This window comes from Pholcus phalangioides, unplaced genomic scaffold (genome assembly GCF_987345545.1).
Source record: "Pholcus phalangioides strain wild (caught in Gottingen) unplaced genomic scaffold, Ppha-v1.0 ptg000024l_1, whole genome shotgun sequence".
In the NCBI taxonomy this organism is placed as follows: Eukaryota; Metazoa; Arthropoda; class Arachnida; order Araneae; family Pholcidae; genus Pholcus; species Pholcus phalangioides.
In genome coordinates this window covers 29179142-29661700 of record NW_028301616.1, presented here as the reverse complement: position 1 = coordinate 29661700, position 482559 = coordinate 29179142, and the positions used below count along the sequence as shown (strand labels likewise).

General features: G+C 36.8%; 9 protein-coding genes and 1 non-coding gene across 16 annotated transcripts; 6 read left to right on the top strand and 4 right to left on the bottom strand.

Moving 5' to 3' along the window:
* Positions 1–20563: 20563 nt before the first annotated feature.
* LOC149069180 (uncharacterized) lies at positions 20564–37045 on the bottom strand. 3 transcript variants are annotated; one of them, XM_089250998.1, is made up of 4 exons: positions 36832–37045; positions 25211–26207; positions 21964–22112; positions 20564–20919 (listed from the first exon to the last, which is right to left on the bottom strand). In XM_089250998.1, exons 2-4 carry the CDS (start codon positions 26185–26187, stop codon positions 20753–20755), a joined length of 1293 nt encoding a protein of 430 aa, XP_089107124.1. In that variant the 5' UTR covers positions 26188–26207; positions 36832–37045; the 3' UTR covers positions 20564–20752. The 3 variants fall into 3 exon arrangements, with proteins under 3 accessions (XP_089107124.1, XP_089107123.1, XP_089107125.1); XM_089250997.1 differs by lacking the exon at positions 36832–37045 and adding an exon at positions 31425–31510; XM_089250999.1 differs by lacking the exon at positions 36832–37045 and adding an exon at positions 31365–31473.
* An 11105-nt stretch (positions 37046–48150) lies between these two features.
* LOC149069179 (ras-related protein Rab-32B-like) lies at positions 48151–63649 on the top strand. Its single transcript, XM_089250762.1, has 9 exons — positions 48151–48294; positions 52151–52277; positions 53120–53152; positions 56070–56166; positions 56472–56528; positions 56673–56705; positions 58126–58228; positions 58326–58434; positions 58538–63649. Exons 2-9 carry the CDS (start codon positions 52166–52168, stop codon positions 58669–58671), a joined length of 678 nt encoding a protein of 225 aa, XP_089106888.1. The 5' UTR covers positions 48151–48294; positions 52151–52165; the 3' UTR covers positions 58672–63649.
* Positions 63650–65212: 1563 nt separating this feature from the next.
* Positions 65213–174497, bottom strand: LRP1 (LDL receptor protein 1). Of its 3 annotated transcripts, none has more exons than XM_089250733.1 (90): positions 174237–174497; positions 169324–169461; positions 167918–168046; positions 163100–163213; positions 157546–157668; positions 157193–157347; positions 156111–156210; positions 153470–153632; positions 152920–153145; positions 146752–146932; positions 145005–145136; positions 144656–144895; positions 142477–142651; positions 142004–142232; positions 139929–140118; positions 139533–139655; positions 138235–138387; positions 137214–137342; positions 136970–137095; positions 136477–136713; positions 133912–134040; positions 132622–132741; positions 131502–131630; positions 130128–130244; positions 128813–128938; positions 127155–127355; positions 126621–126825; positions 126329–126499; positions 125958–126105; positions 124713–124809; positions 124351–124482; positions 123541–123641; positions 123298–123424; positions 122683–122860; positions 122387–122508; positions 120494–120790; positions 119582–119713; positions 119214–119348; positions 118763–118894; positions 118536–118665; positions 116910–117188; positions 113012–113136; positions 112715–112840; positions 112250–112483; positions 111902–112082; positions 110918–111122; positions 109470–109656; positions 109029–109157; positions 108748–108873; positions 108345–108569; positions 107566–107718; positions 107277–107420; positions 106574–106690; positions 105826–105960; positions 104442–104561; positions 103270–103392; positions 101949–102077; positions 101403–101522; positions 101113–101241; positions 100093–100298; positions 99623–99810; positions 98470–98687; positions 97268–97456; positions 96576–96717; positions 95414–95634; positions 93567–93698; positions 93281–93400; positions 92596–92835; positions 92270–92386; positions 91877–91993; positions 91276–91395; positions 90506–90625; positions 89627–89749; positions 89151–89279; positions 86369–86643; positions 85244–85422; positions 83920–84143; positions 81996–82172; positions 81012–81185; positions 80649–80718; positions 79698–79829; positions 79212–79373; positions 78731–78948; positions 78178–78442; positions 77270–77398; positions 76052–76165; positions 75439–75524; positions 75253–75352; positions 74617–74746; positions 65213–73263 (listed from the first exon to the last, which is right to left on the bottom strand). In XM_089250733.1, exons 1-90 carry the CDS (start codon positions 174325–174327, stop codon positions 73093–73095), a joined length of 14058 nt encoding a protein of 4685 aa, XP_089106859.1. In that variant the 5' UTR covers positions 174328–174497; the 3' UTR covers positions 65213–73092. The 3 variants fall into 3 exon arrangements, with proteins under 3 accessions (XP_089106859.1, XP_089106861.1, XP_089106860.1); XM_089250735.1 differs by having other exon boundaries at positions 75253–75340; XM_089250734.1 differs by having other exon boundaries at positions 131502–131627.
* Positions 174498–183719: 9222 nt separating this feature from the next.
* On the bottom strand, positions 183720–201091 carry eEF5 (eukaryotic translation elongation factor 5). Its single transcript, XM_089251377.1, has 5 exons — positions 200940–201091; positions 191024–191208; positions 188703–188807; positions 187364–187501; positions 183720–185123 (listed from the first exon to the last, which is right to left on the bottom strand). The coding sequence occupies exons 2-5, from the start codon at positions 191186–191188 to the stop codon at positions 185064–185066; spliced, it is 468 nt and encodes a 155-aa protein (XP_089107503.1). The 5' UTR covers positions 191189–191208; positions 200940–201091; the 3' UTR covers positions 183720–185063.
* Positions 201092–213118: 12027 nt separating this feature from the next.
* LOC149069175 (uncharacterized) lies at positions 213119–243026 on the top strand. Its single transcript, XM_089251336.1, has 8 exons — positions 213119–213395; positions 220314–220377; positions 222914–222947; positions 224757–224978; positions 233207–233365; positions 234581–234748; positions 236843–237241; positions 242228–243026. Exons 1-8 carry the CDS (start codon positions 213332–213334, stop codon positions 242300–242302), a joined length of 1185 nt encoding a protein of 394 aa, XP_089107462.1. The 5' UTR covers positions 213119–213331; the 3' UTR covers positions 242303–243026.
* On the top strand, positions 227528–228876 carry LOC149069176 (uncharacterized). Its single transcript, XM_089251337.1, has one exon. The coding sequence runs from the start codon at positions 227648–227650 to the stop codon at positions 228809–228811; it is 1164 nt and encodes a 387-aa protein (XP_089107463.1). The 5' UTR covers positions 227528–227647; the 3' UTR covers positions 228812–228876.
* Positions 243027–258002: 14976 nt separating the features above from the next.
* spen (spen family transcriptional repressor split ends) lies at positions 258003–428151 on the top strand. Its single transcript, XM_089251300.1, has 16 exons — positions 258003–258245; positions 322545–322850; positions 384121–384303; positions 384421–384801; positions 386833–387098; positions 387879–387990; positions 388770–389007; positions 390767–391120; positions 392018–392157; positions 395161–395337; positions 397815–408456; positions 411756–412163; positions 415698–417101; positions 417498–417698; positions 419774–419932; positions 421619–428151. Exons 1-16 carry the CDS (start codon positions 258163–258165, stop codon positions 421748–421750), a joined length of 15186 nt encoding a protein of 5061 aa, XP_089107426.1. The 5' UTR covers positions 258003–258162; the 3' UTR covers positions 421751–428151.
* TRNAA-GGC (transfer RNA alanine (anticodon GGC)) lies at positions 332822–332893 on the bottom strand. The gene has a single exon. It is a non-coding gene; the product is annotated as a tRNA-Ala (tRNA).
* Positions 428152–431808: 3657 nt separating the features above from the next.
* LOC149069172 (transducin beta-like protein 2) lies at positions 431809–461779 on the top strand. 3 transcript variants are annotated; one of them, XR_016195106.1, is made up of 11 exons: positions 431872–432083; positions 446680–446889; positions 449441–449492; positions 450432–450703; positions 452787–452873; positions 454299–454434; positions 454859–454908; positions 456543–456734; positions 457417–457603; positions 458169–458563; positions 461667–461779. XR_016195106.1 is itself a non-coding variant. In XM_089250451.1 (10 exons), the coding sequence occupies exons 1-10, from the start codon at positions 431960–431962 to the stop codon at positions 461704–461706; spliced, it is 1350 nt and encodes a 449-aa protein (XP_089106577.1). In that variant the 5' UTR covers positions 431809–431959; the 3' UTR covers positions 461707–461779. The 3 variants fall into 3 exon arrangements, 2 of the variants coding, with proteins under 2 accessions (XP_089106577.1, XP_089106576.1); XM_089250451.1 differs by lacking the exon at positions 458169–458563 and having other exon boundaries at positions 431809–432083; XM_089250450.1 differs by lacking the exons at positions 446680–446889; positions 449441–449492; positions 450432–450703; ... (5 more) ...; positions 458169–458563; positions 461667–461779 and adding an exon at positions 436779–441240 and having other exon boundaries at positions 431917–432083.
* A 4364-nt stretch (positions 461780–466143) lies between these two features.
* sea (mitochondrial citrate transporter scheggia) lies at positions 466144–481909 on the top strand. The gene is made up of 6 exons (XM_089250587.1): positions 466144–466524; positions 474457–474664; positions 474761–474984; positions 475089–475309; positions 476955–477028; positions 480999–481909. The coding sequence occupies exons 1-6, from the start codon at positions 466410–466412 to the stop codon at positions 481111–481113; spliced, it is 957 nt and encodes a 318-aa protein (XP_089106713.1). The 5' UTR covers positions 466144–466409; the 3' UTR covers positions 481114–481909.
* The last annotated feature ends 650 nt before the right edge of the window (positions 481910–482559 follow it).

The window sequence follows — 482559 nt, the reverse complement described above, 5'->3', positions numbered from 1 at the left end:
CCGTGTTGTGACTGTTCGACCAATGTGTGGCCAGACGGATCGGGAGATAGCGAAGAAAGGCGGCTTTTTTTAACCTAAAGTAGGGTCCTGCTCATGTCCGGTCTGGCAAAATAAGTTCCAAGGTTGGTCATGGGAGAGTGATTTGGCAACTCCACCGTTAGCAATGACCTTGTAACAGAAAACATTGAAAAATAAGTAACAACACGGGACTGATGGTCACGCGTGTTCCAACTCCCCCCCGTTGGGTTAACAGAAAAATGTAATGGCGCCAAATCGGCGATTAATTTCAGTGTACCTTATTCTGCACTCGAACCATCGGCTCCCACACACAGTAGAACCAAAACGCTATTATTTATTCTATTCTCCCGTTCGAAGCTAGACCTGCTCTACATACCGAAACCATTCTCCTGCACTGACGTATAAATCACGTCTTCGGATGATTGCGTCACTAATAATTAATACATATTTAGAAGAAAGGGATTTTAAAAATGGCAACATTCGGCGATTCTCGGTTACGATATCGAACATATGTTGAGGTTGAAAACAAAAGACTTGACAGAGGTTCTGTGCGAGGGGGCCCTTGTACTGTATACACACCATCGATCGCGATGTCAGTCACTCTGATGACGTGACTTTTTAATAATTATAATAGTGAATTTCTGCGTGCGTGATTTACAATGTCGTATCGCGCGGAGAGATAATATACAAAAGAAGAAGGTAATTATATACCCCATTTATTTGTTTATAATTTTTTAAATATCTGAATAGTCAATACCATATACTTTGCGGGACATGGAAGATTGAAAAAGCCGCCAATTTTATCAATTTAACCGGGCATTCTTAATGTGTCATTAATGGTTTTTTTATGAAGTATGTGTGTTACGCCGCCTGTGTGTGTGTGACTAGCGAACCAACCTACTGTTCGAAGGATCTTGGCTAGGGTCATGGTGACCAGTCGTTCGGAATGAGGGGTCATTATGGAGGGTCCTGGTCAAAATAGGTGACGACCTGATCGAATGCCAGTCATGGTGAGCAGTCATCGCAGCGTGGCCCAACCCTTTGGGTGTACAGCACTCACATCCCCCCCCCCCAAGGGACAGAGCAGGGGCCATGCATAGTTTTATAGTCGTTCGGAATAAATTATACATTGAAGGAGGGTACGGGTCAAAATAGGTGATGACGTGATCCAATGAGATCGTCCTCCTTGTGAATTCCAGTGCGTTTGTGGGGAGCCAGTGGTTCACGGATAAGATGCTCGTCTTCCACCATGAAGATTATCAGCCGGGTCCTCGGGTTCGATCCGAGAGGGAAGAGAGCATAAAAATCAAGTTCTATACCCACCGAGCCTGGGGTGAACACCGATATATGGCTCCTTCATATATTCACTCAACACCATCGATAAGAAATTGGCGTGTGACGATATGGCCGGAGTTTGTGTGCTGTAGTGTGTTAGCATGATCGTAATATTCTAATGGCATCCATGTCTAGGTTAGACACGTTCAGCTTGTTGCTCGCGAATACCAGCACCCAGTAGCGTTACCCCTCGCGAGGATCTAGATTCGAACCTTACTGGCGGCATAGTGATAGTCGGCTGAAGTTGGTTTTCTGTAGCTTCAAAGCCCGAATACAGGCCGATCTTCCACTTAAAAAAAGATTCTCTACACTGAGAGGAATCACGCCCACAACATAAAAAATTCAAGCATGAGCAACATAGCAGGGAAATAACCTGCCGAGTTGTTAGCTTCCGAATTTGGAAGACAGGTGGCGGTGTTTCTTAAAGAATTCCAAAGAAACAAAATTCCCATAACTACTCCATACATAACACAGCACATTCCGACATGCACGGGTTCGTTAGGGTTTCCTCAGGGGAATGGTTTATGAGGTGCCTGTATCAGTTTAGCAGTAGTAACGTATAAGCTTGTTGCTCGCGAGCTCCAGCTCCCAGTATTGAAATTGCCCAATTTTTGTCACTCGATGCACAACCCAATATTTTGAATACCTTTCGAGATTTGCTTTTGAGCACATGTCAGAGTTGCGAGATTGGTGCTCCCATCCTGATGAAGATGAGCGTGGACGGTGCTCACGCCACCAGGGAGGGAACAAATTTATTGCCCTCCTGCCTGCTTAGTACCCCCCCCCCCTTTTGTTTTAAATACACGGACCCTCATAAGATATTGGCTTGGCTGACGCACGTCGCTTGTTTCGAGAATTGATGGCCATCCATCTTCTGTGATCCTTTCTCATTACTTACCAATTCGCCAAGTCCCTAGACTCTGGTTAAAAGAGGCTGATGGATGGCTCTAGGCCCTGAGGGGCCCGATATTAATTTTTTTTGCGCCATAAAACATTTTTTGGGCCCCCCCCCCCCACAATCCAGTCTGGGGATCAAGACCACCTTTAAACTGAAATTATTCTCATTCGTGAGAAAAGTGGGACAAAAGGAAACTAGGGCTTGGAGAAGAACCGCGAGGCTTTTTGAAATTCCAGCACCTTTTGGATTATCTGGAATCTCGAAGTTTCAACTCCACTGTACATAATTTCGTCACGTTTTCGAACACGTGTAACACGCTTCCAGGCATATCTACAAAAACCGATTTCATATCATCCATGTACCATCATATTTTCATCGAAGTAGGTAATTAGGTAGGGACCCACTATCCTTTACTCGTGTGACTTTGGCAGTTGCGTAATGAATTAACCGCCGTTGAGTTAAGGGCATAATAGGTAGAAATAAGACCCCTATTTCCACCCCGCCGCCGTGGCCCCTGGAAATATGTTTTCCTGTTGCTTTTCTCATAATCCGAGTTGGTCTCGGTCCCGTTCACTTCGGATTATCGAAACCACTGTAAGAGCCGTACCGAGAGCACGAACCACAGCAAACATTTCGCATGTTCCAGTTGTTCCCGACCTTTCATGCGTTAAGTAACCCCCGGAAATGTCTAGAATGTGTTCGCACTCCCTTAAAATAACTTTTAAAGCCGGGTTTTCCTGGGGAAAGGTTTTCTTATGTACGGTGCGTGCAGCGTGAAATCCCTGATTGGTTGAAAACTTGAAATTCACGTTTTTTAACCAATCAGCGTTTTTCACGCTGCACACGGTGCAGGTAACCTGCTCCTAGGAAAACCCGGCTTTAACGTTTGGTATTCCCTAGAAATACATAGAATGCTTGCATATCCCCTAGGCATGCAAATGAGGCTTACGTAACCCCCAGAAATACGTTGAAGACAAACCTACCTTTTGTATTCCTCCTAGGCCAGTGCTTATAAACCTTTGGAAGCGCGCGGCCCGGTTCCATTTATTTTTGGAGGTGGAAGGCCCGGTAAAACACAAGACAAGGAAAATGAATGGCGAAAAAGGAAACGAGGTGTGTGTATATATATATATATATATATATGTGTGTGTGTGTGTGTGTGTGTGTGTGTACGAGACAGATGGTTGAGAAACCACTGTTCTAGGCCGTAACTAGGCAGGTGCGACAGGTGCACCCACACAGAGTCCACTTGGAAGGGGGGCCTAAATTCGAATTCTTGCACAGGGCACGGGAATGGCTATCTACGGCCGTGCCTAGGCGGCTTGCAGGCCATCATGGTCGTGCGCGCGCGTGTGTGTGTATGAACTGTGGACCTTCATTGTTTATTTCGTGTAATTAACGTTTTGCACTTTTTTTTTTTTAATTGTTTCATTCGTATTTTAGGCCAGTGTTTCTCATCCTCTTTCAGCCAACGCCCCGCCCCCTTTGGACAATATTTTCCTCTCATGCTCCCTCCCCGCTGCTTTATCCAAGGCCTCCCTACCCTCATTCCGGATCGAGACCATCTCTACTTATAGGATTGAATTTAATCAAAACTAAATTTATAATGAACAAAAGTTTTATAAATATGATCGATCTCGAGAGTCCTGGGCCAAGCACCGAAAATGAATGGGGAGCCCATGATACGTAACCCTGAGTCCGTGCCTACCTTGGGCTAGAGTTTACTCAGCTTCCTTTTTGCGAGGGCTTTATGCATAGCCGTCTTAACATAATAGATCATGGTGAAATGATGTTCTGATGTTCTATACTTAGCTCTCCAATACGTTAGAGGTTCTCACGAATATTAACGTGGAGGCGCGTCTGGTCTTTCTGTTCTATACTTAGCTGTAAGCGAAAGCTTACATATATTTACACACTTCATTCGAAAATCACAATACCAATCACATCATGTAGGCACCCTATGGATATGAGCCCACGGGCCAGTGGGTTAAGATGATCCTAGTGGAGATGCTCTGCTCAATTCTGAAAGTAGTAACATTATCTTCCACCATATTTCACTTGAAAGATCTAATTCCACAGTTCACTGTGGGACCCCTCTATTCACCACCTGTCGTAGTGGCGGCTGCCCTTTCATCTGATTTTCACCTGTGGCTCCCTTATAAAGGCCACAAGGGGGTGGCAATGGTCTCAGGTTTGAGAACCACTGTTTTACGTCATTGATGATTGCTATCGTATCCCTGAGCACCCCGTCATTCACCCCGTACTCGAACCGTGCTACTGCTGAAAAACACATGTACCTCGTAAACATTTCTCTGGTGGTTGCGCGAACCACATGTTGGGAACCGGTGACACATTCCATCCTCATTTATCCACATATGGTGCTCAATGGTCCTCGCGGTTGCTCTATTTTTCGTTCTTTAGTTTGAAAACTGTGTGAGTTTTTATCATTCATGCAATGAATACTTACATAGTATATACGCGATTCGTTTCAGGTAAACTATTCGGGCCAGGGGCCTACAGTTTTCTAGGTGGAGTAAAGAAGAGACAAGAGCTATGGATTTGTAAGTCCTGGTCGTGACAATCTGATTTCATCTTATCTAGAGATCAATCTGTTTTGTTGGTTATTGACTATGTTTACGCAATCAACTATTTTAAATTAAAGCCGCACAACTAACTCAATGCAATGTTTTTCGTTCAAAATGTAGTCACGACGCCTCCGCTTCAGGAAGCAACAACATGAACTGCGTGATCGAACTGGAGAATCGGAATTTTTTGAACTTCAGCGATTTCACGCAGTATACCCTGGCGTCGCCGGACATCAACGTGCTAGAACTCGGGGACCTTAGTTCCCATCACCTGAGTGGAAACAATAACAACGGACACGCCGAAATGTGAGTACCCATTCATTTTTTTCTCTGTGTATGCACAGTAGGATATGAATCTTCCGAGTAATTTCTGATGCTTCTTTATTGGTGTAAGAACTACAACCCCCCCCCCCACAACAAGAATTGATTTGTGTACAACATGTCACGTGACCGCGGACGTTTCTATTTGTTATAAATAGAGCTAGAGCTACATGAAAACCCCTTGAAAAAAAGGCACCTCAGCAGTCCTGAGAATCACTCAGCAACCGCGCTCAAATATTTATCGTTTTTAGCGCCTTCGTTGTTATTTCAGCACCCTATAAAATTGGCTTGTCCAAGGCCGAACGAAACTGAACGGCATAAACGGTTTGGCGACCAATAACCAATATAGCGCCAATATCAGCATACCAGCGACCAGTATTACACAAGAACATAATTTAGGAGAGTAATTTCACACTCTACCCCAAAATTTTAAAGGGCAATTTTTTTAAAAACTAAGGGTTTTTTTTTCCATGAGTGAGAAATTACTATTAAATAAAATTACCTAAAATTTGAAGGAATATTTTCACTTTTCAACAAAATTCGCAGAAGTAAAGTTGAATTTCGATGCGTATTGGCGGAAAAATGCCAGCTCAACGTCTTTCCCACAACAAAATAGACGCAGTGTGCTCCGAAGCCCAATCGTGTGTGTGTGTTGTTGAAGTAGGGTCTTTTTAACGCACGGGCAGAGGCATACGCGGGGGAGGGGCACTTAGGGGTCCCACCCCTCCTCCCAAGGCGACCAAAAATGTAAAAAGTTCAATATTTCGGTAAAAAAAATTAAAATACATCGAAAGAAAATACCCTTTATATGCTATTTTAACGAATTTCTGTTGATTCAAACGCTTGTTGAAGGGTGGAAACAAAATTTCTTCGGAAGAAAATTATTGTAACCCCCCCCCCCTCTCCCACACACTTCTAAAGGTCGATCCTGCGCACATCTCTGCGCTTGGTCCCTTTCCGGCGCGGCCCGGGGGCCTCCTCATGGATTTAGGTTTGGTTGAAATTTTCGAGAGTAGGCATGTAAACTGGTAGGCAGGCATTTTTCATCACGTTGAGGGGGCCTCAGCAGAATTCTTCCGTCCGGGGTCCCATGACGCTTTTAAGACGGTCCTTTGTGTTGGAGAAATTTTTTTTAAAATGCACTATATCAGAGTATAATAGCGGTGTCGATTATAGTTCGGAATAGCTTGATCCCATAGCTTGAGTATGTATGTATGTATATCATAGTTAAAAGTAAGAATTATTTGGTAGAAAAAACAAGTTTGTGCCAAAACATTCGACTTTGTTTTATTTCAGGTCCTGGATGAACCAGACCGATGTAACGTCACCTCTCCAAGTGCCAGGCGGTGACTTTACCGCCAGTGACATGAGTATAATTAAGGTATTTTACGTTGTTGTTTTTTTTTTTATGGCTCCCTTCCAATGATAGTCGTCATGTACACTACAAAACATAGAGACTAATTTTACTACTGTAATTACAGTTGAGTCCCGATTTAACGCCAACGTGTATTTTTCTGAATTGTGGCACTAGAGCGTTACATTAAATAACGGTTGAACCCAAAGCCGTTGAAACCCTTGATGCTGCTTTGGTTGAACCCGTGTAAACCCCCCCCCCCTATGCAGGCTGTCCCAAATTCTTTACGTAACGGCTATCTCTGGAACCCCCCTTTAATTTTAAGAACCTACTTTTGATTGCAAAAAGTTTTCAAATGCTCGTGCAGTTGCTTAAAATACATAAAAGAATTAATTAATTAACATTTTATACAGTCCCCATGTGCTAAAACTTCCAACTATTGAACTGTAGATCCCGCTCTAAAAAATAGGTAATTTTTAGGTACTGTACAATTCAGGGTTGGACAAATCACAAACAACTAGGTGCCAGAGCAAATTTTTAGGTGCAGGAAACGTTTTTTACCCAAAGAAAAATGTCTAAAATAATGGTTCTTTCGACTTTTTCGGGGCATGGTGACCCTCTTTCATGTTGGCGGATTTGCTGCTATAAATTCCACAACATTTTGTACTGCTGTCAGCCTGCAAATTAGTAAATACACAAAGAAAATTTTAGGCGCCAATATCACTTTTTTAGTCGTCATGGCGACCTGGTGCCCGGGATTTGTCCCGCTTGGCTGCACATAAATAGAATGAACTCAATCATTTCATTTATTTTTATTTCACAATAAATGACAATTACATTTTTTCGACAATTACAGAGCTTTTTACAACTTCGAATTTAATTTACATTTAAGAGTCATAAAAGTTCAAATAACAGTTTTCAAACTTGGAAAGTGCAATATTCACAGAGATATCTAAATTCAAAAATTGGAGGAAAGTTGGGAGAGAACAAGAAAAACTAACGGACAACGCTTCTTTTTTTCTCCAACTTTTCTGCGATTCAGATATCTCCTCAAATATTGCACTTTTCAAGTTGATTTTCTTTTTTTTTTGGCAAACTCCGTCGATACTGCATTTAAAAATACGCAATTTCTTGTAAATGACTTCTCAAAGCCTCATTTACATTTCACTAATTGGGTCTAATTCACTAATTTAGCGCATAGGGTCTACATAAAAAGTTAATTTTTCTATATATACGATCCCTTCGGAAAATTTAAGACATTCTGAATAATTACACGCCAATCGGAAAATTTTTGCAATTGAAAGTATGTCTCTGAAGTCAATAGTTGCAGATATATCGGCTGTGTAAAGAATTTGAGACAGCCTGTGCATAACCCAAGTCACTCCGTCCCCATCCCTAGGGATATGCGGGTTCATCTGTAATCCAGACGTCGCGAGTGCAATCCAGCCCAGCACAAAAATAATTGGGGTGAAGCAACTCGCTTAGTAATTTAACTCAAAATAAAATAGAATAATTAATAATTTATAATAATAATTATAATAATAGATTAATAGAATAATTATAATAATAATTAATAATTTCTTGCTTAGCCCCTAAATGTTTTGTAACTGTGTGTAAAAATCTTAAATAAAGGAAATTTGAAATTAAGTTTAAAATTTGTCTCAATTTAGTTATCCCTGTCCAAGATTCCCACTCGCTCCCGTGACTGGAACAATTATCAATTCATAAATTGAAATAAAATACAATTTATTCTTAAAATATACTTTGGTCCATTATTTACATATCTACAATATACATTTCAACAATACGATAAATATTACATCGTTAAATTATTTACTTTCTACATTGAATTCATAAATCAACAATATAGAGGGTATAACATTATATAAGTACAGGGTGATTATAAAAAAACTATCCCGACATATGGGCCCCTAACTATCATACCATTCACAGAAACTGAATGAAATTTTGGCATAAGGTATTTTGATGTATGCGCTCAAGAATGATATAAAGAACAACAGTGTCACTCTAACAGTTACGGTGAGAAAATTTCGAAAATATCGAATGGCAACACCAAGTTTTTTGTATTGGAATGTGATCTCCATTGTGAAAAACCCTAAATAGCGTTCGAACGGCAACTGTAGCATGAAAATCACCGGCGGTAGATAGGCTAAAAGTGAGGACAACCAATAAGGACAGAGAAGCAGCATAAAATAAAGCATTTTATTGTGTTTTCCACATGACCTTGTGGAGGACTAATCAGGCTGGGATCTCAGCCGAAGAAACGGTGTGACGAATGAAACGAACATTAATGCTCTGGTGCACGGCAAAGTCCTTTTTCCTTGCCTAGCTCCGGGAATTTTCGTGCTACAGGTGGCATTCCAACGCTATTTAGTGTTTTTCAGTATGGAGATCGCATTCCAATACAAAAAACTTGGTGCTGCCATTTGATATTTTCGAAATTTTCTCACTGTAACCGTGACTGTTAGAGTGACACTGTTGTTTTCCATATCATTCTTGAGCGCATACCTCAAAATACCTTATGCCAAAATTTCATTCAGTTTCTGTGAATGGTATAATAGTTAGGGGCCCATATGTCGGGATAGTTTTTTTATAATCACCCCGTATATATCAATTATTGTTTCTTTCCCACAGGAATTATTACACTTTAATAATTCGTTCCTTTTCTAAGTTTTTCAATTTCTCTCTGATATAATTTACAGTTCACCGCGGCACTGAAGTGCATAATGTCCCATTTAGTATTTTTCCTTTTATTAAACTCCACGCAGTTACCACATTTTACATTTTTATCACAGTCACTCTTTAGATGTCCCACTTCACCACAATTTTTACATACACTGTCACTCTTACACGTCTTAGCCATATGTCCAAACTTCCAACAGTTGAAGCACTGTGGAGGCTTAAGATATTCTAAGCCTCTGCAGTGCTATTCTTAGCCTGTGTATAAGAAAGATTTCTTCACTCAACAGTACTGACGCTACATCGGGGTTTGACTGCATGTTTGCGTAATCCCGTATCATTCGGTTTTCGTCGATACTTCTCAAAATTGACTATGAAGTGAAGGGAACAAATCTTATAAATTTAAAAATGCAATGGTCCATTTTATTCCCCTCAGGCGATAGAGTCCATCGCCAATCAGAAGACGAGCACTCCCTGCAGGGGCCAGGGCGATGGCACCGACAGTCCTTTGCTGGAAGTTCTCGAGCAGATGACCTCCAGCGTCAAGCAAGGGAGCGTCAAAATGAACGCCGGTCACCATCATCATCACCACGGCCAGTGCAGGTGCTGCGACAACGGCGACAGTAATAACAATAACAATAATAACAGCGCGCAAGCCAACGCGACGTTCGTCAGGACTTCGAAGATGTCTCTGGACGACAACTGTATGGTTTACGCTGCTTTGGAATCGGTGTCGAATAACGCGGTATGATTTTTTTTTTCATTCGTAATTATAACGTTCCGATTCAATCCTATTTATTTTGGCGAATTTGACTGAACTTGATATGTTAACTTTACGTACAGGCTTTTGGCAACAAATTTGAAGGATGTGTGGTTCAAGCACGAGCGATAAATCTCTTCAGATGGTATCTTTGTTAGCATTTAGGAAATGAGGTGAAAAAGATCACTGGAGCAGGTTTCCCAATTTTATTGTCCCCCCCCCCCAAACCATATTATTTTAACTTGTCAAACAATATGGGGGGGAGGAGTAATTAGGGTCGGAAGCCACGCGAGGGGGGGTGGGGTTTAGGAGGCCCTTGTTCCCCCTCCCCGGCTGACAAAAAAAATGTAATACGGAAAGAAACCTTTTATATGCTTTATTAACTAACCAATTTCTGTTAATTTGCATGCTTTTGAAGCTCAAAATTTCTCAGGAAAAAATTTTTGTGCGCCCCCCCCCCCCAAACCTTTTGTGCCCCTTCCAAAGTTCTATCCTGCATACGCCCCGCTGAGGGTAAAAGGAATAAAACATCTCGATTCCCTCTCACACACTTAAGGTTAAGCCGAGGCCACACTCGTGTCCAGCCTCGATCAATACGTTCCAATGTTGGTCATGGGCGTGTAGTGTGGCCGATCCACCATTGGCAATGATCATCAAATGCTGGAGGTTGGAAGGTATCTGAAGGCCGATCGAAAAAAACAACCGAGACTTTCCAGGCCCCCGTCTCCAGAGTCAAATGAGCCGCTTTCCTTCCCAATCCGTCTGACCGCACATTGCTCGAAGAACGCTAACAGTCACAACATACGTTGACCTATTGCATTGTTATGAAAGCAAATATTCGCCAAGGAAAATTAAGCCAAGCTCGGCCAATGTGTAGCCAGCCTATGCTGCTGCTTGATTTGCTTCGAGAACAATATAATACGCCATCGCATGTTGTGATCGTTGGCGTTCTTCGACCAATGTGTGGCCAGGCGCATTGGATTAACGGAAGGATGGCGGCAACTTGTACTGGAAGGTCCTAGTCGTTATCTTCGACCAGTCTTCCTATATACGTCTAGCCTCCAACATTTGACGATCATTGCCAATGGTAGAGTAGTAGTTGCCACCAGGGCCTCAACTATAGGGAGCAGACGAGTCTGGTGCCGCGGGTGTAGGACCAGAGGGAGCGTAAATTTCACCCTTTCACCTATCCTTCCACATTATAAGGGTTGTTAAAATTCGTTCTTGCACCAACTGTGGTCTTGGTTGTTCCCTGTGGTTGTCACTACTTACCCATAACCAAACTTGGAATGTATTGGGCCAGGCTGGACATGAGTGTGGCCTTGGCTGAAGAGGACCTCCTGGACCTTCTATTCCTTCTCCATCCCTCAAGCCAAAAGAGCCGCCTTTCTTCCCGAACTTCCAATCCGTCTGGCCACATATTTGTCGTAGAACACCAACAGTCACCATACGCATTTGCGTATTAAATTGTTCTGGAAATAAATATTCTCCAAAGAAACATCGGGTCAATGTTCCTTGGTAGCGTGTGTGGTCAGTCTGTGTCGCTGGTACTTCATTGCAACAGGTAAAAGCAAACATTCGAAGCAAATATTTGCGAATGAATAGAGAACCAGGTTGAGAACATGAGTGTGGCTCTAACCTTGCCAATAAAGCATCTCGATGAGGGAAAGAACAGAAATAGAGGGAACTCGAATGTATTTGTTCAGTCTACTCTAGACCGAGGTATCCCGCCCCCGTACGGGAAGATATGATGTCATGGGATGTAACTAATTTCTGTATTTTCGTTTTGGCGTACTTACTCACTCAAATAAACTTTGATGTCCTTTCAGAGTTGCGTGAACTTTGATACTCCTCGGCTGATGTACGGTCAGACACTAGCGCCAACGCCCCCAGCTTCGTCCCACCAACAGCAGCAGCAACAACAACAACAACAGCCGTCCACAGGACCTCGTTTTGCTGCTTACCATCCGAGAACGTTGTACACCAAAGACAACAACAACAGCAGTAGCAGCAACGGGTCGAACACGTTGATCTCCAACAGCAGGAGCCATTATCCGACCAATCGCGGGCCAAAGAAGATATGGAAGCAGTCGGTTAGTTCAGCCATCTTTCATTCGATTTCTTAGTCCCGTTTTTGTCTTGTGCAGGCGCGGATCGTCAGAAAAGTATAATTTGTTGACACATCCGGCGATGTGTCGGGAGCAGGGGATCCGGAAATTTCGCCTCTAACACTTCGTCCTTGTTAAGTTTCGTTCCCGGTACATTTCGCCCCCTGAAATTTGGTCCGCTGACCTGGTCCTTCGATCTATACGTCACTTATTTTGTCATTCTTTGACCTCTGGGTCCTACCTAGAGAGCGAAGAACTAGATTAGTGAGTGACTAGTTGGTGTGGTACTCCCATGTTTATACACTCTCAACCTCCGGGCCCTGATATCAGTCAAACCGGGCAGTGAGTAAGGTTTACAGTTTAATTTTTTTATCCATATATTGCCTATTAGTCGTAAGTATGACCGCGTCTTCTACTCACAACAAGGAAATCAACCGGTCCGCTGGCTCCCAAAGGTTGAGAACCACTACTCTAGGCCACTCACTAACCTAGTCCCTCGCTCTCTAGGAAGAGGCGGATCGCCTGTATTAGTAACACAAATGTTTTTGCCCTTTCACCAGTTTACTAATTTTTTGACCACTCATTCCTCAAATTTGCCACCCTTCCGAACTCGCCACATTGGGCAAGTATAGCCCGCGGAGCACCCCTTTCAAATATGCCTCCAGAGGGGAGAACCCCCCCCCCCAAAAAAAAAAAGTTACACGATTTCTTGCAGCTGTCGCAAGCGGCTCTTCACAATAGCTATTCCAGATTTTCCTGTTTGTTTTATTACAGCAGCGTTTCCTCAACCTATGGTCCGCGGACCATAGGTGACCCGCGACGATGGCATAGGTAGTCGATAAAATATGCAGGCAGAGTTGATAAAATTATTCACTCGTTGCAATTAATGTCAGTAAATATCTACATTTGGATTTAAATGAAATTACACCTTCATACTTAGGTTCACCGTATACATGATCGAGGAGAATGCGATCTTAAATATGGGATATCACAAATTTTGCCAAAAATCGCAATTTATTCATTTAAATGCAATTCGCTAATTACTGCTGAAATTGCTGACGAGAGTGAAAATAAAAGGCTGCTATATACAAATTACAATTAACAAAAATGTATAGTATTTCAGACAAAAAATTCAAATGATCCTATGACCGTATTTCGTTGAGAAAAATACGGTAAACTGGGGTCTTTTTTTAAATAATAATCCGTAAAATACGGGATATCGCCAGTTGTCATCAAAAAACATTACCAAAAGTAAGCACAATCACACCGATCGTAATTAAAGTTGCAGAAAAGTTGCATAAAAAACGTTAAACCTGACATGTGTGAGATTAATTTTTGTAATTTTTTCCATATAATTATCATAATATAATTTATATTATGAAAACTCTGGGGCGGGGGGGGGGAGTGTATTACGACTTTGGTAATTATTACAAATTCAAATATAAGTATCGTTGAAAAAACGGGACAAATGTATAAAGAATATCGGAACAATGAAAATTACAAGTATGTCCCGTACGTAATACAGGGCAAACAAGTGGCTGCAGTATAAATCCTACAAGTGGTCTGTCAAATTGTTTCAGGCATTTTACTGGTCCTTCTTTTCAGAAAGGTTAAGAAACCCTGTATTATAGAGGATATAATGATCCCTTCCCCCCCATGCGAGGGTGACAATAATTTTCTTCTCCGTTGTCATTTGTTTGCTTATAATAGTCTGGACGTTCTTCGTTCCTGGGTTCGTCGTCTTCCTCATCGCCGGCCACACCGGACAGTTGCAGCCCCGGCGTGTTGGACTTCCCGTCGTCCTTCCCTAGCGGTACGCCAGCGTCTTGTTCGTCGTCCTCCGCCATATCCATGGAAAGTGCCGGCAGCGCGACGGAGGGTGGCATCGCCAGCAGCAGCAGCTTCTGCAGTGACTCGTCGCTCGAAATCCCCAAGTAAGTAGAGAGATGGAGTATCGATCGAAAACTAACAAGGGGAAGAATGTGTCCCAAGGTGACGTCTTCAAAAAGGTTTTGAAGAAATTGCCACTGTTTCTACTCATGGAGCCCAGCAAGCTATCTCTGTAAGGCAGGCATTATTCGCAAACATGTTTTGCACCCCCCCCCCCTCTCAACCTGTCAGTTTTCCCTTGCCTCAATGCACTGGTCCTGAGGTTTTTGTTCTCACCCCCGATCATGCACTTCGTAAACATTCCTCTGAGGCAGAGGTTCTCAAACTCAGCGCCCTGACGAAGGTTCTTCGAAGCGACAAGTCAGACTTGTTTTGGGGAGCCGTGGATAAGCGTGGTTTAGGTAAAAGGGCACTGCGGATGAAAAGAGTTTCAGAACCCCTGCCGTGAGAAATTTCTAATGATTCGGTGCATGTCAGAGCATACTTCGTGCGCGCGCAGTATGTTCATACACACACTTGGATATCCTAGGTGGTTCTTCTTGCCGGACATGATATACCCTGTGTTCGCTATAACTGACAATAACACAAGAAATGCATGCACGTGCGCGTGCGTGTGTTCAACTAGTACTGATATCTGGCTTCCATATTTTGAAGTGGAAAATTACAAATTTCTGAATTTTTCGTGTTATGTATGTATCGTGTTGAAGGTTTACTACTACAACAACCACTACTTAACCACGGATGCACCTCGTGAAGATTCCTCTGCCTAGCAACTTGGTGAATGTTGAAATATGCCGTGAAACTGTACCTAACGTGAAGTTTGTTACTGTGTATAAGAAGTGCTGCCATCTGGCTTCAGAGTTTGGAAGCAAACAACTCGGCAGGTCACTTTTCCTGGTGTATTATACAAGAATTTTTTTTTTCAATATTGTAGGCCTGATTGCTCTCTGTGGAGGAGACTTTTCAAAATGGGGGACCAACACGAACCCGAGTGTCGAAATAGGGAAAATGCAGGAAAGATTCTGTCAGATAGATTCGTTTCCGATTGGATAGATAATTTGTCTAAACTGTGAGATACAGCCATATGAGAGTCTCCATGGCCCCCACATCCTGTAGCGGGGCCGCCAGGCTGGGATCCTTTGCGGGCCCCTCGGTCAGACTTTTAACGGGTCCCTTCTGTAGTTAATTTATAGCATGAAAAAGCAAAAAAATTATGATAACCATCCTGGGCCCCAGGGCTAGAGCCCTATCATCCCCCCCCCCTATGTGGGGGTCCATGAGAGAGTCTCAGAGCCATGTTCCTCTTCTTTTTAAACACATCTATCTATACTATCTCTACAATGAATGTGACTTATGTCATCATCCTTGTAACCAAATTTACCGTTCGTTTCGCAGGCCTCCTTGTAATACTCCCAACTCGGAGGATACATCTTTGGGCAGTTGCGCGACGACGACGACGACGATAGCTGTGCGACACGCCACCAACACTAGATCTTCGCAGGCGCAACTGGCGGCCAAACTGGAAAGACTCACGAGAAATCCGCCGCTGGATCCGAGGGAGAGCCATAATGCCAAAGAACGTAAACGAAGGTAAGCCCAATCCGATGACTTTTAGTACCGCGAGAGTACAAGTCGAGATAGTAGCATGGTAGTTAGCTAATACGCGATCACCAACGTCGAAACTACGAGATCATACATGCTCATCCCATGACTCGAGGGTCAAATGTGGCCCTCTGAGTCATCTAGTGTGACTCGCGGAAGCAAACCTAATTTTGTGAAAAGGAACTAAGTGGAAACATCCGCAGATCACTTAGGTATGTGACCCGCGATACATATCTAGGTCACTTAATGAACCTGCGGCATATTTACAAACTACTTGAGTAACCAAACTACTACTGACGTTTACAGATCCCTTAAGTGGCCCGCAACACATTCCCAGATCTTCAAGTGATCCGCGGAATATTTACAGAACCTTCAAGTAACCCACGCCACAGTTCCAGACGACTCAAGTGGCCCGCGGGGTTTTTTTTTTTTTTTTTTTTTTTTGCCATCATCTGTCAATGAACGTGTTTTTTTCATGCCCATCTTATAATTTCTATAATTTTTGTTTCAGGAGCCGCATAAGAGATGCGTGTAACGCCATGCGCAGGCTGATACCGTCGGTGAACGACCGGACCGACAACGCTACAGTTTTCGAACACTTGGCTTACTTCATCGACTTCCTGCAGAAAAAGAGTCAGAACAAGTTCGATTACGTAAGAATCGCACACCTTCTCTTCTTCTTCTTCTTCAAAATCCGTTGAAATCGCATGAAAATTAACAATTCATTACTCCCCATATTATATGTATTCAGAAATAATATATGCGTGTCGAACATTTTCCAAAGGTGAAAGCATGAGTGTAATAATAGGCTGATCATATTCTATTGAGAGAAAAATTCGGGAAAGAGTATGTTTTTGCGGGACACATCACCGTACTTCCCACGTATTTTTCCGGCCGTCCCGACTTTTTTCTGAAAACATCCGTTTCTTTTACGAATCTTACACATGGGCGGAGATACGTGGGGGCGTCAAGGGTGGAGTCGACTGATCTAATGTATATATGTACATATGAATTGACATCATCATCATCATCGTGCCCCCCCCCCCCCGAGACTTCCAGGTCTATCTCAGCCTCTCTCTATGATCTTACTTGATTACAAAAATGAAACTTCATTGAAATCACGGATGTGAAGATGATTTTCATTACTTACAAATTATATTGTGATATAATTATCACTGCATAAATATCCATCTCGTTTTCATATCGATTCATCGTGCTCAATGACTTGTAAGTGAAATACAATTTGATGCACCTTGATTTGCAGGAGCCTTTTATATTTGTCGCCATTGGAAATATTTTAGTGGTAATTGGCAAATTTTTTGGCGACAGTTGTTAACGTCCCGTATGTGTGTGTGTGTGTGTGTGTGTGTGTGTGTGTGTGTGTGTGTGTGTGTGTGTGTGTGTGTGTGTGTGTTGTTTCTTTTTCGATAATATATGCTCAAGCTAAGAAATACAAGTCCAAAATCCCAAAAATCCTCACAGAAAAAGGGGCCAAACGTAGGGAAAATCGCCAATCCATGGTTGAAATTGGCTTTAAAACTGTGGATTGGGGTGGAGGCGGAATATGTATAGAGAATGGAATTTTTTTTTAATTTAAGATTGAAATAGTAACGATTTTTGTTGCCACGTGATTTAGGTGACGGTAAATCAGGGGTCTTCAACCCATGGCAAGCGGGCCAATTACAGAATTGCTAAAATAACACCAGAATGAAAAAAATAATTTTAGAATTATTGAAAAAAATAATTTGATAATTGATGAAAATCTATAATTGATTAGAAAAATGATTGCAGAACAAGTGATGGAAATAATTTCAGAATTATTGAGAGTAATTTCGGAATTGTTTAATAGCTATTTAACAATAATTACCACCAATTAATAACTTTCAGAATTTTTAAAAGTAATAATTTTCTTATATGAAAAAAAAAAATTAAGAATATTTGAAAGGAATAATTTTATAATTAATGAAAAATTGAAATTAACGAAAAAATAATTTCAAAATTATCGGGCAAATTTCAGATTTAATAAAAGAAATAATAGATCACAAAATAATTAATGAATTGATCAATTAATAAAAGGAAGTTATTTTTGAAAATAAGAACTCAAATGGAAGAAATAAATTCGAAGTAAATTAAAGTGTTAAGTCCAATTATTTCGGGAACCCTGTTTAATAACCGAGAATACCGCGGTATGACTTGGTGGCCCGCGGGCTTCGTGGAAAGTTTAATTTGGCCCGCATTTCTCTGTTATAAATCCCGCAAAGACCGCCGCCATAAACCGTATGAGTGGAAACGGATGTCCTGAACGTTTCTTTTCGTGAAGTATATTTCAATGCACGACGCATTACAAGTAGCTCTCAGTTTCTTTCCCGCCCACTGACAATTTTTTAGCTGTTTCAACCATAATTGGCAAGTTATCGATGATTTCTGGGGTATTTGGGATCTTTTTTTTTCCCGTATTTTTCTTAATGCAATATGGCTAGCCTACGTATGATATACAGGGTGACCTGTAAGTCCTAAATGCGGTCTTTATTTCATCAACCGTTCGTCGTAGAGGAATGGGATCCAATTTAGAAAATGCTCGAAATGCGTTCAGAAATTATCTCGTATAGTTTTTGAAGTGAAAAGTTTTTGAAGTGAAAATAAAATGTGTCACAAGATTATCGGTATCATCTAAATTTTTATAAGCCCCCTGCAAATGTGGCCAAGCGGGCTATACTGGAGATCCCTGCTCTACAATAATGAACGGCTCATAAGAGGCCATTCAAGTACTACGTCAGCAAATTTTTAGCCATTTTTGACCCCCTCAGCAAAACATTGACCCCCCTCCCCCTTGTCAGCAAAATTTCGTCAGCAGCTTAGAATATTTCATATCTGCAAAAAAAAGTTGTTGATGACGTAAGCAAACTTCAAACAACCCCCCCCCCCACTTGTCATCAAAAGTCAGCAAATCAGGAAACCCCCTCGATACTGACGTAACAGGGCCGTCATTCCAACTTTTTCTGGGGGGAGAGCATAGAACATGTACTCAATGTATACATATATATATATATATATATATTTGTATGTATGTATATATATATATATACTATTTTTAGTGTATTTTCAAAAGCCAGGGGGCCGTTGTTCCCCCCCTGACCCCCCCTCCAAATGACGGGCCTGTGACGTAATACATGAATGACCCCCCCCCCCCCCTAAGATAGATGAAGGCCGCATTAGGACTTACAGGACACCCTGTACACGGTGCATAGCAAACAGGGAGTATGGCATTTTACTGGTGAACCGTTGATCCCAGTTTGCTATGCACCCTGTACATAAAACAAGACAGGGATTAAGATATAAGATACACATCTTCATTAATCGGCATTTATCCACAAAAATATGTGTGATTCCTCTTCTATCCTTCTCACTATAGGAATTCATCCAGCAGGGCCAACAGCAGCGAGAAAGCTACCGGAAGAACCTCTGACAGTGGATCGGTTCCCAATCGAGTGTCCAAAGACGGTCCTGTCACAATCACTGATGGATTATTATTATTATTTTTTTTTTTTTTTTGAAGATGGATGGGATTCCAATCCATGTTTTTATTTTTGTAGCCGTTGAATCGAATGTTGTCGATCCCTTCCCGAAAGGGATTCCGATTATTATTATTATTATTATTTTCTCTATTTGCGTTATTTTGATATTTTTTTTCGTGTTTTATTAAATATATTTCGCGCAGCTTTTTTATTAGCAAATTAAAAATATTATTATTTTAGCGCTGAAATTGCTTGGAAAAAAATTTATTGATATTAAGAAAAAGGTTAAAAAAAGTCTATAGTGGTCTACAGTAGTGGTTCTCCACCCAAGGGAGCTTATGGCTTCCCCTTGCGATCCTGAGAAATTCTAAGGGAGACCCAAGGTTGTTTGCAAATGTTGAAGAAGAGCCGTGACAGGTGGTTAGGGAGAGCCACGGAAAGCTGTGGAGAAATAAATACATTGGGAAAAGTTATATATATGTGTAATTTTAGAATGCAGAAAAACTGCATATAAAAGTAGAGTTATCTAGCTGTATCTAAGAGATTCTACTACCTTCACCACACACCAACCCCGTCCATATCGGTACACTACTTCACCAAACGCCAACTCTGGCCATATCGCTATGTTGCAATTTACTGCCATTAGTGAGATGGGTTGGAAGTGAAGGCGCTGTCTATCGGTGGTCGCCTCGAGTTCGTTAGGGAAAATATCTTATCTATATCCTCCCTTGGGTTCGAACCCGGAGCCCTGACAACAACCTTCACGATGGTAGACGAGCATCTTACCACCATGCCACTCGGGCGATATCGGTGCACTGCCGTTAACGAGTTTGGGTTGAAATGAAGGCGCCATCTATCAGTGGTCACCTCAGACTAGTTAGGAAAAACATCTTGTTGCCTATATTTTTTTTTCCCGGTTCGAACCTGGGACCTGACTGCAACTTTCACGATAATAAACGAGCATCTCGGTAAAAAAAAAACACACGCCACTCGGAAGTCCCCCCTCCCAGCTAAGTACTGAGCTCCGCATTATCGATTCGGGGTGGGGAGAGTCAATGATTTCGAGACACCCCAATTAAGACATTGAATCTTCGCCCCCCACTCCCCCTCCACACCGAGCTCAGAGTGCAGAGATAAATCTTACTCATAAAATTTTTGTTCGCTATAAATTTGTTCAAAAGATACATCCAATTAGTATAAAGGGTATTATCGCCCCCCAGGTGAGAGGGAAGGATGGATAAGTTTGGGGGAAGGCACGAGAAGAAAATATGGTCCAAAAGGGGAGCATGGGTGTAAAAAGTTTCACATTGTAACAGTGTGTAGAAGTTTTAGATGAAACACTTCTCTAGACTTGGGGGTTTCCAGAAGGTGATCCGAGGATCTTCGGGGATCGGCAAGCTAGACCTACGCGCATTTGAGGTCATACTTGATCAAAGGTACGAAAAAAAAAGTATTGGCATGATAATAGAGAGTAGAGTGATTTTTCAAAATCGTTTTAATGCATCCAATACACCCTCCAACTCCGTCCGGATCACAAAACAAAAGAATTGTTCCGATTTTAATTTCAAAACCATTCATAAAGTCCCAATGAGTCGAACCAAATCAGAAAACACGTTCCGTTAAATCGAGATTATCCATCTACCCGTCGTCTATGAATGGATAGTGTTTACGTGCAATTGAGGTCCTTCGGCAAGGTGTCGTTGAAGAAACTGTAGCCGTTGAGACGTCTCGGCGAATGGCACACAGCTGCTGCCAAACCGTAAGTGTTCACTCCGCATAGATGAGCAGGCTCTTTCATCCACCTGGCTCTGCAGTCACAGTTCAACGGCAAGGCTGTATAAGAAATAACCACCGATTATTCATACCGAGAAACATTTGTGAATAGCGCAGTATTTACTGGTAATAATGCCGGTTCTGCTTGTAAATTATGAAAATAGCGTTTGTTCTATGCAAAAAATTTTAATTTGGCGAGAAATTGATTATTTCCTGTAAATCGCGCTAAATTGGCGATGAGCTTGGCGGGTTTGGCGATAACGTAAGCGAGTGTAAAAAATTCTAGAACTCCCGTTTTTTCTCAAATCATCGAGCACCGTTAGTCTACTGCATAGTTTCCCAACCTTTTTTTTGTCCTATCGCCCCCTTCTTCAGAAATGTTCTTCTCCCATCGCCCCCCAACGCAATCAAACCCATAGAATACTGTTATACCCGTAGCTTTTACCGCCCCGCTGGAACATTCCATCGCCTCCCGGGGGGTGTTAACGACCACGTTCGAAATCACTGGTCTACTGGCTTTTACGTCATCAAACTCGCCAAGCTTCACACCAACTTGGTGCAATTTACGGGAAATTCGCGATTTCACCCCGAATTTTCACGTTTTTCAACTCCCCTTCACTATCACGGATGTAATATTGCGAGAGTGGAATAAATTCAAACAAGTTCTGCGTGTTTTCTTTCCCACTTATCTACCTTATCCATTATACTATTTTTCCTTTTCTATTTCTCCTCCTATTCCTTTTCCTAACATGCGGTTAGGTTCAGGACGAGGTTACCAGATTTATCGCCGTTTCAACACTTTCAGATTACCTGAGTGGCTTGAAGTACATTTCCAGATAACTAAAGTGACCGGCGCACCTTTCCAAACCAATGAAGTGGCCCCGCACTCTCCAAAAGCCAATTGAGCACCCTTAGTTTACAGGGTTACCAATGAATGATCTCGAAAGGAAGAAAGAGAGCTTCAATACATTTCTTCCATCTACAAAGGGACGAGATATCTCGACCCTTTAAATGTACGTTAAGGGTTTTTGTTCCTTACTAAGCTGAATAGAAATGGAAATTTTAGTTTTTTCGAATATAAAATAGAAAAACTCGGCAACTCACTCTCTATGCCGACAATTTGAACGCTCCGGAAGATTGGCCTGAAGGTTCCTTCTTCGAGGGTCGTGAGTGGATTACCTCTCAGGTCTACTCTATTCAGTGACGGCATCCCTGTGAACATGTTCCTCGGTAGAGTATGTATGTCGTTATACCTGGAAATAAAAATTAACTATTAAATAAATACCATTTTGTGGTTTGCACCGAAATACTTATCATGCTCGGTTGGCCTATAGTGGCGGAATTTCCCAACCTTAGCTTTCTCGCGGAACCCTTGATGGTAATGAGGCTGTCCTACGGAACTCGGGCAAATTTTTGAATATTTATCCAAAAGGAAGTGTGTACCTACTGCCATCATCATAGTCCCATGTCAAAATGAAAAGAGGACTTAGGCTGCGGTTATAGTGGAGCGAAGAGGTAAGCGGTACGGGAAAATCGTGACCAGGAAGAAAAAAATGCATGCGGACTAGACGCGCATAGTGAAAGGGGAGGAGGATAGAGGAAAATGACCGGGAGGTAGGGCTCTAACATGGGGATCCGGGACAGATCTCATTGTTTTTGTTTTTGCACTAAAAATTCAGTATACAGCACCCCATCACAGATCTCAGTCTTGGGGGAGGGAGAGGTGCTGGGTCAAAGGTGAAGAGGGAGCATGACGAGCACCGAGATGCTCGCTGGGAAAGGAAAAAAGTTATTCCTACACATAGAATATGTCCTCTAACTTTTTATTTTCTTAGACGGAAGCATATTGTCTTTTATTTTACCAGCGCAGTCTTGTTTTTCTGTTCACAGAATTTCGATATGTGGGCGAAATGGCAAAATGACATGCTACCTCATACAATATGGGGATTTTATTTTCTGCGCAGCAAAAAAGCTGGAAGCATTTCACACGAAAAGCTGGAAGCACACGGAAGCATTCTCAGTCATTCTCAGACTCTAAACGTCCATATTTTGTAAACCTATTCACCATGAACGAATGGTGCCTTTCTTTTGTCCATAACCAATAAACGGGCAAAAATATGCCTTCTGGAAAATGTTGAAAATACAGTACAGCAGCGGTTCTCAACCTGGGGCCTCCTTGCGGTTCTGGCATATTCTAAGGGGGCCCATGGGTGAAAATCAGATGAAAGAATTAGGGGGTAGGCCCATAGAGAGTTGTCAAAAAATAACGTTCTCAAGTGAAATATGTTGCAAACAATGTGACCTCTCCTTCAGAATCCAGCTGAGCTTTCTGTGGAACCAACAGGGTCATCTTAACTCATGTCCCCGTGAAGCCATGACTCGTAGTGTCCACGTGCCTATGGGGGAACGGACCCACATAAGGGCACCCACATACATCCTACAGGATAAGATTTGGTTCTATGATTTCTGAGTATATGTAAATATGTTAATTGAGTAATATATACATAGTTCCGGCTAAGTATGAGGCCCCATAACATCGCTTCGCCCAGGAACCCGGAGGATGGACATGGGTGAAACTCCAGTAACAATGAAGATCACTAAGTCTAGCCTAGGGTAAGAATGAGCCCATGATGATGAATAGGGAGGAGCAATTTATTATGTAGGTCCGTTGGATCGTCTTGTATTTTACACTACCTATTTTTCCCATACAATTCGGCACTTGGGAAGGATGACCTATCCCCGTCCTTCTGGTTCCGTGCCTAGCCCACGGTTCCAAAGATACATCTTATTCATAAAATTATTGTTCGTTACAATTCTGCCACCTTCACCCATTCCAGTCTAGTTTTCTTAACTACCCATTTCTCCAAAATGAATTGACTATAGCCCGCTTCGCCTTCCCCACACCGTATATATACGTATAAGCTTCTTTGTCAGTCACTCTGTCGGTCGTTCACGTGCTTTCACACCCTCTGGGTTACTGTTTTCGTCCCTGGTCATTCTTTTGGTCACTCACATAATTGCGCACTTTCTAGATTAGTCATCCGAGTGGTCTGGACTTTTTTTTTTGTACGACACTATCGTGTTGAAATTCAAAACAAAGGACAGTTTTGCGAGTGTCAGTAAGAAGAAAGTGTTCTCTTCTTTGAAAGCTCTCCGGGTTTCGGTATTAAGACTTCCGTGGTATTTGATCATGCGAAAACCTCTAAAAAAGCTGTCACGGGTTTTGCGAAACACCAGTTCAAAATCCATGGCCTAGAGTTTTTTTGATAAATTATTTAAAAAAAAAAATTCCCCCGCAGGTGACGCTGTAAAACGAAAAATTCGACATAACACATAAAATGCAACTCGAGCAGCGCATAATTAATGTTTATGACAATTTGCGTTACATAAAATTGTTTTACGGAAATTTCGCCTGCCCTGACCGCGTGAGTGATGAAGTGAGTGATCAAGTGAACACATGAGTAACCGTATGAGTGAGTGACAGTGTGTAACGGACCGTATTAAAGATTAAGTGACTGGGTCTATCATATGGTCACTAACTTGATTAGTAATATGGTTACAGACTTGATCACTCATAGTCACTCACTTGATTAGTAATATGGTTACAGATCACTCATAGTCACTCACTTGATTAGTAATATGGTTACAGATCACTCATAGTCACTCACTTGATTAGTAATATGGTTACAGACTTGATCACTCATAGTCACTCACTTGATCACTCATACAGTCACTCACTTGATCACTCATAGTCACTCACTTGATCACTCATACAGTCACTCACTTGATCACTCATGCAGTCACTCACTTGATCATTTGTATGGTCATTCACTCAACCATAGTCACTCACTTGATCATTTGTATGGTCATTCACTCAACCATAGTCACTCACTTGATCATTTGTATGGTCATTCACTCAACCATAGTTACTCACTTGATCATTTGTATGGTCATTCACTCAACTATAGTTACTCACTTGATCATTCATATGGCCATTCACTCAACCATAGCCACTCACTTGATCATTCATATCGTCATTCACTCAACCATAGTCACTCACACTTACTCATGCTGTCACTCATGAAATCACTCACTCCAACTTGCCCAACGAGGTGGCGGAAAGAAATTTAATGCACAGAGATTTTACCTAGTCGAGGGCCGCACGAAATCACCTCACGGGCCTCCCCCGTCGGCCAGCTGTTGGCCTTTTTATATAGTGCATTTGATCGTGTAAAAATGACTTTCTTGGTCCTACCACCGCCACAACGTTGGGCCTACATCTTTTTAGACACCCGGTATTAATTAATTATGCTGTGTTAATTGATACCAAGCTACTCATTGCATTACTCACGCCAGAGAAATCGATTCCAACTCGTTGGCTGGCTGCGAGAAGTAACTCCTCAGCATGACCCTGAGCCGGTTGCTGGACAGGTCGACGTCGTTGAGCTTGTAGAAAGGAACAAACACCCGGTTTTCCAGGGCCATCATCCCGCAAGAGTTGATGGTGACCGCCGTCACCGCTCCCTGACAGACGGTCCCGAAGTCAGTCGATAGAATCGGGACCGTACTGTCGACAATTTGGATCTCACAATAAGCGAGCATCGTGGACGGCGCCAAGTCGTAGAACCCGGACCAGTTCCAGTCGCGGTTGACGGCCACCTGATGGATCCTGATGAAGGCGCTGGTGTCGAAGGTCACCCTGTTGAATGCGGACGTATCGCCGGTGGGATCCAATAAGTACTCGAACTCTATCCTGCTGACGTCTAGGACGAACTCCCGGACGTCACCGGCCCTGTAAAAGTAATCGGCGGGGAACGAGTGGAATACGCCACCACGCAGTGCCAGGGTGAATCCCGGGCAGGACCTGAAGTGCTGAGGAAGCATCTGGAAATCCTCCCAGGATATGGGTTCCCGGCAAACGCAACCGCAGGAATCCTGGTAGTAGCAAGTGCACGGAGCCGACTGCGGCGGGTACTGGCGAGTCGAAAGGTCTTGTTCGTTGTTATCCGCGCCGAAGTCGGAATTAGGATGAGTCGGAGAAAGGCTCTTGTTGACCTGCGGGTCCGCCTGCAACGGTAACGGGAATGCCGGGAACTGGAACTCGGCGTCTTCTTCAGTCGCTGGTGTGACGTCGCTACCATCCGTGACAGCGGTCCACTGGGTCACGGGCTCTTCTACCACGGGTGTGTCCCACGGCCTTCTTATTCTCGCGCCCGAATCACCGGCAGATGACGGCAAGTCCGCTGCACCTTTCGACGCGGGTACCGCGGCAACGCGATGCAGCCCCGATGAAGTGATCAGGATGGTGGCGAAGACAACTCGATGCATCTTCGATAAGCTCAATGGACCTAAAGAGAAAAAGAAATCCAATGAAGTTCAAAGGATAAACGTAACATATACACAAACTAAATGGTCTTTCAGAAAGGAACCCCCCCCACCCCAACGATGAAGTTTATGGAAATTACGCCACCAACATGTCACCCCTGGCACGTTTCGCTCCCCGACATTTCACCCCTGGCACGTTTCGCTCCCCGACATTTCACCCCTAACACGTTTCGTCCCTGGTACATTTCACACCCCGACATTCCCCCATGGCACGGGAAGCAAAATTCACCCCGCCCTGATCGTGTAAGTGACCAAGTGCGTGACTGTATGAGTGTCCAAGTGGGTGAATGAGTGACTGTATGAGTGTCCAAGTGGGTGAATGAGTGACTGTATGAGTGTCCAAATGGGTGAATGAGTGACTGTCCAAGTGGGTGAATGAGTGACTGTATGAGTGTCCAAATGGGGGAATGAGTGACTGTATAAGTCAATGACCATATCAGTTAATGACCGTATGAGTGACCATTTTCACGATCAAGTTAGCGACCGTATGATGAGTGACCAAGACAGTGACCGTGGAAGTGACACCCCCCCCCCACCTCCGCTCTGTCCCCATAAGGGATAAATGGACAGGGCTCAGTTCAGTTTGACACCTTAGTTTCAACCCAGTATTTATTCATTTAAAGACGACTGTGATTCTTAGACAGAAAAAAAAGCACTGAGTGGAATCACTCCCACCATTTATTGGCAAGGAAAAAAATTAAAATGGCGAATTTTCCTTACCAACCGACCGACGTCAATGGGTTAAGCATAATTGTGCTGCATAATTATGTAAAAGTGAAAAAGATCACAACTCACTTGATCCTTCATGCAGTGACATGCTGTCACTCACTCATACGGTCACCCAGTCACTCGTTCACTCATACAGTCATTCACCCCCTGAATTGGTCACTCATTCAGTCACTCGTACGATTGGGGCTGGGGAAATTTCCGGGGACGAAACGTCAGAGGCGAAATTCCCGGATCCCAGCGTTGAAGCGACATAACTTGGAAACAGTAATGGGTAGAAAAATGAAATAAATAGTTAGTTTTTAATAGGCGGGACTGCAATTTCAAAAATATCCGGTTTGTTAAATTAGTTACAACTTTGGCTAATAGATGGGTAAGCCTTTTAAGTGCTTTAAGATATTGCCTTTTAAGATATTGTCCTTCGCAAACGTTGGTCAGATCACATTGTGATGAACGCGAAATGGTCGTCTTGCCTAGCAATGACATCACAAGTGAAAAGTGGAGTCTAAGGCCACTGTCTTGCAATGTCTCTACTGCAATAGAGATGAATGAGCATGCCTCTCACACACACATGTACTACTACTTAGCCGCGCATGCACCTCGTAAACATCCTTCTGGGAATTCTAAACAAATTGGTACATGCAGGAACATATTGTGTGTGTTTTTTTGTGTATTCCTAGCGTATTTATGTTGTCGGAGTTACGCTTGTTTCACGTCATACAGTAAACGTCCGTAATAACGACCGTTCACAATCAGAGGGGAAATTGTCGTTATTTCGGGCTTCTCGTTATAAACGAATTTTAGTTTTTTTACGCTGTAGAAACATATAAATGGAAAACAAATCGAACTACAGAGGATACCACTTAGAACGTTTTCCCGCTTGGAACGACTTATACTTGTGGTCTCATTCTTGCCTAATTCGTGGTTCATCCACTGCTCCCCAGAATAGTTTAGTAGATATTTTCACTTGTAGAAAAGAACCACTTCAAAGCAATCAATACCTCCAGCTCACCGCGACGCCCCTGGCAAAGGTTGGCGATGCCCCTAGGAGCCGCGGCGCAAACTTTGAGACACTGCCTTAGAAACATATAAGAGGTTTGCGTGCCTATAGATATATACACAGGCCTTTTACACCTGTGTACGCTCAAATATGAGTTGGGGTGCTTGTTATCCCTATAGTGTCCGTACCCTTAAAATACTCGTGCGTAAGTATGCTAACTCTCAGTAATGTGCAGAAAGTTTGTCTACTCCCTTGTATGCTGTGTTATCACAAAATCGCTCTTTAATTGCTTTACACGTTTTTTTCTGCCACTGCTGATTGTTTTTCGCGTACCCTTGAATAACCCACATCACGTGTACTCGGGAGTACGCATACCTCAAATTGGAAATCATTGGACTAGACACTAGAGATTTAAAATGGCTGCCTTTTTTTTCCCTAAAGAAAGAATACCATTCGGTGGCATATACGTCGAGAACGCAATTTTTTTTTTATCGTTCCGTCATTTGCGAACAGCTAAAATTGGTACAGCGTACTCATACATACAGTGTGGCACAGATGCGTAGTGGCCTATGTGTCTGTTTATTTTGTCATGCCTTGGTCAATTTTGACAGCAGTCACGCGTTATAATCAAAACGGGGAAACTCAATCACATCCATACCGGCAGAAGCTTATTCGCATGGACTAAACGGGCCAAGGGTGGAAAGTTCGAATGGCCGGAAAATTTGGGGACTTGAATGTCAAGAAAATTAGACAAGAACGGGATGAGGAAAAAGGTGGCAAAACCACAACTCTTTTCAGAACCCGCGTCCAACAAATGTGGTATAGCTGCTTTTTCCTCACGGTAGAATTTTTTTATTTTGACCGCAGGGAGTTAAGCCCTGACTTGAAGGATTGTGTAAGTTTTTTGAGTTAAAAATAGTAAATATGAACTTTTTAGGGGGCTTTCGGTTTTCTGTGGTTGCCAGCTTCGAGACGCAAATGCGAGCCGATCCCCCCCCCCCACCCTTTAAAAGAATCTCGACAGGCCTACATCGGTACAAATATTCACTCATTACGTTTCACTGACTTCAAAAAATAAATGGCAGCAATATAACACAAGCATTAACACAGGAATAAAACTTCACGTCACAACATGTACACGCACATTTCCAACATGTACCAGTTCGTTAGAGGTTCCGCATAAGAATATGGACGAGGTGCATGTGTGGTTTAGTAGTAGTAGAACTTGAAGTTGAACTTTCGGGGGTTTTTTTAAGATGGCTTCCAGGAGAAAGTACCTCCAGAAAAAATGTGATTTATTACATAAAATTTAGCAATAAAATTCTGGAAAAAATTTGTGTGTGTACATGAATAATACCTTGCATCATATCTCGGCTGAAAAACTTTGAACGAAGTGAATTATCTCTTCACAAACAAAAAATTGCAAATTTGAAAAAATAAAGATCCGCTGACATTTTCAATGCATTTTTTTAGTATCAAAAATGCAAAAAACATCTTAAAAATTCCAAAAAATGAATGTTCGGGTGTGAGAGGGATAAATCTCTCCCCCCCCCCTACTTCCGTCATTCAATAAATTCACTTTTCTGCCTCGTTTAGTACGAATGTGTATGCGTATGTTGCGTGAATTATCCAGGGGCGTAGCCAGAAATTTCGTTCGGGGGGGGGGACCAAAGTGACAGAACAATGGATTTGGCCATCTTTTTCCCTTTTTTCGGTCATTTTCTCACATTTTGGGGGGGGGGGGCAGACCCCCAAGTCCCCCCCCCCCCCTCGCTACGCCCTTGGAATTATCCATTTCACATATTCGTTATCTCTACCGATAAACCCGAACTGTAAACGAACGTCATATCGAATGAGGAAAATCATATGTCGCCTTTTTGAGGATAGTGCGTTTTTATTACTTCCTTCATTAGTTTAATTAGTTGCAGATCACTAAAGTAATCTGCAGCGCAGTTCCAGATTACTCTGAAGTTGCCCGTGACCTCAAGTCAATAATGAAGTGGTCCGCACTCTTCTAAGGGTTAAGCTCTCCTGGACTAAAGAAGGCAATTGGCAAAATGTTGATAAAGAGTGAAAAGATCCTTAATGAAAAAAAGGAGAAGCAACCAAATTTTTTTTTCTGACATCAGCTTCTCTAGAGACAGGCGCCATTTTTTTAAAAGTGTGAGAAAGGGGAGTGTGTGTTGACATGAATTAAGCATCGATTAGCATTTCAACATTGAAAAGCATTGCATTTACCTGCGCTTATTTATCCACTCATATACTTTCCCTTCAAAATTATTTCGATATGTAAAAATTTGTTAGAGTGAAAACACCGTTATAATAAGTGCGTCATAAAAAATGCCGCCCTTGTAATCATGCCGCCCTAGGCGGCCACCTCATGCCTGGCGCCGGCCCTGATAAATGGAATAGCTCAACTCCGGTGGTCGTGAATTCCAACACAATTGGCACGTTCAAAAAAAAAGACACGGTAAACATATTGGGGAAAATCCAGAAGCTATCCATACTTAGATAAGACAACCATAATTTTAATGGACAGTGTATTTCATTTTATCATATGTATTTCTTTGTATAAGGCCGGTATTGCACTATAAAAGTTTGGTAAAAGTCCTTGTATAAAACTTGAAAAATGCAGCCAGTAAGATCACCGGTTGCATTTTCTAGAATGTAACCAATAACCTTATTGGTTAGATTTTTGAAGTTTTATAAAAGGGATTTTATCAAAATTTTACAGTGTAATACCGGCCTTAGTGTTATTTTAGTGTGTATTTGTTTTCCCGTAATAATTGCTATTATTTTTAGTTTTGTATATTTTAGTGTTATTTGACACACGTTTTTTTATGGGCATCTCTTTTCGGCCGCCTCGTTGCATTTTTTGCCTGTTCTGGCCTTTGTATTTGTAGCAAATTACATTTATACACGGATAAATAAAATTTTACAAATTACATTTAACAAATTTTACATTTTACACTGATACTATTCAAAAATCTACTTAAATCATATAAATACCATTCCCTGAAGTACAACAAACCATTTTTTTTTTCAATATTGACAATAAATTTTTTTGCCATGTACTAATACAGTTGAATCCCGTAATAACGAACTCCAAGAGACCGGAGAAATCACTTCGTTATAAAGGAATTCCAGGTTTTTGGCGTTGTTCCCATGGAAACTTATCTGGGAGATTAGAAAAGTGTTCGTTAAAACGAGATTTTCGCTATAACGGTATTCCTTAAAACGGGATTCAACTGTAACATTAAGGGTACCCTTCATTTGCTTAATTTTACTCCTCAAAATTTTTCTCTTCTGGATGTCTAAACGCTTGCCAATTAAAGGGCTAAATTTGTCACAACCTATCAATCTCATCATATAATTATGGTATATGCATACATACCACGACAGTAAGTACAGGCTCCGCTGGTAGAAATTAGAAGGAGAATTTTTGGTCACTTACCAGCTGTAAATGGGCTTGACCGATTGTCACCGAAACGACAAGACCTTTCCAACGAGCATCACTTGTCGCGCTGCCTACAAAAAAAAAAAAATTGCCCAAACTCGTAATGGAGAGGGATTTGACCTGTAGGAGACCCCCTTCACTCTCAATTTGGGATTTTCCCCTTGACCTTGAGTCACAACAGGTTCTAAACTATTGATCAACTTCACTTTTCATTGAAAAAGAAAGACAAAAAACTTGTCACGCGAGGTCATAATGTATAACTCGGCAAGACAGGGTCGTTAATTATCGGGCGGGTTCATCATCCATGGCTCATCCCGGGTTTGTTCTTTCGCTAGAGACGATGATCGCCACCTTATCTTTCCTTCAAATCTTGTCAAAAGGACTCGATCAATCTCTCTCTCTTTTGTTTTTCCTCTCGGCGGCGGTCTCTTATATCTCGTGACCGAGAAACGCTGGGGTCCCTCGGGTGTTTCTGGTTGCAAAACTTCAAATGATAATTGACAGATACGCAATGCGGATCAGTCCCGTGTCTTCCAGCGGCTCCGATGTTTCACCTTTTTCTTTTTTTACAGTCAGGGTTGAAAAATCTTTGTGATTCGTTCCCATTGAGGTGGTCCCAAACCTTGGGAAACCCTGGAGTTGGGGATTCACCGGGATATTTTTCCGAAATTAACCAAAAGAAAAGAAAAGTTGCATGTGGAAAAGTCTCTCCGCGAAGAGCGGGCAGATCATCAACATGACACTTTCATAACACGAAAAAATTCAAGCATTTACCATCTTTACTTGAAAACGTCTAAGACAAATGGCTGCACCAATAAGAACATGAAACAAGCACAACCCTATCGGCATAAATACGTTAGGGCCCATGCATACACAAACACTCGCACAATACGTTCCGACATGTACCGATTCGTTAGAAATTCCGCAGAGGAATGTGTACGAGGTGAATGTGCGGTTGAGTAGTTGTAGTAGTATCACTGCTTGTCCTTACCAGAGTTAGAATTGAAAAATAAAAGTCACTGGTCCACAGCGAACGCGAGAACCTACTGGTCCGCAGACATCATGACTACTTTACCGCACACCAACTCCGGTCATATATCGCCATACGTCAATTTCCAACCGGTGGAGTTGGGTTGGAAATGAAGGGGCTATCTATATGTGGTCGCTCACAGGATCGGTAGGTAAAGACATCATGACTGGTTCGCGCGTTAAACTGTTCCAAATAATAATAATTAATTTTCCCAAATATATTAGCATTTAGAAGAGTGATGTACCACGGGGTGGAGGATGCAAAAAGCCATAAAGAATCCACTGCGGATCAATGATTCTCCCATAAGAGAATCTTCCCCGATATATCACTCGTGGGGAGGTGGGCACTTGTCGTTACTGGTCCCGCGGACCACCACAATTTTCTTTTTTCGGTGGTCCGATTGTTTAATCAGTGGTCTCGGACCAGAGAACCAACAATTATTTCGAACGCAGCTTAACCTGGAAAATACTGCAATTTAGATATACGGGTACCTGCAGAAAAAATTGTGCAAAACGCTTGGAGCATATTTTTTTTAATCCCCCTGTGCTCTGCTCCTAAATCATGGAAAGAACCTTTATCCCTGAGGCTACTCAAATAGTAGGAGCAAACGAGAAAAATAATTTCCCCTTTTTTCCAGTTTTCTTCTGTGAAAGATAGATGGCAGTCAAATTCACATAGACATTTCATAGACTCAATAAAATCGGTAAAGAAGAGTCCAACCTTCCCGTAAGCCGATGACGTCCTCATTTTTTAGGACGTGTGCTCATTTTATGTGTCATTTTAAGCGTCCTTATAGTTTGTTTGTTTTTTTAAGTCGTCATTTTTGTCCTCGTTTCCAGAATTTTTCCCCTTTTATTCTTTCCAGGAAAAAAAATTGCACTCTCTGTGGGGAAAAAAATCTGTCCATCAGAGTGGGTGTTTGTTTGGTGTGTTTTTATTCCCCACACGTTTACACTCTTGGAGGTAACCCAGGGTAATTACATACCCTTCATTGAAAAGTGATCCTCCCCCTCCAAAAAAAAATACACACACTATACATACTTTTCTTTTTCTCAAACAGAGCACAACTCGGGTCTATCACCATCTGTCGGCGATTTACTACCTAGTGAGTTGTGCCGGAAGTGTAACTGTGTGTGTGTATCTAACAGTGTTGAGTGCATATGTATTGTTGTATTTGATTGTTCAATGCCGCCATCTATATTTCAGACGTGAGTGATGTGTTATGATTGAATTTGTAGGTCTGTTGCTCTCTGTGGCGAGACTTTTTAAGGGGAAGATCGGCTCGCATTCGCGCCTTGAAGTTGGAAACACAGAAAACCAACTTCCGCTGACCACCACTATGGTGACACGGTGGGGTATACACACTGTACACATACTGTGAACGCGTCTCTATTTGAAAACAATTATTCTTTGTTTGTACAGAGGAATCATCTGTTGTGAAAACATATGAGGTTGCCAAGAGTGCGTGTGCCATATGTCCTTATTCATAAGTTTTGGAATCCATCGGTAGTCCCAAAAGTTAAAAGAAAAACCTCACCACAGAGAGCAACAGGCCTGCAACGATACAATTATACCATCGTTGCTCTTCACTCGTAGTGAAAAGTTGATGGCAGATGGCAGCACTATACATAACAAGCATTACGAAATCATTACGAGTCTGGTAATTATGTCGGCGGCGGTGGTGGTGTCGATGATGCGGAAGACCTCGAGTACGTGCTAACATTTTTTCATACTCAATTACAGTATTAGGGGTCATTCAAGTATTACGTCAGCATCAAGGGAGGGAGGGGGTTTCAGATTTGCTGACTTTTGATGACAAGTGGGGGGATTGAAGGTTGCATATGTCATCAACCACCCTTTTTTGAAAATATGAAATATTCTAAGCTGCTGACGAAATTTTGCTGGTGGGGGGAGGGCAGTGTTTTGCTGACGTTTGCTGACAGGGGGAGTCAAAAAGGGCTAAAAATCTTCTTACGCAATACTTGAATGGCCCCTAACAAACTTCACGTTATTTTCACAACACGTACACGAACATTCCGATGATTCATGTTCGTGTACATTCCGTACACGGAAATGTACCGATTCGTTAGATATTCCGCAGAGGAATGTGGGTAAGGTGCATGTGTGTGGTTTAGTAATAGCCCCAGATCAAAGGCCAGAAAAGTTCTGTTAGGATTTTACAACTATTAGTCTTTTTCATGCAGTGGCGCCATCTATTTTGATCAGATATAAATGAGGCGTTATTAAGGAAACAAGCGTGCATCCTCTTTTTTTGGAGTTTCCGAATCTGGTAACCCTTGTTGAACACAGTATCTCTCAGAAAATGGGGAAATAATTTTCAAAAAAAACTAGAACATATATTGGTACGCCATCTATACGTGAATTTCGAAGAATTTCATCACAAGTAAGCTAATTAAATCATCTCTTGATGACTGAGCATTCCACCAAAGCCATCATATAAAAGCGGTGGAGCAAATTAAAGGTCAAAAAGGAAGTTAATTGGTAGGTTATTGATATCTTCGAGAAGATTCTCAAAAATTACGAAAAACTTTGAACATTGGCAGCTATTAAGTTTATGGCGACATCAGGCGGTCGGAATTATCTAGCACCGCCAGAACAAATAAGTTATAAGGGGGAGGGGCTTCGGGAGTGTTTAAGACCTGTGTGAGTGCTTGGCTTCAGCTTTTTAGTTTTTGAACTAATTCTGGGAATGTGTTCACCCACAGCTCTCGCCCCAATTCACGCAAAACCGTTTTGTGGTAAACATAAAGCATAGTAACCGATATAAAAGTGAATAAAACTCGCACCAATATGCGGCAGGAAAATATAAAATGCATAGTTTCTCATGATAATGTACTATTTCATTATCTTATTTTCATGCTGCACACCGGTTTAGGATTAACAATCGCTTTTACTTGAAGAGTTATAGCAATTAGTTTGTTTCTAATTTGATAAGTGGCAGCAGGGGCCCCAGCGCAATCTTTTTTTTTTCGTTATGTGTAAAAAATGTCTGCGTAAAAGCGTAGTAACCGGTAATTTTTTTTTTTATTTTTTTTTACGCAGAAATTTTACACCGGTGTGCAAAAAAAAAATAAAATTATTGTATCCTACCACTTAGCTGTTCAAAATCAACAACCAGTTTTACTTGAACAATTATGACAAATAGTTTTGTTTTTATTTGATAGATGGCAGCAGTGGTCCCAGCTCAGCGATGTTTCTCACATGATAAAATATAATAAGCGGAGGAAATTATATAGGAAATAAATTAGGGAAAAAAAGTTACGAAATTTTCCCTCGTATTATGTTGCTGTTTTTTTACGCCAGTTCACAAATCATTTATCCCGTTTAAGCCGATCAGAAATCTCACCGAAAGGGGTCATTCAAGTATTACGTAAGCAAATTTTCAGCCATTATTTTACCCCCACCCCCTGTCAGCAAAAGTCAGTAAAACACTGACCCCCCCCCCTCCCCTCCTTGTCATCAAAAGTCAGCAAATCCGAACCCCTCTCGCCACGATGCTGAAGTAATACTTGAATGACCCCAAACTCAAGTAGAAAAAAGGTTTAAGAACACTGTTCTGCACAATATAGCTAGTTACGAGTAAAACTATTCGTTCCATGAAGGCCCCCCCCCTCCGCCCAAAAAGAATGTTTTCACACTCTGGGTCTCGTGTCTGCCATAAGGCCGAACATTATGGTCGGGGAATGTTTACTGTGTATCCAATCCCCCCCCTCTCGGACAGGGGTGCCGATAGGCGTTGAGACGGCAGGTAGTATTAGTACATTATACTGTATCATACATTAATATGATGAATGTACTGGGTAATACATTAGTATAAATCATACTGATTTACTATTTATTTTCATGAAATATTTTAGTCTGGGGGTCCTGTCAAAAATCAAGGCCCCATTCAAGTATGAGGAGGAGGGGCACGGATTCATTGTTATAGCCTATGTGTGTCTGTTAGTAGGCATTATCAACATATTTTTCACCAATAGATCAACAGAACTTTAGGCTTTTTAAAACAGTTATAGTTTTAAACCAGTGATTCCCAACGTAGGCATTAACGCCCCCTTGGGGGGCCATGGAATGTTTCAGGGAGGGCGGTAGAAGCTACGCTTATAACATAGGATCCTATGGGTTAGATTGCGTTGGGGGCGATGGAAGAAGAAAAGTTCTGAAGAAGGGAGCAATGAGAGACAAAACAGGTTGGGAAACTATGTTTTAAACAGTTCAGTTTTTCACGGCCCTTAACATTTTACGGCCCGGTGCAATCGCACCCTTCTTACCTGGCTCAAGTCCGGCACTGCCGGCTGCGACGCAACTGAGTATAAATAAATTTAGTACGACTGATATTGAACTGGTATCACTTACCCTCTCGTCAGTTTGACCGTGATGGATCAGGTATGTAAATCAGTTTTGCAGTAGCGTTAACTAGAAGGGTGTCTTCTTATGACACGAGCGGGAAAAGTTGAATGACGTCAGAGTAGAAAAATGCATATTTTGGACATAAATTTTGAACATCTGGTCTTACGAATGGGAGCGTCTCGTAATTTTTTGCTGACGCCATCAAAATCCGACCTTTTGTGAGGAAAAGCTGAATCCGATTGTTTGCCACCTGCAAATGAGTGGCCCATAGACAATCGTTTCACTAGATTATTTTTCTTTTTTGTTGTTTAATTGTTGTTGTTTTTTAAATGCACATGCAAGAAATGGTAATGATTTCCTCCTATCTAGAATAATACAAAATGTCATCTGCGATAGTCATCCCAATTCGATCACTACTACTACATCTCGACCGCCACATGCACCCACAAACATACATTCCACTGAGAAATTTCAATGCCCCCCGCCCCAAGAGTAAGGATGACGGGTCTCCAGCCTTTAACCGCTTCACCTACAAGCGATTGGCAAGAAATTATGTTTGACGAATCGGTAAAAAATATGTTAACCTTGTACTAACCTAACAGCACGTTACAAAAAGAAAGGAAAGAAAAAGTAAAAAATTAAGAAAAAAAGCAAATGAAAGGAAAACAGTGCAATACATAAGTATAAGAGATATATATAATCCCTTATTTGTAATACTTACAGATAATAGAATAGGTACGCGAAGTAGAGAGATTTCTCTTTTCACCCTCACCTATACCTTTCGCTCTTAGAAGAATATAGTAGAAGTAGTGGCTAAGAAGTGGCTAACTAGATCATGGCCCGCCGCTCTGTGTCAATGAAGAGATTTTAGCAAGTAATCGATGAAGACCTGTGCTCAGTGCCGTCTTAACGCATGGGCGTACCTGGGCCGTGGCCCGAGGGCTTCAAGAGAAAAATTGGCCTCAGCAAAATGAGAAGTAGGTGAATTTTTTGAGAATTGCGAGGTCTCAACAAAATCACTTGATCCGTGGGCCCATGATACTCTTAAGACGGCCCTGCCTGCGCGTGTATGTATGTGTTAGGGCCATTCAAGTATTAGCAGATTTTTGCCATTTTTGACCTTCCCCTATTGTCAGCAAAATTTTTTCAGCTCTGAAGGGGCTGATATAAGCATTAGGGGGCATCTAATATGCATTAGGGGGGGCCCCCCTCCCCTCCTAATGCATATTGGGATTATAGACGTACGAGGGAAGGGAGGTTCTCCATTTAGGTTATTATTGTTTTTTCACTCTGAAACATACAGCATACCTGTTGTTTACTTCAACCATCCATTTTTACAGTCTTTGACTAATCACCTTCAAATTTCCCAGAATAGAAGAACCCAAGTTTCCCACTAAGCAGGGTAGATAATGCTATTTAACCATTGCTCAGCATGCTCTAGGACAGTGGTTCTCAACCGGTGCCCCGTGTGCACCGGGCAGTTGTTATATCTAACCAGGTGGAAGTCTTAAAAAAATCACTTTGCCTGACGCCCATGTTGCTCTTAAGACGGCCTGGGCTGTAGAGCTCTCAATATTTGATGCCACAATCTCCAAAACACGTGCATTACTTGTAAGTGTGAGCGAATAATATTTTAGGTGGTCAAAATCACCCTAAAAAGTCGCCTCCCATCAGCCCCCCCCCCCTAAGTTGGCACCTTCTGTGGCTGCGTAGTTCACAGGATTCAAGGTCCAGCTCTGATTGCTACCCTATACAATATGAGGAACTTTTTTCTTGCGCAACGAAAAATTCTGTGTACACGGCTAAGCATTCTCAGTCATTCTCAGAATCTGAACGTCCATATTTTGTAAATTTATTCAAAATGAAAAAGAAAAAATGATGTTTTCTTAGTTATTAAGTCCATAACCAATAATGAAATTTTGCTGCATCAACAAAAATATGCCTTGTGGAAAATATTGAAATAACGTATAGAGAAATTTACACGCATCATTGAACTGTAATATCTGCTGCTACCTATCAAATAAAAACTATTATAATTCTTCGATTGAAATTCGTGACCGGTACTTGAGTAATGTAGCGAATGAAAAAAAAAACGATGCGGCATGATTTAGCAGGGCCGCAACTAGGAAGGGGGGAGCAGGCGAGTCTGGTGCCCCGGGCGCTGGACCAGAAGGGGCACCGAATTCACCCTTTAACTGCATCTTCTACATGGAAAGGGGCACCAAAATTCCGGTCTGCCCCGGGTGACAAAGTATCTAGTTGCGGCCCTGTGATTTAGTTTATATTTTAAGGGCAATAATATTAATTACACTATTAAGTTTGACTTAGAATTTTAACAATTGATATTTGAATGTGGTAAAATAATGTTAGTATAAGACTTAGAAAGTATAACCTCTCCTGCATGAGTTTCCTGTGATTGTAATCGAAAAAGGAGTTAAACTAAAATCAAACTATTTCTGCGGTTTCCAAGAATTTCGATTACAATCACAGAAAGCTAGAGAAGGCTACACTTATACCAGGGCCGTCTTAAGAGCATCATGAGCCCCCGAGCCAACTGATTTTGCTGAGGCCCTACCAAACAAATTCTCGAAAATTTCAACCAGGTCCCATTTTTGTGAGGGCCCCTCTTCGCTTGAGGCCCCCGGGCCGTGCCCGGGTAGGCCCATGCCTTAAGACGGCACTGTCTTATACTAACATTATTTTATTATTACTCTTAAAATTTTAAGTCAAACTTAATAGTTTAATTAATATACAAATACAACGCCACAACAGGCAAATTGCCCAACGAGGTGGCTGACTTAAGAACATCATGGATCCCCGAGCCATTTTTTGGAGGCCCTACCTACTACTGCTACACCACCCACCACCCCGCGGAACCCCCAACGAATCGGTACATGCGGTAATGTGCGTGTACGTGTAGTGAAACCTGACGTGAAGTTTTTTTTTGTCAATCTGTAATGCTTGTTATGTGTAGTGCTGCCATCTGCAACCAGTTTTTCTAACTATGAGTGAAGTGTTATGATTGAATGATTTATCGTTGTAGGACTGTTGCTCTCCGTGGCGAGACTTTTTAACGGGGAGATCGGCTCGCATTTGCGCCTTGAAGTTGGGAACCACAGAAAACCAACTTCAGCCGACCACCACTGTGGGGTTCGAACCCGGATCCTCGCATCGCGAGTCCGTCTCTATAACCACTCGACCACCACAGCGGCAAAATATATACATGATTGCTTTTAAAATATTAATTAAATCATGCGGCATTGTTTTTTTTTTTTTTTCAAGCGCCATATTATTCAAGAACCGGTCAGGAATTTCACAATCAAAGAGTTATAACAGTTTTTATCTGTGTGTGGGAGAGGTAGCAGCAGTTATTCCAGTTCAGTGATATGTAACCGTATGAGTGATTATGATACCGTACTCCAGCGGTTCTCAACCTTTTTTGACTCGCGGAGCCCCTCTTTAGTAAAAACATTCTATGGCGGAGCCCCGTGTGTGGGAAAATTTTTTAACTACTGATTTATTTTTACTATTTACAAATATTTATAACCATTTTTTTTTTTAATTTTGCTGTTTTTTATTATTTTCCTCGAGCAGCCGTGGAGCCCTTGGGGAGTGCGCAAGGAGCCCCAAGGGCTCCGCGGAGCACCGGTTGAGAACCGCTGCCGTACTCTGTCCAGTTATTTTCAATATTTTTTACAAGGCACATATTTCTGCTGATAAAATTTTATTTTTATCCGTTTATTGTTAAGCAGGAAAAAAATTTTAATATTGTGCATACGGTAGCATGTTATTTTGTCATTACGCACAGATATTGAAATTCTGTGCACAGAGACACAACAGGTCTGTGCAAGTGAAATAAAAGGCAATAGATACCCCCTATTCTGGGGGCGAGGGATGCTACCGAAATAAGAAATTTTATAATTATTTACGTTCTTAGTATGCGAAGAAATGATTGAAGCAGCGCCAGAAATTCCTTGAACTCGACGCATGCGCATGTATCTTTCACTACTTTCCTTACATATGTTTACAACAGATGGCGCCACTACACCAACAATGAACAACAAGTTTCTTTATTTTTGTTTTCCCAATAAAAACCGGACCGCTTTTAATATGAAAACACTTTTTTTAAGGTGCTTTTCATTATCAGGCATTGACTGTTATTTCGCCGCTTTTTTTTTTAAATTGACGAAGGAACCGATTGCCTGATTTTTTTAATAAACCATCCAATGGGCCCATAAGTACGGCCCGGATGGCAGTGCCGTATTAAGGCATGGGCCCACCCGGGCACGGCCTGGGGGCCTCAAGAGAATAGGGGCCTCACAAAAATGAGATACGGTTGAAATTTACGAGAATTTGACTGGTAGGGCCTCAGAAAGGTCACTTGGCCCGGATGCTATTAAGAACCCCCGATATAGGAACCGATCTGAACCATATTGTTATACATCGAAATGTCATAGGAATATCAGATGTCATAACTATGATATACAACGATCTTCTCCTATATGGTGTAAATTATTTATGATATTAATCGATCAAGTCTTTAATTTTTCAGTCGAATATGTATTTGATTCCATGTGAATAATCTCTACTTTGAAGTACAACTTGGGACAATAAATTATTTTAATATAGTTTGAAAAACATAGATCTATATCGTGCACCTGACAAAGATCTATATCAGATTCTCGATATAGACCTGATATAGATCTATCAAAGAAGGCATAGCTCTATATCCTGAACATGACATACATCTATATCGTGAACCTGACAAAGATATATATCTATGGTGACCATATTTCCCGGGACAGTCCCGGTATTTTCTGTATTTTTGGTCGTCCCGACTTTTTCGCAAAAGTGCCCCGGTTTTTGCCGTATTTTACACGACGCTTACTTGAATTTTTATTCTTTATTGAAGTCAAAGATTGAAATTATTTTTCAACTAATAAACTATATTATGATAATTACAACTATAAATGAGAATATTTATCTCCCACATTTGTCTTGGTGAACGTTTTTTTCGTGAAATTCATTTTAATCTACTGCGATTTGCAGTAACGTTTTACCCGCCATTGTGATTTTACCGTAATTTTAACAATATTTGGCAACTTTACTCGGTTTTAGCGTCATTTTTGGCGATAATTGGTGATGCCCCGTATTTTCCCGTATTTGGAATCTCAATGTCCCGTATTTCTCTCGAGGAAATATGGTCAGTGTATCTGATATATTATATATCAGATACACAATATGCTGATATATCAACATACGTGTGCATTTAAATAAAAATATTGCCTTCAAATAAAAATTTGGAGAAAATTTAAAGTCGGTACAATTTTTTGTTTGAATGGAAATTAAAAACGTTTGAATGAATAATTTTTCATATGAAATTTTGATTTTAATAGGATTAATTATGTTGATATATCAAATCATTTCATCAGTTATAATTGAATCCTTGCTGTGTATGTTTTACATCGTAGATGTTGGTATTTTGGTTGGTATTTTACTCCCATTTTCTAAGAGATGCTGTGTTCAACAAGAGTTACCAGATTCGGAAACTCCAAAAAAAGAGGATGCACGCTTGTGTTTCCTTAATAACGACTCATTTATATCTGATCAAAATAGATGGCGCCACTGCATGAAAAAGACTTATAGCTGTAAAATCCTAACAGAACTTTTCTGGCCTTTGATCTGGGGCTATTACTAAACCACACACACACATGCACCTCACCCACATTCCTCTGCGGAATATCTACCGAATCGGTACATTTTCGTGTACGGAATGTACACGAACATGAATCATCGGAATGTTCGTGTTGTGAAAATAACGTGAAGTTTGTTAGGGGCCATTCAAGTATTGCGTAAGCAGATTTTTAGCCCTTTTTGACCCCCCCTTGTCAGCAAACGTTAGCAAAACACTTGTCCACTACTTGTAGGAGCAGCAAGAACTTGTCCACCGTAACTGTAATTGCCACTTTATAATTGCACATATTTCTTTTTTAATTTAGAAAAACTTGCTCTTGTTTTTGTTGTATATGTGTTTTTCTTTAAATTATTTATTTTTTTCCTTTGATGATTTCATTTTTTACCATACTTTGAGAATTTTAACTTTTTTGTGCTGCACATTTTTATTCTGTATTTTTTGTTTTATTAACATAAATTAATAATTTTAAATAATTAATATACTACACAATTAGGCTGACCATATTTCCTCGAGAGAAATACGAGACACATCGGATTCCAAATACGGGACATCGCTAATTATCGCCAAAAATGACGCCAAAACCAAAGTTGCCAAATATTGTTGAAATTACGGAAAATCACAATGGCAGGAAATGATGCATTACTACAAATAGCAATGGATTAAAATGTATTCCACGAAAAAAAAACGTTCACCATGGCTAATGTGGGACATTAATATTCTCATATATAGTTGTAATTATCATAAAATAATTTCTGAGTTGAAAAATAATGTAAATCTTTGACTTCAATAAAGAATAAAAATTCAAGTAGGCTTCGTGTAAAATACGGGAAAAACCGGGACACTTTTGCCAAAAAGTCGGGACGGCCAAAAAAAACAGAAAATACCGGGACTGTCCCGGGAAATACGGGACGTATGGTCACTCTATACACAATACATTAATTTGTTTCTTGTGTATTTGTACTATACATAATTCCCTTAATTATCTGCCTCAAAATGATAAGTATGTCGCACAATTTCTATTTAGTAATTTTTGTGCATACATGAAAATGAATAAATTTGATTGAAAATACAAGTAAAAAAAAAACATTACTTGTAAATTAATGTTATAATAACAACCAATAACCAGTGCTGTAGTGGTGGGTTGGTAAGATACCGAGTAAGAGATGGGAAGTGTTCAGGGTACATGAATTCAAGCCCACCCACCTCCAGAGCGTTACATTTTTTTTATTTCTTTTGAAAAAGCGCCATCTATCGTCCAAAATTTAAAATATTTGAATATATCACATTCACGATATAGATCTATTTATCTCTGACTATGCCTTTTTTAGCCAGAACGATATCGTGGCCTGATATAGATCTATATTGGAAACTGAAATTTTACGATATAGATCTATACCTTTGTGCTACTTGGGTAAGACAGCCCTGCCGGATGGCCTTCCAGGGGGTGCATAGGGGCACTCCACGATAACGGAATCAGGTACTATGATAAATAGCAGGTGCCGCTTTGACAAAAGCCTCATTTTCCCCCATGGAAGTTCGAGCAATTGGCAAGGGCCTCATAATTCTACGGTCCTCCAATGAAGGCTTTGACCGGAAAGAGGCCCCCCCCCCCTCTGGAGGATGATTTCTATTTTTGCCGCCAGTGGGCTATGCAAATTTTGGCGCCCTTCCCCTTTCTAGAGTCTGGTTTTGTGACTAACCATTCCTCCAAATTGGCCGCAATGGACTTATAGTTATAGGCGTGCGCAGAGGAGGGCCCGTGCTCTTCCCCCGCCCAAGCAGTCTCTAAAAAATTAGGAAAAAAGTTTTAATACGTAATTTCGATTTTAAAATAACAAACTAATATATCGAAAGAAAATACATTGCATATGCCATTTCATCCAATTTCTGTTAATTTAAATGCTTTTTAAAGGGCATTAACTCATAATTTCTCGGGAAGAAAATTTTCGTGCCTCCTCCAAAGGTCGATCTTGCGTACACCCCTTACTATAGCCCGCTTACATCTCTCCCTTGACCGTAAATATGCCTCTTTCGGTCGTGGTCATTCACATGCTCACACCCTCTACATCACTGTTTGCGCCCCTTGCTCACCGGGTCTTTTTTCTTCTTTTCTTTTTTTGATCACTCATATGCTTTGAAAGTTCTCCGGGTTCATAGACGGAGATAGACTTGGAAGTCTGGGGGGCACTATGATGATGATGTCAATTCATATATAAATATATACATTAGATCAGACGACTCCACCTTTGACGCTGGGGGGGGGGCACAATTACACCCCCCCCCCCCCCCGTATATCGTTCCGGGATTTCTTTGAGGGTTCCGTGGCGTCTGATCCTGTGGAACCCCGAAAAAAGCTGTCGCAGAACCAGAGTTGGGAAACCCGTGGAGCATGTATGTGAAAAGCATATGAATGATTATACCTCACCTAGAGGTGTAGGCAGTGCCGTCTTAACGCATGTGCCTACATAGGCGAGACCCGGGGGCCAAAAGAAAAGAGGATAGCCTGAAAAAAATTCGATCATGCTGAAATTTTCGAGAATTCGCGGGGTAAAGGGCCTGAGAAAAATCAGTTTGCCCGGGTGGGGGGGGGACCCATGTTGCTTTGAAGACGGCATTGGGTGTAGGCATGAGATTAACTTAAAGAGTAGGTATGTAAGCACGGAAACGACCGAAAGAGTGACCTAGACTAGAATAAGAGAAGGGCGGCAAAATTTGTGCAGCCAACGGGTGCCAAAACCCATAAATCCACTTGTGGCCCTGGCAAGGCCATAGCGAGAAGGAGGGAACCAAGTTCCACTGAAATTTTGGAAAAGGGTTTATATATATAACAGCGGGGCCATAATTAATATTTTTATGGGGCATAATTCCCCCCACCGCTGTAAAATTCGATGATTTTATAACGGTGTTGTTCCGTTTTGAAATTTGCCGCCCTCTAACGTTTGTTGTAAGGGCCAGTTGTCTCCTGTGCCCCCCCCCCCAGTTAAGGCTCTATTTTTGGGGGAAAGAGCATGCTTAGGTTCTATTACTTTTGAATCTCTTCCCCCACAAATACATTTCTGGCAACGGGCCTGGGCTAGTACCTCCTACAGATACCTGTATCTAGGAGGCATTGCCTGCGCCCCAGACACTTTGAATCAAGGGTGCTCAACCTTTCGGAGAGTTCGGACCGCTTCATTCATGCCACGGGAAGTTTAAGTGATCTGGAAATGTGCCGTGGACCACTTAATTGAAGTGAGAATGTGCCACGAGTCACTTATATAATCACTAAATGTGCCGCGGGTCACTTATATAATCACTAAATGTGCCGCGGGTCACTTAAACGGTCACTAAATGTGCCGCGGGTCACTTAAACGGTCACTAAATGTGCCGCGAGTCACTTAAGCTATCTGGAAATGTGCCGCGAGTCACTTAGGCTATCTGGAAATGTGCCGCGAGTCACTTAAGCTATCCGGAAATGTGCCGCGAGTCACTTAAGCTATCTGGAAATGTGCCGGAGCCCACTTAAGTGATCTGGAAGTCACTTAATTGAACTGAGAATGTGCCACAATCCACTTAAGTTGTTTGTAAATGTGCTACGGGTCACTTATGTGATCCGAGAATGTGCCACGGGTCACTTATGTGATCCGAGAATGTGCCACGGGTCACTCAAGTGATCACTGGAAATATGCCCTATGATGAGGACATTTAATTGATCTGGAACAGCGCCCACATTTCATTTAAGTGATCAGTAAATGTGCCCCAGGTCACTTAAGTCATCTGGATATGTTTTGAAGGACGCTTAATTTTTCAAGTGCCACCAAGGCCACCCTTAGCAGACGTGGGGCCCGGTGCTAAAATAATTTCAGATCTCCTTAGCCTCAATTTTTTTTTTTTTTTTTTGTTGGGGGGGAATCGGCATCCAAAGATTCATGCATTACCACAAAATATACAGGAATGCTGAAAAATGCTATTCACCTATGATAATTCAGAATCGGTCAAAGAAAAAAATTCCGGAATTGATAAAGATTCGGAATTAATGAGAGAAAAAAATCGTAGAATTGATCAAAATTTAGAAATAATGAGAGAAAAAATCTTAGAATGGATGAAAATTCAGAATTAATGAAAGAAAATATCCCAGAACTTTGAGAGGAAAAATCCCAGAACTGAAAATATGTTTGTGATATACGTACATGTATGTATATATTTTTTCACTTCTATTACGATAAGTGTGGGGCTACCCGGGACCGCGGGGTCCGGTGCGACCACCCCTGTCGCACACCCACTAAGGGCAGCTCTGAGTGCCAATTAGAAATCACTAAACCTCCCTTCAAAATGTCATATCTTTTTTTAATAACGTGTAGCCTTTTTCCGATTTTCAGCAGGTGCAAACTAAGGGATATAGGAAAAAGTTTTCCATGAATTCTACATTTATGAATTTTACAAAACAACCTGGGATTCTCAGTGATAAAACAAGAAGCTTTTATGAAAAGACGAGACATCTCGTCAATGTCAGATAGAGGGTTAACGGAGGTTGGTGCACGCAAATTTTCCAAAAAAAACACATTTTCCAGTTCTTCAATTTTTAAATACTATGATATTTTCTGAGTCTGTGTTGAAGTTTTTGTTCTACCTGTACTAAAAATATTTTTAAAATATTTTAATATAAACTGCTGGCAGGCATTACATATTCTATAATGTTTTCCTGTACAATGCTCTTTTCCTCAAAACTAAGTTTTTTGTTAAATAAGGAACATTTTTTCGAACGCCACTCATTCATATGTCTTGAAACTTTGTGTCTCTCAACACTATGGTGTTACATACTTTATAACACGAGAATTTTTCATTAAAATTATTTTTAAAAAATTTATGGCACAAAATATGGTTAAATTTTGGTGGTTTTTGAAAAAGTTGCATGTTGTTAAAGTTAAAATTCAATAAAAAATAACCAACAATTAGAATCCTAAAAGCTCGTGTTAATGTATGTAACAATATAGTGTTAAGAGACACACAAAGTTTCAAGACATTTAAATGAGTGGTGTTCAAATGCTCCTCATCCAAAAAAAACTTAGTTTGAGAAAGAAGAATTTTAGAGAAAAACATTAATATGTGTAATGCCTGCTCTCTCTCTCTCTCTCTAGCGATTTATATTAAAATATTTTAAAAATATTCATATAGCGCAAGTAGAAGTTAGACGCAAAATATTTCATAGCATTTAAAAATTAGAAAAAAATGTGTGTGTGTTTTTGAAAATTTGCGTACACCAACCCCCTTAAGTCAACTCGGAACGTACCGGGACCGCTCAAGTTATCTGAAAGTTTGCCGCGGGACACTTCACGTGATTTTGATAATGTGCCACTTAATTAATTTTTACCAAATAAGGTTCGGGGTCGCGGGCCACATTATGACTGCGACGCCCATATTTGGCCCGCGGGTTAAGCCCGTATCCTACGAATTTGCTTTATTGATTTTTGCTGGAAATTTTTCGCGCGTCGACGTTCGTTTTTTCGAGGAAACGATGACGTAATGGTAGTAGTGTGTGGATGACTCATCAATGAAACACGCCGCCTTGAAAAGCGGGTTTATGGGGAAAAGAAACAGGTAAATAAGAAAAAGAAAGGAAGAAAGAACAGGTTTTCTTTCTTTCTTTCTTTGTGTGTATAACGCGGATGTTCTTCTTCTCACCTTTTGTTGATCAACATTTCGCTGCGTTGAGCTCTTAAAAACATTTCATATACCACACTTTTATATTTTCTTCATCATTTCCTTTTTTACGGAAAAGAAGAAAAAAGATCCACGTGAGTGTAAAAACTTCTCAAGGATTTTTGTAACATTTTTATAAATTGTTAAGTATAAATATTGTTTTATAAATAATACGTGTCGCAGTTTGAACAATAATAATTCATGTGAAGCTATCTAATCTCCGACATGAATAAGATATATTTCAAGTTCTTCCAGTAGTTTTTTTTATTAATATTTCGTAAGGATAATTCTTATATCATAATAATTGTCATTTATATTATGAAAAACTAGTTATAAAAAATATTTCTCATAATGTATAATAACTGCTATTGAGAACTTATTAGTCGAACTGACCGAAAAAATATCAATTGTTACATTAATTATTTTTTGTGATATTATAATGAAACCATATAAATATTGTTTATTATTAATAAAACAATATAAATAATAAGTTATCTAATCTCTGGCATAAATGTGTTCTTTCAAAAAAAAAAATTTCAATTTTTCAAGTTCTTTCAACGATTTTTTTTTATTAGTGTTTCCAACGGAATATAATTCTTATAATATAATAATTCTTATTTAGTGTTATTTATGATGCAGCTGTAAAAAATATTTCTTATAACATATAATTCATGTGTGTAACTGGGGTTCCATGCTTTGTTTGTGATAATTCTTTATGCATGAAAATTACGAGTATAAATATTGTTTCATTGATATTTTTTTGTGTGTCAGCTTCACATGAATTCTTATTATTCAAACTATCTAATAGCGGACACAAATAAGATTTCAAGTTCTTTCAACAATTTTTTCAATTAATAGTATTGTTTTCTAAGGAATATATAATTCGTATTTTATAAATCCCATTTAATATTATGATAGTTATATAAAAAATATTTCTCATAATGTAAATCAACTGCTACTGAACTATTATTATTCTAACTGAACGAAATAATATCAATAGCTATATTAATTATTTTTGTGATACGCCTCTAAGTATAAATATTGTTTCATTGATGATAATTTTTTTTTGTGTCAGTTTGAATAATAATAATTCATGCGAAGCTATCTTGCAGACACTATCTATGCAGACACTAATAAAATTTAAAGTTATTTCAAAAATTGTTTAAATTAATTTTCTTTCTGGTGAATACATAATTCTTGTGATATAATAATTGCTATATTAATTTTTTTGTGATATATACCTCTATGATAATTTTATGTACTAAAATCACATCTAATGTTAATTATAAATTATTTTATTTCTATACTTTTTCATGATTTTGTCTTTTTATTTTGAACAATACAAGTAGTGAAGTATATGTAATATCTCTGACATAAATAAGATATTTCAAGTTCTTTCAATAATTTTTTTTTATCAATATTAATATTTCCTAAGGAATATATAATTCTTATGAAATAATATTACATTCTTCCATACTTTTATTGTACATTAGAAGAGCACAGATGTCGAGGGGGGGATATGATTGAAGTGTTAAAAATTTTCAGCGGGATACATAAAATGGAACACGAGTTATTAATACATCGTCAGTCAACTGCTTCAACAAGAGGACACCAGTATCGATTGGTAAGGGACAATTCTAGGTTATAGTGTTGCAGGGAGTTTTATCTCTAATAGGACTACAAATAAATGGAATAGCTTACCTCCGGGAGTCGTAAATTCTAACACTATTGACAGGATTAAAAAGAAATATGATAAACATATTGGAATAAATCAAAAAGCTTAGATGAGACAACCGTAATCTTTTATGGGTAGTATATTTATATTTTATCATAATTATTGGTTTTTGTATTGCCCTAATTGGTTTGCTGTATTTTTGATATAGTTTAGATATACGTATATTTGACATCCATGTTTTTCATGAGCCCCTTTTTTCAGCCACCTCATTGGATTTTCTGACTGTTGTGGCGTTTATAATTTGTATTATATATTCATTTATAGTATAGACACATCCAAACAAGACTTGAAAAATATTGTTATACCATATCAAAGTTTAACTGTGTTAATTATCTATTATTATTTTATTTCTATACTTTGTGTTGGAAAGGTTTCCTTCTTTTTCTTGTTCTTTGAACAATTTTCTAAAATATATCAATAACACAGATCTACAAAAGAATACTTTATGAAAGCTTTTTAGTTTTGATATATAACTGATTTTTATATAATTTGCAGTGCTGATTCAAAAAATTCAATCCTTTTTTTTTTTCTATCACGTAAGGTTTTTTTTTTTACAAAACGATTTGATATTTTGGGGGAAATAAAATAAAAATTCCAAAACACATTTGGATTTAAGTTATCACCTCATAAAATATACATACTCCACATTCAGCTATATAGGTCCTAAAATCAATGAAATATCTTTGTCACACACAATGATTTACTATATTTATTCATAACGCACAGTTTCAATGCAATTTGTATACTACTTAAGTACTATACCAATGGTTCTCAACCTTTTTGACTAGCTGAGCCCTTTCTGGTACACAATGTGTATGGCGGAACCAGTAAGCCTACGTTTTATTTATTCATCAATGTTACTGGTTTATTTTTATTATTCAAAATTATTAGTATATATATTTTTTAATTTACTTTTTTTTAAATATTTTCCTTGAGTGGCAGTGGAATCCCTGGAGAGTTCACGCAGAGCCCCAAGTGCTCCACGGAGCACTGGTTGAGAACCGTTGCACTATACCATTGAAATTTGACTTTTACTTTATTTCAAAAACTAGACCCGATGGAATTTTTCAATTATTTTCCCAGTAATTAGCATCCAAAAACTATAAAAAAAAACAATCATTATTTTTAAGGAAACTTTTCCATCACAGACCTGTGTAATTTTTTATATACATATTCATCTTAAAAAAGCATCATTCCTATGACATAATTAATTGCTATATCCCATTCAGACCCTGGTGCCACAAATGTGTGCCTTGTTTTTTCTTACTGTAGAATTTTTTCTTTTGTCCTCAAGAAGTTAAGCCCCGATTTTTAAAAGATTGTGTGGGTTTAAGATGCCTTAAAGAAGAAAGTTCCTCCGGGAGAAGTGCGATTCGTGCAATTACACGAAATTCAGCAATAAAATTCTGTAAAAATTGTATGTGATGATGAATATACCCTGCATCATCTTGGCTAAAAAAATGAATTAAATGAATTATTTCTTCACACAAAGAATAAACTGAAAATTTGCAAAAATAATAAAGAGATTTGCTGACATTTATGTCATTTTTTAATGTCTTATTTGAATATCAAAAATGCAAAAACACACATTTTGAAATTTCGAAAAATGAATGCTCTGGGTCTGAAAGGGGTATAACATAATTATATGTGCACAGTATTCTTATAATATATTATAATTGCTAATGAACTATTGTTGTTATTCTAACTAAAACAATATTGATCGCTGATAATTCTTTTTTTGTGTGATAGGTTTTTTCTCCTGTTCTTTTCAAATTTTTCCAAAAATATTTTCCATTAATATATACTGTGTCAAGAGCAAAGGCATCATAAATTTACAAATAATTGCATAAAAGAATGAAAATAATTGCATAAAAGCCCCAAAACAGTATATGCCAGAATCTATGACGTACGTTGCAGAACAATTAGTGTTAATGCAGAACAATCTGGAAGAATTTTTAGAAAAAGTGCAAAAAACACTATGGGGATTTTACCCGCAGAACATTTCCAGTCAGCCAAGGGTTTGTTGCAGAACAATGCGAAACATTCTGCTTTGGGGCATAAAAGAATGAAAATAATTAATGGCAGATCAAGTTTGACGAGATATCTCAGGATTGCCTCTGTAAGGGTTAACAATAAAGCATGATTAATGTTCAAAATTACTTCAAACATCCATTGTGTTATTTGCTTTATATTCACACAAACCTGTTATTTCTCAGGAATTTGAAAGAATCATGAATTCTAAAGATGTCGATCAACAAAGTGAAGGAGGGTCGAGCATGAGTAGTAGATATGATACAAATGAATTATTGTTCAAAATTCTCGTCATCGGAGACTATGGTGTGGGTGAGTACTCGTTAAATTACTCACTTCAATTGAGTTTTTTTTTTGTATGTATAAAGGAAACAATTCATAACTTAAACCTTTTCTTTGATACACAACAATGCATTTTATCGCAAATATTTTTCTTTTAAATAATTTTTTTAATGTTAATTAAACTCTGGGTAAAGAAAGAAGTAGGGTCCTCCAGGGCCTGACTTTGATACGGGGGTCTCTTGTGATTTTGGTCCAGATATTTTTTAGTCAGTGAATATATGTTTAAGTTTTTGGGTCCTAAAAAATCGTGGAGGCCCTGGGTAAATCTACTGCACAGTCCCACTCAGCTTAAGAACATATTTTTCTAAGGTTAGAAAATGTCTGTCTTCTGTAGCCTATAGTGAGAGGTTGGTGGTTTGATTCCTCACACAGAAATGTGACTTTTCTTTCCAAAATTATCTTCGCTTGGAATCCATTCAATTGCACTTCATACGGGCAAAGGTGTTTGGTGACGTACATTGTTTTCATGGGAGTGCCACAAATGACCCACTTCCTCACCAGGAAATCAAGCCCTGGTTAGTAATGTAATTAATTGCCTTCTATAATATTGTATTAAAAAACAGTCATATATTTGAGCATCCTTTACATACTGTGCAAATTACATAATGTCAAAATTTTTTGAAATGGATGTGTAGTTTAGTTCACAAATCTAAGTTTATACATTTACTTGTTAAGTGAACTTGGGCTCTTGAAAAATCTCCATTCCAGGGACCTAAAATAGAGTGACATCATTGAACACCTTCTTATAAAAACATGAATTTGCAGCTTTTCCTATTAATAATTAATTGAACTATTATTTTCCAATATTCCAGGTAAAACTGCTATCATAAGAAGATATACCGAAGGTAAGCTGACAATATTATGGTTTTTATTTTCAAAGATGAATACAGTCAAGTTCCCATACTTGGGACAATTTTGAACTTTGCACTGAAAAATCAACCCCTCAAAGAAACATTTAATTTTTTTTCAAATTATCCACATTCTGAAGGGTGTCTAAGCCTTTTGTACTGATAATTTGAAATTTTTAGGTGTACATTTAGTACTTGAAAAAACACAACATGTTTGTCCCAAACAGGGTTGGCAGGTTTTTGATGGTTTAAACTGTCACATCAAAAACCCCTTGTCAAAAACCTTAAATATTGCTTTTGAATATGAAAATTCTCGTTGAAAATACACATACTTATTGCTTGTAATGTTTAAAGTCACTATGTTATACAAAGAATAAATACTTAATATGATTGTAAAATAATTTTCTGCTCCCTACAGAATTATTTTGGACAATATATGTGTATTTTTTCATGTAAAATATGAGATTTGAATTGGGCATAACATAAAAGCTGAAGAAAAACTATGGAACTATTTGATATTCTTCAATTCAAGATGAGATTCTCGATCTTCAAAAATTTCTTCAACTGCTTCTATATGTATATTGATATAAACCATCTGCTGTATAGATGTTTGAAAAGTTCTTTTATTTCAAAAATGTACTGTTGATTTCTGTTATTATTAATTATCTAGATAATCACTACACATAAAACAATAACCTTATTATGCTTATTATAAGTATTATGCTTATACCCTTATTATAACTTATTCTAAGTGAAAAAATAAGAATGACAACATTGAGATAATAAGTTTTACTTGACTGTGTCGCCAACAAAGTTCAAACCTGGATCCTTAAAAGGAGTCCAGCAGGATGCCCACACCAAGAGTGAAGACACTCATTGTGCCAACGCCCCCCCCCCCTCCAGAACTGCAAGTCTATTTCTGCTTATATACAGTAAATTCTAGTTTATCCAAGGGTATAAAATCTGTGTATATAACTTCAAAACTTCAGTGGAAAAGCAATTTTCATTATACCCTAACCAAAATTGTCTTGTGGATTGATCAACTTGACACTGCTGACTACCAGTAGTCTGCTCGTTAAGTAGTACTGGTATGATTGTAGTATTGAGTGTAACAGAACAAGCCTGCATAGTTGGCTTAACCCATGCCTTCCCCCACATCCTGATGCAAAGTGCTAGACCGGGTAATTTGGTGGGGGCACGAAGCCAAAAAAGCCAGAAAAATCTGGAAGAATTTTAAGAAAAGTGTAGAAAACACTTTTATGTGAATTTTTACTCATGGGAAACATTTCCAGTCAGCCAAGGACGCTTTGCAGAACAATGCAAAACATCCTGCTTTGGGGCAGAGTTGGATTTTTACTGGTAAAAACTAGGTATTTACCGGTAAATACTATGGTAAAAACCTTGTACGTACAATCAGCTTCTTAGTACTGATAACTAATATGCAGAATAGTGGTTTTTTTGTTAACTAATGATTAATAGTTGTTTAAATAATAATTATCATAAAAAATTCAAACAAACTTAATTAAAAAAGAAAGAAAAGAATTGTAGAAACAGAAACTGTTGTAACACGACCGGTCATCATCACCAGCACTCTTTGAATTAGGTTGATGTAAAAACCTATTTTTTTCTTTGCTCTATTTTCGTATGTATAAATTTTAATAACCTATATTTTGTACAATTTATAACTTAAACGTACTACATTAGCCTATACAATGATATTCAAAGAGACCAGAGAGAGAGAGAGAAACATATCGTTATAAGGAAGTTCTCACCATAAATAGAGTATTAACACCATGAATAAGGACCAGAGAGCAATATCGATACAGAGGAGATTGTTATACAAGATTATTGTACAGGGAGAAACCTCAATACAATGCTACTCGATATATAATGATAAATTCCTCTGTAACAATATTTTTCCTTGGTCTGCAGAGTATTGCTATATTGAGGTTTCATTGCCTACCACTTGTATACTATAAAAAGTATTATTGATTAATACTTGTGTCGCTTGATTTTTTTACAAGCCGATTTTAATTATAATTAATGATGTAATCAATATTTTGGTTCTTTCCTCCCCTTTTATTATCACCAAGAGTTCATAGAATTATTCTTTAAATGACTATTTATCAGAGGCGTTATTTAATGGAGGACGGGGCCTCTAAGTGATCTGTAGTACAGGGTGGTAAATTTAAGTAATTTGTGGTCAAAAACATAGAATTGAAACAGGAGAAGGGCAACAAAGTCATAAATCTCTGCTATTTATAAACAGATACTTTGACTAGAATTTATAGAGTGAAAATTATAATATGCTGATAATATTTAATTCATCAGCATAAGATAGCAATATGAGACTATATTTATGGCAGGGCTTGACGAATCAAAAAAATATTTGTGCACTAGCCAAATTGCTTAAGAGCCAAGCATAATTTTTTGCTCAAGCGAAGTGATCCTAAATAGTGTTTTTTTTTCAACTTTTACATATACTGTAATGGTACCTTTCCTTTGCTAAAAGGCACACTTTGATTGAACAACTACAAAAAAAAAAAAAAAGTTTAGGTGCCGCTGGAGATTTTCTAGTCACCATGGCGACCTGGTGCAAACCAAGAATATAATAATTATAGTGTTCTGTATTCGCACAACACACATTGTATCAGAAAGAATTATGAATTTTTTTAGGGGAAAAAATATATAATTCTTTTCCCTGAAGGTGGTAAAAACTGTGGAAAAAACATGTTTTTACCAAGATGGTAAAAATCATCAACGGTAAATACCATGCCAACCCTGTTTGGGGGGGGGGGGGTAAACATTATGAAATATATCACCAGTTGGTGACTTTTTCTTGAACAATACCTATAATAAGATTGTGAATATTATTAGGCTTACATTATTTATTTCTTGTTTTATAATATTTCAGGAGTATTTTCTCAAAACTATAAAATAACCATCGGTGTGGATTTCGCCATCAAATCTCTGAATTGGGACGAAAAAACATCCATCACTTTGCAACTGTGGTAAGTAATTTATTGGAATCCATATAGGAAGTGAAAGTGGTAGATATTTATAACTAAGAGGTTGGGGGGTGAACTTGTCAATGGGGGGGGGGCATTTTACCATTTCCTCCGCTGTGAAAAAGTCTATGACTTCGCATCAATGTTTTTCCTTTCCCATAAAATTTCCCAGCCCCCACCATAGTTTTCTATTCTACCTGTTTTGACATTTTTTAAATTGTCATTCGTGGCAGACTTACTGACTCTCCTTCATGTACATTAAATTCATTAGGTTATAAGGTTTTTATATTGTTTTGAATAACTTTCAGGGATATTGCTGGTCATGAAAGATTTGGGCATATGACAAGAGTCTACTACCGTTATGCGTAAGTAGACACATGTAATGTTTCATAAAGATATTCTTGATTTAACTAAGTTTCTTATTATATCATTGTTTTAATTTCATTGATTTTTCTGCCTTTGAGGAATCCGAATAACTTAGATTTTGTTTTCTTTTCTCTTTTCTGTAGCACAGCTGCTATTATAGTATTTGACTTAACAAGGTAAATATAATAGCATTCAAATTTCTAACATATATTTTATCTACTACTATACTACTAAATCGTACATGTACCTCGTAAACATTCCTCGGGGGCAATTTATAATGAATTATGAATTTAAAAAAAAATCCCATGCTGATTGATAGCAAATAAGCTGTAAACAGCCATAAAGCTCAAGAAAAGAACATGTGTACTCTTTTTGGCACAAATGTAATGTGTGTGTACGATAGCTTCTTCATTGATAATCTTTTTAGACTCGCCTTTTGGGAGAAAAAAAAATGATGTATAGAAATTTTTTCAGATTTCTAAAGATTTCTTCACAAAATGAGTCACATAAATGAAAAAGTTCTATAAATAGAAGTTGTATAAATGAAAAAGAAATAACATTTTCCTATATCTATGGCTCAAATCGTCTCAAAACTGAGAGGAACATATAAAAGAGAGGGCATATAAGTAAGAGACCACAGTATACTTTCTTTCTTTCAAACTGAGCACAACTCAGGTCTATCGCCATCTATGGGAAATTTACTGCTTAGTGAGTTGTGCCAGAAAAGTGCCTAAAGTGTGTACCTAACAGTCTGAGTGCGTATCTAGTGTTGTGTCTTATTTTTCAGTGCTGCTATCTATATTTCAGAAGTGAAGTGTAATAATTGAATTACATTTGTACCGTTTGTAGATCTGTTGCTCTCTGTGGTGAGACTTTTCAAAGGGGAGATCGGCTCGCGTTCATGCCTCGAAGTTGGGAACCACAGAAAACCAACTTCAGCAGACCGCCACTGCGACCACGGTGGGGTTTGAACCTCGCGAGGCGAGTCCGTCACTATGACCACTCGACCACTGCAGCGGGAATCACTGCAAACTGGAAATACTCTTTAAAAACTGACATTATAAATGTTATACTTAAGGTTGTACATTATACTTTACGAGTTCTTACTGTATTTGTATTGAAATCTGATAAATAAATACTCATATTGCAAGAAATCTCTAGTTTATAGAGTCAAAATCAGTTGAAACTTTCAAAATTTGCAACACATATTAATGTATGCTAGTATTGTGAAATATTGCTTGTTTATCAAGTCAAAATTTGTTAAACATTTTTTGCTCGTCTTGCAAAACGCTTGTAAACAGAATATTTACTCGTATAATCCAAGGTTTTACTGCATCGCACAATACAATAAATACATCAAATGAATATGGCATGAAATTAGATTGAGAAAAGTACTTACTTTGTTTACAGTTTACATTTCTCAGATTACTGTATGATAATTTCTCATTTTTATGAATTTTATTACATATAGACTAATTTTTAAAGGAATGTATGGACTTTATAAATATATATGCCAATCTATAGCCATACAACTGTGGTAGGGGATGTTGTTTGAGAGTTGCTAAATAAAGAATGTTTCTTTTTGATGTCATTCAGGATAGCAACTATGGATTCCATAGAGAAATGGCAAAAAGACTTAAACGAGAAAGTATCCATGAAGAATGGACAACCAATACCAGTGTTACTTGTGGCGAATAAGGTGACATATTTTCAACATTATTTATTCCATAACATGTTATCATTACGATAAAAGCATGTGGAATTTGTAATTTTATGTTTTGTGATTTTCATTTCAGTGCGACATCAATGGTGTAACTATACAATGTGATGTGCTGAACAAATTCTGCAAGTCACATAACTTCCTCGCGTGGTTTTTCACTTCTGCTAAAGAGAACGTTAACATCAGTGAGTAACACTTTTTTTTCTTTGCCCTTCTATCTTTAAGAGCTTGATGATTATTTTGTGTGCTCAGGGTTACTTACATGTATTTTTTTTTATACATTCACAGATGATGCTATAGAATACCTAGTAGACAGAATCATTCATCTCAACAAAGAAAATCAGAATGGTTATGATTTGACGCCCGATTCTTCAATACTTTTGACTCCAGATAAAATAACCAAAGGTAAGAAATGCTGCTGAGCAACATGTTGCCTAATCGCCATGATCAACCAAATCATTTCCATCGAAAATGTATTATGAGATATGCATCCCATTACACACAGAGAATTTTTATGAAGTTCACAGATGTTTGCATTCCCTCGTTTTAGCCACTGTTCCAAAGTGGCTCGTTGATATTACGAAAACATATCAAACATTTTATATTTCATATGTGTTGTTTGAATGTTTATTATTTTTTTATTCCTAATTTAAATATATTTCTGTAAACATTTCACTTTTTTTCACTCTGTGATGAGTTAGAAGGTTATATTCCCATCGTGATATTATTATTATTATGGTTGTTATTCTTTTTTGTTGATTATTTTTTTAATCATGATTTTGGCACAAGTTTTATCGAGATTTTACACTCTACTTAATCACAATTATATATATTATTGTGCCATTGTAGTCATTCCTTGTGCTCATTTTTCATTGTGTATTTATTTACATTCCCCATTAGATCTTGTAATTACTTTCGGTCCCAGTATAGAAATAGTTGCAAAGTTACTGCATGGTAGAAAGAAAGGTCTGAATCAATTGAAGTGTTATTCCAGTGTGATCGCTAATTGGTAGATATGATTTACAAATCAGTGGGTGAAAATGTAAGATATAAATTTATAGATACGTACAATGCTGAGGTCTCTTATGTTTCGATTCGGAATGCGATTGATGGTTACAAGACTGTTTCATGGAACCCAACAGTATAGATAGTATAAATTCTGCAGAGGAGTGTGTACAAGGTGCATGCATGGTTTAGTAGTAGTAGTATGCGATAGTAAGTGATGAAAAATTTTACAGCTTTTAATATTGCAAAACACCAGCTCAAAACCTCTCTGGTTTGAACCTTACTGACAGCATAGTGCTGGTCAGCTGAAGGGTGTTACGTGTGGTTTTCTAACTTTGAAACACAAATGTGGGTGGATCTCACATTTAAAAAAACACAAAGAACAGTCAGGCCAGCAAAATTTGAAACATTCACACATAATACAACACACAAAATAATGTGCATAATTGTTTGCTTTCGAATTTGGAAGACAGATGGCAGCACTTCTTAAACTCACATAACCAGGCATTTCACAGAAACAAACCTCATATTAGGTGCATGGCCTTAGGCTGGGATCTTTTGCAGGGCCCATAGGCTTTTACGGGCTCCTTTATGATGAATTTTATAGCACGAAAAAACAAAAAAATTATACCAGCCCAGGCCATGGTTAGGTACACAACACATACACAGCATATCCCACATGCACCAATTCAATACAAGTTCCTCAAAAGAATGTTTGTGAGGCACATGCATGGTAGTAATTGGCCCCAAAGCAGAATGTATCGCATTGTTCTGCAACACGCCCTCAGCTGACAAAATGTTCTGCTGCAAAAAAATTCCCATAATAGAGTTTTCTACACTTTTCCTCAAAATTCTTTTAGAGAGTATTACACCTGCAAGATACATCAGCCAATCAAGCACTCCATTCAAAGACTAACATTATTAGACTGTCCAGAATAAGAACATACAGGTGCTCTTCTTCAGGTGTCAAGCTTAAACTATACTCGAAACTTGATTAAAGTTGAACTCCTGCACTAGATGCATCATATACAACATTTTCTATGATTATGATCCGATAACTTCATTCATTCCATCGCTTGTTTTCTTAGCTGAGAAACAATTTTATAAACGTAATTCTACACTGAAATATTTATTTTGTATATAGAAAAATGCACCTATTGATGAATTTTTCGACATCTTTACATTATTCATTGTTGGTAAAAATGTAGAAATAGTTGTTGTAAATCAATAAATGTGTGCACTGCTATTATCGCTGTTTAAAGAAAATGACTTTTTAGGTGCCGCATTTGTTTAACATTTGAAATTCTTCAGTGCTAGCCAAGATTGGCAACTGCCTTGTGTGTGTATTACTTGTTAATGTGTAAGGATAATTATATTTTGGTAGTTTAAATGAGTTATGGATATAGCTGGCTATATCACAAAATTTTAAAAATATGTAATAGAAAGCTAGTATAGAGCAGGGGTGGTCAACCTATGGCACGCTTTTCAAAAATTAAAGAAACTCTCTATTCCATTTTTCAAACTCATAGGAATTCTCTCCAACTTTTTTAAACAATTCTTCATTCATTTCCATGAATGTCTTGTAGGCTGTCAAACCTATATTCAGTATGGTAGGCACTCTTGTAATAATTATGTAATGACTTTCTATTTAATGTGTCTCTGTTTGGCTTCCCATCTTTAAACATAGTTGCTGGATGTCCCATGTGAATGAGATTCAGGATCATCTGCATGGAAGACATGCATTGTATAATATAATTATATTGTATATCCATGAATTTTCTTGGGGAAGGGGGGGGCGCGCTAAGCCTTCTTATGGAGTCTATTGGAAGGGGGCCCGAAGCATCCTCAGGTTCCGGCATCTATGTACAACATGTGGTGTAGATAAGATGAACTTCTACCAATATACATACATAATCTGCTTTGCGACAATCAAATTTGACTCACAAATAAAAGCAATTTAGAACTCAGAGTGGCAAACTGAAAACTTTTGCAAAAATCAGAGGACAGCCGAACAATATTTTGCAGGAATGGAGAGAATGCTTGTGCCCCATAAAAACAGAATGTATGGTCTGCGTGCTGAAATTCATCAAGTGGCATTCAAAAATAATCTTGATCTTAGCTTGGAAAAATACTGGCCACCTCTGGTGTAGAGCACAAGACTCAAGAAATCACACACACACAAAAAAAAAAAAATAATAATGCAGGTGCTGGCTAAATTTCTGAAGCATTAAAAATTATGACATGTTACTTAACATGGGAAAAAAGAGCTTCAGATATTGATGTTATACCGCATTCATCATAAAGGGGCTCTTAATCCAGTTTTATATCATGAACACTTGTTTAGAACTTAATCATCACGTGAATGTGCTTTTGAAATTTTTCTGTGATAAATATATGAGCTAATGTTTGTATTACGCAGAAATGGAAACAATTTTTTTCCATGTAGAAAACTAATAGACATTGTTATGTTGTTTCAATGATAAGAGTATTTATGAACATGCTTTTTTTTGTAGTTTTTGTTTGAAGACTGTGATAGCATGTGCATATCTATCTGTTTGTTACTGTATTAGCCTTAGTATGTATCATCGAGAACTGATCTCATGCCTTGAATTGTACTCAAAAATAGGAGAATATAATCATTCATCCAATGCGATATTGCACAATATGGTATAAACTAAAATAATTCCTCACTTGTGTTCAGTTATTGCCGTGCCTTTAAGCTGAAATGTGTCAAGTGAAATATTTTTCAGTGTATTTTCATCATAAGAAAAATCTATGTACAGTAGAACTTTGGTTACTGAGCATAATTTGTTCTGGGAATGTGCTCATTATCCGAATCACTTGTGTATCAAATCTGACATTCTGATAGAAAATAATGTAAACTCAGATGATTCATTCCACTATTAGTCAAATACATAAAAAAATGACATTCATTCAATAATTACTCACTGTTCACGGCAACACTTTTTTTTGTGTTGACTTTATAAAAAAAAATCTCCAATGACACTTGCTTTTGAGGATTTCATGGAAATGGGAAATTGCATTATCTTTAAACAGATTCATTGTTTGCACTGCTACAGTTTGGTTCTTTTCTACAAAACTTTAGACAGCTTCGAATATTTTATGCATCTCTCTAATCTCATTTGAAATGAGATATTCCTCCTCATTTCTCTATTCCTCAGACAAAATCCCATCCACAAGCTTTTGGTGTGGAGCTGCTGGTCTATGGTCAACTCCTGGCTATGTTCCTCCACTAGTTCTTAAATGCAGTCCTCATTCAACTTCAGTCTCATGGGGTTTTTTTTTCAAAATACACAATTTCTATGACAACTGGTAGCTATTGTCCATGAGATAAACCCTCAAAATCACGTTCAATAATGCAATCAGCACAGTTTTCTTCAAGTAAAACTGAGGGTTCTCTTGGTGTCATCCATTCCAGGCTTTATCGATAATCTTATGCCAGTGTTCAATATGGAAATATTTTTCTAAAAACTCTAAGAGGGTTTGTTGCATTTGCATGATGGCTGGAGACTGCACGGGAGAAGATTATCTACAATCCCACAGTAGGTGTGTTAGCAAAAGCAAAGAACCATCGGTTTAATTGTGATCAAGTGCAAATAAGTAAAGAAAGCACAAAATTTTGCTCGTAATGTGAATCATCGCTCTTTATGCAAATTGCTCATCAACCAAAGTTGCAATATAGTGTACTACATGACCTAGGTAGACAGATATAAATACATATTTAGGTTCTCATAGAAATAAGCTATTAAGAGATTTTCCAAAATAACCACAGCCAACAAAACTTCATGTGCCAGTATGCATGGTTACATCGTAAATATTACTTGCATGTGTGTTAATTTTCCGAGTGAGGCACGCTTACCGGAGACTTTATGGAAGAATATTATCCAAAACTCTATAACATGTGTGAGTGAAAGCTAAAAACCATCAGTTCAGATGTGATAATGTGAAAATAAATAAACAAAGCGCAAAATTTTTGCTTGTAATGTGAATCATCGCTCATCTACCAAATCTAAATTTCTTCAAAAGTTTTGCTCATTATGCGAATTGCTTGTTAACCAAAGTTCCACTGTACTATGTCTATGGACAAATAGAAATGCGGAAGAAATATCATATTAGGAATTTTCAAGATGTTTTATATTAAATAATTTAATATGACAGATGTTTCAAATGTCATTTTGATTACTGTTCAAACTTTTCATGTTTTTATTCTATCTTTTGACAATTTTTTTTTTTTCAATGTGAATACTTGTGCTTGCTTAATCATATCCACGCACAATGTCCTGATAAGAGAATTTTACCAATATCCGTCCATAAAAATGTTGAAATCAGCAGATCTATTCTTTTAGCAATAAACTGTTTTGATTCACACTGAAACATGTCTGTCTTTTACTTTTTTGAGTAACAAATGTACCTTTTGAAGTACCATAATTCGAGTAAATGGGCAGCTAGAACACCAAGGGTCTTCAATACGTGTCCTGATGTGGTCTTAGATTGCAAATTTGGTATAGCTTAGTGACCCACTGGATTCATTGAAATTTCCACTGCGAAAAGGTTGAAAACATCTGCTCTACATCATTATTCCCTCTAGAGCAGGGGTCTTCAACCCTTTTAGACATGGAAGACCAAATTGAAACTTCTTATGAATCCTGCAAGCCACCAGCTTAAGTTATATAGTGACACCTTAACAGAAGGAACCAATGGGGTCCCAAGTTAATCAGGGACAAAAATAAAAAAAATTGATGACTTTCATTTATTCTCAATCCCGATTAGTTCTGAAATAATTTTTCCACTAATTCTGAAAAAGTTTGAATGTTTAATTAATTACTGAATTAAGTTACTAAATACTGATTAAATTAATTCTGAAATTAATTTTAATCTGGAATCAGTTTAAATGATTCTGTAGTTATGCTTTTCAGTAATTCAAAAAAATTATTTTCCTTCTCAATATATCTAGTGAAAAGCTATTTAATTCTTGGTCGGGAGAGTACCTAGTGCACCTTAGTTACAAAATGTTTGTTCGCAATAAACTTACTCAAAGAATCAATTCAATAAGTAAAAAGGGTCTCGCTCCTAGATGAGGGGTGAAGGGAACAGGATGCTCCATATGAATTCATCATAGCTGCCACCTGCAGGGAATGGGAATTAGGGCAATTTTTGCACAAATCCAAATTCCGTGTGAAAATAAATGTATAAAAGGGATATTTTTATAGCCAAAAGTAAAACTGTATGGGGGTTTTTCCCCTTGTAAAAACGTCACATTCAAGCTATTGCAGATTAGCGCCAAGTCACCCCCCAGAAGGTTATATTACCTGTCAACATTTTTTAATCAAATCATGCAACAAAAAATAATTGCCATCAGACTCTAAATGGGACATATTGGTCAAAGAATTTTTTTTTTTTTTTTTTTTTTTTGTGATTTGATGCAATGTGGTGATAATTTACTATTTACATCATTGCAGGGATTAAAAATGAAGTAAACTGAATTTTCCCCAGTAAATTCTTTGGGAATATTTTTTTTCTCTCCAAAAGTAGGGATTTTTTACAATCACAGATGAAATCCAGGAGATATAAATTTTCGGGAGTCCTGGAGATGCCATAAATCTTTGGGGCCTCCCGTAAAATCCGGGAGACCTGGTAGCATTGGATCATGGGAAGAAAATATGGTCCTAAAGAGACCATGGCAAAAAAGGTTAAGGAACACTGCTGTACACTGCAAAAAATCTTTGAGGATTTAAAAAACGTTTCTCGTTTCCCCTACAATTACACTACTAACTGCACAAACTCCAGAATAACTGCACTCAAGCCGAGTCATAAACAAAATATAGCATAATTATACATGACATAGATATTTGAATTTTTCTCTGGGAGTAATCGGGGCTGGCATCCTCGAATGATTCTCACAAACAAATCAAACAACAGATAACAATGCAAACCATCTATCATGCAAAACTTTTATATATATATTCTTTCAAGTGAACTTACACACGCATATACTTTGTACATATCAAGATTCTATACATTTGTAGAGCGAGGACGACGTGGGATATCTATTAAATATACACATACATACAAAATTTATAAACAAAATGACTCGCAGCAGTTCACAGCAGCTGCTAACATAAAAATGTTTTTCTTGGAAGTTGAAACAAGACAAAATATGGGAGAAATATGTAAAGTGCTTGGCACATTGCTTTATCTACAATTTGACATTTTCCACAAAAAATTCAGTTTTTCAATGTTATTTTGAAACAAAAAACAAAAGTTTCATTAACTAGAATTGACACAAATATACATAAAAAAAATTGTCAGAATCTTGACAACCTCTAATTAAGTTTGTAAAAAAAATTAATTGCTAAAATTATTCGTACAAATAACTTTAATGAAATAAACATAGGGCGAATCATGCCTCAAACATATTCGTCTCTTGTGCTTGAGAAATGAAAAATGATGTATCTCCACCATCTCCCGTCATCACCATGTGGCAAATGAAAACCCTTTCCCTGTCGACAACATATTAAGTTATTGTGTTATTAGAGAGTGCAAGAACAATGAAAAAAAATAAGTATTCCCTATTCGGAAGGCTTTGGAGAAAATTGCAGCATTGAAAAAAAAAGAATAAAATTTGTACTTATGGCTTGCTCGTTATATCCACAAAATGTAGCTGTATCGATAGGTTATATTCTGAGGTTGGGAATGCTGTTTCGCAAATGAAAATAGTTGTTGATCATAATGAATGACATGCACTGAAAAAGATTATTATGCATATAATTTTAAGAGCATATAATCAATTGAGACTGCTTCTAGTTAACTGAATGGCAAAGGATGGCATGTGTGATGAATAGTGGCGTGTATATACAATCCCCTACAATATTATATCAATGCATTGGACGGTAGATAGTGGGATACCACCATGGGTAAGGTTTTCTAACACAGATGAATTGTCATAAATCTCAAGACTGGATCTTCAATCTTGACGAATGCCAAAAACACCTTTAAAAAATTTCACAAAGAATGTAGCGAAGAGACTACACTGAATCCTGTAAAAGCCATGCCATTTAAAACAACTCTGAATATGCTAGAGGTGAGCAAAGGTTCCATACTATAATATCGTGGAGACGAAACTGCCTCAGGGATGTATGATCACAAAATACAGGATAACTCATAAAGAATAATGCAGTCTCTAGATGCTGTAAAACAGTAATAATTGAAGACTTGGGCCATAGCTGCAATCCGTTGGGAAGATTCATTCATAAAGTTGTCCCAATACTGAGGGAAGTGAGAGAGATGTAGGCTAGTGTTTCTCAACCTGGGACCATATGACACCTGCAGTCCAGAGACATTCCAAGAAACCCATGGATGGAAAATCAAGTTAGGGGGAGGGCACAAAGAGCGGTGAAAAAAGTTCAGATGTAAAGAAATGAGGCTGCTGGGTGAAATATGGCAGGAAAAATTGAGTGCATAGGAAGCCTATTGATAATAGCATCTGATATTTAGTATGTAAATTGATATATGGGTATACTTTTAGCCAGGTAGACTACCTGGCTTATGTACAAACTTATGTACAAAGACCACTTACTAAAATATAGCTGGTGTTACTTGCATGAAAGTTTGAGCCCAAGCCCAACATGCCATGGTATGTTGGGAATGAATGTATATGACAATTCGTTCTTTCTCAGTGTATATTGGACAACAAATTCTAATTATATTCATAAGGTATAAAATATTGCTAAAACGCTCATCTCTGGTGAATAATTTTCAAATATTTTTCATATAAACGATAAATACATTCTTTTGAGCTCCTACATACTATTTGTATGAACAAATTTTGAAAATTTATCACAAGATGGACGATTTTTGTAACTCACTCACTCTATGAGTATCTTCTAACTATTCTGGATTTTCTGAACATTGTTGCAGTGATCAAAAAAACAAATAGAATGCTCGCATTAATTCTGGAAAAGTTATCTTTGCATTCTCCCAGAGTCATCCTCTCGCATTTTCAAGATGTGATTTATTCTGGCCTACAGTATGCCATACGGTTTTAAAAATCCTATCTTCAGAGGGATATAAACTTGGTTGAAGGGATGCAAGGAAGATCCACTAGAACAATAGTGGGTATGTACACGCTTGATCTCTGAAGAAAGACTTGATTCATTGTATATGTTTTCTTTGAAACAATGTAAACGTTGTGGAAATATGATAAAAGCATTCAAGATTTTCAAAAAGATCGATATGATGGATCATGAAAAATTTTTATGCATCATTCAACTGCTTTGAACAGGGAACCCCACTTTTGGTTAGTTACGGACAATTCCAAGTAGTTGTATCTCAAGGAATTTTTTCTAATAGGGTTGTAAATGCATGGAATAACTTACTTCATTGCGAATTCTCCCCCCCCCCCCCGATAAAAACTTTTAAAAGGAAATATGATAAACGGGCGGGAGTAATTGAGAAGCTATCCATACTTGAAAGGAATTGTGGGGAAAAGGATTTTCCCCAATATTTTTTTCTTAATTCTATCTTCATTATTTTTTTCCCAGCCACCGGTTGGGCGATTTGCCTGTTGTGGCTTCCGATTTTGTAGTTGTATAATTAGAACTTATTGTCTGATACACTGAACAAACAAACCATTATGTACATTCTTTTCACACTAGTACTTTCCAGCTCCCGCTAAGCCTTACAACTTGCTCTAAGGCCAATGAATAGAATACTTATTTTTTAACCCTTGCCCCCTATAAGTGGAAAAGAAATATTCTGTTTATATGTTAATGAGATTTTGAATGCACCAAGTTCAAAATTCATGAAATTCCTCATTCTAAAACTGATTTAAAGGAATCAACAGCCATCATAATCAGTAGAAGACAATATGGAAGGTATGATGCTGTTTGCGCACTCCTTGTACACTAACGAACTGTTCAAAATTCTTGAAATTCTTAATTTTAAAACTGATTCACAGGAATCAACAGCCATCACAATCGATTGAAAACAATATGGAAGCTATGATGCTGTTCACCCACTCCTTGTACACTTCAAAAATCGTGATTCTGTTTATATTAAAATTTTCCACAATTATTTTTGTCAAAAAACAATTCGATGGGAATCAACAGCCATCATTACCAATACAACACATTATGGAAGCTAGGTTTATGACACTCAAAAAGCTAACAAATAATGGTAAAATGTTTAAAAATATATCTAAAAAGTATTTACTGTAGAAAATGGCACAATCTAAATGGTAAATCCTGGAAATTTAAATATTACCATTTTCAAGGAAATGTAGGATTATCATAGTTAGGAACATTCAAAGTAATGGACCAATCATAACATTGATTAAAAATGGAAGCTATATAATTCAACTTTTTCCCCCTCCATAAACATAAGAAGCAAAAATTCTTACAATCAGCTATTTACTTTTATATATATTTTGTTTCATATTCATGAATAAATAATTAGAGAGAGAATATGTATAGAAGATTTCAAGAGATTTACAGGAGGAAATAGATCAGGACAACCTCTATAATAAATATTCGATAAAATAAGGTAACTACAACCTCATATGATTCGTTTCTGATGCATTAAATGCAATAATGCATTTTAATATATTTATGCAAGATAATTGATATCACTTTGGATTTCAAGGGAAGAGAAGCTGCCACACACATATGTATATCATCACAAATGAAAGACTAACATTTGAAACATATTCTTTTTGTTTTGACACAAAGTATTAAATAAGCAAAAGTAACTGGATCTAAAAGTAAAATAACAAGTGAACAACCTACATTGAAAATAACCAATTAAGCTAGTTCAAACGGTCTTTCAAATTTTTTAAGCAAAAAAACCATGGCCAACTCTAACTCATGCACCAAAACTAACTACACATGGGTCAAACTCCTTGAAATACCAGGCTGAACCTATGGCATATAGAACTATGTAACATAGGTATTACCATTATGGCTAACCGCTGTTCTCTATCCTGCTTTTTATGGTTTCTTAGATATTGCTTGGACAGTAAACCTGTTATCAACCTGCTCATAGACGGATGACAAGCATGCTTTCCTTTATAGGAATCTTACATGTGGCTAGTTATAGCAAGAATAATCACTGGCAGTCGCCAGTATAATAAATAAATAAAGCTCCAAAACAATGAAACTGAAAAATGATTCACTTATTAATCGTAATTTCCGAACCATTCGCTTCAAACTATAATGATGTATTTCATTAAAAAAACAACTGGTAACCCTCTTTTCAATCAACATTCACATAATTATACAACCCCAGTGGCTATATCACATGCACAATAGCTGCCATGTATTGGATGAGCCTATGACAGGGCCCCGATTTCTGAATGGGCAAGTGGGGCATTTGCCCAAGATTTCGATTTTGGGGCAACAAAATTTAAACACTATGTATTCATTAACTAACTAAACTGACCTAACTGACTAACTCTTTGACCTTAGTCTCAGCCCCCTCCAATATCAAAGTCAGACCCTGGCCTACCATTGTTCCACATTTATATAAACCGTTATATATACTTTACACTTTTTTTTTCCAAAGTTTTCACAATTCATAAATAATGCATTTTCCTACAAGAAATTTATCTAAAAAAAACAATGCCAAGAGCTTGTCACTATTAATGCATTTTAAAAACTGGCTGCCTTACATTATTATTTTTTTATGATGCTTCATTATCTGCAATTAGAACTCTCTCAACTGTGTTAGAAATTTACTCAGTGCACAACATATATTTGTGAGCAACTTGGTATAATATTCTTTATGACACATCCTAGTCATATGTGAAACATATATCAAAAACAAATAATTATATAAATGGAAGAAATCGATACCTGTTATAAAAAAATTATTGCACTTAAACAATTGAAATTTTTATCTGTCCAGAAAACTTTGATCAATGTCTTCTTGTGGCTATTATGCACAAAAAAAAAAAAAAAAATTAAGGCACTAAAACTGGGATGGCAAGAAAACTGGTTTTTTTTGTAAGAGGACCATGGGAGAGTGAACAAAGTACACACAAAGAAAAATGGGCTTTAACACAACAAAAAAATAAGATTCAAGATCCATAAAACTCAACTTGTTAATATGTATATGGCACTGTTATTCAGAGATCAAAAGCTTCACCATGTACAAAGAATAACTACCTTCTAATTTGACTCAAATGAATAAATATAGTAAAACAAAATTATAAATTGTATGGGAAAAAAAAAGTTTGATCATTACAAATTACAAATAACTTTTGATGGCATGAACACAATTATTATCCGTACATAAAAAAATTAAATTATGAAAATCAGATGCTGAAGATATCACTGAATTAATCAAGATCAATAAAAAATGTAACCACTACTTTAAGTAGACTGTCAGCATAATGATTATAATAAAAAAAGAATATGTTCATGTAATTATTCCAAATAACTAACTCACACTTCAATTAGCTAGTGGGTTACAAAATAGGAAGACTGTTTGAATACACAGCATTAAAACATTACAATACAAAACATATATGTAAAATCTTTGAAGAAACATTTAATCATTAAATTTACATATCTAAAATGCAAAAAATTCATAAATCAGAGGTAAAAAAAAATTTTATATCACAACAATAACACAGTTCATATTTTGAGAGAGAGAGAGCATTGAAAAAAACTAGTTTATGCAGCATGTGATCAGTTTTCATATGAAGTGGAACAACAAATTGATTCTCAATTTATATTTCTCTAGATATTCCATAATGTCCAGATAGATTTTCAAGAAATATGTAAAGTTCAACTATTGTTCAACAAAAGAATCTACTAATACCAATATTCAATGTTTTTTCTCTTCTGAAGATGAAAAATCTAAAAAAGATAATGGAATATTAGACATATAAAATCTAAGAAAAATTTGCTACCAGTAATAAATCTGCAGACGTTTGATTGAACACACACAATTGGGAAAAAACGCCAATCTAAACATTTTGGTTCTAATTTTTCCTAATAAAAACATTGTTTTATTTAAATACTTTGTAATAAATGATATTATTTCATATTTAGTACAATAAGTTCCACTTCATATACAATAGATCATTTATAAGCATGGATGATTTTTTGATTGATCTGTCAGAAACAAAAAAAATCCCCTTTCTGTCTTCAAATAAAGTGTTTTGGAGAGAGAACAGTCAGTATATTTAGATCTACCACATTAAAAAAATATATACCATATTTCTCAAAATAAAAGCATGAAAAAAAAATATTTGCGAGATTATCGCCAACATTTATGTATGCACTGCATCTTATATGGCAAAATTTAACTTTCACACAATATCTGTGTTCTCTCACAAATTATTTGTTTAGAAATGCTTTCCAAATGTTGATTTGATTCTGGATACTTGAAATGCATTGAAATTAATGCATTATTACTGCATTAATGTAGACTTTGTAATTGAAAGCAATAATATAATAGTTGTTAATATTTTTGACTTTTCCTTTGTTAAATTTTGAAATAAAATCTGTGTATTTGCGTGCTGTGTCAGTGTCAACACTACAAGCCTTTAAAATTATGCTTTTAAAAATGTAAGCTCTCAAAATGCAAATCAACAACACTTATTCCAAGAATTACTGTAATAGATTAATAGATATACATATATGTAGTCAAACCTATATAACGAAGAACCTGTTTCAGTTCAGTAAGTTTGGCCTTTAAAAAATCACATATAGTATACACCTGAAGGTAAAAAAAAAAATTGTAACACAATTTTGAGATTTCAAATTAGCATCAACACGAAAAAATAAATACACATTTTGATTACAAAATAAGAAAAAATTACTTAAAATTGAGAATCAAATTTTAAACAAATTTTTCTGGTCAAGTGAATCTGGTAAAAACATGTAATTGCACAAAATCTTGCACTATTGTTGTTCATGACCACATCTCCTTGTTTTTGTATTGTACCTTTTGCAAAACATATTTTTGTACTTAAATTTCTTAACAGATGGCATCCCAAAACTGACTTTGTTTTTTCTTTTTTTTTTAATAAACAGTTCGCAACCAAAATTATCTATTAGAGGTCAGATATTCACATGATTCTGAGATGATAATGTGGCACTGGCGAAGTATTATAATTACAATATTACACGCATTGAAATGCACGTATTTTGCACATGTACATCACACAAAACTATACAGACACGACTTGCACACAATAAATGTTAACATGAATTCTAAAAATTACAACTACTTAAAGACAATACCACAGATCGGGAGATGTCTTTGAATTTCATTTTGTATAAACATTACGCTTGTCTTGAAAAAAAGTGTTATTCATGGACAACATTTTGAACAGTAATGTTCTGAACAAAACTGGCAAACAAAGGCAAACACACACACATAAAATAAGGAAAAAATAAAATAAAAATTCTAAAAACAAAATCATAATAACAAATAGCAAATCATGCTTCAAAAAAAAAAATCAAGCAGTGACATTATTAAAAAAAAAAACTTATATCACTAAGCTCTTGGCAACGCACATTTCAGCCAGTGCTCTCATCTTGAGCAACCACAACAAGCTCAAATTTTCCAAACATAAAAAAAAAAAGCCATGGAAAACATTGAGATTCGCGTAACATAATAACTGTAAAAACAAAAACCAATCTCTCTATACAATGTTCTACGAAAAAGGGGGAGAAAACGCATAAGAGACTAAGCCTCTGAATGAGACTAGTTATTTGTACATAAAAAAATCATCTTTGTGATTGTAAAAAAAGAGGGGGGGGGGAAATGAAATATGGACAACAGTGACTTTTCACACAATATACAGATGCTCAAACTAGTGGATGGATCTTGTCGCTCACGACAGCATCAGAAACATTTCCTTGGCCATCGTTATATTCTACCTGTAAGTTCTCGCTATGCAATAAACCAGCTTTTTCCTCTCCAGATGGACTACCCAGAGGATATAAGGAATCATAAACTGGATTTGTGAAATTTGTAGCCTAAAAAATAGAGCACAAAATCAATTTATAAAAATAATTATTACTTGTATTGCTGACAAGTAATAACACAACTATATATAATTATTGGTAAATTATATTTTCTCATCAGGGTTTAAACTTTGTGTACGTATTATTCTGTACTAACTTTACAAAGGCTTGGTTAACAATACAGTGGAACTTTGGTTTATGTGCATAATTTGTTCCGTGAATGTGCTCGTAATCCAAAACATTTGTATATTGAATCTAGCTTTCCCATAGGAAATAATGGAAACTCAAATGAGATTCGCTTCATGATCTTCTCCCTCACACTGGCCATGATACTTTTCAAAAATATAGTGCAGGTTGATTTATTTTGAATTACTATATTTTTACTTATATTGAAGGCTTGAGTATTTTCAGAACAATATAAAAGAGCAAGAGGCTTCACTTTGGAATCTCTGCTTGCATTAACACCCAATAAGATGGTCAGCAGTCTTTCATGGGCTTGTGCTATGAATACCACTGCTGTAGTAAGTGATGCCTTAATGAATGGGCCCAAATCAAACATGGGGCCTTTAAACTATTGAAGAGTTTATTAATTAACACCTATGCAAAAAATAAATTATTTTTCAATTTGGTCTTTCATCAAAATAAAAAAAAACTCCGAAAAATGCTTGAACCCAGTCCCTCAACTCATTAAGACGACTTTGTCTGCAGCGAAGGAAAGCAAACTGTGTCTGCTTTATAGTTACAAGACGCTTGACAAACGAGGTGAATGTGCAAAGTTATAGTGCACATCTAGGAGTCTTTTGCATAGGTAGTATTCGTATTACGAGAAATATCTTGCTCATCAAGTGAAAATCTGTTTAAAAATTCTAAAATTTTTGCTCGTCTCGCTAGACATTGCTCATTAATTGAATCAAAATTTGAAATTTTTACTCATCCTTACAAAACACTCATTAACTGAATTACTTGTAAACTGAAGGTCCACCACATACAAAATCAAGCATTCCTTATATAACTATTTTATCGCCAATGATCAGATTTGGAAATCTTTGAGAGATGGAGAAACTCATAAATTTTTTTCTCCTTTTTGAAGCTGCTAGCTCTTCCATAGACTAATACCACACTAAGTCCTTTAATTGAATTTTGAATTTTAATTGCATTTTTAATTGGGTTATGCTGTATTTTAGTAATATATGACATCCATATTTGTTATGGCAGTTTTTTCTCAGCCACCTCATTGGGCATTTTGCCTGTTGTGGCCTTGTATTTGTATATTAACTCGATTTGAAAAAGATAATTGGAAGGAGGGTGAGTTAAATTAAATGACACACAAGTATCTAACCTCAAAACATACTAGGAATAACTTACTTTATCTTGCTCTCCATTGAGTGATGGAGTGAGAGCTTCACTAGCATCATATTCATCTTTGAGATACATTGGATTATTTATTTCGACATTAGCAGAATCTTGCATTCTCACATGCATGAAAGCTTGTCCCCTGAAAATTTTGTTAGTATTAGAAAAGACCACAGCTTTGAATTAAATTTTGAGCAACCAATTGACACACAAAACAAATGTATATAAAATTGATAAGGAGTTTGAGAAATAATTAAGACTAGTCTTCCAATAAGATACAGATGGCAAAAAATTAATTTTTGGTGATCCTTAAGTGTAGTTGTACAGTGAAACCTGTGAAATGGAGCGTCGAGACTAAAATAATCGAATAATTTCCATTTTATAAATGAGCAAAACAAAGTATAAATCATCAAACAGGCTATCTTTCGATTCCATTCAAGACAGGTTTTCGTCTCATATAGTGTCCATCTTAGACAGGTTTCACTGTATGTGAATATTCTATTTTATTCTATATTGAATTATTTGTTAGACAGAGTGCTTGAAATCTTTTTTTTCTTCATTTTATTTAGGCTCATTTTTTTTCCTATCTAAAAATGTATGTTTAAGTTTGTTACACAATAATGAAAAAATACAAAAACATAATCTAACCTTTTCTTCCGACAATACACAAATGTGAAGAAACCAGCTGAAGCAATCAGAATAAAAACACAAACAGATATTGCCACTGCACCAACCCCTAAAAATAAAACTGCTTGATCATCAAAATAACCAAGTCTGAATTCACATGATTTTCAAAGCAAAAAACAAAAATAAATTATAGTAATGAACCACTACCTGAAGTGAAACCTGAATCTTCTCTAGAGTTCCGCCTGAGATCAATATTATGTTCGCACTGCAGCCCACCGAAGCCTTCGGGACAACTAGGAAGAAAAGGCATTAAAATCATTATAAATAAAAAATTTAGAGATATTAAAATCAAAATTTGGCAAAAAAAATACAGTAACATAAACTGCATCTTAAAAATAGTGTATTTTGGTAAGTAATAATAAAGCCCAAGCAGGCACACAAAAAGATACTAAACTTTGGATATTAACCATTAACACATATACAGTTAAACCAGGATATAGTGCCTGCCCCGCTTGCTTAACACCAGAAATTTTCAATAAAAAGAATCTTCTAGATACATAAGGATTCGTGTGATTCTATACAACACCAAACTTGTTATGGGGCCAGATTTCTGCAAAATAAATGGTGACATTAAATCAGGGTTTGACTGTATTTTAAAACTAAGAAACCGTTTTTCCACTGTTTTTAAATAGGTTTATTTTATAAATAAAATGCATACTTAACTTGACATTCAATTTTCATGAACATATATAGTATATGCTCATGAATTGTCACTAAAAGAACATTTATAATATCATTTATATCTGAATTTAATACTCACAGACATGTGGGCTTTTCATCATTCAATTGTGGAACACAAGTTGCATGATTATAACAGAAGTTGTTACAGCTTGTACTTATTTCACATCTTCTACCAGTAGTCCCCTTTGGACAGCTAAAATATACGAGTTTAAAAAAGCAACGTATTATAACATATGCTGGAACTACAACCAATAAGAGTGTAGTGCGAGTACTAAATGTTGAGCGTGTACATTTACAGCAAACGTCTGAAACAATTTCAAACATTAAATGCAATTTGCTTAATTTGCAAAAAAAAAAATCATACAAAAAGAAAAACAAAAAATAGTTTACATTGTTATTTCCAGTGTATTTCAGATAATACAGATGTATTCTGATTTGTCAATATCATTAACAATATGAATTAATTCAATTGGTTAAGATACAGTGTGTGTGTGTGTGTGTGTGTGTGTGTGTGTGTGTGTGTGTGTGTGTGTGTGTGTGTGTGTGTGTATGCGTGTGTACCACTTAATGTAATCACATGGGGACTCGGGGTTTCTGATAATAATAACTGTACCCAAAAAACCTGGTAGTAAGTATGATGGCCATAAGTCCTGTTTGGTCAAACAGGATATATGAAAAAGGGACATCATTTTTCAGTCCCACATAACTAGTTTCAAAATGTTGAATCACACTGTTTTTCTTTCTTTTTTAAATATTGTTCTAAACAATGATTTTTTCCCCTACATTTTTTTTATTTAAAAATTGTGAGGATTTAGAATGGAACTGCCTAACATGTATTTCACGAATTACAATATGTCTTACTATATATGGGGTACGTTCCATAGATCCCTTATGAAAGTTTTCTGACAAAGGAACTGTGAATGCGGTCAGTTGAAAGAAACTAACCAAGAACTGAAAAGAAAGGGACTTCTTTTTCACCTTACACATGGTCTTCACTATGAGCCTTCTGACATCCTACATAGTGTTGCAGGTTTATAAAAATAACTTATAAGGAGAAAATGAACGTCACTCAACTTCAGCATCAAAATATGCGAAAAGAAAAAAACTTCAGACCTGATTTATTCGAAATTCTAATACACTGTGTCTACTGTATTTTGTTTTGTGAGAATAAGATTATTTCAAAGTAATCATAATCAGCTACATATTATACAGTGTTTTACCTGATTTTAAAAAAAATTAGAGAAAAACTCTATTTAAGAAAATAATTAAGATACAATTTTAATAATAAAGAACTTACATGCACTGAGCAGTATAGCGATGTCTAGATGGATGGGTACACACTCCACCATGAAGACAATAACCAGAGCAAGGATTCCATGTTTCTGACTTGACATCACAAAACTGACCTGTCCACATTGGCGGGCATCTATTTCATGTGAAGAAAAATATAAATATACACATAATTTATATATCATAACATTTTTTATTAACCCTAGAATACTAACTCGTAGCAGAGACATAGAGGTATAAGCAGTTAACATGCAGTTTTTATCAGATTTTTTTTTTTTTTAGTTAGTATTCTAGGGTTAAAATGAAATCAAATCTACATATATAAAATTGATTTTTTGTCTATGTTTTTCTCTATACAAATCTACAATTTTAGACAGATCGTCGCCAAATTCTGCATATATACCAAACGGGGCCCAGATTGAACAATAGGCTGCTTTAAAAGTTTCTCAGGGCAGGGCAAATGCCAGAAATAAGTGAAAAACCATAGGGCAACAATAGTTTCTGGGTCTCAACACTCACTTTTGAATATTTACTTTGGTTACCGTGGTTCCCTAGCAATGCATTTCAGACATGCATATACTTTTACAATGGTTTGTCACTTTAATGGTTTATAATGATTTGTCATTTTTTTCAATTCTCCCAGTAATTGAAGAAAACCTGGGCAGCGGCGGGTGTTACAGCTAGTAGTAATATAAAAATGCTTCACACACCTAGTAGACAACTGACAAAGTGCGGGAGTTTATAAGGTGTATTTTAACCATGGGTAATCTTATGTCTTTATACTCTACTCTTCAATTCAAAAATAAATCTTTATTTACAGTTGGCAGGTTTTTCTAAAACTGCATTAAAACTGAAAACAAGATAAAAATAGACATAGCATGCTTAAAGTTATGCTTACAGAAAGACAGCACTCACCTGCATGTCGGAATTCCTTTGATTTCTTCACAGGTTCCCCCATTTTTACAAGGTAAGTCCCTGCATGATTGAGGGAGGTATGTGGTACAATGAGTTCCAACATATTTCGGTGCACATTGACAAATGTAATCCATGCCGCTTTCAGTCTTGGTAGACCTACATGTTGCACCATTATGACATCCGCAGGGATCTCGCTCACAACGTCGTCCTTGATAACCCGGAGGGCACTGGCAATACACTCTTTTGTTACCTCTTATACAAGAACCTGGGAGAAAAATATGATCACTATAATCTCTGTTCATAGATTATAATTGTTTATGAAATTATACAAATTCATTCTGTACCACCTGAGTACTACCAATTCAGGATCACTCACAAATATGCTCTCTATTACAGCATTTTTTTGAAGGAAACATTGTGTTTTTGGTGTAAAGCTTCTTTAATGGTGACGAATGCAAACATATTTAAATACTTAAATAACATTCCCATTTTAAAAGTTAGAATATACTTCTCAGAATTATTATTAAAAAATTTAAAGCAATTGATGCCTCACCTCCATTCATGCAAGTTATCTCACATTGCTCACAGTGTTTTCCAGCATAGCCAGCTGGACAATGACAAACAGGCTTCCCATTGCTAATAGTGCAGTTACCAACTTCACAATAATCCTCACATGCCGAATGTTCACATTGTTCCCCAGAATATCCAGTCATGCACATACATGCATATTCTGCTGAAGATATCTTCCTGCATATTCCATCATTCAGACACCTAGAACAAACGTTTGGTATATTGGAAAACTAAATACAGGTATTCAAACACATTTTGAAATGTTTAATCCAGTTATAATGAACTTCAAGAGACCAAACATTTGGTTTGCTATCAGGAGGATCAAGAAATATGGATCATATCGTATATTACAACAAATAAGTTGACTACTGGTATATTGTTAGTTTTTCCCCTCATTTTCATTATTTTTCTGTTGAAAAATATATTTAAAAATCAATTTTAAAAGAAACAGAACAGCTACATACTGTAAATCTTTACACTTTTCGCATCGCTTTCCAGTAAAGTCTTCAGGACAAAAACAATGACGTATGCCAAGCTGGATCTGGCAGGTTCCACCATTATAACAGAAATCATCACAACTCTGAGAGGGTGTCTCACATTGTTCACCAGTCCAATGAGGGGGACAGCTATAAATCCCAAAACAAACGATATAATAAAAAAAACATGAAAAAATGAATAGTACATATAAACTAAAAAAAGGAAAAATTTGAACATCAATAGAAACATTGTCATTTTAAAATAAAGATTTTGCGTAAAAAAATAAAAGAGAGTTTCACATACTGTACATAAAACTTATATTTAAAAAAAAATTCTTGTCAGAATGGGGGGGGGGAGGGGACGATATTTCTGTGTGACAACACTAAAAATTAAGATCATCAAACTTTGGTAAGAGGGAAGGATGTTGTGGATAAAAACGGTGAAAAATTGCAAACACAATGAGGCATACTTACTTGCATTTGAGAATTGGTTTCTCGTAGTTGGCACTATTTTTGGAAGAAACAGTATAGCAGAAACCACGGTTTTTGCAATAGCTGGAACAACGGTATATTTCACATTGGGAACCTTCATATTCTGGAGGACATCTGTAGTGAGATGTTAAAATAAAAATGGAGTATAATTATAATACAAATAACATAAATAAAAGAAAAACAGATTATTAATCATTGATAATTCATGCAAGTACAAATGAATTTATAATTTAAATTTCACAGTAGCCATCTCTAGTTTGATAGCATAGTGTAAATATTAATGATCAGAAAAACTATCTATTCTAAAAGAACCTCAACAGTAACTAAAAGTCTTGATTGATATGCCTATTTTAATTATTTTAAATGAGTCAAACTTTAACCCTTTATCTACCACATTACGAAAAAATGAAATAGTTATAGTGTAAATTTTTTTGTAGGTCATTTTCATTTCTAACTAAAGCTTAAAAACTAAAAAATAATATATTTTTAAAAAGTTTACACTATGAATTAATTAACCTGGTACTTTAAAGTCTCATCCGCATTGTAAGCTTACAATAAAAATAAAAAATATTAACTCAAATAAGTGGAATCGTTTTTTTGCATGAATATTTGTTTATTTCACCACAAAGAAAACCATAATTTGTTTTATCATTTTGTTAGGGAACATTTTGGGGGAAGCAGTGTTTTACTGCATTGCATGAAAATGCAATGAAGTAAACACTTTTACAGGGGCGAAACATCTAACTGAATTTTATTAATTAACCTATTTGAAAAACGAGTAGTCCCACACTTGTGCTGTCATCTGATAAGTGTGAATACAGCCTTTATACTTCATGATACCAACACCCAACAACACATATAAGGGTTATGATAGGGTTAAAAAATTGGTGGTACTTTAAAGTTCTGTGAGTAGTAGTCGAAAGGTTAACTCACTTGCAATATCTTTGGTCATTCTGATCCCACAAACACGTGCCACCATTGAGACATTTCATTCCACATGCAGCTGAGCAAAAAAAAAATTAAGGCAATTTAAAAACATAATTTAAAATGAGAATTACTTTAAGTTATCTAAGCACTATAATTTCTTGCAAATTATAAATTGCAAAAGAACATCTGGATTCCTTTCTTCTGTACTGTGTAGGATCTTAACAAAAATCTTTGAAACAGGAGGTAGGGCAAACATGATTTTGCCTCTCCTGTCCACTGCAAAAGTCAATTTTATGTAACTGAATAACAACATTTCACAGCATATTCTAAGTATTTGTAACTTGAGAAAACAGCATATTGTAAACTTACATGAAGAAGGCGTAGGAGTAGGCACAATTATAGTACAAGCAGTTTTGTGATCACTGGTCTTCGTTTCTACCATTCCATCAGGACAGATACATACAGGGTAAGTACGATTACGAGCAACACACAAAGCGTCTCTGCCACATGGATTCTGCTCCAAAGAGTTGCAGGCACTGCTCACTAATAAAGATGAGAATTTTTATTAATTTTCTTTTACACGAAGCGAGTAATGAAAGAAATTCATCACAAGTGGTAAGAAAAGCATAGGAGATAAGCAAGTTAATTACATTAATTCAATCCTCCAAACAAAAAAGTGTTTCTTTTTCATATTCTAGTTTTAAAAAAATAGTGTTTTCCCCCTTTAAAATATGACTTTGGAAAATAAAAAATTTTGCACCATTCATTATGCCTAAAGTAGTGTTACCTAACTTATACCAATTCTGTTATCTCTACTGGTTGGATACAAGATAATTAAAATTCAAATTGATTTCTTTTTTCATTGAGTCAATGCCCTTTGGTGTGCTGAATGATTGAATGCTGAAACAGAAAAAGTAGACAAGATAGATAATTTTATCAGCAACATTAGGTGGGCTATTACAAGATATACAGAAAAACTGGATACTTTTGTAGGGATAGATTTTCTATCTCTACAAAATTATCCAGTTTTTTCCTGTGTATCTTGTATTAACAAGTGGAGAGTACATCTTACTCTAACTATTAGGTGTGCTGTTGGATAAAAAAATTTTTAAAAATCACTGCTTCGTACCAAAGACTATAATAACATTATTATATTATTTGTAGAATCACATTTAAAAAAATTTACATTACTTATATGCAATGAACAAAATAGAAAAAGATTTACTGTCAATAAATCATCTAATGTTAATCAAATACAAGTAATATGGATATAAAAAATAATAACAGTATATATATATACATATAATTAATGTAATATTATCTACATATATGTGTGTATTATACATGACTTACTGTTAGTCTGCTTGTGTTCTTGCACTACAATGATATCACTTGCTTTATTCAGACCTCGTATGAGATATGTTAGATTTCCATAACCAAACTTATTCATGCGAATGATGGCATTGTTGGGGAAAGTAGTTACATATAGGTAGTGTTCGAAGACATCAATCTTGAATGGCTTTTCTTCATCTGCAAATACCAATAAAGGAGTATAAAAGTAATTTACATCTAGATCACTCATGATGCATACTAAACAAGAAACAAAATATGTCATCTAAATTGCTATACAACTAATCCACGGAAAAGAGCCTGACATATGTTTCAGCATACAATGGGGACTGTTTTTCAGATGAACCATATAAATAATAAGCAACCATATAATTTCTATGATCTGGGTTCTCCCATCAGGACTAGTCCAACACTTCTGTACTGGTGTGTGAAAGACACAAAGACAGACATGACCACTGACCGCCCAGAGAGACCATCTTGGGATGGTTTGCGCTCTTTCCCAAAGAGATGGACAGTCTCGGAGAGTGAGTAAAAGACAGAATAATTTCCTGAATACTGGTTGCTGTAAAATTTGTATTAAAGAAACTTATGGCCTTCATTGATTAAAATAATATCTTGAGATATTTATAAACTATTTCATTTTCTTTATTTTACATACATGGTGGGCAAAGAGTCCGTAGAAACTTTAAAAATGAATAAAAACTGGGGAAATAACTGAAATAAAAAAACGCATCGCTAGGTCACAGGAATTTTTTTAAGACAGGAAAAAATATCTAACTCAGAAAACAACTGATAGGTGGCACTGGTACGAGCGACTTCGGTGGAAATATGCAAATGCGACGGTTATAAGAATTTGCGCTCCTAATCCACAATCAGTTCACCATTGTAAATCGTAAATATGGACCTGCTGCACTCTGCCGTTGTTAGATTTGTGACTCGCCTGCAATGTGTTATCCCCTGTGATGGTGGTGGTCATGTGGAACGCATATATATACTGCTGTAATGAATGATTTTGAGGCATTCTGTTCTTCATTTGCGTATATTTTCTTTAACTTGTGTAACCTATCAGCTTTTTCTGTCTTAAAAAAATTTCTGTGACATAGCGATGCTAACCCTGCAAACCGTTTTTTATTTCGGTTATTTTTACAGTTTTTATGAATTTTTCAAGTTTCTACAGACTTTTTGCCCACCCTGTATATATCTGTATCACTTCAAATTAAATCAAAATTTAAACATGGATTGAGGGTTTCTAATCGGAAATTAACTACAGCAGACTCTTGCTAATCTGGCACATATCGGACCAAGATATGCCCAATTATCGAAACCGTCAGATTACTTTGTCAATTGAAAAAAAGCCTATTTAAATAATAAACTTCTATGCACAGACATACAGTGACATGAAATCAATAGGCTTTCTGGATATTATGCCGAGGTGAACAGGGAAAGTGTTGTTTTTCTCCACTGGGAATCAAACCCAGAACCTCTTGCATACCGGGCAAGCACACTTAGCATTATACTGCAGAGAGAGAATCTTTTTTTCCTCAAAACACGCATAGTAACGTGACTTGCTAAGTAGAGACATTGTAGCCTCTTTTTAACTTCAGCTAATGGCCTCCAGGTGTCAATTGTTATAGACAGGTTATCATTGTAGACAGTTTGAGCATTTGCACTATTTCTTATTGAATAGGAATTTCACCGGAACCAAAGAAAATATTGTTATAGGCAGGTTTATATCATTACCAATAGTATCGTTATACACATACTTCACTGTAGTTACATTTTTTTTTCCCCATTAACCAAAGAGTACATTCTATGCTTATCGCTACAGTCAATAACTTTCAAAAGTACAAAAATTAAATTATCATACTTCTTTTCAAAGTACATGCAGTAAGTAAAAATTATTTCTAAGAATGAAAAATATGATTACTTAAACCGAATGATTTGACTGTGTGTCTCTGATGGCCATCCATTGTTACTGACTCAATACGAGATGCTTTTGGATCTGCCCAATATAGCCTACGTACAGGATAATCTATGGCTATGCCAGTTGGCCAATAAAGATCACTATCCACAATGACTTGACGATCGCTTCCATCCAGGCGAGCTCTTTCAATTTTGGCCGAGCCACCCCAGTCAGTCCAATAGATATATCTATGGATTTTTTAAAAAAAGGTAAAATTATGATTAAGAAAAAAAAATTGATACACGTATTAAAAAGCGTTTTTGAGAAAATTAAAATCAGAACCAAATAAAGGTTTTGGATTTTATGTAAAGATTTAGTTTTGCAGTGAAACATAAATGCTCATGCTTCTTTTCCTGTGTCTGCACTCATGGGAACAAATTTAGAGGGATGGTAAAGCTCACTGAAAAACACACATTTTTTCTCTTTCTCGTTTGTCAAAAAATTTACAGTGTGCTTGTAATTGAAGTGTTAAGGTGCCTTGTTCGAATTAATATAGCATACACTTAAATAAAGTTTTTTTGTTCTTGTCAACATCTTTTACACATGAAAACATCCTTAATATGCACACCGTGATGTGGACGTATGTTTCTCAGTGAATGACTCTAATAGAAGATTGTTTTTGTCATGCATGGAACCACAGAATGTGCAGAGTGCAACAAGCCCAAACATAAGCATTCTACTTATTGTTAACCTTTAAGTTATATTACGCAGAAAGAAAACTAATTGTGTGTTTCAGTATGCCCTGTTTAACAAGGTGCACTTCTGCACCTTCATGCTTCTTCAGCTAGAGACATGCATTTCTCTGACAAAAATGTTTAGTCTAATGAGCTTTATCACCCTTCACAGTTTGTCATATCAGTGAGAGCCCCCCTATAAATAAATGTACATATGACTTGGCTTGGATTTTTATGACCGAAAGATGAAAAGTCGTTGCTGATCAGTTAAAAAACTTGAGAAATTCAGGTTTTTTTACCCTATCAGCAACGACGTTTCATCTTTAGGTCATAAAAATTTAAGCCCTACTTATGACAGTAATAAAACCTAAGATTTAATTGTGATTTAAAAGTACTTTTTCATGCATAACAAAATATAGCTGAATATGAAATTATATCAGCATATTCTTTATTTACGTTCATTGAAATAATCAGATGAGTAGAAACAGGTAAACAAAAATGGGTTTTTTTTTTCGTAGTTTTCAACATTAATTTCACCAATTTTTGAGAGAGAGAGAGAAAGCAAACATAATTTTTAAATAATACTTGTTTTTATGTTTTCAAACAACACATACCCTCCTTGAGGATCCACGACGATATCATGTGGCTGATCCAAATCTTCAGATATCAGAGTATGTTGCAACTTTCCATCAAGTGAGGCAATAGATATAGTATCCTTCCCAGCATCAACCCAATAAAAATGTTGACCCACCCAATTAACAGCTATCCCTCGAGGTTCACTCAGGCCAGTAACCTGAAAGAAAAAAAATTTACAATATCTTTTCACTGCATTAGAATCTTTAATTATTTTTTGCCATGATCAAATCAAATATATCTCCTTAAAAATGATTACCAATAAATAAGAAGGCTTTGAAACTTATGATAATATGTATAATAGGTATATGTATGAGGAAAAATATTCATAAATATGGCAATTCGTTATAAGTGATATTTTTAACATTAGTTTATTACTGCATGTTCACACATGGAAGGAAAAAAATTCATTATATCATTATAACAGATACCTTGTAATATCTGATTTTGTTATAAGTGGACTCAACTGTACCTTCAACAAAACAACAATTATTGGCTGCTACATGCATAAAATAAATGTTTTTAGAGCAAAATTAAATAAATAAGCAACAGTCATTTTTCTTGTTTTATCTCATTCATAAAGACAAATTGAGTAAAAGAACCAAGGCACTTTTTTTTGCAAATGATCACAAGAATCTGGAGTCTCGATTTTCACAGGTAGATCACAAAACTTTAGAGATACACTGGAACCTCACTAATCTGAACTAATTGGGGTCGAGACCTGTTCGGATTAACAAAAAGGTAGGATTACAGAGTATCGTTTTTAAACATAGCTTTGAAACTGTAATCATAGTGTGTATCCCTATAGGTGGAACAGGAACAAAACTCGAGGAGCAGCAAAGAGAACAACTGCCCTAGGTGACAAATTATTGGGCAAAAAATTTCAGGAAAGTATTATTATAAAATTATCAAATTTCAGTGGTAGAAATGTCAAAATCAAATTTTCACGGATGTAGCAATTGTCTTTGGAGTTTCAACTGACAATGACGTGCCACCACCAAAGACTAACTTTTTTTAAGAACTGTTTGAATTAAGTGGGTTTTCAGATTAGTAGAGTTCTAGTGTAGTAGTTAGAAAATGTAAAAGAGGATAGAATGGTCACTTACAATTGTTTCAAATTTTGTTTCTCTTTTGCTACGGCTACCATTCACCATATCATCTTTGGCTTGTGTGAAGGAATATCTATAAATGGATTTTGTATGGAAGTTCGTCCAAAATACTAATACTTCATCATCTTTGTAAAGGACATCAATAGAATCAATACGACTTTTATTCAAAGCAGGATTGAGTAGAACATCATTTATATCCTGAAGTGATGGCTTATAAGGGCTAATCTGGCGTAATTCATTTTCACTAGCCACAAATATTATGGCTTCTTTACCTGTAAAATAGATAAAAATCCTCCAAATTATAGTAGAGAAGTATCTCAAAAGTATTTTTGGTACTTTTTAATTAAATCAGGTTGAAAAAAAATATACTTCAACAATGAAATTCCTCCACATCACTGGAATCTTAATTTTCAATTACATTCAGAAATATAAATTATTTCTTAACTTGTTAAAATGTCTTACAAAGAATGCATTAGAATGATAAATATTTGCCTCCTGTAATGATGTTAAAAATTTAACTATTATTGACAGTGTAATAATGAATGAAAAATTTAAACAAGAAATGGCAAAGAAAGTTAACCTAAACATTAAAAAATAAAAACACTTCAATGAATTTACTTCTTTTCATCATATATAATAATAATAAATTTCACTAAATGCAACCCCATCCCTGCACAATAATTGGAATCTGAATTTTTTAATGCATTCAAAGATGTTATTTCTTAGCATGTTTAAAAACTTCTTACAAGATAACAATTCAAATGATGAATTTTTGCCTTCTGTAAATGATGTTAAAAAATTTAACTACAGTGATAACTTAGCTAATGAACACTTTTTTCATGATTTTTCTGCCTCGGCTAACAAACATTTTTGTTGACATTGATGCTAACATAAAACAGCTGTGTTGTGAGCTAAATATTAGCATTAATTATCATCAAAATGACCAACATTTGAGCCCGATTAACTCATGTCTCTCCCCCACCCCACCCCCCAGAATCTTTTTCAGATGTATCTACTACACTTCTCTTTCTGAAAGTTTTGGAATAATTTCATGTAAAATGAAAGATTCAGCAAATGGAAAATACATTGAAATAAGAAGCCTATATTTTCAAAGCACGCGTTCTTTGGGTGCAAGACTCACAGCATCAAACTGAATGGTCCAGAACTTATCTTTTCCATCTGCATGTACGAGACACTGAAATGAGCTGACCAAATCACAAATGAATAGGGACCCCTACAAACTCAATTGTAGGTTGTCTCAACACCGGCTTTAGTAGATTTAAGCTGGTGTTGCGTGTATACATGGTGTGAAATAAAAAGATTTGCAGGACTTCATCTTCTTGAAAATTCTCCTTTATCCCATTTTGAGAAGCTGCCTCATTAAGTTTTGTCTCTTTTATGGCACTTCTAGGTGTTTTGAAAACTTATCTTTAAATTTTGTGCAGACCTGTAACGAATGAAACTATTTTCCATAGCAACCTATGGAAAATCACATTTCGGCTAATGAGCGTGATTCTGGAACAATTAATAAATTATCTTTGTTAGCCGATGTATCACTGTACTATCAACCATAATAAAATATGAAAGTTTTAACCAAAAATGGCAAAGTTAATTAAAAATAAAGACACTTCAATTAGTTACTTTTTTCATAATATTGTTACTGCATGACAATAAACTTCTGATCAATTAAATAAGAAAACGTGTTTCTTCAACATGTTATTTTAAAAAGTTTGTGACAATATTGAAAGTTTTCAACATTTAAAGCAAAGATTGTAACATTCAGGATCAATTCTGTATAAAAAATTTAAAAAAGTTCAGAAATTTAATGTTTTGCATTATTTAACCAGTTATAGAAAATATATTTACATAACTATATACTGAGATATAACAATAAAATAAATTTCTTTTTAAAATAAAGTTTCTTATAGAGCAGTGGTTCCATACTGTGGGGCAAGACCCTCTGGGGGGGACAGCAAAAATGAGCTATTAGGGTAGCGAGCGATTTTCCAGAATTTAAACATCTCAAAATAATTTATTTCATTCTTTCACAATGTAAATAAGTAAAGTCGAACCTAACACACCTTAACTCTGGTTTGAAAACATGCCTCAAGCCACTTAAGTGCTCTGGAGCTGTGTCACAGGTCACTTAAGTGATCTGTTAATATACTGCGGGTCGCTTGAGTTATCGGTAAATGTGCCATGGGATACTTAAGTCATGTGGAAATGTGTCAAAGGCCACTTATCATTCATGTATGCATTTACTTGTCAAAAGTAAAGTGCACAACTAATGAATTATTAATTACAGGGTGTCTGGAAAAAGAAACTCCCTCATTAAAATTGAAAATCTTAAAAAAATTAAATGGAAGAAAAATATCCTTTTGCATGCTTACAGTACCAGCCCTATAAGATTTTAATTATCAGGTTTGACAAAATCATGTAGTTGCAGATTTTGATGATAGGAAGCCCAACAATGGTGTAACTTTCATCAGTTGTCAAACGCAGGTTGATGTATCTGCTACATACAGATGCACAAGCACTGGCGCATCTCGATCAGAATGTCAGTTATTCAAAAAATTTGAAAGCAGAGTTGATTATGGTCATAATCAATGAATATGGTGAATAGTATTGATGCAGCACCATCTATCAATAAAATTTACACTGAAGTTAAAAAGTGGGGATCGCCAATAAAATTCTTGTGAAAAGGGGGTGACGTCTCAAAAAGTTTGGGAACCACTGATATAGAGGAAGAATTTTAGCAAAAAATACAGAAATATGTTACCTTCTGCTTTACAAGTACCATTGTCACCAGGAACAAGGTGATATCCAGGTGCACAGGCACATGCATAAGTGTCAGATTTCTTGGCAAGACACCTCTGAGAACATGTACCAAACTGACAAGGGCCATACACTGTAGGAAAATAAATTCACATACAAAATTTTCAGTCAATGATAAAACATAAGAAAACCTGTAATGAAAAAATATACACATATATTAATCTTTGAAGTCTAGCATCTTCCTGAAGTGATCAGTATTTGAAGTATATAAAGTAGAATGCGCAATACACATGGTCATTTTTTTTCTTTCTCAATTCTATATTTTGCTGTTAATTGAATGAAATTACCATAATTTCATTTCTTAAATGACCATAAAATAATTATCTTAAGAATTATGGTCATTTCAAAGCAGTGCTTTGCATGTTTTAATGTGATTTTAGGAAATTTCTGGTAAAAAGAAAATTCTCTGCTATAACTCACCACAATCAGCTTCATCCGAATTATCACCACAATCATCCATTTGATCACAAACAAAAGACATACGAATGCAATGATGGTTTGAGCACTGAAACTCATTCACACCGCAATGATGTGCAGAAGAACCTAAAAAATATGGATGAATATATTTAAAAAATAAGCGATTCTTGATAAAACTTGATTTATTTTGAAAAAAAAAAAGGTAAAAATATGAAATTTAGCAGAAACATCAATCAAAAATTGAGAACTCAAATAAGAACTGCAATGAATATATTTGCATTCTTAAAAAAAATCTATGCACCGTAATTTTCTACGCATATATATTGCAGATTATAAACAGTTTAGTTGAAGTCTGCATGTAATTCATTTGAAAATGATTTAAATTTCTTTGATTGTATACAACTGCATATTAATCAGCACCTTTTTTTGAAAGAAGTTGGAATGAAAATGAATATTTAAAAAATTATTCATATTTTTAATAAATCATTTTATTTAAATATATACAAACCATTTATGAATATTTATATTTTTCCTACAAAACATCATTATTGGTGTATTATATTTTTACAAAAAATTCATAAATTCATCTTTCATTGGTGAATGAATGAAATTTGCACGTGCAGATTATAGGATGACATTTTTTCTCAAAGTATCAAATTTATGCATGTGGATCATGTCTAAAAAAGTGTCATGAAATGAAAATTGAACAAAATAGCTTGAATAAAACTACACAAAAATGTTCATTTGATCACAGATAAAACGCATGTCGATACATACAATGATAATTTGAAAGTAGGAACTCATTTACACTACGACAATGTGCAGCAGAGCTCAAAATATTGAGAAAATAAAATGTATGTGCGTTCTACATTTTTCACTTACAAAACCTATTGCTTTCATCAGAGTTGTCACCACAATTATCTTGACCATCACACATCTTAGACTGTGGAATGCACAAATTATTTGCACAACGGAAGCGACCAGGAGGACAAGCTATTTTACCTTTAGCAAACAAAAAATGTTTTTGTAAGTTTCAAATTACATTTCAAACACAAACCAAAATATTGCTGCAAATTTATTTATATCAGGGGGGGGGGGGAAATGAAGGCAGTACCAACTTCAGTAAGCATATATACATATCGTTGAACACCAATTAAATAAGGAAAATGTGGATGGATTCAAAATTTTCATCATGCGATAAAAATTTCATTGAAAGAAATACACATAATTTTGTAAAAATCAAAGATTTTATTAAGGGCTTCACAGTGATTTTGTGTTTTGTATAGATAGTAAATATAACATTTATTTTAGTTTTTTTAATCAAAAATTTTCACTGTTTTGATCTGTTTTTTAAAGGTAAAAAGAATATATATTTTTTCCAAAAATTCCCTATCTTGGATTTTTTTATTTTTTGCTCTCTTTAGTTTCTGGGTAAGGAATTTCTACTGTATATTAAAAAAGTTTTAAATAGCTTGAAATGTACTTTACAAGAATTTTTTGCCAATCACTGCTCCTTAAAACAATTGCACTTGTGATTTGTTATACTCAACTTACTTTACTCTTACGCCACCACACTGGTCTATCAGTCTACTGAAGTTATACTAATGCAAGCATGTTTAACAAGTAACAGTATGATAGCTAAAAAAACTCACTGCAAAGAGAGAATTCCTCATCAGAATTATCACCACAATCATTTTCCCCATCACACTGCCAAACAGCTGATATGCACTGCCCATTTTTACATGTGAACTCTCCACGCTGACAGGTACGACCTAAAGAATAAATGTGCAAAAGAAAATACTCATTCTCAATTTTACATAGACGTTTTTCACTTTCATTTAAGCTCATAGCAACTGCATTAGACTTAGAATGCTGTCACTTGTATAGTTTGATATCTCAACATTTAAAAAAAATTACTTCACTCAACATCATTAATCAACAATTAAACACGCTGTACGATTTAGAGATACAGGTGAGTGTTACTTAGTGATAATAATTTAATTTCAACATCTGATTATCATTCTTGCAAAGTCTTATATAGCTTGATTTATTTATCTTAAAATTTCCTTTAGAGATATGTTCTGTCATTTCAACCGAATTATAAAAAATATATTTTTCAAATTCCAATTAAAACAATTCTTAAAATTCTAATAAATTAAATTCGTAATAAATTATTTCAATATTTTAAATAACTGGAAATACATATGTAACGACAGAATCAATTACCCTTGATTCATTATGAATTAAACATACCGCAATTCTCTTCATCAGAACCATCCGCACAGTCTGTATCACCATCGCAGCGCCATTCTTGCAAAATGCAGAAGTTTGTCGAAACACAGAGGAACTCATCATTTTTGCAAGTAACATCTGATATAAGGAATAACATTTGCATATTTGAATCAGATTTATAAAAAAAAATCATTTTGCTATTGGTAAGATAGAAGTTAGTTAGGATGGGATGTTTAAATATAGGTGGTAATAAATTGTCAATATGTCATGATTATCTTTAACTTTAATATTGGATATAATAATTAGGGTTATAAATTATCTCAGCTTGAAACACTGACACAGCAGACAGAAAACAATAGCAAAAGTCATGAGAAGAAAATTCAACAAAATTTATACTTGAAAAATGGGACTTACTGCAATTGAGTTCATCACTATGATCTTCACAATTGAAATCTCCATTGCAACGCCAAGATGAGCGAATACAACGACCATTATCACAACGGAAATCAGTTTCTGAGCAATTTCTGGGAGCTAAATGTAAAAACACAATGAATAATTTAATAATAATATTTAAAAAAAGTAACTCATAAATAAATAATTTAGTTTAAAATATTACATTGTATTTACATTTAATCAAGTTCTATCACAACAAACATGGAGGAAAAAATAAATGGATTTTTCCTTAAGTGACTATTTCATTTATGGCAATGAAGTAAAAATTATAATATTGACTAACTTACCACAATTTTCTTCGTCCGAATTGTCACCACAATCATTGTCAAAGTCGCATTGCCACCTTCCTGGAATGCATCTATTATTTTTGCACTTGAAATAAGTTGGATGGCATGTTGTAGAATCATCACAAGAGTCTGGTTCATCTTCTTTCTCACTACAATCATTGTCTCCATCACATTTCCAAGACATGGGAATACAACGTCCAGAATTGCAGCGGAAATAATTTTCTGGACAGACTCTACCGGCTGTAAGAAAAAAAAAAAATTTCGTGTGCATTTCTTCTATATTTGGAGTCATTCAGTTCACCAAACTTCTGAAAGTATTATGGCATCCTGTTTTGAAATATTTACATTTTCTAATATCTTTAACTGAAGAGTATCTACAGTACGAAAGGAAAGCACTTCATTGAATGCACTAAAACTTAATATAAGAGACTTCTGTACAACCATCACCCTTGGGAACAAATAAATATGATTTCATAAACTGCATGACTTAATAACCAGTAAGCCCAATTCACAAATTATGTTGGCAGGAGAAACCGCCATTATAGGCAAGGGACGTTTAAAGTGATGGATGTTACACTGAAAGATAGAGAGAGAGAGATCTAACTGTACTTTACACACCACTTGCTTTTGATTAGTGATTTAAAAAAATTATCTATCATTAAGAGATAAGAGAAACACAGCTTACCACAACTTTCTGGTTCATCAGAATTATCTTGGCAATCATCATCTCCATCACACTGCCACACCTGAGGTATGCATTTTGAATTTTGGCACAAAAATTGATTGGAAAAACAAGATCTTGGTGCTATAAAATAAGAATTGCATAACAAGCAATGACTGAGATCACTTATTAATCTTAATTTTTTTTTAAAAAGATGTAAAGGAAAACATAAGAATTTAACATTTACATTGTTCAATGTTCATAAAAGTTTGTTATCTCAATATTGTAATTTATACAAGAATTCACTCACAGCAGTCCATCTCATCTTCACCACCTCTGCAATCTTTGGTTCCATCACAACGACCAGCAGAACTTATACAGTGAGCTTGCATTGTTCCGTTCCTTGGGCACTTGAACTGACTCATGAGACATGTATGCTTATCTAAACAAAATTTATTTAAAATTCAAAATTTTTCTTAAAATTAAACATTTTAATTTAATTTTTAAAGTTGTTACATGTATGTTATATTAAGAAGACACATATTTCCAATTTGACTATATATTCGAATGAAGAAGCTTTTTTCATTGTTAAACAATTATACTTGATCATAAATGAAGCATCTAAAATAAATGAAGTTATGTAATTATAAAAAGGGGATATATATGAGTATATAATTAAAAGAATATCTTGAGATATAGGGAAAACATATATCAATAACTACAATTAGCCTCGGCTAATGAACGCCTCAGCTTAAAAATTTATTGGCTAAAAAGATTTTTTGCATGACCTTTCAGCCTTGGCTAATAAATACAGATAAGGCTAATGATTATTTCTTTCATGTGCACGCACAGACTAACATAGCAAATGAAAAGCTGAAATTTTGTGCCAATCTTCATCACAATTAATATCATCTAAACCAAATTAATTAATGTCTGCCTCCAAATCTTTTCTTAATTACACATCCACTTCTCTTTCAGTAATTTTCACAAACCATTTCATGTAAAATAAATAATTGGGAAGAGAGGAAAATACATAAAAGAACAACTCAGAATTTAATGTTTCCAGCGCATATGTTTTTTTGGTACAAGACTTTCTTTCTTTAGTGTCAAGCTGAATGATCCAGATGTACTAAGAACTTATCTTCTCCATCTATGTGTATCGAGACAAAGAAATGAGCTGACCACATCACATAGGAAAAACATATGAACCTGGCTGGGATGTGTACACAGTTTAAAAGAATAAAAAGATCTTTAGTTTCTGAATTTCATGGAAATTCTCATTTATCTAATAGCAAAAATGTTTGTTTCAGCCTTTAGTCAGTTTTCATTGTTTTCTATAATTCTCTTTCTTCTCTGAGTTTTATAAATCGTATCTTTAAATTTTAGGCCATACCTGGAACGACTTTCCATAGAAACCTATGTGAAATCGTGTTTTGGCTAAGGAGAATGCAAGTCTAAAACAAATTATCTCCATTAGCCAAGGTATCATTATACACGATTATCACTTCACAACAATGAAAATACCATACAGTAATACCATCTACACTTGATGCTCAATTTTATAAATGATTCTTCTCTTGCAAATCAGTTCACTATTCCCAAAATGCTTCTTTTTTAAAGTCTATTTAAAAAGAGCTTTTGATTTTACAAACTAATTGTTCAAATATTTTTTGAGTTCATAAATATGAGTGTCTACTGTATGTAAGGATAATCTTGTATATAATGACATTCTATCTCTGGTCAGAAAAATTATTCATAATGATATATAATGATGAATCTTTCTATAACAATAATTTTCTCTCATACTTTGAAAACTGTTTTGCAATGACAATTAGGCAATCATAAAAAATGCATATTCATTTGTTTAAAATTGTCCAAAATAATTGCCAAACTCACTGACATTTCAGCCTAAAACATAATAATTTTGGATAATAAATCAAAACTTCCCACTGTCTGAAAATTGAATTGAAATATGATTGAAATTCAAATAACAGTACGAGTTCTACAACCACTTTAAACACACACTTGGCAATCAATTTCGTTGTGAAACAAATTTTTCCTTTTTCTCTCTCAATTTCTAAAACAATGTTTTTTTTTTAATTTGATTGGTATTTTTTTGTGAGCAATACACAAAGCAAAACAAAGATAAACAATTACCACAGTCCTTTTCATCAGACCTGTCTCCACACTGAGATACTCCATCGCACAATTGATTTGGTTGGATGCAGTTTCCATTTTCGCACTGGAACTGTCCAGGACTACAGTGAAATGGTGGACAGAAAGATGGTTCATCTGAATTATCTCCACAATCATCTTGTGTGTCACAAAACCACCAACTAGGAATGCATTTGTAGGTTGATGAACAAACAAACTGTGAACTAAAAATGATATAATCCATTTGAGAATTATAAAAAATTTACAAGGCATGAATAAAAAAAAACCTTACAGCAATGCCAAATTTATAAATCCAGATGGAATTACATGCTTTCATAAAAGAATGAAATGTAATTCATATACAAATTCTTCATGTAGATCATGGTAAAACTTTATCAGTTCAAAACAACATATCATTCTACAGTGGAACCTCTTGATAATGGATGTGCATGGGCCCCAAACATTTAGTCCACTAACTGGAAGTGTCTGGTAATAAATAGCGAAATACATTGAAGCCTTATCCCACAGAATTTAAAAAGTATTTCTTAATGAAAGGTGTGCCCTAATGGGGAACGTGTGGTGTTGTATTAATTATGATCATACTGAATGTGCTTTTTAAGGATTGTTTATAAAGACAACCGTCTTAAAAAAAGCGTTAGGAAAATACAAAACAAACAAGTTTAACTCAGCAGATGAATTTATGATAAAGTTTTTTCAACTCTTCTCATTTATCAGTCTTATGTCTTAACAGGCAGCTGCAGATTTATTCATTGCCGAAAAATTGGTTCCCAGCATCATAGAATCTTTTCACCCAAACATTTACAGTAAAATCCCTCTTAATGGACGACACCTCTTTTATGGCTAAATAATAATTTCCCCTCATATAATAAAAGTATATATTTCAAACCCATGATTTACCGTCGCCCCTCTTTTACAAATTTTTTTGTCCCACCGGTGACTGCAAAAAGAGAGATTTTACTGTATTTTACTTATAAATGCAATGAAATGATTAATTATGCTGGAAGATATTTTGCATTAAAAAAAAAGTGAAACTATGTTCTAATATGATCAAAAATTTGAATTTCACTACTTATATTATTATTGAATTTTAAAATAAGATTTTCCAGCTCTTTTTTATGAAACATTCATATATCATTATATTCACCTTGTGCAGTTATTCTCACATGATACTCCATCAGATTTCAGAACATAATTTTCAGGGCAAGCACATGTTGATCCTCCACCAGGTTTTAGTAAGCATAAAGTGGTACATGGATGTGTTGAGTTGCATGGATTTATTTTTTTCACTAGATAAATATAAAACAACGCATCAATCATCAAATAACTTAAGACGTGAACATCAGAATATAAATTATATCTAAACTGGTTCGCTTCATTTCTCAGGCAAAGAGATTACACTACATATGATTAAAAAATTCCTCTTCTATAAAACTTGAAAAATGCAATTAATAAGGGGATTGGTTACATTCGAGCAAATGTAACCAATAGACTTATTGGTTGTTTTTTTTCAAGTTTTATAAAAGAACTTTGACCAAACCTTTATAGTGTAATCTCGGCTTCAGTCATATAACTACTGCATTACTGATATTATTTAAACTTCATAAAAATCAAAGGCTATCTGATCTATATATTTTTATCACAAGTCTTTGTAGTATAACTTATGTATTTTTCTTAATTTGGTTTATAAATTATAAAAAATATTTTAATTAAGACATGGTATTATGATCTATCAAAAGTTAAATTTCTCACATTAAAATTGCAAAATGATTGAAATTTGAATATGTGAAGATAACTGATCATTATGAATGAAAAAAGCATCAGGGTGAAGAAACTTACAGGGCATCTGACGGAAAGGATGAAATACTTGTATATCCATTGGACGATGAGTAGTTGTAGCTATAGTTGTGTAATTTTCACAATGATATTTATGGCATCGCTCTATACTCTTCGTGATCCAATCAGTCCAATATATCTGGTCTTCAAACACAGTCAAAGCAAAGATGTGATGGATAGCATCAAATGGACCTATGCAAAAATGAAGTGTGAAAATTATTGATCCATTGAAAAAAAAATTCAAATTGTGCAATGCAAATAAAAGCCTATGTAAATTTACATTTCTTTTATTATGCATGACATCAAAAACATTTGCAAACTGTTTCTACTTCCTCCAAGTAATTGTGGCTATAAAAAATCTATGTGTGACTCCCATCATCATCTACGGCTCATTAAATAATCATGATTTGATTAATTTTTTTGTCTTCAGAACATGAAAACAGCACATATGCGTGTTAACAAGATTTTGGTTTTGAAAATTTGCATGATATAATGCACAGTAGTTTTTCTGTTATTTTTCTTTTTATGATGAAGTTACTATCTATAAGCTTCACGATTTGATGCTGCTTCAATCAAGGGCAAAAATAGTCAGATAGTAGCTTTAGCTTCTTTTAATGCCCAATGCATAGCTTACGTCTTAGGAAGCAGTTCCACCACATCTAACACAACAGAAAAAGAGAAAAAATATTCAATTGTGTGACTGCTGTAACAAGCTTCTCTGCAAACTTATAAAATATAGTCAAGAATATTCTTATCTATGTTAAACTACCCCAGTTTCTTTTTTTTTTGGAGATATAGACCCAATCTATAGATCATTTTTTAAAACGATTTACAGTCAATTCGCGATAAATTGAATTACAGTGAGTTAAATACCAGTATAAAATACTAGTAAGTTATCATGAGGCCACCTTAAATATTATAAGGTGGTTTGGGTAAGGTTGATTCAATGAATCAAACTACGGTGTAACCAAAAGGAAACAAAATATGTTAAACTTTAATAATATTTAACTTCAGACAAATTTCTGCTTTATAAATGTGCATATTAAAGCACTTATCATCGATCAGACTATCTTTTGATTTGGTTCAAGACAGTGTCTGTCTTTGACAGGTTTCACTGTATAACACCATCAGCTGTTACACATTTGACTAATCAAGATTTGTTTGTAATTAATTACTAGAGGAAAAGTTTAAATATTTTTTTTTACCTCTGGCTACTACAGTTCTTCTGTTTAGGCCATCTAAATCAGCTACTGCGATGTAATCTTCTTTAGCATCTGCCCAAAACAACTCACGAGTCACATAGTCGATGGTTAGAGCATTTGGCCAGCCTAAACTTTCGTTGATCAATTTGATAAACCGACTTCCATCCATACCAGCTTTGCCAATATATGGCCTATCACCCCAATCTGTCCAATACATGTAACTAAAATAATAAATAAAATTCATTTCACTAAAAACAATGAAAGTACTCCAAGCACTTTGGATTCATATCTAAACTATTACAAGCAGAAAAATAATTCCAAAATTATTATAATTTCTTGTGACCAGTTAGGCATTTTACCTAAGGGCAACCTAACTTACAATAAATCGAAGAGCTATTGAAATTTCTGTACAATGTGTTTTGATGAACTCAACGTTACATAAAAATTATCATAAACTCTAATATGAAATACAGTTTAAAAATTAATATAGGGAAATTGTGATGAATCATGGTTATAATCTATGATATGATTATATGCCCAAATTAACGGAAGTGGTTTATGTCATATAATAACTAAACTGTTATTGTGAGTTGACTTTTTTTCTTTGAGTTTGGAAATAAAATAAACTTCAGAGGTTCCAGTAAGATAATAAGAGTGCCTGAGTTGTAAAATGCTTGTCTTCCACTATGAAGGTTACTGTCAGGGTTCACTGGATTCGAATCTGGGGGGAAAACATACAAAAATCAAGTTCTTTACTACCAAGCCTGGGGCGACCACCAATAGATGGAGCCTTGATTTCTCACCCAACTCCACTGATTGGACATTGCCTTTTAGAAATATGACAGGGGTAGGTGTGTGGTAAAGTAATAAGATAATAAGAGAGAAATGCAACTGACTCCAAATTTTCCACACTTTCTAATTTAAAAGAACCAATTTTAAAGAAACATATTTCATTCGGAAATTAAAATAAAAAGTTACAAAACCATAATACACTCTCTGAAAAATTCGTTAAATTAATTATATGAAAATTAACTGTATTTTTCCAAACATTTTTTGAGAATTTTTTCTTCACAAAATGCTCAATACGAATTAAGGAACATTGATAAATCCTCACTTTTTAATCCATCAAAGGAAAGTGATAAAAATACATATTTACCCTTGAAATGGGTCTAAAACTATTGCACGAGGTTCTTGTAGACCTTCTCTGATTAAAACTTTACGAAAACGACCATCAAGAGTAGAAACTTCTATTGTGTCCTTGCCTTTGTCACACCAATAAAGATTTCTTCCTATCCAATCCACAGCAAGACCATCTGGACTCTGTACTGAACCAGCATGAAGAAGCTAGGAATATCAAAGAAAGTGGAAATATAAAATGATAAATCTGCTCAAGAAATATATTCATCTCATCAAAAACAATGCAAAAAATTGAAATGAAACTGTTCATCAATGTAAATAAAATTGACTCTCCAATCTAACAATACATTTTGATTTTAAAAAACGTTATTTTCACTTCAAAATAATTTTAAAAAAATTCTGATCAAATTTCCATTGATGCATTTCACAGTCAACTATATTTAACAAGGAATTATTTTGTTCTGTTTAGTGCAGCAAAAAGTGCATTACCTGGTGTCCAGGACTTCCAAGGCACATTCTTTTTATGCTGCTTCCAAGAGCGGTAACATCAGACCAATACAAACATTTTTCTTTCCAGTCAAAATCTAAGGCCACTGAATTTGTAAGGTTGCGAGCAAGTAGTTCTGTATCATGACCATGGAGGTCTATTTGTCTAATATAGTACCGGTTAGAAAATATCAAAGCTGGTTTTTCAGCTGAAATAAATGAATCTGTGATCAACATCTAAAACCTTAAGAGAGGTCAAATTTTTACCTTTATAAGTGCTAAATTGTATGATGGAAATAAACATTTATAACCAGAATACTTACTCTTATTTTTCCATGGAAAAACAGAATGCAGATAAATTTTTATGAATTTGGAGAAACATTGTTCAATATTAGAACTACCGAACCAGCATTTGTGATGCATGGAAAATGTCAAATTATATTTGTGTCAGGGCTGGACAAATCGAAAAATTATCTAAGCACCAGAACAATTTTTTAGGTGCCAAAAAAAATTTTACCCGAAGGAAAAGGTCCAAAATAATGTGTTTCATTGACTTTTTCAGGGCATAATGACCCTCTTTCATATTGGCAGATGCACTGCTATAAATTCTAAACATATTTTGGTGCTCTCAGCCTGCGATTCAGTAACTACACAAAGAATATTTTAGTCACCATGGCGATTTGGCTCCTGAGAATTGTTCCCCCCAGCCCTGACTTATGTTATAAAATGTTTAATGTTTCATGTTGGGAAAATTACTCAAGTATCAGATAGAAAAAATCGTAATTGAATGGTTGCAATTCACAAAAAAAGTCTGAAGTAAATTTGAGGCTGCAAAAAAATGATAAAAAATAGAACGAAATCAGCATAATGCATGCAAATGTTCTTTAAAAAGATGTAATTGCTTATCACCCAGCATTTGATGATCCAGCCCAGGGTAAGAACATTGTATTTACACCCGTATCAATTCCCAAAAACTTGGCCTTAATGCAAAAAATGAATGTTACCATAATATTTATTACTTACTGCTGTTTGCTTTGCAGGTAATGCCACCATCCAAAGACAAATAACCAGGATCACAAAAGCATTTGTATGAACCTTGGGTATTAATACAATGCTGGCTACAAGGATATTCTTCTTTACATTCATCAATGTCTGAAATAATATAAAATAGCTCTTTCAACAATAAATTATAAATTTATTTGTTAATTAAGCTGCAATTTTATATTTTTACATGCATGTATACATCAAATCGAGTTTTAACCAAGTTTTTAACCAATCAATGGCAAACATTATAGCAAAAAAAAAATTTTAACCTTCACATATTCTTCCATTTTCTATGGGTTTGTAACCAGGGTTGCAACTGCATTTGTAACCAATAGGTAAATCTACACATATCTGTGCACAAGAGTATTCAGAGTCACACTCGTTTATATCTGTGAATAAATAAAAATACAGATAAATACATTCTAGATATATACTCTGTTTTTATCTAATAAGCAACTAGAAAGGTTGCTTTATTAGTCAACTTTAATAAAATATAAAAGTACAAAATATGATTTCTCGCATGTCTTATAACAGATTAAGAATCTTAACTTATTTGAGGGGAGAAAACACACTGAAAACATGAGAAAGTATTGATAATCTGTTGTATTCGTATGGTATAACATTTTGTATTATTTCAACAAATGGTTCATATAGTACACAGGCTTAAAAAAAAATTCTCAAAAAAGTATAACAACAAAATAATGTTACGATTTCTTTAATTTTTCATCTCAAACTAATACAGGTGGCCAAAAATTTTCTTAAATTTCTGAAATTTTATATATAAGTGTTTATTAAAGAATTCAACCACCACTTACTGCATTTATTTTCATCAGAATAATCACCACAGTTATTTTCTCCATCACAGAGAACACTCTCATTCACACAGCCTCCATTGTCACATCTGAATTCTCCTTCAGGACAATAAACTACCGTTGAATTATTGACTGCATGAGGGGAGAAAAAGAAATGGGTAATTGAAAAATGAGGAAAGAATGAAAGAATCGCTAAATTAAAAAATTTTTCCCTCGAAACACTAAGAAATAAATAATGCAATATGATTTATACACAGTACGGTCATAAAAAAGCTTTCCACCATAAGCATACCCCTTAAAAGCAGCGGTGTTTCGGGTATAAACTGACCTGAACTACTTTTTTATGTTACCTTCAATACACTTACACACACACATTCCAACTACTACATCTAATTCATTAGAAATCCTGCAGAGGAATATGGATAAGGTGCATGTGTGGTTTAGAAGTAATGTTTCAGGTATGCAAATCAAATTTATCTTTAACAATGATATTAATCTCCAGTCCGTACTCTTTAGTTTTACATAGAGGTATGCATGTGCCATAGAGGTATGGCACATGCATCTTTAAAGATGTCCACAATATCTAGCTTTCGATATGTCATCACCAGTAAAGATGTTCACACAGAGTATTCCTCCATAAAGTCTTTATTTTTCAGTTTTTTGCTGTTCCCTTACATGCTCTGTTGTCCAACTGGCATTTTTTATTGTGCTGCAGCACAATTGTATTTACAAGCTTAAAAAATTCCAACTTTTTTAAAGGCTTTTAATTGTGCTAAAAACATTATCAAAAGCAATGTAATATTTAAAATAGTGTTGCCATTACAGTTTTTTCAATTCAACTTCATTACGACTTTAATGAGCATTTTCTTAATGCCATCAACATAATCTTGAAGCACATGCTTCTAAATAGATAGAGATAAAATTTCATTGGCATACCTCAAATATTCAAGTATTGCACCCCCCCCCCCCCCCAAGGGCTTAGTTATAAGAGAAGGTATTTTACAACCATCCTGCACATTCCTGCACACATAATGGGGTTCATGCCCAAACAAGCAACAAATTTATTTATTGATGGCATAGGGTTCAAAACTAGATTTTTTTTCTTTTTTTGCCATTACTAAAAATAGTAATTTTCTATAATCTCAATTTCTACCTCATAGTTCTGACATGAATGTGAAACAATATAAAAAATTTGCTATTCAAAGAAGTTTTGCTAAACTATAGCCAAAAAAGTATAAGTTTGAACCTTGTTCAATAAGATTATTTGAAAGATAAAACAACCTTATAATATTTTGCACTATACAAAAGCACTGTGCTAACTCACTGCAAGCTTCATTATCTTCATCTGTGTTATCACCACAATTGTCTACTCCATTGCACACCCAACTTCTCAAGATGCATTGGCCATTGCCACATTCAAATTCATCTGAACGGCATCTCCGATTAGCTGAAGAAGAAAAACAAGCATCTAATGATATTTGTACACTGTCACATAAGACTGTATCAAATATTGTATGTAAATTTTTATAGATATAAAAAGATTAGCCATGTGTGATTGATGATTCAGAGTATTGCAAATAGGTGATTGTCTTCACATACTTATCTTTACCTTAACTGTAAACTGTTAATCACTCTCTGTTGTGTATCCATTAAACACCTTGAATTATATATAATCTGTAGTTTGACCTAGTCACAAAAATGGGCTTGCAAATTACAGGTATGGCATAATTAAAATGACAAAATCTGTTGGATTTATTGATGTAGATGAGACATTTATGGATGAAACGCTCAAATTAATCTCGCCAGATTTCATTAATGAGTATCTTTTGGTAACACATCGACAATGCCATCAGACTTTTAATTGAAATTAACGTTCCTAATGAATCTATAATTGTTATATTTGTGAGGGACATTCTCAGAATTCTCTAACTTTGCTCCTAAAGTTTTTATAAAGAGATGAAGAATGCTGCTTGTCAGCTGAATCTACTGTTTTCATTAAAAAAGTTATCAGTCCCACACACACACACACAAACAATCATACCAGGCTTTCAAGGAAAGAAAACATCCACATTTGCTAGAATCGATCAGAAGTAAAAACACAGTGTTAATTATATAAATTCATTAACTTCACCTAAATTTACTAGATTTATTTATAAGTTTAAATAGCTAATTTATTTAAAAAAAAAATATTTTTCTGCTAGAAATTGGGTATACTTTTTCTTATTCTCCTGAAGAAACCCTACCCCCCCCCCACACCCAATCCCTATCTTACCCATGTTAAATTCTACTCACTTTATGTGATTTCATCTCACGTAATCATTTCATGGAACCAATTAATCGCATAAAACGAGGGATGCCTATAACTTAATTCAAGGTAATTAAATACCACGAATTGTATATTATTTTATTTTAATCAGATAATTAAATTTTTATTCAGAGGGATGACGCTCACAGTTGTAAATCATACAGAATGCTATATGATTGTGTGTCACTTACGGCAAACTGAAGGCTCATCCGAGTCATCACCACAATCATTGTCTCCATCACAATAGAAGCTCTTTACAATACACACAAAGTTCAGACATTGAAACTCATTCGGTTTGCAAATATTTTCAACTATGAAGAAAGAAAAAAAATCCATAAAAATGATGAGCATATATTATTAAATATGAATTCAAAATTGTGAATTTAACTGACTGTTACACATTTAATGAAATGAGTAATTTAGAATAAGCTTTAGATTTTATCATCAAAATATATTAAAAATTTCATAATTACTGGATACATATACAGCGAAACCTCAATATAATGCTACTCTGCAGATCAAGAAAAAATATTTCTATAGAGGAATTATTGTTATATCGAGAGGCAGCAGTTTAACATTTGAGCATGGTTTCTTAACTGGGGGTCTGTGAGAGCATTTTAAGGGGGTCCGTGAGTGTGGTGAAAAAAAAAGCTCCTCAAGTCATTGTGACTTATTACATTCTGCATGGATATGCACTGACAACAAAGACTCTTCTACCTCAGAGCTGGTAGAGAGAAAATTTTGTAAATAGCCATAAAAGTTGTTAACTTTATCAGAAGCAGGTCTTTGAATCATCAAAATTTAAAAAAAAAAAATGATGTAAAAAAAATAAATAAAAAAGGTATATAGCGAAAGTGTTAAAAATACGCATATATCTTGGATTTAATTTTATCACTTGCACACAACACACACATTTTTTGTTCTTCCAGAAGCATCTGATGTCTTTACGAATTTTAATCCAAGAACTTTCGCCACTGATTTTGATTCATAATCAAATTTTGATAATGCAGAAACATGTCCAACTTTGAAAATATACCTGACCCCTTGCAATTCTGCTTTGGGTCAGCATTGTACAATAAAAGTTTTGTAAAAGATCTTTCATCAAACTTTATAGTGTAATGCCGACCTCAAACAGGTTTCACGGTATATTTCAAAGGTGTCAAAAAAAGAAACACATACTGGGTACTACTGTTCCGTAGTTTTTATTTTATTATATTTTATGTGTGTTTAAAAGTGCTTTTCACAGAGGGGATCCATGATCTTCACTCTACAAACACAAGGGGTGGATAGAACTAAAAAGGTTAAGAACCCCTGCATTAGAGTATAAATATTTCCGAAAACGACGTGCAAAAATATCGTTTAAAAGGATTTATCTTTATATATATATCGGACATCATTGAAACAAGGTTTCACTGCATATAACTTTAAAATAAATGCATTTAGAGTATTTGTATGTAATTTGATTGAAAGGCAATGGTAATGAAAATTTTGATGAATAGATTTCAAAATTAGTTGATGGAGAAATATTTTATTACATTTCATATGAACTAGTTTAACTAGCGCTTCAAAACTCACCACAGCCTTGATCAGCATGTTCATCTGAGGCCTCTTTGTCACCACAATCATTTTCACCATCACAAATCCAATTCAAAGGAATACACTGACCAGTGTTATTACATCGGAACTCATTGGGCTCACATTGGCGTGTACCTGAGAAAGAGAGAGATAAATCAATAACAGTTACAATAAGTGAAATTTTGAAAGAGTATACAAATACAAAAAATTATACAGGGCGTTGATGCTGTTTGTATTTCACTTGAGCTTTCTCCTCCACTTCTTTTTTTTTCTCATAAGCGGAATAATGTTCATAACAAGTTAGTTGGAGTAGTGATAGTCCATTGACGCATTGACTACTTTAGCAAAATTCAATCAAGATTTTTCATGTAATGTTTGATAATAATCATTCAATATTTTTCCATATAAATTACATCACCTGTATTTGAAACATACAACATAAATAAAAAGGTTGTGATCAAGAATAGCCTAAATATATGTTATGATCAAACTCCAAAATATGGAATACTGTGAAGTGTCCAGGCACTTCCCACATTCCCAAGACTTCGGCAAGAAATTTTGCAAAGTGACTGAACAGTTGCCGACATTTCAAGATGAATCTAGACTTTAGACAGTGATCATAACATTCTTCTTTTTTTCAAAAGAATTTAATTTCAAAACGTCTGAAATGCATTCTTAGACACACTAATGAAATACAGTATTGGTTCTTATTATACTGAAAATACAATGGAAAAATTAATACACATACTACAGTGTTCAGTCTCATCAGACTTATCCAGACAATCTGGATGACCATCACATCTCCAAATTCCAGGAATGCAATCTTGGTTATTACACTGGAACTGGTCTTGCCTGCAGCCATATTCTATAACAGTTGTAATGGGAAATATCAATCAATAACATGATTAATTTTTGAAATTATTGATAAAAACTGCATTCAATCTAAATTTGCACTGCTTTGAGTATTTTTTCCTTTCAAGTTTCACTATCATTGTAATAAATTAATTGATGTAAGGGGGAATGACTATAAATACCCAAATGCTCTAAACTAAATTAAAATAAAAAGATATAATGGGTTCCACATTCATGTACAGTCAAACCTCGTTAGTGTGTCACCCGGTTAACACGTCACTCCGCTTACAGAGTGACTCTAACTGTTTGGAAGTCCCAATTGTCCTCAAGCAGGGATTGGCACAGCTGTGGCTTACTCCGTTTAATGAGTCACTCCGCTTACTAAGTCATATTTTTGCTCTCCCAAGAGTGACTCATTAACGAGGTTTGACTGTATACAAAAAAAATTAGCGCGAAGCCTTTACTATCCATAATTAAACTGCTACTGTGCAACTAGAAATCATGTCATAATGGTGACAAAATGCTGTAATGAGGAAACACTCTGAATTATGTATTTAAATTCACTTAATCCTTAAAATGAGACAACAAAAAAAGCTTACGACAATCTCTTTCATCAGAACTAACAGTTTCATTTTCTCCATCATTACAGTCATCATCTCTATCACAGCGCCATGTCTTTGGAATGCATAGCTTTGTCCCTTCACATTGGAATGAGTTGGGTGGACAAGTTGCTTCTGTCACAACTGTATTAAACAAGATAATAATAAAAAATATATTAATTTTCAAAAATTGCATTGTATTTTATTAATGTGACATTATGCCAATCAATATTTTTCTTGCATAAACACTGTTTGATTTAAATAATATTAAAGAGCAAGAGTGGCTTACCAACAGGACAATCTTTCTCATCAGACATGTCCCAGCAGTCATTTTGGCCATCACAAATCCATGCTGGGTGAATACAAGCAGTAGTGTGTTCACAGTTTATAAGGTTTTGAAGTGGATCCCAGAAAAGGGGATGCAATGCACAGTCAGGTCTCTCTAGAATATGATTTCAAAATGTATATTCAGGAGTTTTATAAGTATTGAGATTAGATCAAATGTTTTAAACGATCTTTCATAAAGCATTAACTCATTTGCATCCACAAGTTGAATATTTCACCAATTTTATTGTTCCCTATCACCAAAAGAGAAATTTTCTGCTCCCACTAATGGTTGCCTGCCTTGCATCAAATGTAAAGCACTCTGTGATGGTTTCAGTAGGTATAAATAAATCTTTTGAATTATATAATTAGACTAGGTTCAACTAATTCAAATACTATAGTTTCACCCTCTTCACCAAATGTCATCAAGGTCGTATGATACTTGTATGTAAAAACTAGTTTTTTTTATTGATGAATGGTGATACTGACTGAATACAACTTAAGGGCATCAAATTTATAAGGTGAGTAATGATTAATTTAGAACTAATTCAAATGGGTAAAAAATTGTGAATCTATGATATGAATGTCTTTTCTAGAAATAGAAACTAAGCAATAAGCATACTAAATATAGGAAAGTACACTTGTGAGAAATGTTTGAGTTTTTCTAAAAAGTATGGTTTTCTTTGAAAAACATATTGTCTTATTTTAATGGCAGTTGCAAATAGTTTCAAAAATTTAACTCACTGCAATCCATTTCATCACTCATGTCAGGACAGTCAGGATCCCCATCACATTTATAGGTTTTACTAATGCAAGGTCCTAAATGGCAACGAAATTGATCTTCACCACATGTACAGTTCATTTCATCACTGTAATCCCCACAACTGTTCTGTCCATCACATACTCTAGAGTGAGGAATGCATCTATTGTTTGAACAATGGAAAAAGCCTGGGACGCAAGCTCTGTTTCCTGAAATAAAAAGTTAGCACATGTAAGTATAAATTACATATTCGTTGCACCACTAACTATGTTTAAATAAAACAAATATACATATATTTAAAATTATATTTGATATTGTTTTAAATATAAATTTTTGATGCCATACAGACATAATGCTTAACACATCTCCCCATAACACAAAACTTACTGCAAAAGCGTTCATTTTCATCAGATCCGTCCTGACAGGCAACAACACCATCACATGTCAATTCATAAGGTATGCATATACCATTACCACATTCAAATTCGTCCTTAGAGCAATTGGCTTCCTTCACTAAAATGAAAAAGGTTTTATATACCAATTTAAAATGACTTCCAATCATCAATGCACCAGAATCCTGAATCATACAACACTATTTTTTAAACAAAACTTTCTACTGCTCAGAAGGCCACCCAAAATGTGACTGGAAAACGTAGAAACCCTTTTACCTATGCAACGTAAGCCATCAGGTGCAAGAATTCTACTAGAGGCACAGGAGCATTCAACTTGTGCATCAACAGCAACGCTACATTTTTCTTCACACCCTCCGTTAGAGAAATGACAAGGATTCAATGTGCCTTCAAAAGAAAAGCATTACAAACAATTACAATGTGTGACTTTTGAAATAAGTTTTTGACTACATTGCATTCTTTTTAATAATTTTCATAAATAATTATGGCTGTATACAAAATCTCTCAAAATTTTCAAATTAGTTGCTGTGTCAAGTTTTATTTAGTTAATAAATTTAATTTGTTAAAACAAAAAATATATTTCTAAAAATAGACTTTTATTTCTTTACATGTATTATTATTTTTTATCAATGCATTTGCCTCCTGTATGCACAACACATTTCAAAAAATAATATGGTGTCTTTGCACTAAAACACTTACAGTCAGTGTCATTAGCAATAGCAATTATTCCCATGGGCCGAGCGATGTTCTTTCTCAAAGTCACAACGTCACTGCCGGTGTACTTATTCGCCCGCATAACAGAATGTGACACCCAGTCTGTCCAAAATACATAGTCACCGTAGACAGCTAAGTCAAAGGGATGCTGAGGGTGTTCATTAAGTAGAATCTAAAGATACAAAATGATAAAAAATTATAATGTAAGAATTGAAAAAATATATATACACATACACTAGAACACAACTAATCCAAACTAATTGGGACCGGGACCTGTTCAGATTACCTGGGTTTTTCTTTTAAACATGGTTTTTTTAGAACTGTAATAATAGTGAGTATCCCTATGGGTGGGATAAGAATTACAGACCAGATAATTCTGTTTAACAATGACTGGAACAATTGCTGGGAAACTAAAGTGGTTTTTTTACCTTCCAATATTATGTCCTTCCTTGAGCCAATAGATGTTACAAAACATCAAAACAGGTGTAAAAAAATGTTGCTTCCATATTTCATTAAAGATGAGAATCAGTCCCTTTTTCATTCTCATTCATTCTCAAAAAATGATAAAAAATTCGGTGAAAAATGTCATTTACTGGCCTGTAGAAGCATGGGAAAATTTGACGGAAATCTTGCTAAAGAAAATCTGGGAAAAATTATGGCCAAGACTTGCGTCAATGATAATCAACAAACAACAAAGGCATCCAACAAAATCCACCATCTTTTGAAAGAAATTCCTGGTTGCGAGGAAGCAGAGGAAAAATATATGGTCAAAATATTATCATTAGACTGTGACAGCCCACCAAATTTTCAAGGATGCAGAAATCATCTCCGAAGTTCAAACTGGCAATGACTCGTCATCAAGTGATGAGTCAGATCAGTGGTTTTCAAAATGTCTCATTTTTCCTTGAGATTTTGCCAAATTTTGTCAAGGGCGTTGCTGCGAGCTGTAAACATTGATGATTGTCTATTCAGTGCTTTGGAGTGGTTCTTTATTAGACTATTTTGGGTTAGATTATGACATTTAGCCACCAACGACTCGTTCAGAAGCTATAGTTGCCTTTGAAACTGATACATGGAGTAGCATGATAATGCAACCCCTGCAGACATCATGTTTCTGAGACGATGGCTACGAACTGCATATGCTAGGTATATGTTGCTTCTTCAAATGAAAACAGATTTCTTTCAAGACAACCATGTAATTTATCATTATAAGATATGATCATGTATTCATTGTCCATATATAAAATGTAACTTGTTACAATGCAGAATTTATGAACATTTGTTTTTTCAGTTGTTGATTCAAGTCTAAAATTTTTCATGCACATCGTCTTTTTTTTATTTTTAAGAGCCATTTGGATTATTGGATTTTTAGATTAACGGGTTCATATTAGTGGGGTTCTAGTATACTAAACGTATGTATATGAATTACTTACGAATCTCTCTGTCCCATCTAAATTGCATCTTTCAATTTTGTCTAACCTTGCATCAGACCAGTAAAGTTTCTGTGATTTATGGTCAAGAGCCAAGGCATTTGGCATTCTGATATTTGTTGTTACAATGGAGTGCATGTCATACCCACTGAGATAAGCTCGCTGAATACTGGGACTACCAGGATTCCAATTTGTCCAATATATACGCCTGAAATCAATCAAGATCCAGTAAACTTTATTTACCTCTCAGTTTTTGAAGCAGCACACACATTACATAATCATATCACTTTCATGATCCATATTGAACAAAAAACAAAAATGAAATAACATGATATGAACTCTAATAATCTTTTATCCTACATCCTAAATAATTTCATAATTTAGGAAAAATGTTATAAAATTTAGCATAAAATGATTTTAAATTTTTCTACATCCTTTCACAGAATGACATGAGTTTCAAAGAACAAAACAACCGAGGTTTTATGAGGTAAAACACTTAAGAAACTTAAACACTTGGAAACGTAAAACATAAAATTATATCTGTAAAATTGCGTTACATTTTTTTGTTCAATCAAATCACTATATGGCTTTCTAATTTTCATAAAGTATATTTAATAGCTTTAGAATAGACAATTTCTACTTAAATTTTAACCATTTGAAATAACAAAAAATTTATAGAACTTCCATAATTTTTCTTTCTTTGCTTTTCTGAAAGGTATAAACTTTTAGCTTCAAAATCATCTTTCATTACAATCTACTACTGCACAGCACAATCAATAGAGCTTCAAAAAATCATAAGCATTGCTAGCCAACCATTGCAGTGTATGATTTAAACCATTTTGATGCTATTAGAGAAGTTTAATAAATGAAAAATCACACAGTACCAAATTAAATTTTTTCCGCATTAATTTTCTTTTTTAAAAAATTTAAAAAAATATTCTAATTTTAAATACTAAAGATTTAAATAACAAAAAAAAAATTACTTACGACGCGCAGCTGTCAACATCAATACCTCTAGGCATATCATCTGGGCCCAAATTAATTATAACCTCTGGTCGTGCTTCTTCTCCACTGAGACTAATTCGACTGATAGAGCTATCACTATGGCTGGTCCAATACAATTCCCTATGAACAGGATCATATGCTAATCCTTCAACAGAACCTTGCTCTAAAATTAAAAATTTATATAATTATAATGGCCAATATCTAAACCATTCTAATAGTGAAATTAATTTTACCAATGTATTGACAATAGTAAAGGAGAAATTACTTTTCATACACTGTATAATTTTTTTCTAAGTAATGAAATCGATCAATGTTTTCCCTCAAACTCACTTTCTACGATGACGCTGTGATCTGATCCATTGAAATACACACTGTTGATTGTTCCCCTTTGAATGTCCGAGTAAAATATGCGTTGGGTGAAATAATCATATGACAATCCAATGACATTTCTCATATGGACTTTGTCAGATATACTTGGATATGGAGCATTTGGATTATTTTCATCAAACATGTGTATGCTTTCGATTTTCAAAACCTTTGAAAACATCAAAAACGCTTCATAGGCTGCAAAGTAAAAAAAAAAAGGTATAAATTGGCATTAATTCAGCCATCAAAATATAAAAATTTTTCAAGTTGATTGAAATGTTTGAATATTATGAAGAAATATTCAAAACTCGTACAATTCAAAACTTGAACTCTTAATTTCACCTCAGAATCCAAATAAAACTCATTCTTTTCATGACATGGATATAAAAAAATTGTGTATCACAAGAGAAATTAATGTGCTTGACTTACGCTCACAAGAGTGGCCATCTTCAGCAAGTTTACCGTGAGAACATGCACATTTGTAGTTTCCACTGCCTTTGTAAAGGCATAAATTATTTCCACAGCCACCATTGTTTTCAGCACATGGACTGTCCACTATAGCCAAATATATATATATATGAATGATGTATGAATAAATCAGTCTTAACAATGCGTGTATGAATCAAAAATTTGTTCACCTTTATAGAAATTCAATTTCCAACACCAATGCTTCATAAAATAGTTATATAATGTACAATAGAGTATGAAAATAGTAAATGAATATACCTGCAGAGTCTCTCTTGTAATATACAACCAGATCCTTCAAAGAATCACCTAAATCTCTCTGCAACTTCTCGCAATCCTCAATTTTGTTCTTATTTGCCTTGCATATGGATCCTTCACTATTATGTCTTATGAAAAATACAAAAAAATATATATATTACAATGGATCATGACTTATTTTGAAATCAAAAGGCAGTAAATATTATAACAATGAGAATATATCTCCAGGTAAGTACTAAAAATAGGTATGGTCTATATTCAAGTATAAGCCGAACCTACCACCAAACATAGGAACAAAGTTTTGAACAAAAAAACTCGGCTTATACAAGAGTACGCACAGAAATGCAATTTTAGACAAGTTTTGAGAAAAATGTGTTTTAACTGTACACTGTATTTAGGGTTATCTACTACTGAATGAAAAAAACAAACTCTGGTTGACCTTTTGTTATAGATTGCCAAGTTGTAACATGTTAAAGCATATGCCAAGAAGCTTAATCTCCTGTACTCATTTACAAATCACCAATTTTTGAATCACCATGTATTAGTAGTAGTATTAATTGGAAGTTTTACAGAGTTCCAAAATTTGTAGCAATATTTATGTATACAGTCAAACTCTATATAAAATGGTTATTACAAGCATTTATAGAAACTTCTTTGGTTAAGTATTAAATTGCGTTATAAATCTCATGCTTTTACGAGAGAGAGCTCAAATTAAACATGAAAATTGTTTTTTTAATTTTATGTAAGTGAATGTGTGTGTTTCTGCTTATAAGTTTATATGATGCCAAAAGAGCAGTTCAAAACCTGTGCTTGATTTTCCAAATTGGTGCGCAAACCCCTACACTCAGGCAAATGATTGATTGTTAAGAGTCCAAATGGAATTTTAAACTTGATAAAACAAAAAATATCACCGTTAATGCATGTTATGCTATATAAAAGTTTGTCCGGCTGTAAATAACTTCAGAGGTTAATATTTCTCTGTTAAAGTGAGAAACTTTTTTACAAGGGACTACCCTATTTCATGGAGAAACATCTTTTAAAGACACAGACTCACATGGTACATTAATTCGTGATCCATACAGTGTATCACTAAAAGGTGTATGCAGGCATGCATGCCTTCAGCATCCTTCAGCATACATTAGTTAAAAAGCATATTATACTGTATTACAATTTATAAGAATTATGTAAGTTATGTTTTTATTACGGTTACTGTTTTTTTTTTTAATTTGGATGACACTACTTAATAATTCCTGCATTTTTATAATCTCACTAGCTATTACCCGCGACTTTGCTCGCATGGATTTGGTAATTTGAAAACTACTCATGATGATTCCTCCATATAACATTTAAATGCCTTGGGGGATTGAATTTTTAGAAATCCTGCCTTAGTAGGTGCTTACATTATAAGAATACTACATTGTAAGATGACGCTGACCAAATTTCATATTTATAGCTTCAGTGGTTTCAACTCAGCAGTGATTACCCCATATAACATTTGAATGGCCTTATGGTTCAGCAGTTTTGGCTTGGCATGATTTCTCTATGTAAATTTTGAATCCCCCCTTAAGGGTCCCTTAGAAGTTGAACTTCAAACTACCCATTTTGTTAGTAAGTTTTTAAGCAATGAAATAAAAAACTGACAAAATTTCATAGCTATAGCTTCAACGATTTCTGTGCTCAGCTGGATTTCTCTATGTAACCTATGAATCTCCTTAGGGATTGAATTGAATTTCGTAAACCCCCTCTTAATTAGTCTTTAAGTCATAAAATAAAATTGTTTACCAAAATTCATAATTATAGATAAAGCGGTTTCGGCTCAGCATGATTTCTCTGTTACCTTTTGACCCCCCCCCCCCGACCCTTGGGGTCGAATTGGGAAAAACTTATACAAATACAAATACAACGCCACAACAGGCAAAATGCCCAACGAGGTGGCTGATAAAAAGATGCCCATAAAAATATGGTTGTCATATGTTTCAAAAATACAGCAACCCAATTAAAAATGCAATTAACACAAATTACAAACAATATATACACATGATAAAATATTATACAATGCCCATAAAGAATACTTATGGTTGTCTTATTCTAAGAATGGATAGCTTCTCGATTTACCCCAACATGTTTATCGTATTTCTTTTTAAACGTGTCAATTGTGTTACAGTTTACTACCTCCGGGGGTAAGCTATTCCATTTATTAACAACCCTATTGGAGAAAAACTCCCTGCGACACCATAACCTTGCATTGTCCCTCACCAATCGATACTGGTGTCCCCTTGTAAAAGCAGTCGATTGGCGGTGTACTAAAAGTTCATGGTCCATCCTATCCATCCCATTGAAAATTTTGAACACTTCGATCATATCTCCTCGACACCTGCGTTCATCCAATGTAAACATATTCAAAAATGCCAATAAGGACACGCGTAGCTCTTCTCTGCACCCCTTCAACCAAGTCTATGTCCCTCTGTAGGTATGGTCTCCAAAACCTTACAGCATACTCCAGTCCAGGACGAACTAATCCTCGAAAAAGCGGAAGAATGACTTTAGGAGAACGCGAAGAGACCTTTTTGAAAATGAGACCAAGCATTCTATTCGCTTTTTTGACAACCGCTGAACAATGTTCAGAAAACTTAAGTCGCTCGTCAATGAGAATTCCCAAATCGGTGACTCTAGTCTACAAAATTTAAATTTTTATACGGTCCCCTCTGGTCCCCCAATTTCCAGTTAGAACCAGAGGGGACCGTATAAAAATTTAAATTTTGTAGACTAGAGTCACCGATTTGGGAATTCTCATTGAACTTGTTCTTAGTGAGTCTTTACATCATGAAATGAAACTACTGACAAAATTTCATTTTTGTAGCTTGAGCAGTTTCAGCTCAGCTATGATGAATCAGAGTCAATCAGGACATGTTTTATATATATATATATATAGATAGATGAGTTATGGTCAACACATGAATTTTTGACTTCTTGTATTAAGTTTAACTGTTTCCTTACTTCTGCCTGTTTATGCTGCTCTCTAAATTTTTAATCCATATAATTAGGAACCCATCCAGGACAACAAGTGGGCCGAGACCTCGGTGAGACATCGTGCCCTACAGCATCACTGATCCCCCTCCATGCTTAACAGTAGGAAGAAGACAATCAACGTCATAGGCTTGTGCTGACATTCTCCCAAACATAAACACATCCGTTAGTCTGGAATAATGTGAACGACGATTCGTCTGACCAGATGACATTCTCCCATTGTTGTTGTGTCCAATTCTTATGTTCGTGACACCATGTCCGTTGTTTCAAGGCATTGCATGGTGTCACCAATGATTTTGGAATGGTCGCTCTACCTTGTATGTTTGCTGCATGCAGTTCACGGTGGACAGTTTTTGTCAATACACCTTCCTGTAGATGTGTGTTCATCTCAGACATTATCTGGGATGCTGTTATCTTATGCTTTCTGGCCACAATCCGCTTCAAAACCCTTCTGGGTCTATCAGCCATCTTTGACTTTCGGCCACTGTTGGGCTTGGTAGATGATGTCTTACCCTGTTTGCAATAGGCTGTCATTACCATAGACACAGTACTTCTCCCGACACCAACAAGGGTGGCCGTTTCCCGGCAAGACCGGCTCCAACAATCATGCCTCTTTCAAAATCTGTGTGGTCAGCCATAACGAATTTTTAACGCCCCAATATATATAGCATCCAAACGCTATCACTGCTACGACTAGACTGATGTGTGCACATTATCGCCAACTAAGTGGAACTCTCACACATTAGAGGACGGTCTTATACGACAAGTTCCCTCGAGTGTTGTTTTTTGCACAGTTGTTCACATTATTTTGTCCAACCCCTGTATATGTATTTACTCATTCCTAGTTTAAGCAAATGAAAACCAAAATACTTACATATCTGCCCAATATATGTTCTCTTTAAACACTATTATGGACACAGGATTATCAAGAATATCACTAGCAGCAATAACTTCCCGTCTACTACCATCAATGTTTATACGTTCGATAGTGTGAGCACGAATGTCAGTCCAATATAATTTATCATCATCGTAATCAAGAGCCATATCATGAACTAGTTGCAAAGAGGTGTTCACAAATATCTGACGGTTACTGCCATCAAGAGATGCACGCTCAATCCTAGGTGGTAAATCCCAATCACACCAGAACATCAATCTGTAAAATAACAATCAAAATTAAATAAACTTTTTTTAAATTGAAAATTAATATTTATAGTTCTTTTTTTTCTTACGATTCCAAAGTTTACAAAATTATTAGTAAAGAAATAAAGCACTTAGAAACAATAAAAAATAATCATCAATTTTATTTTGAGAACATGATACAGTGAAACCTGTGTATAATGATACTGTCTGTAACAATATTTTTTTTGGTCCTAGCAGAATTCCTATTCAATAGGAAATAGCACAAATGCTCAAACTGTCTACAACAATAACCTGTCTATAACAATATTTTTTTCTAGGTCCCTACCGTATTGTTATAGATAGGTTTTACTGTATTCTGAACTGTTGCTAAATGTTTTCCACATTCATGCAACTATTGTTGAATCTTAAATTCATTGAAAGAACTATTATCATCAAAATTTTGTAATAATAGTTCCCATCCTTTTTTTTCACTGCATTGTGAGAGTCACCATTTATGCATTATGCAAATTTGACCAGCCTGCATATAAGAATTGAATCTGATTTCTCACAGCTATGTACATTCATTTCACACCTTCACCAAGTTATAAATTTCGCAGCCAGGATTTTATGTGTTAATTGCCTGGTAAGACATCCCCCTAACAATATGATACATGCATCACATATCATAATTCCATAAATTTGACCTGCTCTGATTGACAAAGAGTCATCTTCTTTAATGAATTTCGTTTGCACTTCATTATAGGTACTGCCCAAACTGTATGAGGCCGTTATTCTGTGCATTGACAGATGGTTCTAAAGATACGACTCAGCTAGATACATATTGACATACTTCTGAGAATTTTTTACACGCTTTTCAAAAATTTCATGTGAAAATATAAGTGGCATGTAAGCTACTTCAATTGTACTTGAAGTGAAAACTCTTCCAAATTTTCCACATGATTTAAAGCAGGGAAGCACAACCATTGGACAACCAATCAAGCTCAACCAACTGTGGGAATTGATACTATTTTTGTCTTTTGCAGACAGTACAAAAATAGTATCAATTCCCACAGCAAAATCAGTATGAGCTCTCATGGGATAATCATCCCATGAGAGGTAGTCATCTCACATATTTGGCCTGTAGACTGAAAAAGGTTATGTGCACCCTTGATTTGAGGGACAACCAGACAATAGATAATGGTTCTATGTCTATCAGTCTAGTTTGTTTCCATTTCATAACTTAATTCTTATAAAATCTGGTTTAAGTTACTACAGTATTCCTCTACCTGACACTGATAACATGGGAAAATAAACATTAGATTAAACATTCCAATCAAGTGAGATACTTTGACTGATAGTAAGATATGCAATGGCCACTTACCCTTTATATGGATGTACCAAAACATTTTTAGGCTTTGTCATATTACCAGATACAACTACATAACGACTGCTTCCATTCAAATGAGCTACCTCAATCGCAGCAAATGATGCATCAATCCAATAAATGTTTCCTAAAATATATATTTCAAAAAATATAGTTATTTCATTACTGATTCACAGAAAAAATTACATAGATTGATTAACAAATGAAATTAACTGAAATTATACCTGCAACCCAATCAATAGCTATTCCTTCGATAAGATCAAGCCCTTGAACAACCACTTCTCGTCCTGTCATATCTCTCTTGATCCTGGTTATTTTACCAGCTTCACTATCAGCCCAGTAGATATAATCTTCAGCTGTGTTGAGAAAACCAGTTTTGATTACAAAATTTTTAATTGAAGAATTATGGATTTCAAATTTTTCTGAAGTTCATAATCTTAATGTAAAAGGAAGGGTCTTTTTTTCTTAACTCATTCACATCATGTGATAAGCTGTACTCACATAAGGCAACTATGATAACTGAGATGCAATTAAATACAATGCAAATGGATTAGTATTGGTTAAAAACATTCTTTTCAATCACTACACACAATACGACTGCTACGAAAACAATTAAATTATTTATTAAAAATACCAATCTACAACTGAAGTTTGAACTATCACAAGTAAACTTACCATCATAGAAATCAATAGCTGATGCCATCGAAATACGAGACATAGGGGCAATGACATCAGTATCAGTAGAATTAGCTTCGAGAGGAAGACCACGGATTTCCCAATTGAGTGAAAACAGCAGGAACTCAGACTTCCCTAGTTTTCAGAAAAGGAAAAAAAAAATATATATATATATATAAGTATACTTGAATCAAGAAAACTGAATGAAAAAATCTAGTTATTTTTTCTAAGCTTCTAAAAGCTCTCGTTTTTTCTCATTCGCATCAATCTCACTCAACTGGCAAATTTATATTCTAATACGTACATTACAAAAATCAAGGATACATAGAATGTAAATATGAATATAATAATCACAAATGAAAAGATACCAATGCAATGAGTTTCATTGGAAGGATCCACTTGATAGCCCAAGGTGCATTTGCAGACACGGGTCAAATGACCAGTTGGAAGACACAGATGTGAGCAATTTCCATTGTTTACTGAGCAACTGTTGTTTCCAGCTAAATAAGAAATACATCGATATGAATAAGGAAATAAAATAAATTAGTATTTAAAGCAATATGGAAATACTTTTTTAAGAAATTACTTAAGTTTTAAAACAATAAATTTTACTGTATTATTACAAAAAAATTATGTCCACAACCACAGAGGGTTTATCCATCCCTCCCCAAAAAAGGCTTTCTAGCCAAGTAAATAAGACATACCACGTACACATATGGAATATGAATAATAGCATTGTTATACCGAGTATCAAGAATAATAAAAACACATTTACTTCAAAATAATGGCTCAAATCATAGCTCAAGTTCATGTTTCTGACTAAATTGACTAAAATAGTAGTATTTCAAATTAATTTACCGACATCTTCATACAAGCAACAGAAAAGTTAAAAAAAAAAAACACTGTTCAACATATTCTTTTCAACATCAACTCTTATGAATACAGTGGGGCTTCGGTTAACAAAGGATTCCATTAATGTGTTTATCATGTCATTTGAACAACGATTCACATTAGGAGCAAAAATTTTGCACTTTTTACAACTGAAACAATGTTTCATTGCTTTCACTCATACACATGCTATGGAATTATGTGTAATTCCTTCAGCAAACAGAAGAAATATTACCATCTGAGAGTTTTGGAAAAGAGAGTTTTTACAATATTGATCTCTAAAATAATACAGAAATAGAACTTGGATATTATGTGTGATTTTGTAAACAAAATGAGAAGTGTAATATAAGATAAATAACAATTTTTTTCAATGTAATTAGTTATAAAATTACCTTTTTGTAAACCAACATCATAAACCTTCAATGCATATATGCCTTCAGTGTTGTTTCTAAGAACGACATAATTTTGCCCAGTATTTTTATCCACCGAAGCTATGCTTCCATTAACTCGAGATGCAAAAATCAGCTTGTCATGGTAAACTGTTACAGCATATGGCTCTTGGAGATAATCTTGTAATATTGGAATAGTTGTCACATTGCGTGTGTCCAGGTCAAACTTCTGTATAGTATAGCTTCCACTGTTAAGCCAATACAAAGCACTTGGCTTGGACTCAAAATCTATTGAAAGACCTAAAAGAGTGATTGTAAATTATATTCAATGCATATACTATATACCTTATGTATTAGACATTTGTTTCTGTTATGCTGGCAAAGTATAAAAATAGTTTTAGGCAAAGTAAAAGATTAGAGAATTTGCAATTACACGAAACACAATAGGTTATATACATGCTACAAACTTTAGGGAAATTAACATACAGAAAAAATAATTTTTACAAAACAGATTATCTACATATATATATGTTAATTATATATATATAATTTACATATATATATGTTAATTATATATATATAATTTACATATATATATGTTAATTATATATATATAATTAATATTAGGAACAAGTATTTCACATGCTGCCTGAAATCAGGTACTTGGTATAAAGAAGGAATTTTTTCTATTCTTTGCAGTAACACATGCACTCATTTATTTGAAACTGTAACATGATGAAGGAATCATACAAAAAAACATTAAACTTGCAAGAAATAAAAGGCAAAGTGTGGTATGCAAAAAATAAAAATTAGATAGTGATAGTACGTCTTGGCTCTGCAACATTCTCTGATATATAGTATATGGGCATGCAAGTGAAGGGATATTGAAGAACCAGGCATATGTAGTTGATTTTCTCCAGCCAGCTCTAAATATTTCTACAGAGTTTGAAGCACATAGAAGCACTGTTTGCAATCTTGTTCAAAGTTCACTATTTCTAATTTTTGACCTTTCATGTTTACGAAATCATGTCATTCAATCTAGCCTTTCATGTATTCGTCTTGTGAACTTGTATCATTTATTTACATTACTATTAGTAATATATATATACAGTGGAACCTCTCGATGATGGACACCCATGAGACTGAAAATTTTTCGTCAGCTAATCAGGAGTGTTCATTATGGGAGATTCTATACAGTGCCTAAAAATTATCTTTTGATTTTAATAAGACCTTTCTGTTATTGCAAAGTCACATCACTTGAGTGAATACGTAAATCTAACTGCAAAAATTTGTTACTCTAGTTTCTAATATGCATGTGTTCATTTATTTTACTGGTAACAATACACAAACATCAAAAGAGTTTGAAAGATTTATCTTTATAATTTCTTTAAGAATTTTCAAAAAAACAAAACTACAGCCACGAAACTTACAAATTACTGAACTTGACCCTTACAGTGGCAATCCCAAAATATCTAGTCAAACTTGATATACTTTATTTCAGTTAACATGAAATATCTCAGGTTCTTAACACATTTTTTTATTCCAATGTGACAGTTATAATGCGGATCAGGCAAATTTTAAAAACAGCTAAAAATGTTAAGAACAAAAATGCTATAAGAGATTCAGAGAATCTTAAATTAATCTGAAATGTTTAGCAAAAAATTGTTTGACTTTGTCTGATGAGATGTGGTTGAGATAAAACTGTTGTCATTGCCTCTTAAAATTTATTATCAGCTTAATTTATGAGTATTATCAAGATAAAACAATTATGGCAAAGGGTGGATCTAACTCAAACTACTATGGTTCACAACCAATTTGGTTCATATATAAGTGTTTGGAAGTCAAGGAGCAGCTGTATTACCAATGATTAAATGGTGAATGATAATACATAGTTACTTATTGGAGCAGAAAGTTCAACATTGTCAGCTTCAGAAGTAAGAACTTGTCGATTGCTTCCATCCATATAGGACATGCCAATATAATGTCCATTCTTACTATGGTCAGCAAAGAAAAGCAGTCTAAAAAAAATGCATCAGAAACAGTCATAAGAGTTGCAAGGTAAGCATTTTTTGTTAAAATAATTTTCACAGAGGGTGTTTGCATCCGAAAAAAAAACCGAAGACTTCTCGGAGCTATGGCAGGATATTAAAAAAAACGCTATATTATTTATTTAGATTAAAAAGAAAAAGTACCCTTCAAAAGGATGAACAGCTAAGGAATGTGGTAAATCAAGACCTTCAGTGATAATGTTAGTCATAAACTCTCCATTCAAATTACTGGCAATAATACGCTGGCCATTTTCTCCAGATGATGTAACAAACATATTTTTTGACACCCAGTCCACAGTGAAGCCATATGGACTCTCTAAAACTTTACAAAAAAAAATTCATAATATATGTAGTCAAAATTATACCACTTCAACATGCATGATCATCTTAAACAGAATCATTAGAACTGCATGAACATTTTTTTGTAAAACTAACATGGGAATATTTATGATTGAACAGATTGATTTAATTTTAGCTTTTTGAGAAGAAATCTTGTATACCTATACAGTCAGTAGAACTTAATTATGATGCACACAACAGTTCTATAGTGAAATCTACATAATGCCAAGCATTAATCTTTTATTTCTAGCCAAAAGTGAATTTCATGAAAACACTGCTCATCTCCACTGAAGATGTTTAAAACAGATATAAACAAAGCATTCATAAAAAGTATATAATTTTTTTTAAAGAAACAATTATATAACCAATAACTTTATTGTATTCCTTTCGTGAAAATAACTGCTTTGCTAAATGCCATACCAGTATCAATCAGAACTTCAATTGAAGATCCAACCAGATTAGCTCTTTTAACTTCCTTCAACTCGGTATCAGCCCAATATATGCGGTGCTCTGATGCAACAAAATCAACTTGATCAACTTTCATCACCTAAAAAAATTAATATAAACAATAATGAGCTTACACATGAATCATAAGTGCAATCCTAATTGAAATGGCTGAAATATTAGTGCAACACAAAAGTGGAAAAATAATTTTTTTCAAACCTTAGGAAGACTGAAGGGTGGAATGATATGGTAATATGGCATAGTCAAATCGACACCTCTGATTTCATTTCTTCTTGAAAACAGAAGAACTCTTTCATTTGCTGCGAAAGATTAAAAATAAAATTTAAAAAAGTGTTTCATACTACTACATATACTTCAAGTACGCATACGTCACCTAAGGCATTTCTTAAGGGAAAAATAAATTTTAAATATTCAAGCAATCTGAAAACAATTTCCATTCCACTAATCAACATATAGCCCTGATGAAGGGGAAAATTACACTATCTTCAAATACTAGTATTTTTCTGCCATCATTGAGCAATGATTAACTGGTAGAGTTCTAGTCTCGCATTAATAACAGGACAGCCTAGAACACTTGATTATTGACTATTTTTTAAATAATGCTCTTTGTTATAAAAAAGTCAAATAATATGGTTACAATAATATGTCCAAAATGTCTCTTTCTAGAGAAAACAAAAACTATCATTCAAGGAAAGAGACTTTCTTTGGATATTATGGCAAGATCGTAAACTTTTCTGTCTGAGTTCACCTCAGCATAATATCCAAAAAAAAGTACCTTTCCTCAATCTATTGGGCTGAATAAAAAATGAAAAATATCATTTTTCTCAAGAGAAAAAAAGAGAAAGAGAGTTAACTCTTGCTGTACAGTAAACTCAAAGGTCTTTAATTAGCAGTAAACACATTGGTTCCTTTTGTGTTTAGCTCTGATAATAAGCGATGGTCTATTTACATAAGCATACAAAACTGTGATTTGAAAGCGAAAAAAAAGATGACATTATTCAAACTTACTATAGCATGTCTTTTTATCAGAGGCCAAGCTCATTACATGAGGACAGTGACAACTATGACTGTTGTTGAAATTTAATAAACACAAATGAGAGCAACCACCATTATTCACAGCACATGGACTAGTTAGGTTACCTGAAGAGAAAAAAATTAGTGTAAATTATCACTCAAAAATCTGATACATAGGTGCCTTTTTTAGAGGGCACATGTGTTAGATATTGGAGGAACAAATGCTAGTGGATTGTACTACATGAAATAACAAAAGTAATCATAACAAATTCAGTGACCTAAAAGCAAATTAATGAAAAGTATTATTGTAAATTATTCACCATATGCATTGCATACATAAACAACTGAAAACTTACTTCTTGGCTGCCTACTAGGATGGTAGACTTGAATGTCAAAAGGTTGAGTGATAGCTCTTTGCACAACTTTCAAGTCAGTTCCATTCCATTTATTTGCCTATTACAAAAAAATTATTTTGTGACTGATGTTACACTAACCATCAAAGGAAAATGTAACCATATAATGACACTAAAAATAAAACTAAAGAAAAATTGAACCAGTGTGAGTTACCGGCACTGACTCATGGAACTGAAACATGGATATTCGCAAGTAATGTTAGTCATTGCAAAAAGTAGAAAAATTTAACACTTAAATAAGAAGCAAAAAAATGGTAAATGAAGTTGAAATAATAAAATTTTTGAAATGGAAATAAGCTGGACACATCAGGCGGGACAAAAAATGGACACAAATATTTGTAATTGCATCCCCTGAACATAAACTCTTCAAATGGAGAGGGGATGTATAGTAAATGGGAGGGGGAGCGAATCTCCACCTTTCTGTCCTCATTATTTTACCCCACCCCTGTATCTGACTATGCTCCCAAAATGTTTTAAAAATCAAAGAAGGTACCCTGCAAAACAAGATGAAGCAATGAAATCTGAAAGATAGTTGGAGTTAGCTGGATGACAAAGGCATGTGACAGAGAAAAATAGAAAATTTTAAAGGAGACCTATACCTACCAGTGGATTAAAATGATTTACGTTACAGTAGAACAATCAATTCAATATAAATGAACAAAAATGTAAAAAAAAGATAGTGAAAAATAATACTTATAAATGAATATAACTAATATATTTAATGATATTCATTGAATTCTGCCTTCATCTTGATTAGAACGTGAAAATTTAAAGTTCTTTACTATATCGTTGTATCAATACAACTAGATAGCTCGATTTTAGGTGTTTTGAGAAAAACATGTTTAAATACTGAATGAAGCATATATTTAACATTATAATACATAGAAATAAACAATAATAACTTCTCTCAAACTTGTGTTACAGATTTCTTAGTTGTAACATATCAAAGTGCATGCTAAGACAAGTCACTTTTTGAACCTACCTAAAAACCATAAATTTTCAAGTTATCAAGTTGTAGTATTGAGGTGACAATATGAATAAGAAAACTTATTTTGTTAAACATTTTTCTATGTGGTTTCAGTTCAACTGATTGTGTAATATCATTAGTTGAAATTGTTATAACTCTATGTAAAATAAAATTTTCACTTTATTTTCATACCCATAATCAAAAATATATTAAAAACTCACCCTGAGTACGGAATTAGTTTTCCAGTCTGTCCAATAAACATAGTTTTCAAACAACGATATACTGAAAGGATGTGAGATACTTTCCAGGCTTTTAAGAACTTCCTGCTGATCACTGCCTGAATAGGTGATCGAATGGATTGTATTTGTCCTGATGATTACAAAAAAAATAATTTTAAAGTTTGTTACAAATAGCATTCAGTTACAGGGAAATAATGTTCAGGCATTAAAATTTAAGTCGTCTAACAAATTGCTCTTTGAGATCTGTGTATTCATGTTTATTTTTTTTACGTGGTTCATTTTAGATATTATTTAGCCATTTTATTTGAACCTTGTCAAACCATGCCATCTGAAAATAAAATTATTTTACACACCTTGCATCAATCCAATAAACACGCATTGCTACATAATCCAGAGTTAATCCATTGGGCCATGCACCATCTGTAATTTCATCCACTTTGCAAATAATGATTCTGTTGTCTCCACTCATCGAGGCTCTTTCAATTCTGGGTGCAGATGTATCCCAATCTGTCCAAAACAGCATTCTGAAGAATAAAAAGTAAAACCTGAGGACACATATACCTAATTTGAATTGAATTTTACAGCAATATTTACCTGTGCACAAATACTTTTTTTTAAAGAGACAAACACAATTTCACAACTCACCCAAACCGTGGGTCTAATGCAATTGCTCTTGGATTTTCCATATTACTAGCAATCAGAGTCCTTCTGTAACTACCGTTCAACTTAGCAACTTCAATCTGATCAAGATTACTTTCTACCCAATACAAATTCTCACCAATCCAATCCACTGCAATTCCTTCAGCTGTTGCCAAGCCATTTTGCACTACGACTTCAATATTTGTGAGAGCTTAAAACAAAATAAATTTAGATTAAGAACCAATTTTTCAACTGAGCATGGCATAATTTTTTTTTTCAATTTAATGAGTTTTTTTTATTTTACAATGATTTTTCTTTTGGTAATAACTCATTATAATAATGCAATTATTATTGACATTTCGTTCTGCTAGTATATCAACATTGAGTTTTGATGGATCTGCCTAGATTTCAAATCAAGTCATGACCAAATCAAATCCTTAAAAGAATTTAATTTTAGAACTATGCAAATAATGGAAGGAAAATTATAATACATACAGACACATTAAAAGGGTCAAATAGCATTTTTTTATGAATACTCACAGCCTGAAACAACAGATCCTCTATATATTTTATCTTCAACCACATCAGTCCAAAATATCATATCACCTTTGGTCGAGTGAAAGAAATCCAGAGCTATGGTATTCTGCAAACCGGATATTAGAGCTTTCACAGACATAGTGTGCAAATCAACACTTCTCAGTTCATGTCGATTTGAGAAGATCAAATAAGGTACAGCAGAATCTAAAAGAATGTTTAGAATAATAAATAATAATAAATGGAATAAATAAAATGCAAAGCAAACCAAACAGTCTTTGCATATAAAAAAAAAAAAAAAAAAAAAGAGTTCAGGACTTGACAGTTGATTTTGATGAATACATATTTCAAATCATGCGAAGCAGCTTTAGGTGTATCAAGAAAGTTTTTATTCCAAGAAAAAGCAATATTAAGAAATCGCTAAATAATAAAATTCACAAAGTCCAACAATTCATTTTGACATAAATAAATTATGTGATTGAAAATTTCATTTTATTAAACTATCTTCTCCCACAATGTAAAAAAATTTTTTAATGGAAATGTTGATGTCATTGAAATTGCAAGAAATAAAAATATATCCACACTACTATTACTTCTACTTAATCATACATGCACATCATAGGAATTTTTCAGGGGAATTTAAACAAACAAAAAAATATTCCACTGCATGACACCACATCACAAAAAAGCAAACATTTGCAACTGTGTCCCAGCAGAGATGTGTGGAATGGAAGTGTTGAGCCACACAAATCTCGCTTCTGGCTCACAAATGATGATTAGTGTATGAGGTTGCGAGAGCTACTACCTTACTACCAGGCAGAAGCCTGTTCATCAGAGATGGAACAAAGGATCAAAGTGATAGAATAGATTCTGCCATCTTTTCCTCTTTTTCAGTCATTTTCTCACATTCCAGGGGAGGGGGGCGGACCAGACCCCTTACGACTTTGCACAGCACATCAATAATTTTAGGGTGCCAATTAGAGCTAATAGCCGTTCAGCTCTAGTGTGTATTACGTTAATAGCATGCTGCCACGTTATTAAATTGCTGTGGCTCCATTTTCTTCCACATGTACAGAGTATCACACAAACTCCATTTTTCAACAAGACAACCCTTGGCCACTTACTGCTCTGCTCATTCTGAATGCATTGTAAAGCATGTAAGTGCTTCCTTGATCCACAACCCTGATTCACTGTTCATCAAAGTGATAGAACAATAGATTCTGACATCTTTTCCTCTTTTTCAGTCATTTTCTCACATTTTGGGAGGGGGGGGGTGGACCAGACTTCCAATAGAACATTTTTGGGACATGAGTGGGCATTCGTAGAATATATGCCCCTCAACAAAAATTTACCTTGGAGTCACATCAACAATGTGTGGAGCTTGATACCACAGAACATGATTTTGACCCTCATTGGTTCAACAAAACATGTTCAAGAATATATTTCCTGAAATATTGTATATTTGAAAACTAAAATAACTTAAGCACATTAAAAAAGTTACTTAAAGTGTTTTTTATCAAATGTTTGATTATCTATCTATGAACAAAGTTTGGTCTGTTTCAAATCATTTTTCATCATTTGGCATTTTTATCAATCAGTGTACTTAAACGACAAACAAATTTTGTGCAATGCCCTTTTTAAAAATAAATGAAGCAATTCTGTACCTGTGCTTTTGCATGTATAATGGTCAGGCTCTATTTCATATCCCTCTTCACAAAAACACTTGTGACCTTTCTTCAATGGCATGCACCTCTGGCTACATATGCCCCACTGTTCACAAGGTGGTATTGCTGTAACCGAAGATAATAATCATAGTTATATATCAATTAAAACTCAAGAACAATATTGGTGTGAAATAAAAAAAAATGTATGTATACATTAATATAAAGTATCGCTAATATAGGCTAAAAAATACAAAAAAAAATCCAATCCATCCAAATCCACTAAAATGGTGACTTCATATCATAAGTATTAATTTTCATATTTAATATGCTAGAATATGCATATACAATCGAACCCCTAGTTAATGAGTCAGATAAAACTGACATTTTTATTTGTTAAATCGAATACATTGTTATATCAAGGTTGAGTCAATACAAATATACATACAAAGACTTCTGAAAAAATTCGTAAAAGCGAAGTTCATTATATCGGGATCCAACTGTAGTGATATATACTTTGGTGATTAACATAAGCCCTTTCATGATGTAAATAAACTCCACACAACAGCGAAACTTAAAAAATAGACACTATGGGTTTTGAGTTACGCGTAATGAACAAATGGCACTACCAACTGGTGACCAATTAAGGAAAACTGTGATTCTTCCAGTCACTATCATTTCAAGCATAGACAGCAAAGATGGATGGCAATTATTACGGCCAGTGATGGACATTATGGTTTTGGTGGAAAGAAGGGGTTTTAGGAGGTAATATCCATCTTTGGTATGTAGAGACAAAGTTCTGTCGAGATGAACTGTGTTCAGCTGGTTGGCCAATTTCAACAGTGGACAGGAAAGTGCAGCCAAAAATATGAGCACACAAGACAACCTTCAACATTGTGCACAGCAGCAAACATCAAACCGTGTCGAGTATGATTATGGCAAACCGGAGCATAATACTTGATGAGCTGCAGAACGAAAAAAGACTTGCTCGAGAAATATTGCAGGCGATTATTCACAACAATTTGTGCGAGGTTAATGACTGCAACATGATAGAGAATTGCAGGCTGTTTTCCACAGATGGTATGACAACATCCCCCCTCCCTTCCTAGAATAGTTCATCACAGCCATTCGGAAACTCTCAGCCAAACGGCAGAAGTGCACAGACTTGAATGGGGAGCTTATCTAATTGATGTAATATTCAGTATAAATAAACTATTTCCAACCCTGTGACTGCATTTGAGTCAATCATTTCTGTGCAACCTAAATGCAGATAATTTAAATTCAAAAATTAAACAAAATTAAAATATAATTTGTGTACCTGTACATGAAAACCCATCAACGGTCCTGACTAATCCAGGTGGACAATAACAAAGATACCCATCTGGAGTATTCTGACAGGAGTGCTCACAAGATGTCATCAAACATTCATTGAAATCTATAAAATTCAAGAAAGTAATCAGGTGGGATTTAGTGAATTAATAGAGATGGTTTTTAATATGGTATTTTTCCAAATATCAACCATTTTATTGTAAGGTCAGGATTACAATATAAAAGTTTGATGAAAAATCTTTTACAAAACACAAAACATGAATAAAAAAAACAATAAGCCTAGGTCACATTTTTCCAGTTTTATAAAAGAGCTTTCATGAAACTTTTACAATGTAATACCAGCCAAACACTATTTCTAGAGGTTTATGTTAAAAGTATTTAATTTTTTTTAGAAATAGTCAAAATTCTTCTTTTACTGGCTCAGTGAAACCTCAATATAATGATACTCTGCAAACCACGAACAAATATTGCTGTACAGGGATTATCGATTTAACGAGAGGCAGAAGTTTAACACTAGAATGTAGACATATCTAAACAAGACTTGAAAAAATATTGTTGTAAAGACATTTATTGTTATATTGAGCATCGTTGTAACGAGATTTCACTGTATTTCATTACTGAGCAGCTACAATGAACTACAAATTAAAAATGACTAAACATAAAATATATAGAAATTATTTGCGTATGCAGTAGGCCTATATATATGTGTGGGGATATTTTTGTAAATGAATATACACCAAGAAATAGAAAATGTGTATTTTAATAATGTATATGCTTTTTTTTTTTTTTTGCATGGTGATTTTTTAATGTACATTTTCTCATTTTTGGTACATATTTTGGAATTTAACTTTTTCAAGATTTTTAGTGCATATTTTAATGCACATTTCAGCATTTTTAAGTGCATATTCGCATATTTTTAGAGGAGCATATTTTGCCTCCTTTTTAGTGCATATAATTCGGGCTCTAGATATACATTTGGCACGTAGTTAAAAGATGTACAAAAAAATTTCATCACCTATAACCTTTTTTTTACTCGATTTTTTGTATAAAATATTTTAATAACAGAAAAATCAATTCAAATTAAAATGCATTTCTCTGGATAGCTACTAACAATTAATTGGTGCTTATGGGAAAAAAAATGGTGTTCATACAAATATACTGAATTTTAACATCAGTCAAGAGGCAATTAAAAAAATACTGAACATTCTATATCCTTATACTACAGAGAAATTGTGCGTAACCATTGCCAATCAACAACTGCATAATTTTATAAATTTTAAATCAGACCAAAAATTTAGAACTTTCAATTATGACGGTTTTGTAATTAATAACCGAGAAAAGAGACATCATTGCGTAGACTGACCACAAGTTCCTCCTTCATCAGATCCATCAGCACAATCATTATTGCCATCACAGAATAAGGTGACATTTATGCATCGAGTTCCATTATCACATGAATGGCTTGGAAAAATGCACGCTGGTTCTTTTTCTTCTGAAAAAAATGTGAGAATATCATCAGTTTGGATTAAGATAAAATAAAGACTTGTTGAAAGAGCTTTTCTCCTATGTTTCAAGCTCATAAGTTGACATTTGCTTGCAAATTGAAGCATTTTTAATGAATTCTTTCTGCTCATATAGCTTGAATTACTCACAATCTGAGAAAGTCATCTGAGTCGAGATACCACTGTACTTAAAAAAACCGAGACTGTATTGCAAAAAATACTTATAAACATGGATGCTGTAAGCATGAGGAAAGATTTGAAAAAAAAAATTCTCATTTTTTGAAATAAATAGCACAAAACTGGGTTTTTTTTTCACACCTTCGACATTGATCCTCCCAGTTTTGTTCATTATCAGGGCTAACTAGCCTGCAATAATTTGAATTCATGGAAAAATTAAATAAGTCATGTTTTTGAAAAAAAAGGAGGGGGAATGTTCTTGAAAAGAAAATTTTCTGTACCTTGGATTATCTTGAATCCCAAACTTTCAAGACTAAAAATTTCTATAGACTACACTTTTTTACTGTAAAACGCCTATGGATGCCTATCAATCTAAAGGATAAGGGTTTTTTAATGTGACGACAGAAAAAGTGTTCATGACAATATTTCATCTTTCATTGGTAGAAGGGTTAAATAAATGAATGCCTGATAAAAATCAAAATAAATGGGAACACAGTATAATTTAACTTGAGAAAACTACTGAAGCAAATTAGTGGACATATCTTAAAAATATGCACGGGAAAGCATCATGCCAAAGCATAAATTTTGATGTTGGTGTTATCCAACATGCGAGAGGGGGGGGGGGGGACATTTTTTTATCATGATAATGAAAACAAAATAAAAAGCAGAGGTTAAACCTCAAAGAAAAATCAAGTCACACATGATGACCATTAAAATTCAAGTCTCTTGTAAAAGCGTATAAAACCTATTCCCCACAAAAAAATAAAATAAACAGCAAACTCTAAATTTATCGAATAAACCTACCACAGCTCTTTTCATCTGAATAATCTTCACAATCCATGTGCCCATCACAAATAAAAGACTTTGGTATGCACTGGGCATGGTCAGCACATGAAAATTCATCATCTGTACAAGTAACATTATCTGAAAGAAAAATAATGAATACATGCACTGAAGAATAACAAAAAATGAAAACAAGAAGTCATGCATTCATGCAGCCAAATAAAATGCAACAGAAAAATGCAGCATTCCATTGCCAAAGAAGGGGAAAAAATAGCCTGGCACCAGTAAAATAAATAAATAAAATAAATATAAAGGAATGTATAGAAACTTGATTGGTAATTTTTACTTTGAAACTGGAATCAAATCAAATATGGATGCCAAAATAAACAAGAAAACAATTTTCAAATAATTAATAATGCCCCAAAAGGAGATAATTTGTGAATCTGAATTTTCAGGTGGAAGGGATTAATGAATCTGGAAATGCATTCACACTAAAATGCAACAAAAAAAAATTTGTCCAACCTTAACCATGTAATTTCAAAATATATAAAAATTGTTGAAAGATGTCAATGTAAATAGCATTATGCACAAGAGCTTTGAAATTCAGTAGGGACTTGCGATATACAGTGAAATGCCCACATAACAAAACTCAAAGGAATACATTTTGTTATAAAGGAGTTATTGTTATAGATGAAATATACTATAACAAAATTTAAAATGTGTTGAGAACAGAGTTTAATATCATTATACAGGCAATTATCATTGCAGAGGACATTGCCTGTACACGATGTTCACTACATTACAGAAACACAAAAATTTAGATTTGCATGTAGAGTAATATTTTTTAAGAGACAGAAAGCTGAAAAATTTCATTCTAAGAGTGCAAGTATTTTTCACATACTTTGAGTCAGTAAAAATTCATTCAAAACCTTTAGATAATTCCTTCCACAGCTTTTGAATTGTTTCAGTTTAAGAATATTTGTTATGCTCACATTGTAACCAATTTTTACATAATAAATAACTTCTAATTTCTTCAAAACAGTAACATCAGTGTCTATCATATATTCTATATGACAACAATTAAAATTAATGAACTTTATTTTATCATCTTAGAATGACATCAGAGCATAGTCAAAAATGTGGGGGGGGGGGGGGAGATACAAGAAAAACATCGGAATCTAATAATATTTTTTTCAGTAAATAAAATATAAACAGTATTTGTTGCAAAATCAGAAACAAAAACAAACTTACAGTAACAATGTTACTTAAATTTGAGGAATCTACTTTAAACATTCACAAAACTTCTCTTACCACAATTCAATTCATCACTCCTATCAATGCAATCCCATTTAGAATCACATTTCCATGACTTGGGAATGCACATACCATCTTTACAATGGAATTCATCTTTGTGACATATGTTCTTTACAGGATGATAATCTGTGAATGTAATTTAATTCAATGAAATTCCAGATAAAGAAAATGCCAACAAAATATGTATGCAGTGCAATATGTAATGCCCTTGTGGGTCACAATGTGTATCAAACAACAAAGATTAAGTATTTTTTAATTATTTGATTTGATAATAAAATATGTGTTTTGAAGGATCATCAAAAAAAATGAAATCAGCTTCTTTTTTTTTTCGTTCCAAAGCAGAAAAAACAAAATTAGTTTTTGTAATGCAAAATGAAGGTGGTGAGACTACTACACTGGTGTAAGAAATTAAGAGAATTTGCAAACTTGGTCGATTATCTCCAGAACTACTGTACCGATTTTAATGAAATTTGATACGTACATACATTGATACAATACAAAACAAACAACCATTCAATAATTGTAATACATGTGCATGATCGTGTGTAACACTCGTTGGAGTCGGAAGGTATGAAACAGCGGTTGCAGAATAAACAAAAAAATGGGTTAATAGATGGGTTAATAGGGGGTATGGTCCCCTCTTACAGATATACAGGTATATAATAAGGCAGTTTATCATTTCCTGTGGCAATTGGTCCCACTCGTTCAGCAATGCTGTTTTCATTCCCTGGATAGTTCCCAGAGGAGGGTTGCGAGTTGCAATTGCCCTCCCCAGAGTGTCCCAGACATGCTCTATAGGGTTAAGGTCTGGAGATCTGGCTGGCCAATCCATCCGGCGAATATCCTCGCTCTCTAGAAAATCGTCGAGAAGAGCTCTATGTGGCCTCGCGTTATCGTCCATTAAAATGAACTCAGGGCCAACTGCACCCCTGAAAAGGCAAACAAATGGTCGATTTCGCGGGCATTGGAGGGTAGGTAGCGGGTCCCTGGTTCTCTCCATATGAACGTACGGCGAGAATCGGTGCTTAGGCTGAACTGGGACTCATCAGTGAAGAGAATGGTCGCCCATTGATCCATACTCCAATCTCTATGCACCCTGATAAACGGATTCTCCTGTCCGTAGAAGTGAGCGGGACGCAAACAGCAGGTCTTCTTGCAAACAACCCTCTCTCATGAAATCTTTTGGAAGCAGTCACGCTTGATACACGGGTTCCTGTGGCTGCATACAAGTCACGAGAGAGCTGAGAAGCTGTAGCACTCCTGTTACGCCTCGCTATAATCGACAAATGGCGATCTTCTCTGGTCGTCGTGGCTCTTGGACGACCTTGCCCAGGTTTTCTCTCGATGGATCCGGTATCCTGGAACTGTTTCCATAAGTTACACACGACGCTGGGCGTTAAATTGAACTCTCTACAAATCTGGACTTGAGATTGGCCTGCTTCTAGCCTCCCCACAATTCGCCACCTCATTTCATCCTCTAAACGTTGGTGGTTACTCATTTTTACTGTTACAATTTGAAATTAACCGATTGCTGCAAAATAACACCAAGAAATTTGCTGAGGTGTGCTAGCGAACGAAATGCGTCTTAACTTACGCGCGCTTATAAAGCCTGTTTCTCTACTGGCTCCGCCTACACACACGTGTAAGCTTATGTATTTGACGTACAAGATTTGCATTTTTGTCTAGAAGCAGTGGTTTTACATTCAGTTCAGTTCTTTTCATGAAATTCGATAAAATATGAAAATTCTCTTAATTTATTTCACCAGTGTAGAAACATGTTATATTTTGTGCTTGGTATGTATGTTCAGGGAATTCCACAAACTTTGTTTATAAGTGAGAACTAGAAAAATTTTAACGTTTGATTTATGATTCTTTTGTATATCAAACATTATTATCTATGTACATATTATCTAATGTATATCTACATTATTATGTAGCCACATTTTTAAGTGAAAATTTTTTAGCAAGATAGTGAAATTTCAGATCCACATCAAAAAAAGCAAAATGGAGGAACGGAAATGACATAGCCCTTCCTTTCCCTCAATAACAAAAGTGAAACTGAGGGATGGAAATAAAATGTAAGAGTTTCTTTCCCGGTTTCCTGAACCATTTTGCGGTCGGTGTCAGAAAAAGACAGTTTATTACCTTTCCTTACCCCCGTGATGCCACTGGAATCATAGAAGGGAAGGAGTGTGTGTTGCCATGCTTCAATATCTTGCAACCAGTGAAAGATGTGAGGCGAGGTAAATCTAGTCATGTCAAATCAGACTTACCTAGTTCTCTACTCCCCCTCACAACCATAATATAAATAAAGTAAAAATAAATAATAAAGTAAAAGTGAAAATCATTGTGAAAGTAAGGTGCATATTGGAATTGCCATGAAGAAAGAATAAAAGTTTGACATCAAAATAAAAAATAAATTACTAATTACTAAATAAATTACTAATAATTGAATGTGAAGTCAAGACGCAGCATTAAAGTTGTATTTTTTTTTTTCTTTTATTAGGACAATTGCAATTATCAAACATTATAAGTGTTGTGTTTGATCTCAACAAAACTTACCACAGTGCTCTTCATCAAATCCATCAGCACAATCCTTCACGCCATTACATTTGAGTTCTTTGCTCAAACACCTGACATTCCCATCACAGGCAAATTTGCCAGAAGATTCACAAGGAAGGTCACAAGACCTTTCATCGGAGCCATCTCTACAGTCATCATCGCCATCACAAACGTATTCCAGTGGCACACATCTTTGATTGTCGCAACGGAATTCCACAACCTCACATTCTGGATAGACTGGAATGAAAAACCAGAATATGAATCAAATACAAGGGGACACAGAATGTTGATATAAATACATAGGAATAATGAAGGAAATACAAGAGCATATGAAACATTGTAAGAATTTTTTTCTCACCAAATAAAGTGCACATCAAAGAGAGAAAAGAGAAAATTCATAGTTATGGAGAATAAATTTAATTCCTTGCTTTATAACATTCCATGCAGCCAAAAATGAATCTGCTTATGAAAAACTAAAAGATTTTTCACTCACCACAATCAGAATGTTCATCAGAAGAATCTCCGTCACCACAGTCAAGGTCAGAATCACAGGTCCAGCTGTATGGTATACAGCGGCCGCTTTCTTTGCAAGTGAACTTGATTGGACTGCAAGTGGCATCTAATATAAATATATGTATGCATAAAGGATATTAGAGAAACTTAACCACTTAAAAACGGGAGCAAGCTTTCGATTCCTTGAAGGAAAAAAACTTATTAGAAGTAAAAAAATAACTCACTTCTGCACTTCAAATTTGGTTCTTCATCAGACCCATCATTACAATCTCTTTCACCATCACATACCCAGTGAATTGAAATGCAACGATTGTTGTCACACTGGAATTGGTCATCCCTGCAGGTAAATTTTTCTGAAAATAAAATATTAAGAATTTAGAACTCACAAAATCAGAAACTCCAAATATCATATAAATATTAAATATGGAGCATATATTCTGGAATAGATTGTTACATGATTCATTTTTCAGAATTTTCTGCATATTTTTTTTAATACATTTTTCTGTTTCTCTGCCTTGGATTATTATTATTTTTTGTTTTTGAATTTCTCGCCATTTTCTCGCAGTGGGAGATCGAGAGGAATATTTAGACTGTTAAGACTTGCCTCCTATCAGAAACACCTCCATTTTGTTACCAAACACATATGTGGGGGGGGGGGCGCTTTCCAGATGAAGACCCAAGCATTGGTAGCCCAAGTCAATATGATACTCCCCTAAAGTACCAAAGGATGTTTAGAGGTGCCACGAGTTCGATACCCGGTTCGTCCTTGTCAGAAAATTTCCTGACACGGGTACAACAGAAACACCAACATAATCACAAAAAAGACTGCTACTGCAGAGAATCCCACATTGAGGGGGTTAGCGCACCAACTAAGTATTTTAAAAAAAGCTGGTGGTTGGAATAAGCAATAAATTGTAGGTCCCAGTCTAATTAGCCCTTGTGTGCAAAAAATAACAGTGGTGCGACAACAATGATCAAATGATTGGTTGTCTTCACAAGTGTGCCAATATCATGAGAATTGTTTTTTTAATCAAATTTAGTTTTTTTGTTTCATTTTTATTGTATACATGAGTAACTGAAACTCCTTTATCCTTCAAAAAGTGCATTTAAATTCTTACTTTGCCACCCCCCCCCCCCCTATAATTATGGCTAACATTTTGTGTAATTTATACATACACAAATATTTTTATAATTTTGAATATGGTAATTAAAAAAGCAACCAATGCAAACAGAGTGGATACTGACCACATTTCCCACCCTCAGTTGAATCTTCGTCTGAACCATCTCCACAATCATTGTCCCCATCACAAAGGTACCTCTCATCTATACACCTCAAATTCTTAACACATTCAAACTCTTCTTCACGACACCTTGAAGGCTCAGTATAGTTTTCAGCAGCTAAAAATATTTTCAAAAAAATGTTCAAGTAAAACATCTAAATGCAAGAATGAAGACATATCAAAAAATGCATTAAAACAGCTTCCACTCAAGTAATACAATTATTGAACAATATTAATCTTTAAAACAGGAAGCGCAAATTTTTGTTTACGCCATCAATTTTTTTTATTCTACTTCTAATTTTAACTGTCACATAAAATAGTATTGTTGTTTAATAAAACTTTCATATATCTTTCAAGAATGCTATATTACTGTCAGCTTCAGAGGCAGATTTTTCGTCCACTCCTACGATAAACATCTTCAGTGCAGGTGATGGCAAAGAAGGAGACAAATCTATCCCTTCAGAGAACTAAGAATAACTACTGAGTCATTGTTTTTTAAGAGAGAAAAAGAACAGAAAGCATATTTGACAAGTACTGTAGAGCCAGTGCGAATGTGAGCCAATCTCCCTGTAAAAAAGTCTATCCACAGAGAGTAACAGGCTTACAATGCTACAAATATTCAATCATTACACTTCACTCACAATTTGAAGTATAGATAGCAGCACTGAAAAATTAGACACAACATTAGATACGCACTTAGACTGTTAGGTACACACACACACTCCCGACACAACTTACACAGTCATTGCCCATGCGATAGGACCCGAGTTATGCTCAGTTTGGAAGAAAGTACAGTATAGCCTCCATTATCTCATGTAATTGGGATGAGCCAAAGTTGGCAAATCAAAATTTCCTATAACTAAATATGATTCTATTCGAAAGTCCAGTATCATATATGCCAATCATAATCAAATGTACAATCGACCATAGATAATCTTTGCTTTGCTTCAAAGTTTTTTAGAAACATTATTTCTGACGAGCCGCAATGTTATTTTTAATTCATTTGAGCAGTTATTTAAATGCACCACCTCTAAGGCACCATTGTTGGTTAATTGCACTCGTGAAGTCTTTTTACCTCCATTTATATCAATAAGAGATTCTCAGACTTCTGTGATAATTTTCTTACCACTACAGAAAAAAAATTATCACTGAGGAAATCAATATTGTTCAACAGAGAGTTTTGTGGGATAAACAAGGGTTGAATAATAAAGGTTTCATTGTACAAATATAATAGAAGCATATCTTGTTATGTAAGAAACTAACCTTGGCAAGAAGTTCTGTCATTTGCCAAAACAAAACCATCTCTACAAGAACATTTCCGACCAGCGGGTGTAGATAAGCAGAGTTCTGAGCATCCACCATTATTTTCTGTACAGTCATTTGCACCTTAAAGAAAAACAGATTCAAATAATTTTAAGAAAAAAAGACTAAGAGAAATAATAAATAAAGTTTCTTTCAAATTGAATTTTTTTTACGGTATTTTCACATTAGCTTCACAAAGGAAAGTAACTTGAGCCATGCAATGAAAATTTTGGAAGAAATCACGATACACGGCTTCTCCCAAATTTTATCTCTTTTATATTCACATATGAAAAATGAAAATGCTTTTTAAAGTTCATAATGGACAGAAAGTTGTGAAAATTCTTTCCCTGATTTTACCTGATTGAGATATGACATCAAAAATCCTAATCTCAAACAGAGGAGCATTTTCCTTGAGTAGCGTGGATATGGTTTTGTTAGGAAAACTCAATCTCTGAACCAAGCCCTGTTGAAATTCCGTCCAGAAAATGTAGTTGCCATAATGTGCCAAACCATATGGGTGGCCCAGACTCTCGCCTTCAAACAATGTCTATAAAATATGCACAGAACAATGTTTTTAAAATCTCAGAGGGAAGAAAACGAAAAAAAATAGTAATTTACTGTTGAATTTGATGCAGTGGTGTCTTGATCTACAAGTGTCTCTCCTTATGGATAATCAAAGTTGTAAGATAAAAATATTCACTATAATGCAGCATATTAGAAGGAAATGCTCAGTTAATGAGTACAAAATGTGTTTGAAAAAGTCATAGAAAATTCATTCTACATCAGAGGCTTTGAACAATTTGAAACCAGTAACATTGTGAAACTGCGATGGATGCCCTATTTATCTTATATATGAATATAATCATTTTTATTCTACTTGTACATGAAAGATACCACATACTACCAAGCTTCATTTTTTAATACTTCCAGGAGAGTGGAATGAATCAACTGGCTCTTAATTATTCTATATACAGAGGATTCTAAAATAATTTTTATAAAATATATAATTTAGGTAATACAAAATTTTCATAATGCAATTAAATTTTAGGAATAAATTAGTTTTTCACAAAAGTCAATATACTACTCTATAATTTGTCTCATTTATCTTCATTAGTAATCAAATCAACTAATATAAAATATGTAATATGCATTAGCTGCAAATTTAAAGAACATCATGATGAATAAATGTTCTCCTCATGCAAATTACTTTGTGAATTTTACTTTCACTTTCATTTTTTTCCCCTGATTAGATTCGTTGTCTTTTTTTTTAATTGTGACAAAAATATCAATTGAGTGAGCTTCTTAAACTTTTACAAAAATAAGTAAATAAAATAACTGAAAATATAGCGCTAGCTTTGGAAACAATTTCACAGATATCTCATATTTTTCCCCTACAAATATGACTTAATTCAACTGCTGAAAAAAATATCTTTGTTTTTGTCTTATTTTATAGATTGTGTTTTCAGGAAAAAGTTTAAAATATATATGTGTTGAGAAATCTCATGAAAAGTTGAATTACATAAATCAAGCATCAAATATTTTTTTTTTTGGAAAAGTTAATTTTCAGCGATATTTAATCATATGGATCGATTGATGACTGAATGGGTTAAGGTTTTCAATTACTTTCAAAGCAAAAAAATACTTATACCGTAAACAGGGATCACTTTGAGTTTAAAGTTTCCTTGCTGTTAAGCAATCATTTTCATTACCCTCCCCTTAATAGTTACCTGTCGAACGATATTCTCTTCTGTGTTTAGCTACACAATTCAAACTTTACAGTGGATACAAAAGCACCAACTAACTATAACATCAAAACACACCCTTGATAATGCCACTATCAAAGCATGGAGAGTTCGCCGGGGCTGGCTGGTAGGTGACAGCACATATGGCACCAGCCTATCATGTTGCCCGTTTTCTGTTTGATCACGGCACGAGATTCAAAATAAGAAAAATTTATATATATCTTTTTACAAAGTCACCCCGTTAGTCACAAAGTGACCCCGGTTTACTGTGCTCTTAATAAATTTGTCAACTCGTGCAAATGAGAATAATCCTCAATTTATGATCCTACATCACAGTTTATTTTGAATTCAATGACATTACTAAATAATTTTAAGACAAAAGCACACATTCAAAAAACTGTCTGAATTTTGAATTAACAATACAGTCGAATCCTGTTTTAACGAATACTGTTATAGAGAAAATCTTGTTTTAACAAACACTTTTCTAATCCCCCAGATAAGTTTACATAGGAACAATGAAAATGCTTGGAATTCCCTTGTAACAAAATTTCATTATAACTAAGTGATTTCTTTGGCCTCTTGGAGTTTGTTATAATGGGATTTGACTGTATATGAGCTAAAATGAATAAGTGTCCATAAACTTCAACCAAATTCCATGAATTGACAGGAATATTTTGATTCTCAACATACCTCTCTTCCAGTGCCATCTAAAGAGATTCTCTCTATTCTGTGAAGATATGCATCACACCAATATAGTTTTCTCTCTGCATAATCTAAGCTCAGCCCATTTGGCCATTGCAAGTTCTCACTTATGAAGACCTCCCGTTTTTCGCCATCCATATTCGCTCGTTCAATTTTTCCACCAAGTTGATTGCCTGTAGAATGAGGCTCAGTTGACCAGTCGGACCAATACATCAACCTTGAAAGATTTTTTCAAATAAAAACAATTAGAAAATATAAAATCAGTTTTTCAAACACATTCAAGTTTTTTTCACAGTTGAATGTCATAAAATCTTATTTATTTTGGTGTAAAATAGGTTACTCAAATAGTTGGTTACTAAATTAGAGTATAATGTTTGAAAAACAATTAAATACTTGAAATCATGTATTACAAAGAAATTATAAGCATAAATTTACACTATTTTTTTCATATATCAACATACCCTCTTTTAGGATCTACAACTATTGCACGTGGGTGAGACATGTTACCATGAGCCAATCGTTTTTTCACTGAAGAATCGTCAAGTCTTGCAACGTAGACTGCAAGAAGCCCTTCATCTGTCCAATAAAGATTCCTTCCCATCCAATCAACAGCTAATCCTTCACAGTTGTTAAGGCCTGTGAGAGGGTAAAAAAATTCCTAATCTAATTTGCTGTTATTACTGTTCAAAAGCAAAACAAATCCTATCCTATCAAATGAATATTTAGCTACAAAAATAGATTTGATATGATTTTAGGATAAGAACTTCCTGGAGAAGATTTATTTTTTGATCTCTATAATCTTAGCCTATGAAACTAAAAATGAGGCAAAATAGAAGCTTTAAAAAATATTATGGTCAAGCATGATTTATTTTTCTGTTATTTAAAAAAAAATCAAAGCTTGAGGAAATATAATTATGCAAGAATGCTCATACAATAAGAAATGTAATAACTATATGAATATAGTGGCAACATTAATTCGCATATTTTTTCAGTAGCATACCGACATGCTGTATGATAACATTTTCTTTTAGAAGCCAAATAAATGCAACAAAAAGTTGAAAGACCCCCGTCAGGTAGCTAGAGAAAAATCTCCATACGCTTCTGAACAAGAAAAGCAGATGAGTAAATGACCACGATCCCAGCTCATATGCAGATGCAGACAACTTGCCACCACATATGCAATTCTGAGCATCTCAATGCCATCTGAGGTGATTCTCACGTCCCCGTCCAGGATATGGCCAAGATCTAGAATACTACAAACATGTATTGGAGTGAATAGGAAAAGCTAATGGCATCACAAGTGGGGGGCAAAGAAATGTAGATCTTCTCAGTAATTAAGGCCTGCTGATCCAGCCTGGGACTATCATATACAGGAAATTTGCATCCTAATGATGATTCCTGACTGTTTTCAACTATCAAACAATAACTGACAATTCGTACAAATGATTTCTAATTAGATTTTAAAAAATTAGCAATCAACAAACTAGAAACTTAATCATTAGGATAGGATGCTCAACTACCAAGCAACATGATTTTAATAAATCATTACACAAGTGTTAATGTTTTGATAGATTATCATCCCAAGTAATTTTGAGGATTTATTTGTTATACAAATACAAATACAAATACAACGCCACAACAGGCAAATTGCCCAACGAGGTGGCTGACTTAAGAACATCATGGATCCCCGAGCCCCTACCTACTACTGCTACACCACATCCCCCCCCCCCCGCGGAACCCCCCAACAAATCGGTACATGCGGGAATGTGCGTGTACGTGTAGTGCAACCTGACGTAAAGTTTGTTTCTGTGTAATGCTTGTTATGTGTAGTGCTGTCATCTGCCCCCAGTTTTTACTAACTATGAGTGAAGTGTTATGGTTGAATGATTTACCGTTGTAGGACTGTTGCTCTCTGTGGCGAGACTTTTTAACGGGGAGATCGGCTCGCATTTGCGCCTTGAAGTTGGGAACCACAGAAAACCAACTTCAGCCGACCACCACTGTGGGGTTCGAACCCGGATTCTCGCATCACGAGTCCGGCACTATAACCACTCGACCACCACAGCGGCCATTGAATACTTCTTGAATAGAAGGTGTTCAAGAGGTACCCATGTCCATAAGGGCCTATAATGACCTATATCGCCAGAAGGCGATGCGGTCTGGGTGCTTCCTCCCTCCAAAGTACGTATGATAGCAGTCAGGCATATATAACTCAGACAAACCCACAACAGAATACAAATACAAGGCCACAGCAGGCAATGTGCCCAACAAGGTGGCTGAGAAAAAGACTGACATGAAAATTCATGTTAAACTCATAAAGCATTCATGAAAATTCATGTTAAACTCATAAAGCATTCATGAAAATTCATGTCAAACTCATAAAGCATTCATGAAAATTCATGTCAAACTCATAAAGCATTCATGAAAATTCATGTTAAACTCATAAAGCATTCATGAAAATTCATGTTAAACTCATAAAGCATTCATGAAAATTCATGTTAAACTCATAAAGCATTCATGAAAATTCATGTTAAACTCATAAAGCATTCATGAAAATTCATAAAGAATTTATCATTATTCACAATATCAGTGCTAAGAAATTACTGCACATTTCCGTTTAGAACTATTTTTAGCTGTTACCTTTCTCTAAGAAAATTGATCTGCCTGTTCCATCAATTTTTTGTTTCTCAATGACAAATCTCTGTACATCAGAATAGTAAATATATTGTGATCTGGAATCATAGTCTATTGCAGTGGGTCTGTTCAAGCCAAGAATAGGAACCATGACATCCTCATGCTTTCCACTTGCTTCCATGGAAATACCCTTGATTGCGCCAGGTCTGCCACGTCCATAAAGGAGAAAATGTCCCTGCTTTGCAGCTAAAAGTAATATACAAATAAGTAAATTGAAAATTCAGAGAGCATGCCAGATTAAACAGCAATGAATTATGGGGGAGGAAACTACAATATGTTTTTCTTAGTTCCTTACCAACACATTTCTTTTCCCGTGTGAGTTTGTAACCAGATTTGCATCTGCATTTTACAAATGGCACTCCACCCTTGTAGAGAGGAATACAGATGTGTTCACATTGACCATTTTGGATTCCACATGGATGCTTCACTGTAATTGAATTAATAATACATATAAAAAGGAATAAAAATTACAGCATATATGAGAAAATGAAAATTATGATACAGTTGACGCTTGCTTATATGAACACATAATAAACTGCACGTTTTAATGAACTAATCTTCTGATCCCAAACAATATACTATTTCTTTATGTCTTTCCCATTCATGAATGTTCAATTTTATAAACTATTTTTCATGTCCCTGTGAATTCGTAAAAATGAGCATCGACTGTATTTCATGGTCAATGTCTGATTGCAGGACAATGTTTACTGCATAAATCTATCAAACAGTTTCATGTATATGCACACATTCACTCTAAAGAAATTCAAACTTGGAAATACAGGGCACCACTGTACCGTAAAAGGTTGTCAATATCACTGTGCACATAATCACTTTATCACATCCAGTTTCTGTTTTGAAACCAAATTTATTAGAAATTAAATCAAATTTTAATTTATTTAAAAAAAGATACTGTCATTAGAATGTATATAAAAGCAATCATCAATATCATGAATAAGTTTGAGCATCATTATCAAATACCGCTTTAACATATTATACAAACAAACAGAAAAAAAATCTTCACAATTAAACTATTGATTTATTGACTCATTCTTGAGTCAAATTTCAACCTGTATTTCAGAGGAGTGGGATTACGTTTTGTACTGAAAATATTATGCTGATCCAATGAGGAGAATAAAGTCTGATAATTAACAAACCTTTAAGCATACTATCTCCATACCCTTCAACATCAAGCGACATAGTCACTACATTGCAGCGCCCAACTGCATATCTTAATTTTTCAATCTATTATATTATTTCATGATCTCTGCATGTTTGGTATCAGTCAAAAGAGGAATAATGTGGCTTTTTACAATCATAACTACATAATATTATTTTCATTTTTTATATTTTATTGTGAGTGATGAACATTTGCTGCTTAGCATGAGGGAATCTGAGATATTATTGTAAAGAGCACATTTCAGCCTGTTTAGCAAAAATGTCCAGTGTAATTATTATTGTAAGGAGCATGTGTTTTAGCCTGTCAAGCTATAACACCCGGTATAATCAAGTTAGAAGTGTTACAGCCACTAGGCTGAGTTATAAATCCGATTTTCGACAATGATAGAAGAGAAAAAAACAATTTCACCAAAGAAAATATCATATAAATTCTTAGGTAATACAAAAGATACTGCATACTATTATAGATCAGACATTATTTTATAAACATAAATACTTTCAAATTAATTCAATGATTAGTTTAAAGGTTATAATTTTTTTACTAAACATCCGTGTGGAAACTGGCGATTCCATTTAAATCTCCTCTAGGCTTGAGGGGTTAAACAATAGCTTTTGCACATTGTGATCTAAACTGTGATTTCACCAAATTAAACCTTTATGTGATAATTACACTACAAAAACTAATCAGAAAGTTTTTTAGTTAGATATTGTTATTAACAAAAAACTATTAGACATATAATTTGCAATATAAATGATACCAATTTTCTTTAAACTTGATATGTTTCAGTTAAATACGAAATATACTCTTTTGCATACATTTATATGAAATAGTTTTTTTTTTGAAGGTTTCAATGTAAAATACAAACCATCAGGTTGACGTTGTCTGTGATAAACATGAAGTGAATATGGATGGGTCATGTTCGATTTGATGGAGCTCAAGTTGGTATGGTTATACTTGTGAATACCAAGGATATTATTTCCATCCAGACTGGTAACATACAGATAATCTTCAAATACTGATATGTCATACAGGGTTTTCATCTGAAACTAAAACATTTTTTTGCTTATTCATTTAAAGCTGCCCGTGCGTAACTGCGATTTCAAGTAAATATCATAAAAAAAAACTGACAATAAAATAGAAGTACAATAGTTGCCAATAAATATTTCCTTCACATACAACAAACCTTTTTTATGGGAATAAAGATTATAGCCCGTTATGCACATGAGGAAGAATTATAAGTAAAAGAATTCAATGAAACTCATACTACTAAACCCCACATGCACCTCGTCCATATTCCTGAACTTCTAATGAACTGGTACATGTTGGAATGTGTGTGTATGTGTTGTGAACCTAATGTGAAGTTTGTTTGTGTTGTTGGGCCTGTTGCTCTCTGTGGCGAGACTTTTCAATGGGGCGATCAGATCACATTCAATCCTCAAAGTTGGGAACCACAGAAAACCAACTTCAGCCGACCGCCACTGTGGTGTCAGTGGGGTTCAAACACTGGTCCTTGCTATGCGAATCCATCACTATGATCACTCAACCACCACAGTGGCAATAAAACTTATAGCAGTTTTTTAAAGAAACAAAATTAAGAAATTAGATATTTTGGTTTTATTATAAACTAGCTGATACCCGGCAACGTTGCCCGCCCCGTAAAAATGTATATACAAATACAAATACAAATACAAATACAACGCCACAACAGGCAAAATGCCCAACGAGGTGGCTGATAAAAAGATGCCCATAAAAATATGGTTGTCATATGTTTCAAAAATACAGCAACCCAATTAAAAATGCAATTAACACAAATTACAAACAATATATACACAATATACGTATAGCTATGTATACGTATAGCATATACGTATAGCTTATTAATTATTTCTTAATCAAAAAAATTTCTTCATCAAGTGAGAAAAAATTACTTTTATTTTTAAATGTTTTAATTAAAAACTTCAGGCAATTGCTTGTGGATACACAATATTTTTTTGTTTTTCCATCTGGTGTGTAGATGTACAAATTTTTGGGATTACCAACACGCGAACAGGTGGCGAAAAGCTGTCCGTGAGAAATACAGGGCGCTCAAGTAGGTTGATACCTGCGACTGCTAACGACTGGCCTTGCGCTTTGGCAAAAGCTAAACGAATCGGCAACTGTAATAGCTTGAAAGTGAATGGCATTTCTTCAGTGATAATTGGGATACGTGGAATGAAGACGTCTTCTCCTCCGGCACATCCAGTTAGAATCGTTGCTTCAATGATGTAATTGTGCCATTTCTTCGCGCAGTCTGGTGCCATTGCAGAGTATCGGTGTCTCCAAATTTCTTAAAAGCATTATAGGTGCTCCGACTTTGAGGGTCAAATTGTGTGGTGGCACACCCGGAATATCCAAAGGAGTTCAGAAATTCTGCAGACAGAATTAAATGTCTGTGTCGTGTCTGTGACAGTGTCAACCGATTTGTAAGATGTGGAGTCTCCTGGAATAATTTTAGGATTTTTTTCGGTGCCAGAATCGCTCTCAGAAAGCCACTCATGGTTTTGGTCATTTTGCTGAATGCTTGGGAAGACTTTGTCTGCAAGTTCTTGAACTGAGTTTAACAACTGGCAAAATCCATTTGGGAACTTAATCGGTCCAGTGCTTGGGTCTACTGGTTGGTCAACTGATGTGAAATGACAGCAGTGCTGAGTCATTTTGCAGTTGAACTCGCATGTTGGTGGATAGTGATAATTTTTTAACTTCGTGCCAGATTGTTGATGATTTGAGGCAGGCATTGAGTTCATCAACTGACGTTGAACATTTTTATTCCCAGTTTTGTCAGCGTAGTTATTGTTATCTGTTGTTAGCGACGCCATATGTCCAGCTTCTGCAGCGAATATTATTCAAACTCCTTTTAAGCACTTTTTAAATTGAAACTATACCTCAACGATGGGTGGTTGATGAGATAAAGGCCACATTAGCACTTACAGGACACCCTGTATACACGCAAGCAGAAATATCTGGTGCTTCCCGGGTTTTTTTTAATTACTGGGAGGATTGGAAAAGAGTAACAAACCGTTATAAAGGAGTAAACTGTTATACTGGCAGCATTAAAGATGTGACTAACCATTGTATAGGCATTATACACGTCTGAAACGCATTGTTGGGAACCAAAGTAAACAAAGTAAACGTTCCGAAAGTGATTGTTGAGGCCCCCAAAACCATTGTTGCCCGACAGTTTTTTGCCCATTTCGGGCATATGCCCACCTCTGACGCAATTTTAAAGTAGCCTACGATTCAATCCCGGACCTGTTTGGTATATATGCAAAATCTGGCAACGATCGGTCTAAAACTGTAGATTTGTATAAAGAGCATACATACATACATACATACTTTCACATTTATATATAAGACTAGCTGATACCCGGCGACGTTGCCCGCCCCGTAAAAAATTTATATATGAATAGCTTATTAATTACTTCTTAATCAAAAAAATTTCTGCATCAAGTAAGAGAAAATTACTTTTATATTTAAATATTTTAATTAAAATCTTCAGGCAATCGCTTGTGGATACACAATATTTTTTCTTTTTCCATCTGGTGTGTAGATGTAGAAATTTTTGCTATTACCAACACACGAACAGGTGACGAAAAGGTGTCCATGAGAAATACAGGGCTCAAGTAGGTTGATACCTGCCACTGCTAACAACTGGCCTTGCACTTTGTTGATTGTCATGGCAAAAGCTAAACGAATCGGGAACTGTAATCGCTTGAAAGTGAATGGCATTTCTTCGGTGATGATTGGGGTACGTGGAATGAAGACTTCTTTTTCTTTGTAACATCCAGTTAGAATCGTTGCTTCAATGATGCAATTGTGCAATTTCTTCACGCAGAGTCTGTTGCCATAGCAGAGTATCGGTTTCTCCAAGTTTCTTAAAAGCATTATACGTGATCCGACTTTGAGGGTCAAATTGTGTGGTGGCACACCCGGAATATCCAAAGAGTTCAGAAATTCTGCAGGATACAGAGCTGTCTGCGCTGTGTCTGTGACAGTGTCAACCGATTTGTAAGATGTGGAGTCTCCCGGAATAATTTTTAGGATTTTTCCGTTGATCTTGTACACACTCATTTTTCGGTGCCAGAATCGCACTCTCACAAAGCCACTCATGCTATCGGTGATTTTGTTGAATGTTTGGGAAGACTTTGTCTGCAAGTTCTTGAACTGAGTTTATATATATAATAACTGGCAAAATCCATTTGGGAACGTTATCAGTCCAGTGCTTGGGTCTACGGGAATTCTTCCATTGCCAAGTTTGATCAACTGATGTGAAAATGATAGCAGTGCTGAGTCATTTTGCAGTTGAACTCGCATGGTGGTGGATAATGATAATTTTTTAGCTTCGTGCCAGAGTGTCGATGTCCTAACAAACTCGAGGCGACCACCGATAGACAGAACCTTCACTTCCAGAACCATCTCACTAATGGCAGTAAATTGCAATGTAGCGATATGGCCAGAGTTGGTGTTTGGTGAAGTAGAGTGCTGATGATTTGAGGCAAGCATTGAGTTCATCAGCTGGCGTTGAACATTTTTATTCCCAGTTTTATCGCCGTAGTTGTTGTTCTCTGTTGTTAGTGACGCCATATGTCCAGCTTCTACAGCGAATATTATTCAAACTCCTTTTAAGCACTTTTTAAATTGAAACTATACCTCAACGATGGGTGGTTGATGAGATAAAGGCCACATTAGCACTTACAGGACACCCTGTATACATGCAAGCAAAAATATCTGGCGCTTCCAGGGTTTTTTTTTAATTACTGGGAGTATTGGAAAAGAGCCAAACCATTATAAAGGAATAAACTGTAATGATGGCAGTGTTAAAGATGTGACAAACCATTGTAAAGACATATACACGTCTGAAACGCATTGTTGGGAACCACGGTAACCAAAGTAAACGTTCCGAAAGTGATTGTTGAGGCCCCCAAAACCATTGTTGCCCGACAGTTTTTCGCCCATTTGGGGCATTTGCCCAGCTCTGACGAACTTTTAAAGTAGCCTACGGCTCAATCCCGGTCCTGTTTGGTATATATGCAAAATCTGGCGACGATCGGTCTAAAACTGTAGATTTGTATAAAGAGCATACATACATACATACATACATACATACATACATACATACATACTTTCACATTTATATATAAGATGTGCAGGCAATCGCTTGTGGATACACAATACTTTTTCTTTTTCCATCTGGTGTGTAGATGTACAAATTTTTGCTATTACCAACACGCGAACAGGCGACGAAAAGGTGTCCGTGTGAAAAACAGGGCTCAAGTAAGTTGATACCTGCCACTGGCCTAACGACTGGCCTTGCGCTTTGTTGATTGTCATGGCAAAAGCTAAACGAATCGGGAACTGTAATCGCTTGAAAGTGAATGACATTTCTCCAGTGATAATTGGGGTACGTGGAATGAAGACGTCTTCTTTTGGCACATCCAGTTAGAATCGTTGCTTCGATGATGTAATTGTGCAATTTCTTCACGCAGAGTCTGTTGCTATTGCAGAGCATTGGTGTTTCCAAATTTCTCAAAATCATTATAGGTGCTCCGACTTTGAGGGTCAAGTTGTGTGGTGGCACACCCGGAATATCCAAAGAGTTCAGAAATTCTGCAGGATACAGAACTGTCTGCGCTGTGTCTGTGACAGTGTCAACCGATTTGTAAGATGTGGAGTCTCCCGAAATAATTTTTAGGATTTTTCCGTTGATCTTGTTCACACTGCCATTTTTCGGTGCCAGAATCGCACTCTCACAAAGCCACTCATGGTTTCGGTGATTTTGTTGAATGTTTGGGAAAACGTGGTCTGCAAGTTCTTGAACTGAGTTTATATATATAATAACTGGCAAAATCCAGTTGGGAACGTTATCAGTCTAGTGCTTGGGTCTACGGGAATTCTTCCATTGCCAAGTTTGATCAACTGATGTGAAAATGATAGCAGTGCTGAGTCATTTTGCAGTTGAGCTCGCATGTTGGTGGATAATGATAATTTTTTAGCTTCATGCCAGAGTGTTGATGTCCTAACAAACTCGAGGCGACCACCGATAGACAGAACCTTCACTTCCAACCCATCTCACTAATGGCAGTAAATTGCAATGTAGCGATATGGCTAGAGTTGGTGTTTGGTGAAGTAGAGTGCTGATGATTTGAGGCAAGCATTGAGTTCATCAGCTGGCGTTTAACATTTTTATTCCCAGTTTTATCGCCGTAGTTGTTGTTTTCTGTTGTTAGTGACGCCATATGTCCAGCTTCTACAGCGAATATTATTCAAACTCCTTTTAAGCACTTTTTAAATTGAAACTATACCTCAACGATGGGTGGTTGATGAGATAAAGGCCACATTAGCACTTACAGGACACCCTGTATACATGCAAGCAAAAATATCTGGCGCTTCCAGGGTTTTTTTTTAATTACTGGGAGTATTGGAAAAGAGCCAAACCATTATAAAGGAATAAACTGTAATGATGGCAGTGTTAAAGATGTGACAAACCATTGTAAAGACATATACACGTCTGAAACGCATTGTTGGGAACCACGGTAACCAAAGTAAACGTTCCGAAAGTGATTGTTGAGGCCCCCAAAACCATTGTTGCCCGACAGTTTTTCGCCCATTTCGGGCATTTGCCCAGCTCTGACGAACTTTTAAAGTAGCCTACGGCTCAATCCCGGTCCTGTTTGGTATATATGCAAAATCTGGCGACGATCGGTCTAAAACTGTAGATTTGTATAAAGAGCATACATACATACATACTTTCACATTTATATATAAGATAATATTTTTTAAAAAATCTGCATTTTATTTCAGAACAAGACAGCTTTTTTTTGTGTGTGTGTGTGTGTCAAGAAAATTAAAAACTTTGACAATGGAGCCAAAAAAAATTATTCAGTTTGATATACCACAGATAATAGGGGAAAAAAAATCAAAATTAGAGGAAACACATTTTCAACAATTTGAAGAAACAAAGTGAAATTGGCCACCCTAAAAATCAAAAATTCATTACCTGTGAATTTCGCACTATTGTTTTTCTATTAGATCCATCATAATTTACATTTTCAATGGTACCAAGGTATGTGTCGACCCAATAAACTTTTTGACTAGGTAAATCAACAGCAACTCCTGCAGGGAATACTATCTTTTCAACCACCAACTTCACACGATCTGAACCGTCCATCAGTACTCGTTCAAGTAATGGGGTTGTATTACCCCATGAAGTGAAAAAGACCACCCTAAAAAAAAAGAAACATATGCTAAATAGCCCCACATTCATATGAACTAAAAATTAAGAAATGCATATTTGTTCGAAAAAAAATATTCACCTAACATAATCAGATACTTTTAGGGTTTTTTTTAAATGTGCTTCAGTGTAGTTTTTCATATCAGTGTTGAACAAGCGAAAAAAAGGATAACAAAACTTTAATAATAAAAAATTAATGTATGCAGATTGCTACAATTAAAACAACATTGCAGCATTTGTAAAAACATTATTTCTGACTTATTTCTTATTGAAGACTGAGTAGTCTTTTTTTCTTCTCAAATAAAAATATCATTACCCTCTGGAAGGATCAAGTGCAAGATCCTTAGGTTTGCTAAGAGATATGTCAATCAAGGTTACACAAACTGCCAAGGTATGGTTACAAACAAACATCATCTCTTGTTCATCATCTAAAAAGTACCAGTTCCTAGTCACCCAATCAAATGCAATCTGATTAATAGCTGTAAAATAAAAAAAAATCCCCTATTTATATTATACATACAATCGTCTACGTGCAATACATTAAAAAAAGATAAGAATGGTTTGCTGCTTAATAATATAAAACATTATGAGAACATGGGAAAAAGTGTAAATTCAATACGAATGAAACAATGTAAAACCTGAAATGAGAACTCACTCCCTAACATCCAAAACAGTGTCTCCCAAAGTGGGCAATATTGTTCCCTGGTGGACAATGAAATGGTGTCCAGGAGGGTGTAGAGCAGTGATTCCCAACCGGTGTGCCCTGGTAACCTAGGGTGCCATGATATCGGCTAAGGGGTGTCGCGAGATATTATGGAGATAAATAATATAAAACATTATGAGAACATGGGAAAAAGTGTAAATTCAATACGAATGAAACAATGTAAAACCTGAAATGAGAACTCACTCCCTAACATCCAAAACAGTGTCTCCCAAAGTGGGCAATATTGTTCCCTGGTGGACAATGAAATGGTGTCCAGGAGGGTGTAGAGCAGTGATTCCCAACCGGTGTGCCCTGGTAACCTAGGGTGCCATGATATCGGCTAAGGGGTGTCGCGAGATATTATGGAGATAAATAATATAAAACATTATGAGAACATGGGAAAAAGTGTAAATTCAATACGAATGAAACAATGTAAAACCTGAAATGAGAACTCACTCCCTAACATCCAAAACAGTGTCTCCCAAAGTGGGCAATATTGTTCCCTGGTGGACAATGAAATGGTGTCCAGGAGGGTGTAGAGCAGTGATTCCCAACCGGTGTGCCCTGGTAACCTAGGGTGCCATGATATCTGCTAAGGGGTGTCGCGAGATATTATGGAGATAAATAATATAAAACATTATGAGAACATGGGAAAAAGTGTAAATTCAATACGAATGAAACAATGTAAAACCTGAAATGAGAACTCACTCCCTAACATCCAAAACAGTGTCTCCCAAAGTGGGCAATATTGTTCCCTGGTGGACAATGAAATGGTGTCCAGGAGGGTGTAGAGCAGTGATTCCCAACCGGTGTGCCCTGGTAACCTAGGGTGCCATGATATCGGCTAAGGGGTGTCGCGAGATATTATGGAGATAAATCAAAAAAATATTACGTCCACTTGAGGTCTTAAAATAAGTTAAGTCAAATTAATTACTTTCATGCATCACAGACTTATCGGATAAGTCGCCATCTGGTGGCAATGTCAGCAATATGAACTTTGACCTGAGTTAGGTCTAGCTGTCTATGTACGTTCTCGTTCAGCGCAAACGAGCTCTAACGAAAGAGGAGTCGTTGGCTTTGTAGTTTAGTGGTCTAGGGAACTCACCTGGCATATGAGAGGACATAGGTTCAATTCCCCGCAAGACCAGTTAAATTTTCTTTCTTGAATTTATCTTTGCATCAGCCAACTGCTGAAACCTTTGTAGTAATAGCAGAGAGTGACATCACCTTCAGATAAGCTGAAAGACCTTATTTGTCACCTCTCATCGACATTGCAAGATGCAATAGATATGTACTTTCTATTTCTTTCCACTGAGAATTTCGACTATGTTGTCTGACTATTTGATTTCGCAGACAGTGCTGAGGAAATAGATTTCACTGCTCGCAAACAAGATTAATTTATTGATCTATGCGCCGATTCTACACTCAAAGGTAAGTTCACCACGAGTGAGGCGTCGGTGACTGCTTTTTTGGCTTGGACTGGGAGAGCCTAATCTAATGAAAAAAGCAATTAACAAACTTATTCTCTTTCCAGAATAATATCTATGCAAGCAAGCCTTCTCTGTTGTGGCGAAAATTAAATACAAAGCAAGAAACTGGAGACTGCAAGACCTTGAGGACAATTTACGTGATTCATTGCCAACTGTAAGGAATGATTTCAAGTATCTGTGCTCCAAGCATCAATCACAAGTTCCGCATTAACGGTTAATCAAACAAAACTCTATTGATGTATTTTACTGTGATTTTTGTTATAGTAAACGGTATTCTGTATTCGAGGAAGGGTGCTCCAAGTTTTTAATATTATTCCCAAGGTGTCGTGAACTTCAAAAGGTTGGGAAATGCTGGTGTAGAGGCTATGGGTATAACATAATTATGAGTTTGCTTGAGTTGGGGGGGGGGGGGGATGAGAGACGAAAAAAAATTTCTGAAGAAAGGGAAGCGATAAAACAAGAAGTTTGGGTAACTATGATCTAAAAACTTTAAATGGCACATACTTGATAGAATTTTGATTCAATTTGTTGAATTCAATATTGTTTCTTACATGCAATTCTGATAATTCCTTATTTTATAAAATCAAAAATTAACTTCTTTAAAATTTCCTATTTCAAATGCTAAAAAGTATTCGGGTGTTGTACCAGCTTCCAATCGCTTATAAAGAATAATTATTAGACTTTATAGCATTTGGAAGCTGGTACACCCCCTGATTACAAGCTTACATGCCAAAAAAAACATTAAAGTATAAAAAATAACTTACTACACATAGAGTAAATATCTGGGAGCAAATATTCCCATTGTACAGTGAAGTCAAATGCTTGAGCACATCTCAATCCTGCTTTTGTTCGTTTTGGCTTTGCCTAATTGAAGAATTCATTGAATTATTGTTTTTGATATAAAATAAATGATAAAGCTAATGCAAAAATGTTTTCGACCCAAACATATAAAACTTTGCTTGAATTTCACAGTGTAGTGTTGCACCTGGGTTTGAACCCAAGGGAGGATATAGATAAACTATTTTTCCTAGCAAACTTGAGGCAAGCAGAGATAGACAGCACCTGCATTTCCAACCCATCTCATTAATGCCAGTAAATTGCATTATAGCAATATGGCTAGAGTTGGTGTTTGGTGAAGTCGTATAGTATTACAAAGAAATTTTTTTACTTAAATTTAATCTATAATTATATGCTCAAAATACTTATATATATATATAAATTCTACACCAAACAAAACTTGCAGATGAGTTTGAGATCACCTGATTCAGTTTTAATAAATATAAGCTTAACTCATTGAGACCTGAGTATTTATTTTTTGGAATTTTCAAAATTTTTTTGCATTTTTGGTACTCAAAAAATGCATTTTAAACATATATGTCAGCAAATCTTTATTTGTTTAATTTCTTTTTTTGCAAATCTCTGTTTATTTATTATTTTGTTTTTTGTGAAGTAAGAAATAATTCATTTTGTGCAAATTTTTTCAGTCAAGGTGATGCAGGGTATATTCATCTTCACATACAATTTTTTCCAGAATTTTATTGCAAAATTTTATGTAATAAATCACACTTTCTTCCTGATCTTTAAAAAAACCCTGAAAGAGTTGAACTTTAAGTACTGCCCTCTGATGAAAGCCCCCAAAGTTCATTCACCATATCTCTAACTCAACACTTACACAATCCTTTAATTCAGGGCTTAACTCCCTGAAGTCAAAGGAAGAAATTCTACAGTGAGAAAGAGCAACCTACAACATTTGAGACATTGGGGTCTGAAAGGGTTATAATAAGCAAATATTGGTTGAACTTATGAATTTGGTACTTAAAAAATGAAAAATTGACATAAAACATACCCAGCACACAGTTTGATTTCTATGATCGAAGTCCATGGCAGATTTTTCCCTGACTTTTGTTATTGTACTTGGTTGCACTAGAGATCCATTCATGTAAATGTGCTGAAGATTTGCTGAGTTTGTAAACAGGAGCGTAGGAGGATCTTGAAAGGGAACTAAGAAAATAAAAGTCATTTCCCATTTTTAATGAAAAGAAACAAGAAAAATTTAAAACTAATCATGCACCTACCCAAATGAAAATTAATTTGTTGTTAATTCATTATTTAGGCACAAATTAATGAAATTTAATACATCAATCCTTTTTCACCTAAAATTCTCCAAAATAAATTGATAAAGATCTGAGAAAATAGTACCATTTATTCCTATGCATTTTCGTCCTTTAGCTTTATACCCTTCCACACAGCTGCATTCATAATAACTGGCTGTCTTTGTGCATATTTGATCGCAAAGCCCACCGTGAGTGCATTCATTAATCTCTGAAATGGATTTAAAGTACATAAATAACACTGCTCAACAAAAACAAAATTAATATTCTTAACCCTTTATATCCTGACTGTACTTGAAAGTACCGCTTTAATCAAATGCTTATATCTTTGTAATATGACCACTTTTACTGAAAGTATCTACAAGAACACGATGAGTGTAGTTCTGACAGCAGACAGCGGATGGCAGAAATCCTTTTTGTTTTTGCTGTGGGCATTTTATTTTTGCCACGTAGCATTCGGAAGAAGTTTTGCAGTAGAGTTGATTTGTGTGTTGTTTATTTAAGAGAATTTAGTGACTAATTAGCAGTTTATATTGGTGCTATTATTTTTTATTCTCTTCTATACTGTACAGGTAAGCATTCCCTATATTTTATTTGAAAATTATTATTTTATTTTCTGTCATGGAGTCAAAAATGTATGCCGTTATTCCAAAGTACAGCCAGGAAATGAAAGTAGTTTTTTTTTTCCCCTATAATAAAAATATAATAAAAATTACTTTAATGTGGAAAACACAATAATGGGGGTGATTTTTTCCTGAGGCAACTGCATTGAATCTTCAAGATTGAGATGGGACAAAAAAAGACATAGCACCTATGATATTCATCATTGGGTGAAGTGTACAAGTCAGATATGCTGCGCTCACTATATGACAGGAATAGGAAGTCAAAGAAATAGGGTCACAGACTGTTTTTCACGATGCTTGAAATGGCATATGTCAATGCCTATGCCATTTATAAAGAAATACGTGGAGAAATTTCACTATTGGAGTTTCAAAGAAACTTGGCAATGGGACTCATAGCCCAAAGAAGTAGCCGAGTGAAGAAAATAGGTCGTCCTGCTGTAAGCACCACACTAGAACAGCCAAAGAAGAGAAGGAATAGTAACTATTCTGTCCTCTAAAGACATCAGGAAACAGAATCTGGGAGCTCATTAGCTTACATTTGTTTTCGGAAGTATCAGCTCGAGTAGTGAAAATAAAAATGTGAGTTTGCATTTTTTTCCCTCTTACATATTACCCATATTCCTGTAGGTACTTCTAACTACCAGCTGCATAATTAATCACTAAAACACTGTAAAAAATATTTTACTCTTTCTTGGGATTATTCTGCACCAAAATTTATCTAATGACACAAAACTATTTTCAAAACTATTTTAATGATTTTAGGGTATATTGGGACTACTGATTTCAAAACTCCATTGGCTTTTGCAGAATCGGCACTAGTCTTTGAGATGATGCATACTCTCAACAATGTGATTTTGATGCTGCTTATTTATTACCATTGAAATTTAATTTTCACTTCATCTCTAAACTAGAGCCTATCTGATAAATCCAATACCAAATTTGGAATTAGTACCCCCAAAATCACTGAGATATTTTTGCCAATGATTTACTGTATTTATTTATAACACACAGTTCTGATGTGAATTGTATGCTGCTTATGTATCTATCACCAGTAAAAATTTAGTATTCACTTTATCTCAAAAACTAGAGCCACACACAATCTGATAAAACCAATGCCAGATTTGAAATCAGCAACCCAAGATTATACTAGAATATCTTCGAGAACAAAATCAGTGTTGAGCAATGTAATCATTAAGCACATTTAAAGAATAATTCCAAAAATGGCACGACAAAATTATTCTCATATGCAAATTTACTATATAGAATGTAACACATTTTTTAATAGGTATAAAAACTTTTGAGTAAATTAAAGCAATTAGTATTCAATGATTGATCATTGTCTTAAATCATTAGTACAAAATATATTGAATGTACTTCAATCTTTTTTTTTAAATATCAATTAAAGGTCTGTTTCTTTTGAACTATTGAAACTAATGGAAAGAAAGACACACAGTAGATTGTTAATGGTATTAACTAAAGCTTGTGTCAAATCATGTTTTGCATTTTGATTGTATGTTTATCTTTTTTCTCTCTCTCTCTCATATTTTCCCACCAATCAAATGCAGGAGAGAAAAAGTTCACTCTCAGATTAAAAAGATTATTAAATTAGTTCCCATTTTATTTCTCTCTTTTTTTTTCTTGCAGAAACTCATGAGCATTGATTTCCTTGTTTCATGAATCATGGTGAAAACAAAAGAAGAAAAAGGTCAATAGGTCATTTTTTTTCATACCTCTTTCTCCCCTTTTATGGGTGAAATAAAATAAAGGGAAAAAAAAGAGTTGGATGATTGCCAAACTGGACCTACAAAGCTCAAGCCTCAAGTGCTTGGATAACAGTGCTTGGCATTAGCTACTTCCTTCTTGAGAATTTTATGAAGTAACCATGAAGTCTTATGACAGACTGAAGAGCCTCTTTCGACACTCTTTCAAGGAAAGACCTTAATTCCATCAACAGAATATGTGTTTCTGTGACATATTGACCGCCATAAAATTATGCCATTAAAAAGAAATGATTCACCAGAAATGTGTAAGCGGATTAGAAGGAGCAAAAAAAATTGTTATTGAAACGAAATTTTTAAACTTACGTGGCATATACTACAAGCTGAAAAAAAATTATTTATTTTTCAATTTAAATAAATCCCGTAGTTATTTATTGTTTTTTTTTTCAATTTTTTTCTTCAAATATATCAATTGATGATTATGGATAGCTGTAAACCTCAATACAAATCACATCCTAAGGAAACTATAAAAAAATAATAGCGTTTTTGCAGTTTAATTTAAAAAGAATAGATAATTATAATTTTTATTTTTATTTATTTATTTTTTTTGTATGTGCACTAAACATAATGCAAGATAGTACAACTAAAGTCACATGTAAATGAAACAATCTTTCTAAAATCCAGAAACTAATACAGTGAAGTCTAAGATGAATACTATGAGACAGATACTTATCTTGAAAGAAATCAAAAGAAAGTCTGTCTAATGATAATTAGGGCTGGTCTAATTAATCGGGTTGTTTAATTGATCAACTGTTAATCGCAGTTAAAAATTTTAGTTGAGTTGATCAGCTCAATCAAAATTTGATTACAATTTTTTTAAAAACTTTATAATTTAACTTGATTTATTTGACTAAACAGATTGTCTTAAATAATGCCCTATACATAATATTTCAGATAAGTGACTATATATAAAGATATTTCAATCAATATTTTTTGATCGAATTGTTAGACTTTGAGGAAACTCAAGAGTCAATTCAATAAAACTAGTGATGATTTCTAAATTTACCAATTATAAAAAGCGACAAGATCCAAGTTAAGAAATTCCAGGATATGGCAAGCATGTTCGGCATATCATTTCCCTTATGCCAGAGACATGAATGTGCAAATTTTCACTTTTGAGTTTATAAGCTGGTTAGATCACTTATTTTGCTATCTAAGTTTTTTCAGAAACGCAAATGTATATCCTCTATTGAAAAACATTTTACAAAACATTTTAGAACAACTTTTATAGAGTAACATTAGTCGTTTTCCAAGTTCTAGAAATTTTCACATTCATGTTTCTGGTAAAGGGGGATGATATTGAAGTAGCTTCAAGCGGGTGGCCTTTATTTCTTATTTGTTTACATTCATTCAGGGGATGGATGTGTGAAATGAATAGAATATATTTTTAAAGCATAAATTAATATTATATAGCTACCAACACTACGTTTGCTATGAATGAATAGCAGTTGAAAATATTCTAATAAAATTTGATTAATTGGTCGATTAATCGATTAAAATGTTCTGATTAACCAGTTAAAAATTTTCATCGATTTCCAGCCCTAGTGTATAGGCATATGCATAATGTCCCACAATCGACTGATGGTTTTCAAAAAATGGGGTGACAAAAAAATTCATTTCATTCAAAGTCATTCTAGTGAAATATAAACTTGGGAAGTCAGGTATTTCAGCTATGTCATTCATGTTGCAAGAGGTTTTATAATTATTAAAATGAAATAAAAACTTTTTATATATGGACACCCTGTGCCTAAAAATCTGATTAGAAAGTTGTTGTCCTGTATATTTCCCCATTTCTAAGTGAAGTATTCACAGAGATATCTGAATTAAAAAATCAGAGAAAAGTTGGGAAAGAAGTGTTGCCTGTTAGTTTTTTGTTGCTTTTCCCCAACTTTCTTTCAATTTTTGAATTCAAATATTTCAGCAGATATTGCACTTAGAAACATTAAATTTTTGTTGGCATCAAGAGAGACGGGGCAACAACTTTCTAATTGGGTTTTTGGGCACAGGGTATCCATATAAAAAGTAAATTTTTTCCTTTTAATAACTATACAAATCCTTGCAACACGAATGACATAGCTGGAATTCCTGACTTCGCAAATTTATATTCCGTAAGAATGGCTTTAATATCTGTCACCGTTTTCTTGATATCCCATTTTGAAAACCATCAGTCGATTGTGGGACACTGTATATACATGTGTGTATAAGCATACAGGATAACTGGGGGGAAAAAGACAATAATGTTCTGGTTCATACTACATGTCATAATTCTATAATCTATCAGCAGTTACTACACAGAACTTTTTTGCTAGAAATTTGTATATATTTTGGGAATTCTTATATTCATCTTTAACTGACCAATGTTCACAATTGTGAACTTTGATTTTATAATCGGATAAAACTATTTTTCTGAATGCACTTGATTTTTTCTCCTGAACGTGGAGATTCTAAACTTAGTTTACAAAACAGAAATTTAATTTATTTCAGTATTTCTGCTATAAATGAAATTTTTTAAATCACCTATATTAACATTATTTTTATTATTTAAACATTTATTATTTTAACTCAACATTTATTATTTTAATGTTGTTTCTATGGACATGGGTAAGTGCAGAAAACATACAGGATTTTTTTTTATGCGTTGTATGGTGGATATCTCAAAACTAAAGGATCAAAAGGAGGTAAATAACAAGAAAAATTTAAGAAAATTAATCCAAATCTTAATGAGGCAGGTAAAAGGTTAATATTGTCTTAACTAAGATATAATCAACAATTATTTCAGAAAAAATATCTATAAGCTTCATAGCAGGGCCCAATACTAAATAGGTATAAAATTCAAGGTCTAGATAATTCTATTGATATAATAGAAATTTTTGAATGCACAGATGATAAGTACACATTCTATTTCTTTCTTATAAAAAGTATGCTAAGATTGTTTTTCTTTCACTTTTGCATTTTTCAAAACAAATACCACATTTCTTGGCCTGTCCAATGCAGACATGTTTTTTAGATCTTGTTTTTGAAAACAACTTTGGAGGCCTAAATTGATTTTGGTTCAAAAAATCATAGCCTTAAAGAGAACCAAAGGAACTTTATAACAAAGTAACTAAAAAGAAAGTCTCAGTTGTAATTACAACGATTTTCATTTAAAATAAACTTAAACTCTACAGGAAAATATTGTGATATGTGCACAGAAAAGCACTGCATCTAAACACATAGTATAGGAAAGAAAATAACCACTTACCGATACATTCTGTACCATTTGGCTCTTTGCCCTCACCACAGAAGCAAAGCGGACCTTTTGGACTAGGTTTGCAGCCATATCGACAACTACTACTAGCACATACACTTTTGTTCGCTTTCATGAAAGAAAACAAATAAACATGGAATCAGAAAGTCATTTTGAATATAGATTCAGTTAATGTATTTAATTTCTCTCACAATGAAAACTAAAATTGACTCCACTCATCCTATGCATGTATTACAAAATAACCTTATAACCTTATATTTTCTATTAATTACTAGATGATTGAATTTTTGTTTTCTTCTTATCTCACTAATGGTAACAACAGTGAAACTTCTCTAAGACGGCTACTCTGCTCTCTGTAGAAAGTTTCTGTCTGAAGAGGAATAGTAGTTGTGCAACGATAGACAGGAAAAAATATTTCGGGAGAGTGCATCAAAGTAATAGTTTTCAATGTTAAAAAAAAAATCTCATGTTAAATTTATTTACAATACCCAAAAACAGATACATATACAGTGAAACCTCACCACACAATGATACTTTTTCATTCTGTAAAAGAGTTACATTGCACATATATCCATGAATTCTTGGGGAGGTGTCTAAGCCCTGTTACAAAGTCTATTGGGGAAGGGAGGCCAAGCACCCAGAGTCTCAGGTTCCAGTGCCTATACCCAACATGGTGTAGTTGAGATCAATTTTTCTACCAATATAACCTAGGTATATTGGTAGAACAATTGTCCGTATTTTTATATATCCACACTCTGCATCAAATTTATGACTTGAAAATAAAAGAAAAAATTTAGAACTCATAAGGGTGACAAATTGAAGATTTTACAAAAATAAGAGCACAGTCGAACAATATTTTGTAGAAACAGAGGGAATGCTAGAGTCCCGCAAAACAGGACATATGATTTGAGCATTAAAATTGATAGAGTGGCGTGCACATCGAAAATAATCGTGATATTTACATGGCTTAGAACAGGTATCTTAAACCTGTTGCTTGCGAGCACCACAGTGCTCTCTGAAGTATCCAGGGTGCTCTACGCTCATATTCGATTTCGTGCTCGCGAGCACTTGATCAATGTCCCAAATTACCACTTTGTACAAATTGCATTGAAGCATTGAAATTATCCTAATTTCATGCATGGGTATGACAAACTTGCTATAAGGGTGCTTTTCTTTTGATGATGGGAACAGGCAGTGCTTGCAACTAGAGAAAAGTTTAAGAACTCTGACTTAGAAGAAGTTTGGCTACCCCTGCTTTATACAGAACTTGAAATGCTAGATCATACGATCGATCCCTTAATCTCTATCCCTAAGATATATGTTCTTTCCTTGCATATATTCTGCTACTCTCTCACTATTATTCTACTGTATCTGTGTGCTAAAAAGTGAAAAAGTTTCCACGAAGCCAAAATTTCCACATCCTTTACATATTCAGAAAAGATCATAGGTTATTTGTCTTGTTTTTCTGGCCTCAAACAGAAGCAATTTTTAACTCTCTTATCAGCTAGGATCAACTGTGTAACATTAGCATATGTCATCCTATTTATAAATGGTTCCAACCTGATAGTATCATACATGAACAGAAAATCTGATTGATCCAAAAAGATATTTATCCTGATGTGTAAAGATTATACAAAGAGAAATCAGCTCTTGATGCATTTGAAAAAAAAAAACACGTTAAAAACTTTTTTGAATTCAGTTATAAGTAGAGCCTGGATAATATGCAATTTGCATATTTTGGCTTTTTCCAGCATTAATGCATATAAATGAATAAAATCAAAGAATTTTCAGAATAAGTGCATATTTGTGAAGGTTTATTGAAGCTCAATCACTTTTTCATAGTTTTTCAAATGAATATATATGCTCATAATATTTTCATAACATCTGGTTTTTTTCCCGCAGGTAGGATTTTTTTTTTCAAATATCAACTGTTTCAGCATTAGCGTCAAAAATTTTCAGTTCTTTTAGAAATAGTCTCAAAATTATTTTTTACTGTTATTTTCGTTACTGAACAGCCATGACTAACTAGAAATTGAAAATGCTTAAATAAAAATATTTAGAAGTTATATGCATATGTGAGGAGGTAAATGAATATGCACTAACAAATAGAAAATATTCATTTTAAAAACATATCTGGTTTTTTTTTTTTGCAGTGATTTTTTCAACGCATATTTTCTCATTTTTGGTGTATATTTTTGAATTTTTAACTTTTTTCAGGATTTTTCAAATACAAACAAAGGACACAACAGGCAAATTGCCTAAACGAGGTGGCAGAAAAAAGATACCCATAAAAGATATGTGTGTGTGTAAAGATAGTATATATTTTGGCATTTTTAAATGCATATTTCGGCTTTTTAAATGCATGTTTTAGCCTTTTTAAGTGCATGTTTTAGCCTTTTTAAGTGCATATTTGCATATTTTGCCACTTTTTAAGTGCATATAATCCGGATAGTTATAAGGAAGTGGCTACAGACAGGTTGGCAGCTGACTTCATGCAGAGGTGGCTGGGAAAGGCAGGAGGTGGTTTTCGTATTATGTCTATGGAGCCTAAATTGTCTGCTCCAAGAAAAACTGGCTGTGGAATAGAGGTGGCCATCTCACTATATTCATCAATTATGGTTTTTTATAATTTACTCTCTAAATTTTTAGATAACTAGAACGTAGTGAATAAAGTGCCGCTGTGGTGGTCGAGTGGTTATAGTGACGGACTCGCGATGCGAGGATCTGGGTTCGAACCCCACAGTGGTGGTCGGCTGAAGTTGGTTTTCTGTGGTTCCCAACTTCAAGGCGCAAATGTGAGCCGATCTCCCCGTTAAAAAGTCTCGCCACAGAGAGCAACAGTCCTGCAACGATAAATCATTCAATCATAACACTTCACTCATAGTTAGAAAAACTGGTGGCAGATGGCAGCACTACACATAACAAGCATTACAGAGAAACAAAAAAACTTCACGTCAGGTTTCACTACACGTACACGCACATTCCCGCATCTACCGATTCGTTGGGGGTTCCGCGGGGGGGGGGGGTTGTGGGCAGGGTGCATGAGTGGTGTAGCAGTAGTAGGTAGGGCCTCCACAAAATGGCTCGGGGATCCATGATGTTCTTAGGTCAGCCACCTCGTCGGGCAGTTTGCCTGTTGTGGCGTGGTATTTGTATTTGTATATAAAAATGAATGAAAAAAACAGTCGTCAATGATTGATGGTTTATTTATGGATTTTTTTTTTTCCTTTTCCTCTACAATAGATGTAGGCTTATTGTAGTGTTGTGCATGTAAGCAGTAGTGTTATTGTGTTGTTCATATAAAACAACTCCTCAACTGTTATAAATTCAATTGTGTGCATGTGTTCCCTTTGGGAAAGAGCGCAAACCATCCCAAGATGGTCTCTCTGGACGGTCAGCGGTCATGTCTGTCTGTCTGCGTGCGTGCGTGTGTTGCAAAAATATGTGTATTTCAAATAGTCTTCCATTTAAGAAATATTTCAAGTTTAAAAGAATTTTTCAATATGAACAATCGGATATATCCAATTCGATATGAATCAACCGGATATTGAACGAAAACTTAAGGAAGTACTTTACATAATTCTAAATTGTTTTACACTTGAACCAGCTCATACTCCAATGTTCAATGCCAGCTGAATAATCCATCAAAAAACAACTTTTTTTTTTTAATATAGGTACCGCAATATATTCTTTTGCACTATGCATACATTTATTTCTACTAAGAAGAAGACTTCTTACTTATTTTCTAGTAAAAGAATAAATTCGAATAGAGTGGCCCAAAATTTTTGATGCGACATCAATAGATATGCATATCTACATGTGCATTTGACATTGCATCATCAAGTAAATAAAATAAATGGAGTATGATTTGATTAATAAAGCTTAAGAGAAAAATATAAAATGTTGTGGATCATTTAGAGATTTATGTCGAATTGCAAAAAACATGGTTGAATATGTGTGAAAAACAAAAAAGATGCCCAAAGAAACAACTGCCCCATTATGTTTTCACAACAGAGTGTCATGTGCAGAGATACGAGGGGAGGGGACAAGCTTCAATGGCTGAGCCAACTGATGTAATGTATTTGCATGCATATACAGTGAAACCTCACTACAATAACGATAAATACCTCGACAACTATGTTTTCAAATCTTGTTTATAATTGCCAATAGTCTATTGTTAAACACTTCTTGATAAAACAATAGCCTGTACTATGATAAATCTCTCTATATAATGACATATTTTAAGAGAATTTGAAAACTACAAATATTTTTTTTTATACTTCACTTAAAATCGTCTTGAATTTAATTTTAACTCCGACACTTGTTTTCATTCTTCCAAGAGCGTCTAATAACATCTGTGTGTTTTGAACATGATCACCAAAAATGTTGATAAAACTGTTAATAATGCCACTTTCTCTGTAGAACACATAAGTGCAATATGGTAAACTTCTATACAGGAACAATGCATTTGGAATGAATTTCAGTAATCAACTAATTAAAATTTTTCATGACAAATAAATACTTTAAAGCACATTTTCTAATGGTACTAACAATACAGATTTAGAAATTATACCACCAACATCATAAATTTGATGGCAAGTGATGACAATGTTGCCTCTCTGTAAATGATAATCCCTCTACAATGATATTTTTTCATGACTGGCAGAATATTGTTATATCAAGGTTTCACTGTATATGAACTGGCATTATCTTATCATCCTCCCCCCCCCCCCCAGTCTTTAATCTATCTCCGCCTATGCAGAGTGTATATACATTGATTCAAAACCAAGCATCTGAAACAGATTTACTCACAACAAAAGGGACCTTCGTCAGAAAAATCTGGACAGTCATGGACCCCGTCACATAGCTTCAAAATCCTCTTGCAGGTTATCCCATCACTGCACCGGAAATAATTTTTTGGACAAGTATGATCACCTTGACCTATAAAAAAAATTGTAAAATAACTAATTTGATTTTTTAGTTATGAAGTGCAATTAGAAAATTTTACCTATGTATGATAATTTTGAAACTAGATAATAATAAATAATATTGGCTAAAATATCTTCAGTTATTTAAAAAAAGAAAACCACTGATACAGACACACCCTGATTTAAAAGAATTGGATAAGACAAACATTTATCTTTGGTAAATTGAGGAAAATGGTTAAATCAGGGTGAAGATGAAGAAAAATATACACACAAGGACTTCAAAAAAGTTGTTGAATCAGGAATTGGCTGTATATTAAAAGAAAAAATGTTTTCAAAAGAGTGATAATAACTCTGTACCTCAGAACCATATTATCTAATGTCTATTTGAGTGATTTTACAGCATGAAGGGAAAACAATAATTGTTATTGTTTTCTCTTCATATACTACTACTACTCAACCTTACATGCACCTGGTACATATTCGTCTGCAGAATTTCTAACAAATTGGTATATGCCTGAATGTGCGTGTACATGTAGTGAACCTAACATGAAATTATTTGTTTCTGTGTAATGCTTGTTATGTGTAGCGCTGCCACCTACCATCAATTTTTCTAACTATGAGTGAAGTATAATGATTGAATAATTGTACTGTTGCAGACCTGTTGCTCTCTATGGCGAGACTTTTTAAATTTAAAGGGGAGATTGGCTCACATTTGCGCCTCAAAGTTGGGAACCGCAACTTTCTCTTTATGCTGTAAAATTACTCAAATGGACATACGATAGTATGATTCTAAAGAACAGATTTTAACTAAAATACAATACTATGGCCCTAAAACTGCAGAATGAGAACTACAAGGATACAGTAATATCTCAAAATTGACAAAAATGGATGTACGGTTAGTATGGTTCTGAGGTACAGAACTGTAACCAAAATTTAATATAATTATTCATATTGAGATACTTCAGAAAAAATTGATTCAAGTTATTTTTCCTTGAAATGCACAGATTGATCATTATGATAATAAATACAACTTAACATAATTATGGTATCTATGGTCACCTGTTTAATACCTTTGATGTATAAGAGAGAAAAGGAAGTAGAACCAAAAATTTTAAGTATTCTTTCATACTACTAAATAACTTCATTCCTTTGCTGAACAAAAATGGCAACTTATTTATTTTTCCACTATAAATTCATTTTTTAATTATCTTTTATCTAGAGAAATTTTCATTTACGCATTATAAAAACATATTTTCAGAATTTTAAATGACAAAAGAAAACTGGGCTTACAGACTGAAGCTTCTTCATCTGTGTTATCACTGTGACCATCGATTGAACAATCTACATCACCATCACATACCCAGCCTATAGGAATGCATTGTCCACTTTTCCGGCACTGAAACTGGCCTTGAGTACAGGTTTGTATTTCTATGCAATTTGGAAGCAAGAAAAAAAATAGGGAGTCTCAGTTTATTAAAGTAACTCTTTGAATGAATGCAAAAAAACAATGTTATGAACATTCCTCTCTTAGAAAATTTGACAAAAATTATTTCCAAATTATATTTTATAGCAAGTAATAAAGGGTGGAACCAGTGTGAAAAGGAAAATCAAGAGATTGATATAATATTCCATTTTAAAGACAGGGTCTTCTGTGTTACAAAGATACACATCAAACCACTAATAATCGATAAAACTAGTGATAACTACTCAGCTAATGAAGATAATTTGTTCCAGAATCACATTCCTAAGCCAAAATTTTAGCCAAAACGGGATTTCCTATAATTTTCTACAAAAAATTGTTTAATGTGTCTCGGGTACAGACTGAAATTCATAGATGAGTCAGGGGTCAGACATATAACAAAGAGAATCAGATTACACAACGAGTTCAGGGGCTCCAATTTTAAGGTACCTAGAGGGCTCTCTTATACACAATATGCATTAAAATATGAGATTCAAAGTAACATGTACAAGTATAAATATAGTCTATACACAGTTTTCAATGTACAGAAGAGTCTCATTAACCTGAGGTGAATAGGGGGACCAAGACCATCTCGGATTACTGAAAGCTCTGATTATCCAGAATCACGTAATAGAAAATTACTCTTAAAAGTGTGGAGAGGGAGATTTCCTACTCCTGTTGTGCCCTTAATTTAATTCATTATACAGCTGCAATATGTATGGACTCTTCGCATAAGGGAGGCTAACAGAGGCTTCAACCCTGGGGGACCCGGTATGAACGGTTTTTTTTGTAAGTTTAAAAGAAATGTGTGGTTTTCATAACACCTAAAAAGTTACATTATCCCCTGACGAATAACTCATGAATCTACTGACATTGTCAGACAGATAATTAAGACAGGGCTTGTTTAAATCTCTGGGAAACAGCCATAGTAAAATTTTTTTTTTGAGGGCTACTCTTCTTTTTCAGCTAATTTTTTGTTTCCGCTGGGATTATTCGTGTCACTATTTAATTTTGTTCTGGGATGATACCATTTTCTTGTGAAGTGTGAAGATTATTCCTTTTCATTTTACTTGTTATTTTCCTCTTACATCATGCATTCTATTCTGAGTATCGTTGAGATGTGTTCTCAAGAGAAACACTATTTTTTTCTAAACGTCAAGCCAACATTAAGTCATGAAGAAGTTAAAAACATTGTTACATTGTTCTTTACATGTGTTATTCGTGCCATGATAAATGACAGTTTCTAGAATCTGTAAGTGAAATATGGGGACGCTGTGCAGTTGTGTGGGAATTGCAATGGACTCATGAGGACCAGGGGTTTAACGTCTGCTAGCAGCACAGTGCTCTTTTGGTTACTATTTTTACCTGCTACTAGACATGACAGTCCCATTTGAAAAAGTGTCTCTGCAGAGGACAGGCAGACCTACAACATGATACTTGCATAATATGGAAATTAAATCTCATATACCATCTTCACTTCAAAATATGAAAGACAGATTGCAGCACAGCAGGAACATGAAACAAGCACAACTCTGAAAACATAAATATGTTAAGGCCTTGCATGTACACACACATGCACATGTTTTTGCATGTACCCAGAGGTGGATTTATGGTTTTGCCATGAGTGAGCTACATGAATTTTCTGCCCTTCTCTCATTCTAGTCTGGTTTCCTTGACCGCTCATTCTTAGAATTTACCTCTCTGTGTTATGTGTTATAACCTCACACCAGATATATATTTGGAGGGGAGGGAGCTATAGCCCAGGGCGGCACATTTATTTAATTGGTGGCCAAGAATATTAAATTACAAGAGGGGAAAAAGTTACAAAATTTGAATAGCCCGCAGGAACAACGTCATAAATCCATTTTACCCCCCCCCCCCCACCACCACTCCCTCCTGCAGATATGCTCGTGTCTCTAAGCCATGGCCACTCTTTTGATCACCCATATGCTTGTGTACTTTTTTGGTTACTCCTATGCTCACACACTCTCTATGTCAGCGGTCACCATAGCGACTATAAATCGGTATTTGCATGTAAAATTTTACCGGAAAAGTTAAAAAAACTATTATTTAGGATCGTTTTCTCAAGATTGAAGTAATTTTTGGCTCTTAAGAGATTTTGCTGGCCCCTAAAGATTTTTTAAGATTTGTCAAGCTCTGCTCTACATAACTTTGTCATTCATATGCTTGCACACACTGTTGTTATGCTCTCACACATCTGAGTTATTCTTTTGCTTCCCTCACTATCTAGGTCACTCATATGCTAGCACATTTTTTTTTCACTCACATGCTTGCAAACTATCTAGATCACTCGTTTGGTTACTCACTGATCTTGTCCTAGGTCCTACAGTAACTATTATTTAAGGTTTTATCATCTGTGGGTTATACAAATTTCTAGCTCATCTCCCTTGACCACTCATTCCTCAAATTTGCCACACCTGGGACTGAATTTGAGACCTTGAGATATAGCCTGTAAATCCCCCCCCCCCCCATAAATATGCCACTGCACATACCGATTAAACGTATGGTTAAGTGATAGGCATGCAAATATGAATTCTGAAAAAAAAATTTTGTTATATTTAAGAATAACACATACCAGGTCTTGACAAATCCCAAGGATAGGTAACCATGATGACTAGAAAATTGATATTGGTACCCAAAATTTTCTGATTTCATGACAGTGTGTCTGTTTCTCAATGCAGGATGGGGATATAAAGTCCCGGAAAATTCGAAACATTATTTAGGATAGTGAGACGGCTTTTCCTCAGCCTAATATATCAAGGAAGTAGACATTTTCCTGGATATTTTGCTGAGAACTCAGAAAGAAAAGTCATCTTGTCTCCACTGGTAATCAAACCCAGGTCCACTTGCAAATCGGATAAGTGTGCTACCATATACATCACTGGAGACACAATCATTTTTCTTTTTTTTTTCCGGAGTTCACTCTGCATAATACCCAGAAAATGTTTATTTCCTCGATGTACTGGGCTGAGAAAAAGCTGGCCCCTTCTCTCTACCATCCCACATGAAAGGGAAGGGGCATTTGCTGAAGTTAAGGACGGCTGTTAATTGCTTCTATTTCAGCACCTAACTCCACAGTGCATGAAATAATGAAGGCAGGGTTGTGTCTCCAGTAGTGTAGCAGCGCACTTGCCCAGTTTGCAAGAGGACCTGCATTTAATTTCCAGAGGAAACCAGGTGACTTTTCTTTCAGGTTTCAACTCTGCGTAATATCCATGAAAAGTCTAGTTCCTTGATGTATTACAGGGGTTCTAAAAATTCAAACCGTGAACTGCAGCACCCTGGTATGGTGTGACTCCAACTTTTTCAGGAGCAGCGGCGGGGGGCACTGACAAAGGTTTTTAGAAGAGATTCTTTGTTAAACTGCCTCAGATAGACCACTGGAGTCACGACCTACCTTCCTATTTTCATGCACTGTGGCATGGGGGCTGAAGTAGAGGCATTAATGTCTTCCCGTAACTTCAGCAAATGTCCCTTCCCTCGGGTGGGACAGTAGATAGAGAAAGGTGGAAATGAGGAAACTTTTTTCCTAGCCCAATACATCATGTATTAGGTGTTTAATGCATGCATCTTGATATGAAAAAACCTGTCTCACTCTATCATCCTGCCTAGGGAGCCATTTGCTGAAGTTGAGAAAGTGTATTAATGCCTCTACTTTAGTGTGAAGCCACAGTGCATAAAATACTACAAAATGCACAGTCATGTCTCCAGTGGTGTATATGGTAGTGCACTTGCCCTGTTTCAAGAGAACCTGGGTTTGATTCCCGATAGAAACTAGTAGACTTTTCCTTCAGAGAGTTCACCTAATAGGCGGAGATAGACTTGGAAGTCTGGGGGGGAGGGCATGGTCATTATCACTGAGGGGCATGATGATGATGATGATATCAATTCATATATACGTGACAATGCCCCTGTATCTCCGCCAATGGTTCACCTTGACATATTATCCTCCTAACCAGATCGTGGCCTATCGCCCTATCTCAATGAAGTAAGCAGGTGGTCGAAGAAGACCTGGGGCAGATTAGAAGCTGCAAACACGTGTAGTGAACCCGATGTATTGGATTGGAACGAATTTAGTCAAACTGCGCCACGAACCTAATGCAAAGTTTGTTTCTGTGTAATACTTTAGTCTGGGGGCTGCGAGTGGTTCTATTTATCTGTGTAATGCTTGTTATATTGCAGTCATCTACATTTCAAACTATGAGTGAAGTACAGTGATTGAATACTTGTATCATTGCAGGCCTGCTGCTGTGTGGTGAAGCTTTTTAATGGGGAGATCAGCTCGCATTCTGGTCTCGCAGAATAATATATGGGAAATGTCTATTTCCTTGATTATCTTGAACCGTTTTTTATAAAACCAAATCATGGAGCCTTAGAAATTTGGCTGGTGCTTAATTTTCTTTTGTTTCTTTTTTTTGTCAAGCCCTGCAGGTACAAAACTTTAGGCGCCAATTTAAAATTTCCAGTCACCACGGCGAGCAGGATTCATCAAACCCTGTTGCATAGGAAATGATAAATACATTTCATATTCAACTTTTAATTTCATTTCTTCTAGAAGTACGTGTTAGCACATGTTCATGTTTCTAGCTAATTATATTTACTTAATTAGCAATAAAAGAGGATATGATGGGGGGGAAAACGACAAACTACGGAATAACTTTCTTGTAAGTAAATAACGTGCGCGACAAGATAAGAAAAGATCGTGGGGAGCGATTGCACTTACCGCTCTCACTCGAGGCTGGGATATATACAACTTGTCCGATGAGCAGATATACAAACACAAAATACAATGGAGAAAAACTTTGGAAAGACATCTCCGTTTTGTGCTGCTGGACAAATACACAAATGTTGTGTGTTCGCCTACATAATAATTACTCTAATGCAGATTGCGAAAGGAGCACAAGCACGTTAAATACACACACACGCTCGCTCCTTCTTTATTTATCGCGCAGCAGCAGCAGCTCAATCACAACAAGATGCAGCAGCTCCATCACATAAACAACATAAGCTCTGGAGGACGAGAGGATGGAGAAAAGAGAGAAAGAGAGAGGAAGGAGTACGGCGGTTATGACCTCGAATCGATCCATATTATAACGGTACGCGAAATATTATCATCAGCGATCCAAAAGTTGGAGCATTTTCACTTTGTTGCGATTTAAATCAAATTAATTTTGAAATGAAATCACTAAATCTAGTCGAGAATCAATATATAAATGAATGTTGTTGCCGGAGGAGTTTTCGTTACCGCGTACGACTTCGAATCTGTTGGGGCCGATTCCTGCGTGGGCAGTGGCGGATTAAAGTCGGTCGAGGGCCCAAAAAGAAAATATTGGGCCCCTTAAATTAGGAAAAAGTGTGAAAGGAGTGCGTGGCCGGTTCACCTGCCGTTAAATCCACCTCTGTGCGTGGACCAAATACATCAGAGCCGCCTTTAGAGCATCATGGGCCCCCGAGCCGAGTGATTTTTCTGCGGCCCAACCAGGTGAATTTACATGATTGTTCTCGAATATTTCAACCAGATATGATTTTTGTGAGGCTCCTCTTCAGGGCCGCAACTACGGGGGAGCAAGCGGGTCTGGTGCCCCGTGCACCGGACCGGAGAGGGCTCAAATTTCATCCTCTAACGTCCTCTTCAACATTACAGAGGGGCGCCAAAATGCGTGCTTGTCCCAGCTAACCAAGCATCTACCTGCTCCTCTTCTCTTGAGGCTCCGGGCCATGCTGTGTTGGCCGTGCCCACGCATGACCATGAGTTAAGACGGCACTTCAGCACGGTCAATAACTGAATTCAAATTGTGTTGAGTCCCCCACTACGACATGCGCTCCCCCTCAAATATAGGTATGATATAACTCCACCCAGAGGTCCGGGATGATTCTTACATTGTTTCCTCACTACATAAATTCGCTATAGAGACAGGGCCTAGGATTTGAGGAACTTATGAGGAACGGCTCGGCCCTAGGGAAATCCGACTTTTTTTGAGGCCCCCCCCTGTATGTAGGGTGCTTAACCTTTGGTGCTCCCAAAGGTGCTTAAACCTTTGGGAGAGTGCGAGGTACTTCACTGGTTTGAAAACATGTCGCGGGCACATAAGTAATCTATGAATGTGGCACGGACCACTTAATTGAAATAACAATGTGCCGCGGGCAACTTCATAATGATTTGGAGCAGTGCCCCAGATCAATTATGTGATTTGTGAATGTGCCGCGGGGATCACTTAAGTGAGGTGGGAATGTGCCGCGGGTCACTTGAGTGATTTCTAACTGCAATATGGGGCTTGAGTGATATGCAAGTGTGCGTGAACCGTCTACGACGAATGTGCTACCGTCTGCTGTAAATGTGCAGCGGGTCCCTTATTGAGTGATCCGAAAATGTGTCGTGGTCAGCTGAAATTCTCTGGAACTGCACCGTGAATCCCTCAGGTAAAATGGAACTGCACCACGAGTCTGTGGGAAGTTCCGCTTAGTTGATCTCTACAAAATCATGTGTGAGGTTACGGACCACATCAGATGACTCTGAGAGCCACATTTGGTCGGCGGGGCAAAGGTTGAGCATATACCTATGGGCAAAAAGCATTCTTTGAGGCAGAGACGTACACACAGGAGTAGAGGGACATGGGGAGCCCGTGACTCCACCCCCCCCCCCCACACACACACACACCTCCAACACGATAGAAAATTAAAAACTTCTGTTAAAGTTCTTCTAGATGAAAATTAATATGTCGTTAGAAAATGTTGATTTTGGTATCCGAATAGTCCCCGAGAATTTGTGGGGGGGGCTTCGCACGTGCCCCGTTTACCCATGCGAGAAGCCCTTTCAACTGGACTTGGCACCCCTACTAGAGCGGCGCCCAATGGGCCGAAGAACCACTCTTGATAGTGGACCCTGCCAAAAATCTCAGCTACGGCCGTATCTCAGACTAGAGGTCCTGCTACTATCAGGGCCGTCTTAAGAGCATCATAGGCCCCTGGGCGAAGTGATTTTCCTGAGGCCCTATAAGGCAAATTTACGCATTCACTCTCGGGAATTGTGACCCGAATCTAATCTGTTCGGGGCTCCCGGACTGTGCTGAATTGGCCCATGCGTTGAGATGACACTGCCTGCCACGGGATATGAAGTCAATGCTGGGTCGAAACTAGAATGCGGAGAAGCGAAGAACATTTGCCCAGAGGCCCGATAGTTTTGAGTGCCTGAATTCAAACAACGCTGGGCTCTAATGACCGCTTTCACAGGCGACACAGTGGTGATCGTTTTCTGTGATTTTCCAACTTTGGGCCGATCTCACCATTAAAATGTTTCACTGCAGAGAGCGCCAGACCCTACAACGGTACACTTCACTCACAATTCGAAACATAGACAGCAGCCCTGTGTATAACTACATTCTTTTCTATATTTCGAACCGAGCACAACTCCGGTCTATCGCCATGAGCAATTGATTTCTGATTGAGGGGTTTGAGTGTGTTGTGTGTGCCTAACAGTCTGAGTGAGTGCGTGTCTAGTGTCGTCTGATTTTCAGTGTTGCCATCTATATGCTTCCAATTGTGAGTGAATTCTAATGATTAGAGCAGAGGTTCTTTACCTATTTTGGTGGCAACCCAAAGGTGATCTTGTTGCTGATATTGGGTCGTGGCAGAAAAATGTTAAGAAACCCCTAGATTAGAGCCCGGAAGTTCAGACAAAATGCCATAACTGCCTTTTTTTGCCTATTCTCAAACTTTTTTTTGCAAAAATGTCTTTTTTGAGTTTTTTAAGTTTCAGATCCTTAGAATAAGAGGATCGATTGCCATCCAGATGGATGGAGCTTGAATTTTAAACGTGTTCCCGTAACAAGTCGATTGTCCTCGTCTGATTTTCTTCATTGTAGTAGATGGAATGGTAAGGGAAGGGGAAAAATTTGAAGTTTCTCAAACATGTTAAATAGCCAGTAAATCATACGTAAAAATTATGTGCAATTTCGTTGAGAAATTGAAAGAGTGTTGATGTTAAAAATTGATGTGTTGATCCGTCTGCCAGGAAATGAATGTTTTTACTAGCGCCCTCTGCTGTTTAATTGAAACACTAATTTCTGAATGACTATTATGGGAATATGTTCACCTCTTTTTTTGGAAAGATTTATGTTAAAAATTATTATTGTGATAAAATATATTTACACTGAGAAATCTGATGCAATGAAATATCGGTTGACATAGTTTTTACTTTTTATTTTGGTTGGTAAACAAGTTTTGTTTCGTTTCGAGTCAGTTTAGGTTTCGATTTTGTGCGCGCCTGAAAAAATTAGTTTTGTTTTTTAGCGTCATCTATTTGTGACTTTTGAATATTATTCTAATTTCACACATATGAATTTTTTGGTCCTACTTTTTCATATTCTATTTCTTTTTTACACGAGAAATCACTTTCTCAACAATTTACAAAATAATTAATTATTTTGATAAGTTCTGCCCTCTCATAAAATAATCGGGTGCAGTCAAATATCGGTTAATACGTTTCTGCTGCATTAGAAAGCCTCAACCATTCAAGTAACACTTAAGTGATCTGTGGCGCATTTTCAGATCATTTAGGGCCGTATTCACAGTGCAGTTTAAGTGACCCGAGACACAGTTCCAGTTTCTGAATTGGCGTTGTTAGTAGCACATCATAAATTGCATTTCTAAGTATTTATTCGGCAGCAGAAAAATTCTAATTGATTGGTTGACGAATAAAATTGAGTTGTTTGTTACACCCTGTAAAGTAGTTTACCGTATATCATTTGTGTGTACTACACAGAAAGTAGCTTCACGGCAATTTCATTAACACTTTCGGAGGTGCAGATGGTGCAAAACAATCATCGTCATCCTCGAAAGAACAAAAACTAGTGAGGAGTTTAAAAACATATTGAAGGTGATTTTGAGTGAAATATAAAAAATATCGTTGTAGCAGAGAGAGAGAGAGAGAGTTTTGCAATCTCCTCAAAAAATATCGATATAGAGGGATTTATTGTACTAAAGAATACCGTTGTATTCAGTAGGAGTTTAACATTTTAGACTGCATAGGCAATCCCAAGCAAGATTCGCTTGAAATATCGTTGAAGAGGGATTTATCGTTATATCGAGTGTCGTTGTAGCCAAGTTTCACTGTATATAATGTATATTTCCAATCTTTAACACTGATATTTTCGAAATGATGAGACGTCTTTGTATAGAGTGGATCCCCGCTTAAAGTTCCCATTGTACGTTTTCCCGCTTAGTACGACTTATTTTCCAACTTTCACTAATACTCATCAAAATTTCTCGCTTACAACGTTTTTCATGATGATTTTTTGAAAAATGTTATAAGGGGGTGTACTGTATATTATTTGTCTCACGATTATCTTCCGGCTCGTGATTATGAACTAATTCCGAATTGTAAATTTCTTGTACCATTTTCATCGGCATGGACTTTCTTTTATTCGTAGTCTTTCTTTCTATATTTCCACGCCAAATATTACGATCCATCATTGAAACGGTAGATTCAGCGATGTAGAAAATTTTTCCCCAGTTTTCGGACCCTTACGCCTTTAGTGAGAAATTGAATTTTCTGGAATAGCCGAAACTAATATATGGAAATAAAAGTTATTTTTTCTTCTCCGGGAATCGAACCCGGGTGCCGTTACACGTTGGACAAGTGCGCTAACCAATACACCGGAGACACACTTTGGAATTCCTTATAACACGCATTAGAAACATGAAGCACTGAGTGGAGACAGCAGCCTCCCTTAACAGCATTTTTCGCCCCAGTTGGCGTTTTTGTATTAATATAATTTGTTTTATATTTCGGGCCGAAAAATAACTTGCTGTAGTTAAGGGAGGCTGCTGTCTCCACTCTCAGCGCTTCACGCTACTAATGCGTGTTATAAGGAGTTGAAAAGTGTGTCTGTGGTGTATTGGTTAGCGCACTTGCCCGGTATGCAAGGGGATCCGGGTTCGATTACCGTATGAGACAAATCACTTCTCTTTTTGAATATTAGTTTCGGCATAACATCCAGAAAATTCAATTTCTCAGTATATTTCGAGCCGAAAAATACCATCCCTTACGCTTCAGTTATTTTTCCTTTTTTTCAATGCCTATTTTAGACATTTTTACCTCCCTATTTTGACCGTTTTTAGTGCCTAAACTTCCAGGCTCTCTCTAGTAATGATTGAATATTTGTACCGTTGTAGGTCTGGTGCTCTTTGTGGTTGGACTTTTTAACGGGGAGCCTGCCTCGAAGTAGGGATTCGCAGAAAATCAACTTCAGCTGACCACCACTGGGTCCTCACGATGCGAGTCTGTCACTCTGAACACCCCAGCGAAAGAAAAATGAGCACCTCAGCTGATAGAAAAGAAAGCACCACCCGCACATAGATTGGAGTGGGCATAGTCCCCACCCTTTTGCCAAATTAGGCCGGATAGTCAAAAGAGTATATGTATATTTTTTTTCTTGAATATTTATTCCATGACTTCAGATTTCAAGTGGCTAATATTCATGGGCGATTTTTACAGCCCCGAAATTGGCTGCTTTTTGTATTTTACGCAAGGCCCATATGCATTGACATAAGATTAACTTATTATATTAACTGGTTATATTATATCAATGCATATGCCCACATGCTCCCCCCTTCCTCAAAAAACACTACAGTAGAACCTCTCGATAATGGATAACAATAGGACCAAAACTCCCGCTATTTGGGAGGTACAATATACAATAGAACCTCGTTTATACGACTTTCGCATCGTCCTCGTTAATATGACATTTGACTTCGGTCGCAATTGGTTCCTATATGTTAGTGTGTAGAAGTGATACACCAGTAGTTATGCATAATCATCAATGGTCCCGATAAAGAAAGTGAGTAAATTTCACTACATTTATCACTTTTACCGTTTTACCAGCGATTATACATACTTTCCCAGAAAGAAAAATCGGGAAGTTGGAGAAAGGCTGATATAAATATGCCGGGACTGATAGGGTTAGCTATAATTCTTATCATTTTTTTGTTTTCAAGCAATTAATTCAATATAGAAGGGCCCGGATCTAGTATGTGGGGGCATGACCAAGTCCAGACATGGTCCACGCTCTGTCCCAAGAGGGATGTAAGCGTCTTACCTCGAGGGGTTGGACCACGCTGGGGAGAGGGGGCCATGACTAACCCCCCCCCCCCTTAAAAAAAAATATGTCTGCGCATTCACCTCTGTCCAGGGCCGTATCAATTACTTTGGGTCCCTTGAGCCCATTCAGAAAAGCGGCGGAACAGCGTTATCCAAAAATATATATTTTTTTTTATGAGTAATTCTGTGGTGTTTGATCAGAACATGATATCTCCAAAAAATGGTTTTTTGATCTAGTAGCAAGTCTTGCCAATTATAACTAATTAGAAGTAAGATAAATGCACTAATGCATGCATACGGCTAAACAACATGCTGATGTATGATATTTTCATTTGCGTGTATGCTTTATTTTTGATTTTTAAATGCAATGAAAATGCTTATATCTCACAAGTGGGGTTTTGGAGTTATGTTCTGACCAAACACCACAGAATTTCGTCGTCTCCGTTTTATGGGGGGAATTTTTTTTGTTGAGCAATAGCTATTAAAAATACTAAAATTTGGAGTAAAATTTAATTTTGATGCGTGAACCGTATGTATACTGAGTGACAAATGCTAAGGAAGTGTTATTTTTCGTCATACCTCACGATAGACATCCTGAAGTAACTTTACTATCATGCAAAACGGGAAAGATCACCACGCGGCGAAAAAAAAGATGCTTCTTATAGCAATTGTAAACAGTTACGAGAGAAAAGTGCTCGTTCTGCTGCAAATAAGGGTAAGGTAAGAGTTCTTCAGTATGAAATGTAACCTCCTCGAACACTGATGCACAGTTGGCATCTGCTGTGCATACTGTCCATAAAAAACTAGAGAGGAGCTAGATATTTTTTTCTCATTCGTACTTCAAGGCGATTTTGCGTTACTATTTGCGTGAACAAATGATTCTGCCACCCACCCCCCACTGCAAAATGTTTTGCAGATTTTTCAACAGTTTTGGTTGCGTTCCCGGAAATACTTCACCTTGGCCCACCTCATATTAGCCACCATATCTATAGCAATATTGGATATGCAGGCCCATATCAAAAAGTTTCGTTCGGAGGAGAGAAAGTGATAGAATAGATATTGCCACCTTTTTCCAGTCGTTCCCATTTCGGGGGGGCAGACCCCCCCCCCCCCACACTGCGGTCTTCTTGTTATATCTACGTTTTAGAAAATTCACCCTTTTCAGGGGTTTCCGAAATTTTATTTTTCCCACTCTGCGAAACATCTCTTCATTGATACGAATATTTCTTTTCCCACGCACCAGCACCCAAATTGCCTCCAAGCAGGGCAGATGCTTCAGGATAATACAAAAAAGGCAGTCCGAAGAAAAATTCCGGAAAGAAACTGCAACATCCATTTTGAAAATACCATTGTTTGCTCACATCTGTTATATACGGTTTTCGAATCTGGTAACCCAATATCTTTTAGAGAAGCGTCTCAACTTGTGGTCCGTAGAGAAACAGACTTGATAATTCAATAGTAACTTGAAAACTTATTCAGTTGTAATGGATATAGCAATTACTATCCATACTAAGTTCACCATACCTCAAGGAAAATACGGGATATCACTAATTATCGCCAAAAATTTTTTTTACAAATTCACTAATTACTGCTAAAATTGTGTGAAACGCATTTGACGAAAAATATTCAAATGGCATTTCATTGAGATATTAAATACGATAAAACACGGGATGTTACCAATTGTCAAAAAATGTAGGCGTAAGTCAGCAAAATTCCCAATTGCGGTAATCGCTAGAAATTGAGAAAACGTTAAACCTGAAAAATATGCGAGTTGAGAATATTGTCGTAGAAAAAACGGGATAAATGAATGAAAAATACAGGACCCATCTGGTCCGTCGAATCGTTTCAGACAATTTACTGGTCCTTGGGTTCAGAAACGCCAAGGTAATTTTATTGTCCGAGGCGTATACTTTGCCTTTATTTCGAAAAACAGTTCTAAAGAGAGTAACATGTTTTTCGAACTTGTGTTAATAGATTCATTGCGAATAACGAGTCCGTTCAAGGCCGTAGCCAAAAATCTCTTTCGGAAGCGGAACTTTAAGGAATAGACCTATCCCATGTATATCGAACATTTGGGGGTAGGACTAGCCACCTACTTTCCATCAGCCTTACATTCGCTGTCCCGGTATTACAAGCTCGACAATTGACCTCGAAATCGGCAGCATCTTGTGCGAGCCATATTTTATTGCAAAATAAAATTTACAATTGTATAAGCAACAAAAATTCATCGGGTGGTGATCTGAACGATGAAAGCCTATAAGGAGAGCAGACTCGTAACCTTTGAGCGAACAGGTTTTCCGCCCCCAAGTGATTTCTTGAAAATCGTTCAACAACAATGGGCAAAGCCATAATACTGACGTCACACTTTTGTTTAAAGTTAGCGAATGAGTCAGCCTGGTATTTCAAGTAGTTGAATTTGATGTCACCTTTCATCCCCACTTCAAGTCTACCTTTGCTTATGACCCCCGCCAAAGAATATGCCGAAATCTGGAAGAATTCTAAGCTATAGAAAATAGGAATTTTTACCACAAAACATTTACCTGTAATAACTATGCAAAACATTCTGCTTTGGGGCTTATGGCTAATTCATTGACTTTGGAAAATAAATTCACCTTCTGTGTCAAAATAAATAAGTCTTGCACCACACTTCGAATACATACACTAACTAGTACACCTAATGTTCAGTGGTAAAAGATGATTGAATATATCTTAAAATAAAATGTAAAATGTTAGAAATGGTTTGTTCTGCCACCTCGAGAAATGGGTTGAACAACCTTGCACAAATTATACTTGAAAATTTAAGGGAAGAGTTTCAAACTAAATTTCATAAAACAATTTAAGTGACGACAGTAGACAGTAAAAGAAAACTTTCTAGAGTCCATTTTTTAAAATTTTCTTAGAAATATTCTCATAAATTGAATTCAAACAATGATTCGAATAATTAAAGCACATCATACTTTGCTCATCAAAACAAAAAAAAAATATTTCACGTTGATGCGAATCTTCTGGTCAACACATGCATCACTTCATATATAATCCTTGAAATTTAATTTAGCATAACGGATCAGCAAGGAAAATGAGATGCAGGGAAATAAAAAAACCAGCAAATTAAAAATTGACATTAGTTTATTACAACGCCATTTACCCACCAACATACACTGATACTCAGAATTTTTTTTTCCTTGAAAAACTTCCCAAATATATAAGTTTTATGATACATCATCCTTCATGACGGTAAAGCTGAAGAACAAAGCCTGTACATGTTACAACAGTATGCATAACGGAATGATGTTTGAAAAAACCATGAAATTAAATCGAAAAACTGCATACTATATAGCAACAATGCCATGTATAATTGCTTTTAAAAAATGCCATAAGCCAAAACAAAAATCATTCGCATAATTTAATGTTTGTGAATCTGTCCGTTTCTTAAACTATAAAGTGACAACCAGTGCGGCAAAATAGACTCAAATGTCCAATATAGGATGCAATTCCCTAACACGTCACATCAAAAGGATCCGAGGAGAAAACACGTTACACAAAATTAATTTTTTCAATCAATACAATCTTATATTAAAAAAGAAAAATTTAAGAATGCCAAGTCAGATTCCTCAAAACATGACCGACATCTCACACAGCAACACAAGTACTTTACATATGTGCAATATTACAACTAGCACACTTTAAACATCACGTGTAACATCAATGAATATTCAGCCCCACACAACGGCGACTTTTTTTATGGGAGGGTTTTTCTTAAAAAAAACAATTATAAAAACAGGGATAACTTAAAATATTGCGTTGTCAAGATCTAACAACGTGTGCAGCCCATCCCACAAATTCAAAATAATCACAGAAAGAAAAAAAAAAGCCCCTTTATGAATAATTGCAATCAAATCGTAAGCAATGTATCTTGAAAAAAAGACAATCACAAAGACGAGTGTTTAATGTCGTAGCATTTAGATGCACAAGAACACCAATTCAGAGAGCCTGATAAAGTCACATGATATTGGTAGCAGAAAAACGTCTGCAAATTCACAAGAAATATTGTATAATTAATGGTTACGCATTTAGCACCAGATTAACAATTCAAAATATGCAGATTTTTTTTTTTTTTTTCGTGTACCTGGATATGATTTTCTTTTAATTTCTTACATCCATTCAAAAACATCAGTATCAATAATTCAGATTTTTAATAATTTTGCAAGTAAAAGCATCACGTTTGGCTTTTAATCTTGTAATTAAAAGCTTTTTATTTTTTGGCTTTACGCAGTTACTCAACTATTCAAGAAGGGCCTAGAAAATAGAATTCATTTTTTCTTCAAACTAGTTTTTAGATTTTTTTTCGTTACAAAAAGAATAAATGAATACACTCTTTAGATATTTTTTTATAGCGCAGCTTTAATGAAAAAATTTAGATGCTTCATCCCCTAATTTCCAACAGCAGGGAAATTAACTGGCATTCTTGCATGCAACTATAGCTTCTTCACCAACAGCAGACAAAACAGTCACCTAAAAATGAGACAAAGTATAATTAATGAATTCTTTCAATTGGTTATTACCTAATGACAAAATAAATCAGAGCTTGACAAATCGAAAATATATTTAGAAGCTAGCCAAATTAATTATAAGTCCTAAATAATGTTTACTTTTACTTTGCTCAGGTTAAAAGACAAATCAGAAAATTTTATGTAATCCTTAGACTAATTTAGCAACAGCATTTAGAAAATTATACACGCCAATATAGATTTTCTAGTCATCATGGCAACATAGTGTTTAGGATTTGTCAGGCCATGAAGAAAATCAAACAAATATTAAAAATCTCTCTGATAAATATTCAAAATATCCTGAAAAATCGAAATGGCTTGACGATTTAGACTTTCCCATTAACTATGGAATATATTTCTGAAAAAAAAAAACCACAAACAAATTTTTCTGCCTGGTTAATTACATGCACCATTTCAAAAAAGATGAGCTCAATTTGGCCTCCCAGAAAATAAACACCAATTCTCACTAAAAAAAAACCAGTCTTATCACAAATATTGTGCTTTTCAGTTCGCCGAACTTACGGCAATACAGGTAAGGGAACCTATCAACCTGAACTAGTATTCCACAGATCATGAATTTTAAAACAATTATGCAATGAACAAAATTACAAAACGGCATTGGAACAGCATTTCTCAACCTATGGTCTGCAGAATGCAGGTGGTTCGTGATGGCATGGGTGGTCAGCAGTCAAATCAATTTAATTCTCACTGAATGATAAACTATTCAACCATTGTAATTAATATTAGTACATCAATATCGGTTCAATTAAAAATGTACCTTCATACTTAGGTCCACTATACATCAAGCCACTACAGAGCCACTTTAGTGATGTCTTAAATTTTTTGCGGATCCACATGATCTGGAAATGTATCTAGACCGCTCTGGTGCGCTAAGTGCTCTGGAACTGTGTCATGCATCACTTAAATAATCTGAGAATGTGACGCGGGTAACATGAGTGATGTAGAATCGTACTGGTGGCCACTTAAGTGCTCTAAAACTACATCACATAGCCCTCAAGGGATCTCTAAATGTGTCACGGATTGCTTAATTGTTCTGGAACTGTGTCCCGGGTCATTTAAGTGATCTGAAAATGGGCTATGGGCCGCTTAAATGTTCTGGAATTGTACTAGGGACACTTAGGCGATCTGTAGATTTGCTGCTTAGTTAATTTTTTTTTTTACAAAATTAGGTTTGAAGAGGGCAAGCCACATCAGATAACCCCAAGGGGCCATATTGAGCTAAGGGCCTTCATGCAATTTATCATTACATGGCTTAGAGGGTGAGTAGCAATGAATTTATTAAAAATAAATTTTACGTTCATAGCCTTCAAATAACATTGAAATTAACAGAAATTGATAACAAAGGAATTTTCTTCTGAAATTTCAGTTAAAAAAATTTTGATCGTGGGAGGGGGCCACAAGCCCTGCCACGATCCTCCCACAATATAATGGTAATTAAAAACATTTTTTTAATTACCATTATATTTTGGGGGCGCCCCCTATGTACATCTCTGATCCCACCAATATGTGTTTGGGGGGGGGGGGGGGAAGAGCCAAAATGGCTTAAAATGTGCTTACATAATACTTGAATGGCCCCTAAGGATGTGACGTTACAAAATTTTTGCCAAAAAATGTAATTTATTGCCTACATGTAATTTCTTAATTGCTTCAAAAATCGCCGGCGTGGGGGGGGGGGGGGGAATGACAGGCTGCTACAAATTAACAGTAAACTAAATGTATTACCCAAAAAATACTCGAATGACCAAATGACTATATTTTGAGAAAAATACGGTTAACTGGAATCTTTAAATAAGATAAAATATGGGACAACCAACTACCAAAAATGTTGCCGGAAATTTACACAAACATAAATCTTCATTAAAACTGCTGGGAAAAACTGAAATCTGACAAATGTGAAATTAGTATATTTTCCGCCATAATTATAATATAATTTATATACTGCACTATGAAAATGCTGTGAATCCACAACTTTAATAAGTATTACAAATTCAAATAAAAGCATCATTGAAAAAATGGGACAAATGTAAAATAACGTCAGAACCGAAATTAAAAGGGATGTCCTGTAATATGGGACACACACAAGCAGTCCGCGAAATCATTTCAGACATTTTACTGGTCCTCGGGTTCAGGAAGATTTAGAAATGCTTCATTAAAAAATATGTTAATTTTAATTCATGTACTTACTATGACAGTTATGTCTTCTTTGCCAAACTCATCACGGATCTTCTGTCCGAGTTCTCCTTCTGGAAGTCGGAGATCATCCCTGGTCTCTCCTTTATCATTCATTAGAGTAACAAATCCATCATCACTTATATCAATTAACTGCAAAAAAAGGGAAAAATGAATGAGGCTTATAAATAATCCAATCAATTCACATTTCAGATCACAAAAGAATGGCTGTTCAATCACCCTATATGGATAAGTTCCGGAAAAATAAAGGTTTGACAGTTTTTTAAACAAGGGCTTTCAAGAAGTTTGGCTCTGGTGCCTATATTTTCCCCCTTTAATTTATGCAACTCTACCATTTGACTGTCAGATACGACATCATCTGTACTAATTACAGTACACTCTACAACGATACTCAATATAAAGAGATAAATCCCTATACAACAATATTTTTTCAAGCGTTGTTTGGAAATGCCTAATGTTAAACTCTGCTACCCTATTGATAAAAGATAAAAGGATAAATCCTTTACAACAATATTTTTTGGTCCACAGCATATTGCTATATCGAGATTTGACGAGATAAATATTTTTCAGATGAACAACAATTAGATCCTCCTTCGCTTTGCAGATACAGTAAAACGTCCTCCAACATCCACATTTTGTTGGAACTGAATGTGTCCCTTAGACAGCATAACAGGTAACCTCCGAACAACGACCACTTTGGACATGGAAAAAATATGCATACCGATATGAGAAAAATAATTTTCAAGCCGACTTTCAAGGGAGCTTTTCTTCCCAACTCTATGGGGAAAAAAATTTATGTGCTTTCTTTTCCTAAGTACAAATGCTAGATGGGTATATTAAAGGTAATGGAGGAAAAAAAAAAGGCCAGTGAAGTGATTCGCATATGTGCTACCCTTGACTGATCTGAAAATATGCTGGGAACCCCTTAACGAAGTGGGAATATGCAGCGGTGATCTGGAACAGCACTCTAGATCACTAGTGGCCTAGTGATATAATAGAAATGGTGGTCTAGAAATTAAAATTAGTATTTTGTTTTATTTTATTAAATCAATGTTTAAAAATAAAATGTAATATGTAAAAAAGTGAGTTTCTCATGTTACATATACCTATTGTGTTCAAAACATCCAGAAGCATTCGTTTAGGTTTTTGACATCAAAACCCAATCCTGTTCGACACATAAAAATGATTTTAGTATCACAAATAAGGGATTTTTTTTTATTCTTTAAGATATTGATTGCCTATACAGAGAACCTTCATCTCAAAAGCTCAATAGGTACTTCTACTAGCACATAATAACCGAAGTTATGTGACAGACACTTGAAAAAAAACTTACTTGAAAATCACAACGATTTACATTAGGTACATCTATATTATGAGTAGAAGGGCACAAATCTTCATACTTCTTATTAGTGAAAATATCAAGGCCTACAAGATGAACCTAGAGATCAGAGTCAAAACAAAGATAAACCAGATATAAACAAGAAAACAGAAAACCTATATTGAAGTAACAGTTGATATCACAAACATTATTTTGCGCTCCCTACTTTAAGAGATAATTTAAATAACAGTTCTTTTAAAATGTTTAAAATCTGAATTTTTTGAAAGCATCCTTATTTTTTAAATATTAAATTAAATGGAAATGGCCTAAATTATATTGAATTTTTTTTTATAAATTTTAACTAATTTCTGGTTAAAAAAAAGTTTGTTCCTAATCTTATCTTTTTATTCACAATCTTCTCATGCATAAACGGTCAATATATTTAAATGCATGCACAAAATCTTCCACTAAGTCCACATTTCTAAAAATTTATCCAGACCAGCTACAAAGATTCTTACAAAAATCCAGCAAATGTACCCTTCAATATTTAAATTTTTTTCACATGGGCATAATAAGAATCAAAATAAGTATTAACACATAACGTGACCATATTACCCATGGTTGATGAAACAGCCATATTTTTCATCATTTAGTGTCCAACTATTATAGAGAAATATCTAGTTTTTTCAATGATGAATTTCGATGAATGTCCATGAATTACCGATAACTGGTCATTTTTACATGTTACATTGACCAAGATTTATAAGAGCCCCCCCCCCCTCAATTTCCTGCAACAAATCAAAGAATTTTCCCACAACTGACTATGCCTCAAATTTTCTGGAATATAGATCCCAATTTTTAAATTTCCGCTATGAAATATAGTCAGCCTAGTATTACAAAGAAAATATGGCGAATGAATCATCTACCAGCCGTTATAAGATTAAACATGTTTATAAAAAAATTTTTATCAACGTGAACGAACTGCCACGTTTGTTTACATTCACAGATTTAGAGGACTTTAACCACTTTTCATGCAGGCTACTGCATAGTCTAGGGGGTATGATGTCACTACCAGACATGCCAACTTTTGAAATTCAGAAATTCTCCCGAGGGGGGTAACACCCCCCCCCCCGACACTCATAGACTCGATCAAAAAAAAATTCATAAAAAAAAATTTCGAAAACAATTTTTTTTTTTTTTTAGTAAATTAAGAAAAAGTTACATTCTTCCCCCCCAAGGCAGGTTCTGCATTGCCCCTGAGAAGAATATAATTCCATGTCAGTCTTTCCATGCGGAATAGAGAATCTACATACTGTTAATAAATTATAAGTGTTTCCTTTCGTGGATGCTATCAGTGATTGATAATCTTGGGTATATGAATTCTTGAAAGCTTTATATATTTAGCTGTATATAGCTTAAAGTTTTATATTTCTTTCCGAAGATGTTTAATCAGAAGAAACGATTAAAAAAATTCAAATATTACAAAGCTGCGGACAAAAAAAACGTGTTTACTGCACGGGTGTTAATGGAATACAATAACGATTATACAGGAACTTCGGCAACCAAGGTCATGTCCCTGATAAATGATTGCCGATAAACGCTACGAAAACGAAATCGCGTCTTTGCCAGTTGCTTAAATGCAGTCAGACTTTTTTCACGGCTGCTCGATGGAAATGACTACGGCTGTCATCTATGGATGTTTTTCCTAACGACAATGGTAATCATTGACGCCACGACAACGTGAAAGCTCGCGTAAAATCTAATTTTCTGCCAAAATCAGGAGAAATTTTTAACAAATCCGGAGAGTTGGCAGGTCTGCACTAGGGTATAGAACAATAACAATTTTTTAAGGTTTTATTCTTTAAAGTTGATAGCAATAATTGAAAACAATATGAATTCATAATCTAAAAGTCCCGAAAATATGAAATCTGGCATTGCTGGGCTAAATCAGGAAAGTTGGCAGCCTTGTATATACCTCATAATTTTATGAACATACAAAAAACGATACCTGAAATTTTTCATGCAGTAAGTATAGAAATTCTATAAAGTGCCAAAAACATCTTACTCCACCATTGCAAAAGCTCTTACCTTGTTGCACAATGACGTTACTCTTTAATTGTAATTATATTACTGATTCCAGGCCATTAACAAATAATATCTGAATAAGTTATAAAATATTTCACATAAGCACTTTAAAAAAAAAGAAAAACATTCACAAACTCATGAACAGAAATATATGGATTCATTCGAGGATTGTTACAATTTTCATCAAAGGAATAAACAAACTACGAATCATTGAACTGAAAAATTAAATTTGCAAATGTGACAGCATTTACTTTAGCATGTCCATGTTTTCCAGTTTTGGAGGTGCTCATTTCCATAATCTTGCATGGACGTGCCTTCAACATTACAAATCCATTTTTACGCAGTGAGGAACACTGAACTGGGTAAGTAGCTGAAGCACCAGCGTTAGCTGCAGTATAATCTTCATCTCCTTCCATTGTGATACAGTTCTGGATAGCTGCATGAAATATTCAAAATCATTTTTATTACAGAAACATGTAGAGAGGGAATTCACATTTAAAAAAAAAAAAAAAAAAAAAAAAAAAAAAAAAAGACTCCGCTTTTCATCAAATGCACAAAATATAAAATTAAACAAAAATTACTGCTATTGCTAAATTTTACTTCCAATAAAAATTGGATACGATACAACAGTAATTTTCTAAAACACAGACATCGGCAACATGTTATGAATATAAAGTACACGGCGATTCAGAAAGAATCATCTATTCCACGATAAACAGTAGTACAAAAAGTCACCATGTGCAAATTCATTGGGCTGGTTGTATAATAATCACTATTATTTTACATTGTTTTTAATAAAAAAAAAAAATACAATTTTGAAATCAAACGATTCTTTCTGAATCCCCCAATATTAGGTAGAAGAATCGGTACAGGGTTAAACGCCAGGTCGCCAAGGCAACAGAAAAATTGGTATAGGCACCTAAATTTTTCCATGTGTGATTACTAAATTGAGTCAGCGCAAAAGTTTCATAATTTCATCAGCATATTTACCAACATAAAGGATCAATTATTTCCAGGGAAAAACATTTTTGAAGCTCTTTTTCTTACAAGGAAAAATTTACGCTCTTAAAAAAATCGTTTTGGTGCGTAGATATTTGTGATTTGTCAAGCTCTTTTGTCCTAAACCTCACCAAGGAGGATTTTTTTTTGTAATAAGTGTGGTTTGGTGCACATATATACCCGACCCTCACATTCTTGAATTTTTGCTACCTGCAAAAGCTACCCATTGCCAGCGGCAGACCACCTATGAATGAGGAAATGTGAGCGGCCATTGCATTTTCATTTTTGACAAAATGGCAAGAAAAACTTTCCTACTGCATTAAATTTTGTGTGAAGCTTGGTGATTTAAGCGTGGAAACAATCCACAAGATTCAACCGACCTTCAAAGATGAAGAAATGGACGCCACACAAAGGAGTGGTATAACCGCTTCAAAAATGGTCACACATTGATAAAAGATGAAGCACGTTCTGGTAGGCCCTCAACATCCAGAAATTACACACAATCATTATTGACCAAGTGGGAACTACAGTAATGTAAGATCATCAAATTATGATCAGAGAAATTGATGAAAACCAGCATCAACATTGGATCCGTTCATTCCATTTTGATTGACAATTTTGTCTTCAGATGATATTTCCAACATAGCCCGGTCTTCGATCACATGCTTATTCATTCACCGCTCTTCATTGAGACAAGTCACGGGCCGCGATCTGATTAGAAAGAGGTCTTGAGGAGATGCAATGTCAGTCATGCTGATTGTCTTCTATGACTTCAGTGGCTTGGTTAATCACAAGTAGGCAACGTAGTGTACAACCAACACCCAGGGATAAAACCAAAATACTCTGAGTTGTAATTGGCAGGATTATATATATAGTATGCGATTAATGCGTTCAAGTTTTTCCTACCATTGTCAAAAACAAAAATGTGACTCACCTTAATCAAGAAATCAAGCACGTGCACTAAGATCACATATATAAATGTATGTATATATATGTGCACACCATGCACTTCGTTTGTTCATGCACGAAAAATTATAGTCCGACACTTTTGGAACAAGCTATGTATGTACAAGCACTTGTCACAAGATGTCAACTCATTTACAGAATTAAAAAATCTTGGTTGATCTTACAAAACACTCGTAAACCAAGTTACTTGTTTCTCATATTACATTAGTGTACATTTCTACCAGAGCTTAAATTGGAAAAAAAATATTTAAGTACCAGCGAAATTTCAGGTATTAAAATAATACAGTTTTTGAACAAATTTTGTTAATCAAAAATGTCAATGTATTTCTCGACTCGTGCAGGACTTACTTAGGGAACCCCTTTCTATACTTGCAGACAGATATAATTTCAGATAATTTTGTGCTGTCATAAGACTTCAATTCTGCTATAGGACCTCAAAAAACTAAACGCAAATGTCAATTTTTCTACTTGCCTGATGGGTTGCAGGCAAGTCAATTTCAAGAAGTGGATGCCCGTGTCTAATACAAGCAAGTGATCTGGCAATCTATATTTTTCAATTGATTTCTACAATACTAGAATTGAACCTTTATACCGATTCAAAGATTCCTTTGAATTATTGTCATAAAGATGTCCCAATTTTAATTTTAATTGAATAAAACTGCCTTTTCCCACAAATATACAGTGAAATGTTTTCTTGACAGTCATCCCATCATATATGACAATAATAATTTTTATTTTACAGTCTTTAATAACTCCCCCCTACAAGTCACCTCTGAGTTTTTTCTTATCTTACTGGTTTCTACAAAAGACTAGTTGTACTTAGCGGAGGATTTTTAGCTATATAATATTGTTTTTATTCTTACTTTTAAAAGCAACACTGGCATAATATTAAACCCCTAAGGACAAGATAATCCTAATATACTTACACATCCTTCATCACTTTTTACTCCCCCCCCCCCATTACAAAATTTTTCGCCAACTTAAATTAGACGAGAAGAAAAGATTGGAACACCAATTTTTTTTCCTCTGTTTTACAAATCTAACAAAGGATACTACACACTCTCACACACTTTTTTTACCCAAAGCAGAATATGCTGTAAAGAACAACCAGTGCTACTGCAGAACATTTCCAGTCAGCTGAGGGCTCGTTGCAGAACAATGCAAAGTATTCCGCTTTGGGACTTCTTTGTAATGGAAGTTCAAGGAGTTTTTAATTTCAGTCAGACAAGGTTGGACTGAAATCTCTGCCCCAAAACAATGTTTTATTGTTCTACAATGCGCCCCTAGCTAACTGGAAATGTTCTACGGTAAAATTCCAGTGTTTCCTACACTTTTCCTAAAATTCTTGCCGATTATGCTGAAGCAGCACTGATTATTGTGACATGCAATGCTGTTTTCAGAATGTTCTGCTTTGGGGCAATCTCAGTACTACCACTCGCAACATATTAAGCAATTAAGATCAAGGTTTGACAAATCTTATAGTGCATAGCATATAAGACAGATTAGGCATGTATTTTAGGTCAGGCATGAAAACTTAGCTAAAATGGCTCTGTATCAAATACGCGCAATAAAAGTTATAGCATCACACAGAACACCCCTTTCTTCCTTCCTGCTGTTTTGCTTATCTCTTCCCAACCCTTTTCTTAGAATGAATTTTATCACTGCATCAAATATAGAACCCCCATAAGCATCTTTAGCATAATAGCATTTCTCAGAAAAAATTTGTTCTGAAATAGAAAGACTTCTGAATGATGGTTTTTTTCACTTGTGATAAAGATTTACACCGTTGATGTGAAAATGTCTAAAATTGATGCCGAGTGGGGGAGGCAATCACATTGAAAGGAGTGATAGTTTTTGTCAAAGTAATTTCAAACTTAAATAACTCCTTTCTGAAATAGAGATGATGCAATCTTGGTCCCATTTTAGAGGAAAGATGAAAGTTTGTGCTAGAACAATTTTTGTATTTGTGGCAGCCTGACCTCACACATGCGCAAAATGAACCAACAATTTGAGTTTTTGGATTCTGCGCACATGTCTATAAACAGGATCATATCTCAGAAACTACTTATCCAATTTTCAGTGAACTAAACATGTGCTGTCATTTTAAAAATGGAGTCTATCTTAAATGTTTAAAAAGATACAAGGCTGTAAAATTAAAAAAAAAATTAACAATTCCCAATTTTTTCAAAACGTTGAGATATTTGAGTGCAAAATTCAACCAAAATAAGAAAAACCAAGAACGAATGTGTAGACTACTAAATAACGAAGAGAATGACACCAAAAACACCAGGCCCAAACCCGAAATCAACACTCAGTACTGCCACAAATATAGGCAATGCAGCCATGCTTGGGTAACTCTGGTAGCATCTAATGGGACTGAATCAAATATAGCAGAGGATTTCATTGCTGATGAAATGAATAGTTCAATGGACCAATTGGCATTTCCAATTCAACGGCAGGGACCTGAAATTAGGCTTGCACTGCGACCGAAAAATAACCACAATGGTGTCAGACACTGCCATGGTTCTTTTGCCTATTCTTGTTTAGTTAATGGTTTAGGAAAAGAATATTAAAACATAAAATATGCAGCTGTTCGTTATGGAGGAAAAATAAGTAAATCAGGGCATAGCAAATCGAGAAATATTTGGACATTAACCCAATTACTTAGAAGCCAAACATGGTATTTTACACAAGAAAATCAGTTTTAAACAATGTTTTCCCACGTTAAAAGATGCAGGGTAATAAAATCAGAAAATTATGTCCCAAGACTTCAATTTAGAAATTTATTCCAATTTAGCAACCACCTTTAGAAAATTTCAAGGTGCTAGTGTCAATTTTCTAATCGGCATGGCGACCTAGAATTTTTCCAACCATGAGCTAGATAGATCTCTTAACAAGAGTCCTATACTGGAGGATTTCTACTGAAATGCATGGGTGCCGATTCCCAGAAGTAAAATGTGCAGTTTAGCTCATGATGAAATGCTTTGAAACAAAGAAAATGGGAATGAAAACTGGAGGATTCGCGATTACATGACCAAGTTTTCACAGGACGTTCCAGTATTTTTTGGTGCCCAGATTTTTATAAAACTGTCCCATTTTTTATACTTGCAATGAACTTATTTGAATAAACACATAAAACTGGTGAATTTTTTATTTAAATACAGATAATGCACACAAATTAAAAGCAATTCTGCAGGGCTCAACAATTTTGAGCACTACACAAAAATTTTAGGCACCAACACCAATTTTTAGGCACCATGAGGACCTGGCACCCAGAATTTGTCTGGTCCTGCTCCACAAGGTTATTAAATAAAAGCCCGAGGTTAACACAAAATGTTTTAGAATTCATATCAGCATGTCTGCCGATATGGAAAGGGGGGGGGGCAAGGCACATCAAGTCCTGGAAAATATCTAAAGGAATTCTGACGTGCATAAATTTAACAACTGAAGAGTTCTATCAAATAATGGTCCGAGTGGTTATTTCTATACTTTCAAAGGGGCACAATTCAATGCTGAACTTGAAAAGCTTTTTGCCTGGAAATGAAATAGTTATTCCGTCAAACACCCATGGCGGCAGAGGTGATTTATGTTTTTGCCATCCGTGAGCTACATAAGTTTTGCCGTACTTCTCACATGTTGGTCTAATTTCTTCATTCAGATTTGCCATGCCCTTGTAAATTGATCTGTCACTCTTTTTGTCACCCATTGCTTGTGTACACCTTTGGTCACTTGTTCCCCCAATGCTCACACACTCCCAAGATCATTCAATCGGTCCATTCAAATATTTGTATACTGTTTCAGGCACTTGCTCACTCTTTCTAAGTCACATTTTATAACACACCCCACAAATACTTTTAAGTCAGTGATTCTCAACCTTTAGAAGCTCGCAGCCCAGTAAATCTCTTTTGCGTAAATGAAAGGCCCAGTCATACACACAACTAGAGATGCGAGGTAAAAATATTCTTGGAGAACTAGAATATTTTGAGAATTTTCCTGGATTTAAAAATTGGAGAATGATCAAGAATATTAATTTTTCTTTTAAGTAATTTAAATTGTTTTACTAATTTTGTTTATATTGTGAAATATAAATCAGTTTTTCATTGCCTGAAACATTTACAACAAAACCTTTTAGTTCGAGAATATTCTCCAAGTCATGATAAGAGGTTTTAAAAGTTTGGTTATAAATATTTTAGTGTTTGGTTAATTATATTTCGTTTTTTTTATAACTTCAGATAAATTCTGTGTATCACACATTTCTTTAAAAAAGTAGTGCAATTCAGCCATGTTGGTTTCATTTTCTTACTTTCAAACTTCAATATTGTAGTCTACAAACTTCAATATTCATTGTCTTCTTGACGGGAAAAAAGACGGAACAGAATATTCTCTCAAAGGACTATTATAAATTACTAGAGAATATTCTTATCAAAAATAACTATTCTGAAGTTATTTATCGAGATTATTTATTCTAATACATATTATTACATATATTCTTGATAATACCGTCTGGAAAGATTTCAGTATATATAACTGAAGAATATTCTCTACAAGAATATTCTCTGGAAGGACTTATTAACTTCAGAATTCTTATTTTCTATAAGAATATTCCCAGTAAGTTATGAAAGTAGTTTTTCCAGAGAATATTCTCAAGGTAGGTGTGTGTGTGTATATATGTGTATGTGTATATATATATATATATTATATAACTATTACAAATAAAAGAATATTTTCATCAAGAACTTATAATATTCTGAAGTTATTTATAATAGTAGTCCCAGAGAATAGTCTCCGAAAGATTATTTCAGAATTTTACATCTCTACACACAACCAACGAGAAATAATTGGGAAAATGAAACAGAGAATCACTCGTGCCCTGGTGCAACTAAAGTTAGGGCCCAGTACTGGGCCGCAGCCAGCAGTTGAGAAACACTGCTCTAGGTAACTTTTTTTGGTCATTCCCATGCTCCCACTCTCCAGGTCACTGCTTTCATCACTCATGCTCCCACGTTCGATGCCACTCATTGACCTGATCCCTTGCTCACACTATAGGTCACTTATTACCTATGTGCCTGCACACCCTTTGGTCCACTCGCTTGCTTACAAATTGTCTAGGTCACTCATTTGGTCACTGACATAGTTCCTCGCTGTATAGGCAGAGGCGGATCTGCTCTGTGCTGTTTTAACACATATGTGGGAAGCTATAAAAATTTTGAGATCACTCATTCCCCATATAACTCTAAACTTGCCGCCCTTAGTGAATGCGTCACTATATGTGAGAAACATACACATACCTTTCCAAAGGTATCTGAAGAAAACAATGGCCCACTGTTCTAATTATAGGACATAGGACCGCAACTTGGCAAAGTGGCATAACATTTTTCAGTTTCTGCAGGAACTCACTAAAAGAACATTGTAACGGAAGTTACAATGTTATTCAGTGAAAAACATTTTGCGAAAAAGTTGACTCAGATAGTTTCTATATCAACCCCTTCAATTTAATAAGCCTGCGTCAGTTCCCAAACCACCGTGCGATCAGCTACAGAGGACCCAACAACAAAAACTCAATTCATTAGAAATTCATCGATACATTTTCTACATTGTACGAAAGTTAAGAACATTATACAATTCATAGTTTTCAGGTGTTTAGGTCAATGTGGCAGAAAGTTTTTGTTCACTACTACATGGGATTCGATATATTACAGCTTTAAAACGTCACACCGATCCTTACCAGAGACAGTTTCTTGATTGGCTTAAAGATGTGGAACTGATGTGGTTCTGAGATGTCTGATTCTGTCAGTGATTCGTAAAATGTGAAGCAGAAATTCTTTTCCAGTCTAGGATTCTAGTTTCCAGGAGGGAGGAGGGTCTTTGGATACACACACATTGCCTTTCATTATATCCACGTACCCAAAATCCTCGAACTCATAGATTTTTCTTGCTCTTTCTACTTGAACTTTAATTATCCCTTGCTTCTCAGCGAGATGGTGATTAGACTCAAGTCAGGGTTTAAGCTACGCTCGCATTTTTTGCCAAATACGAAAGAAAATCGTAGAAAGCGAAAAAGTAGCAGCCACTTTTGCAAAAATACGTAAAGGAGGTATGCAACGAGACGCCCACCCATCAATCATTACATTAGCATTGCAGCATTTTGCTAAACTTTTTCCCATTTTCGCAAAAGGAATTTTTTTATCCAGCTTAAACCCTGCTTCAAGTGTGGAAGTGTTTAATAGACCTATCTACTGCCTTTAATAAAACTGAGAAGTTGATATATATAAGGGTGGATCAAATACAAACAGAAAAGGAGTCACTTCATCAAATGACACGATTTATTTCACATGTAATCAAATCGTTAAAGCTACATAAACACTTGTCTCACTGTTTCGCCAAACGGTGAATACCCTGCTCCTTGGCTGAGATCAGAAACAGTGTTGAACATTAACCATGACTTTGCTGTCCGAGTAAGAATGGGAAAATTATCACCATTCACTTTCAAATTTTTAGTCCACTTAAATAAAAAGACATTCAAAAGTCACAGCTTTTACTCGTACAGCAAAATCATGTACAATTTCCAAAGTAGTTCCAATCTCAGCAAAAGAACTTCAAAGAGCAGGGTATTCACTGTTTGGTGAAACAGTAGGACAAATGCTTGTGTATAGCTCTGGATATTAAGGTTTGAAATAAACTTGCATCACTCAGTGGATCCTTTTTTGTTTTCATTTCATCTACCCCTATACACAGGGGAAAAGGGAAATAGTACATTACCGAAAGTCAAATCAGTTAGTCTACCTCTATGTGGTACCCTTGGCAACTTTACCCCCCCCCCCCATTAGTCTGGGTTAGAATATGCGAGGATGTTCTGCTTGAATGATGAGGTGGAATTGAACAGCACCTCTTAGAAATAGACCTCTACAGTGTTTGTCATAAAATCATTCAGAGTACCTAACAAGTTTGCCACATTTTGAAACAGCATCCTATTTCTTTTCTTATTTTGGCGTAGAATCTTCCTGATTGGCTCACAAATGCCGCAAAGCGATTGGATGTGGGACATAGAAATCACCAATTCCGAGCAAAATCATTTCTTTTCCGCACGACAATGATACTGGAATGAGCAGGGAATTTTTTTTTTCTTCATGCTTCCTCCAACCTGGATCCGCTAGCACTCGATTAAAACAACTTCAGTCTTGCCCCGCCAGTTTTTACAGATCGGAATAGTGGTGCCGGATCTACAAATTGCCTGTATGCTCATGACTTATACACACAGCATACAAAGGACAGAAAAAAAGAAAGTTAATCACTTGCAATTAACAGATGGCAGTGTGCTACACAACATACACTGAAACATAAACCGTTCATTTAAACACTAATTTCTTGAATCTCTTCACATTCCGCATGCCTTAATAAACATTTATATTTAAAATATAAAAAAATCCCCCCCCCTAATTATTTCCGCCATCCAAAGTCAGTCACCTCTAAGTAGTATAGTACACTGATCTTAACAAACATACATATATTTTCAATAAAAACCGACTTTTCTTAGGGGATTTCCGGCACAAATTATACTTCATCTAAGCTCCGATTTCCCTATGTTGGGGAAAACTAAAACATCAGCGGCACTTCCAACATGAACGCTACCGGGGAAAAAAAATAAAATCAACCATACCCAAATTCCCACACCGCCAAATACATTACTAAACAATATTACTCACGAACATTCAATACATTAACCGAAATATAAACTTCGAACATTCAATCTAATAACCACACATAGCAAAAAAACCACGCACAGATGCGAAAAATCAAAAATCCTGCCCCCACATAGGAGATCAAGTTCCACGTGTCGCCGATGGAAGTCCACGGGGAAAACTCCAACGTAAAGTATATTAATCCGGTAAATGCACGTGTTATCCCCCTAACGCACAGTTATGGGACGAATCTAGAACAGTTAATAAATGAGCCCAGAACGGCATCAATTACACGAGCAGCAGCTGACGCCTAGTTATTCCCCCACGAACGTGATAAGCACTAGGCTTAACGCGAGTGCGGCCATGTTGACATGGCAAGTTGCCTGTGAAGCCGGACCCCCACGGAATTCGACACATGAGGCGGTGCGAACGGAAGCTCGCCTTCATGTACATGTTCATGTTAAAACCGTGAATTTTAACGACACTGAAACAAAAAAAATAAATAGGAATCGGTTTTACCTACCGTTGAACAAAAAAACAAAGATACGAATAATAAGACAACAGATTTATGTTGTTTTCATATGACCCACCAATGCACAGGAGAGAATGGATGGAAAAAGAGAGGCTGGTACGCACGCGGTGCTGTGAACGTTGCACCACCGCACGCACTCACTCAAGACCTGCCCCGAGAGAAAAAAATAAATAAATAAAATTAATTAAATTTTATGAAAAAAAATATATTATCGTGAGAAATTAAGGTCTCTCTCTCTCTTACGAGAGTAAAACTATTTAAATTTATTCGACAAACTTCATTTTTTTTAAAATTTTGAAGGTTTCGTATATTTCGTTTCCATATACGTTTGAATATGATTTTCGATCTTGAGACTTGCTGAGCTGAGCTGACTACTACAACTACTTGAAAGTCCACGCGCCTCGTACACATTCCGCTATGGGATATCTAATGAATTGGGACAGGCCGGAATGTGTGTGTGTGTACGTGTCGTGAGCCTAACGCGAAGTTTTTTTCTGTGCACGGTGATTGTTTTGTATAGTGCTAACATCTGCCGTCAGTTTCTTCAACCATGCGTGCAGGTGTGATGATTGATTTATCACTTTAGGATCAAAGGACGTAATATTGCGTCCAAACACCAGTGGAATGAAATTCAAACGAATTCATTCTGTTTTCTTTTCTCTCACCTGATCATCCCGAAGCTTTGTTGTAATTTTACAATTTTTTTTCTTGTGGTTTTTTTTGTATAACTTGATAGTGATTTTTTTCCCTCACATATGATGTATCTTTCTTACAAGAGTGAAAGAGAACAGCCCAAGTTGTCGCCCGACGTCAATAAAAACGTTTTCGGAAGTCATAAAATGTATCAAACATGACGTGATAAAATTGTCATTTCGTCCATTTTGGAAACGACAAAAAATGACCATTTGCAAACAGAACATAGATGGCGCTATTCGAAGAGACGGAAGGGGAAAACATAATAATCATTATGGCACAGGTCGGATTCGAACCCAGTCCGCTCGAAGATTGTCGCTACGTATATCACGCCATGCCTCTAGCGATCACGCTATCGTAGCAGCGCCCATCGGTTGTTATTTTATGAAGAGTTCACAATTATTGATTAGTTATGTTACAATTTCCGTTAATCTGAGTTTAACCGATGGCAGTCATTTTCTCGTTTTCTTTTATTTTTTTATCCTTGAAAAATGTAATAATTATGAATATAATTATTTGTGTTATTTATAATTATCGAAAACAAAATGATTTTAAAATTCATTTTTTTAGTTCAATGAACATCAAAGAATCCGTTGCATCTTTTCCAATTGTTGACAGATTTCATAGATCCTCTGCTCTTCCGTAAAAAACATGATTTGGATGCAATTATAATTTATATAAAGTGTTGATAAATTTATATGTACAATTACTCATTGAAAAGTTTTAAATTTCCATTCAAACAAAATTTCAATTAAAATCAACACCGTCTGAAGTTTAATTAACAAACAGTTTGGATAATTTTGATATTTTCATCGGGAACAGAATTTTTCGGTTCGAAAGAAATTCGTGATTTTTATGACGTAAAATCATTTATCCCATTTAATATCACGTCATTTCATTTAAGGTCATCAAGTATCACGTTATTTTCTGACATTTATTGTTCGTGGTCATTAAATGACTTTGAAATGACGTGATTTTTTTTGACTGACGTCATTCAGAGAAAATGACCAAATTTTTACGTCATATTTGACGTCAGGCGACTACTTGGGAGGTAGGGTGAGGGTGAAAAGAAATCTACTGAAAAGAATTATCAAACTGAAAAATTCTGTTCCGGATGAAAATATCAAAGTTATCCAAAAGTTTTGTTAATGAACGTTCAGACCGAAAGTCCAACTATTTGCAAGTGGTCATTTTATTGACGTCATTTTTGACGTTTCCAAAATAGACATAATGACCATTTTATCACGTCATGTTTGAGACATTTTATTTCTTCGATAAAAATGTTTTTTTGAAGTCATAAAATGTCTCAAACATGACGTGGTAAATGGTCATTATGTCCATTTTGGAAACGTCGAAAATGACGTCAAAAAAATTACAATTTCAAAATGGTTCGACTTTCAGAAGATAGATGGCGCTATTCGAAAATTCGAGGGGGTGGAAGCACGCCTTCCTACCGCAGATCAGATTAGAACCCAAGTCGATTCTAGAATTGCCCCTATGTATCTCACGCCATATGCCTCTACCGATCGCGCTATCGCAGCAATACCCATCGGGTGTTATTTTATGAAGACTTTAAAAGTATTGATTAGATATATTACAATTTCCGTTTAATCTCTTGCTAGTTTAAGTGATGACAGTTATTTTTTCGTTTTCTTTTATTTTTTTTTAAATATACCGTATAGTAACGCATATATAGTTTTATCCTTGAAAAAATATAGTAACGCAAGTAATTATATTTATAATTATATTATTCATAATTATCGAAAAAAAAAAGATTTTAAAAAATTCATTTGTTTAGTTCAATGTACACGTCTTTTTTGCAGATTTCACAGATCCTCTGATCTTCCGTAAAAAGACTGATATGGATGCAATTACAGTTTATATTACGTGTTGATAAATTTATATAAACAATTACTCATCGAAATGTTTTACATTTCCATTCAAATAAAATCACAATTAAAAGAACTTCATTTATCTTGTGACAACCAGTAACGAATAGGCCTAGGCTAATTCTGAAACACCCTCTGAAGGTTCCTTAACAAACATTTTGGATAATTTCGCTATTTTCATCCGGAACAGAATTTTTCAGTTCGAAAGAAATTCATGATTTTTATGACGCAAAGTCATTTACGCCATTTAATATCACGCGTTTAATATCTCATGACCTTCATTAGCCATGAAGGTCATGAAATGACCTGATATTTCATTAAGGTCATCAAGTATTACGTTATTTCCTGACCTTTATTGTTCGTGGTCATTAAATGGCTTTGAAATGACGTGATTTTGTTTTGACTGGCGTCATTCAGAGAAAATGACCAAATTTTCACGTCATATTTGACGTCAGGCGACTACTTGGGTGGGTGTAACTTTGTGTAGCTATATACATTCTTACCACCTTAACTATATTATACTTGTCTTACTCTTTCGCTAAAGGTATTTTCCTTCGAGATTTTAACTTTTTACGAAAATATTTGAGAATATTTCTAATTTTTGATCGTGTTGGGAAGGGCACGCCTTCCTCCATGTTCTCTCCTGCGTACGTCTGTGGCACAAACGCATGAACTGAGGAATGTCACTTCGTTAGGAAATTTTGCAGCAACGTATAAATAGAAAAATAGGAAAACGACAACGTATAAGCAACATAACACGGAGAATCACGATTTTATAAACTAAGAAATGAGGAGAGCGATTCTTGAATTTTCAATAAATAAATTTTGTCTTTGGATTCAGAATAAATATTAATTTATTCATTTTCATTTTTTCTCATAAAAGTTCGCAAAAGATTTTTTCAATTATTTTTACTAAATCGGCAGACATTTTTCCGAAACCCGTACGAAAAAATTTAAACAAGTGCGCAACTATGGGAACCCCCACCCTCAAAGAATAGATTTGATATATTTACTCTCATCAGGACGTTTTATTTAGGAAATTCTCTCGCGACGTCTTAAGTCATCAACGTTCTATCCTCCTCTCGCACGCACACACAAGGGGATCATGACTAACACTTCGGGAACTACTGCATCAAGGTAATAGAGGTGAAGAAAGAAAACTCTTTTCAGATAGCCTTGTTTTATAAGGGCGGCAAAATATTATTTGTCTCTGGCGGCAGAATTTCTAGGACCGGCTGTGTGTGTGTACGTAATGTGAACCTAACGTGATGTTTGTTTCCGAATAATAATTGCTATAGCGCTGCCATCTGCCAACCATGACTATGTCGACGGCGGGGTTCAAAACCGGGTCCTCGGCGAGTCCGCCACTACGACCGATCAATCACTACAGCGGAAAGATAAATTGCTGCCATAGGTAAGAAAATTTGCCAAAAGTCTCCAAAATCCTTTTTATTGCGCTTAATTATCACTTTATTAGCTCCAACATTTTTACTGACGATCAGGAGATGTTTAACAATTGATATATTTAATTACAAATAAAATCACCTTCGCAGTTGTTGTAATGAGCACCGGTCGGGACTCCTGTGACATGCGTTGAAGTGGAGATTTCCGCTTGGACTTCTCAGAATTTTTCCCTCCCTCCCATCTTCTTTCTTGTGAGTGAGTGTGTGCGATGGGATAGTACATTTATTTTTCTTCATCGTAATTTCTTTTTGAACCGTTACGCAAGTTAAATGCGGTTTATTCTTAATGCTGGCACGTAGCCAGAGGAGCATTTATGGTTTTACCCATAACCAGCACCTCCTATAGATAGAAGGCCTCCACAGTCTGCTGGTGACGTCAGTAAGTAGTCCATTTTCCCTCAGAATATTCAGGAGAAAAAATTCCCTGCTCGCGCCAGTATCATCGTTGTGAGGGAAAAAAAATGATCAGGCTCAGAATTGGCGATTTCTATGCCCCACATCCAATCGCTACGTGGTATTTGTGAGCCAATCAAGAATATTCTACGCCAAAATAAGAAGAAATAAAATAGGATGCTGTGTTTCAAAATGTGGCAAACTTGCTAGGTAGTCTGAATGACGTTTATGACAAACAGTGCAGAGGCCTTCTATCTCTAAGAGGTGCTGCCATAACCCCCCAAAAGGGCACGGCTGACAGGGCTGTAGCCACGGTTCCCGGGATGATTCTTCTTATTTCATTTATTTATTTTTTATTTTTTTGTCTTTTCAAGCTATAAATTCACTACTGAGGGGCCCGTCAGAGTTCCCAGACTAGGAACCAGGCTGCTGGATGTGGGGGGCGGTGGTTTTGTCCCAGGGGCGTAGCCAGAAATTTCGTTCGGGGGGGGACCACTTTCATTTCGGGGGGGGACCAAAGTGACAGAACAATGGATTTGGCCATCTTTTTCCCTTTTTTCGGTCATTTTCTCACATTTCGGGGGGGGGGGACCAGACCCCCAAGTCCCCCCCCCGGCTACGCCCTTGTTTTGTCCCCTTTGGGCAACACGAATTTTGCCACCCTTATCCTATTTTAGTCTAATTTTCTTGACTACTTTTTCATCGAATTCATCACCTTGTGCTATAACCCGGTTGGCCCACTCTTTAAAGCACACTGTCTCTAAAGTCACACTTTCAGTGACTACACTGCATATAGAAATGTCCTCTCCACTTGTCAATACAAGATTCATTGAGGGACTGGTTATATGTGGAGATGAAGATTAGAATGAAGAAAATTCATCACTGCCCGCACGGGAACTCGAACCCCGGTCTCTCCGGCAAGCGAGAGACCGGGGTTCGAGTTCGGGACCGGGGGCAGTGATGAATTTTCTTTATTCTAATCTTTATCTCCACAAATAACCAGTCTCTCAATGAATCTTGTAGTGACTACACTGTTTTAGTCACTCACATGCTTGCATACGCTCTAAGGTCACTCACTGACCTGGTCCCTCACGCTGTAGATCATTCGTTAGGTCACTCACATGCTTGTTCACACTCTGTCACCCTTTTGCTCACTTACGTGCTTGCACACTGTTTTTTGGTCAATTCACATACACTCTAGGTTAGTGTTTCTCAACCGCCCCCGTTTCTTTTTCCCCATTCATATTCCGTTAATCACGTGTTTGACACCAGGCCTTCCACTTACAAAAATAAATGAAACCGGGCCGCGGGCTTCCAAAGGTTAGGTAACTGACTAACCTGGTCCATCGCTCTGTAGGACAATTAACGTTGAATGTACCGCAATGCAATTAAACAATGCCTATGGGGTCATTCTAGTATTACGTCAGCATCGATTGGGGGAGACATTGTTTCCGATTTGCTGACTTTTGAATGTGAAAGGGATCTTTGAAGCCTACTTCAGTGATCTGAAAATGTGCCACGGGCCACTCAAATGCTCTGGAATTGTGCCATGGGTCATTTAAGCGATCTATAAATGTGCCGCTTAGTTCATTTTTACAAAATTAGGTTTGAGGGGGAGCAAGCCACATCAGATAAATTTCGGGGCCACATTTGGTCCGCGGGTCAAGGGTTTACCATTTATGGCTTAAAGGGTCGGTCCGCAATGAATTTCTTAAAGAGAAATTTTGAGTTTTCACCCTTCAAATAGCATTGAAATTAACAGAAATCGTTATAATAAATCGTTATAAACGATTATAATAACATATAAAGGTATTTTCTTTCAAAAATTTTAATTAAAAAAAAAGTTTTTTATATTAAGGAAATATTTTTCTTTCCTCTGGGGGGGGGGGAGGTGCACGAGCCCCCTATGCCCCCCCTCCCACGTGCGTTTCTGATCCCACCCTTATGCGTTAGGAGATAGGGGGGCAGTGCTGACGAAATTTTTCTGACAAGGGGTAAAGGGATTTCAGAGTTTTGCTGACTTTTGCTGATAAGTGAGGGGAAAGGGTCAAAAATGGCTAAAAATGTGCTGACGTAATACTTGAACGGCCCCTTTATGAGTGAACGCTCTCAAATTTGGTAACGTATCAGCGTTAAGAATGAACCGCATTTAACTCGTTTAAAAAAATCACAGTCAAGCATAGGCGGAGATTGACTTGGAAGTCTGGGAGGGCAAGGTCATTATTGCTGGGGGGGGGGGGCACGATGATGATGATGTCAGCTCATATATACATTAGATCAGTCGACTCCACCTTTGACGCCCCCCCCCCCCCGTATCTCCGCCCATGCAGTCAAGTAAAATAAAAAAATGATCGTCGAAAAATCGAAGGTAAGAAAAAAATAGATACGTCATTCTCAAGTTTAGGTTTGAACCAGTGACCTTTGGAACGCTAGTCCCTTATCCTACCGCTTGAGTTATCTGAGGATACCGTTCCCTGATCTAATGCGTGATTAGTGATTTATTGTTTATTTATTATATTTGTTTTAGATTGTTATTGGTGGCATATTGGTGATTTTTCACTAGATACGTTGGGGAGAAAAATGAGTCTTTGTAATCTTTAGCGAGATTGATGATTTAATGAGATGTTTTGCTTATGGGCCATTCAAGTATTACGTCAGCATTGATGGAGGAGGTGTTGGATTTGCTGAGTTTTGATGACGGGGGGGGGGGGAGGGTTCACTGATACTTACTTCATCAACCCCTCCCCTTTATAAAAATATTGAAATACAGTCGAATCCCGTTTTAACGAATACCGTTATAGTGAAATTCTCGTTTTAACACGAACACTTTTCTAATCCTTCAGATAAGTTTACATGAGAACAATGCAAAAACGTGGAATTCCTTTACAACGAAATTTCAGTTTAACGAAGTAATTTCTCCGGTCTCTTGGAGTTCGCTATAACGGGATTCGACTGTATTCTTAAATGGCGTCTTTGGACCGTTCAAGTATTACGTCAGCAGATTTTTAGCCCCCCCCCCCCCCCTTGTCAGCAAAATTCCGTCAGTTCTGCCCCTTACGTCCTAACGCATATTGACAGATCAGAGGCGTAATCGTGAGGGGGAATAGGGGGCTCATGCCCCCATCCCAGACTATCAGAAATTTATTTTTTCGATGCAAAATATATTTTTTAAAAAATTTAAAATTTCGAAGAAGAAAATATTTTTATACGTGATTATAATCGATTTCTGTTAATTTCAATGCTATTTGAAGGGTAAGAACTCAAAATTTCTCTTTAAAAAATTCATTGCGACCCACCCTTTAAGCCATGTATGCTAAACCCATGGCTCGCGGACCAAATGTGGCCCTTGGAATTATCTGATATGGCTCACCACCTAAAACACCTAATTTTGTAAGAATGAACTAAGCGGCACATTTACAGATCGTATAAGTGACCCGTGGCACAATTCCAGAATACTTAGAGATCACTTAAGTGGCATGTGCCCACAATTTAAGAGCACTTAAGCGGCTCCCCGGTGCAGTTTCTTTATCACTCAAGTTACCCAAGGCATATTTCTAGATTACTTAAGTGATCCGCAGCATAATTACAGATCACTTAAGTAACGCGCTGCACAGTTTCAGAGCACTTAACCACCCGCGACGCATTTCTAGAGCATTTGAGCGTCCCGTACACATTTCTAGAGCACTGGAAGGATCCGCGGAACATTTAGAAATCAATAACGTGGCTCTATAGAGGACTTATCAATAGGGAGAATGTTAGTTCAGACGCCCACAAACTAGCGAAAACCTTTTTCCCGTTTTTGGCACCACGAGTAAGAGTGCCATTAAAAATAAAGTACAGTTGATTTCCGTTTTAACGAATATCGTTATAGCGAGAAAAGCTCGTTTTAACGAAAACTTTTTTAATCTCCCAGATAAGTTTACATAGGAACAGTGTAAAAACCTGGATTTCCTGGAAAAATTATAACGAAATTTCATAATAACGAAGCAAATTCTCCGGTTTCTTTTAATTCGTTATAACAGGATTCGACTGTATTTCATACTTTCATAAAGGGTTGTTGATGACGTAAGTTTCATTCAAAACCCCTCCTCCCCAATTGTCATCAAAAGTCAATAAACTCGGACCCCCCCCCCCCCACCCTATCGATACTGACTAATGCTTGAATGACCCACCCCTTTACTAGGAATGCGAAAAACGGGGAAAAACCTTGATCTCAATATGTGTTAGAAGAAGTTAGGGGCATAGCTGTCAGATTTTGCTAACAGGGGGGGGGGGGGGCAGAGTTTTGCTAACTTTGGCTGACAAGGCGGGGGGGGGGGGTGTAAAAAAAAACCTAAAAATTTGCTGACGTAATACTTTAATGGCCCTTATAAAATAAAAATATTGTAGAAATCAGCCATGTATTTATTATTTTTTTAAATTTAATTATCAATTTGTTTATTTTATTTCATTGATTATTAATTTATTAATCATCAATTTATCTTTTTTTTTCATTTTGCCATTTGTTAATCACTATAGTGAGAGATATGGCCATGTTCGTGGTTGGGGGGGTAATGACCCCTCTTCCCCAACGTAGTTCAGTATAGTACACGTCTTAAAAGAACAAAACAAAAGAATTAATATTGAAACGTGATAATATACGATGAAATCATTAAGCTAGGTTTCCCTAGGGGCAATTTTTTTGGGTCGCGTTTAAGGATGCGATTATAGTGCAAGCGGGTTTCCAGAATCGGAAACACGAGTGCACCATAATTGCACTCTAACGTGAATCTCCCCGTGCGACAGGCTAGAACCAATAGAAAAAACCCATTATATCTGTTTTCCAACAGAGCGCAATACGCCTCAAGCCGGCGCTTTACGTCGAGCGTGATTGTCCGACTGTTTCCTGAGAAGTCAAATGCGTCGTGCGCCGCGCGTTTCGCCGATTTTCTCTTCATTTTTGTGTTGTGTTATCTGACGACAGAACAGCTGATGCACAACGTTGGGAAACCACAAACGAGTAGCGTGTGATAAAGTTACACATTTCTGCTGACATGAGGGGGGTTCTATCATCACCTCCTAGAGATAGAAGGCCTCCGCACTCCGCTTGTGACGTCAGTAAGTAGTCCATTTTCCCTCAGAATATTCAGGGAAAATAAATTCCCTGCTCGTGCCAGTATCATCGTTGTGAGGAAAAGAAATGATTAGGCTCAGAATTGGCGATTTCTATGCCCCACATCCAATCACTATGCGGTATTTGCGAGCCAATCGGGAAGATTCTACGCCAACATAAGAAGAAACGAAATAGGATGCTGTGTCTCAAAATCTGACGAACTTGCTAGGTAGTCTGAATTACGTTCATGGCAAACAGTGCAGAGGCCTTCTATCTCTAGGAGGTGCTGGTTCTATTCGGTTCCCGCGATGCAAAAAAAAAAAAAAAACCTTCTCCTAGGAAAACTCGGCTATACGCAGATGAGAGAGGAAAAAAAGCGTAAATGTCACGAACTGGGATCGAACCAGCAGGTTAAACAAATCCCAGGCACTAGGTTATCATGGTGACTAAAAAATTGGTATTGGCACCTAAAATTTCCTTCGTGTAGTTAACCAAGTTGCAGGCTGAAAGCAGCACAAAATGATTGGAATTTATAGCAGCATATTTGCCAACGTAGAAAATGTTCTGAAAAAGTCAAAAGAAAAGGACTTTTATTTTGGACCTTTTCTTTCAAGTAAAATTTTTTTGGCACCTAAAAGTTTTTTCCGGCTCCTATTTTTTTTCACGATTTTTACCAGTCTGATGTGGGGCGCGGTAGCCCAGGTCGATAAGATAATCGCCTAAAGTACCAAAGGATGTCTAGAGGTGTCACGAGTTCGATACCCGGTTCGTCTTTGTCAGAAAAACTTTCCTGACGCAGGGGTACAATAAAAACGACGACATGACACAGAAAAAGATTGTTACCGCAGGGAGTCCCCCCCCCATCGAGGGGTTAGCGCACCAACCTTTCGATGAGTATAAAAAACAAGCCTGCCGTTCGGAATCGGCAATAAATTGTATGTCCCGGTCTAACTAGCCCTCGGGTGGAGAAAATGACCGTGGTGCGACAAAAATGATCAAATGACCAGTCTGATGTAGTGTTTACTGTTTCGGAACAGATGCCAGTTCCGATTCTCCCTTACTCAGTGAAACTTCGCTACAACGATAAATCCCTCTACAACCAGGGATACTCACACCCGCAGTGCCCCTTAACCGAATCAACGTTTATCCGCGGCTTCCCAGAGCAATTGAACAAAGTTCTTCGAAAAAGCTTTGTCGGGCTGCCACTGTGCGACGCGCTTTTTCAGAACTCCTGCTCTACACAACGGTATTTTTTTACCATTATTTTGAAAATGTCTGAACTCTAATGTTAAACTGCTGCCTCTCGATGTAGCAATAATCTCCGCACAGCGATATTTTTACTTGGTCCGCAGAGTATCGTTATATTGAGGTTTCACTGTATATTTAATTCCAGAGCGATAGGAGGATGGTAGCCTATCTCTAGCAATGTTACCATAAATAACGCTCAGAAAGGGGAAATCCACTGAAACGATAGGAAGACTCATTTTTCGCCAACTATCATTTTTGACGACAACTGGCAATTTTTCTTATTCGGAATCTCAGTCAGCCCATATTTTTTTACTACAAAATATGGCAGAGCATAGCATCTTAGTAACAATTGGCAACTTTGATTAGCTTCAACACAAGGGCGTAGCGAGGGGGGGGGGGACTTGGCGGTCTGGTCCCCCCCCCCCCCGAAATGTGAGAAAATGACCGAAAAAGGGAAAAAGATGGCCAAATCCATTGTTCTGTCACTTTGGTCCCCCCCCCCAAAATGAAAGTGGTCCCCCCCCCGAACGAAATTTCTGGCTACGCCCCTGCTTCAACATAATTTTTGGCGACAACTGGCAATTTTTCTCAGTTTGAAAGCTCAGTGGTTTGAACCAACACCTCCTACAGATAGAAGGCCTCCGCGTGACGTCAGTAAGTAGTCCATTTTCCTCAGAATATTCAGGGGGGAAAAAAAAGCTCATCATCAACGTTGTACGGAAAAGAAATGATCGGGCTCAGAATTGGCGATATCTATGGCTCCCGCACATCCAATCACCATGCGGTATTAATGAGCCAATCAAGGAGATTCCAAGCCAAAATAATACGGAAATAGGATGCTGCGTTTCAAAATATGGCAAACCTGCTGCGTAGTCTGAATGACGTTTGTGGCAACCCGTGTGGAGGCCTTCTATCTCTAGAACAGCGGTTCTCAACCTTTCTTTACTCGCGCGGAGCCCTTTTAAGTAAAAAAATTCTATGGCGGAGCCCCGCAGGCCAATTTTTTAATTATTCATCAAAGCTACTGATTTATTTTTTTTACTATTTAAAAATATTTATAATTATTATTTTTTTATTTTCCTTTTTTTTTTAATTTTCCTGCTGTTTGAACAGGATCTCAAGTTTCCCCCATATTTTGTTTTTTTAAACTAGAAAATATGGTCAGACCAGTGAGAACAGACGAGATTTTTACGTCGCACTTCATCCCCGGAAAGAACTCTTCCATTGGAGATGTTTACAAAACAAACTAAAATTTCGATTTTGCTTTAAAATTTTTTTTAATCTGAACTATATCAATTTATCTGAATCATGAAATTTCCCCCCCCCCCGTCCCCTTAGAGATAGAGAGAGAAAGAGAAAAGGTGAGGCGCGTATGGACACAGCGAGTGAGATAGCCGGCGTTGGAAGCGCAGCGGTTATTGTACGCAAACTACAACAGCGGGGAGAGAGAGTAAAAGCGGAGAAGAGAGTAGTAGAGAGAAGAGAAGAGAGAGAGAAAAAAAGAAGAAAATAATAAAAAAAAGATCAAGAACAAAGTTTTATGTGGAAAGTGTTTCGAGAAACACTGGGCGAGCGATTTTACCATCAACACCTGGTACAACAGTCATGTCGGATACTAAGGAAGGCGAAACAACAAATAACAACGCCGCCTCTTCCAAAAAAGTTATCGGTAAGCAGCACCAAAAAAGCCCGCAGTTAAACCTTATTACCAACAACCCGCAAAAAAAATTTTTTTCTTCTTTTTGTTATTATTACTATTATTATTATTTTTGTTATTCGAATGGGGGCTTTTTTAGGCCTAAATATCTTCACGCTTGTTGATAAGAGTTCCTTCGCACGCCTTCAGCCATCAAACAACGCGCCGCTCCCGCACCTTTCCCGCGAATTAATAAATTATTGTGTACTCGATAATTTTGTACCGATTAATAAATTATAACACTACACACTGCTTTCCGACAGCACGTCGGATTTTACACTCGTAGTCGCTTATCTGAACACATACCAAGGGGTGGATTTATTATTATTATTATTATTACTATTATTATTTTCTTTGGAGAAATATCTAACTAACTAACTATGGGAATGGATGTTGATGCAACTGTTTATATAAACGGGGTTTTTTTTAATAGTTTGTGTGCGTTTTATCATGTGGCTTGTAAGATGATATCTCTTTCCCCCCCCATCTTTTATACATGGTTGTTAAACTCTTGGCTAAAGCCCGTTTTGAGTGGAATTTATGAATTTCTCTGTCTAGTAAATGCAACAGGGATTACTGATATATTTTCAAGTACATGGGGGGTGAATTGAATTGATGCTTGGAGATATGTTTTTAAACCCTCTAGGAATTCAGGTGTTTTTCTGTGAGGGGTGTGAAGCGTAGGCCCCTAGAATTTCGGGGGGGGGGGTGAAACTGCTTCAGCTCGTCCCCGATAAATTTTTATGAGGAGGAGGCTGAGCGTGTGCCCTCTTCCCCCGACAATTAATGAATATACGATGCAATGCCTCTTTCTCCTAGGCAAGGCCGGATTCATGCACAATCGACTGTTTTAATTAATACCGTTATAGTGAAAATCTCGTTTTAATGAACGCTATTCTAATCCCCTCCCCCCAGATAAGTTTACATAGGAACGATGCAAAAACGGGGAATCATTTTATAACGGAATTTTGTTATGACGAAGCGATTTCTCCGGTCTCTTGGAGTTTATTATAGCAGGATTAGACTGTATATGTTACTGGCGAAGCCCGAAATCAGCCAGTTTTGTTGTAAATTGACTCGTCCATCGCTGCTCGGGCATGGATGTCTACTAATGCTAACAAAGTCCCTGGGTGGATCATACAGATCTCTGGGGAATGAGTGAGGATCACATAAAAAAAAGTGTATTTCGATCTTTGGCCAGCCAGTTCGCAAAGGGTTGATCCCTGGCCAATGTCCGATAACAAAAGACATCATTCAGGGGTTCGCATGTTTTTTTGCGATAATTATGGCTACATTAGTATGGCAACCCATACTATCTGGTCATGTGGTAATTTGAAAAAATTTGACAAAAAATTATGCTTATATTATTATTTGTCGTTTTTTTCTCAAATTTCTTTTACTGTTATCACATGGAGCTAATCCAGTACAACTACTACATACATAGCCATGTATCACACATTGGCTATAAAAAAAAATGGATTTGCCTTATACTGGACAGTCTTGTATCAGAATCAAACATGTATCACATCGAACTCTGCCACTTTGCGAATTGGCGGGCCAAAGCTTGAATCATTTGTGAAAATCATATATTTTAGCCAAAACTCTCGCCAATTCACAGTGTCTGGCTACTATGGGGATTGGCTGCACTTTGGGTTTTGGCAGTAACATATATAAGTATATGGTACTCTTTCCCCTCAATGTTGCTGCTGTTGTGGTTGAGTGGTCATCATAACGGACTCGCATCCAGAGGGTCCCGGGTTTCTAATCACTGGCGCTACAGTGGTGGTCAGCTGAATGTGTTTTTCTGTGGTTCCCAACTTCGAATTGCAAATGCAAGGTCATCTCGCAGTTGAAAAGTCTCGCCATAGAGACAACAAGCCCACAATGGTACAAATATTCAATCATTGCACTTCACTCACAATTTGAAATATAGAGGGCAACACTGAAAAATCAGACTTAACACTAGATGCACACTCAGACTTGGTTACGCATGCTTTATGTAGGCTGACTGTCGTGAAGCTGGGATAGAAGAGATCTCTGCAACAGGATAAGTCAAGTAGAAAGTCCTGCCCCTCCAATGTTTTCGTGTCTGCGCCTCTGGCGCTGGGGAGGGCTACGCTGGTTGTAGCCTAAATCGGTGTGACAAATCAAAAAAATAATTCATGTTTAGATGCCAGTAAAATATAGGAGGAGGAGCATGGTTAGATGCCGAGTATGATTTTGTTTTAAAAAAACACCTCGAAATTATCAAGGAAATAGAGCTTTGCGGGATATTGTGCCGAGGTGAACTCTGAAAGAAAAGTCATCTGGTCTCTGCCAGGAATCAAACCCACATCCCATTGCAAACCGTGTAAGTGCACTACAATATCCACCACTGGGGACACGACCCTGCTATCTTACTTTCATGCACCGTGGCATGAGGTGCGTGAAAGCAGGGAAAGCCGTGGCACGAAGCCCTTATGTAATTAATATCCTCCATTAATTTCCTCAAATGTCTCTTCCCCCCTCAGAGTGAGAGCTTTTTTCGCTAGCCGAATAAATATATAGTGTTCGATATTGTATCCTGATATATTGGGTTGGGAAAAGAAAAGCTGTCTTACTCTTTCTACAATCCCACCCAGAGGGGCATTTGCTGAAATTAAAGGTGGGCACTAACGCCTCTACTTCAGTGCACCATGGTTCAGTGCATAAAATACTAAGAAAATCATGATCATATCTCCAGTGGTGTATATGGTGATGCACCTGGGTTCGATTCCTGGTGAAGACTAGTAGTCTTCTTTTCGAGTTCTTCTCTGTGTAATATTCATCAAAGGTCTATTTCCTTGATGTATTGAACTGAGTAAAAATTAATACAATGTTATTGGTCTTAAATGATGAGGTCTTTTTTTCGACTTCATATTTTATAGTACTTTATATTCCTTTCCTATGTTGTGATAGGAGCTGAAACACCCCCGAATTATTTTGAAGCTAATTATAATGTGAAATTTCAAATATTTTGCCATACAAAGAATCTTAAACATATAATATATAATTTTATGAAAGGATGACGTCACTCTCCGCTTATCCATACGAAGGTTTTAACAACTGGCTGTTGCGAAGATGAATCTTTTGGAAAGGGAGAAAATTTAACTGCCTTTGCGGGGAAAAGGGAAAAGAAAGCCACCCCTGGAAAGTGAAAGGATGTGGTTTCAATGTCCCGCAAAGGCAGTTGAATTTTCTCTTTTTCTAAAAATTCATCTTTGCAATAGCCAATTGTTAAAAACCTTTGTATAATTTTATGGTTAATTTTATCTGAACTACTGATTACCTGTGTTCAATTTGCTAAAGGGACGTATTCACCTACATGGTTTAAACTGCAGTCACAATTTTTGGATAAGAGATCAACATAGATTGGTTAAAAACCTGAACTTAACCAATCCGTGTCGATCTCTTATCAAAAAATTGTGACTATAGTTTAAACCATGTCGTGAATACCGCCCTAAGCGAAATGGAGCTGTTTATTCAAAATATGTGTGTTAGGAGAACAAGATCAGGTTTTTATTTCGGAAGCTTTCTGAGTATTAAAGCAGCCAAAAAATTATTGTCTATGTCGTCGAATAGTTTTTTAAACCTGATCAGGGTTTAAGCTACGGTCGTATTTTCCGCAAAATGCGAAAGAAAATCGTAGAATGCGGAAAAAGTAGTAGCCACTTTTGCAAAAATGCATACAGGAGGTACGCAACGAGTACACATCCAACCATTAATCATTACATTAGGGGTCATTCAAGTATTACGTCATCATCGGGGGGGGGGGGGTTCGGATTTGCTGACTTTTAATGACAAGGGGGGGGGGGGTTTGAAGGTTGCTTACGTCATCAACCACCCTTTTTGAAGATATGAAATATTCTAAGCTGCTGACGGTGGGGGGGGGGGGGTCAAAAATGGCTAAAAATCTGTCGACTTGAATGGCCCTTTAGCATTTTGCTAAAGCTTTTCCCCCCCATTTTCGCTTTTTTGCGAAAGGAAGTTTTTATCCAGCTTAAACCCTGAACCTGATGAATATGTTAAATAACGAAAAACCTACATAAAGTGTTTTATGTTTTGAATTGTTATACACTGAGAAATATCTACAATTATTTTGAGTCGAAGCAGAGTTGGCAAGACCCAAAGCATTGTTTTGCACGTTTAGATACAGCTCCAACTGGGAAGCCATCACATTATATAAATGCTAATATATCTACCATATCATAGTCAAACTTGGTCATTCTTACTTTCCCATTACAAATAAGTTGCAGGAGTTTCTTAAGCATCATATACAATCAGCACCGCAAAATTAAAAGCATTTTAGTCGTACAATTTTTAGTATTTTGAGATTGCCAGATATATTCTAATGCTATGCACAATAAAGGATTGTTTTAGGTATCAGTGATGATATCTAGTTTCAGTATTCTCAATAGTTTGGTTTATACGCAGTATGGACCATGGGGGGGAAAAGGAAAATACATTTAAAAGCAGCACTTTTTCACCTGGTGCTAAAAATTTTAATTTTTTTATTGCATAAATCTATTTTTCCATAATCTCATTAAGATATCCTGAAAATTTGGATGTATTCGATAGAGAAGTTTTTGTGGAAAAACTACTCAGAGTATGGGAACTTTAATTTCAACCCCCTTGTTAGGCATTTTGTCTATTGTGGCCTTGTATTTGTATTTTTATAATCACCCTGTATATAAGCACTTGAAGAAATTTTGGGAGGTTGAGAATCATCTTGAAGAATATTAAATCATTTCATACTTTTTCCTTCAGCTTTCATGCTATACACTATTCAGATTGTGTAAGTTACTGCCAAAGCCCAAAGTTGGCCAATTCTCAAAGTAGCCAGCCCAGTTGACCCAGCCAATGTCCGAAATTCAGGCTTTTGCCAACCTCTATGTGTTGATCCCTATATATGTATCACTAAGATACTGATATTCAGATTCCTTTGATCGTTTGGGTTGCCATAGCTAACCAAAATTATGGTTATCTATGGCTAAGTATAAATAGGCATATAATTATCACACAAAAAAATATGTCAACATGCGATAACCCAGAATCATAGGGATCGATATACAGTGGCGACTACAGCCTGACGAAAGATTGAATTCCTGACATTGGCCGAGCCAACTGGGCTGGCCAACTTCCAGCTTTCGCAGTAATATATATATTATCCAAAATATTTTTTTTCTGTAGAGTATAAAGTTATTTTATACACTTATATTACATATTTGTTCTCTTTATATAACAGTCACTTTAAACATTACATGCAATCAGTATATGTATTTTCAACAGGAATTTTTATATTGAAAAGTCAATGTTTGAGGTTTTTTGACAGTTTTTGACATGACAGTTTAAACCATAGTTTCTCAATATTTTTTGTCCTATCGCCTCCTTCTTCACAAATTTTTTTTTCCATTGCCCCCAACGCAATCTAACCCATAGGATCCTATGTTATACCCGTAACTTCTTCCCCTCCCCCCCCCCCCGGTACATTCCATCGCCCCCCAGGGGGCATTAGCGCCCACATTGGGAATCACTGGTTTAAACCGTCAATTATCAAAAACCTGCCTACCCATCAACTTCCATCACTGTCAGACCAGACAAGGCCCAGGCTGTAACTTTCGTGATATTAGCCCTTTACCCATGTGGGTTGGGCCATTCTGGGGAGAATTCTGCTCCATCATTGTAGGCTTGAAAAAAATTTATGTACATGAGCAGGTGCATTAATGCACATCGCCAAAAATAAGTGTAAAAGCTACAGAAGATTCTGTTTATAGCGTTTTTGCAAAACACCATTGTGAAAAAAATGAGAAAACGCTTTAGGGGACACCTTAAAAATAGACTTTTGCCACACATGAACTAAACAGGAGAACGTTATAAGCCCCAAAGCAGAATGTTTTGCATTGTTCTGCATTAAGCTCTCGGCTGTCTGGAAATGTTCTGCAGCACAAATTCCCATAATAGTGTTTTCTAAATTTTTCTGAAAATTCTTCCAGATTGTTCTGCGATGTCAAAGATTTCTACATATTTTGCTTTGGGGGGTTATAAGCGGGATCAACTTTCTAATCACAAAAAATTATGATAGAGGTAATAGTAAATCACACTAAAATCTTTATATGGTCAATTTCCAAAGGTTTTCCCACAAAATCATTCGAAATAATTGTGGTATATAATATTACTAGCTATAATCCCCAAAGCAGAACGTGCCGAAATGTGCAACGTTTCGGTAATGTTGCAGAACAATCTGGAAGAATTTTAATGAAAGTGTAGAAAAACACTATTATGGGAATTTTTACAGCAGAAAATATTTTCAGTCAGCTAAGAAATTGTTGCAGAACAATGCAAAACACACTGCTGTGGGGGGTGGGGGTTATAATACCTGGCGCTGTCTGGGTTTTCTTCAATTACTGGAAGTATTGAAAAACTGACAAACCATTATAAAAACATAAATTATTATTCATAATACTTTGTTGCAGCATTGAAGAAGAAACAAACCATTGTGTGTGTAAAGGCATATGCAAGTCTGAAACGTATTGCTAGGGAACCACGGTAACCAAAGTAAACATTCTAAAAGTCATTGTTGAGGCTCGAAACCATTATTGCCCGACAGTTTTTTTGCCTACTTTGGGCCCAGCTCTGACAAACTTTTAAAGTAGTCTATCGTTCAATCTGGGCCCCTGTTTGTTATACCTGCATGCAAAATTCGGCAACGATAGATCCAAAATAGTGGATTTGTATAGAGAACATACACACAGAAAATCAATTTTATATATGTAGATATATATATTATATTTTCGGCATATATATAATATTATATATAATAATTATTCTATAAATGATTTTAAGCTTTTCATGTAATATGATCTTTTCTTTTAGCTACGCGAGTACAAGGAACAGTTAAATGGTTTAATGTAAAGAATGGATATGGATTTATAAACAGGTAAAATCAAGATTAGTGTTTTACGTTTATAATGTATGTTTTCATTCATTTATTATACTCGCATTTAAGAAAATGTAGTTGTGTTGGTTTTCAGCTTCACATTTACTAGTATTGGATAGAATTTCCCCCTTGTGTGAGAACATTCTCACTGAAAAATAGCTATAGTTTCTACTGCTGTGCATAAGGGGGGGGGGGGGGGGGTTTGGCAGATTACTCTTTCGTTTTCCCGGTTTTGGAACCCACACATTTTAAATATCAAATCAGCACATTTTAGCTTGTTTCTTTCCGTATGTGCCTTATTTTAAAAAAATAATTTTTTTTATTGACACACATTACAATAAAGAATATTTGACAATGAGCTCTCTCTCTGGAGGCATATAAATTCAAAGATTTTCCAAGACAAAAAAGGCTACAAGCAGTATAGTTATAACAGAAACGCCCATGGCAGACACCCAGATTTCTTGGAGTGTCCATTACTGAAAGTATTTGGAAACCGCTGCTCTACTCGGTAAAGTTCAATACTTTTACGCTTGTTTCCCTCTCTTAAAATTTGCTGCCTGGTGCTGTTGCACAGGGCTGGACAAATCCCGAGTGGTAGGTCACCATGGCGACTATAAAATCTGTATTGGCACCTAAAATTTCCTGTTTGTGATTGCTAAATTGGAGTCTATGAATGATGGAAAATTTTCTGATTTCATGACAGTGTGTGCCGTTTAGCATAGGAAAAGGATATATAGTCGGAACACCCTCTTCCCCATTATTTTAGGGCTGTTTTTCTTGAGATTAAAATTATTCTTGGCTCCTAAGAAACTTAGCTGGCACCTAAAATTTTCTTTGATTTGTCAATCCCTGCTGTTGCCCTCTTTGGTGATTCCTAACTTCAAGCCGATCTCCCTGTTACATACCTGCCAACCATTACGATTTTATCGTATTTAGTATGATTTTTAAAAACTTATACGATTATACAATTTTTGCTTTTGAAAATAAGATTTCTTACCGAATCTCTCTTATATTGACGTTTTTCTGCCTATGTCGCAAACTGGTCGGTGTTAAAAACCGATGGTCCGTTGCTCTACATCAATCTGCGGAATCTGTAGCTGTAAATTCTCCCATGCCCTGTGGCGAGGAAAACTGGAACACTGCTTAGAATTTTTGTGATAGTTTTACTGATGTGACTTATGTGCCAAAACAATGTCTCAAGCCACCTGTATTTTGCAGTATACTGAGAGGTGCCTCAATCCTTTAGCATCCGTGTGATAGATCAAGATTTTCCTAAAATTTGCATGCCATCCTAATCCTTTATGCTTTCATGAATTATATAGCATTTTATTTTTTTTTAATTCATGTCGAATTTTCTAAATGAACTGGCCCAAAAAATTGAGTTCATAATTCATGAATTTTTGATAGATTTGCAATTACAATATATAAACCATTATTTTCTCAATATTTGAGTATCGTCAAATTCAAATTTTTTCTGAAATTTATAAAATTCCTTTTGTATTGTTCGCCGTCAGGAATTTTTAGGATTTTTTGAAATTTTCAACGGAAAAAAAATATTGCACTTGATATAGTTCTATTAATATTGATCTTGCAGGCGACTAGAATGTATGATTTTGAGTTATGAATAGTAGGTGATTTTTAACCCTTTAGCATCCATCTAAGGAATCTTTTTGATGTTTTCATGTGATCGGGGGGGGGGGGGGGACTCTCAGTGAGTGAAATCGTATTTCATTTCCCATAATACATTACAGTAACACAAAAATGTCAAGATAAGCACAAGCAAATTATTTTTTCGTTACTGTGTGCATGAGCTGTTCTCTACCTGAGAATGTTTTTTTTTTTTTTAAATTAAACTGTACCTTCTTTTCTAATGTTGTGATTATTTTTTCTGATTGTAATTTTATAACTTCCTAATCAATTTGTAGTATGAAGTCTCTCCCCCTCCCCAGCCCACCTCTTTTTCTCGTGAACTGGAAAACGGCTGTATGCTTTTCATGGATAGAGTAGGATTATTTTTTTCTTCAGAGGTTGGCAGGTCTGCCATAAAGTCTCGCCACAGAAGGGAAACAGGTCTACAGCGGTACAAAGATTCAATCATTACATTTCACTCCTAGATAGTAGCACTGTAAATTCAAATGTGACACAAGATACACGCTCGGACTGCTAGGAACTAACACACACTCTCTTCTGGCACAACTAAATCAGTAGTAAATTGCCCATGGCAATAGACCAGAGTTGTGCTCGTTATGAATGAAACCCTCTTTGCCCCCCCCCCCCCCCCCCAGTTCCAACCCTAGTGCGGCCATGTGCTGTGCTATTTAAAAAAAATTTCTTGGCTATTTTTGTGTTTACTATGAGTGAACATGTTTCGAGATGCATAAAGAAGATATTCAGAAAAATAGCTTATTAAGGGGAAAAAACGGGGGAGGGGATGTTAATGGATCAACTGTATTGGAAATAATTTCAAATGCATAAAAAATACATCTGTCATTTTGGGTTTGAAATTTACTATAAATGTATGTGTTTCTCATTTCAGACATGACACAAAGGAAGATATCTTTGTGCATCAAGTAAGTGCATTGATCTAACCTCTTTTTTATTATGCTCTGGGAATAATATTGATCATTTCATGATTAGATGTAAACACCATGTACGAAGCGTTTTGAAACTAATAATATAACATTTAAGGAGAGGCATAACACATCTAAACAAATGTTTTCTCATTTTAGAATTCATGGTCAATTCGCAAAAGCAAAGACAGTAGAGGGGTGCTTTAAGCAAATATGTAACAGCATTTTGGTCATTTGCTGCAGGATGTGCCATCCACAATTTTTTATGGGCTCTTTTGGTTACAGAAGGATAAAGCCAGTCCCGTTTTTGCCATGAAATTCAGAATTGCTGCCTCACGACATTTCTGCTTTAATGTATTGTACACAATAGGCTTCCCAACATGAAAGCTTGAATGCGAGACAATCTCTCCATTATAAAGTCTCGCCATAGAGACCAATAGGCCTACAATGATGCAAATATTTAATCATAACACGCCACTCGTAGTTAGAAAAATTGATGGCAGATGGCAGCACTATAACAAGCATTACACAGAAACATTTCACGTTAGGCTCACGATGCGCAGAAGTTTACTTTCCAGCATGGCCCAAGTCTTCCTCAACCACCTGCTATCTTTTTGTTGAGACAGAGTGGCGGGCCATGATCTGGTTTGGAGGAGGAGGACACGATAGGATGCCACTCTCTACCATCCATACAAATGTTTTAACAGCTGGCTGATGTAAAGATGAATTTAGGAAAGCAAAAATTCAACTGCCTTTTTGCAGGGAATCAAGCCCACTTCCTCTCATTTGCCAGGTGAACACACTAGACTACAAAGGCAATGAATCTCAATCTCTCCTCTTTTCTTCAAGCTCATTTGCTCTGAATGGGACAGTACATGGATGGTCAGATGTGACTCAGGCCAAAACTCATAATTGCTGACACTGCCACCAGATGGCAACTTATCCAAGGATGATTTCACTCTCCACTATTTATATGAAGGTTTTTAACAGCCAACTGTGTGTGATACAAAGATGAATTTAGGAAAGAAATAAAATCATCCTGCAAGTGAGAAGATGCAAATTCGATTCCCTTCCCTGCAAAAGCAGTTGAATTTTTTACGTCTCCCTGATCAGGGCCCTTTGAATGAGTTGCCATCTGGTGGCAGTGTCAGCAATTAGGAACTTCATCTTGAGTTATGTCTGACCATCCATGTATAGTCCTGTTCGGTGCACACGAGCTCTAAGGAAAGATTGAGATTCATTGCCTTTGTATTCTAGTGGTCTAGGGGCACTCACCTGGCAAGTGAGAGAACAGATTCAATTCCACACAGAGGCAGTTGAACTTTTTGTTTTCTAAATTCATTTTTGCATCAGCCAGCTGTTAAAAACCTTCATAAAGACAACAGTAGGCTCGTCTCATGGTATAGCCACTATTCTGTTTGTTTGTTTTTTTTGGGGGGGGGGACATCTCTATGGCATTGTGTATGGTACTGCTGTTGAAACTCCTAAGGATTTCATTTTATAATTAGTGTTCATGCCTGAACACTTCACATTTTTAATCGTTTAATCAATCTATGACTAAAAGTACTTGTGCAGGTGTTTTTTTTATTTTGCCTCAATCTGTAATGTCAGTTTTGAAACACCCTGTACATAAAAAAAATTAAATAACTTTTTGAACTCTATTTTTTTTATTTTTTTTAAATCTAACATTAATTTATTCCCATTGTAATTTTTATTCCAGTCATCAATGAAATATTTCTTTAAAATGATTCTTTAAAACTTCTTCAAATTTGATGAATTCTATCTCCTTGTTCGCCTCTTGATTTACAGACAGCAATAACAAAGAACAATCCAAAGAAGTTTTCCCGAAGTGTTGGGGATGGTGAAACGGTAGAGTTTGATGTCGTCGTTGGTGAGAAGGGGAACGAAGCAGCAAATGTGACTGGGCCAGATGGCACTTTTGTCAAAGGAAGTCCCTATGCAGCCGATCGCAGTCGTTACCATCGTGGCAGATGGTTCCCCAGACGCCGTTTCACAAGACCGCCACCCAGAGTATGTGTACTTTTATTTTATTTTCATTTAAAGGATTGTTTCAAAAGGCATATGATAACATTGGGGGGCTGGAAATGTCAGTCAGGTGAATAGAGGCTACACATACTGTATGGGATTTTATGGATGCTCAAGAAGAGGTTGGTAGGACAAATATAGTGAAAACTTGATACTTGTATTTATTATAGCTGGTACATTGTAAAATATAACAAAGTTCTCTAGTTCCACTAATTTTGGACACACTCCTCTTGTTCACAAATAACAAATCTTTCTGCAACAAATTGTTTCCTACAACCTATCTAAACTTCAATTCCATAACCATTAGATCAGTGGGCTCTTGACCAAGGGTCCACACAGGGCCAGACCTTGAATCCTGCAAACTATGTGGCTGCAGAGGGCATCAACTGAAGGGGGGGGGAAGCAATTTTTTTAGGTTTTGTTTTAAGGGCAAATATTTATTGTAGAAAATTTTGCTTTTTCAATTACACTTGAAGAATGTCAAGAACTGGCCCTGGGTGCATAGACCTTTTGGCTCCTTGGAGAGGGTTCAAGAGTTCTGTGAGCTTGGAGGAGAAAATTAATCCTCAAACTTCTGACACATCTTTCTCTCTTGCCCTATTCAGGATTCATCTGCAGCTCCCTAAAATAGTAGATATTGTACATTTATAAAAGAACCACTTCAAAGCATAAATAAGATACACATAAATATTTTCAGCTCATCGCAACACCCCTGATAAAAGTTGGTGATACCTCTAGGAGCAGAGCAAGGCACACTTTGAGAAACACTGCCTTAGATGTTTTTCCCAGCCCACAACAGATCGGGGGGGGGGGCGATATTCTAGATTTTATATCAAGTGAACTTCAGCAAGAAAAGATGCCAGTCTCTGCTGTGAATTAAACCTGGGTACTCTTGCAATCTGTGCAAGCTCACTGACCGTTACACCAGAGACACAACTTTCCCTTCCTTATAAAGTGCAACAATATCTCTACTGTTGCCACCTGGGATGGGTCAGTTGCTGAGGTCAAGAAAGGCTGCAATATGTCTACTCTGCACATCATGCTATGTTTGTCTCAATGTTTGCCTCTCTTTGTTTGAATCAACTAATTTTCACATTGCTATAGGCCTAATGAATATTGTTTTGTAAGGGGAGTCAGTAGAACACAAAAGGTCAAGAATCCCTGCTTGAGATGGAAGGATTGTTTTCCATATGGAAATATATCGTACAATATTGCAGTTCCAAAAGTGTTAAAAAATTCTATTACATCATCATGAGAAATAGAATTTTTTAAATTATACTGCTAAATATGTCATCCAGTGTTATACTTCCTGCTGATGTATTACTATGTTCACAAAAGTTCTCAGAGACCTATTTTATTACAAAAGAATGAATACAGATAAAACCTGTATATTTAGTGTTTCCTTTGAAGTATCTATCCTGTAAGTAAGTACTCTTCTTCAGAACCTGAGAATCATTGAACTTTAAGTGAACTCTTTAACCCAGAAAAAGGTCAAAGTGCAAAAATGAATCGGGCAGTCACAGATCAGGGGAATAGCTGGTTGTGAAAGTATCAGGATGCTATGTTTTCACAGATAAAAAATCTGACACCAGGAGAGACCTGTGAGTTGGCGATTTGTTGTGATGAAACACCCACCACTTTTCCTTCTAAAGATCTGACTCACGGGTCCTTCCTGGTGTCAGATTACCTATCGAAACATCACATTCCCAATACCTTCACAACTAGCTTATTCCCCTGATCTTGCTCCATATGACCTTTCTCCTCAAAGTAGACTTTTCTAAGTTTTGACTACTTTTTTTCTTTTCTTTTCCCATTTTACTCTTTTTCTCCTCGCCTTTCTATGGGACTTAGACTTGTTTTTTAGGTTTCTGCCTCTGAGACGAGATCCTTCATTTTCTTCCTCACCCTTTGCATATCCAAAACATATCTGTACTCCCTATCTGGGCCGTTTTTGACTTTGAAGAGTTAAAGAGCAGTGATTCTCAGGTTTTGAAGAAGTGCAGCGACAAATGCAGTGGAGGATGTGACAAAAAAAAACCCTGCGACCTGCATTTGCATCTTTGTATGAACAATGGCAGAAATGTGTAATTACACAGGGTAGTTGCTACGAAGGAAACACCGAAAACACAGGTTCTATCTGTATTCATTCTTCCATAATAAAATAAGTCCCAGAACTTTTTAAAATTTATATGTGCATAACATGCACAAATGATCTTTAAAAAATTGATAAGGGTAAAAACAGGCTGCACCATGGACTGCAAAGCATTGAGCAGTTAATAATGCAACGTATGAGGGCTACAAGCCTTTACAAAGGACTGTCTTCTCCATCTCATTTCTTTGAACTATTGGTTGCTATGGCGACTTAAGTTAATTCTTTTTGATTATTTTGTTTTTTGGGCAGTTTGATCTGCGTATTCGTTGTGTTCGGTCACGCTATTCCTTTCGTCCCTGTATTGTGCTTAGCCTAATAAAATAATTCACCGTGTTTGATCCGTTTGTAATAAACGTGACATTTTTGGTGGAGGCGCCGGGTAACGACAGTTGTGATCAGCCTGGCTTCTAACGACGATTCTCGGCAGAGTAATCGATTACAGAATCTTCCTCCTGAATACGGACTGTACGTGACATCTACAAGGACTATTCGTTCTCGAGCCATGACGACTAGAGGAGAAGAAGAACGTTCTACAATACGCACTCCAGCTCTTATGGAGGAGACCCGGAAGCCGAATATTTTCAGAGGTGATCCTGACCAAGATCCGACGAGGTGGCTGAAGGAGTATCAGAGAGTGTCGAACTTCAACCGGTGGGATGACAGTCATCGCTTGGCCAATGCGTACTTTTCCCTCGAAGGTACTGCGAGGCAGTGGTTCGAAAACAACGAGGACACACTCACTTCGTGGTCAACGTTCGAAGCTGAACTGAAGAAAACCTTTGGTGACACCGAGCTGTACGTTCGAAGAGCCAAAGAACGGCTGAAGAGTCGAGCGCAAAGGAGTGGCGAACCAAGTCCATCATACATCCAGGACGTATTGGGACTTTGTCATCTAGTAGACCCGGCCATGTCAGAAGAGGACAAGGTATCTCACCTCATGAAAGGAGTGGCCGAGGACGTATACCAGGCGCTGCTGATGAGAGAAGTCACCACCACTGCTGAATTCGTCAAGTGGTGCCATTACATAGAAGAAATGCAGCAGAAAAGGATCGGACGAAACAAGTTTGCCAGACTCCCAAACGTTGTTCCTATAGCTGCTATCGAGGAACAAGAGGATTTGCCATCTCTTATCCGTCAAATTGTGCGTGAGGAGATCCAGCGCTTAACCATGCCACCGGCAGAGACGCACCAACCAGGACAGCAAGCGATCGAGGCTGTCATAAGGGATGAAGTGGGAAAGTCGCTCGCTTCTCTGTCTGGAGAACGTCAATGGCCGATTTCTCCTGGATCAAGACGACAGCGCCAGTTGACGCATACCCGTAGGACGGCAAGATTGGAACCAACATTGGAACAACTTCCGAGGAAAACTGATGTGTGGCGTACACAGGACAACAGTCCCGTTTGTTTCCACTGTGGACGTCCCGGACACGTCGTACGCTATTGTCGAGAGCGAAGGGCCATCTTTGACACCTACCGCAACAGCCAAGGCCGTCATGCTTCGTCATACCCCAGTAACAGCTGCATAACCGACGAGACCAGCATACCAGCCACCAGGACCCCTCCATCCAGCCCGTTTCGTGGACGATCGCCGACACGCCGCTACAGATCCCCGTCGCCGTATAGACGTTCTAGTCAGTCGCCGAATCGACGAAATGAGGAAAACTAAGCCGCGCGACCTTTGTTGGAGGTGAGGCCGCTATTTTTCAAAATCCTCCCAATGTCGCTAAGATGCTCGGAAATCATGTTGATGTTATCCTCGACGACCATCCCATACGTGCACTAGTAGACTCTGGAGCTTCTTTCTCTGTGATCTCAGAAGATTTTCGACGTCATTTACGCAAAATTATGTTTGTAAATAGTGAAAAATGTTCCTCACAAGATGTTATCTTAAAAGTCGCTAATGGCAGTTATGTAAAACCTCTTGGAACCTGTACTCTTCGTCTCACCGTCAATGGTCACAGTCAACCAGTGGAATTCACAATTATGCCGAAATGTAGCCATGATGTCATCCTCGGTTGGGATTTTCTAGAAGCGTCTCAAGCAATCATAGACTGTGGCAAGTTAGAATTTACGTTTGAAGAGATCTTACATGATCATCGGTCAACGCAGAAAGGGGGGTTGTACGCTGTAGAGGATTATACCATACCAGCACGCTCAGTAACTAAGATACAAGTATCTGCTCCTATGTTGGATAATGACATTGACGTTATCGTAGAAAATAATAGGTTTTTATTGATGAACCAAGAAGTTGCCATCCCATCAACCATCATGAGCCTCGCTAATAACAAAGGGGAACTGTGGGTCGCTAATGGGCTAGCCCAACCTCGACGTATCTTGAAGAACATGTGCGTTGGCCACGCCGAACAACTTGACTGTAACTATGTGAATGCTTTATCGGAAGTGCTGTCGTACGAGAATGTTAGCAAGAGTAATGAGAGTCCAGTCGATTATTCGCAAATGTTGTCAACGGATCTTGATAGTGAACATCAAAAGAAATTGCTTCTATTGCTAGAACAGTTTCCGGAAGCTTTTGGTGATGGAGGTAAGGTGGGGAGTTACAAACTCAACGCGAAGCACAAAATCAACACTGGAGACCATTCTCCCATCAACCAAAGACCTTATAGGGTATCACCTGCCGAACGTCGAATAATTCAAGAGGAAGTTGAAAAGATGCTGAAAAAAGAAGTCGTTCAGCCATCTGAAAGCCCCTGGTCCTCTCCTGTAGTTCTTGTCAAGAAAAAAGATGGCACTTGGCGATTTTGTGTCGATTACCGCAGATTAAACAGAATTACCAAAAGAGACGTCTACCCACTACCTCGTATAGACGATACTTTGGATTCTCTAAAGGGCGCAAAGTATTTCTCCACCATGGATTTATACAGTGGCTATTGGCAGATTGAGGTTGATGAAGCTGACCGTGAAAAGACTGCTTTCGTAACACCAAAAGGACTATACGAATTTAAGGTGATGCCATTTGGACTTTGTAATGCTCCAGCAACTTTTGAGCGCATGATGGACAACCTCCTTCGTCACCTTAAGTGGAATATGTGCTTATGCTACCTCGACGACATCGTCGTCTTTTCCGAGACATTCGATGAACATCTTAACCGTTTAACAGCTGTTTTTCAATGCATTCAAGACGCAGGTCTTCACTTGAACCCAAAGAAATGTTTGTTTGCAGCACCGGAAATTAAAATTCTTGGCCACGTTGTGAATGCCGAGGGAATTAGACCAGATCCAGATAAAGTAAGAGCCATTACAAATTTTCCTGTTCCACAAAACATCCGAGATGTGAGGAGTTTCTTAGGGCTCAGCTCTTACTACCGAAGGTTTATAAAGGATTTCTGTCTGAAAGCTGCTCCATTGCAAAATTTATTGAAAAATGACGTAAAATTTCGTTGGGAAAAAGATGAAGAAGAAGCTTTTAAAGTTCTAAAGAAAGCCCTAACTTCCGACCCAGTATTAGGGCTATTTAATGAGAAGGCTGAAACAGAGTTACATACCGATGCCAGTGGTTACGGAATAGGAGCAGTGCTAGTCCAACATCAGAACGGGAAAGAGAAAGTTATAGCATACGCGTCCAGAACTCTATCAAAAGCCGAGAAAAACTACTCCACCACGGAGAGAGAATGTCTTGCGGTCATATGGGCCATTACAAAATTTCGACCCTATATTTTCGGAAAGCCTTTCAAGATTGTTACCGACCATCATGCCTTGTGCTGGCTAGCCAGCCTGAGAGATCCTTCCGGACGGTTAGCACGATGGGCGCTGAGACTGCAAGAGTACGAGGTCTCAATAGTATACAGAAGCGGAAGAAAACATAATGATGCCGACAGCCTTTCAAGGTACCCCGTTGACGAAAGCTCCGTGCCAGAGGACATTAGTGTCATAACTTCAGTCCTCGACCTAGCAAGTGAACAACTCAAGGATCCCGATGTAGCTAATAAGATCCATGCTTATGAAGGGTCAAGCGGCTCTCTTAAGACCGACTTTGAGGTTATCGACGGCGTTTTGTGCAAGAAGAATTTTGATCCGGCGGAAAAAAAGTGGCTACCTGTTATTCCGAAACATCTACGGTTGGACATCCTCAGACATTTCCATGATTCCTTAACAGCAGGCCATTTGGGATTTGCGAAAACTTACGACCGAATACGAAAGCGATTCTCCTGGCCCGGTCTATATCGAAGCGTACGTCGCTATGTATTGCATTGCAAGGAATGTCAGCGAAGGAAAAACGTAGCTCAAAAACCACCGGGCCGTTTGATTCCCATTCCTCCAGCAGAAGCACCCTTCTGTCGTATTGGTATGGATCTGCTTGGACGGTTTCCAAAGTCTCGAGCAGGAAATAAATGGATCATTGTGAGTACTGACTATTTTACCCGGTATGCTATAACAAAAGCACTGCCTTCAGCAGATGCACCAGAGGTAGCCAAGTTTTTTGTCGAAGAAATTATGCTAAAACATGGAGCTCCGAGAACTCTTATAACCGATCGGGGACAGGTTTTTCAGTCAAGACTCGTTGCTGAACTCAACAGGCTTTGTAATGTGACCCACAGATTGACCACGGCGTATCATCCTCAGACGAATGGCCTCACTGAACGTTTTAACAAAACGCTAGCAGATATGTTGTCCATGTATGTGGATGTCGAGCAGAAAAACTGGGATGAAATCCTACCATTCGTCACGTTTGCCTATAACACTGCTCGACAAGAAACTACTGGATTTACACCTTTTTATTTATTACATGGACGCGAAGCTGAAACTACCCTAGACACTATGTTCCCATACAGTTCGGGTGAACCGGAATCTGATCATCTTGGCCAATTAATTGCACAAGCAGAAGAGTCAAGGCAGATAGCACGGCTGCGAACTTTACAGGCTCAACAATATGACAGCCAACGTTATGATTCTCAACACCGAATGGTAGACTACAAGCCTGGAGATCTAGTGTGGATTTTCACACCTGTAAGAAAAGTCGGGCTGTCGGAAAAATTGATGAAGAGGTACTTTGGCCCGTATAAAGTTTTGAGAAAATTATCAGATGTGAATTATGCGGTAGAAGATTTTGATCCTGCTTCACGACGGCGGAAATCAAGAGATGTTGTTCATGTGCTCCGTATGAAACCGTACAATGACCCGGACGCTCAGGACAGTTCCTGTTCCAACGACGACAATACTAAGGAGGAACAAGGAGAGGAACAAGGCTGACAACAAGTCTCATGAGCCGTCGTACAAACAGCGGGACGCTGTTTCTGTGAAGAGGGAGCAATGCAACGTATGAGGGCTACAAGCCTTTACAAAGGACTGTCTTCTCCATCTCATTTCTTTGAACTATTGGTTGCTATGGCGACTTAAGTTAATTCTTTTTGATTATTTTGTTTTTTGGGCAGTTTGATCTGCGTATTCGTTGTGTTCGGTCACGCTATTCCTTTCGTCCCTGTATTGTGCTTAGCCTAATAAAATAATTCACCGTGTTTGATCCGTTTGTAATAAACGTGACAATATCTTCAACCTGGATGTTAATTTTTTTAATTTTTTTTTTGCATGTAAATAGCTATCCAAGGGCAAACCAAAACAACTTTTTTCATTCCTATTAGCAATTTTCTTGGAATTCGGGTCTAAGTCAGTGGTTCTCAAACGCTCTGCTGCTCTTCAGAATAGTCTTAACAAAGAACTACTGCAAAGTACCAAGAAACTTGGTACCGCCAAGTTGCCGCCTGGCAGTCGAGTGGTTAGGGAACTAGCTTCTCACTGTGCAGGTCTGGGTTCGAATCCCGGTTCGGGCATGGATGTTTACTAACACTGACAAATTCCCTGGACGGATCATGCTGATCCCTTGGGAATACGTGAGAATCACGTTATTTAAAAAAATAATAATAAATAAAATAAAAAAATAATAAGAATTGCCCCACATTGGGTCAATTAGAAGAAACTTGACTCTAATGGAATCAAGTTTTCCAACTAAATAGTAAACATGTATTGGTTGTTTATTCGCTTGTTGCTTTGATAATCTTCCAGCCAGAAAATCTTGTATTTGTAAAACTTCAAATATTTATTTCAGCAACAAACCAGTGGAGGCGAGGACAGTCAAAGTCAAGACATTGATGACGATCAACGGCAGAGGCCTCAACGCAGACCTATGAGACGCCCTTTTTACAGAAGATTCTTCCCTGGACCAGCAAGAGGCGTTCCTAGAAATATGGATATGGATAGCAATGATGTAAAAACATTGTTTACAAGGATTTCATTGAGTTACATTAACTTGTTCCCCCCCCCCTTTTATTATTTCTGTATTAATGAAAAGTTATGAATTTTATTGAACAAACGATCTTTTGTGTGTTTTGTAGAAGTCCTTCCCTTCACAAATAAAAGTAAAACCTTACATAGCCAAAAATTAAAACCAAAAAAAGAAAAGGGCATGGACATTTGTATAGGTAAAGACCATGCAATGACATATTAGATTTTAACCACTTCACGACAAGCTTTAGGCAAGAAATTTTATCTCTATTTGATGAATCAGTGATAAATCTGGTATCCATGTGTTAACCTAATGGCACGGCACATTGTTAAAAGAAGGGGGGAACAAAAAAAAGTATGATAGATAAAAGGTAGATAAGTTTTTTTAGTCCTCTTTTCTTCTTCACCCTATGTGTTCTCTTTTGCTCTTACACATATATGGAAAGGTACATTATGTGTGTGGGAAAAGAATCATTAACAGGAGTGTAGACAAAAAGGAGGGAAAGAAAAGGCAACTTCCGTTAGGCTTACTATAAAGCTTCATGATGTTGAAGAGAAGGGAAAGAAATTGTTCTGAAACGGAACTGGCAGATGCCTGAATTTTTGTTACATAAGTACCTTGTTTAAGGTCTGCCTGCTCTCTGCGGAGAAACTTTCCATATGAGAGACCAGCTGAAATTCATGCCTCAAAGTTGGAAAACTTACTTTAGCCAACCACCACTGTGCTGAAACAGGGATAGAACCTGGATCCTTGCAAAGTGAGTCCAGCATATTGACTGTGACCTCATAGTAACGACACTAGATATTAAGAAATGTCATGAGCATTATCATTCTCTCTCCCCCCCCCCCCCCCGCCTTTCAATATTTGTATTATGTATGTATTCCCTGTATAGTGAATTATTAAGCTATTGTTCTTACATTGTCACTTTTTCAAAACAAGGGTAGTAGGGAGTATGGCAGCACTATAACAAACAATACACAGAAACAAACTTCATATTAGGTTCACAACACGTATCAATTCATTTGAAGTTCTGCTAAAGAATGTGGACAAGGTCTATGTGGGGTTTAGTAGTAGTAGCCTACACATTTACCAGGTGGGGGGGGGGGGGGCATGGAAAGTTGGGACCATTGAGATGTATAATATATATATATATATATATATGTTCCAACGAACAATGACTGAAAAAAATGCTTGCAGATGGAGGGTCCGGATGGAGATGGCAAGAATGGTATGCCTCGTGGAGGCGGTGGAAATAGAAGAGGTCAAAGACCAAGATATTTCCGCAGATACTTCAGACGCAGGCCAGGTCGCCCAAGGAGTGACACTGAAGGAAGTCAGAGTGGAGCAGATAATGATGGAGGGAAGGTAAGACATTGTGGGCTTTTTTAAAAAAAAAATAGGAACATTTGAAATTGTGAAACAATTCTTGTCATAGATTTTAATGATTGCGGGTCGCGGGAAGGAAATGTGATCAGAAAAGAATACCATTGAATAAAAAAGGTATGTGATGGGAGTAAAAGCTGTCAGTCAACTTCGAACTGTAATTCTTGTGAAATCCCCTCATGTGTATATACAGTAAACGATACTGGTAAAATCTGTGTGGTTGTAATTTTGGCCAGTCAAACGTGCAATCATGTATTTTTGTCATTGTTCATACAAAGATGTAAGTGTAGATTACAAGATTTTTTTTTTGCCACATTCTCCAGTACCTCTGTAGCTGCTCTTCTTCGGAACCTGGGAATCATTGCCCCCCTTAAGCAAATTTTTTATCTGAAAATAAAGGAAAATGTCACATGGTGTAAGATCGGGAGAATAAGCTGGTCATGGAAGTATTGGAATGTGATGTTTTGACAGGTAATCTGACACCAAGAGGTACCTGTGAGTCCTTAGATTAGGCAGGATTTAAGCTACCACAATTTTGGAAGGCAAAGTTGTGGGTACTCCATCACAATGCGCTGGTTCATAGGTTCATCCTGGTGTCAGGTCACCTGTGAAAACATCATATTCCAATTTTGCTACACAAGCTTATTTCCCTGATCTTGCCCCATGTGCCTTTTTCCTCAATGAAGAATTTGCTTGAGGAGCAATGATTCTCAGCTTCCAAAGAAGTGCAGCAAGCAGCAACAAAGGCACTGGAAGGTGTGACAAAAAAAAACTTGATATCCGCATTTACATTTTTGTATGAACAATGGTAAAAATGCTTAATTGCACAGGGTAGTTACTTGGAAGACAACACCAAATAAACAGGTTCTGTCTATACTAAGTCATTGTTCCATAATAAAATAAGTCTCTGAACTTTGTGAACATTGTAGTACATCAACAGAAAGGATGACACTGGATGACGAAAGCTGAAGTGAAACGAAATTGAATTGTATTTGATTATTTCAATTACAGTTTAATGAATAACTATCACAAAAGAATCACCCGCATGAAAATAATTATATAATGCTAATAATATAAGATGGGAAAGCGAAAGTGCCCACTGAGATAGTAAAATGCGTGAACTTCTCAAGAGTTCATTTCTAAACCAAAATGGCTTCTCAAATTTTTTTCAATGCCAATCGCAGAGTAGGATTGTCATCTACATGTGCTAAAATATGAAACATCTATCTGCAAGGCTGAAATATTATACGAAAGTCAAATCCTCGCTGCCCTCAAATGAGAACACTGTGCGGAAATCAATTAAGGCAGCCTCCCCATGTAATTACTTTCTAAGAATTAATGATAAAAAAATTGATGTATCAGTTTCGGCCATTTAAAATAGTCAAAACTGATATGGATCATGCTAGTTAGACCTGGTTTTATTTAACAGTGGTTGAGTGCACCTTTTAGCAAGGGTAAGAGTTATAAAATCCCAGAAAATGGTTTAGGACTGTTTTTCTTGAGCAAAAGTACCTAAATATTTCTTTCGATTTGTCATGATTTGATAATTTTTTTTTTTAATTTGTTCTGGACTTGGCTAAGTGTGGTAAATGTTATACATCATCTGGCCAATTAATTTCTCTCTATGCTACTATGACAGAATAACACATCATGGCCAGATAACTACTACTTCATCACAACCAACTCCGGCCATATCACTATACTGCAATTTACTGCCGTCAATGAATTGGGTTGGAAATGGAGGTGCCATCTCTTGGTTGCCTCAACCTTGTTGGGAAAAATATTTTATCTATATTCTTCCCCTAGTTAAAACCTGGGACGGGACTGCAACCTGAATGGCCAGATGACTGGTTAATATCATCCCACTCATAATATAATTATAATTAGGAAACACTTTATTAAGTGAACACCTTGACTTAATTCTGAGATCTTAATCTTACTTTTCATTAAAAAAAGTAATAAGTGTGTAAATACTTGCAAGTGCTTTTGTTGCATGTTGAAAGTTTTGTATCGAGACTGAACTGAAGGCAACTATTTGTAATTTTAATTGAGAGTTCTGTCTGTGAATTTTTTTAGAATGAAGAGAATGGTATGGATGAAAGGCCTCCAAGAGGTCGTGGAAGGAGACCGAGACCCCCATTTCGACCTCGGGCGAATAACAGTCGCCCGAGACCGAGGCGTGGTGTACCCCGTCCAAGAGCTCGCTCATCAGAGAAAGCATCGTCACCTGGACGTGCTGGTGGCGGAGACGATATGAATGAAAGGGGAGCATTAGATGCAGGAGACGCTGCTTGGTCTGACGCGCATGATGGTCAGCCCCAGAATGGTGAGGTTGCTGCAGAAGCTGCGGCCTGCCCGGTCACAAATGATAACTTGCCTTCTATTTCACAGCAATCTGCTGCCGGGGGTGAACCGAATCCAAGTTCACCAAAAGCTGCTGATGAGTATCCTAATGAGAAGCCTTCAACAGACCAGGTAAGTGTTTCAAAAAAAATTATTTCCCCGTCATTGAGTACATTAGTCATTGTACAAGTGTAAAATATTACACTTGTACAATGACAGTACAAGTGTAAAATATTACACTTGCAGTGGAAGACACAAATGTGAGCTCCATGGCACTATAAAATGTTTTGCTTTGGAGTTTGAATCTTGAATTTGCATGATATTTTTAATTATTATTATTAATAATAAAACAATACTTTTGTGACCATTATGTAATGTAAAATTCATAATTTTCAGGTTTTTAGGCCGACGTGACAAAGTTTTTACCTTTTGACATTTCAGTTATAACAGTGGGAAAAGGGCCAATATTTAGGTCTCCCTGCTTGAGTTGTGCCACTTCATTGGGATTGATCAATCAAGTAAGATTTTTCCCATTTGGCTGAAGTTTTTTTAGGGTTCGGATAGTGCATGGGTGTCAATTTCATCATCTTGGGTGGCAGGAAACCAAGCACTGTTGATCGCTCTTCATCTTCTCTTCCTTTCTATTGAAACAGCTAAGGTGTGTGTATTGTATCCCATGGAGTTGTGGAGAAGTGTATATAGGCAAACTATATAATACAGAAAGATTGATATCGACCAGATTGTGTGGTCGAGCACAAATGAAATTGTAGATTGGGGCAGGTTGCCAAGTCAGTCGTAGCTGAGCATGCCCTGGCCAATGATCATGAAATTCCCTTTGCGAACATCGAAGTGTTATCCAGCGACATAAAATACTTTCCACACATTTTCAGAGAAGCAATATAGATTCAAAAGCACAAGCAAGAACTCCTTCAATTGAAAGGAAGAAAGAGAATGAAGATCAACAGTACTTGTTTTCCCGTGTTAAAGATGATGAAATTGACATCCATGCACTATCCAGAACCCTAGGAAACAACTTCAGCTAGTGGAAAAATCTTGCTCAACTGACCAATCCCAAAGAAGCTGTGTGACTCAAGCGGGAAGACATAAATAATAGCATGCTCTCATAACAAAATACATTATTTTGGCTGTATTTTGGTTATTTGGTTTACAAAAACTTTAAAAAAAAAAAAATAGACTCTATTTCATAGGATCAACATTCTGATGCTATAAAATCATACATGATGCGTTAAAGCCAATACATTTTCGTGATTAAAGAGCTTTTTTGTGGCAGTGGGTCTTTGAACAGACACATTATAATGCTGAAACATCGAGTTTGGTCCTCCTAAATCTTCTCCATTCAGTAGCAAATTGTTCTCAAAGATCTCCTTTAAGCATCTGAGTTTTGACGACCAGGTTAAGGAAGCAAAGGCTGCCCATACCATTATCGAAGATCCACCTCACAATCTTCTGAAAACATTCATCTAATGTGTATTCTGGATTTTTTTTTGGACTACTAAATATGATACCAAGTTATTTGTCTCCATAAAACACATGATTTTGTCCCCATTTCAGTTTTTTTCTTCTCCACCTCTCTTTGATGCTTCCTTGAGAAGCGATTTCCTGACCATTCTTTTACAAATCAAATACAAGCTTCTCTGACCTATTTATCAACTGTATCTGTTGAAATTTTCACTCCCGGATCTTTTATAATTTCATGCAAAGTAATTTTTTTGCAAGCCGATTTTCCAACAGATATGTTTTCTCATAAACTTGTACTGCGTTGCCTACCACATCCAGGTTTTGGCTTATCGGACTCACGTTGGGTCAATACACATCAGGCACTTCATTTCGACCTGCTTAAAGTAATGGCAATGCCTTTTACAGCCATTAATTTTGCTTTCAAATGAAGCACTCAAAGGATTTCATTGTACAAAATATGAGACAACTTCAGTATTTTTTTTTTAGTGAAAAGCAATCCAATAGCTTTCCACTTTTATACTACCACATCTCTGATACACCATATAGACTCAATCTTCAAAATTTGAATATAATCAGTTTTTCTCAACTTTAGAGACTATTTTTTCAAAATTTTGAGTTTTAAAAACCCAAAACTTATTTTCCTTGACAATGACAGAAGTTTAAGGTAGGTTTTTTTGCATTCTGATCACAAGCAAAAATAACAAAATTTGAAACGGTATCGATGGTGCAGTTAAAAATTTATCAGTGTCTAAACTTTTGAGACGGACTGTATCAACTAACGACCTTTTAAAAATTGCGGCCAAATAAAAAATTATGTGAAGCCCAATGGCCAAGTCATTGTTGGACCTATTTTCCATCTTAAATCCTGATTGCTTTCATTAAAAATCAAATTGCCCCTTCTCCTGAAATTCATATTGTCCCATCCTCCTCCTGTGTGGCTTGGGACCATGAGAATACACAAGGAAGACACTTTTTTGGGAAAATCAATGTCATTCCTGGAAAAAATACAGGACCAGAGACACTTCGTTGGGCACTTTCTTGTTATTCCCAAAAAAAAGTAGGTACATGCTCAAAATTGGAAGAAATCTTTCTTAAAAAAAAGATTGGATGTGCTTCTAATGGAGAGGGGGGAAATGAATTATATTCCAGCAATGTAGGGTTAAATTATTTCATTTTATTTCGGTATGTGTGTACTGAGCATGAGAAAGATCAATTAAACGTATCATAATAAATATGTAAATGCAAGTCCTGTTATTTAAATTGACTTACATCCTTATGATTGGTGGTATTTAGTATCTAAATATATTTTAAGTACTGTATAAATTTTGAGTATCGTTATTTCCTGCTTATAATCTGCGGTGGCATATAATCCAGTCATGCAAATTTTGTTACTTTGAGAAAAAATTTCACATTGTGTAGTGTGTACAGTCAATTTGCGATAAGTTCAACTCTGATAACTCGAATATCTGTTTAAGTCATAGTTTTCTTTCCACCCCAGAACTTTTTCTGTATTCTAGTATTAAAATTTTATCTTAACTCAAAAGTTTTCAGGAATGAGAGAAATTTAAAAAATAGCATTTAGTAATGTATTTAGCAATAGAATAAGTGTTTAACAATAGAATTCAGCATTTAACAACAGAATTCACAGCAGATTCATATAGCAGATTCATTTGTCTTGTAAAAAGTTGATGACTTTCTCAGGAGAGAAGGACAATCAAAAATCGCTACATTTTTTGACAGGAAAATAATCTTATATACACTTTATTTTATTTATATGGGTATCGTCTATGGAAACATAAGTCAAAACTACTGATAACTCAAAGGTTTCTGTAGGTTGCTGCGCATTCGACTTTTCGAGATTGATTTGATGGTGTAATGATTATACACAGCTGCAGACTACACAATTAAATCACTGCGATTTAATTGTGTAGACACAGATAAAATCATTTAATCCACATTATGATTTTGGAAAAGATATGTAGATTTCTGTACTCTTACACAGGGTGGATACAATCAACTTCCCAAAAACTACACCACATAATTCCTTGTCAAACACTATCGGCTAATAATTCTGTGGTCAGATAACAAAATGTCACTTTCCCAAAAAATTGGGTTGTTCGTATTCTGGAGTCTCGTGCGTCAAAATTTTGGGAGGTGACAAGATTTCATTCATCTCTTTCGGTATATGAGGAACTAACAGCGGCAAATTGCAATAAGTCAAAAAGGCACTGTCATATTTTTGCAAAATATTGTTTACAAATTTGTCCTTGTGAAATTTTGAAAAAGTGACATTACATTTTGCCATTTGAGCACAGAATTCTTGAGTTATAATGCTCTTAGAAACAAATTATATGATTTTGGAATCCGGTCAAATTACCTCACCGTACACCCAACATATAACTTGGCATTTTTTAGGGTGATAATGACACTTACTCTCAGAGATATTGAGACAGCTTAAGATGTCCAAATCAGTTTCTTTCCTCCTCCCCCTACACTTTTCAAGAAAAATAGAAGTGATTCGACTTGATAGTCAGAAGAAGAGGAAAATTTCCACATTATGGCAATGAAAGTGTTGATTTTGGTTTAAAAAATTTTCGAATAGATCTCATTTGGCTAATGGTTTGCAAAGTTGATAAATTTGCTGATATGGTGCGTGAAAGGTAGCAAGATTATAACATCACTCTATAAAAAAAGAAAAAGCACCAATTGTGAAAGAAGACCTAATTTGTTTTATAACGTTATTAAATATTTCAGTTCGTTTTCAGTAACAAATTTACTTTCATTGGGTGTTTGGTGCATTACTGACTGGCAACATGTCACAAAACTTCAAAACTCTCAAAATATTCATCTGATCCTAAAATGTAAACTACATTCCCATATTCGTTTTTGACTCAGGATCATGTGGTCTAATTTTTGCACGGTCGATTGTATCCACCCTGTATGTATGCTATCTATAAATCTTTAAAAATATATATTTATATTTCGACCTCTCTGAAAAAAATATATTTGCAGATAAGACACAGTGACATAATCTGTGCTGAGAAAGTCTAATGTGCTCTTTTTGACACACAGTCCATGGCACTTAATGTGATCAAATGGGGACTCTGGATTTCTAATAACAGTAACTGAATACTATAGCCCGATTACCACTTTAAGGTATAGAAGTGTTTATCAATAACATGGGAGAGAGGACACCTTCTGACCTCCTGCATAGTCTTGCAGCCCGATAATGATAACGTAAGGGTGAAAAATAATTTGTTAAATCTTAGCTTCAAAATGCAGGGAGGGGGAATTTATATTACCAATAGTTTTGACAACTATAAACAGATTTTTCCCCCCCTGTGATATTGGCCTGTTCCGTTCTTTGTAAGTGGTAACAGTTCCGGAATGATTTAATATTCAACAATATAATTGAACAATATTTATGATTTTAATAAGCGACATTAACTGTATAAACTGTGGATTTATGTGCTTGAAAATACAGTATGACAACTATTTTGTTATGGTGGGAAGATCTTGAGCAATTTGTGAATAAGTGATTTCTACATCAAACAAATGGCTTGAAATCTTTCCATTATAGCACCATCAATGTATTACTTTATTTGAAAATTAACATTATTCAAAATCTGTGTCTTGCAGACAGCTATAAAATGTGAAAGGAGCTCGTCTCCTCCAGTAGATCAAGCCCCAAACGAAGCAACCGTATCTGCCTGATAGAGGGATTGCGGAAGACTGCAGTGTCTGCGACTTCTGTTCTTTACAACTAGTGTTCAGCATAGACAACCTGCTTGTCTCATCAGTTTAAAAAAAAAAGAAAAAAAAATGGTGAAAAAAAGTATATTAAAAATAAAATCATTTAAAAAATAAGAGAAGGATAAATAATAACATTTTTTTTTTTGAGTGACGCCTGTGATCCACGCGTGTTTTTTCAAAGCCAAGTGCATAAGCTTTAACAACCAGGTAAAACAACAGGTTTGTTTTTTGATTGCTTCTATATAAAAAAAAAAACGCAGTCAGTCGGGAAAGGAGTAAGATCTGTTTTTCGCAGACAACTAGCTCTTTAAAAAAAAAGCATATACATATTTGGATGTGGATGTCTCTTCCACGTTCCAACCGATCGATAAGTATCCATTATAAAGACTCATTTAAAAAAAAAAAAAAAACCGAAAGGATGTTTTTTTTTTTCCTCCCTCCACTTTTTTTTTGTAATTGACTTTTTTTTTTGTTTGTGGTTTCAATTATTTTTCAGACTAATTTATTTCTGAAACATCATTACACACATAAGATAAAAAAAAGAAATAAGATGCATTGTAATTACATTACATAGTGTTTTTCTCTCAAGCTTATTTTGTCAGACGGCAACTTTGTATACTGAAGAAAAAAAAAAAAAACAGAGTTTGTAAAGATGCATTTGGAATAAAACTTTCATTCAGTAAAACTAGAGAAATTCATTTCTTTCTTTTTTTCTGTGTGTGGAAAAAATAAAATAAATTATATTAATGCCTTCTCTCCACACTGGAAAAGGTTGAAGAACTTTATTATTTTTAGTGCGTTATATATTATGTGAACTGTGTTATTTTTAGAATTTTCTAGCGGTGTTAATAACCCATCCAGTATGAGGAGGAGAGATGTGCCAGGAGTTTGTTTTTTTCATTCGCATGGAAACATCTCTTCATTTTCTTTCATCTGAGTTTTGTTCAAAAGAGTTTTGATGGTGTTTTTTTTTTTATTACCCTTTTAACCCCTAGGCTGCGGGAATAGTCGCAAAAATGCTGCTCTTTAAATGGCTGAGTAAAAAAATTTCCTTTTTTTTTTCATTTGCGTGAAAGATAGAGGGTACATAAACTTACACATGCGTTGAAAATACAGCGATACCTCGGCTAACGAAGATAAATTCGTTTTGGAATCCGAGGTACCACTGTGCAGTGAAACCCGAGACGGAAACCTGTCTCCGATGGAATCAAAAACAGCCCCCCCCCCCTTCATAGATTAATGCTTTTGTGTGTGTGTACACCTTTATGAAATGGATTATTATTGCAGTCTTTTGACGTTCCGTTTCTTACAGGTTTCATTGTATGATAAAATCGAGACAAGGGTGAAATGCAAACATAGAATCTGAGTTTGAACCCACTATCACCAACAAAAGAGTGATCGGGGAAGGCACTGTGCCACCACTCAACAATGTGCAGTCATCCTATATAGTACAAGCAATCTGTTAAGAAAAGCGAGAAATAATAAAAAGTATGCGTACGCCACCTATAGGTCATTTTAAGAATCCATTTCAATAAATTCCTTTGAAAAAAGAATCGAGATCATCCTGAGCATACGGGGAGATAGACTTAGAAGTCGGGGGGGGGGGGGGGGCACGATGATATCAATTCATATATGCATATATACATCGGATCAGTCGACTTCACCGTATCTTCCTGATGATGATGGAGCACGCTGAGGTTAGTGGATTAGAACACGGGTACGCAACATTTCCACCGTGGAGCGGAGATATAGGGCGTCAAAGGTAAAGCCGACTGATTTATTTGCATATATATGAAGTGACTTCATCATGCCCCAGACTTTCAGGTCTATCCCCGCCTATGCTTTCCACGCGCTAGATATGCGGTAATTCCGCTCGTGGGCCAGAAATTTCTATGAATAGGGTAACCATATGACCAGCACCACCTAGAGATAGGCCTCTGCAGTGTTTGCCATAAACGTCATTCAGACTACCTAGCAAGTTTGCCACATTTTGAAACACATCCTATTTCGTTTCTTATTTTGGCGTAGAATCTTCCTGATTGACTCACAAATACCGCATAGTGATTGAATGTGGGTCATATAAATCGCCAATTCTGAGCCCGATCATTTCTTTTCCTCACAACGATGATACTGGCACGAGCAGGGAATGTTTTTTCCCTGAATATTCCGAGGGAAAATGGACTACTTACTAACGTCACAAGCAGAGTGCGGAGGCCTATCTCTTGGAGGTGCTGATATGACCCGTATCTTAAGGGAAATTCCAGTAGTTTTAGTCGTCTCAACTTTCGCATAAAAGCCCGGTTTACATATGTAATATTGCGGTAGCATTGGAAGTTCTGGCACCCGCTTGACTTTTTTTCCCCCCTTCGTAGGGGAAAAATAAGCAAGCCTCTCTTTTTTTGCAGATCTTTGAGGGTTGCAGCCGCTTTTCCCATAATACTGCGCGCGAACCTCTGACGACTTAATAAAGTGTGGTTGAAATGTCAATCGAAATCCTGTAAACGCGCCAAAAATGTTCCATTTTTCCTCTATTTTCACCTAGGCTCAGCTGCTATTTTCACCAGGCTGGATTTTTGAAATCAAAAGTTGAGATTATCTCCTCGGGACGTATATTAAAATCTTTGAAAATTATTTTTGGCTGTAATTGATAACTACTTGAATTTGACAATTTTTTTTCCCATAATTGCGATGTCCCGTATATAGTTACCGTATTTTTATGAAGGAAATACACTCCCAACCCAGGTTTTTATCGTGTGTGTATTGAAACATTCCTACCAGAACACCTTTCGCGGACAGTGTCGTAGGGCCCTCACGAAAATGATATTTGGTTGAGATTTTCTAGAGTGAGCATGGAAACTCGCCTGATAGGGCCTCAGAAAATCATTTCTCCCGAGGTCCCATGATCCTCTTAAGACGGCCCTGTTCGCGGGCCGCATTTGGGCACTACCTCCTATATACTGTATATAGGAGGTAGTGATTTGGGCCGGAGGTTGTGCACCACTGGATTATAATGCAGCAAATCAAAGTTCAAGAAGCAAAAAGTTTTCAATGAATTTTTTTGTATGAATACCGATTATGTAAATCAGCGGTTCTCAACCAGTGCTCCGTGTGAACTCCCCAGGGGCTCCGCGGCAGCTCGAGAACAATACAAAAAAACAGTAAATTTGGAAAAAAATAATGAGTATTTTTGAATAATAATAAATCGTAACTTTTATGAATGAATAAAAAATAGGCCTACGGGGCTCCTCCATAGAAATTATATACCAGAAAGGGCTCCGCGAGGTAAAAAAGGTTGAGAACCGCTGGTGTAAATTGTCATTTTCCACCTGTAAATGATCAATAGCTCATTTTGTTGAGAGCCCCTCAAAATTTACAAACTTGGCACGTTTTGTCATTGATCATTTTTGTACGCACCACGGTCATTTTTTGCACACGAGGGCTAATTAGACCGGGACCTACAATTTATTGCCGATTCCGAACTGCAGGCTTGTTATTTATACTCGTCGAGGGGTTGGTACGCTAACCCCTGGATGGGGACTCCTTGCGGTAGCAATTTTTTCCTGCGGTCTTGTCGCCGTTTTTGTTGTACCCCTGTGTCAGGAAAGTTTTTCTGACAAGGGCGAACCGGGTATCGAACTCGTGACACCTCTAAACATCCTTTCGTACTTTAGGCGAGTATCTTTTCGACCTGGGCTACCGCGCCTGGCATGTTTTGCCCTGCTGCCAAAGTAGAAATGTGAAGGTGCAACGCGAAACAACCAGATTCTTCTAGAAGGTTAATTTTCTGCCCGCGCCACCGAAGTGGCGCCACTAATTTATACTATGAAATAGAATTCTCTCGAATCTTCTTTTCCTCGAAGCTTCTCCCGTACCTATAAAAAGTGATGCAATCACAAGATAGGGGTCAGTTGTTGAACTTTATCCTCAATGCGAGAACCTTATTTGTTGTTCGCTATATCTGGTTAGCGTGTTTTATCAAAATTGCTGCTTGTGAATAAATCTGTGACGTCCTGTAAATTGTTTCATCCTCTGCGCATGTCAAGGACTTGAGACATTATCCGGAATAAAACAATACACACGTTTGTGCTCTTTAATAATTCTCGAATCACCACAAACGAAACTTATTCTGAAAATCTTTTCAAGCTTCCGGAATCGAAAACAGCTAACTGTAGTACTTTAAGACGGATTTTTTCCTCGGAGCTAATTTCCTGCGCCGCGTACAAATCGCACAGCGCGACACGCCACCCACCCACTACTAAGAAAAGGAGTATGACTGTTTTTCTCCTGCAGATCGCAATACGCCTTACAACAGCGCTTCACGTCGGGCGTGATTGGCCGACTGCTTCTGGAGGAGTCAAATGCGCCGCGCGTTTCGCCGATCTTTTTATATTTGTCTCGTGTTTTCTTTCCTTCTTTTCTGTCGCTTTCTTATTGTGCAAAATGGCCAAAATACTTTTCTATGCAGGCCAATGTGCCACTTTGGCGGTCGAGTGGTCATAGTGATGGACTTCATAGTGATGATGAACCCGAGGACCCGGGTTCGAGTCTCATCAGTGGTGGTCGGTTGAATTTGGCTTTCTGTGGTTCCCAATTTCGAGGCGTGAATATGAACTGATCTCCCCGTTAAAAAAATCTCGCTACAGAGACCAACAGGTCTACAACGATACAAACATGCAATCATTACACTTCACTTCTGTAAAGATAGATGGCTGCACTGAGAAAAATCAGACAACACTAGATACGCACTCAGACTGTTAGGTATGGGGCCATTCGAGTATTACGTAAGCAGATTTTCAGCCATTTTTGACCCCCCCCCCCTTGTCAGCAAGTCGGCAAAACACACCCCCCTTCCCCGTCAGCAAAATTTCGTCACAGCTTGGAATATTTCATATCTTCAAAAAGGGGTGGTTGATGATGAAATCAACTTTCAAACCCCCTCCCCCTTCCTCTCCATGCCGACGTAATACTTGAATGACCCCTATACACCCGCACAACTCACTAGGTAGTGAATTGCCCATGGTGATAGACCTGAGTTGTTTTCGGTTTGGAAAAAAGACGACACAACAGATTATGCACCACGCTAGGAAAACACAAACGCTACGTCATAAAGTTACACGTATCCACCGACGCGAAATAGTCCTATTCGGTTAACGCGGCGCACCAAAACCTGCTCCTAGGAAGACCCGGCCTTAGACCGTTTTGGTTACTTTTGTGCGCCATAATAAGCAATTTCGCCGTAATTTGGCAATTGTTTAAGCGACTTCCCGTATATTTCTTCGAGGAAATATGGTCAGAATCCTTTCATCGTAACATTACGTGTATTTTCGGTAGGCATTGCATGACGCATTACGGAAAAAAAGTCGTGATTGCTCAAGCTGTCAGTACCAGACTTCTTTCTCCCTCTCTCCCACCCTCTTCATTAATGCGACCGACCAGTCGCACGTGCGTTACCAGAAATAGAACCGCATGTAGAAGAATTTGTTGTGGTCATGACGCAATAAACGCTTCTTCTTGAAAGACGTCCCGCATATAACGGTAATTATATAATTATCTCATTTAATTTAAAACTTTTTCCCCTGTTTGTCGTTTTTGATATCAATGACTTAGTGCTGGTCCTCTTACGGTTAAATTTTAATTTCCCACGCGCGGGCCATACTTTTCTTTTACGTAAAGGGGTGTTGGCCCTTCGCCGTTATAATTATTTCTACTTCTCATAGAAATTCGATTGGGATTTAAACGTTTTCATATCGTAACGATTTACTAAAACGATTCATTATTAATTAATATCAAATTAATTTTGAAGTCGAATTTCACTATGAGGTGCTCTTTTTCTGGAGTCTGGGGCGGTACCGCCCTAGGAGGGGCGCTAAATTCGAGTTGAAGGTGAAAAAAAAGCTTAGTCTACAAAAAAAACGTAATTAAGGGCGCCAAAAATAAGTCCCACACGAGTCGAAATTTTTTCTGGAGGGGCGCCAAAGATAGGTCCCGCTAATTTTGATAACGAATTTCACTATGAAGAGTTCCCATACGGGGCGCCGCTCTAGGAAAAGTTCCAAATACGAGTTGAAAGTGCAAAAAAAGCTTTGTCGACTCAAAAAAAAAAACGTAGTCGGGGTGATAAAAATAAGTCCCGCTCTGGTAGTTTTTTTTTACCCATGGGCGCTCATAAGAGTTCCCGCACGGGTAGGTTTTTTTTCTCGAGGGGTGCCAAAGATGATTCCCGCTAATTTTAATACCGAATTTCACTATGAAGAGCTCTTTCTGGAGTCGGGGCGTACAGTTCGCCACTTTAGGAGTGGGGGGGGGGGGGGTTCCAAGCCTGAGTTGAAAGAACAAAAAAGAGAAACGGTCGGGGGAGCCAAAAATAGGTCCCGGATGGGTAGAGATTTTTTTCTTGAGCGGGGGTGGTTATATAAAAATTGAATTTTCAAATTCACAGAAAAATTGTAGTTTTAATTTAATTCGAAAATTAATTGGAAATGAATGATGTGGCGCGTGATTTTTAGTAGAGAGAGAGAGAATCTTCGGCCACAACCTTTGTTTTTCAAAAAGAAGACCCCCCCCCCTTCCGCCTCCCTAAGATAGGTGGCCTTGTGATTGGAGTGAAATTTCTTCGGGTGGGTGGGGGGGGAGGGAGAGAAATTCTGGACCATGTGGTTATTCGCAAAGATTTTTACTGAGCAATTTTTGAAATTTTCTTAAATTTTTAGAAAAGTTCTGAACTTTCATGAAGAAGGAAAACAAGATTTTATTATCAGACTGGGAATAAAGCCAGTCCTATTAAAGAAGAGGGGTGGAGCAGGGTGGCAACTAAAACTTTTTTGAGAGGGTGGGGTGGCGAACATGATTTTTTTTCCGCCCCCACACTGAAAAATTCAATGATTTCATAACGGTATGTTTGTTCTTTCCCAAAATTCCCCACTCCATAAAATTCGCCGCCCGTGGCAGTTTCTCTCTCTCCCCTTCCCGTGGCCCACCTATAGTTCAGGGGGGGGGGGGGGTGGGGGTTATAATTTTTGGTCCCACTTTTCAATTTCTGAAAAGAAAATGTCTCTCAGCGATACATCGCTCATGTTTTTGGGGCACCTGTTTTAATAGAGGGATCCCGTCTGTACAACCGTTAAATCCTTGTTTAATATAGCAGCAGGGCTTTTTTTTTTCTCGCGCCGCGTACAACGTGAATAGCTCAGCGCGACACGCAGCTCACTCACCAATAGGAAAAAAAAGCGCTTCATTCCCCGCTATTAGCGGTCTTTTAGTGGTAAGGGGCCGTTCAAGTAGTATTACGTAAGCAAATTTTTAGCCATTTTTGACCCCCTTGTCAGCAAAATTTCGTCATCAGCTCTGCCCCTCTGAATCCTAACTCATATTTTCATAAAGGGTGGTTGATGACGTAAGCATTATTCAAACCCCCCCCCCTCCCCCTTGTCATGAAAAGTCAGCAGTGGTGGTCGCTGTGGCCGCTGTGGTGGTCGAGTGGTTATAGTGACGGACTCGCGATGCGAGGATCCGGGTTCGAACAGGGCCGTCTCTATTCTACCTGAATAGAGACGGCCCTGGTTCGAACCCCACAGTTGGTTTTCTGTGGTTTCGAACTTCAAGGCGCAAATGCGAGCCGATCTCCCCGTTAAAAAGTCTCGCCACAGAGAGCAACAGTCCTACAACGATAAATCATTCAATCATAACACTTCACTCATAGTTAGAAAAACTTGTGGCAGATGGCAGCACTACACATAACAAGCATTACAGCGAAACAACAAAACTTCACGTCAGGTTTCACTACACGTACACGCACATTCCCGCATGTACCGGTTCGTTGGGGGATTCCGCGGGGGGGGGGGGGGGTGTAGTAGTAGTAGGTAGGGCCTCCAAGCAAATGGCTCAGGGATCCATGGTGTTCTTAAGTCAGCCACCTCGTTGGGCAATTTGCCTGTTGTGGCGTTGTATTTGTATTGGCGTACGCAAAGGGGAAGTTTGGGTTTTAGGGTTTTAACCCCCCCCCCCGCTCCCCCAAGCCGAGATCACAGTGTTATTTTGCAGGAAAAAACGTAACCCCTCCCCCCCGAGAAGAAAAAAAAAACTGGACCCCCTCCCCGAGAAAATTCTGAGTACGCCTATGCATGGAGGAAGGAATGTTCCATGGAGAATGAAGGGGATCATAACCTCCTTTTGGTCCGGTTCAGTGCTCATCAGTTCTAAGGGGTCATTCAAGTATTATGTCAGCATCGAGGGGGGGGGGGGAGAGGGGTTTCGGATTTGCTGACTTTTGATGACAAGAGGAAGGGGAGGGGGGTTTGAAGGTTGCTTACGTCATCAACCACCCCCCTTTTGAAGATATGAAATATTCTAAGCTGCTGACGAAATTTTGCTGAAAGGGTGGGGGGGGGGGGGGGGTCAGTGTTTTGCTGACTTTTTCTGACAAGGGGGGAGGGGGTCAAAAATGGCTGAAAATCTGCTTACGTAATACTTGAATGGCCCCCATACCTAACAGTCTGAGTGCGTATCTAGTGTTGTCTGATTTTTCTAAGTAAAGCCATCTATCTTTCAGAAGTGAAGTGTAATGATTGCATGTTTGTATCGTTGTAGACCTCTTGCTCTCTGTAGCGAGATTTTTTTAACGGGGAGATCAGTTCATATTCACGCCTCGAAATTGGGAACCACAGAAGATTGAGATATTCGTTGCCTTTTTGTAGCAGTTGAATTTTCTCTCTTTCTTAAAATTCATCTTCGTATCAGCCAGTTGTGAGAAACCTTCGTGTGGATAGCGAAGAGTCGACATCATCCCCGGATCCGGTGCCGTCTTAAAGCATGGGCCCACCCGGGGGGCTTCAAGAGAAGAGGGGACCTCACAAAAATGAGATCCGGTTGAAATTTTCTAGAATTTCCCAGGTAAGGCCTCAGAAAAACCACTTGACCCGGGGGCCCACGATGATCTTAAGACGGCCCTGCTCGGACCTTGTTTTCCATCTAATTTCAGCCATCCCGACCTTTTTGTAAAAAAATGTCCCGTTTTTTCCCGTCTTTTCAACGATGCCAACTTGAACTTTAATTCTTTTTTGAAATCAAGAGTTAGAATTATCTTCAAAACTCACACGTTATATTATGATAATTACGACTATAAATACATATGAATATTCATTTGACAAATAATTGTCATGATTCTTAAACGTTCGTCTATTTCGTAGAATTAATTCATTTCAATCTACAGGAATTGGCAGTACACAGTTCATTTCCCACCATCATTGGCGATTTTTCATGGCAAGTTCTGGCAACTTTTTTTAACGTTATTTTTAGCAATAATTGACATTTCCCCCGTCTTTTGGGTCGCAATATCCCGCGTTTTTCTCGAGGAAATGTGGTCATAGCAACGATAACGTCGTTAATGATTCCAATTTAGGTCACTAGATGGCGTTACGTACCCACGCGAGACGGCGTATTTTCAACACAGATGAATCCTTTATCTAATAAAATTATTATATATTTTATCGTTTATATATATAACAGTTGAATCCAGTTTTAACGAATACCGTTATAGCGAAAATCTTGTTTTAACTAACACTTTTCAAATTCTTCAGATAAACTTACGTAGGAACAATAGAAAAATCTGGAATTCCTTTATAACGAAATTTTTGTTATAACGGGATTTGACTGTATATATATTGACTGCCACACACAGGGATTATTTAAGGGGCAAAATTTTGGTTATCTATAAAAATTTTCGCTTATCATTAAAAATAAATTATGAATGAAAAATGAAATATATATATACAGTCGAATCCCGTTATAACGAACTCCAACAGACCGGCGAAATCACATCGTTATAGCGAAATTTCGTAATAAAGGAATTCCAGGTTTTTCCTATATTCGTATACGTAAACTTATCTGGGGGGGGGGGGAAGGAATGAGAAAAATGTTCGTTAAAACTTTGATTTTCGCTACAACGGTATTCGTTAAAATGGGATTCGACTGTAATACAGTAATGTTTAATAATGAAACGTGATTAGAGATTGAAATATTGTTTTATATACGGAGCCATCATTGCTTATCACATATCATTGCTTTGCGTTGTTTAGATACGTGATGTGACACGTGATGAAAAATGTTGTTGGTCTCAGAGGAACCTCCCACGTGAGAGAGATTTTAATTTCTTTGGTGGCAATTTTTGGCAATTTTGTCATTGGTTTTTTTTTGTTAATTTTGATCCAAGACAATTCCGATATTTTAATCATGTTTTGCTTTTTTTCATATCCTGGTAGTTTGATGAACAACATGATTGAACAGGGCCGCAACTATAGATGCTTGGTCACCCCGGGTAAGCGCGCATTTTGACGCCCCCCTTGTAATGTGAAGGAGAGGTTTCAGAATGAAATTTGCGTCCCCTCTCGGGTCTAGCGCCCGGGGCACAAGACCCGCCAGCTCCCAGGGCTGTTTTAAGAGCATCATGGGCCCCCAGGTCAAGTGGTTTTTCTGAGGCCCTACCAGGTAAATTCTAGAAAATTACAACCAAATCTCATTTTTGTCAGGTCCCTCTTCTCTTGAGGACCACGGGCCGTGCCCGGGTGGGCCCATGCATTAAGACGACACTGCCTACTCCCCATGGCCCCCACATCCTAGAGCAGGGCCCCTAGGCTGGGATCTTTTGCGGCCCCCCCCCCGACCACATTTTCACGGGCCACTTTAAGATGAATTTATAGCGTGAAAAAGCAAAAAAAATGGTGGTAATCGTCCCGGGCCCCAGGGCTGGAGCCTTGTCAGCCCACCCCCTTGTGGGGGGCCATGCTGCTCCCCCTCTAGTTGCGGCCTTGCGATTGAAATATGAGAATTTTCTCAAATCGCAAATCAGATTCATTCATTTTCAACGTACACACACAGATTTAACATTAATTTTGTAAAACATTATCATAAAAACATTTTTATTATCCAAAGGTTACGATGCCTGTTGGGGGGGGGGGCACGCTCCGTTAAATCGGCCTCTGCAAGCATGTGAATGGCCAAAAGAATGAGCCAGGGGAGGGGGGGCCAGGTTGTGACCAAAAGAGTGACCGAGAGAGCAAGGAATCAGGTCAGTGAGGAACCAAAGAGGGACCGAGTGTGTGTGTGTACAAGCATGTGAGTGACCAAAATAGTGTGCAAAGTATGTGAGTGACCAAAATAGTGTGACCAAAATAGTGTGCAAAGTATGTGAGTGACGAAAATAGTGTGCAAAGTATGTGAGTGACCAAAATAGTGTGCAAAGTATGTGAATGACCAAAATAGTGTGCAAAGTATGTGAGTGACCAAAATAGTGTGCAAAGTATGTGAGTGACCAAAACAGTGTATGGGCATGTGAGTGACCAAAACAGTGTGCAAGTATGTGAGTGACCAAAACAGTGTATGAGCACGTATGTGAGTGACCAAAACAGTGTATGAGCACGTATGTGAGTGACCAAAACAGTGTATGAGCACGTATGTGAGTGACCAAAACAGTGTATGAGCACGTATGTGAGTGAAAAAACAGTGGGCAAGCTTATAACCAAGAGAGTGATCTAGAACAGTGTTTCTCAACCGCCGGGCCGCGGCCCGGTTGATCTGCCGTTTCCTTTTCCCCCTATTCATGTTCCGTTAATCATGTGTTTGACCGGGCCTTCCACTTAAAAAAATAAATGAAACCGGGCCGCGGGCTTACAAAGGTTGACAACCACTGATCTAGAAGGTGTGTGATCATGTGAGCGCGACCAAAACAGTGACTTAGAGACATTGATGTTTTTGGGGGTGCGAGTGGTTTATGCACAGGGTGGTGACTTCGAGGAATGAGTGGTCAGGGAAATTCAACTCAAATGTTAGAAGGGCGGCAAAACTCGTGTAGCCGACAAGGCGGAAAAATCTTGAATCCGCCTCTGATCTGCAGGCTGAAGAGGCCACGCACCCGGCACCCCATGTGATCGATAACTTCATAAGAATTCTCTTCGCGAAAGTTCACTTTCATAAAAACTCTAATTTTTGTATATGAATATGTAAATATGTATTTTGGAGAATATCCACAAACAAGTCCATGAAGAAAAACTAAAAATGCGAAAAAGAAAACTACGAGGCATTCAAGAAAGGGAGGAAAAAAGAAGCCATGGCTTTTTTCTCCAACGAAGTGAATGGAGCGTTTGGTGTACATTAATGGCGCTTCCTCTCCTTTTCTTCATTCATCTTGGCTCGCTATGCGGTGTGGCGAAAGTTTGGCGACAGAAAATGTCCCTTTTCTTTCCCCCCCTCCCTTTTTTGTTATCGATTTTTTTTTCATAGCTGTGGGGATGGATCTCTTTGAAGATCTTGTTGCCGAGGTGCTTTTTGTTTGACTCGAAAACGCGGAGCTCGAAGCAGCCAATGTAAAATAAATTTTAAATTTTAAACATGAAAATTAATTTAATTAGTTAATTAACTAAGCAAATTAACATACTTATCCACTGAAAATGGATTTTGCAATGAAAACGCAACACTATTTTGAAATGCGCCTATCGCCATTAATATTAACTGGAATTCTAGAACATGGTTTCAACAAATAAATCAATGTTATGTCTAAGGCCGGTATTACACTGTTAAAGTTTGATAAAATTCCTTTTATAAAACTTGCAAAATCTAACCAATAAGGTTATTGGTTACATTCTAGAAAATGCAACCGGTGACCTTGTTGGCTGCATTTTTCAAGTTTTATAAAAGGACTTTTACAAAACTTTTATAAAACTCAAAAAATCCAGTAAATATAGCTCATAGGTTACATTCGAGCAAATCAACCAATACGCTTATTGGTTGGATTTTTCAAGTTTTATAAAAAGACTTTTATCGAACTTTTACAGTGTAATATCGGCCTTTTACACTATAAAAGTTTTATAAAAGTGCTTGTATAAAACTTGAAAAATACAACGAATTTTTGGCCAATTGGAACACATTCAAGCCAATCCAAACGATCAGTTTATTGGTTGTATTTTTCAAGTTTTATCAAAGCACTTTTACAAAACTTTTACAGTGTAATACCACTCTAAGGCCGGGATTACACTATAAAAGTTTGATAAAAGTAATTTTATAAAACTTGAAAAATGCCACCAATAAGATTATCAGTCTCACTTGCTCGAATGTAGCCTATGAACTTTATTGGTTGAATTTTTTGAGTTTTATACAAGGGATTTTATCAAACTTTTATAGTGTAATACTGGCCTGATATAGAGTATGAAAATTTTGTTGCGCGCGCACAAATCAGCGAACTTATGAATACGTTATTTGATTGATTTACACGTTTGAACCTCGTATACCAGAGACCAGGGCCGCAACTGGGGGGGGGGGGGGGGAGCAGGCAAGTCTGGTGCCCCGGGCGCTCGATCAGAAAGGGGGCCGCATTTCCGCATGGGGTGGGGTGCCAAAATGCCTGTTTGCCCCGGGTGACAAAGTATCTAGTTGCTGCCCTGCCAGGGATAAGCGACCCTTTTCGAATCTAATGTCTCTTATCGGAATAAGAGTACCTACATGAGTCATATATAGGTGTCATATTTATACTCTTACGCCAAATGCTAAAACTCGATTCGTGGGCCAAATGTGGCCCGACTAAGATCTCGAAACAAATTTTGTGAAAATGAACTGAGCGGTGCATTTTGCATTTGCAGATCTTTTAAGTTAACCGTCTCGCGCCCGCGATCAGAGCTGGATTAAGGAGAGTCGAGGCCCCCGGGCGCAGAAGAAAATATTGGGCCCCTTATATAAATTAGAAAAAAGTGCGAAGGAGTCGTTCAGAAATCGGGGGCCCAGTGCGAGCGCCCGATGCTTCCACCTTTAAATCCGCCTCTGTCTGCGACATATTTACAGATTACTTAAAAGACCAGTGGCGCAGTCCAAGGTCACTGAAGCTGCCCAAGAAAAATTTTCAAATCTCGTTACTTGCGGCTTTGTTGCCAATTTTTTTTTTGTAAACGGGAACTTTTGTATGATATCAGGGCCGTGTAACTAAACTGGGGCAACCAGGGCACTGCCCCAAAAAAAATTTACACTCATTTCACATAATAATAATTACCCTTTCTAAAGAACAGCCCTGAAGGAAAAGTCTGCCCGAAAAGGCACGCTACGGCCCTGTATGTTTTTCCCTTTACCAAAAAATTATTGTTTCAGATTTTTCTAATAAATAGGCCATTTCATTTCTCGTCCCCTGCGACTTTCGGGCTTTTGGGAAACTGATTGCAACTGTGTGAAGGGCCGCAACCAGATACTTTGTCACCCAGGGGCAAACTGGAGGAGGTCCAACTGTATTTTCATTAGATATTTAAAATTGTTTACAGGAAATATATTAATTTTTTTCTAGATTTTTGGTAGACTTGGTAGAGGGGCACGAACCCCCCCTTTACCCCCTTCCCTTGCGTACAATTCTGTTCAAAAGTGGGGGGTGAACATATTCGGAACGGTCCCCCCCTCTCCTGATGCTTGTATCGATCGGGGCAGTGTTGCCAACAGTCAGAAAATTTTTCATCTAGATTCTTCAGCAAAGACAACTAGAAACTGGGCTTTAAACAAACCAGAATTATATTCAATCATTATTTAGATGACCTTACGTCCCGTATTTTAACACGTATTTACGTATTTTAACAATAGACTGCTAGTAACACAGGAAAATTTTTTGAAAAAAAGACTAGGAAAAAAACAATTAGCAAGACAACTATATAGATGGGGATTTCTTTTTAAATGGCCGGAAAAAAAAAGACCAGATCTAGTTAGAAAATAACTAAATTGGCAACATGGATCGGGAAGGGGGGGGGCCTTCAAATCGAAGTTTCCGTGAAACTAAAGGTGCTTTTCAAAATTTCAAGCCGCTTTGGTGCGAAATATCGTTTATTTTGGTGAATCTTGGCGATCATATTTCCCTTGGCGACAACAACGGCTTCTTTCGCGTTCGATCAGTCGCCAATATTTCCCGGCAACCCGATTCCCCCCCCCCCCCCCGTCCTCTCTATTCCCCCCTTTCCCTTCACCGTACCTCGAGCAGGCAAGCAAGCCAGCCAGCCAAGGAAGCCAACGCGTCGCTCGTTTTCGGCGCGGATTTGACGACGCCGCGTTTTCACAGAGTTGTGCGTGTATGTGCGCGTGGTGTATAAAATTTTTTTTCCCCCTCTCTCTCTCTCTCTTTCCCTCCCCCTTCTCTTTCTTCCCATCTTTTTCCTCCTGATGGAAGCCCGCGCGAATGGAGAAAATTTCGCTTCCACGTAAATGACGTCATAGTGTTTTGTGCTGTGAGTCGAGCAAGAGGCACCCCGTAAAAGTTTTTCGCTCCGTTCGTGGTGTGTGGTGTTGTTTCAGTGAGTGAAAAAGTGTGGTGTGTGGGGAAACAAAAAAAAAAACAACAACAACAGAAAAAAATATTATTTTTTTGGAAACAACAAGGAATTCATATTTATACCCTTCCTCCCCTTCTCTAAATTGTTATTAACGCGTTGTTTAAATTTTTCAAAATTTCAAAAGAAAAAAAGTTCAAATTCTCTCGGAATTGGTGCAACATTTGGAGAAAAAACCATCAATGTTATTTTCCCCACTCACGTCTTGGAAAGAGTTAAAGATTGTTATTCGTCGTCGCCGTTGAAAAGAAATTTGTTGTTATTATTTTTTTTTTTAAGTTTTTTTTTTTTTTTTAAATTTTGGGTTTTTGGGTAAATTTTGATTTAAAAAAAAAAAATTTACTTGGTGGACATTATATTTAATATTTTCCGTAAGAAGAAATTCAGCAAAAGAATCCGAAATATAAATTCCAAGGATAATGTTTCATGCGATCATTTGGAAGAAGAGGAAAAATGAATTACTAATGTGGACGCCTTTGCAACATGGTTAGAGAGACCAGGCACCTCTGGGTCGGAAATTTACCGCATGCTATTCGAGAGGAAAGGATATTGGACCATTTCAAACGGTATGTGGATTACAAAAAAGTGTTTATCAGTGCCTTTTATTGGATTACTACTTCAGCATGAAAAAAAAAAAAAAAATGGAATATATTTAATTTTTTTTTAATTTTCTCCCATTTTTTTTTGCTGAACGGAATAGTGTTTTTTTTATGTTTTTTTACAATATTTATTTTTTGCTCGATTTTTTTTGCATTTTTTTTTGCATTTTTATGCAAGTAAAAATTTATTTTTTTTTAAAAATTACGTGATGGATTACCAAAATTTTTTTTACAAAATACCAACTTCTCTCTCTCCTAATAATTGGATTATTATAATGTGTGGTGAGTTTTATTTTTTTAAAAAAGTGTGTGAAATGTCTTTTTTTTATTATTTTAAAAATTTATTCTTTATTTTAGTTAGAGGTGATTTTGTGTTTTTTTTTTTTTTTTTGTTTGTAGTCTTTTTAGCTGTTATTTTTGTGTTTATTATTGCTTTATTTATTTTTGTTTTATAAATTATTTTCGTGCTTTATTTTATCGAAGAGACGATTTTATAACGTGAAGGGAAAAAGTTAATATTTAGGATTGCAATTGGATGGTTGTGTTGGTAGGTAAAACGTGGCGTTATATAAAAATGGCCGACACAGGTACTTTTTTTTTTTTTTTGTTGTTGTTGCTTTTCTTTCTTCTAGGTATGAGCTTTTCGGTTATGTTGATTAATTATTATTAATATAGTTAGATTATTAATGTTATTTAATTATAGAATGATAATTTAGGAGGTTAGGATGTGCTTGTATTTTTTTTTGTTTAGCGTCAGGATAGGATATTGGTGGATATCAGATGTTGATCGCTTTGTTTGGTGTTTCCCGTAAAATGAGTGTGTGAATCCAGTGTTTCCCGGGGTGATATCGCTCCAGGGAGGCGATAGAATAGTCCAGGGGATGGGTTGTGTAAGTAAGCAAGGGTGTGGGCAGACAGGGCTGGGGGCCCGGTATTTTTTGTTTTTCATGCTATAAATTTACTATAGAAAGGCTCGTGGAAAGTCTGGCTTGGGGAGACTTAGTTGCCCTTCTCTTGGGTGTGGGGGGCCATGGGTAGAAGTTATTTGTTTAGTATGGGATCCATGAAGTAAAAATAAGAATACATACTATTCTACGCGATACAATATTAATTTGTACAGGGCCATTTGGCACATACTATTCTATATCTATGATAAGATCTCATGGGTTTGTTTAAGTTGGGGGGGGGGCGATGGAGCAAAAATTTTAAGAAACTGACTCAACGACATTATATTGATGAATTGTTTGAAGATCTTGGAGTATTTTATTAATTCACGTGTTGCATCTCTTGCCCTTTTTATTATTGAAAATTAATCCTCAAATGCTCATTTTTTTTTTCTCGAGCTTATAATTATTTTCATAGTTGATGATGTACATTTTTTTTAAAATTATTTTTCACGATTTCTATCTCTCGAATTGCTTATATACAGAGCTTTGAAGAGACCGTGTAGAGCCTGAAAAATCGCCCATAGAATGAATTGTATTGAAGTAATATTTGCATTTTCAAAATATATAACTACAGTAACCTTCTTTGTGATTCACCTTTAAAGGGGGAAAAAATTCGGGTTATTAACTTCAAGGTAATGCAAACAAAACATTTCAACAATGTTTTGTTTGCACTTAAAAAAAAATTTAGCGAAATCACAGCCACACAACAAAGAGTTTTTGTTAATTGGGACACCTACCAGCAATTTCATAATATAAAATGAAAAGAATATGACCTCAGCTTATATGTGCAAAGCTAAGCATTTAAGGGTTTATAGCCATTTTTGGACTTGCGTGGATATTTAGGACATCTATCCCGAGATTGAAGAATATAAATCCAGGGCCGTCTAAAGAGTATCACGGGCTTCCGGGCAAAGGGACCTGGCTAGAAATGCCTGCCTACCAATTTGCAAGCATTTCTCTGGAAAATTCTAACCTAATCTCATTTCCGCGAGGCCTCTGCTCCACTTGACTCCCGGGCCGTGCACGGGTGGGCTCGTGCGTTGAGACGGCACTGATATACCGTATTTTAACGTCCTAAAGAACCCCCTCCTGATTTTTTGGACTTGAAATTTGAAATAAAAATTAGAGCTATATCTAAAATACTATCTATCTGTGTATAAGAACCCCCCCCCCATTTTTGGCAAAAGAAGGGGTTCCGTATATACGTTGAAACAGGCCTCGTAGCCAGAAAGTTCGTTCGAGGGGAGGCACCAAAGTGATAGAACAATACATTTTGCCATCTTTTCCCCTTTTTTTCGGTAAATTTCTCACATTTCGGGTAGAGGGACCCCCCTCCTCGCGTTAAAATACGGTAATCGTCGATAAAACCATTATAAGTTAACATTTGGAATGCAGTATGCGTTTTGCATATTGGTATTGTGATGAGAGTTAGCGAAATGCAGTAAATGCGAGTCATTGTTTGCGTTGCTGCTTCACAAAAACGTCAATTTCAGCGTTTTGAATGTGTTTGCTAATCGAATCGAAAAATACGTATCAATGTCGGGAAATAATCTTTCATTTCTAGAATCTCGAATTTAGGGGCTGGTCTCGTGCCCCGGGCGCTACACCTGAGGGGGCGCAAATTTCATTCTCAAACCTCTCCTTCAACATTACAAGGGGGCGTCAAAACGCGCGCTTGCCCCGGGTGACCAAGCATCTAGTTGCGGCCCTGGGAAGAGGAAAATGGTTGTAGTGATTGTAGGTGAATTTCATCGAACGTATCGCACTGTCCACGGCGGCAGCTCTCCAAACATGTCCGTTGTGCTGAGTCGGCCTCCGATTGCTAGGATAGTGACGAGCTGCTGCTACGAACGCGAGCGGATCATGGGAATTTATTTCTGTCCGAAGCATTTCCTCCTAAAAATTGATGTTGGGGTTGATGATTGGGTTTGAATTGCAGTAGTTGAATATATTTCTACCTTGTAACTTTCAAATGTTAAATGTTGACATTTGAAAAACAATATTTTGCGTTTAGTTTATAGTGGGATGGAGGTATGTATACGGAGAGAATCCCGAAAACTGACCGGTCGATCGCCCGCGGAACTATTGAGTCAATCACTAGAAAACTGCTGATTAAGGGCTATTCAAGTATTACGTAAGCAGATTTTTAGCCATTTTTGACCCCCTGCCCCCCCCCCTTCCGTCAGCAAAACACTGCCCCCTCCCCCACTTGTCAGCAAAATTTCGTCAGCAACTTAGAATATTTCATATCTTCAAAAAGAGGTGGTTGATGACGTGTATCAACGCCTCCTTGCCATCAAAAGTCAGCAAATCCGAACCCCCCCCCCCTCGATGCTGACATAATACTTGAATGACCTCTTAGTGGGGTTCTTTAGAATCGCTAAGTATTTGCACGTAATTTTTTGCAAATTAAAAATCGGAATTTCGCGAAAAAGTTTCAAAAAGGGTAAATTATCAAGATTTCGCTGAAAAGTGGTAACGGTTAAACTTTCGCATTTATTCATCAAAAAAGGGCAAATTTCGCATTTATCGCATCTATTTCGTAAATACGAAAATTACCGATATTTGCTATACATACATAATTACCATGTATACGTTGGAGGGCGTCCATTCCGTACTCAAGAAAATAATAATTGGAAATGCAATTTGATGTGTAATTGCTGTAATGGAGCGAAGTGACTGGACTTTGAATTTCGATAATGTTTATAAAATAATGTCCGGGCAGTGGCGGATTAAAGTCGGTCGAGGCCCCGGGCGCGCCCGTCGTTAAATCCGCCTCTGTGTCGTTGCTTGACAAATCAGAAAAGAAATTTAGGCGCCAGACCAATTTTGTAGGAGCCAAGGATGGTTGTTTCGCAAGTAAAAGTGTCTTGAATAATGTTTTTCTCCCCGACCATTTTGGGACCGCTTGCCAAGTGTAAAGACAATTAATTATGAAATCAGAAAATTTTGAACCATCACTAGACTGATTTGCTAATAGCATATACAAAATTTTAGGCTTCAATGCCGATTTTCTAGTCGCCTACTGCTACTAAACCACACATGCACCTCGTCCACATTCCTCTGCGGAATTTCTAACGAATTGGTACATGTTGGAGTGTACGTGGTGTGAATCTTGAGTGAAGTTTGTTGCTGTATAATGTTTGTGTTATATGTTCTGACATCATTTTTTCCATCTATGGGTTATGTGTAATGATTGAATATTTGTACCGTTGTAGGCCTGTTGCTCTCTTTGGCGAGACTTTTTAAAGGGGATATCGGCTCGCATTCGCGCCTTAGGAACGATAGAAAACCCAACTTCAGCTGACCACCGCTGTGGCGACGGTCAGGGTTCGAACTCGGTTCCTCGCGATGAGAGTCCGTCACTACGACCACCACATTGGCGACCACCATGGTCATTGCGCTTGCCCGGTATACAAGAGGTCCTTGGTTTAATTCCCGGTGGGGGAGAACGACACTTTTTGTTCACGAATTTCACCTCGGCATAATATCCAGGTAGCCTATTGATTTCATTTATCTTGATCGATCTAAAACAGTTTCCCAACCTTTTTTGTCCCATCGTCCCCCAACGCAATCTAACCCATAGGATACTATGTTATACTCGTAGCTTCTACCGTCCCCCTGGAACATTCCATCGCCCACGTTGGGTATCACTGATCTAAAAGATTGTCATCCCGACTCGAATTATTATTTTTTCGAATTTTCTGAGCGTTAAATAACTTCTTCCCATGTTGTAAAACGTACTGTGATGAAATCGAGGTTTTGTGTCCATTAAACTGATCTAGCAATTATGGAAAATTTTAGGTGCCAATACACACCAAGTTTCTAGTCGCTTGGCGATCTGGCTCCCGTGATTTGTTTTGCCCTGGCTAATACGAAGTGTGAAAAAAAAAAAAAAGTTTCCCTCAAAACCCAATTTTATCACCCTTGTATGGAAAATTTGAGTCGCCAACAACATCGATTTGTTTTAGTCGCCATGGTGACCTAGCGCCTGAGATTTGTCACGCCCTGGTGTAATGCCCAAAAAAAATTAGTTGGGTTATTATAGATTGGGGCTATTGGTTTTGTTTCAGTGTGAAGCGCAGCTGAAACTTCTTTGATGCGTTGGAGATACTACGCACCTTCAGCTGTATTTATTTATTAATCACTTTCGGTGATCTGCAATTTTTAAAATCACGTCTTTTCCTACCTTTTTTGAAGTTTTGGAACTTGAATTTTGTTCAATACACTATTGCTCGTTTACCGTATTCCCTCGAAATTTGCCGGCATGCCGCCAAAAACTCGACGAACATCAATTTTTCGAACGTTGAAGTGTCTGGTCCCGTTCGCGGCAGCCGTGAAACGGGAGGTTTATTAAAAAGGATCACGGTATAAGGATTCAGCCAAAACTTAGCTGGATTTTCAGAATGCTAATATTCAAGAATTGTCCAGGATCTGTCTCTCGAATTTCCAGGCATGCCGGAATACACGGGTATTACCGGTATGCCAGCTTTTTGCTAGGGAATTCGGTAATTGTATTTTTTTCAAGCAGATATTGAACAACACATAGGGTAAAGGTCTTCCGACCTTTATCTAGGGGGGGGGGGGGGTCATTCAAGTATTACGTCAGCATCGGGGGGGGGGTTCGGATTTGCTGACTTTTGATAAGGGGGGGGGTGGTTGAAGGTTACTTACGGCATCAACCACCCCTTTTTAAAGATATGAAGTATTCTAAGCTACTGACGAAATTTTGGGTCAAAAATGACAATCTGCTTACGTAATACCTGAATGGCCCCTAGACGCGATCACTGCCTGTATCCATAATCAAAAGAAGAGCATACGAATGCGTGAAACTCAATTTGTACAAGGTATTTGATTGGAACGTTGATGAAGTGCTCGCGAGCACGAAATCGGTTATTTCCGAGCATCGAGCACTCCAGGGATCATCGTTGTGTGCTCGCGAGCAACGGGTCTAACATGCCTGATTATAGGGGATTGTGATTTAAAAGCTTCGAGCCACACCATAGCAAGCGAAACTGATGATTCGTTAGCTAGTGTGTATGTAAGATCATCTAAGACATACATGCTCTACCCATGGCAAAATGTGGCCCTCGAAGTCATCTGACGTGGCCCGTGAACCCAATTTTATAAAAATGAATGATTAAGCTGCACAGTTCCAGGCCACTTAAGCGGCCCATGGCACGTTAACAGGTCATTCAAGTGGTAGGATGCAGATTTTTAGATCGCTTTAGTGACTCGCGGCACATTCACAGATCACTTAAGTCAGGGAGAGGTTTTTAACCTAATTATCGCACAGGCTTCCAAGATGGGTCGCTCAAATCCACTAACAACGGGGGGGGGGGGAAAGAGCCCCTCCTATTTTTCCCGACACAAGCCTGATTCTCAGGGCGGCTTCCGAAATGGGTAGTAGAAATCCCTTAACAGCCAGAGTGTCTCTTGACGTATGGATCACCGTAAACTTGATTCGTAGGGAGCTTCCTAAATGGGTCGTACGAAACCATGCACGGATTCTTGAACAACATGGGTTGTGACCCAAACCTGATTCGTGGTGTCTTTCTAGACGAGTCGTGCGAATCCCTGTAGTCCTGTTATAAATGCACCTATTGCGTCACTAGATTCTCTAATTTCAAAAAACAAAGTCCCGTGGGTGGCGAAGCCAATCTTGCTAATTCTGTGTCGCGGCTGGAAAAAGTCCTCTGGAACCGCGCCCCAGGTCACTAAAGTCGCACATTTCTCACTTCGCGGTACATTTTCGACCAAATGAAGTGGCCCGCACTCTTGAAAAGAAAAGGTTCAGCACCCTTGATGTAAGATCATCTCGGTACCTATGGGCCTTTTTTTTGCAAATAGCAAGATAGTCCGCGGAAATGTGATGGAGGCGGTTCCGATAGTCGCTACATGGCATTAAGTTCGGTCGCGACATGGTGGTAGGGCAAAGATAATAACACAGTAGTCTATGTGCCCCGTTTTATTTTATTTTTTTGTAGTTGGAGATCTGGTTCTATTTTTTTTTTCCTTTATCATCCCCCCTCCCCCCCGCGCTCAATTGCAGCTGCCATTTGAGTGACTCATCCAGCAGCGGTCCTCCCTTCCATCACTGCACTTGCATTTTTTTTTTCTTCTTTGCCATCCTCCCTCAATACATACAATGTTGGTTGAATAAAAAAAAAAAATTGCGCTCTCTCTCTCTCTCTCCAAGGTCACGTGCACTTCTTTTTTGCCCGATCGTGAAATACAATGCAACGCCCCCGCCTGGCTTCTATCATCATCAATGTTATTTTGGAGAAGGGGGGGGGTAATTTTTATCATGTGTGTGTTCTCCCCCTCCCCCCAATCTCGAAATTGCTGGAAATAATAGGCTGTATCGTTCCGACTCGACAGAAAAACAAAAAAAAAAAAATGTCTGATGTGGGCTTCCATTGTGTTTTGGGTCTGGTTTTTTTTTGCTTCCCAAATCCTCTTTGTTTCAGGCCTTGTGCATATAATTGAAGCAACTGGATGTGCTTCTAGTCTTTTATCTGATTTTGTGTTGGCGATTCTTCTCTGAGTTTTCAGAGAAGCGATTGACACCTACCTTTATTTTCCTATGCTCACTCAGTGTGATGACCATACGTCCTCTATTTGCCGGGGCAGTCCCGGTTTTTTCTGGCTGTCCCGACATTTTGTTTAGTAAAATTGTCTCCCGGTTTTTCACGTATTTTCAACAAAGTTAACTTGACTTTTTATTCGTCAAATCAACGATTAATATTCTTCCCGACTCAGAAATTACATTATAGTAATTACGACCACAAATAAGAATGTTTTATTTCACGTACAGTCGAATCCCGTTTTAACGAATATCGTTATAGTGAAAAAAAAATATCGTTTTAACGAACACTTTCCTGATTCCCCCAGATACGTTTTCATAGAAATAAATGCAAAAACCTGTAATTTCGTTATAGCGAAGTGATTTCTCCGGTCTCTTGGAGTTCGTTATAACGGGATACGACTGTATTTGTCGGTTTTTTTTTTAATTCACTGCAATTTGAAGCCACTTAATTTCATGTGATTGGTGACTTTTCTGTGTTTTTAGTATGAGTTTGGCAACTTTGCTTAATTTTGGCCTCGATAGGCGTATAGGCCCCCGTATTTCGAAGCCCAATTTTCCCCAAGCAAACATGGTCAGCCTATGTCTCAGCTTCTGGAATAGTCGCTCGACCCTCAGATCAGGATTTCTCTAGATGCGGCTCCATATATCCCTTTCAGACTAAAGCATTTATTTTTTGGAATTTTCAAATTTCTTTTCGTATTTTTGATACAAAAAATTCACTTCGTTTAAATTATTTCAGCCAAGATGATGGCTGGTCATAGTCGCGGACTCACATCCGGGTTCGAACCCCACCGTCACTACAGTGGTGGTATTTCTATGGTTCCTAACTTCGAGCCGATCTCCTCGTTGAAAAGTCTCGCCACCTAGAGCAACAGGCCTACAAACAGTACAATTGTCCAATCATTACACTTCACTCGCAGGTAGAAAGATCTATGGCTGCAATGCACATAACAAGTATTACACTGAAAACAAAATTTACGTTACCTTCACAACACGTACGTTCCGGCAAGTACCAATTCGTTAGAAATTCCTTAGAGAAATGTGTACCAGGTGCATGTGCAGTTAAGTAGTTGTAGCCAAGATATGATGCAGGAGTATGTTAATCTTCACATGCAATTTTGTTCCAGAATTTTATTGCCGAATTTCATGTTATACATCACACTTTCTCCGGAGGCACTTTCTCTGAAGTCTCCTGCATTTTCAGGGAGGCTCCCGAATTTCTACTCCATCGCCCAGACTCCCGAAAAATTCTTATATTTCCCGAATTTCGTTCGTGGTAGTAAAAAAATCCTTACTTTTTGGGAGAAAAGTGTTCCCGAAGACTTCATCCAGAAAAAAAGACCGCCGCTTTCGTTTTTAATCACTAAAATGTCGTCACAAGCGCAATATAAATTGTCGCCATTGGGGTCTAATCACAAAAAAAAGTTTCATTTTCGAAAGGGGGGGGGGAAAGCCAAAATTTGCCAAACAGCTTCATCAATTCGACCTTTTCACATCCTAAATTGGTGACATGACTTGCATATGCTTTGACCATATGTAGGACCGCAACTTGATACTTTGTCAACCGGGGCAAGCATCATTTTGGCACCCTCGCGTAATGTAGAACAAGCCGTTTATAAAGGGTGAATTCGGCACCCTGTATAATCCGGGGCGCAGGACCAGCCTGCTGCTCCCTAGTTACGGCCCTGGCCGTATGTTCTGTTGAGTCTATGCCAGGTGGCAATTTTTTTTGCTGGCGTGATTTGATTTGAGAGTAGTAATGGCAGGTACAATAATTTAACCTGCTGGTTGGCGATGATTGGCGACTTGGCTCTGGCCGACAATGGTTTGCGCGATGTCACGTTTTTGTAAAGAGGGAAACATCCCTACAACTTTAATTTTATCAGTGAAAAATTCATTTTATATGTATTTTTGTACGAAATTCGGATCCTCACAAAAACCTCTCATTCTCCAAATTTGGCAGCTTTGTTCTGGAAGCTATCTTAATCCCCCCTCCCCGAAAGTTCAACTGTAAGTGCTGCCCTGTGATGAAAGCCGTCAACCGTCAAAGTTCATATTCACCATATTTCCAACTCAAAACTTGCACAATCCTTCAAGTCTAGACTCAACTCCCTGAAAAAAAAATTCTACAGCGAATGAATGGATGGCAATGAATTTCACATGTACTGTATATAGATCGAAATTTTCTACTGTTTTAAGCCACGTAAAAGCCTACTTTACGCTTAGTGATTCTCATTGTTGGAATTTTCTTCTACCTTATGCGGCATCTTCATGTCCAAAAGGGAAGTTATCCATTAAAACTTCGCATTATCGTTATTTATAGAAGGGCTTGACAAATCGGGAGAAAGATTTGAGCCAAGAATTCCCCCCCCCCTCCTTACCCGAGAAAAAAGAAAACCAAATCAGTTTTGTCAACTTGTATACGAACGTGTAAAAGTCATGAAAAAAAGATTGGATTCCTATGGGGGGGGGCGGGAATTCCCTAAGAAAATTTAGTTTTTGTGTACATTTTGTTTAGATTTTATCATCAATCCGTGTCTTAAATATTTGGGGGGGGGGTGTGGCGGGTCGGCTGGGCAAATGCTGCTCCAACCAGAAATCAGGTACAAACAAAACCTCGTCTGATGATGGAATACAAAAACGATGGTTTTCTATACCTTAAGAAAAAAATCGTTGCAGGTGATCAGTATTATCTGACGACATGTGGTCCAATAGAGGGAGGGAGAAGTAAATTTTAATTAAAAAGTTCCTCGTAAATCCAGGGGCTGCGGAACGCATGGGCTTTAAAAAAATGCCAAAGAAAAGGCTTAATATCTGTAGAAAGAGCGCCCTCTCTCTGACTGCCACGTGTGAAATCTGCCTTTTTAGGACTTTGCTCTGGATGTTCTTTCTTTTTTTTGAAATTCTAAATCTGCTTTGCTGTCGCAGAGTGAGTGTATTTGATGCTATTCTGCGCAGAGATAACAAAAAAAAAAAAAAAAAAATCTCTTAATCAGCGAATTCTTTCCTCTTTTTTTTTTCCGTACGGTCGACCTTTGCGCGAATGAGTGAGCCAGATAACAGCATCATTATTGGAACTTATCTACTATAGAGTCGATGCTTCGACCTAAACTCTTGCCGCCTAGAAGCCGGGTATTTTATCACACTCTCACCGAATAGGCCCGAGTAGGAGTCTCGGCTGGGCTGTTGGATGCTTTTGCTGTCTTTCGGCTATTAGGCTCAGGATGGTAAAGATGGCCGTTGTGTTAATGTACATAGATCAGTAGCTCTTAAAGTGCGCGTCGCGGTTCCTAGGATCGTCGCGGTGAGCTGCCGAAATTGGCGTGTGTTCCGTACTTGGTGCTTTGAAGCGTGTATCAACTCCCTCACGTACAGGCTTTTAGCAACTAACTTGGATGATCTGTATTTGAGGGACGAGGGAGGGAAGTAAAGGTGGTAAAACTGGTTTCTTTGTTCGCATGTTGGAAACAGAAGAGGGGAAAATGAGATTATGATGTGCAGTAGGTTTCACTTTCGCCCTCACCTCTTTCTACCCTCGCCTATTTATTCTTTCTCTCGCATTTCATTAAGAAAAGTGCGGTAACTGGAATGCTAAATAGGATAAAATACGGGACATCGCCAGTTGTGATCAAATACATTGCCAGAAGTAAGAGCAATCATCAATTCTTAAAATTGTGGAAAGAAAGGTTGAGCCTGACAAAATATCTGAAATTGAATATTTGTTTTTTGCCATAATTATCATATGATCACGACCAATTATAAAGTCCAAATGAAACAACCAAATTAAAAGAATGTCCTGTAATACGGGACACAAGTGGTCCGTAAATTTTTCCGACATCTTTCTGGTGCTTTTGCTCAAAGTTTGAGAAACGCTGCATCAAATGATGTGTGCATTATCAACGTGTATGCAGGGTTGGAGTAGGGGGAGGCAAGGGCGGCAGTTTTAGATGGGAACAAATAGCAAGCACTGTTATAAAAATGATCGAATTTTAAGGTTGTAGGTTCGGGAAAATACATAATGTTTGACTCTTGCGCAAAAATCGTGTTTACGGCTCTGCTCGTATGTTAAGTAGCTGTTCAGCCTGAGTCGAGGCATTTCGGGGTTCTAGAACCACTGAACTAACGTATCCTTGGTGTCAGAGTTGTATTTTCCCAATTGAAAGTGGCCGATGCCTTAATTTTCGTGAAAACTCGAGTATAGTGTTGAAAATCTGCCTTTTTTTTGTTGTTGGTTGAATGAGAAGCCTCGAAGTTCTGAGTCGACTTTCCTACGAAATTCAGTTAAAGGTAACGTTTAATAGGTAAGGAAAAAAAAACAACAAGGGGCGATTGTCCTATCCAGACTCATGCTACCAAGCTATTAGAATTCAAGGTTCAGCCATTTTGCGACTTTTGCATTTTATTTCTTTTTTGGCATTCGAGCACACAGACTGGGCCTTTTTTATATACGTATATATATATATATATATTCTACCCGTGAACAAAAAGCTGCGAAAAATAAAAACGCGGGGGCCTGTTTTTTTGTTGTTGTTGTTGCTAGGAAAAAAGCAGCGAACTGTGTTCAATTGTGTGTGTATGCAACGAAGAATGGCAGCCACAGCTAAAAAAACTTATTTTTTTTTTTTCAACCCAGGTTTTTTTGTGTGTGTGTGCTTGTCTATAATAAGTTGAGAGCTATAAAGTAGTAGCTTATCGCTTGGTCGTTCCTGGCAGCCAGGCTTTTGATGCAGCTTCTTTTGTAGCCGGTCGTTTCGATCGCTTGTTCTTTCCAGGAGAGGCGGGAATTCATTTTGTGTGTTGTGTGTAAGAGAGGTGGTGGTGGTGATGACGGGGTTGGAGGGGGGTGAGTCGTTTCTCGGTCGTGCTGCCTCGCTCTGGTCGTTCAGCCTGGCTACCTCTCTCGCTGTGTGTGTGTGTGTGTGTGTATGTATGGTATGTGCGCGAGGGACGCCCACATTTTCTCGACGTGTAGTCAGTCTATCCACTACGTGTACTTGGTTATCGATCTGGTGTGAGGCTTCCATGAGTGAGAGCCGCGTTCTTTTTTCGTTGCTTTTAGCCTCGTTTTTTTTTTTTTTTCCGAGGGAATAGTACAATGTTGCAAGTTTTCGAGAGCGTTGACTGTTTCTCTCTCTCTCTCTCTCTCTTTTTTGTATTTCCCGAGCGAGGCATTTAAAAGTTCAAACCTCCGTTCGATATCGATCGATTTGTCCGCTCTATCCCCCCCCCCCCCGCGCCACGAAAAATGCTCGATGGGATTCCGTCTGATATTAAAACTTGCCGCCGTGTAAATATGGGTCTGGAAAATTTTGAATATCCGCGAGAGGTGTTGTTGGCGTTATAGTTGCTGCTGGGATTGACGTGTTCTCCGGATTGTTTCCGATGAGTGATTGGATTGGTTTGTGTTCTCCTCTAGTCGATATTACACGTTATTATTACTTCTTTTTTGTGATACTGGTCTTGTTGATGTGATTTGATGGATGCTGAAAGATAATGATATTTCTAATAAGGAATGAGGCAAAGGTGATGTGTAAAGTGCATTTGATGAAGCTTGGAACACTAATGTCCAGTCTGATCCAATATTCATATCCAAGTATATGCTTCTAATAGTAATGGATGATTTTTTGCACGGCTAAAGACACATGAAATCAATAGGTTATCAGGATATTATACCGAGGTGAACTGGGGGAAAGAAGTGTTCACTGCACTGGGAATCGAACCCAGTACCTCTTGCATACAGGGAAAGTGCACTGACAATTATACCACAGAGAGATGATCGCTACTCAGCAAGTCATGCTACTGTGCGCGTTTTATCCACTTAAAAGCGCTTTAGGCAACAAATTTGAATTTTTTGTACTTGAATCGGCGATAAATCTGGTAACCTTGTCCTAACCACGCGTTAGAAAAAAGGAAAATTGGGAAAGAAGAAAAATATAAAGGAAAAATTATAATAAAATAGTTTTTTTTTTACCCTCTTTTCACCCTCACCCTACGTGTTCTTTCGTTCACTCGCGCATGTATATTATAGAAAGATACATTATATGTGTAGGAAAAAATCATTTACAGGAGTATAGATAGGGAAAGGAAAAGCAACTTCAGTTCATATGGTTACTATAAAGCTTTACGGTGGTGAACAGAGAGGAAGAAAGCGCAGAGAAATTGTTCGAATTCATTTCATTGGCGTTTGGACGTAATATTGCGCCCGTGATCGTAAAAGGGGTTATGGAAAAAGGATAGTCTAATGTGGTATAATGGTCAGTGCGTTTGTTCCGTATGCAAGAGGTCCTGGGTACGATTCTCGGTGGAGATGACACTTTTTTTTACCGAGTTCATTTCAGTATAATATTCAGGTTTCCTATTGATTTCATTTGCTTCCAATATTTGACTTCCTCCCACTGCTGCAATAAAGCACCAGTAGCACAATAGGCCAGCCTGGCCCAGAACACAAGGATACTCCCGTGTTATGACTGTTGACGTGGCCAAGAGGAGTGCAAGATCGGGAAGGTGGCTCTTTTGACTTGAAGTGGGGGCTGGAAATTCCTGGTCGTTCTCTCCGGCCAGCGATCTAATATCTTCCAGCCTCCAACATTTAGTGAAAATTGCGAATGGCCACATATTAAAACTGTCAATAATCGTGTTTAACGTTTGTCCAAAACTTATGTTAGGAGCAAAATAACATGAAAACCCATGGATTTATCCTTTACAATACTAACGCACCATAAAAACTGCGTCAAAGAGTTCAGAAATTGTCCAAAATCTCGAAGTGCCAAGATTATGATACGAAAAGCAAAAACTGTACTGAAAAAGATTACTTAACAGATAAGACTGTTAAGCTTACACTTTGAAATTTTTTAGCCATTGTGGAAAGTTGGTAATTTCAAACTAACTAAAAAACCCTGTGTAATAAACTAATATCAGTGGTGTATAATAAACACTTTTTTTTCGACTTGAAAATCTTTTATTTGATAATATGTTTTCCTTTAGATTTCATTTTTTATGTTTGGTTTTGAGGAGGGGGTTTTTAGTCCCATTTGTGAAAAAAATGTGATATTTGACATTGTTATGGTCAGGGCTTGACAAATCCCAAGCCCCATGGCGACTAGAAAATTGGTATTGGAGCCTAAAATTTTTTTAGTGTTTGCTAAATTGGAGTAAATTTCCGAATTCGAATCTAAGGGTGGCAAAAAAGTTTCCGATTTCATTACGCTACATCTTTTAACATGAGAAAAGTAAAATAATACATTATTTAGGACTTTTTCTTGAGCAAAATACCATGCTTGGCTCCTAAGGATAAATTTGTCTGGCGCCTAAATAGTTTTCGATTTGTCAACCCCTGGTTATGGTTAGAACTGCCCATTTCATCACCCCACATCCGTATTTGACTACTACTACTACTACTCTTCCAGTTTCATGTTAGAAAATAATTGTATACAAAATGTGTCTTAAGAAATATCTTCCAGTTAAGAAATTTATAAATGCGGTAATTAAATAATATACATATTAAATTAATAATTTATTTTTTCATTTCAATGGTCAACTCGACTAATTTTCGTTTAGTCATAATACAAAGTTAAAATTTAATTTCACGCTTGCGGGAAGTATAAAATGATACTTCACACGTAGACCACTATTCAGAACTGAATGGAAATTTGAAATGAAGGGATTTACAGGTGCAAGAAAAACACCATAATCTGACTGTTAAACCTATTTTGTAGATTAACACATTGATAAATCTGTTTTTTAAATCTGCCTAAGAGGTGGGGAAACCCTCCCAACAACAGCCTCATATACATGCACCGTCACGTAAACTCAACAACGTTCTCAACACTTATTTCCGTATTCACCGACAGAGTTTAAACTACAATCGCAGGTTAAAGAATTAAAAATCGACGGCAGATTGGTTAAAATCCTGAATTTAACCAATCTGTTCCGATCTCCAATCCTTTCACATGCGATTACAGTTTTAAACTCTGTCGGTGATTACGGCCGTTAAGCAGATAATCAGCAGACAATGAGCTGTCCAAGATAAAAACCCAGAGGGGGTTGGCCCAAGGTAAACAGGTGCCCAAGAGATAAACAGATATAGGACAATCTTCGATATAGAATTATAGCCGGTTCCATTCAAAACTGTCCAAATATAGGGAGGTGTCCAAAATGAGAGTTTACCTTCTCCTCTGTATAATACAGATACTGTATTTGCATATTTCCTTGAATTTTGCCAGATATTATACGTTCTCATTGACCGTTTTTCACTGATTTTTCCTTGTCACTAGGAACCCAGTGTCGCCTCAAATTATCATGTGGAAATAACATCGTGTGTTACCTTTGGTTTCTCGTCCCATTTTTGTTCGAGCGATTCCTCGATTCAATGCATAGCTAGGCTTGACAAACGTTTAAAAATAAAATTAAGAGCTAACTAGAATTTTTTGGGGCCGAGCATATTTTCTTTTGAGGAAAAACGGTCTTAAATGATTTTGTATCTTTTCCGGGACGTTATGGACCCCTTTCCCTGGTGCAAGACGTGCCAGTCATAAATTCTGCGGTCCCCAGCTCTCGAACATGGGAAAATTTTAGGCTCCAATACCAATTTTTTCCCGGTTGGGATTTCGCAATCCCCTGGCGTATACACACTTTTTCTTGTATCTCGATAAAACGAATGATGCGCGTGCGTATGTGTGCTTGGTATACACCTTTTTACCAACCTTCTTTGAATTTAGGCCTTTCTTTTCTTCCCGTATTTCTTTTGCAACATGTGTAACATATGGATTAATAATTGATCTGGTTTTGTTACTTTGTCTTGATTCAGGGATAATTTTTTTTTTTGAACGTGTGAGTGTGTGCGCACGTATTTTCTCTGTATTTTTCTATCTACTTGTAACCACACAGATTCGGAACAATTGCGTTCGTGTTATGCCGAAATTTTCTTGCTCTATTAATCATTCAAAAGCTTTTCCAACGTGTTTGTTGTGTTTCAGTTCGCAATTTTCGTAAGTGACGCATTTTTCGCTCGTGCAGCCGTGACCGGTTCGCGGGAAAATTACTCCTACACTTATAAATTGGGTATATATAAAAAAAAAAGAAAACGTACAGCACCGATTTTTTTTATCCAATGTGGTACTTGCTGTACATTTTCCTGAGGTGCTTTTTTCCCTTCTGTTTTCATTAATTTTTTATTAAAGAAAAAAAGGGGTTCATCAAAGAAACGAACTCCCGTAGGATACAGTATTTCTCATGATTGCACCTTTGTTTTTTTGGGAGCTCAGCCCGAGGATGTTGTTCGTATACGGGTGCCAAACGCACTTTTATTTCTTTCTATCGTCGGTGTAGTATGGCCTCTGCTGTATGACATATACGAAGGAATACGCCGGAGACTGCCGCGACGTACGTCGCTGCAGAACAATTCAAAACATTTTGTTTTAAAGCTTCCGTTTAACCTAACAATTATCGAAGTAGTTATACGTATACGGCGGCCTCTTAACAAGTGGACCAACGTGGAGGGAGGGGCACCAAATTGCTCGCGATTATCATTCATTCTGAAATTATTTCATTAATTCTGAAAATGATTTTCTTGCATTAATTGTGAAAATGATTTTCTTGCATTAATTGTGAAAATGATTTTCTTGCATTAATTGTGAAAATGATTTTCTTGCATTAATTGTGAAAATGATTTTCTTGCATTAATTGTGAAAATGATTTTCTTGCATTAATTCTGAAAATGATTTTCTTGCATTAATTCTGAAAATGATTTTCTCTTATCAATTCTAAAATTATTTCTCTTATTAATTCTGAAATAATTTCTGAAGTATTCATTCATTCTGAAATAATTTCTGAAGTATTCCATTCATTCTGAAATCATTTCTGAAGTATTCCATTCATTCTGAAATCTGAAGTATTCTATTCATTCTGAAATCTGAAGTATTCCATTCATTCTGAAATCTGAAGTATTCCATTCATTCTGAAATCTGAAGTATTCCATTCATTCTGAAATCTGAAGTATTCCATTCATTCTGAAATCTGAAGTATTCCATTCATTCTGAAATCTGAAGTATTCCATTCATTCTGAAATCTGAAGTATTCCATTCATTCTGAAATCTGAAGTATTCCATTCATTCTGAAATCTGAAGTATTCCATTCATTCTGAAATCTGAAGTATTCCATTCATTCTGAAATCTGAAGTATTCCATTCATTCTGAAATCTGAAGTATTCCATTCATTCTGAAATCATTTCTGAAGTATTCCATTCATTCTGAAATCATTTCTGAAGTATTCCATTCATTCTGAAATCATTTCTGAAGTATTCCATTCATTCTGAAATCATTTCTGAAGTATTCCATTCATTCTGAAATCATTTCTGAAGTATTCCATTCATTCTGAAATCATTTCTGAAGTATTCCATTCATTCTGAAATCATTTCTGAAGTATTCCATTCATTCTGAAATCTGAAGTATTCCATTCATTCTGAAATCTGAAGTATTCCATTCATTCTGAAATCATTTCTGAAGTATTCCATTCATTCTGAAATCTGAAGTATTCCATTCATTCTGAAATCATTTCTGAAGTATTCCATTCATTCTGAAATCATTTCTGAAGTATTCCATTCATTCTGAAATCTGAAGTATTCCATTCATTCTGAAATCTGAAGTATTCCATTCATTCTGAAATCATTTCTGAAGTATTCCATTCATTCTGAAATCTGAAGTATTCCATTCATTCTGAAATCTGAAGTATTCCATTCATTCTGAAATCTGAAGTATTCCATTCATTCTGAAATCTGAAGTATTCCATTCATTCTGAAATCTGAAGTATTCCATTCATTCTGAAATCTGAAGTATTCCATTCATTCTGAAATCTGAAGTATTCCATTCATTCTGAAATCTGAAGTATTCCATTCATTCTGAAATCTGAAGTATTCCATTCATTCTGAAATCATTTCTGAAGTATTCCATTCATTCTGAAATCATTTCTGAAGTATTCCATTCATTCTGAAATCATTTCTGAAGTATTCCATTCATTCTGAAATCATTTCTGAAGTATTCCATTCATTCTGAAATCATTTCTGAAGTATTCCATTCATTCTGAAAATTATTTCTTGCATTAATTCTGAAAATTTTTTCATAATTCTGAAATTATTTCTATGGATTTTGAAATTATGTACATTATGTGTCTGATCGAATTCCTGCAAAAGTCTAGGGGCCCTACTCCTGGATGTGGGGGCCATGGCTACGCCATTGTGAAGTTAAAAATATTTTACGCCCTCGTGCTTAACTCACAATTTTGCGGAGGTTCAGGTTATAGTATTGTACATGTGGAGTTTTTCTGAATGTCGTGCCCAACAAATTTTGCCTCTTAGTCTAGATATGCTTAAATACGGCCGTGATCAACACAGTGAACGTTATGAACCCTGCGTTGTCTGACATTTTTCGACTCTTTTAATTTGAAAATTATCTTCATTGGACCGATTTCGTCAGTGCAACTTTCCATACTTTTTTTCCAAATCAAGTTTGGGAAATTATCTCTTATGCAACTTATCTCTGATGATTAATCCATATATACTGTCTTTTTAACCTACAATAACATTCATGCCGGTTCCTTTAATTAGCTATGGAAGGGGCGGAGGAGGGGAAGGAAAACTCCATTAAGAAACTTTGCATTGATTGAATGTAGTAATAATCTTTCGATTCTTTCTTCCTTCTGACTGACCTATGGCCGAAGAAATACGGATTTGGTAATTAATCGGATTTCTATGCAGATTTCGGTATTTATCTTATGGGAAATTGATTTCTTGTCCTGGTAAAGAAAAGTCACGTGTTTCTTTCTCCACGGCTCTTTTGTGTCGCCACTTTTCCACATCGACGGATTTCCGCGTATGAGTCGTGTTCGAAGCCTACGCAGTTTTTTTTTTACTTTTATGAAAATCGTTTCTATGACGGAAATGACGTAATGATCGTGGTTAAATCGGATCGAGTGAGAGTTACAGTGGAACCTCGTTTATACGACGTTAGACAGGCCGGTTCAAAACGTCGTATAAATGAGTAAGTCGCATAATTGAGACTCGTTTGAAGAAAAAGCGCCCCCCCCCCCTCCTCCCATCAGACATATCCACATTGAATTAATTTGAAAATATATTCAAATATATCAAATACGTTAAGTTGCATCTTGCGATGCTCGATCCATGGTCCGCAGAACTATGCAATGTGGCCCGCTATCTCAGAAAGTAGTATTACTGAGTGACGTATAAACGAGGTTCCACTGTAGTTACTTTTCATACTGTTTCTTGTATTGCGACTGGTAGTGTGTGTGTGTTCAATTTATTGAGTATTTCGGTGCTTAAGCTTAAGTAAATGTTTGAAGTTTTCCGTTGACTTATTATTAGTCCATAAAATATCTGAAATTTTTAGATTCTCAATTCACGAGAATCTTAAGAAAATTTAGCGCACGTGTTTCTTGACCGGAAGACTTGGAACAACACCATGTACTAAGACAGCCTTAATTTTTCTAACTTATGGTCCGCGGGCCAGACGTGGTCCTCGACCATGACAAAGGTGAGACTTGATGATAATTTACTTCCAAATATAATATCAAATATCAATCGTAAAATTGTTCAATTGTTATTAGTAACATCTTTCCGAGTTCAAATAGAAAATATCAGCTTCATACTTGGCGTCACCATAATTACCTCGTCGAGGAAAATGCAGAAAATTGCTACCCTTCCCCCAAATACAGAGTATCACTAATTGTAGCCAAAAAGTACAAATTCGCTAATTTCAAAAATTGCTGAAATAAATAGGCTGTTGCAAATCGCAGTTAAAAAAATTAGTTTGGACTTGACAATATGGGAAGCAAGGATCCTCTTAAATACGGTGAAATATTGGGACATCGTCAGTTGTCACCCAAAAACGTTGCCATAACTCGGCAAAATCAACAATTGTTGCCAAAACTGCCGAAAATTTAAATGATTAGTAAATGAAGGACTGTTAAAAATCGCCGTGAAATGAAATGTAGTTCCTCATTCATTATTATCAGAATATGATTCTATAAGCCATATATAAAAATTAACTTCGTTCACGAGGTTTAGAAAGCATTACAAATTCAAATAAGCTTCGTTGAAAACAAACGGGACAACTGTATAAAATCTGACAGTCCCGTAAAATACGGAAAACCATCATGTTGTAAGGTTTGCGGTCCGTCGAATTGTTTAAGACATTTCCTTGGATTCAGAAAGGTTGGGAAACGCTGTACTAAAAGGGCAGTTATATTGTTTATAAGTGATTGCAATTTTCTCTCCAGATTCAGCCTCAGAATTCTGTTTCTGGTGATTTGGGTAACTGGACATTGGTCACTAACCTGTGCGCACATTATATTCGCTTTCTCTGAAAAATGTCGGAATTAGAAAATCTTGTTCGCTTACGGTCTCGTATCTTCGTCAACCCCCCTTCAAATATCTCGGCGAATATTGCACGTGGGTGGGTGGCTCAGGAGGGACAGGGTAGCAATTTTCCAACCGGGGTTTTGAAGACGGTGACCAAATGAAAACTTTTTTTAAAAAATTACTGTACAACCCTTTACAGTATGAATGACGTATCTGAGGTCTACACGTTATTTGGATACTTTTTCTAATTGGAAATGAGCCTCTAGTATCAACGATTCGCGACTTATTCCAGGAGAAAGGGACTTTCTAATGCACCCGGTACAAGGGTTGCACACCACTGGATGTGGTATAAGCTTTGGGCCACTTTTCAAATTCGCGAAACGTTCCAGATTTACACGAAGTTCATGCCACGGTCATGAATGTGTTTGCAATCACTACTATAATTATGTCTTTGTGAGTTGTTGGGACTACGAAGCTGAGTTGGAAGAGATCTCGGTAACGGGGATAAGTCCCGGCGTTCGTGAGGTGTTGGGAAGCGCTGTATGTCTGTTATATCCAGCAGTGGCCTTCGGATAGATGTGCGTTTTGATTTATTCGTGTTTGTTTTGGTCGACGTGGGCAATGAAGCCGGGGCCTGCGTACTTTTGCTTAATTATTTGTCATTAGCTGGGAATGGATGTGGCTTCTGGCGCGAGTGTCTGCATTTCTGGCACCGGAGTTAATGTGTAGGACGTCTGTGTGTACATTCTTTTGCATGCATTGTCAGTTCATTCATTCAAGAAAAATCGTTCTCCACTGACGAAAATCATAAGACAACCTAATCTAAATCAAGCCTCAGCAAGTAAACAATTGGTCCCACGAGGGAGAGACACGTGTAGGGCTGCCGTAATTTCAAAAAAAAGAAAATGAATATAGTCATTTTTGAAGAGATGCGTTGGAGTTTAGGGTCACTTCAAGTAGTCATTTGGATCTGCATCCTCGAGTTATTTGGAAGCCTCGATCGAGAATTATCTTATAATATTAATGCTTTTCAGAAATTTCATTTGTGTTGCCCTACCTACATAAAGGGGCGAAGAGGCTATAATTACTATTTCTTTTGGTTTGTAATGGTTGTGCATTTACTAGAGGGAAATCCAAGCCCCCCCCCTCCCCCCTCCAAGCTCAAGGATGATGGAGGGGGGTCGTGCAATCGATTTATGAAAATGTTTGAATCGATTCGATTGTTCGTGTACGCGTATAACTTCGTTTCTTTCGGCACAGATAACCCGTTTCTCACAATGATAGTACATACATTCAATTTTGCGCTGTGTCGGAAGGGGGTGGGGTGGGTACCGAATGGGTTCGTTTGCTAACTTTGCCAGAGGGCGCCCGGGATGTACGATTTCGATTTGCGCAGCGGCATCGTCGACCAATGAAAATTCCGGAATACGTGGCAGCCGGTCGGCGATTGGCTGTTACGTGACCGAATCTGGCTGTCGCAGCGTCATTGTTTTTCCAAAAGCAATTTTTCCTATTCCCTCTATATTCACCCCCCCCCCCAACCCCCTCCAGAGTGCCCTCCATCCTTCCTTCGTGAAGGATTATGCTAGAAAATTCTTTCCCATTGTAATTTCCTCGACGGGAAGCCCCTGCCTTTTATTAAATTTGCATGCACGCTGCTGCTTTCGCAACGAGAATAGCGATGATATTTGAATCCATTTCTCTCTATTTTTCTTTTTATGTGAATATTTTAAAGAACAGAAGAAGCGGGGGGGGGGGGAACATTCTCCTTTCGTATTCCTTGTAATTTTCCTTCTGTGTTGGAAGAATGAAATTGGTTTTTTAAGCATATTTATTCGGTGCACATATCATTGGTTCGTACGTAATGCACGACGAGTGATCATACCGTCACCTTTTATAATTCTTTAGGCCATTTAAGTTGAAAATGAGGCTTCCTGCCGCCTTCATATCCGATAATAATATATTATGCAATTTAGTTTTGTCCAACTTGTTTCATTTTCATCGCCCGATCCCTGGATCTCTCGTGATGGATTTCAATCCAGGGATCTCTCAATGAAATGTTCGATTTCCAGGAATCGTTTTTTCCCCCTTTTTGGCCCTTTGAGCGGCGGCATAGCAGAAATCATAAAAACTCCGTATAAAATGCCATGTCTCTTTTCAATTAAGTAGGCTTTCTTCCGAGTCTCTCAGCAGGTGCAAAGTCAGGGGATGTAGGGGAAAAGTGTTTCGTTGAGAGATCAGCTTTACAAACTATCTGGGCTTGTCACACAATGATAAAATAAGAGGCCTTTTGAGGAGGTGAGATATATCTTTAAATGCCGCTTAAAGGGTTAAAATCTGATTTCGATTTTCAACTGATCAGATCAGGGGATTCTTGGAAAGTGAAGCGCCCCCTCACGGTGGGTCCGATTTACGCATGATCTAGCGGAGCCCGAGATTTAATCATGAATCCGCGTACGAACCAGATATCTTTAACCCATGTGTCTAATCTATGGCCTGCGGGCTAGATGTGGTCCTCGGAGTCTTCTGACGTGGCCCGCGACTTAAAACTTAATTTCCATACAAATGAACTGTCCTATCGTTGACACTAGTATCTTATGGTTTTTTTCCAAATACAGTATATGCTGGTGATTAAGTGCCCTTCCTCTGCAACTTCCAGTTTTGAATGGGCCTATGATTTAAAATTGCACCACCATCTAGCGTAGACAGGTGATCCCAAAATTAAGTAGTTGTGTGTTCCACAATTAATGAAATATTTTATTTGATTGCAGCCCGTGACCGTTTATGAAACCAAGGAAGTGACCCCGCGGCGGGTTCCTAAATCACTGAAATTGTCCCGCACTCCAAAAGGTTGAGTACTCCTTTAATCCTTCGGGTTTTGTTGATGCTTACTTAGATCAGGACCCTTTCCAGTCAAAGCCAGTCCGCTGCACTCATCTCAATGAAATAATTTCTCCAATATCGTGCGGTGCCCTTGCGACGCCCCTCGACGCTTCAGTGATGATTTTAAGTGAATTGTTGAATGGAAATTTATATATATATGCTTGTTATTTTCAATGCATGTGTAGTTTTACCTTTGTGTATGTATATATATGTATACATCCATGCCAGTGGATTACACGGAGCCTTAACCCTTACGGCGGCTATCGTGAGATATCTCGTCTAACTTGATCAACTTTATTTCGGTCGCCCCCCGAAATATCTCGAGTTCTTAACACGCTTTTATTTACGATGTGGCAGTTATAATCCAGATCAGGGAGATTTTAAAAGCCTTTTAAGTAAAGGGTCAAGACGCAGCGATTTGGAGTGGGGACGGGGGTGGTTGCTATTCGGTGGCCGGAAGAGGGGTTCATATGAAGAAAACTTTTTCCAGAGAAATATGGAGTTCTTAACCGTCCAAAAGTGGGATTGCGAATTCATAGAAGTTAAATATAAATAAGTGTATGAATATATATATATTATTTTATTCTAATATTTTAATTTTTTAATATCCTTGGGGGGGGGGGGCGGTATGTGCTTCTTATGCTCCATCTGTGGACGCAACTGTTATAGTGCCGTGCGGGTAGCTCACAGAGCCCTATAATTTTATAGAAGCCACCAAACAAATATTCTTTGACTAACCAAATATCGTCCACCGCACTCGTAGAGGCCATCCCAATTACCATTGTAACGCAGTGGTAATTTTAATTAGAACCGATGACCCCCTTGGTCAAACACCGTATAAACTACGGACCCCTCCCCCCCCGCCCCAATAAAGATATGTGTATTGGAGAAAGTCTGTTTTTTTTTTGTTTGGGCTTCTTCGAAGAGTCTCGAAATTTCCAAGGGTGGACTGAAACTTCTGGGTACGTTTGACCCAGGGAACTTGACGTTAAATTTGGTTCCTGGTCCGTGACACTCTTAGGAATGAAATTAGAATAAAATATCCCGTTTCTTTTTTACCAGACTTCGAGATAAATTAGTGGCAATTCAAAATGCTGCGACATACATCCGTTATGACTTCCAATGTAATCTCCAAATATTTACTGTCTGGGCCCTTGTTGATCTTCTGGCGCACAGTTTGGGAATCACTGTTACGCAGGAAAATAACACTACTCGAAAACAGGTGATTTTCCGTCTTTACTGTCTAGAATTCTAATGAAACAAACCACTTTTGTTTCCTCATTGCAAAAATGGTAGCATCGTTCGTATATAGTAAGAGTTCGTCATTCAAGTAGCACGTGCTGCTTTTTTTCTTCTTCTTCTAAATACTTATAATGGAATTTTTCCCGTTTGTGTAAAACTATTCCATTTACATTTTTTTTTTTCTTCTCCCTCTTGTTTTACCGCCGAGTTTTCCTCGAGAACCGAATCGAAATTATTTGTTTTTTTTCGAAATACAGATTGATATAGAAATTCAGTGAGACCGTGTGTGTGTGCAAATATATATATATTTTTCACCTGCCACTCATGTTTTCCGTTGGCGTGGCGTTTTTACGGTCCGAAATGAATAATAAATACACACACCATAATACTATCTATGTATATTGTTAAATGAATGGCGTTTTTTTCTTTCGTTTTGGTGTTACGCGAAGGCGGAAATTATTGGATTCTCGTCACGTTTTATTGTTATTTCAACCGGTAACGTGTGCCGTTTCCATTTAAGAAGAAAAAGAAAAAAAAAAAACTTTCCTGATGGGCGCTGGGGCTTGGATTTATTATTTCATTTCGTTAACGCCGTTGAGTCATGACCATATGTACATTGTATGTCTTTTTTTTTTTTCTTTTCTACATGACCATTTCGCAATTATGTTTTTTTCTGTTATAATAGAAACCCGAATTGTTGAATGGGATAAAGGGTGGATTCGTTTTAGACTTTTATTTGTGGAGGGAATGAGAAAAGTTATTTACAGTGTGTACTCTGATCAATGATATCATTGTTTATGTGAACTCGGATTCGTTTATTTAGTACGTTATTTATTCTACGCAATATAATGCGTTTGATAGGTTGAGTGGATTTATTTCAGTTAAAGATCAGTGGTTATAGACCTTGCGTGCTTCAAGTGTCCCTCTGGAAATGCGTAGGTGGCTTGAGTACTTACATCCTCTAGAAATGTGTAGTTCTTCTAAATATAAGTATATCTAACCCCCCTTGAATTGCCTAGTACGCGCGTTCCTACTACCTTACACCTTTATTAATTGCATGGGACGTGTTTGTCCACTGGAAGCGATAACTTGCGGCAACAGTCGACGTCGTGTCCGAAGATTGAAGGGTGTCTGACGTTGTTCATTGAAAGCGACTGCTTCCCATGCGGACGAGTGTATTCGTTAAATAATATTGAGGAAAAACTAAAATTTTTGAGAAAATTCATTAATTGGTTTATTACATATATACTTAATGAGACATCTGACGTAAACTCAGAGAAAGCGTTCTTGTCAATAAATAACTATATTTAATCGATTTTTCTTACCGCCACAACCCATGAATGGCAATTATCAAATTCAGCTTCCATATTTATCCGGGAAGGGGGACGGGCGGAGTAAATGGCGCGAAAAAAAGTAAACAACCCTATTTCCTGACGTACGACAAAAGCCGCTTGATCCCATATGAATCGGAAATTTTTCTCGTGTGTGTGTGCGTGTGTGTTGTAGCCGGAAACCACTGGCTGAAGATCGCTGCTAATGGGCGAAGTTCTTGTACTTTCTGTGAAATGGAATCAGTCTCTTGCGAATGCAGGCAATTGCGCCTGACTTGCTTATCGCTTCAAGTCTACGACCAGCCTTATCCCTTTGAATTGCTTAGGAGGCTTGCGTATTCATAGAAACGCGAAGGAAGCTCCCATAACCCCTTTGTCAAAAATACGCCAAAGCTAATGTTATACACTTTTTTTTCCCCGCCGTTAATGATTATTTTGAGCCTATACCCGAATAGTCCGTCACTTACCTTCAGAGGTTCGCGTAGTCAGGTTGGGAAGTACTAGATAATATTTATGCATGATACAATATGTTTTGAATTCGGTCGTTTTCAAGGTTTTTTTTTTTACGCAGGGCCTAACAAATCGTCGTGACGACTATGGAAATCGGTATTTGGTGCGCGAAATTTTCTGAGTGTACTCGTAGAAACGTGCTTTTGTTAAATTAGAGTCTGAGGATTACACAGAATTTTCTCATTTCACAATATCCAACATCGGAAGAGGTCATTAAACCACGGAAAAGTCGAAAAAACATTATTTAGGAGACGAATTTTCCCTTAGGGAAAAAACCATGTTTGAATCTAATGAAATTTGGGTGGCGTTTACTTTTTTTTCCGATTTGTCATTCCCCGGCAATATTTGCATATTGTGCTATTTTTGAGACGTAATTGCTGTTCGATCCGTGTACATCAGGGATTTTTTTATCCCACGTTCGTAGGGAATTCGTGAGAATTGGAATTTCGCTTTGGTGAATCTGAGTGCTTTCTGAATCGGGGGCAACCTAAAGTGCCATGGCATATCGGTTGGGTCCGTTTTTTTTCCCTTCCAAATTTATCTTCAAAAGATGTCATGGTCTCATCAAAACGTGACAGTTTGGGAATCACTGGTTTGTGTGAATGTAATGTAAATTTACGTTAGAGTAAATGGACCTTAGAGTAAATAATATTTTACATTGTGTTTGATATACAAACCAGTGTTTCTGGCTTGTGGGCTTCATTGAAACCTCAAATGTGACCCGCAGTGTGTCAACGGTTGAAGATATTTGGTGTAGGGTGACCATATCCAAAAGACACGAGATATTACATTACGTAATTCATTTGCAGATAATGAATTCGAAATTTGAAAATAATAGAAAATTGACAATCTGTGGAAGAAGAAAAAATAAAAATTGATAATTTGAAAACATGAAAAATTGATAATTTGAAAACATGAAAAATTGATAATTTGAAAACATGAAAAATTGATAATTTGAACACATGAAAAATTGATAATTTGAAAACATGAAAAATTGATAATTTGAAAACATGAAAAATTGATAATTTGAAAACATGAAAAATTGATAATTTGAAAACATGAAAAATTGATAATTTGAAAACGAAAAATTGATAATTTGAAAATATTAATTGAAAATTGATAATTCGAAAATATTAATTGAAAATTGATAATTCGAAAATATTAATTGAAAATTGATAATTCGAAAATATTAATTGAAAATTGATAATTCGAAAATATTAATTGAAAATTGATAATTCGAAAATATTAATTGAAAATTGATAATTCGAAAATATTAATTGAAAATTGATAATTCGAAAATATTAATTGAAAATTGATAATTCGAAAATATTAATTGAAAATTGATAATTCGAAAATACATGTAAAAAAAATATTAAAAAAAACAATAATACAGCCGAATAATTAATTCTGTCCCGTAAAATGCACACCATATGGTCTTCCGAAGTAGGTATTTGATAAAATACCAAATTTCTATAGCAGACGACAAAATAGGTTTTAACAACTCTAATAATCTGGCAACAGTAAAACGTCGTCTGCGATTTCGAAAGTGATGCGTTGACGACCTCCATTAGCGCTTGAAAAGGGGTTCCCCCTCCCTCCCGCTACAGTTGCGGATGATCGTAATTTTAAACGTTTTGGCCAATCAAAACGTGTGAGAATGTGTGCGTAAATTGCGGGCACAGTTCGGAAAAAATAACGCGAAGTCGAAAAGAATGCAAATGGCATCGAATCGCTCAGCCCGTTAGAAAGAGTAACTTCAGGTTGCTGAAAGCGTGGCGTTCCGCGCCACAATGTGCTCCTTCTATAGGAAAGACGTTACAGAAACTGCCCGGATGATGATAATGAATTAGAACATTCCTACCTCACGGTCTTGGTTACTAATTTATTTGGCCCGTTTTCGAAGGATTAGGAGAAAGATGTTTTACAGTGATGTGTGAAGAGGTAAGCATTTTATGCGCAGTTGGCTCCGTTTCATGTAAGGGGGGGGAGGGAAAGCAGTGCTGGAAGTAAGAAGTTGATCTGATGTCATTAATTATTAATTATCAAATCAAGCCGTATAAGTCATTTGGTGTTAACAATACTTCAATTTTTTATTGAATGTACTGGTCGGTTGCCAATTGGCGACGAAACCCCCCCCCCCCAGCCAATTGGGTTCTTTTTTGATGGTGTTGATACCTTTAGGAGAGTGCGGCACACTTCATGGATTTTGAAAGCATGTCGCGGGCCACTTAAGTGATCTGTAAGTGTGCCGCGGGCCGCTTGACTGATCTGGAACTGTGCCGCGAGTCACTGGGGTGATTCGTAAATGTTCCGCGGGTTGCTTGACACGGTCACTTGGGCCTCGGGCAACTCAAGTGGTGTGTGAATAAGCAATGCTATCAATTCTCCCCCATGAAGAAATGGGGGTCGTGGTCCGCACGGTGGACGACAATGGAAAAACGTGGTCAGCCCTGGTGCGTATTTATGAAATGCATCAAAACTTCTTTTAATCGGACCACTCGATAAAGTTGTATGGAAGGAGAATTTTCCAGACCTCATAGTGAGGGGGCCTGTTTGAGAGAGGTTTTGCAGATCCATTTCAACTTTTTCCGGGGGGCAAAGCACATGTACTCAATGTATGCATATATATATCCCATTTTTAGTGTATTTTCAAAAGCCGGGGGGGGGGGGCCTGCCCCCTCCCCTAAATGACGGGCCCGGGTTTTGCTGTGCATAAAGTTTATAAAGTGTATTTGGCCCTTTAGGGCGAATTTTTCCTGATCCCGGACTTTCTCCACGTGTCTATTTCACCTCTATTAAAAAGCCATAGCTTCGAAGAGTCGTTTTTTTTTTTTTTTTAATAAGGAAGGATGTTGTCCATTTAGAGAATTTTTCTGTGTCATGGAATTCATTGAGCGATTTTCGTTTGAATAAACCGCTGTTTAATAAGGGAGCTCAGAATACCGATCTTTCGGGCCCTTCAGAGAGGTTTGTTCTCTGGATTCTGGAGACGTTGAAACGATATCCTTTTCATGAAAATTTTCTTGCTGTGTTTTTTGGAAATGGTTTCATAATATCTCAGGGCCGTCATTTCAACTTTTTCGGGGGGGGGGGGGGGTAAAGAACATGTACTCAATTACTCAATATATATATAGGCCTATACACCATTTTTATAGTGTGTTTTGCCTGCCTTCCCCCCCCCCCCCGATCCAAAATGACGGGCCTGCATAATATATTTCTGTTAGAAGTATTCGATTTTTTCCTCTCTCAATTTCGTCCTACAGCCCAGAACTCATTTAATAGTGCAGAATCTAGGTGTGGAGACCCCCCGTGATGCTCAGCTGGGAGCAACAGATTTATAGCCTTACCCGCGGCTGAGAGAGAGAGAGGACTGAAGTTGATTTCGCTGAAGTCTCTTTGGCGTGATGCTGTTAGTTACGTCGCTATTTTTATATGTACCATATGGAAAAGAAAAAAAAAAAACATCTTCATTACGGGGCATTACATTATAATGCCACCGCGGGTGTTTCGACATATTTCTGTCCTATAACGTCTCAACTTGTGTTGAATGTTATTCAGAAAAATATAGATGACGGAGGGAAAGCGTGTCGTAATCACTTCCTTCATTATCCAAATGTCATTCATCTCCTTATAATTAATGATGAGTCTCCTCCTTTCACCATCTGCTTCTTTCGTGGATCATCATCGGAACCAGATCTCAATCGGTATCATATAAATTGGATTAAAATGGTTCATTCACTTAGGATCATCGTTTGCAGTTCCGAAAACTCAAGATATAAAAAAGTATATTGATTCTGGGGGAAAGATTCAATCCTCCAGAAGCTTGTTTTTTCACGTGGAATCCCTTCCTTATGGATTTTTATCATGAAAATTATTTTTCCTCCCTATCAAACAAGCGATCGGTAGAAAAAAAAGATAAGACAGAGAGAGAGGAGGAGAGGTAGATTAGATCCATCAGTACGTACGCGCATGCCTTGATAACATCAGCCACAGATACTATTTCCTTAAAACAGCTTGAATGCCGGACGTAAATCAAAATAAAGGTTTTTTTTATTTAAAAAAGAAAAATTGTTTGTCCTCCGATGACATAGGTACAGGGGTAAACGGACAAAGCAAGCTTCCATGCCCCCCCCCCCCCGTGCCTATTTTTTTTCCTTTAATTTTGTACAGCAGGTCTGAAAAACAGGTTGTTTTACACCTCGTGTTATGGACAGAATGATGCCCCTTTTCAATGGAAAGAATCCTAATAAAAATTCCGAATGCAACACCATATGCTTCTTGAGGAGAAAGAGAAGGAAAGAACCGCATATATATGAGAGAATTTTTCTGCTTCTGTATGCCATTGTTTGCTTGGTGATGGATGCCGCTTATTTTTCAACGCGAGAAATTATTTTGTTTTTATTTTCTGGGCGTTACCTGCAGAATTGAAGATAAAAAATAATGTTTTTCCCCCCTTTTTTTTTTCCTGATATTTCATGTGTTTTGAGGATATAGATTTTTTGGAGTTTCTCTCGCTCGTTGCCGTATCTCTCTCCCCCCCCCCCCTCCGTATTAACCGGCATGCCGTAAAAATCGAGACAACCAGCTTTTTTTGAATGTGGGCATGACCGGCAAAGCGGGGTTCAATACAGATCACATGATACATTTAGAAGAATATCAAAAGACACGAATTGAAATAAAACCACTTTTTTTAACTGTAGCAAACATGTTTTGTCTAAAAATTTAATAACATTGATAAAACTAAGCTTTTACTTTAAACTTTCCCTTTGACCTAATTATCGCAAACCTTGTATAAAATATAGATATTGTGTTTCGCATGGGTTTTTTTTTTATTGCAATTTCGGAAATTGATGTACTAAGTAATATGCTTTCGCTTAGAACATTATTTTGCAGTGAAGTTCTTAAATTTTATTGCTCTGCTTATTCCAATCTTAAAGACTTGACCAAATAGTATAAAAATGCTTCGTGGTTTAACTCATCTAATCTACAAAAAAAAAAAAATATCACAGTAGCCAACATTTGCGATAAACCAAGGTTAATGAGATAGCTCGAATTTCTCCTTTGCATTTGCTGCATCCAACGTAGTTCGTAAAACATGAAGAATCCCGAAATGAAGAGCACAGGCATTCAAATCAATCGATTTTTAGTCTAGTTGAGAATTTTTTGGCGTGCTTGGAAAATATGGGTATTGCTGTGGCATGCTGGTCTCCCTCGATGTTACCCGGCAGGGCAGCTAAAGGCGGCATAGATAGCTGATGAAAAAAAAGTAAAAATTCGCACATTCGTGCTTCTGACATTGAGGGGGGGTGGTAAGATGTGTTTAAATTTCAGTCGTTTGCACATAGGTGTAGAGAAAGAAGAGCGCATGAATATGATGTATGGAATTTAAAACATCGTTAATGATAGGATATGAAAACTGAATTGGTCTTTTTTTCCCTTAAATTGCGTTAAAATAAATCTTTTTTCTATATTACTAAAAAAGGGAACTATTTTATAGGGTTTTCCCCTATAACATTGGTTCTCAAACATTTGTCGCAAGTGCCTCCCTGGAAATAGTCTCGAATTCTCCGCGACACACACTTTGTGGAGACACTGCCGTGTGCCGTATTTTGGAGCATTAAGAACAGAGGCAGATTTAACGGCAGTTGTGCACTGAACCCCCAGATTTCTGAAGGGTGCCGCGAAACCGCAACTTAACACTTTTTCCCAATTTAAGGGGCCCGATATTTTCTTTTATCGAGCCTAAATGAAATTTTAAAATGAATAATGAAGTCCGATCCTGTTCAGAATTATCATTTATGAGGAATTTGAATATCAGTCAAAGATTGTAAATCTATCTTGGAAAAAGACAGGCCTATCGTGGTTTTGGATAACTGTTTTTCACCGAATCGATGAATAAAATAACATGACTTTCAAAGAATGGTCGTCTTCAACAGTGGATGCAGACAATGATGGTGTTATGCAATGTAAACCTCGGGTATATCATTGAACTTTGCATTCGTATAAATGGTATTCATTCAAGATAGGGCTTTTACTCGCATTACTTTAATTGAAAAGAAGAGAAAAACAGCTCTTATGTGTGCTCCATTAAGCGGAATTATGCGAGAGAGAGGGAGAAGCAGCAGCTTTTGAAAGAAACACTTTTTTTATTTCTTGGCCGGGGTTCAAGTGTTTTAAGTGAATAAGTAGTTGCTCACGTGATGCGTTGTTGTGTTAGAGGGGCCTCATGCCTAGGCCATACTTGATGGAAGTTCTTTGAATTATTACTTCTGTCTTCTATTTCAGCGTCACATCCTTGACTTTTCTTTCCCCTCCCTCTCAATTCAGGCATGTATACGTTTCTGAATTATGCACATACGAGGAAGTTGGTAATCGATATAACCCTTTTTTCTTTTTTTAAAAAATTATTATAGTATTCTGATTCTTTTTTTCTCTTTTTTTTTTTTTTTGTATAGTGTCTTTTGGGTCTATTGTGTGTTAATCTGGCTTATTTTATGCATTGTATTCATACATTTCTCCCTATATTGTCCTCATTCGAAGCGTTCGGATGGTTTTTTTCCAGAGTGAATCGGGTTCAGACCCAGTTTATTCGCCCTCCACTTAATCTGGACAGTGAGTAATCACCCTGAGGTTAACGCCGTTCGTAATGCGTTGTTTCGGTCTCATGAACCATTGACCGTGTACTTTTGGATAACGCTGATATGCTAAAGTCAGTAAAAAAAATAATTGCTTCATGAATCCTGAAGTGCCCTGTCACCTATGTAAAGAGAGACTTCTCCCTATAAGATCATTTCTGGTATCAAGACGCTACCTCTTCCAAGGGCTTATTTTCTAAAGAACTTGTTGATCTATGAGTCCAGTAGGCATAGACGTAATAAATCCGTCTCATACGGCCATTACTAAATTGTATTGCTGAAGTTTGTCTTAAACTCGGCATGTCAGAAAACAACCTCCTGCCCTTGGTTTTGGTGGAAAGTAATGGCAGCAAAAGTGTAGTCCCAGTGTGGATGATGTTTGAATGGCACAAATGAAAAATAAGGAATGACATTAATATGTTTGTTGATTTAATATAATTTCCAAACATTTATATAAGGGCCGTAGCCAGAAATTTATTTCAGAGGGAGTGCAGCTTGCATTTCGTTGGGGGATCAAAGTGGTGGAACAATAGACTTAGCACGCTATTTCATATGTGTATATAATGTCATTTTCCAAAATTTTGAGATTTCTTCCCCCTCCCCGCCGCTACGGCCTTGGTTCATACGAATACTGCATGTGATTTCTATAAGGGGCTGAAATTTTCCTTAGCGTCAAGAATTCAATCACATTTCGATCATAATTTTCAGGGTTCTGGATCCATATTATGTCGAAGATATATGGATCAGATCAGTCGCTTTTTCGTTGCTCTATAAATAAATATCAGATGATAGAAATAGTTTATTTATGTAGCCGGCGGAAGCATGATTTTTATTCCAATGCACCCCTCTATTAACAGAATCGTCGGAAGTATTGCGTAACAGTGAATGCTTGAGATTTATACAGTGGGTCCCGTTCATAACGTCTTTCAAAAACCGTCATGGAAATAGCGTCATAAGCAGGGAAAACGCTTTAAACGGAAGATCTGAATGGGTATTACTTAAAGCTGAGACTACGGAAATAAGTCGTACTAAGCTTGAAAACGTTCTAAATGGGAACGTTACAAGCGGGATCCACTTTATATGGCAAATTTGGATTTCTGAACGGATTCTCTGGGTGTTCAGACCTCCGGCTCCGACGCCACTGTCTGTTAACAAGGATACCTGACTGAAAGGCCTGTTTTTATAGGTGTGAAGTGTGCCACGCCCTTCAACGGGGTTTAGGGTTTATTTCAAATTTCACCATCACAAGTTTATTTTTTTATCCAGATATGGATTTTAGGGTTGATATTTCATAACTTCTCTCCAACTTAGATTTTTTTTCTTAATATTTCATTGTACAGTACGTGTTTGTTTTTATTTTAATCTAATACGAAAAAAAAAAAAAAAAGAGGAAGGAAGTGGTGATTTACTCTTCCCTTTCCGCTTGGGATGAGGACGTCCGTTTCATTTCCTGTGTGTCATCTGTTAGTGAGTTTGAGATTTGACTTTTTTTCTACCGAAACTCACTGACTCGTACTCTTTGGTAACCCTTGTATTCTGTATTTCGAAAGATCATGACTGTCGGATATCGTAAGTGAGTACTTGAGTTCTTTTGACAGTTTTCCATCGGCAACCATTTGATTCTGATATAGATTGTATTTGACATGTGATGTATTTGCACATGAAAGGAAGTTTCACGAAAATCTTGAAAATTTGCGTGGCACTGTACGGGTGAATATTTAGAGCAGAGTGATGTCGGTTTCATACCATCACCTATATTCAAAATTAAATAAAACACGTCCAAAGTTTGTGAAGTTTCCTCTCCTCCTTCGGGGTGCCGTGAAATCGGCAAGAAGATTTGTCGAGATATTTTTATATTTTTTGGGATTATTTTTGAAATGATGGTTGTCATTGGCGTACGCGGTGTGGGGGGGGGGGGGAAGAGAGAAAGTAAACCCTCCCCCCAGAAGGAAAAAAAATCCGAAACCCCCCCCCCCCCCCCCCCTCGAAAAAATCTTGCGTACGCCTATGGTGGTTGTCTTGTTGGGAATAATGTGCTGCAAAGTATTTGAAATTCTAATCTCAGTAAAGGGATTTCTGCAAAGTTTCTCCAGTCGTCCATTACTCGTGTCTGTTATTAGCAGTGGGAGAGCATCCATGTGGCCACTATATATTGCATTAAACTCGACGTCATAACTCGATTCCTTTGATGCAGCTTTAATAGGTTGCCTATTACCTCCCCTAGTACCGAGACATCAGAAGCATAGAACTTGATCTTGTGATCTTGAATTCTTACGGCATCATAGTTCTTGGTGATGGGTATATGGCAGGGCCGTATCTAGGATTTTTGCCGGCCCCGTAACTTTAAAATGCGGTAATTTTGTAACGGTATTTTTTGTTCCCACCTAAAACCGTCGCACCCCGAAATTTTTCCGCCTGGGGAAGTTGCCCCTTCCCAGTTCCGGCCCTGGTGTATGGTAATGTAAGTTATCTGACCAAGATTTATGACCTTCGTTATGTTATTTCCTGGATTCGACGGTGCGTAGTTAAAAAAAAATAATTTTTTTAAAGTGTTTTTAATATTTTTTTTTTAAATTTAACAAATAAAATAGTCTCAAAGGTTTTTTCCGTATACTATGGGAATAAGAGCCGTACATTATTGTTAATGCCCTTCTCTACCGGATGTAAGGATTGGTTTTGAATTTTTTTTTTTCTCTCGTCTATGTCTGCAAGAATTAACACACATATACAAACGACGTCAATGTGGATGTATCGCATTCATAGCGCCCGCGACCACCACTTCTCATTCCTTTAGACAACACAGCAGAGTCAGTCAGTCAGGCAGTCGATTGCGTAAGCACCTCTTGCTTTCGAGGCGCACGTTTGTTTTAGTAGCTATGGCTGTGTGTGTGTGTGTGTGTACATGTCTAGGTGCATTCTTCCGCCACGGCCGCCACCACCGATCCATCTGCGTCGGCAGTGGCGTAGAGAAGAGCCAGGGGTAAAAGGAGGAAGAAGGGGGGGGGAGGAAGAAATGAAACGCAGAATCGACGTAGAGGCAAGTGTTTGGTGTAAACTAGTGCCTGGTTCTGTAAGTCGCCCTTCGACACAAAACTCCAGCCAGTGGCGTATTTTCGTTGTTCATCGTAATTTTGTTTTTGACACGTGGATGTTCGATTATTATTGCTGTGTATTCACGGAGGGCAAGGGACTCAATCGGTTAAAAATTGCCTATAAACATTCATCAAATTCGAAGTTGCCGAGCGGTAAGGTTGTGTGTTTGTGTGTACTGTTTGTATTGATAACACAATTCCATTCCCCACCCTAGTTATTCTGTATCTATAAGCGTCATTGATTAAAATGCAAAAAAACCAACATAGTTTTAATTTTTTTCGGCTTCAAATCTGTCATAGTGATTGATTGTTAGTTGGCAGCTATTGAATTTTTTAAATTGATGCCGATACCTGATGTATGTGGTTTTAATGTCGAAAACTACTTTCAGTATAACATTTTCGTGCAAAATTTTGTTACTGGCATGTTTCAGGTGAAATTTCGGAAGAGGACGGACGTTCGTGAAATTAAATTTTCTTATCCGGCTATAGAGAAGTAAAATTCTCGGTAATAATCTTTTGAAGAATATTGTCATTGAGAAGAATATTTGAAAATATTCTCTGGAAGACCTATAATAATGAATAACTTCCGGATTTAACTTGTGGGGATGAGTATCTAGAAACTATTTAAAAAATGATGCATGTGTGTTTAGGAATAATTTTTTAAAAAAGCAATTAATAGAAAGTTAGTTGCATTATTAGTAAGAAAAATAAGTGTAATTTTTCTGAAAGGCAAAAGTGACAGTACAGAAAATTTTAGTTAAACATCGCCTCTCTCAAAGGACATAGAACTGTTCCCATTGGGCACTCTACTAATTATTCACAATACTAATTAATTCTTGCATTCTAGATTAAGATATATTTTGCTGCATGCCTAAAACATTCAGGAATCATTTGCTGAGTCTGATTGTGAAATGTATTAGAATATTAGGGTCATTTCCAAAAACAAAAGTGTCCATTCCATATTTTTGAAATGAAAAGTTCGAAGTTGAATTTTCAAAATAAAATTGATCTCAAATTGTAACCAATGACTTCAAGTATAATATTTTATAAACATTTTTCACCTTTACTTTGTAGTATTTAATTTTTTTGGATTTAATGACTGAAAAATCATGGATTTTGTCCACTCCATTACCAAAACAAATATCGCTGTAAAAAAATATTTCTGCTGCTTTTATCTCAATGACATCGGCTTATTTCTTAGGCCGGGATTACACTATAAAAGTTTTCTAAAAGTTCTTTTATAAAAATTGAAAAATTCAACAAATAACATTATCGGTTGCATTTGCACAAATGTAACCTATCAGCTTTATTGGTCACATTTTTCAAGTTTTTTAAAAGGGATTTTATCAAATTTTTATAGTGTAATCCCTGCCTTACACATATGCTGAAAAAGGGGCAGTTTTGAAAAAAAATTTTACTTTAATTTTTCTGTCGTTTTGTTTTTCATGATTTTTTCGAAATAGCATAACCTATAGAAAAGTTTATTTTTTTACATATATGTTGCTACTTAAAATCGAAACTTTTTATTTCTGACAGACAGTGGGTTGGTAATTTATTATTTAACATCTTAGTTTGAAGTGTTCTTAAATTTTTTTTGCCAGCCAAAACTGCTTCTAGTAACGGAATGGACATCATTGTAAAAGAATGCACAAAAATATTTAACTGAGAGAAAGATATCTCAAATATTTTAAATCGGCTATGGAAATATACTTTTGTTTTCTAAAAAATTATTAAAATGCCCTTTGTGACATCACCCTAGATCTGTGCCTGGCAATGATTTTGACGATCTGTACTACTTCGTATTTAACTGAAAAAATAACATGGAGGAAGTTGTAAAGGGTTTAAATTGAACAGCTAATTTTTATTAAATTTAACTTAAAACCCTCTTAACTAAGAAAATTTTACGTTAAATCGTAGTTTCCATTCAGTTGTGTTGCTTGTTTTTGGAAGACGTAACAGAGTGGACAAATAAGCCTAAATTATTTTATTTTTTTCGTTATGAATTTAAATGATTGATGAAAACTTTTATCATATTTTGAAGCTTATCTCCACGTACTATCACTTGATGTTGATATAGATAAAAAAAAAAATCTTGATTATTTGTGATAATCACGTAACAGTACATCGGACAGAAAAACCGGATACTAAAGACACAACATGAATAAGTCGTTTTTCAAACGTCAAATGCAAAAAAGGTTGATCAAGCATTAAAAGTGATCAACCTTTCGATGAACTCAATTATCAGATTTAATCTGGTATAAAAATATATTGCCCAATGACCGTAACGGAGTGGAAATTTTAAGATGGGAAGAATTTCGGGATGCGAACAACAAAATAGTTTTTCATTAGAAAAAGAAAAAAAATTCAACATTTTTTATTGTCAGTTTTATTCATCTATGGCACATATATAAAACGTGTTTTCACGTTTTTTTTTAGGAAAAAAAAATGCAGATTTGTGCCAAGCCTCTTTGATTAACACTTTTTTCAAGCCGGGACAGCCAGATTTTGAAGTCTTATTACTATAAACAATGATTTAAAAAAATTAGATACTATCTGAAACGAATTAACAAGTACCATATGACAGAATTAAATGAAGAACTAGAAAAAAAAATTCAAATTGCTACCAGAGGGTTCTGAAATTTTTAAAAATAAATTGTAAAGTCTCGGAAACGGTTTGTACACTTTTTTTGGGAATGACCGTCTGCCAAACGGACAATCAGTGTGGTTGTCAAAGCATTTTTTTTTTAGAATCAACAAAAGCTTTCAAAATCTTCCATTAATCTCAGTCTTGAAAAATGAAGAGAAAATCGTACTTGAAGTTGTTCACCATGCTTCGGATGTATTGAATCTTAAATTTTCTCTGGTGTCAATTTAACCCTTCATCTACTACATTATGAAATTAGAATATGAGGAGAAAATGATGATAAATATACAGTAAAACCATTTTTTGCGGATACCGGTGGAACAGAAAAATTCGCCATTAAAAGAGGAGTGACCGTAAATCAGGAGTTTCAAATGCATACTTTTCTTATGTTAAACGTGTCCAGAAGATAATTATTATTGGGCCGTAAGTTATTCTGCGTCACGAATAGCTAGTAACCAGTTGAATTTTGTGGAGGAAATTGGAGAAATTTTTTGAAGAAAAATTTAGAGCTATATAAATTATTGATTCATTTACAAAAAAATACGTACACAGTCGTTTTAACAATTACCGTCATAACGAAAATCTCGTTGTAACTAAAGCTTTTCTAATCCTCAAATTTTATATAGAAACAATGTATTGCGAATTCCAATACTACGAGATATCCAATATTACGAATCAAAAACAAGTTTGAAAACGTACAAAAGAGTACAGAGCGTTCCAAAAATGATCCCGTAAAATCGGTTTCAGACTTTGCTGAACTGTGGTTTTTTTATGGCTTGTGAGAAGACATTTTAACGAATTCTAGGCGAATTCTAACGAAATCTAGTAAGCCAGTGTGGTTGGAATATTTCCTATTTCTTCTGTTTCAAAATGAGTGTACTCGAAAGGAAATAGTTTTCGATCAAAGAAAAACCCAAGATCATTTCTGAAGTTGATGCTGGAGTGAATTAAGACAATGTGGCATTAGAATACGGCATATTTCCATCTATTCTTTCAACATTTTTAAAAAATCTTGTCAAGTTGGAATTGCAAATTCAAACTGCAGTTATAGGATCCCATAGAAAAAAAAAAGACTGGACTTTCAAATTTTCAAGATGTTGATCTTGCTGTCTTTTTGAGAAATTCGTTCAAGACATCTTACAGATTTCAGAACATTCATTCCCGAAATGTGCCAGTTACCAGCCCATTAATATGAGAAAAGACTTGGTAATTTGCATGTGCTTTTAGATGCGAAATCTTTCTCAAGCATTTGTTTCAAGCGTTGCACGCGCTTGAGCATGCCCATACTTTAGAAGAATTTGTTTCCTCGGCTTCTCTCTCTCTCTCCACAATACTTGTACGAATTTTTTTTCTTATAAAGTTACGGATTATTTACCTCATATGATATTGATGGTTTGATAAGGGAAAAAAAATTCGGAAAAGGGTGCTAGTAAGATAAGCTTAGGAGACATATTTAGTAACTTTTATCCCTCTAAAATAGTAGTCTGTTACTTTTTTTAGAAACTTCTCATTGCTGCTGTATGTATGGAGAAGCGGAGCAGCACCGGTAGGTACCGGTAATATCACTTACTAGAAATTCAGTGGGTACTATATCGATCAAACGTGTGGATTATACTGATGCAGAAGAGCTGTAGATAGGTACCTTTTTTTTCACTCAGTCCTACTCAAAATTGACTTTCTTATACCATTGGCAAGGGTTCGAGGTACTTTCGTAATCTGTTAATTCATATTTTATTTTTCATGCGAGGTTTTTGAAGTAAAGATAATATGTACACTGCGAAAAAAAATTGTGGAATTGGAAACAAATAATGTAAACAACAATGACTTTATACACTTTTTGACGTGTTGGACTGTGAAAGGCAGTTTTGGACAGCCAAATTCCGTGTATTCGGTCTGAAACTTCCACCCCTGCTTTTATATTGTCTTTCCAGAACGTATTGTTTATTTAAAAGTAGAGTTCACAGCCATAGAACTTCGACTGTGTCCCTTAAGCCGTGATTTTTTTATAACTACCCTACCCCTGGTTAAAGGCTTTTAGTGATCATTAATTTTCCTAATATAGTGGAAAAAATTGTAATATCCGGGGGGGGGGGGCATGCTTCACCATCAATAGAAACATTCGTTTTCGTGTCGGAATGAATGAATCTTAATCAGCAGTAATGATTGCGATATCCATACTTTTTGCCCGATTCATAAATTACCCGAAATTACAGTATTGTTCAGTTCGTAATTTATTTTGTTTACAACGTTGGAATATTTCCTTCAAGTTGAAAAAAAAAAACCAATCATTTTCGTGCATGCGAAGGCTTAGGCTATTCCAAAATTATTTGGTCAACAGCTATTATTTGTCACTTTCATGTTTATGCCGAATTCCTGGAGTGATGTGCGTACTTACCGGTCGTGACATTGTACGTGAGTGAAAGCAAGTTATGTCGACGACGACGGGACGAAATAAATTTCATTCTCCAAGGTCGTAGCAGGGTGAGAAAAAAAAAAAATCTTGCATCGTGGTGCTTTGTCTGAGACACGTTAACGGCAGCTGGGAAGTTTCCTAATCTAGCCTTTTCCTGTTTCTGACTGATAGAAGAAAAAAAAAGTCGATTCTTATTAGAAAATGGGAAATTTTCTAATAAGACGCCGACACGTTTTGTTTGATTTTACTCAATAATAACATAACACTCCTTTAGTGAAAAATCAATAGATGAGATAACAACCTACAACCGTGACAGCGCACACATCTCAAGCCATATTTTCAACACCATCACCCCGCCAACATTGATTTTATAATAATTTATAGGAAGAGATTAAAAAATAAAAATTAATCCCTCCCCCGCTCAGTTGAGAAGAGAGTTTCGAATTAAAACCCTTGATGTTAGCCATTGAGGTGCTTTTGAACCGATGTTATAGACTGGCCAAATAACCAGGAGTTTGAACGAATTCCCAGTGGTATACTGTACTTGGATCATTCACCCTGGATTCTTCCATGAATTTTCATGAGCCGTATTTCGCTGCGTTGAAATAATAGAAAACGAACTGTACCATATAATCAATTGTGTGTTTTTCTTTTTGGAACGCTGCCAAAATAACTTTGCGTGAAGTTCATAAGGTGTAGCAGAAGAGAAGAATAAAAGACTTCATTCTTTCTAGGGTTGGCTATAAAAATTCCTATTTTTCCCGCCCTGGATCGTTTTTATTCTTGGTTCCCACTTTTGTAGCGATATCTTCTTGGATTGGGTTCCAGGAGAGAAAAAGTAAGAGAAAGGGAGAAGAATTGAAAGGAAAAGGAGAGAGCGCGACGATTGTGACGCTCGTGGTGTTTTTTTTCTTTTTATTTGGAGGAATGTGCCCCTCCTCCGAGGGAATGCTCACCTCTGATCACATCTGCCTGCGGATTTCCATTCTGTCTTCTCTTTGACTACACTGTATGTGAATTTAGTTTTGTAGTGGATGGGTGCGGTTGTATGACGAAGAGAATGGAATACGAAAAAAAAGTCGCTTTTCGCTCCTCCTTTATGTGACCTATCTCTCTTTTTTATTATTTCCTCTCGTCCCTTAAGGGTCGTTGAACCTGTCCATGGTTACCTGGCGGTTATCCCTTATCTTATTCCATTTCTCTCTTCCAGTGTGATATCATCTTATCGACTTGATGAGATGGGATTAACATTAGCTCAACCCACATTGCATAAACTAACCAGAATTCTAGATCGATTTTTTGTCTTCTCTTGTCAGAGAGGGACATTCCTGCCTTAACATGATGCTCGTGCTCTAGACATTTTTCGTATGGATTTTGTTTCTTCCAGTTTTAGAGGGAAGGAGAGTTATACTGTACAGTGTACGACCATATAGGTCCTTAGGAATTAGTTGTGGATATTTTTTAAAGTTTTTGGATGCCCCTTGACAGTTTTGATCATTCCGTTTGAAAACAATGTTGATTTTTTTGTTGTCGCATGCGTGCTGTTTGGTAGTAAGAATTATGTCTAGGTAATAAAACCGTCGCAGTTATTGTTGAATTTGTGGCCGCATTTTGATCGATGATCAATTTATTGTTTTCAAGGAAGATTTGGAGAGAACTCAGGAAAATGTGAGAATTCGTTAATTCTCGATCATCCGACAGTTGTGACTTCTTGATTTTAACAGTTTCTTTCGGTAATAGAAATGTGAAAACATGCCACATAAATGATTTGTGTTCATTTCAGAGAAACGTTCTTCTCGAAATTTTGCACTGCCGAAGAAAGGTTGTATGTCATCGAATCGGTTTTAATATATCGAATCATTTCCGAGTTTTCTGACATACTATAGAATTATTTTATGCCGCAGTGGTTCTTTATGGTTTTTTTGTAATTGATATTTTGTTTACATTATTCAAGATACTCAGAAAGCATCTCATTTCAAAATAATAATGTGCATTAATTGTTTAAAAAAAAATATACGCGAATGTAAAGGAAAAATGTCATAAATTCTCGACATATATAGGTTTAATATAACTTGCTTTAGTTACACATATAATGCTAAGGAGATGACAAAATAACTTGCAAAACACGTTCAAATGAGTCAGATGTGAAAATTGTTTGCCTCCATAGCCTCTTGAGAGTTTCGGTCGTTTTAACTCATTTATTCTTCGGGCTTGAAGGTTATGTCTCTGGTTTGTGCACACGCCACACAGTAAGCTACTACTACTTAACCGTATAGGCCAAACAGTAAGCTGAGGGACCAGGGCCGGTTCTGGGCATTTTTCAAGTGTAAATCTTCCCCCTTCAGTTGGAGCCTTTTGCGGCTGCGTAGTTCGCAGGATTCAAGATCCGGCCGATTCAAGATTACACGGATTACCGGCTGACATCATAAAAACAGGAAAGAACACAGAAAGCTTTCCACCACCTTACTTCACCAGAAGAGCCTCGTAAACAACATATTGATTGTCCATAATCAAAAACTGACCTTTTTCTTTTATAATCATGAATTACCATTTTGATTTTTAGTGTTAGGAAATATATATTTTTTAAATCGGGTAACTTTTTTCTTTTTGAATCACTGAATATTCATGATAATCCAGGGAGTATGCAGTGGATTCCGCTTATAGCGTTTTCCGAAAAACCGTCATGAAAAAACTTAAGCCGGAAGGAGACCACGCAAATTAGTCGTACTAAGCGGGAAACTGCGTCAAGTGAGAACATTATGAGCGATGGACTTATTTTGTATTTAAGTGGGAATCGTAATTTTGTTTTTCAAGATGCGAGCATGGTTATTACAAACCATATCATCAGAATAGCTCACTCGTACGACAACCTTTTCAAGCGATAGCCTCCTTGATAGTACGTAAGCTATGTAGAAGGGATTGACTCGCATCAGCATAATCCCCTAAGCACAACAATCGGTGTTGCTGCAGAAAAATTTCAAGAAAAATGTTGAAAAAGCTGTTGTGGGAATTTTTACCGCAGAACATTTCCAGACAGCGGAGGAGGTGCAAAAGAATTCGAAGCATTCTGCTGTGGGAAGTATAATGCTAATCCTTGAATGCAGCTGTACAATTGAGTTATCGTTTGTTTTTTTCCTCCAGTATTTCGCGAGTACTCTTGACCACTTTAGTGGGCATCAGGTTAATGATTTGACCCATGAATGCATCTTTATCGTACTTTTTATTCATTTAAAGAGTAGTAACTCGGTTAGTTTTAAGTAACTCATTTGGATTTAGTTCCCCACCCCCTCTTGACTTCATTCTGCTTGATATATACAGTATTTGGTTTGTCCAGCGGGGGATTTATGGACTGCTTGGTAGTATACACGGTGTGTGGTTTCTACGCTACGTCTTGGTAAGTTTGATTTGCGATAAGGTTTGGTGGAGAAAAGGTTTTCTGTAAAGTGTGGTCGGCGCTACCGTTCCCATGGCGCTAAACTTTGCCTCAGATGAGTATTTAGACAAAAACTGGTTTACGTATTTGTTCGTTTTTAAAAACGCGTGAAGTAACGCCTGGTCGAGCGACATACTAAATACGAACAGGTCCGTTTCGAAACTCTTCTCTTTCCTTACTGATTTTTGTTGCGTAATTCCGCTACTATTTGACACAGCTTTTGGACCTGGGCTGTCTGTCTTTATGAGAAAATATAGGGTAAAAGGTTCGAACTAGAGCTGCTTCCAGAGTCACGTCGTGCTGCGTTCACATTGCATACTACGGTACGTGTTTATGTGTCTGCCGCCGCCTGAAAAAAGGTCGACGAACTCTTTAAAAAAAAAAATAGGAAACTTTTTCTTTCTTCCGAAATCGCACACATACATCCCAGTGTGTGTGTGTTGCTCCCGTTCTGGGTTAATAGGCATAAATGTCGGTGCTGTCAAATCTTTTTGTGTTGTCTTTCGCAACTGCTTGCGAATGGGAAAAAAGGGACGGCGGCCTGCATTCTCGTTGGCTTGCGAAGCAGCAAGTCCACTATTTATTTTTGAATAACGTAAGTACACGAGGAAAAAATGGTGAAATCGAACGATTTGTCAATGTCGCTTTTTGAAGAAAAAGAAATAATGTTCGTCTCGCTTTGTTGAATTAAAACTTCGAAATGAGAATTTTTTTTTAAATTTCTTTAACCACTCGTTTCGAGGGACGGAAGAATAAGTTGAATCCAATCACTAATAAGGCATGATCAAAGAAATTCAGTCTCGCATTTAAATTTTAATATGGCGTCATATTCGTGCGTGTGATTGGATTAAATGGTGACTGGGATACTTAAATTCGTGTTTTGTAATTAGTTGGCTTTTCAGGGTTTATTTTTCGGTTTTTGAACCGCTGCAGTTATCGGTATTTAAGTTTTCAATTTTTAATAATCCACTGTCAATGTACGGTAGTCCCGAATTTTCCGATAGTATTGGCTTAGCATTGACACGCTTCCTCTTTCTTTGATGTGTATTTGTAGTGACGCGCAAATCCATGTTTCATTTAAATATTTCGCTTTTCAGTCAGAGATCGACTGTAGGTGTTTTTTGTTTCACAGAACCTCCTTTTCAAGCAATCTGGAATACGTTCGTTCACCACATACCAAATGTTGTTAACGATGATCATTTTTTTTATTCAGTGTTTCGGGGGACGAAAGGTTGTCAGTATGGGTTAATTTTCGTGACATTCACTGAACGCTAGTGGTTAGTGTCGTGGAGAGGTGCGTAAATTGCATTACTGTGTTAAAACATTTGATGCTGGCTGCAAAAGTCTCAGATGTTTTAACAGTTGACCGTTTTTCTAACGATCGCTGCAAGCGTGTGCCATATTGCAGTGCCGCGCACGAAAAATAGAAATTGGAAGAGAACGTTGATACATATTGTATACATCCATGTTCTGTTATTTTTGATTCTGAATGCACGAGATCGTCGTTACTGTAATAGGCCAGGGTTGTTCAACATTTGTGGAATCGTGAGTACCGTTTATCATCAAAAGAGCACCCATATGACAATTCCCTGGCTTATGCTCAAATCAAGATCAGCATAATGCGAATTCTCGAATGTAAGTTGAAATTGTGGGGGTGATAGGTTATGGGTAGCCCACCAAGATCTCGCTGGCACAAAATCTGGCGTTATCATCGAGCGCTTTGATAAGTAGCGTGGCTTTCGCAGAGAAATGTTCATTAGGTGCATTTGGGGGTCAAGTATTAGATGTGAGCAACGTGACCCCTTGCTCAGTGTAGAGTGCCAGACCCTATTAGGGCCTGCATCTTGGGGATCACCATTCGCGTAATCATCAGCGGTATCAGTAACGTGTTCAGCTCGCGAACAGTTGCAGTTGTTGAGCATAGGTTTATTTTATTGGCTTTGCGAAACAAACTTAGTAAGAAAAAGAGGTGCGGTGGTATATGAAAATCAACGCTGTCGGATTGGATCGTCGTCGAGCACATTCGTCCGATGGAACATACAAATCAGTGCCTGCCTCTTTTTGAATCATGATTTTCTAAACTTTACCAATGGCATTTCGCCCGAAGGTATTTCTGGATGTGTTTTTATTCCTCGTTAAGCCTCTCGATTTAAATGCTGTAAATCCATATACCGTACTTTATATAGGCGTGAATTATGGACACTCCGAAAAGAAACTCCAGACGCTCGGTTTCACTCGCAAAGACATAACCGAATCCAGTTCTTCAATAGCAACACCATTAGCTTCCAGGATTTAAGAAATGGCGTCTGTGGTGCTTGAAAGTTCTACAAAACCTCTTGCTTGGAAGAAGAGAATAGAGATACACGACAAACACCAACACGCCATCATTGCCACTAAAACGACGGAGCTGCTTCTACATCACCGGGGTGTAGAAGTGTGTGTAGGGTCGGTGGAGTATGAGAAGCGAGCGGACGGAACAGCCAAGTGATTGTTATGCCGCAAAACTGCGCAGCTTCTCTGGGCATCATTGCCGAATCTTCTCCCCCTCCCGTCCAATTTTCTCAGCTTTTTTTTTCTTTTTCCTATCGAGCGAGCGCTCTCATTGGCTGGGAGCCCTCGCTAAGATGATGGAAGCGTTATCTTCGGAGGTGGATGTGGTTGGAGGGGTTCTCTCTCTTTCTCTCTCTCGTGAGGGCAATGATCATATATATGCCCGCATGCTCATTCCGCCAGCCACCCCTCCTCGTCCATTTTCTCCCCGGTATGCTTGATTTGTAGAGGTGACCTTTACCAGAACTCGCTCCAGGCGAAACCGCTCGATAACTCCCGCTTCTTTGGTGCGTGCTATGCTTCATCAAAACGCTACCAGGCCTGAGCAAGTGATTCTTTCTCCAGTCTGCAACGTGTTTTTTCCTCGGTTTTTTTTTTCTTATGTGCTTCCGTGGGCAATTTCCAAAAGGAAAATGTGTTCTGTACCGACTCTTAGTATAAGAAAAAAAAAAAACTACACTTTTCGGGATTATAATGTTTTCTAGCGGATCGTTGAGAGAAGAACGTCCGCCATTTTGACAGAAACTGGCAATACTGAGAGACATAACACGAGGGGATAATGTATCCTTATTATCAACAGCGATCGCCGAGAAATTTCATGACGTTTCCCCCGAGATATTACCACCTATTCGGATGGGTATCAGACTATTCAGACTTTTCGTAAGAGAAATCCAGTCAAGTTTTTTTTTCTGTTGTGTGTTTGCATATTATCGTCCTTATCGTATTATTTTCTGTTCTTTTTTTTTTTTTTTTTGTTCTATTTCCTTCCTGTGGCAAATAAAATTCATGTTGTGGCAGTTGGATACTCTGGTGATGTGCCTGTTCTGTCGCATGTGGTTTATTTATTCCTTGTGTGGTACTGTTTTTGTGCTTCTTGATGTACGTTTGTTATTCCTGATTGGTTTACTTTGTGGTCTTTGATGTGAAAAAAAGTTTTCTTTATATTTTCTTATTTTGCGTGCACTTCTCGATGTTTTGGGTATCTCGATGTATGAAATTTGTATTGGTTGAGGTAATATGCATATGCATGCAGTGCCGCCGCAGTTCTAGGAATTTTGTATCATGCTTTCCACAGTGGGGCAACCACTCGTTCGCGTATTTCCTGCAGGTCTCTGCTGCCGAATCTTAATCTAAGAATTTCAGTTATTGTAACCTCGTCTCTGGTTTGAGGAAGCAAAGTTTTAGTATAGATTTTTCTGGAGCCGTTCTTCAAATTCAAAAAAATTATTAATCTGATTAAAGACATTCACGTGCCAAAGTGCTGAAATCACCCACCCTCTGCATGGCTATCTTGGCTCCGCTTGAATTGTTCCTACACAGCCCTTCAATGGTTTATATCAGTGTTTGTCAAACTTTTGCCACCGTGGCTACCTTTCCCAATTCATGGTTCACCTGCGGCTCCCCAGAATATATTGGTAGATATTTTCCCATATAAAAGAACCACTTCGAAGCATAAGTAGACGCCGCGATACACCTGAAAAAGGATGGTGATGTACACTTTCAGAAACACTGGTTTATATCGTCATATTGCAATTGGCGTCATCTTTGGATGGAACTGTGAACAGAAACCTTGTCCTATTTATTCAGTTATAAGTTAAACAATAGAGTGGAATTGCTGTGGAAGAAGGGAGTAATAAATTTCTTAACTCACTAGTGTCAGTGCCGTCTTAATACATGGGGCCCATCCGGGAACGGCATCACATAATAATGAGATCTGGTTGCAATTCTCGAGATTAAGGTGTGTCACGACCCCTGAAGTCGGATTTTCAAACATGACTTCAAAAAATACTTCATTCAATCGCAAATAAAATACTAAAAATTTCGTGTCAATCTCGGTTAATTTGTTCTTTCATAATAAAAGAAATAATGAATTATAATTGTAATGTATACAAGAAAAAACACTGAACGCGATTTTCTCAGAATGCAGTTTCTGAGCTCATCCGCAATATTAAAAAAAACTACTGCCCCAAAAATTCCGAAATTTTGTAGATATTCAATTTAGATTTTTGAAATTTATATATTTTCTCAAACTTTAAAAATTCATGAAATTATAACGAAACGTCTGATATTTAAGTTAGAGTTTTATTTTACTAACACATACTCAATAAACATTTCTGCAAAATTTCAGAATTTTTGGGGCAGTAGTTTTTTTTAATATTGCGGATGAGCTCAGAAACTGCATTCTGAGAAAATCGCGTTCAGTGTTTTTTCTTGTATACATTACAATTATTAATTCATTATTTCTTTCTTTTATTATGAAAGAACAAATTAACCAAAATTGACACGAAATTTTTAGTATTTTATTTCCGATTGAATGAAGTAATTTTTGAAGTCATGTTTGAAAATTCGACGACAAAATTAAATCTTTACGAATTGAAAGGGTTGTTTTATACAAGTTATTTTAACAGTTGGCTACGGTTTTTCACACGGAGGGGGGGGGGAAGAGAAATGTTTATTTTCTAAATGTATCTGCATTTTCTAAAAAAAAAAAAAAAAATTGTTTTCTGATAATTTTTTAAATATTTGTTTTAGAAGGCAGCTGCTGATAGTGCGTAGCGGTTTTTTTAATCCACTGAACGTAACCAGGGGCTACTTTTCATCAATGTTATAAAAATAATTCAACTTTACTAGTGTTGTTCCAATAAATATTTCCAAATACAGTAAAACCTCGATAAGTCATCACCTCAAGTTATCGAAAAATTATGACGGCTTAAGCGGAGTTCCATTAGATTTAATGTGCAGTGTTATGAAAATCGTATAAATTTAAAGTAATATGACATCTATTATATAAAGTATGAATCAAAATAACAATATATATTAATAAAATTTATAGAATGCGAAAGAAAAAATAATAGCAATTTTTTATCTCTTATTACTTACATTATTGTGGTGAAATGTACTGTACACTTTGATTTATACTAGTAATTTTTAATTTATAGACTAACAGAGCGACTGTTTGAATGAGTAGCTTTTCTTCATAACAGAAAACTCTATTGCACATTAATTTTACATATACATCAAATTTAATTTTTGTATTTTAATTCTTCATCAGTAGTTCATGAGGTAACTACAAAGTAATCTCGAACACTTTTGACTTGGTGGAGGAGCCCTTGGCAGAGAAAAGTAAACAGAAGACCTCAACTTGGGAAAGAATGTCAAATTTTTTTCAACAAAGATATTTTGTTTAAATTTCAAGCCCTAAATTAGTAGAGTCCATGCTTTCTATGATTATTTATTATCCGTGCCCGTTACACTTTGACTTTAAGTTGATTAATTTGATTCTTCGATTTACATAATTTTTGATTTCCTTGCACTATATGTAATCTTTGACATTTCAATAAATTTTGGTTTTGCTGGAGCTGCCCTGCCCCCCCCCCCCCAAACCTTATTCGGCAAATGAACTTCCCCAGCGTAACTTTCGTTACTTAAACTGTTCCGTTTGGGTATATGGGATTTTATGGTGACTTCTAAGCATATTGCAATGCTGTTAACAAGCTCTTTTTTTAATGGGAGCCATAAACATAGTCTGTTCCTCTTTCTCAAACTTTTTCATAGTGACGACTTGACCGAAATTAGCGACGACTAAACGAGGGTTTAATAACATTGTGGTCTATGAGAGCTGGAAGGGTCTGAAGAAAGATGATGACTTAACAAGGTTTTACTGTAGTTTCAGTTCTGCCCGGCAGAAAACGTTATTGGTCAAGTCACGTATTTGAGTTACTGACTGATGCATTTGTCATTTTATGACGAAAAGTTCCAGTTGAAATTAAACAGCACAAATATGTTTGGCAAACGATATCGCCCCCCCCCCTTTATGCCTGAAACATGAATGTGCAAGTTCTTTGGGGGGGGGATAACTTGGGGAAATAAAAGTTCGAATGTTTACTCTACCCATGTTACTTTATGGAGGTTATTCTCCTGAAATGTGTTTCGTAACGTGTGTTTCACTAGGGATAGAAATTTTCTGGCAAAAGTTACGACAGAGGGATCCAACCAACACTGATGAAAAAGGAGTGTCAAAATTTTCACATTCATGTTTCTGGTATAAGGAAGACAATCAAAAATATCGAATGCATCAGTCGCGTATAATGCATGAATTGACTGATAATGTATCCTGTTGGCAGAATCAAAACTTTCTAGAAATATTCATTAGAATAATGGCTAGGCATGGCCTCCACATCCAGCAGCCGGGTCCTCGAGCTAACTTTGACGGGCCTTTCAATAGTGTGAAAAGATAATAAAAAAAAAAATGAAGGAATCGCGTCTCTGGCCTTGCCCTTGTGTGTGTGGGGCATGTCGCTAGGTAAGGGGTCGTTCAAATATTACGACAGCATCGATGGAGGGGGTTGGATGATGCTTACGTCATCAACCACCCTTTATGAAGATATGAAATGGCGTCTTATTCGGTGCGCCAAAAACGGGAAAAAAAACCTTCCGATAGTTATTGGGCACCTGAGCTAACATTCTACCTATTAATAAGTCCCCTACAGGGCCACTTTAATAATCTTTAAATGTTTCAGGGTCGCAATGAATGTTTTAAAGAGAAATTTTGAGTTTTTACCCTTTAAATACCATTGAAATTAACAGAAATCGATTATAATCATGTATAAAAATATTTTCTTTCGAAATTTCAATTTTTTTAAAATATTTTTTGCATTAAAATTTTTTTTTTGTCTTGGGTGGGGGGAGGTACACGAGCCCTCTATGCCTCTTCTCCCGCGTACGTTTCTGATCCCATCATTATGCGTTAGGAGGTATGGGGGCAGTGATGACGAAATTTTGCTGATGGGGGGGTCAAAAATGGCTAAAAATTTGCTTACGTAATACTTGAACCGCCCCTAACGTTGAATCCTTTTTTCAGAATTGGTGCAAGTAGCTCCGGATTCGCGGTTCGTCGACAACCCTACAGGGTAACATTTGAAATTGTGATGCATTCATTGATCAGCCATAAAAGTAACAAAGCATAGGTTCTGTGAAATTCTTATTTCCTCCGTGCACCACAGTTTGGGAAACTTGCTAAAAAAACAAACACCCCATAAGTGAATATATATCTTACAAGAGATGTTATTTTTTCGGCCCGAAATATACTGAGAAATTTAATTTTCTGCATGTTATGCCGAAACTAATCTCTGTAAAGAAAAGTGATTTGTCTCCTCAGGGAATCGAACCCGGGACCCCATTGGTAGCGCACTTGCCTGGTATGCAATGGGATCCCGGTTCGATTCCCGAAGGAGACAAATCACTTTTCTTTCCAAATATGAGTTTCGGCATAACATGCAGAAAAGTCGATTTCTCAGTATATCTTACAAGATTTTCAAACCCCAGATGGTAAAATAAATTACCACGCTGATTGCTTTTTATTTTTTTCATCGGCCCATCATTTTATTAGAGAAACGCTCACGTCCGTTTGTTGGATATTTTCCAAGAAAAGTTCCAACTGGAAAATGCGTTTTTGCGAAACACGCTAATGAGAAATTATTCATTACACCTAGGTGTATGTATCTGTTTAAATACTGTATATAGGTTGGTTTTTTTTTTTAGTCTCCAGAGAGGAAGGCGTCTTTCAATGTCACCAGAGGGAGTCTCACACAGTCATCAAAGTTACGTCGTTTGTGGAATCGTCCAGGGAGGGGGAGAGAGGCGGAGAGACTTATATGAAGCAAGAAGTCACGTGACGTCGTTTATGAAGTCGCGCTTTCATTTAGCGTGTAAACATTGATGGATCCCCAGATGTGTGATGCAATAGATGGAACATTGCCGTTGGAAATTATCGTTGAGTAGGGCTCCAGTTTTGAGGTGCGTGTGGGGGGGGGGGAAGACTTTCTCAACACATGAAATTGCTCTGTATCCATATAAAATTGTGATTGCTAAATTCTTTATGGCGTGAAATTCGTTGGTTTCGACGAGAACTAAATGAACAACTGGAGTCGTGTGTGTGTCTAAATATGCGTTTGATGGACGAGGCGGATGTTCGTCAAGCTCTTGATCATAATCTAAAGATGGACGCGCAGATTTGCTTCCCACGTTTTCTTTCTTTTGAATATTTATACCCCTGAAATTATCATTGACTGACGTGTTGAAGGGATGGGTAAGTGGTGTAAGAGTAAGCAGGACATGGAGAATTTGTATGGATTCCCTCAACGCATTTCACATATAAAAACGAGTTTTCTTCTTTTTTGTTTGCCAAATGCTTTTTAAATGCCCGTCGTCCCTTTGACGTCAGACACTTTGACACATGTATTCTCTCTTTTCTTTTTTTTTTTTTTTGCATAATGAAATGCTTAGCACGTAGTACTTGTCATGCTGCGAGATACGCTTAAGGCCATTAATTCGGGTTCTAGAGTTATGTGGTGTGGTTTTTATATCCGTAAAGAACGTTAAGAAAATAAGGGAAGGGGAGAAGAGAAGTTAGTCTCTGTGCATAATCTGGTTTTACCACTTCCATGATGGAAGACAATAATAACCGGAGGTGGATGTGGGGGGAAGGTGAAATGATAGTAGAGTGGGGTTTGAAAGAAACCACCCAGAACCAGCTCAAGGTGAATAATCCAAAACCAGCTTGACTAGCTTTATGTAATATCCATTCTCCCCCCTTCCCCCCCCCCTTCCGGTAATACATGGAGTGAGACGCCGAGCTGCCGTCCTCGAGGGCAATTTTTTTTATTTTAATACGTACGTATACAGATCTGCAGACCCAGCTGCCTGTTTATGTATCGTTGTCGTCTTCGTGGTATCTTTGTCCGCGAAACTCGTGATAGCCATTATAGAGGATCCATCATAATGAACAACGCGTTTCTCCAGTGTCCTTTGGCAGAACCATCTTTCTCACGAATGTGCCTTTTTTTTTTTTTCTTCGTTCTCTTAATCTATCGATCGCCGCGCCAGTGGCTGGTTTTGTTTTGTAGGCTGTTGACTTGGTATAAAAAAATACACGCGGGGATGCTTTATAGCAGCAATTGTCTCACATCTTGTTTTTCTATTCTCATTAAGTAAGAAGGTTAAAACTTGAAACCTATAGATATTGCTAGTGAATCGTCTGCACGCCATCATATTTGGGTTTGGTTGGTATGTCGATGATCCGAGTCACAAACGTTTTGACTGGCTTGTTGTATCGCTGGTCTGTTGGACAGTTCAGAATGCTAAATTTAGGATATTGCATGGATAGCCATTGAAAGATATTTGGCTAAGATGAGCAAGTTGTTTTCAATTTTTCCAGTATACGTCATTTTAGTCAACCCAGTTCAACATCATCTATCTTCAGCTTATAGATGGTGTTTCTCAATTCATGTGTGCGGGGGTGGTGTAGCCTGGACGGTTCTCCGTTGTTACCCTACCCAACCACTTGTTGTGTAACAAAAAATGGCCTTTAATAGCACATCTGTTTTCATTACAGCAATCAAATTTCTATTTATATCAAACTACTGAATGAAGAGTGCATTTCAAGTGGAGATGAACTGGGGGAGGGGGCAACTGCTTCGAGCGACAAATATTAGTGGGAGGTAAATTTTAGTAGGGAGGAAAAACACCGTTATAAATTCATCTAATTTTACAGTGGCGGTGGTAAAATTAAGTTTGCCTCCCTTCCCAAAATCCTAGCCTTGCACAAAAATCTTAGTTACGACTTTGATTTCTAGGTTCAACGTTGATCCTTCATATTCTTATAAATAAAGACAATATTTGGCTTTTCAGGGTCTAGATTTCTGCTATGTCACCAGTTTGAAATATATTAAATGTGTTTCATGTTATTCGTGTCGAACAGTCACGAATTTTAATTATGAAAATTGAATAAAACCAAATTTATACAACTTTGTAGTTACCGCACAAGCTAAGCCTGATTTTCACACCGACAAGCGAGCCATTTTCCGGGCTCTCACAATTTTATCTCTCGAATTGGAACAGTGTAATAAACCATAAGTCTTTGACACCTTCAAGTCGAGGGTCCTGACAGCAAGTAACGCAATAAAATTTGGATCTCATAGACAACGTTGTCATTACAACTATTGTTTCTTCTTTTTTGCTTCTCTCTCGATCTTTTTGGTTTGTGTTAAAAGATCGTTACGAGAAACTAATTTGAAAGGTAGTTGAATATTTAAAATTCTTGATCTCATTATTACTCAATCATTTTATCCCTAAAAGTGGCAATTAGAAATTACTAATCCACTCCCATTCAAAATGCCATATATATTTTTTAAATGAAGTAGGCTTTTTCAGCAGGTGTAAGCTAAGGAGTATAGAGAAACGTTTTCCATTGAGAATAACTTTACAAAATATTTGGGCTCGTGAATGCTGAAACGATTTTGGATGCCCCTTGACAGTTTTGATGGCAAAATTAAGTTTTAAAGAGAACCTTTTATGGAGGCGAGATATCTCGTCATTTCCGCTTAATCGGCTAATTATTAAAGTCGGGGGAAATTTAAAATATTTGGCTAAAGTCAGCGAAATATGCAATTATTTAATAAAAGTTCAGGGTAAACGTTCTGTGGAGCGGAGGGGGAAAAAACCAATTCGCGCAAAAAAAATATCAAAATTTTTAAGGCTAAGATATTTGAATTAAATTTATTTCTTCCAGTCACAGTTTTGGTAGGGAAAAAATCAGATTTCGCTGGGAACCCTGATCCTGTATTGTAGTTAATCGCTTCGAATGAGCTTGACATTGCGCTTCACGAACCATCTGGAGTATCATCTCCGTAAATACCATCAAATGGTAGTTTCGCTATTGTGCGTTCTTGATAATTTTGCGGAATGAGGAACAGGGAAAAATATGAGACGTTTTCGTTAAATATTTAACATAAATTTTCCACTGATCGATCGAGATTTTCCTCTTGTCGTGGGGGGAAAAGAAAAATCATTTCCTTGTGAAATTAATTTAAGATAAGTTTTATAATTTAGGTCATTATTTGTTATTATTACTCACCCTTGAAAAGTTTGGCCGGTGATTTATGAGCGAGGAAAAAAGACATTCAAACCTGATATTGTCTCATTTTTACAATTTATGAGTCGAGGTGAATTGTGTGCATCAATTAGATTTAAATGCATCGTATGCATTTCACTGACGGATGTCGCTGAGAGTACTCTGAATTGGTTTTTAACTACTTAAAACTCTTCAGACTTGCGCTTGAAATTTGCACGTGTAGATATCGTTCTGCAAGAGCAGAGGTTTTCAACGTTTCAGTTCGCGTGGAACCCTCGATGGTTACTATACTATTCTATGGAACCAAAGCAAACATATTTTCCTGATTATTGTAGCTGGTTATTTTTTATCGTAACACTAGTGAAATATTTTGCACATTTTGATACCACGCAAACCCTGAAAAACTCTCGCGGAACCGGAATTAAAAATCTCTGTGTGGATTTCCCATGGTCGGACTGACCAACTCGTTTTCACCGGCTATCCTGGGCAGGGACAACGTATAGAATGTGTTTACCCGGGACTCATCAATGCCTCTTGATGAATGAGGTGAGGGCGGGAGGGAGGGGCATCCGATAACTTTGCATCTGATATTATCCAATTTGAATGCCATTTCAGCTTTCGGAAATCCGAACGATAAAAAGATGCAATAGTGCAAGATCGACGTGTTACACGAGTACAGCAATCGTGTTTTCCAAGAGACCAGTTCCCTGGCATTTATTTCTATGCATTAGAACGCACTCAAAATCAGAGTAATTACTGGAAGGGAGGTCGAAGGTTCTAGATAAGCTGCCACATAATCAAAACTGGTATAACACGAAGGGGTTCCAGTACATTTTTTTTCCCACATAGGGCAATATTCCTTATTTCTATTCAAGAGAAAGAACTGTTCCAAACAATCAGCATATGGAGTGTCGGGTCACGACTAGGGCGATAACCCGAACTCGGGGTACTTTAGAGGTGCCTTCAAGTTTACGATATAAATCACTGCCGGGTCATTCCATTTCAAATCACCCGGTAAAATGCCAAAATGACACCCATAATCTCAGATTTCAATGATTTTTTTTATTTGTTGCATTTACCATCCTTATTAACCGTGTGAAATATTATTTGCATATCTCTAAAACTTTTTGAGAAAAAAAAAAAATGTTGAAATTTACCAAAAACTGATGCAGATGACTTTTCCGAGGCTCAATTTTTAAGCGGCATTGTTTGAGAAAATAAATCATAACTTTTTCAATTTTCAATATATTCAAGTGAAATTTTCACTAAAGTGTTCACAAAAACATACAGAATATGAATAAAAATAATTCATACAATTACATTTGAAATTTACATGCAAAAATATTATGTAAACTTTGTTTTTGTGGAATTTTTCGTTAGAAGAAATACAATTTTTCAAACGTATTTTTAGACCAGAGGCACAGCAGTTACCAAAACAACTTTTATTTTAAATTTCTCCTAAATATATGAAGTAAAATACTGGAGAAAAAAAATAATGGTTTTTTGACCGTTAATATGTTTATTCTGGCTCGCAACACAAAATTCATCGAAATAAGACTGGATCGTTCCGATTTCAAATCATTCAACTGGATACTGAAATGCAACCCATCATCCCGGATTCCAATTATTATTTTTTATTTATTGCTTCTACCATGCTTGTTGACTATGCAAAGTTTCATGTACATATCTCAAATATTTTTTGAGAAAAAAAATGTTTTCTAACCTCACGAATGACGTCTCTTAGGCTAACCCCATTCAAGCAATATTATTTGTGAAAATATATCATAACTTTGCAGATTTTCAATACATTCAAATGAGATTTCCACTAAAATGCTCACAAAAAAATGTAGATTATGACTAGGAAAGAAAATTTAAACCTTTGCATTAAAAAATTAGATTGCAAAAAAAATCGTTGAAATTTAATTTTTGATTCTTTTTATAATAAAAACACGATGGCTCACCTTTGCTTTTTTATTTACAAAACCTCTCCTGCTTTTCCCACAGCATATTCAGTGACATTGAACTCTTCAGATTTTTTTCCGTGTTCCCCTTTCTTAAAGCAGGGGCCAGAGTTAAAATTTACAGTTTTCCCCTTGTTGTGATGGCTAAATTGAGTCTTATTTCTAATTAACTTTATTAAAATAATCATATTTGCTTTATGTTTAATATCTTCATTAAGTGTGCTTTGAGATTCATTTTCTGGAAATTGTTCTTCAAAAACTTTACAAACATTTGATTTTAAAGTGTTACAAGCAGATTCAACTTTTCTTTTGGCATTGTTTGAGTTGCACTGTGGAGCTGCCCTATGAAGTTTAATTGGTGACTCTTCTATGTTCTGTAGCGATGAATTTATTTCTTTAAGAGCTTCTTCTTTAATAATTGACATTTTTCCAAGTTACTTCTTTACATTACTATCATTGTTCATCTCTTCACAGTATTCAGTTTCTTCGCCTAATTTATTGTTGTTTATATTCACTGTCCCTACAGGCATGGCATATTTTTTACCCTGGAATTAATTTTGTACAACCATTTATTTCATTTATACATGAAAAATACAAGTTTACTATCCTTAAACCTTTTGTTATTTTTTTCTTATGACATTTTAAAGGATTAAAGCATGCTTTCGGATATATTTCATACTTTGAGAAAAAAGTTCTATGATGCTTAAACACACAGTAGATAAATGTTAAGAACTTGCTTCACTCCTCAATATTGATGTCCGATGGGGCCAATGATGTAATGGGTAACAGATTTTACACTTTTGCATAACACTTTTTATGACAGTCAGATCCATTTTTTTTTCCAACACTATAAATTTCAAGTGTATTTTCTGAAATGATATAAAATATTTAGCTCAAATGGAAATTGTGTTATCATAAGAAAAATTTGCTAACCCTGGAGTAGGCTACTTTATGGAGTACATTCTCTGTCAATTTGATGGCTCATATTCTGGCTTTTTATCAGCAATTTTAAATTATTTCTTGGGAAAAATCTACATAGGTCTGTATTAAATATTATAATGTAGATTTTTTAGCATTTAGTGGATCTGCATTTTAGTGGAAATTTCATTTGAATGTATTGAAAGTCTGCAAATTTATGATATATTTTCACAAATAATATTGCTTGAATGGGGTTAGCCTAAGAGACGTCATTCATGAGGTTAGAAAACATTTTTTTTCTCAAAAAATATTTGAGATATGTACATGAAACTTTGCATAGTCAACAAGCATGGTAGAAGCAATAAATAAAAAATAATAATTGGAATCCGGGATGATGGGTTGCATTTCAGTATCCAGTTGAATGATTTGAAATCTGAACGATCCAGTCTTATTTCGATGAATTTTGCGTTGCGAGCCAGAATAAACATATTAACGGTCAAAAAACCATTATTTTTTTTCTCCAGTATTTTACTTCATATATTTAGGAGAAATTTAAAATAAAAGTTGCTTTGGTAACTGCTGTTCCTCTGGTCTAAAAATACGTTTGAAAAATTGTATTTTTTTCTAACGAAAAATTCCACAAAAACAAAGTTTACATAATTTTTTTGCATGTAAATTTCAAATGTAAGTGTATGAATTATTTTTATTCATATTCTGCATGTTTTTGTGAACACTTTAGTGAAAATTTCACTTGAATATATTGAAAATTGAAAAAGTTATGATTTATTTTCTCAAACAATGCCGCTTAAAAAATTAAGCCTCGGAAAAGTCATCTGCATCAGTTTTTGATAAATTTCAACTTTTTTTTTTTTTCTCAAAAAGTTTTAGAGACATGCAAATAATATTTCACACGGTTAATAAGGATGGTAAATGCAACAAATAAAAAAAAATCATTGAAATCTGAGACTATGGGTGTCATGGCTGGGTGATTTGACATGGAATGACCCTGCCTTCTCTTTGTTTCAAAATGTTATTATTCCCGAAACGGAGATCTCAAAGCGCCTCGGCGCACCGCTCGAGAACCGTTGAGCTAGAGCAGTAGGTCTCAAAGTATGAGTCTCGTTTCCCTTAGTGGCATTGCCACTTTTGGTTAGGAGTGTCAGTGAGGTGACTATAGCGATGTGCGCCTGTTTGTGTTAGAAAATGGTTAAACTTTGACTACGCCGAGGAAACTGTGAATAAATGTTTACTATGGCAAGGGAACTAGGCTACTGTGCTAGAGCGGTGTCTTTAATGAGCGCTCACCCCTTGGTCAAACACTGAAAACCAATATTCTCCGGTTTTATGTCTTGGCCACTCCCTTCATTGCTATTCTCATGTCTTCTTTGTTCTGAAACACATCTTACGTACCATCTTCTGAAAACAAATGGACGAGAGTAGACTTCCAAACTAACGTTTCTCGCCACACCCTTCTCAGAAATAAAATGTTCCCAATCTAGTAAGCCAATCCATAGGATCCCATATTGTATCTGCTGCTTAGACAGGAGTTTAGACAGATTATAGTGATACAAAGGCCACTCACTGGAGAAATTACTAAGAAAATCTAAAATCTAATAACTGGCGTAGAAAAGAAAAATCATATTGAGCCACAAAAAGTTCGGCCAATATGGGATATGACCACCTATGTCGGATACACAGGCTCGACAACGTCGATCCATACCAGTAATAAGATTATCAATTGCGCTTTGCGGTATCAGGGGTCTATTTAAGCGAAAGACTTGATAGTATGTTCGCAGCAGCTCACTGAGGGTCATGGAGAGCAGTTGAATGTCTTTACATGGATGCCCAATATATTCTGTATTGGGTTCAAGCGAAAAGAAATTTTTGGCGATTCCATTTGAGTGAGCGTTTGTGACTGAACGTAATAGTCGGCAGACAGAACAAACTTTTGGATTATCGTCCACAAACATGGCATGAGGTCTCGTGACAGAATAAAACAGTGTGGGCATATGGTGCATGGATGTCATCTCGATAGTGCACTACCGTCTCTAAACCTCTAGTGAAGATACGGAGGTCGATGTGGGTGCCAATAGCAATTTCTATCCAGATCATCATACCGTTACAATGAAGTATTATTTAAAATCAATTTTACAATCAGTTGCTTAACTTTTGTGCATGAGTATAGTCCAGTACTTCGCCACCTTCTAAGAAGTAATGGCCTGGGCCAAATTCAATAGATTGCAACTATTATATCACATCCCACTAAGCATTGATTGCTATGAGTAATAGTAGTTGTCTGACACTTTGTTAATCGATAAATGGGCTAAAATTTTTTGTCGACCTTCGAATGAATCGTTGACACATTTTGATCAAATTTTTCTTTACTTCGTGGGGATGAGCAATTGCAATTATCGTGACGAAACCCTCGAAACATTTTATATAGCTAACGAGTCTCGTCGAATATGGTCACGAGCACCGCACTCTTTTTTTCCTTTGTTATTTTATTTCTTGGAGCAACTTTTCTCCCACGTCATGACCATGTAATTTTACTCTGTAATAAGGTTTTGTCTGGGAAGAGAGAAGAAAATTGGTCCAAAGGTTCCACAGATGTGAAATTACCAATACTACGATGAAAACCAGTTCGCTGCTGCGTGGGCTGTTTATGCAGGCTTGCCATTGTTCTGTGTGTAGTGTTTATAAAAGAAATGCTGTAAAACAGGAAATGAGGGCGACTCGATGGTCCTTCGTCCGTCCATCTGGTCAGTGATAAAAAGAAAAACACATGCAGGCCCTGCCACCTGATTATCTGGTCACGCGGGTTGTTGCTGCTGCTGTTGCCCACAATCCCGTCTTGTTGTTATTATCACTACCACCACTATCTATTATATGGTATGGAATGGGTGATCTCCTGGCGAGGCGCGAATGAACTTTGAGGGAAAAACAAGTTATCGCCCTAGACGTGACCCGACACTCCATATGCTGATTGTTTGGAACAGTTCTTTCTCTTGAATAGAAATAAGGAATATTGCCCTATGTGGGAAAAAAAATGTACTGGAACCCCTTCGTGTTATACCAGTTTTGATTATGTGGCAGCTTATCTAGAACCTTCGACCTCCCTTCCAGTAATTACTCTGATTTTGAGTGCGTTCTAATGCATAGAAATAAATGCCAGGGAACTGGTCTCTTGGAAAACACGATTGCTGTACTCGTGTAACACGTCGATCTTGCACTATTGCATCTTTTTATCGTTATTGAATTCATCAGAATGACGATCTCAAGATATTTGGTTGGAAGATGATAATTCTGATCAAAATAGCATTGGTTCGGAACACGTTTCGCCCAAATCTGGTATGGGCATTTTCTGTGGTGGCGGGAACGGATTCTGGCTTTCTAGAGACACTGAGATGTGAACGAAGCGTTTGGAAATAAAATTTCTACTGGACCAATTTCGTCTTAGCTCGGAAATATCGTGACGCTTTGATCATGAAAGCATACATTCTCAGATTTCTATGTTTTTCATCAAGCTCGCCCTGTCTTTGTTTCCGCCGTTCATGCACCTTGTTTCTCAAAGTGGCCACGGGGCAGAGCATAGGCGGATACAGATAAACATGACCGCCCATCTAGGGAGGGTTTGCTGTCTTTCCCAAAGGGTTGGACGGTATCGGAGAGACTTATGATGTCGGATACCATGAATCGAACCAGAATCCAGCTCTAGTTCCTCATACAATTATTACTAGCATAGGCGGGAGGGTGGTAAATCCCCCCCCCCACTCTCTCCCGTTCGAAGAACCTATATTCCTTTTGTGGGGCAGAGAAATAAATTTTGAGAATAGCGATAGTTCAAATAAGTTTGGGAAACTCAGATGCAGATGAATATTAATTCGTATATATACGCGCAGTTTTCTTTTTCTTTCTTTCACGATGGTCAATGTCTGTGGTTGTGAGACGGTGAGTGCTATGTTAGCAAACACTAATGTCTGTAGTGTTATTAATTAGAAATAACGCTCGTGTTTGTTTCATGTCTGGGTTGACTGAATAAAGAAGAGTTTTCCTTCTGTGGAGGATGACGTGTAACGTATGGGAGCCACAACTCTTCAGACAAATGTCTGTGAAGTCGTTCGTTTTTTTATGTCCCTAAAAATTACTTTAACTTTCATTATATGTACCGCATTCGAGCAGTTAATTTAAAAACGAAAATATGCCGGAATAAAATTGCTCATTTCAAAAAAAAAAAAGTTGTATTTATGAAGTCAGTGCCAACATTATTATTTTAGAATTTTATCTGAAGTGTTTGGAAACACTATGATGATGTGGAAGCTTTTCTTTCGCACTCGTACGCTATTAACGCCTTTCGCCGCGTGTGTAATAACATCGACGTCATTCGCTTTCTCACTCTCCACCTGTCTCTTTCTGTGTTAACAGCGGTTTGTTCGATTGTATTTCCCGTTTTTTCAGATGTAGAAATATTTCTTCACTGGGAAAAAAAATCTTATTGTGGCAAAGATCGACTTCGAAAATTGTTGTTGAGTTCGCTGGAAAACAAACCCCATCTCTATATACCAACGGAAAGGAAATACGTAGTGGTTTTTTGTGAGTACGTGCGCGCCGAAGTACGTGGCATTTTATGTAGATGATACACACTATCGGTAGTGATGGAATCGGGTAATTTGTGTGGTTTTACCGTCATTTGTGATCTTATTCGTGTCTTCCTTCATCTAATGGATTTTATTGCTACCAACACGTATTTGGGTAATATTGTTTGAATCTGTCGTGTATGTGAATGAAGAGAGTTTTGGAATGTTGACTAAATTTTTTGCGTCGTCGTTTTTCAATTGCAGGTATGGGAAAGTGCAGAGCGTCAAGATTCTGCCAAAAAAGGACGAAGAAGGTGGCGGAGGAGGAGGGGCGGGCGGGGCCTGTGCCACAGTAGCCTTCATAGACATCAAGAGCGCGGCCAAGGCCCACAATGCAGACAACAAAATCGACGAGCGGACACTGAAGACAGACTATTACGAGCCGCCGGCATCGAGCACAGCGTCCTCGGCCATCTTCATTCACGAGAGGGAGGACGCCCTCGTGGGGCGCAGCCCCGTTCCGCCGCCCCCGCCAGCGCCCTACACAGCCGGCCGTAACGCACGTTACGGGTAAGTTTCCATCGAAACGAGGGTTTAAAAAAAACCTAACCACAATATTGAAGATTTTATGTGTTTTTATGTTCATGTCTTTTTCCCGCTCTTTCTACTCCTAAAAACGTTATTAAAAATATTTCCTGAGTAAGGGCGCTGTGAATCGGACGCGCTGCTTTAGCAGTACTCGTCGTATACGTTCATATTTGAAATCAATATTGTTTGTCAAAATTTGAAAGGGAATTACAGTTGAGGAATAACAAATGGAAAATTAGCTAGTCACGTGTCCACACACGTCATCTCTACAAATTTAATCTGCGTAGGCCTTCAACGATTATTATTTCGTAATCGACTGAGTTCTGAATATATATTTCTCATCATTCTTCTAATGTTAAGTCATTCATTTCCACGTTTTGATGTAAGGTGGGGAATGCAGTACAAAGGTTTCGCCCAGATTTTTTTCTTTTTAAATCGTATACGTCCAAAGTGTTCTAAGTTTAGGAACTGAAACACGTGATATAGGGGAAGAAAGCCTGATTCTCAGAGATTCGTTTGTGGCAGCATTGAGGAAAATAATTAGCTTCCGGTGCACCCTTGAAAGCTATGGCACACTGGTTGGGGATTACAGCCCTATTACTATAAAGTTTTATTTCGCACCCAAGATATCTCGGGCATCCCCTGACGAATCATATACTCCGTGAATGAACGTTTGAGAATCAATACGCCGTAGAATTTTCCCTAGAGTTTTTCAATACGCACAGGTGTAGCTCATATAGGGTTTTAGTGTGTGTAATTTCTATCGGGTTATCGCTACCGCACTGATCATGATAATTTTTGTTAAAAGTACTTTCTTGAAGATTTAAGGTCTCAATGCCCTAATATGCTTAACTTTTGTATTTAATATAATATTAAATGCAGAAGGATTAACAAAATCGTGGACGAAAAATGTTCACGATTTTTGTTGTGTTGAATGAACTCGCAGTCAGCATGACTCCAACGTTATCCTAAATTTCTTTCAGAATAATCACCCTAATTAGAAGAAAGACTGCTGTTGTTTTAAGTGTTTTGTCTAACAATACCCTCAACAAAATTGTTGAGAGTATTGTTGATCAAACAAAATTACATTTCATCTGTTCTGCTTTGATTTCATTTTGTGTTGATTTTAATTTTTTATTTTTCCCATTTTATTGCATGCTTGAAGTGATTTTGATTTATTATTTTATATTGTTTATTTTTCTCCAGTCACTTGTGTTTATTATCTAATAGCCTTTTCAGATCTATTTCTACAACCTCAGCGAAAACACACACTAAAAATATCTCTTTGAGGATTAAGAAACACGGGAATATTGGAATATTTCGTAGAGAGTCGTACACAATGTCTGAATAATAATCCTAGGAATATACACTTGCGATATGTTATGTACCATGGTGTTGTGTTTATTGTGTTGTGAACAGTACAACAAGAGTGAATACATAGATTTTTGTCGGTGCGTGCGCCTCTTGGGATTACTAAAGTACGCACAGCATTTTGGAGTACACGCATGGGATTAATAATATCGGATATTATCGCTGTGGATTACCATTTGCTGGATTACCACCTCTGGATTATACCGTGTTTGTTTTTGTGGAATATCTCGAAGGATTATACAGGAACTCTGCCGAGTTGGTTGTTTTTATCATTATTTTTTAATTTATTTTTTCTGATTTTCTTCAGTTTTTTATAATTTATTTTGCATCATTATTATATATGTATTGCAATATATATATATATATATATATATACACATTACTGCTACACCAATAGCTGTTTGGATTATCTATTAACCTGGACTGTGGAGATTGTAAGTGATGAAATTTTTATTTATTAATGTTTTTTATCGTTTTATATGTGATGTTTTACCCCAGATTAGTTGAACAACAATTTTTTCAGGAAAATCATGCAGAAAGTTGTTTTATAGTGGAAGAGAACAATACACATAAGTACAGCTGCTAAAGTAAAAAAATGCCATCTGAATATATTTATTTCAATGTTAAGTTTTTCGATCACTTTGGGAAAGAAATCACTGATAAAAAAAATATCTTTCAGGAAAATAACGCTTATGAGTTTCACGTAACAGGTCGATCCATAAGTATTTTGTACACTGTGTTAATAAATTTTCTTTAATTTTAACTACATCTGTAAGATTTCTAAATTGTGGGAAGGATAATACAAGAGTGCGGTGATTTTTTTTTTTCACATGTCCTAGTAATTTTTGGCTCCTGATCCGCTTAGCCAATTTGAGCCAAATATGTAATTATTAAACTTGGCTTTTTTTGGTTAGTCGGATTTTCAGATGAGGTATCCGAAAGAAGAAGAGAAATCTTCCCATAAGCTGGGTTTGAATTTTGTTGTAATTTTTTCTCTTGGAAATCGACTGGTATATATGTGAATCTTTATTGAGCAGTTTTTAGGTATAGTGGTATTTTCTGTCTTTCCTTATTTTCTTAGAATTAGAATTTTGGTATTTTCTCTCGATTGCCTCTGCCTGAAGTCATAAAAGTTCTGACAGTTCAAATTTTCGGTCGAAGCTATAGTCTTTACTATACAATTATGTATCATGTATTTGCGATCAATCCATATCGTTAATGAATATGGTCATAAGTCCTTATTAATTCCGTATATGTAGGATTGTACTGGTTATTTCTCTTAAGAACAATCAACCCTGAACACGTAGTTTGACTGTTTCTATGGTAGGGTTCGCACTGGGAAGGTGATGCTAGATGGACTTGAAGCATGGCTTTTGTGCCTGGTGCAGGGCTCTTGCAAGACGGTACACTCAGGCGGTGACCTTTACTTAGAAATCCCTTGGTATAGGCCTACCTGTAAACTTGTGCGGTAATGATATCACAGCAGAAGGCATTCAAGGCCGGACTTTCAGCCATGTCCATTCCGATGAACCAAAGTGGCGGTATTTGTTTTCGGGGAGGAGTTCATATATTTTCTATTTACTAAGCATCAATGTTTCTAACTGGAAAATTAGTCAAGCTCGGTTTCCTATTATGATAATACAGGTTGTATTTTTCAAGTTTTGTAAAAAAAAATGTTTTGAACTTTTATAGTGTAATCCCGTCGTTAAATTCAGTTCCGTTCATGTTCCATTTAACTATTAGGTGATGTGATGCTCGCTCAACAAATGCTTTCTCTTTCGAGATCTGCCCGAGCAACTGCTGCGGCGTAATCTTGACGGCTCTTTCTTCACATGACTTGCAACAGCTTTGTGCGGGGTACAAATGACGTCCTGAAATATCGGGCGCGAGGGGGGGGAGGGGGAGAAGCAAGAAATAATGTTAATGCAATAGCTTCTAGTGATTTTTATGGAGGATGGCACAAAACTGCCTTCCGTTGTTGTGGAACGAAAGATTTTTTTGTTTTGTTTATTATTAGAATCTATTTCCGTTCGAGATGGAGGGAGGCAAACGCAAACACGCATTGATGCGCGCGCTCGCGCAAACTCTGTGCAGTGTCGTGAGTTTGTGTGTGTATGTACACAGCTTTTTGGCTTTTTTATTTCTTAACAGGCTCACGCAAAAGCCCCCTTGGAGTTCTTTCTACGTTTGGATGCCTGCCAGTGTAAGATCAAGTCTCTCGTCAGACGTCATTCCTCGAAAATGTGCTTTCAGAGATGGATTGCATTTGGTGTGTGCGTGGCAATAATGTGTGTGGCATTGAGAATAAGGAAAGAAGGAAACGTGGTAAAGTTAAGGGAAAGGAGGCTCGTGAATTTTTTATGATAGTGAGCGTGCGCAACACACACACACACACACTATTTCTTCATATCTCATCTAGTGACGCAATTGTAGTTGTGTGATATTGAAACAAACTCATTTCTCTCATTTTGTTTTAACGTCACTGAACCGTTTCGTCTTGGCATTTTTTCATTCAATTATGAAGGTCCGTTTTGCACACATCGATTTGAGTAAAGTTAGGGTTTCATTTTCCAGTCTTCCGTGAACTTCATCAAGACCAGGCATCATTAACGATGTATTGCAACATCGAGTCTTGCGATGCTCATCAAGTTACCCAAAGTATTGTAACGGTTTTCATCCACAAACCTATCAAATCAAGTTCCATTTTGAAATTAATATTACGATAGTTTGAGTTCAAGCGCATGTCAGAGTTACCGTATGAGCACCCCTTTCCTGCTGCATGTTTAAACGGTGCTACCGACTTAAAAAAAAGTCGAAGTCTTTTGGCGCGGAAAGTTTGGAGCTCAGCAATTATTACAACTATATTTTTATATTGTCGTTCCGTGCCAACCACAGAATCTTTCTTTCAGATATTAAAAAAAAATGTGAATTCGATTTGTAAGTCAGCTTTGGCGACTTATGAGCGGTGATTGGATGTGGATTCATTCTTGTTCGCTCGAAATCAAATGATTCAACCCTCCATTTCCTTTTTCTAAACGAAATCTTTAAAGGAGGATAAATATTTATGTAATTACGATAATTATTCAGGTTTAGCTCAATCAAAAAAGTAGGCGTTAATGATGAATTTTTTTTTTGTAAAGATATAGGATGATACATAAACTTGATGGCACTTGCATGATTGAGGAAGTTAGGTCATCACAAAATTCAGTAAAGGAAAAACTGAACCAAATGAATTAGTCCATTCCAGTCCCGTTCAAAACATTTTCGCTAATGCAGACAGGTATAATTTAAATACGAGACGGAAACAGCGATTGTAGTTTTCTTCAACATTGATGGCACGGGACATACCAAACCTGTTTAAGTAAATGTTTTTCGCCGAAAACTGAAATAGGATTGATAATAAGGAAAGAAGCGGAAGATAAGATCATTGACATCTGGATGTTTTTGCGAAGGAAGCAGTCGCACACCATGTAAATCGCTTCGTTGGTTGTCACATTAAATACACATAACCACTTGAAAAAACGACTGAAGTTTCGAGAACATGCATAAGTGAGGAAAATTGTTCAGACACACATTTCATGGAAAAAAAACAAGATTTCTGTTCTATCTTCTCCGAGCACTATTACCAATTACGAATTTAAAAAAATAATGCAGTTTTCCATTCCATAGCAAGTATTGACAGAAATATTCACATGTTCTTATATTAGAAAAGTTTTCTGGAACATTGCAATAACATAATAGGTATCCGTAATGTAAAATATCAAATGGTGTGGCAGGTTTATTCATTTCTTAATCCTATATAGTGTTTCCCGCTTATATAATTTTTTCAAAAAAGACCATCATGAAAAAAGTTGTAAGTGGTAAAACGCTTTATTCGGGGAAATACGAGGATTAGTAAAAGCTGGCACCACGAAAGAGAATAAGTCGTATTATACGGGGAACGCAAGTTTTAGTGATTGAGTTTATTAAGTAGTACATTCCATCCCACTTATAACGTTTTTGAAAAAACAGTAATGGAATATGTTGTAGTCTCAATGAGTCTTCATTATTTTTGTAGAATACGCTGCATACCGACAACCTAAGAAAAAAAAAAAGACATCTCGTTATGTCGTGAGATTAGTTGCGTGACGCCTCAAAAACGTTTTTGGGATAAAACCATACTAGTTCAACTCGCCATTTTGAGCCACCAATTTTGTTTAGCCATTTCCGTTTCAACGAGATATGCGTTTACATTTCATAGCGAGAATCCACTATTTCTCATCCACCAACCTCTTTACGATTCGCCAAGTTCACGCTATTGTGCGAGAAACTCGGGAAAAAAAATTCTGCAGGGCTTGACAAATTGAAAACCAATTCAGTCACCAGTCGAATTTTGTAGATGCGAAGCATAATTTTGTTCTCGAAAAAGTAGTCCAAAGAAATGTTTCTTCGATTTCTGTAGGACACTATAACCCTTTATAAAAAAAAAAACGACACTAATGAAATCAGAAAATTTTTTATTCATAGACCCAATTCAGCAGTTATATACAGAATTTTTTTTAGGTGCTAATACAGATTTTCTAATCGTCTTGGGGGCCTGGCAAATGGAGCTTATCAAGCCCTGCTTTTCTCTGGAAACTAATGACGTCGCACCAAGAAAGTAATTTGCATACAGTTTGGTGAAAATAATATGCACGGTAGCGGGGAGGGAACTTTTGGGGGGGTCTGCCCCCCGCCCCGAAATGTGAGAAAATGACTGCCAAATCTATTGTATCTTTTTGGTCCCCTCCAGAAATGAAAGTGTTTCCCCCCTCCGAACGAAATTTCTGGCAACGGGCCTGCACGGTAGCTTTTCTTTTTCAATTTTTGTTCGATTGAATTTTCAGTCCATCGTAATTTTACTACAAACAAATGCATGTCCTTCAAATGTTTTTGTTCACGTATATTGGTGTAAATGTAATGTGAATAATTGTACCTCGAGTGGATTGGAGCCGGTTTTCTATATGAGAAACCAATCGTGATTCAGAAAAGGCAATTAAAGAAAATCACAAAATCAGGCGGTGGCACCTTATTTTGTACGTCTTAATTATAACTCACGTTATAACTGAAAAGGAATTTTTCCAGAAAGTAAAACTGAATTTAGTGTCGTTAAGTTAACCTTTTAACGGCCAATGTTCCCAATTGGGAACATACTTTCGATTAATTCAAAAATATATATACGTAAACCCGTATGTATGTATTCTTTTGTAAATTTTAGACTAGCATTTCAGCTCTCAAGTTCTTTATTATAATCCAGATATACATACATTTTGAGTATTCGAGAGAAATATATTTCCATCATTTTTTCAAACTTCTATATGTTTTCTTTAATTTTTTAAATAAATTAATTAAATGATGACGAATTTTGTATCATCCTGTAAAGATGGCTTCACTGCGAAAAATATGTTTAGTCACATCCGGCCAATGTTCCCAATTGGGAACATTCAAGAAAACGCATAGGGAATTTTTTTTTTTCTTCAATTTCTCTATTGATATCTCAACTAAAAAATCAGAAATTAACAAAAAAAATGATGTAAATCAATTGGAATCTGAAGTCGGCCGGTAAAAGGTTAAATGACAGAAGGACCCATTGATTGGTGGAGAAAAGGGGGGAAATGAATAATACATGAAAATGTATGCAATATACGTATGAAAAGATAAGTTTGAATGGAAGAACTAGAAAATAGAGTAACATAATACTGTGTGCATATTTTTTTAAGCGTCGGTTGAAGGAATGGGGAGCTTCATTTGAATAATTGTACCTCGAGTGGATTGGAGCCGGTTTTCTATATGAGAAACTAGTCATGATTCAGAAAAATAACGTTATCAGGAAATGGTGTGATGGGGGAAAAGAACATTCAATTTTATTTTTCGATTTATCTAGTATTTTTCGTTTCGATAGTGTTAAATTCTTCTCGAAGGATAAGGATATCTTAGCGGTAGCCAATAGAAGAAGCGCATTTTAGTCTCTCCATACTATCTTTTCTTTCTTTTTTAAATTTCATTTTCAATCGCAGATAATTTTTTTCTTTCACCCATTGTGTTTTGTTATCTTCTCTCGCCAAGCATTTTTTTCTTTTCGTATAATTTTTGTTATCAACCGTGAATATTCTCGATGTCTTCCGGGTTTACATTGAAAAAGGATTGGTTCATTTGGGAATTTTCGCACATTTTTCAATTTGGATTTGTTACAAGTGAGGTTCTTTCTGGGGGGGGGGGGGGCATGGTCGGTTTGTTGTTGCTGTAACGCAGTGCCGGATGGCACGGTCTTTGGCTCTATTGTAGGGGATACAATTATATTGAATAAGTTATAATAGGTCTGGAATTTCAAAAGTGTCTCTCTTACAGGGCCGTAACTAGAGGAGGGTTGGGGGCAACAGCCCCGGGTGGCAAAATTTAGGGGACGGCAGTTTTAGGGGGGAACAAAGAACACAGTTAAAAATTATATAATTATAAAGGTGTGAGGGTGGCCAAATAATGTTTGCTCCGGGCGGAAAAAATTCTAGTTACGGTCCTGGTCTCTTATCTAAGTATGGATAGCTTTTCGATTTATCCCCGTACGTGTTTATCGTACTTTTTAAACGTGTCAATTGCGTTCGAATTCACGACCTCCGGAGTTGAGCTTTTCCATTTATTGGCACCTTATTAGAGAAAAACTCACTGCAACACCACAACTTTTAATTACCCCTTACTAAACGATGCTGGTGTTCCCTTGTCGGAACAGTTGATCGACGGTGTATTACTAACTCGTGGTCCATCATATCCATCCCGTTGAAAATATTTAAACGCTTCGATCATATCCCCTCCTACACTTGCGTTCTTCCAATGTAAATATATTCAAGAAATCAAGTTTCCCTTCATAGCCTAAGCCGTGTGCACCAATAAAAGCACGCATAGTAAATCTCTGCAACCGCTCAACCAAGTCTATGTTTCTCGATGATGAACTAAGTCCCGCAAAAGCGAAAGAATGACTTTAGCTAAACGTGAAGAGACCTTTTTAAGAATGAAACGTTCTATTCTATTCTGTGTGTCAGTCTTGGAGAAAGCAAGGTTTTTATTTCATTTATGTGCCTGTACTTGGTTTTCCTCCCCATCATGATCCAACCCACACGGGTAAAGGGCTACATCCCGGAAGGAACAGAGTCAGGGTCTGGTCTGACAGTACAGAGTTTTGATGCCAGCTGTAGAAGTTTGAATGAGAAGCGTGATTCATAGACGACTCGAAACTAAGCTGGGGTAAAGTCTTTCCCTAAGTATGTTAATTGGATGTAGAGAAATCAACATCCAGGCCAAGCTCGTCATTTGTGGAGGGTCGTTTGCCCTCCCCCTTCGGCTTTAAAAAATACACTAGAAATGGTACTTTATATACAGTATATGCACATAATGCATACCTTGAGTACATGTTCTTTGCCCCCACCCCCAGGAAAAAGTTTAAATGACGGCCCTGATCCAGGCCCACGGAACAACGCTGCTCCAGTACGAAAGTGACTCTTGGTAATTTCTTTAGTTGCACTCGGTACGAAGGAGAAAAAAATCAACAGTCATTTATATGCCCCCCCCCCCCATCACCCGTTCTTTATTTATAAGAAAAGGTACTATTTATACATTTGTCTGTGTGTGAGCTGATGTATGGATCCGCTTCTGCAGGATCAGGTGGGCTTCGTACAAAAGAAGCGAAGAACTTGGTTGGCTCCCTTGTTACGCAACGCGACCTCTAATACCTCCCGTGACTTTCAAGTATGTTTGGATTCAAGAAAAAAAGGGGTTCGAAACTTTCTTCCTTGGTGACAAAAAAAATTGCTGCAAAATTGCAATGGCCGTGTTTTTCTTAGCTCTTCAAACTTTCCTTTCACTTCTAACATGACTATTTATCATGAAACACACTGGAGGATTTTTATAAATCGAGCAAAGTATTGCATTCGTTCATCCTGTAATTTCATAGTGAGATAAATTTTTCCAGAGATAGACGGAAATACATGCGGATTTTCAACCTTCACAAATTATGGAATTTTGTTTCCTCTACCTACATAAGACTTTAAACGAACATGGAATGAATTGTTGGAATGCATGCCTTTTCCGAAAGTTTTTTTTCAATCGGCTTCATTATTTTCGCATATTGATATTCGATTTTAATATTCACTGCTCAATTGCCGACTCATTTCATTTGGCTCACTCGCTTATGTTTTTTGTACATCAGCCGCTGTAAGTTTGGACAACCGATATGTGTTTGTGTATATTTTTCCCACCTATACTATTCTACCTAGTATAGTTTTGAGAGATTATTTCTGTACGTCATTCATAACTACTTATTCTGTACTGAGTTGAGGGAATGGAACTTCAATTCCGATATCGTTTTTTAGAACAGTATTTTGCTTAACTTTTCGAAATTTTGAGTGTTGTGGATTCAGTGAAGCATCAAATTGAAATATCTGTTTTCCTCCACTTAAAGCCTCAATTTAGTCACCTCCTGCATATAGAAACGTCCTCTCCACTTGTCAATACAAGATTCGTCGAAAGACTGGTTATTTGTGGAGATGAAGATTACAAGGAAGAAAATTCATCACTGCCCCCACGGGGACTCGAACCCCGGTCTCTCGCTTGCCGGACGAATGCTCTACCATCTAAGCTATGGAAGCAGATAGAATATTTCAACCTTGGAGCGTATATATATGTTGAAAGGCACCGTACATGGACAGCGTCAACAATCAACTAATAGCTCGTGAATGACAAAGGCCAACCAGATGGCCATATGCAAGCGAGAGACCGGGGTTCGAGTCCCCGTGGGGGCGGTGATGAATTTTCTTTCTCGTAATCTTCATCTCCACAAATAACCAGTCTTTCGATGAATCTTGTATAGTCACCTCCTGTTGTTGTTAATGTAAAAGGTGTATGTGTTTTTTTTTTTTCTGCTCTAATACAAATACAAAGGCCACAACAGACAAAATGCCCAACGAGGTGGTTGAAAAACAATGCCCATAAAAATATGGATGTCAAGTATGTAACCAAAATACAGCAACCCAATATGTTTGTATTTGTATTAAAGCATTAATTATCTCGAAAGAAAAAAAACATACTATATATATAATACACTGTATATCAGTTTCTTAAACTTTTAATTCCATCGCCCCCTGCTTTTGATATTTTTTCCTCTCATCGCCCCCTACTCAAGTGAACTCATAAGATTCTATGAGTAGCCTCTATCGCCACCCTGAACCATTCCATCGCCCACTTTGGGAAACATTACTGTATATTAAAAAGTTTATTGCTGTCTTATTCTAAGTATGGATAGCTTCTCGATTTCCCCCACTGTTAGAATTCACTACCCCCGGAGGTAAGCTAATCCCTTTATTAACAACCCTATTAGAAAAAAACTCCTGACACCACAACCTGCTTACCCTTCAAGTCGAGGTTATAGTGTTATTTTGTAGGAAAAAACGTAACCCCCAGAAGGAAAAAAATTTAAACACCCCCATCGAGAAAATTCTGCGTACGCCTGTGCTGGTATCCCTTTGTAGAAGCAGTTCATTATTGGTGTATTAATAACTCATGGTCTATCCTATCCATCCCTTTGAAAATTTTGAACACTTCGATCATATTCCTCCGATACCTGCGTTCTTCCAATGTAAACATATTCAAAAAATCAAGTCTTTCTTCATAGCTTAAGCCTTGTATGACAACAAGAGCATGCGTAGCTCATCTCTGCACCCCTTCTCCTCCAACCAAGTCTATCGGGGATGCTTATAAACAACCCTACATTCCTAGCTACATTATAAAAATTTAGCGCATTGTGATTGGCCGAAATGAGTTATTAACCATTACGTCAGTCATAGTGAAATTTTTGCTCTGGTGACACGTTTAACAACAGATAATTATACTTAATTGTGCTTAAATCCGACGTCTGCAGTTGGAGCAATCGTTAGAGCACTGGACATATGTACCGAACGTTGTGTGTTCGATTCCCTCAAACCCATCCGAGATTTTTTTTAAATCCTTCCATCTTTGCTTTCATTTTTTTTTTCTGATTCAATCAAATGCGATTCAGGTTCGTCAAGATGACAATAATAACGGCTCGTGAAGCTGTATGGAGGGCCCTGCTATTATTCACTGATTCATTAAAAAATGCTTTCATTTTTCTCGTTAATAAACTTCGAAATTCAGTTTCGCTAGAAAAAACTCCGCCCCTCGTGACGTTTTGTTATCTTTCTTGCTAGTAGTAACCAATCACCGGCGTGCTAATGCCTCTTGCGTTACTAAGAATGTAGGGACTAATTACGTATCCGGGATAGTGTTACCATTCAACTCGTAAGTGAAACGTGGATTATTCGAACCGGAATGAACGACCATGCACTTGTGTCAACGCTAAACGTCATGCACCATCATTCATTTGCCCATGCTGCAATCCCGTTTAAGTTGGTTTTGGGGCAACTCCCTATTGCTTTGTTTCCCGACTACCCCCGTTAGCTTCACATCTGTGAATTCGCTAACAATCCCATAGATACCCTGATCAAGTTTATCGATGAAATGTGAAAAAGTGTGGAGCCAAAGGCACATCCTTGAAGGACTCTATTTGTGACAGCTGTCCAATCAGAATTACCCGTTCACCATAACCCGTTGTGACATTTTTTAACCACGATTCTACCCAATGCAACAAGTTGCTTCCAATCTTGCGTAAACGCTTCAAGAATTTACCATGCTGACGCGATCGAAAGCCTTCTGGAAATAAAGATAAACGTCGATGTTTTTGCCTTTTCTGAAAGTCTCAACCTGGTGAATTTAGTTTCTTGAGTTTAGTTCTTTAGTTAGTTAGTAGGTGAAGAATTTGGTTTGATTCAAAATCTGTTTTGAATTTATTTGATATAATAAAATGACTATTATGTGATTTCTGTATATCCTGGGTCCCAAACCTGTTCTCGAGGTCATCCATCGGTTCAGCCGCAGATTAGAATTTAATTTTTTAGACCGGGACGAATGTTTCCAAAAATGAAACTTCTTTTGTTTACCACTTCACGTGCAAGCGTTTAGCAAGAAATTTAGATAATCTCTATTCAACCAATCGACGATAAATATGGTAACCTTTCCTAACCTGACAGCACGTTAGAAAAACGAAGGGTGGAGGCGAAATATGAAAGGAAAAAGTATGTAATAGATAAGACAGGATTTTTTTTTGTTCTCTTTCGCTACTACATGTATATAGCAGAAAAATAAATTATGTGTGTGGAAAAAATTCTGCCATAGATAATAGGGTTGCTATAAAGTTTCGCGTTGGTGAAGAGAAAGAAAGCACAGAGTTGTGTTTTGACTTCATTCTTGTTTGAATTCATTCCACGGAGTTTGGACGTAATATTACGCCCGTAATCGAAAAAAGGTTTAACAGATCAATGCACGCTGTCAATTGAAGATATCAGTTGAAAATTAAACTAGCTAATATCCATCCATCCTCAGGGATAGGTGTCGGAAGTGTTTGAGAACTCATCTTTTGCTATTAAATGGGAGATTTCGATTTTGGAATCGACTCTGGGGTACTCGGACACGTGCTACACCCACGAGCGCGACGGTACTTCCGCAAGCACGCGAGAGGTTGTCAGATTCCCTACTAATTTAGTCTCCCAAATTAATTTACTCCATTATAGTCGTATCCAAGAATTGACATAATGCTGCCCCAGAGCTGGAACTAGAGGGGAGCAGGGGTCACTTTTAGGTGTGGAGAACACCGTTAAAAAATTACCGAATTTTAAAATTTTAGGGTGCGGCAACATAATGTTTGCCCCAGGCGGAAAAAATTCTAGTTACGGCCCTGATAATAATGAGCTTATATCGAATTGTCACGTGGCTGCTTTCCCTCCGATGTTGGCCATACACGACGGACGCAGAATTTTTCTCGGGGGGGGGGTTGATTTTATTCCTTCTGGGGGTTTACTTTTTTTCCTGCAAAATAACTATAATCTTGGCTGGGGGGGGGGGGGGGGGTTTAGAACCTCACACACACCCTCCCCCTGCGTACGCCAATGCACAACGCTCACGACATAATAGTAAAATTTCTGCTGGAGATCTACGCCAGTGATAGTCTGAGTTTGGACATCATGGGAGCTGTCCCATTCCATTGCCACGAAGCAGGAATCTGCTCGTGTACGCTTACTACTTTTCTACAAAATACTTGAAGTTTAAAAAAATATCCGCTACGAAGAGGTGGGGGGGGGCGTTTTTCTAAGAAAAATTGGTGAAATATTCTAATTTAATTGAAACTTTTGGTACATTTCAAGGTACCTTCAACATATTCTACAATTCCAACGTCTTGTGACCCGAAATGAGAAAATGATAAAAATTAATGCCATGCGTAAGATTTGTGGTCTTGAAAGCTGGGACAGCCACTGCTGTCCTAAAGCTTCTGGCTTTTTCGTAGAAAATGTGGCGCTTGAAATATTGATATTTTGGGAGAGATTTGATGCCGAAGATTACGATCGTTTCCTTTCAAAATATTGTCTAATTAATCCACTCATCCATTGCACATAGAGCTGTTAGCACTATGATGTTAATAGTATCACTGCATATAGGGTTTCTCATGAGGATTCGATGCCGTATCAAAGTATCTGGCGACCGAACTGCGATTCCGAATTTCAGACCCGAGAAGCGTGATGAACAAGGAGGAATGAGAATTTTTAAAATCCAGGCATTTCTCAAAGCCGCACCCAGCCGGTGTTAGGAGTGGGTACATCCAAGACGTGTTATCCTTCGTGTTTTCGGACGATGAATCACAATCACACAAATCGATCACAATATGCAAGAAGAAGCTTACGCATGGTCTGTCTGCCGCTCGATAAACATTTGCAATATTTTATATATATTTTTTCCCTGGTCGTTTATTCTGGGTGCTGTCGTTGCAGCAGGAGCCATTGCACCTGACTCTGCCATCGTTTATTGTTGCCGAGAACTCTGCTGTTGCGAACGATTTTCAAAGCGAGAAGTGCGGGGAGGGGGGAAGAGGCGAATGGAGGACGAACGAAAATGGAGAAAGAAAAGGAACTGCTCTACCTCTACATTGACGTGAAGCAGCCATTGCTGGTGCCATGACTGGTTTTTTCTTCTCTCCCTCTAATATTATTATTCATTTTCTTTCCCTTTCTTTCTCAACTTTTTTTTTCTCTTTCCAAGAGGTTCGTTCTGCTGCTGGCTTCGGCTGCCTCGTCTATCGATTTCGTTGCTGTTGGCGGCGAGACACCCCTCGGTTTCTAGAATGGTCGCGTCCCTTCGCTTTTTATGGAAGGCGCTTTTGCCTCTTCTCTTTTCAATGCGCCTTCTTCTTGGATCTTTTATTTATATTTTTCCTTCCCTCATGAAAAAATAATATTGGGGGGGGGGGAAAGCAGAGAGAGAATTTTTTTGTCCCGCCTTTCTCAGGATTCGCTGCAGTTCTGTGTCATGAAAAGAAGGCCGGGTATGAAATAGCTATGTACTACTGTAATGCAATGCAAGGGGAGAGAGGGTAGGTACCCAGAGATGGCCTCTAATGATGGAGATACTAACTTTGCCTCCTGAGAGAGAAAAAAAACTTATCGATCCTAACCGGTGGTGGTTTTCTCCATATGTCGGGTTTCGTTAGTGAAAGTTTGCCCCGTTTCTCTTGTAAATTATTTCTGGCAGTTATGTATGTTCGGTTCATTTTGAAAGTTTGTGTGTGTGCACAAAATTTCCACTGCAGTAGAAGTTGATTTCATTGGATCTCGATTAGTCAACTTCTATTTCTGATTTGGATCATTCAAAAGCAATCGATTCTAGTATTTTTTTATTTGTCTTGTGAAATTTGGGCTGTATACAGACAAATTTTTCGGCACGTGGGCCGCATTTCACTCAGGATTATTTTTGCATACAGTATTATATGAGCCAATTTATTTAAATTTCTTCCACGAGGACGAAATGCTAATGATTAACACCGATGAAGTCAATTGAAGCATCTTTGTAGGCATATTTTTTGAATAATGATGAACTGGTGTATATTTATTTTACCTAGGTGAATTGAAAAAAATCTTGCTTATTGCAAAAAGCCTGGATGAAACGGCTGTTTGAGCAAACAGCAAATTTTCTTATTCGCTTGTAGGTATATGGGCTCGTTACAATAAGACTGAATAAGCTGATTAATAATATCGTAATTTTAGTTACTAATATAAAAAATATATTGTGAGTGTTCGATCCTCCGTATTCTAGAAATTTTATTAATAATAGCGATGCTTGTACCAGTTTCTATTTCATGATTTTGCCAGTGTTTGTGCACATATACGCTTCCAATACACTGGACTTATTGTTTGTTCATCATTTCCCCCCCCCCCTAATAAACACGTAGTTGTCACTTATATTCCCCAAAGCATAATATGCCGAAAACTAAACTGATATGCATATCCGAAAGTAATCACTGCTATTGCAAAACAATCTGGAAGAATTGAAGAATTTTAAGAAAAAGTGTATGATGGAACTTTTATGAGAACACGTATGAGAACGTTTTTTACCGCGGAACGTTTTAGGAGTCTGCTTCTTGCAGAACAGTGTAAAAAAACAGCGGTTCTCTACCATTTTTCAAACTCGCGAAGTCCTTTTTAGTTTATAATTTCTAGAGCGGAGACTCGTAGACCTCTTTATTTTTATTTGTCCAGGAGCGGGCGTGGAGTACTGATTGAGCACCCGTGGTGTAAAACATTGTGCTGTAGGGTGTATATCATTATTCAATGATGCCGATTTTATAAAACAATATTGAAAAGGGAATAAAATGCCAATATAATGATGTGGTGTCCTGTAAGAATGTATAGCTCCTCTATATTCCCTGCAGTGAATATCCTATCTATTTTAAATGTTTTACAAAATTTTAAGTTTCGTTAAGAAAGAAAGAAAGAAATTATCTTCGAGCGTATCTGCAATATTAGGTATGTAGAAAGAGTGATAGAATTTGTGTTGTCTGTTTCGGAATTCTCTGGAAAATTAGTCAATTCCGTTTATAACGTTTCCGCTTAGTACGACTCGTGGTCTCAACTCTAAGTAATTCCCATTAAGATTTCCTATCTAAAGGGCTTTCCCTCTTACAACGTTTTTCATGACGGTTTTTTGGAAAACGTTATAAGCGGGATTCCACTGTATTCAGAATTTTCTTAGAAATTAACGGGATCAGCCCAGCTACAAGTATGAGGGCTATATTCTGAGTTGCATGGATCAATATATGCATATATAAATCGTAAGCCATTCCAATCTATCATTTGCGCTCAGTGGCGGAATAAAGTCGATCGAGACCGCGGGCGCAAAAGAAAATATCGGGCCCCTTAACAGCAAATAAGTGTGAAGTTTGGGTTTTTCGGGGCCCGTTAGAAGTCAGGCCGCCCGCCGTTGAATCCGCTACTGTTTACGCTGAGCAATACCTCGTGTATTTAGTAGAGAAGTAATTTGTTGCGAACTTGGTACAAATGAATTATCAATAGCCCGCACGGAATTGCATCTAATCTCTCTGGCAGTGTTAAAGGCCGAAAACTTGTTTAGAAATTTTGACACTGAGGTAGTGAACGTATTTAAAAAAAAAAAACTTAAAAGCGGGTAATCCTCAGCGTATCCATGTCATTCTATGTGCGGATGCTACTCCGATATTTTGAGAATAGGCCAAACTGGGGAAAAAACAGCTCGGTTACATCACATAATTGTTGATTTTTATACTTCTCTGAAAGTCGTTAGAATGGTCAGGCCTGGATGCGAAGCGTACGTCACGCTGCTTTTGTGTTCGGGCTTCCTGTAGCTATTTGTATCTGAAATATCCTGTGAGCCCCTTAAGACCCGGAAGTCATTATATCTTTTTACAATAATAATAAAAGCCAGTGTATTGTATTGCATTGTATGCCAGTTTGAAGCGAGAGTTGAAGGGAAATGCATGACTTGTTCCTGGATTTATTCAAGTGTGTGTTGTATGTTTGCTTATGGCATCCCTTTTGTAACGTATTATTATTCCTCCCCTCCTGTGTTGAGAGCATTTCCTCTGTTACAGAGGTGATTTTTCAATGCTAGATGAAACTTATATTTCCCAATCAAAGAACGTGTCCGTTCGTTCATTCGTTGATAGTTTGGGCAGTAAAGACACGAGAATTCACATTCTCCGTGCAGGGAGCTATTTTTTTTTCATACAATCTTAATTGCATTTTTCTTTCTCCAAAAATTATCCAGGATATTTACAATCGAATAGGAAAATTTCAAATTTCTTCGTGTTCTAATAATTCCATAGAAGTTGTGCTCGCTGTTTTTTTAACGAAGGTGGTGCAGAATTATATTTCGAAAGTTCTTTCACGGGTTATCATCGGTCGGATCGAATATTCTGCAATCCTGAACACAAAACCACCATCCTCTTGAGATTGCTTCGCATCCCATGCTTTTGTGTAATTTTCGTGATTTGGTATCGCCAGCTTGTAAATCAATTTCTCAATCATTCCGTTCATGTTTAACGATTAAACGTACTTTACAGTATAACTCTCATTTCTGATGCTAGATACGGTATTGGTTCCTGCATCTCTTTAAAACCGAAAAGCCAAGTGCCTGGAAACGAACAAGTGGAAAAGCGTAACTTATTGGCAGGCCGTACAATCAAAAATAGCCTTTTATAAATTCGTTTTACGGATGAGATGTGTCAAATGAAGATAGTTTCTAAAAATTTCCCGAGGATTCGATGTAGAGCTGTGTTCATTGAAAAGTCGTTTTATTGCAGTTGTTTTTCAATCGGCAGTTATCCAATAGTCACTGGCGATTTCGGTAGCGTATATGAATTTTCGGTTTTTTTTCATTCCAATTTCCGCTTTGTTCTGGAACGTACTTCGCGGTATACTTTTTGAAAACCACTAGTTTAGTCGACAGTATTCGAACACGTGGCAAGTAGTAATACGATTCACGTCAGTTTGTCAACGCAACTGTGGTGTTTTTTCTGCGTTAATCTAGTAACGATGGAGATAAACAGCTCGCATGGTCCTAAATCACCAACGGAATGGAGAAAGAATCGAGTTGCATGGCATTTTCTGTGTTGGCTCTGTGACTTTCTGGTTCAAGCGCATTCCTCGTTCGTTAACTTGTTCTCCCCACCTCCGAGGAGAAATGGTGCAGTCCGCGGGGACGCTAGGGCCATTGACATTCAGGCCACGACCACCGGGAGAACTGGTTCCTCCCCTTCTTTCTTTCTTTTTTCTTTCTCTTCCTTCCTGTGGAACCGGTTCCTTGCTCCACATGTTGGATTCGCGAGAGATTGTGATCATTCGTGCGAACACAGACTTCTTTTCCCATTATAATAAGTATAGTAGTAATAATAATAAAATAAAAAAAACAAGGTAGGGGTCGAAGTAGGGATCATGGCGTAAAGAAGAAAAATGTTTACCACGTATATCCATGAGTGGTGTTGCCAAAAGAGCCTTGTAAGATTTTCCAAGTTTTTAAAAATAAAAATAAAGAAATTGCTGCACATACACGTGTGTAGTGTATGCGCCTGCTCTACTGGACTGGTAATGAAGGGAATCTTTTGTTTGTTGAGAGTTTGTGTGTGTGATGGTTCGTCCTCACAAGCACGGTATCAGTTTATTATTTTTTATTATTTCTAACTTCGCAGCTGTTTCTCGGAAGGAAAGATCAAAATCTAGCTGGCTGCGTCTGTGATCATGACTGACTTCCCCTATCTGAAAAACAACAGATTAGTGGGGGGTGTGCGTGGGGGAATTTTTCACCGATATATAACGGTGGTTTGTTTTTTCAAATATTTCTTGCAATATATGAAGCAAAATGAATGTCTGGTGTTTTCCATCGTAAGGAATTTTTTTTCCTTCGGATCTGAACGTGGTATGTGATGGCGGGGCGAGAGTTTCTATCGTTGATTAAATGAATATTATAGAATAGGGCCCGTCACGAAGCTTGAAATGCATATTTTGCATTCGTGAATAATATCCCGTGACCTATTCGTTTTGTGTCGAACACTGTAATGCTACCGTGAGGTTGTAAAAACACCCTAAATATTTTATATTAAGTTATTTTGATACTAACTCAGAACACCATAACTGGCAACTTTAAACGGGAAATCTTAATGAGAATTAGTTGAAGTTGGTACCACAGAAATAATCTGTACTAAGCAGAGAAACGTTTTAACAGGGAGCGTCATGAGCGGGATCGACTGTATTTTCTTTTATCTCTCAAACACATTAATTTCTAGTCCTCACATTTCACTAATAGGCGATTCAATATAGATTTGAAAAGATGAGGTTATTTTACACCATGCATTTTCATTGCATTTAAATAATACTTGCTTTTTGGTTACAGTTGGTCATTTGAAGACCTGGAGGGAAAATCGAACAGCGCTGCATTTACCTCAAAAATTCGAGACTAAAGTAGTCTCGAAACTTCGAAGTTCTGGATAGGTGCTGGAATTTTTAAAATTTCTTTTCAAAACCTCTTTCTTCTTTGCCAAGAACAAGTTTTGTTTCATTTTCCCCGTGAGCGCGAATAATTCCAGTTAAAAAGAAGTGTTTATCGCTAGACTTGGGATTTCCAAGCCAGAATTTTCTCCTGGTTCTTTTATATTAAATTCATTTAGATGTTCAATATAAAAAATATAATAATCATATCGTGCCCTCCGACCTAGAGTACCTCTCAGCTGCTTTTATGCAGTGTTTATTGGCAGTTGTATAACGAATAAAGGACAAAACAAGTAGGAGTAGCTACCAACGCCAAAATTCAAGAAGTCGTTTTCTGTTACTTTCGGATAATCGAAGTTTTCATTAATCCCAGGTAATCTCGATCCCGTTCACCTCGGATTAGTTAGACTCTACCGTACTATTTCATGAATTGCATCTCGTAGCATTCGAGGTTAGACCTGAAATGGTGGTACATCATCTCTCATCCGTTTGCATTTCTGCTTGCAACTTGTTCATTGATAAATCGGGGTTTTTTTTTCTTAATTGGGTGAGCGAACCTCAAGAGCGTGTAGGGATAGACGCATTTGATATGAAGACGATGGATTGAATTTGTTCTGGACTGTTTTCATTTTTTTTGACATTGTATAGAAAAGCCAACGAGAGGACAAAAAGGAAATGCATCCATTGAAACTTATGTTCAGTGTAGAAAAATATAAGACGCCATTCTATACTATTTTTTTTTTAAGAAAGAAAATGTTTTTCTCATTGCGGTCCAGCTCATCAGAAAATTAGATTGAATCACACAGATGAGTCGTGCATGATGTAACTTCACACTATGTCCAGCTCGTGTTTCATTTGCAATGCGAATACTTGCTTTGACTCAAAGAGTCCTTGACTTCTTGATCAGTGTACTAATGTGGAGTTTGATATCATGTCGGACAGGATACGAAAACTCGAATAATTCTTGATACTTATAGTTTTGTATACGCTAGGAGGTCTGACTTGTGCAGGTATAACTGAGCGTTTGTAGAAAGACCTGCGCAGTATTTTTTGACTTGAACAGGCGACCAGAAGGAAACGGCTTCATTCGGTGCATACACGCTCAGTTATATCTGCACAGGTATTTCTATATATGGTAGCAGGTTTAACCTGTGCAGGTATAACTAAGCAAGCGTATGTATGCGAAACGGCAGCGCCGAATTGAGAAGCCGTTCCATTCTGGTCGCCTATTCGGGTCAAAAAATGCCGCTCAGGTCTTCCTACACTGCAAAGCGTGTGTAGGGGGCCTTATAGCTGGCATGGGATATTGGGTCCGTTGAAAGTTTTTGTCCTACTTCTCAGAAAGGAGTAGGCAATCTTTTTTGGATTGAACACCTGTCCCACGAAATTCTTCCTTTTATTGTTTTCTTGTGGAGCTTGAAGTAGGTTGGGGGAAGACGCTCTCTACCATTATTATGGGAATACACTCACTGCCTCCAGGTAGATGTTCTTTTATTATGAGTGAAGGAATGCTTTTATTTGTGCTTATAGTGCTCTCCCCTTCTCTTTTCATAAACCTTTTATTTATTCTTTAGTATTTCCAGCCCAAGTAGCGCCATTGCATTATTGTTCTTTTTCGTGAATCCTCCACCCACGCGCGTACTCTTTTGGGAATCTCATCAGTTTCATAGGTTTTTTGTGTTGAGGGAGGAAAAGAGTGTAGGCGAAATTTTTTTTTTTTACTGCAATAGCACAGCTCTCTCGCTGAAGAAAGCCTCTAGTGAACCTCGGGAATGCAAGGGACGGTAATCGCTGTTCAGCCAACGAGAGTCGGGGATATTGTGCAATTCCTCCCCTTGCTGTTATACTCCCTGGATTTCTAGGCTGAAATTATGTTGACGGGCAAGGCAGAGGAGAACAGATTCGCATTGGAAATAGACGCATATATATGATGGGAGTTCCATTTCATGTGAATATTTTATGGTCGACCACTTTACCCTTCAAGCAATCTTTTGCTTGCTCGTAAAAACGTATGTCTTCCGTTTCAAGTGTTTTTGCGCTCCCCCCCCCCCCCAAACACACATGTAATCTTTATATATACGTTCCAGTATTTTGGTTTCTTTTTAATCCGGTGGATTTTTTAGTTTGGCATAGTGTAGGAATACATCAGCCGATTTGAAAATGCATAGGAATTCAAGTTTTGGATAGAAACTTGTGATTCGTTTCTCTGATTTTACGACTACACTTTCAAATTTCGTACTTTTCTCATTCACTCTTGGTTGTGCTTTGTGGTGGGAACATCTGTGTTAGCGTCAGTAGTTTGCTGATGTTTCTAGAAATTGCGGGTGTTTATTACTATTGAAATCGAAGAGTCCGGAAAGATAACGTGTGCGTATTATGAAATATAAAGATCAGCCATAAGTAAAATATCTTGTGTACTGTGCTATCTAACACGATAAGATAATTGTTTGTCACCGGATAGTGGCCAGATAACGGTGCAGAATGAAGTCACCTGGATCGGTTTCCAAGCAGTTAAACCCCAGCTAAGTCGTAGACTCAAAGATAAAGTCGATAAGATAAAAAAAAAAAAAATTCATCGAATATATACAGGGTGAATCCGACCTATTCTGCCAAACGAAAGGGTGTGATAGACGAGCCCAAGTGGATCATGAAACAACCTATAAACCCTGTCCTATCTCTTATCGTTTTCGAGTTATGGTGGATAATCGATCGGGGGGGGGGGGGAGGGAAGTACACCAGTTTTATTGAAATATCTGGAGTTAATGGGGAGCTGCAGGCGCTAAAAAATTAGCGAAGTTCAAAATCGAATTGTCGCCAAACTTTTTAATTGCCAATTCCGCAAACACTTTTCTAGTTACAGTCGGTCAAATTTGCCAAAAAATTTGTCCATTCTACCAGCTTTTGAAAGAGCCTAGAATAAACCAAATTGGTCATTTAGTTCATGAGAAATTTAGTCGTTTGTTTGCAATACATCACTGAAATCGGCGTTTTTCTAAGTAATTTTAGTAGGTTTTGGCGACAATTCGATTTTTCACTTCACTGATCTCTCAGCGCTTGTAGCTCGCCATTAAATACGTATATCCTGTAGATAGAGGTAGCGTCACCGTAATTTGATTTTGCAGAAGAAATCCTATGTCGCCATAATCTGTAACCGCCAATTAATAATTTTCGTCGAATATCCACTTCGATAAACGCGGATTTCAGTGATGTATTTTCAACAAAAGACTAAATTTCTCTTGAACCAGAAAACCGATGTGGTTTATTGCAAGCTTTTTTGGAAGCTGGTGGAATCAAAAAGTTTTTGGCGAATTTGACTGACTGTAGCTAGAAAGGGTGTTTGCATAATTGGCGATTAAAAATTTTGGCGACAATTCGATTTTGAACTTAGCCAATCTTTCAGCGCTTGTGTGTGTGTAGCTCGCCATTAAAACCAGATATTTCGATGAAATTGGTGTTACCTTTTAGCATTTTTTCTGCTTTTTAAATGTGTGTTTAGTTTGCTTATGTCTTTCAGAAACTTCACTAATTCAACACCACCTATAGATCAAGGCCTCCGTACAAAGCTTGTGACGTCAATGAAGAAGGCCGTTTCTCCTATTGTTATTGGATATACTGCAAAAAAAGGTAAAGATATTGCGTGCGTCGTCCTCATATATCTAATGGCGATAGGTGAAATGGCCGCCTTCAGTGACGTGACGAGCTTCGTGCGGAGGCCTTGTTCTATAGGTGGTGTTGACTACTAATTCTGTTTTTTTTTTTTTCAGACGACGCATTTTCTTTTTTTTTTTTCCCATAATCGATTATCCACCGTAACTCGAAAACGGTTTGAGGTAGGACAGGGTTGGTGGGGATGTCTCATGATTCACTTGGACTCGTCTATCACCCCCCCTCCCTTTCGCTTTTGACGGAATAGGTCGGATTCACCCTGTGCATATATATATTTTTAATTTTCTTATTGGAATCGTACTATGTTGGTTCAGTCAGCGTGAAACAATTCTCATTAGTGCTTTTAAGGCTGTGAATTTCCTCAAAAGCCACGAAATTTTGAATGAAAATTTGACCTGCATTGAAGGGACGAACGATTGAAGAGTGAGTAATCTTCGTATTCGCGTGCGCGCCGGACTTGTTCGTCTCATTTTGTGTGTGTGTGTGTGTGAATTTTTATTTTGTACATTAACCTGTAACTGGCGTCATGGTGCCATTTTGACCCCCAGCAATTTCTGAACCTGGGGACATAAAACCCCCCTTGTGGTCCTGGGATATTCTGGGGGCGGGGGGCACGGGTGAAAATCAGATGGGAAGGGAGCCATGACAAGTCATGAAGGTGGCATGCATAGAGAGCTGTGAAGAAATAAAGCTTTCAAGTGAAACATTGGGGGGGGGGGGGGAAATGATTTTTCAGGATCCAGCAGAGCTGTCCATAGAACCAGGGCCATTTAACCTATGGGCGCGTTTGGGTTTGTCCGTGAGGGGGGGGGGGGCTTCATATTCATAGGGGATCCACATGTGTGGGGGGGGGCCCAGAACATCACTTTGCCTGGTCACCCACGATGTTTATACGACTATGCATAACCCCCCCCCCCTCCGCTCTACAAGAAGGAAGCTCCAGGGCCATATGCCCTGGAGAAAAGCTGGCTGAATGACTCCGTGCCCAGGGTAGGCACGGACCCAGGGTGATGCGTCAGGAGTGGTGATTTATTGTGTAGGTTCGTTGGACCATCCCGTATTTTACACAGCCCAATTTTTCCATATAATTCGGGAGGGATGATCACCCACCTTCTGGATCAGTGCCTGGCCTAGGGTTCTAGAGATCGATCGTATGCTGATATTGTGTATTTTCACGTTTACTTTTTCCATTGTACATACTTTTTGGATTTCGGTTTAGTATTAGTTGATGGCATTGAATTGATAGCTACGTCAATACCGTCTACCGATGTGCAGCGTTCTACCAATTTTGATACTAAATAAACTATCCCATAACAAAGATTCACGAAGTTCAGTATCTCATGTTATGATTGTCAAAACATGCAAGTTTCAGGTAAATAGTATTCGCTTGAATCATACGAAGAAAGGTCTTTGATACACGAAAGCTCGGGGATTTTTAGTGTCAAGGTTGACGGCGACATATTGCACACTAGTCCTACAACAGTACAATTAATCACCACACTTCACTTATAGTTATAAAAATTGATCGTTGAGATGAAAAAGATTGATGATGCACTGCACATAACAAGCATTACGGAGAAACAACTTTACATGAGGTTCACAACACTTACATGCACACTCCAACATGTACCCATTCGTTAGAAGTTCTGCAAAGGAACATGGACGAGGTACATGTGTGATTTAGTGATGAATGGTGGTGCATGTGTGATTTAGATATTTCACTTCATAAAAGAATTACTTCAAAACATACAATCAAGAGGGCGCGTTAGCCCAGGTCGATAAAATACTCGCATAAAGTACCAAAGAATGTTTAGGGGTGTCGCGAGTTCGATACTTGGTTCGTCCTTGTCAGAAAACTTTTCTGACACGGGTACAACAGAAACGGCGACATGACCGCAGAAAAAATTGCTGCCGCAGGGAGTCCCCCATCGAGGGGTTAGCGCACCAACCTCTCGACGAGTATAAAAAACAAGCCTGCCGTTCGGAATCGGCAATAAATTGTAGGTCCGGTCTAATTAGCCCTCGTGTGCAGAAAATGACCGTTGTGCGACGAAAATGATCAACACAATCCAAGACGCTCACGCCGCGACGCTCACTTTGAGAACCAGACTATTTGCGCTGGTATATTAATCGAAATTAACCAGAACTATGCAGAATAAAAGTAATTTCAATACGAGTATGAAAAACTATGAGAGTATGGAACTTATTTCCATTAATTCCTATTTGCTAGCCCGACAAGGCTCTTTTTTTAAAGCTTTTAGAGAAAGGCTTCTGCTAGGCATTAAATGTTTCCTATTGTGATTATATATTTCATAAGAGAAACTTTGCTTGGAAATAAATAATTTTCACAGACAAGAACGAATTAATCTCATTCAGTGTATGGCTGTTCATTTTGGTATTCATTATTTGATCGCTGTAATCAAGAATAATTTGATTTTATCGTATTATTGGCGCGTTTTGAGACTAGTTTTTTGTTTGTTTTTTTTTTTAATCTTTTTTTCTCTCTATGCGAATTTTTCTTAAATTTTCTCATTCGTAACTTTTATTTTTCGTTTATTTGAAACATATCAGTATTCCAATAGAAACTATAAAATACTGTATTGAACACGTATACAACTTATATTCGCAGCTGCTGCTGTGAACTTGTTATTGCATTTTATTTTCTTCTCGAGTGTTGCGGTCACTTATGCAATCATCTAATGATTGAGGAACCATAAAAGGCAATATACATATCTTTATATGAGGCAACCTGTCTCTCTTCTTTTTGGCTTGCAATAGAGCTTTGCTTTGAATTTCCATTTTTCTTTTTTCTTCAATTTCTATCTTTTATCTTTAAAAAAAAAAACCAGGAAGTATGAACGAACACATCGGCTGTCCCAAGCGGTAGTTTTCGAGGTCATTTCTGTGAGGATTGTTATCGGGAGTAACTTCTCTCCTCATGATGCCATTCGAAAAAAAGAAAGAAAAAAAAAAAACTTATTTTGCGAGAAGCGATTCCAAAATATTCGACCGGTTTTTGAGAGATGTTTTTAATGTTTTTATTTTTCAACTCAACTTTTTTTTTTTTCAAGGTCGAGAGCTTACGCTGTTCGTTCACGAACGGGACACATATAACAATTTACGTCCATTTGTATAAGTAAAAAATAAGTAGCGTGTGTATTATTTATATCTAATATATGCATGAAGTGGCGTTTTACGGATGGTTTTTGCTTCCTTGTATGTATAAACTATTGATTGCATTTTCATTCTAACTTTGGAGGACTTGAGAAGTTTCTACTCTTCTTTATTGGATATCAGGTGGAATTTTATCAAGGCACACAAACACGAAAAACCATATCTGAAGGAATAATTCATTGAGTTCTTCTGTAACGTAATGGTAGTGGTAGATAAGGTCAGCCGCAGGGTTTTCCCACATTTTCGTGATGACGCAATACGTATTACGCTCGTCGATTGTGTCGCCAGTCAAATTTTTACGGCTAGAAGGTCGTCGCGTATAGTATTTTTGAAGGCAATTATAAATTCGAGATTCAAAGGTGGACGTGCATAAGAATAGTTATATCCTCATTACAGTTAGTCAAAGAAAATTATCCAACTGCTCTGAAGCAGTCGCTTGTTAAACGATAGCAATTTGTCACATTTATTCATTTGTGGAATTCAAGCTCCGTTACCTTTTGAGACATGGGGAGAAGTTTGAGTTGGGTTTAATCAAGTGTGGCATGTTTCGATCACATGCCGCCCCCCCCCCCCCCACCAGAGTGGAGCTGACAGTTCTCGGGACGATTCTTAGCATTTTTTGTTTTTTCACGTTATAAATACACTATAGAGGGGGACCCTCGAAAGATCCCAGCCTAGGATCCCTGCTGTAGAATGCGGGAGGGGGGAGGGTGTCATGGTTTTGATAGCACTTTCTTTCCTTTTTTCTTTCAAACGGAGCGCAAATTCAGTCTATCGCCGTGGGCAATTTACTACCGATTGAGTTGTGCTGGAAATGTGCATGTGTGTATACCTAAGTCTGGGTGCGTACGTAGTGATGTGTGGGAATTTTCTGTGATGCCAATGTATATTTTAAATTGTGAATGAATTGTAATCGAATATTTGTGCCGTTGTAGGCCTGTTGCTCTCTGTGGCGAGACTTTTTAACGAGAACATCGGGTCGCATTCGCGTTTCGAAGTTGGGAACCACAGGAAACCAACTTCAGTCGACCATCACTGTGGCGACGGTGAGGTTCGACAGCACTGCAGTTCAGTAGAATTATATGCAACTTATGTGATGGATATTCTTCGATTTGTTGATACCGTACATCCAATTAGTACATCCTACCTATTTGTAAAGGCTCGCATAGCCCGCAAATGTTTTATCACATCGTTAGCTTTCCTCAGAGCTTCTGTAATAGATATACGTTAGATACGAAAATCATACTCTCTTAAAGACCGCAGCTAGGGATTTCTCAGTTCCAGGAGTTTGTCAGAGGCTTCAGCTCCGAGTAATCTCAAGCTGTTTGAAATTACTTTTTTTTGCACTTTCGTCAATGCCCGAATGAAGAATGTAGCTATAAATTTTAAATGTGAAACATTCTCACATCACACAGCAAATCTGTTGGTAAAATTCTTCTACCCTTGAACAGAATTTTTTTTTCTTTTTTTTTTTTTTTTTTATTATAAATGAAGGTTCATTGCACATGTAACGTTTTTATACGATACACTGACCTGACGTGATTTGTCTCGTCACGTCAGTGTCTTTTGTCTTTTACTCAACCTCCACCGTATAGTTATTGAAAATTTCGCACTATGCATGATAATTCGATGCTGATTAAAGATAGAACTTCGCTATTCGTCAGTTTCGACTAGTCCTGATCACACTACGTCACGAACGCAAATTTACCTTCTTCTTGCAACTCTCCACCGTAATAAGCAACTCCCGCTGCTAGGGTTTCGTAATTTAATGATGGAAGTAGCTCGGTGTCGCTCTTAACTAGGCCTTGTTTCTCGATTCGATCTATGAATTTTGGGTAACAACGTTATTATCCATTAACATTCTTAAGCTTTTCGGGATTGAGAAAATTACACATGTCGCAAAAATTGCGGCATTCCACGTTTCATTTGAAAAATATGAACTGTATCTATAAAGGAAAGTGCCCGAAATCTGTCCCCTGCTATAAATTCGTCCCTCTCGCTAATTTGCATATACAGAGCAACTATCTTGCGAAAGTGATAGGATATTCTTCAGAACCATTCAGTTGACTACTTACAGTGACGCAATTGTTTTGCTCTAATTTTTGCTTTATTCTAAATAATTACTTTGCTTAAATTTTTCAAAAATAGTTGTTGTTTTTTTATAAGTTTTTACAGTGCGAAATCAACTTTGAACAGTTATATTTATGCCTTACGGGAAATTTTTTTTATCATTTAGCGATTGATAATTATAGATCACTACTTGAATATTGAGTTGCATAGTCGTTCATGTAGATTCTTGTTTTACATATATTTTATTTCCTGACTATTTAGATTCATTTTCATTTATGTATGATCACTTGACGACCTTTTTATATTGTGTTTAATACATTTGTGCCTTATTCATGAAAAAAAAAGCTAATGATATGAATACAAATACAAGGCCACAACAGGCAAAATGCCCAACGAGGTGGCTGAGAAAAAGATGCCCATAACAAGTATGGATGTCATATATTTCTAAAATACAGCAACCCAATCAAAAATACAATTACAAAAACTAGAGGCAATGTACAATATATAGACGTGATAAAATAAAAATGATAAAGTAATTTATATATTGCTTATTACTTCACATTTATATCGCTTATATTTATTAATAATGTATAATTATATATAATATAACAAATAAATGTAAGCAACTAAAATAAATAAATTTTTAGATGAAAATCCAAAATTTTTTTTTTTTTTAATTTTTTTTTCTGGTTAGAGAAAAATTATTTCGCACAATCAAACTTGCAACACTATTAGGTGTAGAGTTGAGTCAATTAAATCAGTTTGTAAATTATTCGAAACAAAATTTCAGAATTAACGATTTCGCTTGGGGAGGGGAATATACGAGTACTTTCCCTTGCTTAAAATTATAGTTCTAACGTAATTAAGATGAATTTCCCTTTAGTAAAAAATTTTCCATTCTCTACCAATTGAATTTTAAACATCGGAAATTATATTGCATTATCAGTTCTCTCGTAGTCAATGTGGTACAGGTATGGTCATCGATTAATGGGGGAGGGGGGTTGTCTTCCGTCAAGTTTTCCTAAATCCTTCTTAGTGATAGCGCACATCCCTTACTGAGCAGTATTTCCATCGAACGATGTTCAGAGGTAGAGCAATCGATCTGTGGACTCGAGTCCCTATTGGTGCGATATGTTAACCTTCTTTGTTTATTTCGATGTGCCAGTACTTCAATGAAATCGATTTTCCATCTATGGGTCGAAAGTTCATATTTTTGGTCTCGGTCGGCTGGTCAGATCTTTGCTAGAGATGGGACGAATAGTGATTCGGCCGAATACTGAATATTCGGCGCCCGAATATCAGTTTTGTCAAAATTCATTGTGGTTATAAATTATATCGATTTTTCTCAAAAGTCCTCACGGTAGTAAATAGAATTGTACTTTTGGTTTTAAATTTAAAACAACATTGAGAATAATCTTAAATAATTGAAATTGATCTGCTTTTAAACATTTTTAATGCTTTGATACCGATAATTAAGTTTAATAAGTGGCAGAATATATAGTCTTTATGCCAGAAGCATGAATATGCAAATTTTCAATACTTGATAAATGAACATGCTTATTCAAGTCGCGCACCTCGATGCGCGACTTGCCTCTTTGTCTCTTTCGTCTCGCTTCTCGAGTATGTGCGGTGGAGAACAAAATTATTTTCGTCGCTAGTTTCTTTTATACACTCCAGTCTGTGTGCCACCTTAGATAGCAAAATAAGGGATCCAACCAGACTTGTTTGCTCTCAGGCTGAAAAAAAAAGTTGCACACAAACAAAATTTTGTTTCGCCCTCAGGTTCCAATTTAGAAATCGGACATAACATATCGCCGCAATAGCAATTTTAGAGTCGTCACGGAGATCTGAAATCTGAGATTTTTTTTAACCCTTTATTTACTGAATTTCCTAAAGTTTTTAAAATTTGTGCCAACTTTTTCAAATAGTTAATTTTAGTGCAAGTAAACACCCTATAGTACAATTTTCATATTATAAGTTATTACAAGGTTATTAATTACATGAAAAATAATTTGGGACTGCGAAGTCCTGACAGGACTTTACGGAAGCAATTTTTGCAATAATAATAATATATTATTTGGTAATAATTGAAATTTTGATAATTTGAAAGATACAAAGGGTTAAACAATAATTTTATGAAATAATTCTGTGCATAATATAAAATAGAGAAAAAATAGTCAATAGTTATTTATTACATTATCTTATATTCAGAAAGCATATCACTTCTATCGCTACTATTTCTGATTTACACACAGGGATATGTTACATTCTGAACACTTTGAATGCGCGGTCTTGACTCAACTTTCCTAGAAGTACGCATTTCACATCTTCCTCGTGATGTGACAAATGTTGGCCAGTGGCACCAAGTGTTCTGGAAACGAACGTCCTTACGCACAGATGCAGATTTCCTTCCATGAAATTCAACATATATATATATATATATAGCTAACCTCAGTTCTTAAAATTTTCTGGAATAAAGCCTAATATTACACTCAGAAACATTATACTGTACATTCGATAAATTTATTGCAAATTAAGAGTATAAATAACACCATTGTATATCAAAATACAGACCGCATACATTACCTAACCTCAAAACATATTGCCGCACACAGGACCAGGAAAGTCCCAACCATGAAATAGTATATAATTTTATAATATGGGCTCATTAAAGTTCATAACATATCAAATTTTACATTATATAATTAATAACTAAAAATTAAAACTTAACAAAATGCAAAACAAATAAGTATTTTATTTATGCAAACACATGGACGATTTTCAATCTTCTAGGCATCCATCTTGGCCTTATATCATCTTATATACTTGTCTCTAGCAAGCTTCCAAAGAGAAATAAGCTTGTTCTGCCATCCAACAATTGAAGAACGAACTTCAAAGTCCCAATGGGTCTCAAAGCGTTTAAATTAATACGATACCATGAGAAAATGTGACCAAGTGTCAGCTTGACTGACGGGACTGTCCCTTCAGTCAAGGGTTAACCCACAGCTATTCGACACAAGGCCGGATACCGTGTATGAGTATGAACATAGCGCACGCTGGTTTAAAATTCTGCAAATCTGCGCCGTTTAAAAACGCTAAATTTAAATTTTTTCCAATCCGACCCGCAAAAGCGGATACCAGCGTGCGCTCTAACAGCGTTCACCCTAACAATGTCCGTACCTTCGTCCCATCCCTGTTCTCTGTGCACCTATATTTGGTACGCGAGTTTTCACCCTTAAAGAACTGTGTCATAACTTCGAAATTATATATATGTTTGGTGGCTTTAATAAAATATCGTGTTCGGACTCCTTATACTGTTTTTTCCGACCTTTTTTCGACTGCGGCCTCCTTTCAACCACCCCCTTTTTTTTCTCGTGGCCCTCGGTCTTATACTGAGCTTCTACTCGCATCCAGGAGCGAGACATTTCTTTTTAACGAAATTGAGTTTTTGAGTAAATTTGCGGTGCATTTTTTAAAAATTATGAATAAGGTCTATATGACCCTGGTTCGATTAGATTAACAGTTGCACTGGCTTCTGAAAGTACTTGTAGTCTTAATTTGTCCTGCCACATTTCACTTAAGGGTTGTCACAACTCTGAATTCGATTTTTCAGAAATAAGTATGAAAAATAACTTTATTTTGACGCAAATCAAAATGCAAAAAAAAAAAAATTAGTATTCCCGTCAAATTTTTTTCCTTCTTTTAGAAGGAAAAAACATATGAATTGGAATGTAAATGAATACAAGAACAAATACTTTGAACGCGATTTTCTCAGATTGCAGTGTTTGAGCTTTTTCTGTAAGATAAAAAAAACTGCGCCAAGATTTTTGAAATTTTGCTGAAATAATTATTCATACACGTGTTCGTAAAGAAACCTTGAACGTGGATATATCTGGCAGAGTTCGTTAGAATTTTATAAGTTTGGAGAAATAAGATAAATTTCAAAGTTCTCTGAATTCAACATTTTTGTAAGAAATAAACTTCCCATTGTTAAATCGGAGGTTCATTCTACTAACTCATGTCAAATGAGCATTCCTACAAAATTTTTGGTGCAATAGTTTTTTTTTTTTTTTTTTTAACTTTACGGATAGGCTGCAAAAACTTCAGAAATTCTGATGTAAAACGCGTTTTACGTTTGTATCGTAAATACTTTTTTTACCGTCATCTATTCATTCTTTTGTTTGTTTAACCGCCTGACACGAAATTTTTTTCCACTTGATTTGGAGTTCGAATGAAATATTTTTAAGTCATTTTTGAAAAATCGATGTTTTGAATCTTCATACGTCGTGAAAACCCCTTAAAATGTTTATTCATCACATCTGAAATTTTTTGGCATGTGTCTGTGATCCCCCCCCCCTCTCCTAGAATATTTTAAGAGCGCAAGGGGAGCCTCGTGGCCACAGGATGAGGATAATTGTCTTAAACCATATGCGTTATGTGTCTTGCATAGTTAAACCTTCAGATATTTTTGTTTCCACCCCACATTTCCTTGATACATCTATCCTTGTATTGCAGTTATACATATTCATTGTCGAAAAAATATTAGCTTGATCGTTTAACTGACAGTGTTTGGGTTCGAGATGCCGGTAGACTTACAAATGAACTTGACTAATTCGAATTTTAAGAATTTCCTTTGAATTTCATTATTTAATTCAACTTTGAAATTATCTGTTTAATGTTTTGGATGAAGTTTGATTCAGATAATACATGAATCAAACTTAAAAATGACATGCTCTGTCATTTGCAAAATGTGTCTCTTTTCTATAAATTCCTGAGAAACTTTTAGTTATCCCACGTTTCCGTTGTTTTCTGATCTTTTCTACTAGATTGCATTTAAACCAAAACCTGCAATCCACAAAATGTGAATTCATTTTTTTTTTGTCTTTAACTTAGTAGGAATGATTTCGTTCACAGTTCTACACACTGACTTTTATCTTTCCTCTACAGCTGGTGTTTTACCGGAGCTTAGATGACATATAATTAGCACCTATCAATAGCAGATGCGAATTCTGCAATTCAGGAAATATGAAAGTTTGTATGTGCATATTGAAATCAACTTCTCTCCACAATGACTTCTCTAAAGTGGTGTAGTTGGCAACTGCTAGAGCACGGAAGTTCAGGCAAAATGTCCCATGAATGCCTTGTTTTTGCCTATATTCAAACTTTTGTGAAATGTCTTTTGAATTTTTCCTGTCATTAATGCCTATTTCGACATTGTTGTATGGTTTATTGGTGAATTTTAGAGGCCATATGCTGTAGAACTTAGATATTTTAAAATCGAGAACTTCAAAAAAATCTTTTCCCAAAATCTACAACCCTTAGTATTATCCTCTTTACGATCGCGGGCATAATATGTCCAAATACCATTGGAATAAATTCAAACAAGTTCTGTTTACTTTTTTCCTCTCTTCACCATCGCGAAGATAAATGAAATAATGAACACTATAGAGAAATGAACTTCATAAAATCATGGCAAGTTTTTTTTTTTTGGATATGCAAAAATCATCTTCACAGTTTTTTTCATATTGATGCAGATTGACCGAATACAAAGCTTGATATTTGAAAAATTATGAAAATGTTTTTTTAAACAATTTTGGGATTAAAACGTAATTTTTAATAATCTATTCTTTCAATTGGTCTAGCACTTATAGCATCTCTGGAAGTTGCTTTTTCCCCTATAATATATATTTTTACTATAGACATGTAAGAGCGAAAAAGAATACGTGGGGTGAGGGAGAAAGGACTCTTGAGAAAACTTCTTATCTACCTTTTAGATGTTATACTTTTCCTTTATTATTTTTTTCCCCGCTTCCTTTATGTGCGCGGATGGTTAGGACAAGGTTACCATATTTATCGCCCATTTCGTTAAATAGAAATAATCCAAATTTCTTGCCAAAATCATGTATGTGAAGTCTTTAATTCCTTATCAGAAAGCCTTCTCGTGGCTTCATTTGAACGCAGATGGGCATAAGTGCCTGAGAGATGGGAGAAAGGGTATTAGGTCTACAAGGTTACAAAGATTTCAAGTCATACTGCTTTCAGATAGCAATCAACACATCGTCGAATTCGCATCATGAATGTAAGAATTCGGACGAAAACAAGTGTCCGTTTAAGAAAAGCTGAAAATGAATTAGAAATTTTTGTTTCTGCTCGTGCTTCAAATGTCTTGCTCATGCATTTAATAGTCCTTTGGTTGACATCGTAGCTGCAACAGAGCGGGCTGGGAGCTGACAGGGCTCTGATCCTAGAGCCCATGTTGTTTTGATTCTATTTTTTACTATTTTTTTAACTTGCAAACAATCAAGTTATTTTAGGCAAGTTATTTTAAATGTGCAAAAATCATCTCCAGAATTTGGTAGATGTTTTTTTCAAATCGATGCAGATCGAACGAGTACAAAGCTTAATTTCGGAAAATTTTGAGAAAAATATTTCCGTTATTATCATCAAACGTTATAATTTCGAATAATCTATTCTTTAAATTAATTTAGCACTATTTTGCATGTTAGCTAATTACATATTAAGCATTCGATTAAATCGAACTCTAACCTAATCTTAAGGAATCACGAACACCCTTCCCTTTTCATGTTAATATCAAATTAACTTGGCAAATATTTAAGTTATGATCTATTATCAAAACAATTGGATGAGTGCAGCCAAGATTCTAGCCAGTTTTCGGGCCCTTAATATCGTTAGCTTTTAGTTACCTTACTTTTTTTCTCTTCAATTATAAATGCCGGTTTTTAGTGTCTATTATACTAATTTTTCCTGCCTATTTTGGCCATTTTTAGTGCGTGTACTTCTGGGCCCCAGTAATAGCATGCAATACATTATTATGGTTAATAAGAATTTAATTTTTTTTGAAACTATATTGTTTATTTTATATTGATAAATTGGGGGTAATTTCAAACTATTTTGCTGTCCACTTGAGCTTCGAATTATCCAAGCTCGACTGTATTTCATTGCATCAGATGTATGAGAATGAAAGTTTCTGTGACATTTATATAAGATTACATCAATCTCAATGCTAATGGTAGATTTTATTCAAGTGAGGGAAAACTCCGCAGCAATATTAAAGGGTCTCCTGCCTTTTAACATGGTAAAAAAAACTTTCCTATGTAGAAATATTATTAAAAATATTATTTATCCATTAATTTATTTCAAATTTTTACCACATAAAATATTTGATTGTATATGCTATATTTTATGCAAGTACAAAATTTTGAATACCTCCAATACTTGATTTTTTTACAAATTTTCAAAAAAAAAAAACCCCCCACATAAAAAACAGCTTGCGCGCATGATGAAATGCCATGGCTTTAATGAAATTGAATAAAAATTTATTCTAAATTTTAAATAAAAGTTATTCAATGAAATCTAAACTTTTTTGCTTCATTTCATAAACTGAACGGTTCCCTTTATTTTAAATCAATTTTTATTCAATTACATTGATATCATTCTAGGTTATCATGCGCGCAAGCCTGTTTTCAATGTCTTTTTTGAAAATTTACAAACAGTCAAATAAATATGCGAGATATGTAAAACTTTTTACCAGCATAGGATAGCACATACAATCAAGAACATGGGTAAAACATTTGAAATAAATCGATGGTTAAATACTAATTTTTAATGATATTTCTATTAGAGCATAGTGTGCGTGTTTCACTATGTTGAAGTCCTCTGATGGTCTTCTTTAAACTGTATACGTATTCAGAGGCAGTGTTTTCATATTTCATCTATGTTCTATATGAACCTCTCTATACATCTCAATGCTCCGTATAACTAATAAAAAAATCGCCGTCTTAGATTTTTTCTTTTCAGCATGGAACTTGATCGTTATTTTTTTATATTTCTGATTTATTTGCTATGACCTAGGGGGAAAATATCACCGCGATATAATGCGATTTCCTTATTTTTCTCCCTTTTATTCCCAAATGTCACTTTTATATTTGATCTTTTTTTATCTGCGCAACCAGCCAATCAGAAATGAGCTTTTTTTTACCCCCCATCACAATGTTATACGTCCTGGATGTTCTCGAAATGGCGAATGGATGGTAGTTCCTTTGATCAATATACATTTCAAAGAGAGAGTGCCTATAGTATGCCTATCCCATGGGGATGAGAGATGGTTTGCTGTGGAGGGGAGGGAGGAAAAATCGATGGTCAGATGTGGGTGTTCGTGGTGATGCAATGGTAGGCCCAGAGAGCAGCCCGGGAATGATCGATATTTGGATTTTTAGAAGAGAACGTGTATATGCCCTAGTTGCCGGTCTTTTCCTAGTTCCCTTATATTTTGTCCCTTTTTATATTTTTGTGATTTTTTGCTGTTTGTCTCTTACATGGCAGTGGTGGATGGGTGCTCCAAGAGAGGGAATGAGAGAAGTGAGAGAGATGGAGGCCATGAGAGGTGATAAATTTTGCAGTGACTGTCAGGAATCTTCGCAATAATTCATTCTGACTTAAGAAGGGTGGAGTCTTTGAAGGGGGTGTTTTCGGTCTTTTTTTTCTCATGTTTTTCGTTTGGGATAGCAGCATCTAGGCTATTGCCCCTCCACTTCTATTCTGATTAAAGTTGATTACAGGAGTGTCATATAATGGCAAGGCCATGTACCGAAAATGAAATTCTGTAGGTTGATTTTTTTTTGTTTCCTCGTTAAATTTATTCTCTTCGCACCTGAGCCAAAACTGACTGTTAAAAAAATTTTTTTGATTGATTTGTTTATTGTATGTCAAAATGCCCTTTAAAACGAAAAAATAATTTAAATCGATATTTTCACTAGATTTTTACTAACTCTATTTAAGTTAGGTACACATGTGTACCTCAGATCTTAACTTGAAAAATCAATCGTTAAAAACCATTGAAAATTATGTACACGTGTGCGTCTGGAGTGAAAAAAGAGGTTCTTTATCGCACCTTGACAGATTAGTGCAGAGTTTCTCAATCTTTCTAAAAACAAGGACGAGTAAAAAATGTCTGAAACAATTTGACGGACCACTTCTGTCCCCTATTACGGGGCATTCCTGTAATTTTCGTTGTGCCGATTTTTTTCCCGTACATTTCTCCCGTTCTTTTTCAAATATACTTATTTGAATTTTTAATATTTTCTGAAGTATGTCGTGAATACACACACACACACACATCCATTTTCATAATATAAATTATAAATAGAGCCCGGAAGTTCAGGCAAAATGCCATAAATGCCTTTTTTCAAGCTTTTCTGTAAATATGCCTTTTTTGAACTTTTTCTGCCATAAATGCCCATTATAACATAGTTTTAAGTTCATTAGTACATTTCGGAGGCCATAATATGCAAAACTTGGGTATTTTGAGCATTGAGAACAACAGAATTTTGTTTTAATTTCCAACTCCCAGCATTAATTTTCACAGAAAATCCCCCTTCTCCTTTCCGACCCCCCTTTAAACGCCAATAAGTGATCTGAGAGATAGAGAACTTGGTAATGGACACGTAATCGATCATTTGATCATTTTTGTCGCACCACGGCCATTTTATGCACACGAGGGCTACAATTTATTGCCGATTCCGAACGGCAGCCTTGTTTTTTATACTCATCGAGAGGTTGGTGCGCTAATTCCTCGATGGAGGGGGGGGGGGTGCTCCTTGCAGTAGCAATTTTTTCTGCGGTCATGTCGCCGTTTCTGTTGTACCCCTGTGTCCGGAAAGATTTTTCTGACAAGGGCGAATCGGGTATCGAACCCGCGACACCTCTAAACATCCTTTGGTACCTTAGGCGAATATCTTATCGACCTGGGCTACCGCGCCCTATAGTCATTGGATATATTGCAAAAAAAGGTAGAAGATTTCGCATACGTCAGACTGCTATAACTAATGGCTACAGGTGAAATATACGACTTCAGTGACGTTGAAGCTTCGCGCGGAGGCTTTCTGCTATCGAAGGTGTTGCCTGAGGTGGGGTAAAGGAATACAGAGCTGTGGGGGCCCATGTTGTTTTGATTTTGTGTGTGTTTTTTACACATAAATGGACTGCAAACAACCATGGCTATTTATTTTACATACTTTTTTTTTGGTATTCGATTAAATTGATCCGAGTCGCGTCGCTCGCAAGGGGTGTGCGACAGATGCGGCCACACAAGGTCCCGTGCTTGGAAGAGTCCCGCATATGTTGGAATATAGAAAAAGTAAATTTTCTACAATAATAGACCAAGGTAGCTAATCATTCCAAATAATACATCAAATATACAAGAATTATTCGCAACTCGAAGTAGCCCCTCGGATCATTTTCTCTTCGGGCTCTGTGTGTGGTAATAGTGGCCCTAGAATTGACCTGAGGGACCTCACTTTATTTTGGGCTTGAAATCAATTTAATTTGGATACTAATGCGGTTATTATAAACTCTTAATTGAAACAATAGACTGATTAAGTGCGACTAATTTTTCAGCTAGTTTTTGGACCCTTAATACCTTAGTTTTTAGTTATATTTCCTTCCATAAATTATAAATGCCTTTTTTAGTGCCCATTTTAGGTATTTTTAGTGCCTTTTTGCCTGCCTATTTCGACCAATTTTAGTGCCTAAACTTCCGGGCTCTGACCATAAATATTCATCGCAAATTTATTAGATCCCATATCTTTTTTTCTTTTGTTTGTCAGGTTTAACGTTGTCCTCAATTTTTTTGGTATTTTTATTTCGATTGGTGATTGTGACTACTACTCTCTCTGACAATGTTTTTGATGACATTTTGCGATGTGCGTATTTTACAGATTATTTAAGGTACTGGTTGACCATATTTCTTCGAAAAAAAATTGAATTCAGATATCAGATCATTTGAATATATTAGTTTACTGCGATTTGTATACGTCTTTTGTTTCCACACCCTTTAGCAGTAATAAGCGAATTACAATTGAAGCAATAAATTCCAATTTTTGGAAAAATTTAGTAATGCCCCGTATTTAGCATCGCAATGTCCTGTAATATATTCAATAATGTATGGTGAACCTGACTATGATGGTATAATTTTATTTTTGAGCCCATATGGATGTTACTAATATCAATTGGAACAGGTGAATAATTTTATCCAGTCTGCCTGCGGGCCGTGGGTTGAGAAGGTCCTCCAAATATTCATCTTGCACATCAACTAAAACGCTGCTTTAGTTTAGTAAATTGGTTCATTAATACCAGTGGTGTGAAAAATTTCGGATTGGTCTATTAATTGGACCTCACATCCTGGAGTGGAATCCTTTCTTTTTCTGAGTGAATTTATTGCACACAATTTTTTTCATAAATTGTATCTCTTAGCAGACATGCTCACAAATCGGTAGATATGTTTATTATTGAAAATGAAAAAAATTGAATGGATTCCTTTCTGTGACCGGTTGATTTTGGGATTGGTTTTTTTAAATACTTCTTGCATTAAATGTTTATATAATACTACAGCAATTCATAACATTGCAGTAATTAGTGATTTTGGTATGTACGATTGTTGTATTTTCGACGTTCGAAATATGTTGCGGGAGAAAAACTAATCGTCTTTCAGATTCATTGCTCATAAAACTTTTAGATCATGTTCATAAAGGCTCTTATGCATTAATTTCTTTCAATTTCCTCCTTCCCCGCATCCAACATTATCACTGTGATGTTTTTGTGGATCTTCTCAGCAGCACTAGAGGTGCCATTCGAAGCAACGGATATGGTGAGATAGGTAGACATCCTTCGCACTTTACGCGCTATTTAAAGCAATTTTTCAACGAGAATGAAGGGCGGCAGATTGATATAGCTGGCATATATAAGTCTGTTTTTCTCGGGTTTAAACGCCCCTTTTCATTTTTAGAAGATGATGATGGCACAATAACCATTTCAAGGAGCTGAAGTAAATGGTTGTTACTGATTTGTGTCTGAAAATGGTTGTCGCCCAATTCTGCTCTTTGCCGTTCGGACTTTCATCCAGGCTCTGTAATGAGAGATTTTTGTCTTTGAACTCCCCTTCGCAAATCTTGTGCCGTGTTTTCGTTCAGTCGCTCATAGCAACTGCGATCGATAAGATATGACTGTGTACGTTCTAGTGGAAGAGGGCGTTGGGAAGAAAGATATACGTACCAAGAAGAATACTTACTACATACATACAAAGCTGTGTTGGAAGGGCGAAACCTGATAAAGGCTAAATGCGTTTTATTTTTCCTTAGTACGAAAAGCGAGGAAAACCCCTTTTCTTCCTTTCCTTGGAACAAAAACACACCATAAAAAATGCCTTGGGAAGAAAAGGATGGTAAAAGATTATTGTAGGTCATTTTTTTCTGCTGCTGCTCTCGGGTTCAGTTCTTTCATTCCTTCTGTGTTGCATTGAAAAAGAAAGAACCTGGCTTTTTTTTTCATTTCTCTCCCCCCCCCCCCCGAAAGATCATCATTATTATTATTATCGCTGTTTGGTAGGCGACGTCTGAAGCTTCAGTATATCTTCCAGATGTGCACCTGCAGATACTCTTCTGCTTATTTGTACTGAATATATTCTTCTGATTCTGTTTTTTATTTTCGAACAGATATGGCACTCGTGATGGCTGTAATTACAGTTGCCATACAGACAGCTATTTCAGATTCAGGAGCTGAAGAAAACGGACCTTTCGGGGTTTTTTTTTTTTATAAATACTCTACAGTATTTTCATGTGGATATGGCACCCGTGAGGTTGTAATTAAAGTGACTCAGATATTTTAGAGGCTATAATACTGGGATATTCAGGAGAACTATCTATACCCTTGAAAGGTTTTTCCCCCATTGTCTCTGAAATGAAGAGATTCATGGATCTGGGAATATACTTATGAAATTAATTTTAAAACCCGATCGGTCAACTTTATTTTTTCTTTTTCTGATTTCATTTCTCAAACAGAATTTCATAAAGTTCCATGCATCTCGCTCATTTTTCGTGGAAATTTCATAGATATTGATGTGGTTTTTTTTTTTTTTGGCTTTCCATTTCCTTGTTTGTAGTTTATTATCTGATGGAACTTCCTGTAAACATTTGTCTTCAGAAGGACGAATCTCTCTTTCCGTACGGAAATGAGTTTTACCTCTTTATTTCTTTTCCGATCATTGGAAGAAATCGTTTAATTGGCCATGTCAATACTTCCAGTCGATACGTTAACGTTTTTCTCGTAGTTAATGTACATAAATAGCCCACTTCATCTCTTGCAGGGGCTGAACTAGTATTGTATTGGTAGTAGGAACCACGTGCATTGCCCACCACGCTATAAATTTTCGGAATGAAGTGGCTAAACATTTTTGAGCGATGTAGATCAAAGTTTCCGTCTCCTCATACCACTAAATAACCTCCAGCGGGATATTTCATAGTTCCTGTACTTGAAGGGGTCTTTTTTTTTAATGCTTCTAAATACACACACACTAGATGAAACTTCCGGTAATGTTTGAACGGAAATTCGAGGAGAGACGTGGACGGCTGAGGAAATTCTGTAAAGAGCTCTACCCTGACTTGGAATACTCAACTTCCTGCATAAGCCAGAGGCAGTGCCAGAATTCCAACGAAAAACTGCTTCTATTATCACTGGCACTCTCTTAGAGGTTTCTTGCTTGTAAAAGTGAAAAAGAAAATTTTGTGCCCTTCCTTCTCTCCAAGTGAGATTTGTTTCTTCTACTTTCTCACAGGGGAAGGAGCAACAGGAATGAGGCCAAGGCCAACGAATTCAGTCTCCAGATTTTTGTGTGTTTGTGGCCTTCCTTCGCATGTAAGGCCTTAAGATACTACGTGTGCGTGTAGGTACTTCATTTGTCTGGGGGATGAAGTTATAGCAGCTAGTTTTTTCAAAAAAAAAAAAAAAACGGTTGACAGAAAAATCTGACAGTAAATAGCGGATCTGTTTTATATCAAGACTCGCCAAAAGACAGTCTTGACTTCGATCAAGGTCCCTTTGAAGATCCGAATTCGAAATCGTGCTCATGCGCACGGGAAATATCGATCCCCGTTGAGTTTGCTGTTAGTAATCGATCGTTGTTCAGCCGAGACCATTTTCGATTGGAAGTATTTCTGGTGCTGGAGCGAAGTCTTCAGACACAAGCTTTTGCGGGAAATCCCAGGTCGAGGCTTACCCACTCCTTCATTTTGATTGGAATAGTATTGAACATCAAAATAACCGCGGCTTGACCTCACAGATCCTTGCGACAATAAAAACCAAACCATATAAGCAAAGAAATATTGCCTAGATATTTTATACAGAAGAAGGTCAGTTATGATTGTAAATGTATTTTCGAGGAAACTTGAGGAAAAAATCCCATAGAGGATTTTAGAACGGTCCGGTCGATTTTTAGCATGTTTTTAGGATCGTATTGATGGTGTGTGCTGTCCCATTATCTATCTTATGTATGACAAAAAAACCTTTCCCATAAGAATTTATACAAGTTGGTCAAAAATTTAACCATGGTTCATTTTTCTCTTTCAATGTGGTTTCTATTGTTTTTCTATGCATGACCAGTCATGATATTGATCAGATTCTCCCACTAATTTTCAACCAATCGCTTTATTATAAAACGGAGCCCACAATGTCTGGTTGTTAATTATTCTTGTCTTGTCGCTTTTGTGGTTTTTGGGAGCTGCTTGCTGGCTTCTGATTGGCTTAGAGCTTTGTTTTTCTCCTCTCCCCTAAAAAAAACCGCAACATTTTTTTTTCTAGGAAAATGGATGAATGCTTATGATTCATTGTGGGCGTGACATTGGTTTTTTTACTTCTTTTCTGCTTTTACTCAGGCACATTCACAAATCTCCGTTTCACGTAATGGCAATGGATATGAAAAAGCGTGACGGTTCCTAATAATTTCACTTGTGTATTTAGAAATATTTTTTTTATTACTGCACGCAAACATAGCTTGCGCCTTTTTTTCGCCATGCTTAGATTTTAGCTGTTTATATAAGCTACGTGCACGTTCCAGCTTACTGTATTGGTCCTTACAATATTGGAGGTGACACCTCATCGTGTTTTAGTTTTTCCCAAATCATCATAAAGTGGTAACTCACTACATCGTGAGTTAGCAATCGTTGAGGGTTTCAGTGTTGAAGTGTTCTGAAAGCCAACTCTTGAGAACACCGAAGATAGCTGTTATTTTTTCGATACAGCCGTGTTTGATATTAACGGCTCTGTTAATATCTAATACATATATTCAATCCACGACATTATACCCCATGGCACCAACAATCGTTAACTTAGGATAAGTCGGGCAAACTCTTAGAAGGAACCTCAATAGTAGACTCACGTCAATATCCCCATGGTGACGCGATGCTGTTTTATAAATTCAGATAATAAGGTGCACCTTTATTGTCGCGAAGCGCACACAACAGGCACACCAGGAGAACCTATTTTAACTGAAAAACTTAGCCAACAGGCAAGCATTGCCCAATTATAGAGATGGACAAGGGAAAAGAAATGCAAAATACAGAAGGGGAATACAACAATAAAATGAGTGGAACGATGATTAAAAATGCGATACTGAGAAATACGGAAAAGCATAACATGACATTCAATAGTCACATTTAACTTTTAAGAAACTCTTATAGAGGAATTGAATATATCGGGTTTAACATCGCACTAATATATTGCACATCTCAAAAAGGAGACCGTCGCAAAATATTTGTTCGGGGTTTAGGCAAGCGAAAAGTCCGCCGAATAGGCCTATTTCCGATTGGCACAGAAAAATGTATAAGTTGAAGATCGTAGTCATCGATTACATTATTTACAATTTTATACAGAAAGCGAAGGTAACTTCTTCGGCATTCTAAAGATTGAAAAAAAAAAACCATCGCAGTTCAGTTGTACTCAAGTCATTAATGTAGGCATGGAATTGCCTGTAAAATATGTAACGTAGAAATCTGCTCTGGACTCTTTCTAGAATCAGTTAGTCTAGATTGTTGTGAGGACTCCATATAATAGAGTGCAATACTCCAGTTTCGGGAGCACATAAGTCCTGAAAAGTGTCGCAATTGTTACAATTGATTTGAAATTGTTGCTGCTCCTCACAACAAATCTTTAAGTTGAGTTTTAAACATTTATTGGTGAGATTATATAGATATGATCTTTCGGTGAATGCAAGCTTGGAGTCAAAGAAGACGCCAAAGTCTTTGGTTAAAGAAATACGATTGATCGAGACTGCATCAATGGTGTAGTCAAATTCGGTCGATGACAATTTTCTTGTATAGCTGACGACGTGGCATTTACGAATATTGAGCTGGAAGAAATTAGCCCCGCACCAATCATGGAGAGACAGACTCTAGGTCTCTTTTTAGAGCCATGCAATCTTTCAGATTCTCAACCTCGCGATAAATTTTCATGTCATCAGTATACATCAGGCACTTAGATGCACTGAAGCACCGAGGAAGGTCACGAATATTAAAAGTAAAGCAATGAGTCCACGATTCGAACCCTGGGGAACACCCCTGATACTTTGTTGAAATTGCGTTATGACATACAACTTGGGGTAATCTCAAATTCAAGTAGCTGGTGAACCAGAGATCTCGGACACATTGAAAAAACGGAGTTTATAAAAGTAGTATCTGTTGATTTATTTTGTCGAATGCTTTAGTGAAATCCATGTAAATGACATCTGTGTGCTTGTTGGCGTCGATTGATTTAGCAAGATCGTGAGTGAGATGAACAAGATTTGTTTCAGTAGAGCGATTCGGCAAATATCCATGTTGAGACTGAGATAATTCCTGACGGATGTGGTTGTACACTTTGCAGTATACGATGTGCTCGAAGAGTTTAGAGACGGCGGATAAAATAGAAATGGGTCTATTGTTGGTGACTTCGGATACTTGACCTTTTTAAAATCGGAATGACATTTGCGAGTTTCCGAGAAGATGGGAAAACATTTTTACGCAAGGAGAGATTAAGGAGAATTACGAAATATTTCAGGGCCGTAGCGTACCTCCTCGGGGTAGACATTTTCTTGGAGGCCCCTTGAAAAGGAAAAAATTATGCAAAATACTGTTATACTAGTGTATATTTTTTTGTGAGGCCCTCATTTGCCTCGGTGCCCCGGTTGCCCCAGCCTAGTTACGGCCATCAGAGGTTCAGAAAAAACATTTCCACATGCTTTAATTATGTAGGCTGGATAACCTATAGATTTAACATTTCATATGTCTTATAGCGCCCATAACATCACTTTCAGTTATTTCACCAATGTGAAAAGTATCAATTCTATTAGCTATCTGATATTCACTTCTGTAGTCTGAGAAGAGAATACAGACTGGAAGTACTCGGCGAATTTGTTTGCAATTTCATATAATCCTCCGAGAAACTCATTCTTTCATAATTGAAGTTTCTCGGTGCAAGTTCCGAGATTTTTTTTTTCGTCGGGATTTCATGAGGTTTCAAAATGTTGAAGAATCCGTATGAATATGGTCTTTAATGAAGCGATAGTACGAGTCCCAGGCACTTCGAATCAGAGATTTAACCAGTCTACGTTGGTCAGGAAAAGTGTTGAGATACAATTGTCCATTACCAGTTAGAAGTTTTTTCTAATTGAGTTTTTCTTGCGTATTGCCTTGATTACATTAGTGTCAAACCAATAAGGAAAAGATTTTTTAGAGCCACTTTTTCGAGGAACAACAGAAAGTAAGAGCATCGTCTGTCATATTGAGCTCGAAGGCAAGACCAGTCTGTTTGATCCAGAAGATTATATAATAGGAAGTCACCTTACGAAAGTTGTATTCACTGCTGACGTAGCGACACCTCGAGAGCTGTTTTTTACACAAAAAATGTTGATCTCGAAACTGGGATGGTGGAGGTCTCGAATTAATGGACATCACATGTGGCCACCACTATGTTGAGACGAAAAAGCTTCGCGAGACATAGATCCAATGTCCATTAGAATTCGACGGAGATATCAGTTGCTTAAAATCATAGTAATTAAAAAGTGATAAAAATTCAAGTTCAATTTCAAGTTTTATTTTAGCTTCAAAAAATGATCAACATTATAACGTTCTATTGATCTTCGAGCACGTTTTTCTTGCGTTATTTTCTTTAGTACATTTTTCATATTGCGTTCTTCCTTTTTCTAGATTTAGTAATTTTAACTATAATACCTAAATGTTTAGGTATTTGAGTTGTGCCAGTGGTTTCCAACCGATGTCCCACTAAGGCAGGACAGGACAAATCCCAAGCTCAAGTCTCTATGGCGTCTAAAAAATTGGTATTGGTGCCTAAAATTTCCTTTGTGTAGTTAGTAAATTACAGGCTGAGGCAGGGCCGAAATTAGAGGGGGCGGGGCACCATGCCCTAAAAAAGTAAAAAAGAAGCATTGGTTTTGGACCTTTTTCTTCGGGTAAAAAAGTTGTGGTGCCTAAAATGTTTTTCTGGTGCTTAGATTGTTTTTTTTTTTGCGATTTGTCCAGCCTCACACCAAGTTTAAGGTAGTGGGAGATGAAAGAAAAAGTAATGCTGTTAAACATCGTTTTTTTTACCCGCAACTGAAACTTCAAGTGATAGAACTCCCATATATTTTCGTTACACAAGGTTACATGAGTGTTACTCAAAGGAAGAATGTAGAGATCGTGTACTAACATAAGCATTTTCGATCTGTCCAACATCAATTTTGTTCGGATAAACGAATTAACACCAACCCATGGATAAAAGAACGGGAGGCCCAGATGCATGAACACGTATTATCGGTCATGTAAACGTAAAGCATGTTATTGATCGCATCGCGTATTCAGGCAAGATCTGTATATAAGTGCGCTGAAGCATTTTAAAAATTTCATTTATTTATGTGCCGTGAGATGTCCTAAAATCGATAAGCCTAACCTATATGAGCAATTAGTTTCTGGCATTTTGTACTCGAAAATTATCTTGTTTATCCATAATGTATTTCGATACGTTTGAAGATTCCCTTCGTTATTTTTATTCGCACAGTTCAATAAAATACTTGGTTCTTTATCTCAGTGAATAACATTATTTACCTATGTCTTTCGGAGTGCGGGAAAATGTCTTATAATTAGTGAGAGCTCTGTTCAGAGCTCTGAATTTCGTTCATTATATTTTCATATCCTCGGCTAGCGAAGATTTTTTCATGGTATTTTTCTGCTTCGGCTAACGAATACGCGTTCAGCTAAAAAGAAAAATTTTTGTTGATATAAAAACGCATGCACTAACAACATAATATATGACATGAATGTCGCTCTCCACTTGTTAATACAAGATATACAGAAGACTGGATGTTGCGAAGATAATCTATAATGATAATAATATCTTCGCAACATCCAGTCTTCTGTATATCTTGTACTAACATAATAGCCTAGTTGTGAGCTGAATTTTAGCGCTAACCATCATCGCAATTACTGTTTACTCGAGCCCGATTAACTCACCTCCACCTCGAGAATCTTTTTCCCAGATGATCGATATTGGATGTCAACTAGTTGGTTGGGACAGGTTATACGTTTTTAAGCGAAATTATTGAAGTTTCCAAACCGCTTAACGATTTCTGTGGTTTTTTTAAAATATAGAGGAGAGATATTAGAGATCGTAATGCATCGTATGTAAATAAGTACAAAAAATGTATGCTCCAGCCAAATTTCTTTAAAAAAACGAGAATATTTTCTTTCGAGAAAAACTCCTAAATACGAGTCTGTTTTGTGACTTTTCCGGGACTTGGTGCGTCACTTCCCTCGTAAGTAGACGTGCTGACATAAATTCTTTTATAAAGTTTTGTGTTTCTCAGACCCAGTTTTGTGATCTCCATAATTTAGACTTTAATACCAATCTTTTTAGACACTGTGGTGACTCCTAACTAGAAGCATCAAATATTGTGCGCGTGACCAAATTTTTGTACCCTCTAAAAAAAAAAGACGAAAGGAACTGAGTACAGCGCCTATATAATACAGTTATGTAACTTATTGCATCGTGTTTCATCGAACATTCCCCCCCCCCACCTTTTTTTTCACGAAATGCTGTTTTCGCGCTATTTTGTAGATATTCGGCAGCATATATATATATATATAATCAGGATATTCGTCCCAATATCATCAAATAAACTAATCGTATCTATACAAAAATGATTCGAATAATCCGAGAAAATTTCAATTCCAACGGCCGAGTTCTAAAATAATGCAATTGATGCATCGTCATTTTGTTACATTAATATGGGCATAATTCATTGAATTTTTTTTTCTCTCGAAATAATTCACTGAATCATTGGTATATCATGCTAGATTTTGCCACACCCATGTTGACTACGTTCTAAATCACCGTATAGAAAGTAATGGAGTTCGCATTCGTATATTATACATGAATAATGCCGTTTGTTACCCGGAAATGACAGGAGGAAATAAGATAGGTCAAACTTCCACGTCATAGTCAAGACGCCAGTGGCTATTCTATTGAATATGGAGATTTTGCATATTAAAAACGCATGTACTGATATTCTGTTCTGGAACCTCAGGGTTGTCTTGGATTTCAACATGCTTGCCTACGCTGGACTCTTTACCTTCATTCCCTCTGTAAGTTGTCATTCCATCAGATGTAAGATTCCATCTGTAAGATGAAATTTTCCTGATTAAAGTCGGGGATTGGCATAAATCAGGGTTCACTAAGTCAAAGTGCTAGTCAACTAGATGTGTATTAGCTTATCAAACGCTAGACTTATTCAGTAATATTTCGTGAATGTGGACGAGGTGCATGTGTGGTTTAGTAGTAATATTTCGTGCATATAAACGGGCTGCATTCTGTGTTAACTGGGAAAACACACTCTCTAAAGAGTCCTTTTATTGCCACGTCTTCACCTACTGTATATAAACAGTTGTAAACTCAATTTAAAAATATCTAGCTGTCTCTCAGTTATTGTCTCAAGAATTGTAAATCAGCTCTTTGCATGGTCCACGCATTTAATTCAAATTGCACCTTAATGTTACGTTCTAAATCACGTAGCATATGTGATAATCGGCGCCGTTATGAACTGGAGTTCTTTTTCTCGGAGTTGCCCTTCCCTATCAAGTTTCAATAGCAGAGCGGACTGATCTATTGTGTATATGCATATATATAAATAAACATCGTGCTTCCCCCCCCCCCAACCAGAATTTATCTTCCCCCATGCGTATGTACGAATCAACATAATGCCTGTTCTTGGATGCATCTTGTATGAGGTATTCCAATTGAACAGTCCTTGAATACCTAGTGAGATCCGAATCGAGGTATAATGATGAAGCTTTCTTTGCTGTTCCAATGAGCACCACTTTGAGAAATACAGCACCAGATAAAAAAAAAAGCAAATACCACACATTACCAACATCAAATGATATCGAACATCATCTTTTGTGTTGATATTCATTCGGCTCGTGTAGCTAAATTTCATTGTTCTCGTGCCTGTGCTTTTTTTTGTGGGGGGCCGCATTTTTTCTTATCCGTCTTATATTTGACTATGGTTTTCCAATTTCTTGACCGCGTATCTTGCATAAAAACGCACATCTATCTACATTATTACAAGTACAATCTTTATTTGCTTGTCTGTGGTCTGTTTCTCTCTCTCTCTCCCCCTCCCCCCGTCGTGCCTACTGCCAGGTGTGTATGTTATAAAGGCTGATGAGATAGAGGAGGAAAAATATATTTAACTGCGCAGCGGCTCGTGTTTATTTAAAGCATTGCTAGTGACGTAAATGAGCAGCTGCTGATTTAAAGTTAAAGGGGAAAAGAGAAAAATAGCTCGGGTCTTTGTTCTTTTGGCATTCGCCGGGTGCGTGATGAGCTGCCACACCTATTTTTTGTGAGAAGGTGGAGGGGAAGAATCTAACATAATACATAGGATCAACTCACTGAGCTCTCTGCCAGCCCTGTTTTTATAACTCGTACCACGGTTACATAGTCGCTGGAAGGATGGGTCTGCATTATAATAAACGTTTCGATCATTTTTACGTATTGCTTGCAGCTGATATTTCGTGTGTGAACAAACACCCTGTTATTAAATCTTATGATCATTGACGTATTCTTCACCGCAATCGTGTTTTTTGTTTTATTAAACTTACGTGTGCACAGTATTACCTAAATCCAAAGTTACTCTCATATCGTTATTTTAGTCCGAGATTGTTTTTTTTTAACCCTTTAATAGGGCCACTTTTTTCTCCAGTAATGCAGGGCTTGACAAATCGGGAAAATATTTAGGCGCCAGCAAAATTTCATAGGCGTCAAGCATTTTTCTCCCCGACAAAATCGAAAATAGTACGTATAATCAGATCCAAAAAAAATTGTATATTCTTCCACGATACCTTTTTGTGATATGCCCTTTTCCTTCTAGCATACAGGCTGACATAATTTCAGAAAATTTTGTAGTCCCGAGACTTCAGTTCACTTACCGAACACAAAAAAAATTAGGCGCCGATCTCAATTTTTTAGTCGCCATGGCGATCTGGCGCTTGTCCAGCTCTAATAATGATATACAGTCGACGCCGCCTATTAAAATCACGGATAATGCAATTCGGGAATTACTAATATCACCTTTTGAAAAAACGAAACGTACCAATATCATAACATGAGAAAAAATTCGATTATAGTTATCGGGGACTTCGGATAATGTTATTATTTTTTTCCCGTCGATAATTTTTTTTTGTTTGTGCATTTTGAAATTAAGGTTTAACCAAACATTTTTTCCCCTGTTGCCGTAATCAGGCTTTAAGACTACGTAGGAAGCTAGAGAAAAAAAAAGTGTTTTCTCCCCCCTTCCTTTTCTTTAGACAAACGTCGTAATCAGTCCGTAGTATTCGCTGTGATCCTGTGTGTATTCGAAACTTATTCGTTTTTTTTTTGCGTAGAAGTTATGTGTTGTAAGCTGTATTTTTCACCCTTCAATCCAGCTATTTTTCCGCAGCCACGCCAATTTCTTGATAACATTTCCGAAACTTTGGTTTGTGATTGATTTCTTTTCCGACAATGTTTACCACATTTGCGATCGTCAGGTTGTTTTTTGCCTCTCCCGCTTTCCCTCAAGTAGCAACGTAATTGCCCAGAAGAACAGTGATTTTCGTTCCATTACAGCAGCAAATAGCATGTCTTCTTCGCCAGTTGCAAAATACGAACTTGGCCCATCCTTATTCCTATTTCTCAATCGTTAATATTTCTTCGTATATTGGTTCTTTGTGTTTGTCTGTGATTATAAATACCTATTTTGTTCCACGTTTTTATCTTTCTGCACCAAAGGGATTGATTGTGTGTTTATGCATTAATGCCGTAGTATTTTTGGAATAACTATGCCCTATTCCCCCCTTCTTATTTTAAATGTGGTGCATGCATATGGACGTTTGTCTCTTGAATTTCCTCTGACGAAAACATTGAACCGCTGCGTAAACTAATTATAGCTCAGTTCTTCTGCGGGTTAGGGTGTGTGCTTGGTTCCTGTTGTTTTGTTGGATGTTTATAGAGTCTGTATATATAACTCTGCCTTTTGAACAAGCGTTTAAAAAACGGATTTTCTTGTACTACGCGCTTTTGGAACTGGAGTATGGAAATGATGCCTCTCTTATAAGCTAGTGGTGATACCTCTCAAAATGTCGAGGTTTTTAGATTCCAGTAAACATCAAATTTGCACTTGTTTGTAGCCATGGTGCTGTTGCTTTTATTGAAAGTCACCCTTGTCCTTGAGGGATTGTGCATACACATCATACCCATTATTTTCTGGAATGGCGGGGATTTTTTTTTCTTTTTTTTTTTAATATGCATTGGAGGTTATTTTTCCAAAACTACCATGATAGGAAATGGGAGGCCCTTTCTCTCCCCGTATTTTCCATCTCCCCTTCAACCTTTTCAGTGGTTATTGGTATTCCTCTTCGCCCCCCCCCCCCCCAGAATTTTCTTTATTCGGGTTGGGAGGGAATTCCCATTAACAGGGGGAAAACCTTCCAATGGTTGCCACATATTTCCTAATCGCCAGAATGCGCCAAATTTGGCGACATACTCCTATCAAATGAATTTTGTTTTTGGGATGATTGCTTCAGCTTTACAGCTGGAGTTATTTGGGGGAATTGTTTTCAGTAGTTTAATGCATCCGGGAAATCGTATGAATGAATACTTACTCTGCATTCCGGGGAATATGATCAGAGACGATTCGATTCGTCAACCTTATGACATCTTAATTTCAATTTACTCGTTTTTCGATGTTGAATAGCGTTTTCTCCAGCCATTTTCTGGGTGGACCATCCGGCTAGGATTTAATAGTTAAATTGACGAATCACAATGTGTAAGCATTTTTATCTTCTGCGCGTAACCTTTATTCAAATATTTCTCTCATCACGCGCGAAAAAAACATTGCAATTAAAATCTAATCCCTTGATCACAATACGTATTATAATCTTTTTGTTTTTGTTATACCGAACTGAGAGCAAATAAACTGGCATTTTATCATGGAGAGTAAATGTGCGTTGGTGCCGAACAATAACGTAGCAAGCAGTTCAGACCAGAAATATGACGAGAAATTTTGAACCGATTCAATCAAGACGCATCAACGATTAATACATCATAAGCAGGCTTCATAATCAGCTATGAACCTTGATCGTGTCTGGTTCAAATAGTAGAAACACTTTGAATAATTTGTGACAAGTCGTAGAAAGGATAGTCTTTTACCAATGACTTGCCATAATGATGCAGTAGAAATAGATGCTCATGATGATACATATCGTGGTTTTATATCATATTGCGGTTATTTTCATCATCCACCTTGCAAAGAGAGCTTTCCTTCTTTGTTATTCTCAATCTTTGGTTGCTGTGTTAGGTTCAGGTTCTGTGAACATGCATATTTATTATGAGAATTTTTTTGAATATCATTCCTCAAAATTTATTTTCTATTTTTACTTCATTCTTACCTTCATTCACTTCCCCCCCCCCCCGGTTTTTTTTTTAACTTGTCACGCTATTTCCCAGCTGCGGCTAGTTTTTTTTTATATTTTACATGAGGAACCCTGAAAAAAAAAATGCTTTGGAAATAAAAAGAACAAATTTTTTTGAAAAAAATGCTTTGGGTACTACTGGGGTTCCTTGAAACCCCAGGCTGACGCATCCACCATCTTTGAAGGCAAGTGGGTCGTCAGTATTACAGCTGTAGTCAATCGCTGTTCTCTCGCCTGCTTTTATTTTTCAACGATTAGATGTCACTCGGAGTGGAAAAATCAGTTTTTTTGTTCAAAGATGGAGGACAATGAGTCTGGCCTCCTTCTTGGAAGCCAGAACTATGTTTAGAGTTGTTTGGTACATCAGTGAATAGTACTGTACAAATCTCGGGTCACCATTCGGAGTCTATGAGGAAATGCTTAGGAAGTCGGGCCCAAGATGCAACGATTAAATCCTTGCACTAAATTAGTGGTTCTCAACCTTTTTTTTGACTCGTGGAGCCCTTTTCAGTATATAACTTCTATGGCAGAACCCTGTAGGCCTCTCTTATTTACTTATCTATCGAATTTACTGGTTCATTTTAGTTTCCTCGAGTCCCCGCGGAGCCCCTTGCACACGGAGCATCGGTCGAGAACCGCTGCACTAGATAGTAGGAAATAAACGCGAGAATTTTTGTGATGCTATATTACATTCGTGTCTGGCGGAGATCTGCTGTGAATTGCGAATGTAGTGTTGATCGAGTACAACGTATACGGTTTTCTTATTTATGGTTGTCTTTGCAGATTTCGTTTTTGAACGTAATTCGTCGCTCGTTACGCTATCGAATGAATCCAATTTAGAGGGGGGGGGGGGTGTTAGATTATTTGTGACGTTTCTGTTACGTGTTTCTACGTCACACGTTTTAAAATTCATATAAAGCGCGTTGAAGTACGGACGGGTAAAAGTGCATAGTGAGGTAGTTAGAAAACCGAATCTACTGTGTAATGACGTTCTCCGATTACTTTGGTAGTTATTTGCTGAATTAAACTCTTGACCAGAGTATTTCCCAAAGTTGGAAATATCACCCCTGGTGGGCGATGGAATGGTCCGGGGGGGGGGGGAAATAGAAGCTATGTATCTAACATGGAATCCTATGAGTTCACTTGAGTTGGGGGGGCGATGAGAGAAAGAAATTTCTAATGAAGGGGGCGATGTGTGGAACAAAAAGTTTGGAAAACTATGCTCTTCTAGACTATTTAGAGATTTCCACTCATGCATCCGAACAATTCCCTCCCGCTCGTTACAACGCGATTTCAGATGAAAAATGCGTGGTAAGAAAGAGGAGAATGAGTCAAGCAAAGGTTTGGTTTTGCAGCAGGGAGCGAATAGTTGCCAGAGCTGGGAACCGGGGAATGATTGATTAACTCACTGTATACATATATATTGGTGGGTTGGGGGAAGGAGAGGAGGAAAAGAGGTTGTTTTTTTTCTTCTCCCTCGAGGGGAATATATGACGTCAACCTCTGCAGAGCACGTGAGGGGCTCGACTGCTGCATGCGCGCTTAACTGTTCCGGTTGGTTCGTTGCTGGGCGCATGCGCATCGGAAATATTTGGATGTAAAGCAAAGGCTAGCCATCATCAAAAACTATTCTCGCGTGCACATAACCTTTTCCTTACTTCACCGGAAATTATCTCAGCAGCAAATTGAGCTTTGTTTATTTAAAATTAGGATTTTCAATATTTTTTGCCTCGGAATAATTAGAATGAAACTATTTCTAAACTCCAACATCACCATTGAGTTATGATCAACAACAGACACATTTTGCAGCGCTGCTGTATGTAACCCAAAAACTTTCTCAAGGCGTGAATGCATTCTTAAATGGACCCCTAAGACCTTGGTAACATGAGAGGGTCTCAAGAAAACTTGCCACAGCAAAACGACAGTAGGGCCGTAACTAGAATTTTTGACGCCCCTACAACTCTAAAAATGTAGTTCCCACCTAAAACTGCCATCCTCTAAATTTTGCCGCTCGGGGCAGCCCCCCCCCCCCGTCTCTTTCTAGTCCCGGAACCCAGATTATTCGAAAAATCTGGGTCCTTTTTGAGTGAAAGCGAGTTCCTCTCACAAAAATTACCTTGAAAAAAATTATGCCTTCCCCCCCATAAGTCACTGGTATCTATGAATTTTCTTCCAGTATGCCCCATGTCTTTGATCACTTGCTTATATTTCTTCGTTGAGACTGAGCGGTGGGTCATGTTCTTGGTAGGAGAAGGTATCTGTGAATCAAGTAAATTAATTTCTAAAAGGTTCATCCAAAGGTTCATTTACTTTCATTACTTTCTATTAGGAAAAGCTTGCAAAAGAAGCTCATTAGCACTCAGAATTTAACGTATGAAATCCGGCATGTTTCTCCCGGGAACATCTAAAAACAAACGAACAATTTAGAACGTTTTCCCACTTATTACAACTTATTTTCGTGGTCCTAACAATAGTTAATTCTCATTAAGATTTCCCGTTTAAAGTATTTTCCCATTTACGTTTTTTATGACTTTTTGAATAACGTTATAAGCAGGATCCACTTTAATTAACAGTTGGACGGTCATTATTTCTGGGGGGAGCACTATGATGATATTAATTCATATATGTATATACAAATTAGATCAGTCAACTTCACCTTTGACGCTTCACCCGTATCTCCGCCCATGGTGGTGCTATCTATCTAGCACCACAACTAGATACTTTCTCAAACGGGGCGAGCACACCCATGTAATGTAGAAGAAGCAGTTATAAAGGGTGAATTTAGTGCAACCCCCCTTCTAGTCCAGAGCCCGGGACATTAGACCCGCCTGTCCCTCCACCCTCCCAGTAGTGGCCCTGCATTTATTCTCCAAACTGGTAATGCGTGCATTTGAAGTTTAATGTATACATATTTGTGTTGTAGGTCTGTGTGATCGCCGTGGCAACCAGAAGTTTTTTTCAAAGGAATAGCCAACTCAAATTTTGAAAACCTAATAAAAAATCACATTTTTTTAGCCGATTAGCACTGCGCAATCGCGGGTTCAAAACTCGGATTTTCACCAAAAGCAAAATTTGGGGGTGGGTTATAAGGGTACCGCTTCTCTTCCCCTCCCCCCGAAGATCAAAAATTAAAAATATTTTTGTAGAGAATTAAAATATTGGAATAAAATAATTTATTTTATACTATCTGTTAATTTAAAATTGTTTTCCAGTGTTAGTGACCCAAACTGTAGAATTAGATCCTTGTGCCCCTCCAGAAGCCGAGTCTGCATTCACACTCGTGATTTTCGCGATGCGAAACGGTGACTACCACATAGCAGCTAGGTGACAGAGCTGTGGATATTCAAGGTCGAGTTTTACAGATTCGGTTTTTACCACGATCTCGGGAAAGTTTTACAATTTCAACGGACGTTCCAATCCTTTACGATTTAAAAAAAAAATGCGCGTTCACAATATTGTAAGAACAAGGCGAATTTACGCTGTATAGACGCTATCTTTGAATGCCGGCAGATAGCCGCGAAAGTACCGTAATTTCCGGTGTGTAACCGGAAGAGAGAAAATCCGCAGGGGAATAAAAAGTCCAAAATTTGACAATTACACGGCCCCTTATTCAGGGAAGCAACTAGATATCCCTTATCTTATTCTTCAATAACCCGCCTGTATGTACAGTACAGTTTAAAGAGAAAGGGGAAAAAAATTTGTGGAGGTTTTTACTTTTTACTTCTTAGAACTAGGATAGGGACGCGTGATTCCAGGTATTTGATAGCGTGTCAATGGCATCTCTGAATGTTGTATAATTTTTGGGGACTATGACAATAATTCCAGTAAAACCTTTTGCTCAAAATGAGGATTATTGACTACACCACCCCTCTCATATAATTATTCATTTCATCTGTTTAAAATAAACACTGTGTTTGCACTCACATTATTCATGTCAAACAATCACAATTTAAATTTAAATTGGTGAAATTTTATAGTAACACACAAAACATTGTTACATTTCAAGCTTGAGCTTTATTTCTGAATTGGTAATGGGACATTTGCCCAAGGCTGCCGTAATTTTAACTCCCCTGAATTCAAATAGTATAAAAATGTGAATATCAAATGTCTTCCTATTTGTGGGGTGGGGGCGGGGGGAACAACGTAATTTGTGTGTATCAAGTGATAACCATTCTTGATGCACTCCAGTTGAACAATGTTAAAGTAAGCATTAAATTATCAAAGAAAAAACACAAATTTAAAAATTAAGCATTTTGGTATTTCCTATAGTGACAATTCATATTTGAAATAGCTCGCTCGTCATTCAAGTACTTTTGCTGGATTCATTCAACATGGATAGGCATTTTATGAAATTACATCATTATTTAGGCATTTTTAAAGTTTTTTGCCAGTTTCCTATCAACATGACAATTTGTTTTTTTCAAAGTGAGTTGCTAAAGAAATAAATCTAACGGAAAAAAGAAAATTAAATTCAGATGTGCATGTTTTAGCATACAAAGGGTGTCGTTTTCAAAGAAAGAAGCAGGGCCTCAACTAGATACTTTGTCACCCTGGGCAAACTGGCATTTTGGTGCCCCTTGCCATGTAGAAGATGCAGTTGAATGGGGAATTCAGCGCCCCTTCTGCTCCAGCGCCCGGGCCACCAGACCCGCCTGCTCCCCCCATAGTTGCGGCCCTGGAAAGAAGTACTCATTTTTAATCCAAGTCTGTCATGAAAAAAAACCTGGGTAAACCTGGCCTAACCCACATCTTCAAGACTGGTTCCTCATTTCTTGTCACATTGCTCAGTAGACAAAATGTCAGCATGGCAGTTTGAACCAGAAGTCAAGATCGAAAAACAGCACACATTCTGTGTGTTGAAATTATGCCAAAAATTTTCAAATTATGTATTTTGGGTCTTAAAACATTTGTTGTATTTGTGATTCTTTTTTTTCATTTAAAAAATGTTGCACAAAATTTTGTTGAGAAGATTTGGTAGAAAAGTAAGATAAAACCTTGACAATAGGACATTTTATCAAAAAGTAGGACAAGTGAGAACCCTGCGATATGCCATCCTGGCCATGAGCAGATAAAGTAAAGGCTCCTTGTAGAGGGAGGGGTGTCTTGTTACATCATATTCCACTGATATTAACTCTTTAACGCCCAGATAGAAAACCTGGGAGGGTTGTGAAAATACCAAGTTTTTTGTGTTCGAAGTGGACTCGTCCAAATTTCTGCCACTTTCCCTCTCCCCACCCTTTCTCCATGAGTTTCTATTCATGCCACCCTTTGCATTGACGTTCGCCCCGTCATTTCAATGGATTTTCGGGAGATAATTTATCTATATATATATATACTGAAAATGCCCCTTTCCTCACAGTATTATCTCTTTGTAAAATGCATTGAGTACCCTTAGTTCATTCTCAAGGAACATTCTAGTACATCAGCTTTTAAAATCCCATTAATAGGGCATTGCAGTTGTCTTTCCCGTTCCCGCCTCTGACAAGAGTTTTCATCTTCTTCCCCGTTGGTGACAAAAGCCCACCAAAACATACCCATACCCCCTAGCTGGGCCGACTTGAGGCGATTATGGGCATTAACCTACTCGGCCGATTTCGGGCGATCTGGGCATTATAGAGTTAAACATCAAGCGCACTGGCTATATGATGTTCAATATCATAATATGATGTAACATCATCCGAGCGCACTCACTGTATCGGATTCTATCAATATTCAACATCACTTTTGCTAAATCATTAACAATTAACTATGCATTGCCATGTTAAAAATTGGGTATCAACATGGGCCTTACATCTGTGATTTATTATAAATTGATATGTCGCTCAGTACTACTAGGGACATTGTGGCTTCAAATTTTTAATTTTTATTTATTCACAGTTCCATTACAGCCATTGGGTTTAGCAATTCTGTGTATTTTTATGTTCTATACTTTGATGTTTTATATATTATGTGATTTAATGAGTTTAACATTTAATATTATCTATTCATCTTATAATGTTTATGAAACATATACACATTAAATCCCTATTCACATAGGAATTCAAGATTTTTCACCAATGACTGCTCTGAATTTCTTTCCTTACGAAGGAAAAAAGTAGCCGCAATATTTGCACATGTGAACTAGGCTTATAAGATAGAAAATCCCTAATTCATTCTTGCATTAATAGTTATCTAGTTTCATTATCTCATCTGCTATATTACTCTGACATACAGTCAAATCCCGTTTTAATGAACATTTTTCTAATCCCCAAGATAATTTTACATGGGAACAATGCAAAAACCTGGAATTCCTTTATAACAAAATTTTGTTGTAATGAAGTGATTTCTCTGGTCTCTTCACGTATAACGGGATTCAACTATATTTGTAAAAATGTGTAAAAATATAATCAGTTGTTTTATGTGATTATATGAGAATATGTGATTGTTTTTGAATGTGTTATATCCCTTTAACCCAATGTAATATAACCGGCTGGAACACTTTTGTGTTTGCAATTTCAAATAATCAGGGCTCCCACTCGTCCTAATTTTTGGTAAAATGTCTTACTTTTGTCCTACTTTTTTATTAAATATTATCAACAAAATTTGTTAAATCGATTTTAATTGAAGAGAGAATCATTGATATATTACCAAATATTACTAATTTTGTAGATTGCAATTAATGAATCCAAAGCAGAAATTGTATCGTTTTTAAGGTTATGTGTGGGGAGTTGTGTATGTGGACCATTTGATTTATTAATTTTTTGTTCGCTTAATTTGAGGGTTGAACATGTAGAGTAGTCGTTATAAACTTCTGTCTTAATGGGAAAATTAATTTTGTATTTACGACTTCATTGTCTTGTACAGTAACTAACATTCATCATTCAAAATTAGGGTGCACATTTTGTGCAAAGATGAAACAGTTAACATAACAGAGCAGTTGGATACATAGACTTATTTTAGGTTTAGGGATTCTGATGCTACTCAATAGCATTCAATGGTCTTCTGTATTTTTGGAGCATTTTTAAGGCTTGAAGAGGCATAAACAATATTTACAACGCTCAGCAAAGAGCTAGAAACGAAAGTGCTTCATTTATCAAAAATTATTACACTGGCATTGAACATTAAAATGCAATTAAATCCCTTTAAAAAAAGAATGGACTACGCAGTAAAACCATCTGATCCACCTTGACTTATTTGCAATAGACCTTTTGTAATTTTAACATTTTGCACTGTGCTTTTGGAAGTGGTCTCAAAAGTGTCATTCTTAAAAACTTACATATCTGCTGTGTGGATTGTCAAAGAGAGTTGACAGGCTGGACTGTGGAAGACTCCAAAAAAAAAGATAGAATGTAATTTATATTGGGAGGAGAGATGGAAAAGAATTATCTGTGATTGCTAGTACAGTTTTGGCCAAAAAATTGTTTTTGTAACCGTCATTTTCGTCATTTTGCTTTGGCTCGAGTCAATCTTACAGGATACTGAAATAGTGCTGTGAAAAAAAATATATATATATTACTTTTAAAAATTTTCAAAAAATGAAGAAAAATTCATTTTTAGGGATTTTTTAATTATGCTACGAATATATGTTGTCTGGGGGGGGGGGGGGTACCTCCCCATCCTACTTTTTCTGATTTTTTTTGTGACAGCCCTGATTATTATCAAATGAAGTTTTTTTGATGGTTTATAAAAATTCTATTTAAGGTTTCATGGTATAGAAAGTTTATGTATTTCTCTTTTTCATAGACTTCCAGAGGATAGAAATTATGAGAGGCCTGGTCATTACTATGAGCGGGTCGGCGAACCCTACCTGAGGAGGCCCATTGGTATGGGCTATCATGATGAGGATAATTTTCAGGGTCGTGCAAAGTCACGAGACAGATATGTTCGTTCTACGTCTGGAAACAGTTACACAGAGAATGCTGATAGGTATGTTAGACATGTTCAATTTTTCATGGATTATAATTTTTTTAAACTCATTTTTCATAAATTAAAGCTTAATATGTGGCATTTTCTAACATATTAATCATTTTGACATATCTGCAGGAGTCAGAATCATTTTCGTGCAAGACAACATTTTGAACAAACAAGGTATTCAGAACAGTATAGTGATGAAAGGGATGTGGCACCCGCTACACCTCGAATAAATCGAAGGACTAATAATGGTTCTGCCACTTCTGTTGTGTCTTCTGTTGCCTCATCTACAGCTGTTGCTCCTCCTTCATCTAGAAGTGAGAGCAGATCGCGGCGGATGAAAAGGAGATCGTTATCGAGGACACCGTCGGGTTCCAGGTCGAATTCAATGTCCCGGTCAAGGTCTCGAAGTTCGAGTGGTAGTAGATCTTCAAGTTCCTCATCAAAGTTACGCAGTAGCTCGAGTGATTCGAGTGGAAAATCACGATCTCCTTCCAAGTCACGTTCACCAGTGTAAGTTATATATAATAATTAGAGTGAACAATGAAAAAGTTTCTCGATATTGTATCACTTAACTCTTACTTGAAAGGTAATTATATATTAATAAAAATCCTCATAAGCTTCGGAATTCTGCCATAATCTCCTGCTTATAATTTGCACACTCGTTACTACCGTGAGGTAAAAAATCATATAACCTGCAGTATCATGTAATCCAGACTTTCAAATTTTGCTGATTTGCGCAATAAAATTCCCTAAACAATCTGCAGCACAATTTTATATGCTCAAACAAATTAGAAATATTCCAACAAGAATGCTCCAGTTCATTTACATAATGTGTGAAATTAAAAACGTTAATCTTTTTATTTGGAGATACACAAAACAGATCAAGATCTTTATTAGATCATCTTATACTGAGTTCCACCCAAAAGCTATGCGGACTCTGTTTATTGGTAACTTAGAGAAAGATATCACCACAGCAGAGCTGAGGAAGCATTTCGACCAGTTTGGGGAAATAATTGTAAGTTCAACCATGCATAGAAATGACATGATTTTTCCTGGAACACAGTATTTACTGCAATCTAACATTTACTTTTCTTCTCGAAAATTGAATTAGTTTGTGCGTTCTAATCAATGACAATATTAAGAAAAAATATGCAGTTTTGCACACTAAGAAATTGTATAATTATATTATGTGTGTAAATTAGTAATATAAATCATTTTTTCTGAATTGATATTCTCAGTGAATATTACAGCTAATATTATTAAAGTACTGAAATTTGTTTAGTATAATTTGTGACAGTTTAATCCACTCTCGCATATGCAAATTTCATTATCAAAAATGAAATCTGGAGGAATGGAAGGTGTTGGTGAACCTTACTCGTATCTATGTCATCTACAAATTATTTAAAAATTATTATTTTTAAGTTATTGCAAATAGTTGATGTCTATTCCACACTCTCCGAAAAATAAGCTACAGATAATAAGTATGTAGTTGTATATAATCTGCATTAACACCATTCACATCATATACATACTTCTTAACACCATAAACATTTTGGCATCGAAGCAGGGACCTTCCTCCCTCATAAGGTGCTTGGGCATCCACAGTATTTTGAAGCAATATATGCAGAGTATCCCCAGAGTGAATTCGTAGATCAAATTTTTCTTGCATAAAATTCAAGCCACCAGCGTCAAAGGTGGAGTCGACTGATATCTAATGTATATATGAATTGACATCCTCATCGTGCCCCCCAGCAATAATGACCGTGCCCCCCCCCCCCAGACTTCCAAGTCTATCTCCGCCTATGATGATACTAGTAGTCTGTAGCAAACACTATCTTCAAGGAATAGGTGAGGCTGTTGGTCTCGCATTTTAGGGGGGGGGGGAGGGTTATCCTACGATTCAAATTTTCTTTCTTAAATTCTTAATTCATGGATTATAGACAGTTATGGTACAAATGAATTGAGATGCGATTTTATCCAATGTTCATCATTATGGCTGGAGAAGACAATACTGAGAAATCTATCAAATTGAATGCCTTTTTTGAGAAGAGGGCTTAATACTCATGCGGGAATAAAGCCAAGAAGGGTCCCATAATTTTAGAGACCCTGAAAATTTCAACAATATATGAAGAGCTCATAAGCCAATCAACATTAATAATCAGGCTTTTTATTACATGGTTAGTGTAAGTGGTGCTGTTTGCTGTTGCAATATCAAGATAGCGACTTTGGCAACTGGAAAGTTTTAAGTGAAGGGGCACTTGCAAAACAAGTCATTTTCAGAAAATTGACTCTAGATACCTACATACTGATTAGCTTCTGAGTCCTCCACATATATTCACTGATTAAATTAAGGATGTTTGGCTCCAGTTACAGGGCATTCCTATTCCTGCTTTGCCCAGAGGCCCCCACCTCCCTGTTAAAGCTGGGGCCCTGAAGAAAAAAGCCAGGAATCAAACAAATACAAAATGAATTCAATTAAAGAAAATGTGACTATCCCTTTTGTTTGATAATATTAAATTTTGTTTTTTCCCTACGTTTTAGCACTTCATACGGAAGCCAGAACAGTTCAAAGGGAAGCAGTAGCAGACCCGACAGGCCAGCTAGCGCCATTGCGAATCCCTCCAACAATGGTTCATATTTATCTTCATCCGTCTCCTCATCTACGATAAATTGTACCTCTGTGAATTCTCAAGGTTCTGTGTCTGGTCAGGGCTCTACTACGCCTACCTCAAACGACATAACGTGTGAAAAGGACGAAAAGAAGCCCCTTGGTATCTGTGTTCGAAATTTACCAGTTCGATCTACAGGTAAAATGAAAAATAGTCATTTTCTTTTTTCCTCCTTTCAAATTTTACTGCATATATTCCGTACGACTCATTGAAATTTTTCACTTTCAACTAAAATCATACACACGAAGTTTCAGATTCAATGGAAAGTAATGAGACATAATACAGAAATGAGGTTATTCATATTGATGAACAAGCTTGGCTTACTTCAGTATCTGCACCAGTTTCTCACATAACTCATGATTTGCATTTTAAGGCACCGGTTTGATCATTTCAATATCAACTGCATCACAAACAGACAAAATTATTGCTACAGTACTCTAATTATTTTTACACTACTTGAAAAGTAGATTGCCATATACATTCGTATTGTAACATATCATTTCAATATCAAGAGTGATTTTTTTATCTTTGATGTGTAATGAAAGGATTTGTTTAAGAATCCTTTCTAGTTCAATAGCAAAAATAAATAGAATTATACCAGATAATTTTTACCTGTAAAATTTTTCAAACTTTTTCCCAGATATAATCGTGGAAAAACAAAATCTGACCCAATGCCTTTAAATCAAATTTTAAACCACCTTCATTTATTAATGATAAAGCAGATACGCGCGTGCTTAATTTTAGTACTTTTTCATAATCATTCAAGTTTTAATGAGTGATTATATGTGGATTATTATACGGATCATATTACTAATCATCACAGTGCTTTTTTGAGAAATGTGTGATTGAGCCACCATCTAAGTTAGATTTAATGTATGAGTCACATAAATAAATTCAAATTCATTTTTCTTTTTACAGATACTAGTTTGAAAGATGGTCTGTTTCATGAGTACAAAAAACATGGGAAAGTTACCATAGTCAAAGTCATAGGACAAGGAACTGATCGATATGCTGTAGTCTGCTTCAAGAAGTATGTATTTTGTCAAAGTACTTTTTTTTAAATAAACATTGAGTAAATTATTTGAAAAATATATTGAATAAAATTATTTTGCTTTCTTCACCTGCATGATTTGCGAGTGTATCTATTGAGAACCTCTCAATAATGGACATCCATGAGGACCAAAAGAAGGTTCACATGAGATTAATTAATAATTGTCTATTTAACAGTTGTCTTATAAACAATGGAATAAGTTGAAACATAGTTCAACAGGATTAAAAAAGGAGTTTCAGGATGTTCCCACTGATAGGGATTGTTTTTTGTGGGATGTTCTCTCTCTTATGTAATTTATTTGATGCAGGTAGAATGTATTGTCTTTGAAAAGACAAATGTTCTTTAAATTCTTTCTTGTATGATAAGTTTGATAGTGATTGAAAGTTTAACTCAAAGACAAGCCAGTTCATTTGTATACTTACCATACCTTTGGTTTGGCAGGTCTTAAGTTTAGAAATATCCCTGAACTGATGTGTTACTCTGATTAGCTTTTGTGTGCAACTATGTGATGACAAAGATAAATCCAATAAGCATTTTCCCTGTTTGTCAAGTTCAAAAAAATTTATTAAGATTCACAAAAGTACATTATTCCAAAATCACATGCAGTAGCTTCTCCAAATCGCTTTTTTAATAGTACGCATAATGTTGAATTTAAAAAAATTTGCAAAATTGGTTAGTAAACTTGTTTAGCATCGTCAAGTATTTCACTCTTTTTCTTTTTATATTATGCTAATTTTAGATTTTTTTTCTTTTTTCAGACCTGAAGACGTTGACAAAGCTCTTGAGGTTTCTAAGGACAAATTATTTTTTGGCTGCAAGATTGAAGTAACTGCTCATGAGGGTCTCGATGCTGATGACAACGAATTCAGACCATTAGAAGCTGAGCTGGATGAGTTCCACCCAAAAGCTACGCGAACTCTGTTTATTGGTAACTTAGAGAAAGATATCACTACAGCAGAGCTGAGGAAGCATTTCGACCAGTTTGGGGAAATAATTGTAAGTTCAACCATGCATAGAAATGACATGATTTTTCCTGGAACACAGTATTTATTGTAATCTCTAACGTCTACTTTTCTTCTCAAGTATTTAATTAGTTTGTGCGTTCTAATCAATGACAATATTAAGAAAAAATATGCAGTTTTACACACTAAGAAATTGTATAATTATATTATGTGTAAATTAATAATATAAATAATTTTTTCTGAATTGATATTCTGAGTGAATATTACAGCTAATATTATTAAAGTACTGAAATTTTTTTAGTATAATTTGTGACAGTTTAATCCACTCTCGCATATGCAAATTTCATTATCAAAAATGAAATCTGGAGAAATAGAGGGTGGTGGTGAACCTTACTCGTATCTATGTCATCTACAAATTATTTAAAAATTATTTTTTTTAAGTTATTGAAAATAGTTGATGTCTATTCCATACTCTCCAAAAAATAAGCTACAGATAATAAGTATGTAGCTGTATATAATCTGCATTAACACCATTCACATCAGGCTATTTTTCCCTGAAACTTTCATATAAATCGGGGTATTTTAGTGATACCCTTGCATTGAAATGTTTTTATATTACAGCTGTAATAATTATTTTTGTAATTAATATATTTTATTGAAACTTTTAGTTGTATATAATGCAAATGTATGTATCAACAAAGCAAGAATGCACCACTGTGAATATATACAGGGTGCATAGATAAAGGGCTTATGGTATTTTACTTGCAAACCATTGATCCTAGAGCCATACTTTGTTCGAACAATTATCCAAATAATGTGTAGTACTCAGATATATCATTGATATTGCAAGGGGTTGTATAGCTATTAGAATAAAAATGCTAACTTTTTATACGGACACCCAGTGCTCAAGAACTCAATTACAAAATTGTTGCCCAGTTTCTCCTAGTGCCAATAACCCCTTGCAACATGAATGACATATCTGAGTGTTACATGTTATTTGGATATTTTTTCTAATTGGACATGTGCCTCTAGGAACAACGATTTGCCAGTAAAATACCAAATTCCCTGTTACCTATACACCCTTTATAATCCTGTCATCTAAGAATTTATCAGGATGAGCGCACACGTATCGCAAAAAAATTCTCATTTCCTGACAACAGCGTTTATTTTTTAAAAATCAGAATATCCGTTTCCCAATGCAAATGTGTTACGAAATTTGGATGTTTTTTAATTTATAATTTACAGTGTGTATGATGGTCAGTCTTGAAACTCCAGATGCTTCTGGATGAAAGGTGAGTTTATCCAATAATCCCTTAGTGCAGGGGGTGAAGGAAAAAAAGATTGTTTAACCCCCCCCCCCCTAAACTGCAACTGGTGAACGAAATACTTTCCATATGTTCAAGAAAACTTTTTCCATTGTAAATCATTAATAAACTATTCAGCAGTCTACTAAGCTAATTATTTATTTGAAATGGGAGCAGTTCAGAAGTTAAAGTGTATACTTTGTGTGAGCTTTTAAATTTCCTGTGATTTACACCTCCATCTTCTATTAAGCTGACAGACCTCACTATTATATATTCATTGCATTTTTGCTATTTGTAGATGGCTGTGCGAAAGTAATTGAGGCTGGTTTTTGTCACTCAGAAATTTCAATGTATATTGAAGCAAAAGGTTTAGTGAACATTGAAATTCTGATGAATGTTTTCGATGAAGTCTGACATTGATTTATTGAGTGATCTTGTTTTTAGTGAATGCTAAAAATTTATTTTGCCCATTTATTTTTTTCCCTTCAGGAAATTGACATCAAGAAACAGGGCTCGGCAACGTCATATGCATTTATCCAGTATTCAGACATTGTAAGCGTTGTGAAAGCAATGAGGAAGTTGGACGGTGAGAACCTTGGTGCTAACAGGATAAAACTAGGCTTTGGTAAAAACATGCCCACGAACTGTGTTTGGTTAGACGGGATTTTGGACACTATCTCCGAAAAGTTTTTAGCAAGGCATTTCAGTAGATTTGGACTTGTGGCATATTGTGCTATTGACCGTGAAAAAGGACACGCTTTAGTGTTTTATGATTCAGTGGAATTTGCTCAAATTGCTGTCTCGGAAATGAGAGGTCGCATCCTAGGTGGGAAGAAATTACAGGTAAGTTTTATAACGCCTTCTTTTTTTCATGCATTTATTCTCGTTATGGTGCTGAAATTTTCCTATTTGAATGTTAGAAAGTTGTTTTCTTTTAGACATTTTTTTTTCTTCAGGTAGGCCTGTGATGTTTTAAATCACAATTCTCAGTGCAGTGTAAATTTAGTGAGGTGATTTTACAATGTTATTATATCCTTAAGATTCATGGTTATAAGAAAGAAAAACTAAAAGTAATTTTTTTTAATTGAATATTGATATGAATTATGCTCACAAATTGATACGGACAACAAGCTTGATACTTTTTAATAGCAATGAGTTTTGATTAAGTGTACAAAAAATTGTGAATTTTGAATTATTTAAGCTGGCAAAGCCATAGCTATTATTTCCCGGATTTCTATTGCACATTCATTTCTTATGCTCATAAAAATAGCAGATAATTGTAAGAATCTGTTTGCGAAGAGGTAAGTTTCATAAAAAGTCTTCGGTCGCTACTTCCTCCATTAGGGGGAAAAATTAAGAGAAAATTGGTCCTGTATAATACAGAATTTTATTTACCCTTGTATTGAGCACAAAAGGTATGTATTCGGGTATTTGTATAATTAGAGGAAAATATGTATTAAAAGGCAGTTTTTATACACATATAAATTTAAAGCTTGTGTATTAGTATATAGCATTCATCGAAATAAGAACACCCAAGAAATGCAAAGGTAAGAATATAAGAGTGAAAACTGGAATTAAATATCAATGAAAATCTGTGCCAGGTTATTATAAGTAAGTTTGGTCTGGGGTATCATTATGTTTGTGGGTAGCACTGCATTATTTCTGTCAACATTTTATTAACTTTTTTTTCTTTTAATGTCTCTGAAAATTAATTCATACAATCTATTTATCTCGTTACAGGTTGACTTTGCCAGTCGAGAATGTCAGACAACATTTTTTGATAAGTTGGAGATGACTGGTCAGAGTGTTCTCGGTGACAGACCTTGGGAAAGGCGAGAAAGGAGACCAGCTGAATTTGAAATCCTTCGAGGAGATGACCGGTACGGAAGGTGTGTGGCCACATTGATGGAATAGATCATTGTGATATGCCACCTTTTTATTTATTTTATTTTTATGACCTTTTTTCTTTGAATCATTTTGTTTTGTCTCTGTTTCGGTTCATATATATATATATATTTTTTGATGTTCAGTTTTTGCATTGACTATTTTGTTCTATCGCTCACATTTTTTTTTTTTTTAATTCACCTTTATTTTATGTTATGTTTTTTCGCAAAGTTTATTTTGTTTGAGCATGATGGTCAAGTCTTTGTATTTCTATATGTCTTATCCTCTTTATGCATTCATCCCTACTTGTGTTCTGTAAATATACTTTTAACTGTATTTCTTAACTATGTTGTTTTGTTAGCTTACATTATTTATATATTGTGACCTTTCATAGGGTGTATTAGAGCTTTCAACCACCTTTTTATTCAAACACTGAATTCCTTCTTTAGTCTGCAAATACATTGAAGCTCATATAACTCAAACATACAATACTCTCTCTCTCTCTCTCAATGTAACAGCAAATCTTCACAATGATATTTTTTCAAATCTAGAGTTAGGAATTGTCTTTATGTAATTTAACTCCTTGATACAACTATATCCTTTACACAACTATGATTAATCCATTTGTAATGATAGTTTTTAAAAGACTAAAACAACTGCTGTGATTTTATGTATAGCTTACTCAAAATTACTTCGAATATATTTTGAAATCGTCCAAGATATTGCTGTTCTCTGAGCATCTGGTGACATGAGTATTTAGCACAAACTGGCCTCCCAAAAATGTTAATGAAATTACAGTTTTTGATACTTATTGTGTACGACACAAAACTGTAATGGAGTTTGCTACTTAATGGAGAAACACAAAACTGTAATGGAGTTTGCTACTTAATGGAGAAACACAAAACTGAATTTTTATCAATTGGCTAAATGATTATAATTTTGTGTGGCCAATAAATGCTTATAAGTGCATTTTCTAGTGATAACGCTGATTTGTAGGAGGTTTCAAGTTCAAAATGAACTTTTTTTTGATGGATGTTGATGATGCCTCTTAATACAACTATAATCCCTCTACAGCGTTATTTTTCTTAGTCTGCAGAGTATTGTTATATTGAGATATCACTGTACACATATTGTACTACTTTGCATACACTGATAATGAGTTTTTGTTTTTGAGAAGATATCTTTTCAATCTACTAACTGTCCCAGTTTCGTCGGGGTAAAAGGTGTTATTGGATAAGGGAGTTATAGAATTTTCGTTCCTTCATATTTTTTTGTTGTCTCACTCTCAGGCCCATTCTTAACCCTTTATATTTGACATTGTGGAAAGTAGAATATGAAAAAAATTATAATAATTTAAAGTAGTATTGTAATAATAAATAATTATGTAAATTATTTGGTAGGTCTTTTTAGTTCTAATTAAAGACAAAAACAACAAACAAAAACAATGTTTTTGAAACAATTAGTTGTTTCAAAACAAGTTATCTAACCTGGTACTTTAAAGTACTCAAGATAGAAAGAGTTAAACATGAATTCATCATGGGTGGACGTATCACAAAAAAATCTAGATGCCAGAAAACAATTTTTAAGCTCCAAAACAATTTTTACTCGAAGAAAAAGACCCAAAATAATGCTTCTTTTGACTTTTTCAAGGTATGGCGATCCTCCTTCATGTTCACAAATATGCTGCTATAAATTCCAAACATTTTTTCAGCCTGCAATTTAGTAACTGTATAAAGAAAATTTCAACCACCAATATCAATTTCTTAGTCACCATGGCCACCTTGGATTTGTCCAGCCCTGGTTTATCATAACTTTATTAAAGAGAGCCAAATAGCAATTTTGAATATTACCTCTAAAAAAAATTGAGTTCTAGAACTCTGGCTGCACAATGGCTACTCACCAATTAGACTGATGTTATCTGTAATGTCTATGCTTATCAAATATTTTTGCTGCTTTCTTCAGCCTCTATGAATTTTTATAAATATTTCTCAGTCATTTCTGGAAGGTAATTTCACTTTAATTTAAAAGCATCACCTTGAAAAATAATGAAAAGAAAAAGAAAGCTCGCTGAACAATGAAAGTAGTGCATATCATAGAGATGAAAAGGGGAAGGGCGAGTATGTGTTGAAAAGGAAAATCTGCATTTGTTCTTAATCATTGAAAGTAAAGATGTACGTAAATAACCCCAGCTTTTTAATCCCCTCTTGCATATACACGTTTTGAATAATTGATTAGTTTGAATAGAAAGTCAAATATAAATACCAAATTTTTTTTTTTTCATTGGGTGGAGGAAACTAGTTTACTTGGAAGGGCATTTTATTATATAAAGTAACTAAGTGAATAATCTTAAATGACAAACCACTCCCCACTGCTCGTGCAAAATATGATAGACTGGATACCAAGCAGAAATGTGAAGATGAATTCTGGAAAGAAACTTCACATGCCTCTTCAGGGAATCGAACCTCTATCCCCTAACAGTCCTGGCGAGTGCTCCACCATCAAGCTACAAATTACTGACATTTTCTTTCCTCCATGCGTATATGTGTGTTGAATGGAACTGCATGGTAGAGCACTCGCCCAGATTAGAAGGGGACAGAGGTCCAATTTCCCTAGAGGCATGTGAATTTTTTCTGGAAGTAATTTGCATCTCTGCTTGTTATACAATCTATTGTACTTTGTATGCTTTCAAGTGCATTCGATTTGATTTAGCTTGAAACATACATTGTTCATTTTTTTCATACATAGTTTTCCATTTTAACTCATATCATGTATATTTGCAATATTAATGGTTCTTAAATCGGTTCTTTTTTTTGCAAAAAAATTAAAACCTCATAAGTTACTTTTCGTTTTTTTCAAAATCGTATGAATTGGTTCAATTTCGTATGTTTAAACGCTGCAGCTAAAGATTTTGACGACTGAATGACTTTTCATGAATTTTTCAAGTGTATTCTCAAATGAAATTAACATGAGTAACATATTTTGCTTTTTGTCATTCCCAGGGATGCACGAGTTGGTTTTGAAAATAGAGTTTATCCAAGGTATGAAGGGCAAGCACGAACAAACAGGGGGAATTTCCGCGGAATGCAAAGGGCTGCTTTCAGTGCAAGAGGAAGAGGACAAGCTTTCCCAGCTCGTTATGAAATGTATTATGACGAATTTGGAGAGAGACGACACAGGTATGTATTTTTTTTTCTTTATTAAAATATCCTATGAAAATTTACATTTTAACTGAGGTATGGAGAAAAGTGGGTAGAATTTTTGAGAATTCTCTTTGATATTATTCATCATTTTGATCAGTATTTTAAATTTTCAGATTTACTGCTTTGCATTCAAGTGGGATAGTGGAGGTTCTGGTATTCATGTACATGAACTGATTTTAAAATTCCTATGATCACATTCCTATCCTCAATTTAAATTCAGATATGATTATGAAATTTTGTTTTTCTACTTTTCCTTGAAACATCCTAAAAAATTGATACCATCAAGTAGGCTACACGATTTTAAATCAGCTTGATTCTTGATTTAAATAATGATTAAAATCACAATTTAAATCACTCGATTAAAAAATAGATTTAAATCGAAATTTACATTGTTTTTTCTTTACATAATTTAGTGATTTTGAAGTGAAAGTAACCTGGTATGGTATGCATGTTATTGATATTTGGTAAAGTTAGTGATTAAAAAAGAGGTATAGAAGATCTTTGTGGCTAAATGTAGACTTGAACTTAATCCCTAGATACAGTGCAGAAAAAGCTGCTCCATTTCTAGACTTTGTTGATGGGAAAAAAGTTACAGAAAAATAGAGATATAAAAACTCGGTTAAACTGCATCAAGTATTTTCAATGCATTACAATTTGGCATTAGGGTTTCCCTGATTGAAAAATAGAGAATTTTTTTTGTATAAAGATTCTTAAATTCTATGCCCTAATTGCTGATTCAAAATAATAGATGTATAAATACAGCTGTGCTTTCGACTTTACTTTTTGTATTAAAATTTTGAAGTTTTTTTAACCAAAACTCATTAAATCTCTGAAAGAATAAAAATGTGTAAAGTATTAAGCAACATTTTGCAAGAGAAATTGAATTTTCTGGATGTTATATGCTGAAACTAATAATTTGAAAGAAAAGTGAATTGTCTCCTCCGGTAATCGAACTGGGGTCCCCTTGCATACTGGACAAGTACGTGCTTCATGCTACAATGCGTGTTATAAGGAATTGTGACTTGTGTCTCTGGTGTATTGGTTAGTGCACTTGCCCGGTATGCAAGGGGACCCAGGTTTGATTCCAGAAGGAGACAAATCGCTTTTCTTTCCAATTATTTGTTTCGGCATAATATCCAGAAAATTCAATTTCTCACTATATTTTGAACTGAAAAAAAATGCCATTTCTTAAAACATTTTGCAAGTTTGCAAGTTAGAGACACATCTACAAATTGCGCAAGGAACAGTCTTGTCAATAGAATTTTTATTTTATTTAGTTGATGCTGAATGACCTTTTGGTTGTACATCAAATGAATTGTGGAAACCTGCACCATATGTGTGATCCTGTGTTGTCACCACACATTCATTTTATTCATTTCTATGAATAAAAGCACTTTTCTCTACAAAACAAATGTTGATCCATGAAGTTAATTTGGGATCAAGGACCTTTCATGTCACATAAACACTGATTATTTTTGTTCATATATTTTGCTTCTAGAGTTTGTTGTAGTTTATTCATTAATGCTGAATTAAACTTGTGAGATTGAGAGGAAAAAGCAGTTGCATGATATAGAAATATGCCTTCTTAATTATTAACAAGATTTGTTTTAATTAATAAGCAGTCGATTGAAATCAAAAAATCCAATTTTAATCAAAAAATCTGATTTAAAACATTTAAATAAATTATTAAATAAGAAATTGTTTTTTCATACCCTGCATCAAGGTGATGTCTTCATTTCAAAAGTGAAATGAGAAGAAAATATTCAATGAATAAGGCATGAGAAAGTTGAAAAATTAATTAATATATATACTGTAGAGCATAAATTATCTGAAACAATTGGGAACCGATGGTGTTCAGATAACATGACTTTTAGTTAACCATTCACTCATGGCAAAAATTGTTTTAATGTCATAGGAGCAAAATGAAACAAAGAAAGCGATATTAAACACAAAAGTTGTATACATTTTGTATCACATGTCTTACAAATAACACAGAGCTGACTAGCCTTGTTTAACAAGTTCAAAATGGCTATTAAAGTAGGCCTACAGTTTAAGAAAAAAGTCTAAAATTTTCTTTTGCTTCAACCGAAAGCACTAGCGGCACCTCTTTATAGCACACAAATTTAGATTTGGCAACTGGAATGATTTCAGTTAACCATTGTTTTGGTTGATCGGTATTTAGATAATCGATGCTCTACCATATGTATGTATATAGCCATCTACTGCAAAGGCAAAGATACTTTCAAAAGAATTTAAACAACTTTTCAATTCAGTTACTACAAAGTTCATCCACTTAAATTCCATGTTATTGCTTTATTATTTGCTGTGCGATGTAAACATGTTATGTTCTTTTTTTATGTTTATGATTTTTTTTTCTTTGTGTGTGGGTGTGGTAATTCTTTATTGTATTGTTTTAACAACTCATTAGCTGAATAACATTTATCTTTTTCCAGGTATATTGCCAGGGAAGAAACCAGCACAGAAACTCTACCGTTTGAGAATAAATCTGAGAGGTTGAAATACAATGAAGTTACAGATAGTGTTAACAGGAAGCGCAATAAATTACGGAACAGCATAAGTGACCAAGAAAGTCATCATAGTCAATCTCCTCCTCGTTCAAGGCATGAAAGTCGAAGTACAAGTCCTGTGTCCAAAGATCGCAAGTCTTTGAAAGAAAGAACTCATCATAGAGTGAAAAGTCCAGGAAGCCATAACTCTTCTCAAGTTAGCAGCCCGTGCAGAGAATCGGCAAATGAAGAGCCAATGGAGTTGGCAAATGACTACAAGGACTATCGGCTGAAAAATGCTGACTGTAAAAATGACCTTAGTGATAGTGATATACCTTTCCCCCGGTCTCCATCACCAAAAAACTCTGCTTCTCATGACGGAATAGAGAAGAACCATTTGAAAAGTAGTGAAACAGATCCTTGCAGACGAAGATCATCCATTGATTCTGACCTTGTTGATGAAAATTCTTCTACATCGGAACAGTTGAGTCAACTAGAAAGGAAACGTAGGCTGTTGGCTGCATCTTCTAGCTTAGTTGTGAAAGATTCACCCAGTTTGGTGGCTGTCACAAAGCCACCAATCAGTGAGCGGTCAAAACAGCTGAAGTCTGCTCTTTCTCATCCTTCCAGTAAGGCAGGACTGGAAAACTGCATTTCACAAAATGCTAATGATGAAAAAGATGAAATGGATGATGATGATCCTCATGATTCACCAAAAGAAAAACAACGTCCTTTGGGTGATAGTGCCAACACGGACTTGAAGTACTTGCAAAAGAAGCAAGTGCATATATTACATCTTCTAGAACAATTGCATGAAGGTGTAAACTCTAGTGACACTGATGGCTCTATGGATGGAGACCGTTATTCTCGGAAGAAACAACGGCCCCTTCCCTTTATAGAAAATGTATATACTGAAAAAGACATTGCAAAAATTGTTACCAAAGATGAAAGTTGTGTAAAAACTTTGAAAAGTGGAAACAAAGACCAACTTTCGTTGAATAAGGGCATTAGTAAAACAGAGAGTGTTGATAGCAATAACTGTTTTTCACTGTCTCTGGACTCATTTATGTTTAATCAACACCTTGATCCTCGTAAAATGGACCATCAAACTATTAATTCCTTGCAGAACTGTCGAAGGATCTCTGAAAAGGACAATCCGTTAAGTTCAAACAGCCAGAGAAGTGATGATCCATTTGCCCCGGCATCCTCAGAACTGGTGTGGAAAAAACTGTGCAGTGAAAGTTCATTAATATCTCATGATTCTGAGGAAATGTCTCTTACAGTGCATTCCAAAATAAAGGAAGAGCCAGTTGAGGGTGATGCTTCTTCTGGAAGAAACTCATTCCCTTTGTCATCGGAGGTATCCACCCCTCAAACAGTACGAACATTACCAGACACTTTGTCTCACGATATAAAGAGAGAAAGGGACATTAGTCCATTGTCATTACCTCTCCCTAAATTTGCTGCTTCTTTAAAGTCGCCCAAATCTTCTCCAAGTGTTATGACATCTCCAAGGAGTTTAGCACAAAGTCCCAGGCGAGTACATTCTCCCAATCCTTATTCAAGCTCTAAAAGTCTCAGCAGATTACCAGATGCTCTTCAAGAACTGCATAATGAGAAGAAAAAAGAAAACTGCTTCGATGAAAAACTTAATGGTACTACCAGTGTTTTGTCATCAGAAGCAAGTTCACCATCAGACTCTAATCTACATTTAGAAATTTCAGACATTACTTGTTTGGAGCCCATCCAATCTCCAAAAAGTAGTTCTGAAAAGAACCGTGATTCACTAGTAGCTTCTTCAGACTCTGATCTGTCTCCAATTGCTTCACCAAACCGTCCATCCATTGAAGATCGGATCAAAGCACTAGATGAGAAGTTCAATGCCTGGTCAGGTTCTACTCGTACGACTAACACTTGTATTCCGGAAACTCCACCTCCTACTGTTATTGATTTGCCAAAGACGAACATGAAGAAAAGATCGAGGTTCAATTTTCTTGCTCCTGAGATTAGGTCAGAACCATCTGAGATTGTGAAGACTTTACTTTCAAAATCTACGATATTTGATCAAGATTCCATGCGATTACAGCATATAAATGAAAAGTATGAACCTTTGAATGTCAAGATAGATCTTTCAGTGAGAGTGAAACCTACTTTTCGTACAAAAGCAGCTGCAAAAGAGTTCTCTTCTCCCATTGCTCCATCATTACAGACATTCAATTCTTCATCCACACTATCCAAGACAGCTTGTATTCTGACTAACACGGGCATCACATCCCCACCTGATACACCCTGTAGTGCCATAAGCAACAGTGTTATATCTCCTGTCACACCACCTACCCCTTTCACTCAAATGTCGCCTCAAATTTTTACTCCATGTTCACCCCGTATCACATCATTCTCATCAATGAACTCGAAAGATCTTGATGATATTCCTCTTCCCAAAGAGGTGCCTGGAGATCAAGCTGGCTTGACTCCAAAAATGTTGAACACTGTAAAAGTGAAAAATGAACCTGTTGTAGGTGTTGTCTCCCCCATTGAAGTGATGTCACATGGACTGCTGAACTCTTTTCCCGTTAAAAGTGAACCACTGGTGTTAAAGGAAAGCATGCAACCTCTAAGCACTTTATCTGAAGCAGCATTCACAGCTACTAGTGACAAGAAAGAACTCTGTGTACTTAAAACAAGCATTCCATTGGATAAAGACTATACTGCGACTCTGTTGAAAGACCCATTACTGTATAAAACTGTGAACATTGATCATGGGAAGAGAGAACCACCAGTTGAGAGGGTCTCCTTGCAGAATAGCAGTTGTGACAAATGGAAAGACAAAGTGGAAGAAATAGTTGAAATTGTGACTAAAACTTTGCCTCCATTGGAATCTCCAGAAATCAAAGTTGTGGCTCCTGCTGCTAAAAAACGCTTGTCTTCCCTTGATAGCAGTGAATCTGATTCAGGGAAATCGTGCAAATCCCTGGAATCTGGTTGTGAACCTCAGGATCTAAACTGGTTGAAGAAAGAAAAACCTGAGCATAAGGTCTCAGAACCTGAATATAAAAAAGCCAAACTGTCTCTGACCAAACCTGAGAGAGAGAGGTCACCAACACCCATTCCGACCTCTGGATTCTTAAAGAAGATTGAGAAAAAGGAAAAGCCTATGAAGTTGGACAAAGTCAAGTCATCTGAAAATCATCCAAGATCTGGTGCACCATCCAATTCAGACAAGGAAGAAACCGAAATGAGAAGCTCGGGTAGAAGTGAAACTAAGGAGAAATCAAAAAGTGAAAGCCATAAACATCGCGAGGAAAGGAAAAGTAAACTTCCAGTCCAGAAAGAAAGCAGCTCTAAAGGCGAACAGAACAAGTCAAGTGAACAACAACGCAGGAGTGCTGAAAAAGATAACACCAGTAAAAGCACCAGTAGTAGCAGCAGTAGTTCAAATAGCATGAAAATTAAGAAAGAACATAGCAGCAGCAGCAGTAGTAAGAGTGAGAAATCAAAACAAGAAAAGAAGCCAGAGAAAAAACAGCAGAGCTTGTCAAAATCCAAACAAAAAATGACTATGGACTTTGAGATACCTTCCGAACCAGTTTTTTATTTCTCAATGTATGATAAAGTTAAAGCAAGATCCAGCAAATCACAAACCTTGAAAAATCAAGCAAAGGATCTGGAAAGTATGCGTAAAAAATTTAGTAGGTTGAAACAGACTCGAGCTAAACGGGAAGAAAAATCCAAGTCTGCAGATCATGACTCTGAAAGAGATTCAGATTACATGACAGACCATACTAGTGATTCTGACACTCAAACCAAGTCATCCAAATCAAGGCAGCAGAGAAAACGAAAATTAGTTATTGAAAGTTCTTCAGATGATGATGGACATCAAGATTCCCATCAAAGATCTATGAGTGTAAAGAATGACAAAGACTCTGTTGATTCTGCTTCAGATTCAGAGAAAGATCACGGAATGCAGCAAAAGCATGTCATTAATCGGAATCGGAAAAAGAAATTGGACATCATTGAAAGTGATAGCTCAGATTCCACATCTCAACCAAGTGGATCAAGGCCTCAAATATCCACCAAAAAGAAGTCAAAATCTAAAACCTTTCTAAGTAAAAAATTCATAAAGTCTGATGAGGGTTCGGATGTTGAAATGCCTTTGTGTAACAAACCTTTGAACAAAGAAAAAGAACATAAAAGGAAGAAACCTAAGAAAGTCAAGAGTCATGAATCTAAACCAGATAAGGAAACAACAGAAAGCAATTTAACCAAGAAGTTCTCAGATGAGAGTAAAATTATTAAGAAGAAGTCACATAAGGAAGAAAAGCCTTTATTATCTGAGATTCCCCACCTTCAGAAACAGGATGATTCCAGTAGTAGGGAAAAATCCAAAGAGCGGAAAAACAGTCATGATAGTGAAATGATGGACAATGATGATAAATTGAAATCCTTCAACAAGAAGAAGAAAAAGTCAAAGAAAACCTCCAAATCAAAAGAAAAAAGACCATCCTCTGATCGGAAAAGAAGCTCTGAATTCACAGGGAAGAATGATGATGAAAGTGAATCCAAGTCTTCTCTTCCTATTTTGTCATCGCCAATACCCAATAGTCCATCACCAGATAAGCCTGCATCTCCACCATGTCTTCAAGTTGGTGAAGTTGCCCGAGGTTCAAGTCCAGAACGTACCCAGTTTGATGTCACAAGCCATTCAACACAGGAAACTCATTTCCCTGTGAATGAATGGAAGCACAGAGGGACCAAGAATGAAGGAACCATTGAAAAGACTGCAAAAAGCTCAAAAAAGAAAGATTCTATTTTTTCACCATCCAAGCATCACACTGATATTTTAAGTTCTGATTTTGAGCATGACCAGAGTTCATCTGAAAAAGCCTCCAAATCTAGTTCGAGTAAGGAGCAGCATGCAAGTAGTTCAGTTAGTAAAAGTGACAATGGACAGAAACGTTCTCAAACCTCTAGTTCAAAAAAGAGCAAAGAGCAGTCATCTGAAAGTTCTCATTACAAAGTGAAACATGAGAAACCATCAGACTCTATGGCAGTCAGTAAAGGGGAAGATGAAAAATCCCATGGAAACCATTCAAGGGATGATAAGAAAAAGAAAAAGCTGAAAAAACAGTTCAAAGAAAAGAAGCCAAAAGTAAAAGAAGATGAGCCTGTTAAAGATTCATTTACACCAATGCATAGACCACCATCTCCCATGCTTTTTGAATCTGTGTCTTTGGACAATGACAGTAGACTATCTGATGCTCGCTTAGATGAAGAAATAGCTGAAGAAGCAAGACGGCTTGAAGAAGAACTCATGGTTGCTTCTGAGGAAACTAGTGCTTTTGGTGATGACACTCCTGCCGTGAAAAAAGAAGAAAAGTTAGCTGAAAGGAAGTTTGAAGAAGAGGCTGCTAAAGAGACCAAAAGACTTGAAGCTGAGTTATTTTCAACTAGCCATGAGTCATGGCATATGGGGGACAAACCTTTTGGACCAGAGTTGCTCGCTGAAACTATCAGTAATAAAGAAGTCAGTGAAAGTGCTAGTCTGTCAGTGAAAGAAGAAAATTTGTTTGCAACACTAAACTTACATTCTACCTCAGTAGGCGATACATCTCAGCATGAGGCTGATATATTTCTTCCTGATTCTGATCAGTACAAACTTGACGATAAAGATGCTGCTAGTGAAATTGATGACCAGAGAAAGATAGAAGATGATCTTGCTGTGTCTGCCCTTCTTCAAGAGATGAACAATGAAATACCAGCACCTGAATTGACTAAAGAAACTGACTTTTTGGAACCGTTGATTGCCAGTCAACCTGAAGATACCATCAATTACCTTCTACCTACCAGTAATTCTCTTAACAGTGAGGATAATTCTCCTGCATTACTTGTAGATGAGAGTCATCAACAAAATATAGAATCTGACAGCATGGTTCTGTCTCCACTGTCAAATTCTGAACCTCCTGCTTTAGAAATATCATCTTTTGAAGATTCCCAAGGTTTAAAAGAATCACATGAGCAAAAAACTCTACCTGATATGATACCAAATGCTACCATTGATTTGGTGGCTTCAGAATCCCCCATAGACTCAATGGATAACAGAACAATAAAAGTGAAAGAGTGCTCCATGGATGAATCGATCCATAATGATGGGAATATCAGACCGCCTGTTATTGACGTACCCAGTGCCATCCCACTTGGAAGTGTAATAGACACCACTCCAAGTCGCCATGTGAAAAGGCCTGAGAAATCAGAAAAATCTGGTGAGCAATCACCTAGGCTTTCAAAAGATCCTGCTCTTCAAGTTTCTGTCGGCAACGCTGCTGCTACAGCTGCTGGAAATGAAACCAGTTCAAATGAATTTGAAGACATAACAATGGACATTGCTGATGGGAAAGATGATGACAATCCACCAGTGCTATTACCTGTAGACTTACCACCTAGGTTGTCTTCTGTCCCTGATGAGACTACTCCCAAAGGACCATCAACTGCTCAGTCTACAAATATTGATGAAAATCTTGTTACTTTTCCAGATTCTTCTAATCCTGAAAACAGTTCTGGAAATGCAACTGGAGACATCAAAGAATGTAATGCTGAAAATACACCACCAATCCGGAAGGGATCAGACTCCACCCTGAACATAGATTTTGAAGATTCTTGCAGTGAACTGGGTCCTTTGACTATTTCAGAGTTTTATGATCCACCAAAAGTTTCACCTGATAATGAACTCAGTGACACAGCATCGAGCAAAGATTATAGTCATTCTGGTTTTGGAGAAAAGTTAAATTTGTGTGTTCCAGTTGTCGAAGAACCACTTTTGCAAAAAAGTAATCAGCTAGAACATGAAGAAAAGAATATAGTGAGTGATATTATGGACACAGTCACCCAAAGTCCAAAAGATGAAGTAGCTGATAATAAAACTGTGGAACTGAAGACTGTTTCAGACTATCCAGAATTTCTGCAAAGATCAGCTCAATCAAAAGAGACTCTGTTACCCGATACTTCAGTCATCAAAAGCACAGCCAGCATAACATCTGTTTGTGATTCTTTTGTAGAAGATCAATCCAGTAAATACATAGCCGAGGTTGATGAATGTGACCATCATGTGATAACAACAGACAGTTTTGTCTACAATGTTTTTGGTACAAATAAAGAGAATAGAGACATGGTAATATTCAGCACTTCTCAATTGTGCAAGCAGGGAGATGATTGTGCGAATCCTGTAGATAAAAGCAACAATGATTTAGAGAAACCTGCCCCAGCTGAAGAAGAAGAGACAAGTAAAAAGACGCCTGAAAGTAATGTTACTGACACTGTTGTTAATTCTCCTCCTCCTGTTCCTCCTCCTAAAGAAATTAAAGAACCTCTCATTGAGCCAGAGCCCCTGCATTTCCCTCCACTTTTCACTATCCCTACTCCTGCTACTGAGAAAGTACCTGAAGATGAGAGTACTGCTGAAGAAATTAGTGCAAATGAAGATACGTGTAGCAACTTCGAAATTTCGAAAATGCAAAAAGAAGACCCTGTGGAGAAAGAAAAAGATGCTGATCCTATCATTTCTCAGCAACCACTGCCATCACCAGCTGAAGATATCACAAGCAGCGCTTTCAGCAATGACGATATGGATTCTGAACAAGCTGCATCAATGGTATCGCTTGCAGAAACGTTATCCAAGATAAATCAATCATTAGATAAAGATAATAGCATGGACAGAATGTCTAAACCAGCAGATGTGGAATCTGTTAGTAGTGATACAACAGACATAGCCTTCCCTGATATCAAAGGTGACTTTGATGTAGGACACATGTCTGGTGATGAACAAGTTCCAGAGGATACCATTATTCCTGAAGAGGTACCTGAAATTGAAGAAAAGCCAAAGCCAAAACGTCCTCGCGGAGGAAGGCGATCAAAGAATCGCAAAAGCTCAGAATCTGTATCGAAGGTTGAAGTTCATAATGATACTCCTGTTAATACTATATCTACAAGAAGTGGTAAACGCACAAGGCAAACATCCTTTGAAAAGAATAGAAGATCTCTTCGCAGTGAAAAAACTGAACCTATTTTAGTTTCAGATGAAAAAGTAGAACTGAACTCTGATACAGCAACTAGTGCAGAAAATAAAACTCTGTCATGCGAAAATGAATCGTTAGACCAGTCTTTGTGTGAACCTGTAGAAACCAACATGGACATCACAAAAGTTCATGGTGACTCTGAACCTAAACATGCAGAAAAAGTGTATAATACTCGCTCGGAAGAGTCAAAAAGAAGGAGAGGCAGAAAGAAAAAATCCCCTGGTGAGCATCAAAATATGACTATTTCGGATAAGCCTGAAGGAAAGATTCAAGAAACTGGGCAAGTCAAAGAGTTCAATAGATCAAAAGACAGGTCAAGTTTATGGGCATCATTGTCGGCAGAGAAAGACAATCATCCAACTTCAAAAGATGGAATGGATGTGTACAACTTTGTTGATTCAGATGAAGACCTGAACTGCCAGTCTAGTGTTAAAGAACGTCTTCATGACAATACGAAGAATAGCTCTTCATTTTCAGTTCACGAAGGGAAAGGTGAAAGTAAGCATACTGATGTAGTATCAAATAGAAAGGAGAAGAAGTGTGAAGATTCTAAACTCGAGGGAAAGCATAGTGAAATGTCTTTGAAAAAGGACAAGAAAATCGATACCAAGGGTGAAACCAAGTTTGCCATTGAATCTTCGCCCAAGAAAAAGAACGATGAACCGAAAGAAGTTCAAAAGCATATTGAAACACTGTCCAAGAAAGATAAGAATAATAATGATTCCAAAAGTGATAGCAGACATTCTGAACCCACATCCAAAAAGGATAAGAAAAATGATGACTCAAAGAATGAAGCAAAATATGCAGAAACATCTTCAAAGAAAGAGAAAAAGAGTGACGAGTCAAAGCACAAGAATATGAACAGTGATGATCATGATTCTGGTTATTATTCTGTTTCAGAAGTTAATTTAGATGGGAAATTGTCTATTGTTTTGAGATCAGTCGCTAAAGATGGTAACTCCGCCAGTGCAATTGAAATTAACAAAGCTTCTGAATCCTCAAGCACTGAGGAAAACAAACCAGAGATAGCTAAAGTAGAAAAACTGCCTTCTGCTAAAGATGCCGCTAATGATTTGGGTCACAGTGCACCAAGTAAGTCTACTAGAAAATCTACAAGATTGATGAATCAGGCCGCTCGGTCCTCAGCTGATGATTCTTCAGAAGACTTGAGAAGTAATATGAAGTCTACCAATATGAGCACTGTGGAGCCTATTGCACAGAGAATTACTAGGCGTAGAGCAAATAAGAAAGCAGAAGAGAAAGAAAATGCTCGAAATCGGGCAGCAACTCCTCCTTCAGTAGCTACAACTGTTAATACGAGTGAAGATCCAACTGAGAACAAGAATAAGCCCATGTTTGTAATCCCTGATAACACAGTGAAAGATCAACAGGAAATGAAGACAACTCCTACGAATCACCTTGCAGTTGATGTTTCTCAAAGCAACAAAAGTTCCAATTCCTGGGAGCCAGAGAAAACAACCGATAGCATCACCACAGCTCTACGAGCTTATCGTATGAATAAAGATGCTGCTCAAAAGGAAAACCTTTCAAGTTCTACCAAAATATTAAATGACTGTGATACACAACGAAAAGAAGTGTTTCATGCAGATGAAAAGAAAGAACCTTCATCAAAGGAACATAAAAAAGAATCGGTTGCTGAAGAGGATATTCCTTCAAAGAATGTTCCTGTTGCCGTAGATGGAAAAACTGAATTTTTGATTCCTGTAGATAAGAAAGCAGATGCGGGAGACGAGTTCGACAATTTGAGGAATACAGCTGCTGTGAGTGATGTTAAACAGTCAGCTAATAGAATAGCACTGGAACAATTAAGGACGATTCCAGATATTGGTCAGAAATCATCTACTCATTTGAACAGTGCTATTTTGAGCAAAGATGAAAATATCAAGACTGGTGCATGGGACCATGTGTTCCAACGGTCTGTCTTGGCTTCCAATGTCCAGAATGTGCAGCCTAGCAGTAACAGTGCAGCAGTGCCAGCAGCTGTTATATCGAAAAAAGAACACCTGTCTCACTCAGGAAAGCCTACCAGCAATGAGATACACCCTACAAATTTCGTTGAAGCTTCTCCACCAAAATCTTTAGATGCTAAAGGAAGCCATCCTCCATGCACACATGTTGGAGTTGTAACCTCCGTTGTTCCCAGCACAACAGCAGCACTAATGCCTTCTAGTGGTGTTTCTTGTATCAGCTCAAGCAAGTCCTCTTCACATGAAACTATCCAAAAATCGGTTCTTGCACCTTCATCAAATATACGGCTATATTCTCGTGGATCTATTAACCCAAGCTTGCCTGTTGCAAAATGTCTTCCAGATCCTGCTGCAGTTATCACCAGCAATCCAGTTGCTGCTTCATCAACGTCAAGCAAGACAAGAACTGTTGTTGCAGCTACTGCTATAGTAACTGTTGCATCAACTCTACCGCCAAAACTACAATCAAAAAACATTACCAGTCACGTTTCAAATTTCAATTTGGATAGCATGTCATCCATTAAGCCAGAGGTAAGCTTCATCCAGACTTATTTTTGTTTATTTAAATCCCTAAATATTTCCATTCTAACATATTGTGCATTGGTTAAATTGTGTTTTTCACGGCATATCTTGTGTTGAGGCTGGAAGTCTCATTTGCAAGAACCTGTTAGCTTATTTACCTGTTCTTTGAAATCTGATAAATCTGGTTATTATGCATAATTAATCTACCATTTTGGTAAGTTTGATAAGTTAATCGCATTTACTAGTGATTATATCTTGTATTGGTAAATATGATGAATCATCAATTAATCACTCAAACTTACCAGACTTCAAACTTCAGTCTAAGATGATGAATTCTATTGGTGTTATTGAATGGGTTTAAAAATGTTGATAAATGTGAAGAAAGTTAAATTACAATGCTGATAATAATTTGTATATTTTTATTCTTATAACATATTTAATCAAGATTTTTGGCAAAATATGTGTAATGCATCCATCACGTACGGAAGAAACTGATAAATGGTTGAATTTAAGTGATATTTCTGCATGATTTCTTCCATATTTATGCAAAACAATCAAACTTATCGTGACAGTTGGTAATTATGCATAATTATCAATTTGTCACATTTACTGTAACATATACATGACAATAATATAGCTGTGCGTCTTCAAGTCTTCCGAATTTCTTGGGTAAAAATTATCCTTGAATTTATCTGGAAAAAGCCTGTTGCCTTTGATTTTGTTCCCAAAAAATTAGATAAAATATGAAACCTCAGTTGTCACCACTGCACCAAATCATAACAAAATGTTTCATTTTGGTGAGAAAAGATTACATTTACCAGAATGTGCCGAAACCAGCTTCTCACCAACTGAATCAGCAAATAACTAGTGTGTTGGGTGGCCAGATGCATTGCGTTAGCTAGCTTGATGGCAATTTTTTTGTTACCGATTTGAATAGAAGTTATTATAGTAACTTCAGTATACTGCTGGGTGGTATTTTGCTATTTTTGTGCTAAATGGCAATGCCGGTTTCGTTATCACCCAAAATTTGTGAATATCGTGAAAATTTTTTTTGGCTAATTCCTAGCAGTTGGATTAGCTTATCCACTTCCTTCTATATTTGGTGCTAATTTTTTGGATTTGGTTTTTCAATATTTTTATGCAGTTTTACATCACAATTTGCACTTTTTTCATGAGAAAATAAATCCCTATTACTATTTCATTTAGGAAAAATCCTTACTTTTATTACAAAAAGCCCCTTTTTTTTATCTCCTTTGTTTTTGTACCTGTGTGTGTGAAAATTCCCCTTTTTTTTTCCATTCATTGTGGTTTACAGCTAACATTCAATGACTAAAATTATTGTGTATTTCAGTTGGTTGCAATTTTGAAAAACATTACAGTTGTTTACCTCAACGAATAAAAATAATTGATTTGTTCCTAAAAATTATTTATAGTATAAAACCTTTTAACTAAAATTCCCTTAAATAAGATGGAAATTTCATTAGTTTGTCCCACTCCTGGAAAATATTGATGTATATCAATAAGCAGTATATTCTATGCAGAATAAAAGTAGTTTTGCTTATATAAGATAATTAAATACAGTGTAGATCAAGAGAGGGATGGGGAGTGGGTGTTGGATCATGCAATTATAATCAATTAATCAATGCTACTTATTATTTGAGACACACATTTGTTGCCTATATATATAGATGCTATTCTTTCAATATGCCTGGCTGCAATAGTCATTATACTTGGCCTTTCACATCATGGCTTTGGCTCATAATTTTCATTTTTTTCTAGCGCATTGTAAATACAGTAAAACCTGTCTGTAACGATAATGTTGGGACATAGGAAAAATATTGTTGAAGATGCATTGTTGTAGACAGTTTTTGAGCATTTGCTCATCCAATGTTTATAAACGTATAATGTGAGCATGTAATATAACATATGTAGTACTAATTAACTTTATTGTGCCTATTGATTCATCTTACAAATTCTCGCTTATATGAAATCGTATTTTATAAACTTTAAATTATTCGAACTTTTTAAATATTTTTTTTTTTGCGGCCTACTTTATTTTTTTCCACTGCATTTTCAGTGTCATCATTTTTTCAAAAAAGTAGCTATTATTGAATGAGAAGTCCCATACTTTTTAGCGGCATCAACTTGCTTTAGTCCTTAATAAATTTCCGAAATTATTTTTAGCTTTCTTCAAATGCCAGTGTTTTGCACTTCTCCATCATAGATTCAAGGTTTTAACACATTAACATGAAAAATAAACTTGTAAGAAATTATGTAAAAATATGAAAACAAATTAATCCAACTCTTAAAACATCCTTTTTTTTATAAATTAACTAACTTACCCATTGCACATTGCTGCGATCTCAGAAGAGAGGAAATTCAAGGAAATGAATGAAAGGAATAAAAAAATTTTTTTTTAAGTATGCCAGAAACCTTTGCGGAAGTGTACTCAACAACTTCCCAAAGTTTCATGGCGATGGGATGAATGGTGTAGTAATGCATAAAGGACAGACAGACATGCATTCGTTTTTATATATATAGATTAAGAATCTGATAAAATTTAAGATGAACGATAGGACGATAAAAAAGCCTACAGCAACACCCACGTGACTAGGAAAAGTAAAAAAAAAGTAATGGTGAAAGCCACACAAAAAAAATGTCAACTGTAGTTCAACCCCGACCATTTCAACTGATTTGGTGCGAAAGTTTGCCACCTGTTTCTCCATAGAAGTGACGTTTTACCTTTAAATCAGTTTTGGGCTGCAATCTTTTGTTATCTCACATTCTGGACCATGAGGTGTTATTTTCCAAGATAAAGAAAAAGGGGGAATATAATGTACTACCAGCTTTCTAAAGAGGTAAAATCATCGTTATAGACAGGTACATTCTAAAAAAAGTCATTATTGATGTAGTTAGGTTCATTGAGTAAATAGGAATTCTGTCTGAGGACCAAGGAAAATATCGTTATAGGCAGGTTTATCGTTATACAACAGGTTTCACTGTACTTCATTCTGACCATTGTAACACAATCGAAATTTCCTTAACACTTCTTCCTTCTGATTTCAGCTGCCATGCTTTACAAACTTCTGTTTCGATTGATTGATTGTGATGGCTTCAACATTTTGAAGTCAGAGGCAAAATTAGTTCTTTCATTTTTTTTTTATTCCAACTTGACACATAGTCCTGATTGTTTAATTACATTCAGGCATTAATGTACATGTGTGCTTTCTTTTGAGTATTTTGATCTCAAGTTTCAAATTTTGTTGAAAAATTTTTGACTCAAAAATTCAAAATTACTTGGTTTTTAGGTTAAGCATGTGCCTGCTGTCGTGAAATCTGGTTCTCCTGCTTCAGATACAATAGTTCCTATGGCAGTCAATAAAGTTTCTTTAGGAGAACATGCTCCTGCTGTTTCACAACATTGGAATGTACCTACAGAAAAGGAGATCTTGTCTCAGGCATCTGTTGCTGCAAGTGGGAACAAATGGCCTGGAAGTGTAAAGCTTGACCCATCTAGTCAACATTCCACATCATCGGAAGTAACTAGACACATGAATGCAATCCAGAAGATACCATCGCTTCAACCAGTTGTATGCAAACCAGATACGAGGATTTCACATTCCGGAAGTAGCCACGTTTCCAAGAGTGGCATGCCTTATTCGCCACAGCAAATGTCTGCTCCATTTCCAACTGCAGCAGCATTTGATGCAAATATTGTAAGTGCACAAATATACATATATTGTTTGTTTAATATTATGAATTGCAAACCAAAATTATAACAAACTTCAAGAGACAAAAAAGTTGGTTTGCTTTATCTGATATATATAGAATATTGGATGGGGTCAAGAATTTTTTTTTGTAACTCATGTTCAACTTGTTTGCCAAAATTGTAGCAGCAGGGAGGAAGTGGGTTTAATAATGTTACCCATGGATTACATGAATTTTAGAGTATAAAATTTCACCATCATACAGCATGAGCTTATTGGTTGCATTCGAGCAAATGTTACTGTAAGCTCAAAAGAGTGGTTGCATATGCTCGAAAGTGGCATGCTTTCATATTACTTAGTAGCATGTGTATTACAGGCCTTCCTAAATACATGAGCATTCTTCGTCCACTCGCAAAGACTATTTCACCTGCTCTTTGTTCCCCCTCCCAAAAAAAGGGGAATAGATGTGAAATCCATTTTTCATGCTTCATCGATTTAGAAAGGCCATTTGCAAAAAATATCTAATACAAATACAAGGCCCCAGCAGGCAAGATTTCCAAGGAGGTGGCTGAAAAAAAGATACCCATAACAAATATGGGCGTCATATTTATAAAATACAGCAACCCCTAATTAGAGGTAGAATTATAAAAAATATCCATGCATATGATAAAATATAATACTGTCCATAAAAAATATTTATGGTTGTGTTATCTGAGTAAAAATAGCTTCTTGATTTTTCCCCAATATGTTTATCGTATTTCTTTTTAAATGTGCCAGTTGCATTTGAATTCGCTACCCCGGGGGTAAGCTATTCCATTTATTCACAACCCTATTGCAGGGGTGGGAACTCTGCGCCAATTGCGCCGCACTGCGCCAAAACTAATATCTTGCGCCATCCTGCTCCAATAGCGTATTTGCGCATTTTTCTGCGCCAAATAGCGAATTTTGCTTCAGTATGCCCGTAATTTTGGAAAGGACGCCAAAAAATTTTTGTTCCAGCTAGCCACGAAACGTTTCTTTACGAGAAGAGCGTGTTTTATTCCACTATACTTAAACTATCGGCCCCTGATCGGGCTTTCCATCGCGAAACCCCGATATTGTCAGTGATCGTGGAACTGAAGATGGTTTGCAATGCCTTTCAGCTTTAAAGTGCAAATTCGAGTGTTTCCGTTTAAAAAAAAAGTCGTCACTGGAAGCAGCAGAAATTACTGTAGTCGATTGTCATTGTGTTAAATCCCGATGTTTCGTGAAAAAAAAATTTCATTCCGGGAGTAAAAAGCGCATGTCCGCCGAATTACGAATGTTAGTTTAGAAACTTTTCCGAATAACGAGCGTTAAATCGCCAATGTTGCCGAATAACGAGCGTTAAATCGCCAATGTTGCCGAATAACGAGCGTTAAATCGCCAATGTCGCCGAATAACGAGCGTTAAATCGTCAATATCGCGAAATAGCGAGTGTCAGATCGCCAATCTCGCCAGATAATGAGTGCTGAATCGCCAAACACCGAGTTGATTCTTCCGAAATTCTCTCCCATTTTGCAACAATTTCTTTCCAAGTATAAAAAAATTAAAAACTTATAAAATTTTTTTAGCTCATTTGAAGTGCTGCTGTTCAAGGCAGCAAATAGTGCCCTTAGTAAGCAAAAATCATCTTAAATAGACGGGTGCAAAAAATTTTATAACAGCCGCTCTTTCAAACAAGGTGTCAAAAGCCTAAAACACCAAAAACAAAAATCAAGCTGACGAAAAGTTGTTTGATAACAAAAGACAGTGCAGTTTTATTTTGAAAAGGGTTGAGGGTTAACGAAAATGTTCTTGTTAATTTCACTGCTCCAATTTATAAATATCTGCTCCGAATCCCATATTTTGCTGCTCCAAAATTGCTCCAAATCCCGAATTTGCTGCTCCAAAACTGCTCCAAATCCTGAATTTGCTGCTCCAAATCCTGAATTTTGCTGCTCCAAATCCTGAATTTTGCTGCTCCAAAGCTGCTCCGAAATGGACTTAGTCACTTCCCACCCCTGCTATTGGAGAAAAATTTCCTACAACACTACAACCTGGAGTTGTCTCTTACTAATCGATACTGGCATTACCTTGTCGAAGCCGCTGATTGAGAGTGCATTTATAATTCATGGTTCATCCTATCCATCCCATTGAAAATTTTGAACACTTCAATCGTATTCCCCTGAGATATACCTGTGTTCTGCCAATGTAAACTTATTTAAAAAATCAAGTCTTTCTTCATAGGGCAAGCCTTGCGTACCAACAAGAGCACCTGTAGCTCTTCTCTGCATTCCTTTAACAAAGTGAATTTCCATCTGTATGTATGGTCTCAAATAAACCTTACTGCAATCTGGGATGAACCAAGTCCTGGAAGAGTGGAAGGATCACTTTAGGAGAATGCAAAGAAACCTTTTTGAAAATGAAACCGAGCATTCTGTACATTTTCTTGACCACCGCTAAACAATGTTCAGAAAACCTAAGCCGCTCATCAATGAGAATTCCCAAATCGGTGACCCTAGTTGCATCCAGGATAGTGACACCATTCAACTCGTAAGAGAACCATGGGTTGTTCAAACCTAAATGAGCGATCATGCATTCGTCAACGCTAAACGTCATGACCCATTAATTTACTCATACTGCAATCCTGTGTAAGTTGGTCTGTATGTGTGTGGAGCAACTCCCTATCATTTTGATTCCCAACTATCCCCATTAGCTTCATGTCGTCTTGAAATTTGCTAATGATCCCATCAATACCCTGGTTGAGTTTATTAAGGGCTTATATCCCTCAAGGGACAGAGCCTGGGTGTTGTCTGGTTGAGTTTATTGATAAAAAGCAAAAGAAGCATGGTGCCGAGGGACTCCACTTGTGACACCTGCCCAATCAGAAAATTCCCTGTTCACCATAACCCGTTGTAATCTATCGCTTAATCATGATTCTATCCAATTCAATAAGTTACTCCCAATCTCATGTAAAAACACTTCAAGAATTTACCATGTTGGACCCTATCGAATGTCTTCTGAAAATCAAGGTGAACAACAGCGTTTTTGCCCTCACCCAAAGCCTTAGTCATGTGATCATAGAAGCAAAGAACGGTTGGTTACTCATGATTTCCCTTTCCTGAACCCCCCTGATTTTTCGATAATACATTATTCTCATCTATCCACTTCACCAATTTGCCTTTTGATGAAAATTTCCAAGATCATCAAAAAATCGAAAATTTCTCAATTCCTTTTTGAGAGGGATCATGTCAAGCTGACTGGACAATAACTAGACATAGCCTCTCTAAACTACCATTTTTAATATCGGAATCACATTAGCAAGCTTCCAATCCCTTGGGACGATACCCTCAGCAATGCTACTCCTGTAAATCTGTGCGACTGGCTGTAACAATTCATTAGCACATTCCCTAAGGACATATATCATCTGGTCCTGGTGCTTTGCGTGCACATACATTCTTTAGAAGGTTATCTGTTAGATTTCATTCGTCATAAATGTGGAAGAATTTTTTTAAACTGATTTTTCCCTCCCTTTCATTCCAGCATTCCAGTCTACATAGCTTGGCAGCAGTAACTTCAGGAAGTGTGATTGATTTTTTGCAGAACCCTCAACTTCTACAGCAGCACAAAGAGTACTTTGCTGCATCTAATAATCAGTTTCAAGAGCGAAGCCAAGGGGTGCCACCTACTAATCCAGTCACTTCAGGGATACCACCTGATGTTGCTACTCGGATCAATTCCACTCCTCCACATTCACCTCCAGTCACGACATCGACTCATTCTGCACCATCTGATACACGAGCTACACATGTATCTGGTCTACACCGCCAGCATCCTTCACAGCATATTAACCCTGCATTAGTTCATCCAGATTTCTATCCCCAGCAGATCATATTCCCTGTTGATCGCGTTTTTGCTCGACGTGATCTCCATGCACAGCAAGCAGCTAGTATGAATGTGTCCGATATTTTTGCATACATGCCACCTAATGCTGTCTCTCCTAGTAATTTCCGTTCTCCAATGGAGCCTCGCATAGCTCATTCAATAGAGAGCAACAAGCCTGATAGTAAATTACCAGCTATGGATATTCCAAATCACCTAAGAGATGGAAGAAGTAGGACTCCGGATGAAAAAGCCCACCATTCTTCAAAAGCAGTACGTATCAAGAAAGGTGATAAGGATCTCAAACTATTACACACTGATGATTCAGAAATTTCAAGACCAGCATCAGCCCACGAAAAACAATCTATGAATGCCCAACAGCTGCGGCAGCAACAACATACATATTATCAGTCAGCTATCCGTCAAAGCCCATTGCTTCCGGCTCATGAAAGAATAACAGATTCACCGAGTCAAAGTAGGATATCTCAGCTACCAGACCAGCTGAAAGATCAAAAATTGGAAAGTCCTCTTGCATCGCATCAACCCCAGCATAATAAAAGTGATTCCAAACGAGAAATGAAGCCCCCAGCTGCTCATCAACAACATCCATCATTTCATCCCTTTGATGCTCTTGTAAGGCAGCAACTGCTGGTAGGCTCTCCTGTCCCTGGATACATGGATGGACAATCTCCTAATCAGCCAGCACATTCACCAAACGCGATGCATTACAAGAAGGAGCCGCATCATTTACAAAGCCAGCACGAGAAGCAAACAAACTTAGATGTTTCAAAAAAGATGCATGCCAGATCGGCACACCAAGGTGCATCTCCATCACCTGGAATAGTCAATGCTCATTCTCCTTTAGCAAGCTCTCCTGTTATGCCACCGTCAGCTCATACTATTATTCCAGTTGCACCTGGACCACATGTTCCTGCTGCTGAAATGTTGATGCCCATGCCTCCACCTGCACATACACTTTCTCAGGCTGCTTCAATTCCACAAATCATAACATCACCGCCACCACCCGGTCATGTTTCATACCAAGGAGAATCATTTGTCATGCATGTGAGTTATCTTTTTTTTTTTCCTCTCGGGAACCTCTGTTTAGCATTCAGATATTTTAATGTTAATTTTAAGAATTGGCAGCTTTTTTTTAAATTGCTCATTTCGTAGGCAGTTAGTTCAACTCAGAGACCGTTTGAGTTCTTCAAAACTTTGCAGGTGGTCGAGCTCTCTGATAATTCATGAACACAAAGCCTATGCATGTTTTTCTGTATAGTGTATCAACGAGGAAATTAATTGTATCAAATCAATAATGTACACATAACCTAATGTTTATTTTAATGAAATTTGTAATATAGATTTGATGATAAATGAGAACATTTTTGGCCTTGATAACTTGTGATGAATTGAAAGCTTAAAAGCATCAATATTTATTTTTTCTTCATTTTTTTTTCCCAGCAATATCCAGTGGTTTGGCAAGGTTCGTTGGCACTGAAGAACTACCACGCTCTAGTACAAATGCATTTTGTCTCGGGAAATCTGAGCATTGCTCGAGCATCATTGCCACCAATGGTTGAAGGAGAAACAGCTACTGTTAGAGTATTACAACGAATGAGACTTGATGAAACGCAGCTAAATGGAGTTGGTAATAAAATGCAGGTGAGTCTTCCTACTTTGTGACTCTTAATTTTTGGAGGAAAAAAATTTCATTGAAACATGTTATTCAAATAAATTTTGTATTCAAGTTCTGTAACATAAATTGTATGTTAATATTTTATATTTAGATTTAATTTATCTTTATTATCTTTAATTTATCTTTATTATCTTTAATTTATCTTTATTATCTTTAATTTATCTTTATTATCTTTAATTTATCTTTATTATCTTTAATTTATCTTTATTATCTTTAATTTATCTTTATTATCTTTAATTTTCTATTTATATTTTAGATTATAAAGAATCGACTCTTGGTTTTTAATTTTTTTATCAATAGATTTTTTGAATTTGCTTCAACAAATTTTCATTTGTTAAAGAAATGTTCTCTTAGCTGTCCCTAGCTCATTTTTCAAAATTTAAAATAATTTTCTATCTTAAAATTAAACTATTTTTTTTTCTGTAGTTTATATTTTTAGGGCCAGTATACTTTCATATTTCATCTTTTTTTTACAATTTTTAATATTTTTTTTACAATTTTTAATATTTTTTTTACAATTTTTAATATTTTTTTTATCAATAATTTATAGCCAAATGAAGATTTTCCCCCCAGCTTTTTTTTCCATTCATGACATTTGAAAAACATTGGTTCAAGTCTTGCAATACCAGTTACCGCCTATGAAGTTTTTTGCTCAGAAGGTTAAAAAGAATATAGAACTTGAACCTCCTTTTAAATCAATCAGAATTGTAAATTAATTCACAAATTAGATTTATTCAGGAGAAAAGAGGCGAGTGTTTCTATTAAATGTCTTTCTCATGGCTACTTATTATTTGTGAGGAATATATAATTGAAAATTATTTTCACTTTACCACATGTTTTTGTTCAGAGACACATCTATTACTTCTGAAAAGCACATGTTTTCAACATGCGTAGTTTATTATCAGTGTTGCAAAACATTGATCAGATTTGCCTGTCTTAACATGGTTAAATTTAAATTAATTTTCATCATTTTCAATTGAGTTTTTAACAAACTTCATTGCTGACTATATTTCGTTTATTAGCTGGTAAAGAATTGTCCCTAAGGCCGAGATTACATTATAAAAGTTTTAGAAAAGTCATTATATAAAACTTGAAAATGCAACCAATGAGATCATTGGGTCGGTATTACACTGTAAAAGTTTGATAAAATCCCTCTTATAAAACAAAAAATTCAACCAATAAAGCTCATAGGTTATATTCGAGCAAATGCAACCGATAAGCTTATTGGCTGATTTTTCATGTTTTATGAAATGATTTTTAAAACTTTCATAGTGTAATCCCGGCCTTAGTTGCATTTGTTTGAATGTAACCAATATCCTTATTGGTTGGATTTTTCAAGTTTTATAAAAGAGCTTTTATCAAACTTTTATGTTGTAATCCTGGCCTACGAATTTTTTTGAATTTTTTGTTTACTTTTTTTTTCCCATTTTTGTACCTATTTCCTTCTATAATATTTTTTGTAAAGGCCTATACAAGAATGTGGTGGTTGGTTTGACAACTTTTTTTGAGTGTCCAAACAATTTAGTTTTCATCTAATATAACAGATATTGTGTAATAAAATTGAAAATTATGTTTGTTTACTAAACAACCAATTCTCTCAGAAAGTTAGGTATAGTTTTTTGAAATGGTGAAAACTTGATCCAGAATGATTTTCTCTATTATTTTCTATTTTCCCACGCCTCTCTCCAACCATCCTACATTGAGCAATCAATAACCGAAAGTTGTTCTTTCTTATTGGGCTCTATTCTGTAGATCTTTGTGTTTCTACTTGAAAATAGGGGTTTTTTTTTTCATTTTATTTGACTCTGTATTATTTTAATTTGCTGTCTACAATTTACAAAATCAAATTTTACTACTTTGGTAAAAAGTGTTTTTTATAATTGAATGGGAAAGCTTATAACATCTACGCAAACTTAACTTTATCCTCAAGTTTTCACTTATTACAGTTCCCCCGCTGCTATGAATTTTTTCCTTAATTTTTCAGATTTACACACAAGTTATGAGTAAACATATAACAGATTTCCCCCTTTTTTTATTTCAGGAAACGAATGAGCATTGCATATTAATTGCATTCCCCTGTGGCAAGGATGCTATAGACGTTGAAAAACAGTCTGGGAATCTCAAAGAAGGTTTTATAAAATATCTGAATGAAAAAGGTGCAGCGGGCATTGTAAATGCAGCAGCTCCAGGTTACAATCAGGTATGTAGTTGGAAGGAGAAAAGCCTATATCATGGTCTTTGCTGCTTTTTAAAGCACAGATCTGTAAAAAAAAAAATTGTAGAATTTTTAAAATTTTCCCAATCGTACTACAGTCGAATCCTGTTATAACGAATGCCAAGAGACCGGGGGAATCACTTTGCTATAAAGGAATTCCAGGTTCACTAGCATTGTTCTTAGGCGAACTTATTTGTGGGATTAGAAAAGTGTTCGTGAAAACGAGATTTTTGCTATAACTGTATTCGTTAAAACAAGATTCAACTGTATACATTTATATTTTATCATCAAGAGCCATTGTTGACCGAAACAAGTTACAAAAACATTTTCTGTATATATATACTTGCATATAAGCAGAGAAGTAATTTTGTTCAAAAATTATATATTACAAAAAATTAAATTAAAAATTATATTATTCTAGCAGGGTGCCCAATCCCAGATTCACAGTAGTCAAATATGGCAGTGGACACACCAACCTTCAAAGCATTTACCCGAGACTTTCATTTGTGCATATTTTATTCGATACAGCCTTTCACAAGGTGGTTCGTCACAAAAAGCAATGGGTGTACAATGGTACAAATATTCAATCACTATATTTCACTCATAGTTTAAAAATAGATGGCAATCCTATAACAAGCATTACTTGGAACGAATTTCATGTTCGGCTCACAATACACACATTCCAATATGCACTCATTTGTTAGAAGTTCCATAGAGGTTTATAGATGAGGTGCATGTGTGGTTTAGTAGTAGTCACGAGGCAGTGAGACACTATTTCTCTCAGCACAAAGTGGACTGGCTATTAACACTATTCTTACAGAACACGAAAGTTCAGGCTTCTATCATTTTCATTTTAAAATATGAATAAAAATGGCTGCACCACTAGAAAATGAAACAAGCACAAATCTAACAACATAAATTTATTAGAGGACGTGTGCATACTCAAAACACACGTTCTGGTATTAACCAATTTATTAGAAATTCCCTGGTGGAATGTTCACCAGATGTCTACAGTTATTACTGCACACTTTTTTTTTTTTATGTGAATACGTTTTTTAAAATCATCTGACAATATTTGGGGGGGGGGGGGCATTTGTAAAAAATTGTGTGAAGTTCTTTAAACTCTCATACCTCAGGAAATGCTCAATTCAAGTCAAAAGCAATGGTATCGTCAGATGCATATTGCAAAGGTGCATATAATGATATCACTGCAGTTCCAGGATCTCTTCCTGCCTGAGCACCAGGTCCGCTTCCCTGATTCGTAACTAATTATTTTCCGCTATGTTTCAAGCAGTTCACTACGAAAACAGACAACATTAGCTCTTACAAAGACAAAGCCGATGATAATCATTTATACAACATAATTTCATTATGTCAGTTCCTACCATGCAATACAAGGCACCAAAAACATATTCACGTCAAAACTTACACCCATGTCTATGATACAGCTTGCCTCTTTTTCTTTTTTCATTTTCAGGGTCTGGTTATAAACTGGTTTTAGCATTTTGATTGTCCTTAAGTGAGTGGTGGGTGGGTTGTGGTTTATGCATGAACACTAGTATGTATGGTATATAAAGGAAGCAGGATGTGTATAAAGCTGGTACTATTTCTGTATCTCTCATTTTTTATTCACTATCATGAAAGTAATTTTTTTTTTTTTTTTTTTTTTAGCCTGCGTATGTGATTCATATCTTTCCACCATCCTGTGACTTCTCTGAAGATAATCTGAAAACAGTGGCACCCAAGTTATCAGACATCATTGCGGACATAACGCATCTAGCAATCATAATCGCAACAGTGTGAAAAGTCAGTTATTTCAAGAGGTTGTGAATTTTATATTTTTGATATGGAGGTGAAGTCTTGCAAGCCAAACGTGCATGCATGCATTTGCTACACTCGCTGCAATTCGAGGATCTCCTCCAGCCTATTCAAAGGCTCGCGATTCACCATCGCATCGCTACCAGGTCTGGATACGATATAATAAGAAGTTATCTCTCCAGAATCTCCAGGTCAAATATGATGATTTTACGGAAGTGGGAATTTAAAAAAAAAAGTTACTATATGTGCATGATCAGCCCAGTCATGTGAAGTGTTACCAAAGAAGCGTAAAGGGTTCTCTCTGAATGTGTGTGTGTGTTCTGTATTATATGTTCTTATTTTCCTTTCTTCGGAAAAATCCTTTTATTTTTCCCCCCATTAGAAAACGGCACAGCATAGCAGATCAAAAAACTGAATCGGAACTAATGAATCCTGCCCTTGTTGTGTTTAGTGGAAGAGCTTAAACCAGCTGTGCAACTATTCATGAAGCTGTGTACCTGTTAATACATACGATACATATGTGTATATATATATACGAAGTCCTGATAAAAATATATATATAAAGATACTAAAATGCTCAAAAACAACTAAAACTGCAATGTGTGTATAATAAAAAAAACGGTCGGAAGAATAGAATATCTTCCAGTACAAGCATTGTTGATGTTTATAAATCGCAAATTTTCAGCAGTGCTACTGTGTTGGAAACTGTTGCGTATATGTATATGTCTGTCTTTGTGTGAAATTGTAAATTTTGGCATGCGGACGCCCCATGATGTACATAGTATAAATAAGTAAATATAAATATACACATAAAAAAATCATTTATATATATAAATATATATTGTTGTTGAAATTATAAGGGTCAGTTTCTCCCCTTGGGACAAGCTTTTAACACGATCGTTTATTCCACCTTTAAAGTGATACAGATGTTTTTTTTTTCTTTTTTTTTGGAAATATGTAAATAGATAGACTAAGGTCGCTGCATCACAATGTAGCGAAAGACTTGTTGATATAAATATGTAAATGTACAGAAGTAAACTTTGTGATTTAGTGTTCTTTCATTGACGAAAATGAAACTGCAGTGTATAAAAGGGATAAAAAAAAACAAATGTCACTCGTTCATTCATCGCAAATGTCAGTTTTTTTTTGTCATTCACCATCTTTTCGATTTTGTTTTGATCATTCTCCAACATTTTCATGCGAATGTACATATTGTACATAACCGTGTTGTTGGGCATACTTGTAAATTTATCATATAATATCGAAATAGAGAGGAATCATGGGAAGGGAGGGGGGTTTAATCTAGTAGTGATACATACACAGTCCGAATAAGAGAAGTAAGTTGAATATCAACGTGTAATTTATGTAAAATTAAAAAAAAATTGCTGCATTAATAAAAACTGTGAAAAAAAAGAGCCCAATTGTATAAAATAATCGCCCCTGATAATTTCCATTTAATGTAACACACGTTGTTTAAAAAATATATATATATAGAAAGATTTTAATTAATAACTGCTCTTTTGTGAATGGCTGATCACGTGTATATTAGGGTGGATCGAAGAAAAGTGTTTTTTTTTTCAAACCTTTATAACATGGGAAAAGTTGTCTTTAATGAGAAGAAAAATGATGTTGAAAAATTCAAAGCATTTGACTTCTTCCAGTCATCAATCATACTTGAAGTTCATAAAAATTGACAACGTTGAACATTTTTCTCAATTTTTTTTTATATTTAAAATTTCACGATTGACACGCTATAATTTGTTATGCTTATTTTACGGTTCAATAAAATAAAAATATGATATTTCATTGTTTACCGGTCACGCGGTACATTTGAAATTATTGACCAAATGTTTGCAAGATTCAATTTTCTCTTGCCCGTTTTTCCAGATCCAAAAGACTTACTCGCCATAAGAAGGAGGCTGCGTCTTTAGTTCCACCCATGCCCTACCCATCCAAAGTAGGGGTGTATGTAATTTACATTGTTTTAAAACTAATTACAAGGGCTTAGATTTCTATGTCTGTGTATATTTTTTATTTTTGGGCATATTTTACATATTTCATAACTTTGATAAAAGATAAATTTTTTTCCCCGCTATGCCAACTATGCTTCAGACTGGGTTTTTTTTCAGTTCCTACCTCTGACGAGAGCTCTTTCTTCTTCCCCCATTATTCAGGAAACCCCCCAAAACATATCACTCCCTCCCATAGGCGTATGCAGAATTTTCTCGAGGGGGTTTCAGATTTTTTTCCCTTCTGAGGGAGTTTTTACTTTTTCCTGAAAAATAGCACTATAATCTTTGCTGGGGGGGGGGCATACATCAATACTCCCTCCTCATTAACCTGGGCCATCTGACAATTTATCAAAGGATCAAACCCCTGCCGAAGAACAGAAATATGATCACCGACTGATAATCTTCACAAGGATTTAAAAAATCATGCGAAAGAGCGGTGAATGTAAATTGTATCATTTAGGGGCTAGAATTTTTATGCACTAAAAATGAAATACTGCCGCTGATTGGCCGAAAAACCATAATTTCGGGTTTTCCAACCAATCAGCAACAACATTCACCCCTAGAGCATAGAAGTCCTATTCCTCCTTGGACACTGGTGCATGGCTGTAAGTAAATTAATCATCTGAATCAGTGATGTTAACTCGTGAGAAATTCTCGATATTCTTTTTGCAAAATTGGTACATGTGGGGAAACTTCTTAGTGTTTGTGAGAAATTTTGAATGTTTTATCAAACAATAGCTTTCCTAAAACTAAATACAGTCACCACTCATTTTTACAAACCCATACAGACATGAAAAATAGTTCATAAATTAATGGGAAAGACATTTAAAGGAATGGTATATTATTTAGGAGTAGAAAATTAATTCATAAAAACTTGTAAATTGGGGGGGATTCGTAAAATCCAGGGTTACAAGACATCCTTTTTGCTGCCATTTTAAGCATTTTCCTATGTTTTAGAAAATTCGTCCTTTTGCCCTCCTTTTCAGGTTTCCAGGATTCTTTTTTTCTGAAGGGTTTTTTTTTTGCGTTGAATCACATTTTCATTGACATGAGTTTTTTTTGTTGGTTTTTTCCCCTCAACACGTATTAGCTTATAGCTTTTTCAATTCCCAGAAATGTTTCAATTTTTTGTTTTTTTAAGTTGCTATGTTAGAAAATTTGTTGTGGCTGGTTTTAATAGTCAAATAGCGGCGATATTTGTTGTGAAAACTTGAAAAGTGACGTTATTAAAGGTGCACGTGCAGGCATCCTCCTTTTTTAGTTTTGGAATCTGGTTACCTTAGTAAAATGGAATGGCAACTGTATTTTGCTAAATGCTTACTGGTAGATAACAGCATGCTAATGCTGAATTTGTGGGGAAAACGTAGCTGTTTAAAGAAAGAAAGCTGTGTCATTGATTCCCTGATGCTCCTAGTGGTTAGTAAAATGAATTTTTGTTCATGCAATAAGTAACGGTTTAAAATAGTTTAGACCAGTGGTTCTCAACTTTTGCAAGCCCATGGCCCGGTTTCATTCATTTTTGTGAGTTGAAAGCCCAGTCAAACACACAACCAACAGAAAATGAACGAGGGAAAAGAAAATAGCTATTCACTCGTGGCCCGGCGGTTAAGAAACACTGGTCTAGACTGTAAGTGAACACTTTCATTATCATATTATTTTGCTTAAACTGATGTTATCTGAGATGGGAATGAAAAATTTCGGGCATTTGCAGATTTTTAAAGGCATAAATATACATTTTTAGAAGTTTGTAGGACAAAAATCTTAGCCCTACTAATTACCAAAATTGACTTGGATTCATTGTTACTTGTGTTTCTTTCCCAAGTGCACACATCTAACGTCTGACTTAGGCCGGGATTACACTATAAAAGTTTGTTTATAAAACTTGAAAAATGCAACCAATAGGCGGATCAGTTAAGTTCGCTCGAATGTAACAGATGTGTTTATTGGTTACATTTTTCAAGTTTTATAAAAGAATTTTTATCAACAAAGTTTTATAGTGTAATACCAGCCTTATGCAGGACCGTAGCATGCCTTCTCTGGTCCCTGGAGCAGACCTTTTGGTCTCCCTTGAAAGGGTTATTATTATGCAAAGTAAGTGTAAGTTTTTTGTGGGCCCCAACTCTGCCTGGGGCAGTGCCCCAGTTGCCCCAGCCTAGTTATGGCCCTGGACTTGTGAGAAATCGGACATAATTGATCTTGATAACAGCGTAGATCTGATGTAGCCACCCCATCTTCATGTGCACATACTTTATTTGATTCAGGCCTCTATAGAAAGTTTTACACATCCCTTGACTGTCTGTGTGTCAGGGAAACTTTTATGTCTCTGTTGGAGTTGGTGTCTCAGAATTGATGAGTTAATATTTCTTTTGGTGAGAGAGAGACATTTGGGGAGGATACAACAGGCAAGTATTCTCCATTAAGTTCAGTGTAATCGGTAGCTTGAAAGTTATCTAAGGTGGTTCGAAGTGTCTAGTTTTTCCTTTAGAGGCGGATTGTCTTGCTTTTAAAATTTTTCTTTGGCCAGGATCTTGAATTGGCAAATGCTCTGGACAATATCTTGACTTCATTGCTTTGGATGTGTATTATAAATACTGCTGGTCTTTGCTTGGCATCTTTCTGTCTACTTGTAAGAATCAAACAATCTACAGATTTGTATTCCACTACAGGAGCTTCTCACACCCAGTAAGCTGTTGTCCAATGGACCCAGAAAAAGATTTTGGCCCTGTGGTTGCGCCATCTGTATGCTGAAAAAATATGGCTGAAAAGTAGTTCATTGAAGTGCAATGTAGACATGCTCAACTGCAGTGGTCTTCCCACGTGCAGTTCTCTAGCTGACGAATGACACCATTCTTCCATCCGCTGTTAGTGACAGTGCCCTCACACCCGATTACTTGTAGCATTCACTCACAACATATAAAATATCTGAAACAAGGTCTCGCTGCGGGACAAAAATAGACTTTTTCCTTGTCACTTTTTATACTTAAAACTACTCAAAAATAAAGCTTCAAGCACCATTTTCAGAAACAATTTATTCTACAAAAAAGCTGGGAAACAAAGAATTGGAAAGAAAAGAAACCTAAAAACGAATATAGGAAAAATAATTTTGTGGTTTCACTCAAACGACCGAGTAATAAGCTAAGAAAGTCAAGTTTTCACCACATTCCAACAAAATCCCATTTGGGTAAGTTATCACTTTACTTTAACTTCCCAATGTAAACAAATATCACGAAATAAACACCTGTTGTATTAGACATTTCTGTACATATTGATGTTTTTTTTTCCTGATACGCAAACTGTTTTTGTTTTTCCCCGTGATAATTCCGTGATTTGGACCACTACGCACCGCTCAGGAACAAGCGAACTGCGTAATGAAACAAAAATTAGGTCAATATTCACGTTTTAAAATATTAAGGACGTTTTAATTTATTACATTGAACCATTAAATAAACATTACAAACTACAGCGTGTCTATCGTGAAATTTTAAATAATGTTATAATTAAGTAAAATGTTCAATTTCTCTCTTTAAACTTAAAACACGCGGCGCCCCCAAAGCAGAATATGCCAAACAATCAGTGCTACTGCGGTACAATCTGGAGGAATTTTTTAAAAAAATGTAGGAAACATTATTATGGGAGTTTTTACTGCAGAAAATTTCCATTCAATCGAGGGCCCATTGCAGAATAATGCAAAACATTCTGCTCTGGGGTGCTTCATGACCAGAAGATGTCAACCGATTTTAAACTTTTTTTACACGTTGTTGTTCTTATTAAAGGAGGCAACTTTTACGGGTTATATAGCAGTTTCAGAGAAAAAAAAAATTCTACCCTAATGTATATGGTTAATAACTTGAAAATGGTTCACGCGCGTTTTAAGTGTCTCGAAGTCCCTGCCAACAGTTAAAACCGATTGAGAATCAATGTTAAGAGGTATTGATAATTAAGGATAACTCGAGAAAGAGCAGATTTAAAAATTGATATTAAACTCGATTTTTGTTTTTAAAACTATTTTGATTTTTGTACAGAGACAAAAAAAAAAAAAATTCATTGCATCTGTTTCCCATGTTTGCTCAAACGCCATCACTGCAAATGATATTTAAAAAAAAAAAGAAAAATCTGCAGGATATTTTCACTTCTTTCATTGTGATTTTCACCATGTTCAGCTGATCTATTTTTGATGTGAAAATAAAAAATTGAAAAAAAAAAAATCCATGTGTCTATATATTTTGTGTCTTCAAAGCAGTCCTGTTATTGTAAATATTTCGAAATGGGCTGCGAGTGTAATTACATAAAAAATAAAAATGGTTTCCCTGTGAAACATTTGGAACAGTGAGCTAAGTTATTCGTAAAAGTCAAATAAACAGCTATCAGAAATGACTTCATCTAGTTTTTCTTTGTGTTTTTTGTTTCATAAGTGACTCATTTCGATTTTTCTTACCATTACTTTTGTTTCTACGTACTCTTACCCTGTCTAACTGTTGCTGTAAAGGCCGTTTCACGTCACGAAGAAGTGGGCCGTGGTAGATTTTCACTTTACGAAACCTAGATTTGATATGTGTGTTATGATCTGCTTTTCTATCATCCATGTTAGAAGTAAGCAAATATCAGATCTATAGCAATTTGTTTCCAATCTTTGGAGCCCCGCGGCCCTGTAAATCTCTCTTGCCTAAGTGAAAGGCCCGGGCATACACACAACTTGGAGGAAATGAAACTGCAAATCTTTCTCACATTCACACGGCCGGTGATTGAGAAACACTGAGGTTATGGGTTTGCTGTTTTTCTTCAGTTGCATGGTGATGAACTAAGATCTACTGTGTCACAGAGCATAGGCGTTAGCAGAATTTTCGCTTCTGAGGGGGTTACGGTAAAATAACACTAATCTTAGCTCGGTGGGGGGACCCCCCTTGTGTACGCCATTGACACAGCGCAAATTATAACGATGAGACGATTTCGCAAGCGTTTCATTTCGTCTTTATATAATACTCGTGAAGCAGTCGAATTATGATCGTTATGGGTGCCTCCGGTCGAATCAAAAGCGCCGACACTAGTTGTAATAACAAAATTTTCTTTATGATCCCTACATTCTTGAGGACCTTGGAACAAAAATTGTTTCATACTTTCCAGTGAAGAAAAATTGGTGTTGAGAAACATCTCGTGGTCTAGTGTGATAAATTGAGTGCTACTGTAAATCGCAATGAGTTCAAGTGTATTAGGCTTTCTCATAAATACCAACACTGATGTACGTGCACAGAATGATCGTCATCGAAATCAATATTAAGTGTCGATTTCAATCAAGTGATGCGAGATTTTAGTGAAGTTTTCAGGTCACTGTCAACAATTTTAAAAATAGAATTCAGTTTCGGAAACCGTGAGTTTGTAGATGAGAAGTCGGGAGAATTGAATATTAAGCAGTAAGCGGAACCTACTTTTGAGTTGGATGTGCATGCATTAAAACATTGATTGATATAATTATAAACTTTATATTTTGTCAAGCATAAAAATAAATAATAATATTATGGCACTGAAGTACAGCATATCTCCATCTACTCGCTCAACATTTTTGATTTTGAAAAATCGGACCAAGGTGGGAATTGCAAATTCGAATAGCAGTTTTAGGACCCCATATAAAAAAGACCAGACCAGTGGCTCCCAACCGGGGTGCGGGAGAGTATTTTTAGGGGTGCGAGATGGGGAAAAAAATTACATGTCGAATAATTATTTTCAGGAAAATTAAAACGATAAAAATTGAATTTTTCGATTCCTAAAAAAATGTATAAATCACACCAATCAATCATTCTGACGCCTCACAGAAATGTGTCGTACGAATTTTGCGTTGAAAAGGTTTCTTTTTCGATTAGTGATCGTATTTGTGTTCCATTTCGGTTGAGAAAGAAATGCTGTTATTTACTTAAAACTCTTTTTCATGGTTTGTTTACACTGATATCTCGTGTTGTTAGCATGTTGTTCTTAGATTTGATACTGTGTCGTGAACACAGATGACTCAGGAAAAACATCAAAAATTCAGTCGTGTCAAAAAAACATTAATTTATAGTTATTGCGGCTCGAATTTAATAAGTGAAGAACTATTCTCTCAATTAATCTTTTTTTCCAAATCTAAAATTTTTTTTTTTAATTTCGTTTTTTAATTAATTTTTAAAAAAATGAAGCCAAAACTAAATATTAGCCATAGCCGAAAAGACATTAAGCAATAAGTAAAAGAATTCATAAAAATTAATTGTTGGATAATTAGTGTAATCAATTTCAGAAAAAAACCCTGAATTTTCTGACAGGTAAAAAACTTATTATCCAAGGGGATGCGGGAAGATAAGTCGCATTGGAGTGGGGGTCCGGGAGGGGAAGGAGGTTGGGAACCCCCTGATATAGAACGTAAATAAGTTATTTTTTCCTTAGAATCAAATTCTGCTGTAACGAAATTTTTTAACGAATGTTAAGATTCGTAAAATCTGGAAACCCTATATAACGAAATTTCATTTGTAACGAAGTAATTTCTTTATTCCCTTGGAGTTCGTTTTTATGCGATTCGACTGTACGTATTACCATTTGTGCACAGCGTAGATCTTTTTTATATATAGTACGGGGTGATTATAAAAAAACTATCCCGACATATGGGCCCCTAACTATCATACCATTCACAGAAACTGAATGAAATTTTGGCATAAGGTATTTTGAGGTATGCGTTCAAGAATGATATGGAAAACAACAGTGTCACTCTAACAGTTACGGTTACAGTGAGAAAATTTCGAAAATATCAAATGGCAACACCAAGTTTTTTGTATTGGAATGCGATCTCCATACTGAAAAACACTAAATAGCGTTGGAATGGCACCTGTAGCACGAAAATCCCCGGAGCTAGGCAAGTAAAAAGGACTTTGCCGTGCACCAGAGCATTAATGTTCGTTTCATTCGTCACACCGTTTCTTCGGCTGAGATCCCAGCCTGATTAGTCCTCCACAAGGTCATGTGGAGAATTTGTGAAACACAATAAAATGCTTTATTTTATGCTGCTTCTCTGTCCTTATTGGTTGTCCTCACTTTTAGCCTATCTACCGCCGGTGATTTTCATGCTACAGTTGCCGTTCGAACGCTATTTAGGGTTTTTCACATTGGAGATCACATTCCAATACAAAAAACTTGGTGTTGCCATTTGATATTTTCGAAATTTTCTCACTGTAACTGTTAGAGTGACACTGTTGTTTTCCATATCATTCTTGAGGGCATACATCAAAATACCTTATGCCAAAATTTCATTCAGTTTCTGTGAATGGTATGATAGTTAGGGGCCCATATGTCGGGATAGTTTTTTTATAATCACCCTGTATACAGATTTCCTCAATAGTTTTATATTTCTTCGTTAGTATGTCCCTCAACTTTTTTGCCTAAAGGAGGAAAATATCACGTTATCCAAAAAAAAGCTTCATTTCGATTTTGAAAAAAAACACGTTTAACATAAAAAATATGTTTATATAGTCATAATTATCTCGCATTCGCTCCTCAAAGTTAAGAACCACGAAGGCCTGGGTTCGAACTCATCGTCGCCGTATAGTGGTGGTCGGCTGAAGTTGGTTTTTTGTGGTTCCGAACTTCGAGACGTGAGTGCGGGCCGATCTCCTCATCGTTAAAAGCCTCACCACAGAGGGGCAACACGCCTACAACGATATAACAATCATCATACTTCACTAATAGTTTAAAAAATTGATGCATCACTACACACAACAAGCATTACAGAGTAACAAATTTCACGTTAGGTTCACAACACGTACACGCACATTCCAGCACGTACCAATTCGTTAGAAATTCCGCAGAGGAATGTGGACGAGGTGCATTTATGGTTTAGTAGTAGTAGTAGTCATAATCATCTTAATGTTAATTTATAATTGGTGAAAGTTATCTTCATCCACAATTCGTAAAAATACGGGGGGGGGGGGGGAAACCATTAATGAAAAAGTTGGGGGGGGAAGAAAACAATTTTTTTTTTTATTTCTAAAAAAAGGAAAATTCTCGTAAGCAATTTCGGAAATGTCTCTCATTGTTTTCCAAAACGTCTGCAGTACTGTACTATATATATTTCTTTGGTCACGAGAATTATGTATATTATTTTGTATGGAAAGAAGATAAAAACTCGAGTGCCGGTTAGACACGTGTAGGTTTTTAAACGACGGGAGTCATGGACGCTATTTACTCAGAAGTATTAGTAACTGCCGTCGTTGCAGGGATCGTTATATATTTGATATTTAAACTATGCGATCGAGGCAACAAGTTCCCCGTCGAAGAAGAGCATGTAAATGAAGGTGAGCTCGTTGTTATATATATTATTATTAGAGGGCGCCCCCTTATCTTTCCTGGGAAGGGGGGGGGGTGCCCGCTTTAGTAAACATAGTATTAAAAACAATAAATAATGAGATTCGTTTCCCTCATGGGGTGGGGGCCCCATGGGTTTTATATAAAAGAAGAGCCTTAAAAGTTTTTCCTATTACCTATGAATAACTTATAAACTGCGGGGGGGGGGGGAAAGTAGCAAAGTACACTGACGTGCCAGAGAAACCTGGTACAGAGGAGGGGGAATCGCCCCTTTCCAAGAGCTGTATAATATAAGGGAAATTTGCCTATCTCGTGAAATAGGGGATGATCTGATGCACCTACACAATAAGTCGCTTCTCCGACACATTGCCCTGGATCCACCTGCTTCCGCTCCATTTGCAGCTGAAGGTTCTTGCCCCCAGTCCATTTGCACCTGAAGATAGTTTGGTTTTATTTGTCTTCGCTCCATTCGAAGCTTGGCTTCATTCTCAGCAGCTGAAGATTTTTGACTGGGCTTCATTCTCAGCAGCTGAAGATGTCTGGTTCTGCTCCAATCACAGCTGAAGATGTCTAGTTTCGCTCCATTGGAATTTGAAGATTCCCGCCTCTGCTCTATTCGTAGCTGAAGATGCCTGCCTTCGCGTAGGTGCTTATACAGAACGGGACGATAGGAATTGCTGCACCTCCTAAGGGCCGAATAGTATGGGAAAATGTGTCTGTCCTGAAATATATAGGATGATCAAATGAACTTACAAAATTTGCCTCTCCTGCCCCATCGTTCTGGATCTGTGCTTGCTGTTGATGGATCGATTTCTGCTGTTAAAACGTCAGGTTTTCGTGATTTAAGTGACTTTGACCATGGCCAAGTAGTCTGCACTTGTGAGGTGGTTACAGCATTTCTGATGTAGAGATGAAATTTGGATTTTCATGGGTTAATTTCCCATAAGCGTGATCAGCGCCAACATGGCAACTTTTTTTACTTTTTTGTGCTGAAGTTGGCAAACCTGACAGCTGAATTAATATTTGTTAGTTTTGGCAACCGTTTCTCAACTATGTTAATATTAACCACATATCAATTTACTTATTAATACCATCACTTAATAAACACGTGTTTCGTTAATTCAATTTTTTTTGTGTAATTTTGTTTTCTTATTTCTCCATATATTTTGAATATCGCTGCATTTTTGGTTGATTCATGTAACAAATTGTTTTTTTTTTTGTGTAAGTGAACGTGTTCTATGTTGGCTATCGTGAATTGACCTGATGCGAAAGAAAAGTCGTTAAGTTGGCCTTGACCAAGCTTATAGAAAATTAAACCTTTTTGTGCAGAACCATCGCAAGAGCGTTAATATAAAGAGTCTGGAAAACATCTAATCTCTGACAATCGTGCGGATGGAAAAGATCCTGAAGGAATGAGACAAGAATTGTTTCGTGTGATAGACTTGTAACACTGTCTCAAATCCGCACGTATTCTAATTGTGGGGCATCGACAAGTGTCAGCATGCGAACTACACGGTTCTTCCTTGATACTGGCTTTTGAAGCTGAAAGCCCACTTGTGTACCTTTGGTGACTGGAAGGCAAAAAACTATGTACCTCACGTGGGTACTTTCAAACAATGCTTTCTAATGACGTTATCGCATTGTGATATACAATCTAAAGAGAAATACATTGATAAACCTATGTATTTAATGCAATTTCGATTGTAGGGGTTAGAGAAAAAACCCTTGAAAAACCCATTTATCATAAAAATATGCAAAACGTAGAGCTTCCACTCTTCGGTAAAATGTCTTACTTTCTTGTAAGACTACTTTTACCAAGAAGTAGGAAACTCCTACTTTGATAAAATTTCCTACTTCCTAGCTTTGTCCTACTTTTACTACCAAATTGTATCAACAAAATTCGTGTAGATAGTTGATTTTAATTGAGCCGGGAATCATAGATATATTGTCAAATTGTGCAAATGTTGTAGATCGCAATTAATGATTCTGTCAAAGCAGAAATTGTATCATTTTTAAGGTTATTTGGGAGGCTAGTATGCTGACCATTTGGTTTATTAAGCCGGGTTTTCCTAAGAGTAGAATTTCGGCTCTGTGTGCAGCGTGAAAATGCTGATTGGTTAAAAACCTTAAATTCATGTCTTTACCAATAAGCGTTTTTACGCTATATGTGGTGTAGAAACCTGCTCCTAGGAAAACCTGGCTTTAGTTTGCATTTGCTTAGTTTGAGGGTTCAACAAGTAGAATAGTCATTAAAAACTTCTGTCTGGATGGAAAAATAATTTTGTATTTAATTTTCATCGTTTTGGACAGTAACTAACATTTCTCATTCGAAATTATCGTGCACCTGTATAGGGGAAACAACAGTTTGCATTACAAAGCAGGTTGGATACACAGGCTTATTCTAGGTTTGGTGATTCTGATGCTATGCAATAGCATTCAAGGTAAATCCCCAATATACGGTATACCGCGATTTGGCTACTTTTTTATCGCCAAACCCGCATTGGGGCTAGGGTTATTGCTCAAATACCAAAAAATGATTGGTGTGGCAACATCAACATGTGGAAATAAAAAAAAAAAGACCCATCTTTTTATACAGAAGTCAATAATGGCTCTAATTAATATCTTTACACGATCAACGATAACGCTGAAAAAAACCAGGAAATAGCAGAAAAAGCAAAGCCAGCTTTGAGCAGAACGGATAAGCAAAATGAAATGGCAACAATAAGCTGGACAAGAAAAGCGGGTGCAGTGGTGCCATGTACATTTTAAGACCTGGAAGAATTATGTTGGCGCATATGAAAATTTGGTGACAAAACGGTATACCATATATTGAGAATTGGCTGCATTCAATTGTTTTCTATATTTTTAGTGCATGCAGAAGCATAAACAATATTTACAATGCTCAGCAAAGAGCTACAAATGAGTGCTTCATTTGTCAAAAGCGATTACACTGGTATTGAACACTAAAATATATTTTTTCTGGTTTTCTCTGAGCTCTACATTGACAGCCAATATAGTGTGGCATCTTTGTTTTAATCTTCAAATTTTACTGTCATCACCGTCGTTACCTTCAAAGGGGATGTAGTCTTCTGTTCCGCCTATCGTGTTACTGGTACAAAACTTTCTAAGGGATTTGATGATTTTGGTGGAAGCACCGAATTCCATGCCTCGTGAACCCACTGGCACAACCGCTAGGTCAATTTTGGGTTTCTTCGAGGCAGTGATTCTCAACCTTTTCTGACTCGCAGAGCCTGTTTCAGTGTATAATTTCTGTGGCAGAGATCTGTTTGACTTGAGAGAGGTGCCTTTTTAGTAAGCAAATTTCTATGGCGCTGAGCCTGTTCTTACTCTAGGTGCCCTTTTTAGTAAACAATTTCTATGGCGGAGCCCTGTTTGACTCGAGGTGCTCTTTTTAGTACACAATTTATATGACAACCCTTTAGGTCTTTTTTTTAAAATCAAATTTATTGATTAACTTTATTTTTCTTGAGCGGCTGCGGAGCCCCTGATTGAGAACCGCTGCTTTAAGGCATCGATAATAGTCTTGTTGATGCTGGAGACTGTGAAATACACTCAAGTCCGTGGGATATCAAAGCCAAAGGATCATCAAAACATCATTAGTTGTGTGAGTTTGAATGTAGCTGCAAAAATCACTACTGATAAGTAATGACGTTGTAATTAGTATTGTGCCATTGACCCAAAAGTAAGTTCCACACTTATTGCCACAATTGGCATCATTAATGTGTCACCATGTGGTTTTATTCAGGGCCGTAGTGTGCCTTCTTGGGGGGGGGCGTAGACTTTTTCTTGGGGCTTCTCTTGAAAGGGTTATTATTATGCAAAACAAATGCCAACTTCTGTATGAGCCCCCCCCCCCCCCCAATTCAGCTTGGGGCTCAGGAACAGTGCCCCAGTCACCCCAGCCTAGTTACGGCCCTATTTTTATTACCAAGTTTGTGGCTCAAACTTTTGTTCTGCATGTTTCATGACTAAAAATGTTTGTTCAGGTACTTCAGGGGTCTGTCCAGCCAAAATGTGGGTCTGTTTTCACGACCCTCTACGAAATTCCAGATCTGAAAAACAGACCCTTCACAAAATATATGTTAATGGAACTGCGAACTTGACATTTCATTTCTTTTGTGGTAAACTGACTAGATCATTTCGCTTCTTACAAAATTACTTTTTTTTCACAAAATTAATGAACGCTTTCACAAAAATAAGAAAAATTTTCACTTAAACCAGGACCCTACAAAAAAAAGTCTGGACAGACACCTGTACGTGTTCTATCACTCCTTAAAGTTTGTCCTACAAATTCTAAATCAACTCGTATTTCGCTTAAGCTGCCGGGGACTCTATGTAGGTCAATTTTGTGACTGTTTGGAGAGTGTGTGTGACAATGGTAGGAGAGTTTCCTAGGTTTTTTTTTGGCGATAATTTCCTCATTGCTTAGTCAAAAAATTATAAAACTTACGGCTATGTTAAAGGTTCTGGATAAGCGAGGGTGTTGAGAATAATCAAGTTTCTTCTGGGGTTTTTCTTAATAAATGAAAATTTTTTAAGGGGACTTCAGTTTTGAGGGAGCAAAATAAAAAAGTCGTTATAAGCGGCGTTTTCTTATGATATATATATTTTTTTTATTTTATGTGAACTCATTTTGATTTTTCCCTCATTAATTTTGTTCTTAGTGGAAACAAAGGAAACAACTTGAGCTGCTTGTAAAGAGATAAACCATTCAAGTTGTATGAGATTTGTTTATAGTATAATTACCGATAGCATTGGAGTTTTATTGAACTTTGAAACATGCGGTCCTGTCATGTGTGCGGATGCGAGGACACTGATATCAATGATGCTTTATTCTACTGTCGCGAGTGTGGTACGCAGTTCGCAGAGCTTTACACGCAAGAAAAGTCTGAGGAAACGTTTGGAGGTCTTGCTCCCCCTGTGACCTCTGAAATCAGGTCTTCGCAACAGAAGAGCAAGAAAAAAGTTGAGCAAGTGAAAGAACAGAAAAGGACTTGGTTGACGCATGAGGCTTTCAACATCATCTTGCATTGCCAGGTAAAGTCACTGATCGAGATGGGAGCTTCGGAAAAGCTCGCCGACATTGTGTTGCAGATGTGGGCGGCTTATCTCCGCAAGTCTAACATTTGCTTCAAAGCGGAGAGTTCGGAATACGGATGGGCGCCTTCTATAGATTATTCTCCCAGAATAAGGGATTTACGAATATTATGTGGTGAAAATTTTGAAACGAAAATGAAGAAACGAAGCAGTCTGGACGACAGCAATGAGAATTACTTTGATTTTTACGAAAACAGTGATTTCTTACCTGTAGATATGGATGTAGACACCAGTGTAGAAGCAGTGCCTTCTAAGGAAGAGTCTTCATTGGTGACAGTGAACGAGCTCGATAACTCTGTTTCGTTTCCGCGTCAGAAGTTGCCACAACAGTTCAAAGGAAAGAGAAGAGTATCTAAGATTAGTACCTTGTGGATGACTCTACCAAAAACTCTATGCTTTTGTTATCTGGGTTTGTTGTATCTCGAAGAACAGATCCTCTTGAGCGATATCATTCGTTTCGCCCATGAAGGTCAGATACCATACATGGATGCAGTCCGTTGCCTGCCGGAAGACATGGAACTTTGTTGTTACGACCGAGAAATGTTTGTTAGGAACAGTATCCCAAAGATGAGAGATCTCATCTACATGAGCTCGAAAATGGCCAGAGTGATATGTCTTCCTAGGTTGAAGCACCCTCCTCTGCTTCCAATTGCTTCCCGTTTTCTAAAAGATCTGAATCTGCCCAAAGATCTCGCTTGCTACATCCGGATCCTTTTATCGATGGTGCCACCGGCGATGTCTTGGGATCCTGGTTTATCTTCAAGTGCCTCAAATTTCCGGGGCATAATTGGCATAGAGGCATATGAAATACAGGCGATGGCTTATATACTGATTGCTTTGAAATTAGTTTTCGGTATGAATGACGAGATAGAGTTCGACCACAGTAAAATCGTCAGACAGATTAACAATCTAAGAGGGCCCAGCAAGTTTAAACTCTTTGAGTGGGAAAAATGGTATTCCTTACTTAGGACGAGGTCTGAATTTCTGAAGCACCAGCACTTATCCTATTTGAATTTGGGTCACGCCACAGATGTTGGAAGTCTTTCGTCGTATTACTACTCTACGGTGAGTAAGTGGTGTCCCAAGAGCGAGGCAAAGTCAGTTCAAAAATGCAACACCAAGGAGTACAGAAATTCTTTGAGGACAGTTTTTTCTAAAGTTGTTTCCAGTGCATCACCAGCGTCATTCTCCTCTTACCCTACGAGCTTCCCGTGCATGTCTGAAGTCAGTCGCAAGGCTGGAATCACCACATCCTCTCAGCAGAACTCTTCTTTTTCGGCATCCAACTTACAGTTTCAACATTTGCTTGAAGACTTTTCTTCCTGTTCTGCCGTGTATTCGGCGGAATACTTCAGCAAGAAAACCGGAATCGTTTTTGATGCATGCGCTGAATTATTCACAAGGCTGAAAAGCTTGGGGTGCTTTTCTGTGAACGTTGACCAAGATACTGGTTCAGATGATAGTGTAAAAGAAACTGTACGTTTGTTCCCACAATATTGGCTTATTGCCACCAATAGGAAGAATGCTAAGCTCTACGTGAATTGCTTGCCCAGGACATTCAAGTGGCTGTTGCAGTATTCGAGTGACATGATATTGTGCGATCAAACCGATCTATATTATACGATTGTGACAACTGAGAAAACATTATTTCCACTGAAAAAATAATTATTTTCTGAGAACCATTATGTAGCCAGGCCGAGCGTAAAATTCAAATTGTATTATTCGCTGAATCAGTCATAAACAAGAACCAGTTTTTGGTAAATTATCTATCAAGGAGGTGCTTTTTTTATTTTATAATTGAACAATGTAGATTAGTATCTCTCTCAACCTTTTTTGAGCCAGTGGTCCCGTTCAGACCATATTTTCTTGCGTGTCCCCCCCCCCCCCCCCCCCGCCCCCGTCTTATCCAGGGCTCCTACTTTTATCCAGGAGTGAGACCCTTTGTACTTATTGAATTGGAATGTAGTCTAGACCCGCCAAACTGTCCAGAATGTTCTCCCGATTTTAGCGGAAAAATCACAAAACATTAACTGCACTTGTCATTTACGGCATATGCTTTGCGGGTTAAAAATAAATATTGGACTTGCCAGATGATCCCATCCCGGATACCAAAAATTATGCAGCTCTTGACAGACAGACGATTTTTTTTTTCTACTCCAAAACAGATTCCTCTATAAAAAACAGAACTTGACTGACAACTGGTTGTGCGTTTCATCATCTTTGGCATACTGCGATATTCACTCTCCTGGCATCAGCCGAACTGATTTTAGTTTTTTCCCCTTTTTTATGCGTGTGGCTCCCTTAGAATATCCCGGGACCACAAAGAGGGGCATACTACCTTATTCTTAATAACTGATCACCCATACAAGAATCACCCATCAAGAATCCAGCTCTGAATGCAAGTACGATACAATTGTTGAATTCTTAAAATCATGTGGGACAGGTAGAAAAATTTCTTTTTGGGGGAATTTCATCACTGATCAATCATCGCCCAGCTAAAAATTAACAATGTGTTGTTGACAAGATAAGGAGGAAAATAAATTTTAGAATGACGCTAGCCTGAAAAAATGGCGGAGTTAGTTCATTTAAGGAAATGGGAATGAAATGGGTTGAGAAGAAATTATAAATACATAATACTTTTTGAGCCATGTTGCAGGCTGATATGCATTATTATTATGATAAGAATAATTCCCATGTTCAGTGGGATGGAGCTGTGCCATTCCCCCCTTCACAAAGAGTGGTTATGCTGTATATGTTATAGGGCCTATATGGTTATTATGAATAATTACCGGCCGTTTCGGTAAGTTCGATGAATTTGAAGTATATGAGCAAACTTTATCACATTTGTAGGTCATAATGCATAATCGTCAAAGGTGGTGAATGCGATAAATAAGCCATTGCTGTATTGTCAGTGGTTCTCAACCTTGGCAAGCCCACGGCGCGATTTCATTCATTTTTGTTAGTGGAAGGCTCAGTCAAACACAAGACCAACAGAAATTAATGAAAATTGTATTCAAAAAATTAAATGGCTGATCATTTGTGGCCTGGTATGAATGTCAGGGCGCGGTAGTTGAGAAATACTGGTTTACAATATGTATGTAAGGAAAGCTAATATTACAAGATTAAAATTTTTATAGCATGATTCGCATTTAGTTAAATTAGTTTCCATGTCAATATGCACATGGCATCGCATAGCTGCTTCATGGTCAAATAAAAATAATAGTTATCAGATAATACAGTAATATAAAAATTGGCATCAAAGACCATAAAGTCTAGACTGTCCCCTGACTATTTTACTCGTGATCTTCATTTATTCATATCCAAACTTATTAATAATGCTTTGTGACCCCTTAATAACCTGCCATGGTTCCTGTTACATTCAATTTTCACCCATTGCTCCCCCTAAAAATATCCCAGAACTGTAATATGGAGCCAGTTTGAGAACCACTGCTTTAATCAATTGTGTCCTTACCGCCCAAAGCACTCTATTGCTTTTATGTTAAACGCTGCATTTTTTTACTTGTAGCGTATTCGTTCAAAAAAATGGTTTGCGTTTTTGTGAGAAATTTTTTGTAACCTGAGGAAGTTTCTTGATGTGATATTATATTTGTATGTCTCTTGTTCAAAATGAGATTCAAATCTCTGTAATTTGCATTCATACAGTGAAACCCATGTTAACGGACACCAATGTCAGATGTGGTCATTTTTTTTTTACATCCAAATAAAAGTATGCATTTCAAACTCATTAACGACCACCCTTCTTTTACTGGCATTTTTTTTTTGGTCCCACCGGTGTCCGCAAATGAGAGGTTTTACTGTAGGCCTACTATTTTGTTCTTTAAAATGGTTAGGTAGTGATTTATGCTGTGTTTGAAACTAGCAAAAAATTGGTTTCCTGTCTCGTTTGCATGCTGTGGAATATTGTGGTTGTTCTTTTTCATTTGTTGAGTAATTTATTTTTTCCCCTATTTTGACATGTCTGTTGATATTGATCTGCATGTTTGAATTTGAATAAAAAAAATTATATTCAAATTATATTTGTATCTTTTATATTGCTTATACCAAAGAGCTCATTAATACTTATTGCAGTGGATGCTCGTTATAATGACCCCCCCCCCCCCAGACTCATTCAAGTAGGTCAAACTCATTCAACGATGGCTTTTGTCCATTTCTTTGCAAAAAAGAAAACGGGACAGAGTTGAGGTTTGCTTATTGTAATGGATTGAATGATGTTTACCAGTCTTCATATTGGTCAAAAATAATATGGTAGAAATGTGAAAATATTTGGGATCTGTCACATTGGTCGCTATAACGGACTGTTATAACGAGCATTGACTGTATATATGGTGACTCTTTAAATTGTTTTCAAGCAAAAAAAAAATTGAAAATTATATAAGTGTGAATAAATGAGTAACATTATATATATATACAATCCCTAAGGAATTTCTTGTGGGGCAAAAAGTCTTTTACCTCTGTTTTCGAAATGACGTTGTACGTCGTGAATGGGAGAATAGTGGGAAATTCTTTTTTTAAGGAAGTTTTTACAAACCCTCTGATGGTAACAAGAAAAGATGTTTGTCTTATCGTGCAGGGAAATAGCTTAGCAGCCAATAGTCCTGGATAATAATTGAAGATATAGTGATCGATTTTAGTATAGAATGTAGTATAGAATTGATGTAGAAAAATTGGTGGAAGCAGCCTTTTCACATACTATAATGAATTTACTGACATGAAGAAACATATAACGGACACTATAATATTCATTCACAAAACATTGCAGAGAGTCACTGGGCATCCCATTTCATTTCTGCCACTCGACTTGAATGCTTAATGTCCTCTATACCATTTCTGCCGCACAAAGTAGATATAAAAGAAGAGCCTAAAAAACATAAGTTAAATGTTTTTGATTATTCACAGATTTTCTATATTCTCCAGTACCCATTTGGTACCATTCAAAGGTACACTTTTGAATTAGCTCATCATCGTATGTTATTCAATTCATTTAGTATTTCTATGGATCTTTGCACTTTTACTGCATTACATTCACTGGTTTGCACGATGAAAGGAACTTTATTTTTCATGATTTTACTCATGGACAGAAAGCTCAAGCCTGGGGCCCAAAACAATGCTTATCATTTTTTTGTTTCTTCACACCATAAATTCACTACACAGAGAGGCCCTAGTGGCCCCCCAACAGAAATCTCAGCCTAGAAACCCTGCTGGATGATGTTGTGAGTCATTATTTTACCACATACCAAGCTTTTGACTGAGCAAAAAATAATTATACAGTTAGTAACAGTGCCGTCTTAAGACATGGGTCCACCTGGGCATGGCCCAGGGGCCTCAAGAGAAGAGGGCCCCTCAAAAAAAAACAAGAAGTAGTTGACTTTTTCGAGAATTTGAAAGGTAGGGCCTCAGAAAAATCACTTGGCCCGGGAGCCCATGATGCTGTTAAGATGGCCCTGGTTAGCAAGCAGACAAATTCTAGGTCTTGAGTACATGAACACACAAAATTGTGAACAAAGGAAATTTCTGCTAGAAATTATGAAATTTTATTACTTTACTAATGAGTGGCATTGATGTATTTAACAAAATAAATGCATTCAATGCACACACAAAACACTAGAGGACACTTCTCTTTTTCTTTTGGATACAGGAGACTGATTAGATGACTGCATAATTTTTGATTTATTTAAGCCGCTGTGTGGTCGTAGTGACAGACTGGCATCTCTAGGATCATAGGCGTATGCAGAATTTTCTCGAGAAGGGGGGGGGTTTAAATTTTTTTCCTCTGTAGGAGGGGGGGGGGTATGTTTTTCTTGGAAAATAACACTATAATCTAAGCTTGGGGGGGGTATGTTTTTCTTGGAAAATAACACTATAATCTAAGCTTGGGGGGGGGGTTAGGACCCCCTAAACCCCCTTTGCATACGCCAATGTCTAGGAGCCCCCCCCCGCTCATCATGAAGATACAGGTTCAAGCACCATTAACCGCACAGTGGTGGGTCATTTGAAGTTGGTTTTCTGTGATTTGTAATTTTGAGGTACAAATGTGGGTAAATCTCCCATTAAGTCTCACCGGAGATAGAAACAGACATACAGCGATACCGATATTTAGTCATTACACTTTTCTGTGGTTCCCAACTTTGAGGCATGAATGTGATCCGATCTCCCCGTAAAAAAGTCTCATCACAGAGAGCAACAGGCCTACAACGGTATAATTATTTATTCATTACACTTTACTCACTATGACTTGAGAAAAAACTCATACTTTAAAAAAACTGATTTCAGATGGCAGCAATACACATAAGAAACATTACACTTGTAACTTATCTGCTTTTATTGTATCATCGAGAACATAACATGTTGAATCAGCATTAGCTTCAGGTCTGTGTCGAGTCACAAAAATCCTCTCGTGCAGTCCCCGCACTTGGCGACTGTTGGCCACAATCTTTGGTGAGCCGCCGCACACTGAAAAAAACTTCATGAAAAGTACACTATATACATACACACATTCCAACATGTACCAATTCCTTAGAAGTTCCACAGAGAAATATGGACGAGGTGCATGTGTTGTTTAGTAGTAGTCATTACACTTCACTTATAGTTTGAAAAATATTCATATGTTTTTTAATGTATGATCTGTTGATTACACACAGGAACATATCGTCCCCTCGTGCCAGAAGCATGAACGTGCAAATTTTCACTTTTGAGGTTTATCAGCTGGTTGGATCCCTGATTTTGCTAGAAAATCGAATGTCTAACCCCTGTTGAAACACATGTTACAAAGCATTTTAGGGAAGTGACTCTCGTAGAGTAATATAGATAGAGTGATAGACTTACCAGATGTCCTCCTTTTTGATAACATTTTAAGCAGCGTCCTACGTTTCAGAAAATTCACCCTTTTGTCCTCCTTTTCAGATTTCCACAATTATTTTCCATTTTTTTTCCACTCTGAAACATGCAGTATATCTTGTTTTTCCCTCACCCATTTTTATAAGCTTTGACCAATTGCTATCAAAATTCCCAGAATGCAAGAATCTGAGTTGCCCACAAGCTGGGCAGATGGTATCTTCACCATGGCTTAGCTTGCTCCAGTATAATATTAGAAAAAAAAAAGTCCACAAAATCACTCTGGAAAAAAATGAATCTTCAGTGTCCATTTTAAGAATAGTATTGTTTGCTCACCAACAGCTAATGCCATGTACTGAAGTGGGAAGGGTGTTGCCTCTTCCATTCAGAAATGAAGAAAATAGGATGCACAAACAACACTGAATACCAATTCCTGTGGTGAAATCACCTCTGGCAAAAAAAAGCAACACTCCCGAAATAAGAATTTTTATTTTTTTTCTGAGGGTATGCAAAGAAAACCTCTCGCCTTACTTCAGGGAAAGTAATAAGTGCCCAAGTGGTGCAGGGGTAAGTGGAGTCAGAAAGCACAGTGGGCGAGATGTGAGAGTGTGCCTGCATGGCGAAAATGTAGAACACAGTAAAGATGAGTAATAAAGAACAAAGAATCTTTATTATCGAAAACTTCACAACAAATGCTCAAATGAGTGACCACCAGCTGAAATACAGGTGTTACATCAATGACGCAATTAACTAAAATTTTTACATTTTAGGTTAAGGGTCATTCAAGTATTACGTCAGCATTGAGGGGGGAGGGGATTTCGGATTTGATGACAAGTGGGGGGGATGGGGGTTTGAAGTTTGCTTACGTCATCAACCATCCCTTTTTGAAGATATGAAATATTCTAAGCTGCTGGGGGAGGGGTAAAAAATGGCTGAAAATCTGCTTATGTAATACTTGAATGGCCCTTTATGAACAATTAATAACGCTAGTGTGTTGTTTATAAAGCTCTGAGAGCTGAAAAATATCTGGAAGGGCGGGGGGTAAAAATATTGTTGGGAGTACACCGGGTATTTGCTATAATAGAAAGTATTATTGTGAGTGAAAAAAAATTCTGAAATTTTTTGTAGTAAAAAAAGTTTTACAAATTAAATATTAGAAAATAATTGATTTTTTTTTCACCTAACATTGATTAGAAATTAACTCTTAACTGGCGAGGTGCACAGGGCCGTCATTTCAACTTTTTCCGGGGGGGGGGGGGGTAAAGAACATGTACTCAACGTATTTATAATTTTATACATATATTATATAAATATATTATACAAAATATATACTATATTTTTAGTGTATTTTCAAAAGCCGGGCGGGCCTGGCGAAGTGGTGCCATTTTGTCTCCACTAAGTATTAATGTATTTAAAAAATCAATAAAAAAAGGTTTTGTAAAAGAAATGGGTTTTTTTACATGACTTCATTCAGCTATCAATTAAGTCACTGAACAATTTTTCGAATTTCTTGAATTATTTTCTCAAAATGATCATCTACCAAGACATGCATTTGAAAGAAATGGAGGAATACAAGACTTTTGACATTTTTTTTTTGAAAAATTATATATCGTTTTTTTTTTAAATGTAATTTTCATGATTGAAAAATGAACAGATATGATTAAAATATTTCTATAATATAAAATTTACAAATTACAATAATATTTACTATATTTTTCACAAGCACCAAAATTAGTCTTATTCTAAGTCGGAAACACAGTCCTTGCAAACAGCAACAACACAGCATGTTGATCACACAGATCTTGCATATAATTCTTCACTAACATCACTATCCTCATGCTCAACTTCAGATATCAGATGTTTCATGGTTAATTTGAAACCATTATAAAAAAAAACTGCCGCTCTTCTGAGACACCATATCGATCTGAACACTCCGGCCATCAGACAAATAAAGACTTACGCAAGTGGTGTGGTGGGGTCATTTTTGCCCCCCCCCCCCATGGAAACTTTGATCGATGATGAGGGAGGAAAAAATAGAAAAACATCATAAATTTGTCAAATATGTGTAAACAACTAGCTTTGAAAGGTACTGAAAATAAGATAGTCCCCAGATGCATTTCTTTCTCAATGGGTGGCAAGATGAAAAATGTGCGAAGTCAAGATGATCCAACCACGCCAGTTACAGGTTTGTGGTGACCGTGTCCACCACTGGATGGCGCTGTCCACGTAATAGGGAAAAGAACGTGCCTGCACGATGTTGGAACTGAACTTGGGTTTTGCCACTCAAACGAGACAGACACGCTGTACACTCGTTCTTGTAGGTTCTGTTTATTTGTATTTAATTGTTTAATAAATGTTCAATTATATCTTTGAATCGTAGAAGGCCTTATGCCTTCTACGACAGGTTAAAGCATATGCATTGACAAAAATCAGGAATATCCCAGAAAGCCAGGACATATGGTAACCCTATGGGAAGGGGGAGTCACACTTGAAAAAGTATTGGAACCACTTTATTAAAAGAATGCTAGCAGTAAATCACTAATTCATTCGCATGATATTTATAGAATAGAATCTTCTATGATGTTGATTTGATTGTAAATTTTCTCTGAATTCTAGAATCCCAAGAATCAAATGATCTGGAAAATAAAAAGAAAGATGGCCAGAAGAATGTTTCGAAAAGTAAAAAGTTGGTCGTTGAGAAAAAGAAAGAAATCAAAGACAAATATGCTCATCCTTGGCTCCTATCCAATCTTAAAGGACACAGCGGACAGATTTTTGATCTTGATTTCAGCTCTAATGGGAAATATCTGGCATCATGTGCAGACGGTAAGTGTTATTAAATGTTATAACAAAATTCAATATTCAGTTCCTTGGTAGCATATACATGAGCGTTATTTCATTTGCTGATGTTATGAAAAAATTGCTGCCAATCGCTCTGAACACACTTTTCAGTCAATAGTGTAGTATAGCCTACTCTTCAATATCCTCCACATCCCATACAAGATTGATGTGCGGAAAATTATCGGCTAATTGACAAAATCTGGTGTATCTGAAAAAGTATCCATCAAAATTTAGTTGAAAAAGATTTTTTTTCTTAAATTTGTATTTTTATTCTGGTTTTACTCACAGTATAGTTATTTACTGCAAACCATGCTATAACAAACTTCAGGAAGTTGGTGTATGAAAATTTCATATACAGGGTGGTGTGGAACTCTATATATAAACTTGGAGAGGAGCTAAAGAATATTGTTAGGAATCATTAATCACATAGGAAAGCATGGTCGAAAATGGATGGGTGGCGCTGTACGGACATTCTGAAGTAGATAGATTGGTTATGTTGGTCCCGTCGCATGGCCCCAGATCACCTGATTTATCTCCTCTTGTTTGAGCTCAAGCTAGTCCTCAAGCTAGTGATTTTTTTTTTTTCTGCCTTAAAGGTCATTGTTTACAAAACAGTAGATTTGATCTGCGGGCTTGGTGGCACAAATTGCCATTGCTGCTGCTACAATCTGTGAAATGTTCAGCAATCTATGCAGCATAGATGCCATGCGTGCACCAATGTCAATGGGCAAAATTTTGAACACCTCTGTGATGCTCTTGTAACTATTATTGCACTCTTTTTTTTTTGGGTAATAACGCGCTTTACACTACTTTCTGTATTGTCCTTACTGTGTCTTTATGTCTCTTTATCATTTGAGGGTGGCATTTCCGACCATGCTTTCCTATGTGATTACGGTACCTGACAATGTTCTCCACCTTTCACTTTTATTCAAGTTTGTACTTGGAGTTCTGGGACACTCTGTATATCTGATCTAATAAGAGACAATCTATAGAGCAAGACTTGACAATCAAGAAGAAATCTTGGCCCCAACCAAATGTTTTAGGAGCCAAGCATATTTCTTTTGCCCAAGCTAGTTATCACACATGAATAATTTTAGGCTCTAATTTTTAGTTGCCATGGAAAAATGCCCAGGATTTGTCAAGCCCTGCTATAGGAAGCACCAATTTGTCTTATTAGCACTAGCACAGTGTCCTGAGGAAAGCAATGTTTCAGGGCTTGCCTATTAATGTCAGATTGGTTACTTATTATAGTATTAAATCTTGTTATTATGAGGTTCTCTTCACACTTCAGGCCATATCCTTGTAAGCTCTATGCATTTAGACAACACTAGGGATCACCATGGTGCTCTTGAACAACAGGTTTAAGATATTTGCCTGATCCAGTGTCTTAAAGACCTATTAGTATAATCCCATGGTTCTCAAATTTTTGTCAGTCGTGGCTCCCTTATCCAATTCATGATTCATCTGTGGCTCCCCAGAATAATTTATTAAATATTTTCACTTTTAAAACAGAGAACCACTTCATAACATAAATAGACCCACACAGGGCTGAAACTAGGGGAGAGCAGGCAGGTCTCGTGCCCTGGGTACTGGATCATAGGGGGCGTAAATTTTATTCTCAAACCTCTCCTTCAACATTACAAGGGGGCCCCAAAATGCACTCTTGCCCCAGGTGACCAAGCATCTAGTTGCAGCCCTGGAGACACAAATCAATATCTCCAGCTCTCTGTGATGCCCTGACGAAAGTTGGTGATGCCCCTAGGAGCCGTGACATACTCTTTGAGAAACACGGGTGTGATTCCTTCTTCTTTGGAGGGAAAAAAATCAAATGGCCTCCTTTACTTAAGCCATAGGTTCCCAAACTTTTGTTCCATCACTCCCTTCAGAAATATTTTTTCTCTCGCCACACCCCCAACTCAAGCGAACGCATAGGATTCTATGCTACACCCATAGCTTCTATCGCCTCCTTGGACCATTCCATTGCCCACCGGAGGTGATATTACCCACTTTTGGAAACACTGACTTAAGCCCATAAGATCCAATATTTTATTGGTAATTTCTACTGTAACTTCTTCTAAAAGATGATATGACTTACTTTTTGCAACAATGGTGAAGACATTTTGTGCAAACCAGTTTGCCATAACGCAAAGCTTTCCAGTAGTAATTTTGCTGTGCCTGGTTTTAAATCAGTTTATGAAAAGTACCTTGGATGACCTGACACGTGGTTAACCAAGGCTCGGATAATTGAGGTCCTGTTGTATGTTCTTTTTTGCCTTTGTATTACCCAACAATTTCAGTAATCCACCATGGAAGTCTGCTGTATGTATGTTTGAAGATATCAGTAGACCATAGTGTTTGATGCTTTCTTTGTATAAGAGTTTTTCCCCCAATTTCGATTCATCTTAAAATTGATTATGTTTAATAGGGCAACATAATGTTGAATAATTGACAAATATTTTGCTTGTAATTTTTGTAGAAATATTAAACTACAGATTTGAGTTGTGTGTGTAATAATGAATTTTAATGTTATTTTCAGACCGAACAGTCATGCTATGGACAGTGAAGACATTTGCTGAAAAGAATCACAAGTACTTATTCTATCCAGATACACAATACAATCAAACTTCTCTATCTAGAAACTGACAGAGCCGAAAAAAATTTCAAGATAGAGAGTTTTCAAGAAATAGTTTTTTTTTACCTAAGGACACGTGAAAAATGGCGAAAATTTTGATTGATAAAAACTAAAAATACCATACTATATTTTGATCCATGCTAATGAAATTATTGGTTAAGTTACACAATCAAAAATATGCGTGCTCAATCACACTATATGTAAATACACTAAAATATGTTTGAACTTTTTTTTCTTCAATTAAATTTTTATTTATATATCTTATTTAAAATTATCTGTGAGCTTAGATTCTTATGAATCCATGATCTTCTATGTTTGCTTTAGTAAATGGTGCAGCATTTTTTTAGTATGCTCAGCATTTTTCACTGTCACTCTTTTCTAATTCCTCTGGAGCATTTTCTGCTGTATTTTCGTCACCCGAGTCGGCCATACATTCATCAATTTTCATATCAGTTAAGGGGCAAAACAAATTTATAATGAACTGTCTCTTTCCACAAAATCGGAAAATTTCAAGATTCAAGCACTTTCAGTGATGTTCTGAAATTTCATCTTCAACATTGTTCCGAGAATCTTTAAAATTCTACTGAACCACCAGATCTCATCCTTCATCGCTAAGATGACTGGTTTCAAACCCATTTTTCTTAAAGTAATTTTTAATTGTCTGTTGGCTGCCTTTTTGCCATGCTGAACAAGCCATTCACATCATATCATTCTGTCATAGAACCCACTAATTATATATATATATAATTAGCATTTCATTAGCATTTCAAAATCAAAACTTTATTTTTTTAATTGTTGCTCAGTCTGTCCCATGTTGGTAACTATTTTTAATTCTGAAAATGTAAAGATACCATTGTATTAATATGAATGTATAATATTAATTTTCCAATGGTAGGTCAGTTCGGACAAACATAGAATATGACCACGCGACTCATGTGAAATGGAGTCCAGATAACAAGGCATTCATTGTGTGTGTGTCTAATGAGAATTCTATCCAGGTTCATAAAGTTGGAAAAAAGAAAGATGGATCCTTTGGAAACGTGGAAGTGGCTTTAAGGTTCCCTGTCCGTCACAATACAGACATCATAAACATTGGAATCGCCTGCAATGGACTTTTCATCATGAGTTGTTCCTCTGATACGACCATGATTGTATGGGATTTGAAAGGTGATTTATTTCTTTATTTTGTAATGCAGTAAAAAGTCCAATATTAATATAATGAATACTGCTTCTAGCGAGTGATTGTTAAAGTGCTAATGTTAAAAATACAAAAAATATTTATTTGTAGTGAGTTGAAAATTTGGAAGCTTCTGCTATAACATTGAAAAAATTCTCAAAAAGCCAATTTTTCTTTCTATTAAAAAAATTAAATTGAGGATGACACTCATCATTGCACATGCACACAGAAAAGTCAAATTTTTCACCCCCCCCCCCCCGCCTTCCCATTCATAGGCTTTTCCACTATGCACATGGGATTTGATGATTTTATTCAATTTTTGTCACTACCAGGGCTTATTTGACTGAAATTTTCAGAATAAAGTTGTTTCCAGATGACTGAACAAATATCATGCTAAAAAAATTAATTTAACAAAAATATGTTGACAAATCCATACAGCCATAAAGGTAAGCAGTGATATACTAACTGACAAGTTTAATTGCTCGGTTGGTCAGCTGAATCTCTTTGGCGATACAAATTTCTATGCAAAAACAGCTAAAAGAGAATCACCAAAAATCAAATTCATGACTTTGATTTGATGATGAATAAACAGAACAATCTAAAAGGTGTTTTAACACTTTGATAAAGCAGCAATTTTCAATAATTCATAACTGAGTAAAAAATTGGCATTCACAAGAAATTTGTTATAATAACAATTTTCCTTGTGGTTAATGAGCTATCATTGTAACAGACTTTTACTGTTTTTCCCACGCTAAGCAATGCTCCCTCTGAGCTGTGTGTGTCTTTGCACTCCTATGCTCACAAATCACTTATAGACATCATTTTAAACTGGATGTGTTAAAAAAATGTGTCGTGCAAAAATTTGAGTGACGGCAGTCAACATAAATGTGGTTGTCTTGAACGTGATCATTTTATGCATGTAACTTGTAATTAAAATTTGCATTTATACTTTTATGAAATATGGTGGATCCCATTAACATTTCTTAACCCTCTAGTGTGGGGTGAAACAATGTTCCATGAATGCATGGGCTGGGACTCACAGACCTATACTGAATTATATATTGCATAAAATATTTATACACTTTTTTATTTTAGTATTTAAATACATTTATTATTACATAATTTTAGCCCACAATATTAACATAAAATGAATGCAATTAACCATTGCTGTTACCAATTTGTAGTGAATTTCTGGGTTACTCATGACATCATACTAAAGCAGAAACTGATAAAAACAATAAAATGAATTTTTTTAATGTATGTGAAATAAAGCTTATATGAATGTTTATATTTTCATATATCTCATTTTGACAGTCATTTCAAAATATTCATATCAATTACCATTGAAAAAAAATTGTTGCTTGACTGCTCGGATTGGTTCTTGTAGACCCAGATACAGATGTCTTTCAACAACTCTGGAAAGAAGAAAAATTGCCATCTCGCCTAAAGTTGGCACAGTAGATAAACAAGTTTAAATAGGAAATTAGCAAGAACCTCAAGAAAATTGTTCCTACCACCTGTCCGTAAATGAGAAAAATACATATGTATTGGTCTCACAGACCCAACCTGCGCACTCAAGTGTTAAAAAAAAACCACCCTGAAAAACCTTTGTAGGGGGGGGGGGGGACGCTTTAAACTAGAGATCTCAATGAGTATTAGTGTAAGATAGGACCACAAAAATAAGTCGCACTATGTGGGGAAACGCTCTAAGAGGTAATGGTTGGTATCCACTGTTAGTACTGAATGTTGATGTAATATTGAAACAAATTTATGTTAAATGCATACTGTATATAGTAATAGTTTTTTGTTTAGGAAAAATACAAACCAAAATCATTTTTGCTGTGTATTGAACAGTCATATAAAGCTTGACTTTTCACTATTTACCCCTTTATAAAGTCTGTTTCATTGTCTTCCCAAGTGACCTCATAACTATATTTGATTTTATATCGATTTTAGAACAATTTAATTTAAATAAATGTTTCTTCTTATAATATTAGTGGAAGCAGATATAATCTATATTCTTATTGTATGTTTTCATATTACATAAAGGTTTTTTTTTCTTTTTTCCCCTAGGAGAATGTTTAGCGACAATTGATACTTTGCATATGAATAATTATCATGCATGTATATCACCTTGTGGTAGATTTGTAGCTTCGTCAGGTGAGTTGTATTGCTTGTTTATTTGATTATAATTTTGAAAATGTAATTTTAATAATGTATGACAGCATAAATTTGAATTTTCACTCATTTTAAATTTATCAACCTTCATTTTACGATGTGTAGCGCTGATATGGAGTGCATAGGTGCTATTGCTTTCGATTTACCTGGAAGTCTGATTTTTCGTATCTTTGTAGAAAAACTCCTAAAAATCCTTCATATTGTGCTTTGCTTGAATGGAAAAAGTCCCTACAGAAAGTACTCTTTCCGTTATTACAAGGTTGACCACATTATTTCTCAGGAAAATATGGGAAACTAGCTGTTACCCAGGGCTTTGCTCGCATGGATTTGGTAATCTGAAAATTACTTTGCGATGATGCCTCATGAACCCCTTAGGAGTGGAATTTTCAGAAATCCCATCTTAGCCTCCGTATCACAATTTTAATACTAATCAAATTTCATATGTGTAGCTTCAGAGTGGTTTCAGCTTGACCATGATTGCCCCATATAACCTTTGAACCCACTTATGACCTCCTTTTGGGGTCGAATTTCAAAAAAATTCTTTGTTAGTTTTTATGTCATGAAATAAAACTACAGACAAAATTTGTTAATTAATTCTTCAGCGGTTTCAGCTCTTCTTAATTTCTCTATGTAGCTTTGAACCCCCTTCCCTTTCGACCCTCTTAGGGGATCGAATTTTGAAAAACCCCTTCTTAGTGAGACTTTGCATTATAAAATGAAACTGCTGACCAAATTTTATATTTGTAGTTTCAATGGTTTTGACTTGGCAATGATAAATCAGTCAGTCAGGATGCTATTTTATATGTATAGATAAGGTTTTCAAGTACGGGAAATCAATTGTGACTAAATACGATGCCAAAAGTAAGTGAAGTTGCCAATTATTGCTAAAATCTTTCTGAAAAATCACCAATGGCAGAAAATAAAGTGCTATAAGAAATCACAGTGGATTAAAATTAATTCCATGGAAAAAACATTTAATATATGACAAGTATGTGTGAGGCATAATATTTCTTATTTTTAGCTATAATTTTTTTGATAAGTTGGCAAAATAATTTTAATCTTTGATTTCAGTGAAAGATAAAAAATTCAAGTGCACTTCATTGAAAATGCAGGAAAAAAAAAAAGAGACATTTTTGTTTTAAAAACAAATTGAGATGGCAAAATGGGATGGAAAATGGATTACATCACATGTGGAATTCGGTAGAATCCCCCCCCCCCCTTCCCCCCCCCCCCAGTAGTTTTCCATTTTATTTGTATGACATGGTTTCTTTGATGCGAAATATTTCGTCACAAGTTACACTGCAGAGTTTTTCAAGTCTGTGAATTGACACTTATGCCATTGCTAACATTACTTTTAATTGAAGACACATTACTAGTTTAATTTTTGCATGAATTTTTCTTTGAAAGGTTTTACTCCAGATGTCAGAGTGTGGGAAGTCAGTTTCTCAAAGTCTGGCGAATTCAAAGAAGTGAAGAGGGCATTTGAGCTGAAAGGACATACGTCTGGAGTTTACTGTTTCAGTTTTTCAAATGATTCTTCTAGGTGAGATGATTTTTGTGAGTTATAGCAGTTTTTGTGAGAATCGATAATTTACAATAATGTTATTTATAGAGCACGTGAAGGGTGGTAGGGGAGAACACTTTCACAGTCCATAAAATAACATTTTGCAGGAAACTAAAAACAAGCTGCGACTAAGATCATTGTTCCTGTTTATGCCGTATCTTTTTTCTTTTATTATAGTAGACTGAAAGCATTTTTGCCTCTGGTGTTTTATGCAGTTGAAAGAGGCAGTACTGAACTGTATAAAAGTGCACAAACATAATTTTCATTTTTTTTTTCTTTTGGACCAAAAGTGTTCGTCCCCTGACCTTGCAAATTTATTTGATATTGTGAAAGTGTGAAAATTTCAGAATATGAAATTTGCCAAATTAGAATCTCAATTTTTTTTTCCTTCCCCCTTTTGCAGGATGGCTACAATATCCAAAGATGGAACTTGGAAACTATGGGATACAAACAGTAAGCGAGTGATCGCACCTCTCATTTTTTTTTTTTTTTGCTAATTAGTGCAATCATTATTTAACTTGATATTAGATTTAAGTATTTTGTAGGTCCATTTTTGCCTCGATAAATATGGTCAGAGCATTACTAGCAGGGTTTCTAAACTTGTCTCACAATGGAAATGTTATTCTTTATTAACATCAATTGAAATTTCTTATGCAATGTGAACTTCACTTCATGTGCCAAACATGGGGGGGGGGGTGATGATGACCCCCAAGTGGAACATAAAACACTGCAGCAACCCTGTTCTATCTCTCACTGTTTTTATGTTATGGTAGATAGAAGGAAAATGTGTCAATCTGAATTCCTAAAGTTTTGAGAGACCTACACGCAAACTATGTATATGTTTGGAAAGAACGGAATACTCACCTAGGATATCTGGATTCAATGACAAGAGGCGAGTGCTGAGATATTGGTGGAATGAAAAAATGTAATTGTCACCAAAATCCACTAAATGTCTACTTCGACAAAGAGTTTCAGTGATGTTATTTTTTCATATCAGTTTTAGTGATGTATTATAAACAAAAGGCTGAATTTCTCTTCAACTGTAAAACTAATATAGTTTATTGTAGGATTTTTAAAAAGCTTAGGGAATGGATAAGTTTCTGGTAAATTTTGACTGATTGTAGCTTGAAGGGTGTTTGTGGAATTAGTGATTACAGATTTTAGCAACGATTTGATTTTGCATTTGCCAATCTTTTGGCACTTGTAACTTGCTATTAAATCCATATATTCTGATGAAAATGGTGTCACCTTTGGGGATTTCTTCTGCTCTTTCTAAATATGTGTCTAGTTTGCATGTAGAGTAGGTCTTTAAGAAACGCCACAAATTTACGTTTTCTTTCAGATTTGACTCATTTTTCTTCTATCCACAATAACTCAAAAATGGTTAGAGATAAGACATAAACAAGCTGTGGTTTTTTATGCTCATCTGTCACCCCTTTTCACTTGGCAGATTAAGTGAAGTTCACCCTGTATTTTTGTCTCTGGTCGAGCTTGTGATGTCAATAACTGCTACTGATTAGCTTGTTACAATTTAAACTATATCTTAATCTTTGAATCTTTATGCATGCATGTGGGCACAAACTTCTTGCCTTGAAGGACCATATTTTGCGTAAGATTGCTTTAGTGGCTCTTAGAAGAGAAAAAACAGGAGAACTTTGTTTGATTCTCATTTATCCTCTATTAACCAATATCGGTTTCCATTGTAATAATTTTTTCCCTTAATGATTAATGATATATAAGTAAATTATCCTTGAAATCTGTTACATAACCATATGCATGCACCTTGTAAACATTCCTCTGAGGAATTTATAATAACAATCACGGAAGTCAAATTCTTCTACTGATGAAAATAAAGATGTTGGGAATGGCACTACTGAGATTATTGATAAGCAACATTGAGTAAAGAGGGTTTGTTTATCCCCCCCCCCCCGCAGCGCCTATTATAGTGCTGATCAGTGAAATTTTTAAAACCATTGAAAGGGTTAAAAACAAATTCATACAATATTTTTAGTATTCCATTCTCTTAGAAACATTGCTTTATCATTTTATTTTTAATGTAACTTCATTCCTCAATTTTCTCTTTTCAGTTCAATACTCAAGAGGACAAGAGCCATATTTATTGCGTACTTGCCCTCTGCAAATGTCCTCAAAAACAACAAAGCCTTCTATAGTTTTGTCCTCCGATGGACGTACAGTTGCAATCAGTTCTGGATCTGATATCTTTATATATTCTGCCGTGAATGGTGATCTCCAGGCAACTTTATCAGAAGTGCATTCAGGTGATTAATGGAATTTGTTTATTTGTAGTTCTGTAAGCTTTTGTCATGTTTTATTCATACTTATCCATAAGTATGAAATATACCCTTTTAACCCTTACTAAGGTGTTTTTAGTGATAATCTGAAATTCAACCAATGCTTGTTTTTACGAACTTGTGCAAATTTGAACGTAAAATTAATTTTGTTCATAAAATTGGAAGCTCGTAATTGGAAGATCCGTGACCAATGTTTGATGTGCTGATGTAAGATGGTCCTGTAGGCCCCAAATCCATTTTTTTCATCCGCCAACATGTAATACATGGCTATATATATATAGTAGCTGTATTGGATTAGCTCCATGTGACAAGAGAGAAAAATAAATCTGAAAGAAAAAATATTTTTTTATAATAGATATATATATAGTTTTTTTCCATCAAATTTTGAAGAAAAAATAATTTCCACATCATGCCATGATGGGTTGCCATAGCTTATGTGGATATGATAATCATGAAAAAATATGCCAAATGGTGATGACCCAGAATCGTGCCTTTTATTTTTCAGACTTTGGCCAGGGATCTCCAGCCACTTTGCTGACTGGCTGGCCAAAGCCCAAAACTCTGACATTGGCTGGGTCAATTTACAATGAAATTGGTTATTTTTTCCGATATAAGTCTATGGATTGATTTTTTTTTTTTTTCTTTACAGAGCCTATTCGTGTCCTTCTGTTTTCAGCTGATGACCAATACCTAGTAGCGGCAGCAGGACGCCTCATAAGGGTGTTTCTTAATGTTCTTGGTTACAAGAATGTGGTTCTCGGTCTTGAGGAAGCCAAGAAACATGCACCCAATCAAGCCACGAAGGAGCGATTACAGTCGCAGATAGAAGAAGCCAAGTGAGTCAAATTACGTCACTTTTATCGATATTCAAGATAAAAATTTAAAAAATTATGTGAACACTTTGGGCTGTAGTTTTCCTATCACTTGTGAAAAAGAAATGTAATTTTTGAATATTTAAAGGTGCTTCTACGTGGTTCTTCTTCGGCACATGGGTTCTATTGGAAGGGGCAATAAATAAATACACCTGCCTTTGGGTTTTCTTCCCCCCCCCCCCCTCTGAACAAATTGCAATTGCATTGCTGTAGTCTTATGCCTGGCCAGATCCGAGAGGCACAGCTCCAGTGTAGTCTTGTGATATTTTGTCACTACCGGGATAAAAAAAAAAGTAATAAACATCCCGAACAAACACAACTAGAGGCAGAGCAAACACAATCTAGAATTAGAACTCGTCGCAATTCAGATTTAATTTACGTAGAATGCTAAAAGATTTGATTTAAAAGTTTTACAAAGTCTGACAAAAATTGATATTACCAAGTCGTTCGTCCATATCTCCATTCACCAGGAGTCAGTTCATCGTAGCTGGATATTGAAGTCAACTCATCCGTTCTTTTACCTCGGTAGGCATTACATGATGAAGAAGCGGCCTTGCAAAGGAAGTTCAGGAACTTAGAAGACTATGGTGGCATTCCAAAGTAGGACACCCTAACTTCCCAGGTGCAGTGAACCGGCAAGTGGTGAAGTATGACTGAATTCAAGTGTTGTGGAATTACAAGTGCAGAGAAATGACATTATCACTGTTCTTTATACTGAAGAGGCACCAATCGTGATTTGCATATAATCCGGATTTCTTTCATCACCATGACTGGTTGATGTCATTCCACCATAAACAGTCAGTTGAACCTCTCAGATGATATTTACCTCAGTGATGTTTATCCATCACACTGGATCAATGTGCACCACAACATCCGACGACCTTGGGCCAACACCAAATGACCTACCTGACTTGTGATATTTAGGTGAGAAATATTAAATTAACAGCAAAAATTTATTTTAAAGCACTTATTTAACTGTGGTGGTTCCTCTCCAACAGCTGCGGGTTATAACTGTTAGTCAGTTTGATGTTCATTAGCAATTCCATAGAGGAATATGGATGAGGTGCATGTGTAGTTTAATAGTCTCTTTGATGTACCAACAAAAAATTAATCCTCACTAGTACAAGTTTTGTTGCTTGTGTTGTAAGTTACAAGTATATAAGTTCTGTTCCAGAAAGGTGATTCGGTTGAAGCGCATAATCACTTTACTGGAACAGAGAGAACTTATGTCTCCTCTATAATAAGAGAGCTAGGGGAAAAGAATTTTAATTTTAAATGCATAGGCAAATTGGATCCTGACTATTCATCATCTTACCCGAGAAAACAGTGAAGCAGAGTAAGCTCAAAATATTTACCACCACGTACCAGATTAAAATCAAGATTGTCATCTCTGTTCCCAAAACAAGGCAATGTCAACAGCTCATGTCTCGTAATGGACTAGAACATCAATGAAGCCACTGAAAGTGATTGAACTTAAATAGCAATAATGACCCAAATCAGATGATCCAGATCATGATACTAATTTGCTGTCCTGTACTTCTGATTAGACTATTTTATTTCGCAGGTGCTGAATGGATGTTCATGACTCATTATAAGCATGAATTGATAAATTATCTTTTGATTTATTTTATAATTTAATTTTGTGTGTGAGTGCATGCATGTTCAGAAGTACCTTTAACTTCATCCTGCCATCTGGTGGGATTCTATCTACCAATAAGTATTTGGACACCTATGCAAATGATGATATCTGCGGTCCTGAGATACGTCACGCCCTCCGCCGGTATATATTGTGTAGGAAACAACATTGGCATTAGTCGCATGCAAGATGCCACGCAGTTCGGAGCTCTCTGATTTCGAGAAAGGTATAATTATCGGGTATCACAAAAATGACCGATCCTTAAGGGACATATCTAGCGAGCTGAAGTACCCAAAATCTATTGATTTTGAATAAAGTTAGTTTTTCTTTTCTATCACAGGTGTCCAAATACTTATTGGTAGATAGTGTATATGTAGAAAGATTTAGGGAGAATGGCTTTATATAAATATGTGAAGTAAATTCCTCTTAGTGAAAAGAGGAAAGATTGAATTGAACCCATAGCATAGCTACAGGGGCTCCCAGTCTCTCAAAAATCCTTGTCGTCTCAAATTTTTTTCCGTGATTGGAAAAAAAATCCCTACTTTTGCAGAAAAAAAGGTCTAGTTCCATTTTTTTTCTTCTCGAAATGATGTCACATGTGTAATATCTATTGTCGCAATTGCATCAAATTGTGAAAAAATGTTTCATTTTGGCTAAAAAAGACTAAATTTTCACTAAACAGCTATACTCAGTTTGGCCTCCTCAAAGTAGAATCGGCAAGATGACCCGTATTCCGGATAACTATACACTGTGCTAAAATAAGTATATGTACTTGTCTGTGTATGTCCGGTTTTTGTCCTAATGACGATTTTTTGTTTGCATGATTTTGATTTGAGTAGTTATGACAGGATCTGCTTTCATTTTAAATGAATTCAGACCTTATAACCGCAATGGTTCATAAACTTTTGCTACTTATGTCTCCCTCGACTTAGCCGTGGTTCATCTGTGGCCACCTAGAATAGTCTAAAAAAACCACTGCACTGCATATATCAATGTCACCAACTCTCTACAATGTCCCTTGACGAAGGTTGGCAACATCCCTTGGAGCCTTCACGCATACTTTGATAGCCACTGCTGTAACTAGAATTACAGTAGACTCTCACTTATCCAGCACATATAAAACCAGTGTCAGGCCCGTAACTAGGCTGGAACAATGTCCCGGGGGTCCTGAAACTCATTATTTGGAGCTTAATCCTTTCGTGATTCTCCCCCCCCCCCAAAAAAAACAGTCTGCTTGAGAAGGCACGCTACAGGCCTGACTAGTGTTGTGCTGGATTGTTGAAATCACCGGACCACTAGAAGGCAAGTAAAAAATTTCAATAATACAGGACTGGAAAATTCCCAGGCAACTAAAAAATTGGTATTGGAACCTGAAATTTTCTTTATGTAGTTACTAATTGCAGGCCGAGAGTAGCACAAAATGTTTGGAATTTATAGCAGCATATCTGCCAACATGAAAGATGGTCACTATGCCTTGAAAAAGTTGAGAGAAACATTATTTTGGACCTTTTTCCTCGGTTAAACATTTTTTGGCACCTAAAAATTTTTTGCCATCTAGATTTTTTTTTGATTTTCCAGTCCTGCAATAATGCAAACTTATGTGCATAGGCAAGTGGGGCCCCTGTGTTTGTGACCGCCTGAAAATTTAAACAAGATATATTCATTGACTAACAAAACATCTATTACTGTAGTCACAGGGACCCCATGGTTTCTGCATTGCCTAGGACCCTCTCATACCAAAGTGGGGGCTCTAGAACACACAATAACACTTTTCCATGCACAAGGGATCCAGCCTGAAAATGGCGGATTACTGGATGGGCTGGACGTCCGAATACGCACATCCAAACTATAGAGTCTACTGCATACATGCAGAGAGTCAGCTGATGTGTCCAGCGACCCCCCAACCTAATTTTGTAAAAACTAACTAATAAGTGACTCATTTACATATAACTTGAGTAACTTGCTGCACATTTACAGATCACCTAAGCTGCCTGCTGCACATTTTTGGAGTGCTTAAGCTGCCCATGGTGCAGTTCCTTAAATCCGAAGTAACCTATGGCACCTTTGTAGATAATTCAAGTGACCTGATACACAGTTACAGAGTACTTAAGTAGCCTATGGTGCAGTTCCAGAGCATTTAAGCAGCTCATGAGGGCAATTCCACATCACTTGAGTGATCTGTGACACATTTCATTGAAGTGGCCCGCGACATATTTTTTCAAACCAAAGAAGTTGCCCGCCTATAGTTTCTCCTATAGGTTGAGCATCCTTAGTCAACTGTATTTCAATATTTTTACAATGGTGGTAATCATAGCGCCATCTGTGAATTATAGTGCCATCTGTGAATTTCACAAGCCTGTTTCATCTCTGTTTTTTGTTTTTTTTTTCCAGATCCTCATTGAAGTCATTCGAAGAGCTTGTTTCCAAATGAAACTGTTTTTTGTAATCATTTTCTTATTGTAATTTTTATAAATGTGAAATATATTGTGATATCATTCTCATCATTTCTTTGAATTTGATCATTTTATTGGAATGAAAATGTGTTTTTCTATTTGGTTCAGATTAATTGCGTTGTTAATAACTCGAGTACTTTTTGTACGAAAAAAACATGGTATTAATTGTGACATTCCAGTTACAAAATATTATGTGATGTACGAATTGTGCTGGACATTTTCATCAAAAAATCAACAGCCGTATTTTTTTCATTCTTATTTTCGACAATGGCACCTGGGAGTTCCAAAACATGTCTTTGGTTTTCTTTAAAAACATTTTCCTGTGAAGATTTCTCTTAACAGCAGAGCTGCCCTCAGGAGTGTGCGACTAATGTGGTTTGGGGGGGCCCTTTTCAATCGACTTATTATTTTTTAATTATTAATAACAAATAAACTCTAGGATACTAAGTATGCGACTCAGAAACGTAAACGTGTAGGTAGTTAACATGCAGTTTTATCAGTTTTTATTTGAGTTAGTATTTTAGGGTTAGGGAATTATTTTCCCATTAATTCCAAATTTTCATCAATTCTGGGATTTTCTCTCTCATTAATTATGTATTTTCATTTTCATTTTTTCAGCATTTCTGTATATTCCATGATAATGCATGAATCTTTGGTTACCTCAGTTCCCGATAGATTCATGTTTTGACAATCACTGTCAAAATTGGCAGAAAACGAGTCCAAGTTGCTTCTAAGCAGGATCTTTGCTCGCTTAGAATGGCTAATGTTGTTGGGGAGGGGGCTTTCGCCTGGCTAGAAATTCTTAACAATTTCTATACGGTATTTCTCAAAATATCTACCTTTCTCACAAGCTCTCATTGTCATGGAGTCCCTCCCATGCACCTGAGGGCTTTCTCAGAGGCAAAGGACATGCTTTAAGGTGGTCCTGAGGTTACCTCCTTTTTTTTCCATGTGAAAATAAAATACTGTAAATAGGATAAAACACTCTCAACTCTTAATGGTTTCCTTACATTTTGAAAAACACCCCCTGAAGGCATTTGCTGCTGACTATTACTTACCAGGTAAACGGAAAACTGTCAACTAGTACTATTTCTGAACCACAGATGGCAGCAAATTGATAGTATAGGATTTTCACTGCTGGTCAAAGCCATCCGAATTTTCATGTCGACAAACATGGTGGACTGAGTTGAATTTGTAGCTAGGTTCAGACAGAATGTTTCTGACAATATTGCTGATACAGGCTACCATCGATGTGACAATCTCGGTCTAAAAGAGCTAGTTTGGGCTCTTAAAACGTACCAATGTTTGTCCAGATAATCCACAAGTATAAAATAATCGATAAACAACCAATTTTATATATTGCTGTTGTAAATATGGTCGATCTTGACTTACTTTCTTGAGAAAGTTGTACGGCTGTGACTATACAGTTTCATATTGTGAAAAATATTTCCTTGTTGGAGAATCCAATTTAGTGACCTCAAATTCAAAGAGCATAATATTCAAGGGCCGCTATACTCAAACATCTTAAACTTTACATGATAAAGCTGTGCCCCACGATCTCAAACCTAATTTTATAAAACAAGAGACCCATCATTTCTAGATTACTTTAGTTTCCTGTGGTGCAGTTGCACATCACTTAAGTGATCTGGAAGAGAGCCGTGTGTTACTTATGTGATCCGCATCCTGTTTCCAGATCACTTGAGTGACTCGCTACATGTTCTCAAACCAATAAAGTGAGCCCCGGAGTGGGCCTTTCCTAAAGGTTGAGCACTGTTGTCTTAAACCCTATGGGAGGGGGAGTGTCCTACATGATTTCAAGGATGTAGTGGGGGGGGGGGGGAGACTTTGATGTCTTTCTTTTCTTTCGTTCAAACCCAGCACAACTCAGGTCTATCACCATTTATAAGTGATTTACTGCCTAGTGAGTTGTGCCCGAAGTTTAACTGCGTGTGTACCTAACACTCTGGGTGTGTATGTAATGTTGTTTGATTTTTCAGTGCTGCCATCTATATTTCAGAAGTGAGTGATGTGTTATGATTCAATTACATTTATACTGTTTGTAGGTCTGTTGCTCTCTGTGGCGAGACTTTTCAAAGGAGAGATCGGCTTGCATTCGCCCCTTGAGATGGGAACGCAGAAAACCAACTTCAGTCAACCACCACTGTGGCAACGATGGGGTTCGAACCCAGGACCCCGTGATTCGAGTCTGTTATTATGACCACTCGACCACCACAGCGGTGTGGGATCTGACCAAACCAGACTTGGGGTGTCTGGTCTCCCCCCGCCCCCCTGAAATGTGAGAAAATGACTGAGAAAAGGAAAAAAGATGGCCAAATCTATTGTTCTATTACTTTTGCCGCCCCCCCCCCCCGAAATGAAAATGGTCCCCCCGAACGAAATTTCTGGCTACTGGCCTGTATGATTTCATTGTGCGAAGATTTTCATGTCATAAAGGATGGGCCGTAGCATGCCTTCTCGGGTTCCAATTCAAAAAAATACTCAAAATGTGTTCGGAAATCGGATACCAGTTTCGAGAGTGAAAATGTAGTGTGTCACAAAATAGGTTACCCCTATGCTCTAAGGGGCCATTAAAGTATTACATAAGCAGATTTTCAGCCATTTTTGACCCCCTCCCCCTCTAGTCAGCAAAATTTCGTCAGCAGCTTTCTTATCAGATATTTCATATCTTCAAAAAGGTGTGGTTGATGACGTAAGCAACCTTCAAACCCCCCCCCCCCCTCGATGGTGACGTAATACTTGAATGGCCCCTAACTTCCGATTAGAAAGATATTTCCCTGTCTGTTCAGAGCCCATAAAAAAAACCTCCCACGTTGTAATTGTAATATTCGCTGAGATATTTGAATTCGAAAATAGGAGAAAAGTTGGAAGAACAGCCTAAACTAACGGACAACGCTTCTTTCCCTAATTTATGCTGTTCTTTCTTAACTTTTCTCCGATTTTTTGATTCAAATATCTCCGTGAATATTGCACTTAGAAACGTGAATTTCTTTTTTTTTTTTTTGGCTTCAGGAGAGACCTTTCTGATTGGGTTTTTGAGGACGGAGTGACCGTATAAAAATGTAATTTTTTTTTTAATTTTAAGTTGAAATTATAGCTCTACGACGAACGGTTGGTGAGATAAGGCCGCATCAGGACTGACAGGGCACCCTGTATGAATTGACCCGAGCCCCAGGCTAATTTTGAAACGAGGCGAAAGATTTTCTGAGCTGTTGAGATCGCGTTATCAATAAACCGACCTCTGATACGAGTTTAATTTGGAGAGAATCTTATCAGTCTTTTTCTTAAGTAGAGTCGGCGCTTTATGTACTTGTAAGAGCTATTGATGTCTATTTTCGTAGATTACGAGACGCACATTCGGACTATCACGTGGCTTGCAAAAATAACAAAAAAGGTAAGGTTATCGGGAGAAAAGTATTTTAATTCACGTTCTCCTCCATGGCATGCCCCACACCTCAAGCCTAGACTTCTTCACGGGCCCTTCTATAGTAAATTTATAGCATAAAAAACAAAAAAATTATGGTATTTCTCCCGGGACCATGGTTATAGGAACTACAGAGTATCAACGAAGTACGGTAAAAACTTTTGTATTCAGAAGTGTCATTTTTGGCGACAAATGTCAATTTTCTGTCTTCGGCATCCGAATTACTCATATTTTTTCTCAGGAAAAAACATGGTTAGCTTATTTGTATCCCACCTGTTGGTAGGGCCGTCTTAAGAGCATCATGGGCCCCCGGACCAAATGTTTTTTCTGAGGCCCTACCAAGTCAATTCTAGAAAATTTCAACCAAATCTCATTTTTGTGAGGTCCCTCTTCCCTTGAGGCCCCCGGGCCGTGCGTTAAGACCGCACTGCCCGTTGGTTGATTCTTAGCCGAGTAAGGTGTCTAAAATTAAATTGCAATTTTTTCAAGATTTATATCATTCAGCAACATTTTTCTGCAGTAATTTACGATGTCCCGTACTATAGATCCCTAACTACAGTATTTCCTCTCGATGAAATATGGTCAGCTTATCTAAATGAAGTTCCTCATCCAGGACGTGGGTGGAGCTAATTTAGTCAAAGGGCGGAGCTTCGCATTTAACCGGTGCGAGGAATACTGGCGTTTTCGAAGATTCCTTTCCCAAAATATAGAATTAAAAACCAAGTTGAGAACTTTTTAAAAAATATTTCCAACGTAATTTCACCTTTTCATATTTTAAACAAAAGACCCTATTTTTTTTTTTTTTATTTGGGTCCTTCAGAAACAACTCCCCGTAAAAGACCCTATTGGACAAAAAAAAAAAAAAAAAAATGTAAATTTATTGCATCACAAACATTGGCGACGATTGGTTGATTCTACCTATGACGTCATTAACAAGAAAAAGGCGTGTCTGTTCTCCTTCCTCTACTGCAGCTAAACAAATCAGTCGCAGACGAGAAAGTCAGCTGTTGTTTTTTTTTTTCCCCTCGCCTCTCACTGAGGAGAGCTTTATTGCTTTTCTCTCACCTAAATAACGGGTCACTAATAACGAGCACGAATTATGATTTAGCAATCCCCGCCGTTAACAAAAAGAAAAACCAAGCTTCGCTGGTGGATTGCTCCATCTGGAAATAAAAGTGTCCTTTACTACGGAGTGTGTTTTTCCTCATCGAGCCTTCCGTCCTCCCATTAGCCGAATCCATGGATCGCTACCGAAATCCTTTCCACCTGAGACCATCCATGGTTTCCAGTGGTGCTGCCCTGACCACTTCAAGCTTTTTACCTGCGGAGAAAACTCTCAAGGGCATCATTGCGGGTGAGTTGAATTCTTTCGTCACTGGGAAGTTGAGGGTCGTCTCAACGCCCGGGTACCCTCAGGTGCAATATAGGGCGCCTCCATCAGGGGCGTACGCAGGGTTGACCTTTGGAAGAGGGGGCACGAGGGATCTTTTTCCTGAGATTTTGTGAGTTACTAACTTTTTAAAAGCATTTTGAATAAAAAAATACTCATTAGGATAGTATGTAAAGGTGTTTTCCTTCGATATTTTAAATCGTTCACAATATTTAAAAATACTTTTAATTTTTCATCGTCCTGGAGGGGGGGGGGCGGCGGCTTAGGCTCAGGGCCGTCTTAAGAGTATCATGGGCCAATTGATTTTTCTGAAGACTGCACTGCTTAGGCTCTAGTTCAGTGTTTCCCAAAGTGGGCAATATCGCCCCCCTTGGGGCATGATGGAAGGGTCCTAGGGTCTGATAGAAGCTTTGGGTGTAACATAGGATCCTATGGATTGGTGTAAGGGGGTGGGGGGGAATGAAAAAAAAATTTCTGAAGAAGGGGGCAGGGCCGTAACTAGGATTTTTGCCGCCCCCCTACAATTTCAACTAAATTCAACAATTTCATAACTGTGTTCTTTATTCCCACCTAAAACTGCCTCCTTAACGCATGGGCCCACCCGGGCATGGCCTCAACGGAAGAGGGGCCTCACAAAAATGAGATCCGGTTGAAGTTTTCTAGGATTTACCAGGTTAGGTCCTCTCCGAAAAACCACTTGGCCCGGGGGCCCATGATGCACTTTAGACGGCCCTGCTCCTGGGGCAGTTGCTCTCTCTAGTTCCGGCCCTGGAAGGGGACGATGGAACAAAAAGTTTGGGAAGCTGTGCTCAAGTTACACATCAAATTTTCCACACTTTGACGGCAAAGGTGTTGAGAAAACTTGAGGGGAACATACAGGGCCTTTAGCTGTAATATCAGAAACAAGAATGCACTCAGTCACAAGGGCGCAAGGGCAAGTGGGTATTTTGCTGCCCTCAAAAAGTAATATTTTTGGTCAATATTAATGGTCAATTATAATAATTCGGCTTCTTACTTGTCTGGCTCTGGAGCACCGTAAAGAAATCTGATATTTTGAAAAAAGTTGTCGTATTACGTTCCCTCTTTACGGGATAAGTGTGAGTGATAATCATGATCCTCACACGGGCAGTACTGATAGGCAGGGCTGCAACTGAGGGAGCAGGCAGGTCTGGTGCCCTGGTTGCTGGATCAGAGGGGGGGGGGCACAAATACCATCCTTTAACTGATAATGATGGACTCGCATCGCTGGGAATTGTGTTCGAGCCCCACTGTCACCACAGTGGTGGTCGGCTGAAATGTTGGTTTTCTGTGGTTCCCAACTGCAAGGTGTAAATGCGAGCCGATTTTGCCATTAAAAAGTCTCGTCACAGACAGCAACAGGCCTACAAACAGTACGAATATTCAATCATTACACTTCACTTCTGAAATATCGATAGCAGCACTGAAAAATAATACACAACACCAGATACACAATCAGACTGTTAGGTACGCACACACTTATACTTCCGGCACAACTCACAAGATAGTAAATTGCCCATAGTGATAGACCTGAGTTGTGCTCGGTTTGAAAAAAAAAAAAAATTGCGGGGTGTGTGCCAAACTGAGTGTTTGCCCTGGCGGAACAAGCATTTAGTTGCGGTATCCAGTCTGGGACGACTCATCATTTTTGGCCTTTTTTCCACGCTATCAGGGACTCTATCCACACTACTGAGGGAGGCATAAATGTTCCAGCCTAGGGGCTCTGCTGTATGTTGCGGGTGACCATGGTAATGAGGGCTTATCAATAAGAGCAGTGATGTGGATGATGTTATCTGCCGTAATTAAGAGCAGTAAAAGTATTTTGGACCAAAATAAGGGACATTCTCTTTAAAAGAAGATATGGTCACAGGCATTTTGTTCATTAAACAATTGCAAGTATCTTTGTTTTATGAAAATTAGGTTTATCCCAGGATCACTAATGGCGTGCATGTAGTGAGGCAACCATGAGGTACGGGAATGCATAATAAAGACTAGCGACAAAAACAATTGCATATTATTTTGTTCTACACCACACACACGAGAGAAACGAGACAAAGAAAAGAAAGCCCAACTCAACGAGGTCAGGAGTCAAATAAACATGTTTATTTTCACCTTGATCCATTGATTTTTGCTGTCTGCTGATTGGTCCATTTCTTTTCCTCTTCTAACAATGGTGTGCTGCTTTCTTATGAACAAAATAGGTTTGTTTCAGGTCTTTAGGGGTGGCAAATGAAGCTTTGCACCCAGGTGGCGAATAAGCTCAAGCCACCCCTGATTATGAGAGCAGTCCTAGAGTGTGAGCAAGCACGTGAATGACCAAATGAGTGACCTACAGAGCAATAGAACAGGTCAGTAAATGACCTAGAGTATGGGGTGTTTAACGTTCGAGGGCCACAGAAAAAATTTGTCGCTTTCCATGGGCCACTCATTAGCGCCAAAGTGGGGGGTTACCCCCCTTCCCTCCAAAGACTATCAGAAACTAAATATATTTCGAAATATTTAAAAAGATTTAAACATTCAATTTAATTAATTTTGAATGATTTAAAAAAACACATTTCAAATTATAGTGTTGAAAAATACCTTTTTTTCTATATTAATCAGATGCAGATTTAATGGCGGGCGCACCGGCCCCAACTTCTGAATTACCCTGAAAAACCTGAACTTCACACTTTTTTCTAATTTAGGGGGGGGGGCCTAATATTTTCATTTGTGCCCAGGGTCTCGACCGACTTTAATCTGCCGCTGATATTAATACATTTCTGTTACCAACTTTCAAAAGCATTTTCAAGTAACTAAATTTATCTCGGAGATTCCTTGTGCCTCCAATCAATCCCAGTGTGTGCCCCCCCCCCCGCAAAAGGTTGATCCTACGTATGCTCAGATTTGACAAATTAAAATGCGATGCGTACTACATATTTTATCATTCCATTATGTAGCATTTTCGTTTTAAAAAATTAAGCTGAATTAGGGTAAGACCAATTATTTTAGGTATTTTTTACATTGCATGAAACACAATGAAAATGTATGATTTTTTTTATACGTGTAGAATTAATTACGTACCAAATAAAAATAAAAATCTTCGGTTACCTTCATTACGAATACAGGTGACTGTAATTTCTAAATTATGCGAAACTTAATTATGTGAACTTAAATTATGTGACATTGGTTTTGCTTGACTAAAGCTTCATTGTTAGGTAAAATTTGTGTTGTTGCTATTCATAAAGTATCCTTCAAATGCCGATCAGTCAGATGTGTTCTAGTTTTTGATTTTGTATTCTTCGTTTGCTAAACAACTGTTCACATATGTAAGTGCTGCCAAATGTAGAAGACATGAACAATGCATGTTCGCGTATTTCTGGATACTTTTCTTCGGACACATACTTGGAATAGAAATAAATTAATGAAGGAATTTCAAAAAATCTTGCATTTAACTGCAGAGTCACATTGCAAATCTGCAAATTTTAATTGTAGCTCTGTGGTGGAACACTTTCATTCTCGCTGAAGTCGGGAAATCGACTTCTGAATTCCATTCTTAGATATGAAATGCGCTGCACATAATCATCCAGTTTCCAAGTTGTAGATCTATTTAACAACTCCAATAATTTAGGAAAATGTATGCAGTTTTTGTTTTGCATTCCCAAAGGACTAATTTAGATCATTACCATGTCCAGTGATATCGACAAGAAATGTGAAATCTCTCATCAACCTGTTATCTTGAAACTCTCCAATAAGATTTCCTTTGGATTTCATGAATTCATCAACTTCCTCCTTCAAGGAAAAAAGGGTTCTGAAGCATCTTTCCCCGGCTCAACCAGCGTACTTCTGTACAATAAATAATGTTGCCATGCTCAGATTCCAAATCCTCTTAAGAATTTTTGAAACTGTCTATGGTTAAGTCCTTTAGATCGAATAAAGTTAACCACTTTCACTGCAACAGACATTACATGTTCAAAGTTGGAGAAAAACGTTTTGCACAAGTTTTCCTAGTGCGGTGGAAAGCCATCACCTTCGTATTTCCGCATTTTTCGGCATCTGACTTTATCAATGTGATTACCCTGGTCTTCTGACCGGTGACAGAGGGAGCATCATCTGTGGTTATGGCAGATGTGTTGCTTAAGTCCAACTCACATTTGGCTAATGTTTCTGCCAAATTTGAATACAGTTCAAAACATTGTGTTATACTCTTAAGTGTAACGAAACTGGCTAACTCCACAACAATTTTGAAGTTTTTGTCAATACCACAAATGAAAATTGCTTCTTGTGCGGTATCTGTTACATACGTTGATTCATCCATAGCTACTGATAACAATAAAAATTCATTTGGATTTGAATATCTTGAATACATCTGCTGACAGATTCTCCATGCGTATTTTTACTGTCACGTCAGACAAACTAATGTTCGAAACAGCGGGAGCCTGGGATGGGCAAAGCACATCAACTGCAGACTGAAAGCATTCTTTAACGAATTCTCCATCAACGAAGGGCTTCCCACCTTTTTGCAATTTTTTCTGCTATTTTATAACTAACACGAATGCAATTTTCAGACTGTTCATTTCTTCCGAAGAATAATAACTGATGCCAGTTTAGCTTCGATTTCAGTGCATTGACTTTTTCACTTTGAAAATGTCCCTCCAATCCAGAATACTTCGCACTATGATTGGTATCGTAATGTCTCTTAATATTGTCTTCTTTCATCATGGCTACGCTCTCATTGCAAATGAGACAAACTGTTTTACCTTTGTGTTTGACTAAAAAATAAAGGGATGACCACTAGGGAATGTAAATTTCGTATTTACAAAATAACCGTGATAAATGCGAAATTTGCCAATTTTAACGAATAAATGCAAAAATTTGAATTTTTATCACTTTTTTGCAAAATCTCTAATTTAAATTTTATCGTTAATTCTTCCGTGTGTTTCCAAGCTATAATTGACACCTTAAAATAATATGAAACTAAATATGAAAATAAAGGAGCTAGTATCAGACTCTGCATTACATGACTGCGGGCTTCAAATTATTAAAAACTATTCTTGGTGACAACATTTTGTACTATCAATTCCTGGGCGCATAAAGTGGATTTTGTTGGTGACGCATTCATTAAAGAATTTGATTCTGTTGTGTGGCCAAGATGAAGATAACTTTTTTTGCACTCAAGAAAAATGAGCAGTGCGTATTTAAACTACCAAAAAGAAAAAAGTATCATTGTATAAGTCGTGGTTCAAAGGTGTCATTCATCCGAGCGAATATCATATTGCTGCTTTTCTCAATAAATATGAAAACGATTACTCCAGCTCATAAGTTTCTTAAAAATAAGTTTTGACAATGAAATTCTAGCTCCTAAAATACGGATTCAGTTGACTTTCGTTTCCGAGTTCTGTAGGAAAATTATGCTAATTGACAATTTTTTTTGAAAGTCAAATCAAACTCTTCTTTTGCGCATGTTTTGTGAAGTAAGTTAGTAGATTTGAAATCTTTTGGTCTCAAATTTCAAGGGTATTTTTACGAGAAAAAAAAAATTGACACAAATGAGTACAGCAGAGTCTTGCTTATCCGTCATAAACGGGCCAGCAGAATGTTGGATAATATGGAGGTGTTAAGGAAAAGCCTATTAAACGTCAAACTATGTTATAATTTTGCACATTACAAACCTAATAATCAGGTTTACGACAAAACAACAGAAAAAATTAAGTGAGAAAATGAACTTAGTTACAGAATATTTTCGAAGTTAAATACAGTATTTAAAAAAGTCCTGTGATGATTTAAAAAAAATTTTAGTCATAATCTCTGCTTTCTTGACGAGTGCCGTTTCTTTGCTTCCGAATCTCTCCATCTTTGCAGCATGATTATGTTGATTCCCGTAGCTTGTTCTTGTTGCTCAATGTATTTAATTGCAGTTTCTAGAGCCTTAACTCTGTCGTTATGTGAAATTCTGGAAGCTCAATAGTTGGTGCTTGATCATCTTTTTGCGGTGGGGATGTTGGAACGGAAGGTCGCTAAACAATACTATACTGTAGTAGAGCATGAACAGCGTGGTATTCTGCTGAAGACACAGCTGCAGAAGAGAGTTAAAATAAATTGACTTTACACATGGCATCCAACCAGTGTCGTCTTAATGCATGGGTCCGACCGAGTATGGCCCAGAAACCTCAAGTGCAGAGGGGCCTCATGAAAATGAGATCTGGTTCAAATTATCGGGAGTAAGCATTTCTATCAAGGTGGGAGGGGGGGGGGGTTCAGAAAAATTTTAGCCGAGGGCCTATGATATGCTATTTTTTTTTAATATATGACATGAATGTCGCTCTCCACTTGTTAATACAAGATATACAGAAGACTGGATGTTGTGAAGATATTTATTATTTAAGATGTTAATTTTTTTAAGGAAGGAAAAACTCATCTCTGCCTCTACCGGGAGTCGAACTCAGGTCCCTTGATTGCCGGACGAGTGCTCTGACCACTAAGCTACAGAGGAGATAGATATTTTCCTTCGCTAGAACGTAATATATGTGCCAAACGGAACCGTGCAATGGACGGTGAACCGATCTACCAATTGCTCATGGATGGTTCCGTTCGGCACATATATACGCTCTAGCGAAGGAAAATCTCTATCTCCTATGTAGCTTAGTGGTCAGAGTACTCGTCCGGCAATCGAGGGACCCGGGTTCGACTCCCGGTAGAGGCAGAGATGAGTTTTTCCTTCCTTAAAAAAAATTAACATCTCAAATAATAAATATCTTCACAACATCCAGTCTTCTGTATATCTTGTATTTTTTAAATATATTTTTATTTTTTGTGGAAAAAATAAGAAATTTCTGACATGAATTTTTTTACGAATAAATGCAAAATTATGATTAAAACATTTTTTTTTGCGAAATTTACGTGTCCCTAATGATCACTTTTCTTGGAAAAATCTCACTTTTTCTTTAACTTTCCTTTTTCTGCTGTTACGGTTCGCCATCTTGCACTCATTTAAAGACTAAAAGGCTTCTGACCAAAGGCTTCAAAGACTGAAAACACAAGTAAATTAATTAACTGTACCGAAATATTGTACAAATCCTTCTTCCTACCAATCAAGATGCATACATCCACTTGCTTCTTTCCCAACCATGCACCAGAGAAATACGATACCATGGAAAATTCTGTTCATTTCTGCTTTCTCCCACTCAAGGAGAATGGAATATACGCGAAGTTACATGGTGTGGTTTCTTTTGCATTCAAGGCCTTATCAAGAAGCTAGATACTGTACACTGATCAGCCTGTGCTTGTTATAAGTCTATATAAAGCTGGGTGAATTTCTTTTATGTCGAAATCTTCGTTTTACCCTATTTTTGAATAATATTGCGTCAATCGATCAAAATGTTTTGACGGGCCACCGCCACTGGTTGAAGACCCCCTAATCTAGAGTGTATGCAAGTACGTGAGTGATCAAAACAGTGTGCAAACATGTGAATAACTAAAACGGTGACTAGTCATTAGGGGCATGTGTACTTGCAGGACTAACTGGGGTGGGGGGGGGGCCCAAGCAGGTTATAGCACATGGTGGCAAATTCGAGGAAAGAGTAGTCAAGAACATTAGACTAGAATAGGGGAGTGGTGGCAAAACCATAAATGCGCCTCTGGTTAGGAAGTGCGTTTTTATAGAACTCTGGTCTACACCTGGCTTTTATGTATCCAGTCTGCTCTTCCATCACATTGAGCCAGATAGTCCCGAGTTTATTGTATTTTTGTTTCCACCTAAAATTTGATGTCCTTAAATTATGCTGCTGAGGAAGTTGCCTCTTCTAGGTCCGCTCTCGTCAAAGAGCACTAAAACATGTTGAAATTTTATTTTTTTTTCAAGTGAACATGTTCGTTTTTAACTCGAACTGACTTCTGTCTCAGGTGGCATAACCGGAGGAATCGAGATTTGTATAACTTTTCCAACCGAGTATGTGAAAACGCAGCTACAGCTAGATGAAAGGTCGGCAAAACCAAAGTATTCCGGTATAGGTGATGTAGTCAAGCAAACAGTAAAAAGTCATGGCATCCTTGGTCTGTATAGAGGACTTAGTGTGCTCGTTTATGGCTCCATTCCTAAATCGGCCGTAAGGTAAGAACCTTTTGTTTTTTGATGTTCAATAAATATATATATATTGATTTATTATGTGCGAGATATTGTTCTGCAGTTTGTCTCTTCTCATCTCAGATTTGGCACATTTGAAGCGCTAAAAAAACGGCATTTGGATGAAAAGGGCAACCTTCCTCCCAGCAAGCGTCTCCTGTGTGGTTTGGGAGCTGGTATTGCAGAGGCCATCTTCGCCGTCACTCCCATGGAAACCGTTAAAGTCAAGTTCATTGATGATCAGGCTGGACCTAATCCTAAATACAAGGGTTTTTTCCATGGCGTGCGAGCAATAGTCAAAGAACAGGGTATGATTAATTAATGGCATTTTTCACTCAAACGTTGTTTTAAATTTCTACCTGTGTCTGCTTTTTTGATTGGATACTGACTTGCTTTTTGCTGATATTCTTAGGTCTCAGGGGAGTCTATCAAGGTGTTACTGCTACCATGATGAAACAAGGTAGCAATCAAGCAATCCGTTTCTTTGTTATGGAATCGTTGAAGGATTGGTATAGGGGTGGTGATCCTAACAAGAAAGTCAATAAGCTCATCGTCGGCATGTTCGGAGCTGTAGCTGGTGCTGCGTCTGTATTTGGTAATACACCAATCGATGTTGTGAAAACTCGTATGCAGGTAAATGTGCTTTTAAAATTAACTTTATTAGAATTGGGAGGGAAAAAAAACACCACCAAAATCTGTGTCTATTTTCCCCCGACAAAGGTTTATAACGTGTGTGTGTGTGTGTGTGGAGAGGGGAGAAAGAAGCAATAAATATTTCGTAGAAGTACAGGTTTATTTTTATAGACCTAGGAGACAATGGTTTTGCAAAAAATCCTGTAGGAGGATGCACAAGACCTTCAATGTGATACTTGCATACCACAAAAATTCGGGTATCTGTTGTTTTCACTTCGCAATATGGAAGCCAGGTGAGAGAGCCTAACTAGAACATGAAACACGCACATAACTCTGACAACATAAATACATGGTAGAGTTATCAGACATCATCATAGGTGGAGATAGACTTGAAAGCGTCGTGGGGGAGGCACGATGGTGATTGCTGGGACGGGGCCAGGATGATGTCAGTTCATATATACACATTTGCATTAGATCAGTAGGCTCCTCCTTTGATGCTGGGGGGGGGGGATGCCCCTCCTTCTGTATCTCCACCTATGGACATCATCCTTTAGGAGGACATTTCCCTTCTCCTAAATATCATCTCGAGCATCCTCCTGTTTTAGAAAGTCGGTCCGTTTTTGTTCCTTTTCAGGTTTCTGGAATTATTTTTTTTTTTGTCCTGGGGAATTTATTTTTTTCCACTTTGAAACATAAATCTCTTCACTGACATGAGTGTTTGTGTTTGTTTTTTTTCCACATATGTTCACACGTTTTGACAAATCACGCTATCAAAATTCCCAGAATACAAGAACCCAAGTTACTTCTAAGCAGGGCAGATGCTATTCTGACCATGGCACAGTTTGCTCCTGGATAATATTAAAAAAAAAGACTGTCTGAAAACAGCTCTGGGAGAAGAAAACCACAACACTCATTTCGAGAATACTATTGTTTCACCAACAGCTAATACCCTGTAGTGAAGGGGGGGGGTGCTCAGGGTAGAACTTTAGAAGGCCACTACTACTACCAAACCACACATGCACCTCAATCACACATTCATCTACGGAACTTCTAACGAAATGGTACATGTTAAAATTTATATGTTGTGAACCTGACGGAAGTTTGTTTCTTTGTAATGCTTGTTATAGTAGTACCGCCATCTGCCATCAGTTTCTTCTAACTGTGAGTGTAATGATTGAATAATTGTATCATTGTGGGCCTGTTGTGTTCTCTGTGACGAGACTTTTTAATGGGTAGATTGGCCTGCATCTACATCTGCAGAGATCTTAATCTCTCTCCTCTTTTAGATTAAGTTAATTTGTAAACATGATCATATTTGTTTGTTTATTTATGACATTATATATATATATTTTTAGTTATTGTGGTGTATTATGAAAACGCCTATTATGCATAATTTCTGAATGCCATTTTTATTAGTAATTTTTACGTGAATGAGAATAATTATGGAACGAATTATCAAAATTTCCATTATTTCCTGTGGGGGAAATTTGATTTGGTAAATATGCACAAGCAATTCATATAACGAGCACGTTGGCAGAACGAATTAAACTCGTTAACTGAAGTTCCGCTGTATAATTTAAATTTATAATCGTTATGAAAGAGGGACTTTTTGTAAAGTTGTTAAAATGTTATTGTATTTTTCAAGGGCCTGGAAGCTAAAAAATACAAGAATACATTCGACTGCATTTATAAGATAGCCAAGTATGAAGGTTTCTCTGCGTGAGTATACACATACTATGTCTATATAATGTTATACATACTTGCTGTAAATGCCTAGTTTCTGAAATTGGTATTTGAATTCAAAAATTTCAGAAAAGTTTGGAAAGGACAGCATAAATGAGGGAAAGAGGCGTTGCCTGTTAGTTTTTTTTACTATTCCTTAATGACTTTTTCCTCCAATTTTTGAGTTCAAATATCTTAACGAATATTGCACTTAGAAACATGAAATTTTTCTGTTGCCCTCATGAGACAGGGTAACAACTTTCTAATTTGAAATTAGAGGACAAGGGGTCCATATAAAAATTGGATTTTTATTTTATTTTGTGACGCACTGTATTTTCCACTCTCAAAACTGGTGCAGGGTGATTTTTGAACACCACCTTGAGCATTTTTAAATTGTAATCGTTTCTATATGATGGGTGCCTGATGAGATAAAGGCTGCATTAGCACTTACAAGACATCGTGTATTTTTGAAATAGGGAGTATAATAATTATAGGAGTATATTAATTATAGAAGCTGTCAAATGTTTTGTTGGTCTTTTCCCCCCCCCCTTTTTTATTTCTTGGGCCCGAAATGTTAAATGTCTAAGAAGGGCAAGATGTAACCGATATAGTGAGTGATGAGCACTTTTCTTCTAAGTGCAGCAATAGAATAGTCTAAATAAAATAACCAACAGCAGTGGTCATTCTATTGATGTACCATCCCTAAAAATGGAGGTTTTCAAGCGAATTGGAACTTGCCAACACACACAGCTATAAGTCACATAATTTTTCTTCAAAATTTTTGGATGCATTAGTTTTCGAAATATTAGAATTTTTTGCAAATGACTTTTTGAAGCAGCTTCTTCATTTCACTAATTGGAAGTGTTAGGACGCAGCGGCATTATAAAAATTCCATTTTTTTATGTATAGGATCCGCAAAAAAAATAAAAACATTAGCACAGAAACCGCTTGACAACTTGATGTAATCAGAAGTACACGTCTAAAGCCAAGTATCGCAGAGATAGTCATAATTTGAATCACCCTGTACAGTGTAGGGCATATTAAATTTCAGGTTATCACAATTTGATGGTTATTATCATCGTAACTTTTTTGGTCTCTCACTAATCTAATCTCTAACTGTCTGGGAGGAGAAAAAATTGGCATCAACGCCTGAAATTTCATTTTGTGCATCATATTAACCCTTTAATCGGTTTTTAAAATCTTTCTGATCCACATTGTAATTGCCACCTTTTTCAAGAAGAATATTTTTTCCCAGATCTCATGAGCTGATAAATGCTTCCCTCTCTCCAACATAAAATTTATAAAATGAGAGGGGGAAAACTTGTTTTCTGTTATTTATGCTGTAAGCATAATTGTACACAACCTTGAAGGGGGAAAAACATCCTTTCTCTTCCCCCTTCTTTTATCGGACTGAATAGAAGCTGACTTTGCCCACTGGCAGTTGATTGACAAGACGACGGCAGAGATGTATTTATGGTTTTGCCGCCCTTCTCCCTTTCTAAGCAAATTTGCCTACTCTTTCAAGTGGTCAAGAAATGCCGCCCTGTGCTACAAAACCCATTTTCCCTCCCCAACTCCTGCAAGCACACCTATGTCTCGAAGGCTGGGATTACACTATAAAAGTTTCGTAGAAGTTCATTCATAAAACTCAAAAAGTGCAACCATTAAGGTTATCAATTGCATTTGCCCGAATGTAACCACTAACCTTATTGGTTCCATTTTTTGAGTTTTATAAATGAATTTTTATAATGTAATCCTGGCCTTAGTCACTCTTTTGGTCACTCCCATGATCACACACCAAGTCACTCTTTTAGCCATTCACATTCTTGCACACAGTCTTTTGTCAGTTCCATGTTTGCACACTGGTGTTAGTCACTCACATGCTTGCATATTCTGCAGGTCATTCGTTTGGTTATTCACATGCTTGCTCATGCTCTAAGTCACTCTTTTACTCACTTACATGCTTGCAAAATCTCTAGGTCATTTTTTTAGTCACTCACTAACCTAATCTCTAACTGTCAGGGAAGAGGTGGATTCATTTAAGGTTATAAAAATTTCGCTGCCCTTTCCCCCATTCTATTAATTTTCTTGGCCACTCATTCTTTAAATTTGCTGTCCGCTAAGCCCCCTGTAAATATGCCACTAGATGGGGGAGAAATATGTTATTAAGAGAAGAAAACTTACAACAGTATTTGGGCCCTGTGTTGCTGATATGAAAGCATTTCAAGAATATTTCACGATTTCTGAGGTTAATTTTTTGAAAATTATGCCATCATCCTTATCAACAAGAAAAGGGCTCGGTCACGAAGTTCTGGAAAAGTAAAAAAATTATTTTAGACCATTTTTCTCAAAAAGAAATTGATTAGTACCTAAGAAATTCTGGAGATATTATAAATTATTCCTCAATGATGTAGTCAGCTACACATATACAGTCGGCCCCTCGTATTTGCGGTTTCCATATTCGCTGGTTTTTTTCCTTTATTGGAATTGTCATTCGTGTGTTTTGTTTTTAGAATTTGAGTTGTGCATGTTTAGGATGGCTCGCTAATGACATTATTGTCATCACTAGAGCTGTGGCGGCTCCAAAGAGATAAACAGTCACCTCGGGTTATTAACTTTTGGCCACAATGTGCTCTCCAGGACACAATCATTTCTACAGAGTCAACTGAGAAGAGATTATAAAAGACATTGTCACATTAGCAAAACAGGTGGGCGGAGAAGGATTCTCAATGATATGGATATAAAAAAAGTCAAACAACTAATTAATAGCAATGAAGAGGCATTGACCGAGGAGGAATTAATGCAGTTGACTGCTACTGAAACTGAAGTGGTACCAGATGAAGATCATCAAGATAAAGAAGTGGAAAAAATGTTCACCATGAGTAACATAGCGGAAGGGCTTCATAAGTTCAAATCAGCAATAGATTGTTTTTATGACATAGATCCCTCTATGGTACGTTCTTCACATGTAGAAAAATTGAATAGAGGAGTAGAGGAATCTTTGTCATCATATTCGATGATATGAAGAAGAAACGGCAAACAGAAATCACAATGCCCTTTCAGAAAACATTTCCAACAATCGCTGCACCCTCTTCCACACTACTCATCTACCTTTGCATCACCTTGCTCTTCTCATGCTGTTCATTAAACGAGCTATACAAAAAAAAAAAACCTATGGTTTAGGTTATCTGCGGATTTCCGGTATTCATGGCCACCCCCGGGACATAACCCCAGCGAATAACATAATGAACACCCCCGTGGGGGGGGGGGGGTGACTGTAGTACTTCTATCTCTATGGCAACAGCAATGAAAATATTGAAAAAAATTCAATATTTTCATCACTGTTGCCAACTAATTTACTGCTAATTAACATTAGTTGGCTGAAACATGCATGACATTTTTTATGCTTGCAAATGTGTCCTCGCATGCATCAGATTTCCGGGAATAGATGCAATGCAGCTATTTATCATATACGAAGTATAGAAGACTGGATATAAAGCAAAAGTAATTTCTTTCTGAAATTACCTTTGCTTTGTAACCAGTTTTCTATACTTCGTACAATTAGTGGAAAGGTTCATTGTTTCGTTTACATCTATCATATGATCATTCATGAATCCAGGTTAATGTATCAGGAGGTGCGACTAATTGTATAGGCCTGGCCCAACTTCTCGGCGTAAAATGCTTATATGGGACAGAGTTACCCTCTACAGTTGTATAGGTTAAAATGATTGTCCTGCATTTCACAGGACAGACAGGTTGCCCCCCCCCCCCCATTTTTATGTGGCTGTTGCAATTGGATGATCGCTCTTTTTGGATCTGCGCCTGCTTGTGACTTAAGAGGGAAATTGAAAAAAAATTCAATATTTTCATCACTGTTGCCATAACTAATTTACTGCTAACTGTTTTGTTTCCCGAAACCAGTGATTACAAATTATTTAAGTTAATTAAACCATTATTAATTTTGCAGGTTTTACAAAGGCACCGTTCCGAGATTGAGTCGCGTGTGTCTTGATGTGGCTATTACATTCATGATATACGACTCTTTCATGGACCTATTCAACAAGCTGTGGAAGACGAGCTAGAGCTTCACTCATGGTCCATCAAGCAAAACTTAAGATGACGATTTCCCCTCCCACTCCCCAGAACTGCCCAATTTGGCCCTCCCCCCGATGATGTTGTTGTTTGTTAGCTGTTATAGGTTATATATTTTTGTTACTTAATGCAAGAGTATATATGTTTATGGGAATCCTCCGATAGTTTTTAAAAAATATTGTGCGCACGATACACAAACACACAATTTCTATGTCGCTTTTTGTGAAAAGAAAGAAGTATATATGCATGGGAAGTGTTTACGATCTCCCTCTAGAATTTTTTTATTGGTTTATTACCTGCCAATGGAAATTGTGAATCGGCATTTGTATTTTCGAAATTTTGAATTTTTTTTTATTATTTTTGTTAACGAAGAGTTTTTTTTTAAAAAAAGATAATCCCAGTGTTTTTTGTATGCAATAATATTGTTACATTTTTATTTTGTATGTTTTATCAAATGCAGTCTTGCAATAAATAATTGCTATCGTACTTGTTTCGTCGGTCGCTAACAGCGAATAATTTTTCTATGGTTAGATAAATGTGGTGGTACCCCCCCCCCCCCCGATTCATTCTCTCTAACGTTACTCCCATTGGAGGGAAAATCTTTGGAAAATTTGAAGTAATATTTGTATAGAAAATATTTAGCATGGCATATACATATCAGCAGGTATTCTGTGTAGAATACTTATACACATATCATTTACAAGATTAATGCATTACACGGTTAATGTGAATCTGTTCCAAGTCCTAGAGCTTTTTTGTATATTAAATGGCTTCATTTTTCCACGAGTTGATTATTTGCTAGCGTTTTTATCAAATACTGTCTATTCGTAATTTAGCCTCAGAATTTGTTTGCATTGAGTATGCGTTAAATTAAGAAGAAACAATGAAAAAGGCAAATACACAGTGAAACTTAGATATAATGATACTCTGCAGACACCAAGACAATACTGTTGTAGAGGGATCATCGTTGTATCAAGAGGTAGCATTATCCTCAGTCGCCACCAAATTTATGCTGTTGTTGCTGTCTCTTCTTCTCTATTGTCATTTGCTAATACGATGATAAGATACATTTTTAAGTATTTATTTGCAGTGAAAAATTCTATATTGATTAGTTGATGAATATAGAATTGAGAGTTATTTCTCATACAATGCTTTTGTGTATTACAAAGACAACTTTGCCACAACATCGTTAACACTTTTAAAGGGTAGATCGTGTGAAAAATACAGATGCTATTAAACACCCTGGGGAAAAACAAACACTGGTGGGGTATTTAAACACATATTGAAGCTGATTTCGAATGAAATATAAAAAATGTCGTGGAGGTTTTGAAAAGTCCTCAGAAACTATTGTTATGGAGGGACGTACCGTATCGAGAGGAGTTTGGAATTGTCTATAGTGAAATGTTAAACACGATTTGAAGAAGATATCATTATGG

Coding starts and splice junctions, on each gene's coding strand:
- LOC149069180 (XM_089250998.1), bottom strand. CDS start 26,187: ATGCATCGAGTTGTCTTCGCCACCATCCTGATCACTTCATCGGGGCTG. Junction 22,113..25,210: donor TTGGAATCGATTTCTCTGGC/GTGAGTAATGCA, acceptor TTTTATTTCCAG/GTATAACGACATACATACTC. Junction 20,920..21,963: donor TCAAATTGTCGGCATAGAGA/GTGAGTTGCCGA, acceptor TTTCTTATACAG/CCTTGCCGTTGAACTGTGAC.
- LOC149069179 (XM_089250762.1), top strand. CDS start 52,166: ATGAATTCTAAAGATGTCGATCAACAAAGTGAAGGAGGGTCGAGCATG. Junction 52,278..53,119: donor CATCGGAGACTATGGTGTGG/GTGAGTACTCGT, acceptor CCAATATTCCAG/GTAAAACTGCTATCATAAGA. Junction 58,435..58,537: donor TAAAGAGAACGTTAACATCA/GTGAGTAACACT, acceptor ATACATTCACAG/ATGATGCTATAGAATACCTA.
- LRP1 (XM_089250733.1), bottom strand. CDS start 174,327: ATGTCTTTCCAAAGTTTTTCTCCATTGTATTTTGTGTTTGTATATCTG. Junction 132,742..133,911: donor GAGTGATGAATTGAATTGTG/GTAAGAGAAGTT, acceptor TTTTTCTTTCAG/ATAATGTTACTTGTACAGAT. Junction 96,718..97,267: donor TCCTTTCCGTCAGATGCCCT/GTAAGTTTCTTC, acceptor ATATTTATCTAG/TGAAAAAAATAAATCCATGC.
- eEF5 (XM_089251377.1), bottom strand. CDS start 191,188: ATGGAAGGAGATGAAGATTATACTGCAGCTAACGCTGGTGCTTCAGCT. Junction 188,808..191,023: donor GAAAACATGGACATGCTAAA/GTAAATGCTGTC, acceptor TCTGATCTCTAG/GTTCATCTTGTAGGCCTTGA. Junction 185,124..187,363: donor AAGAAGACATAACTGTCATA/GTAAGTACATGA, acceptor TCTCATTTTTAG/GTGACTGTTTTGTCTGCTGT.
- LOC149069175 (XM_089251336.1), top strand. CDS start 213,332: ATGTCGGATACTAAGGAAGGCGAAACAACAAATAACAACGCCGCCTCT. Junction 234,749..236,842: donor CAGATAATGATGGAGGGAAG/GTAAGACATTGT, acceptor GAATTTTTTTAG/AATGAAGAGAATGGTATGGA. Junction 237,242..242,227: donor AGAAGCCTTCAACAGACCAG/GTAAGTGTTTCA, acceptor TGTGTCTTGCAG/ACAGCTATAAAATGTGAAAG.
- LOC149069176 (XM_089251337.1), top strand. CDS start 227,648: ATGACGACTAGAGGAGAAGAAGAACGTTCTACAATACGCACTCCAGCT.
- spen (XM_089251300.1), top strand. CDS start 258,163: ATGGTTAGAGAGACCAGGCACCTCTGGGTCGGAAATTTACCGCATGCT. Junction 387,099..387,878: donor TTTACCAGTTCGATCTACAG/GTAAAATGAAAA, acceptor TTCTTTTTACAG/ATACTAGTTTGAAAGATGGT. Junction 392,158..395,160: donor ATCCTTCGAGGAGATGACCG/GTACGGAAGGTG, acceptor TGTCATTCCCAG/GGATGCACGAGTTGGTTTTG.
- LOC149069172 (XM_089250450.1), top strand. CDS start 436,894: ATGCGGTCCTGTCATGTGTGCGGATGCGAGGACACTGATATCAATGAT.
- sea (XM_089250587.1), top strand. CDS start 466,410: ATGGATCGCTACCGAAATCCTTTCCACCTGAGACCATCCATGGTTTCC. Junction 474,665..474,760: donor ATTCCTAAATCGGCCGTAAG/GTAAGAACCTTT, acceptor TTCTCATCTCAG/ATTTGGCACATTTGAAGCGC. Junction 477,029..480,998: donor AAGTATGAAGGTTTCTCTGC/GTGAGTATACAC, acceptor TTAATTTTGCAG/GTTTTACAAAGGCACCGTTC.